The following is a 576,716-nucleotide window of genomic DNA, read 5'->3' as shown; positions in this document are numbered from 1 at the left end:
CCTGTGCCCTGCAACTGGAGTCGCCCTTAACTCCACTGTGCCAGGAGAGGGCACCCTGCTCCCAGCTTTGGCTTCAGACTGCGCCAGTGCAAACCCTTCCCTCGAGGGGCGGGATTTGGAGGCTGTGTTGATAACCTCCCACCTGCCCTGGGAGAAGGCAAAATACAGCTTATCACTCCCTCCCATAGAAGAAACTGAGGTTCAGAGAAGAATAATGGATGTTGGTAGTAAGTGGTCTTTGGACTTGTTTTGAAGGGGCTTTAGTCCTTGGAAACATCTATCAGGATGTTTTTGTTCTGTTCTGTTCTGTTGAGCCAGGGTGTCACTCTTGTCCAGGCCAGAGTGCTGTGGCACCATCAGAGATCACTGTGGCCTCAAACTCCTGAGCTCAAGCAATCCCCCGCTTCAGCCTCCCCAGTAGCTGGTACTACAGGCACACATCACCACATCCAGCTAATTTTTTTTTTTTTTTTTTTTTTTTGAGACAAAGTCTCAATATGTTGCCCAGGCTGGTCTCAAACTCCTGGGCTCAAGCAGTCCTTCTACTGCAGCCTCCAAGTGCTGGGACTACAGGCATGAGCCACATTGTTGGGACTGCTGGTTGATAGTGACACCCAGTATAACGATACTAGTCCAAATTTATTATGTCCTGTGCTCCACACACAATTCTAAGCTCTTTGAACTTACCTGTAAGGTAGATGTTGCCCTATTTATAGATGATACCCTATAAGGTAGGTACCCATTTTACACATGGAAAAACTGAGGCTCCTAGTGGTTGATTCGCCCACAGCTAGGAGGCACCAATGCTGTCTGACTCCAGAGTCGCTGCTGGTAACCACTGGGCTACCCTTCCTGCAATCATGCTCCCCGCTGCAACCCCCATGCCAGACATGTTCATTTGAGTGTGCTAGAGGCAAGGACAAAAAAACAGGACAAGACAAAGTCCCTGCTCCCCTGGAGTTCCATTCTGCGAACATGTTTACACCTACAGATACATCCATACAAACCTTCAAACACATACTCTTTCACACATCCCACCATCACACACCAATACTCACGCTCATGCACCTATGTACATACATACTGCAGAAATAAGGCCCGGTGCGGTGGCTCATGCCTGTAATCCCAGCACTTTGGGAGGCCGAGGCAGGTGGATCACTGAAGGTCAGGAGTTCAAGACCAGCCTGGCCAATATGGTGAAACCCGTCTCTGCTAAAAATACAAAAATTAGCGGGGCATGCTGGTACACACATGTAGACCCAGCTACTCACATGGAAGGCTGAGGCAGGAGAATAGCTTGACCCCAGCAGAAGAGGTTGCCGTGAGCCAAGATCGCACCACTGCACTCTAGCCTGGGCGACGAGACTCTGTCTCAAACACACACACACACACGTATATTCACGCTCATACACTTCATACATACATTCACACATTCTCAAGTACTCACACATATTCAGACCCTCACCTTTGCACACACTCTGTTAGGTTATACAAAAATCAGCTCTTTTATTTTTATTTTTTATTTTTGTAGAGTAAGGGTCTTACTATGTTGCCAATACTGATCTCAAACTCCTGGGCTTAAGTGATCCTCCCACCTTGGCCTCCCAAAGTGCTGGCGTTACAGGCATGAGCCACCGCATCTGACCAAGATCAGCCCTATAACACTGACCAGTGCTTTAACTGCCAGATACCTGGAGCCCAAGATTCAGCCAGTAATCCGGGAGCTGTTTGTGACACCCCTCCCTTCCTCTTCCCTTCCATTCATCCCACAAACATTGTTAACTGCCCACTCAAGCCAGGCAACACAGATGACTCAGACCTGGGCCCTGTTCTCAAGGAATTTCCTAGCCAGTGGGGTAAAAAGACTCACCAGTGTTCACCACACAGATCATGGATGCCAGGGCAGGTCAGAGCAGAGAGTCTAAAGTGGAGGGAGAGGGTGAATCACCAGGCCTAGGGCCTGTGGGAACCTCTCAGAGGAAGAGGCGTCCACCAAAGTCTGCAGAATGAGTCGGGTAGAGAGAGAACCGTGCACGTGTGGGGATCACATTTGCAAAGCCATGACAGAGTAAGAAAGTACAGACAAAATAAGTGGGCACAGATGCTCACACCTGTAATCCCAGCACTTTGGGAGGCTGAGGCAGGAGGATCACCTGAGGTCAGGAGTTCAAGACCAGCCTGGCCAACATGGTGAAACCCCATCTCTACTAAAAATATGAAAATTAGCCAAGCATGGTGGCAGGCGCCTGTAATCCCAGATACTTGGGAGGCTGAGGCAGGAGAATCACTTGTACCAGGGAGGCAGAGGTTTCAGTGAGCAGAGATCATGCTATTGCACTCCAGCCTGGAAGACAGAGTGAGACTCTGTCTCAAATAAATAAATAAATAAATATAAAAACTGGGGGAGTTTGCATGGAACCCCATATTTCCAGCTTCTCTTGAGAAAATTATTTAGCAACTGGACTTACGTTGTCATAGCAATGGACGGGTGAGCTAAATGTTAGCTGCGCTCTTTGAATGGTGCATAAGTTACCCAAGCCAACATATGTCCCCATCCCTGGCCCATATCAGTTGTTGATCCCTGACTTGAAGTTTTCTCAGTGGCCCAGGATCATCCCAATGAGCATGGGTTGTCATTAAATAACCTTGGTTCTCATTTGCATAGCACCAACTGAGTCATTTTCCTCTATACTCAATGTCCTCATGTTGCAGGATTCTTGTGTTGCTTATGATTTACCTATCTCCTCCTTTTGTCTTCTTCCTCTTGCTGATGTAAATAGACCAACCTCACATACTCTGCTCTCTTCCTAATGGAGTTGAACCCATCCAGCCAAAAACAGGGGTAGGATCCACAGGAAGGGACTACTCCAGGAACTACTAACACTGTTGATTGCCAGTTTCGAGGAACTAGGAGGGGTTTCTACCTTATTCCAGAAATATGGGGAAAAGAGGTGTTCTGAGTTAAATGATGGCCCTCCTCCCAAAAGATATGTTCACCTAGAATCCGTGAATGTGACCTTATTTGGAAGAAGCGTTTTTGTGGATGTAATTAAGTTAAGGATTTTGAGTTGAGACAATTCTGGATTAGGGTGGCCCCTAAATCCGAAGTCAAATGTCCCTACAGGACAAGTAAAGGGAAGAAGACAGACATAGAGAAGACCACATGGCAAAGATAGAAGCAGATTGGAGTGACACATCTACAAGCCAAGGAAACCCGGGATTGCCAGCAGTCACCAGAAACCAGGAGAGAAGCAGGGAACAGACTCTCCTCAGAGCCTCCAGAAGGAACCCACCTTGACAGTGCCTTGATTTTGGACTTCTGGCTTCCAGAACTGTGAGAGAATAAATTTCTGTTGTTGTAAGCCACCAAATGTGTGGTACTTTGTGATGGCAGCTCTAGGAGTCCAATACAGATGGAAAGGGGAAGAGAAGATGGGGGAGATAGGTGGGGTGGAAGCCTGATCCTGTGACTCTGGTGACTCAGTTTCCCTTGTCCTGCCTTGGAGGTGGAGAATATGGGGAAGGCTGAGGTACTAAGGGCAACAGCAAGAGTGGTCATCCCAACCAGCACCCCAGGGCTCCAAAGCCTCCCAGGAAATGAGTCATCCTGGAGAGCCATGGGTTTCTTCTCAAATGCCTTTTATTGTAAGCATGTGGAGGAAGTGTTCTAAGGGAACAGCTCTTGGGAGGGTGGTAGAGTGGGCCTTTAGGGAGGCAAATCAGCCAGGGCTGGCATCCCAAGTTCAGGAGTTCACACCAGGTGCCCATTCCAGGCCTGGGCAGAGGGGCAACCCAGAAGGGGAAGGGGAGATGGGCAGGGAACCATAGGAGCAGAGAGAAGGAGGAGGGCAGGAGTGAGGCTTCTCAAGAAATAAGAGTAGATTCTTCATCCAGTCCTGCCTGTTTTCTCCCTTCTCATACTCTCTCATATTCATAAGCATGTATTCGATGCCAGGACTGTGTTCACAATTAATATTTCAGTTTCCCCTTCTATAATATATGGAATGCTGCATACGATAGTGCTGAAAGGTCTTTTTAGGACATTGTGTGGTTCTAGTTGCCAACCTGGATCTTAAAATGCAAACATTGACAATAACCCCTTAAACTTCGGCTTCAAGGATGGCTCCTCATAGCCTCTGTGTGCGTGGGCAGGGCTGGGATCAATAGACGGTGCATTTTACAGAAGAGGAAACTGAGGGATGAGCACCTGCCTAAAGTACCACAGAGTCCACTGTGGATGAGAGCCTGGGGCCTGGAGAGCTCATGCCCATATAGGGAGATTGCTGTGCTGGTATTCACTTCCTATGAAGGAGTCAATGATGGGGGGTTGTGGTCTGAGATCCTGGACCCTGGGGGTAGAAGCAGAGGGTCCAGAAAGGGACAAAGATTGGCATCACCTCCCCATGGTGGCCTGAGGCTGATTGTGGGTAATTCTCTGCCCTGGCCTCAGTGATTCATTGCTGCATAACAAACCACCCATATTTATTGGCATAAGACAACAATCATTTATGTATTTATTATTATTTTTTTTTGAGACGGAATCTCACTCTGTCACCCAGGCTAGAGTGCAGTGGCGTGATCTCAGCTCACTGCAACCTCTACCTCCCGGGTTTAAGTGATTCTCTGCCTCAGCCTCCTGAGTAGCTGGGATTACAGGCACCTAATTTTTGTAATTTTAGTAGAGATGGGGTTTCACCATCTTGGCTAGGCTGGTCTTAAACTCCTGACCTCGTGATCCACCTGCCCTGGCCTCACAAAGTGTTGGGATTACAGGCATGAGCCACCATGCCCGGCCACAACAATCATTTGTTATTCATTTCTTTTGTTTCACAGGGAGGGAGCATTGATAGGGCTCAGCTATGCCATTCTTGCTCAAGGTCTGTCATATGGTTGCAGTCAGGTGGTGGCTGAGCTGCAGTCAGCTTGAAGATTTCCTAGATTTCCTAGTTGAAGATAGCCAGTTGATGCTGGCTACCTGGTACCTCAGTTGGGGCTTCCAGCAAGGGTATGATACGTGGCCTCGGCTTCCACACAGCATGGTAGCTGGGTTCCAAGGGTTCCAAGGATAACCATCCTAAGAGAGAGAACCAGGCACAAGTTGTATCACCATTTATGACCTAGACTTTGAAGTCATGTGGCATCACTTCCATCATATTTAGTTGAGGTAGTCACAAAGACCCACCCAAGTTCAAGGGAAGGGGCCATACACTATCATCTTAGTTCATTTATGTTGCTATAAACGAATAGCTAAGGCTTGGTAACTTATCAGGAAAAGGGGTTTTGAAGCAGCCTTGTTGTCTGGGGGGGTGATACCTGAGGTTTGTTGTCTCACAGCCGAGGAAATAAAGGACACGGACACACAAAGAGTGAGGTTAAGTGCAGAAGTTTAATAGGCAAAAGAAAGAGAATAGCTCTCTGCTGGAGAGAGGGGTCCCAGAGAAATGGGTTGCCAGATCCATGGTGAAATACAGGGGAGTTTATAGATGCATGGTGAGGAGGCAGTATCTGATAGGGTGTGAAAGATTGGTTGGACCAGGTATGCCATTTGCATAGGGCATGCATTTCTGGTAGTCCCCACCCTAATCTTTCATTATGCAGGTAGATTCTCTGCCTGACCTGTACCCATGTTGCCCATTCCTTTACTGTACATGGGATAACAAAGAAAGGGAAGATGGAGCCTCCCTGTTGGATATGCCTGGTGGCCAGGTAGCCGAATTTTATTGGCACAGCTGCCAGCATTTCCCCATGCAAGCTTCCAGCTTGCTTATCTATGTTTGCAGCTCAATTTTTCAGCTCTTTGTTAGAAAAAAATAATTTCTTGGGCTGCTTTTTGTTAAAAGGGATGCTCTGTGGAGGACTCTGTTGCTGTCACTATCTGCCTAAATAATTTCTTTCTACCTGCTGTATCAGTTGATTGGCTCATGATTCTGTAGACTGTACAAAAAGCATGGTGCCTGCATCTGCTTCTGGTGAGGGCTTCAGGCTGCTCCACTCATAGCAGAAGGCAAAAGGGAGCCACCGTGTGCAGACATCACATGGTGAGAGAATGGAAGCAAGAGAGAGGGGGAAGGTGCCAGGTCTGTTTTTTCTTTTGTTTTTTGTTTTTTGTTTTTATTATACTTTAAGTTCTAGGGTACATGTGCACAACGTGCAAGTTACATATGTATACATGTGCCATGTTGGTGTGCTGCACCCATTAACTCGTCATTTACATTAGGTATATCTCCTAATGCTATCCCTCCCCTCCCCCACTCCCCACAATAGGACCCGGTGTGTGATGATCCCCTTCCTGTGTCCCAGTGATCTCCTTGTTCAATTCCTACCTATGAGTGAGAACATGCAGTATTTGGTTTTCTGTTCTTGCGATAGTTTGCTGAGAATGATGGTTTCCAGCTGCGTCCATGTCCCTACAAAGGACATGAACTCATCCTTTTTTATGGCTGCATAGTATTCCATGGTGTATATGTGCCACATTTTCTTAATCCAGTCTGACACTGATGGACATTTGGGTTGATTCCAAGTCTTTGCTATTGTGAATAGTGCCGCAATAAACATACATGTGTATGTGTCTTTATAACAGCATGACTTATAATCCTTTGGGTATATCCCCAGTAATGGGATGCCAGGTTCTTTTTGACAGTCAGCTCTTGGCCGGGCGTGGTGGCTTACACCTGTAATCCCAGCACTTTGGGAGGCCGAGGCGGGCAGATCACAAGGTCAGGAAATCAAGACCATCCTGGCTAACACAGTGAAACCCCGTCTCTACTAAAAATACAAAAAATTAGCCAGGAGCGGTGGTGGGCACCTGTAGTCCCAACTACTCAGGAGGCTGAGGCAGGAGAATGGCTTGAACCCAGGAGGCAGAGCTTGCAGTGAGCCGAGATCGCACCACTGCACTCCAGCCTGGGCAACAGAGCAAGACTTGGTCTCAAAAAAAAAAAAAAAAAAAAAAAAAATTCAGCTCTTGTGGAAATTAATAGGGCGAGAACTTCCTCATTAACACAAGAATGGCAACATGCCATTCATGAGGGATCCACCCCCATGACCCAAATACCTCCCATCAGGCCCTACCTCTAACACTGGAGATCAAATTTCAACTTAAAGTTTGAGAAGACAGACATCCAAAGTGCAGCAACTACCTCTTGATGCGGGAGTGACAAGGTGCTAGAAGATGTAAATCAATAAAAGGTTGGGAGCAGTGGCTCATGCCTGTAATCCCAACACTTTAGGAGGTCAAGGCTGGCAGATTGCTTGAACCTGGGAGTTCGAGACCAGACTGGGAAACATGGTAAAACTCGTCTTTGCAAAAATTATCTAAGCATGGTGGCACTCACCTGTAAAGATAATCTTTACCCACTATAAAGATAATTGAGCCGGGCGCGGTGGCTCAAGCCTGTAATCCCAGCACTTTGGGAGGCCGAGACGGGCGGATCATGAGGTCAGGAGATTGAGACCATCCTGGCTAACATGGTAAAACCCCGTCTCTACTAAAAAAAAAAAAATACAAAAAAATAGCCGGGTGAGGTGGCGGGCGCCTGTAGTCCCAGCTACTCGGGAGGCTGAGGCAGGAGAATGGCGCAAACCCAGGAGGCAGAGCTTACAGTGAGCTGAGATCCGGCCACTGCATTCCAGCCTGGGCGCGACAGAGTGAGACTCTGTCTCAAAAAAAAAAAAAAAAAAAGATAATTGAAGTAGGAGGATCACCTGAGCCCAGGAGGTCAAGGTTGCAGTGAGCTGTGATCATGCCACTGAACTCCAGCCTGGGAGACAGAATAAGACCCTATCTCAAAAAAAAAAAAAAAAAAAAAAGATGCAGTGGCTGACGCCTGTAATACCAACACTTTGGGAGGTTGAGGTGGGTGGATCACCTGAGGTCGGGAGTTCAAGACGAGCCTGGCCAACATGGTGAAACCCCATCTCTACTAAAAATACAAAAATTAGCTGGGTGTGGTGGCGAGTGCCTGTAATCCCAGCTACTCGGGAGGCTGAGGCAGGAGAATCACTTGAACTTGAGGCAGAGGTTGCAGTCAGCTGAGATTGTGTCACTGCACTCCAGCCTGGGTGACAGAGTGAGACTCCGTCTCAAAAAAAAAAAAAAGTAAATCAATGAAAATAACCAAGCCAAGTCTCAATCGTTTTAGGAGGTTTCTTCGCCAAAGTTAAGGATGTGTACCAAGGAGGCAGGTTCATGCCTTTCTCCAAAGACGATTTTGAGGACTTCAATATTTATAGGGGAAGGGGTGGATGCTGGGGGAGAAGAAGAAATTTTTTAAAGATGTGGCTAGATAAGAGACAAATTGTTATATCTTTTTTAGTCTTTGATCAGCCTTTCACTGAATACACAATTTACATGTGAGAGGGGGGTTGAGAAATAGTAACTTATGTCTCTGTCTGGCTCAGTGAATCTGCATTTTTACATAAGATAATGTAAACAGCAGGACAGAGGAAGCAATCAGATATGCGTTTGTCTCAGGTGGGCAGAGGGCTGACTTTGAGTTCTGTCTGTCCTTTGTCCAAAGCCTGTGAATATAATGATCAATTTACATTGCCACAGTGAAATTCAACAGAACTGTTTTAGGGTAAAGATGGGCAAATTGTGAGAGAGGTATGTCGCTTTTATCTTAGTAGCTTTCTGATTTAGGAACCAAATGGGAGATGGGAGACGGGTTTGCATGACCCAGTTCTCAAGCGTGACTTTTCCCTTTGGTTTAGTGAGTCTGGGGTCCCAAGATTTTGCTTTCACAAAGAGCATGAGGGATGGGAGATGTTGTGACCATTTTTGAAAAATATACTTTCCCGCACCAGATAAGGGGGTGAGCTCTGGAGTCAGATGCTTGGATTAGAATCCTAGCTTTGCCATTTAATGCCTATGAGTCTCCGTTTCCTCATCTATGAAATGGGACTGATAGTAGCACTGCTTTCAGGGGATTATTGTGAGAATTGAATAAGATAAAGCTCCAAAGTACAGGATATCTAGCCCATGACTGATGTTCAGTGGGTATCACTGTTGTTGGAACCGGTCATCATACTCAGCTCTGACCAGTGTGGTTCACTGCCCCAGACCATTGCCTGTTTGCATGTGTGTGATGAAAGCTGGAGAGGTGTTCAAAGACAAGTGTTAGAATGGGTCCATGTGCACATGCCATAGGAGCTGAGCTTGAGGGAATGAATGTGTGTGTGTTTGTCATTGTGAGTGGGTGTATAAGTGGAAACTTGGGCAGGGTTTGCATACATGAAGGCACATGCAGTGCTATTGTCAGATTGTCAGAGATGTGTGAACCAGAGGGACTCCATCTTAAAGAGGAGATAGGTAAAATGAGAGGCTGAGACCTACTGGGCTGCATTCCCAGATGGTTTAAGGCATTCTCTCTTTTTTTTTTTTTTTTTTTTGAGGTGGAGTTTTGCTTTTGTCACCCAGGCTGGACTGCAATGGCGTGATCTCGGCTTACTACAACCTCCACCTCCCAGGTTCAAGCAATTCTTCTGCCTCAGCCTCCCAAGTAGCTGCAATTACAGGCGTGCACCATCACACTTGGCTAATTTTTTGTACTTTTAGTAGAGACAGGGGTCTCACCATGTTGGCCAGCCTGGTCTCGAACTCCTGACCTCAGGTGATCCGCCTGCTTTGGCCTCCCAAAGTGCTGGGATTACAGGTGTGGGCCACCATGCCTGGCAGGTTTAAGGCATTCTAAATCACAGGATAAGATAGGAGATCGGCACAAAATACAGGTCATAAATATCTTGCTGACAAAACAGATTGCAGTAAAGAAGCCGACCAAAACCCACCAAAGCCATCAAGGCCACGAGAGTGACCTCTGGTCATCCTCACTGCTACATTCCCACCAGAGCCATGACAGTTTACAAATGCCTTTGCAATGTTAGGAGGTTATCCTACAAGGTCTAAAAGGGAAGGGATGAATAATCCACCCCTCGTTTAGCATATAATCAAGAAATAACCGCTTTCCAACTTGGACCTGGCAGAATGGCTCCCGCAAAGAAGGGTGGCGAGAAGAAAAAGGACCGTTCTGCCATCAACGAGGTGGTGACCCGAGAATACACCATCAACATTGACAAGCGCATCCATGGAGTGGGCTTCAAGAAGCGTGCCCCTCAGGCACTCAAAGAGATTCGGAAATTTGCCATGAAGGAGATGGGAACTCCAGATGTGCACATTGATACCAGGCTCAACAAAGCTGTCTGGGCCAAAGGAATAAAGAATGTCCCATACCGGATCCATGCGTGGTTGTCCAGAAAACGTAATGAGGATGAAGATTCACCAAATAAGCTCTATACTTTGGTTACCTATGTACCTGTTACCACTTTCAAAAATCTACAGACAGTCAATGTGGATGAGAACTAATCGCTGATGGTCAAATACATCAAATAAAGTTATAAAATAGAAAAAAAAAAGAAATAACCATAAAAATGGGCAACCAGCAGCCATTGGGGCTGCTCTGCCTATGGAGTAGTCATTCTTTTATTCCTTTACTTTCCTAATAAACTTGTTTTCACTTTACGGGTTTGCCCTGAATTCTTTCTCGTGTGAGATCAAAGAACCCTCTTTAGGGGTTTGGATCGGGACCCCTTTCCTGTAACACTATGGATGTTTGTGGGTGTGTGGGATAGAGGAGTGAGACCATCTTAAGGTCAAGTGTAAGCATGTGTGAATAATTAGGACTATGTGTGGGTAAGTTAGCTGGTGAGGGTTACAAGAGTATGAGATATGGCCAAGCAAGTGTGTTAGATTGAGGGTGTATGTGTGCATGAGTGTTATGTGTTTTCCAGATGGTGCTTGTCCATGCCTGACACTTGCAAAAAATGAGAAAATGTCGAAACAAAGAACACTTTCAGAGCTTTGCAGAGATGTTTGAAGCAAATGAACCTCTGGGGACTGTGACCACGTGGGAAGATGAGGCGAGCCAGGTGGAGGGGTGTGGAGAAAGGCTTTTCTGAAGTTTCTAATCTCACTCGGGCAAGGAGCCAGGGACCCTATTAGGGTCAAGTGCCTCCTACACACAGTTGCCTCTTTAGATGACAGCTGCACATCTGGGCCTTCTTCCTCCTCATCCCAATCATTATTAGTGGTTAATTTGTTCATTCATACAACAAACATTTACTCAGTACCGACTTTTAAGTGAAGTTTAGCCTAAACCTGCCTCCTTACATATTTTGAAGTTCAGCCTAAAGGTTACTCTGTACATTGTGAACTATAACCTAAATGGAATTGTAAACAGACTGTAGCCTACTCTTGTGCCAACCACCGAGTTTTGGCCAATCAGATGTGGCCAGCCATTCAAACCATGTTGAAATAAGGCAAAAACGCCAAGCTATAACCAATCTGGTTGTTTCTGTACATCACTTTCCTTTTTCTGTTCATAAATCTTCCACCACGTGGCTGTGCCATAGGCTACAGTCATAGGTTGAGGCACAGTAACACCATCTTGAATAGGGGCTGGGTAAAATAAGGCTGAGACCCTGCTGGGCTGCATTCCAGGAATTTAGGCATTCTAAGTCACAGGATGAGATAGGAGGTCAGCACAAAATACAGGTTACACAGACCTTGCTGATAAAACAGGATGCAGTAAAGAAACCAGCCAAAACCTACCAAAACCAATATGATGATGAAAATGACCTCTGGTCACCCTCACTGCTCATTATATCCTAATTATAATGCATTAGTATGCTAAGAAACACTCTCGCCAGTGCCATGACAGTTTACAGATGCATGGCAACAGCTGGAAGTTACCCTAGAAGGGAAGGAAGCTTCACTTCCAGGAATTGCCCAACCCTTTCCCAGGAAACTCATGAATAATCCACCCTTTGTTTAGCATATGGTCAAGAAATAATGAGAAGTATAATCAGTTGAGCAGCCCATGCTGCTGCTCTGCCTATGGAGTAGCCACTCTTTTATTCCTTTACTTTCTTTTTTTTTTTTTTTTTTGAGACAGAGTCTCACTCTGTCACCCAGGCTGGAGTGCAGTGGCGTGATCTCGGCTCACTGCAACCTCCGCCTCCCAGGTTCAAGCAATTCTCCTGCCTCAACCTCCCGAGTAACTGGGATTACAGGTGCCCGCCACCACACCCGGCTAATTTTTTGTATTTTTAGTAGAGATAGGCTTTCCCTGTGTTAGCCAGGATGGTCTCGATCTTCTGACCTCTTGATCCGCCTGCCTCAGCCTCCCAAAGTGCTGGGATTACAGGTGTGAGCCACCACGCCCGGCCCTATTCCTTTACTTTCTTAATAAATTTGTTTTCACTTTACGGACTTGCCCTGAATTCTTTCTTGCGTGAGGTCCAAGAACCCTCCCTTGGAGTCTAGATCAGGACCCCTTCCCAGTGACAGCTGCATGGGAGTCTCTGAGCCTACACTGGCTTGGGAGGCTGCCCATTCTTCGCTCAATTAAACTCTTTTACATTTAATTCAGCTAGTTTTTCTTAGCTGGGCCAGGCACTGTGCTACAGCAGTGAGTGAAGCCCTGTCCTTGAGAAGCTAATGTCCTAGAGGGGGGAGATATATATATATATAGACATTACATAGTTATGCTACACATATATAAACATTACATAGTTATACTACATATGTATAAACATTACATATATAATAAATATGTATAAAAACATATCTACACATACATAAAGATATACATATTTGTGTATATTCATACACAAATATGGTGGAACTCAGTGGCTCATGCCTGTAATCCCAGCACTTTGGAAGGCCAAGGTGGGAGGATCGCTTGAGGCCAGGGGTTCAAAACCAGCCTGGGAACACAGCAAGATTTGTCTCTACAAAAAATTGTAAAAACTAGCCAGGCATGGTGGTGCACGCCTGTACTTCTACCTACTTGGAAGGCTGATGTGGGAGGATAGCTTGAGCCCAGGAGTTCAAGGTTACAGTGAGCTACCATTGTGCTACTGCACTCCAGCCTGGGTGACAGAGTGAAACATTGTCTCTAAAAAAACAAAAAACTAAATATATAATGAACCATGTAATGTCAAGTGGCAGTGAGTGCTATGAAGAAAACTAAAAGAGATGGGAGTGACCAGGAGGTGGGAGACACTGTGGGGAAGGGTGTTGGGAGGCCTCTCTGCAGGGCAGAGAACTGAGAGTCAAAGTAAGTGTTTGGAGAAAGACATTTTATGCAAAGGAAACAGCAAGGACAAAGACTTTTAGGTGAGAATGTGTCTGGCACATTCCAGGAGTAGCAAGGAGGTTGCTGAACCAGCAGTGAAGGGAGCTGAGGGAAGAGGGCAGGAAATTAGGTCATGAAGCTGCCAGGGGACAGAGGTCTGTGAGCTCATGCAGGGAGGATGACGCCCCTTCCTTTCCTTTTCCTTCTTCACACCAGGATCCCCATATGTCAATGAGAAAAAGACAAATCCCATTAAAAGAAGAAAGGAAGAAAGACTGGGCAGATGACTTGAACAGTCTTTTCACGAACTAGGATCTCTAGGGGGCAGGATTATTCTCTGTTTCTTACAATCAATTCGATCTTGCTTGACACATTCTTCCTCTTCACATCAAAACCTCTGCTCTTGTGACAGGGCGAGAGACCCTCACTCTACAATAAAAGTAAAACATTAGCCAGGTGTGGTGGCAGGCGCCTATAGTGCCAGCTACTCCAAAGGAGGTGCAAGGATTGCTTGAGCCTAGGAGGTAGAGCCTGCAGTGAGCCCTGATGGTGCCACTGCACTCCAGTATGGGAGACAGAGTGAGACCCTGTCTCAAAAAAACCCACGAAAAAAAAAAAAGAAGAAGAAGAAAAGCAGTTTTATTTTTTGGTTTTTTTTTGTTTTTGTTTTTTTTTGAGACAGAATCTTGCTCTGTCACCCAGGTTGGAGTTCAGTGGTGCGATCAGGGCTCACTGCAACCTCCACCTCCCGGATTCAAGCAATTCCCTTGCCTTGGCCTCCCAAGTAGCTGGGACTACAGGTGCCACCATGACTGGCTAATTTTTGTATTTTTAGTAGAGACAGGGTTTCACCATGTTGGCCAGGCTGGTCTTGAACTCCTGACCTCAAATGATGCACCTGCCTTGGCCTCCCAAAGTGCTGGGATTACAGGCATGAGCCACTGTACCCGCCCAGTTTTTTTTTTTCTTCCCCTGCTCCAGTCAAGAGAGACAAAAGCAGTTCCTGCCATCCTCCCGCTCTCTGTTTGCTGAGGACTTCAGCCCCTGCCCCAAACTCTTCCTTTCCTCCCAAGCCTGCCATCTCCTCTGAAGATTTCACATCCCAGGAGGTTGACCCATCATACACTTTGGCCTTGGCCTCCGCTTTGTCTCTGCCACCCACTGCAATGGCCATACCTTGGACCATATCATACTGCTGGCTCTAGTCAGAATTTTGGCTACAAATAACATAAACCCAACTCAAACTGGGTTTAACAACAGAGAGGATGCTATTATCCCATGTAATAAGAATCTGGAGGCTAGGTGGCTCAAGGTGTATTAATTCAGTGGCAGCTCTGTGGACTTCATCAAGGTCCCAGGTTCTTGCTGTCATTCTATTCTCCTGCCCTCAGGTACTGACTGTATCATCAAACTGGCTCCCCACATGTTCACAAGATGGCTACTCCAGACGCAAATATCACCCCTTTATAAAAATGGCCAGAGGCAGAAGATGGGAAAACTTTTCCAGATACGCTCTCCTTCTCCTCCTACTCCCACCACTGGTCAATAAACTTCCCTAGTGACCAGAATTGCATCGCCTAACCTTGCCTAAACTAAATGTTGTGTCAACAAATATTAGATTCAGCTGCATAAAACAGAAAGGAAAAAATAAAAGTGTATCCAAAAAGAAACGGCGCTGGGTGCAATGGTTCATGCCTGTAATCCCAGCATTTTGGGAGGCCGAGGCAGGTGGATCACCTGAGGTTAGGAGTTCGAGACCAGCCTAGCCAACATGGCGAAACCCCGTCTCTACTAAAAATACAAAAATTAGCCAGGCATGGTGGCGCGTGCCTGTAATCCCAGCTACTAGGGGGCTGAGGCAGGAGGATCACTTGAACTTGGAGGCAGAGGTTGCAGTGAGCCGAGACGGTGCCACTGCACTCCAGCCTGGGCAACAGAGCAAGACTCCATCTCAAAAAAAAAAAAAAAAGAAACATTTGTCATGGACAAAGCAGTTGGAAGTTGGCCTGCGGATAGGCTGTCCAGGACTGGTATGGCAGCTTCATGGTTTCATCAAAAATCCAGAAGCTTAGGCCAGGCATGGTGGCTCACACCTGTAATCAAGCACTTTGGGATGCAGAGGCCAGAGGATCACAGAGCCCAGGAGTTCAGGACCAGCCTGGGCAATGTGGTGAAACCCTGTTTCTACAAAAAATCCCAAAACATTAGCCAGGGGCCAGGGGCCAGGGGCCAGGAGCAGTGGCTCACACCTGTAATCCCAGCACTTTGGGAGACCACGGCCAGAGGTCAGGCTTTTGAGACCAGCCTGGCCAACATGGTGAAACCTCATCTCTACTAAAAATATAAAAATTGGCTGGGTGTCACATTGCCAAGATAATCCTAAGCAAAAATAACAAAGCTGGAAGCATCATGCTACCTGACTTCAAACTATACTACAAGGCTACAAACTATACCAAAACAGCATGGTACTGCTACCAAAACAGATATATAGACCAATGAAACAGTACAGAGGCCTCAGAAATAACACCACACATCTACAACCATCTGATCTTTGACAAACCTGACAAAAACAAGAAACAGGAAAAGGATTCCCTATTTAATAAATGGTGCTGGGAAAACTGGCTAACCATATGTAGAAAGCTGAAACTGGATCCCTAACTTACACCTTATACAACAATTAATTCAAGATGGATTAAAGACTTCAATGTTAGACCTAAAACCATAAGAACCCTAGAAGAAAACCTAGGCAATACCATTCAGGACATAGGCATGGGCAAGGACTTCATGACTAAAACACCAAAAACAATGGCAACAAAAGCCAAAATAGACAAATGGGATCTAATTGAACTAAAGAGCTTCTGCATGGCAAAAGAAACTACCATCAGAGTGAACAGGCAACCTACAGAATAGGATAAAATTTTTGCAATCTACCCATCTGACAAAGGGCTAATATCCAGAATCTACAAAGAACTCAAACAAATGTACCAGAAAAAAAAAAAAAAAACCATCAAAAAGTGGGCAAAGGATATGAACAGACACTTCTCAAAAGCAGACACTCATACAGCCAACAGACACATGAAAAAATGCTCATCGTCACTAGTCATCAGAGAAATGCCAATCAAAATCACAATGAGATACCATCTCATGACAGTTAGAATGACAATCATTAAAAAGTTAGGAAACAACAGATGCTGGAGAGGGTGTGGAGAAATAGGAACACTTTTACACTGTTGGTGGGAGTGTAAATTAGTTCAACCATTGTGGAAGACAGTGTGGCGATTCCTCAAGGATCTAGAACTAGAATTACCATTTGACCCAGTAATCCCATTATTGGGTATATACCCAAAGGATTATAAATCATGCTACTATAAAGACACGTGCATATGTATGTTTGTTGCGGCACTATTCACAATAGCAAAGACTTGGAACCAACCCAAATGTCCATCAATGATAGGCAGGATTAAGAAAATGTGGCACATATACACCATGGAATACTATGCAGCCATAAAAAAAGATGAGTTCATGTCCTTTGCAGGGACATGGATGAAGCTGGAAACCATCATTCTCAGCAAACTATCACGACGACAGAAAACCATACACCGCATGTGGTCACACATCTGTGGGAATTGAACAATGAGATCACTTGGACACAGGGTGGGGAACATCACACACCAGGGCCTGTTGGGGGTTGGGGGGCTGGGGGAGGGATAGCATTAGGAGAAATACCTAATGAAAATGATGAGTTGGCCGGGCGCGGTGGCTCACGCCTGTAATCCCAGCACTTTGGGAGGCCGAGGCGGGCGGATCACAAGGTCAGGAGATAGAGACCACGGTGAAACCCCGTCTCTACTAAAAATACAAAAAATTAGCCGGGCGAGGTTGTGGGCGCCTGTAGTCCCAGCTGCTCAGGAGGCTGAGGCAGGAGAATGGCGTGAACCCGGGAGGCGGAGCTTGCAGTGAGCCGAGATCGCGCCACTGCACTCCAGCCTGGGCGACAGAGCGAGACTCCGTCTCAAAAAAAAAAAAAAAAAAAAAAAGAAAATGATGAGTTGATGGGTGCAGCAAACCAAACATGGCACACGTATACCTGTGTATCAAACCTGCACATTGTGTGCATGTACCCTAGAACTTACAGTATAATTTAAAAAAAAAATTGGCTGGGCTTGGTGGCATGTACCTGTGATCCTAGCTACTCAGGAGGCTGAGATGGGAGAATCGCTTGAACCCAGGAGGCAGAGGCTGCAGTGAAGCTAAGATCGTACCACTGCCCTCCAGCCTGGGTGACAGAGCAAGATTCCGTCTCAAAAAAAAAAAAGCCAGGAGTGGTGGCTCACGCCTGTAATCCCAGCACTTTGGGAGGCCGAGGTGGGTGGATCATGAGGTCAGGAGATCGAGACCATCCTGGTTAACACGGTGAAACCCCATCTCTACTAAAAATACAAAAAAGTAGCCGGGCGTGGTGGTGGGCGCCTATAATCCCAGCTAGTTAGGAGGCTGATAATCCCAGCTAGTCGGGAGGCTAAGGGAGGAGAATGGCATGAACCTGGGAGGCGGAGCTTGCAGTAAGCCAAGATCATACCACTGCACTCCAGCCTGGGCGACAGTGCAAGACTCTGTCTCAAAAAAAAAAAAAATTGATTTTTTTTTAATAGTAAAATAACTAGGCCGGGCGCGGTGGCTCAAGCCCGTAATCCCAGCACTTTGGGAGGCCGAGACGGGCGGATCATGAGGTCAGGAGATCGAGACCATCCTGGCTGACACGGTGAAACCCCGTCTCTACTAAAAAAAATACAAAAACTTAGCCGGGCGAGGTGGCGGGCGCCTGTAGTCCCAGCTACTCGGGAGACCGAGGCAGGAGAATGGCGTAAACCCGGGAGGCGGAGCTTGCAGTGAGCTGAGATCCGGCCAGTGCACTCCAGCCTGGGCGACAGAGCGAGACTCCGTCTCAAAAAAAAAAAAAAAAAAAAAAAAAAATAGTAAAATAACTAAACTTGTGCAATGGTAGCATGGAAATTATCTGAGGTGTATTGTATGATTGTACTTTAGCCAGGGTGGACATAGCTTAAATTATAAAAACTAAAGATGAAAGTATAAGGAAGTATAAGTATAAATTATGCAGGTATAAATTCATGCTGCCTACTTCTAAGAGAACTTTTTTTTTTTTTTTTTTTTTTGAGACGGAGTCTCGCTCTGTTGCCCAGGCTGGAGTGCAGTGGCCGGATCTCAGCTCACTGCAAGCTCCGCCTCCTGGGTTTACGCCATTCTCCTGCCTCAGCCTCCTGAGAACTTTCATTCATCATAACCATATAACATTATAACGCCACTGATTCATAAGGGGTTTACATTAATTCTATGCGGGAGAACACTAGAATTATTAGTGTTCATTTTCATCTAAGATCTTTATCCTCTAACATTCTTGGTCCTATTGAAACATTGCAGTATGCAAAAATACTGCAATGCTAAACCCAAGAGAAAAGCCATTATCATGTGTATGTGGTCATCATGATCAGTGTGGTACAATTTTTAAAAATAAACTATCATGTCCTTCATGAAAAAAAAAATTACCTGGGCACGGGGGCACATGCCTATAGTCCCAGCCACTTGGGAGGCTGAGATGGGAGGATCACCTGAGACCAGGGAAGTCGAGGCTGCAGTGAGCGACGATGGTGCCACTGCACTCCAGCCCAGGAGCTGCTCATGTTATTTTACTGGCTTAATAGTGTTTTTTGTTTTTTTTTTTTTTTTGAGGCGGAGTCTCGCTCTGTCGCCCAGGCTGGAGTGCAGTGGCCAGATCTCAGCTCACTGCAAGCTCCGCCTCCTGGGTTCACGCCATTCTCCTGCCTCGGTCTCCCGAGTAGCTGGGACTACAGGCGCCCGCCACCTCGCCCGGCTAGTTTTTTTTGTATTTTTTAGTAGAGACGGGGTTTCACTGTGTTAGCCAGGATGGTCTCAATCTCCTGACCTCGTGATCCGCCCGTCTCGGCCTCCCAAAGTGCTGGGATTACAGGCTTGAGCCACCGCGCCCGGCTATTTTACTGGCTTAACAGTGTTACGGCCAGTGTTTCTGTGATTCTCTTGGCCTTTTCCTAGTGTTTGTGGTCTCAAGGAATGTATTCTTCCATGAGTAACATGTGATCAGCCTCTCCGAGTAAGGTGCCAAGAGTGTTCCCGTTTAATATCTCATAATGAAATCAGAACTGTTTACTGGCATCATTTATTAAGCACTGTTTATTAAGCACTTTCTGAATGCCAGGCACCTTAACAACACTCCCTCTAATTCTCACAATTCCCTACGAAGTTGAGATTATTATCCTTATTTGAAAGACAAGAAGGTGAGAATCTGGAGATTGAAATTTTAAATCTAAAAAGAGAGAGATAGGGCCAAGCACAATGGCTCAGGCCTGTAATCCCAGCACATTTTGGAAGGCTGAGGAGGGAGGATAGCTTGAGCCCAGGAGTTCAAGACTAGTTTCACAGGGAGACCCCATCTCTACAAAAAATTTAAAAATTAGTGGAGCGTGGTGGTCACACACCTGTGGTCTCAGCTACTTGGGACGTTTGAGCTTGGGGGTTCAGGACTGCAGTGATCTATGATCCTACCACTGTACTATACTCCAGTCTGGGTGACAGATAAAAACCCTGTCTCAAAAAAAAAAAAAAAAAAAAAAAAAGGAAAAATGCTATGAGCACAGACTGTGAAGCAGAAAGGTGGAAATGCAACATGTGAAGCACAGAGGATGGAGGATGGAGGCTGGTACCACATAGGCTCTTGGTTGTATTTTCTTTTCTTTTTTTTTTTTTGTTGTTGTTGTTGTTGTGACAGAGTCTCGCTCTGTCACCCAGGCAGAAGTGCAGTGGCGTGATCTCTGCTCACTGCAACCTCCGCCTCCTGTGCCCGAAGGTGAAAGATAAAAAGATTGTTATTTATAACAACCCCTTTTCAAACACACTTGAGTTTATGTTAATGAGAAGATTTGGGGAAAGTTCCAAGATAACCACAGGGCTGGGGGGCTGGCTTCCAGAGGATCCAACCATTTGGTCAGAGGGTTGGAAGTTTCAGCCCCATCCCCAACCTCCAGGGAGGGGCTCAAAGTGAAGTTAATCACCAATGGCCAGTGATTTATCAATCATGCCTACATAATGATGCTTTTTTTCTTTATTTCTTTTTTTTTTTTGAGACGGAGTCTTGCTGTGTTGTCCAGGCTGGAGTGCAGTGGCATGATCTTTGCTCACTACAACCTCCACCTCCTGGGTTCAAGAGATTCTCCTGCCTCTGCCTCCCAAGTAGCTGGGACTACAGGCACGTGCCACCCTGCCTGGCTAATTTTTGCATTTCTAGTAGAGACAGGGTTTCACTATGTTGGCCAGGCTGGTCTCGAACTCCTGACCTCGTGATCCACCCCCGTCCCCGCAACCTCCCAAAGTGCTGGGTTTACAGGCGTGAGCCACTACATCCAGCCTCCTTAAGTGTATCTTCATAATATACATACTAAGGAATACTGTGCAGATGTTATAAAGAACTAGTAATTCGACTGGGCACAGTATCTCACATCTGTAATCCTAGCACTTTGGGAGACTGATGCGGGTGGATCACCTGAGGTCAAGAGTTCAGGACCAGCCTGGTCAACTTGGTGAAACTCCATCTCTACTAAAAATACAACAATTAGCCAGGCGTGGTGACATGCGCCTGTAATCTCAACTACTTAAAAGGCTGAGGCAGGAGAATTGCTTGAATCCAGAGGGCAGAGGTTGCAGTGAGCTGAGATTGCGCCACTTCACTCCAGCCTGGGCGAAAGAGCGAAACTCCATCTAAACAAACAAACAAACAAACAAAAAGTAGTAACTCTATATGCATCTACATAGAAAAGAAACCTCAGCCAGGCACAGTGGCTCACATATATGTAATCCCAGCCCTTTGAGGGGTGGAAGTAAAAGGGTCACTTGAGGCCAGGAGTTTGAGACCAGTCTGCTAAAACATAACAAGACCCTGTCTCTGTTTAAAAAAAAGAAAAAAGAGAGGGAAGCCAGGCATGGTGGCTCATGCCTGTAATCCCAACACTTTGGGAGGCTGAGGTGGGAGGATTGCCTGAGCTCAGGAGTTCAAGACCAGCTTGGGGAACTCCTGGCGAAATTCCACCTCTATAGAAAAATACCAAACAAAAAAAGTAGCTGGGTGTGGTGGCACTCGCCTGTAGTAGTCCCGGCTACTGGGTAGCTAAGGCAGGAGGATCACTTGAGCCCAGGAGCTCTAGGCTGCAGCAAGCCAAGATCATGCCACTGCACTCCAGTGTAGGTGACAGAGTGAGACCCCGTCTCTTAAAATTAATTAATTAATTAATTAAATAAGAAAAAGGAGAAAGAGAGAAAAAAGAAATCTCTTAGTCATGGGGTTAAGTAGAAAAAGCCAGTTGCAGAACAACATGGTCCCCATGTAGAGCCAAATTATGTATTTCTACATGTTTATGCCACAAATCCATAAAAATAAGATTTGGAAGTGATAGTGGCAGGAGGCAGACAAACGCCTACGCAGACAGGGGCAGGTCCCAGTGAAACTTCACCTCCAAGCCAAGGACAGCTTGAAGCCTGAAAGCCAAGCTACAAGTCAAATCCACGATGAGACTGAGAACCTGTCTTCCTATTTGGTGCGCTTTCCTCTGATTGATCCCCACCCTTCACCTAGTTTACATTTACTTACCCTTTCCTAATTGGTTTTTTACACTGTCCATGCCCACCTTTGAGTGATGTCTTCGCTTTAAGCTTTTTTGCATACTCACAATCAGCATGTAGTCCCCATTCTGAGTCCATAAAAAGCCCCAGACCCAGCCACAAGGAGAGAGAAACCACCCCCACCCCCGCATCCCCTCTCCCCTGTGAGCTGTTCCGTCGCTCCGTAAAATTCTCTGCCCTCATCACCCTTCAGTCCTCCACGCGACCTCATTCTTCTTGAACGCTGGACAAGAGCTCAGGGCCCACCAAGTGCGAGTACCCAGAAAGGCTGTCACACTGGCCCTCTGCCCTTCTAGGAGGGCAGCTACCCCACGTGACAGGGCCACGGGCCGACTGAGCTGCTAACACCCCGACCATCCAGGGAGCTGTGAACAGTGGAACTAAAATAGCTAAATAGCACATTAATACCCCCTCTAGGGCTTCAGGGTCGCGGCATCCTTGCCTGGGCGCCGCCATGTTCCCTTTGAGGCAATACACCTGGTGTGTCCACGGGTCCCGCATGGAGCTTGCTCCTGTGTCAGTGCTTGGAGTGGTTGGCCAGAGTCCGCACTCACCCACGTGCTCCCTTCTGTAAGGGGCTGAGTGCCGCAGGCCAAGTAGATAGGGCGTCCCTGCTGTGAGTCCAGAAAAAAAAAAAAAAGGCTGAGAAAAATCCTGCATCAGAAGGATATAAACCACATTTATGACCTGTTATCTCTGGGGCAAGGATTGGCAGAAAGGGGCTGGGTGTGGTGGCTCACACCTGTAATACTAGCACTCTGGCAGACTGAGGCAGGAGGATTGCTTGAGCTCGGGAGTTTGAGACTCCCCTGGGCAACATAGTGAGACCTCGTCTCTACAAAAAAATAAACAAAATTAGCCAGGTGTGGTGGCACACAGCTGTAGTCCCAGCTACTTGGGAGGCTTGGGAGGCTGAGATGGGAGGATTGCTTGAGCCCTGGTAAATCGAGGCTTCAGTGAGCCAAGATTGGGCTACTGCACTCCAGCGTGGGTGACAGAGCAAGACCCAGTCTTTTTTTTTTTTTTTTTTTTTTTTGAGACGGAGTCTCACGCTGTTGCCCAGGCTGGAGTGCAGTGGCGCGATCTCGGCTCACTGCAAGCTCCGCCTCCCGGGTTCCCGCCATTCTCCTGCCTCAGCCTCCTGAGTAGCTGGGACTACAGGCGCCCGCCACCGCGCCCGGCTAATTTTTTGTATTTTTAGTAGAGACGGGGTTTCACTGTGGTCTCGATCTCCTGACCTTGTGATCCGCCCGCCTCGGCCTCCCAAAGTGCTGGGATTACAGGCTTGAGCCACCGCGCCCGGCCGACCCAGTCTTAAAAAAAAAAAAAAAAAAAAAAAAAAGAATTGGCAGAAAAGCCAAAAGAGAAATGTTGCTTTTTTCCCCCTGGACTCTGGCCACTAACCAGCTATGTGATCTTGAGAAGATGGTAGCACCCTGTGCCTCAGGCTCCCCATCTGTAAAACAGGAACACACTCGTAGTTAACTTGATATATGGTTGTAAGGATTAAGTGAATTAACCTACATAAAACATGAATAGTAGTGCCTGCTACAGTTTTGGAATTAAATTTCTTTTCAGTCTTCTGTGACTTTTCATGGTACCAAATAATCTCTGTCTTGCCAGGCACGGTGGCTCACACCTGTAATCCCAGCACTTTGGGAGGCCAAGGCGGGTGGATCACCTGAGGTCAGGAGTTCAAGACCAGCCTGACCAACATGGAGAAACCCTATCTCTACTAACAATACAAAATTAGCCAGGGTGGTGGCACATGCCTGTAATCCCAGCTACTCAGGAGGCTGAGGCAGAAGAATCGCTTGAACCCAGGAGGCGGGGGTTGCGGTGAGTCGAGATCGCGCCATTGCACTCCAGCCTGGGCAAAAAGAGCAAAACTCCGTCTCAAAATAATAATAACAATCTCTGTCTTGATCAGAAGTTGGGGAGAGTCTCCCCTCACCATTCCTTCAGGGTCTTACGCTGAGGAAAAGCTGTAAAAAACAAACAAACAAACAAACAAAAAAACAATGTAAAGGTCAAAAGTAAATAAGGAAATCATGCCCTGTGCAGGGAAGCAGCCACCATACCCAGCCCACACTGAACGTGGCTATGGCTGAGCAGCGCCCCCAGCTCCAGGGTGGGCCTCCCCTCACTTGTAAGAGTTTCTGTAAAAAGATTTTTGAGTTAAAAAAAAAAAAAAGTGCAAAGGATTATATTGGAGACAGAGGGATAAGACAATGACGCTAGGATACAGACAAGCCTGTAAGTGGTGGAAAAGCCTGGGTTGGGGTGGAGGGGGCCGTCCAAGATCCGGAAACCTAGAATCTAAGAACAGAAACTAATTATCATAGTTCATCAAATTTAAGATCCATCATTGTAATACGCTCCATTATTTTATGTCCGATTATGTATTTTATTTTTATTTATTTATTTTTTTGAGACAGAGTCTTGCTCTGTCACCAGGCTAGAGTGCAGTGGTGCAACCTCAGCTCACCGCAACCTCTTCCTCCCAAGCTCAAGCGATTCTCCTGCCTCAGCCTCCAGAGTAGGTGGGACTACAGGCGTGTGCTACCATGCCCAGCTAATTTTTGTATTTTAGTAGAGACGGGGTTTCATCATGTTGGCCAGACTGGTCTCAAACTCCTGACCTCGTGATCCACCCACCTCGGCCTCCCAAAGTGTTGGGGTTACAGGCATAAGCCACCGCTTCCGGCCTGATAATGTACTTTTTAAATGCTGCAACTAGATTATGTCATTACCTGTTACATGCATTCCAGTTTCAAAGATATTAAAAGGTAAACAAATGTGCATCATAGAATCATTAAAATATGGGCCCTTAAGCACTGAAATTGGAAACAACACCCTTGCCCCAATTTTTAAACATGTCACTGAACTGTGAAATGAATAAGCATAAGGGGATTTCCCCATGATGATTACTTTGAAGTTTTATGAGGGAAAATGGTAAATGTCAAATTTTGTCCCTAAACCATATCTCATCTCTTTTGTTCCTCTGTATGGGCTGAATCAGCCTGTTGGGTGACCCAGGCCTGCCCTGGGGGAGGGAGGAAATCCACACAACTGAGTCCTTTGAGCCTCTCCCCTGCCCTGAGTTCAGCAGCAGCTGGAAAGGGGCCCAGCTTTATGGGGGAACAATGGTGCCAGCCAGCTTCGGGTGAAACAAGGCTGAACAGCCTGGCTGGCTCTGGCCTGGGTCCAGAAGAGTGCCCCTTGCACCTGAGGGATCTGCTCCCCTTCAGCAAAGGTCAGATGAAGCCAGGGAAAGTGGGGAAAGAACTCCCTGGGCTGTCTCCGTGAACAGCTCTCTGCGTAGAATCCCAGAATCACCCAGCCAGAGGACCTCAGTGTCCATGGAATCAAACTGCTCCATTGTACAGATGGGAAAACAAAGGCCCCAAAGGGGGCTGGAACTTGCCTAAGGTCCTTCAGTAAGTCAGTGGCAAAGTTGGAGCCACAATCCAGGTTCCGTTAATTCAGCAAGTCTACCATTAAGTGCAAGTCTGTGCGATCTTTTGCTGTTTTTTGTTTTTCTGTCTTTTAAAAATGCCCAAATTGACTGAGCACAGTGGCTCACGTCTATAATCCCAGCACTTTGAGAGGCCAAGGTGGGCGGATCATTTGAGGCCAGGAGTTCGAGACCAGCCTGGCCAACCTGGTGAAACACTGTCTCTACTAAAAATACAAAAATTAGCCAGCATGGTGGTACATGCCTGTAATCCCAGCTACTCGGGAGGCTGAGGCAGGAGAATTGCTTGAACCTGGGAGGTGGAGGTTGCAGTGAGCCGAGATAGCGCCACTGCACTCCAGCCTGCATGACAGAGTGAGACTCCGACTCAAAAAAAAAAAAAAAATTGCCCAAATTATGTTGCTTTTACAAAATGTCTGTCTGACACGTCAGTGTCTGACTCACCTGACCATTGGAATGAGAATTTCAGGATCTCAAGTATGAATGCCTCCAGGATAGAGGAGACCTGTGGGTTCCTGCCTGCCCCTACTCCTTCAAACTAATATTTATTGTGACATAGTAACTTCCTGGCTTCAAAGCCCACCCCTAACGCTTCCCACGTATGTGACCTTGGGCAAATTACTTATCACCATGGTAGTGGCCTCCAAGATGGCCCTCAATGATTCTGTCTTCCTATGTGACCACCAGGCTACTGCAGAAACAGGTGTGACTTCTGAGGCCAGTTCAGAAAAGACAATGCAAGGCTGGGCAAGGTGGCTCATGCCTGTAATCCTAGCACTTTGGGAGGCCGAGGTGGGAGGATCACTGGAGATTGAGATCAGCCCAGGCAACATAGCCATATAGCGAGAACTCATCTCTACTAAAAAAAAAGAAAAGAAAATTAGCACCTGTGGTCTCAACCTACACGGGAAGCTGAGGTGAGAGAATCGCCTGAGCCCAGGAAATCAAGGTTGCAGTGAGCTGAGATGACACCACTGTGTTCCAGTCTGGGCAACACAGCAAGAACCTGTCTCAAAAAATAAAAACAGCCAGGCGCAGTGGCTCATGCCTGTAATCCCAGCACTTTGGGAGGCCGAGGTGGGAAGATCATGAGGTCAGGAGTTCAAGACCACCCTGACCAACATTGTGAAACACCGTCTCTATTAAAAATACAAAAATTAGCCGGGGGTGGTGGCACGTGCCTGTAATCCCAGCTACTCAGGAGGCTGAGGCAGGAGAATTGCTTGAACCTGGGAGGCAGAGATTGCAGTGAGTCGAGACTGCGCCACTGCACTCCAGTCTGGGCAATAGAGCAAGACTCCGTCTCAAAAACAAAACAAAACAAAGACACTGCAGCTTCCATCTTGCTCTCTTGGATCACTTACTCTGAGGGACCTTAGCTGCTATGTTATAAGCACACTCAAGCAGCCCAATGCAGGGACTCACAGGGCAAGTGACTGAGACCGCTTGCCAACAGCCAACGGCTTTGCCAGCCATGTGCATGGGTCCTCTTGAAACTGTATCCTCTGACCCCATTCCAGCTTCCAGATGACTGCAGCCCTGGTCAACATCTTGAACCTTATGAGATGTTTCTGGTGAGAGTCACTCAACTAATCAGCTCCTGAATTCCTTGCCTATAGAAAATACCTGAGGTAGGCCTGGCGCGGTGGCTCAAGCCTGTAATCCCAGGACTTTGGGAGGCCGAGACAGGTGGATCACGAGGTCAGAAGATCGTAGACCATCCTGGCTAACATGGTGAAACTCCGTCTCTACTAAGAAAATACAAAAAACTAGCCGGGCGTGTTGGCCAGCACCTGTAGTCCCAGCTACTGCGGAGGCTGAGGCAGGAGAATGGCGTAAACTTGGGAGGCGGAGCTTGCAGTGAGCTGAGATCCGGCCACTGCACTCCAGCCTGGGCGACAGAGCGAGACTCCGTCTCAAAAAAAAAAAAAAAAAAAAGAAAAAGAAAAAGAAAATACCTGAGGTAATAAATGTTTATTGTTGTTTTAAGCTTTTAAGTTTTGGGGTAATTCCTGACACAGCAACAGACAATGAATACAATCACACTTTGCCTCCTTTTCTTTAAAATGAGGATGATGGGAGGACTTGCTTTATATAATCATGAGGATTCCATATGATACATGAAAAGAATCTGGCTAAGCTGGGTGCAGTGGCTCACGCCTGTAATCCCAACACTTTCGTAGCCCGAGGTAGGTGGATCGCTTGAGCCCAGGAGTTTGAGACGAGCCTGGGCAACACAGCGAATCCCCTCTCTACAAAAAATACAAAAATTAGCTGGGCGTGGTGGCGTGGGCCTACAGTCCCAGCTACTCGGGAGGCTGAGGTGGAAGGATCGCTTGAGCCCAAGAAGTTGTGGCTACGGTGAGCTGTGATTGTACCACTGCACTCCAGCCTAGGCCACAGAACAAGACCCTGTCTCAAAAAATAAATAAACCAATAAATAAAAATAAGAAGAATCTGGCTCATAGCAAACACACAGTAGATAGGAACCAATATTGCTGTATTATTATATGGTCTCCATTAATCAAGAGGAGAGGTTGAGAGCTATATGAGGGAGGGCCAAAAGGAAAGATGAAGTAGCAACCCCCAGTATCTTCATTTTCCTGGCAATTCAGCTCTGACTACATTTTCATAGACCCTCCTAAGACAGAAGTCCCGTGGGGAACCTTGATCTCCCTAGAAGGTAGTGTAGGGACTATTTATCACTCCGCAAGCATTCCCCTTGGAGTGCTCAGTCTTCATCACCCCCACCACTAGAATTTATCAAATAATTTCTTGCCTATCTACTAGGAGGCCCCGATCAACAGAATTCATTCCATCCCAGCACTTTCCAGGGACATTCCCAACCTATGGAAGCTACCCAACAAAGGCTTCCTTTGCTCCTTAATTTATCTCTGAGAAGCAGGTTTAAATTTTAGCTCTGCTGGGTCGGGCTCAGTGGCTCACACCTGTAATCCCAGTGCTTTAGGGAGGACGAGGCAGGCAGATCATTTGAGGTCAGGAGTTCAAGACCATCCTGGCCAACATGGGGAATCCCCGTCTCTACCAAAAGTTAGCCGGGTGTGGTGATACACACCTGTAGTCCCAGTGACTCAGGAGGCTGAGGTTGGAGGATCACGTGACCCTGGGAGGTGGAGATTGCAGTGAGCTGTGATGGCGCGGCTGTACTCTAGCCTGGGTAACAGAGTGAGACCCTATGTCAAAAAAAAGACCTAAACAAAAATTTTAGCTCTGCTACTGATTTGTCCTTTGTCAAGTTACTCAACCCCTTGAGCCTCCTTGCCTCATCTGCCCAGCAGAAATAGCGAATATTTGCTTCTGGGTTGTTGGGGGAAGAAAATGAAGCAAGACAGCACTGTGTGAACACTTTGTTGGATGGAAATAATAAACTGGCAATGCCTCAGGACTCTCAGGTGTTGCTCAGAGCCCTGCCCTGCCCCAGGAAGCTTCTCCCCACAGCGGAAGCCACTTAGCTCTCACATGCAGGCTCTGCCCTGGGCTGGGCTTGACACCAGCTTTAGTGGTTTTGGTTTTTATTTTCGAGATGGAGCCTTGCTCTGTTGCACAGGCTGAAGTGCAGTGGCGTGATCTTGACTCACTGCAACTGCCACCTCCCGGGTTCAAACAATTCTTCTGCCTCAGCCCCCTGAGTAGCTGGGATTACAGGCACCTGCCACCACGCCTGGCTAATTTTTCTATTTTTAGTAGAGACAGGGTTTCACCACATTGGCCAGGCTGGTCTTGAACTCCTGACCTCAAGTGATTCACCCACCTCGGCCTCCCAAAGTGCTGAGATTACAAGTATGAGCCACCACGCCTGGCATCTGTTTTTTTGTTTGTTTGCTTTTGTTTTTTTGAGACAAAGTCTCCCCTTTCACCCAGGCTGTATGTAGTGCAGTGGCACAATCACAACTCACTGTAACCTCCACTTCCCAGGTTCAAGCAATTCTCGTGCCTCAGCCTACCGAGTAGCTGGGAATACAGGCTTGCGCCACCACATCCTGCTAATTTTTGTATTTTTTGTAGAGACGCGGTTTTGCCATATTGGCGAGGCTGGTTTCGAATTCCTGACCTGAGGTGATTCACCTGCCTTGACCTCCCAAAGTGCTGGGATTACAGGCATAAGCCATGAGCCATCCTGCTTGGCAACTTTATTTTTTTAATCAGGGAGCTTTTTTTTTTTTTTTTTTTGAGACGAAGTTTCGCTCTTGTTGCCTAGGCTGGAGTGCAATGGGGGGATCTCAGCTCACCGCAGCCTCTGCCTCCTGGGTTCAAACAAGTCTTCTGCCTCAGCCTCCCAAGTAGCTGGGATTACAGGCATGTGCCACCATGCCCGGCTAATTTTGTATTTTTAGTAGAGATGGGGTTTCTCCATGTTAGAGTAGTCTTGAACTCCCGACTTCAGGTGAAGTGCTGGGATTACAGGCGTGAGCCACCGTGTCTGGCTTAATCAGGGAACTTTAAAGAGATTTTATCGTCCGGGCGCGGTGGCTCAAGCCTGTAATCCCAGCACTTTGGGAGGCCGAGACGGGCGGATCACGAGGTCAGGAGATCGAGACCATCCTGGCTGACACGGTGAAACCCCGTCTCTACTTTAAAAAATACAAAAAACTAGCCGGGCGAGGTGGCGGCGCCTGTAGTCCCAGCTACTCGGGAGGCTGAGGCAGGAGAATGGCGTGAACCCGGGAGGCGGAGCTTGCAGTGAGCTGAGATCCGGCCACTGCACTCCAGCCTGGGCGGCAGAGCGAGACTCCATCTCAAAAAAAAAAAAAAAAAAAGAGATTTTATCTCTTTCATCAGGGGCTCAGCAGTAACTAGCATATGTGCCTGAATGCCTCCTTCTTATGGCCAAGGCCAGTTTAAGATAAATTATTTTTATTTCTATTTATTTATTTATTTTTGAGAAGGGGTCTTACTTTGTCACCCAGGCTGGAGTGCAGTAGTGTGATCATGGCTCACTGCAACCTCGACCTCCTGGGCTCAAGTGATCCTCTCTCCTCGGCCTCCCAAGTATCTGGGTCTACAGGCATGCACCACCACACCTAGCTAATTTTTTATTTTTTGTAGAGATAGGATTTCACTATGTTGCTCTGGCTGGTCTCAAACTCCTGGGCTCAAGTGATCCTTCCACCCTGGCTTCCCAAAGTGCTGGAATTACAGGTATGAGCCACTATGCCCAGCTGTGGCCTATATACATGGCGGCCTAGACATATAAAAGTAGAGTTTTGTTTTGTTTTGTTTTGTTTTTGAGACAAAACAGAGTCTTGCTCTCTTGCCCAGGCTGGTGTGCAGTGGCATGATCTTGGCTCACTGCAACCTCCACATGCTGGGTTCAAGCTATTCTCAAACCTCAGCCTCCCAAGTAGCTGGGATTACAGGCACCTGCCACCACACTCTGCTAATTTTTGTATTTTTAGTAGAGACGGGGTTTCACCATGTTGGCCAGGCTGCTCTCGAACTCCTGACCTCACATGATCCTCCCACCTAGGCCGCCCAAAGTGCTGGAATTACAGGAATGAGCCACTGTACCTGGCCCAAATATAGAGATTTTTATTTTGAGACAGAGTGCAAATGGCATGAGTCACCCAGGCGGGAGTGCAATGGCATGATTATGGCTCACTGCAGCCTCGACCACCTGGGCTCAAGACATCCTTTCACCTTAGGCTTCCGAGTAGCTAGGACTACAGACATGCTTCACCATGCCTGCATTATTTCTTTTCTTTATAGAGACAGGGTCTCACTATGTTGCCCAGGCTGGTCTTGAACTCCTGGGCTCAAGCTACACTCCTGACTAGGCCTCCCAAAGTGCTAGGATTACAGGCGTGAGCCACCACGCTCAGTTGACATTTGAGATTTTGTTTTGTTTTGAGACAAGGTCTCACTCTGTGGCCCAGGCTGGAGTGCAGTGGCACGATCTCGGCTCACTGCAACCTCTGCCTCCCAGGGTCAAGTGATTCTCCTGCCTCAGCCTCCTGAGTAGTTGGGACTATAGGTGCACACCACCATGCCTGGCTAATTTTTTTTTTTTTTTTTTTGAGACGGAGTTTCTCTCTTGTTGCCCAGGCTGGAGTGCAATGGCACAATCTCAGCTCACTGCAACCTCTGCCTCCCAGGTTCAAGCCATTCTCCTGTCTCAGCCTTACAAGTAGCTGGGATTACAGGGATGCGCTACCACACCTGGCTAATTTTGTATTTTTAGTAGAAACGGGGTTTCTCCATGTTGGTCAAGCTGGTCTCAAACTCCCGACCTCAGGGGATCCGTCCACCTCGGCCTCCCAAAGTGCTGGGATTATAGGCATGAGCCACTGCACCCAGACTAATTTTTTGTATTTTTAGTAGAGATGGGGTTTCTCCATTTTGGTCAGACTGGTCTCGAGCTCCTGATGTCAGGTGATCCGCCTGCCTTGGCCTCCCAAAGTGCTGGGATTATGGGCGTGAGCCACCATGCCTGGCGACATTGAGATTTTTTAAACTCTGTGCCTTATTCCCCTGAAGTTAAAGTGACCTGGATTTACCCTTCCATCTGCAGAAAACCAAAACCAAACAAACAAAAAACAGAAAAAGTGTATGAAACCACTGTTTTCAAGACACTCAAGTCTGGGAGTCGTGGCCAGACTCCATGCCTGTAATCCCAGCACTTTGGGAGGCTGAGACAGGAGGATGGCTTGAGCCAAGGATTGATTTCAAGACCAACCTGCACAATATAGGAAGACCCCATCTCTACAAAAAATAAAAAATTAACTAGGAGTGGTGATCACATGACTGTGGTCCCAGCAACTTGGGAGGCTGAGGCAGAAGGATCATTTGAGTCCAAAAGGTCAAGGCTGCAGTGAGCTGTAATTATGCTACTGCACTCCAGCCTGGATGACAGAGCAAGATCTTGTCTCAAAAATAAAAAACAGCTGGGTGTGATGGCTCACGCCTGTCATCCCAGCACTTTGGGAGAGAGGTGGGTGGATCACTTGAGATCAAGAGTTTGAAACCAGACTGGCCAACATAGCAAAACCCCATCTCTGCTAAAAATACAAAAATTAGCCAGGCGTGGTGACTTGCACCTGTAATCCCAGCTACTTGGGAGGCTGAGATATGAGAATTGCTTGAACCCGGGAGGTGGAGGTTGCAGTGAGCCGAGATCACACCATTGCACTCCAGCCTGGGAGACAGAGCAAGACTCCATCTCCAAAATGATAATAAATAAATAAATAAATAATAATAAAAACAAAAAAAGACACTGGACATCGGGGTAACGAAGGACAGTGATCACATAGAGACTGGAAACGAATGCTGTAAGACCTGTGATTTCTCGAAACTATTGTCTGGAAAGAGTTTTCAGCCATGGTTCAAGGAAAAAGAACCGAGGTAGAGCCCAGCAGATTCTCTGAATTGGAAAGACAGAGCTAAGAGTCTGGAGAGACCAATGAGGCTAGAATTTGCAGGACAGACTACAGAAGAGGAGAGAGTTGCATAGAAAGTTCTCAAGAATTCAACTGAGTGGCTGGGCACAGTGGCTCACTGTGATCCCAACACTTTGGGAGGCTGAAGCTGGCAGATCACTTGAGGTTATGAGTTCCAGACCAGTCTGGCCAACATGGCAAAACCCTGTCTCTACTAAAACATACAAAAATTAGCTGGACATGGTGGTGCACACCTGGAGTCCTAGCTACTGGGGAGGCTGAGGCAGGATAATCACTTGAACGCGGGAGGCGGAGGTTACAGTGAGCTGAGATCGCACCACTGCACTCCAGCCTGGGCAAGAGAGTGAGACCTTGTCTCAAAAAAAAAAAAAAAAAAAAAAATTCAACTGAGTACTCATTAGCACATGCAAGTGAAGAAACTATCCGAAGATGGAGAAAGAACCACCCAAAAGAATTAGAGGTAATAAAGAGGGCCATGAATGGTGCCTGTTGCCACCAGGCAGACTGGAAAACCTCATGATTCACACGGTATTCTATAGAGCAGGGGCCCCCAACCCCCGGGCCATGGACTGGTACCTGTCCTTGGCCCACTAGGAACCAGGCCGCACATTAGGAGGTGAGCAGAAAGTGAGCATTTCTGCCCGAGCGCTGCCTCCTTTCAGATCAGCAGCAGCATTAAGTTCTCATAGGAGCACGAATCCTATCGTGAACTGCTCACACGAAGGATCTATGTTGCGCACTTCTTAGGAGACTCTGACTAATGCCTAATGATCTGAAGTGGAACAGTTTCATCCCGAAACTGATACCATCCCCCACTCTCCACCATCTATGGAAAAATTGTCTTCCACAAAACCAGTCCCTGCTGCCAAAAAGGTTGGGGATTCCTGCTGTAGAGCACATGGAAGGGCATTGCCTAAGTACTGGAGAAAAATTAGCCCTAGACTAAGTATTGCTTTGATCCCACCTAATATTAAAAGCAAGACTTGGCCGGATGCAGTGGCTCATGCCTGTAATCCCAGCACCTTTGGGAGGCAAAGGTGGGCAGATCACTTGAGGTCAGGAGTTCGAGACCAGCCTGGGCAACACGGTGAAACCTGTCTCTACAAACAATACAAAAATTAGCCAGGCGTGGTGGTGTGCGCCTATAGCCCCAGCTACTTGGGGGCTGAGGCACGAGAACCTCTTGAATCCGGGAGGCAGGGGCTGCAGTGAGCAGAGATTGTGGAACTGCACTCCAGCCTGGGCAACAGAGCAAGACTCTGTCTCAAAAGAAAAAAAAAAAAAAAGACCTAAACGGATCAAACTGTTTTTAAATTATTTAACTGATAACTGGGCATGGTGCTGTGTCCCTGTGGTCCCAGCTACCCAGGAGGCTGAGGCAACAGGGTCACTTGAGTCCAGTAATTAGAGGCTGCAGTGCACTCTGATTGAACCTGTGAATAGCCATGGCATTCTAGCCTGGGCAACAGAGCAATACTTCATCTCTAAAAATTAAAAGAAAAAAAATTAACTGCACCCCTGAACAAAGCTCAAGAATACTTATAAGATTACAAAAATGTTCAGCAAGCAGCCAACAGGTAAATTCATAATGTCTGACATCCAATAAAAACATTTGCTAGTCATGTAAATCAGGAAATGATGAGAAAAGTTCATTGAAACCAATCTAGAACTGACATAGACATTAGAATTAGCAGACATAGACATTAAAACAATGATCATAACTGTACTACACATCCAAAAAGTTAAGCAGATGTGGAAGATACAAAAAAGAAGTCAGCTGGGCGTGGAGTCTCACGCCTGTAATCCCAGCACTTTGGGAGGCCGGGGCAGGTGGATCACAAGGTCATGAGATCAAGACCATCCTGACCAACATGGTGAAACCCCGTCTCTAGTAAAAATAAAAAAATTAGCTGGGTGTGGTGGTGGGCACCTGTAATCCCAGCTACTTAGGAGGCTGAGGCAGGAGAATTGCCTGAACCCAGGAGGTGGAGGCTGCAGTGAGCTGCAATCATGCCACTGCACTCCAGGCTGGATGACAGTGAGACTCTGTCTCAAAAAAAGAGAAAAAAAAAAAAAGAACAGAGGGGTTAAAGGAGAGTTGCAATTGGAAAGGTGAAAGGGATGAAACCTTGGAAGGACTAGTGCTAGATGGTATGAGAGATATTTCTTCAGTGCAGGTGGGAAAATGAGGGACTTCTATTTCTTCAAAAAGCTTGAGACAACAGTGCCAGTTGGAAGTAGGCATCTGTGAGAGACGCTTGAAGGAGAGGAGAATGTATCAGAGAGTTGTTTGGTAGAGTGAGCCAAAGGAGATACATGATAAGTTATCCCTATAAGATTGAGACCCCACTGGGATTTATGAACTTGAATCTAAAGTAAAACAAAGCTGAGAGGTATGGTTTTTTCTCCAGCTGTGTTCAACATGGCTGCCAGAGGAGGCTGACAGATGACGGGGTTCATACTGAGTTGTGGAACACCCAGGAGAGGGCGGGGCAAGGGGAAGATGGAGCAGGGAATCCAGGTGGACCAGGAAATTGCAGAACTGGTTTTGATCTTGATTTTTTTTTTTTTTTCCTGAGATGGAGTCTCACTCTTGTCGCTCAGGCTGGAGTGCAGTGGCACAATTTCAGCTCATTGCAACTTTCGCCTCCCGGGTTCAAGCAATTCTCCTGCCTCAGACCCTCGAGTAGCTGAGATTACAGGTGTGCCTCACCATGCCTGGCTAATTTTTGTATTTTTAGCAGAGATGGGGTTTCACCACATTGACCAGGCTGGTCTCAAATTTCTGATCTCAGGTGATCTGCCTGCCTTGGCCTCCCAAAGTGCTGGGATTACAGGGGTAAGCCACCGCTCCTGGACCTGAATATTTCTTTTTATTTTATTTTATTTTTTTTTTTTTTTGAGACGGAATCCTGCTCTGTCGCCCAGGCTGGAGTGCAATGGCCACTGCAAGCTCTGCCTCCCAGGTTTACGCCATTCTCCTGCCTCAGCCTCCCAAGTAGCTGGGACTACAGGTGCCCACCACCTCGCCTGGCTAGTTTTTTTGTATTTTTTAGTAGAGACGGGGTTTCACCATGTTAGCCAGGATGTTCTTGATCTCCCCACCTTGTGATCCACCCGTCTCGGCCTCCCAAAGTGCTGGGATTACAGGCTTGAGTCACTGCGCCTGGCCTTTTTTGTTATTTTTTATTTTATTTTATTTATTTATTTTCGCTCTTGTTGCCCAGGCTGGAGTGCAATGGCGCGACCTCAGCTCGCCGCAACCTCTGCCTCCTAGGTTCAAGTGATTCTCCTGCCTCAGCCTCTTGAGTAGCTGGGATTACAAGTGTCTGCCACCATGCCGAGCTAAATTTTGTATTTTTAGTAGACAGAGGGTTTCACCACGTTGGCCAGGCTAGTCTCGAACTGTTGACCTAAGTCAATCCACCGCCTCGGCTTCCCAAAGTGCTGGGATTACAGGCGTAAGCCACCGTGCCCAGCCTCTTATTTTTATTTTTTATTCTTTGTAGAGTTGGGGTTTCACCATGTTTCCGAGGATAGTCTCAAACTCCTAGGCTGAAGCATTCTGCCTGTCTCTGCCTCCCAAAGTGCTGGGATTACAGCTGTGAGCCACACTGCTAGGCCAATCCTGAATATTTCTATCTGTCTCAGTCCTTGTCTTTTGCAAATTATGAATATTAAATAAGATGATGGGCATGATAACATTCGTACCAGTATAACATAATTCTCATTAAAATCGCTTTCAAAAGCCTGGGCATGGTAGCTCATGCCTGTAATCCCAGCACTTTGGGAGGCCGAGGTGGGCAGATTATGAGGTCAGGAGATCGAGACCATCCTGGCTAACACGGTGAAACCCCGTCTCTACTAAAAATACAAAAAAATTAGCCAGGTGTGGTGGCGGGTGCCTGTAGTCCCAGCTACTCGGGAGGCTGAGGCAGGGGAATGGCGTGAACTTGGGAGGCGGAGCTTGCAGTGAGTCGAGATCATGCCACTGCACTCCAGCCTGGGCAACAGAGCCAGACTCTGTCTCATAAATAAATAAATAAATACATAAATAAATAAATAAATAAATAAATAAATAACTTCAAAAAACAATTCTATGACTCCTGGCCTTTATCTGCCCAATGCAGCTGGCATTCCCTGTGAAGTCTCCTCCAAGCCTTCCTTGGAATCTCTGGAGGTGTCTTACCTGGCATTCCAGAACAAGTTCTGCCAGCTGCCACATGACCTTGCCATTGCTAAATCTAATTGAGTGGTATGTCTCCGCATACCCCTAAAATATATGCACATTGCTTCTATTTAACAAATATGGAAACTTAGGCACAGAGAAGTGAGAGTGTTAGCAATCGGTAGCATTAAGAGCTCAGCATTGCCGGGCGCGGTGGCTCACGCCTGTAATCCTAGCACTTTGGGAGGCCGAGGCGGGCAGATCACGAGGTCAGGAGATCGAGACCATCCTGGCTAACACGGTGAAACCCCATCTCTACTAAAAATACAAAATATTAGCTGGGTGTGGCGGTGGGCGCCTGTAGTCCCAGCTATGCAGGAGGCTGAGGCAGAAGAACGGTGAGACCCCGGGAGGCAGAGCTTACAGATTGCTCCACTGCACTCCAGCCTGGGCGACAGAGCCAGACTCCGTCTCAAAAAAAAAAAAAAAAAAAAAAAAGAGCTCAGGGTTGTAGGCCGGGCACTGTGGCTCGCACCTGTAATCCCAGCACTTTAGGAGACTGAGGTGGGCAGATCACCTGAGGCCAGGAGTTCGAGACCAGCCTGGCCAACGTCGGGAAACCTCGTCTCTACTAAAAATACAAAAACTAACTGGGCATGGTGGCGGGCACCTGTAGTCCCAGCTACTCGGGAGGCTGAGGCAGGAGAGTCACTTGAACCCAGGAGGGGGAGGTTGCAGTGAGCCGAGATCACACCACTGCACTCCAGGCTGGGCTACAGAGCAAAACTCTGTTTCAAAAAAAAAAAAAAAAAGAAAGAAAAAATTCAGGGTTGGCAGAATGAGCTGTAGTGTCTTTGCCTTGCATCCTGGCGTCTCCTCTGGCCTGACTCGCCAGGGTGATTGTAGGAGTTGTTCCTACCTATGCATAGCTCTCAATACTATTGCTCTTCCCCTCATGGAGATTCTGTGAGCCACCCAACATCCTGTAATAACTTTCTTTCCTGTTTAAACTGAAGTGAGTTGGTTTGTTTTGTTTGCAACTAAGAATCTTGATTGACACACTGCATAACAACTCTATCAGTATGTGTACCATTTGTATTATTTTGAAATTATTTTTTAGTTGTTTATAGTTTTTTAAAGTAATGACAGAGTCACCTGTGAAGCCACCATCCCAAAATCAAATGTAGAACCTTAACAATAACCTGCATCTGACTATATACCTCCCTCCCCACCCAACCTCTTTCCCAACCCTAGTAACCATCCTCCTGAACCTTATGCTCATCATTCCCTCTTGCATATTATTTTTAATTTTCTGTTGAAATATAACATACATATAATAAACTGAGCAAATAGTAAGCGCACAATTCAAATAATTTATGTGTGCATAGATTTTTGTGTAACCAAATCAACATATAAACATTTCCCACCAGGTGCGGCGGCTCACTCCTGTAATCCCAACATTTTGGGAGGCCGAGGCGGGTGGATCACTTGAGGTCTGGAGATTGAGACCATCCTGGCTAATCCAGTGAAACCCCATCTCTACTAAAAATACAAAAAATTAGCCAGGCGTGTTGGTACATGCCTGTAATCCCAGCTACTTAGGAGGCTGAGGCAGGAGAATTGCTTGAATCCAGGAGGCAGAGGTTGCAGTGAGCTGAGATCGTGCCATTGTACTCCAGTCTGGGCAACAAGAGCAAAACTCCATCTCAAAAAACAAACAAACATTTCCCATCCCCTAGAAACCTCTCTGGTGATCTCTCCCAGCCAATTCCTGACACTTGAGAGTTACCAGTATCCTTACCTCTGTCACCCTAGGTTTGTTTTGACTTTTTTTTTTTTTTTTTTTGAGATAGAGTCTCACTCTGTCACCCAGGCTGGAGTGCAATGCATGAACTCTCCTCACTGCAACCTCTGCCTCCCGGGTTCAAGTGATTCAGTGATTCTCCGGCTTCATCTTCCCAAGTAGCGGGGCTTACAGTCATGTGCCACCATGCCCAATTAATTTTGTATTTTTAGTAGAGATGGGGTTTTGCCACATTGGTCAGGCTGGTCTTGAACTCCTGACCTCAGGTGATCTGTCCACCCCTGCCTCCCAAAGTGTTGGGATTACAGGTGTGAGCCACTGCACCTGGCCTGTTTTGCCTGTTCTTAAACATTTAAACAAAGTAGGTCTGGCACAGTGGCTCATGCTTTTGATCCCAGCAACGTGGGGTATATTTTAGTACAAGGCGGAAGGATCACTTGAGCTCAGGAGTTCAACACTAGGCTGGGCAACATAGCAAGACCTCATCTCTACAAAAATTTTTTAGAAAAATTAGCCAGATGTGGTGGCTTGTGCCTGTAGTCCCAGCTACTTGGGGTGGGCTGAGGTGGGAGGATCACTTGAAGCCAAGAGTTCAAGGGTGCAGTGAGCTATGATCACACCACTGCACTCCAGCTTGGGTGACAAAGAGAGATCCTGTTTCAAAATAAATAAATAAACAAATAAAATTGTGAAGTATATTTTTTACGGTATGCATTTTTTTTGTCTGGCTTCTTTCACTATCATGTTTCTGCAATTCTTCTGTTTTTGCAAGTAGCAATAGTTGTTCTTGTTTTTTTTTTTTTCTTTTTTTGAGATGGATTATTGTTCTTGTTGCCCAGGCTGGAATGCAATGAATGGCACGATCTTGGCTCACTGCAACCTCCGCCTCCTGGGTTCAAGTGATACTCCTGCCCTAGTCTCCCGTGTACTTGGGATTACAGGTGCGCACCACCACGCCCAGCTAAATTTTTTTTTGTATTTTTAGTAGAGATGGGGTTTCACCCTGTTGGCCAGGCTGGTCTCCAACTCCTGACCTCAGGTGATCCACCCACCTCAGCCTCCTAAAGTACTGTGATTACAGGTGTGAATCACCGGGCCTGGCCTCATATTTTTCTTTAAATTGACTCACTTCGTTTATTTTATTTATTTATTCATTTTATTTATTTATTTTGAGATGGAGTCTCCCTCTGTCACCCAGGCTGGAGTGCAGTGGTGCAATATTGGCTCACTGCAACCTCTGCCTCCCTAGTTCAAGCGATTCTCCTGCCTCAGCCTCCTGAGTAACTGGAATTACAGGTGCCCACTGCCACGCTAAGCTAATTTTTGTATTTTTAGTAGAGATGGGGTTTCACCACGTTGGCTAGGCTGGTCTCGAACTTCTGACTTCTGACCTCAGGTGATCCGCCCACCTTGGCCTCCCAAAGCGCTGGGATTACAGGTGTGAGCCACCTGGCTTTTTTTTTTTTTTTTTTTTTTTTTTTTTGAGACACGATTTCACTCTGTGGCTGGAAGTGCAGCAGCACGATGATGGCTCACTGCAGCCACCACGTCCTAGTTTCAAGCAATCCTCCTACCTCAGCACCCCCACCCCTGAGTAGCTGGGACTACACGTGCAAGCCACCATACATAGCTAATTTGTTTTTATTTTTTGTGGAGGCAGGGTCCCACTATGTTGCCCAGGCTGGTTTCGAACTCCTGGCCTCAAGCAGTTCTCCTGCTTCAGCCTCCCAAAGTGCTGGGATAACAGGCATCAGCCACCTTCCCAGGCTATTTATTTTCTGTATTTTTTTTTTTTTTAGATGGATTCTCGCTCTGTTGCCCACGCTGGAGTGCAGTGGTGCAATCTTGGCTCACTGCAAGCTCCGCCTCCTGGGTTCATGCCATTCTCCCGCTTCAGCCTCCCAAGTAGCTGGGACTATAGGTGCCCACCACCGCACCTGGCTAATATTTTGTGTTTTTAGTAGAGACGAGCTTTCACCGTGTTAACCAGGATGGTCTCGGTCTTCTGACCTCGTAATCTGCCCGCCTCAGCCTCCCAAAGTGCTGGGATTACAGGCGTGAGCCACCATGCCCGGCCTATTTTCTAAATAAAATAGTTTGAATACTAATTCATATTAGTACATATGCCTCATTCTTTTTTTTTTTTTTTTTTCCCTGAGACGGGGTTTTGCTGTCTCGCCTAGGCTGGAGTGCAGTGGCTCGACCTCGTCTCACTGTAACCTCTGTCTCCCAGGTTCGAGCAATTCTCCTGCCTCAGCCACCCAAGAAGGTGGGATTACAGGTGCCTGCCACCATGCCCAGCTAATTTTTGTATTTTTAGTGGAGACGGGGTTTCACCATGCTGGCCAGGCTGGTCTCAAACTCCTGACCTCGTGATCCGTCTGCCTTGGCCTCCCAAAGTGCTGGGATTACAGGCATGAGCCACTGTGCCCGGCCTTTTTTATTTTTTCTTCAAATGGTATCTGGCCATGTTGCCCAGGCTGGATTTGAACTCCTGGGCTGAAACTATCCTCCCGCTGATAGATGCAGGAGGCAGATAAGGGGAAGGCCTGCCTGTACACTGGAAGAACAGGGTGGAGCCACAGGAAGTTTGGGAAGTTCAAGCTGGGTGCAGGGAGAGTAGCCTAGCCTCTTCAGTTTCTGTGCGGTGGCCTGGTAATCAATCTGCTAGGTAGGGGCCTGTTAGCAGGATCCCCTCTCACCTCTCGCTTTGCTGAGAGTTTTTTTCTTTTTGCCTTTTCACCCAATGAATTCCACTCTCCTCACCCTTCAGTGTCTCCGCTTTCCTAATTCTTCCCGGTTGTGTGACAAGAACCTGGTTTTAGCTGAATTAAGGAGCACAGTTCTCAACACCTCTGCCTCCCGTGTAGCTGGGATTACAGGCTTTTGTCACTACACCTGCCTTCTTCTTCTTCTTTTTTTTTAGTTCCTGCGTAGTTTTTCTAGTACCATAATTTATCTAGTCCCCTACTGGTGAACACTGACCTTATTTCCAATGTTTTCCTATTACAAAAGATGTTAGGACAAATAGCCAAGTTCATCGGTTATTTTGTTCGTTGCGTATTTATCTAAGAGATAAATTTTTAGAGATGAAACGGCTAGGAACAACCGGCTGGTTTTTCATTCTTTTTTTTTTTTTTTTTTTTTTTGGTGGGGAGGGTGGGCAATCAACCTCCTCAGGTTGAAGCCTTTTTTTTTTTTTCTTTTTAGACAGGGTATCGCTCTGTCACCCAGGCTGGAGTGCAGTGGCATGATCATGGCTCACTGCAGCATTAACATCCTGGATTCAACCAATGCTCCCATCTCAACCTCCAGAGTAGCTGGGACTGCAGGCATGTACCAGCACACCCAGCTAATTTTTGTATATTTTATAGAGACAGGGTCTCCCTATGTTGCCCAAGCTGGTCTTGAATTCCTGGGCTCAAGCGATCCTCCCTCCTTAGCCTCCCAAAGTGCTGGGATTACAGATGTGAGTCATGGTGTTTGGCCGAGGCCTTATATTTGAAGACATCTTTATTTTATTTTATTTTATTTATTGTATTTTTGAGACGGAATCTTGCTCTGTCGCCAGGCTGGAGTACAGTGGCACGATCTCGGCTCACTGCAAGCTCTGACTCCCTGGTTCAAACGTTTCTCCTGCCTCAGCCTCCCGGGTAGCTGGGATTACAGGCACGCACCACGCCCAGCTAATTTTTCTGTATTTTTAGTAGAGACGGGGTTTCACCATGTTGGCCAGAATGGTCTTGAACTCTTTAACTCATGATCTGACCGCCTCAGCCTCCCAAAGTGCTGGGATTACAGGCATGAGCCACTGCGCCCGGCCTTGAAGACATCTTTATAGAGGTATAATTGCCATACCATAAAATGCACACACCTTAAGTGTATAATTGAATGATTTATAGTAAATTTATTGAGTCGTACAATCACCATGACCAGAAAAAACAAACTCAGTTTCTCCCACTATACTCCCAACAGGCCTCTGACACAAGATGTATGGGGGTTTTCCCCACACATCAGGCAGTCGATCAGTTCTGCAGTGGACACCCGTTGGGTGTTTTCTAGTCCAAATAAACTCTGATACTATCCACCTGAAAATAACACCAGGTCCCATAGGTTGAGGGGTCAGTCCCCAAGACCACCCCCACTTCAGATGCCAGTAGTAAGTTCAGGCCTCCAGAACTTCAAACTAACCAGCCATAAATCAGAATTCCCACAACTCCCTCCTTGGGTTCCTTTAATTTGGTAGAGGGACTCGCAGAACTCAGGGAAACATATACATTATATCAGATGAAGAGAACAAAGGATAAAGTCTGAAAGGGTCTGGAGCACGGGCGCTTTTATCCCCATGGAGCTGGGGTGTTGCCTCCTCCTGCATGTGGATGTGCTCCTATTCACCGTCCTGGAAGCCTATAGGTGTTCAGCTATTTAGAAGCTCTCTGAACCCAGTCATTTTGGTTTATAATGGAAGCATTAGGCTGGGCCCAGAGGCTCATGCCTGTAATCCCAGCACTTTGGGAGGCGTAGGCAGGTAGATCACCTAAGGTTGGGAGTTCAAGACCAGCCTGGCCAACACGGTGAAACCCCATCTATACTAAAAATACAAAAATTAGCTGGTTGTGGTGGTGGGTGCCTGTAGTCCCAACTACTCAGGAGGCTGAGGCACGAGAATCGCTTGAACCTGGGAGGCAGAGATTGCAGTGAGCTGAGATCACGCCATTGCTCTCCAGCCTGGGCAACATAGCGAGTCTCCTGTCTCAAAAAAATAAATAAATAAAATAAAGCGTCATTATGTAAGCATGACTGATAAATAATTGGCCATCGGTGATTAACTTCACTTTGAGACCCTCCCTGGAGGTTGGGTGTGGGGTTGAAACTTCTAACCATTTGACTAAATGGTTGGATCCTCTGGCAGCCAGACCCCCATCCTGTGGTTATCTGGGAACTTTCCCCAAATCCTCTCATTAACATAAATTCGGTCAGGCGCTGTGGCTCACACATGTAATCCCAGCACCATGGGAGGCCAAGGCGGGCAGATCATGAGGTCAGGAGATTGAGACCATTCTGGCCAACATGGTGAAACCCCGTCTCTACTAAAACAAAACACAAAAAACTAGCCGGGTGTGGTGGCATGTGCCTGTAATCCCAGCTACTCAGGAGGCTGAGGCATGAGAATCACTTTAACCCGGGAGGCAGAGGTTGCAGTGAGTGGAGATCGCACCACTGCATTCCAGCCTGGTAACAGAGCGAGACTCCCTCTCAAAACAAAACAAAACAAAACAAAACAAAACAAAACAAAACATATACTCAAGTGTGTTTGAAAAGGGATTGTTTTAAATAACAATCTTTTTATCTTTCACCTTCTGGCACTGAAGCTATTCCTAGAGGGGCTTCAAGGATCTAGGACAAAAGGCCAAATATTTTAACAAAAGATATTCTTTTTTTTTTTTTTTGGAGACAGAGTCTTGCTCTGTTGCCCAGGCTGGAGTGCAGTGGTGCAATCTTGGCTAGGCTGGAGAGCAGTGGTGCAATCTCGGCTCACTGCAACCTCCGCCTCCCGAGTTTAAGCAATTCTCCTGCCTCAGCCTCCTGAGTATCTGCGACTACAGGCCTGTGCCACCATACCCGGCTAATTTTTTGTGTTTTTAGTAGAGACGGGGTTTCACCATGTTGACCAGGCTGGTCTCGATCTCCTGACCTCATGATCCACCTGCCTCGGCCTCCCAAAGTACTGGGATTACAGGCATGAGCCACACTGCACCCAGCCAACAAAATATATTCTTATTGCTTTAGATACTTCCCTGATCCCCCATGTTGGATTAGATGCTAGCTCTAGGGCTTGGTTCAGTGGCTCACGCCTGTATTCCCAGCACTTTGAGAGGCTGAGGCAGGTGGATCACTTGAAGTCAGGAGTTGGAAATACTAAAAATACAAAATTGCTGGGCTCAGTGGCTCACGCCTGCAATCCCAGCACTTTGGGAGACCGAGGTGGGCTGATCACGAAGTCAAGAATTTGAGACCAGCCTGGCCAGCATGGTGAAACCCCATCTCTACTAAAAATACAAAAATTAGTCAGGTATGGTGGTGCGCACCTGTAGTCCCAGCTACTCAAGAGACTGAGGCAGGAGAATTGCTTGAACCCTGGAGGGAGAGGTTGCAGTGAGCCAAGATCGCACCACCGCATGCAGCCTGGGTAACAGAGCGAGACCTATCTCAAAAAAAAAAAAAAAAATTAGCCAGGCATGGTGGCGCGCATCTGTAGTCCCAGTTACTCAGGAGGCTGTGGCAGAAGAATCACTTGAACCCAGGAGGTTGAGGTGGTGGTGAGCTGAGATCATGCCACTGCACTACAGCCTGGGCAATAGAATGAGATTCTATCTCAGAAAAAAAAAAAAAAAAAAAAAAAAAAAAAAGGCCAGGCTCGGTGGCTCATGCCCGTAATCCCAGCACTTTGGGAGGCTGAGGCGGGCGCATCACGAGGTCAGGAGATCAAGACCATCCCAGCTAACACAGTGAAACCCCGTCTCTACTAAAATTACAAAAAAATTAGCCGGGCTTGGTAGAGGGTGCCTGTAATCCCAGCTGTTCAGGAGGCTGAGGCAGGAGAATGGCATGCACCCAGAAGGTGGAGCTTTCAGTGAGTGGAGATTGCGCCACTGCACTCTAGCCTGGACAACAGAGCAAGACTCCGTCTCAAAAAAAAAAAAAAAAAAAAAAAAGCTAGCTCTTCATGGTCTCATGACTATGTCTCATGACACCCTATGCCCCTGCACTTCCTTTTTTTTTTTTTTTTGAGAGTGAATCTCACTGTGTCACCCAGGCTGGAATGCCATGGTAAGATCATGGCTCACTGCATCCTCGATTTCCTGGGCTCAAGCAATCCTCCCACCTCAGTCTCCCAAGTAGCTGGGACTACAGGCGTGTGCCACCATGCCTGGCTAATTTTTGTATTTTTTGTAGAGATGGAGTTTCACCATGTTGTCCAGGCTGGTCTCTAACTCTGGGCTCAACCCATCTGCCTGCTTCAAACTCTGGGCTCAACCCGGCTGTTTGCCTCAGCTTCCCAGAGTGCTGGGATTACAGGCATGAGCCACCTCACCCAGGTTACTTTTTGTTTCTATAGATTTGCCTTTTCTGGACAGTCTATATATATGGAATATATGATATTTTTGTGACTGGTTTAAACTAAAAAGTATCTGAGACAGGTCTCAATCAATTTATAAGTTTATTTTGCTATGGTTAAGAATGTGCCAGGGAGGCAGATCTGTGCCTTTCTCCAAAGATGTTTTTCAGGGCTTCAATATTTCAAGGGGAAAAGCAGGCTTAGAGGGGAAAGAGGAAGGGTGAGGTCACATTACTGAATCCACATGTTGCAAGAGAAAAAGAAGCTGGTAGAGGAAAAGTCAATTGTGTATTCATGTGGTGGTCAGTAAATTGTACCAGTTTGGGAGGCTGAGGTGGGAGGATCACTTGAGCTTAGGAATTTGAGACCAGCCTGGGCGACATAGTCAGATCTTGTCTCTATTTATTAAAAAAAACTTATGGCCGGGTGTGGTGGCTCACGCCTGTAATCCCAGCACTTTGGGAGGCCGAGGTGGGTGGATCACCTGAGGTCAGGAGTTCCAGACCAGCCTGGCCAATATAGTGAAACCCGTCTCTACTAAAAATACAAAAATTAGCTGGGCCTGGTGGCTGGTGCCTGAAATCCCAGCTACTCAGGAGGCTGAGACAGGAGAATCACTTGAATCTAGGAGGCAAAATTTGCAGTGAGCCGAGATCACGCCATTGCACTCCAGCCTGGGCAACAAGAGTGATACTCCATCTCAAAAAAAAAAAAAAAAAAAATTAGCTGGGTGTGGTGGCACGTGCTTGTAATCCCAGCTACTCAGGAGGCTGAGGTAGGAGAATCACTTGAACCCAGGAGGCAGAGGTTGCAACGAGCCGAGATCATACCACTGCGCTCCAGCTTGGGCAACAGAGCAAGAATCCATCTCAAAAAATAAAATAAAATAATAAAATGGCATCCCATTGTGGACATTCCACATACATGGACTATGTGATATTCTGTGTCTGGTGTAGACCAAAAAGTTTCTGAGACAGGTCTCAATCAATTTCGAAGTTTATTTTGCCAAGGTTAAGAACATGCCAGGGAGGCAGCCCTGTGCTTCTGTCTAAAGATGATTTAGAGAAAGGGACACTAATTTCACTAATGGCTAATGATGTTGGGCTTATTTTCATGTGCTTATTAGCTATTTCTGGATCTTTGTTGGTGAAATGTCCATTCGGATCTTTTGTCCATTTTTAAAATGAGTGGTTTGTCTTATTATGGAGTTGTAAGAGCTCTTCGTATATTGTGACTACAAGTCCTTTGTCATGTATGTATTATACAGATATTTTTTCCTAGTGTGTGGCTTCTCTTTCATTTTCTTGATGATGACTTTAAAAAAATTAAAGTAAAATTCACATAGCATAAAATTAACCATTTTAGGGCTCAGCACTCTGACTTATACCTATAATCACAACATTCTGGGAGGCCGAGGTGAGTGGATCACGTGGGGTCAGGCGTTCAAGAGTAGCCTGGCCAACAAGGTGAAACGCCACCTCTACTAAAAGTACAAAAATTTGCTGGGCATGGTGGTGCAAGCCTGTAATCCCAGCTACTCAAGGGGGCTGAAGCAGGAGAATTGCTTCAACCCAGGAGGAGGAGGTTGCAGCCTGAGCGATAGAGCGAGACTCCATCTCAAGGAGAAAAATAAATAAACAAACATTTTAAGTGAACAATTTAAAAAAATTTTTTTAAGAGATGGGATCTTGCTATATTGCCCAGGCTGGTCTCAAACTCCTGAGTTCAAGCAATTCTCCTGAGCAGGGGAAGCTGCAGACCAGGCCTGCGTGGCAGGCTGAGTCTTCAGTGGGACCTGCTGAATAGGCACAGGGGGCACCTGCAGGCCTTCAGACCAGTCTGCAACCTCTGGCTGAGTAGCAGTGAACTCAGGAGCTGGAGCAGTCTCCGTTCACCCTGAAATTCCTCCTTGGTCAAAGCCTTTTCATCAGTAGCCTGCTCTTCATTTTCAGTCTCTTTAGAATCTCTGTAGAAGCAGAGATCAGGCATGACTTCCCACGAGTGTTCACATGATGCCACACACGTGCAGAACTTCCTGGGCCAGCCTCCACCACATTCAACCCACTGAGGAAGCAGTCTTGTCGCATGGGTTGCCAATGTCCACATAGCACAGAGGAGAATCTGTGTGATGCAGAGCAATGGTAGGTGGGTGTACCTAAGAAGCCTCTGTGAGAGGCTGGTGGTCAGCCCTGGGGTCAGTAGCCACAAAAAGCTGTGGCTCCCAGAAGGCTGCCTGGATCTGGTTAGTGATAGTTCTAGGAGTGAAGTGGCCAGCAACTGGAGTGGCTCCAGTGGCAGCAGCAAACTTCAGCACAGCTGGCTGGACAGTGTCCCTGGAAGATAGGACAGTGACATCAGCAGGGTTCTCAATGGCAACAATGGCATGAGGTGCCAGCAGAAGCTTCTCCCAGGTCCTCTTCAGATTGACGACGTAGATACTGTCACTTTTCCTCTTATAGATGTGCTATTCTGGCCAGTCGCAGTGGCTCTTGCCTGTAATCCCAGCACTTTGGGAGGCTGAAGCAGGCAGATCACTTGAGGATTTGAGGTCAGGAGTTCGAGACCAGCCTGGCCAACATGATGAAACCCTATCTCTACTAAAAATACAAAAATTAGCCAGGCATGGTGGCGTGCACCTGTAATCCCAGCTACTCAGGAAGCTGAGGCAAGAGAATCGCTTGAATCCAGGAGGCAGAGGTTGCAGTGAGCGAAGATGGCGCCACTGCACTCCAGCCTGGGCGACAGAGTAAGACTTTGTCTAAAAAAAAAAAAAAAAAAGTGCTGTTCCATTTGGAAGTCAAGGTTGATGCCACCTAAGTGGGTTCCTGCTATCCTGCTACAAGGAACTTGAGGACATCTTCCTTCACTGGCAGGACATCAAGGGCTCTGGACATTGTGACATTTTCCCTTGAAGTTACAATGGGAATCCAGAACAATGTCATATGGACCCCTCCGTGGGTAGCACAGAAAGCAAATGGTATCTTTCAAGACCCAGAAAAAATTGAATTTTGATGGTTTCATTGATCAATTTTTCCTTTTATAGATTAAGATTTTGCTGTCACATCTAAGAAATCTTTACCTAACCCAAAGTCTTGAAGATTTTTTCCTATGTCTTTTTTTTTTTTTTTTTTTTTTTTTGAGACAAGGTCTCATTCTATCGCCCAGACTGGAGTACAGTGACAAGATCACAGCTCATTGCAGCCTCAACCTCCTGGTCTCATGCAATCCTCCTGTCTCAGCCTCCTGAGTACCTGGGACTACACACATGCAGCACTATGCCCAACTAATTTTTTAGTTTTTGTAGAGATGGGGTCTTGCTATGTTGCCTACAGTTGTCTAGAACTCCTGGATACAAGCAATCCTTCCACTTCAGCCTCCCAAAGTGCTGGGATTACAGGCATGTGCCATTGTGCCCAGTCCTGACATATATTTTTAAAATTTTCATAGATACAGCCAAATTGTCCTCCCACCACGCAATTGGCATCACATCAATTTATACTCCAATCAAGAGTATGGCTGTTTTCTCACATGCTTGGTAACACGGTTGAGATATCAAACTTTTTGTTCCTGACTGATCTGATAGTGAGAACATGGCATCTCATAGTTTTAATAGCTAAAATCCTACTTTAGCCACATCCTACACAATATCTGTGAAATGACCAGCTCAATGGGTTAGCCACCCACTGCTTCAGTATATACATTACTAAGGAATGCAACTACTAAGATAAAAGCTACCATACAATCTACTGAAATACTGACAGAAGAAATTACATGATGTCTGGGATTTGCTTTGAAATAAGCCATCAATGGAGGTAGTAGATGAAACTATTTTTCTTTCTTTCTTTCTTTCTTTTTGAGACCAAGTCTTGCTCTGTCACCAGACTGGAGTGCGGTGCACGATCTCAGCTCACTGCAACCTATGACTCTCAGGTTCAAGTGATTCTCCTGCCTCAACCTCCCTAGTAGCTGGGACTACAGGTGTGTGCCACCACACCTGGCTAATTTTGTATTTTTAGTAGAGACAGGGTTTCACCATGTTGGCCAGGCTGGTCTTGAACTCCTGACCTCGAGTGATCCGCCTGCCTTGGCCCCCCCAAGTTTGGGATTACAGGCATGAGCCATCGCATCCAGCCTTTTCTTAGAGATGAGGGTCTCTTTATGTTGCCCAGGCTGATCGCCAACTCCTGACTTCAAGTGATCACCTCACCTCTCAAAATGCTTGGATTATAGGTGTGAACCAACATGCCCAGCCTGAAAACTATTGTTACTGGTATTTGAAGCTTATGACACTAGAAATTCATTATACTGTTCTCTCTGTTCTTATCTATCTCTGATATTTTTCACAATAAAAACATATTTTTAGGTTGGGCATGGTGGCTCATGCCTGTTATCTTAGCACTTTGGGAGGCTGAAGCGGGCGGATTGCTTGAGCCCAGGAGTTTGAGACCAGCCTGGGCAACACAGCAAAACCAGTCTCTATGTAAAATAAATAAATAAATAAATAAATAAATAAATAGTTACTTCTTTCTTTATTTTTTGAGACGGAGGCTTGTTGCCCAGGCTGGGGTGCAATGGCGCAATCTCAACTCACTGCAACTTCTGCCTCCTGGGTTCAAACAATTCTCCTGCCTTAGCCTCCCGAGTTGCTGGGATTACAGGCTACTGCCACCACACCCAGCTAATTTTTGTTATTTTTAGTAGAGACGGGTTTTTGCCATGTTGGCCAGGCTGCTCTTGAACTCCTGATCTCAGGTGATTCACCTGCCTCGGCCTCCCAGAGTACTGGGATTACAGGTGTGAACCACTGCACCCAGCAAAAGTTATTTTAAATGACCATTTATGGCACCACCTAAAATCATCTTGTGTACATCTGTCACTGCACAACCCCTTGAAAGAAGTTGGTTTAAAGGTTCAGAGTGAGCGCTCTAGAGTCAGGCCGATCAAAAGTGAATCCTGATTCCATCAATTACTAGCTGATCTCAGGGAAGTCACCTAAACACTCTGGGATATTTGCCTCAGCTGAAAAATCAACATTACCGAATCAGGCTTGTTCTGCCCATTGCACAGTATGCCAATCACTGAGATGGTAAGTTTTGCAGCCAATAAAGAGATTATTCACAAGGCAGCCCAGTGAAGAGATAGGAGAACAGGTCTGAAATCTGCATCTCTGAAAACAGGGTTTAGGGATATTTATGGGATAAAGAAGCAAGGTGGTCCAAGGTGTTGGGAAAGGTGATTGGAGGTAAAGAAAAGTGGGGCCATTGGTGATCTGTGCAAGCACAGTCAAGCTTTATGGTTCATAGGATGCAGGTTCACAAAATGACATCATTAGTATGATCTAAGGATGGACTTTTTGGCCCTCTAACATTGAAAGGTCACCCATCAGACACTCAAGCAGGCCGAAGTGAAGGGTCGGTGGGCTCAGCCAGCTTGAACTGGACAAGAACTGACTGTGAGTTCCTGAAAAACAACTTAAGCAACCATTGTCATAGTGACCTATATATCAGATATGTTATCTATAAGGACACTGTGGAAGTCTAGTTATACACTGCTTAGCTATGTGACTTTTAGCTATATAGGTTTTAAAATCAACTAGAAGCAAGTAACTAAAAGGAAACAAATCAAAGCATGATATAGGTGATAAAATTTCTAAAAGGAAAAAAAAGAAAAGCAAGTAAGGCAGGTTAAGTTTGTTTGTTTGTTTGTTTGTTTGTTTGTTTTTGAGACTGAGTTTCACTCTTGCCGCCCAGGCTGGAGTGAGATGGCGTGATCTCGGCTCACTGCAACCTCTGCTTCCTGGGTCCAAGCAATTCTCCTGCCTCAGCCACCTGAGTAGCTGGAATTACAGATGCCCGCCACCATGCCCAGCTAATTATAGTACTTTCAGCAGAGACGGGGTTTCACCATATTGGCCAGGCTGGGCTCCAACTCCTGACCTCAGGTGATCTACCCACCTTGGCCTCCCAAACTGCTGGGATTACAGGTGTGAGCCACTGCGCCCAGCCAGGTTAAGTTTGACGGGCCTAATCAGGTCACAGCCCTTGGTTTCATTGAGCACACTTGGGCCTGTACTGTGTCAATACAGTCTCATTTTATCCTTTCTACAACCTAAGAGGTAAGACACTAAGTCATGTTTCTTCTTCTTTCTTTTCTTTCTTTCTTTCTTTTTTTTTTCTGAGATGGAGTCTCACTCTCTTCCACGCTGGAGCGCAGTGGTGTTATCTTGGCTCACTGCAGCCTCTGCTGCTTGGGTTCAAGCAATTCTCCTGCTTCAGCCACCTGCGTAGCTGGGATTACAGGCATGTACCACCACGCCCGGTTAAGTTTTGTATTTTTAGTAGAGACAGGGTTTCACGAAGTTGGCCAGGCTGGTCTCGAACTCCTGATCTCAAGTGATCCTCCCGCCTTGGCCTCCCAAAGTGCTGGGATTACAGGCGTGAGCCACCGTGCCTGGCCAGTCCTGTTTCATACATGAGGAAACAGCCTTAATGCCTTAATGGACCAGTTGACCTGTGGGACCTGCTCCTCCTTCTCCAAGTCTAGAAGGTTCCCGATGACTGAAAATAAAGTCACATATGTCCCCATGTTTATAATTGCACCCTTTGCCACCTCAGTAGTTTGCATGAATCAAGTCTGATTTCTAAGATTCCCAGGGGTGTTTCTGCCTGACAACACCTTCCCAACTTGCATAAGGTGACCTGGATGCTTGTTGCTTGACTTTGCCTTTGCCTGAGGAATTCACAGGAACGGCTTTAATCTTTTTTTTTCTCCCCTGAGATGCAGGTTCTGGCTTAGGCCAGTCATCTCCAGTGAGAACTCTGGGCAAGAAATTATTCAGGACCACAGTTTGTAGAGATAGGCCAATGGGGCTTTCCTGGAAGAAGGATAACTTTAGATTTGAGAACAAGAAAAGAAGGAACTGAGGGTAATGAGCAGGACTAGAAGAAGCTCTGGCATGCTGATTATTATCTAAGGCAGTTCTTGAGTCTTGCAGTTGCCCCTCTGAAGCTCAAATCTCCCCAAAATTGCAGGGGGATATATTGATAGCTCCTGATGGTGATTTATTTTTATAACTTTTTCTTTTTTTTTTTTGAGATAGAGTCTTGCTCTGTCACCCAGGCTGGAGTGCAGTGGCATGATCTCGGCTCACTGCAACCTCCGCCTCCTGGATTCAAGCGATTCTTCTGCCTCAGCCTCCTGAGTAGCTGGGATTAGAGGTACGTGCCACCATGCCAAGCTAATTTTTCTATTTTTAGTAGAGACACGGTTTCACCATGTTGGTCAGGCTGGTCTTAAACTCCTGACCTCGTGATCCGCCTGCCTTGGCCTCCCAAATTGCTGGGATTATAGGGGTTAGCTACCACGCCCGGCCTTTTTCTTTCTTTTTCTTTTCTTTTTTTTTTTTGAGACGAAGTGTTGCTCTGTCACCCAGGCTGGAGTGCAATGGCGTGATCTCAGCTCACTGCAACCTCCACCTCCCAGGTTCAAGTGATTCTCCTGCCTCAGCCTCCTGAGTAGCTGGGATTACAGGCGTGGTATGCCAGGGTAATTTTTGTATTTTTAGTTTTACCATGTTGGTCAGGCTGGTCTTGAACTCCTGATCTCAGGTGATCCATCCATCTCAGGCTCCCAAAGTGTTGGGATTACAGGCAGGAGCCACTGTGCCCGGCCTATAACTTTTTTTTTTTTTTTTTTCCTACTTCTAATTCAGTATAGAAAATTTGAAGGCTACAGAAAAAGAGACTCTTCCTTTCATTGATTCAGGAAGAGGCAGTTGTGATGAAGTTGAAAGAGATAGTCCTGGGTTCCAATCTCAGATCTGTTTCTTGAATTCACTGTGAATTTTGGCCAGTCACTTTTCCCTTCTGAACCGGTTTCTTCCTCTATAAAAGTGGGAATCACAGTGGCTCCTACCTCACTGGGTAGCTGTGGGATAAATAAAGGCACATCTAGTTCATAAAAACACAGTGGGCATTCAATATATGTCCTTGTCTCCTCCTTTCTGTTTACAGAGGGATTTCATTCAAGCATTTCCTGAGCACCCTTAAGATGTCACTACCTGCCAGAAGACCCATGAGTATGGATAAGACTGGCTTTTTCCCCTTGAAAGACTTACGGATAGTCTGGGCTCAGCGACTCATGCCTGTAATCCCAGCACCTTGGGAGGCTGAGGTGGGCAGATACTCTGAGGTTGGGAGTTCCAGACCAGCCTGACCAACATGGAGAAACCCTGTCTCTACTAAAAACATAAAATTAGCCGGGGGTGGTGGTGCATGCCTGTAATCCCAGCTACTCAGGAGGTGGAGGCAGGAGGATCGCTTGAACGGGGAGGCGGAGGTTGCAGTGAGCCGAGATCGTGCCATTGCACTCCAACCTGGGCGACAAGAGCAAAACTCCGTCTCAAAAAAATAAGACCAAAAAAAAAAAAAGGCTTTTGGTTTGGGGAGGGAGGAAGGAGGAAATCTTCACAGATTAAATGGTCCAAACTCCTGCCTCAAGATAAACAAAAAAAATGCATTTGACCTCAATTTCCAGATGTCAGCAGAGACCCAGAGAGGCAAGGTCACATGGCAAATAAATAGTAGGCAGGGAACTTGAACCCAATTAGGAGGAACACTGGGAAAAGAGCAAGGAGAAAGGAACTTTGTAAATAAAATCATGCTAGTTTGTAGCCCAAAAAAGAGGAAGAATAGAACATGGAGCTGGCTGCAAATGGATCAGGTGTTGGAAATTCAGCTGTGAAAATCAACTGCATTTTTTTTTTTTTTTTTTGAGATGGAATCTCGCTCTGTCACCCAAGCTGGAGCGTGATGGGGAGATCTCGGCTCACTGCAAACTCCGCCTCCCAGATTCAAGTGACGCTCCTGCCTCAGCCTCTTGAGTAGCTGGGATTACAGGCTCATGCCCCCACGCTTGGCTAATTTTTGTATGTTTAGTAGAGATGAGGTTTCACCATGTTGGCCAGGCTGGTCTCCAACTCCTGACCTCAAGTGATCCACCTGCCTCGGCCTCCCAAAGTACTGGGATTACAGGCATGAGACACTGTGCCCAGCCTTTTTGGGTTTTTGTTTATATGTTTGTTTTTGAGACAGAGTCTCACTCTGTCACCCAGGTTTGAGTGCAGTTGCGTGAACATGGCTCATTGTAGCTTTGACCTCCTAGGCTCATTCGATCCTCCCCCCTCAGCCTTTTGCCACCACAGCTGGCTACTATTTTTATTTTATTTTCATAGAGACAGGGTCTTACTATGTTGCTCAGGCTTGGGCTGCATTTTGCTTGCGCAAGATTTCCTCCCAACACTATATTATGAAAATTTTCAAACATACAGAGCAGTTGAAAGAACTGTACAGTGAATGCTCATCCACCCATTACCTAGATTCTACAATTGTTAACTGTCTGCTACATTTGCTTTGTTGCATATTTACTCATTCATCTGTTTCTCCATCTCTCCTCCCATCCATCTTACTATTATTTTTTTGAGACAGAGTTTTACTCTGTTGCCCAGGCCAGAGTGCAGTGGCATGATTTCTGCTTACTGCAACCTCCACCTCCAGGGTTCAAGCAATCCTTCTGCCTCAGCCACCCAACTAGCTGGGATTACAGGCACGTGGCAGCAATCCCGGCTAATTTTTGTGTTTTTAGTAGAGATGGGGTTTTGCCATGTTGACCAGGCTGGTCTTGAACTCCTGACCTCTAGTGAGCCGCCTGCCTCAGCCTCCCAAAGTGCTGGGATTACAGGCCTGAGCCACTGTGCCTGGCCTATTTATTTATTTTTCGAGAGAGAGTATCTCTTTGTTGCCCAAGCTGGATTGCAGTGGCAAGATCAAAGCTCACTGGAGCTTCAACCTCCAGGGCTCAAGCAGTTCTCCTACCCTAGCCTCCTGAGTAGTTGGGACTACAGGTGTGAGCCATCACATCCAGCTAATTTTTTTTTTTTTTTTGAGATGGAATTTTGCTTTGTCACCCAGGCTGGAGTGCAGTGGTATGATCTCAGCTCACTGCAACTTCCGCCTCCTGGGTTCAAGTGATTCTCCTGCCTCTGGCTTCCGAGTAGCTGGGATTGCAGGCATCCACCACCATGCCCAGCTAATTTTTGTATTTTTAGTAGAGACAGGGTTTCACCAGGTAGGCCAGGCTGGTCTTGAACTCCTGACCACAGTGCTGCTAGGATTACAGGTATGAGCCACTGTGCCCAGTCCCATCTAATTTTTTGATGCATTTCAAAGAAGTTGCAGAGTTCACTACCTCTAAACACTTCAACATGCCTATCATTAACTACAATTTACTATTTGTTTCTGGATTTTTTTGGGGTTTTTTTGAGACAAAGTTTTGCTCTGTCGCCCAAGCTAGAGTGCAGTGGAGAGACCTTGGCTTACTGAAACCTCCACCTCCCGGGTTCAAGCAGTTCTCCTGCTTCAGCCTCCCGAGTAGCTGGGATTACAGGCACCTGCCACCACATCCTGCTAGTTGTTTGGTATTTTTAGTAGAGACGGAGTTTCACTATGTTGGTCAGGCTGGTCTTGAACTCCTGACCTCAGGTGGTCTATCTGCCTCAGCCTCCCAAAGTGCTGGGATTACAGGTGTGAGCTACCGCACCTGGCCTAGGTGGGTTTTTGTTTTGTTTTGTTTGAAATAGAGCCTTATTCTGTCGCCCAGACTGGAGTGCAGTGGCACAATTTTGGCTCACTGCAATCTCCACCTGCCAGATTCAAGTGATTCTTGTGCCTCAGCCTCCCAGGTAGCTGGGATCACAGGTGGATGCCACCATACCTGGCTAATTTTTTTTTTGTGTGTGTGTTTTTAGTAGAAGCAGGGTTTCTCCATGTTGGCCAGGCTGGTCTGGAACTCCTGGCCTCAAGTGATCCACCCAACTTGGCCTCCAAAGTGCTGGCATTACAGGTGTGACCCATCGCAGCTGACCTAAATGTTATTTTTTATTTTACCTGGATGGTCCTTGGAGGCATTTAAGTTTATTACCTCTGATCTAGAAAGTGTATTATAAAGCCTTGGAAGTAGGGTTGCCAAATAAAATATAGAATGCCCAGTTAAATTTTAATTTTAGATAAACAATGAGAAAATTTTTAGTAATAGTATGTTACATGCAATAGCTGCACATATTTATACTAAAAATTATCTGTTGTTTATCTGAAATTCAAATTTAACTGGGCATTCTATATTTTTATTTTCTAAATCTGGCAACCTGGGACCATGGACAGAACTTGTATACCTTATTTCAAGGATAAGTAAACAGTCTTAAAGAGAAATAATAAGCCATCACACCCAGCCTTAAGTGGTTTCTTTGGATCCAGATCTCAGGCCCCCAGAAGCTCCGTGGTGTCTTCTCTCCATTAACACACAGTTTTTCAAGCCTTCCTCTGGCAAGTGAAAGCAAAGAGGCTCCAGGAAAGAGGGGGACAATAGTATGACTAAGTGTTCTGCAGGGAAATCTGGTAAGTGGCAGGTGGCATGTGGGCCGCTGGGGTTTTTCTCCCAACTCCTTCCAGCTCTGCAGCCCTGCTTCCTGCCCTCCTCCTTCCCAAGAGGCCTAGGAACCTCCTTCCCTTGCTGGTGACAGGCTCCTCCAGGTTTCTGGCCCCTGCTCTAGCAGGGCTAGTCCTGTCCTGGATTGGCACAGGTGTCATAGGCAGAAGGAAGGTAAGGGTGGCTCAGTTTTATCAACCACTGATCCTGCATTCTGACCAGGCCAAGACCAGGCTGAGTTCTGGATCAGGAAACTTGAGAGCTAGAGCCACATAGCATGGGAGAATGAGGAAATGGCCAGGCTGGGATTCCCTGCCCTCACAAACTCAGCTTCTTCTTGGACAATCACCAACTACAAACCTGGGATGTTCTAGAATCTTTACAACATCCTAGGAGGTAGGTTCTATTAGACTCATTTAGAGATTTGGATACTGAGGTTCAGGTGACTTTTCCTAAGAACCCCTGCCCCTCGGCCCTACAAGCAATTATTATTGACATAATAAGGACTAGATCCTTGATACATACGCCACTGAAGCTGAAATTACTAACTCCTGTTAGGTACTGCCTCCCAGATGAGAGCTGACCCACCCTGTTGGCATTAGTAAGAAGGGTAGGATAGCATAGTCCAGTGGTTCTCAAAGTGTCATGCTAGGTGGGCATCAGCATTACCTGGAACTTATTAGAAATGCAATTTCTCAGCTGGGCGCGGTGGCCCATGCCTGTAATCCCAGCACTTTGGGAGTCCAAGGTGGGTGGATCACCTGAGGTCAGGAGTTCAAGACTAGCCTAGCAAACATGGTGAAACCCTGTCTCTACTAAAAATACAAAAAATTAGCTGGGTATGGTGGCAGGAGCCTGTAATCCCAGCTACTTGGGAGGCCGAGGCACGAGAATTGCTTGAACCCCGGAGGTGGAGGTTGCAGTGAGCCAAGACTGTGCCATTGCACTCCAGCTTGGGCAACAAGAGCGAGACTCTGTCTCAAAAAAAAAAAAAAAGAAAAGAAAAGAAAAAAGAAAAAAAGAAATGCAATTTCTCAGTCCTAACAGAGCTTCCTGACTCAGAAATTCTTGGGTGACACCTAGCAATCTGAGTTTTAATAAGTCCTTCAGGCAATTCTGATGCACTATAAAGCTTTTATACATTGATATGTAGTAGAAAGAGATGCATTTTCCAAACAAAATGAGTATGCATTTATTTATTTATATTACCATTATTAGAGATGGAGTCTGTGTTGTCCAGGGTGGTCTAGAACTCCTTACCTCAAAGGATCCTCCTGTGTCAGCCTCCCAAAGTGCTGGGACTACAGGCATGAGACACTACTCCTGGCCAATATCCATTTAAAACAGATATTTGGGACTGGGTGCGGTGGCTCACACTTTGGGAGGCTGAGGCCAGTGGATCACCAGAGGTCAGGAGTTCAAGACCAGCCTGGCCAACATGGTGAAACCCTGTCTCTACTAAAAATACAAAAAGATTAGCTGGGCATGGTGGCAGGCGCTTGTAATCCCAGCTACTTGGGAGGCTGAGGCAGGAGCTAAGATAGTGCCACTGCACTCCAGCTTGGGCAACAGAGCGAGACTCTGTCTCAAAACAAAAAAACAAAGCCTCTTGGAGGCTGAGGCAGGAGGATTGCTTGAGCCCAGGAGTTTGAGGCTCCTATGATCACACCATTGCACTCCAGCCTAGGTGACAGAGCAACACCTTGTTGCTAAAAAAATAAAAATGAAATAAAATAAAACATACATTTGTTTTAAGTAAGCTTTTATTGATGTATAATATAGAGAAAAATGCAGAAATAATAAGTATATGGCTTGATGAATTTTCACAAAGTGAGAAAGCCTGTGTACTGTCAGAGGCATTTGAACCAGAGCAACTCCATCTTGAATAGGGGCTGTGTAAAATAAGGCTGAGACCTACTGGGCTGCATTCCCAGGAGGTTAGGCATTCTTTTTTCTTTTCTTTTCTTTTTTTTTTTTTGAGATGGAGTCTTACTCTGTCGCCCAGGCTGGAATGCAGTGGCATGATCCCTCTCACTGCAACATCCACCTCCCGGGTTCAAGCGATTCTCCTGCCTCAGCCTCTTGAGTAGCTGGGATGATAGGTGCCTGCCATCATGCCTGGCTCATTTTTGTATTTTCAATAGAGACGGGGTTTCACCCTATTGGCCATGCTGGTCTCAAACTCCTGACCTTGTGATCCGCCCGCCTTGGTCTCCCAAAGTGCTGGGATTACAGGTGTGAGAGGTTAGGCATTCTAAGTCATAGAATGAGAGGAGGTTGGCACAAGCTACAGGTCATAAAGACCTTGCCGATAAAGAAGTTGGCTAAAACCCACCAAAACAAAGATGGCAATGAAAGTGACCTCTGGTCATCCTCACTGCTCATTATATGCTAATTATAATGGATTAGCATGTGAAAGACACTCCCACCAGTGCCATGACGGTTTACAGATGCCATGGCAACATCCAGAAGTTACCCTATATGGTCTAAAAAGGGGAGTAACCCTCAGCTCTGGGAATTGGCCACCCCTTTCCTGGAAAACTCATAAATTATCCATCCCTTGTTTAGTATATAATCAAGAAATAACTCTAAGTATCCTTAGGCCAGTATCTCAAGTCACTGCTCTGCCTATGGGGTAGCCATTCTTTTATTCCTTTACTTTCTTTCCTTTTTTTTTAGACAGAATCTTGCTCTGTCTCCCAGGCTGGAATGAAGTGGCACGATGTCAGCTCACTGCAATCTCTACCTCCTGGGTTCAAGTGATACTCCTGCCTCAGCCTCCTGAGTAGCTGGGATTGCAGGCGTGCATCACCATGCCTGCCTAACTTTTTTTGTATTTTTAGTAGAGACAGGGTTTCACCATGTTGGCCAGGCTGGTCTCAAACACCTGACCTCCAGCGATCCACCTGCCTCGGCCTCCCAAAATGCTGGGATTACAGGTGTGAGCCACCACGCCTGGTCTCCTTTACTTTCTTTTATCCTTTTTTTTGAGATGGAATCTCGCTCTGTCGCCCAGGCTGGGGTGCAGTGGCACGATGTCAGCTCACTGGAGTAGCTGGTATTATGGGCACCCGACCCCATGCCCAGCCAATTTTTGCATTTTTAGTAGAGGCGGGGTTTCACCATGTTGGCCAGGCTGGTCTTGAACTCCTGACCTCGTGATCCGCCTGCCTCGGCCTCCCAAAGTGCTGGGATTACAAGTGTTAGCCACAGCGCCTGGCCCCTTTACTTTCTTTTTTCTTTCTTTTTTTTTTTTGAGATGGAGTCTTGCTCTGTCGCCCAGGCTGGAGTGCAGTGGCCTGATCTCAGCTCACTGCAAGCTCCGCCTCCCGGGTTTACGCCATTCTCCTGCCTCAGCCTCCTGAGTAGCTGGGACTACAGGCGCCCGCCACCTCGCCCGGCTAGTTTTTTGTATTTTTTAGTAGAGACAGGGTTTCACCGGGTTAGCCAGGATGGTCTCGATCTCCTGACCTTGTGATCCACCCGTCTCGGCCTCCCAAAGTGCTGGGATTACAGGCTTGAGCCACAGCGCCCGGCCGCCCCTTTACTTTCTTAATAAACTTGTTATCAGCTGGGCGCCGTGGCTTATGCCTGTAATCCCAGCACTTTGGGAGGCTGAGGCACGTGGATCACCTGAGGTCAGGAGTTCAAGATCAGCCTGGCCAACATGGTGAAACGCCGTCTCTACTAAAAATACAAAAATTAGCAGGGCGTGGTGGTATGCACCTGTAATCCCAGTTACTCGGGAGGATGAGGCAGGAGAATCACTTGAACCCAGGAGGCAGAGGTTGCAGTGAGCTGAGATTGCGCCACTGCACTCCAGCCTGGGCAACAAGAGCAAAACTCTGTCTGAAAAAATAATAATCATCATAATAAATAAATAAATAAATAAATAACTTGTTTTCACTTTATTGTATGGACTCGCCCCAAATTCTTTCTTGCACGAGATCCAAGAACCCTCTCTTGGGGTCTGAATCAGGACCCTTTTCCTGAAACAGTAACACTACTCAGATCGGGACACAGAATATTATCACCCATCCTGAGAGGTGTCTTTGTGCCTTCTTCCAAGTATTCCGTCCCCTCAAAGCGTAACCAGTATCCTGACTTCTAACACCATAGACTAGTTTTGCCTAACCTTATATAGTTTTTAAAAGTGTAGGTGAATACAGAATCTGGAGCTAGAAGACTTAGGGTTAGATCCCTGGTTCCTGGCTGAGTGATCTTGAACAAGCCATTTAATTTCTGTCACACTCGGTTTTCTTCTCTGTATAATGGTCATAAAAATACCTCGTACTGGCCAGGTGCAGTGGCTCACCCCTATAATCCCAGCACTTTGGGAGGCCGAGGAGGGCAGATCACAAGGTCAGGAGATTGAGACCATCCTGGCTAACATGGTGAAACCCTGTCTCTACTAAAAATACAAAATTAGCCAGGCATGGTGGTGCATGCCTGTAATCCCAGCTACTCGGGAGGCTGAGGCAGGAGAATCGCTTGAATCCAGGAGGCAGAGGTTGTGGTGAGCCAAGATCATGCCATTGCACTCCAGCCTGGGCAACAAGAGTGAAACTCTGTCTGGGAAGGGAAGGGGAAGGGGAAGGGGAAGAGGAAGGGGAAGGGGAAGGGGAAGGGGAAATGCAAATTCTGCCAGGCACGGTGGCTCAAGCCTGTAATCCCAGCACTTTGGGAGGCCAAGGCAGGCGGATCACTTGAGGTCAGGAATTCGAGACCAGCCTGGCCAACATGGGGAAACTGTATCCCTACAAAAATACAAAAATTAGTCAGTCATGGTGGCATGCACCTGTAATCCCAGCTGCTTGGGAGGCTGAGGCAGGAGAATCGCTTGAACCTGGGAAGCAGAGGTGGCAGTGAGTGGAAGTTGGGCCACTGCACTCCAGCCTGGGTGACAGAGTGAGACTCAGTATCCAAAAAAAAAAAAAAAAAAAAAAAAAAAAAAGCAAATTCTCAGGCCCCACCCAGACCTACTGAATCAGAAACTCTGGGAGTGGCCTCAGCAATCTATGATTTAACTAACCTTGCAGGCAATTCTAACAAGTACTGAGGTTTGAAAATCACTGCACTAGAGAATCTGAATGAGGATAGGGGCGCAGGAATCGGTATTTTAGCAATCTTTCCTAAGACATGTTGCAGGAAACATGAAGTGGTTTTGAAAGTACTTTGCTTGAGGCTTGAAGGCTTGAACCTAGGAGTTTGGTTTTTGTGTTTTTTTAGATGGGGTTTCACTCTGTCACTCAGGCTGGAGTACAGTGGTACGATCTTGGCTCACCGCAGTCTCGTCTCCTGAGTTCAAGCAATTCTCCCACCTCAGCCTCCTGAGTAGCTGAGATTACAGGGGTGTGCCACCATGCCCAACTAATTTTTGATTTTTTTTTTTTTTTGAGACAGAATCTCGCTCTGTGGCCCAGGATGGAGTTCAGTGGCGTGATCGTGGCTCACTGCAACCTCTGCCTCCTGGGTCCAAGCAATTCTCTGCCTCGGCCTCCCGAGTAGCTGGGATTACAGGCACCCACCACCACGCCCGGCTAATTTTTGTATTTTTAGTAGAGATGGGGTTTCACCATGTTAGCCAGGCTGGTATCGAACTCTTGACCTCAAGTGATTCGCCCGCCTTGGCCTCCCTAACTGCTGGGATTACAGGTGTAAGCCACCGAGCCTGGCCAAGCCTAGAAGTTTGAGAACAGCCTGGGCAACACAGGGAGTCCACGTCTCCACAAAAATTTAAAAAATTAGCCTGGTGTAGTGGCTTGAGCCTGGAGTCCCAGCTACTCAGGAAGCTGAGGTGGGAGGATCACTTGAGCCCAGGACGTCAGCTGCAGTGAGCTATGATTGCACCACTGCACTCCAGGTTGGGTGACAGAGCAGGACGCTGTCTCAAAAAAAAAAAAAAAAAAAAAAAAGATACTTTGAAAAATGTAAGTGACTTTCCAGATGGCAAAATACTATTTTCATTAGGCGGAAACAGTAATAGCAAAGGTCACTAAGAAATGAGTACTTAGTCATACCTCTGAGTCTCTGCTTGCATAGCCTATTATTTCTCAAGTAATCCATGAAGAAGGTTGAGAGAATGGACTTTCACACCAGACTGCCTGGTTCTTATCAAGCATGTGACTTAGTTTGTACATTTGTAAAATGGGGATAATAACGGTATTTCTGGAATAGGTTTCTCGTGAGAATAAAGGGAGCTTGGTATCAGCTCTTAAAATACTGGCCATGTTGGCTCCACTAAGCTGTTATCACCATTCCTGAGCACACCCAGTTAAAAGGTAGAAAAGGGAGAATTTGAACCCAGTCAGTGTAACTCTCAAGTGTACATTTTTTTCTTTTATTTTCTTTTTAACCACAGCCTTTAATGTACATTGTTAAAGGCTAAACCAGGCCAGGTGCAGTGGCTCCCATCTATAATCTCAGCGATTAGGGGGCCTGAGGAGGCAGTATCTCTTGAGCCCAGGAGTTTGAGACCAGCCTGGGCAACATGGCCAGACTGTGGCCCTGTCCCTGCCCCATCCCATCCGGACCCCACCCCATCCCCATCTCTACAAAGAATAGACAAAAATTACTCTGGTGTGGTGGTGCTCACCTGTTGTCCTAGCTACTCAGGAGGCTGAGGTAGGAGACTTGCTTGAGCCCAGGAGTGTGAGGCTCTAGTGAGCTATGACTGCACCACTGCACTCCAGCGTGGTTGATAGAGTGAGACCTTATCTCAAAAAGAAGAAAAAAAAAAAGAAAAGGAAAAGAAAAAGAAAAAGAAAAAAGAACAACTAAGTTATAAACTAAGCTGTGTAGCCCAGTGGTTCTCAAATTATTATTTCACTCACTAGTAGTATCACTAGAGAGCTTGTTAGACACGCAGATTATCAGACCCTATCCTCCTATGCCAGATCTTCTGATCAGAAACTCTGGGGGTGGGGGTCAGCACTGTAAGTTTTAATAAGCTCTCTAGGTGATTCTGATGCACACCATAGTTTGAGAATCACAGTTCTTATAGGCTCCGGTGGGCGGGGTGTTAAAAAAAAAAAAAAAAAGAAAAAAGAATGAGCCGCTCGCTCCCGTCTCACCCGGAGGTGAGGAAAACTGGGATTTAACTGGATTTACCACCGCCGCCGGCTCTTCAAGCCAGGGGCGGGCCGAACGGCTGGCGCGCAAGGCCTGCTGGGGCTTGTAGTCCAGACCACTCCCGCGCTCAGGCGCCTGCGCTTTGGCTGCTAACTCGCTCTGGTAGCTGTGGTCGGGGCTCGGGACCGGCTGCCATCTTAGTCTAGGGACTGAGGAGTCGCCGCCGCCCGGAGTCCCGGTAAACACCCGTGGGCGAGCTCGGGGCAGTTCTCGGGAGAGGGAGGGAGTCCGGATGAGAATGTTGGGGGAGAACTAGGGTAGAGGAGTGGGACGCGCGGGTCGGGACCCCAGAGCCGCGGCTGCTCTGTCTCCCAGAGCCGGTGTCTGTGAGGGGCGCGGGGAGCTCGGGCTACTGGCCCGGGCCGGGCGGTGGGGGTGGGTTATCTGGACGTTCGGAGGGATCAATGCCTGGCACAGGCTCCCGAGGCCTTCGCCTCGCGGGCTCCAAGTTGTGAAAGGGCTGGGCCACGACGGGCGTGGGTACGGTCCGGCCCCTCGCCCCTCATCCCCGCCTGGGGCCACTCTCCAGCGGTTCGGCCTACGCGCGGGGCCCGGCGGCCCGGGCCGGCGCGGGCTACGTGGCCCTGTGAGGGGCGTCGGCCGGGTCCCCCGTTACCCAGCTGTCCTTCCCGAGACTTCCGAGCCCCCAGTCGCTAGAAGGGCCCAGCCCAGCGGCTACCTCCACTTCTCTCTCCCACTCCCCTCCTCCTTCCATTGTCCCCCGGCATGGTGGTCCCGGCCCCGGCGCCCTCCCCGACGCCCGCCACCGTCGTGGCGGCGCCGACTTTTGCAGACGTGGAGCTGTCACTGCCCTTCCTCCGGAGAGTGCCCTTTTCCTTAGCAGAGAAAAGTAAAAAGAGCCGTTGAACGTATTCTAAGGGTCGAAACATGATGACATGACTTTTAAGTGGAGAACTCAAGTTTTCCAAGACAGTTCCGGGCCGCGACTTAAAAGAGAGAATAGCAGGATTTGTGCGCCCAAGTAGACGCTGGGCCTAAAGTTAGTTGGACATGTAACCAGGTGAACTTGTAAAGGGCCAGGAATTCATTATCCCCAATAACAACGCAACCTTGTTTTCTTGGTTGTATTCGTATCCTAATCTTACTACATTTTCTGCCGTTCTTCCACATCTGCGATATACTTGGTTTGGAGTGGGGGATGGGGAAGTGTGAGATTTTTGCCTTGAAAATTAGTAAGACCCTGGAGCCAGCCACCTATCATTGCACTTAGTTGGGTTCTCCTGCATCTTTTCCTAGTATAATTCGATCTTCAGGAAGTATGTAAAGGCAGTGTATTTCCATTCTCAAAATCGGCTAAGGAGTTATTTATCAGTTCAGGTGAAGTTCTCATGGCAGATATGGTGAGAGCTTGCTATGTGTATTTTACAGGTTTTTTTTTTTTTTTTTTTGAGACGGAGTCTCGCTCTGTCGCCCAGGCTGGAGTGCAGTGGCCGGATCTCAGCTCACTGCAAGCCCCGCCTCCCGGGTTCACGCCATTCTCCTGCCTCAGCCTCCCAAGTAGCTGGGAGTACAGGCGCCCGCCACCTCGCCCGGCTAATTTTTTTTTTTTGTATTTTAGTAGAGACGGGGTTTCACCGTGTTAGCCAGTATGGTCTCGATCTCCTGACCTCGTGATCCACCCGTCTCGGCCTCCCAAAGTGCTGGGATTACAGGCTTGAGCCACCGCGCCTGGCCTTTACAGGTTTATTTAAGCTATAATTTATTTTTAAAATTAAGAAATGGGCCGGGTGGTGTGGCTGACGCCTGTAATCCCAGCACTTTGGGAGGCCGAGGCGGGCAGATCACGAGGTCAGAAGTTCGAGACCATCCTGGTCAACATGGTGAAACCCTGTCTCTACTAAAAACACACACACACAAATTAGCTGGGCGTGGTGGCAGGTACCTGTAGTCCTAGCTACTAGGGAGGCTGAGGCAAGAGAATGGCTTCAGCCCAGGAGGTGGAGGCTGCAGTGAGCCCAAATCTGGTTGCTGCGCTCCAGCCTGGGTGTCAGCGGTGTCGGAGTGAGACTCCGGAAAAAAAAAAAAAAAAAAAACAATGGGATGGGCGTGGTGGCTCACGCCTGTAATCCCAGCACTTTTGGGAGGCCCAGGCTGGCAGATCTCTTGAGCCCAGGAATTGGAGATCAGCCTGGGCAACATAGTGAAACCCCGTCTCTACAAAAAATACAAAGATTAGCTGGGTGTGGTGGTGGGTGCCTGTGGTCCCAGATACTCAGGAGGCTGAGGTGGGGGAATCACCTGAGTCCTGGGGGTGGAGGCAATGGTGAGCTGTTACTGTGCCACTGCACTCCAGCCTTGGGTGACAGATTGAGATCCTGTCTCAAGAAAGAAAAAAAAAAATGGAAATGAAGGTGGAAATTCTACTGCTTCTTTGAACCGTGAATGTGTTTAAGTTTTGTGAGTCCAAAAGGAATTGCCTTATATTCAGCATACAAGTCAAGTCACCAAGGATATGATATGAAATTACAAAAATGAGTACAGACTACTTCAGTGTATTCTAGAATCAAACATTTCTACATTCTTTTTTAAAAAATACATCTTTTTTTTTTTTTTTTTTTTTTTTTTGAGATGGAGTCTCGCTTTGTCACCCAGGCTGGAGTACAGTGGTGTGATCTCGGTTCACTGCAACCTCCGCCTCCTGGGTTCCAGCAATTCTTTTGCCTCAGCCTCCCTAGTAGCTGGGACTGCAGGCACGTGCTACCACCCCCGGCTAATTTTTTTTTGTTTTTTAGTAGAGATGGACTTTCACCATATTGGCTAGGCTGGTCTCTAACTCCTGACCTCGTGATCTACCTGCCTCGGCCTCCCAAAGTGCTGGGATTACAGGCATGAGCCGCCTTGCCTGGCCCTAAAAAATACATCTTTTCACCTATTGGGAGAGACAGACAAACCAGTAGTCCCCAAATTTGACCATTAGAATAATTAGAAGAGCTTAGAAATTCCACGGTCTCACCTTCTGAGATGGATTTAGTAGGTCTGGGTTGGCTCCAACCAATTTATTTTTAACACATGCCTTAGGTAATTCTGATGGTCTTGGGAACCACTGAGGGCAGATGGTACTCTAGACTTACCAAGGAAAGGTCAAAAAACTTTGAGACGGAAGAGGAAGTGGCCAATTCTGTGTGTGTGGCTGGGTGGAGGATTGGTTAGAAGAGGCAGGATTTGCCCCTGAACCCTCATTGGGTCTTAGATGAAGAGTAGGAATGTGAAAAGCAGTGGGGGGCGGTGGGGGTGTGGGGGCGGTGGGGGCGGAGGGAAGAGAGAAGGACAGGGTAGGCTGAGTGAAGGCCTTAATGCTGTGTGTAAATTCAGAGGATTGTGGAACAAAAATGATTCAGGGAGTAGGGAGTGGAATGGGGAAGGAGAGCATTTTGAAACACAAGGTCAGAAAGGTTAAAGGAAGCAAGTATATGAAAAGTTATTTTTTGTTGTTGTTGAGACTGGGTCTCACCCAGTCACCCAGGATGGAGTACAGTGGCAGGACCTCCAGAGCTCAAGTGATCTTCCCACCCCAGCCTCCCTGAGTAGCCGGGACAACAGGCATGCATCAGCACGCCTGGCTAATTAAAGATTTTTTTTTATAGAGACAGGTTCTCTTTACGTTGCCCAGGCTGGTCTTGAACTCCTGTGTTCAAGTGGTCCTCCCACCTTGGCCTCCTAAAGTGTTGAGATTACAGGTGTAAGCTACTGTGCTTTGTCTAAAAATTTTAAGTATAATGCTAAAAATTTGGAATTTTATTTTGGTAGAAATAGATACAGGGCTGGGCTCAGTGCCTCACGCCTGTAATCCCAGCAGTTTGGGAGGCTGAAGCGGGTGAATTGCTTGAGCTCAGGAGTTCGAGACCAGCCTGGTCAACATGGTGAAATCCCGTCTTTACAAAAAGGAAGAAAAAAAAAAGAAATAGATAAACAGATTTTTAGACAGGGAAATGATGTGAGTACATATGTGTTTTAGGAAGATTGCTGTGTACTGCAGGACAAAGATAGGCATCAAAAAACAAAAAAAGAAAGATTGCTCTGGTGATGAACGAAAGGATGAAAGAGTAGCTATTGCAGAAGTCTAGTTGAGAAGTAACAAAGCCTGACCTTGGAGAGAGGTTGTGGGGGTGATCAAAGGATTGGATTTAGCTTTTTACTAGTGCAGTATTGTTGCCATATTTTTAGATGAGGATTTTTTTTAGAGCTAGTCTGGGTAAAGGGCTCCTTTTCTGTCAGAAGAACCCATTAGCAAGTCTAAATTATATTGCCAGGTTATATATGTTATATATAGTATGAGAGTGAATTGTTCTTTAGCATCTTTGAGAAATTAGAAAGAACTATGTCAGGTGTAATTTGGAAGAGAACTTGGAGTTTGTTATTATTTTTGAGATGGAGTTTTGCTCTACCATGCAGGCTGGAGTGCAGTGACGTGATCTTGGCTCATTGCAGCCTCCGCCTCCTGGGTTCAAGTGATTCGTGTGCCTCAGCCTCCCAAGTAGCTGGAGTTACAGGTGCATGCCACCAAGCCTGGCTAATTTAGAACTTGGAGTTTGGACTGAGATTTATGTCTCTCAGTACTATTGGTCAAGGCTTGTTGGAAGTGTTTTTCTCTCAGCCTATAGAAACTTGCTCATTGAGTTTTAGAGTTGGAAGAAATTACAGAGATTATCTAGTCCATAATGGCAAATATATTTTGGTTTATCGGCCAGCTCTAATTGGAAGCTGCCAGTAGCACTGTGTTTGGAAGGATTCTGGTTGTAGGGGTTCTGAGGAATTGTATTATGGTTGATCAGTGATATCTCCTATGGACAGTTATCTAGTAGGTAGTAGATATGTGCCAGATACAAGCTATTCTTAGATTACTCCAATCTCTTATTTTCTGTGTTGTTGTTGTTGTTTGTTTGTTTGTTTTAAAGGTTAAATAATTTACCTGAAACTAGTTAAGAGTAAGAACTAGAACTAGCACTAGGTTTTGCAACTCTGAGACTGGTATTCTCTGGTTTACCAAGATCAATGTGCACTACCGAAGAGCTTCTGGTATTAGACTAGAAAAAGAAAAGGGAGATTTTTAGCTTGTGCCTCTTGACTGTTTAGGCAAGAGTTTAACAAGGAATTTTGGCCTAGAAGTGAGTTTTGTTGTATTTATTCTGTCTTAAGAAATTTGTGTTAGGGTCGGGCGCGGTGGCTCACGCCTGTAATCCCGGCACTTTGGGAGGCCGAAGCGGGCAGATCGTGAGGTCAGGAGTTTGAGACCATCCTGGCCAACATGGTGAAACCCCATCTCACTAAAATACAAAAAATTAGCCGGGTGTGGTGGCACGCACCTGTAGTCCCAGCTACTTGGGAGGCTGAGGCAGGGTAATCACTTGAACCCGGGAGGCAGAGGTTGCAGTGAGCCGAGATTGTGCCACTGCACTCCAGTCTGGCAAAAAGAATGAGACTCTGCCTCAAAAAAAAAAAAAAAAAAGAAAAGAAATTTGTGTTAGTACTGATAGGAAATAGTCACCTGTTTTGTTGTTTTGCCACTTTCTTTCTTGTTGCCTAACTCAGTTTTGGGTTTTGAGGATTGGTTTCCTTTATAAGAATTAAGACAAAAGTATGTAAGGTTATTTTTTTCTGTATTTATAGTACTTAGCCAAATTCTGGGCTCATAATAAGCATTCAGTAAAGGCATGTTGACTTTTATGGCTGTAAATGATACTGGCTTTGAGTCAATGTAAGTTAGTTAGGGGGTTCACAGAATTGAATCGCAGCATTCTCTGGTTGGGAGGTTGGCTTTCAGCTAAAAACGTTAAGTTGGAAACTATCCTCACAACTAGAAGCAGTTAACCAGAAGCTGTTCCTGCCTCTATCCTCCTCCAGTCTAGCAGCGTACTGTCCTTGAACAACTGTTGCCAGCTCAGCTCTTTTGCTTCTTTTCAGAACTGACTATATCCAGATCCTTGGTGTGCTTTTTCTTTTCCTGTCCCTAGGAGTCTCCAACTTGCAGGGACTATCATTATGGTGACCCTTATAGACTGGTGTATTTATATGGCCATCCTCATTTTGCCAGATAGCCATCATACTCAGATTGGTATCTTCCCATACTATGTATGAATCATTTTCCCCCAATTCTTTCTTTTGTCCTGTCTGCTCCGTTAAAAATTGTCTATCCAATGAAATTTTTAAAAGGGACTTTGTGCTTGTAGAGTCCCAAGGTCATTGCAGATCTGATGTGTTTAACTATAGAAGTCAGCTGGGCATGGTGGCTCACGCCTGTAATCCCAGCACTTTGGGAGGCTGAGGTGGGCAGATCACGAGGTCAGGAGTTCAAGACCAGCCTGACCAATATGGTGAAACCCCCATCTCTACTAAAAATACAGAAGTTAGCCAGGTGTAGTGATGTGCGCCTATAGTCCCAGCTACTCAGGAGGCTGAGGCAGGAGAATGGCTTGAACCCAGGAGGCGGAGGTTGGAGTGAGCCAATATCGTGCCACTGCACTCCAGCCTAGGGGACAGAACAAGACTCAGTCTTTTTTTTTTTTTTTTTTTTTTTTTGAGACGGAGTCTCGCTGTGTCCCCCAGGCTGGAGTGCAGTGGCGCGATCTCGGCTCACTGCGAGCTTCACCTCCCAGGTTCACGCCATTCTCCTGCCTCAGCCTCCTGAGTAGTTGGGACTACAGGCGCCCACTACCGCGCCCAGCTAATTTTTTGTATTTTTAGTAGAGACGGGGTTTCACCGTGGTCTCAATCTCCGGACCTTGTGATCCGCCCGCCTCGGCCTCCCAAAGTGCTAGGATTACAGGCGTGAGCCACCGCGCCTGGCCAAGACTCAGTCTTAAAAACAGACAAAAAACTATAGAAGTAATGTGTTAATGGACTCTCCTTCCTTTCTCAGGTACCATGCATTTCACAGTGGCCTTGTGGAGACAACGCCTTAACCCAAGGAAGTGACTCAAACTGTGAGAACTTCAGGTATGGTGACATCCTTTGAGAGAACTTGGGGGCAAGAGTGATGCGGAGGCCAAGCTCTGCTCATATAACTGCTGTGAGGAGAGAGCAGTGTTAATGCTAGCTGCATCAGTTGGTTGAACAAATAGGCAGCTTCACTTGATTCTGAAACCCAAAGCTGCCTCTGCAGGGATTAACCTGTGAGCCACATTGTGCTCTTAACTTGAATTTTCTGACTTTTCTGTTTTTGTAGATCCCTTACACATACGCATACTTTTTCTATTTGTGTTGTTTTATATACATTTACCTCTGTATACTATCTAGACGTGTGCATGTGTAGGGTTAAGAGGTGGGGAATGAAAAAGAAGACAACATAGCCAGGTGCAGTGGCTCATGCCTGTAATTCCAGCACTTTGTGGGGCCAAGGTGGGAGGATCACTTGAGCCCAAAAGTTTGAGACCAGCCTGGACAACATGGTGAGACCCTGAGTCCACACAAAATAAAAAAAAAGTTAGCTGGTGTGGTGGCGTGTACCTGTAATCCTAGCTGCTTGGGAGGGTGACGTCGGAGGATCACTTGAGCCCAGGAGGTTGAGGCTGCAGTGAGCCATGATCGTGCTACTGCACTCCAGCCTGGGCGACAGAGTGAAACCCTGTCTCGAAAAAAAAAAAGAAGACAACATAGTTCAGTGGAGAAAGAACAGAGGACTTGTAAAGAAAAGATCTGGGTTCTGATTTGATTTTGCCACTGACAAGCTGTGTGACTTTCAGCAAGTTATTTCATCTTGCCAGACCTCAGTTTATACATCTGTAAAATAGGTTAAGTATTGATTCCTATCTCCCTCCCTGTCATTGTTGTGTGGATCAAATAAAATAATACCTATTAAATCTTTAGTAAAGGACATGAATTCATGACTTAAAATGTTATCTTGGCCGGGCGCGGTGGCTCATGCCTGTAATCCCAGCACTTTGGGAGGCCAAGGCAGGCGGATCACTTGAGGTCAGGAGTTTGAGACCAGTCTGGTCAACATGGTGAAACTCCATCTCTACTAAGAATACAAAAATTTGCAGGGTGTGGTGTCGTGCACCTGTAGTCCCAGTTACTTGGGTGACTGAGGCAGGAGAATCATTTGAACCCAGGAGATGGACACTGCAATGAGCCAAGATCGTGCCACTACACTCCAGCCTGGGCAACGGAGTGAGAGTCTGTCTCAAATAAAAGAAAAAAAAATGTCTAGATCCACAAGGTGAGAGAAGTTGACAATAATATTGTGAAGGAAAACATGAGGACAAGACAGATCACTTTAAAAGGTTAGGAGAGAAGGAAGACTACTGGATAAGAAAAAAAATAGAACATAAAGTTAAGCAGTAAGAGAATAGGGAGTGAGTTAAGTTGAGCAGGTGAATTGTTAGATAAGAAAGCTGAATAGGAAGCTAGTGATAAAATAGAACTAAAATATGGTCCAGCATTGCCACTTTTGGGTATATATCCAAAGAAAATAAAATCACTTTTTTTTTTTTGGAGACAGAGTCTTGCCCAGGCTAGAGTGTAGTGGCATGATCTTGGCTCACTACAGCTTCTTGCCTCTTGGGTTCAGGTGATTCTCCTGTCTCAGCCTCCTGAGTAGCTGGGACTCGGGAGGCCAGGCGTGCACCTGCCACACTGGGCTGATTTTGTATTTTTGGTAGAGATGGGGTTTTTCCACATTGTTCAGGCTGCTCTTGAACTCCTGACCTCAGGTGATCTGCCTGCCTCTGCCTCCCAAAGTGCTGGGATTGCAGGCGTGAGCCACTGAGCCCGGTCCTGTTCTTTTTTATATTTAAGAGAAAGGAAGGAGATGGTGGGATGATTATAGCTACTATAAAACAATTTTAAAAATATTTAAAAGTATTATTAAAGTATTTAAAATATCTTTAAAATATTTCTCAGCATATCCATTTCATCTCAAGCTCACAAAGCAGTTCTTTGTGGAAGGGTATTTGAGCCAATATTCAGGAAACCTGGGTTCTAACCTTGGTATTACTGGTCACTTAAATTGTGTGATCTTGGGCAGCTCACTTAAATCTCCCTGGGCCTGGTTTCCTCAGTTACCTATTGAATATTTTGGATATGATTTCTCAGGTTCTTTCCAGCTCACTCTATTATATTCTGTGCTTTATGTGCTAACTGACTGATTTTTCACAGCTTTGTTGACATCACAATATATGACTGATACCAGAAATACCTTATAATAAGGCTTCGGCTGGGCGCGGTGGCTCACACCTATAATCCCAGCACTTTGGGAGGCCGAGGCAGGTGGATCACGAGGTCAGGAGATCGAGACCATCCTGGCTAACACAGTGAAACCCTGTCTCTACTAAAAATACAAAAAATTAGCCGGGCATGGTGGCAGACGCCTATAGTCCCAGCTACTGGGGAGGCTGAGGCAGGAGAATGGCGTGAACCCAGGAGGTGGAGCTTGCAGTGAGCCGAGATCATGCCACTTACACTCCAGCCTGGGTGACAGAGTGATACTCTGTCTCAAAAAAAAAAAAAAGAGAAAAAAAGGCTTCATAATATCTGATGCTTTATAAATGACAAATCATGTTATTTTAAGTTCTACTGTTTTTTTTTTTGAGACGGAGCCTCACTCTGTCACCCAGTCTGGAGTGCAGTGGCGCAATCTCGGCTCATTGCAACCTCTGCCTCCCAGGTTCAAGTGATTCTCCTGCCTCAGCCTCCCGAGTAGCTGGGATTACTGGCATCCGCCACCATGCCTGGTTAATTTTTTGTATTTTTAGTAGAGACGGGGTTTTACTGTGTTAGCCAGGATGGTCTCGATCTCCTGATGTTGTGATCTGCCCGCCTCGGCCTCCCAAAGTGCTGGGATTACAGGCGTGAGCCACCGCACCCGGCGTTTTAAGTTCTACTTTAAACACTGGCACCAAGAGAGACCTGTAGGAAACATAAGTAAGGAAAGTTTAAGTTTGTAATATTTGACAAGGATCTGTTGAGCTGTTGAGCTGCTGTTGTGCTAGGTTCCAAGGGGTACTCAAATATAAAACTCCTGGTTTAAGGATTTTGTCTGGAAAACAAACTCCCTTGCCAGTGATTGATTATTATAAAAAGGAAGTTGATAAATGTTATAAGAGTTTCATTGCATTGCAATTTAAGAAATTAAGTTCAGATTTTTTGGTTCCTTTAACATAATTGAATGTATTCTTTTTTTTGTTTGTGGGGTTTTTTTTTTTTTTTTTGAGACGGAGTTTTGCTCTTGTTGCCCAGGCTGGAGTGCAATGGTGTGATCTCAGCTCACTGCAACCTCCACCCCATGGGTTCAAGCGATTCTCCTGCCTGAGCCTCCCAAGTAGCTGGGATTACGGGCATGTGCCTCTGCACCCAGATAATTTTGTATTTTTACTAGAGATAGGGTTTTACCATGTTAGTGAGGCTGGTCTTGAACTCCTGACCTCAAACAATCCACCTGCCTCAGCCTCCCAAAGTTCTGGATTATAGGCATAAGCCACTGAGCCTGGCCAAATGTATTTTTTTTTTTTTTTTGAGACGGAGTTTTGTTCTCACCTAGGCTGGAGTGCAGTGGCGTAATCTTGGCTCACTGCAACCTCCTGGGTTCAAGCCATTCTCCTGCCTCAGCCTCCTGGGTAGCTGGGATTACAGGTCCCTGCCACCATGGCCAGCTAATTTTTATGTTTTTACTAGAGACGGGATTTCACCGTGTTGGCCAGGCTGGAACTCCTGACCTCAGGTGATCCGCCTGCCTTGGCCTCCCAAAGTACTGGGATTATAGGCGCCTGGCCTAACATAATTGAATGTATTCTGAGTGCTGCTCTATGCTATACATTGCAGGGACTCATGGTGAAAAAGCAATCTCTGCCCTCCAACAACTCGCGTTTTTTTTTTTTCCATGTCTGGAAATTGCTTACCCTAATAGATCTATCCTTCTGTCCCAGGAAAGAGAAGAATTTTAATACTGTGTCGTCACTTATAGGTTAATAATTCATCTACATATTGAGCTTAACTCACTCCAGAAATACCTAATAACTTGCTTGTTTTCTGAGAAAATGTTCATTATTTTACTGGATTCTACAACCTTTTCTTTGTCAGTTTCCAGATAACTTTTTTTTTTTTTTAGACAGAGTCTTGCTTTGTCGCCAGGCTGGAGTGCAGTGGCGCAATCTCGCCTGAGTGCAATCTCCGCCTCCCAGGTTAAAGCGATTATCCTGCCTCAGCCTCCCATGTAGCTGGGACTATAGGTACCCACTAACACGCCTGGCTAATTTTTTGTGTTTTAGTAGAGAGGAGGTTTCATCATGTTGGCCAGGATGGACTTTTTATTTTTTTAAGACAAGATAAGCTCCAGAAATAACCATCTGCATTTAGGTGAACTTTGGTTTGTTAGTCATTCATTCGTACAAAGAAAGAGTAGGTTCTACAATTTTGTCTTGATTATTTTTTCAAAGAATCAAATTCAGTTGGTCACAAAGGAAAGAATTTTAGTCTAAAGGATTATATTGTAGGAGTTAACAGTATTTACTGGAGTTAGGTTGATTTTGAATTTTGACTCTACTGTGTATTGGTAGTATGATCTTTGGCCAACTTGCCTAGCCTCTTTGTGCCTTAGTTTTCTCATCTGTAAATTGGGAGTGGTAATAGCGTATATACATAGGTATTATGTGTTTCTGCTTCAACAAGACTTGGCTCACAGTGTGAAGTGTTAGTTATTATTGTTGTTTTCATTATCATCATTACTATCAACCTTATCTTTCTTAAAGTTATGATCTGAGTTCATTAGTCATTCAGTAAACCTATTTAGGCTGAGCATTGTAAATTTAAGTATCTGCAAGGGCTGGATGAACATTTAGTAAGTAATGATATATCAGATTGGGACTTTAAGTGAACTAGGGAATTCATGCCCCTCCAAGGGAGCAGCTGTTAAAGCAGCTTTGGCTTACATTTTTTTTTTTTTTTTGAGACAGAGTTTCACTTTTGTTGCCCAGGCTGGAGTGCAGTGGCATGATCTTGACTCACTGCACCCTCAACCTCCGCCTCCTGGGTTCAAGCAATTCTCCTGCCTCAGCCTCCTGAGTAGGTGGAATTACAGGCGCTCTCCACCACGCCTGGCTAATTTTTTGTATTTTTAGTAGAGATGGGGTTTCATCATGTTGGCCAGGCTGGTGTTGAACTCCTGACTTCAGGTGATCCACCTACCTGGGCCTCCCAAAGTGCTGGGATTACAGGCGTCAGCCACCACGCCTGGTGTGATTTTTTTTTTTTTTTTTTTTTTGAGTCGGAGCCTTGCTCTTGTTGCCCAGGCTGGAGTGCAGTGGTGCAATCTTGGCTCACCACAACCTCTGCTTTCTGGGTTCAAGCAGTTCTCCTGCCTCAACCTCCGGAGTAGCTGAGATTGCAGGTGTGCACCACCACCCTGGCTAATTTTATATTTTTAGCAGAGACGGGGTTTCTCCATGTTGGTCAGGCTGGTCTCGAACTCCCGACCTCAGGTGATCCACCTGCCTCGGCCTCCCAAAATGCTGAGATTACAGGTGTGAGCCACCACACCTGGCCTTTTTTTTTTTTTCTTTTGATGGAGGTAAAAGTAAGTATGTGAGGTTATGTATATGTTGTTTAGCTCGATTTAGCCATTTCACAATGTGTACATATTTTAAAACATGTTATAGGCTGGGCATGGTGGCTCATGCCTATAATCCCAGCACTTTGAGAGGCTAAGGCAGGAGGATCTCTTGAGGCCAGGAGTTTGAGACCAACCTGGATAACATAGTGAGACCCCGTCTTTATTTTATTTCAATAAATAAATAAAACCTGTTTTACATGATAAATATATACCTTTTTTGTCAAGTAAAAATAATTTTAAAAATACTACTTAAGGTCTTGGGAATACACTCACAATGTATTGGTAGTTAATTTTTTTTTTTTTTTTTTTTTTTTTAACCAGTTGCTGTGGCTCACGTCTACAATCCCAGCACTTTGGGAGGCCAAGGTGATAGGATTGCTTGAGCCTTGGAGTTTGAGAGCAGCTTGAACAACATAGTGAGATCCCGTCATTATATTTTTCAAAATTAAAAAGAAAGTTTTCAGAAGGTTAAAAAATAAATTGAGGCAAAATTCACTGTTTTAAAGTGTACAATTCAGTGTTGGCTTACTATTGACCTCGGGGAGAGTACAGACCAAGTGCAGCCTGAACATCTTGATTTTTTTCTAAAGAGAAGCTGGAAATCAAGATTTTGTAAGAAATTTTTATTGTTAAATGTTGGCAACTTATGAATTCATAGTATAAACGCTGTGGGCCAAACAAATTACCACTGTGGGCAGAATTTTTCTTGTGGCTTGCCGCTTTACAACCTCTGATCTGGGGCTTGACTTTCTGCAGCATAACCCATGGTCTCTGCTGTCTGAGAAGAAAGTTCTTACCCACATAAAGATTTAACCAGCCTGGGCAGCATGGCGAAACCCTGTCTCTACAAAAAAGCCCCACAAAAATTAGCCAGGCATGATGGTGGTGTGCGCTTGTTGTCCCAGCTGAAGTGTGAGGGTTGCTTAAGCCCTGGAGGTTGAGGCTGCAGTGAGCTCATGTCGCTGCACTGATATCACGTCACTACACTCTAGTCTGGGCAACAGAGTGAGACCCTGTCTCAAAAATAAATAAACAAACAAACAAATAAATAAAACAGTTCAATACCTCAAAGCAGTCTAGTGCTGAATGAGAGGTACGTAGAATAATTATTAAGGCAGATAGAAGGAGGGAAGTTATTTAGTTATTCAGAATATGCCAAGGTACAGAGGCAGGAATGGACTTCAGGGGGTGGAGTTTAATTTTAGAGTGTTTGTGTGAGCCTGGTAATAGGCAAAAGTTTTGAAAAGTTGAATAGAGTCAAGCCTCTTATTTTGAATAACCTTGAGACCTATTGGCTGATAGGATTAAATGGTATTTTGTGAAGATTTATTTGGCAAAATTGAAGTCTGTCGTATTTACTATGGTTGGAGGCAGGGAGACTAGGCTATGGAGGTGTCAGTAGGAATGAAAATAAAGGGGGAAAAGCTTGTATAAGAGACAAAAGATTGCATCAAAGAGGGCCAATTTTGAAAGCTTTTTCTCTATTGACTTTTGTAAAAACTGGGATATGGGAAGATATTGTGTACAGGCTATATTCCTCTTTTCATGTTGTGAATCTTGCTTTATCCCTTACTCAGTCCCAACAGTTTCCTTGTTGATGGATTACGTACATATTCTCATGATTTCCCAGCTTTCACAAGTAGAATAGAAGGAAAAGCCAGGTCAGGCATGGTGGCTCACACCTGTAATCCCAGCACTTTGGGAGGCTGAGGTGGGTGGATCACTTGAGGCTGGAGTTTGAGACCATCTTGGCCAACATGGTGAAACCTTGTGCCTACTAAAAATATAAAATATTAGCCGGGCATGGTGGCGCATTCCTGTAGTCCTAGCTACTTGGGAGGCTGAGGCATGAGTATTGCTGGAAACCGGGAGGCAAAGGTTGCAGTGAGCCGATATCGAGCTGCTGCACTCCAGCCTGGGCGACAGAGCGAGACCCTGTCTCAAAAAGAAAAACCACCAAAGTAGCGCAATTGCTCATCACATTTCTTGTTTGGGGTTTTTGGTGATCTCGGTTAACCTCTGGTATATTTCATTAGACCTTAGTTTATACATTGAATTTTCATATTTACCAAGGTTTGGAAACAATGACAAATGGCTTGCTCTTAGAAAGAGGTAGAATTTTGCTACAGCAACTTGATGTAACTGATATGGCTGGGCGCGGTGGCTCACGCCTGTAATGCCAGCACTTTGAGAGTTCAAGGCAGGCATATCCCTTGAGCCCAGGTATTTGAGACCAGCCTGGGCAACATGGAGAAACCCTGTCTCAACGAAAAACACAAAAAATTAGCTGGGCATGGTGGCATGTGTGCCTGTAGTCCCAGCTACCCAGGAGGCTGAGGTGGAAGGATTACCTGGTCCCGGGAGGTCAAGGCTGCAGTGATTGACCTGTGATTGTACCACAGTACTCCAGCCTAGGCAACAGAGTGAGACCCTGTCTCAAAAAAAAAAAAAAAAAAAAAAATTATGATTCAGAATGTTTGAAGAAACCAATAAATGTTGTAGAAAGGTGGAATATGTTTGTTCTACATAACCTGAGAAAATTATTTTTAGGATGTTATTTTTAAAATAAGATTTAGATTTTGTTCTGTTTATACTTATGAAACTTTTTTATTTTTTGTTTTTTACATACCTGGGAAGTTATTCCTTATTTTTGGCCAAATACAAAATGTCATTATTTTAAAGACTTTTCGCAAGTAAGGTGAATAGTGTGTTAGGTATAGTCTGAGTATTAAGAATATCTGAGATATGTATTAAAAAGAGATGTAGGCTGGGTGCAGTGGCTCACGCCTGTAATCCCAGCACTTTGGGAGGCCAAGGCGGGAGGATCATCTGAGGTCAGGAGTTCGAGAGCAGCCTGGCCAACATGGTGAAACCCCGTCTGTACTAACAATACCAAAAAAATTAGCCGGGTGTGGTGGTGGCACACCTGTAATCCCAGATACTCGGGGGGCTGAGGCTGGAGAATTGCTGAACCCAGGAGGCAGAGGCTGCAGCGAGCGGAGATCATGCCATTGTACTCCAGCCTGGATGATGAGAGAAACTCCGCCTCAAAAAAAAAAAGATATGTAAAAAAAAAGAATATTTGAGATACAGCAAAGTTTTTCTCACGGATGAATAAAAATACTGAACTGGGCCTTTAAAAAAGTACAGAAAATTGCCTCTGTCATAGAGATGCAGCAGTAGGGTCAAATGAGCTAAATCTAAATTTCATTTAATGAAAAAGGCATTTTGCTTTTATTTTTGAAGGATGGTCTAACCTAGTTTTTGGAATTCATTTGTTCTGCAATTAAAAGGGATTTTTAGGTGGTTCATTTAATTATAGCTCTGTTTTGGAAATGGGAAGGAAAATAACGTGTGAGAGAGATTAACTGCATTTGCTTCTGTGGAAAGTCAGTAGTCAAAAGAAGATTCTGGATTATTTATTTATCTAAAAATATGGAACACTTGGTGAATTTTCACCTTATCCTTGCTTAGAGGATATGCTAACCTCTGTGTTCTAATTTTTTAGTATATGTGTTGCTGAAGCAAACACACTGATTATTTTTTTCTGTTAAGTTTTTTGGAGGAAAGATATTTACTATAGGTCTTAATTAAAAACTATATTCTGGCTGGGCGCGGTGGCTCAAGCCTGTAATCCCAGCACTTTGGGAGGCCGAGACGGGTGGATCACGAGGTCAGGAGATCGAGACCATCCTGGCTAACACGGTGAAACCCCGTCTCTACTAAAAAATACAGAAAACTAGCTGGGCGAGGTGGCGGGTGCCTGTAGTCCCAGCTACTCGGGAGGCTGAGGCAGGAGAATGGTGTGAACCCGGGAGGCGGAGCTTGCAGTGAGCTGAGATCCGGCCACTGCACTCTAGCCTGGGCAACAGAGCAAGACTCCGTCTAAAAAAAAAAAACTATATTCTGTATATATTGAAATGTGCAGAACCCTGCTGCTGCTGCTTTTCATTATCCAGAATGTTGCTTGCATCTCTCTGCTATCATCTTCTCTCCCTTTGTTTTTGCCCTTGGGGGTTTATAATTTTTATTCCTTTATTTCATCTTTTCTGAGGTTTTGGAAGGGAATGGAGAATGAAGCGTGTTCATTCTGCCTGGCTAGTTGATTGTATATAGAAATTGACGTTTTCATCTCTAAGGGACAAAGAAAATTAGGAAAATATCTATCTTAGTTTTTTTTTTTATTGTGGTAAAATATGCATTACATACAATTTACCATTTAAGTATTGTTAAGTCTTCAGTTCAGTGACATTAAGTACATTTACCTTGTTATGCCACCATTACCACTATCAGTCTCTAACTTTTTCATCATCCGGAACTGAAACTTGTACCTATAAAACAATAATTCTCCATTTCACCTCCTCCCTGCCCTGGTAACTACTACTCTGTTTTCTGTCTCTGTGAATTCAACTATTCTAGGCACCTCATGGTAAAAGTGGAGTCATACAATATTTGTCCTTTTTTTTTTTTTTCCGAGATGGAATCTCGCTCTGTCGCCCAGGCTGGAGTGCAGTGGCGCGATCTCCGCTCACTGCAAGCTCCGCCTCCCGGATTCATGCCATTCTCCTGCCTCAGCCTCCTGAGTAGCTGGGACTACAGGCACCTGCCACCATGCCCGGCTAATTTCTTTTTGTATTTTTAGTAGAGACAGGATTTTACTGTGTCAGCCAGGATGATCTTGATCTCCTGGCCTCGTGATCCACCCCTCTCGGCCTCCCAAAGTGCTGGGTTTACAGGTGTCAGCCACTGCGCCCAGCCCCCCCCTTTTTTTTTTTTTTTTGAGGCAGAGTCTCGCTGTGTGGCCCAGGCTGGAGTGCAGTGGCTGGATATCAGCTCACTGCAACCTCTGCCTCCCAGGTTCAAGCGATTCTCCTGCCTCAGTCTCCTGAGTAGCTGGAACTACAGGCATGCGCCACCACGCCCAGCTAATTTTTGTATTTTTAATAGAGACAGGGTTTCACGATGTTGACCAGGATGGTCTCCATTTCTTGACCTTGTGATCCGTCTGCCTCCGCTGGAATTACAGGCATGAGCCACTGGGCCTGGCCAATATTTGTCCTTTTGTGTCTGGTGTATTTCACTTAGCATAATGTCTTCAGATTTCATGTTGTACCATGTGTCAGAATTTTATTCCTTTTTAATGCTGAATAATATTTCATTGTATATATTTTAGTAAGTTTTTGAAGGACTGTACAGCAATGACATATTTTTTGTTTTCATTTGTTCTGCAGTTAAATGTTATCTTTTTTGCTGTGAACTATGATTTTAAATCATGAAATTAACATTGAACTATGCTAGAGATACTAGTTTTGGGCCACATCTTCTGTTCTGGCCTTAGGAAATCCACTTTGCTTGGGTTGTTTGTCTTAGTTGTAAGAGTTTATTTAAATTCTGGATACAACTCCTTTATCAGATACATGTTTTGCAGATTTTATCTCCTAACCTATTGCTTGTCTTTCCATTTTTTAAATGATGTCTTTTTTTTTCAAAAATAGAGATGGGGTCTTACATTGTTGCCCAGGCTGGTCGAAATCCTGGGCTCAGGTGATTTTCCTGCCTTAGCCTCCTAAGGTGCTGTGATCACAGGTGTGAGCCACCATGCCTTTCCCAAGAAGTTGAGTGCAATCAAAATTAGAAACTTTGACTCTTTTTAAATTTATTTTTGAGGCAGAGTCTCACTCTGTCACCCAGGCTGGAGTGCAGTGGCACGATCATGACTCACTGTAATCTCCACCTCCTGGGTGCAGGAGATTCTCCTGCCTCAGCCTCCCGAGTAGCTGGGATTACAGGTCTGTGTCACTGCACCTGGGTAATTTTTGTATTTTTAATAGAGACGGAGTTTCACCATGTCAGCCAGGCTGGTCTTGAACTCCTGGTCTCGAGTAATCTACCCGCCTTGGCCTCCCGAAGTGCTGGGATTACCAGTGTGAGCCACTGCGCCTGTCTGGAACTTCAACTCTTTAGAAGACATACTTAAGTCGGGGCATGGTGGCGTGCGCCTGTAATCCCAGCAGTTTGGGAGGCTGAGGTGAGAGGATCACTTGAGCCCAGGAGTTGTAGACCAGCCTGGCCAACAATGTGAGACCCCCATATCTACAAAAATGAAACAAAACGAAACAAAAAAACAACTATCTGGATGTGGTGGTGTGTGCCTGTGTTTTTGTTTTGTTTTTTGAGATGGAGTCTTGTTCTGTTGCCCAGGCTGGAGTGTGGTGGCACAATCTCAGCTTACTGCAACCTCCGCCTCCCAGGATCAAGTGATTCTCCTGCTGGGACTACAGGTGTGTGCCACCATGCCCGGTGAATTTTTTTTTTTTTTTTGAGATGGAGTCTTGCTTTGTAGCCCAGGCTGGAGTGCAATGGCGCGATCTCTGCTCACTGCAGCCTCCGCCTCCTGAGTTCAAGTGATTTTCCTGCCTCATCCTCCTGGGTAGCTGGGATTACAGGCGCACGCCACCATGCCCGGCTAATTTTTTATATTTTTAGTAGAGACGGGGTTTCGCCATGTTGGCCAGACTGGTTTCAAACTCCTGGCCTTGTGATCTGCCCGCCTTGGCCTCCCAAAGTGCTGAGATTACAGACGTGAGCCACCGTGCCTGGTGTGTGTTCCTGTATGTAGTCCCAGCTATTGAATGAGGCAGTAGGATCCCTTGAGCCCAGGAGTTCCAGGGTGTAGTGAGCCGTGATCCCACCACTATACCTTAGCCCTGTCAACAGAGCAAATTCCTGTCTCTCAAAAAAAAAAAGAAAAACTCAATACACTCAATTTCTCAGTTGTTTTCTTTAATGAATTATACATTTGGTGTCATATCTACAAAAATCTTTGCCTTACTGGGCAATCAATAAACTTTCTTAGACTTCCATTTGTTTACCTGTGAGAACAAATAAGATGTATGTGGTATTCTGCCTTCTTTGGAATAATATTTTTACTCTGTTTCCTTTTGAATTTAATCGGAGGGGCTAATCTTGGGATAGAATACTAAGGTGAAAATCTACAGACTCAAATTGGAATGTAGAATAGACTTTGCTTTCATAATCCTGTTTGTTTCCTAATAGGTAGGTGGTAATTTGATTCCTCTCCCCTTCCTAGTATTGAGGGCTCTTGGGTATAAGCTCTTACTTGTGTCATTTTATTCTAGGTTTTTGACACAATCTGAATAACAATGCTTTTTTGGCTCCTTTTAAGGAAAATGCATGAATTTTGTTAATGAAGTGCATATGCATATTACTCAGTAACCCAGTATTGACTTCCAGTTTACTTGATAATTCTTTTTTCTTTTCTTGAGATGGAGTCTCGCCTTGTCACCCAGGCTAGAGTGCAGTGGCGTGATCTCAGCATACTGCAAACTCTGCCACCCCAGGTTCAAGTAATTCTGCCTCAGTCTCCCTAATAGCTGGGATTACAGGTCTGTGTCACCACTCCCAGCTAATTTGGTATTATCAGTAGAGACGGGGTTTCTCCATGTTGGTCAGGCTGGTCTCGAACTCCCGACCTCTGGTGATCCACCTGCCTCAGCCTCCCAAAGTGCTGGGATTACAGGGATGAGCCACCGTGCCCGGCTATTTTATATGTATATAAAATAGAAATGGGGTTTCACTGTGTTGGCCAGGTTGGTCTCAGAACTCCTAGACTCAAGCAATCCTCTCACCTCAGCCTCCCAAAGTGCTGGGATTACAGGCATGAGCCACCAGGACTGGTCTGTAATTCTTTTTTTTTTTTTGAGACGGAGTTTTCACTCTTGTTGCCTGGGCTGCAGTGCAGTGGCACAATCTCAGCTCATTGCAGCCTCCACCTCCTGGGTTCAAGTGATTTCTCCTGTCTCAGCCTCCTGAGTATCTGGGATTACAGACATGCACCACTGCACCCGGCTAATTTTGTATTTATAGTAGAGACGGGATTTCTTCATGTTGGTCAGACTGCTCTCAAACTCCTGACCTCAGGTGATCTGCCTGCCTCAGCCTCCCAAAGTGCTTGGATTACAGGCGTGAGCCACTGCGTCTGACCTTTTTTTTTAAGTCAAGTAAAGCAGTGCGAGTGGAGAAGGAACAAAGAAATCTGTAACTTGTTGTGATCAGTTAGTTGTAAAAACCAGTACAGTTGGACCATCCAAGGCCTGTAATTCTTTTTCTTTTTTTTTGAGGCGGAGTCTAACTCTGTCGCCCAGGCTAGAGTGCAGTGGCGCGATCTTGTCTCACTGCAACCTCCGTCTCCCGGGTTCAAGCAGTTCTCTGCCTCAGCCTCCTGAGTAGCTGGGATTACAGGCATGCGCCACCATGTCCGGCTCATTTTTGTATTTTTAGTAGAGATGGGGTTTGACCATCTCGGCCGGGCTGGTCTTGAACTCCTGACCTTGTGATCCACCTGCCTCAGCTTCCCAAGGTGCTGGGATTACAAGCATGAGCCACTGTGCCCAGCCGCCTGTAATTCTTAAATAATGTTTATAAATGATCTGAGGAAAGTTTGCTGGAAGGATGAGGCATGGTGGATATTAGGGTCTTTTTTTTTTTTTGAGACGGAGTCTCACTCTGTCGCCTAGACTGGAGTGCAGTGGTGGGATCTCAGCTCACTGCAAGCTCTGCCTCCTGGGTTCAAGTGATTCTCCTGCCTCAGCCTCCCAAGTAGCTGGGACTACAGGCGCCCACTACCACGCCTGGCTAATTTTTTTTTTGTATTTTTGGCAAAGACAGAGTTTCACTGTGTTAGCCAGGTTGGTCTCGATCTCCTGACCTCGTGATCCGCCCGCCTCGGCCTCCCAAAGTGTTGGGATTACAGGCGTGAGCCGCCGCGCCCAGCTGTTAGGGTCTTATATTTTGAGAATGTATGGATATTAAGAGATAGTCAGAAACAATTTTTTTTTTTTTTTAAAGACTGAGTCTCGGCCGGGCGTGGTGGCTCAAGCCTGTAATCCCAGCACTTTGGGAGGCCGAGACGGGCGGATCACGAGGTCAGGAGATCGAGACCATCCTGGCTAACACGGTGAAACCCCGTCTCTACTAAAAAAATACAAAAAACTAGCCGGGCGAGGTGGCGGGCGCCTGTAGTCCCAGCTACTCGGGAGGCTGAGGCAGGAGAATGGCGTAAACCCAGGAGGCGGAGCTTGCAATGAGCTGAGATCCGGCCACTGCACTCCAGCCTGGGCAACAGAGCGAGACTCCGTCTCAAAAAAAAAAAAAAAAAAAAAGACTGAGTCTCACTCTGTCGCTCAGGCTGGTGTACAGTGACATAATCTCAGCTAACTGTAACCTCTGCCTCTCAGATTCAAGCCATTCTCCTGCCTCAGCCTACCGAGGAGCTGGGACTACAGTAGGCACATGCCACTACGCCCAGCTAATTTTTTTTTTTTTTTTTTTTTTTTTTGAGACGGAGTCTCGCTCTGTCGCCCAGGCTGGAGTGCAGTGGCCTGATCTCAGCTCACTGCAAGCTCCGCCTCCCGGGTTCACGCCATTCTCCTGCCTCAGCCTCCCGAGTAGCTGGGACTACAGGCGCCCGCCACCTCGCCCGGCTAGTTTTTTGTAGTTTTAGTAGAGACGGGGTTTCACCGTGTTCACCAGGATGGTCTCGATCTCCTGACCTCGTGATCCACCCGTCTCGGCCTCCCAAAGTGCTGGGATTACAGGCTTGAGCCACCGCGCCCGGCCTTTTTTTTTTTTTTTAAGTAGAGACGGTGTCACCATGTTGGCCAGGCTGGTCTCGAGCTCCTGACCTTAGGTGATCCGCTCACCTCGGCCTTGCAAAGTGCTGGAATTACAGGCATGAATCACCACCTCTGGCCAGAAACAAGGATTCCTTAGAGCCAGGAAATTCAACATTATATTTAATTAGGTGTGTAATTTCACACAAGCATTGTTTGCAAGAGAACAAAACTTATAGTAGTACAACAATATTTATATTTATTGTGGCAAATGCTTTAAACTCTAGCAATAGTCAAAGCTAGAAACAACTTGTAATAATAGTTAATTTTGAAATGTTTGTCAGAAAGCTGTTTGTTAGAAAGGGGAAGAAATCACCTTCTGGAGTATTAGATACAGAGTTCAAACCAGCAAATGAATGCCAAAAGTTAGATCCTGGTGCCAATTTCCTTAAACTCTGTGTTTATACTGTTGAACCTTAAAAGTTGTAGCTTCCTCTTTTTCTCTTTGAATAATGTAATTGTCCTTTTTTGCGTATGCTTTAGAATCCATATTGATATATTTGGTTGGAAAATGGGAAAGGAGCTTTTAGTGTTCTTAGATCATTGTGTGATGTTCAGAACCAAAGTGTCACTGTTATGTGTGGATAATGGTTCATATTCTACCTCCTTGTTAAGTCAATTGTTAAGTCAATTTTCTCTAGTAAATAGGAAAGCAACCACTTTCCCTATCATGAGGGATTTTGGGTTTATTCCCACTAGCTTTGCTGAGAAATTAAATTATGGAAATGGGTATTTACCCTCTGCTCCAACCTAAATAAACTTTTATTCCTTCTGCCAATACCTTCAGTAGCCCATACACCAAAGTCAGCTCCTTTTTTTTTTTTTTTTTTTTTTTTGAGACAGAGTCTTGATCTCTCGCTCAGGCTGAAGTGCAGTGGTGCGATCTCGGCTCATGACAGTCTCTGCCTCCAAGTAGCTGGGATTACAGGCGCCTGCCACCACACCTGGCTAAGCTCCTTTGTGTTTATTAGTGGAGAATGGGATCTAAAAATGTACCTGTGTTCTTTCTAGCTAGTCTTTGCTACTGTGCCCCTAAATAATGGGATCTAGTTTTTCACTTGAGTAGTGGTTTGAGAACATGGCAGAGTGGCCCTGTCCAAGGGGGACATACTACTCAGTATGTATTTCTAACTTACCACACATGCTTATGTATTTTATAGTAAGATTATTTGAGAGTTTGACTTCATTAGGTTTTAGTTCTCTGAATACCACTATAAACTTTAGCTCTTTGAACTCTGGACTTTCTGCCACAAGCAGTTTTTCTCCTTATTGGTTTTTTCGTGTCTTCTGAAATGTCATTTTGTTGGATTCTTTTAAGAAAATATAGGGCTATATTAAATTACTTAAAGGTTTTCTAAGTCACAATAGATGTGGCCTATAAAAATAGCTGATTATGTTGAATGTGTTATTTCTGAAAATAAACCAAGCAGATTTCATAATATCCTGTTTAATAATTTCTCTATTGATAAGATACATATTTAAAATAAGGCTATAAATGTTTGTTGGTTAAGAGACAAGATATTGCTGAAATAATCTTCTGAAGTATGTCTATCCCTTTCCACATTTTTGTTTCCACTGCCTTTTCAGGAAGATGTTAAGGTTAATTTTACCTCTGGCTGTGTTTTAGCACCTTCTTTCTACATTGGGCATTCTCTCTGTCACATTTTTTTAGTGTAGCAGTAAACATTACTCAAAATAAATGATTTATAGGCCAGACGTGGTGGCTCACGCCTGTAATCTCAGCACTTTGGGAGGCTAAGGCAGGCAGATCACCTGAGGTCAGGCATTTGAGACCAGCCTGGTCAACATGGCAAAACCCCATCTCTACTAAAGATACAAAAAAAATTAGCTGGATGTCGTGCACGCCTGTAATCCCAGCTACTAGGGAGGCTGAGGCAGGAGAATTGCTTGAACCCAGGAAGCGGAGGTTGCAGTGAGGGGAGATTGCGCCACTGCACTCCAGCCTGGGCGACAGAGTGAATCTCTGTCTCAAAAAAAAAAAAGATTATATGGGAGGCCGAGACGGGCGGATCACGAGGTCAGGAGATCGAGACCATCCTGGCTAACACCGTGAAACCCCGTCTCTACTAAAAATACAAAAAAAAACTAGCCGGGTGAGGTGGCGGGCGCCTGTAGTCCCAGCTACTTGGGAGGCTGAGGCAGGAGAATGGCCTAAACCCGGGAGGCGGAGCTTGCAGTGAGCTGAGATCCGGCCACTGCACTTCAGCCCGGGCTACAGAGCAAGACTCCGTCTCAAAAAAAAAAAAAAAAAAAGATTATAAAGTGCTAAGAATTGACCCAGCTGGGCACAGTGGCTTATCCTTGTAATCCCACCACTTTGGGAGGCCAAGGCAGGAGGATCGCTTACTTGAGCCCAGGAGTTCGAGACTAGCCTGGGCAACATGGTGAGACCCTGTCTCTATCTCCCAATAAAAAATTAGATGAGCCTGTGGTATGTGGCTGTTAGTCTCATTTACTCAGGAGGCTGAGGCAGGAGGATTGTTTCAGCCCAGGTGGTTGAGGCTGCAGTGAGCTTGATCACACTACTGCACTCTAGCATAGGCAACAGAGCAAGACCCTGTTTTGAGTTTCTTTGTAACTGACAGACTAATAGGTAATAGAGTTTTAAAATATTATTAGATTTTTTTTTTTTTTTTTTGAGATGGAGTCTCGCTCTGTCACCCAGACTGGAGTGCAGTGGCATGATCTCAGCTCACTGTAACCTCCACCTCCTGGGTTCAAGCGGTTCTCCTGCCTCAGCCTCCTGAGTAGCTGGGATTACAGCTGCCTGCCACCATGCCTGGATGATTTTTTTATTTTTAGTAGAGATAGGGTTTCACCATGTTGGCCAGGATGGTCTCGATCGCTTGACCTTGTGATCCGCCCACCTCAGCCTCCCAAAGTGCTGGGATTATAGGTATGAGCCTCAGCACCCAGCCATGATTTAGATTCAAACTGTATCTTCATTGGTTCTAGTCACAATGGTTTCCAGTGCTAAGTAAAGCTATAGATTGCATACCACTGTACTTGTGAAGACTTTTTTTTTTTTTCTTTTTTTTGAGACAAAGTCTCACTGTGTTGCCCAGGCTGGAATGCAGAGGTGCAGTCATGGTTCACTGCTGCCTCAACTTTCTGAGTTCAAGTGGTGCTCCCAGTTTGGTCTCCCATGTAGCTGGGACTAGAGGCATGCACCACTGCACCTGGCTAATTTTTAAATTTTTTGTAGAGATGGGGGTCTCAGTGTATTGCCCAGGCTGGTCTTCTGAAGGCTTTTAGTTTGGTTTTTTGCTTGTTTGTTTTTAAATCTTGCTTGCTTTCTTTTCTTTTTTTTTTTTTGAGATGAGATCTTGCTTTGTCACCCAAGATGGATTGCAGTGGCCTGATCACAGCTCACTGCAGCCTCTACCTGCTGGTCTCTGGCAGTCTTTGTGCCTCAGCCTCCCAGTTAACTGGGACAACAGGCGCATGCCACCACATCCAGCTAATTTATTTTTATTTTTTGTAGAGACAGGATTTTGCTCTCACATATCTGTCCAACCAATAAACAAACACAAAAAAGTTACGATACTCAGGGCAAAGTTTTCTCTAACTCCTCAAAAGGACTTGAATTTAGGACATCTTTCTTACTGAGACATATAAAGGCTTAAAAGTGTCTATTACAATCCAAAAAACCTACCACTGTCTGACGTTTCTCCCCTAAATGAGAGCACTAATAGCCTATTCAAAAGAGTCTCTAATTATGAATGTGAAGTTACAAAGAATATTTTTTGTTCTTAGATCTATGAAGATAACACAAAAGCAACAAATGAAAACATAATGCATCAAGTTTCACTTTAGTCCCCTTATAACAGAAAACAAGAGATAAAGATAAGAGCACTTTTGCTGTCCTAGAACTTAAAATGAAAATCTAAGAGAGACCCATAATGTAAATACAATCATCCCTTGGTATGTGTGGGGATTGCTTCTGGGACCACCACATATAACCACATCAGTGCATGCTCTGAAGTACGCCCTGTGGAACCTGCATATGTGAAAAGTCCTTTCCATATACGTGGGTTTCACATCCCATGAGTACTGTATTTTCAGTCGGTGTTTTTTATTTTTATTTTTTATTATTTTTTAACATTTTTTAATTAAATAGAAATGAAGTCTCACTATGTTGCCCACACTGGTTTCAACCTTCTGGGCTCAAGCGACCCTTTCCTGCTCAGCCTTCCAAAGTGTTGGGATTATGGGCGTGAGCCACTGCTCCTGGCCTCAATCTGTGTGTGGTTGAAAAAAGGCTGCATATAAGTGGATCTGTGCAGTTCAAACCAGTTGTTGGGCAAGAACCAACTGTAATTAGAATTATAAAAATTGATGACATTCTCTCTATGTGAGTAACAATGCAGTAAGAATATGCAGATTTTAGTCATTAATTTTGACTTTGTGGGAAATGGAACTGCAGACTAGATGCTACAGAAGAGAAACACTTGAGGGTGAAAAAGATTAACAGCAAGAAAATGGGAAAGAGACTAAGAAATCCAGTTTCTTAGAAAAACATATTCAATAGAAACTTAGGAACAGAAGTGATGTCTTGGTTGGCCATGAGATAGTAGATCCCTACAACTACTAGAAGGTGTCCATTATTTAGCTAGCCTTTAGGGTAATGTGCAGGTGGTCATGTTTCAGACTTTTTTTTTTTTTTTTTTGAGACAGAGTCTCGCTCTGTCGCCCAGGCTGGAGTGCAGTGGCCGGATCTCAGCTCACTGCAAGCTCCGCCTCCCGGGTTCATGCCATTCTCCTGCCTCAGCCTCCCGAGCAGCTGGGACTACAGGCGCCCGCGACCACGCCCGGCTAGTTTTTTTGCATTTTTTAGTAGAGACGGGGTTTCACCGTGTTAGCCAGGATGGTCTCGATCTCCTGACCTCGTGATCCGCCTGCCTCGGCCTCCCAAAGTGCTGGGATTACAGGCTTGAGCCACCGCGCCCGGCCATTTCAGACTTTCTTACTGAAACTCTGACCACTGGGGAGGTTAGATAAGCATCTTTATAAGGGGTTATCTATGTTACAGGCATTGGTTAAAAGTCCTTGCTGAAGAACACCTTGGTATGCAGAAAACAAACATTGGTCAGGGCCAGGTACAGTGGCTCACGCCTGTAATCCCAGCACTTTGGGAGGCCTAGGTGGGTGGATCATTTGAGGTCAGGAGTTTGAGACCAGCCTGGCCAACATGGTGAAACCCCATCTCTACTAAAAATACAAAAATTAGCCAGGTGTGGTGGCAGGTGCCTGTAGTCCCAGCTACTCGGGAGACTAAGGCAGGAGAGTCACTTGAACCTGGGAAGTGGAGGTTGCAGTGAGCCAAGACCGTGCCACTACACTCCAGCCAGGGCGACAGAGTGAGACTCTGTCTCCAAAAAAAAAAAAAAAAAAATTGGTCAGCATGATAGTTTCACTTCAAGATGGCATCACTCTTGCCATGCAGCAGGCAGTTTTCCTACAACTGTCTTTAATTCTACAGATACTCTCTCAGTCTTTACAATGAAACTATAAATTATAAATTATCTACATTTATGGATGAAGAAAGCATGGCTCAGAGAAATTCAGTAATTTGCTCAAGTTCACAGGGTAACAGTTCCGGAATGTTTATCTAGATCTGTCTAACTTCACTGTTTGCATACGTAATTACCATGCTATAATGTCTCCTGTAATACATGGTACAGAATTGACAAGAATAATTTTTTTCTTTTTTTTTTTTTTTTTGAGACAAAGTCTAGCTCTGTCACCCAGGCTGGAGTGCAGTGGCACGATGTTGGTTCACTGCAATCTCAGCCTTCCAGGTTCAATGATCCTCCCACCTCAGCCTCCCAAGTAGCTGGGATTACAAGCGTGTGCCACCGTACCTGGCTAATGTTTGTATTTTTAGTAGAGACAAGGTTTTACTATGTTGGCCAGGCTGGTCTCAAACTCCTGACCTCAGGTGATCCGCCTACCTCAGCCTCCCGAAGTGCTGGGATTACAGGCGTAAGCCTCTGTGCCCGGCCTAGATTCAATCTTTTTTTTTTCTTTCTTGAGATGGAGTTTTGTTCTTGTTGCCCAGGCTGGAGTGCAATGGCGCAATCTTGGCTTACTACCTCCCGGGTTGAAGCGATTCTCCTGCCTCAGAATTCCGAGTAGCTGGAATTACAAGCATCCACCACCAGGCCCAGCTAATTTTTTGTATTTTTACTAGAGATGGGGTTTCAACATGTTGGCCAGGCTGGTGTTGAACTCCTGACCTCAGGAGATCCACCCGCCTTGGCCTCCCAGAGTGCTGGGATTACAGGAGTGAGCCACCGCGCCCAGCTTAGATTTAATCATTTTAACCATGTATGCAGTTGTAAGTGATAGTGAGACCTAAGAGTTTGGCTCTCAGGGGAGAGGATGGGACTTGAAGTATAGGTTATCTGTTTTTTCTACTCTGTTTTATGCTGTTTTTAAAATTGTACAAGTCAACAATGATACATGTTTCACTTCTAGAACTTCAAACAATACATACAAAACTGCAGTTCCCTGTGACCACCTACTTGAATACACAGGTGCCCTCCTCCTCAATGGAATGTATACTTTTTCTGTGTTTATTTATAAGTATTTGTACTCATAGGAGTATATAGTGTTTTAGTTTGCAAAAATAATATCATACTGTACATACTGATGGGGTGATCATTTTGTGATCCACCCCACCCCGACTCATGTATGCTATTCTGCAACTTTAAAGATGTTCTTGGGATCTTTCAATTTCAGTCATTAATAAGTTACTTATTTTGATACCTGCATAGTAATCTGTTCTGTGGTATGAATATGTGATTTATTTAACATATGCCAATTGATAATATAGGTTGCTTCTAATTTTTTGATATTATGCAAATAGCAATTTTTATTCTTTTCAAGAATTTAAAATGCTTGGTGAATTTTAGTTATGTAAAACTAGTATGTATATGTACATAAATTATTGAAATTACTAGCATGTTTTTGGCAGAGCACCTCACAATTCTACCATAATGATTCTCTGTAATTATCTGGAGAGTCATTGTTCTTAAAAATATTTGCAGGCCGGGCGCGGTGGCTCACACCTGTAATCCCAGCACTTTGGGAGGCCGAGGCGGGCGGATCACAAAGTCAGGAGATCGAGACCACGGTGAAACCCCGTCTCTACTAAAAATACAAAAAATTAGCCTGGCGCGGTTGTGGGCGCCTGTAGTCCCAGCTACTCGGGAGGCTGAGGCAGGAGAATGGCGTGAACCCGGGAGGCGGAGCTTGCAGTGAGCCGAGATCGCGCCACTGCACTCCAGCCTGGGCGACAGAGCGAGACTCCGTCTCAAAAAAAAAAAAAAAAAAAAAAAAAAAAAAAATATTTGCAGGCTATGCTTTCATTAATCTTTTCTACATGAAGTTAATTTTAGTTTTTAAAATATACTTCATTTTTGTAGAGATCTAAAATTTTTTGCGACTTTGTAATTAATGTTAATTTATATTTAGAATAGTTTATACTGTACTATTAGAAAGGGCATTTTCTTGCAATAAATCGTTAGTGGAGATGAGTGACTGTTGATGGAGATGAGTACCTTTATCATGCAGAATATCAGCACCTAGATATTGGACTTTTCTCACTGCCCCTTAATTTACTTTTTTTGATATTGTCGTTCTATGGCAAACAGGCTTTTGGATATTGAGGAGGGAGTAATACGTGTACATAATGAGTTATAATGTCTTTGAGGACCCTTCTCATAACAAGCCATTTGAATCAGAATAATATCTTGTGCAATATGGTGTTAAAAGGCTTTTAGGTTACATCTCATTTCTTAATATATTATGGATGACTACTAATGACTTTATGCTGTTTACCTTTCATTTTTAAAATAAAAGGGTTCTTTTAGCAGATTTTGTTTATAAAACATCTCATTTGAAATAGTGCAATTTAAATAAACAAGGTAAAGGAAAAAATATATGTATTATGCCAAGAAAATGAGCTAGTCCCTATGGTTGAGATCAAATTTTAGCTTCGAGCATTTTTGTATGTAAGCACAGAATGAGGTAGGTTGGATTTTATAGGGTTCATCTCAGTAGGAATTAATTATTGTTCCATTTCATTTTTGCAGAAATGAGAAGCCATCATAATTGTTTTATATTTAAATTTTTAAACGGAAACCTAAATTTGCATAAAAACTCAAGACAGCGTTTACAGTTTCAAGGCATTTTGTTTGCCTTATTGTATTTGTGTACTTCTTACAAAAGTACCTGGCAAACAGTAAGTGCCAAGTATATTTAGTTTAATTTTATTTTTTATTGTATCTTATTTCTTCTTTTTTGAGGTAGGGTCTTCCTCTGTTGCCCAGGCTGGAGTACAGTGGTGTGATCACAGCTCACTGCGGACTTACCTCCTGGGTCGGGAGTGGTGGTGTGCACCAGTGGTCCCAGCAACTCAGGAGGCTGAAGCAGAAGGACCCCCCAGCCCGGGAGGCGCTCCAGAACACCCCAGCTTGGGTGACAGAGTGAGAGTTTTTCCCAAAAAATAAATAAGTAAATAAAGTTGCTTGGGACATGTTATATAGATGATATTTAAAGCTATCTGGATAGGTAATATCCTCCAGGTTATAATCATCTGTACCCCATTGCTTGATGGGGTGATCATTTTGTGATCCACCCCACCCCGACTCATGCATGCTAATAGTTATGTATGCCTTTTCTCAAATTTATCTGCCTGCCTTTTGTCAGATGATTTTCAGTGAACCTTCACTGGGCGCAAAGGGGAAGTCTTGTCTTGGCCCCTGTAGTACTAACAAGCATTGTCAGATTTTGCCAATAAGTTAGGTAGGATAAAGACTAGAATTGAAAATTGTGTTTAGCAATGTAAAGGCCTTTGTTACACTGTCTTCAGTAATAGCCAGGTTAGCACTATTTACGTACGTTTTTAATGGGAATTTTTGATGTTTACACTGCCTCCTTTGCCATGTTCAGGTTTTCCAACCTATTGGTGGTATGTCTGACAGTGGATCACAACTTGGTTCAATGGGTAGCCTCACCATGAAATCACAGCTTCAGATCACTGGTAAGTTTTAGAAACATCGGCAGCTTTACTTTATTTTTCCCCATGTGATTAAAAAATAATCCTGAGAGGGCCGGGCATGGTGGCCCATGACTGTAATCCCAGCACTTTGGGAGGCTGAGGTGGGCAGGTCGCTTGAGGCCAGGAGTTTGACATCAGCCAGGCCAACATGGAGAATACAAAATTAGTTGGGCGTAGTGGTGCACGCCTGCTGTCCCAGCTACTTCGGAGGCTGAGGCATGAGAATCGCTTGACCTTGGGAAGTGGAGGTTGCAATGAACCGAGATTGCGCCACTGCACCCCAGCCTGGGTGATAGGGTGAGACTGTCTCAAAAAAAAAAAAATCTTAAGAGAACAAAATATTTAATGGCTGTTACATGTCAGGTGCTCAATTAATATTTGCTGAATGAATGAATGAAGACATACAGATAGTAATTTTTATTGTAGAATATTCTTGGATATTTTACAGTTTTTTTTCCTTGAACATGGGCACCTGGGTAGTTGCTTATTTTGTTTGTTTTGTATTGTATTAACAGCTTTATTGAGATATAATTCATATCCCCTACAGGTTACCCATTTATTGGGATTACACGCCTGTAATCCCAGTACTTTGGGAGATCCAGGTGGGCGGATCACCTGAGGTCAGGAGTTTGAGACCAGCCTGGCCAACATGGTGAAACCCCGTCTCTGTTAAACATAAAAAAAATTAGCTGCACGTGGTGGTGCATACCTGTAATCCCAGCTACTTGGGAGGCTGAGACAGGAGAATCGCTTGAACCTAGGAGGCAGAGGTTGCAGTGAGCCGAGATCATGCCATTGCACTCCAGCCTGGGCGACAGAGCGAGATTCCATCTCAAAAAAAAAAAAAGACTTCAGTCTTTATATTCCTGCTATATAAGTTTAGTTATTGAAAACTCAAGGAAGGAACAAAGGTAATTGTAATTGTTTCCTTCTTTGGTGGATCTGGACTTAGGCAGATAAGAGAACTTCAGAAAACAACTTCATGCTGTACTTTGAGAGAAAGAAGATTGAGGGAGGGGAGCTGCAGGGGTCAGAGAGATCTTGAGAGACTCCTTTAGTTCAACAAGTCAAAGCACCATATTTTGGGATATCAGTTTCTGAACCCCAAAAGTACATTCACAGAGTTGTGCAACCATCACCACAATCAACTTTAAAATATTTTTGGCCGGGTGCGGTGGCTCAAGCCTGTAATCCCAGCACTTTGGGAGGCTGAGACGGGCGGATCACGAGGTCAGGAGATCGAGACCATCCTGGCTAACCCGGTGAAACCCCGTCTCTACTAAAAAATACAAAAAAAAAAAAAAAAAGTAGCCGGGCGAGCTGGCAGGCGCCTGTAGTCCCAGCTACTTGGGAGGCTGAGGCAGGAGAATGGCATAAACCCAGTAAACAGAGCTTGCAGTGAGCTGAGATCCGGCCACTGCACTCCAGCCTGGACGACAGAGCGAGACTCCGTCTCAAAAAAATATATATATATATTTTTGTCCTTCCAGAAAGAAGCCCTGTACTCATTAGCAGTCACTCTCCATTTAACCCATCCACCCACAAACCCAGGCAACTCCTGATCTTTCTGTCTCTAGATTTCCCTATTCTGGATCTTGCATATAAATGGAATTGTACAATGTGTGGCCTTTTGTGTCTTCTTTGAGCAGACTGTTTTCAAGGTTCATCCTTGTTGTAGCATGTAGCATTACTTAATTCCTTTTTTTGCTAAATAATATTTTATTGTATGAGTATACCAAATGTTAAAAATCCATTCTTCAGTTGAGGGATGTTTGGGTTGTTTCTACTTTTTGGATATTATGAAAAATGCTATAAACATTTGTGAACAAGTTTTTGTGAGAATGTATGTTTTCAGTTTTCTTGGGTATATACCTAAGAGTGAAATTCCTAGGTTATATGGAATCCATGTTTATTAGCATTTTGAGGAATTCCGAATTATTATTATTATTTTCTTTTTTTTTTCTTTTTGAGACAGAGTTTTGCTCTTTGCCCAGGTTGGAGTGCAGTGGCGTGATCTCGGCTCACTGCAACCTCCGCCTCCTGGGTTCAGGTGAGTCTTGTGCCTCAGCCTTCTGAGTAGCTGGAACCACAGGCACGCACAACCACGCGCAGCTAATTTTGTATTTTTAGTAGAGATGGGGGTTTCACCATGTTGGCCGCACTGGTCTCGAACTCCTGACCTCAGGTGATCCACCCTCCTTGGCCTCCCAATGTGTTGGGATTACAGGCGTGAGCCACCTCGCGGGCCCAAATTATTTTTCAAAGCAGCTGCACCGTTTTGCATTCCCACCAGCAATATATGAGGATTCCAATTTCTCTACATTCTTGCCAGTGATTATCTTTTTTTATGATAGCCATTCTAGTGGGTGTGAAGTAGTACTTTACTCTGTGTGTGTGTGTGTGTGTGTGTGTGTATGTTTTTTCTATTTAATTTTGATTTTTTGTTTTTTTTTGAGACCAGATGACAGTCTGCTCTGTCACCCAGGCTGGAGTGTAGTGGTGCAGTCATGGCTCACTGCAATCTCTAACTTCTGGGCTGAAGTGATCCTGCCACCTCAGCCTTCTGGGTAGCTGGGACTACAGGCATGCACCACCCTACCCAGCTCCCCATTGTGGTTTTGGCTTGTACTCCTCTGATGGCTAATGGTATTGTCTTTTCATGTGCTTGTTGGTCATTTTTGTATCTTTTTTGGAGAAATGTCTGTTCACATCATTTGTTTGCTATTGTAAATTAATACCTCTGTTGCTATTGTTAATTAATATCTGTCTTTATTTCTTCCTCTAATCATTTCATGTGCTACTTTCAGATTAATGTTCTTAATATGCCATCCAATATGTTTCATTCCTGCTCAAAAACCTTGGGTACTTTTCTTAGACTATGGTATAGAATTTCTTTAGTATGAGCTAAGACCCTTCACCCTCTGTCTATATATGGTCTCTTTGTAGGTTTTTTATTTTTTATCTTTTTTGGAGACAGAGTCTTGCTCTGTCGCCCAGGCTGGAGTGCAGTGGCGCAGTCTTGGCTCACTGCAACCTCTGCCTCCCAGGGTTCAAGCAGTTCTCTGTCTCAGCCTCCCAAGTAGCTGGGGTTACAGGCACCCGCCACCACGCCTGGCTAATTTTTGCATTTTTAATAGAGACGAGGTTTCACCACCTTGGCCAGGCTGATCTTGAACTCCTGACCTCATGATCCACCCATCTCGGCCTCCCAAAGTGCAGAGATTACAGGCGTGAGCCACCCCACCTGGCCTGTAAGTCTTTATATGTGAACCATTTATACTAGCTAGAATGAGTCACTGGATTTTCCTCAGACATATATGTATTTCTGTCACACAGTGAAAACCTCAGTCTCTCTCCCTTTAATTTGATAGCATTTATTGATTATAGAACAGTTATCATCCTCTGTATTTTAGTTTCAACTATGCCTGGCTTATAGCTTCTTCTGGATTATGAATAGGTCACAGACCATATCATTATTATTTTCCTCAAAACCTAAAGGCGATTGAATATAAAAGTAATACTGTGTTAAGGTAACCACGTCGTAGAATTTTTTCACTAACTGGTCTCTTTCCTTAGCAGTATCTATTTCTTAAAGAAAGATATTACTATTTCTTAGTTAAGGCCAGATTCCAATTTCCCCTCCGTCCCCATCCTCAATCTAGCTTGAGTAGCTGACTTATATCATACCAGAATTCTTATGACTTCTTTTTGGCAGCTTAAAGTTGAAAGTTTTTACTAGAACAGTCTTTTAAAACATTCTGTACTTTTTCAGATTACATAAATAATAGACATTTTATTTTTTACTGATTTTAAAAAATAGTAAATTATTCTCAGAGACAATGATTAATAGTTTTTTCTTTGCATAAATGTCTTCTTTGCTATCATCATTATTGAATTTTTTTTTACTGTGATGATGAACGCTAATTGCACCTCAAAAAGTCGTAATCCATAGACATTTCAGATTTTTTTCTTTTTGAGACGGGGTCTCACCCTGTTGTCAAGGCTGGCGTGCAGTAGCGTGATCATGGCTCACTGCAACCTTGATCTCCCAGACTCAGGTGATCCTCCCACCTCAGCCTTCTGAGTAGCTGGAACTACAGGCGTGTGCCACCACACCCGGCTAATTTTTGTATTTTTTATAGAGATGGCGTTTCGCCCTGTTGCCCAGGCTGGTCTCAAACTCCTGGGCTCAGGTGATCCACCCACCTTAGCCTCCCAAAGTGCTGGTATTACAGGTGTGAGCCACCTCACCCAGCCCCATCTCAGATTTTTAAAATCTTGGGTCTAAAATATTCTTTTATTTATTTATTTTGAGACATTTTATTGCCCAGGCTGGAGTGCAATGGCATGATCTCAGCTCACTGCAACCTCTGCCTCCCAGATTCAAGCAATTCTCCTGCCTCAGCCTCCCGGATAGCTGGGATTACAGGCACCTGCTGCCATGTCTGACTAATTTTTGTATTTTTAGTAAAAACGGGTTTTCACCATGTTGGTCAGGCTGGTCTTGTACTCCTGACCTCAGGTGATCCACCAGACTCTGCCTCCCAAAGTGCTGGGATTACAGGCATGAGCCACCGTGCCTGGCCTTCAGTACTCTTTTTTTAATAAATTTTTTTTTCTTTTTCTTTGTCTTTTTTTTACTCATTGCTTGCTAATTGGGTCTAAATATTCTGAGTGTGCTCGAGTATAGGGCAAAAAACAAACACACCATGAATAATGAGTAATAGTTCAGCAAACATATTAGATATGAAACAGACAGCATAAAAGACAGAAGTGCCAAGTTTAATAGAATCAAATGCCCTTCATAATTCATTGAGTTACTTCTTTAGTTTTGATGCTAGAACGCTTAGAACTAAGTATTTTGCACAAATCTCCTTAATGACATCGTGGGTTTTAATCTCTTAATGGGTTAGTTATAGTATTTGTTTTATTGTAACCTGCCTCAATGCGTTTCTAGAATCAAGGAAGGAATAAATATGCAAGTATAAAAAATAAATCTCAGGCCGGGCGCAGTGGCTCTCGCCTGTAATCCCAGCACTTTGGGAGGCTGAGGCGGGCGGATCACCTGAGGTTGGGAGTTTCAGACCAGCCTGAGCAACATGGAGAAACCCCGTCTCTAGTAAAAATGCAAAATTAGCTGGGCATGGTGCCACATACCCGTAATTCCAGCTACTCGGGAGGCTGAGGCAGGAGAATTGCTTGAACCAAGGAGGTGGAGATTGCGGTGAGCCGAGATCGCGCCATTGCACTCCAGCCGGGGCAACAAGAGCGAAATTCTGTCTCAAAAAAAATAAGTAAAATAAAAATAAATAAACAAATGTCAACATGTATTTTAATGGCAAGAAGGGATAACTGGTCAGGAAAAAGAGATCAATATTTGACTAGAGTCACTGGGAAAGAAGGTGGTGTTTGAAGGATTGCTGCTATTTATTTTAAGAGACAGGGTTGGCCAGGCACGGTGGCTCACACCTGTAATCCCAGCACTTTGGGAGGCTGAGGCAGGCGGATCACCTGAGGTCAGGAGTTCAGGACAGCCTGGCCAACGTGGCGAAACCATGTTTCTACTAAAAAATACAAAAATTAGCCAGGTGTGGTCGCATGTGCCTATAATCCTAGCTACTCAGGAGGCTGAGGCAGGAGAATTGCTTGAACCTGGGAGGCAGAGGTTGCAGTGAGCCGAGATCGTGCCGCTACACTCCAGCCTGGGTGACAGAGCGATACTCCGTTTGTTTTTTTTTTTTTTTTTTAAATGAGGGTGTCACTCTGTTACCCAGGATGGAGTATAGTGGCACAATCACAGCTCACTGCAGCCTCAACCTCCTGGGCTGAAGCGTCCTCTCACCTTATCCTCTGTAGTGGCTAGGACTACAGGTGTGTACCACCCACCAGACTTGACTAATTTAAAAAAATTGTGTTTTTTTTTTTTTTTTTTTTAAGATGGAGTCTCGCTGTGTTGCCAGGCTGGAGTGCAGTGGTGCTATCTTGGCTCACTGCAACCTCTGACTCCCTGGTTCAAGTGATTCTCCTGCGTCAGCCTCCTGTGTAGCTGAGATTGCAGGCACGAGCCGTCAAACCCAGCCAATTTTTGTATTTTTAGTAGAGACGGAATTTTACCATGTTGGCCAAGATGGTCTCGATCTCTTGACCTCGTGCTCCGCCCACCTCAGCCTCCCAAAGTGCTGGAATTACAGGTGTGAGCCACCCCGCCTGGCCAAAAAAATTCTTTTGTAGCAACAGGGTCTTGCTATGTTGCCCAGTATGGTCTTGAACTCCTGGCCTCAAGTGATGCTCCCAGCCTTCCATAAGTGTTGGAATTATAGGCCTGAGCCACTCTGCCTGACCTAGGATTGCTGCTGTTTAAATGTGGAAAAGTAGAAAAGGACTCTTTGAGGAGACAGCATGAGCAAGACACATGAAAGAAGAGAATACACAAAACTTGCCCTAATACCCATGCAAACCCCTGTAATAGGGAGAGCCCTGAGAATGGGAATGGCTGTGTCTTTCAGGTGTGCCTTAAAAACAAATTTATTGCTAAGGGAGATGGAGATGGGAAGTAATCAGTGTTTGTAACAAAGAGTGGTTAGATTTGTGTTTTAGAAAGTTAGAGAGAAAGACAAAAAAATTTCTTTTTTTTTTTTTTTGAGACAGAGTCTCGTTCTGTCACCCAGGCTGGAGTGCAGTGGTGCTATTTCAGTTGACTGTAATCTCTGCCTACCATGCCCACCCCCTTACCTACCTTTTTATTTATTTATTTATTTACTGAAACAGAGTCTTGCTCTGTCGCCCAGGCTGGAGTGCAGTGACTTGATCTTGGCTCACTGCAACCTCCGTCTCCCAGGTTCAAGTGATTCTCGTGCCTTAGCCTCCCCAGTAGCTGGGATTACAGGCATGCACCACTGTGCCTGGCTCAGCCAGGCTGGTCTCGAACTCCTGGCCTCAAGTAATTCGCCCACCTTGGCCTCCCAGAGTTCTGGAATTACAGGCATGAGCCATTGTCCTAGCCAATTTTTAAATTTTTTATAAAGACATGTTATCATTGTGTCGCCCAGGCTGATCTTGGATTTCTTAAATCAGCTCTTCGTTTCTTCTTATCATTTAGCCGGGGTCTTTACCTTGGATGTAAGTCTGTTTTCTTATGTCCTTACCTGTCTTTATTTATCTGTTTCCCATTTAATTATGCCTATATATAACCTCAGCTATTATACTTAACTCATCTGTGTCTTTTTTTTTTTTTTTTTTTGACTGGGAAAATTTTTTTAAAATTACAAGGTCAACCCATTTGGTGTATTTCAGCGGTACAGTGCTTTTCTTCATTTATCAGTGAAAGAAGTTAAGAAATTAACTTTCAAAAAAATTCAGTAAGTGGCAAACAAACATCCTTGAAAGTCGCAGTTACATATAGTGTCTCCTAGAAAAGAGGAGGGGTAAGACAGCCTCCACCTACTTTCACGAGTTTCATCAAATACTGGATATACTCAAGGGTGGAGTAAAAAGGCAACTTTCAAAAAGGAGTATGTTATTAAATGAGGCATTTACTATATTCCTTCCTAAGAGCCCCAGATGGGGAACATGTTTTCTCAACTAGATCTAGGAAGTGGACTGTGGAATCAGTCGGTCCTCGTCACCTTAAGGTGACGTCCACTGGTTAATGAATTAAAAAAAATAAAAAAAAAAAGACTTAAAAACAAACCTCACCACACTCCGCCCTAAAAAAGAGAAGGGGGGAAGAAAGAAACCGCTAAGATGTCCCAGAGTGGAACCAGGGAGCAGCTTCAACAATTCCAATTAGTCTGTTACAGAGTCATCCACAAGCATGCCTTGCTTTTAAAATACATACATATATCTTGAAACAACAAAACCAAAACTAGTACTAATCACTTTTCTGACAATATACAATTACTCAAAATTAACTAGTACTGGGGGGATGCGAGGGGGCCATAACTATGGGCCTTGTCTCACATGAGTACATGTGGGTAGGTGCAGGGCATTTGCCATTATGGCAACAACTAATTTTAATTTTTAATCTTTAGTTTGACTTAAACATTGCTTTTAGTATGATGCCGACACCAGCTGTGCAGAAAGTGTTCTGCAGAGATGTTCACAGCAGCAGACATCTGCGACTCTTCTTTGGTTCTGGAGGTTCCAGGGCAGTCAATGTTGCTTCATCAGACACGTTCTTTAGGCCTTTCTGTGTGAGTGCAGAACACTCCACATACTTGACAGCCTTCAGGTCACGGGCCAGCTTTTCAGCAGTCTCTGGAGTGATAGGCTTCTGTTTGTTCTTGGCAAGTTTCTCAATAGTAGAGGGGTCATCTTTGAGATCAATTTGGGTCCCAACAAGCAACAGAGGAGTCTTTGGACAGTGGTGAGTTATCTTGGGCACCCGCTTTTCTTTCACATTTTCAAATGAAGATGGAGAGACCACTGAAAAATAGACTAGAAATACATCTGTTTGTGGGTAACTCAGCGTCATAATCCCTCATAATCCTCTTGCTCTGCAGTATCAAAAAGTCCAAGAGTGTATGGTTCTCCACCAGTCATAACGGTTACTGCATAGTTGTCAAGAATAGTTGGTGTATATTCCGATGGAAATTTGTTTGTTGTGTTGTTTTACCAACAGCACCATCATCTACAACAACACACTTAATTGTCTGCATTGTTGAAATAGTTTGGTATCCACTTTAAATATTTTAAATCTGATGTTGACCTCAGCTTCTCCACCAGGGCATTGGTCATCTGTGTTTTTTATTTGATGTTTGTTGCATGCTAGCATTGGGCAAAATAAGGAAACTTTGGTACTTGCTAGAATTTCTTATATTCTCTTCTTTATTCCAAATTAAGAAAGAGATGTCATCTTGATTTTAATTATTAATTGTAATTAAATATTACTGCATGTCCCAAATTTATTATAGTACCATATATTTAGCTCTGATTGTTCAGGAAGCCAAAAGATCCCTTATACTTATGTTGTTTTTAATTCCTTTAACAGTCCAGCAAACTAAGAATTTTATACTTGTGATTTAGAGTTTAGTTCTCCACAGGCAGGGCAGAGTTCTTCCACAAAGGTGGCTGTTGCTCAACCGGGTTGATCTCTTACCTAGTTCATTATTCTGCTTATTTATTTAGTTTTGGCACTGTTTTTTGTTGTACCTTGTTCTCTGTAGCTTATCCAAAATAGGTTGGATAAGCTAAGGATCCGTTCTTTTTTTGTATTTGTATTGTAAAATGTTTATGTTGTATCAGAGAGATACGCTGAAGAACTGAAATCAGTTCAAAGCACTGACCTTCAGAACAGAAGGATCAGAGGAACATTAGTTTATGCCATGAAAACTATTTGCATTAGTATGTGGGTATGTGTGAGAGAGAGAGAGACGGAGAGCACAAGCATGGGAGAGTGAGATAGCCAGCAAATGATTATAATAAAGTAGAGAGACAAAGACTAGAAAGCAGGGAAACTTTTGTTTTCTGCCATGACTGATAATCATTTGGTTCAACATATGTATTAAATACTTCTGAGATTAAATCCCAGAGTGCTCCAGAAATTGTAAAGATTGGCTACATCTGTGCAATCAAGAGGCTCACAGGGCGAGTTAAACAAGTAAAAACTAGTAAGACAAAATGAAAACCTGACGGAGCCATACGTAAATATGGAAATACCCTGGAAGCATGGAGGTGGAAATAATTTCACTTCTTAGCATTAAAGAAGCCTTCAATCAAAGAGACGGGGAACGGTTGTCTCTCAAGAAGTAGAATTTAATGGGTATAAAAGGAAAAAGTATCATTCTGAGTAGAGGGAGCAGCATGTTTAGAGGAATGAAAGTACATGGCCCATGTGAGGAACATCATATAACTAAGGGTGACTAGAATATAGAGCTTTGGTAAGATTTGTTTTAGTAGGAGGCTGGAAGGGTAAGTTACAGCTGCATACAAAGCAAGGTAAAATGCCCCATAAGAGTTTAAACTTCATTTTGCAGGCAATAAAGAATCATTTAAGTAATGACATGATCACATCTATTTTAGGAAAATAATTCTGGTGACTGTGAGGAGTTGGATTGGAGAAGTGACAGTAAAAACAGTTGTTTAGAGGCCTCTCATAGTAGCCCAAGTGTCAGATGAGACACACGTTTTTCTGGTCCTTTTTCTTCCAGTTTATGATGTATAGTTTTTTATTTTTTTGTTTGATTTACTATGGGACTTTAGTTTTCAGGAAGTAGTATATTGATTTATTTTATATTTGTAATATTATGACTATAACACAAGGTTTTGTTCAATCTAGACTTTGAGATTGGAATACTGAAATAATTTTTCCTGTTCAGGTTTTGCAATGTGACCCTTGGGCAAAAATTTAAATTCCACAGAGCTTGTGTCTTTTTTTTTTTTTTTTTTGAGACGGAGTTTCATTCTTATCACCTAGGCTGGAGTGCAATGGCGTGATCTCCGCTCACTACAACCTTTGCCTCCCGGGTTCCAGTGATTCTCCTGCCTCAGCCTCCTGAGTAGCTGGGATTGCAGGCGCCTGCCACCACGTCTGGCTAATTTTTGTATTTTTAGTAGAGACAGGGTTTCACTGTTTGCCAAGCTGGTCTTGAACTCCTGACTTCAGGTGATCCTTTTGCCCCAGCCTCCCAAAGTGCTGGGATTACAAGCATGAGCCACTACGTTCAGCTGCTTCTCTTTTTATCTGTAAAAATTAGGACAGTAATACCTGTTTCGCAGAATAGTTGTGAATCTTGAAATTACATTTATGTGCAGGCACATGGTAAATACTAACAATTGCTGCCCCCCGCCCCCACCCCCCATGTAAAGTTTGCTAGGCTGGGCCTGGTGATTCATGCCTGTAATTCTACCACTTTGGTAGGCCTAGGTGAGTAGATCTCTTGAGCCCAGGAGTACAAAACCAACCTGGGCAACTTGGCAAAACCTTGTCTCTACCAGAAAAAATACAAAAATTTACTGGATGTGGTTCCACGCACCTGTAGTACCAGCCACTTGGGAGACTGAGGTGGGAGGATGGCTTGAGCCCAGGAAGTAGAGGTGATTGCAGTGACCTGAGATTGCGCCAGTATACTCCAGCCTGGGTGACAGAACCAGGCCCTGTCTAAAAAAAAAAAAGTTTCAGTGGGGTTTGGTAGGATTATGTAGCAAAATTGCTTTCACAAATTTGAATCCAGTTGGGCACAGTGGCTCATGCCTGTAATCCCAACACTTTAAGAGGCAGAGGCAGAGGCAGGTGGATCACCTCAGAAATTTGACAGTAGCCTGACCAACATGGTGAAACCCCGTCTCTACTAAAAATGCAAAAATTAGCTGGGTGTGGTGATGGGTGCCCGTAACCCCAGCTGCTTGGGAGGCTGAGGCAGGAGAATCGCTTGAACTCGGGAGGCAGAGGTTGCAATGAGCTCAGATTGCGCCGTTGCACTCCAGCCTGGGCAACAAGAGTGAAACTCCATCTCAAAAAAAAAATTTGAATCCTAGAAAGCCCCAATAGGGGCAGATCATTTCTTTCCTTTCAGCCCTGCATTGCTCTTTGTTCTAGGTTTAATCAGTTTCAGAGTGCCACAAGAGGCCCTGAAATATAATGAGTGTATGTATAATTGTTTGGGCTATTTCACCTTTTCTTAGACCAGAAATGTATTAAAAGTGGAAATTTTATGTTTTTCTGTATAATCCTGTGATTAAATTTGGCTCTATATTAAGCACTAGAGCTTTAATAATACTTTTTTTTTTTTTTTTTTTTTAATAGAGATGAGGTTTCACTATGTTGTCCACACTGGTCTTAGACTCCTGGGCTCAAGCGATCCTCCCTTCTGGGTCTCCCAAAGTGCTGGTATTATGTGCCTGGCCTATTACATTTTAATCAGAGATAGCTCTGGTCCCCACTTGAATATATTTTTATTGTGAAAAAGACTTTCTATTTCATGTTTCCACTTAGATGTCTCGGCATCTCAAAGAACTTTTTTTTTGGAGACACAGTTTTGCTCTGTTGCCCAGGCTGGATTGCAGTGGTGCAATCACAGCTCACTGCAGCCTTGACCTCCCAGGCTCAAGCGATCGTCCTGCCTCAGCCTCCCCAGCAGCTGGAACTACAGGTGATGCCATCATGCCTGGCTAATTTTTAAAATTATCTTTTGTAGAGATGGTGGTCTCACTGTGTTGACCAGGCTTTGTTCAAACTCTTGGGCCACAAGTGATCTTCCTGCCTCAGCCTCCCAAAGTGCTGGGATTACAAGTGTGAACCACAATGCTTGATCTTGTCTGTTTGTCTAGCCTTCTCTTGCAACTCTTCTTTTTCTTTAGTCAGTCATTCTGCAGCTGGCTTGAATGCCAGCAAAAAGGCACATAAGCCTAAAAGGATGAAAGTATTTGATATATGTAAAGTCAGAGTTTCAGGGCCACCACCTGGGACTGTGCCCACTTGGATTCCCAGACTTTGGACTATATATTAAGCTTCTTAAGTAGCTACTATATAAATTCCTCTGACAACTCCATGGGTTCCTTAACTTTGATGAGCAGTGGCATTCTCTGAACTTTGCTGCTGGAGTAGATAACCTGGGTGGTGGAGTACTTCCTTGGTTGTAATTTACCTCATCTGTGCTCCCTCAACTCATGAGGGAGCAATGAGTTGCCACCTGTGGAAATCATGGGGTGCTCTGCTATATTTCTACTTGTTATACCCTCTAAGGGGCTTGGACAAAGCTATTTTATGGCAAAGGTAACTAAAGGGTGAAGGCTAAGGAGTTTGTATCTCAAGATGCACAACATAGGAAGCTCTTGCTTAGATAATATGAGATGTTTAAAAAAAAATCTTAGTTTGTAATTCTTATTCTTCCTTTGGCTTTCCACCAGAATAAAATCCAAATTATTATTATTATTATTATTATTATTATTTTTGATACATAGTCTTACTCTGTTGCCCAGGCTGGAGTGCAGTGGCATAATCTTGGCTCACTACAACCTCCACCCCCCGGGTTCAAGCAATTCTCCTGAGTGATTGGGATTACAGGTGCCTGCCACCACACCTGGCTAAGTTTTGAATTTTTTTAGTAGAGACAGGGTTTCGCCATGTTGGCCAGGCTGGTCTTAAACTCCTGACCTCAGGTGATCCACCCACCTCAACGTCCCAAAGTGCTGGGATTACAGACGTGCGCCACTGCGCCCAGCTGCAAATTCTTTATCTTGGCTTGCAAAGCTCCCATACAAAGCTTATCTCCCTTCATTTACCATTCTTTCCTGTGCTTGCTATACTTTCCCTCAGATATGCCATACTCATTTGCCTCTGTCTGGAATGCTTTCTTATTCCCACCTCTAGTCTTCACATGGCTGGCTCCTTGTCATTTGGATGGTTGCTTAACAGTCTTCTCAGAAGCCTTCCTTACTACCAAGTCATGTTTTGTCACATCAGCCTGTTTTTCATCATAAATACTTGAATTAGAATATAATCTCCTTGAAAGCCAGATCCTTTACTGTTAATTGCTTTAGAGACAGAGTTTAGAGCAGTATCTGACACATGGTAGGCATTCAGATGTTTGTTGACCATGTTTGTCAATGCATACATTTTGTTTGTTTTGAGATATGGTCTCACTGTGCTGCCCAGGCAGGTCTTAAACACCTAGGCTCAAGCAGTCCTCCTGCCTCAGCCACCTGAGTAGCTGAGATTACAGGTGCAAGCCACCCTGCCCAGCCTTATGTGTGCTTTTTAAATTTTTCTTCCTGTCGCCCAAGCTGGAGTGCAGTGGCACAATCATAGCTCATTGAAGCCTTGACCTCCTGGACTCAAGTGATTCTCCTACCTCAGCCTCCCAAGTAGCTAGGACTATTGGCACATGCCACTATGCCCAGCTAATTTTTTTTATTTTTAGGAGAGATGAAGGCTCGCTATATTTTCCAGATTGGTCTTGAACTACTGAGCTTAGGCAATCCTCTTGCCTCGGCCTCCCAAAGTTCTGAGATTACAGGCGTAAGCCACTGCACCTGGCCCATATGTGTACTTTTTAATTGATCTGAGTTCTGGACTTTTGATAACATGGAATTCTACTGATGGGAGTTTGGGTTGATGGTATGGGGAACCTCTATATTTCTTTACTAGGATGGGAGAAGTACAAAGGTTATGAGGGAATAAAATTGGTAAGTATTTTAGAGCAAAACTGCTTCTTGAATAAATATAGTAAATCTGCCTAATTATGAAGTTAAATCGATTTCATAAGTGAATTAACATCTCATCTATTGAAATATTTTTCATTTCTTTTACATAGTCATCTCAGCAAAACTTAAGGAAAATAAGAAGAATTGGTTTGGACCAAGTCCTTATGTAGAGGTCACAGTAGATGGACAGTCAAAGAAGACAGAAAAATGCAACAACACAAACAGTCCTAAGTGGAAGCAACCCCTTACAGTGTAAGTTTGGAAGTATTTTTCTATAGTACGTTTTGTTTAGTAGATGATTGGAAATACAATTTAAAAAAATGTTTCTCACTTTGGTTTTTTTTTTTTTTTGAGACGGAGTCTTGCTCTGTCACCCAGGCTAGAGTGCAGTGGCGTGATCTCGGCTCATTGCCAGCTCTGCCTCCTGGGTTCACGCCATTCTCCTGCCTCAGCCTCCTGAGTAGCTGGGACTACAGGCGCCCGACACCACGCCCGGTTAATTTTTTTGTATTTTTAGTAGAGCCGGGGGTTTCACCGTGTTAGCCAGGATGGTCTCGATCTCCTGACCTCATGATCCACCTGCCTCAGCCTCCCAAAGTGCTGGGATTACAGGCGTGAGCCACCGTGCCCGGCCTGGTTTTTGTTTTTTTTCTTCCTCCTTTCTCTCCTTTTTTTCCCCCCTCCCTTTTCCTAGGATTCCTTCTGGTCTGCTTTTTTGTTTCTCTTTAAATAGCTGTTTTTATAGTCATTCCCTTTCTTTACCTTCTCTAGTTTAGTTGGTGATGATATTGCTCTTGTCACTGAACAATAACTGAAAAGAGCCCATGGTCATAGACCTAAAAAGATTTCTGGCAGCCCTTTTATTAACTTTGGGTTGAATTAAGGGATTATGAGTACCCCCCTCTGTTTTTTAACTTAATTTTTAAAAATAGTATTTTAATTAGTTTTTTCTTTGTTTTGTTTTGAGATAGTGTCTCACTCTGTCACCCAAACTGGAGTATAGTGGTGCTATCATAGCTCACAGCAGCCTTGAACTCCTGGCCTCAGGAGATCCTCCTGCCTCAGCCTCCCAAGTAGCTGAGACCACAGGCATGCATCACTGTGCCTGGCCAGTTTTTTAGTATTTTAAATTATGGTGCCAGTTATACTATACTTATTTATTTTTTGAATGACATGGGATCTTGCTGTGTTGTCCAGAGTGCCCTCAACCTCCCTGGCTCAAGCAGTCTTCCCATCTCAGCCTCTTGCTCCAGTAGCTGGGACTACTACTATACATTTTATTCTACAACTTTCTTTTTATACTTAACACTAATATCATGGTGATCTCTCTACCTGAGTACATATGGATCTTGCATCCCTTATATAGCTTTATAATATTCCTTAATATGGGTGGACTATATTTTAATAGTTCTGTATTGATTAGTTGGCTCCTAATGTTGTGTTATTAGGCAGTGTTGCAGATACATCCATGTGCATATATCTTTGTATGTTGGTGTTTATATCTGTAGTATAGATTCATAGAAGTAGGATATAGCTCAGTTTTAACACAAAGCCCCAAATGTTGGCATTATAATCTAAGATATTGACACCCATTAAAGGTTAATTTTAATTTTTAAAATTAAAATAGAAGAAAACACATGGAGCCGGGTGTGGTGGCTCACACCTGTAATCCCAACTCTTTGGGAGACTGAATCAGGAGGATTCTGTGAGGCCAGGAGTTCAAAGGGACAGTTTGCTATGATTGCTCCTGTGAATTGCCACTGAACTCTAGCCTGGGCAATGTAGCAAGACCCCGTCTCTACAAAAAGAAAACAAAAAGGAAGAAAAAGAATGATTTGGCCAGGTATGGTGGGTCACTCCTGTAATCCCAGTAGTTTGGGAGGCCAAGGCGGGAGGATCACCTGAGGTCAGGAGTTTGAGACCAACCTGACTAACATGGTGAAACCCAGTCTTTACTAAAAATACAGAAATTAGCTGGGCGTGGTGGTGGGTGCCTGTTATCCCAGCTACTCGGAAGGCTGAGACAGGAGAATTGCTTGAACCTGGTAGGCAGAGGTTGCAGGTTGCAGTGAACTGAGATTGCGCCATTGCATTCCAGCCGGGGTGACGAGTAAAACCCTGTCTCAAAAAAGAGAAAAAAAAGAAGAATTTATGGGAGATCATCTGGAGGCCCATATCATTCCAGTGTTCCTCATCTGTGTTTATTTCAGCATAAATGTTTCTTATTTAGGCTTTCTGTTTTTAATTAATGGCCCATCGTAGATTGAGTCGAAATGAAACAATGTATTAATAAAAATTTCAAAAAAACACATGAGGCTGGGAATGATTGCACATGTTTGTAATCCCAGCTACTTGGGAGGATAAGGTGGGAGGATAAGGTGCTTTAGCCCAGGAGGAGTTAAGAGATTAACCAGGGCAAAGTAGCGAGTTCCCATCTCATATATATTTTTTCCTTTACCAAGTGAAATCTATAAAAGGTCACAGCCTCCATAATGGCTAGAGATGTTCGGTTGAATTAGATGGTCACCTAATTTCCTCCAACTGATTCGAGTGCTTACTTGATATGCACTCGGAGGCTCTTAAGCTGTTAATGTCATGAACTCCTTAGTGATTTAAAAGTTAAGAAAAAAGAAACTGTCTTTGTAGTTCTGTGTGGTAGTGCTGTTTTTGATCACAGACATTTGGGGAACTTAAATTCAAGTTCTTTTCCTGATTTTTTTTTTTTTTTTTTTTTTTTTTTTTTTGTTGAGACGGAGTCTCGCTCTGTCGCCTGGGCTGGAGTGCAGTGGCCGGATCTCAGCTCACTGCAAGCTCCGCCTCCCGGGTTTACGCCATTCTCCTGCCTCAGCCTCCCGTGTAGCTGGGACTACAGGCGCCCGCCACCTCGCCCGGCTAATTTTTTGTATTTTTAGTAGAGACGGGGTTTCACCGTGTTAGCCAGGATGGTCTCGATCTCCTGACCTCGTGATCCGCCCGTCTCGACCTCCCAAAGTGCTAGGATTACAGGCTTGAGCCACGGCGCCCGGCCCTTTTCCTGAATTTTTAAGTTGCAGCAAATTGGCCTGGAATTTTATCACTTCCATTGTTGTGTAGCAGGCTTTCCAGACTGCTGTTGAGAATTGAATTGAAACAATTAAGACTGGTCATCTTTGACAGTGTACTTTGTATGCCTTTTTCTTCCATATTAAAAATAGTAAAGTTAAATTTATTTGCCTTTTATTTCATCCCCGTTATGATTTCTTTTTTTTTTTTTTTTTGAGACGGAGTCTCGCTCTGTCGCCCAGGCTGGAGTGCAGTGGCCGGATCTCAGCTCACTGCAAGCTCCGCCTCCCGGGTTCCCGCCATTCTCCTGCCTCAGCCTCCCGAGTAGCTGGGACTACAGGCGCCGCCACCTCGCCCGGCTAGTTTTTTGTAGTTTTAGTAGAGACGGGGTTTCACTGTGTTCGCCAGGATGGTCTCGATCTCCTGACTTCGTGATCCACCCGTCTCGGCCTCCCAAAGTGCTGGGATTACAGGCTTGAGCCACCGCGCCCGGCCCCCGTTATGATTTCTGAACTGACTAATACAGAATTTTTTTTTTCCCACTCTCACCCAGGCTGGGGTGCAGTGGTGCCATCTCTGCTCACTGCAACCTCTGCCTCCCAGGTTCAAGCAAGTCTCCTGCCTCAGCCTCCTGAGTAGCTGGGATTACAGGCATGCGCCACCACTCCCAGCTAATTTTTTTGTAATTATAGTAGAGACGGGGTTTCACCATATTGGCCAGCTGGTCTCAAGCTCCTGACGTAAAATAATCCTCCCACCTCAGCCTCCCTAAGTGCTGGGATTACAGGCGTGAGCCACTGCGCCTGGCCGAGAAATATTTTCCTAATATGATATATAGTATGAGCTCTCTTGAAAGTAGCATATGAGAATTTTGAAGAGAATGAATACATTGTACCCCCTAAGAAGAAGAGCAATGTGGAATTTTTAGTTTGTTTAATCTACCCATTGCTGTTGAAATGGTGGTGGTAATAGGTACAGGTAGACTTCAAAGGAGGAAAGTGTTTCTTTGTCCCCTCAAACTTGATCACATTAGAGAGAATGAGATATAGAGAAATTCAAACATTTCTGGAATTTGTCTTTGTATCATTGAACCATAGGACTGTGGTAGATTATATAGTGCTCCTAGCTTTCTGATGCTTGACTCTAACATTGATTGTATATGTATTGCAAATTCAAATTTCCCAGTTTACTTTGGAAATACCATTATAGAGAGTATTCTTTATTGGCATTTAGTAAGGTATGAGTGAGTTCATATTCGATAGTTGGACTGGGCAACTTGCCTCTAGCAGTGTGAAACTTGGTGTATGTAATGTAATCTTCAAATCATTATGTAGCTGACTTGAGGAACTTTTTAATATAAAGTTTAATGTCAAGATTTTATTCAAATTACCGTTCTGCTACTTACTGGCTGTGTGACCTTAGGCAGTTTGCTTTATATCTGAATGTCAGTTTCTGTATCTGAAGAAGGAAGTGATAATTCCCATCTCATAGGGTTACTGTAAAGATAAAATAACCTCAAGCTCTGTAAACTACTGACATAAGGATTTAATTTGTAAAGTTACTCTTCTGTACTACTAAAGTAAAACTAGTTTTCCAATAGTTTGTTGCAGGATAAGCAGTTTCACTTTTGTTGACAATATGTGATGAATTTACTTCTATAGTTCAATCACAAGTGAAAATGACCATGTAAGCATGTAGCATTCAGATAATTTTCATAAGATTACTGAACATAGGCCAATATTGATTGTATAGTAAACTGTAAGGGGTGCAGTGAGAAGACTTTAGACTTTAAAACTGAATTGTAATTTATTTAGGATCTCATTGTCATATTCAATACAAATAATATTTTTTCCGCTTTTTTCACTTTTAGTATCGTTACCCCTGTGAGTAAATTACATTTTCGTGTGTGGAGTCACCAGACACTGAAATCTGATGTTTTGTTGGGAACTGCTGCATTAGATATTTATGAAACATTAAAGTCAAACAATATGAAACGTATGTATGTAAGACTGATAGAAATTGCACTTAGCTGTTTGTTTTTCTGGAATAAATTTGTGTGCCAAGCATGCATAATGACTCATGTTCACTCATACTTTTAAGTTTTACTTGTTATAGGATGAACAGATAGAAGAATTTTACAGTGTTGAAAGTATTCTGAGTAACCTTGGTTTGGCCATTCATTTTGAATTCAGTATTTTTAGTAAATATTTATTTACTTAGTAAATAGGTATCAGTAAAGTAATACATAGTTAATTGTGGAAAAACTAAAATATAGAGCAGAGATGAAAGAAAAAATAAAAATCCCACTTCAGAGACAAATCCAATGAATATTTTTACAGATTTCCTTTTCAAATGGTTTTTTTTGGGAGGGACATGGGGAGACAAGGACACACTCTGTTTCCCAGGCTGGAGTGTGGTGGCTATTTACAGGTGCAGTTGCAGCACAGTGTAGTCTTGAACTCCTGGCTTCAAGTGATTATCCTGCCTCAGCCTCCTGAGACTGAGACTAGGCGGGTACCACCGCATTCGGCTTTAATTAAATGCTTATTTTTTAAAATGTCCTCATTTTATGTGGTTGTGGTTTATAAAATATGGAAATATGTGTAGCTTGTTTTAATTAATATATAATTATGTATTAATAAAACACATTTTTTCTACCCCTCAACTATCTAAAACATACTTCTAAGAATTTTCTCAAGCCAGGCGCGGTGGCTCACGCCTGTAATCCCAGCACTTTGGGAGGCCGAGACGGGTGGATCACGAGGTCAGGAGATCGAGACCATCCTGGCTAACACGGTGAAACCCCGTCTCTACTAAAAAGTACAAAAAACTAGCCAGGCGAGGTGGCGAACGCCTGTAGTCCCAGCTACTTGGGAGGCTGAGGCGGGAGAATGGTGTGAACCCGGGAGGCAGAGTTTGCAGTGAGCCGAGATCCGGCCACTGCACTCCAGTCTGGGCGACAGAGCGAGACTCCGTCTCAAAAAAAAAAAAAAAAAGAATTTTCTCATTTAGGGCTTATTAGATATAATTTATCCTTAAATTATGTTTTTACTCAATTTAATTCAGGTATGTATTGCTAAATAATCTTTATTCTTATGCTGACCCATTTTATACTATAGTCTTACAAGGATGGAATGAAAATAATAAACGATGGACATACTATTTTACATCATGGATATGAAACATTAACAAATTTTGTCCTTTTTAAAAGATACAGTGTTTTGGTGTCAAAAGTACTCAAACCTTGGGTGAAACAAAGTTAAACAATTTATATGCACATATAGTTATATTTTCTTGGACATCACATATTTAACAGTTAATTTTTAACAGTTAAGATGCCTTAACTGGGGGAAAAAAAGTGACCATTTTTTCTGTAACTTTATTTTCTTCCAGTTGAAGAAGTAGTTGTGACTTTGCAGCTTGGAGGTGACAGAGAGCCAACAGAGACAGTAGGAGACTTATCAATTTGTCTTGATGGGCTACAGTTAGAGTCTGAAGTTGTTACCAATGGTGAAACTACATGTTCAGAAAGTAAGTGACCACTTTTTTAAGGTCTTTAATGATCCTTCTTAAATAAAACAGCCATTGTAGTATGCTGTATGTAATTATTTTGATTTTTTTTTTCAGATTAATAAAATGTTTTTTTCTGGCTGGTGTGGTGGCTCACGCCTCTAATCCCAGCACTTTGGGAGGCTGAGGCAGGAAGATTGCTTGAGCTTTGAGGTTGAGGCTGCTCTGAGCTGTAATCACATCACTGCAGTCCAGCCTAGGTGACAGAGTGAGACCTTGTTTCTTTAAAAAAAAAAAAAAAAAAGAAACGATTTTTTTTTCTTTTTTAAAAACAGACATTGATCACTTTAAACATTTTCTTTTTAGTTTAATCTACCCATTGCTGTTGAAATGGTGGTGGTAATAGGTACAGGTAGACTTCAAAGTAGGAAAGTGTTTCTTTTTCCTCTCAAACTTGATCACATTAGAGAGAATGAGATATATTCGTATTTCTATGAATAAAAGCATGTATATTTTTACATAAGTTGAAAAATTAGCCAAATAGAAGTTGAATCACATTTGGCTCTATGAGTAATGAGTTGATTAATACAGTATTTATTCTATAGGCCCACTATGGCAGTTCATATGGGTTAGATGCCACACTGCCAACTGTGCCAATGGCAGACAAATTTATTGTCTGTAGCAGTGTGTGGCTGAGTTTAAATATGAATTTAAAACTTTTTTTTTTGGTACAGAGTCTTGCTCTGTCACCCAGGCTGGAGTACAAGTGGCATGATCTCACTGCAAGCTCCGCCTCCTGAGTTCACGCCATTCTCCCGCCTCAGCCTCCCAGCAGCTGGGACTACAGATGCCCGCCACCACGCCCGGCTAATTTTTTTGTATTTTTAGTAGAGACAGGGTTTCACCGTGTTAGCCAGGATGGTCTCGATCTCCTGACCTCGTGATCCACCTGCCTTGGCCTCCCAAAGTGCTGGGATTACAGGTGTGAGCCAAGGTGCCCGGCCTTTTTTTTTTTTTTTTTTTTTTTTTTTTTTTTTAAAGACAAGAGTTTTGCTCTTGTTGTCCAGGGTGGAGTGCAATCTCGGCCCACCGCAACCTCCACCTCCTGGATTCAAGTGATTCTCCTGTCTCAGTCTCCCGAGTAGCTGGGATTACAGGCATGTGCCACCACGCCCAGCTAAATTTTTTTTTTTTTTTTTTTTTTAGTAGAGAATGGGGTTTTTCCATGTTGATCAGGCTAGTCTCGAACTCTTGACCTCAGGTGATCCGCCCACCTCAGCCTTCCAAAGTGCTGGGATTACAGGCGTGAGCCACTGCATCCGACCTCTAAATCCTTCTTAACACTGGACCACACAGCCATTACAAGCTGAAATCCATTTACCATTCCCCTTCTGCTTCTGTAGGCTACACTTGCAGGGATACCTTTTGACAATACTAATTCATTATACGTGCGTTAGTAAATCTTACAATCTCTGATTTAGGGGTGTGTGTTAAAGAAAAATAAACTGTGTGGCACCTTAGTGGCTACACAGCTAGCATATTTAATAAAACTTTTTCCTGCTGTTTTTCCCATCAGCTATTTCCATCACTTCCTAATGTGCTAAGTGTATTTTCACTTGAAACATAGATTTTAGAGGCCTGAAGACAATGAAAGAGCAGATTAATGGATTTCTTGATGAGTTTGACAAAGATCTTTTGGTTTACTTAGAAACTGCATTATGAAACATTTTGCAGCTGTCAGGTGCTATTCTTTTTCTACTTTGTTGAAAGACTTCCTACTTCCTTTTTGACTCATGACTTTTAAAAATAACAGGACAGGCTGGGCGCAGTGGCTCACCCCTTGATCCCAGCGTTTTGGGAGGCTGAGGCAGGAGGGTTGCTTGAGCCCAGGAGTTCAAGACCAGCCTAGGCAACGTAACAAAACTCCGTCTCTGCAAAAAATTCAAAAATTTGCCATGTGTGTGGCATGTGCCTGTAGTCCAGGTATTTGGGAGGCTGAGGTGGGAGGATCACTTGAGCCCAGGACTCAGAGGTTGCAGTGAGCCACGATCACGCCACTGCACTCCAGCCTGGGTGACAGAGTGAGACCCTCTCTCAAAAAAAAAAAAATAAAGTAGCAGGACCTAATTTGTCTTCCAGATTAGTTCTTTGGGGCTAGTGAGGACGGAAAGAAATTTCTGAAATGGTTATACTGATTTGGAGTTAACACTTTGATTATTGTTCACAAGAACTCTCTAATAGTCACATTTTTCTATACATAAATTGGAAGTCTGGAAGATAAAATACAAGTTATATTGTTAAACTGCCTTAAACCTCAGTATTTATAGTGTCCTAAGCTTCGCCCCCCAGAGGTTGAAACTAATGTAAAATATTTAATAATTGCTGGGCGAGGTGGCTCTCGCCTGTAATCCCAGCACTTTGGGAGGCCAAGACGGGCGGATCACGAGTGCAGGAGATTGAGACCATCCCGGCTAACATGGTGAAACCCCGTCTCTACTAAAAATATTAAAAAATTAGCCGGGCGTGGTGGCGGGCACCTGTAGTCCCAGCTACTTGAGAGGCTGAGGCAGGAGAATGACGTGAACCCAGGGGGCGGAGCTTGCAGTGAGCTGAGATCAAGCCACTGCACTCCAGCCTGGGCGACAGCGAGACTCCGACTCAAAAAAAAAAAAGAAGTAGAATATTAACAATATCATTGCATCCACCTGTATTTTTCTTCCTATATCATTCCTTTTCTTTCCTTTAGAGATAATCACTATTCTGAACTTTGAATTTATCATTTCTGTGATCTTTAAAAGTTTTATCCTATGTGTGATATATAAGCAGTACTTGTATGTTTCTCTTGAGCTCTATGAAAATATCAGTGTTGGCCTTTTTATTTATTTTTTTGAGTCGGAGTCTTCCCACTGTCACCCCGGCTCGAGTGCAGTGGCGCGATCTAGGCTCACTGCAACCTCCGCCTTCCGGGTTCAGGCGATTCTCCTGCCTCAGCCTCCGGAGTAGCTGTGATTACAGGCATTTGCCACCACACCCAGCTAATTTTTAGTGTTGCCTTTTTCTTTTTTTGAGACGGAGTCTCACTCTGTCGCCGAGGCTGGAGTGCAATGGCATGATCTCGGCTCACTGTAAGCTCCGCCTTTCCGGTTGGTGCTATTGTCCTGCCTCAGCCTCCTGAGTAGCTGGGACTACGGGCCTTTTAAGATTTCATCATATAATTGTGTCTGTAGGTCATTCACTTTTACTACTGCATAGTAATCTGTTGAATGAATGTACCGGGTTTTAACATTTTTATATCAAAGGACATTTGCTTAGCCTTTTTTTTTTTTTCCATTATGAGCAGCGATACATTGAACATTTTTGCATATGTTTATTAATAAACATTTAACGTTTATGTTGGGTGTATGCTTGAGAGTAGAATTGCTGGGGTATTTTTATTTTCAGCTCTACAGTATTTATTGCTTCTTCAAATATGTTATTTGTTAGGATTTTTAAAACTGAGATGAAATTTACATAACATACAATTAACCATTATATAGAGTGTACACCTTAGTGGTGTTTAGTGTGTTCATAATGATATACATCCACCATCTCTCTCTAGTTTCAGATCTTTCTTGTTACCTGAAAAAAAAAACATTTCTTTCTTCTCCCAAGCCGTGATAACTACTAATCTGCTCTCTGTCTCTATGGATTTGCCTATTCAGGATATATCACATAAAAGGAATCATGTGACTTTTTTGTCTGGATTCTTTACTTAGCATAATGACTTTGAGGTTCATCCAATTTGTAGAATGTGTCAGTACTTCCTTCTTATGTCTGTATAATAATTCTACTGTGTATATATGTGCCACAACTTGTTTGTCCATTCATTCATTGATACACATTTGGCTTACTTCCGTTTGGCTGTTACGAATTATAAATAATGCTGCTATAAGCATTTGTGTAGAAATATGTTTTCATTTCTTTTGGATGTATACCTTAGGAGTAGAATTGCTGATGCTTGTTTTTGATAGTTTCTCATTTCTTCCTTGTAACTTTTTTTGATACATCGGATTTTTTTTTTAAACGTTCTCCATTTGGTAATTCCAGTGTCTGAAATCCTTGGGTATGTAAATGGTTTTTTGTCTCTTCCTCATTGAGGTTTGTTTTCATTTGCATTTGTTCTTCGATTGCAAGTTTATATTTGATCTTAATCTGTTGGAATCTTAAGGGCCTAAATTGGGGATTCTTTGCCCCAGAGAAAATTTCTTTTGCTTCTGCTAGTTGCTAGGGTGTACCACTGAACTGGGAACACTTCACCTCCTTTTCTACATGTGTATTTCTAAAATGGATCAGACCCTTACCAGCCTAATATGGCAGGCTCTGGTTCAGCACCCCAGGTTTGCTGCTGACCCAAGGCTTTCTAATCCATTTGAGGATTGAAAATGGCCCTCTGGGTAACCTAGTTTTTCACATTTGCTCACTGCAGACTTGTGTCCATTCACTTTGTTTTTTTTCTTTTTGAGACTGGATCTCGCTGTGTTGTCCAGATTAGAGTTCAGTGGCTATTCAGAGGAGCGGTTATAGCACACTGCACCTTTGAACTCCGGGCCTCGAGGAGTCCTCCTGCCTCAGCTTTTTGTGTAGCTGGGACTTCAGGTGCTCACCACCACACCTGGCTTCAGTTCACTTTTTTGTTTTTGAGATTGCTAGACATCCAAGAAATAGGAACGATGTGTTAAACTGCTTTACCTAGGAGCTAGTTATTTTGTGGTGGGAGGGCAGGCCATTTTGACGAGCTTAATGAGTAGAAGATACCTTTGTAGATCTTCCAAAGTTTCTTGTAGGTAAAACGTGCGTTTAGCAATCTGAAAAATTTTCTTGAGGAAATTTAGATTGGGAATACCTTTAAAAGGCAATACATTTGTAAAATGCAGTGGTTAAGAACAACCATTGTTCTCTTCTTGGACGTTCATTGTATAGGTGTTAGATTTTTTTTGTTGTTAACTATTCTCTGGTTGTAAGCAGAGGATAAGATCTAAATAATTTATGCCATTTCATAGTTATGGCTTCACTTTATATTGGAGTGAAATAAAAGAATGAATATTCCAGGCATAGTGGCTCACACCTGTAATCCCAGCACTTTGGGAGGCCAAGGCAGGAGGATCACTTGAGTCCAGGAGTTTGAGACTAGCATGGACAACATGGTGAGACTCCATGTATTCAAAAAAATTTTTTAAAAATGTAGCTGATTTTGTGGTGGCATGCATCCATGTATCCTCCCACTTGGGGAGGCTGAGGTAGGAGGATCGCTTGAACCTGAGAGGTTGAGGCTGCAGTGAGCTATGACTATGCCACTGTACTCCAGCCTGGACAATGCAACAAGACCCTTTGTCAAAAAAATAGATATATATAGAAGAAAAATGACCCTTGTTTAGACTTTCCTAAGGAGATGTAAATTTTGAGAAATAATAGTTATTATGACTGCTTATATGTGCTAGCACTGTGCTAGATGTTTACATGTTTAATTCTTACAAATACTCTATGAGGTAGGTGTCATCCCCATTTTATACATGCAGGAAAAGGTATAGGAAGTCAAGTATACTTTTGTAAGGTCACAAAGTACGTAATAAAGCTAGGATACAAACCTAGGCAGTGTGACCTCAGAATTCATGTGATTAAAATACTGTTCTTTGTCACTGTAGTGAGAAAGTTTAGAAGTAGCAAATCATGGTTGACTTAAATGGAGTATTCCTAATGGTTTTCTTAATTTTGAGAAAAGTGAAATACTAATAGACACATTTTAGTAACTTATGCTGGATAGTTTGTTGTGGTTTTCTGATTTCATTTGTGTCCCATTCATAAGCCGTTTTAGGGGACTGTATTCCATATTAAAACATTCTTAAACTGAAATTTACCCTTTATAGCCAAAATGTATTTCATTGTACCATTTTTTTTTTTTTTTACCACTTTAACATCTTTATTGAGTTCTATTTTATACAACATAAAATTTACCCATTTCAAGTGTATAGCTTAATGAATTTTAGTAACTTAAGTGAGGGATTCAACTATCACTGTAATTTAGGTTTAGAACATTTTTATCCCCTCAGTAAAATCCCTCTTGCCTGTTTACAGGAGCTTCCCTTCTCACTGTCAGCCACAGGTAACCACCACTAATCTATTTTTTTTTTTTTTTTTTTTGAGATGGAGTCTTGCTCTGTCGCCCAGGCTGGAGTGCAGTGGCACGATCTCTGCTCACTGCAACCTCCGCCTCCCGGGTTCAAGTGATTCTCCTGCCTTAGCCTCCTGAGTAGTTGGGACTACAGGCGCCCACCACCATACTCAGCTAATTTTTGTATTTTTAGTAGAGACGAAGTTTCGCCATGTTGGCCAGGCTGGTCTCAAAGTCCTGACCTCAGGCAATCTGCCTGCCTCGGCTTCCCAAAGTGCTGGGATTATAGGTGTGAGCCACCATGCCCGGCCTTTATTTTTTATCTCTAAAAATTTGTGTTTTTCTGAACATTTGTATAAATGGAATCATAAAATATGTGTTTTTTTGTGTCTGGCTTCTTTCACTTAGTGTAATGTTTTTGAGGTTCATCCATGACACAGCGTGTTTCATTAGTTTGTTCTCTTTTGTTACCAAATAGTATTAATTCCATTCTATAGACAACATTTTATTCACATACTGTTTTAAAGATATATATTTCTAGAGTGGATGAGACATTTACCAACTTTGCTAAGTATGGTATAGTATAGTGGTGACTCATTTTTTTTAAATTAATTAATCCACCAATTATGCTTTGTTGTAATATGGTAATGATTTCACTGTTTTAAACTATGATTCTATCCAGGGACTATTGTTCCTTTACTAAATGAACCTAGATGGTTGAACTTGAGTTCTTGTTTCTGCGTTTGATAATTTTTCTTTCTCTTTCCCTGTTTACCATTTGTTTTTGCTTCTTTAAATGTACCTACCTTTAGCAGCCTCCCTGCAACACTTTTTTGAGATGGGAGTTTTGCTCTTGTTGCCCAGGCTGGAGTGCAATGGCGTGTTCTCGGCTCACTGCAACTTCTGCCTCCCGGGTTCAAGCGATTCTCCTGCCTCAGCCTCCCAAGTAGCTGGGATTGCAGGTGCCTGCCACCATTCCTGACTAATTTTTGTATTTTTAGTAGAGATGGGATTTTACCATGTAGGCCAGGCTGGTCTTGAACTCCTGACCTGAGGTGATCCACCCACCTTGGCCTTCCAAAATGCTGGGATTACAGGTGTGAGCTACTGCACCTGGCCCCTCCAACACTGTTACAGTAAAAAGATCTTGACTGAATCCTAAGAATATTTTCCATCAATAAAGCAAGAAGAAAATATGAACATTGGGGCGTTAATTTTTGGCCACTTGGATTCCCATTTGTGGCTTTCCTAATTTTTAAGCTGTTTTCCAGGCCCCTGCATAAGAGAGACGTTATGGGTTTTTCTATTTCTGGAATCAATTTTATTCTGCTGGCGATCAGCACTTTTTTATGAGGTATTTGGGATACAAAGATGGTTAAAACACTAGGCTCAAATTAGAGTTAGACATATCTAAAAAAAAGGCAGGAATAGTAGTGCATGAGTGATATACCTTTAGTAATTAACATCCCTTATCCATTAATTATTAAGCATTTGCACAAAATTTTGGTAGACTTTTTTTGCAGTCATGAGCATGACATTTTTCCTTTTAAAGTCATGTTGGAATTTAAGTTATAGTATGTTCTTTATTACAAAGATTTACTAAAAGGCTTTGCTTACATGGCATGTTTAGAAAAAAAGCATGAAAACTACTCTCCTGAAACTCATTTTCTGTTTAAACTTTGATGTTAAAGGTGCTTCTCAGAATGACGATGGCTCCAGATCCAAGGATGAAACAAGGTAAGCATTCACTGATTGCTTACCGCAGAATGCAGAGAGATAGATTTCCTAAATACTCATTTTAGTATAAACTTCAGGTTCATGATACAAGAATAAATGAGTGTCAGAAAGAATTCAGAACTGAAGAAGGGAAATATTTGTGAAAGATTGAAGGCTCTTAGCTTATTGGATTACAGCTATCTGGAGTGGGCTATGGATAACCAAATTGTTGATACTTCTTTTACTTGTAGAAAATATACTGGCACCTTTTCAGAGGCAGGACATTCTAAACCCCAGAGCCATCATTGGGCTGTTAAGTTTCTTTTTCAGAAAAGCTGAGATAGGAGCTTTACACGTATGTGAAGGTCACTACTAGCTGTGGTATCATCTGGGCCTTCATTAGAAGGGGTAGAGCTTTGTACCAGTTGTTTGCTGTTAGCCTAGGTTTAGCACTTGCATGTATCTATCTGTCTTCAAGTTTGGACCTCAATGTGGGGAAAAGAAAGAGCGATCAGATTGTACTGTGTCTATGTAGAAAAGGAAGACATAAGAAACTCCATTTTGATCTGTACTAAGAAAAATTGTTCTGCTTTGAGATGGTGTTAATCTGTAACTGTAGCCCCAACCTGGTGCTCACAGAAACATGTGCTGTATTGAATCAAAGTTTAATGGATTTAGGGCTGTGTAGGATATGCCTTGTTAACAATATGTTTGCTGGCAGTATGCCTGGTAAAAGTCATCGCCATTCTCCATTCTCGATTAACCAGGGACACAATGCTCTGCGGAAAGCCTCAGGGACCTCTGCCCAAGAAAGCCTGGGTATTGTCCAAGGTTTCCCTCCACTGAGACAGCCTGAGATATGGCCTCGTGGGAAAGGAAAGACCTTACACCCCCAGCCCGACACCCGTGAAGGGTCTGTGCTGAGGAGGAGTAGGGAAAGAGGGAGACCTCTTTGCAGTTGAGATAAGAGGAAGGTTTCTGTCTCCTGCTCTTCCCTGGGAATGGAATGTCTCGGTGTAAAGCCGACCATTTGTTCTATTCTGATAGGAGAAAACCGCCCTGTGGCTGGAGGTGAGATATGCTGGCAGCAATACTGCTGTGTTACTCTTTGCTACAGTTAGATGTTTGTGTAAAGTGAAACATAAATCTAGCCTACAAGCATATCCAGACACGGTACCTTTCCTTGAACTTATTCATGATACAGATTCCTTTGCTTACATTTTTCCCTGCTGACTTTCTCCCACCATCACCCTGTTGCCCTGCCACACTCCCCTCTCCAAGATAGTAAAAATAGTGATCAATAAATACTAAGGGAAATCAGAGACCAGCGCTGGTCTCTTGGGCCCACTGTTCTTTCTCTGTACTCTGTGTCTGTGTCTAACTTCTTTTCTGAGTCTCTCGTCTCCACCTGATGAGAAATACCCACAGGTATGGAGGGGCAGGCCCCCTTCATCTAAAAGGTGTTGAAAGCCTTGGGCTATGTGAATTAACTTAGACTGCTTATTGGTTATCCTGGAAACTGGTAACAGCAGATAAAATTAGGAAAGGAGATGATTCTGCTTTTAAAGCAGTAAGTGGCATGTCGTAACCACAGAGTGCAGTGATTATAAAATTCCATTCGATTCTTTGTTTTTCTCAAATTGCATAAGCAGTGAGTAGGAAGAAGATGATGAACCACGGGAGGAGGAGTCAGAAGGGGAGAAGAATGAGAAAAGTAATGTCATAGACTGTAAGGGAAAATTATCCACAAAGGTGGGATATTACAGTGTCAGATGTTGCAGAGGAGGATAGGTGAAGCAAGTAGAACAAAATACTGATGGTTGTTGAAGCTGTCTTGGTAGGTACATGGGAGTTTATTATATTAGTCTATCTGCATTTGTCATCTATGGGTTTTGTTTTTGGTTTTTTTTGGTTTTTTTTTAAACAGAGATTCGCTCTTTCACCTAGGCTGGAGTGCAGTGGCATGATCTCAGCTCACTGCAACCTCCATCTCCCGGGTTCAAGTGATTCTCTTACGTCAGCCTCCTGAGTAGCTGGGACTACAGGACACACCACCATGCCCGGCTGTTTGTATTTTTAGTAGAGATGGGGTTTCGCCATGTTGGCCAGGCTGGTCTTGAACTCCTGATCTCAAGTGATCTGCCTGCCTCAGCCTCCCAAAGTGCTGGGATTACAGGCATAAGCCACTGTGCCTGGCCAATATATGGAAGTTTTGGTTTTTTTTTTTTTTTGAGATGGAGTCTCACTCTGTCACCCAGACTGGAGTGCAGTGGTGCGATTTTGGCTCACTACAACCTCCGCCTCCAGGGTTCAAGCGATTCTCCTGCCTCAGCTTCCCGAGTAGCCGGGATTACAGGTGCCCGCCACCACACCCAGTTAATTTTTTGTACTGTTAGTAGAGACGGGTTTTCACCATGTTGGCCAGGATGGTCTCAATCTTCTGACCTTGTGATCTGCCCTCCTCGGCCTCCCAAAGTGCTGGGATTACAGGCATGAGCCACCGTGCCCGGCCAATATATGAAAGTTTTCATAATAAAAAGTTAAAGACAACTTATCAAGATCTTTAGGAAAATCAGTTTGTAAAGCTGTTGTGTCTTACCTAATAGATATCTACCTTCACATTTTTATGACGAAGAATCATCTAAACTAGTCTCACAAGAGGTAGAATTTTAAGGAGCAGTAACTTCTTGCCTAGAAAATAACAGATACTTTTATTCTTCACTGTGATTAAAATTAGTGGGGTCGGGCGTGGTAGCTCACACCTGTAATCGCAGCACTTTGGGAGGCTAAGACAGGAGGATCACTTGAGCCTAGGAGTTTGAGACCAGTCTGGGCAATTGAGTGAGACCTCATCTCTACAGAAAACAAAACAACAACAAAAAAATTAAAATAAAAAACAATAGTTAGGCCTGGTGGCGCGTGCCTGTAGTCCTAGCTGTTGGAGTGGGGAGGGCGCCCAAAGTGTGAGGATCACTTGAGCTGGGGAGTTCAGTGAGCTGAGATCATGCCAGTGTACTCAGCACGATGACAGACCCTGTCTCAAAAAAAAAAAAGCAATAGGACAGGTTTAAAAAATTACATATTTATCTGTAGACTGAAGTCTCCTATTATGTCTCTTATGTCTTTTTTTAGTATGATTATTTTTAGTAGAAGATTTCTTGAATTCCTGAAAGTTCCCCCATAAAATGTTTTAGTATTTCAGTTTGCATTGGTCATTAACCTCTTCTTTTACACAATAAACCTGCATCTTTGCATTAATAAGTGGGTATGTGATCGAATTTTATATGTTGATTAAAAGGTTCTGTTATGCCAATGTGTTGTTGCTTGCTTGTTTTCTGCAAGTCTCTTTCTTACAATATTTTCATCAAACCACTTGTACTCTGGACATCTTTAAATATCTTATAAAGGCATTGCTGGATCCCCTACTTAATGCTATTTCATCAGTGCTTTTTATCTTCCTACGTGAATCATTGTCATAAATAATTTGGGGAACAATGTCTTCTAGGTTTCTGAGACTGCCTGACAATCTTTGAGTACGTCTTTTGTGTTAAGCATAAGTTCCTGTGCATCAGCTTTTATTCCAGAGCACACACACCTTTGAGATGATGGGTTTGAAAAGCATTTTGTAAACTGTCAAATGCTGTTTAAATGTTACTACACAATTATGAGTAGTAGTCATAGCTGTGACTGCCTTTTCTCCTTTGCTTTTGTTTGCAGATTTCATGACTATAAAACTAAAAGGCAGGGCAGTATATATTTAGTGGACAAGGGCTTCACATCCTTCCCTCCATCCCCATAGTTATCATTTAGGAAGTTTACTAATAGCCTTAGGTTATTTTAGCTTTTGCTCTTAATTCAAGCACTGTCTGTATCATGAATGTATTTGTTGATCTGTTTTCCCCACAGCATGTCAGGATGTTTTATGTTTCTCAGTGTTGTCTTCTGTTCATTCATTTATTTATTTATTTTTATGAAGTACCAAGATGATTGGTGCCTGATTTTCAAGATTTTGTCATTAGATGTGCGTTTTTTAAAATTTATTATTATATTTTAAAGACAGGCTCTAGCTCTGTTGCCCAGGCTGGTCTCAAACTTTTCGCCTGAAGCAGTTGCCCTATCTCGGCCTCCCAAAGTGTTGGGATTACAGACATGAGCCATCACGCCCAGCACATGTGCCTTCTTGATTGTTCCTCTTTGATTTGAATATTTCTTATGACCTTGTTGTACTATAATAGCATTTTGGTTGTCTGAGATTCTCTATCCTGTCCATAACTTATGAACTTATGTGTAGGTCAGATGTATATGTATATTGAAATTAGCAGATGTTTGTAAGATTGTGGAATAGGGGAACAAAGTTATAATGGTACATAATTAGCAGCTAATTGCTTTTTTTTTTCTTTTTTGTTTGAGCCTATATCTCACTCTGTTGCCCAGGCTGGAGTGCAGTGGCGTGATCTCGGCTCACTGCAACCTCCAGCTCCCGGATTCAAGTGATTCTGCTTCAGCCTTTTGAGTAGCTGGGATTATAGGCATGCACCACCACACCCAGCTAACTTTTTGTGTTTTTAGTAGAGATGAAGTTTCACCATGTTGGCCAGGTTGGTCTCAAACTCCTGACCTCAAGTGATCTGCCCACTGTGACCTCCCAAAGTGCTGGGATTATAGCCGTGAGCCACTGCACCCCAGCCAGCTAATTGCTTTTCAAAGCCAATGGTGATGCTGGTTCCGCTGACAATTCTGTATACTGTATGGATTGCCGCATTGATTTTCACAATCTATTTTTAGTTTTAGCCTCACACTTTACTGAAAGAACTTAAACTTATTAAAATAAATAAAATAAACCGCCAGTACTATTTTAGTATGACCCTGCTTCTCAAACTTTAGAGCACATTAGAATCACCTGGTTAATTAGGTTTGGGGTGGGGCTCAAGATTTGCATTTCTAACACATTTCCATGTGATGCTGATGCTGCTAGACCAGAGTCTGCATTTTGAGAACACTATGGTTAGACACACACGTTTTTGCAAATTATAACTCTTATGGGAAATAACAACAGATAATGGAAACAGACTTCTTGTATAATGGAAAATTATATAAGGACTTCCCCAAAGTCCAAGCATGCAGAATTCGCTAGAACTGTCACTCTGTCTTAATCTCATACCCTTTTATTAGAGAGATACTTTGAATCTTTTTTCTTTTTTGAACTGTTGTTGTTTTTATGTTTATTATTAGAAAATAATACATGATTATTTTAAAAGATGTAAATTAAATAGTGTGTAAAGTAAAATGTATAAAGCCTTAATGGAAGAAATAATATTTGACCTAAGACCTTAAAACAGAGTTATAAATTGTATATGCATGTCTTAGAGGAATTGGAGGGAAGAAGGAATTCTAAGGAGAAAGAAGAAAAACAAAGGTGGCGAAAAACACAGCTTGTTTTGTAGAAAATCTTTAATCACAATATTTGGCTAAAGATACAGTAATTTCAAGGGAAAAATGGCATTTGGTGATTTGAGAGTAGAATCAGTCCATTTATATTTATTTGCCCTTATATGATAGACACTGTGCTCAACATGTCTCTTCTTTCAGTTAGTCCTTAAACGTTTATGAATTAGGTACTATTGTCTCATTTTTGTAGGTGATGAGAAAACAGGCTTAGAAAGGGAAAAGAACTTGCTTGAGTTAATAGAGTTAAGTGGCACAGTTGAACCTGGAACTGCCTTACCTTCAGAGCCTGAGCTCATAACTATCATGCTTTATTGCCACCCGAAGTTGGGATACAACTATGTGCTTAGCCATTAATAAATGTTATTTTGATTGTTAGATAGGTTGGGACCAGATGGAGGTTTGCAAGTAAAGATTTATAGAATTTTTTTTTTTTTAATGGAAAGGAATGCCTTTTAAAATAATTTGATTTTTTGTTTTGTTTTGTTTTGTTTTTAAGACTGAGTTTTGCTCTGTCGCCCAGATGGGGAGTGCAGTGGTGCAACCTCGGCTCACTGCAACCTCTGCTTCCTGGGTTCAAGTGATTCACCTGCCTCAACCTCCAGAATAGCTGGGATTACATGCGTGTACCACTAGGCCCGGCTAATTTTTTGTATTTTTAGTAGAGATGGGGTTTTACCATGTTGGACAGGCTGGTATCGAACTCCTGACCTCAGATGATCCACCCTTCTTGGCCTCCCAAAGTACTGGGATTACAGCATGAGTCACCACGCCCAGCCTAAAATATTTGAACAGGAGACTGTGTGATCAGAACTCTGTAGGAAACAGTATTTTGACAGTGGTATATAGTTTGGATTATATGGTGAGTGAAGCTTGAAAGTCCTATATGGAAATTTGTTACAATAATCTATTGAGAGGTAATGAAGGCTAGAACTGAGGCAGTGATGGTGGAAGAGTAGAGGGAGAATGTGAAAGTGGGATCAACAGGACTTAGATACTGAGTGTCAAGAAGCACAGGGAGATAAAAAGTAAAATTGCCTTGGAAAGACAGCAGTATCATCCGTAGAACCAAAACCTAAAAGGGAGGGGAGACCACAGGAAGGGAATGTTTAGAGGAATGGGAGGAACCTGGCAGGGCACAATGGCTGACACCTATAATCCCAGTGCTTTTTGGGAGGCCCAAGAGTGATGATTGCCTCAGCCCAGGAGTTTGAGACCAGCCTGAGGGACAAAGCAAGGCCCCATCTCTACATAAAATAAAAAATTAGCCAGGTAAAGTAGCATGCTCCTGTAGTCCCAGCTACTCGGGAGGCTAAGGCGGGAGGATCCCTTGAGCCCAGGAGTTCAGAGTTGCAGTGAACTGTGATTGTGCCATTGCACTCCAGCCTGAGTGACAGAGCAACACTGTCTTTTAAAAAAAGGAAGATAGGGTGGGCCTTGGGATGGGAGAGTTATTCTAGATCTCTCGCATTTAGTTGATAATTTGATGCTGGAGGATGGGAGTGAGATAAAGAGTAGAGATTGATTTGGGAATCGTTCTCTGAGATAACCTTAGAAATCATGGAGTTTGAGATCCTAGGGAAAAATCTGTGGAGAAAGAAAAGGAGAAGAAGAACACAACCATAGAGACCTATATTTAGTGGATGGTAGGAAGAGGACAAACCAAAAAAGGGATGATGAGAAGTGGGAGTACAAGATTACAAAAGCACTGTCACAGAAATTAAGAGAAAAATGTTTTTTAAAAGATGGTACATTTGGCCGGTGGCGGTGGCTCACTTCTGTAATCCCAGCACTTCGGGAGGCCGAAGTGGGCGATTCATTTGAGTCTGGAGTTCAAGACCAGCCTGGCCAACATGGTGAAACCCCATCTCTACTAAAAATACAAAAAAAGGTAGCTGGGTGTGGTGGCATGCACCTGTAATTCCAGCTACTCAGGAGGCTGAGGCAGGAGAATTGCTGGAACCCGGGAGGTGGAGAGTGCAGTGAGCCGAGATCGTGCCACTGCACTCCAGCCTGGGTGACAGAGCGAGATTCTGTGTCCAAAAAAAAAAAAAAAAGATGGGACATTTAACAGTATCAAACACTGCAAAAGAGAATTAAGTCTTAGATTAATAAGCTGGGGAAAACTGGCTGTTTGGAAAAAGAAAAATCAGGTTAGTGCCTTAGCTTATCCCAAGATGAGAGTAGATTCGATGTTGACTTTTAAATTGATTTTAAAAAATTAAACTAAAACCTCTAGAAGAAAATATGAAGAGTTCATTGCTGAATAAATTTTGCTATATAGAAATATAAAACTCTTACAATTTAAAAATGTAGTATCAAAAGAAAGGAAATATTTAACCAATATGAGATGCTCAGTATTCTCAGATTGTAAAGATGTCTTAAAAATAGGCAGAATTATTCCCTGATGATAGATAAATGTACAAAAAACATATATATATATAGTTCATGAAAGAAACTCAAATGACCTGTAATTATATGAAATATTGTTCATCTTCAATTTAAAAAAGCATTAACATTTTTGCTTACCAAATTGGCAAAGATTTTAAAACTTTGTGGTGAAGTGGGTATTTTTTTTTTTTTTGCGATACACATAGTTTGAAAATGTCCAGCAAATGGGAGAACAGATCAGTTATTACCTTTAAAACTACTTTTTAGGGCCAGGCACAGTGGCTTATGCCTATAATCCCAGTACCTTTGGGAGGCCAAGGCAGGTGGATTGCTTGAATCCAGGAGTTCGAGACCAGCCTGGGTGACATGGCGAAACCCTGTCTCTACTAAAAATACAAAAATTAGTCCAGAATGGTAGCCTGCGTCTGTAGTCCCAACTACGCAAAAGGCTGAGGCAGGAGAATCTCTGGAACCTGAGAGGTGGAGGTGCAGTGAGCTGAGATCATGCCACTGCATTCCTGGCTAGGTGACAGAGCGAAAATCTGTCTCAGAAACCCAAAAGAAACACTATTAAAAAGAAACAATTTAGGCCGGGCGCAGTGGCTCACGCCTGTAATCCCAGCACTTTAGCAGGCCGAGGCAGGTGGATCACCTGAGGTCAGGAGTTTGAGACCAGCCTGGCCAACATGGTAAAACTCCATCTCTACTAAAAATACAAAAATTAGCCGGGTGTGGTGGCAGGCACCTGTATTTCCAGCTACTGGGGAGGCTGAGGCAGGAGAATCACTTGAACCCAGGAGGTGGAGGTTGCAGTGAGCTGAGATGGTGCCATTGCACTCCAGCCTGGGGGACAAGAGCAAGACTTTGTCTCAAGAACAAAACAAACAAAAAAACAAACAAGCAACCAATATTTTTCAGCTTTCAAAATATTTGCATGTTTTGACTTGGCTGTTCTATTTTGTAATCTGTCTAAAAAAGAAATCCAGGCAGGGCATGGTGGCTTATGCCTGTAATCACAGCACTTTGGGAGGCTGAAGTGGGTGGATCACTTGAGCACAGGAGTTCGAGACTACCATGGTCACCATGGATAAACCCTGTCTCTACAAAAAATACAAAAATGGGCGAATGACGAGGTCAGGAGATTGAGACCATCCTGGCTGACATGGTGAAACCCTGTCTCTACTAAAAAATACAAAAAAAAAAAAAACTAGCCGGGCGAGGTGGCGGGCGCCTGTAGTCCCAGCTACTCGGGAGGCTGAGGCAGGAGAATGGTGTGAACCCGGGAGGCGGAGCTTGCAGTGAGCCAAGATCACGCCACTGCACTCTAGCCTGGGCGGCAGAGCGAGACTCCGTCTCAAAAAAAAAAAAAAAAAAAATACAAAAATTAGCCAGGTGTGGTGGGGTGTGCCTGTGGAATAGGAGGATCACTTGAGCCTGGGGAGGTCGGAACTGCAGTGAGCAGTGATTGTGCCTGTGCACTCCAGCCTGGGCAACAGAGTGAAACAATGTTTCAAAAAAAAAAAAAATCCCCAAAAAGACTAATGAAAAGAAAATGATTAAATTGTGGTGTGTCTATATATAATTTTCTACAGTCATTCAAAATGATTTTCAATAGTTTGGGGGAAATGCCCAATATGTACTGAGTAACTAATCAAATAAAAACCCACCCAGAACATGAAACCGTTATACAGTATGTGATTGCAGTCATATCCAATGCAAAGGACTGACAAGAGATAGTCCTATATCTTGGTGGTAATTATCTCCAGGATATAGGATGGCAGATAATTTTTATTTTATAATTAGAGGTTACGTTTGTTCCTTGAAAGTCTGTTTTAAAAATTAAAATGGGGGCTAGGCACAGTGGCTCATGCCTATGATCATGGCACTTTGGGAGGCTGAGGTGGGCAGATAGCTTGAACCCTGGAGTTTGAAACTAGCCTGGGCAACATGGCAAGACCCTGTCTCTACAAAAACATACAAAAATTAGCTGGGCATGGTGGTACATGCCTGTATTCCCAGCTACCCAGGAGGCTGAGGCGGGAGGATCACATGAGCCTGGGAGGCTGAGGCTGCAGTAAACCATGACTGTGCCACGGCACTCTAGCCTGGGTGACGGAGCAAAACCCCAAAGGAAAAAAAAATTAAAATGCACTGACTATATTAACTGCATTTTTTTTTTTTGAAATGGAGTCTCCATTTCAAAATGGCTGCATTTCCAGCCCAGGCTGGAGTGCAATGGTGCCATCTTGGCTCCCTGCAACCTCTGCCTCCCAGGTTCAAGTGATTCTCCTGCCTCAGCCTCCCGAGTAGCTGGTATTACAGGCACACACCACCACGCCCAGCTAATTTTTGTATTTTTTTTTTTTTAAGTAGAGACGGGGTTTCATCATCATGTTGATCAGGCTGGTCTCAAACTCCTGACCTTGTGATCCTCCTGCCTCAGTCTCCCAAAGTACTGGGATTACAGGCATGAGCCACCGCACCCTTCTAGGCGTGAGCCACCGTGCCTGGCCAACTGCATTTAAAAAAAGAGTATAGTGAAGGAAAGGGGAATGGGAAACAGCTTGAGGAACAGATAGGATTGAGGAAACATTTTAGGTTTGGGTGATTGATTATATTTGTGGAGTAAGACAAAAGGTCTGTAAGAAAGGAATGTAATTAAGATGCAAGAAAGCATTAAAAGATGTTGGACAGTCCTAGAGGATATAGTCTGCCATCCAGGACATAATAGGCAAATCATCCTTGAAGAAAGGGAGGGAGACTTTTTCAGACATGGGAAACAGATGAAGATAGTTAGTGGCACAGAGAAATTTTAAGGTATGGGAGAAAGTTGAAGGATAGCAGATAATCATTATTTTAAGGAAGAGGAAGAGTCAGGGATAGCTACAGACTGGTATTAGCAATTTGAGGAGATGGAAAAGGTTTGCAGGGAGCACTGGGGATGGGTCCAGGAGTGGATTAGAGATGTAGAAACTGATTGATTTCTAAGCAGTATAGATAACCCAAATGAAGTTGTTGAATAATGTCAACTGTAGCCAATGTTGGCTTGGTCTCTTTGACATAATCCAGTTTTAGGAATTTGAATACCCTATAATACAAATATATAGACTGAAGCACAATTTTAATTTTTTTCTATCTTTTGCCTAGGTCTGTATGATTGTATAGGACTTAGAGCTTTTTGTCCTACCAAATTATTAATTTCTTTATTCACATTAATTTTAATACCAGCACACTAATCTCATTGAACCCATGGTTTTACTACTATGTTGGGTTGTCAGAATCATCCATCATTTATAATTCCCGAGCTCCCAGGAGTCTTGAGCTGTGATTTGTTTGTTTGTTTGTTTGTTTTTGAGACAGAGTCTTGCTCTGTTGCCCAGGCTGGAGTGCCGTGGTGCAATCTCCGCTCACCACAACCTCTGCCTCTTGGGTTCAAGCGATCCTCCCAGCTCAGCCTTCTGAGTAGCTGGGACTACAGGCGCATGCCTAGCTAATTTTTGTATTTTTAGTAGAGATGGGGTTTTGCCATATAGGCCAGGCTGGTCTCAAACTCCTGATCTCAAGTGATCTGTCCACCTTGGCCTCCTAAAGTGCTGGGATTACAGGCGTGAGCCACTGTGCCCTGGCAATTTCTTCTTTTTAATAAGAGGGGAGAAAAGAGTTTTTGTCTTAAATAATTGGAAGTGAAAACCTCTGACCTTATCTTTGCTGGGCCCAGTGGAAAATTTATCAGGATCATTTGTAGAGCAGCCTGCTCTTTAATATGCTAGTTTACTTAGTTTATTTACTCCACTAAAATACACCTGACTTCTCAACTGGAACGTTCTTCAGCATTACTTGTTGGTCCGAGAGAATAGTAGTGGACAAAGTAGAAAAGGGATTAGTTGTGGTGAAAGAATTTCTGGGAGGGGAAGCAGTTGGGCAAGGGTGAAGGAATTGAAACTACTAGGGAAAGTAGCCTATGATTGAAGTTCAAGTGAGGCGTGAAGTGAGCTGATGAACTGTAAAGATTGTGGGAGGAGTTGAAGGTTGTGATGAGACTGAATAAAATATATTGCAGGAGGCAGGTAGAATGAATAGGAAGTTGTAGTTAGAGAGATTTTAGAGTTCAAGATCTAGAAAGAGGAACAATTCTCAGTATCAAGGAAATTTAAGGAGTTGTATGGGTTATCAGATAATTCCATTGAAAAATTGAGATCAAAATGTTAGAAGGGTACATAGCATTGATGTTAAAATTCCCGAAATGTTAATCCCCAGCAACAAATCATAGCATTTTTGGAATCCAGTTTCTACTGTACCTTTATCATAGTAGGTTTATCTCATGCACTGAATGTTCTCCCCCTCCCTCACATACCCCTAAAACTTGTCTAGCACTGAATATGCAATTTAGTATGAATTTTCTAACTGAAAGATTTTTAGGAATCTTGTAGTCAAGATAATACATTTTAGGATTCATTCTTTGGTCACATAACTCATCAGTAGCAGAGTCAGAGCTAGAAACCTTAATTTCCCAATTTTTGGTCTGTTCTACTAGTTGTTACCTGTTATTTAAAAAGCAGCAGGAACTCTTCTTTCAAACTAATTAGGAACCTCTTAAAATAGCATGGAGAGACAATATGCAGTCTTAAATGGTTTTGGAAACCTCAGTTAGAAGGGAAGCAGTGTCAAAGCTGACTCTTCCTGCATTCATACTATGTTCTGCAGGTAGTCAACACTAATCAGGTGCTGACTGCCAATTACTGAGTTGTCCCTCTATTAAAAATAAGCATTTGGGGAACCCCCAAAGTAGTGCTTGTCATAACTTACTCTCCACATATATAATCTGGGGATCTTGTTAAAATGCTAGCTCTGATGTAGTAGGTCTAGAATAGTTTTGAAGTTTGGGCATTTCTGACAAGCTCCTATATAGTGCTTGTCCTTTTGTTTTAAAGACCACACTTTGAATAGAAAGGCCCTAAAGGATTTCTGTGGTACATAGTTTGAAAATGTCTTTTAAAATATGAGGACAGGTACGCAGCAGCTTATGCCTATAATCGTAGCACTTTGGGAGGCCAAGGAGGGAGGATTGCTTGAGGTCAGGAGTTCAAGACCAGCCTGGGCAACATGGCAAAACCCTGTCTCTACAAAATAATTAGCTGGGCATGGTGGTGGGTGCCTGTAGTCCTACCTAGTCGGGAGGCTGAGGCATAAGAACTAGAACCTGGGAGGTGAAGGTTGCAGTGAGCTGAGATCACACCACTGCACTCCAGCCTGGGCGATGGAATGAGACTCTGTCTTAAAAAAAGAAAGAAAAACAAAACTATGCGAGGAGAGAGATGTTAATTAGCTTGACTGCAGTAATGTTTTTCACTATGTATATCAAAACACACAGTTTTTATTAAAAATAAATCATTGCAATACACGTTTTACAGAAAAATAATTTAATACATGATACTGCGTCTCTGTTTCTTTGTTTTGTTTGAGACAGGCTCTCACTCTGTCTCCAGGTTGGAGTGCAGTGGCGCAAGCTCAGCTCACTACAACCTCCACTTCCCAGACTCAAACAATCGTCCCACCTCAGCCTCCTCAGTAGCTTCGACTACAGGCGTGCCCCACCATGCCCAGCTACTTTTTAAATTTTTTTGTACAGACAGGGTCTTGTCATGTTGCCCAGGCTGATCTCTCACTCCTGCGCTTAAGTGATCCTTTCACCTCAGCCTCCCAAAGTGTTGCAATTACAAGCGTGAGCCACAGCACCCAGCCTCTGTTAGTTGAATCTATTAGATTTTATTTTGTTCAGGCTTATTCTGAAATTCCTAGGAGTATGGGTTAGTACCGTGTAGTGGTTTGGAGGTAGTACATACCAGAGCCTTGGCTGAGACATCTGCAGACTGGCTACTTATGCCCTTGTTTCTAATCTATGACTAGAGCCCCTCTGGAAGGAAAAGGAATCAACTATATTTAGCCAACAGTAGCAGTAGCTTTCAGTCTGACATTTCCTGTTAGTGTTCTTCCCTCCTTTCTATCCCTCCAGTTGATGTCATTGCTTTGAATAAATGACAGCTCCTTTCAAAAAAGGTCTGTGGGTACTTCTACTCTAAATCACTAGCTTTGAACTTTTTGTGTACCATTGTACTGAGGCGGGGGATATCAGGGTCTAGTCCCTGGGAAATACGTGCACTTCGTTCTCCTAGCATGGGAAAACCAGACCTGCCTCAAACTTGAATTAATATTAATAGCCAGTGGAAACCAAGAAACAACAATGGTAAAGTTATCTGTGCTTGTGATAAAGTAGTACCGTTTATAAGGATTTTGAAAACTTGACTTTGTTCCTATTAATATAGGGCCTCCTGAAGGCTTATTTGAAATACGAACCAGCATACCTAATAGTTCTGAATGGCCACAAGTATTCCTGTGCCCTTGGACAACCCATCACTCTATCTCTAGATGTTAAATTCAGGGAGTATTCATTATTTTTCTCTCCCCCTTTCTTTTCCCCTCTTCTTACCCAGACTGAGCACAAATGGATCAGATGATCCCGAAGATGCAGGAGCTGGTGAAAATAGGAGAGTCAGTGGGAATAATTCTCCATCACTCTCAAATGGCGGTTTTAAACCTTCTAGACCTCCAAGACCTTCACGACCACCACCACCCACCCCACGTAGACCAGGTTTGTATTCCAGCTCTCAGTACTCTCATAAATAATGTTCTGGTTGGCAATTAATTCTCAGGTAAGTGTCAGGAGATTCTTTTAGGTGAATTTTCTGCGTGTATTTTTACATTTAAGATTTTGGGGCCGGGCGCGGTGGCTCACGCCTGTAATCCCAGCACTTTGGGAGGCCGAGGCAGGCGAATCACAAGGTCAGGAGATCGAGACCACGGTGAAACCCTGTCTCTACTAAAAACACAAAAATAATGAGCCGGGCGAGGTGGCGGGCGCCTGTAGTCCCAGCTGCTTGGGAGGCTGAGGCAGGAGAATGGCGTGAACCCAGGAGGCGGAGCTTGCAGTGAGCTGAGATCCAGCCACTGCACTCCAGCCTGGGCGACAGAGCGAGACTCCATCTCAAAAAAAAAAAAAAAAAAAAAAAGATTTTGGAAGAGAATGATCTTTCTGTAGGTAACCAAAAGTGCCTTTTTCCTAAGTTTTTATTCAAGGTGACGTTACTGAGGCAGTGCTCTATTGAGAATGAAAATGACATGTGCATAGTATAAAGTATAGGCGGTACAGATAACATTGCAATAACATTGCACCTTTCTTACATGGTTTGTAACTATAACATAAATGTATTAAATAGTCAAGGATTTGGTTGCTTATTCCCAGTATATCCTTTAAAAAGTTAGTAAATGAAAACCCAACAATGCTAAATGACTCAGATTTTAAATAAAAAATACACAACAGATAAGCATATTTTAGGTAGTAAAAATGTGAACACCTACAGTTAGAATATCCATTTCTCTGGTAGCCAGAACAAATCTTTAATCTTATCTTTTATTATTTCTCTCTGCTAATATATGGGCAGGGAATGCAGTGTAGTTAAACCAAATATTACTGGAAAAGTACATTAGTTCTCTGCAAATCATTTTCTTTTTTTTTTTTTTTTTTTTTTTTGAGATGGAGTCTCACTCTGTCGCCCAGGCTGGAGTGCAGTGACCGGATCTCAGCTCACTGCAAGCTCCGCCTCCCGAGTTTACGCCATTCTCCTGCCTCAGCCTCCCGAGTAGCTGGGACTACAGGTGCCCGCCACCTCGCCCGGCTAGTTTTTTGTATTTTTTAGTAGAGACGGGATTTCACCGTGTAGGCCAGGATGGTCTCGATCTTTGTGATCCACCCATCTCGGCCTCCCAAAGTGCTGGGATTACAGGCTTGAGCCACCGTGCCCAGCCTGCAAATCATTTTATATTTTTTGTAGAGATGGAGTTTTGCCATGTTGCCCAGGCTGGTCTGGAGCTCCTGAGCTGAAAGTGATCTGCCTGCCTGGGCCTCCCAAAGCGTGGGAATTACGGGCATAAGGCACTGCAACCACATCTTCCCCTTTTATAGATAATTTGAAAAACAGTATATTGTGAGTCTTTAAGATGTCTTTATTATAAACTTGTTGACCTCCTCTAGACATTGTTTTGTCCACAAGTATTTCTTAAAGGTGTAATATATGACCAGTTACTATTTGTAAGAATATTATTGCTTATCAGTCAGACCTTCTATATTATTAACCAACATAAAAAATTGGTCTGTAATCTGCAGGGTTTCACAGGAAAGCAGTTTTAAAGAGCTGGAAAATTAATAAATGAACTTAAAATACCAAGGAATATTAATGATTTCCTATTCTAAAAGTTTTTATTTCCTATGACATCAGGAGATCAGACAACCTGTACATGCTTTGTAATTAATAATGGGACATAGGGGTAGACAGGACCGAAGAAGTAAACAAGCCTATTAAGTGGCAGCGTTGGTTATTTCCATTACTTATTTCTTTAAGTAATTTTCACCTGTGTATCTACATCTTAAGTTTTATATTTGTCATCTGCCTTTTATTTGTTACAGTTAAAATTCTATCCTGAATTTTAGAAAATAAAAGATTTTTTTCCTATTTTCCCCAAATCTTTTATAGCATCTGTCAATGGTTTACCATCTGCCACTTCTGAAAGTGATGGGTCTAGTACAGGCTCTCTGCCACCGACAAATACAAATACAAATACATCTGAAGGAGCAACATCTGGATTAATAATTCCTCTTACTATATCTGGAGGCTCAGGCCCTAGGCCATTAAATCCTGTAACTCAAGCTCCCTTGCCACCTGGGTGAGTAACTTTTGAAATTAACATACATTGTCTTTAGTCTTCTCCATAAGCCTGCTTATTAATAAGGAGAATAATAGTAAACAACAGTAAACTCCATTGTTTCAATCACTCTTTTTAAATTGCTTTATTTTGAGATGGAGTCTTGCTCTGTCTCCCAGGCTGGAGTGCAGTGGCGCGATCTCGGCTCACTGCAACCTCCGCACCCTGGGTTCAAGTAATTCTCCTGCCTTAGCCTCCCGAGTAGCTAGGATTACAGGTGTGTACTACCAAGCCCGGCTAATTTTTGTACTTTTAGTAGCGACGGGGTTTCACCATGTTGGCTAGGCTGATCTCGAACTCCTGACCTCAAGTGATCGACCCACCTCAACCTCCAAAAGTGCTGGGGTTACAGGCATGAGCTACTGTACCCAGCCGACTGTTTTTATGATATTATAATTGATTTTGGGGGATCTAGAGTCAAAATGAACAAGGAAAACGTACCATATTTGAAATCTTCAGGGCAAAGTGGAAAAATATATTTTTTCATCAATGGACCCTGAAAGTTAACCAAGGCCAATTAATAAAATAATCACCTAATTCTAATTGCTTTTTTCTTTGAGGGGGGAAAAAAATCCCTTTTTAATATCAAAATTTTTTTTCATCATAAAATCATCATAGGCTGGGCGTGGTGGCTCACGCCTGTAATCCCAGCACTTTGGGAGGCCGAGGCGGGCAGATCACCTGAGGTCAGGAGTTCGAGACCAGCCTGGCCAACATGGTGAAATCCCATCTCTACTAAAAATACAAAAAATTAGTCGGACATGGTGGCGGGTGCCTGTAATCCCAGCTACTCGGGAGTCTGAGGCAGGAGAATTGACTGAACCTGGAAGGTGGAGGTTGCAGTGAGCCAAGATCATGCCACTGCCCTCCAGCCTGGGCAACAAGAGCAAAACTCCATCTTGGGGAAAAAAGAAAAATCATTATAGCAAAGTGATAGATAATTCCGAAAACAGAGAAAATTTGTGCTCATAATCCCATTTTAATCTCTACTGATTATTTTAAGACTATTTTCATAGATTGTTTTTAAGATACTCAAATGTAATTTTTTCTTGTTTATTTTTTATTTGTTTGTTTGAGATGAAATCTTGCTCTGTCACCCAAACTGTAGTGCAGTGGTGGGATCTTGGCTCACTGTAACCTCCACCTTCTGGATTCAAGTGATTCTCCTGCCTCAGCATCCCAAGTAGTTGGGATTACAGGCACCTGCCATCATGCCTGGCTAATTTTTTTTTTTTTTTTTTTTTTTTTTGGATATGGAATCTTGCTCTGTCGTCCAGGCTGGAGTGCAATGGTACAATCTTGGCTCACTGCAACCTTTGCCTCCCAGGTTAAAGTGATTCTCCTGCCTCAGCCTCCTGAGTAGTTGGGACTACAGGTGCCCACTGTCACACCCAGCTAATTTTTGTATTTTCAGTAGAGACAAGGTTTCACCATGTTGGCCAGGCTGATCTTGAACTTCTGACCTCGAGTAATCCACCCGTCTCGGCCTCCCAAACTGTTGGGATTACAGGTGTGAGCCACTGTGCCCTAATTTTTGTATTTTTAGTAGAGTTGGGGTTTCACCATGTTGGCCAGGCTCATCTTGAACTCCTGACCTCAAGTGATCTGGCCGCCTCGGCCTCCCAAAGCGCTGGGATTACAGGCATGAGCCACTGTGCCTGGCCATTTGTTTCCACTCAAATCCTGATTATACCCTGATTGACAGTGACTTCAGTATCCTAGCTTGAATGACCTCAAGCCTCTTTAGGATGTATTTTCTCCTAGAGCAGATACTTGCATAGAAGAAATTGAATTCACTGTGTGCCACCGCCTGAAGATTACATTTCTTCACTTTATTCTTAAATTGTATTTGTATCATCTTTCTAAACTGATATCCTTATTTGCCTTAGTTCAATAGTGGTCATTTAATGGAAAAAGGCAAAGACAGGATTAAAAAGCCAAGTAACTCATGCAAGTATTTTACCAGCCTTCTAATTTTGTATTTAAGTTGGGAGCAGAGAGTGGACCAGCACGGACGAGTTTACTATGTAGATCATGTTGAGAAAAGAACAACATGGGATAGACCAGAACCTCTACCTCCTGGGTAAGTATCTGAATTTAAAAAGAATAATTTTATTTAGTCAGAATTGTGGATTACATCTGTATAGTCTTCCCTACATTTCTATTTTACTTTTTCCTGTCAACCCTTTCTCTGTCCACTTTGTTTTGTGGTAAGTACAAATCAGAAAGAAGAGAGCTAGACAACTGATTAATTCAGAATCTGATAAATGATTTTTGTTTTCACTCATATTTCTTTCTTTTTTTCTTTATTATATAGAAACAACATCTTGCTATGTCACCCGGGCTGTTTTTGAACTCCTGAGCTCAAGCCATCCTCCTGCCTTGGCCCCCCAAAGTGCTGGGATTATAGGTGTGAGCTATCACGCCTGGCCCTATTTTCACTCATTTCTGACCTAAAGATTCCCTAGGTCGGCCGGGCGCAGTGGCTCACCCTATAATCCCAGCACTTTGGGAGGCCAAGGCAGGCGGATCACAAGGTTAGAAGATTGAGACCATCCTGGCTAACACGCTGAAACCCCGTTTCTACTAAAAATACAAAAAAAAAAAAAAAAATAGCCGGGCGTGGTGGCAGGTGCCTATAGTCCCAGCTACTCAGGAGGCTGAGGTGGGAGAATGATGTGAATCTGGGAGATGGAGCTTGCAGTGAGCAGAGATCATGCCACTGCGCTCCAGCCTGGGTGACAGAGCAAGACTCCGTCTCAAAAAAAAAATTTTTTTTTTCCTTGACTTTTCTTGTCTAAACTGTTTACCTGTTTACTAATACTGTAGTTTGAGTATTAGTTTCTTCAAGAGTAATTATTTAAATGAATAAGAATTAGAGCCCCATCATATATTAAAATGAAATTCTTATTATATTTAAAAAACTATAATAGCAAAATCATTTCAAATTAATTGGGGAAGTTAAGGATATATTAATACATGGTGTTAAGCTTTTAACATTAACGTTATAGTGCAGGTAATCCCAGCACCTTGGGAGGCTGAGGTGGGCGGATCACGAGGTCAAGAGATCGAGACCAGCCTAGCCAACATGGTGAAACCCCATCTCTACTAAAAATTTAAAAATTAGCTGGGCGCCATGGTGTGCGCCTATAGTCCCAGCTACTCGGAAGGCTGAGGCAGGAGAATGGCTTGAACCTGGGAGGCGGAGGTTGCAGTGAGCCGAGATTGTACCAGTGCACTCCAGCCTGGAGACAGAGGAAGACTTTGTCCAAAACCCCCCCCCCAAAAAACCAAGAAACTTTATATAAAATAATTGGAGAAAAAATATTTTTTAATCCAGAGGAATGTCAGTAGCAAACATGGGAAAATACTTAACCTTGTTAGTAATCTGAAGGAAATATACCCTGAAAAGGTACTGTTTTAGTTATTAAATTAGCAGATAATATCAAGTGTTGGTGAGGAACTTTACCTTATTAATTGCTGCTGTGGCTGGGCACAGTGGCTGATGCCTGAAATCCTATCACTTTGGGAGGCCAAGGTAGGATGGGCGCTTGAGGCCAGGAGTTTGAGACCAGCCTGGGTAGCATAGTGAGACCCTGTTGCTATAGAAAGTAAAAAAAATTAGCTGGGCATGGTGGCATATACCTGTGGTCCTAGTTAATCAGGAGTCTGAAGAGGGAGAATCTCTTGAGCCCAGGAGTTCAAGATTACAGTGAACTGTGATCGTGCCACTGTACTCCTGGTCATCAGAGCCAGACCCTGTCATCCTCCCTGCATCTGCCCACCATAATTATATATTAATACATACCATAATCCTCTATGTGAAATTTATCCTAAAGAAATAATTCAAAGGAAGAAACCATTTGCTGCATTAGGATATTCATTGTTTTATTTTTTATAACATCAGAATATTAGAAACCAGCCTAAATAACCAACCAGGTAGAAATCATGAAATCATTCGATTCATTTATGAATTATGTTCATAATCAACACAATCAATTATGTTTCACATGTTTTATTTAGAACATTTGTATCAATATTTACTTACGTATTTTGTACCCATTTAAAATGATAGGAAGTTGGCTGGGCTTGGTGGCTCATGCCTGTAATCCCAGCACTTTGGGAGGCCGAGGTGGGCAGATCACCTGAGGTCGGGAGTTCGAGACCAGACTGACCAACATGGAGAAACTCCGTCTCTACTAAAAATACAAAATTGACCGGGCGCGGTGGCTCAAGCCTGTAATCCTAGCACTTTGGGAGGCCAAGACGGGTGGATCACGAGGTTGGGAGATCGAGACCATCCTGGCTAACCCGGTGAAACCCCGTCTCTACTAAAAAATACAAAAAACTAGCTGGGTGACGTGGCGGGCGCCTGTAGTCCCAGCTACTCGGCAGGCTGAGGCAGGAGAATGGTGTAAACCCAGGAGGCGGAGCTTGTAGTGAGCTGAGATCTGGCCACTGCATTCCAGCCTAGGCGGCAGAGCGAGACTCCATCTCAAGAAAAAAAACAAAACAAAACAAAATGAGCCAAGCGTGGTGATGCATGCCTGTAATCCCAGCTACTCAGGAGGCTGAGGCAGGAGAATCGCTTGAACCCAAGAGGCAGAGGTTGTGATGAGCCGAGATCGCGCCATTGCACTCCAGCCTGGGCAACAAGAGGGAAACTCTGTCTCAAAAAAATAAAAATAAAAAAAGATAGGAAGTTAGTTGTGTTCTTGCAGAAAATTTTGTGTGTGTTTGATTTATTTTTATTTTTATTGTTGAGATGGAGACTCCCTCTGTTGCCCAGGCTGGAGTGTATTGGCATGATCTCAGCTCACTGTAGCCCCCACCTCACAGCTTCAAGCAGTTCTCCTGCTCAGCCTCCCGCGTAGCTGGGACTATGGATCTGCGCCACCACGGCTGGCTAATTTTTTATATTTTTAGTAGAGATGGGGGCTTCACTATGTTGGCCAGGCTGGTCTTGAACTCCTGACCTCAAGTGATCCACCCACTTTGGCCTCCCAAAGTACTGGGATCACAGGTGTGAGCCACTGCACTTGGCCAAAAAGTGCTTTTTGATATCTGTCCGAAGCTATAAATTCAATTTGCGTCCCTGTTATGATTGAAACAGTGAAAAGAACATTGAATAGAAGCTCAAAACTTAATGACTGTTTGAGACTTACTCGCTAAATATGTATTGCATTTTAAGAACCTAGCTAATGTATCTTACGAACTTTCAAGAAATAAATTTTTAGAAACATTTCTCTTAAGTTTACTTACAAACTATTTAAAAACGCATAAAAGAGTCCATATAAATTAAAAGTAGTTTCTCAAGGTAAAATCTTCCGTTTCACAAGTATTTGTTGAATTAGCTTGTTTTTTTTTTTTCCTGATTTAGCTGGGAACGGCGGGTTGACAACATGGGACGTATTTATTATGTTGACCATTTCACAAGAACAACAACGTGGCAGAGGCCAACACTGGAATCTGTCCGGAACTATGAACAATGGCAGCTACAGCGTAGTCAGCTTCAAGGAGCAATGCAGCAGTTTAACCAGAGATTCATTTATGGGGTGAGCAGGCTGTTGTTTAATAAACTAGTAAGAGTATTTTGTTTCTAGCCCCTTCCAGCATATGTCATGGAAAGCACTAAAAAGAAGGTGCAAGTAGCATGGCAACCCAGTTGTTGCTGTTAGTAGGTATTATTTTTAGACCTCGTCTGGGGTATTCTGTGTGTGATCTAGTCTTTCCTTTTAGTAATTTGCTTAAGTCCAACTTCCTTTTCTTTTTAATGTCAAAAATAAGCAAAAAAGAAGTTAGGACAACTTAAAATTCATGAACAAAAGAACAGTAAAAATAAACTCAAGCAGCTTGAAAATAATTAAAACATTTCTAAATTTGCTAGTGACTTGGGTCTAAGAGCATCTGACTCTAACGTGGTTGTACAAAACTGATGATAGAGTTTAACCACTTTTTACCATTTGGAGGTAAGGCTTACCTAAAAAATTATTTGGTACTCTGGCAGACTGAAGAAATTTGATCCTTTATAGGAGTATGCTTACCGTATTATTCTGTCTTTAAATCTTTATTATCTTTGATATAAAATCATTTCCCTTCTGGAAACAAATGCTTTAAATTTTACATATTTTCCTATAGAGCAATATTGCAGTAATAGTGTAAGTACACCAAAATCTTCCTTTGCTATGCAGTCTTTGGTGGTAGGAATTTTATAATCTCTCAAGTCATACAGTATCATTGATCTTTTCTCTGGAGGAAAAGGAAAATAATCCATTGAGAAATTTGATTCTCTGTGCCAAACAAGATGGATTTGTTATATAGAACCTAAATGGAAGAAAATCAAATCTTAAAAGAGCTCAGGAGAAAATGCCCCTCTCCATCACCATCTCTTCCCCTCCACTGCCATTGGTATCATCCCTGTTAGAATTCATCAGCGTAAAACAGCACCTTTCACATTCCTGTCCTGACCAGGCATGGCTTTATCCCTTTTCTTCATACTCTTGCCTATTCCTGATACCTCATCATCATAATAGTCAGCACTCACTGATGTAGACAAATTCACCTTTATTAGCAGCCTTCCCTTTGTTCCCTGCTTATGACTCAGGTACTTTTCTTTCATATAACAATTTTTCCTGCCACTTTCTCTGAACAAATGTTAACTATATTTCCCCTCCCAGTGGTTTTAAAGCTGAAATTAATTGTGTCTCTTGTGTACTTTACCCTTCTTTTCATTTTTTTTTTCTGTGCTATTTTACATCTTCCTTTCTAAATTATAATCACCTGTGGTGTGCCTGGCCAAATTTCTTCTAGGTTTGAATGCCTAGCTTGCCCGCCTTCTTTAAAACTAGTTTCCACATGGGTGTTTAGTGGAAAGAGCATGGGCTTTGGAGTCAGACACGTCTGGGTTCAAATCCTGGTTCCACAGTTAACTTTCTCTGTATGACTTTGAGTTAGTTACTTAACCTTATCAAGACTTATTTCTTTTATCTGTAAAATAAATACAGATATAAAATTGCCTCAGTTTTTCTGAGGATTCTTTAAAATAAAGTTCCAATATATTTGGCACGTACTGAATGCTTAGAAATGTTAGTTCCCATCTCTTCTCTTCTTCATATTCACCTCTGTATATGTACCCTTTATCTCATTTTTGCATTACATAATCTTTCAAAACATTCTTTTAGAAGAGAGATTTAGCAGATTTCTGGAGCACCAACTGTATATTTTGACTACTGTAAACCTGACCGATTTAGGACTCAGGGTCTTTGGAATTTTTTTTTTAAGGGCAGCTTCTCCTTCATCATCTTGTTCCCCCCCCCCACCAATCCAACATAATCTGAACAATTTTCTGAAATTTTTACTCTTTGTACTTGATGTAGAGTGGTTTGAAATCACATAGAATCTAAACAGCCTATTTTAGTTAACATAGCCAAAGATATAAGCTGAAATGAATTAATTTAACATCCTTAATAACATTTACTTTAAAAATGATGGGGTGTTGCTGAGAAATAGTCTGTTTATTGAGTATATGAAGTGGCCTTTGGCTGCCATTGTTGTTGTGACTGTTACTAGCATACAGAAACTGTCATACACCCAGCATTTTAAGTCTCAGAGTGGATATGGTTGATGATAAAACACTGTGTAATGGTTCTTCCTAGTCCATGGCTTAATTGTGCATGTCCCTAGTTTATCTGTCCAGGGAGAGCCAGTGGGGTTGGCTTCAGTCTTAAAATTGTCAGTACAGTATGTCTTGTGCCAAACATTTCAGACCTCATCTGTAACTTGGGCTCAGACCTTTTGTAGTGTTTCCTGCTGGCCTCCCTGTCCTCACATCTTTTCATAATCGTGTCTATCAGGAGGAGGAAGGCAGTTCTCGACAGCACTAAATCCAAGTTATTATATCAGTAGTGTAATATATCTCATATCCTTCAAGACCTCATCAATCAACCAGGTTTCTGTAATAGGCCAGTGACAGGGGGTTGGAGGGGATGGGTAAAGAAACAAAAAGAGATAGCAAGGGAGCTGCTCTATGTTGAGATTTAAGAGAAACAACCAAATGTAACGTAAGGACTTTGTTTGGATCCTGATTTTAACAAATAAGCAATCATGCATTTAATTACAGATTAGGTATTAGATGATAAAATTAACATTGATTCTTTACTACATGTCATAATGACATTGTGATTATGTAAGAAAATGTCAACTGGGTGCAGTTACTCATGCCTTTAATCCCAGTACTTTGGGAGGCCAAGGTGGGCGGATTGCCTGAGGTCAGGACTTTGAGACCAGCCTGGCCAACACAGTGAAACTCCGAAACTCCATCTCTACTAAAAATACAAAAATCAGCTGGGCGTGTGGCACGCGCCTGTAATCCCAGCTACTCAGGAGGCTGAGGGAGGAGAATCACTTGAACCCAGGAGGTGGAGTTTGCAGTGAGCCGAGATCCTGCCACTGTACTCCAGCCTGGGTGATAGAGCAAGACTCTATCTCAAAAAAAAAAAAAAAAAAAAAAAGAAAAAAAATTTTTAGAGAGGCATGCTAAAATATGTAGAGGTAAAATAATGTTTGATTTTCGCTTCAACAAAGAACAGGAGAAAAGAGATAAAGAAACTTGGCTAAGTCTTGATCAGTGTTGAATCCTGGTGCTGGGTATGTGGGATTCATTGTCCTATTTTACTTGTTTTTTTTCTTCCCCATAGTAAAATTATGTTTTATGCAGTTAGACTCTTGTTTATCTTACTAAAGAAGAAAGGGTTGAACCAAGTCTTACAGGGTAACCATATAATTATCTCTACTTAATTATACATTTAAATCAAAACATTTAATATCCCTACACGGAGTCAGCATGACTTTTGTTTTCTTTTTCCGAAGGTTGACTCTTACTTTGCTTTTATCTTATCTAGCCAAATCTTTCTCTCCACCAATGTGATCACTGGAAACAGAACTTTTAAGAAGGCTTCCATACAGTTCTAGGCTCATTAACACTTTCCAGCTGGAATCCTTTCCTTTCACTCATCTGACAGCCCACTCTTCCTGTTCCCCCAACTCTCTTCTCATAATTCTTTGTATGTCATATGTTCAGTATTTGATCTTCTGTTTTTGAGTTACACATGCAATATTTTTCACCGTCATCTGATGATTCTGGATACTGGTATTATAAATTACTTTTGCGGGGGGGTTATATGTTTTTCTAATTTTTAAATTATTGATGTAAAATTTGTAGCACAAAGGAAAAAATGGTCATTTTGGGGATGAGAATTACATATTTGTATAATATTTTAATTTTAAATAATTTTAAATGTTAGGTAATGTTTGCACAGGTTTTTTTTAAACCAAACCAAAGTGTATTGGCATTTATCCATAACCATGTGACACTTCTTTAAGATGGCAAACTCTCTGTGTTATACATTGCCAGGAAAGGAAAATCAGAACTCATAAGCTTGCTGTCAGATAATTTGTTGTTAATAGTTTCATCACTTCTTGGTTCTTTTTAGAATCAAGATTTATTTGCTACGTCACAAAGTAAAGAATTTGATCCTCTTGGTCCATTGCCACCTGGATGGGGTAAGTCACCTGAGTTTCTTCACTGAATTCTGTCATTTCATTTTTTTTCTTCCAATTCTGTCATTTTAAAACAGATATTTATGTCTGATACTGTGCTGTTGCTTAAGTGAATGTCTGGGAAGTTTTTTTTTTTAATGTATCAGTTTAATTTACAAGTAGGCGTTAAATTCCCCAAACATTAAGTGGACTCTTTAAAACTTTCATTGGCACTCAGAATTATTTTACTCTTCTACAGTTTAAAAATACTGATCACCCAGCAATAAAAAAGGAATGGGCTGTTGATACACACAGTAGGTCTGGGTGGACTTCAAGAGTAATTTGCTTAATGAGGAAAGTCAGTCTCAAAAGATGACATCCTGTGTGATTCAATTCATATAACATTCTCAAAATGACAAAACTAGAGATGGAGACCATATTAGTACTTGTCAGGAAACAGGGTAGGTGGGAAGTGGATACAAATATTAAAAGGTAATGTGATGATGACGATTCCATCATACAAGATGATTCTGTATCTTGATTTTGGTGATAGGTGATTACGTAAATGTATACATGAGATAATGCATAGAACTATACATTTACAGAAATGAACTCAGCTTTTAAACATGATGAAAATTTAACAATGTTTGTGGTTAACAATAATGTACCAATGCCACTTCTGTGGTTTTGATACTGTACTATAGTTATATAAGATGTCACCTTCGGAGAAAAATGAAGTATATGTGAGACTTGGTGCAATGTTTTACATCCTGTGAGTAATAATTAATTCAAAATAAAAAGCTTTTAAAAAAATTTGTGATCACATTGGTTCTCCTAAAACAAGGCTCAGAGTTTGGTTAAGTTGGCATTATCTGATAGAAGAGTGGAAGGAGCACATGTGAAGGTGTCAACTTCATGCTCTACACCATGGAGCTCATGAGCGTGTCCTGTTATTGAGGATATTTGATAACCTCAGTTATTAAAATAGACCTTAATAGACTTTAAGCTGGACCTACCCTACTAGGTTCTATTTTATAGTGTTATGTAATACTCATAGCATTATAGCAAGGTTTCAGAATAAAGATGGCAATATAGAAAGTTTTGCATAGAAGCAAGATAATAATATAATAGAAAGTGGACAGCAACATAAAGTCCATTGTGGAACCAGAGTTTTGTCTTAAAGAGCTGAAGATATTTCATAATATTGGGATAAATTCAGAAAGTGATATTTCTAGATTGGGAAAAATTGGTCCTCAAGATACATTGCTCTAGCAGTACTGAGTAATGGAGAAAAAATATTGGTGTGTTAGGATCACATGAATGGGGTTAATAAATGCTACTAGTGGTGTACACTTTTCTTTGAGAAATCTCATTGCTCTTATTTAAAGGTATCTATTCTCAAAACACTTCTGTGAGTCAATAAGGTAAAAAATGTATTAGGCCATACTTACAACTGTTATTGTTATTAGCTTACAACAACAGGGGGACATACGAAAGTTGTGGGCCAGGTGCAGCAACTTATATTTCATAATCCTAACACTTTAGGAGGCCGAGGCAGGTGAATCACTTGAGTTTAGGAGTTCAAGACCAGCCTGACCAACATGGTGAAACCCTGTCTCTACTCAAAATACAAAAAAATTAGCTGGGCGTGGTGGCGTGTGCCTGTAATCCCAGCTGCTCAGGAGGCTGAGGTAGGAGAATCACTTGAACCTGGGAGGCGGAGGTTGCAGTGAGCCGAGATCACACCATTGCACTGCAGCATAGGTGACAGAGCGAGACTCTGTCTCAAAAAAAAAAAAAAAAAATTAACCAGGCATGGTGGTGCTTGCCTATAGTCCCAGCTACTCTTGAGGCTGATGTGGGAGGATCGCTTGAGCTTGGGAGTTTGAGGCTTCAGTGAACCAAGATCACGCTATTGCACTCCAGCCTGGATGACAGAGCAAGACCCTGTCTCAAAAAAAGAAGAAAGTAAGTTGTGAGTTTCTGTCTTTACCAAAGCCTGGCAGCCTGGAGTTAAGGAGTCCTCTGTTTCTGTTGAAGCCTAAGAGTGGTCAGTGAATGGTTAGTATGAAGCACTTTAGAAGAGGGGATGTTGCCCTTACAAGGCATATTAAACTTAACCTGTCAGATTGTGTTCCCAGACATTGATGGTTTTATTTTTAGAGTTTCCCAGCTTTATTTCTAGAGTTGTATGCCTTATGTTAAAGAAGGAGAAAAAAACTCATGCACTAAAAGGATATATCCAAATGATATGTATTTATCCTCTTAATTTTATTGCAGGCCAGGCATGGTGGCTCACACCTGTCATCCCAGTGCTTTGGGAGGCCAAAGTGGGAGCATTGCTTGAGCCCAGGAGTTGGAGACCAGCCTGGGCAACATAGTGAAAACCTGTCTCTATAAAAAAATACAAAAAATAATGTGGGTGTGGAGGAACACCTCCGTAATCCCAGTTACTTGGGAGGCTGAAGTGGGAGGATCACCTGAGCCTGAGAAGTCAAGGCTGCAAGTAGGCCAAGATTGTGCCACTGTGCTTCAGCCTGGGCAACAGAGTGAGACCCTGTCTCAAAAAAAAAAAAAAGTTGCAGAAAAACTGTGACTTGCTTCATGGTTATGGTCAGAGACAAACTGTTTTACTCCTTCTCTAGGGCAGGTGTAGAAAAAATTGCCTCTTGCTTATAGAAACCTGAATTGTGAGCTACATTTCCTTTATCAGAAAAGCCTTTCCTGCAAGCTGGTCCTTGCCTTGTGTATTCATCATTTTGTTTAACATCCAGATCTTTCTCATTTTTACTTTAGCCAACAATACTTTGCTAAAATACTGTGTTAAAGATCCAGCTTAGCCAGGTTATTAGAGTCTTGTTCTGTTATCTTACAGTCTGCTTATTTTTAGGTTTCACATTTCACATGTTGAAGTAGTGCCCCTTCCTATAGGTGTTTATGATTATCCTACTCGGACTGAGCGCTACTTTATAACCCGCTGCCTTTGGGGCATATACCTTACTTGTAGAACCAGTGACAACACTGGTACTATATCAGATGAAGTGACCCACCTGACATACTTTCAGGATTGACCCAGGTTGATAGAATCCCAGATTACAGCCTGCACCCTTTCAGACTTTTATATGCTAAGACTAGACATTACTACCTCATAAGCTGACAGTGAAGAATTTGTTTTTTAGAGATGGGATCTCCCTGTGTTGCCCAGGCTGTTCTCCGGCACAGTAATTGCACACTACAGCTTTGAACTCCTGGCCTCAAGCAATTTTCTTGCCTCAGCCTCCTGAGTAGCTGGAATTACAGTTGTGTGCCACCATGCCTAGCTAGGCAATGAAGAATTTTTAACACATGCACATACTATAGAGGGTAGAGAACAAAGAACACTTTTGGTTCACCAGTATTATTTAATAGGGCTTTGTGTAGGTGCTTCTCCAATCAAGTATGAAGATATTTCCTAATTTTCCTAGTTACTGTGAAAGAATACATAGAATGACAAGAAGTATCTGTTTTTTACTGTTTTATTCATTATTCATCAAGTCAGGAAGTGTTCTAATGTGCATTTGAATTTGATGTTCAGTAATTTCAGTATTGTTTATCATGTGATTTTTCTTTTTTTTTTGGAGACGGGCGCCCAGGTTGGAGTGCAGTGGCCGGATCTCAGCTCACTGCAAGCTGCATCTCCCGGGTTTACGCCATTCTCCTGCCTCAGCGTCCCGAGTAGCTGGGACTACAGGCGCCTGCCACCTCGCCCGGCTAGTTTTTTGCATTTTTTAGTAGAGACGGGGTTTCACCTTGTTAGCCGGGATGGTTTCAATCTCCTGACTTCGTGATCCGCCCGTCTCGGCCTCCCAAAGTGCTGGGTTTACAGGCTTGAGCCACCGCGCCCGGCCTATCATGTGATTTTTCAACAAAGAAATCAGTTCTACGGCCACAGCACTTCCTATCATTAAGTAGATGAGCCTTCAGTTCACAAGTGTGTCAAGGCTGATCTCAGCAGCATATACTTAGAATATATACGGGAGAAATATTTGCTATTAATTTTCTCTTGCCTCATGTTATCTTCTGAAAGGAAAATCTCGGTCTGAAATCTGAACTTTGCCGACAGGTAAAGATGAACGGCAATTACAGTGGCTCACACCTGTAATCCCAGTACTTTGGGAGGCCAAGGCTCGTGTCCAGGAGTTCGAGGCCAGGCTGGGGCAACATGGTGAAACCCTATCTTTACGAAAAATACAAAAATTAGCTGGGTGTGGCATGCCTATAGTTCCAGCTGCTTGGGTGGCTGAAGTGGGAAGATTGCTTGAGCCTGGGAGGTCAAGGCTGTAGTGAGCTGTGATTGTATCACTGTACTCCAGCCTGGGCAACAGAGTGAGACTGTTTCAAAAAAAAAAAAGAAAAAAGTTGAGTATGTGCTCAGCTATATACTTAGGGTATTATTTTTAGGTTATAAAAATTATTTGAATATATATTTTTAAACAAGAAAGTGAATTCTGGCCAGGTGTGATGGCTCGTGCCTGTAATTCCAGCACTTTGGGAGGCTGAGGCAGGTGAATCACCTGAGGTCAGAAGTTCATGATCAGCCTGGCCAACATGGTGAAACCCTGTTTCTACAAAAAATACAAAAATTAGCTGGGAGTGCTGGCGGGTGTCTGTAGTACCAGCTACTTGGGAGACTGAGGCAGAAGAATTGCTTAAACCTGAGAGGTTGAGGCTGCAGTGAGCTGAGATCGCGCCACTGCACTCCAGTCCAGCCTGGGTGACAGAGCAAGGCTCCGTCTCAAAAAAAAAAAAAAAGAAGAAGAAGAAGAAGAAGAAAGAGAGAATTCTGTATTCTGCAAATAAATTTTTAAAATTTAATGCGACTGCCAAGACATGAACTTACCTTGCTGTCATGTTAACAGGAGCAAGCTGTAACACTGTGGGTGATTATGTTTTTGTTTAGAGACAGCCTTTGAGTTGGTGATAAGCTTATGCACTGAAGATGCCTTGACCAGCAAAACCTATGTGTCATGAGAGGCAGAGTCCCACTTTTCTGTATATTTTGCACATTGGAGTTCTATTTTCATTTTAAGCTCAGCTGACATAGAAGGTAGCTTTTTTTTTTTTTTTTTTTTTTGAGATGGAGTCTCGCTCTGTCGCCCAGGCTGGAGTGCAGTGGCCGGATCTCAGCTCACTGCAAGCTCCGCCTCCCAGGTTCACGCCATTCTCCTGCCTCAGCCTCCCAAGTAGCTGGGACTACAGGCGCCCGCCACCTCGCCCGGCTAGTTTTTTGTATTTTTTTTAGTAGAGACGGGGTTTCACCGTGTTAGCCAGGATGGTCTTGATCTCCTGACCTTGTGATCCACCCGTCTCGGCCTCCCAAAGTGCTGGGATTACAGGCTTGAGCCACCGCACCCGGCCAGAAGGTAGCTTTAAATGTCAGAATCAAGTTTATGATACTCACTAGTTACATCCATTGTAACCTCTGTTATCACTGCTACTTGAAATCATAGAATCAGTGTTGGAAATAAATATTACCAAATACGAATTGACAAGACTATAATTTGGCCTAAAACTGATCCAAATGATCTCAAGTGTTATTTGAGAAATAGTTACCAATTTTTCTTTTTCTTTTTTCTTTTTTCTTTTTTGTTTTTGAGATGGAGTTTTGCTCTTGTCGTCCAGACTGGAGTGCAATGGCACGCTCTTGGATCACTGCAACCTTTGCCTCCCAGGTTCAAGCGATTCTCCTGCCTCAGCCTCCCTAGTAGCTGGGATTACAGGTGCCCACCACCATGCCCAGCTAATTTTTGTATTTTTAGTATAGACGGGGTTTCGACCCTATTGGCCATCCTGAGGTCATGAGTTTGAGACCTTAGCCTCCCAAAGTCTCCCAAAGTGCTAGGTCATGAGTTTGAGACCTTAGCCTCCCAAAGTGCTAGGATTACAGGCATGAGCCACAGTGGCCAATAGTTAACCAATTTTTCAAACCACAGGAAATAAAAATTAGCCATGTCAACCTGGATTAAGCTTAAATTTTTGTTTAAAATGCTGATTTTTAGAAACTAAGCTTTTAAAGAAGTTTGAATTCATTCTATGATCTTTAATACATCAGTTATTCATTTTGAGACATGTTGAACAAATAAAAAATTTAGGATACAGGAAGAGTCCCATCTTTTGAAGAATTCATTGGTAATGGGACAGAGAAGTCAGTAGTTCAAAATTAGCAGAACTTAAATTAAAATTTCAAGTCTATTTAACTTGTTTAATTAAAAGAGAATATTATACCCACTTTTTTTTTTTGAGACGGAATGTTGCTCTCTCGCCACGCTGTAATCCAGTGGCACCATCTCAGCACACTGCAACCTCTGCCTCCCAGGTTCAAGCAATTCTCCTACCTCAGCCTCTCGAGTTGCTGGGACTGCAGGTGCACACCGCCATGCCCAGCTAATTTTGTGTTTTTTTTGTATTTTAGTAGAGACGGGGTTTCACCATGTTGCACAGGTTGGTCTTGAACTCCTGAGCTCAGGCAATCCACCCGCCTCAGCCTCCCAAAGTGCTAGGATTACAGGCGTGAGCCACTGTGCCCGGCCAATATCCACATCTTCTAAACCTTAATGGGGAAATCTCAGGAAAGAAGGTAAAATTTTGTAGACTGGGAACAAGAAAACAAGGAGAATTCTAAAGCAAGAGGCAGTTGGGGAACAAGCAGCAGCTTTAGATGCAGTAATTAGAGAACTGAGTTCTGTTTCCTATCCCTTGTATAGAAAGTTACTATAGATATTTAGGATTTTGGAACTGGGTATATTAAGGAACGAGATATGTTAAGTATATTAAGAAATAAGGTCTTTTCTAGTTGAATAATGCCTGGCATATACCAAAAAAATTACATTATTTCCTTATTTTATGTATATTTTTATATATTATGTGTGCACGCACATGCACATATATATATATATATTTGTGTGTGTGTGTGAGACAGGGCTCACTGCAGTCTTGACCTCCCAGGTTCAGGCGACTTTCCTGCTTTAGCCCCACAAGTTGCTTCTGTGTCCCATTACCAATTAATTCTTCAAAAGATGTGACTTTTCCAGTATCCTAAATTTTTAATTTGTTCAACATGTCTCAAAATGAATAACTGATGTATTAAAGATGACAGAATGGATTCAAACTTTTTAAAAAGCTTAGTTTCTAAAAATCAAATTGCGTAAGTTGCAGGGCTAAGGCAGGAGGATTGCCCAAACCTGGGAGGTCAAGGCTGTAGTGAGCTGAGATCACACCACTGCACTCCAGCCTGGGTGACAAAGTGAGACCTTGTATCCAAAAAAATTATATATATATATGTGTGTGTGTGTGTGTATGTATATTTACATATACAAATGTATATTTAATGTATATTAAATATATATATTAGTGGGCTGCCAGCACGGCCCACTAATTTTTTTATATTTTTTGTAGAGATGAGGTTTCACCATGTGGCCCCGGCTGGTCTCAAACTCCTGAGCTCAAGCATTCTACCCACCTTGGCCTCCCAAAGTGCTGGGTTTACAGGCCTGAGCTACCCCGCCTGGCTCCTTATTATATTTTAATGAATGAAATGATGTGGTATGGAAAAAAAAAAATCCCTAAATGGAGACCTGAGTTTCCATCTCATCTCTGCTACTTAATTCTGAGGTTTCAGGTAGATTATTTAACCTATCTGAGTTTTCTTATCTTAAGGATAAAGATGAATTCACCTACCCTATGGGACCATTAAGAATAAAATGAAGGTCCTGTGTGAAAAACCAAATACCTGTTCATTATTCTTGCTGCTGTTGGTTGGATTGAGTAGAAAGGTCCTATGATTAGGACATTATAAAGTATGTCTACGTAGCTTCTAAGATGTAATACTTCTATAACTTCAGTAAGGATGTGCATTTAATAGTCAAAGAATAAATTAAACCTTTTAAAGCTGTGATTTAAAAACTGTAAAATAAACAATGCAATGAGAAATGGGCAAATTCAGATAATTTTATTTTACCTTGAGCAAGAAGACTATGCCAATGCTAATTCTTTGCTTTCCCCCGCCCCTGCCTTTCCCAAAGAGAAGAGAACAGACAGCAATGGCAGAGTATATTTCGTCAACCACAACACTCGAATTACACAATGGGAAGACCCCAGAAGTCAAGGGTAAGAATAGTTACTTGTGTATATTTAATCTCTTAAAGATTATACCTTATTTCTAACAACTGAAGAAAATCAAAGTTCATATTCTTTTGCCAAAGACCTAAAACATTAATCACCTACATACTTTGGAAAGAGAAAATTATACTACTATTTTCATCTAATGGAAAGTTTGAAGATTTCTTCAAAGTACAGGAAAAATCTTTGGCTGGGCATGGTGGCTTATGCTCATTATCCCAGCACTTTGGGAGGCCAAGGAGGGAGGATTATTTGAGGCCAGGAGTTCAAGACCTTTGTAACCAGTGAGACCCTGTCTCTACAAAAAAAATCCCCAAAAGTTGGGTGTGTTGGCATGTATACCTGTAGTCCCAGCTACTTGGAAGACTGAGGTGGGAGGATCACCTGAGCCCAGGAAGTCGAGGCTGCAGTGAACTGTGATTGTGCCAGTACACTCCAACCTGGAGGACAGGTTTAGGCCTGTTTCAAAAAAAAAAAGATAGAAAAAACAAAAAAATTACCTGGCACATGAGAATATACTTATTAACATATATATATTATTTTTAATTACTAAGAACAGATTAGTGATTCTAAATCAGGATTTCTTAACCTGAGATCACTGGTTAAGAATCCAGGGTATGTGGCTTCAAGGGGGAAGAAAATACATACTCAGTTTTATTACTCTTTACTGGAAATTTAGTATCTTCTTCCATTATGAAAGTAGGCTACTACTATGTAGGATTAAGAATGCCTAGGACTTTGCTATCAGTAGAAGTCAAAGGATGTTAAAAAATATTCTGTGGTGGCCGCGCGCGGTGGCTCAAGCCTGTAATCCCAGCACTTTGGGAGGCCAAGACGGGCGGATCACAAGGTCAGGAGATCGAGACCATCCTGGCTAACACGGTGAAACCCCATCTCTACTAAAAAAAATACAAAAAACTAGCCGGGCGAGGTGGCGGGCGCCTGTAGTCCCAGCTACTTGGGAGGCTGAGGCAGGAGAATGGCGTGAACCCGGGAGGCGGAGCTTGCAGTGAGCTGAGATCTGGCCACTGCACTCCAGCCTGGGCGACAGAGCAAGACTCCGTCTCAAAAAAAAAAAAAAATTCTGTGGTTGTTGCAGATATCTCTAAATACTTGTTTACATACATCATTACAAGGACTTGCTAGTTAATTTATTAATAAAGAGATATATATATTATCACAAGGTTCTCTCTTCGTTGCCCAGGCTGTTCTCAAACTCCTGTCTTTAAGCGATTCTCCTGCCTTAGCCTCCTGAGTAGCTGGGATTACAGGAATAATGTTTTGACAATTATGTGTATATAATGGTTTATCTTTGTAACATTTTATACTAGTATGCATATTAGTTTGCTAGGGTTGCCTTAACAAAGTACTACAAAGGAGGTCGCTTAAACTACAGAAATGTGTTGTCTCAGGGTTGTGGAGGGTAGAAGCTTGAGATCACAATGTCAGCAGGGCCATGCTCACTCCGAAGATACTAGGAAGTGATCTGTGCCAGGTCTTTCTCCTGGCTTCTTGTAGCTCCTTGGCTTGTGGCAGCATGAATCCAGTCTTCACATGGCATTCTTCCTGTCTATATGTCTATCTGTACCCAAATTTCCTGTTTATAAGGACATCAGTCCTATAGGATTAGTGGCCCACAGTACTTCAGTATGACCTCATCTTAATACATCTGCAGTAACTCTGTTTCCAAATAAGGTCACATTCTGAGTTATTGAGGGCCAGGATATAAACATGCATTTGGAGGGAGGACACAGTTCAACTCATAACAGTCTATAATACTATGCATTTATCAGACTGCCAGAAGGTTCCATTCTGCAAGGAATTTGGCAGACTGTACAGTCAGAGGACACAGTCCTCCACAAAACTGCTGCGCTCACTTCAGACATCAGCTACAATATTGGGGGTCCACAGGACGGCTCCCGACCAACTGCCTACAAATTTTGGGGCCCCCACCACCACTCTTAGGTATGATAAGTTACTAGAAATACTGAGAACTCATTGAAACCTCTTCTAGTCACATTTGTTATAGAGAAAGGATGCAAAATAAAACCAGCAGAAGGAAGAGGTGCACAGGGCAGAGTCTGGGAAGCTCTGAACATCCAGCATTGTTGTGGGACAGTGTACACTGAGGTTGAGTATCACCAACCAGGGAAGTCTCTGGTATCTAGGGTTTTTATTGGGGCTTGATCACATACTGCCTTCATGGCTGACCTTTTGTCTCCAGTCCTTACTGGAGATTTGAGCTAATGCCCCCTTAGTCTCTAGTTCCTCCAGAGGTCGGAACTGATGTGCCATGTCCCACAACCTCCATTATAAATCGCATTATTGACTGTCCAGTGATCAAAGCTTCCAGGCAAACAAGGATATTCCCAATACGCAGTGCATTCCAAGGGCTTAAACATCACCACCAAATTGCTAAGGGCAAAAGCCAGACCTCTCTTTTGGTATAATTATAATTTGAGCACAGATAGTCCATGGCTCAAAAGTTTTAAAAACTTTTGTTCTGAAGGTATGGTTTAGGTTGCACTGAGCCGAGATCACACCACTGCATTCCAGCTTGGGCAACTCTGCCTCAAAAAACTAAAACTAAAAATAAAAGAAGATAAGCTTTAAACTTAAAATAGCTTTTTCTGCCTACCAACAAATGACCATTTTCTTTTTAAATGGAGTTACTGCATTTACTTAAATTTATTCAGTTTCCATAAAGGAAGAATGAAGAATTTCATAGATAACATTTTCTTCCTTTTTAGAATTTTTCTAAGGATATAATTGAGGAAGTCACCTTTCTATAATTTGCTACCATTTTTTTTGTTTCCCCTTAGATGTTTAAAGTTTTATAGCTAAAGTTAGAATTCTGTTTTAACAACACAGATGACCTAGTTCTATCTATTTTCAAGACAACTGGTTACTGAGCCTATCTTGCAAGTATAATTAAATTGAGAAACCTCTTTTTTACATTTTTGGTAGTCTATTTTATCTGACATTTGTATGCAGTTTAGTGAATACAACTTTGTTGTTGTTGTTATTGTTGTTGTTGTTGTTTGAGTTGAAGTCTCAGTCTGTCACCCAGGCTGGAGTGTAGTGACATGATCATGGCTTGCTGCAGCCTTGACCTCCTGGGCTCCAGCAATCCTCCTGCCTCAGCCTCCCAAGTGGCTTGGACTACAGGCATGGGCCACCACACCCAGCTTTTTTTTGTTTTGGTTTTTGTTTTTTTTTTGAGACAGAGTCTTGCTTTGTTGCCCAGGCTGGAGTGCAGTGGCACGATCTCGGCTCACTGCAAGCTCCGCCTCCTGGGTTCACGCCATTCTCCTGCCTCAGCCTCCCGAGTAGCTGGGACTGCAGGTGCCCGCCACCACGCCTGGCTAATTTTTTGTAGTTTTAGTAGAGACAGGGTTTCACCGTGTTAGCTAGGATGGTCTCGATCTCCTGACCTCGTGATCTGCCCGCCTCAGCCTCCCAAAGTGCTGGGATTACAGGTGTGAGCCACCGGGCCCGGCCTTTTTTTTTTTTTTGTAGAGACAGTGTCTCTGTGTTGCCCAGGCTGGTGGGAAGTTGTTGCCAAACACACAAACTGAAATACATGATAAATGATGTCCTGGCAGTCTATAGGAAATACTTTTGGAAGACCTAAAGAGAAAAAACGATCAATCTGTAGTTGTAGTAGGAGTAATAACAATTACAACTTGAGGGCTCACTGTCACTTTTTACCTGTCTCATTTATTCCTCATCTAGTCTCATTACATAGACACTGTTGTCTCTATTTTATGGACAAAGAAACTGAAGTTTAGAGAGATTAACCAGCTTGTCTAGGATCACAGAGTTTTCAAGGTATAAAGATAGGTATTAAGGAGGTGGCATGGAATACTTCATAAATAACATTTTAGGCTGTGTGTAGTTTCTCAACATCTGTAATCCCACTGCTTTGGGAGGCCAAGGTAGGAGGATCACTTGCAGTCAGGAGTTCAAGACCAGCCTGGGGAACATAATGAGACCCCTGTCTCTACATAAAATTTTATAATTTAACTGGGTGTGGTGGTATACACCTGTAGTCCTAGCTACTAGGGAGGCTGAGGCGGGAGGATTGCTTGAACCCAGGAGTTTGAGGCTGCCTTGAGCTATGATCAGGCCACTGCACTCCAGCCTGGGCAACAGAGTGAGATTCTTTCTCTTTTCTATTTTTTTTTGAGATGGAATCTTGCTCTGTCACCCAGGCTGGAGCGTAATGACGCCATCTTGGCTCATTGCAAGCTCCGCCTCCCGGGTTCACACCATTCTCCTGCCTCAGCCTCCCAAGTAGCTGGGACTACAGGTGCCCGCCACCATGACTGGCTAATTTTTTTTTGTATTTTAGTAGAGATGGGGTTTCACCGTGTTAGCCAGGATGGTCTCGATCTCCTGACCTCGTGATCTGCCCGCCTCGGCCTCCCAAAATGCTGGGATTACAGGTGTGAGCCACCGCTCCCGGTCGAGGTTCTTTCTCTTAAAAAAATCTTTTTTTTGAGTTGCCTTAGTAGAAAAACAATAGATAACATGGGACAAAGGGAAAAGCTTCATTTGGAGGTGTGACAGATCATATATTATTTAAGGAAGTGCTGAGTGGCCATACACTGTGAAATCATGGGATTCATGAAAGGGAGTTAGAGGTTTGGGTGCAAAGATTAATCTGAAAGGGAATATTTAGGCCAGAGTATAGAGGCTGAGTGAATGCCATATGAAGAACTTTAGATCATAATCATTGGTAACGGTGGAACAGTGATAGTACTTTACAGAGATAGCTAATTTAATAAGATCTCTATTTTAGGAAGATACTCTGTTAGCTTAAGAGCAGGCCTAGAGTGAGATCAAATGAGGAACACGAGTTAGGTGACTGTTGAAAAAATGCAGAAGATGGCTGGACACAGTGGCTCATGCCTGTAATCCTAGCACCTTGGAAGGCTGAGGTGGGAGGATCACAAGGTTAGGAGTTCGAGACGAGCCTGGCCAACATGGTGAAACCCTGTCTCTACTAAAAATACAAAAATTAGCTGGGCGCGGGCATGGTGGCAGGCGCCTGTAGTCCCAGCTACTCGGGAAGCTGAGGCAGGAGAATCGCTTGAACCTGGGAAGTGGAGGTTGCAGAGAGCCAAGATATCGTGCCCCTACACTCCAGCCTGGGCGACAGAGCGAGACTCCATCTCAAAAAAAAAAAAAAAAAAAGAAAAAGCAGAAGAGAAAGAAAGCCAGAGAAAGGATGATGTTGGGGATTGGAAATAGAGATGAACACGAAGACTTCTAAGGCAGAATGGTTAGAACTTGGTTAACAAGATGTTTAGAGTGAGTCATTAGCTAATGGGGAACATAAGCCAAGTAGACGGCAGAAGACTTGAATTGTGGTTGATGGACTTTGAATTTAACCTGTTTGTAGGATGTCCACATAGATGTCTAGTATACAACTGAAATTACTGAACTGAATGGCTTTCTAAAATATTTCTGCTATGTTTATTGACATTTGTGGCTTCTGTACTTGGCAAACAAGCAACTCTTTAATATTTTTTGTTTATGTTTTTTCCTGTGTTTTGTAGTCAATTAAATGAAAAGCCCTTACCTGAAGGTTGGGAAATGAGATTCACAGTGGATGGAATTGCATATTTTGTGGACCACAATAGAAGAACTACCACCTATATAGATCCCCGCACAGGAAAATCTGCCCTGTAAGTTTTCTAAACATTGTAGATTAAGAGTAAAAAACTAGTCCTTCAGATTTTGATATAAAGATTTGTATTAGCAAGGAGTGGAAATCTTAGTATTTCTTGAGTTAGCTCGACAGTAGGTTTCTGTTCATTAAGTATTTTGCATTTCCATCTCCGTCTTGGATGTTTTATTCTAGAGATTTTCATATTTCTTACCATTTGTTCACACAGCACTAAATGAAACTATTTAGAATTTATAGATATTGTGCTGCTTACCAATTAATCTCTGATTTCTGATTTTCAGCTTCTTTCATTCCCATTACTTTTTGACTTTAAAAAAGCTCTCATTCTCCCCCACCCCATTTCTGAGAAAGTAACCTTTTGATTTGCTTATTTGCTTTATGACTTTTTTTGTGGGAAAATATGTAACCTAAAGTTTCTTGTTTTATGTGTACAGTTCAGTGGCATTAAGCACATTCATATTGTTGCATAATCATTACCACCATCCATCTCCAGAATGTTTTCATCATTCCACACTGAAACACTGTACCCTTTAAACAATAACTTTAGCAGACCTGGTAACCAGCATTCTACTTTCTTTCTCTATGAATTTGACTACTTTAAGTACCTATATTATTGGAGTCATACAATATTTATTCTTATGACTCTGGATTATTTCACTAAGGTCATGTCTTCAAGATTCACCCATGTTGTAATGTGTATCAACATTTTCATTCCTTTTTGAAGCTGAATAATATTCCAGTGTGTATATATATATCACATTTTGTTTATTCACAGATATTTGCATTGTTTCCATTTTTGGGGGGGTATTATAAATAATGCTGCTCTGACCATTGGTATACAGTTATCTGCTTGAGGCCGGGCGCAATGGCTCATGCCTGTAATCCCCTTTGGGAGGCCAAGGCGGGCAGATCACCTGAGATCAGGAGTTAGAGACCAGCCTGGCCAACTTGGCAAAACCCCATCTCTACTAAAAATACAAAAATTAGCTGGGCATGGTGGCACACACCTGTAATCCCGGCTACTCGGGAGTCTGAGGCAGGAGAACTGCTTGAATTCAGGCGGCAGAGGTTACAGTGAGTCAAGATCATGCCACTGCACTCCAGCCTGGGTGACAGAGTAAGATTCCCTCCATCTCAAAACAACACCAAAAACCAAATATCTATTTGAGTTCCTACTTTGATGACTTTTGTATCTATACCCAAAAGTGGAATTGCTAGATTAAATATTAATTCTCTATTTAATTTTTTGAGGAACCACCATACTGTTTTTCAGAGTATCTATGCCAGTTTACATTTCCCCCCTAGTGCAGAAGAATTCCAATTTCTGTACATTCTCATCAGCTCTTTTGTTTTTGTTTTTTTTTTCTTCGTCATCATCGTCTTTTTTAAATAGCCATCCTTAATGTAGTATTTCATTGTGGTTTTTCTTTGTATTTTTCTAATGATTTATGATGTTGAGTATCTTTTCGTATGCTTCTTGGCCATTTGTGTATCTTCTTTGGAGAAATGTCTCTTTAAGTCCTTTGCCCATTTGTTGCTGTTGTTTTTCTTTTCTTTTGCAATTGAGTTTTAGGTGTTCTCCATATATTCTGGGTGTTAATCCTTTATCAAATACATGATTTGCAATTATTTTCTCCCATTCTGTGATTTCCTTTTTACTGCAGATAGTGCCCTTTGATGCATAAAACGTTTTAGATTTTGATGTCTGATTTGTGGATTTTTTCGTTTTTCTTTTTTCTTTTTTTTTTGAGATGGAGTTTCGCTCTTTTTGCTCAGGCTGGAGTGCAATGGTGCGATCTCGGCTCACCACAACCTCCGCCTCCTGGGTTCAAGCAATTCTCCTGCTTCAGCCTCTCAAGTAGCTGAGATTACAGGCATGCACCACTATGCCCAGCTAATTTTGTATTTTTAGTAGAAGATAGGGTTTCTCCTTGTTGAGTAGGCTGATCTCGAACTCCCGACCTCAGGTGATCCGCCCGCCTCGGCCTCCAGAAGTGTTGGGATTACAGGCGTGAGGCTCTGTGCCCTGCCTGCAAATTTTTTGTCACCTGTACCTTTGGAGTCATATCCAAGAAGTCATTGCCAAATCCAGTGTCATAAAGCTTTGCCTTAAGTTTTCTTCTGAGAGTTCTTTTTTTTTTTTTTTTTTTGAGATAGAGTCTCTCTCTGGCGCCCAAGCTGGAGTACAGTGGCAAGATCTCAGCTCACTGCAACCTCTGCCACCCGGGTTCAAGCGATTCTTTTGTCTCAGCCTCCTGAGTAGCTGGGGTTTTTGGCACGCACCACCACGCCTGGCTAATTTTTGTATTTTTAGTAGAGATGGGGTTTTACCACGTTGCAGGCTGGTCTCAAACTCCTGGCCTCATGATCTGCCCGCCTCAGCCTCTCAAAGTGCAGGGATTACAGGCGTGAGCCACCACACCTGGACTGAGAGTTCTTTAATTTTAGCTCTTACATTTAGATCTTTTATCCATTTTGTGTTAAATTTTGTATATGTTGTTGAGTAAGGGTCCAACGTCATCTTTTTGCGTGTGAATGTCCAATTTTCCCAAGCATCATTTGTTGAAAAGACTGTCCTTTCCCCATTGCATGATTGTGGCACCATTGTCAATAGCATTTTACCATATATGCAAGGCATTATTTCTGCGCTGTTTATTCTATTGGTCTGTATGTCTGACTTGCCAATACCACGCTATAACTTTGTAGCAAGTTTTCAAATCAGGATGGTATGTGTCCTCCAACTTTGTTCTTTTTTCAAGCTTCCTTTGGCTATTCAGGGTCCTTTGAGATTCCATATGAATTTTAGGATGGATTTTTTTATTTCTTGGGAAAAAAAAAAAAAGGTCATTTGGATTTTGATAGGGGCTTTTATTGAATGTATAAAATCAATAAAATCTATATTGACCGATATAGATTTAATATCTATATCAATTTGGGGTAGTGTGGTCATCTTAACAATATTAAGTCTTCCAATCCATGAATGTGGATATCTTTGTGTTTTCTTTAATTTATTTCAGTAGTGTTTTGTGGTTTTTCAGTGTACAAGTCTTTTGCCTTCTTGGTTAATTAATTCCTAAGTATTTTTTATTCTTTGTGATGCTATTGTAATGGAATTGTTTTCTTAATTTTCTTTTCATTTGTTTATTCTTAGTATATAGAAATGGAACTGATTATTGTGTGTTGACTTTGTAAGCTGCTACTTTCGTGAATTCACTTATTCTGGCAGGATTTTTTGTTGTGGAATATTTAGTGTTTTCTTCATAAAATATCATAGCTTCTGAAAGCAGATAAGTTTTATTCTTCCCAATTTGGATATCTTTTTTTTTTTTTCTTAATTCCTTTGGCTAGAGCTTCTGGATGCTATGTTGACTACAAGTGGCGAAAGTAGGCATTCTTGTATTGTTCCTCACCTTAAAAAACTAACCATTGAATGCGATGTTTGCTGTTAGATTTTTATATGTGCCTTTTATTATATTGAGGTAGTTTCCCTCTATTCCTAGTGTTTCCTATCCCTTTTGTGGAGTGTTTTATCATGAAAGTGTATTGAATTTTGTATAATCCTTTTTTGGTATCAATTGAGATGATCATGTGATTCCCCCCCCCCCGCATTCTGTTAATGTGGTATATTACATTGATTTTTCATAGGTTTAATTATGCATTTGATTTATCAGCTATAGGGATATTTAGACATATCCCTAGATATGTCTATTATATCCATAGATATAATAGCCATTTTTGCATTCGAGGAATAAATCCTTCTTAGTCAAAAGGATTGAAGTAGCCTTTTAATATGCTGTTGAGATTTTTTTGCTGATATTTTATTTAGTATTCTTCCATCAGTGTTCATAAGGGATGTTGGTCTGTAGTTTTCTTATAGTGTGGCTTGCTTAGAGCAAAGGTGGTTCCCTGTTACCTTCTAATTTTATACTTCTACACATTAAGAACTTTTATGTTTAAAACAGAAACTGGGAAATCAGGCTAATTTGGTATTAATGAAATACGGAGGTAATTTAGATATGGGGATAAATTATCGATAATATTATTCTTTTTTTTTTTTTTTTTTTTTTGAGACAGAGTCTCGCTCTGTCGCCCAGGCTGGAGTGCAGTGGCCGGATCTCAGCTCACTGCAAGCTCCGCCTCCCGGGTTTACGCCATTCTCCTGCCTCAGCCTCCCAAGTAGCTGGGACTACAGGCGCCCGCCACCTCGCCCGGCTAGTTTTTTGTATTTTTAGTAGAGACGGGGTTTCACCATGTTAGCCAGGATGGTCTCGATCTCCTGACCTTGTGATCCGCCCGTCTCGGCCTCCCAAAGTGCTGGGATTACAGGCTTGAGCCACCGCGCCCGGCCGATAATATTATTCTATCATTGATTTTAGTTACAGTAAGTTTGGGTGCATATAATAGAAAACACTAAAATAATAGTAGTTTATGTAAGATAGAAGTGTATTTGTCCCCATCATTTAAAAATAGTCCAGCGGGACTTCCACCACACCATTACCATTGCTCAAAAAAGAAGTTACAAGAAAAATCAGGAAATATTTTATTTTGAATAATAATTAAAACACCACATATCACAATTTGTGGGATTTAACTAAAGTAGTCTTCAGAGGGAAACTTTTTGTTTTAAAGAAGTAGATGAGAATATAGGAAAGATAAAATCAGTGATCTCTGCTTTTACATTCAGATGCTAGAAAAAGGAAAGTTACTAAACCTAAAGTAAGTACAAGAAAGGAAATAAATAAAAGCAGAACTCAGTGAAGTGGAAAAGAAACAATGGAGTGCCCAAAGCTAGAAGATAAATTTTTGGTAAACATGAATAATATTAACAACTCTTAGTAATTAAACCTGTAGAGAAAAAAAGAGGGACATTACTGTGTATTTTATAGACATTAAAAGGATAATAAAGGGTATATTTATGCCAATAAATTTAACATTTTAGATCAAATGGACAAATTCTTTAAAAGGTATGTCACCAAAATGGACACAAGAACAGATAGTAAGTCTAAATATCTCTATAGCTGATAAATCAAATGCATAATTAAATAATTTTTAAGGGCAGGCCCAGTGGCTCACACCAGTAATCTCAGCATTTTGGAAGGCCAAGGTGGGCAGATCACTTGAGCTCAAGAATTCAAGACCAGCCTAGGCAACATGGTGAAACCCCATCTCTACAAAAAATACAAAATATTAGCCAGGTGTGGTGGTGCGTGCCTGTAGCCCCAGTTACTTTGTAGGGTGAGGTGGGAAGATTGCTTGAGCCCAGGAGGTTGTGGTGAACCGAGATCGCGCCACTGTACTTAAGCCTGGGTGACAGAGTGTGACCCTGTCTCAAAACAAAAAGGCCAGGCGTGGTGTCTCACGCCTGTAATTCCAGCACTTTGGGAGGCTGAGGCCCAAAAAAGAAAAGAGAAAAAGAAGAAAAAGATTTCTCATGAAGAAAATTCTGGCCTAGATGGTGTCACTGGTAAAGTTTATCAAACTTATAAGTTAATCAATCATATTCAAATTCATTCATAAAATACAAGTGATGGAAACATTTTCTTTTTTCTTTCTTTTTTTTTTTTTTGAGACGGAGTTTCATTCTTGTTGCCCAGACTGGAGTGCAATGGCCCGATATCGGCTCACCGCAACCTCTGCCTCCCTGATTCAAGCGATTCTCGTGCCTCAGCCTCCCGAGTAGCTGAGATTACAGGCGTATGCCACCATGCCCAGCTAATTTTGTATTTTTAGTAGAGACGAGGTTTCGGGCCATTGCATTCCACCCTGGGTGACAGAGTGAGACACCATATCAAAAAAAACAAACTAGGTTAAAGGAGAAAAATCATATGATAATTTCAGGAAAAGTTTTTGACAAAATACAATGCAAATTTATGATAAACCCTCAGCTACCTTGGAAACTTTTTTTGAGATGGAGTCTCACTCTGTTGCCCAGGCTGGAGTGCAGTGGCGCGATCTTGGCTCACTACAAGCTCCGCCTCCCGGGTTCACACCATTCTCCTGCCTTAGTCTCCCAAGTAGCTGGGACTACAGGCACCTGCAACCACGCCCAGCTAATTTTTTGTATTTTTAGTAGAGACGGGGTTTCACCGTGTTAGCCAGGCTGGTCTCGATCTCCTGACCTCGTGATCCACCTGCCTCGGCCTCCCAAAGTGCTGGGATTACAGGCGTGAGCCACTGTGCCCGGCCAGAAGCTGTTTTACCAGAAAAGAATTTAACAAAAGCTTACAACCAACATCACAATTAATGATGAAATACCTCACAAGATCAAGAATAAGACAAGGATATCTATTGACATCACTTCACTTAACATCGTGTTGGTATTCCTACCCAGTGCAGTGAGATGAGAAAAAGAAATACAGGCCAGGCATGGTGGCTCATGCCTGTAATCCCAGAACTTTGGGAGGCTGAGATGGGCAGATCACTTGAGGCCAGGAGTTCAAGACCAGCCTGGCAAACATGGCTAAACCCCATCTCTACTAAAAATACAAAAATTATTTGGTCATGTTGGTGGGCACCTGTAATCCCAGCTACTCAGGAGGCTGAGGCAGGAGAATCACTTGAACCTCTGGGTCAGAAGTTACAGTGAGCAGAGATTGCACCACTGCATTCCAGCCTGGGAGACGGAACGAGACTATATCTAAAAAAAAAAAGAAAAGAAAAGAAATACAAGATGTATAAATTGGAAAGGAAGAAGTAAAACTGTCTCTTTTCCCCTCACACAAATAACATACGTATACAGAAAATCATAAAGAATCTAGAAAAAATTACTAGAACTAGTAAGTGAATTTAACAGAATATAAAGTCAATGTACAGAATCAGTTGTATTTCTACACTGATATACATTGCATTTTTCAGAGGAAGATGGTATTAAGTCCAAGGCTAGCTGAGAAACCCCATGGTGTCATTAGTTATCTAAATTTCTTCTGTCTTTTCTGCCATCCTAGAGTGTGGTCTCATTCTTCAACATCACCTCATGTTCTGTGACAGCTTCTGAAACTTAAGCTATCAGAGTCATACTCCAGGCTGGAATTTGGAGTAAAACAAAACACACACACACACACACACACACACACACACACACACACTTTTTTAGCTATTTTAGCTCTTTTAGAAGATCCTTCTTTTTTTTTTTTTTTTTTGAAACGGAGTCTAGCTTTGTCACCCTTGCTAGAGTGCAGTGGTGCGATCTCAGCTCGCTGCAGCCTTGAACTCTCAGGTTCAAGTGATTCTCCTGCCTCAGCCTCCCAAGTAGATGGGATTAGAGGCACCTGCCACCACGCCCGGCTAATTTTTGTATTTTTAGTAGAGACAGAGTTTCACTATGTTGGTCAGGCTGGTTTCAAACTCCTGACCTCAGGTGATCCACCCACCTCAGCCTCCCAAAGTGCTGGGATTTACAGGTGTGAGCCACAGCACCTGGCCAAAAAGATCCTTCTTGAAAGTTTCATATGCCACTTTCACTTAGAGACTTAAGTCACACGGCCATATAGAGAAATGTAGACTTTATTATATGTAGTATTCTATTCAGTTAACCAGGATCTCACTTAAGGATAAAGGAGGGAATCGATGTTGGGATAGACAGCATTCTCAGATAGAACCCCTTCTACTTAGCCCTCTTAGATTTGCCAGCATAGAAAAGAAAATTCCACAATAGTAGCTTCAACAAAATCAAAGTTTTTCTTTTGTTTTTTCTGTTACTTAAAGGTATTCCTGGGGAAATATCTCTCAAAAAGCCAAGAATGGTTGTGTTAGGAATATGCTATATTTTTGTATTTGGTTAGTAAGTGCTGAGAGAGGGTGGGATGTTTTGTTTTCCTTCAGCATTATCTTTTACAAGCAGCTATATATGTCCTGTTAACCCTTGTTCTTCCTCAGAGACAATGGACCTCAGATAGCCTATGTTCGGGACTTCAAAGCAAAGGTTCAGTATTTCCGATTCTGGTGTCAGGTTAGTGTTGGAACTGTATCTCTGTACTCCCTTTCCTTTGTTGTGTTGCTTGTATTACACAGTGATTGTGAAAATACTTAACTCACAGAAAACCAGGTAAAACGGGAAGCATTAGAATCTCTTTCGTCTATTTTTAGAGCAAATTAATAGATTTATCAATTAGATCATTTGCGACTTTGGTTGTTCAGAAAATTAAACCTCATGTAATCCCAGCACTTGGGGAGGCTGAGGTGGGCAGATCACTTGAGCTCAGGAGTTCAGGACCAGTCTGGGCAACATATTGAGGCCTTATCTCTGTAAATATATATATACATATATATATATATTTTTTTTTAAGAAGAAAATTAAACTTGAGACCATCTGAATAAGCAAACATTGTCACTTTTTCCCAGTACCCATTACTTTCAGATTGCAGAAATCTTCAAATACAAGTTAAAGCATTTTCTGATATAATTGTAACCAGCTACTCTATTTTTATTTGTTATTTTTTCTGAGACAGGGTCTCACTCTGTCACCCAGGCTGGAGTGCATTGGTGCCATCATGGCTTACTGCAGCCTTGATCTACTGGGCTCAAGTGATCCTCTTGCCTCAGCCTTCTCACTAGCTGATACTACAGATGCACTCCACCACAGCTGGCTAATTCTTAGTAGAGACAGGGTGCCCTTATGTTGCCTAGGCTGGTTTTGAACTCCTGGACTCAAATTATCCTGCTGCCTCATCTTCCCCAAGTGCTAGGATTGTGGGCGTGAGCCAGCATGCCCGGACACCAGCCATTTTTATATCTATCATTTGATATAAATGACTTTGATAGATATATACATGTTCATACATACATGAACATATTCATACATAGATGTTATATTCAGTGTTTTTTTCAGATGTGATCAACTATTTCTGATGCATAGATATTTACTGGAATTAATGATTTTTTATGAGTTCTAAATGAATGCCCTAGTCAAAGTTATTATGATGAATATTTTTACAATTGAAACTTGTAATTAACTGGACCCATGGAAGCAAGAAGAATCTGGATTAACTATTGGAAAATAAGATTAAGTAAAGATTTATTTGATACATTATTAAGTAAGCAGTGTGCATATGAGATCAATCTTGTGGTTCTTCTCTTTTCATGTATTAAGCTATAATTAGCATGAATACTCACCAATGCATTGGTAAACGTTATTGAATATAAATTTACATTCATAGTCTACTTGTTTCTGTAAGCAAAGATAAAAGTAAATAAAACTTTCCCCTTTTGATTTTTTGATAGGCTGTTTTAATGATGAGAGTTGACTTAAGTCATTCTTCTATTTCAGCAACTGGCCATGCCACAGCACATAAAGATTACAGTGACAAGGAAAACATTGTTTGAGGATTCCTTTCAACAGGTACTGTTTCATTCTCTCAATAATTTTTGCCCTGGCTGCTAGCTTAGGACCAGCTTTTGGTGCTGTCAGTTTAATCTGAACAGTCTGGATCTTCTTGAGTTGAAGTCCTTGAATTTTTCAAGTGTGATCTCGTTGCCAGCCACCTTAGGGCTTAAGAGGTGTGTGTGTGTGTGTGTGTGTGCGCGGGCGCGCACGTGCGTGTTTCAGGTTTCTGTTTCTAAACTGGTATGATTTGAAATAAATGCATAGGTAAGATAATAGATTTTTGGTAGCCAAAGGTCTGGAAATACCCATATGAACATTATCAGATTGTAGAAAGGAGAGGGGAAGACTTTTGTTTTTACACTTCAGTATTACTTGGATTTTTGCAATAAGCGTGTGTTACTCTTAACAGGAAAAAAAGTAACTGGTCATTGGTGACAGTATCTAAAGAAAGATATATATGAGTTTTCAGAAGTAGTCAGCAGATTTTTTCACTTGTCTTCAGAACTTGAGTTAATTTACTCTCTGGGCACATGGCTCATGCCTATAATCCCAGCACTTTGGGAGACTGAGGCGGGTGGATCATCTGAGGTCAGGAGTTTGAGACCAACCTGGCCAACATGGTGAAACCTTGTCTCTATTAAAAATATAAAAATTAACTGGGCCTGGTGGCCGGTGCCTGTAATCCTGTAAAGCTACTCAGGAGAGTTGGCTGAACCTGCGAGGCGGAGGTTGCAGTGACCTGAGATCATGCCATTGCATTCCAGGCTGGGCAATAAGAGCGAAACTCCATCTCAATAATGAAGAAAAAGAACTTGAATTAATCTACTATTTACCTTTATATTATAGATATCACTAATAACCTACTGCAACTAAATGTTAAAATGATTGTTATATAGAAGGTTAAAATAGTGAAAAAATGTCTTAAAATGTCTTAAAATGAAAACATCTGGTTAGTCCTTGTTTTATATCCAGATGTGGAAGTGATTCTTTATTTTCAAGCACCAGTGATATTGTAGTAACTACAGCTTCAAGAAGTATGGAATTGAATGCAAAGGGAAAAGAGGTTGAGACAGTTGGTAGTAGCTGGCTACTTGCTTTCAGAATCAGTTTTGTTCATTTCCTAATGGAACTTCAATTATTGACATTAAAGGAAAAAGCCAATTGGCATCCTGCTATATAGGAGCAGAAAGCTTTTTAGTGGGAACTGGAGCTTTATTGAGGCCATTTAGAGAATTATGAATCATCCCCTTGATCTGATGTGTCAAAGGCCATTCCCCACCCTAGTCCTTGCCCATTTCTAATTTTATGTTCATAACCACCCTTTTATCACTCTGTTGGACGAGTTTCTTGAAACAACTTGCTTACCAATCTTACCTGTACTGGGAAGATGCAAAACATTAAACTGTTCCTTTATCTTTTGACTTTGAAACCTGAAGTCTTTTGCAAAATAACAGACTAGATGGTTCTAAAACAGTTTTTAAAAATGTCACCCTAGATTTGACATCCATCAAATAACTGGGTAATAAAAATATGAGAGAACAATTTGATTGCTTAAAGGTAACAAAACTAATTGCAAAATTAGCATCAGATTTTCTTTGGATAGCTGTTGGATAAAATGGCTCTGGATAGTGTTTCATCTGTTAACATAGCACAACTGGTTATGGGGTAAAGTACAGGAGAAAACATTTTTTTTTTCCTTCATATTAGACATATTTTAAAAGGAATTATTTAAAGATAGTTTTAACTTTGTGACAGTTCTCATTTGCATTGCTGTATACCTAGCCTATACTATTTGTAGAATAGTGGGCATAAACATGTACGTATGTCTAAGCATTGAATTTTTTTATGTTACATCTGGGATTTTCTGGCTTGATTGGGATATGAATTCATAAATGTGATAGTTTTGTGGGGGAACTGAGAGAACTTGGCATAAACGGGTTACTTACTGATCCTGTCTGGAAATTTAAATGTGAGAATTCATTCTTACCACTCAATAAAGTAAAGGCATTATATCAACTTCTTCGTTTCCAGGTTCTTCTGTATTTTTTTCTAAGAGTAATTGATATATGCAGTGCTATGCACACGCAATTTTGGTCAAATAATTAGTTTTATGTGGCAGGAAACCAAATGATCTATTCACTGTAGCTCAGTAACGTACCATCCTTCAAATATGAAGATGATCCTATTAACCACCTATAGTGGGACACAAAATTTGAGTAGTTTTTCTAGGTATTTATAGGTTGCCACTGAGAATGAGTTTCTGACGTTAACTGGGTCTCTCTGCAGCTACTGTTTTTCATTTCTCGGTTAGCCAGTTAGCTGTTATGTGTACCTTTGGCTATGAATCAAAACCAAACCTAACAAAACCACAAAAACCCCACCTACCCTCTGACCATGCCCATCTATGTTCTAAGTAATTGATATAAGCAACATTGTAAGTCAATAGTAGCATCATTAAAAATAAAATCATGGCCGGGTGTGGTGGCTCAGGTCTGTAATCTCAGCACTTTGGGAGGCCGAGGCCAGTGGATGACCTGAGGTCAGGAGTTTGACACCAGCCTGGCCAACATGGGGAAACCCCGTCTCTACTGAAAATACAAAATTAGCCGGGCATGGTGGCGCACACCTGTAGTTCCAGCTACTCAGGAGGCTAAGGCAGGAGAATTGCTTGAACCTGGGAGGCGGAAGAGGTGCAGTAAGCTGAAATTGCACCATTGCTCTCCAGCCTGGGCAATAAGAGCGAGACTCTGTCTAAAAATAAATAAATAAATAAAATCACATGTTTTATATAAAGTATATAAAAATATAGATGTGTATAATAATAAAATATTATTAAATATTACTATAACGTATTTTCTGTATGTGTGGTTTTGATTAGACCATGAACTCCTTTCTATGTCATGAGGGATTTGAATTACCTACAATGAAGGAGATGTCAAACGTAGAAGTGGTAGACAGTGTTTCAATGACTTTTTTCACCAATTATTTTACTTTATTGTTTCTTAGATAATGAGCCTCAGTCCCCAAGATCTGCGAAGACGTTTGTGGGTGATTTTTCCAGGAGAAGAAGGTTTAGATTATGGAGGTGTAGCAAGGTAGTGATAATATGAATACTCAGAACTTAGTTCCTTTCCTCCAAAGGTACCATTGCACTTCACTTGCAAGTATTATTTTCTCAATCTTATATTTTAGGAAAATGAAGTATGTCAAATTATTATACCTTTATTATACTGTAGCTACAGAATTTCCAAAAACATTTAATTCAGCACTTTCTGTGTCATGTACAGCTGATTGATTTCACCCACATCACTCATTTAATCTTCAGGGTAACCTTGTGATAGAGAATTTTATAGGATAATGAAGAGGCTTAGAGACTCATCTAAGGCACATCATAAATTGTAGAGCCTGGATGCAAGCTTTGTACCATCTAACCAGTAACCAGTGTTCAGTCTACCACCTCTCATATCTGTTCCACAGAAAACACAAGGCCTTATAATGATCAGGTCATTTTCCCAACCACAGATTACTGATACAGGTAATAGTTACTCAGTTTCCAACTGAGATTAGTATATTTGTCATGAAAATATAAAAAATTGTACAAAATAGGAGTTGAAAGTCTTAATTCTGCTTTCTTCATATTGGCGCTTGAAATCAAACCCTAGAAGATAGTCTCTAATGAGAATTGCTTTGCTTATTCCATAATAATATATCACCCCAGGTTAAAAATTTGCATAGAGGTGGCATTGTGCAAAGACAAGGACTTTGGGGTCAAGCCCGGGTTTGAATCTTTTTCTACTCCCAATGTTGGGAGTGTGAGGTTGAGCAAATATTTTCATCTGTAAAATAAGAATAGTAATATCTACATTTCTAGGATTATTGTGAAGAGTAGAAATATTGTTTATTAATAACGACCTAGTTCAGAGCCTGTGTCTTTGTGTGCACACTAACTGGTGGCTACATTTTAGTAGTTCTTATTTATATTATGTTTCTGAGTTTAAATAAAATTATTTCAAAATATATGATATAATCATAGATAAATAACAAATATGAGTAGAAATATGTAATTTTGTATAAATTAAAGGCAGTCGAAGAGGAGAGCAATCATTTATTCCTAATAAGAAAATCAACTAGCAATATTAAAGTGTGTCACGAGATACACTTATCAGAAGGGGCCATGAACTAACAGGAAAAGAGATCCAGATTACAGGCTTATGCCACATGTATTACGCCAGATCACCCATGTTACATAGTTTTAGTAACCATAATCTTATGTTAATATTGGTTCATATTTTCACAATATTTGACTTAGAGTCTCAGCATTTTTCTAATATGTGAGTGGCTGGAATTATGTGCTTTACTGCTCTGTGAAATTTTCATATTGATTTAACCTGTAGGGAGTAGTGGCACTTGACGGGGATTATTATGGGACTTAGTAATAGATGGAATATTAGATTGATTTCAGCCACTCACATGGGTGAATGGTGAATTTTAAATTTGCCTATGAATAGTATTTCATTGATTCTAAGACCAGTATTTTCATGTTATAATATCTCTGAAATTAAGATATATCGCAGGTAAAATTGGGAAAATGTTGTCTTAGATTCTTTGAAATGTAATAATGTATATATTACCATCTACCAGAGATGGTGTATACTACCAACTCTGTGAAATAGATGTGAGTTTGAACAGAAGCAATAAAAATCAACATGAGATTAGAAAACTATCACTAGCTGAGGGGTATAGATCCCTGAGAACTTTATAACACTGTTCTTTGATTTGTTGACATGGTAACCTGCAAGATTTTTCATAGTAAATTTTCTTTTGATTTCAGAGAATGGTTCTTTCTTTTGTCACATGAAGTGTTGAACCCAATGTATTGCCTGTTTGAATATGCAGGGAAGGATAACTACTGCTTGCAGATAAACCCCGCTTCTTACATCAATCCAGATCACCTGAAATATTTTCGTTTTATTGGCAGATTTATTGCCATGGTAAGTGCAGGTCAAGAATTATGTTTACTTTGCTTACTCAGCAATACTAAATTTTCTCTTAGGTGCCATAACAGATCATACGAGAGAAAGGGAAGTGATTTTGTTTTGTTTTTTATTTTTGAGACAGAGTCTTGCTGTGTCACCCAGGCTGGAGTGCAGTGACACAATCTTGGCTCACTGCAACCTCTGCCTCCTGGGCTCAATCAGTCCTCCTGCCTCAGCCTCCCAAGTAGCTGGGATTACAGGTGTGCACCACCATACCCAGCTAATTTTTGTGTTTTTAGTAGAGATGGGGTTTTGCCATGTTGACCAGGCTGGTCTTGAATTCCTGACCTCAGGTAATCCACCCACCTCAGCCTCCCAAAGTGCTGGGATTACAGGTGTAAGCCACCGTGCCCAGCCAGGGAAGTGTTTTTTTGAGACAAAAGTTTCACTTTTGTTGCCCAGGCTGGAGTGCAGTGGCGTGATCTCGGCTCACCACAACCTCCACCTCTCAGGTTCAAGCAATTCTCCTGCCTCAGCATCCTGAGTAGCTGGGATTACAAGGATGTGCCACCACGCCTGGCTAATTTTTGTGTTTTTAGTAGAGATGGGGTTTCTCCATGTTGGTCATTATGGTCTTGAACTTCTGACCTCAGGTGATCCACCCACCTCGGCCTCCCAAAATGCTGGGATTACAGGTGTGAGCCACCATGCCCGACCCAGGGAAGTGTTTTTAAATGAAGAATTCATTTAACATATTCAGATAAAATGATTATTGTACAATTATTTTAAGCAGTCTTGTTTCCTTTTTTCATAGGCTCTGTTCCATGGGAAAATCATAGACACAAGTTTTTCTTTACCATTCTATAAGCGTATCTTGAGCAAACCAGTTGGACTCAAGGATTTAGAATCTATTGATCCAGAATTTTACAATTCTCTCATCTGGGTTAAGTAAGTTTCTTTTTCCATGTAATTTATTAAAATATAGTTTATATGCATTCCGTGTAGTATTGATAACCTATGCAAACTGTAAGCACATAATTGGTTTATTGTATTTAAATGATCTATATATCAAACCTGCCTTTTTATTCAATATGATAAATTTTACAAAAATATACCGAAGATCTTTGGCAATAATATGATGACCTTAGAATAGAATCTTATTTCTTCTTATTTTGATGTTATAACTTAATTATTTAAGAACATGGGCCTTTAGTTAAAGACTTATAAATTATGATTGAATTGGTGGATATAACAGAGAGTGCTAATTTCATTTGTGCAGAGAAAACAATATTGAGGAATGTGGTTTGGAAATGTACTTCTCCGTTGACAAAGAAATTCTAGGTGAAATTAAGAGTCATGATCTGAAACCTAATGGTGGCAATATTCTTGTAACAGAAGAAAATAAAGAGGAATACATCAGGTGAGAGTGCTCCTTTTCACATTTCACTTTTTGTTTGACTACAGCGTATTGATAATTGCTTACTAATACTAATGGAGAGTTATCTCCAAAAATAATATTTGTCTTTGTACTAATCAGTATCCTATGTAGGCAGTCATTTTTCATTTCTAAAAAGTTTTTTTTTCCAAAAAGTGTTTTTAAAAGAGTTTAAGGATAAAAGTCATGCAGGATTACTCTTTTAAATATCAATTCTGTAACTATGCTGTATAACATGTCATTAAAAAGAATCTCAAATATATATGCAGATATTTTCACAGGGAATATTGTAAGGTGTATTAATCCACTTTCCCGCTGCTGATAAAGACATACCCAAGACTAGCCAATTTACAAAAGAAAGAGGTTTAATGGACTTACAGTTTCACGAGGCTGGGGAGGCCTCACACTCACGGTGGAAGGCAAGGAGGGGCAAGTCACATCTTACATGGATGGCAGCAGGCAAAGAGAGAGCTTGTACAGGGAAACTCCTGTTTTTAAAACCTCATCATTGGCTGGGCACGGTGGCTCACGCCTGTAATCCCAGCACTTTGGAAGACCAAGGCAGGCAGATCACGAAGTCAGGAGATTGACACCATCCTGGCCAATATGGTGAAACCCCGTCTCTACTAAAAATACAAAAATTAGCTGGGTGTGGTGGCATGTGCCAGTAATCCCAGCTACTAGGGAGGCAGAGGCAGGAGAATGGCTTGAACCCAGGAGGCGGAGTTTGCAGTGAGCCAGGATAGCACCAATGCACTCCAGCCTGGTGACAGAGCGAGACTCCGTCTAAAAAAAAAAAATGACCATATCATATCTTGTGAGACATATTCACTGTCATGCAAACAGCATGGGAAAGACCCACCCGCATGATTCAGTTATCTCCCACTGATTCTCTCTCACAACATGTGGGAATTATGGGAGCTACGAGATGAGATTTGGGTGAGGACACAGAGCCAAACCATATCATTCTGCCCCTGGCGCCTCCCAAATCTCATGTGTTCACATTTCAAAACTAATCATGCCTTCTCAACAGTCCCCCAAAGTCTTAACTCATTTCAGCATTAACTCAAAAGTCCACAGTCCAAAGTCTCATCTGGGACAAGGAAGTCCCTTCCACCTATGAGCCTGTAAAATTAAAAGCAACTTTGTTACTTCTTACATATACTGGGGGATAACAGGCATTGGGTAAATACAGCCATTCCAAATGGGAGAAATTGGCCAAAACAAAGGAGCTGCATGTAATATCCTATGTACAGGCCTCATGCAGATTTGAAATCCAGCAGGGCAGTCAAATCTTCAAGCTCCAAAATGATCTCTTTTGACTCCATGTCTTACATGCACGTCACCCTGATGTAAGAGGTAGCCTCCCATGGCATTGGCAACATTGCCCTTGTGGCTTTGCAGGGTATAGCCTCCCACCAGCTGCTTTCATGGGCTGGCGTTGAGTGTCTGTGGTTTTTCCAGTCTCATGATGCAAGCTGTTGGTGGATATACCATTCTGGGGTCTGGAGGACGGTTGCCCCCTTCTCACAGCTCCACTTGGCAGTGCCCCAGTAGGGACTCTGTATTGGCCTCCAACTTCACATTTCCCCTTCGCACTGTCCTAGTAGAGGTTCTCTGTGAGTGCTCTGCCCCTGCAGCAGAATTTTTCTTGGGCATCTAGGCGTTTCCATATGCCTTCTGAAATCTAGATGGAGGTTCCCAAACCTCAATTTTTGCCTTCTGTGCACCCCCAGGCTCAACACCATGTGGAAGCTGCCAAGTCTTGGGGCTTCCACCCTCTGAAGCAACAGCCTGGGCTGTACCTTGGTCCCTTTTAGTCACACTGGAGCGGCTTGGAAACAGGGCACCAAGTCCCCAGAGGGCACACAGCATGGGGACCCTGGGCCCGGCCCACAAAACCATTTTTTCCTCCTAGGCCTACAGGCTTGTGATAGGAGGAGCTGCCATGACGACCTCTGACGTGCCCTGTAGACATTTTCCCCAGTGTTTTGGGGATTAACATTCGGGTCCTCATTACTTACGCAAAATTTCTGCAGCCAGCTTGAATTTCTCCTCAGAAAATGAGATTTTCTTTTCTATTGCGTTGTCAGGCTGCAAATTTTCCAAACTTTTATGCCCTGCTTCCCTTACAAAACTGAATGCCTTTAACAGCACCAAGTCTCCTATTGAATGCTTTGCTGCGTAGAAATTTATTCCACCAGATACCCTAAATCATCTCTCTCAAATACAAAGTTCCACCAGCCTCTAGCACAGGGGCAAAATGCTGCCAGTCTCTTTGCTAAAACATACCGAGAGTCACCTTTGCTCTGTTTCCCAAAAAGTTTCTCATTTTCATCTGAGAACACCTCAGCCTGAACTTTTTTGTCCATATTGCCATCAGCATTTTGGTCAAAGCTATTCAACAAGTCTGTAGGAAGTTCCAAACTTTCCCACGTTTTCCTGTCTTCTTCTGAGCCATCCAAACTGTTCCACCTCTGCCTGCTACCCTCCTGAGTAGCTGGGACTGTACTAAAGTTGCATCCACGTTTTCAGGTATCTTCAGCAGCACCCTGCTCCTGGTAACAATTTACTGTTATCACGCTGCTGATAAGATGTACCCGAGAGTGGACCATTTACAAAAGAAAGAGTTTTAATGGACTTACAGTTCCACATGGCTGGGGAGGCCTCATAATCATGGTGGAAGGCAAGAAGGAGCAAGTCATATCTTACATGAATGGCAGCAGGCAAAGAGAGAGCTTGTCCTGGGAAACTCTCGTTTTAAAACCATTAGATCTTGTGAGACTTATTCACTATAATGAGAACAACACGGGAAAGACCTGTCCCCATGATTCAGTTATCTCCCACTGGTTCTCTCCCATAACACATGGGAATTATGGGAGCTATAAGATGAGATTTGGGTGGGGACACAGAGCCAAACCATATCATAAGGTTGGGTAAAATTATAATTAAAATGAAGTTTTATAGTATATCCTTTCTAATTATTTCCATTGGTTCATATTTCTAGTCTCAAGAGCTAATAGTTCATTCGTACCTTCTCAATAGCAATTCTTTCCAGTCAGGGTTAAATTTTGCATATCTACTTCTTAAGTTCCAGGTTCTGCATTTCTTGCCTGGGTTTTCCCTCCATGATTGAAAGTACACTGTTTAACACAGTGAACAGTCATTATTTGTTGGAAAACAATCTATCCTTTTAAAAGTTTATTTTGAAATATCCTTTTAAAATGTAGTCTGTTTGTTTTTGTCAGTTCTCCAGTTTTTTTGTTACGATATGTCTAGATTTTTTTATGACATATATAGCATTCCAGAGAGGTAATGATTCAAGATTCCAAGTAACCAAGGATGTACTATGTTCCTCAATAGTTTTGTTGCTGGTAATATAACATTTTAAGATAATGGGCAGCTAAAAAGATTTTTAGTATCTGCTTCAATAATGGCTTGCTTAAAATTTCAGAGTTTGGGGGGTTTTTAGTATTTTTTAAGAAGTATAATTTCCTTAGAGTAAAATGCACTGATCTTAAGTGTACATGTTGAATTTTGACAAATATATATATCAGCCCAAATGTGAGCATTTTATGGATAGAAGTTGTGCTAGATCACTCATTTAATTACCAATTCTGTAAACACTATTCCATATAGCACCATGTCCATGTAAACATGACCCAAATTGTGGAACTTTTTTTTTCTATTCTGGACCCCATAAGGGGCCAATATACACCTCCCTTCTCCCAGCCCCAGAGGTAGGTAACCATTTCTGTTTAGATATATTTCTATAACTGTTTCTGATCTTAAATTTCCTAAAATGGAATCATAGAGTATGTAGTCTTATATCTAGCTTTTAGTGTCTTATTTTTTCTTTTATTTGGTGTTTGTGAGATTCAGCCGTATTGTTTATATCAGTATTTTATTCCTTTTTATTGCTGAGAAATATTCCACGCCGTTTATATCTCAAAATTTGTTTATCCATTCTGTTAGTGATAAATGTTTTGGTTGTTTCCCAGTCTGGGGCTATTATGAGTAAAGCTGCTATAAACATTCTTGTGGTGTCTTTTTGTGGACATATTTTTCTTTAGTAAATACCTAGGAGTGAAATCGCTGGGAAGGTGTTTGACTTTATTAGAAACTGCCGAAGTTTCCCAAAGTGTTTTTGCCATTTTACAGTCCTGCTAGCAATATTTGAAAGTTGCCTCATGTTCTTGCCAATTCATCATTGTCAGTAGTATTTCGTGGTTTCAATTTCCATTTTTTCCTTGACTAATAGCGTTGAGTATGTTTTTCTGTGCATATTCATCATTTGTAGCTCTTCTTTTCTGATGTGTATATCCAAATCTTTTATGCATTCTAAAATTGGGTTGTCTTTTTATTTGTGATTGTAGGAGTTCTTAAATATTTCAGATCATTGATTTTAGAAACTTTTCTGTTTCCCTTCTTCCCTTCTTCCCTCCCTCTCCCTCCATCATCTTACCTTTTCCTCCTGAGTAGCTGGAACTGTAGGCACAAGCCACCGTGCCCAGCAAATTTTTTGGTTGTTTTTATTTTTGTAGAGATGTGGTCTTGCTATTTTGCACAGGCTGGTCTCAGACTCCTTGCCTCAAGCTGTGCTCCCACATTCTGTTTTCTAATATAAGGACTTAAAGCTGCAGATTTCCAACTAAGTATTTCTTTATCTATCCTCACAATTTATTTATTATTATTATTTTTTGAGATGGAGTCTCACTCTGTTGCCCAGGTTGGAGTGTAGTGGTAGAGTCATGGCTCACTGTAGCCTCAACCTCCTGAGCTCCAGATATCCTCCTACCTCAGCCTCCCAAGTAGCTGGAACCACAGGCATGTGCTGCCATGCCTGGCTAACTTATTTATTTATTGTAGGAGATGGGTCTCAATATGTTGCCCAGGCTGGTCTCAAACTCCTGGATTCAAACGATCCTCCCACCTTTGTCTCCCAAAGTGCTGGAATTATAGGCATGAGCCACCTCATCCAGCCCACAAATTTTTTGTTGTTGTTGTTGTTGTTTTCCCTGCGACGGAGTCTTGCTCTGTCATCCAGGCTGGAGTGCAGAGGTACAATCTTGGCTTACTTTAACTTCCATCTCCTGGGTTCAAGCGATTCTCCTGCCTCAGCCTCCCGAGCAGCTGTGATTACAGGCACCTGCCACCGCACCTGGCTAATTTTTGTATTTTTAATAGAGACAAGGTTTCGCCATGTTGGCCAGGCTGGTCTTGAGCTCTTGACCTCAGGTGATCCGCCTGCCTCAGCCTCCCAGAGTGCCTGGATTACAGTCGTGAGCCGCTGTGCCCAGCCACAAATTTTGGAATGTTGTGTTTTTTCACTACTTTATTTTATTTGTATTTATTTATTTATTATGTTTTATTTTTATTATTTTTTTGAGACAGGGTCTCATTTTGTCACCCAGGCTGGAGTGCAGTGGCGAAATCTTGGCTCACTGCAGTCTCCACTTCTGGAAGTTCAAGCAGTCCTCTTGCCTCAGCCCTCAAGCAGTTGGGACTGCAGGCATGTGCCACCACACCCACATGGCGAGATGGGGTTTCACCATGTTGCCCAGGGTGGTCTTGAACTCCTGCGCCCAAGGGATCCTGCCTCAGCCTCCCACAGTGCTGGGATTACAGATGTAATCACACTCCCAGCCACTCTCATTGTATTTAGAAGTATTTCTTAAGTCTTATTATTTTTATCCTGATAATCTCTATAATTGGAGTGTTCAGTACATTTATGTTAATTTTATTACTGATTTGGTTGGACTTTTGTCTAACCATTGCTATTTGTTTTGCTATTTGTCTCACCTTGCTATTTGTTTCTTGTTTTTCCCAACTTTGTTCTTTCTTGCTTTCTTTGAATTAATAAAGCAATTTTTACTTTCTTTTTTAGCTCTTCTGTTGGGTTTTTAGCTATACCTCTTTGTTTAATTTTAGTGGTGACTGTAATGATTATGATAATATGCATCTGTAACATCCCTGTTGACCCAAACACTACTTCTTGTACAATATAAGAAGCTCATAGGCCAAGTGCCGTGGCTCACTCCTGTAATTTCAGAACTTTGGGAGGCTAAGGCTGGTGGATTGCCTGAGGTCAGGAGTTCAAGACCAGCCTGGCCAACATGGTGGAACCCCATCTCCACTAAAAAGAAAAAAAATACAAAAAACTAGCCGGGCGAGGTGGCGGGCACCTGTAGTCCCAGCTACTCGGGAGGCTGAGGCAGGAGAATGACGTAAACCCGGGAGGCGGAGCTAGCAGTGAGCTGAGATCCGGCCACGGCACTCCAGCCTGGGCGACAGAGCAAGACTCTGTCTCAAAAAAAAAAAAAAAAAAATATATATATATATATATATATATGTATATATATATACAAAAATTAGCCTGGCGTGGTAGTAGGCACCTGTAATCCCAGCTACTTGGGAGGCTGAGGCAGGATAATCACTTGAACCCAGGAGGCGGAGGTTGCAGTAAGCTGAGATTGTGCCATTGCACTCCAGCCTAGGGGACAGGAGTGAGACTTCCTCTCAAGAAAAAGAAAAGAAGCTCATAATAATATAATTCCATTTACCTCACTCCAGCTGTTGGTGCTGTTGTTGTCATATATTATTTCTACATGTTACAAATATAATACTTTGTTACTGTTACTCTTGCTTTAATTTTTAACCATTTTCAAAAATATTCTTATATTTACTCACATTACTATTTCTGGTTCTCCTTATTTCTTTCCTCAGATTCTTTTTTTTTTTTTTTTTTTTTTTTTTTTAAATATAAGATCATTTCCCTTTGGCTTTAAAAAAAAAAAAAAACCTTTATTTACCATTTCACTTCATGTGCATCTCCTGGCATTACATTTTTCCAGCTTTTATATGAAAACATCTTTATTTCACTTTCATTTTTTGAAGGATATTGTCACTAGATTTAGAATTCTAGGTTTATAAATAATGATGCGGTCATGTTTTTATGCTTTATGTTTTAAAAAATAATCCTCATGTTGTAGAGACATATACTGAAGTATCTGTTCAAAATGAAATTGTTTGGGCCGGACATGGTGGTTCACGCCTGTAATCCCAGCACTTTGGGAGAAGGCAGGCGGATCACTTGAGGTCAGGAGTTCAAGACCAGCCTGGCCAACATGATGAAACCCCCATCTCTACTAAAAATACAAAAATTAGTTGGGCGTGGTGGTGCACGCCTTTGTAATGCCAGCTACTCGGGAGGCTGATACCTGGAACCGATTGAACCTGGAAGGTGGAGGCTGCAGTGAGCCCAGATTGTATCGTTGCACTCCAGCCTGGGCGACAGAATGCAACCCTGTCTCAAAAAACAAAATAAAAGAAAATAAATTATATGGCTTGGCCATGGTGGCACATGCTTGTAATCCTAGCAGTTTGGGTGGCCGAGGCAGGAAGATCACATGAGGCCAGGTGTTTAAAACCAACCTTGGCAACACAGAGAGACCCTGTACACACGAAACCAAAAGTTAGCCAGGCGTGGTGTTGCACACCTATATTCCCAGCTACTCAGGAGGCCGAGGTAAGAGGATTGCTTGAGCCCAGGAGGTCAAGGCTGCAGTGAGCCAAGATTGTGCCACTGTGCTTCAGCTCAGGTGACAGAGTGAGACCTCATCTCAAATAAATAAAAGAAATGAAATTATGTGATATCTAGGGTATGAATAGGGACATAAATGAAATAGATGGGCATTGTGATGAAGCTTGGACATGTGTACAGGGGGTTCATTATATTCTACTTTTGAATATATTTTAAGTTTTTTGTAATTTTTTAAAATTTATTTTTATACTCAGAATTTAAAGATAAGATCTAAACTTCCTGATAGGTTTTTTTATATTTGTTTGCCAGAATGGTAGCTGAATGGAGGTTGTCTCGAGGTGTTGAAGAACAGACACAAGCTTTCTTTGAGGGCTTTAATGAAATTCTTCCCCAGCAATATGTGCAATACTTTGATGCAAAGGAATTAGAGGTAATGAGTTTTCCTTCATTCCCCTGTACCATGCTGGTAAATAATGCCTTCGGTTGTCTGCTTTTAACTCACTTTCCCATCTTTCCTGTTACTGTAATACTTTTTATACTGGCGCAAAATGTTTTGAAACATCCCCAGTGGTTAAAGAAAATAATAATTTATCCAAAGATAAAACAATAGTATTACCCCCGCAAAAGTACAAATATTAGAGCTTCTCTACAATTGAGTGACTTACTTCCCTGAATATGTATATATATGACACCGTGCTTGGGACCTTGCCTTCATGAGCAATGTAGATATAATTCTTGATGTATAGTTGATAAGTCAAAGCCTACTGATTGTTTTTCTAAAACTTTGCTTAATCTTCATCTTTCCTTGTTTATGTCCAGCTGTTTTTGTACAGTGACCTAAGGAAACAATTTGTCTTTTTCATCCCTAAAGGTCCTTTTATGTGGAATGCAAGAGATTGATTTGAATGACTGGCAAAGACATGCCATCTACCGTCATTATACGAGGACCAGCAAACAAATCATGTGGTTTTGGCAGGTTTGTTTTTAAATTTATTTCTATTAGTTGACACAGCATAATTTTTTAGAATTTGCTTACCACATATGGAAATGAGTCACAGCTCAAAATGTACCAGTGTATATAGACCCCTTAGTCCATCATATGCATTATAATAAATGAATACAGATTATAACAGCATCCTTTTAAGACTATTGCCAAGTAAGCCACACATACCTTGCATCTTTGTCCAGAGTAGAGTGTAAGACAATTCCAGATGATAAAATTTACCTACATTTTATTTAAATGGTTTTGGGGTTTTATAGGACTGCCTGTAATATGTTTTTTTTGTTTTTTTTTTATATCATTTATACTTCATTAATTATATAATGTTCAGAAGGCAAAATTTAAGAGCCATGATTTAGGATCATAATGGTACCTCTCTAAAAATGTCTGCCGTAAGCATAGTAAATGATGTTCAACATCATTAATCATTAGAGAAATGCAAATCAAAACCACAATGAGGCTGGGTGCTGTGGCTCACACCTGTAATCCCAGCACTTTGGGAGGCCGAGGCGGGTGGATCACGAGGTCAGGAGATCAAGACCATCCTGGCTAACATGACGAAATTAGCCAGGTGTGGTGGCGCATGCCTGTAATCTCAGCTACTTGGGAGGCCGAGGCAGGAGAATCACTTGAACCCAGGAGGCAGAGGTTGCAGTCAGCCAAGATCACACTACTGCTCTCCAGCCTAGGCGACAGAGCAAGACTCCATCTCAAAAACAAAAATGAAAACAACACAATGAGATATCACATCATACTTAGTATTATTTTTAAAGTGGAGAAAACAACCATTGCCAAGGGTGCATTGCTGGTGATAGTGTGAAATACCACACCACTGTGGAAATAGTTTGGTGGTTCCTCAAAAAGTTAAACATAGAATTAACATAAGATCCAGGAATTCCAACCCTTGGTATACAGCCCAAAAAATTGAAAGCAGAGACTCAAACAGATACTTGTATACCAGTATTCATCATCCATTTACCCACACAAAATGTGGTATATACATATACAGATGCTCCTGGACTTGTAAAGGAGTTTTATCCTGTACATCCATCATAAGTCAAAAATATCTTGAGTTGAATATTATTCAGTGCTAAAAAGTAATGAGATTTTTGGTATGTGCTACAGATAAGCGAAGTAAGCCAGACACAAATGGACAAATATTGTATAATTCCACTTACATGAGGTTACTAGAATGGGCAAATTCATAGAGGCAGAAAGTAGAATATGGGTTACCAGAAGCTGCAGGGAGCAAAAATGGGAAGTTGTGTTTAATGTATACATAGTTTTTACTTGGGATGATGAAAAAGTTGGAAATAGTGTTGATGGTTGCACAACAGTGTGAATGTACTTAATGTTATTAAATTACACTCAAAATGGTTAAAATCAAGAATTTATGTCATGTATATTTTACAACAATTTAAAAAATTAAATTTAAAAATCTGCTATACATGTAAAGAAATTCATATGAGAAACTTAAAGATAAACTGAGCTTCTATAACAAGTAAGGTTACAATTGTAGGATAATTGATAATAGTACAATAGGATAAAAATTATTCCTTACAAAAAAGTTTTTGGTTGAGGCAAAACAGTTATACTACAGGCTAGAAACATTCTCTTGAAACCTTTTGTTTTGAGTCAGAATTGTGTGAAATAAAAACCACATGATCCTAGCTATGTGTAGCTGTACCAAAACCTAAAGAACATTGAGAAGAGGAGGTTATTGGGATATATCCTGCTTCAGAATTCTGTGAATTTCATTAAAGTTGTTTATTAAACCAAAAAGTCTATACTGACTCAAGGTCTCTATCCTGTGTAGCCACATGAATATCCTATAGGACAGGCAGATCTGGGGCTGGGGGGTGGTGGTGGGATGGGGAGTCACAGGAAGGGCTGCCCTAGAAGAGCTAATCTTTTTTTTTTTTTTTTTTTTTCTGAGACGGAGTCTCGCTCTGTCGCTCAGGCTGGAGTGCAGTGGCCAGATCTCAGCTCACTGCAAGCTCCGCTTCCCGGGTTCCTGCCATTCTCCTGCCTCAGCCTCCCGAGTAGCTGGGACCACAGGCGCCGCCACCTCGCCCGGCTAATTTTTTGTGTTTTTAGTAGAGACGGGGTTTCGCCGTGTTAGCCAGGATGGTCTCGATCTCCTGACCTTGTGATCCGCCCGTCTCGGCCTCCCAAAGTGCTGGGATTACAGGCTTGAGCCACCGCGCCCGGCCACGAAGAGCTAATCTTAAAACTTCATGAGTAAGGAGCTCTTGGTCTCAGTCCATCTTACTTTTTATATATCCCTTTAAGTATATTGTCCTAAGAGTTATATAAGGAAAGGTTGCTGGGGCTTTGATAAACATGGAAATGGCCCTCCATCCATAGTGTTGGGTTAAGTAATTATCTAATGCAGTGGACACCAGGGGTTCCTTTAAGATTTGAAATGAGCTAGATACAGTGGCTTGCTCCTATAGTCCCAACTACTCTGGAGACTGAGGCGGGAGGATTGCCTGCTGCCCAGGAGTTAGAGGCTGCAATGAGCTATGATTGTACCACTGCACCCCAGCCTGGGCCACAGAACAAGACCTCACCTCTAAAAAGAGTAAAAGATCTGAAATCATTATTTTTCTTTCTTATTTAGTGTGCCGAATGTAACATATGACATATATATCTCTTTAAATATACTTTTAACAGTTTGTTAAAGAAATTGATAATGAGAAGAGAATGAGACTTCTACAGTTTGTTACTGGAACCTGCCGATTGCCACTAGGAGGATTTGCTGATCTCATGGGTATGTATACAGGATCACTTTTCCTATACAGAAAACTGTTTATCATGCTGCTTTACGTGAATGTGTATACAGCGTATCAGAAGCAACAAAGACAAGGATAACCATTTTCTTAACTATTCCCAGTTAGCGTGGATTTGTATAACCTTTAAAATAAGTTTTAGTCCTTACCTCTGTAGAAATTTTTAACCCTCAAGCTAGAACCCACAGCTAACTCATTAGGACAGCAGTCTTCTGTATGTAAATCTGTTCATTTAGTGATTTGCCAAACATGTGTCTCTTATGAGTCAATCATTATTGGTTGTATTATTTAACAATGTGAGAAGATCATTGTATAATACAATAGTGGATTGTAGTTTCTGTATTGTGTTTAAAACCACTCTTCCCTGGGAGACAGGGAGTTCTTTGAGATATGGATTCATATCTTCATCTTTTTATTTTTTGCCCCTGGCAAAGTGCCTGTTACACAGCAATCTGCTGCTTAAAATGAATATTGAGATGAGTGACTGTGGCAATATTTACTTTGTTACCAAACAATAAATTATTAAAGTAAATTCAAGTATTTCCTTAATACCAACATTATCCCAAGTACCATAGGAAGATACACAGAGAAGTTATGATCCCTAAGCCTGCTTCAGGTGAAGCAGAGTTAAAATTAGGAGAACTAAGCAGGTAATTTTGAATACAGAGCATGGAACCAGTTTAGAAAAGACTTTAAACCAGATCAAAAGAATTTGGTTATTACTGTGAGGGTATTGGAAGCTGTGGAACTTTTTGAAGAGAGGAAAACTTGCTCAAGCTGTGTTTAGGAAGATTTGATAGGAAGATACAGGGTGGATTAAAAGATGGTGAGGGCCTAGAGATAAGAAGAAATCGTTGCAGCAATGATGAGAACCTGATCTCAGGAGACGGAAATAGAAAAGAGAGGGTAGATGCTAGAGAAAGTTCCAAAGGTAGAAACAGGTAGAGAGCTTAATAGAAAATGAAGTGTAAGAGAGGGGTATCAGCAATAATTGTCATGTTATAGAACATGGAACAATGGAGAAGTCAGGAAGTATAAAGAGTATGCTTGGTTGTAGATGTTGGGGGAGGATGCTGAGCAGCTTAGAACCTGCTGAATTTAAGGTAACTGCCAGAAAACCAAGTAGAAAACCCCAGGGGAGCAGCTGTAGAGGTAACAATATATGAGTTAGAGTTAAGAGGAAACAGAAGAAGTTGAATCATCAGAGCAGTGACATTTGATGCTGTGAGAATGTGTGGTCTCGGGCAGAAATAGAATACAGAGAGGAGTAGAAGGCTAATGCCTAGAACCATCTGCATGTAGGAATAAGACAGAAGGAAATAGCCTAGGCCAGGCACAGCCTTACGCCTGTAATCCCAGCACTTTTGGAGGCCGAGGTGGGTGGATCGCTTGAGCTCAGGAGTTTGAGAACAGCTGGGGCAACGTGGTGAAACCCCGTCTCTACTAAAAATACAAAAATTAGCTGGGTGTGGTGACGCACACTTGTAGCCCCAGCTACTCAGGAGGCTGCGGCAGGAGAATCGCTTGAACCCGGGAGGAGGCAGAGGTTGCAGTGAACTGAGATCACACCACTGCACTCCAGCCTGGCGACAGAGTGAGACTTCATCTTAAAGGAAAAGAAAAGATGGAATTAGCCTGGAAACCAATTTAAAGGAGAGACCAGAGAATGAGAAGAAGAAAGAAATAGCATACTGTCTGAGAAGCAGTAGAAGTGCTGCAGAGAGGTCTCAGAAGGGTGACTTCTAGGAAAGTTTTTGTTAGAAGACAGAAACAGTGAGATTGTAGTTTGGAGAATTTTAGAGGCTATCTAGTTTATTTTGTTTGTTTTAGTTTCAAATCTTTATTCTTTTTTACTTCTTAAATTGTTCTTAATTGACAAAATTGTACATATTTAGGGGTACAGTTTTTATTTTGATACATGTATACAATATGTAATGATCAAGTCGGAGTAATTAGCATATCCATCACCTCAAACATTTATCAATTCTTTCTGTTGCGAACATTCAAAACTCACTTTTCTAACTCTTTATAAACATACAGGCCAGGCACAGTGGTTCACACCTGTAATCCCAGCACTTCGGGAGGAAGTGAGACAGGAGGAACACACAAGCCCAGGGGTTTGAGACAAGACTGGGCAATATAGGGAGACCCTGTCTCTACAGAAAATTTAGAAATTAGCTGAGCATGGTGGTACACGCCTATAGTCCCTTCTATTCAAGAGGTTGAGGTGGGAAGATCACTTGAGCCTTGGAGGTGAAGGTTGCAGTGAGCCAAGGTCATGCCACTGCACTCCAGTCTCAGTGACAGAGTGAGACCCTATCTTAAAAATACATACACTGGACGTGGTGGCTCACGCATGTAATCCCAGCACTTTGGGAGGCCAAGGCAGGCGGATCACCTGAGGTCAGGAGTTCAAGACCAGCCTGGCCATCGTGGTAAAACCCCTTCTCTACGAAAAATGCAAAAAAAAAAAATATATATATATATATATATTTATTTATTTATTTATATATTTATATATATACACACACACATATATATACATACACACACGCAATAAATTGTTGTTGATTATAGTCATTGTATAGTGCTGTAGAACACCAGAACTTATTCTTCCTGCCGATCTGTACTTGTTTATCTATTAACCAACCTTTGACTCTCCCCTCCTTCCTGCCACCCTTCCGTAGTAATCACCGTTCTACTTTGTACTTCTATGAGATTGGCTTTTTTAGCTTTCACATGAGTGAGAGCATATACTCTTTATCTTTTTGTGCTTAGCTTATGTCACTTACAATGTCCTCCATGTTCATCTATGTTGTCATAAATGACAGAATTTTGCTCTTTTAAATGGCTGAATAGTATTCCAGTTTGTTTATATACCACATTACATTTTCTTTATCCATTTACCTGATGATGGACACGTAAGTTGATTCCCTATCTTGGCTTGTGAATGGTACTGCAGTAGACATGGGAGTGCAGATGTCTCTGACATACTGATTTCCTTTTCTTTAGATAATACCCCATAGTGGGATTGCTGGATCATATGGTTGTTGGGAGTCTGAGATGGGTAGACCTCTTAAGGCCAGGAGTTTGAGACCAGCCTGGCCAACATAGTGAAACCCTGTCTCTACTAAAAATACCCAAAAAAAAAGAAATTTTTTTTTTTTTTTTTTTTTTTTTTTTTTTTTTTTGCTGAGAGTGGTGGTACACGCCTGCAATCCCAGCTACCTGGGAAGCAGAGGTTGCACTGTAGCCTGGGTGATGGAGCAGTACTCTGTCTCAAAAAGTTAATAATAATAATAAGAAGAAGAATTTACATCCCCTCCAACAATATATAAGAGTTCCTCTTTTTCCACATCCTTGCCAGCATTTGTTATTTTTTAATCTATAACAGTCATTCTAACTGACGAGTGATGACCCTTCATTGTGGTTTTGATTTGCATCTCTCTGGTGATTAGTTACATTTAACATTGTTATTTTGAGAGATCTATTTAGCTCGTATCCCATGTTTTAATGCATTGTTTTTCTTCTTTTTTGCTGTTGAGTTCTTGTATATTCTGGATATTCTTTGTTGGATGAATAGTTTGCGGATACTTTCTCCCATTCTGCAGATTGTCTCTACGCTCTGTTGATTGTTTCCTTTGCTATGCCAAAGCTTTTTAGTTTCATCTAACCCCATTTGTCTATTTTTTGTTTTGTTGCCTGTGCTTTTCAGGTCTTCTTTATGAAATCTTTGCTCAGGCTGGGCACGGTGACTCATGCCTGTAATCCCAGCACTTTGGGAGGCCAAGACGGGTGGATCACCTGAGGTCGGGAGTTCAAGACCAGCCTGACCACGGAGAAACCCTGTCTCTACTAAAAATACAAAACTTAGCTGGGCATGGTGGCACATGCCTGTAATCCCAGCTACTCGGGAGGCTGAGGCAGGAGAATTGCTTGAACCTGGGAGGCGGAGGTTGTGGTGAGCTGAGATTGCCCCACTGCACTCTGCTATAAAATACTGAGTAGAGGCCGGGCGTGATGGCTCACGCCTGTAATCTCAACACTTTGGGAGGCCAAGGTGGGTGGATCACTTGAGGTCAGGAGTTCAAGACCAGCCTGACCAGCATGGCAAAACCCCATCTATACTAAAAATAAAAAAATTAGCTGGGTGTGGTAGTGTACATCTGTAATCCCAGCTACTCTAAGGCTTGAGAATTGCTTGAACCCAGGAGGCGGAGGTTGCATTGAGCCAATTGTGCCACTGCCATCCAGCCTGGGTGACAGAGTGAGACTCGGTCTCAAAAAATATATATAGAGAGTAGAGAGAACATGCAGAGTGAGTTAATTTTATGTGTTGAACACCACAGAATAATTTTAACTTTTAACTGTCTTTTTTTATAATGTTTCCTGTATTACTGGATTTTTTACGTAACTACTTGTGAAAATAATTCAGTGTTATTAAATACAAAAGCACTAACAATTTATATTAGGTATACTTAGTATACTCGGTTTAGTCAGGTGGGACATGAGAAAATTCTTTGTGTCTGACAGTGTCACATATTGCAGAACAGTTAGTGTTCCTGCCCCCTTCTAATTAAAATATCTAGTAGCACTACTAATCATTGAGACCAACAATAAATGCTTCCTAGGGAAAAGTAATGATCTTTTAGAAAACCAGTGCTTTTATGATCACTATTCACAGCTATCTCCAGCAGCAGGTAAATGAGGGGCAAGAATTTTATGTTTATACTTGTATCTGTTTTTGTAAGGGTATGCCCTACAGGACCTGTAAGTTCTAGCATTAATAATATGGAATTCACTAGGATGTTTACATTTCACAAAGTTTTGTCAATTCTGTATTTAAATCAAGTTTTATTATAGTTTCCTTATTGTGTTTCAAACTACTAAAAGTAAGCTTTTTCAATGTTCTTGTGTAAGCTTTTATTAATCATAACAATGTGTTATTCTGGCTAAAGAATGCTAGATGAAACTGCATTTTTCTCCTCTGGGGCTTATATTAACAAACTAGTTGTCAAACTTTTACACTTACCAGACTCACCCAGAAGCTTGTTAAAGCACATATTGCTGAGCCTCACCCCGAGTTTCTTTTTGTTTATTGGTTGGTTTTGAGTTTTTTGAGGGTTTTTTTTTTAGATAGGGTCTCATTCTGTCACCCAGGTGAGAGTGTAGTGGCGCAATCGACTCAACCGCATCCTTGCTGCGCAGATTCAAGCAATTCTCCTGCCTCAGTCTCCTGAGTAGCTGGGATTACAGGCATATGCCACCACACTTGGCTAGTTTTTGTATTTTTAGTAGAGATCAGGATTCACCACATTGGCCAGACTGATCTTGAACTCCTGACCTCAAGTGATCTACCCGCCTTGGCCTCTCAAAGTACTGGGATTACAGGCATGAGCCACTACACCCAACTCAGAGTTTCTGAATTAGTAAGCTGATGTGTGGGGCCTGTGGATTTATGGTTCTAACAAGTTCCCTCATGATGCTGATGCTTATTGGATTGGGGAACACAGTTTGAGATCCACTATACTAACAAAGTTTATGATTTCATTATGTTTTAGGGAGCAATGGACCACAGAAATTCTGCATTGAAAAAGTTGGGAAAGAAAATTGGCTACCCAGAAGTCATACCTGGTAAGTACAATCAAAAAGGATAGAGAAAACAGCTTTTGTCCAGTTATCTGTAGCTATTTAAAGCCAGCTAGAAATTAAAAATGATACTTAGTAGATTTAGAGAGTAGCACCGCCATCATAGCAATCCAGTTTAAGAGCATTTTGTTCACCCCAATGTGATTCCTTACAACTATTTGCAATCAATTCCTTTTTTTACATCTGAATTTTTTTTTTAATGTGGGATTTAGAGTTATTTTCATTTTTCTCTGAAGGCAGCAAAAGAAGTCAAAGTTAGGAGACCTGCATCTAACATCATGACCACAAATATTCTCATTTGAAATCTAATTACATTTCTAAAAATATAGAAAACTAAATCTAATCCTAATCTCAGAGCAAATATATTAATGTTTTGGAATTCAACCTAATGTTAACAATATTTGAACCTTGCTTTGTGGGATATATTTTAGTGGTCACATATGGTCCTTACTGGATATCTGACCTCTTTACTGTTTTATTGTCTATTCCTTTTTGTTTTTATACATATGTTTTATACATACATGTAGTGTTCAAATAACAATTTTATTGATATATAATTTACATATTATAAAACTCACCTTCTTAAATTATGCAGTTCAGTTCAGTGGTTTGTTTTGTTGTTGTTGTTGTTTGAGACGGGGTCTCACTTTGTAGACCAGGCTGGAGTTCAGTGGCTTGATCTCGGCTTACTGCAACCTCAGCCTCCCAAGCAGCTGGGCCACCCGCCACCACGTCCATCTAATTTTTGTATTTTTAGTAGAGACAGGGTTTTACCATGTTGGTCAGGCCAATCTCAAACTCCTGACCTCAGGTGATCCACCCACCTCAGCCTCCCAAAGTGTTGGGATTACAGGCTCCAAAACATTTTTTTTCACCCTCCCAAAAATCCATGTACCCATTAGCAGTCACTCCCCTTTTATCCCCTATGTAGCCCTTGGTAACCTCTAATCTACTTTCTGTCTCTATGAATTTTCCTATTCTGGGCATTTTATATAAAATGAATCATACAATAAATATATAACTTTCCTTTTTTTTTTTTTTTTTTGGAGACAGAGTCTCTCTCTGCCACTCAGGCTGGAGTGCAGTGGCGTGATCTCAGCTCACTGCAACCTCTGCCTCCCAGGTGCAAGCAATTCTTCTGCCTCAGCCTCCCAAGTAGCTGGGACTATAGGCATGCACCACCACGCATAGCTTAATTTTTGTATTTTTAGTAGAGACAGAGTTTCACCACGTTTGCCAGGCTGGTCTTGAACTCCTGACCTTGTCATCCACCCGCCTTGACCTCCCAGAGTGCTGGGATTACAGGCATAAGCCACTGCCCCCAGCCAAATATACAACCTTTTGTGTGTAGCTTCTTTTACTTAGCATGTTTTCAAGGTTCATCTATGGTCTAGCATATACAGTATTTCATTCCTTTTTAAAATTGTTGTGTTTAATATACATAACATAGAATTCACCATTTTTAAGTGTGTACAGTTCAGTGGCATTAAGCACATTCATATCATTGTGCAGTCATCACCATCACCTATCTCCAAAAATTGTTTCTTTTGTTGAGACATGTCTCACTCTGTCACCCAGGCTGGAGTGCAGTAGCTTAATCTCCACTCATGCAACCTCCACCTCCCAGGGTCAAATTATCCTCCCACCTTAGCCTCCCAAGTAGCTGGGATGACAGGCATGTGCTACCACACCTAGCCAACTTTTAAACTTTTTGTAGAGACAGAGTCTCACTTTGTTGCTCAGGCTGGTCTCAACCTCCTGAGCTCAAGCAATACTCCTGCCTTGGCCTCCCAAAGTGCTGGGATTACAGGCCATCGGACTAGACCTAAAACTTTTTTCAAATCTTGTAAAATTGAAATGGTACCTATTAAAGCAGGGGTCCCCAACTCCTGGTTCCCAGCCTGTTAGGAACTGGCTGCACAGCAGGAGGTAAGCGAAGGGTGAGTGAGCATTACACGCTGAGCTCCACCACTTGTCAGATCAGCAGAGGCATTAGATTCTTATAGGAGGAATAACTCTATTGTGAACTGTGCATGTAAGGGATCTAGACTGCTCATTCCTTATGAGAATCAATGACTTGAGGTGGAACAGTTTCATCCTGAAACCACCCTCCTCCCCACTCCCATCCATGGAAAAATTGTCTTCCGCAAAACCATTCCCTGGTGCCAAAAAGGTTGGAGACCACTGCTTTAAACAATGACTCCCCATGACTCCCTTTCCCCAGGTCCTGGCAAACATCATTCTACTACTGTTTCTATGATTTTTGACTGTCTTTAGTACTTTATAAGTGTAGAATCATATCTTATTTGTCCTTTCATGACTGGCTTATTTCACTTAGAATAGTATCTGTAATTTTCATCCATGTTGTAGCATGTGTCAGCATTTCCTCCTTTTTAATGCTGAATAATATTTGATAGTCTGAATATACTACATTTTGTTTATACATTCATCTGTCCATGGACATTTAGATTATTTCCACCTTTTGGCTGTTTATGCTGCTATAAACATATGTATACTGTGGTAGAATATAGATATATCTGTCCATGGCCCTGCTTTCGATTGTTTTGGGTATATACCCAGAGGTGGAATTCCTTGATCATGTAATAATTCTATTTTTAATTTTGTGGGGGAATCTCACCATACTGTTCTCCATAGTGACTACACTGCATTATAGTCTTACCAGTAGTGTAGAGGGGCTCAAATTTCTCCACATCCTCATATCCTTTTCAACTCTTGTTTTCTTCTGTTTTTTTTTGTTGTTGTTGTTGTTGTTGTTTATTTTTTTGTTTGTTTTAAATAATAGCCATCCCAACAGGTGTGAAGTGGTATCTCATTGTGGTTTTTATTTGCATTTACCTAAGGATGTTGAGCATTTTTTTCATGTGCTTATTGGTCATTTGTATGTCTTTGGAGAAATCTCTATCCTTTGCCCATTTTAAAATATTGTTGAGTTTTAAGTTTTTTATATATTTCGGATACCAGTCCTTTATCAGATATATAATTTACAAATATTTTTTCCCATTTTTGGGTTATTTCACTTTCTTAATGGTATCCTTTGAAGCACGGTAGTATAATTTTGTGCTTCTATAGTAGTGTTATACTACACTACTCATTTGATTCTTTGCATATTTCCTTTTCTAAAACTAACAATTCTTGCTTTTAGTTTTAATCGCCTGGACCTTCCACCATACAAGAGCTATGAGCAACTGAAGGAAAAGCTGTTGTTTGCCATAGAAGAAACAGAAGGATTTGGACAAGAGTAACTTCTGAGAACTTGCACCGTGAATGGGCAAGAACTTATTTGCAATGTTTGTCCTTCTCTGCCTGTTGCACATCTTGTAAAATTGGACTATCGCTCTTTAGAGAGTTATCTGAGTGTAAGTAAATTAATGTTCTCATTTAGATTTATCTCCCAGTGATTTCTACTCAACATTTCCAGAAATCAGGTCTGCAAATGACTAGTCAAAACCTTGCTTAATATGAGATTTTAACACAACGACGAAATCTGCTTTGTCTTATTCCACTAGTTTGTTCCTTTAACAACAATTCTGTATATGTGTCAAAAGTCTCACTTGGGAGTAGTTTTTTTTCTCTTAGAGATTCTGCAGATATACAGGGAAGTCCTTTGGTAACTGCAATATACAAGATCTGCCTATTTAACCTCTTGGTAAGAGGCATTTGTTAAAAGTGGAAGCTTAGCCCAGCTTCTGGGGATGTGAGCAAAATTCTGGCTTGTGTTCTCCCTCTCATTTTAGTCTGACTTGACTATTGTTTTTCCTTTCTGGAGCATGAATCCATACATCATTCCTGGAAGTGATGCAAGACTCTTGCATCTCTACAAAGTAGTTTTGTCAATTTGAATTCAGGGAAAAGTTCTTCACAGCCTACAAATGACTTCATTTGGAAGTTTGATTGTTTCAGTTACCTGGCAAATATTACACTTTACAATGTTAACACTGTGATTCCTTCATTGTTTTAAGAAGTTAACCTAGGGCCGGGCATGGTGGCTCATACCTGTAATCCTAGCACTTTGGGAGGCCGAGGCAGGAGGATCCCTTTAGCCCAGGAGTTCAAGACCCGCCTGGGCAAGATAGGGAGACCCTGTCTCTTTTGGGGAAGGGTAGGGGGAGAAATAAATAAATAAAAGGAAAAAAAAAGTTAACCTAGAATTAGAATTAATTTAACTGAATTCATCTAAGGATGTCACTGGTGATTTTTATATGTTCCTCTACATAATTGATGCTTTATAATTTTATCATAATCCAACAACTTCATTTATATTTAATTGTTAAGGAGTTTAAGACTAGAAAGACTAGAGTGTTTTCTAGTCCAAATAGAGGTCAGTGAAACAGCTTTTGACATCAAATTTTCATTTGAGAGGGAAAGCTGTGGTACTGGCTAAAAAGAAAGGAAGATAACATCCAGTAACCACAGGAATATATTCTCTGTGAATTAAAAGTCTTCAAAGTTATCATTTCTCTGACATATGTTGGAGTAGTCATTTCCATTCTTTACATTGTCATGAACTGGATTGATACCCCTCATCTGCAATATTCTTTTCACCCCTAAAATTTTTAACAGGGTTTCCTTTTTTTCTCATGACTATTTAAGTTTAGATTGCTCCATTATTAACTGATTAATGCACTTTGAAGTTCTCTGGAATTAATTATTTTAACTTGGCCTAGCTTTGACTGTCAAGATGGCTGTTATAAATTTGACTTCATTGGCAGTGGAATAAAGCCTAAGCCAGCTGAGTCCCTATCATAGCTGAACCCTGAGGACAGCCTCATAGCTCATGTATCAGGGACTTTTGCTACATTTCAGAGGCATAGCATGAACAACTAATATTAAACCAAGAACAAGCAGCAGAACCCTGTTCCATATGGGAAAAACAAAACAAAACAAAAAACAAAACACTTTTTTGTCCCTAATGTTCTTCCTTTTTACATCCTGGAACAACAATAAAAACATTTTTTTTAAACTTGTCTATCTGTACTCCAAGACACTGCCATCATAAAGCAGAGACTTACATGAGTGAAAAGGTTGCCTCATCAAGAAACTCAGTGTAAATAGGGAGACTAGGCTCTCCCCAGCTCTATGGTTTTTTTATTTCATGTACCCCAGGAAATACTGTGTGGTTTCTAAAATCCCTGGTTGTTAAAAGTAGGGACTCTGCCTTTTTGTTAGTAGGGGAAAAAAAAAATGCTATTGCTTTGTCTTACAGAGCGAATGTCTGCCAACTGCCCATTATATTAGTCTGAACTTGGTAATATATGGCTAATGAAGATTAAGCCCTCTATAAAGACTTCCTGTTGAGGTGAATTATCATACTGAAATGTAGTTACCTACAATATTTACTAGAGATTTATGAAATTAAATTAAGCGATAATGTAAGAAAATAGATTTTTTTGGTTCTATATAATGCTTCATGATTCATTTAGGGACCTAGAAATATTGTGTGAAAATATATAAATATCACCCAAAAGGCTTTCTGCCCTATATTTTTAAAATACAGAATAGTTATATTTGAAATAGCCCTGGCCCTAGTTCTATAGGGCTCGGCTATTTAATATTTTTATGGAAGAAGTGTTTAGTTCTGGAAAAGGTAAATGCTTGTATATATTTTTGCAGCCTGGGATCTCCCTACTCCATTTTTTCCTTTAATTTAAGTGGCCACATGTATATGTCTTCCCTGCTGTGTTAGGAAAATGGGGGCTGGATATCCCAAGAATCAGAGGTTATATAAAAATATTGCAAATAGACAGAAGACATAAATATCTACCAAATGCTATCTTAAATTTTGGTCCAAACTGAACATATGGAAATAGATTTGTTATAAGTATTTACTTAGAGCTTTTTCTTAAATCTGAACTAAATTGCTTTTAGAATTCTTTTTCTTTGTAAGCATTGTAAATGCTAATAAATCCTGTTAATTTTTTTTTTTTTTTTTTTTTTAACTGCATGTTACATTGAAATAAAAACAAAGTAAAATGAGCAATTGCCTTATTCTTCTGCTCTTTTGCAGGGGGTGGGGGTTGGGGAAGACAGCATTCCACAGCCTGGTCAGGAGGGAAGGACCTCACTTGTTTCATCAAATGGAGTGGTTTAAAACTGATCAAGCAGCTCATAATAATGAATTCCTGCTCTGTCTTTCATTATGTTATGTCAGAGTGCAGAAAAACATCATTTCATAAGACTTACAATAACTCTATTTAAAATTCAGGTATTGTGCTCGGGAGGCTGAGGTGGGAGGATCCCAGGAGTTCAAATCTAGCCTGGACAACATAGCGAGACCCTGTCTCTTAAAAAAACAAAAAGACATATTCAGGTACTGGTTTTTCATCAAGAGATTGACATACCAGTGATCAAAAATTTTAGTGAAACTTGACTCAACTATACACAAAGTTCTCATCCTAAATGAGCTATTTCAGTCAAGCCCACTCTACCACTTTTTACTTATCTGGTTAATAATACAAAATGTTGTCAGGGTTGACTCATGGAATTAAATTTTTCCTCTATTTTTATATCCTTCCCTGTTTTGGATGTAACTTCATCTTTCTAAACTCCTTTAGAGTTAACTACTTCTATTTAGTATTGTTGGTATCTCCAGCCCCCCTCCTTTTTTCGTTTTTCTTTTAGTTATTTACTTTGTTTGTATATTTGCTTTTATTAACTAAAAACGGAATTGACAGCACAGGATTGTATATTACTGTATTAAGAGTACTTTTGTTTTCTTGATCTGTTACTTTTAATACTCAGGTAATGCTACAAATATTACAGGGAGTTAAATGCTTTTATAAAGTTCCTTCAGTGGTTGCTACACTTGTGTTTTCCTACAAGATATAAGACTGTTCATAATTAAACTTTTTTGGTCCTTCATTTGCATGCCTTTCCGTTAGTCTTGGGTAAGGAGGGGTCTCTTTCCTCTCTCCCTGACCCCACCTTCTGAGAAGACTTATATGTGACCAGGTCACATAGATTTCTGCTTTCTCTGCTCTTTTAAGTGGCAGGTTACAGCCTGTCTGGATTGTGATATTGTTCCCGGACCAAATCGAGGGTTGGACTGCTTATTCTTGTAGCCAAATAATGAGGTGCAGATGAACTGGGAAAAGAGGGAGTTTATTTCTGTATCCAGGTATGGGGAGAAGGCCAGGAAATGATCCCAAGACCAACTCAAAACTACAGAGTTTTCCAGAGCTTATTTACCTTATAAGCTGTATGTCTACGTGTGAGTGTGCATTCATCTAAAGACAAGTGATTCACTTTTTTAAATCTGTAAATAAGATCTGAGTCCCAAAAACCTTCCTCTGGAGCCTCAAGTACATTTACTTAATCTAAATGGGTCCAGGTTCTGGGGTGATTACCCTTATCTTGTCTCCTGCTAAATCATGGAGGTTTGGGGAGTTCCTTCAGACCCCCCAGTAAACTTGTTTGTGGAGGCCTTCAGACCCTCAATAAGTCCCTTCAGACTCCCAATAAAATTTGTTTAATCCTAAATGGGTCCTGTTAAAAATTCCTTTGTTACCTTGTCATGCTTTAAGGCCCAGAAAAGGCCTGGGCAAAACCCTTGGTGGGCTTTTGTTACATTCCAGCCTTTGTATAAGGGCCCTGACTCAGCTTTTAATATTTAACTTAACCACTCAGTGTTGAAACAGTTGTCATGGAGGCCTGCGTTATTGAGATCTGGCCTGCCACAATATGGGTAGAAAAAACTAGAAAGAGCTGTGCAGATGAGATTGGATTTGATGCCCATGTTGAAGATGAAGATATCTGCAGGGGCCATCAACCAACATGAAGGCCTCCATATGAATTGCTTTTCTGAGACAACTAAAAGACCAGGACCACACGCATGAGTGCTGAGTAGAGAATCACCAACTAGCTAACTGTCAAGACTGTTACCAAGACTGTTCGCAACAAGCTGACCTGGTTACCAGCTTCAGTAGACCTTTTTCTTATTAGGAAACTCAGGTGATTATGCTCTCATTTAAAACAGAACCAGTGGAGACAGACTAAGGGAAGAGGAATTTTTTAATACGGCTGAGCTTACATGGACTAGAGGACAAAAACCGCAGGCCCCTCCCAGGTCCTGAGTAGTTAGTAGACCCTATCCTGTTTATTCTGTCCAATGGAAGCTGCTAGAATGCCCTAGTTTCATTGTGGCTTAGAATAAGGGGGAAAATATGCCCCACTAAGTAAGGGTCAATCGTCATTAAGTAATTGTTCTTACTGACCATTGGCTCTCATCCAGAACCCTACAAAGCATCAAACTGGGACTCAGCTGTGACTGACTGGCTGTTCTCTGGACTTTTTAAGTGTCTGTCTCACATTATGTAACTCCAGTACAGGAGCTGCTGTCTCTCCCAGCCCATTTCAGTTGTCGATTCTTTCATATTTGTAGGACTCCTTTGTGATCAGGATATCTGGAGTGAGGAGCCAGGGGAATCTTCATGGTTGGCAAGGAAAAGAGGGCCTTAAACATAAACCCCAGAAGGACACTGTTGATCCCTTATGCACAGGAGTCTGTTAATAAGCAAAGAGTGGCTATAGACAAGAGGATTTCCTCAAAGCACCCCACAGGGAGGGACCTTGAGAATTTGTAGTCATACTTGAAAGATCACTAAAAACAGCCCTCCTGTGATTTTTCTTCTAATTCAGACCTGTTCTTCTATTTGTCTTCCATATCATAGCAACCAGTACCACACCCATATTCACTTAATACCAAAACAACTGTCAACATTTATCACTATGTGCAGGACACTGGTAGATAGGCTATGTGCAGTGTCACTTAGTCTTCCTGTTATTGAGTATGATTATATCTGTTTTACAAGAAAATAGAGGCTCAAGATGATTCAATCATGTCCACAACTATTAAGTAGAAAGAGTACAGATTGGAATCCAGGATGGTTTGACTCTATAAAGCATGCATACTTTACCATTTTGTTGTGCTGCTACTTACCACAACACTGGGAATCTAATATGACCAATTTTGCCATTCCATTTAATTTGTCTCCAAATCCTATTCCCAAAACTTTTTTTTTTTTTTGAGGTGGAGTCTCGCTCTGTTGCCCAGGCTGGAGTGCAGTGGCACAATCTCAGCTCACTGCAACCTCCGCCTCCCAGGTTCAAGTAATTCTGCCTTAGCCTCGTTAGTAGGTGTGATTACAGGCGCCCACCACCACCCTGGGCTAATTTTTTGTATTTAGTAGAGATGCGGTTTCACGGTGGTCTTGATCTCCTGACCTCGTGATCTACCCACCTTGGCCTCCCAAAGTGCTGGGATTACAGGCATGAGCCACCACGCCCGGCCCCAAAACTTTTTAAAATCCCTTCTCTCAGAGTTTACAACATTGCCACAGCCCACATGCTTCCTTCCTAATCTGGCTGACCATAACGGCATCCTGTCTTCATTTTTCCATCCTCCCTGCTCCAGTATATCTTCCGTGCTACCTCAGGATTATCTGTGGAAGTCCTGTCTCATGCCTCCTCTACCTAAAATCTTACAGTGGTTTCACCATTACCACAGTATAAAACTTTTTCTTTTTCTTTTTTTTTTTTTTGAGACAGAGTCTCATTCTGTCGCCCAGGCAGATGGCAGTGGCGCAATCTCAGCTCACTGCAGCTTCCGCCTCCTGGGTTCACGCAATTCTCCTGCCTCAGCCTCCCTAGTAGCTGGGATTACAGGCACACACCACCACGCCCAGCTAATTTTTTGTGTATTTTTAGTAGAGACGGGATTTCACTATGTTGGCCAGGCTGGTCTCGAACTCCGACCTCGTGATCCGCCCGCCTCAGCCTCCCAAAGTGCTGGGATTACAGACGTGAGCCACCGCGCCCGGCCAAAGCTCTTAAAGCTTGTAAGCCTGCCACTCCGGGACATTCTTGGTCCTATTCCAGCTCCTCCTCCATTCTCATTTTGACTCCCATCATATGAACTATTGGCCATTCTCTTTTTTGCTTCTGGGATTGTAATCTTTTAAAATCCTTTCATTCCTCTCAGTCTGGTTCTCCATGGGCAAGAAGGTGGTGATTCTTCCAGGGCTTGTCTTCCAGGATGTTTTAGGGTCCAGTCTCTGCAGCACTTTTTCCCCTTGCTAAATGCTTTCCTAATGTTTCCAGCATTCAATAGAAATTCCTTTGGATCCAGTCCTTTTAAAAATTTATTTTGAAATAAGTTTACATTTACAGAGCTGTTGCAAAAATGGTAAGAGTTCCTGCACAGTCTTCCCCCAGCTTTCTCCAATGTTATGATCCCACATAACCATGCTAGTAGAATTACCAGAAATAATAAATTAACACTGGTAAAATAACACTAAACTACAGCCCTTACTCATATTTCACCAATTTTCCCACCAATGTTATTTTGCTTTCTCTTTACTCTTCTAATCTGTGACAGTTCCGCATTCATTCCTTGCTTTCATGACTTTTTGAGATTTTGCGGGGAGTACAGGTGTCTTGTAGAACATCCCTCACACTGGGTTTAGTGAAGTTTTCTCATGGTTTAAGGCTTTGCGTTTTTGTGGAAAATGACTTGGAGGTAATTTGCCCTCAACGTATTTTTATCGGGGCACAAGGCATCAATATGTCCCCTTTCCAGTAATACTAACTTTGATCTGATTAAGGTGGTGTCGGCTAGGTTTCTTCGCAGTAAAGTCAGTCCTCTTAACATGCAGACACCCCTGGAAGGAGAACCAAATCCTTCCTCACTGAAGAGCAGCTACCGTGGAATGAAACTTTGGAGTTAGATCATCGTTGAATCCAGCAAGCTACAGTGCCTGGGAGAAACAGCATTTATAAAGTATCGGGGTTACCGATACTTCCATGAAGCTACGGAGATAACCTATGTGCGTGTTCAGCACAGTAATGTGGCACAGGGTTCACTAAGCTGCAGCACGTTTTAACAGAAGTTATTCTTACTAGAGGACCCAGAAACGTTTGTGACCTGCGGGAATAGAATGTTAAAGAGCGGAAACCGGGACAACATTGGGCTCTGGGAAGAAGAGTCCCCCTTTCAGAGGTGAGAACAAAATAGAGAACAAAGATGTGAAGTGGCTTCTGCTACGTAACGCGGGGCGGGGCTGAGCTCGGATTCGAAAGACTCCCAGGCCAGCCCTAACCAATTCATCTCCGAGCTTGCACGGCATCTTCCCCGGAGACTCCAGAGGTACCTGACTCCAGCCCCACCCCCGACCTGCCCGAGCCCAAAGCGCATTTTGGCCCTGGGCCTGTCTCTGCCTCAGTCAGGGCGCAAAGGGGGTCTCAGCAACGGTCCCACTTGCCTTCATACTCTCCCACCACGCTCCACCCAGGGACTTCAGAGTCAGCTTAGACCTCCATTGAGAGCTAAAAGCCTCTTCCGATACCGAGAACCAGCATTTTTTTTTTTTTTTTTTTTTTTTGAGTCAGGGTCTCTTGCTCTGTCGCCCAGGTTGGAGTGCAGTGGCGCAATCTCGGCTCACTGCAGCCTCGAACTCCTGGTCAGGCGATCCTCCCACCTCAGCCTTCGGAGTAGCTGGGACTATTGGGGCGCGCCACCATGCCCGGCTAGTTTTGTTTATTTTTTAGTAGATAAGGGGTCGCTCTCCATGTTGCCCAGGCTGGTCTCGAACTCTTGGACTCAAGCAATCCTTCCGACTGTCCTCCCAAAGTGCTGGGATTACAGGCGTGAGTCACCGCGTCCAGCCAGAACCAGCATCTTTTCTGCACGGCTGGAGTTGGGAATTTTCCGCAGCTTAGCGTTCCGCTTCTTAGCTTTTTGCTTTCCCACAGTGGAAAGCAAATTTTCCAAGAGTCCTGGCGGAGCCAGGATCGTCTCGCCCGCCCCCGCTTCACGCTGGCTCCTGATAGGCAGCTAGAGCTGTCCGTTTTGACAGAAACCTGTGCGCAGGCGCAGAAAGGCACGGGACTGGGCTGGGTGTTCGCTACGCGGGGCTACCGGATCGGTCGGAAATGGTGAGCGTGCGCCGGGGGCTTGTGGCTGGCGGCTGCCCACCACCCCACGCCAGGCCTTCAGTCCTCTGAGGATGAGGAGATCTCAGAGCTCCGGACGGGAATCGGTGGGGGCTGGGCGTGGCCGGGCCCGGGACCCAGCCGACTTGAGGGCGGAACCCGGCGGCGGAGGCCTCTAGAGCCTGACCGAGGCGGGGCCGCCGGATCCCGCTGCCCCTTTACCGGAAGCAGGATCCTGGCCTTGGCCAGGAAGAGATGATGGGCTAGGGGTGGGCAGCGGCCCTGCAGCCTAGCGTCCTGGGTCTTGTTGCGCGATGGCAACCTTGCTAACGTTTCCCAGGAGCTCAGTTTGTGGCAGGCTCTGCCAAGCACTTTATGTGTCTTGTATTTCCTCCCCCCTCCTCCTCCTAGCTCTGTGAGGTAGATATGATCTTTAGTCCCATTTTGTTACACATATCTGTTATCCAGAGCCCCGAGAAGCCAAGTGCTTTGCCCCAGGAAATGGTGGAGGTGGATTTGAACCCTAGAAGCTTGACGGCCGCCACTCTGTCGGCGTGATTTTTCTAGCCGCTGGGACTGGGTGGGTGCCAGAGTCAGGAACGGGCGGGGTCCGCTCTTGGGGATCCCAAAGCCGCCTTTTTACCTTTCTGGCTGCAGTTGTGGGCTCTCTACGCCATTACAGGTTTTGTGTTTTTAATCCTCACAGCTTGTGCAAAATTTGAAAAAAAGTTTTAAATTTTAAGCCATGTGAGTGTATTACTTTTTCAAAAATCTTATTTAGAAATCTAGAGCTCATAAGAAAAAATCGAAAAAAGAAACTGTCATCATCTAGGGGCAACCACTTACAGTAGTCATGTGACTCTTTGCTTGTTCTTGGTTTATACAGTTTAGCCCCTATTGAATGTACAATTGTGGGTTCTGTGTTTTTCATTATTACACCACAAAGAATATCTCCACATCATTACAAACATGTAATAATGCTTAAAATATGTATAACTTCATTTTTCACATCACTTAAGCTGTAAAAAAATTGATATATAATAGTTGTACATATTTATGTTGTAGATATACATGTAATATTTTGATACATGCATATGATGTGTAATGATCAAATCAGGCTGTATTATAGAATATCCATCACCTCAAACATTCATTATTTCCTTTTTTTTTTTTTTTTTTTTTTTTTGAGATGGAGTCTCGCTCTGTCACCCAGGCTGGAGTGCAGTGACACCATCTTAGCTCACTGCCACCTCTGCCTCCCAGGTTCAAGTGATTCTCCCACCTCAGCCTCCTGAGTAGCTGGGACTACAGGCGCCCGCCACCACGCCCGGCTAATTTTTTGTATTTTTAGTAGAGTCGGGGTTTCACCGTGTTAGCCAGGAGCTACCATGCCCAGTCAGCATTCATTATTTCTTTGTGTTAAGAACAAATCTTATGGCAGGGCGAGTTGGCTCATGCCTGAAATCCCAGCACTTTGGGAGGCCGAGGCAGGTGGATCACGAGGTCAGGAGATCGAGACCATCCTGGCTAACACGGTGAAACCCCGTCTCTACTAAAAATACAAAAAATTAGCCGGGTGTGGTGGCGGGCGCCTGTAGTCCCAGCTACTCAGGAGGCTGAAGCGGGAGAATGGTGTGAACCCGAGAGGCGGAGCTTGCGGTGAGCCGAGATCAGGCCACTGCACTCCAGCCTGGGCGACAGAGCGAGATTCCGTCTCAAAAAAAAAAAAAAAAAAGAACAAATCTTCTAATCTTCTAGGCTTTTCTTTTTTTCTTTTTTTCTTTTGTTTTTGAGACAGGATCTTACTCTTGCTCAGGCTGATTGGTACTCCTGGGCTCATGCAATCATCTTGCCTCAGCCTCCCAAGTAGCTGGAATTATAGGCAGGGGCCACGAGCCTAGCAAGCTAATTTCAAATATACAATAAATGAATGTTAACTGTAGTCACCCTATTGTGCTGTCAAACACTAGAACTTGTTGCTTCTATCTAATTGTATATATGTACCCATTAACCAATTTCTCTTCCACCCCTCTCCCACTTCCCAGACTCTGGTAACCGTCATTCTCTCTACTTCCAGGAGCAAGATCTTTAACTTCTACATGTGGGTGAAAAGATGCAATATTTTTCTTTCTGTGCCTGACTTATTTCAGGTAACATAATGACCTCTAGTTCTGTCATCCTGCAGATGACAGGATTTCATTCCTTTTTTATGGCTGAATAGTATTCCATTGTGTATTAATACATTTTCTTTCTTTCTTTTTTTTTTTTTTTAAGACAGAGTCTCACTCTGTCACCCAGGTTGGAGTGCAGTGGTGCGATCTCGGCTCCTTGTAACCTCCGCCTCCTGGTTTCACACGATTCTTCTGCCTCAGCCTCCTGAGTAGCTGGGACTATAGGCGCGCACCACCACACCCGTCTAATTTTTGTATTTTTAATAGACACGGAGTTTTACCATATTGGTCAGGCTGGTCTCGATCTCCTGACCTCGTGATCTGCCCGCCTTGGCCTCCCAAAGTGCTGGGATTACAGGCGTGAACCACCGCGCCCAGCCTAATACCACATTTTCTTTCTTTTTTTTTTTTTTTGAGACGGAGTATTGCTCTGTTGCAGGCTGGAGTGCAGTGGCGCCATCCCGCTCACTGCAGGCTCCACCTCCTGGGTTCACGCCATTCTCCTGCCTCAGCCTCCCAAGTTGCTGGGACTACAGGCGCCCGCCACCACGCCCGGCTAATTTTTTTTGTGTGTGTGTGTATATATATATTTTTTAATAGAGACGGGGTTTCGTGTTAGCCAGGATGGTCTCGATCTTCTGACCTCATGATCCACCCGCCTCGGCATCCCAAAGTGCTGGGATTACAGGTGTGATCCATCACGCCCGGCCCACATTTTCTTTATTCATTTACCTATTGATAGACACTAATTCCATAACTTGGCTATTGTGAATAGTGCTGCAATATGAACATGAGGATGTGGGGATCCCTTTGATGTACTAATTTTCTTTCCTTTGAATAAATACCCAGTAGTGGTATTGTTGATTTATGGTAGGTTTTTTGTTTTTGTTTTGTTTTGTTTTTTTGATGCCTTTGTCGAAAATCAGTTAGCTCTAAATATGTGGATTTGTTTCTGGGTCGTCTATTCTATGCCATTGGCCTGTGTGTCTGTGTTTTATACCAATACCATGCTCTTTTGGTTACTATACCTTTCTGGTATATTTTGAAATCAGGTAGTGTGATACTTCAAGCTTTGTTCTTTTTGTCCAGACTTGCTTTGTCTTTTCTGAGTCTTTTGTGGTTCCATACGAATTTTAGGATTGTTTACAGGTAATACTTGCACACAGTAAAAAAATAAATGATGTAAAAGGATCTAAGTGAAAAATAAAATTCCCACTCTCCTAACCCCCAGTCTCAGTCTCTCCTCCTTTAGAAACAACCATTGTAGTTTCTTTTTTTTTCAGCCTTGACCCTCCTGGGCTCAAGTGATCCTCCTGCCTCAATTCCCCCAAGTAGCTGGGACTACTAGTGCACGCCACCACACCCTGCTAATTTTTTTGTAGAGATGGGGTTTTGCCATGTTGCCCAGGCTGTTCTTGAACTCCTAGGCTCAAGTGATTCACCCTCGTTGGCCTCCCAAAAGTGTGTTAGGATTACAGGCGTGAGCCACCACACCCAGCTGTTAGTTTCTTGTACATCTATACAAGCACTTATATGGCCCCCCTTTTTCTTAAATGGTAGCTTACTAGAACCTGTATTATGCTATTCTGTGGTTATACTCATCAAAGCAATACAAATTTAGATGCATACTTTAACTTTTTTTTTTTTCTTTTGAAAGAGAGTCTTGCCCTTTCGCCCAGGCTGGAGTGCAATGGTGTGATCTGAGCTCACTGCAACCTCCGCCTCCCAGGTTCAAGTGATTCTCCTGCCTCAGCCTCCAGAGTAGCTGGGACTACAGGCGCATGCCACCACATCTGGCTAGTTTTTCTATTTTTAGTAGAGACGGGTTTTTTTTTTCTATTTTTAGTAGAGACAGGGTTTCACCATGTTGACCAGGTTGGTCTCGAACTCATGACCTCAGGTGATCAGCCCACCTCAGCCTCCGAAAGTGCTGGGATTACAGGCGTGAACCACCACATATTTCAACAATTTGAAGCAGTACCAGAGGATATAATGTAGAAAGTTTATGTGGTCTCCATCTTACTACTCCATGGTAACTTCTGTTGGCAGTTGGGTGTTTTTCCTTCCAGATTTGTTTGGTACATAAGCACATTTATATATAAGCTGTTTATTAGATGAAACTGGAATATGTATATTTATATATGTTAAGTTTAAGGCTGAAGTGGAGAGATCGCCTGAGCCCAGGAGGTCAAGGCTACAGTGAGCCGTGATTGCACCACTGCACTCCACCCTGGGTGAGAAAAAAATAAGAGAAAACAGAAGTTGACTTTAAGATATATGTGTATGTATCTTATTCTGCAACTTGTTCTGTTCACTTAAAAATATCACACATTTTTCTGTGTTATTATATGCAGGTCTACTTCATTCTTTTTAAGGTCTGTATAGTATCCTAGTCCCATATGTAAATTTAGGTGGTGTATAGTTTTTTTTATTCCAGACACTGCTGCAGTAACTGTTCTTGTCTTTTTCGCACTCATGCTAGTGGTTATGTAGCATAGATTTCTACAAGTGGCACTTTTGGCATGCATATTTTACATTTTAGGTGGAAACTGACCTTTAGAATAATGATATAAAAATCATCTATAATTGGCCAGACACAATGGCTCGTGCCTATAATCCCAGCACTTTGGGAGGCCAAGGTGGGCAGATCACTTGAGGTCAGAAGTTGGAGACTAGCCTGGGCAACATGGTGAAACTCTGTCTCTACTAAAAATACGAAAAGTAGCCGGAAGCCATGCATCTGTAATTCCAGCTGCTCAGGAAGCTGAGGCACTAGAATTGCTTGAACCTGGGAGGCGGGGGTTGCAGTGATCCGAGACCAGGCCAGTGCACTCCAGCCTGGGCAACAGAGCAAGACTCTGTTTCAAAATAAATAAATAAAATTTAAAAGTAATCATACATAATTCTCCTCATCCAATTTCACTCTACCACACAACTATTTTTGTCTTTGTATGTTCTCCTTCCTCATTTGTTCACGTATACATATTTTCCAAGATATGCATGCTGGGTTTTAGGAGAATTTTTTTCTTTTTTTTTTGTTTTAATATCCAAAAACATTTAACCTTGTTGTCATATCGTCTTTGTGATTAACTACGTAGTGACTACATAATACTTAGTGAAATAATTGTACCATAATTGGCCAAATATCTTACCTGTGTACGTTTGGGTTGCTCCCATTTCTTTGTTTGTTTTAGAGACGAAGTCTCTGTTGCTCAGGCTGGAGTGCAGTGGCTCAGTCTCAGCTCACTGCAACCTCTGCCTCCCAGATTCAAGTGATTCTCCTGCCTCAGCCTCCTGAGTAGCTGGGATTACAGGCGCACACCATCACGCCCAACTAATTTTTGTATTTTTTAGTAAAGACAGGGTTTCGCCATGTTGGCCAGGTCTCAAACTCCTGACCTCAGGTGATCCACCTGCCTCAGCCTCCCAAAGTGCCGGGATTACAGGCATGAGCCACCATACCCGGCTGCTTCCATTTCTTAATTAGTAGAAATAGTGCTGTGATGATGCTTCTGTGAATGTCTGGTTTTGTTTCGTTTTGTTTTAACTTACTTATTAGGTTATTTCCTCAGGAGGAAATTCTTAGGAAAATAATTTCTGAGGGGGAGAGACCAATGCTTTTATGGTTCTTGCAATACATTGTCCTGTAGCTTTGTCAAGATTGTATTGCCCTTGTACCTGCCAGTTTTGTAATAGCAATGCCAGCATTTAAAAATAAACCTCAGCATTGCTATAATTTTTCATTTCTTTCCTTTTTTTGAAATGGAATCTCACTCTGTTGCCCAGGCTGGAGTTCAGTAAGCGATCTCAGCTTACTACAACCTCTGCCTCCCAGGTTCAAGCAATTCTCCTGCCTCAGCCTCCTGATTAGCTGGGATCACAGGCCCGTGCCACCATGATGGCTAATTTTTGTATTTTTAGTAAAGACAGGGTTTCACCATGTTGGCCAGGCTGGTCTCAAACTCCTGACCTCAAGTGATTCACCCACCTCAGTTTCCCAAAGTTCTGGGATTACAGGTGTGAGCACCACGCCCAGCTGAATTTTTCATTTATTTGTTTGCGAGGAATGATGACCATAGTTTGATGTGATTGTAATTTCTGGTAGGCATATTTTCTACTAGTATTCTTTTGCATACTACCTACTAGAGACTTGCTATTGTTCTTAGTCATTTCATGTTTTGTGTTTTTTTTTTTTTGCCTGTTATATTTGGTGCATATATTTTTCTGTCCTGTTAGATTCATTTTTCTTATACAGAAGTTAAGTTTTATGTTTAGTGATCAAATTGGTCATAGTTCTTTGTCAGTCATTTGCTTCCAGTGGTCATGCCTCCTATGCTGAGACAGTGGATACTCTTGGATCTTTATTGCTGCTTGTTTTTCCATGTGTCAGGAAGAATTGGGGAGCCTTATCTCCGTCACCCCATTGCCCGGGATGCATTTCTTTCTCATCATTTGGTTCTTGGCTTAAAGTTGACATACTTACAGCCGAGAATGGTGGCTCACATGTGTAGTCCCAGCACTTTGGGAGGCCAAGGCAAGTAGATCAGTTGAGACCGGGAGTTCAAGACCAGCCTGAGCAACATGGCGAAACCCCATCTCTACAAAAAATTAGCTGGGTTTGGTAGTACACATCAGTAGTTCCACATGTTCGGGAGGCTGAAGTGGGAGGATCACTTGAGCCTGGGAGGTCAAGGCTGCAGTGAGCCATGATCGCACCACTGCATGCCTGGGTAACAGAGTGAGACCCTATCTCAGAAAAAAAAAAAAAAAAAGATTACATCTCCTCAGGTGTTCCTGACCACATTAGCCAGAGTAGCATCCCTTGCCCCGCAGCGTAGTCCCTGTATCCTGCAAGAATCTTGTTTACTTGTTTAAGTCTCTTTCGCCAGAATGTGAGCTCCCTGAGGGCAGGGACCTCCTCGGTTGTGGTCACCGGTATATTCAGCCCTTCTGTTGACCAGCAATGTGTTGTTCTTGGGCAAAACCCTTCTCCTTTCCAAACCTGTTTCCTCATCACTAACATGGAGATCATACTAACCCGTGAATGAGAGTTTCAGAAGAGAGCATGTGTCTGAAAGCAATATATGACCCATAGTAGGTGCTGAGTAGGGAAATCATACCTGTGTGTCCTCCCATTCCTGATAGATGTGTGAGATGTGTGTTTACTTTCATTTATTTTTCTTTCTTCCTCTTTTTTTTTTTTTTTTTTTTTTAGGAGTCTCACTCTGTTGTCCAGGCTGGAGTACAATGGCACAATCGTGGCTTACTGCAGCCTCTACCTCCTGGGCTCAAGCAACCCTTTCACCTCAGCCTCACAAGTAGCTGGGACTACAGGCACACGACACCATGCATGGTTAATTTTTTTAATCTTTTGTAAAGATGAAGTTTCACCATGTTTCCCAGGCTAGTCTCAAACTCTTGGGCTCAAGCAGTCTACCTGCTTTGGCCCCTCAAAGTGCTGGGATTACAGGCATGAGCCACTGCGCCCGGCTTGTGTTTACTTTTGTATAGCCAGATCTTAGTGTCTGGTTCTCGTTGAATTTCAGATCACCTAAACCTTAGCTCTTTTTTCACACTGTGGACTGTGAGGCCATGTCCCCCTCCTGTACTTAAAAAGGTTGATTTCGTGAAACCTAGTTGCAGAAATGCTTTTTATTTGTTCCTTCAGTATTTATTGAGCCTATCCTCTGCGAGGTACTGGGGCTATAAAGTCTGGTCTGGTTTCCTGGTCCCAGGGTGCCTTGCATCTGGAGGAGGAGATGAATGTGACCTAAACAGTTGCACTGCATTGTGGTCAGTGCTGTGAAGGCTGGGGGCCTCGGTGCCCAGCAGAGGGGCTGGTGTCAGAGAAGCCTCCAGCGGGAGGCTCTGGAGCTGAGTCCAAAGGGTTGGGAGGTAGTTACATCAAGCATTGAGTGAAGGAGGGAAGCTTCTTTCCTTCAGACCCAGAGCAGCACGTGGCAGGGCAGGGATGGGAGGCCTCTTCAGGCTGTGTTCGCCCCCTGCTGTCCATTCTCCACACAGCAGCCAGAGCCGCCCTTTGGAAAACAATCAGGTCTTGTCACTCTCTACCTCAAAACTTGAGAGTGGCTCCATGAATCATATGCAGTAAAAACCAAAGTCATCACTTGACCTGCCAGGCTGTCTGTGGTCTGGTCCCGGCTCCCAGCTGCCGTCCCTCCCCTGCTCCCTGCCCTTCAGCCACACCAGCCCCTTTGGTTTTCCCCCTGAATATGCCAGGCGCTTGCCCACCCCAGGGCTTTTGTGCTTGCTCTTGGTGCTGTCTGGAACATTCCCCAGAAACTGGCATGGCTAAGTCCCTCATTTCCTTCAGATGTCTACTCACTATTGCCTTGGCGAGCCTCCTCTGACGATGTATGTCACATTCCCATCACCCCTGCATTCCAGGTCCCATTTCTCTACTGTAGCTGACATTTATGTTTGACTTCTTTTTTCTTATTTAATGTCCCTTCCCACAAATGTCAGTTTTGTGACATGGGATTTTTGTTATATTTTGTTCACTGCAGCATCCCCAGGTCTAGAACATTTCTGGCACATGGAAGGTTGCCATGTAGTTACTGAATGAATAGCAGTCTTAGGAAATTTCATCTTTTTCATTTCAGCCCCATTCTCTAATCTCTGGGGGGCTGTTTTGGATTTAGATTCTGACATCTTGGTTTTCACTTTCTTTCCCCTTTCTTTCTGGATTGATTGCAGATTGAGCTGTCCTAAATTATCATCCAAGTTATTCTTACATATTCTTATTCTGACAACATTGAGTGTATCAGAGCCCTGTGGCCCCTGTATCATAGACTTCTCTTGGATACATAGATGGGGGATTAAAATGTTTTTAAATAGAAACAATACAGTAGAATGAAAAGGGCAGTTTAAAAAAAAGAAAATCAAACCTTTCTATAATTCCTTGCCCTTAATGTGGCTTTTTTCATAATCTCCTCTAACCTTTTGTTTTCATGTGATTGCAGTCACTAAAGCACTTTATTTTTGCATTTTGCTGTTTTCACTTAACATTATAGCACATATCTTTTGTGATGGTATAACATGGTCTAATCACCATGGTTAATATGTGTATTATATTCCTATTAGTGAATGTTCCATAATCTACTTGGCCTTTTCCCTAATTGTTGGGCGTTTTTAGTTCTTTCTGCATTTTGCTATTGCAGATGCCACTATACTTTGGTACTTGGTGAACTTCCAGGAGGGTGACCAGGGTAGACTGTGTACTGTCCAGCGGTGACCACTATTGTGCCCCGCTCCTCCCCTTCACAATAGCCGCTGGCACATAGTAGGAGCTCAATGAATGTGTTGACTGACATTCGATCTCATACACGCATGACCCACTGCATTGTACTCTCACGTCCACAGAACCCTGTCATTTTACCCAGGCTCCAGATCTTAGAGGCATCAGGCCATTTGCCACTTTATAGGAGAAACTTGTTTACCCTTCCCTCCAGCGTTCGAGAGTATTCTTCTGTCACAGGGGAGCGGGTGGCAGTGACTGGATTGTCAGACTTGTGCTTTCCAGAAAAACAAGAATTCATTGTGCTGTCTCCACCCAGTGTTGAGGATTCCCCCCCCCCCAACCCCAACTCATTAGTCCCTGGGGGTGAGGAACTGTTTTCTTTTGGTGAATGGAGCCTCTGTTTCTAACAACTCTCAGCCTTTGAGGGGCTTCTGACTGGATTCTAGACCAGTCTGGAAGGGGCCACCTGAGAACAGGTATACCTCAGGGCTAAGAGTGAGGCCTAGTTCAGTTAAGCAGCTATTTATCACACGTCTACTCCACAGACCTTTGTAGAGTCTCTAAGAAGTAGACATAGTACCTAATGTATGTCCCAGAGAAGCACAGCCAGGGATTTGGGGAGTCACATGTAGGCAGACCCCATCGATTGGGGGATCAGTAAGGGCTTCGTGGAGGAGATGATGTCTTAGGTGGTCTAGAAGAGTTTGTTGGATTTCAGCAGAGAAGAGGCCTTGTGGGATAAAAAGATGTAGAGACAGGGAGGTGTGTCATGGAGCTGGAGAGTGGAGGGAAAGGTAGGACAGGAGTGACAGGAGGCCTGGCATGGCAGAATGAGGACATGAACTCTGACTGCCCCTCCGCTTACAGATGCTGTGTGCAGGAGTAGCCCACTGAGCAGTTTCTGGGTAATCAAAATTAATGAGCCCCTTCCCAAGGCACACTTCTTATAGCTGAGTGCTGCACATCACACTATCTCGGATGCTTGCTGAAGTCACTCAGTCTATCCTCATGTGCTCTTTGGGCCGCAAATGACAAAGTGTTGTCTTCCTGTTAGATAGTACTCTCTGGGTTTTCTTACATCATCAGAGTCCCATCCCCCAGCTATGCCAAATATATGAGTCATGGACGTGTATATACATGGGAATGGTGTTTATATTCTGCTCCCCAACAGCTGAGGAGGGTGGGATAATAGTGCCTGGTGGGCAAAGCGCCAGGAGCAGCCTGTCCCACATGGGGGTGTGAGCAGATGCTCTGGGCACTGGCGGTGGCCGGAGGAGCACATCAGATCAGCTTGGGGGGCTTTGAGGGGGTGCCAGGTGCCTGAGTATTACTTGTTTGTTGGAAGACAAACATGTGATTCATCTGCCTGGGGTATGAGGAAGTTAATCCTGCCTATTGGCTTCTCCTAACCTTGGTCTTGTTTTCTGGCAGGCAGAGGTGGAGGAGACACTGAAGCGACTGCAGAGCCAGAAGGGAGTGCAGGGAATCATCGTCGTGAACACAGAAGGTACACGCCCTCCCTCCCGCCATGACCCACACCCAGGCAGGCCCAGAAGCAGCCATAACACAGCATGGCACTTGCTGTTGACAAAGTCCTTCACGAACCTGATCTAATTTTAGGCCTTTTTAATTTTTAACACCTCTGGTGTTCTTTTTTTTTTTTTTTTTTTCCCATTAAGGCTAGTCAGGTGAAGCAGCGGGAGTGGAGAAGGGACAAAGAAATCAGTAACTGGTTGTGAGCAATTAGTTGTAAACAGCACTGCGTTCAGACCAGCCACTTCCAGTGTCCTCACAAAGGGAAAATCTGCTCAGTCCCACTGCCCTGACAGATCACACTTCAGTCTTCCATGCTTACTCAGGCTCGTCCGGCACAGTTCGAGAGGACCATAATAATAGTTGTTACCCTTGGGCATATGTTTACACATGAGCTTTTTAAAATATTGCTTCATGGTTTACATAAACAAGTTTTTTAAGTGCCATCACAATGTTCATTAGCCCAATTTTGTTGTTTCTACTTTTTAGTAAATCCATTAAGTGGGTATTACCTACCCATTTGTGTTGATTCTGCTTTTTTGGCTGGATGGTTCTCTAGTTAACTTCTCTGTGCCTGCAGCTCTCCTCCACCCCGACAACCCTTTCTGAGTGGGTATCTGTATAGGTAGAAGGGTACAGATACTAATTTTTCCAGACTGCACCGGACAGGAAGGGAGCGAACATTTAGCACGCCCCTGCTCTGTGCCAGGATTCTGGCTGGTGCCGCGCGTACTCTTCTTATATTCCGTAAAGCAGCCTGGTTGTCTGCATTTTGCAATGGAGAAAACTGAGTCTAGAAATGTAATTGATCTGCCTACCATCACACAGTCGAGATTTAAATCCAAGCCCATCTGAGTGCACTTGGATGCTTTCTCCCATGCCATGCTGTCAAGAACCAGAATGGCCCCCAGGCCCTCACGCTCCAGGCCAGCAGTAAGGACAGGGACTCTGGAATCCAGCAGTCATGAGTTTGAATTCTGCCTCATCTTCTGACTAGCTTTGTGACCTTAGCCAAGTCGCTTAAGCCTGTAAATGGGGATAATACTTATATCTACCTTATAAGTTGAAGAGTAACTAAGAATGAACAGCATAAAGCATTTAGTACAGTATTGTCACCATCTGTTTTGAGCTGTGAGGCATTTGTTCATACAAATTCTGATTTACCTGATGGGGTTCCCCTGTTGGGTTGGGGGCATCCACATACTTTATGCCTCTAGGCCACAGTGTTTTCCAAATGTATTCATTCTTTGAAATCACCCGGGGATCCTGTTAAACATAGCTTTCCAGGCCTCAGCACCAAAAAGTCTAATTTATTAGGACCAAAGCAAGACCTGAGGAATCTGTGTGTTTACCAAGCACCCCAGGAGATTCTTCTGATCAGACAAGTTTAGAAAATTCTGCTTTAGTGGATAGATTCTAATCAGAAGAGGCTTCAGTGAGAGCCACAGGCCTAAGATTCACAGCAGTTCTGTCTCTTTCCGAAGGCCTTCCCTTGGAGAGACTGCCTCAGATCATGTTTTCAGGGCTGTGTTCCTTAAACCTAGGGGTCCTGTGCTACTCTGGGAGTAGAGGTAGAGGCTGAGGTTCCTGTCATCCACTTCAGTCAGAGCACACATACTAAGAACCATCAGTTCGTGTTTCTACATTGGTTTTAATTTGGGAAGGGGTTTGGCCTATTTAAAAACTACCCTACTGGAGTTTACAAAAATAACATAAACCAGTTTATGTGAGGCTGGGAGGAGAGGAGTCCACTGAGACGCTGCTGCTGATAGAGCAGCGTGGCCAATGAAGAAAGACCAGGACCATGCCTGACTCACCTCTGTTCCCGTGTCATTCACCACAGGCCGCAGAGTCAGGTCAGTGAACGTTAAATGAACCGACCACAGTGGGTGTAGCCGTCAGCCCCTTTGATTTGGTGATTCCCAAGGACTGTGTTCAAAGGCAATAATCCCAAAGGAAAAAACCTGAAATTTTTGCAAGCATGTTAGATGCCATAATGAGTAGATTAATAATTGTTATAATAGCTGGGCGTGGTGCATGGTTGTTCACACCTGTTCCCAGCACTTCGTGAGGCCATGGCAGGATGATCACTTGAGCCCAGGAGTTCAAGACCAACCTGGGCAATGTAGTAAGACCCCAACTCCACAAAAAAAAGAAAAATTAGGCAGGTGTGGTGGCACACGCCTGTAATCTTAGCTACTCAGGATGCTGAGACAGGAGGATTCCTTGATCCCGGGAGTTCAAGGCTGCAGTGAGCTGTGATTGCACTCCAGCACAGAGCAAGACCTTGTCTCTTTAAAAATAATCATCATCATCATCATAATGAAGTATGTAGGCCTTTCAGTGCCCAGCCCAGAGGCTGCTCCCACAGGCCAGGATTTACAGGCAGCTCTGTGGGTAGAGGTAATACAGCAGTACCTGTATCTGTCACGTGCCTGGCGTGCTGCCGGGCACGGTTTGTTTATGTGTTTCTTGGCTGCCTCGTAGGGTAGATGCTATTGCGGCCACCTTTACAGACACATGTGGACATCCCAAGAGGTCAGGCCATGCCCAGTTGCGGGGCCCCCCAAATTCTCTGGCCCAGTGTATTCAGTGGGCTCTAATTTTTTCAGTGCTCTTAGAGAGCCTCTTATGTGTGTGGTCAGTGTAGGACTTGTTTTGGAGAAGCAGAGTTCTCAGCAATTCCTACTTAAATCAAGCAGAATGAAAGCCATCAAGGGCAACAAAGTGGAGGTGCTATGTCCTTGGATAGAATGTTGATTTCCAGCTGGGTGCGGTGGCTCACGCCTGTAATCCCAGCACTTTGGGAGGCCAAGGCAGGCAGATCACCTGAGGTCAGGAGTTCGAGACCAGCCTGGCCAACATGGTGAAACTTCGTCTCTACTAAAAATATAAAAATTAGCTGGGCATGGTGGCAGGCACCTGTAATCCCAGCTATTCGGGAGGCTGAGGCAGGAGAATCGCTTAAACCCAGGAGGCGGAGGTTGCAGTGAGCCGAGATCACACCACTGCACTCCAGCCTGGGCGTCAAGAGCGAAACTCTGTCTCAAAAAAAAAAAAAAAATGTTGATTTCCAAGTCAGCAGAACCCTGACAAGCACAGAGCTAGAAAGAATGTGCTCCCCAGCCCTGCCTAGTTCTGATTAAACCATGCGCTCATTTCATTTACAGGAGGCTGGGAGCCCTTGGGACACTGTGGAGGCAGGAGCAGGCCCCCTGCTCAGGGCTGCCCCGATCAGTTGGGTGGCCTGAGGCAGCTCCTTTCCCTGTTCAGCCCTCAACTGCCTCGAGTCCTGTGATGGTCCAGGGAATCTCTTTTGGGCACTTCTTGCTCCAAGACCTGAAAGACTTCTGTCACTAAGAGAGAAACTATCTTCTGGGACTGGACATTTTGACTCCAAGGAAACAACCCCAGGGTCCAACGGCCCCAGCTCTGACCCCCAGGCTTCCACAGTACTCGCACAGGGGAGGCCCTCATTCTTGCCTTAAAACTGCCCCTAAAGCCAAGCCTTTTCACTGGGAAGCCCCAGCTGCTTACCTTTTGGATGCTAGTGAGTGCTGCCTTTTTGTATACTCATGGGGCTGATTGCAGCATAGCTGAGAACATGGAATGCAGAATGAGCCCGCCTGGCTTTAAATCCAGGCCCTACTTACTTACCAGCTATGTGGTTTTGGGCATAAGCCACTTTCTCTGTTAAGTTTTCTAATTTGTAAAATGTGGATCATAATTCTGCCTTTCTCTAGGGGAAGCTTTTAGAATAGTGCCTGGCACGAAATGCCTATGAATGTCTCAGTTAGTGTGTGTGTGTGTGTCTTTAACTTGTGTCCCATTCTCAGGGCCCCCACGTCAGTGTCTCATTTACATCTCACACAGTGACCCTGTGAGGCAAGGGTTTGCCCAGTTTGCAGATGAGAAACCCAAAGCTGAGAGAGGTGTGGATAACCGCCCAAGGTCACCCAGCTGTAGATGAACGTGGTCAGAACCCGGAATCTGGGTTGGTCACACTTCCCACTGATCCATGGGGCCTTTAAGCCCTCTGGAAGCTTCCATTAAAGATGGTGATTTGGGGATAATTGTATTGGGATGCCAATGATCTTATCTAGGGTTTTCCTACCCACCCACCAACATTCAGCTCAGCTGCTTCTTTCTTCAGGACCCCCTCCCTGGTCACCCCAGCCCAGAGTGGTTGCTCCTGCTCCTGCCCCTGAACCCATGACATACCCAAGTCCCAATACTTTCCAGCCACCTGCCACTGCGTTTTGACATCTCCGCCTTGACTAGACTCAAATGGTGTTTCATAATAAAAGTGTGAGTTTAAGCAGTTTTACCGAAAACGCAAGGGAAATTTCATTCTGTTTATACTTTTCCAGACCCCCTGCCATCCTCTGCTGCTACTCACACAGGCAGAATAAGTGAAGGCAAAGATTGGTCTCTTGTGTTCACTGCTGTCTGTAGTACTTAGGATGGTGTTGGCACAGAGTTGGTGTTTGATTAAAGTGTCTGTTGAATTTTTTAGATGTCTTTTATTGCTTGAAGGAACTGGGTGTGTTGGAAGAGCCTGGGGGTATATCCCAGCAGATCAGAGCCCCAAGTTAGAAATTGTGCCTCCCAGATGACCAGCTACTTCTGCAGGCTCCACAGTGTTCATTTGTGAAGGCAGAGGCTGGGAGCAGGTGGCCTAATAACTAGGCTGTCTCTGAGGTCTCCTCCAGCTCTGGCATCCAGTGAATCTGGAATTAATCTTTGTCCTTGTTTGAACTTCTTCCCGGTTTTGGTCCTTGGCCCTGTACTTGCACGTTTTCTTTTGTTTTTGGAGTGAGCCAGCAGATGTTTAGTTTCTTGTCTGTTTTACACAGCTCCTGCTTGTATGGATGTGATCAGACTCCTCATGCCAATATCTGTCCAAACTAGTGAAAGTAGACCCTTTGACCACTCACTTACCAACAGCAATAAAAGCTTAATGATGTCTCTCTAGGGACACTAGTGAGCAAATCAGACTTGGTCAAGCCCTTGGGGAGCTTACATTATGGTGGGAGATAGAATAATGATCACAGTGTAATGCTGCAGTGTCAGCCTGGGAAAGCTGTGTGGTGCTGGGTCGGTGCCACCAGTGGGGATGAGAGGTGTCACCCGAAGATGGAGACCTCAGGGACGAAAGTGGGAATCATAAGTGAATAGGGGAAGGAAAGAAAGTTCCAGGCAGAGGGATCTGTGAGAAGGTGGCTTTGCGGTGTGTAAAAAGAGAAGGTCAAGGGGTCTGATCACCCAAACCATGCCAAGCCTTGAGACTGTAGGCCTCTTACCATTGGGGCCCAAAGATGAGCTAAGGGGAGGGTTTCCGGCCAGGTAGCAAGAACAGCCAACCCAGAGCTCTGCCTGGGCTCTGGTCCTGGCCCTCAGTGGGTGGGCTGTGTTTTAGCAAGCCCCTTGCAGGTTTAAGCAATAGTCACATCCCCTCAGATTAATGCAAATGGCATTTCCTGTGTGAATAGTGTTTATTTATTAACATTTATTAAGTGTACTCTTGCTAAACATTCTTAAATGAATTAAGCAGTATTCAGCCCACCCAGCAGCACTTGGAAGCACAGATATTATTTTATAGATAAGGCAATGGAAGCTCAGGAGGTTTCATCACATGCCCAAGGCTGCATAGCTGTGAAGGGCAGAGTTGGGTGTAAGCACAGGTCAGTTTGGAGCCCAGGACCCTATTAATCTGGCCCATAGCTGCCCAGCCTAGGACTCAACTAAAGGCAGTTATCAGACCGACCTGCTGGGTGGCAAGAAACTGGCCCAGTCTTGTTTTCTTAGGCCCCCAGGAATGTGAGCGTGGACAGAAAGAGTCGTGGTGGCTCCTTCCCCATCACCGCCCCATCGTGGGTAGATTATAATGGACACACTCATTGGTGCCATCCTCAGGAAGCTTCAACTGTAGAGCAAGGCCTTGCAGGGCCCTGCCGTGCACATTGTGGCCATCCAGGAGCCAGCAGCAGCCCTGGTGATCTGGTTGTCTTGTCCCTTGCAGACAAGTGATGACTACAACCTCTTCTCCTGACATCACTTGGCTCAAAAAGCCTCTCTGACTCACCTGCTTCTTTTGCCACCATGTCCTCTTCTGCCTACCCTTGCATTCCTGGTGCCCTAGGAAGACAAGATTGGGCCGGTTTCTTTACTACTCAGCCGGTCGGCCTGATAACTGCCTTTGGCCTATCCCTAGGCTGAGCAGCTGTGGGCAGGACGAGCAGGGTCCTGGGCCCCAAAGCTGGCCACTTCTTATGAGGAGCCACTTGTGCCACACTCCTCAAGTGCCTGTCAGCTGGTGGGCTCTTGGGGGTCTCATGGATAGAGCCTTCTGCTCATATGTCACAGCCAATTCACAGGTACCTGCTGGCCCAATTATGGCCTGAGGTGGCTCAGTGTGAGCTACATTCCTCACCTCTGTGACAGTAGACACCATCCAGTGAATAAGTCCATTTAATGGTTCATCTCAAGGAAACAGTCCTCCAAACAAAAGGCTTGGTATAAGGTGCTATTCACTGCCCAGTTAATGGTTACAGTTTGTTACTGGTTACAGTTTGTTACTGCCCAGTTTGTTACTGGTAACAAACCCAGCCCCTAAGTAGCCAACAGTAGGGGCTGGGGAGCTCTGTGGACCACCCATTTAGTGGGCTCTTTGAAAGAGGTAGCAGTGCTGTTTACAAAGGGTGAACGTGTTTCCTGTTTCTGTGCCTGTTGTGCAAACATAGAAAATCATGCTTTAATCTGGGGGCACGGCCATGTGGACAGTGTGTTTACAGCTGCACCCCAAGCCTGCCTTGGGTGGAAATCGTGACGGTTATGTCCCAGCACAAGCTGACTTTTTCTCTTCTACTTTTTAGTGTTTAGAAGTTTGTGGCCGGGCATGGTGGCTCACGCCTGTAATCCCAGCACTTTGGAAGGCCGAGGCGGGTGGATCATGAGGTCAGGAGTTCAAGACTAGCCTGGCCAGTGTGGTGAAACCCCGTCTCTACTAAAAATACAAAAATTAGCGGGGTGTGGTGGTGCGCGCCTGTAGTCCCAGCTACTCAGGAGGTGGAGGCAGGAGAATCACTTGAACCAGGGAGGCGGAGGTTGCAGTGAGCCGAGATCACGCCATTACACTCCAGCCTGGGTGACAGAGCAAGACTCCATCTCAAAAAAAATAATAATAAAATAAATAAAAGAAGTTTGTAAGGCCAGGCACGGTGGCTCATGCCTGTAATCCCAGCACTTTGGGAGGCTGAGGCGGGCAGATCACCTGAGGTCAGGAGTTACCAGCCTGGCAAACATGATAAAACTCTGACTCTACTAAAAATACAAAATTAGCTAGCTGGGCACTGTGGCACGTGCCTGTAGTCCCAGCTACTCGGGAAACTGAGGCAGGAGAATCACTTGAACCCGGGAGGCAGAGGTTGCCGTGAGCCACTGCACTCTAGCCTGGGCAACAGAGCAAGACTCCATCTCAAAAAAAAGAAATTTGTAAAAGCGCTTCCTGGTTTCAAGTCTAAGCACTATGAATGAGAGTCTCTCCTTTTTTGAACAAAAAACCAAAAACCTTATTTTATTAGTTTTTTTAATCTGTGTCCCTTCATGAATCAGAGCTAGTGTCTCTTTTTACTGCTGGGAACCAATCAGCCCTGGGAAAGGAACCGGGAGTGAGACAGCAGGCCTGCATATGAATCCTGCCCCACTGTGGGAAAGGAACCGGGAGTGAGACAGCAGGCCTGCCTGTGAGTCCTGCCCCACTGTGTGACCACAGACAGGTTGCCTCACCGCTCAGAGCTCCTGTTGCCTCGCAGGGGGATAAGATGGTGTTGCCACCCGTGGAGTAGTTCTAGGGCATGGCACTGGCATGCTTTGGGGCTCAGCACCATGCCTGTCACATAGCAAGCCCTCTGCGGATGGTGGCATTGACTGAGAATTGCTATTCCAGTTCTTTCCACTAGGGGTGTGGGTGGGAGCTCGGCAGAAGGGGCTCCACATCCTCTCAGGCTCTGTCTGCTCTCCCCTCAGGCATTCCCATCAAGAGCACCATGGACAACCCCACTACCACCCAGTATGCCAGCCTCATGCACAGCTTCATCCTGAAGGCACGGAGCACCGTGCGTGAAATCGACCCTCAGAACGATCTCACCTTCCTTCGAATTCGCTCCAAGAAAAATGAAATTATGGTTGCACCAGGTAAGGGGTCTTCTACCTCCCCATGTAGAAGCAGACCTCACGGCACATTCTCTGCCTCATCAGGAGGCCTGGCACAGTGGTGTCTCCAGAGGATCCAGGCAGGGCCCGAGGAGTTGAAGGAACTGGGTTGTTGCCTTACTGCCTAGCCAGCCTCTAGCTGGTGTCCCACAGCAGATCCGCCCAGGGACTGGCCCCAGAGGGGAACCCAGTCTCCTGGGATAGACAGACACGTGAGCATCATGTGTGTCTCCCCTGCCTTGATAGGAGAAAACTCAAAGGCATTTGGGACATAGAGGAAGGTGTGGCCAGGCCTGTCTGGGGCTGTCTGCAAAGGCTTCCCAGAAGAGGGGACACCGGAACTGAATCTTAAGGGCACAGGAAGCAGTGTGAGCAAGGCGGAGGGGCGGAAAGCCACATTTGGAAGAATATTCAGTGATTCTGCTCCAAAATGTAAAGCAAAAGTACCGTATCATTTTATCCTTGAAAACATGTTCTCTGCCCACTTGTAAAGACCAGGCCTGTCTTTAGGCCCGTTACAGCCAGCTCTTCCTCCCGCACCGGAGCAGATTGCCATGTTTCTTTTACACGAGGTGCTTGCCTTGCATTTGAAGGCTGTGTGGTGCAACCAAGGCCTGTGTTTAGTCCTTAGGATCATTCTCGGGGTGAGGAGATGCTCATTCTGGGAGGAGCCCACAAGGATGGGAGCACAGGAGCGAGCAACAGAGTCACATCTCCTGCCCGGCCCCCTCGCTCTCACTCATGGACTAGGGTGGCAGACAGAGGTTCCAGGACCATCTCTGCCTCGTGACTTCTCACCCGGCTTTTTCTTGGCTGAGCCACATAGTTGAGTGTGCGTGCGTCATGTGTGCGTGTGATGGTGCACTTCCGCTGCAGTGCCGCTTATCTAGGGCATCAGGATGTGAGTGGGGAGCAGTGGGAGGTGAGACTTTGGTCCAGTTTAGAAGGGGCCACAAACACCTAACTCGGTTGCATGGACTTGATCTTGCAAGCAAAGGTTTTTAGGGCAGGAGGTGGTAGGATTATGATTAGGACCCGGATAAAGGAAGGCAGCGGGGGATCTGGGGACACTGAGTGCTCTGGACATGGCAACACAGAGGCCACAGAGTTCTGAGGTCATTTGATGGGGGGTCAGCCGCTCCACGCAGCAGACCAGCATAGGTTCTGTCACCAGGCCTGGAAGGATGGGAAGGAAAGAACTACAGAGCCAGTCACAGCAGCCCAGTTTCCCTGGGACACTCCCTAGAGGGGTGGGGACAGAGCAAGTCAGTCACAGAGAAGAACATAAGAATAACTCCAGAGTCTTTTTATTCCAAAATCATGCCGTCCATGTGTACTGCCTGATCCATCAGGGAGAAAAGACTGCAGGAGGTGCAGAATCTGTTTTCCCAGCTTTGCCTCCCACAGGCATGACCCTGGGCAAGTCACAGAACACCTGCAAATCTACATCTGTAAAATGTCGAGTAGGGGACTGTGCTGTGCTGATGTCCTGAGCCACCCTGCCTGGTTGAGTGTGTTGACCTGGGTTGGGGGAAAAAGCCTTGGGATCAGATTTAAACTGAAATCCCTCCCAGGACGTCATGTTGTGTGGCTGCAGAGGACAAAGCTTCACTCCCCTAAAAGTCGGGCTGAGAGGCCAGGCGCGGTGGTTCACACCTGTAATCCCAGCACTTTGGGAGGCTGAGGCAGGTGGATCACGAGGTCAGGAGTTCGAGACCAGCCTGACCAACATGGTGAAACCCTGTCTCTACTAAAAATATAAAAATTAGCCTGGCGTGGTGGCGCGTACCTGTAATCCCAGCTATTTGGGAAGCTGAGGGAGGAGAATCGCTTGAACCCGGGAGGCAGAGCTTGCAGTGAGCTGAGATCGTGCTACTGCACTCCAGCCTGGGAGACAGAGCGAGACTCTGTCTCAAAAAAAAAAAAAAAAGGCTGGGAATGATGCCTCTACTCACCCTGTGCATAGCAGACCTTATGCTTCCCAATGGCCGACTGGGAGTTCAGGGTATGGGAGAAAGGAGCAAATTACATGGTCTCAAAATCAGACAAATTCTTCACGGACAGTGTCCCTTGGCATAAAGCTCCTGAGAACGTCTCCTCCGGAAGAACAGCGTCGTCTGAAAGCTCCTGGCCATTCAAGTCTCAACTTGGCAGCAGTGGCACCTCCAGTTTGGCCCTGAAGGCCCACAGGCATTCAGAGCCCATGAGTTTGGTTGGTGCTTGAGTCCAGAATGGGCAGCTCCCAAGTAGGGGGTTCTCCTTGGGGTTCACAGGCCTGGAGATCCCACGACCTTGTCAGTGGAGGAGGATGACGTGGCCAGTCCCTCTCCTTGGCGGCACTGCAGGGGGCACCCGTGCTCTCAAGTCACACTCCGTCTCTCCTGCACACACGCGGCGCTGTCCTGGAGGACGGTGGCGTGCTGAGCTTGTCTTACACACAGAGCATGCTTCTTTGGCTCAGCCTCACTGCTGCCACTCAGTCCTTCCTCGCCACCAAATGCTTACCTGCATTTTTAAGGCCGTCTCCTCCACTTGAGAGTAACTTCCATGAGGGCAGGGGCTTGTAAGCACATAGTAAGCATCTAGCAAATATCCATTGATTAAATAAATGAATGACTCTGTAAACCTCCCTCCACTGCTGACACCCCACTGATGTGGGTCAGAGGTGGGGTCAGCAGTGGGGGTGGAGTCAGGGATGTCTGTGGGGCATAGTGTTAGGATGAAAACCAGTGATTTGACACTTTGACATACCCACTTTTATGTGGCCAAGAAAAAATAATTGGGTTTTGGTGCAGAATTCCTGTGGTCAGGAGCCACCACGCAGAGCCTAGGAGGCACTGGCACTGAATTGCCTCAGGATGGCTACAGAGCACAGGACCCAGGGGTGGCCATGGGCATAGAGCAGGCCTGGCTACTGCCAGAGGTGCCCATATGAGACTGTAGTTAGCACCCTACACATTGTGGGCAGCCTGGAGCAGCCTGGCCCAGGAGGGAGATCCACGCCTTCCCACCCGCCTGGCCTGACTCCATCCAGCTGAGGAGCTGCTTCCCAGGCCGTAGACAGCAGCAGGTGTTCCAGACAGCGTGGCTCTCCACATGTGTGCCAAATTCACCCCACCCTGGCCCAGAACCGCCCACGTGAACAGACTTTTTTTTTTTTCGGAGACAGGGTCTAGCTCTTGTCCAGGCTGTAGTGCAGTGGTGCGATCATGGCTCGCTGCAGCCTCAACCGCGCAGGCTCAAGCAACTCTTACACCTCAGCCTCCCTGGTAGCTGGGACCACAGGCATGCGCCGCCACACCCAGACTTTTTTTTTGGTAGAGACAGGATTTCACTATGCTGCCCAGGCTGGTCTCAAACTCCTGGGCTCAAGCGATTCTCCCACCTCGGCCTCCCAAAGTGCTGGGATTATATGCGTGAGCCACCATGCCTGGCCAGGACATCTTAGCACAAACTCTTGTTAGCCGGACACGGTGGCACCTGTATTCCCAGCTACCTGGGAGGCTTAGGTAGGAGGATCGCTTGAGTCTGGGTAGTTGAGGCTGCAGTGAGCCATGATCGTGCCACTGCACTCCAGCCTGGGCGACAGCAAGACCCTGTCTCAAAAAACAAAACAAAAAAGAACAGACTTCTAGTTTTCACTTATTAACTTCACTAATACTAAAGCTGAGGTAACTAACTCAGCCCACACAACCTTCAACACACATTACCTGTCACAAAGCACTTGAAGTGGTATTATTGGATTTAGGGCTTGATAATTTGGAATAAAAGACACTGATATTACTGATTGTGCCTGTTTTTATCAGTGGCTTGTTAATTATTTCTGTTTTCATTTGTGATTTTTATGAATGCAGACTGATTAGCCATGAAACTGTGAGTCATTTCATTTCTGTTTCTTCCCAGTTGCAACAGCCCATCTTTGTGGGAAGAACCAAGCTTTAGGCTCGGCTCTGAACAGCCACAAAGCAACTTGGCTGAGGTCCTGCCATTTCTCTCATGCTCAGCAGGGGGCAGCAGACCAGGGCAGTTCGGAGTATGGGGTCAAACCCAGGTCCCTGTCCCCACTCCACCTGTGGATTTTCCTTGATTGGGCAAGCCCTTTAACTCTCTGAGCCTCCGTGTTCTCAGAGTGACTCGAGGGCTCACTGAGGGGCCGTATGAGAAGTGGGTGGCCCAGACTGGGACACAAAGAAGCCTTGATCAATGTTTGCAGTTAGATTAAGTGGGTAAATCTGCATACATAAAAATCACTAATGAAAACAGAATTAACAAGCCACTGATAAAAACAGGCACAATCAGTAATATCAGTGTCTTTTATTCCAAATTATCAAGCCCTAAATCCAATAATACTACTTCCCCAGTTTGCTCTTCAGTAAAATGAGAGGCACTCAGGCTCACCTCCAAGGACTTGGACTTGCTGTGATTTCATGGTGGACATTCCTCCTTACTGGGCCAGATCCCTGGAGCTGGAATCCAGGCAGCTTTGTCCCCTTTCGAAATTTTCTTATTCAGAAGGTTCTGGAAAGCCAACAAATTGAGTTTGTGACAGAAATTGACATTAGCTGGCTGGGTGTGGTGGCTCACACCTATAATCCCAACACTTTGGGAGGCTGAGACAGGAGGATCACTTGAGCCCAGGAGTTTGCAACCATCTTGGGCAACATAGTGAGACCCCATCTGTACAAAAAACTTTTTTTGTTTTGAAATGGAGTCTCATTTTGTCACCCAGGCTGGAGTGCAGTGAGGCGATCTGCAACCTCTGTCTCCCAAGTTCAAGCAGGCCTCCTGCCTCAGCCTCCCAGGTAGCTGGGATTACAGGCACCTGCCACCAAGCCTGGCTAATTTTTGTATTTTTAGTAGAGACAGGGTTTCACCATGTTGGCCAGAGGCTGGTCTTGAATTCCTGACCTCAAGTGATCCGCCCACCTTGGCCTCCCAAAGTGCTACATGAGCCACCACACCTGACCTTCTACAAAAATCTTCTTAAAAATTTACCCAGGTTTGGTGGGGTGTGCCTGTAGTCCCAGCTACTCAGGAGGCTGAGGCGGGAGGATCACCTGAGCCCTGGAGGTCAAGGCTGCAGTGACTCATGATCGCACCACTGCACTCAACCTGTGCGACAGAGCAAGACCCTGTCTTGAGGGGGAAAAAGAGATAGAAAAAAAAGAAAATGACACTACCCCAAGTCCAGTGAAGTTATGTCGGAATTCCATCTTTGACACTAAGTAGCTGGGTAACCTTAAGCCAGCGGTCCTCCCACAGCCTACATCAGCATCACCTGGGAACTTGTTAGAGAAATGCAAATGCTTGGGCTTTGCCCCAGCCCCACTAAATGATGGTTCTGGGAGTGGAGCCCTCCAGGTGGTTGGGATGCCCCTAGTTTGAGAACCCTGGCCTTAGGCAATTCATTGGAGCTCTTTGAACCAGAGTCCCCCGACCTGGAAAACAGGGGTGAGAATCCAGCCTACCTGCTGCCACTGTCGTGGGGAGGATTAGAAGAGGGGACACTGTAGAGTGCCTGCTGCCCGGTACGGGGAGGCCCCTCTTGCAGGGCCCCCGCAGGAACCTTACAGGTTTATCTTGTTTTCCCAGCATTTGGAGATGCTGAGCGTTGATGCTTTTTATTGCTTTCACCCCCTTTCTCATTTTATGGTTAGTGATTCAATGGTTTATTTGCTTTCTTGTGTGTTTTTCTCTCATTTTACATTTAGTGATTTTTTGTGTCATTTTTTTTTTTTGCAGATAAAGACTATTTCCTGATTGTGATTCAGAATCCAACCGAATAAGCCACTCTCGGCTCCCTGTGTCATTCCTTAATTTAATGTCCCCCAAGAATGTTACTCGATCATGTCAGTGGACTGGCACGTGGCAGTCGCCTTGGAACCCACTCAGACCAATCCAGTGACCATGTGTGGGCTGGCAGCTCTTCCTCCCCCACCAAAGGAACCCCTGTGTGCGCCAACCTTCCCCAGAGCTCCGGAGGGCCGTCTCTCCTCACTTCCAGGTTTTAGAGCAAGAGCTTGCAAGAAGCCCGCACCCAGCTTCCTTCTGACCTTCAGTTCACTTTGTCGCCCTTGGAGAAAGCTGTTTTTCTTTAACTAAAAATAACCAAAATGCTTACCCGGCTGTTGTGTCTTTAAACACTAGGTTGAAAAGGCCTCTTTCTTCCTGTGTAATCACACGTCAGAGGCCCGGCTGCCTCCGTCAGTCCTGGAGGGAGATCATGTTCACGGCTCCGAGAGGCCTGCTGCTGCTGCTTGTGCCGGTGGCCGTCCTTCGTGTAGCTTGGTGTCAAATCAGTGCCCTGGCTTCTGGGCCTCTTGGCCCTCGTCCTTCTTTTACCGTTTCCCACTGCTGCTGGTGTTGAAAGATTTTTTTCTACTACGCTGCACTGGGGAAGAGTGGTACTTACTGAGGACCCGGAATGCACCTGGCATGTCATCTACATAGCTCTCACCTAACGGTACCCTCTGCAGACAGAGTGTTGGGGCTACCTCAGACGTGGGGACTTGGGCTTAGAACGGCTTGCCTACGCCCTCACAGCCAGGACACAGGTCTCGGACTCCAATATCCCTGCTCTTCCCACACTATCTGCTCCAGAAATCCTGGAGGGCCCCCATTCACCCGAGTGAGCCCGTCCTGGGCAAACATCTGCCCCATAGACTCGGAGTGCAGGGGTCCTCCCGCCGAGAGCGTCCCAGAATTCACCTGCACTCAGGCTCCCACACACCCTCATCCAGCCACTCTCTTGTTTTTTCCCTCTGAAAACACATGTATTTAATTTGATTAGGGTTTTTCTTTTTGTCTGTTTCCTGTTACACAGGAAAAAGACTCAGCACTGTGTAGTGTGAGCCTGGAAATCCCCGTCATTGTCCTCCCTGCCCCAGAAGTCACCACTGTCTGTGAGTTCTTCCATCTATAGCAACCATACCTGCCCAGATTTTCCAGTGAGGCTTCCTCAGTGGTATCAGAGGAGTAAAATACGTACTCTTTGGAGTTGAGGGGTGTAGTTTATAAGAGCTTGGCAAAATTTCTTCAAAATCTACTGTAATGAAAGATGATAGGAATTTTCCACTCTATAATCTATGATTATCTTAATATAAAAATAACCCTCAAATAGTTTTCCCTGAATCTTAAGTAATGTTGGTTGTCTGAGAAACACTCTGGTGTCCCTTGTACCTGCTTCCCTAGGAAGTGCCCCCTGAGAGTGGGTGACAGCGGACCCTGCTTGTTGATTATCTGCTAGGTTCTGTGCTGCAGACGAACCTGGGGTGTGGCCAAGCAGCATCTCCCTTGTGTTCTCAGAAGCTGGGATCCAAGTCTGAGGCTCCTCTGTCCTTCTGCTTGAGTTTCTCCAAGAAGGATAATGGGGAAGGAGGTCGGAGGAGGAGAGGTCAGGTTTCTAGGAGGGGGGTTGGGGTTCTGTCCCTGGAGGGAGGAGGCGTTCTGGCTCCAAAGCAAGGGTTCAGAATAGGGCTGGGGGCCTGTCCCTTCCACCTTCCCGTAGTCCCCCTACTACTCCCTCTTGTTTGCCTTAAAGTTCCCCATCCAATGTCCTGGGGAAGGTTTCTTACGAAAATGAAGATGCTCCACCTCCCAGTCCCTTGAGCACCAGGATTTTGTACATCAGGAGCCCACCATGTACATCAGGAGTTTGTAATGCGGCAAGGCAAGCATAATTCCTTGGACTCAAATTAAGATGTAAAAATTTGGCCAGGTGTGGTGGCTCCTGCCTGTAATCCCAGCACTTTGGGAGGCCAAGGCATATGGATTGCTTGAGCCCAGGAGTTCAAGACCAGCCTGGGCAACATGGCAAAACCTCATCTTCACCAAAAATATGAAAATTAGCAGGGTGTGGTGGTACGCACCTCTAGTCCCAGCTGCTGGGGAAGCTGAGGTGGGAGGATTGCTTGAGATGGACGCTGCAGTGAGATATGAGTCTACCACTGCACTCCAGCCTGGGTGACCCTGTCTCAAAAAAAAGATGTAAAAATTCATGGCCACAGAGAAGGTTTACGGGGGGTGGGGGGAAGAAGGTTAAAATTAAGGGTTTGTTTTGTTTTGTTTTGTTTTTGAGACGGAGTCTCTCTCTTGTCACCCAGGCTGGAGTGCAGTGGCATAATTTCGGCTCACTGCAACCACCACCTCCCAGGTTCAAGTGATTCTCCTGCCTCAGCCTCCCAAGTAGCTGGGACTATAAGCGCCCACCACCACGCCCGGGCTGATTTTTTAATTTTTTTGTAGAGATGGCGTTTCCCCATGTTGACCAGGCTGGTCTCAAACTCCTGGCCTCAGGTGATCTGCCTGCTTTGGCCTCCCAAAGTGCTGGGATTATAGGCGTGAGCCACCGCGCCTGGCCAAAATTCAGATTTTTAAGAATCTAAATAATGGTATTCCACATACAAAATCCCTAGTGTTTCTGTACTCAAAAGTAGCGTGTATACTGTCAAGGTTAGAAACTGACAGCTGTCCTAGGCCTGGAGGGAAAAGCATGGGTTCTGAGTTTCAGAAGGACATTTGCCAATACAGCAAAGGTGTACCCATGCCCAGTATTTTTTTATGAAAAATTTCAAACCTACAGAGAATTGAAAGAATTGTATATCTTTCATCTCAATTCTACAGTTACCCATTTTGCTTTATTTCTATGTCACATAACTTTCCATTCTTCCATCTAACTTATTTTTTATGCATTTCTAAGTATATTGCAGGCAGTACCCGCCCCAACCACTTCCAAGTGTATATCATTAACTCGTTTACTGTTTTTGGAGGATGGGTAAGATTGACGTACAGCAAAATGCACAAATCTTCAAAGTGACAAATGTGACCCCTGTGTAACCTCAGAGCCCTTTCAGGAAAGCTGCTTCTGCTTCCCAGTCAGCCCAGCCCACTCCTCAGAGGCCACCCAGTTCTGATTTCCTCCAAGTATGATTTCTGCCCTCTAAGGTGCAGCTTTCGCCTGGGATCCGTGAGCAGGGCCCGCATTTCAGGGAAGTGGCTGCTTCTCGGGAGGTCCCGTCAGCTGCCGTCTCCCGTCAGCATTCATTCCTCCGCCTCAGTCCTGGCCACGGCTCCCTGGAGTTCTGATCCTCCTCTGTGAGCTGGTATTGCCGTTTCTCCAAAAATTAAAAATGCTCCAAGGATTATAGGTTTTCTCCCCTTTCATAAGTTTGACTCTGAGACACTGCTTATTGGCACTTTTTCATTGAGAATCCTAAAAGCCACCTTTCCATACCAAATTCCCGTCTTTCTCTCCCAAATTACCAGAAAAAGAAAAACTGAGAAATGGAGGTCTCAGATTCCATCATCACAGCAGGTAGAAATCACTAGGTCACCGAATCCATCAAATTAGTAAGCGTACCCCACTGTCGGTGAACTTAAGCTGATCAATTATGTATTCAGGTTGAGAAGGCAAATAACACAATTGCAGAAGATGTTCAAAATGCTAGTCCTGCTGCTATGAACAAGCTCAGTCCAATCCCAAGCACCTTTATTTTGGTCTCCCACTGTCTAAGTTTCCTCTAGGGCTTGTTCTCCTGCTGTCCCTAGGTGATATGTAGGGCAAGCCGTGCCCTGGGCAAATGAAGTCCCCGCCCAGCACAGGAACAAGTTCTTTGAGTCCTTCGAGCTGCATTTGGAGAGAGGCCGCCCCTTTCACTGTGGGCCCACAGGGAACCTCGCTCTCTGCAGAGGGAGAGCAGCTTATGTTTGGCCTCAGCCTTATTTTATTTGTCCACCTGGTGCTGTCACTCTTTTGCCCAAGTTGCTCAGAGGGGCATGAGGTGGGGAGCAGTTCATCATTCGCCAATACTGCTGTGAACTGACTTCGGCCGTGGTGCCTTCTCCTGAGCTTTCACAGGCATGCCCCCTGCCCTCTTCTGTTGGCAGCTCCCTCACTTTGGAGGATGTGCTCCCTCTGGCCAGGCCTGTCTATCTTTGGCTCCTGACTCTCAGGGCCTCCCCTCTACACACTGTCTTCTGTTGGTTCAAGGTGAAGCAGAAACCCCACCACCTTCCTCCATGGGTGGTAAGATTCACAGCTTCTCAGGGGCCTCTGAAACTCACCCTCAAACTTCCAGCTGCTTTATAGACGACATTCCCAGCAGAAACGTGAGCTCGCTTGAGACCACTTGGTGTCACAGTCCAGGTAGCTGCTGGTCCTGCTCCTCTCTGTGGCATTTGGCCCATGGACCATGCCTTGGGGGGGTCTCAGCAGAAACTAAGATGAAGATAATTCAACTTCAACCCCCTAGTTTACAAGAAATATATTAGTTGCTTTCCCTAAAAAAGGCTAGGTGAAATAGGGAATTTCATGATTTTTTTGTGGGGGACGGGGGGTACAGAATCTCGCTCTTTCACCCAGGCTGGAGTGCGGTGGTGTGATCTCAGCTCACTGCAACCTCTGCCTCCCAGGTTCAAGCAATTCTTCTGCCTCAGCTTCCCAAGGAGCTGGGATTGCAGGTGTGCGCCACCACACCTGGGTAATTTTTTTTGTATTTTTAGTAGAGACAGGGTTTCACCATGTTGCCCAGGCTGGGCTCCAACTCCTGGGCTCAAGCAATCCTCCTGCCACAGCCTCCCAAAGTGCTGGGATTACAGGCGCAAGCCACCACGTCTGGCATATTTGATTTTTAAATACTCCAAGTATTTGGGTAAAAAATTTGAAAGTTTGTAATAATCTAACAACAGGCTATAATATAAGCCAGGGCTTCCCAGCCTTTTTCTAATGAAGTAACTGAAGAATGAGGAGCGTTATCTAGAAGTCCAGGGTGAATCTGCCGGAGTCATCCAAAGAGAGCCCCCTGCAAACATGAACCTGCTCTCTAGAAATGTACACGTTTGCATCCCAGCGGCTCCGGAGAATGTAGAGCTGAGTGGAGTCAGGAGCGCAGGCAGCCAGGGGAGAACTGATGGCGGCTTGGGCAAGGGCAGTTTCATGGTGTCGGAAGTGGGGATTCTGAAGGGAAAGTGCCAGGACTTGCTGGGGAGGGTTGGAAAGTAAGGAAATGAGACATCAAGGGAGACTCCTTGGTGCCTGCTTGGGCAACCAGGTGCTGCCATTTACTGAGAGGAGGCTGATTAGGGACTTTTGTGGGGGAAAGAGCACCAGCAATTTGGAAATGGCCTGCTTAATCTGAGCCTGTTAGATACCCATGTGTTTAGTTAGAATGTCGGACGGACTGTTGAATACCCAATTCTTCCAGGCCTTGCTAGACATAAGGATATGGAGCTGTCAGCCTGTTACTGGAATGTAAAGCCAAGGAGGTCAGGCGCAGTGGCTCACGCCTATAATCCCAGCACTTTGAGAGGCCGAGGTGGGAGATTCACTTGAGCCCAGGAGTTCGAGACCAGCCTGGATAACATGGTAAAACCCAACTTCTACTAAAAATACAAAAAACAGCCGGGTGCAGTGGTGAGTACCTGTAGTCCCAGCTACTTGGGAGGCTGAGATGAGAGGATTGCTTTAGCCTGGCAGGTCAAGGCTGCATCACGCCACTGCACTCCAGCCTGGCCAACAGAGTGAGAGACCGTGTCTCCAAAAAAAAAAAAAAGCTTCTGGAGGCCGGGTGCAGTGGCTCACATCTGTAATCCCAGCACTTTGGGAGGCCGAGGCAGGCAGATCACCTGAGGTCGGGAGTTCAAGACCAGCCTGGCCAACATGGAGAAACCCCGTCTCTACTAAAAATACAAAATTAGCTGGGTGTGGTGGCACATGCCTATAATCCCAGCTACTCAGGAGGCTGAGGCAGGAGAATCACTTGAACCCAGGAGGCAGAGGTTGCAGTGAGCCGAGATCATGCCATTGTACTCCAGCCTGGGCAACAAGAGCGAAACTCCGTCTCAAAAACCAAAACAAAACAGAAAAAGCTTCTGGAGCCCCAGTTACCACTTTCTAGTTCCAGACGGCAACTGATGGAGGATGGAGATGGCAAAGGATGTACCTTTTCTCTTTAAGGCGATTTCCCAGGAGTCCCATAGGGCACTTCCCACTTAGGCTAATTGACTGAAGTTCAGCCACCTGCCACTCCTGACTGCACGGAAGCCTCGTGCAGGGCTGCACTAAGAGACACCCAGGGCTGTCTTCGGAGGGGGACTGGGACAGCAGCTGCTGGAGTCAGCTGTCAGCCGCCTCTGCCATAGAAGCCACGAGGAGAAAGGATTTTGAGGAGGGGTAAGTCGCCAGAACACGTTTGTTTGCTGCGGAACGATCGTAAGGAGTCCCAGGGAGCAAGTCCATGGGGCGTGAGGAAGGCTGGTGTCCTGCGCACAGTGGAAGGACTGGCCTTAGGAACAGGGACAGTGATTCCACTCAGCATGAGGGAAGCCAGGGAGAGGCCAAGAGGGCAGGGCAAGGCCTCTGTGGAGTGAGGGCAGCAGGGAGGGTGCCTTGCAGGAGAGGAGACAGTACACACACTTCCCTGGGGACGTGGGCGGGGAGTCTGACCGAGTGGCAGGTGGCCCTTTTGCAGCATCTTTTTCAGCCGGGGGTGCAGCAGTCACCGCACAGCTGAACTTGGCCAGGTTAAGTCGGCAGAAGAAAGAGGGAGTTGGGACTGTTGGAAGTAATTGTGATGGCTGTGGGGTCTGTGCTGGGAGAGGAAGGGGAGTGACTGGATAGAGGGTGGCAGTGGAACTTTTTTTAATCAAAAATTTTTTCCTCCCCAACCCCCCCTCTTTTTTTTTTTTCTTTTTTTTTTTTAATTTTATTTAATAGAGACAGGGTCTGGTTATGTTGCTGACATAGTCTGGCTGTGCCCCACCCAAAATCTCATCTTGAATTATAATCCCCACAATCCCCAGGTGTCAAGGGAGAGCCCAGGTGGAGGTGATTGAGTCATGGAGTGGTTCCCGCATGCTCTTCTCGTGATAGTTCTCATGAGAGCAGATGGTTTTATAAGTGTTTGGTAGTTCCTCCTGCGTTCATTCTCTCTCCTGCTGCCTAGCAAAGAAGGTGCCTGCTTTCCCGTCACCTTCCACCGGGATTGTGAGTTTCCGGAGGCCTCCCCAGCCATGCGGACTTGTGCGTCAATTAAACGTCTTATCTTTATAAATTACTCAGTCTCGGGCAGTTCTTCACAGCAGTGTGAGAATGGACGTGTACGGTTTCCCAGGCTGGTCTTGAGCTCCTGCGTCCTCCCTAAGCACTGAGTTTGCAGGTGTGAGCCACCGCACCTGGCCAGAGTGAAACTTTGGAAAGGGCTGATTGTTCAGAAAGGCGGGGATCAGTGTGCCCAGCCTTGCTTCTGCAGGGGAGGCACACTGGTGAGGTGCCGTCTGGGGCAGACGAGGGAGGGGGGTTCCCAGAGCAGTGACAGTGGAGAGGGGTGGGAGGAGACAGATGGGCTTGAGAGGACTCAGGACTGCACTGGGGCCAGGTGATGGGATGAGAGGAGAGGGAGGGGTGATTAGCTGGAGGCACAGTCTTGGGGAAAGAGGTGACTTTCTTTGGATGTGTTGAGTTCTGAGGCAGCCTTTGTTCCAGAGACAGAGCCTGGACCTGACAGCTGGAAGCCAAACTGGAGGTGGGGATTGCACATCACTCATAGTGGATGCACTGGTGGGTGTGGACAGAACCCAGGACCCCATGAGTGGCTAAGGGGAGCTGAGGAGCAGCTGGAGGCTGCAAAGGCCTTGGGGAGGCAACCTCCCCAGGTGACCAGCCTGCTCTGAGGGCTTGAAGTCACAGAGGGAGGGAGAAGGGTGACAGCCGCAGCCCTCTCACTCAAGGAGGTGGGATCAGAGCTGGAGAGGACTGAGCACGCCCCTGGCTCAAGAGGACAGATATGCGGGTGAGGCCCAGAGGAAGGGAATGGCCAGGTCTGAGGCCCTGCAGGGCCAGTGGGGTTGGTGTTCTCAGCCTCCACTTTTCCAGTGAAAGCAGAGAATCTGGGAGTGAGGTGAGGCAGTGTGAGCTCGAGGCCTGTGGACCCCTTAGTGGGTCTCAGTCCCTACAATCTTTGGAATGTTTCACTTCGCCTTTTTTTTTTTTTTTTTTTAAGATGGAGTCTTGCTCTTGTCGCCCAGGCTGGAGTGCAGTGGCACAATCTTGGCTCACTGCAACCTCCGCCTCCCGGGTTCAAGCAATTCTCCTGCCTCAGCCTCCCTAGTAAGCTGGGATTACAGGCACACATTACCATGCCCAGCTAATTTTTGTGGTTTTTTTTTTTTTTTTTTTTTTGAGACGGAGTCTCGCTCTGTCGCCCAGGCTGGAGTGCAGTGGCTGAATCTCGGCTCACTGCAAGCTCCGCCTCCTGGGTTCACGCCATTCTCCTGCCTCAGCCTCCTGAGTAGCTGGGACTACAGGCGCCCGACACCTCGCCCGGCTAGTTTTTTTGTATTTTTTTTTTAGTAGAGACGGGGTTTCACCGTGTTAGCCAGAATGGTCTCGATCTCCTGACCTCGTGATCCTCCCGTCTCGGCCTCCCAAAGTGCTAGGATTACAGGCTTGAGCCACCGCGCCCGGCCACTTTTTGTGTTTTTTTTTTTTTTTTTTTTTTTTTTGAGACGGAGTCTCACGCTGTTGCCCAGGCTGGAGTGCAGTGGCGCAATCTCGGCTCACTGCAAGCTCCGCCTCCCGGGTTCCCGCCATTCTCCTGCCTCAGCCTCCTGAGTAGCTGGGACTACAGGCGCCCGCCACCGCGCCCGGCTAATTTTTTGTATTTTTAGTAGAGACGGGGTTTCACTGTGGTCTCGATCTCCTGACCTTGTGATCCGCCTGCCTTGGCCTCCCAAAGTGCTGGGATTACAGGCTTGAGCCACCGCGCCCGGCCTAATTTTTGTGTTTTTAGTAGAGACAGGGTTTCACCATGTTGGCCAGGCTGGTCTTCAACTCCTGACCTCAGGTGATCCACCCACCTCGGCCTCCCAAAGTGCTGGGATTACAGGTGTGAGTCACCATGCCTGGCCCCATTTCACTTTTTTGGTTGTGGTTTTTTGTTTTTGTTTTGATACAGAGTCTCACTCTATCACCCAGGCTGAAGTACATCGGTGCAAACTCGGCTCACTGCAACCTCTGCCTCCCGGGTTCAAGTGATTCTCCCATCTCAGCCTCCTGATTAGCTGGGATTACGGGCGTGTACCATCATACCTGGCTAATTTTTGTATTTTTAGTAGAGAAGGGGTTTCACCGTGTTGGCCAGGCTGGTCTCGAACTCTTGACCTCAGGTGATCAGACCACCTTGGCCTCCCAAAGTGCCGGGATTACAGGCGCGAGCCACCGCGCCCAGCCTTCACTTTGAGTCTGTAAATGGGAGCAGCCAATCCTTCCTCAGAGATAATGACCCTGACTCAGACTTCAGCCCACCTGGGTCCTCCCAATGTGAGGCCCATTTTACGAGTCCTTTGCCTGAAACGAGGCGCCAAGGCACAGCAGCGCTGATGCAGGGCAGTTTCTTCCCTTCGCTCAGGAAGGCATTGAAGAACCAGCCGGTGGTAGAAAACAGCTTTACTGAGGGGGTGGCAGGGTTAGAGCTGTGGCTGCCCCTGCCATGGGCAGTGTCCTGAGAGTAGCAGCCCAGGGGCAGATCTGTATCCCTACTTACACCCATTTTTAATGACTGCTAAGTCAGGGGGCAGGTTATTCAGAAATAGCTAGAAAATGGGCAGTAACTTCTGACTGTTGCCATGGCCAGAGGGGGTAACTTCCAGGTATTGCCACGGCAATGGTAAACTGTCATGGCACTGGTGGGCGTGTCTTCTGGAGAGGTGATTTTGGCACTTCTGGTTCAGCCAGTCTTCAGTCTGGTCTAGAGTCAGTCCCTTCTGCCTCAGTGCTGACAGCAGGCCCTGTTTCCCCCAGGACTCCATGGCTTCCGAGCTGCTGACTGATCCTCCACCTCGGAGGTGGTTCTGGCACTGTCTATTTTGCAGATGAAGATGAAATTCTTCAGTTCTCCATGTGGAAAAGCAGCTGAGGACCCAGGTCTGTCTGGCCCACCTGCCGTCGTGTAAAGGAGCTCAGGGCCTATGATCTGCCCATACTCGCACAGTCATTAGTGGTCAAACAGGCCAGGGTTGCTCCGCCCTCGTCAGGCCAGCCAAGGCCAGCTGTCTGCTTTTTCTCAGGCCAATAGGTCCAAGTCAGAAGCCACAGAACAGCAGGAATGAGGGATGGGAGCAGAGTGGCAGGGGGTGTGCTTGACCGTGGCTGAGACCCCCTGAGCAGAAGTGACTCCCCCAACCTCTGCCGATCTCCCTGGCACCGCCTGGCACAGACTCTGTCCCTGCACGTGGTCTAGAGGGGGAGATAAACCTTTTTTTTTTTTTTTTTTTTTTTTTTTTTTTTTGAGACGGAGTCTCGCTCTGCCACCCAGCCTGGAGTGCAGTGGACAGATCTCAGCTCACTGCAAGCTCTGCCTCCCGGGTTCATGCCATTCTCCTGCCTCAGCCTCCCAAGTAGCTGGGACTACAGGCGCCCACCACCTCGCCCGGCTAGTTTTTTGTATTTTTTAGTAGAGACGGGGTTTCACCGTGTCGGCCAGGATGGTCTCGATCTCCTGACCTCGTCATCCGCCCGTCTCGGCCTCCCAAAGTGCTGGGATTACAGGCTTGAGCCACCGCGCCCGGCGAGATAAACCTTTTAGATGGCAAATGGCACGGAGAGATGACCGTAGGGACCCAGGGGCAGGGTCACTTATCCAAAGAATATTTACTGAGCACCCCCCATGTGCCACACCCTAAGTCCTGGGGCGTAGCAGGAACCAAGCATATGAAAAACTGTCCTTCAAGGACTTGCATTTTAGTGAGAAGGAAATAAAATTTTATTATAATAACTGTAAAACCACAGGGAGATACCACTACACACTCGCCAAAATGGTGAAACAGAAATGACCACCACCAAACGCTGGCAAGGAGGCAGCGTACCCGGAACTCCCACACATCACTGATGGGAGCGCAAAATGGAACAGCACTGGGGAGAGGCCTGGCCATTCTTCAAACACACATCTGCCCCCAAAGCCAGCAATTCTCCTATTCGTCCAAGTGAAACAAAAGAACATATCTACACAAACACTGTCACAGCAATGTTCAGAGCAGTTTATTCACATCACCAAAAGCTGGAAACAGCCCGGGCATCCATCAATAAAACAATAAACTGGTACATCCTTCCATGGGAACCTACTTGATAGTTTAAAGAAATGGCCTACCCGGGCGCGGTGGCTCATGCTTGTAATCTCAGCACTTTAGGAGGTCGAAGTGGGTAGATCAGGTGGTCAGGAGTTTGAGACCAGCCTGGCCAATATAGTGAAACCCTGTCTCGACTAAAAATACAGAAAAAAATTAGCCAGGTGTGGTGGCATGCTCCCGTATTATGCAGGATATGAAATTATACAGACTCTGTCTCAAAAAAAAAAAAAAAAAAAAAAAAGCCTACTGATACCTGCAACAACATGGGTAAGCCTCAAACTTTATACTGAATTAAACCAGAGGCACAAGAACACATGCTGTATGATTCCATCTGTAAGAATTTCTAGACCAGGCCAGAGTAGGGTGAGAAATGAGAACGGTGCCTGCCTCCATGGGGTGCAGGTGGACTGGGGAGGCCCAAGGAACCTTCCAAGTTGTCTTTTTTTTTTTGAATCGTAGTCTTGCTCTGCCACCCAGGCGGGAAAGCAGTGGGACAATCTTGGCTCACTGCAACCTCTGCCTCCTGGGTTCAAGCAATTCTCCCACCTCAGCCTCCTGAGTAGCTGGGATTACAGGCACCACCACCATGCCCAGCTAATTGTAGTTTTAGTAGAGATGGGGTTTCACCATGTTGGCCAGGCTGGTCTTGAACTCTTGACCTCAGGTGATCTGCCCTTGGCCTCCCAAAGTGCTGGGATTACAGGCGTGAGCCACCGTGCCCGGCCATGTTCTCTATCTTGAAAGGGGTTTGGGTCACATTAGTGAGTATTTCTCAGACTCACCAAAGAGTACACTTGACACCTCCGCATTTCATTGTATGTGAATTTTACCCCAAAAGAAAATACATGAACGTGAAAGGCTGAGGGGAAAGTGAACAGATGTCTGCAACTTTGAAATTCAAAAAGGGAAGATGGACAGAGACATAATAAGGCAGATGGAGCCACCTGTGTTTGAGACGGAGCCGTGCTCTGTCACCCAGGTGAGTGCAGTGCACGATCTCGGCTACTGCAGCCTCCACCTTCCAGGTTCAAGCGATTCTCCTGCCTCAGCCTCCCGAGTGGCTGGGATTATAGGCGAGCACTGCCACACCCAGCCAATTTTTGTATTTTTAGTAGAGACAGGGTTTCACCAGGCTGGTCTCAAATTCCTGACCTCAGGCCTGCCTTGGCCTTCGCAAAGTGCTTGGATTATAGGCGTGAGCCACTGGGGCCGGCTGAGCCAACTGTTTTTGTTTTTGTTTTTGTTTTTTGAGACGGAGTCTTGCTCTGTCCCCCAGGCTGGAGTGCAGTGGCCGGATCTCAGCTCACTGCAAGCTCCGCCTCCTGGGTTTACGCCATTCTCCCGCCTCAGCCTCCCGAGTAGCTGGGACTACAGGCGCCCGCCACCTCGCCCGGCTAGTTTTTTTGTGTGTGTGTGTTTTTAGTAGAGACGGGGTTTCACCGTGTTAGCCAGGATGGTCTCGATCTCCTGACCTTGTGATCCGCCCGCCTCGGCCTCCCAAAGTGCTGGGATTACAGGCTTGAGCCACCGCGCCCGGCCGAGCCAACTGTTAATGGCAGGTGTAAGGGGACCACTACCATTATTTCAAGTGTTGCAATGCTTTCATAATGCCCAGAGAAATTATATAGCATATGGGAAGGCTTCCCTGAGGGGACACTTGAAGCAAAACTCGATGTGAGGGTGTGAGGGACACAGAGATCCTGGGGAAGGATGTTCCAGGCAAAGGCCCTGGGGCATGAGCCTGACAGGGGTTCCTGAAGTAGCCAGGAGGCCAGAGTAGCTGTGAGGCAGATCCCACGGCCTCCTGGGCCACCATCAGCCCTTGGCTCTTACTCTAAGAGGAGTATGTGGGGACAGGACAGCTGTGGTCACTGTCCTGAGAACGGACTGAAGGAGGCCAGGCCAGGGCAGGAAAACCAGCAAGGAGATAATGGCAGCATTCCACAAGATGTGGTGGGGACTCTGGCCCTGGTGGCAGTGCTGAGCCATGGTCAGATTCTGGAAAATCTTGAAGGTGGACAGAATTTGAGGATGGATTGGGTGTGGAAGGGGGTGGTAAAGGAAAGGAAGGAGTCGAGAATGACTCTGAGGAGGTCGGGCACGGTGGCTCACACCTCTAATCCCAGCACTTTGGGAGCCCAAGGCGGATGGATCGCCTGAGGCCAGGAGTTTGAGACCAGCCTGGCCAACATGGTGAAACCCCATCTCTACTAAAAATACAAAAGTTAGTCGGGCATGATGATAGGTGCCATCCCAGCTACTTGGGTGGCTGAGGCAGGAGAATCACTTGAAGGAGGGAGGTGGAGGTTGTGGTAAGCCGAGATTGCTCCAGTGCACTCCCTGCCTAGGTGACAAGAACGAAACTCCATCTCATAAATAAATACATTTAATACATAAAGGATTTTGGCCTGAAAAAGGGAGACAAAAGATTACAACTGGAGCACATTTTAGGGGAAGATCATGGGTTTGTTGTGCAGAGGTCAAGTTTGAGATAGATGTCTGTTAGACATTCGAGTAGACACAGGAAGTAGAGGCCAGGCCACTGGATTCAGGGGCGATGGGGCAGGGGAGGGACTGGAGGGCGAGTCAGCCCTGCTGACTGTCAGGCAGGGGCAGAGCTCAGAGCTTGGGACTTGGGGCCCTCCTCCACCCTGGCCTCGGCTCAGGACTGAGTCTGACAAAAGACAGGTGTCATCACTTCCCAAGGCCATGGCTGACCCAGTTCTTTGGCTGCTCTCAATGGCCCTGGTCACACTGAATCTTCTGTGGCACTGTGTGTGTGAGGTTTGTCCAGTTTGACACACAGCTCTGGATCAAGAGTCGGCAAACTAAGGCCCTCAGCCAAGTCTGTCTGTTTTAGCAAATAAAGTTTTATCCAGATCCAGCCAAACCCATTCGGGCTGTCTAAGGCCACTACAGCAGAACCACGTGGCTGCCAGAGACCATGTGGCCTGTAAAGCCTAAAATATTTACTGTTTGGCCCTTTAAGGGAAACGTTTGCCGACTACTCTCCATCTTTCATTAAACAGTGTGTGTTTCTGTTATGGGAACACAAGGCAAGCTATTGAATAAGACATTAGGTGGTTCCCAACTTTTTGCTATTATGAAAATGTTACAATAAACGTTCTTACCCTTGTTTCCCTGGGCTCCTGGGTGCACACACTGGAATTCCTGGTCTGTAGGAAAGACATGGGCATCTTCAGTTTGGGTCGATTTTGCCAAACTGCTCTCCAGTGTAGCTGAGGTCACTTACACTCCCAGCAGCGGCGGAAAGAGCCCATCTTTACGTTCCTAGTAAGTGTCCTCAGCCTTCAGTATTACCAGTCTTTCACTGTGTGTAGTTTCTCTCTGATTTCCTGGCTGTGAGTGACAGGTTTACTCCTTTTGTTGTTTTGGTGCTCTGGACCCCCGTACAATACTGAATTGTGTTCACTGGCCATTTGTTCCTGACTTTTAAGGGAATATTTCATGTTTCACCACATAGTATGGTGTTTTACCTTTGAGTACATGTTTACTGTAGGTTGGGATTTTGTTTTGTTTTTTTTTGAGACACTCTCGCTCTGTCACCGAGGCTGGAGTGCAGTGGCGCGATCTCAGCTCACTGCAGCCTCCACCTCCAGGGTTCAAGCAATTCTCCTGCCTCAGTCTCCCGAGTAGCTGGGATTACAGGCATGTACTACCATGCCCAGCTAATTTTTGTATTTTTAGTAGAGACGGGGTTTCACCATGTTGGCCAGGATGATCTTAATCTCTTGACCTCATGATCCGCCTGCCTCGGCCTCCCAAAGTGCTGGGATTACAGGCATGAGCCACCGTGCCCGGCCTGTTTTTGTTTTTTGAGATGGGGTCTCGCTCTGTCGCCAGGCTGGAGTATAGTGACACAATCTTGGCTCACTACAACCTCCACCTCCCTGGTTCAAGCGATTCTCATGCCTCAGCTTCCCAAGTAGCTGGGATTACAGGTGCGTGCCACCACACCCAGCTAACTTTTTTGTATTTTTGTTTTTTTTTGAGACAGAGTCTCGCTCTGCCGCCCAGGCTGGAGTGCAGTGGCGTGATCTTGGCTCACTGCAAGCTCCGCCTCCCGGGTTCACGCCATTCTCCTGCCTCAGCCTCCCGAGTAGCTGGGACTACAGGCGCCCGCCACCTCGCCCGGCTAGTTTTTTTGTATTTTTTAGTAGAGACGGGGTTTCACTGTGTCAGCCAGGATGGTCTCGATCTCCTGACCTCGTGATCCGCCCGTCTCGGCCTCCCAAAGTGCTGGGATTACAGGCTTGAGCCACCGCGCCCGGCCACTTTTTTGTATTTTTTTGTAGAGATGGGGTTTCACCATAGTGTCCAGGCTGGTCTACAACTCCTGGGCTCAAGTGATCTGCCTGCCTTGGCCTCCCAAAGTGCTGTGATTACAGGTGTGGGCCACCACACCCAGCCTATTTTTTGTTGTTGTTGTTGTTGTTGTTTTTGTTTTCAGTTTTTAAGACGGAGTTTCGCTCTTTTTGCCCAGGCTGGTGTGCAATGGCACAGTCTCGGCTCACTGCAACGTCCACCTCCCGGGTTCAAGCGATTCTCCTGCCTCAGCCTCCCAAGTGGCTGGGATTACAGGTGTCTGCCACTATGCCCAGCTAATATTGTATTTTTAGTACAGATGGGGTTTCACGAGGTTAGCCAGGCTGGTCTCGAACTCCTGACCTCAGGTGATCCACCCACCTCGACCTCCCAAAGTGCTGGGATTACAGGTGTGAGCCACCATGCCTGGCCTGTTTTCAGTATTTTTTGTTGTTTTTCTGAGACAGGGCCTCTGTCACTCAAACGATCCTCCCACTTCAGCTTCCTGAATAGTTGGGACTATAGCTGTGTGCCACCAAAGCCAGCTAATTTTTTTCTTTTCTTTTCTTTTTTTTGAGACAGTCTCACTCTTGTCACACAGGCTGGAGTGCAGTGGCGCAATCTCGGCTCACCGAAACCTCTGCCTCCTGGATTCAAGCAATTCTTGTGCCTCAGCCTCCCAAGTAGCTGAGATTACAGGATGTGCCACCACACCTAGCTAACTTCTGTATTTTTAATAGAGACGGGGTTTTGCCATGTTGATCAGGCTGGTCTTGAACTCCTGGCCTCAAATGATCTGCCCACCTCAGCCTCCCAAAGGGTTGGGATTACAGGCATGAGTCACTGCGCCTGGCCTAATTTTCTCATTTTTGTAGAAACCGGGTCTCACTATGTGGCCCAGGCTGGTCTCAAACTTCTGGGCTCAAGTGATTCTCCAACCTGGGCCTCCCAAAGTGCTGGGATTACACTATTACTCCTTTTTAAATTTCTTTGACACTCTGCTCATTGATTCTCTGTATTTATTATCTAAGTAATACATCTATGTAATAAGGCTATAAATCTGAATTTTTAAAGAAATGGGTCTTATTTTGTCACCAAGGCTGGAATGCAGAGGTGCAATCACAGCTCACTGCTGCCTTGAACTCTTGGGCTCAAGCAATTTTCCAGTCTGGGCCTCCCAAAGTGCTGGGATTACAGGTTTGAGCCACCACATCCAGCCTGGTATGGGCCCCCCTCCCAAGTTTTCTTAATATATGTATCCTCTTTTTTTTTTAATCTAAATAATTTTTACTTATATATGAGTTCATATTTAGAACAGGTTTCAATTTCCACACAGTTGGAGCTTACATGGTTTTTGCCTGTGGCCAAAGAATATGGTTGAAACTGATTTGATATCTGTTGAGATTTGTCGTGCACCCTAGTAGTTGGGTCATTTTTGTAAATGTTCCTTCCGTGATTGAAAGTAATGTGTTGGTCCCACACAGGTCTGAAATTTAAATTTTAAAACTTAAAAAATTAACGTGTCAGGTTCAGGATTCTATTGGGCTTCACTGATCAGGATTAGCAACTGTATTAACATCCTCTATGTCCTTAGTTTTTTTGGTTGTTCCGTTTATTAGTTATTCAAATAGGTCTTATGTCTCCCACTATGATGGAGGACTTGGCAATTTCTCCTTGTATTCATATATATATATATAGAGAGAGAGAGCAACATAGACAGAGTCTATATATAGACAGAGTCTTGCTTTGTCGCCCAGGCTGGAGGGCAGTGGCGCAATCTCGGCTCACTGCAACCTCCGCCTAGCAGGTTCAAGCAATTCTTGTGCCTCAGCCACCTGAGTAGTTGCGATGACAGGCGTGCACCACCACGCCCGGCTAATTTTTGTATTTTTAGTAGAGACAGAGTTTGCCACGTTGGCCAGGCTGGTATTAAATTCCTGGCCTCAAGTGATCCCCCCACCTCGGCCTCCCAAAGTGCTGGGATTACTGGCATGAGCCACTGCACCCAGCCTATTTTCAGCCTTAAAAACCCTGGAACATAGAAGTTCAGAACTTCCCTCTCTTCACAGAGCTACTCGCATCATTTCATGGTGATCCTTTGTCCCCAATGTCTTCTGCCTGAAGGCCTATTTTGTCTGAGTGAATTTCTATAGGTACATATTTTGGTTAGTTTTTCTCTAGTACACCTTTTTCCATCATTTTACTTTTGGTGCCCTTAGATTTTAAATGTCCTCTTGTAAATAGCATAGAGCTGCATTTTATTTTTTCTTGGCCAATCTGGTCATCTGTGTTTTAAGAGGTGAATGTAAACCACATTTTCTACCTCTGGTTTTGTACTATATATTTACCATCCCTTTTACTTTGCTTCCTTTTTCTCCTTTTCTGGCGTCCATTATAGTTTGTATTCTTTTGATGATCCCTCTTAAATATCTGAAATACACACCTGACTTTACAAAGCCAGACAATGCTTAGTCTCTTTATCCCCCTCTCAAATCGAACTTCCTAAAACACCTTAACTCTGATTGCCCTCTCAGTCTCCCATGTTCTTCTGTCTCATGCATCTTGTTTCTGTGGCCCACAGATTATCCATTATTCATGTTGCATATTAAATACTTGTTTAGATTTACTGACATGTTTACTAATTTGCTCACCATTTTTCCATCTAATTTCTTCCTTTTGGGTTCCATGTCTTTGATACTGAAGTACATTCTTTAAAAATTATTTTGGCGGCTGGGCGCAGTGGCTCACGCCTGTAATCCCAGCACTTTGGGAGGCTGAGGCGGGCGGATCACGAGGTCAGGAGATCGAGACCATCCTGGCCAACATGGTGAAACCCCATCTCTACTAAAAACATAAAAAGTAGCTAGGCGTGGTGGCAGGCGCCTAATAATCCCAGCTCCTTAGGAGGCTGACTGAGGCAGGAGAATCGCTTGAACCAGGGAGGCGGAGGTTGCAGTGAGCTGAGATCGCACCACTCTAGCCTGGCGAAAGAACGAGACTCCCTTTCAAAAAAAAAAAAAAAAAAAAAAAAGATGTTGATCTTCGGTCTGTGCCTTCTGCTGTGGATTTTAAGCATCATTTCTGGCAGCTCTCATTCAGGAACTGCCTCTGCAGGTCTTTCAGTGCTCGCCTCTGGAGCTCTGCTCCGGCCTGCGAGTTCTCCTGGCGTTGCCATCCGTGGCCTTTTCCTTTTAATTCTCCATCACCTGTCCTCTGGTAAGCTGCTTGCTATCAGCCTCCAGGTCCACGATTTCTCTTCTGTTGTCCTGCTCTGCCTTCTTGCCACATCCTCTGAGACCTGAATTTCGATAGCTCTACTCTTCAAATATATTATTCTTTTTCAAACCTGGGCGTTCATTTCTAGCGTCTTGCTCTATCCTGTGTCTGACTGTGCCTCCCACACCTTCTCCCTTCTCTTGCCCTGAGCCCCCTTGAAGGCGCCGGGCCTTTGGCTCCCGGTTTCCCACGGTGCCCAGAACCGCGGGTCAGTCCTGACACAGACTCGGTGAGGGCAGGAAGTGGTGCCACGGGGCTGCAGCCTGGCCCACCCGCTCCATCGGCCCAGGGCGGCCCCACCGCTCTCCCGGCCTCACCAGAGTCGGGGCCACGGGAGAGGCTCCCGCGCTGCTCATGACGTCACAGGACTGTGACGCGCCCAGGAGCCCCGCCCCTCGTGTCCCGGGGCCGGGGACCCAGGCTCTCTGCGCCGTGACGTCACGGGTCCGGGCGGGCGGGTTGTGCGTCGGCCCAATGGGAGCTGCGCGCCGGCCTCCCCTTTAAGGAATGTTGTGACCTGACGTCACCGGGCGAGTTACCTCCCGCAGCCGCCGCCGCCGTGCTCAGCGCGAGCGCCGGAGCCCTTGAGCGCGAGGCACGGAGCCCCCGGAGCCCCCAGACCGCAGCCACATCTCCGCGCCCCAGAGCCCCGGCCTGCGCGCCCAGCCGGGCCCGCGCGATGCCCTCCGACCGGCCTTTCAAGCAGCGGCGGAGCTTCGGTGAGGCCCGGCAGGCGAGCTGTGAGCTCGGGGTAGGGGTGCCGGGGAGGGGGGGTGCCCGGCCGACCCAGACTGCCGCAGGTGACGTCAGCCCCGTGACGTCAGGCTTCGGCTGGACCCTCGGGCTGGGAGGCTGGCTCCGGCCTGGGCGGGGGCTGCCTGCTTCCCCACCACGATAGGTGCCAGGGGCTGTGGGGCCTGACGGCCCCGGGGGCGGGGGCTGGAGCTGGGGCGTGGCCGGGGGCCGCCCCTTGGGGACAGGCAGGCGGAGACGTGGGGAGGACCTGGGCCGGGCCGACCCGGCCTCACGGTCTGGCCGCTGTCCGCAGCCGACCGCTGTAAGGAGGTACAGCAGATCCGCGACCAGCACCCCAGCAAAATCCCGGTAAGTCCTGCGCCCCCAGCCCTGCCCCGGCCCCGCCTCGCGCGTCCCCGACACAACCCCCTGCCCGCCCGCCCTGCTCCCAGGTGATCATCGAGCGCTACAAGGGTGAGAAGCAGCTGCCCGTCCTGGACAAGACCAAGTTTCTGGTCCCGGACCATGTCAACATGAGCGAGTTGGTCAAGATCATCCGGTGCGTGGGCAGCCGCTGCCAGGTGGTGGCTTGGGTCGGGAAGGGAGACGGGTTCCCGCCGAGAAGGGGTCAGGGGTGATGGGACCGGTGGTGGACCCCTGTTCTGGGGCGGCTGGAAAGGTCAAGGTCGGGGCTGCAGTCGGTGCCGGGTCAGAGGTGACAGGTGGGGTGAGGATGGGTGTGAAAGGCTGGGAATCATTCTGGGGGTCAGGGCTACGTTGCCCCGTAGCCAAGCCCCTTACAGCCACATACTCTCCCGCCTGCCTCAGGCGCCGCCTGCAGCTGAACCCCACGCAGGCCTTCTTCCTGCTGGTGAACCAGCACAGCATGGTGAGCGTGTCCACGCCCATCGCGGACATCTACGAGCAGGAGAAAGACGAGGACGGCTTCCTCTACATGGTCTACGCCTCCCAGGAAACCTTCGGCTTCTGAGCCAGCAGTAGGGGGGTCGGCCTGGGAGTGGGGGGGGGGCCGGTCAGGCCCTGCCCAGAGAGCTCCTGGTTCCTGAACTGAGCTGCCTCTGCCGTGGTGGGCTGGGCAGGCATGTGCCCCCCTAGTCAGAGGGCAACCCACCTACTCTGCCCCTGGGTGGATCCTGGGCCGGTTGTGTTAGGGTTGTCCCTCTGGGTGCTGGCTGGGATGGGGGAGGGTTGGGAGCAGCCCCCAGCACCCCGCTGTGTGGTTCATCTTTTTTTTAGGCCCCTGCCTGTCTGCCCATCTGCCCCTCACCCACCCAAGGCTCTGCCCACGCCTGGACCTGCCCACCCCTGAAAGACTGGCCCCTGGCTCCCCGCCCCTCGGTCTCCACATGGTGTATGGATCTGTGGTCATTGTCCCTCTGCAGAATAAAGATTGCTCAGGCCTGCCTGGCCCCGTGCCTCCAGCTGCTTGCTTGGGAGTGGGAAGGGTGCTGGTGGGGCTGTCTGCACCATCCCCGGGCTCTGGCGCACAGACTTGTGTTCTGTGGCCTCAGTGCTTGCTCTGGAAACCCACACCTGTGTGTAGTGTTCAGAACATTAGGGGCCACCCCTCTAGGAGTGCAATGCAGATGTGGTCTCAGGGTAGACTTCATAACAAAAAACATTTATTAAGTAGCTACAACCTAACAAGCCCTGCTCACCTGCCTCTTCTCCTTCCTGCCTGGGAGGGGGCTCCTTGGTGTGCAGAGCCACGAAGTGGGGGGGTCCAAGTTGGGGAGCTTCCAGTTCTTCCCCACAGGCCTTACTATCAGCCATGGGTCTCTTTTGGTACCAGAGACTTGTGACCCTGGACTCGAACCTCTTCTGCCCGAGCACTCGCCTGCTGGCAACTCTGACTGGAGGGCTTGGCCCAGCTTCTGGCCCCTCAGCCCCCTGAGGTCCACAAAGCCCTGTGCCAGCCAGGCCTACTTGAGCACAAGCATGGCCTCTGTGCCGTCCTTGGCGGTCAAGTAGAGGCCGTGTGTGAGGTAGTACTCCCGCCGCAGGAAGGCATAGAAGTAATCAGAGATGAGCAGGATCTGGGGGGGGAGAGAAGATATGAGGTGCTGCAGGGTATCTCCCCGTGAGCCCAGGATCCCTGAACTGCTAGCATGTGTTGGAAGACAGGAGAGCCCCTGCCTGGCTCTGGATCACAATCACTGGAGAGGCCCTGCCCAGGGCCCCCACCTCAGGGCCCAAACTTGACCCTGCAAGGTCTGTTGGCCTCTCAGAAGCTGTCCAGACTTCCCCGGCCCCCACCCATGGTCTACACCTCCATCACAGGCTTTGGTCTCAAATGCCAGCCTGGTGCCTGTGCAGCCAGAGGCCTCTGCCCCCTCTTCCCACAGCCACTTCCACCCCAGCCAGGTTCACATCAAACTCCTCACCTTCCCTCTGTCAAATACATTTCTCCCACTGGGCACCCATGCCCCCATCTTCCAGCCAAGTGCCCAGGCCACAAAATTGCCCTGACACTTCTCTCATACATCAAGCCACCATGACCTGTCAATTCTACCCCTTAAACTCAAATCCACCCTTTCGATCCAGCCCCACAGTCACTACTCTGGACAGAGCCACTGTCATCTCCTAAACAACAGCAAAGCTTGGTCCCTGGGCTCCCTGCTCTCAAACCCACGCCCACCCCATTCTTCCTGGCAGCCAGAGGGAGCTTTTCAAAACCTACATCTGATGGTGTTACTTCCAGTCTTCAAATCCTCCAAAGGCTTCCCATGCCTTAGGGGGAAGCTCGAACTCCCTGGTGCTCTGAGACCTTGCTAGGGTCCCTGCCCACCCTCTCCTGGCTCCACCTCACCCCACTGCAGGATCCTTACTGTTTCTTCTGCATGGAACGTTCTCTCCCCGTTCATCTAGTCGACAGCTGCTTACGCTTCAGGTCTCAGGATCACTTGCCCCCCAGATTAGGTCTTGGCCCCACTAATCTCTACTCAATAACAGACTCATCCAAAGCACAATTTTTCCTTCAGCTGACAGCCTGATTGTGCCTCCTCCCCTGGCCCAGGGCCTCCATCAGGGCAGGGTCTTCGAATGGTTCTGTCACTATGGTATCTCTGTGCCCAGCTCAGTCTGTCTGTCCCATTCCGGGCCACACGCAGAATCAAAGGGGGCCTAGAAGCTCAGCCCACTGTCTCTTCAAGGAGGCCCAGAAAGGAACAGGGATTTGCCGAGGGCCCTGTACACCAGACCCAGAGTCTGCGGTCTCGGTCAGCCCAAGCTTCCCAAGACCACTGGTCCCTGGAGCAGGTTGGGCAGGGCCCAGCCTCAGAGAAGGATGAGCGGATGGGCTCACACTGCAGACACTGCAGCTCTCAGGCACCTGGAGGCCTCAGAGGATTGGCACCAACCACATGGCACAGATGGGGAGACTAAGGCACAGAGCACTTGGCTATGGTCTTGGGGCAAGACAGGTTGAGCTAAGCCTGGGATCTAGACCTCCAGACCCTGTCCTGGGCAGCTTCTCACTCACCTGAAGGTAACACAACAGCAGCTAAAGAGAGATCAGAGGCGCCTGGAGTTCAAGAAGGTGTCCTGTCACCAGCAGCTCTAATGGCCTCAGGACAAGTACCTGCCATTCTATCACCACAGAAGCCCATCTGGAAGGTTTAACAATCCTCATCTTCAACAGATGGGCAAACTGAGACTCAAAGTGTTCAATGGTTGGCCTAAGGCTGCACCTGGAGCACTGGACTAATGGCCATGGACCCAGAAAGGTGGTCTGCCTGGGGCCCAGATCCCTGAGGAGCACCAGATTGGTCAGTGTCAGAAAAGCAGACAGAGCTCAGGCAGCCCCTGAGGCCCGGCCCCCAGCTGCCCAGCTGGCAGCTCCAGGCTGGCCCATTGGGGGGCAGCGATCACAGCAAAGGCTGACCTCATACCCTGCAGCCCTTTCTCACCCAGGCCCGAGATGCCATCTGGGCAGGAGGAGCCCAAAGCAGGGACTGAGCTCAGAGGCTGATCCCTGAACCAGGTCAGATGAGGGGCAGGTGCAGTCACAATCCGCAACAATCAAAACGAAGCAACTCCATGTCACACAATAATCATCTGGACAAGCAGGAGGAAGAAAAAGATGAGGTTATTAGATTGGACCAGATGAAACTGCCATTTTTGCAGATAAAAAAATGGTTGAATACAGGCAATTTCATATGATCCAACCTAATACAAAACGGAAAAGGACACACAGAAGAGTAGGCATATTATTTAGAAACACCAGCAGAAATAACAGGAAGAATTTAGGTAGCTATTCTTTTCCCCTATAAACCTGAACTCTGCAAACTACATACATGTATTCCACTGACAAAAATAAAACTTTGGCCAGGCGCAGTGGCTCATGCCTGTAATCCCACCAGTTTCGGAGGCCAAGGCGGGCGGATCACCTGAGGTCGGGAGTTCGAGACCAGCCTGACCAACATGGAGAAACCCCATCTCTACTAAAAATACAAAATTAGCTGGGCGTGGTGGTGCATGCCTGTAATCCCAGCTACTCAGGAGGCTGAGGCAGGAGAATCGTTTGAACCCGGGAGGCAGAGATGTGCCACTGCACTCCAGCCTGGGCAATAAGAGCGAAACTCCGTCTCAAAAATAAAAAATAAAACTTCAATTAAATCAGCCAATACATCAATGAATCAATACATCAATGCGGGGAGGAGATAAATATTCCTTCCAGAAGAATTCCAAACAATGTAGGTAGTTATATCCCCTCCCACAGAAGGAGCTTAATTCTTGTTCACTCTGCATCCCCTAAGCCTCGGGTGGTCTAGACTCGGTTACTCACTTCCTGCTGAGGATCAGGGAAAGGGAAAAGAGTAACTTCACAGTGGAGAAACCTGGCCAACACTATCTTAACCACGTGGTGGAGGTTAACATCAGCTTGAAAACACATGGCTAGCATGTACCCCCAATAGATGTGATTCCTTCTAAAAACCCACAACCACAGGATAATCCTAAGAAAAGCATCAGACAAACCTAAACTGGGGGACAAACCTAAATTGGGTGACATTCTACGAGATGCCTGGCTGGTGGTCCTCAACTGTCAAGGTCATGACAAGTCAGGAAAGACTAAAAACAAAAGCAGAAGACACTGAGGAGGTATGACCTTAAATGTAACGTGGACCCTTCAATGGGGTCCTGGCAGAGAAAGAGGATGTGACTGCAAAAATAGGAAATCCAAATCCATTCTAGTGTTTCAGACTAATAGTAATATATCAGGGTGTCTTAGTTTTGACAAACATATCATGGTAACATATAAAATGTTAACAACCTAGGCAACTAGGTGGGGGCTTACAGGAACTCTGTTCTATCTCTCCAACTTTCCTATAAATCTAAAGTGATTCTAAAATAAAAAGTTTATTTAAAAAATAAATGAACTAGCAGGGAATGGTGGCTTGTGCCTGTAATTCTAGCTACTCGAGAAGCCGAGGCAAAGGGATCACTTAAGCCCAGGAGGTCAACCTGGGTGTCAGAGCAAAACCCCAGCTCTTCAAACAGGAAAAAAATTAACAGCAATGACCTACTGTTATATGTAACAAACTCAAAATATTTTGCTGAGTGAAAGAGGGCTTTGGCAAATGTACACATAAGATTTGCACTTTTCCCTGTATAATAAATTTTACATAAGAAAAATGTAAATAAATAGTGAAGTCTAGTTAATGATACACATGCTGAAATATTTAGCAGGAAATGTACTGATGTCTGCATTTCAATTTGAAATACATTAAAAAAGTAAGATGGACTGAGGGATGATGGGAGAAGTACAGGAAAATGTCAACGGTGGACTCCCGCTGGTGGGTATGTATATGGGTGTCCAATGCTAAAGCTGTCAACTGTGAGGTGTGTGTGGAAATCTGCAGGATAAAGGGGGTGGCGGGAAGAGCCCTGTGAGCGGCTTGGGCACACAGCCCTGGGCGTCATAAGTCCTGAGGGGGCACCCTGCCCCTAGGGAGAGGACACCAGGCTGGCCCAGAGGCCTGGTCCTTTCAGAGGGAAGCCTGTAGCCGGGACAACCTCTTCTGACCTTGGGGCTTTCCATTTGGGCCGTGAGGGGAGCAGGGATTTCCCAGAAGCCCTAGGATGCAGCCAACACAGCAGCTGCAGACTCAGAGCCCCTTTGCCCTGTCTGGACAGAGGCAAGTTGGGCAAGGGGCTGTGGAATTTGCATGGGCAAGTCAGTGGCTGTGTGATGTTAAGTCTCTTCCTGTCCCCTAGGCTGCATTTTCCTCATCTGGAAAATGACAGTAATAGGCTCTAGCTTGTTACCAACAATGCTGGGCTCCTCTAGTTTTTTTTTTTTTTTTTTTTTTGAGTGCAATGGTGTGATAGCTCACTGCAACCTCCGCCTCCCGGGTTCAAGCGATTCTCCTGCCTCAGCCTCCCAAGAAGCTAGGACTACAGGTGCGTGCCACCATGCCCGTTTTTTTGTTTGTTTTTCGTTTTTTGTTTGTATTTTTAGTAGAGACGGGTTTCACCGTGTTAGCCAGGATGGTCTCGATCTCCTGACCTTATGATCCGCCCACCTTGGCCTCCCAAAGTGCTGGGATTACAGGTGTGAGTCACCGCGCCCAGCCGGGCTCCTCTGGTCTTTGTGCCAGAGTTAGGACCCCAGAACATGTCTGTCCCTCTGTGTCCTCAGGTCTCTGGATCCCACCCAGCGTGGCTGAAATGCTGCTTTGCCAATCCCCTTCTCAGACTTGCCCTCTTCTCCTTCCACAGCCACCTCCTGCTGGGAGGCCCCCTCATCCTCTCTGGACACACACACGCACTCACACACACACAGATGCACACACATACACGCATGCTCACACTGCTCACACATACACAGGTGCACACACATACACGCATGCTCACACTGCTCACACATACACAGGTGCACACACATGCATGCTTGCACTGCTCACACGCTCACACACACACAGGTGCACACACACACATGCATGCTTGCACTGCTCAGACACGCTCACACACAGATGCACACACATACATGCATGCTTGCACTGCTCACACACACACACACAGGTGCACACACATGCATGCTTGCACTGCTCACACAGGCTCGCACTGCACACACAGGTGACACGTACATGCTTACACAGGTGCACACACATGCTCACACTGCTCATACATGCTCGCACACACACAGGTGCACACACATACATGCACGCTTGCACTGCTCAGACACAGGCTCACACTGCACTCACACAGGTGCGCACACACACACAGGTGCACACATGCACACTTGCAATGCTTAGACACACATGCTCGCACACACACAGGTGCGCACACACGCAAGCTCGCACTACTCACACAGGCTCGCACTGCACTCACACACACTGATGCACACACACACACACACGCTCACCTGCTCAGAAGTTCCCTGGCTCCCCCCGCCCCGCCCAGCAGCGCTGCAGCTCCCACCTATTCCTCAGAGGCTCATCTGCCAGGAGTCTTCTCTAACCCCGCATTGTTACATGGACCCTGAAGTTAAGTCACTGCCCACTGGCCTCCCAACGAAATGGGGCTGCATTTGCTCCAGTTCTATGACCCCAGACCCTGCACAGGGCCAGCTCTCTCTGAGTTGTCTGCTGGTCTCTACCTTCTCAGCGCTGCCCCCAGGGACGGCTCGGTCCACATTCCTCTCTATGGCAGCCATGAGGGCTCCAGGGCCGCCTCCCTCTGGGACCATGATGAAGAGCTCATGGGGCAGCTAGCTGATAAAGGGGTGACCAGGGACAGACAGGAATCAGAAGTAGAATGAAACCCTCAGAACGTGCTCCAGTGCAGGGCAGGACAGAGAGACAGGAAATGAACATCTTCTGAGTGTCTGCCCTGGGCCAGGCCCTTTAACAGAAAAACAATATTGTCCCTTTCCAACATCCCAGGGTAGGGCTGACAATGCCCACTTAGAGAAGGGAAACTCAGGGGTTATGGGCCCTGCAAAAGGTCGCATGGTAGGAAGTGAAGAGTTAGGGGCCAGTCCTGTCAGAGGCCCAACCCTGAGTTCTTCCACAACCCCCTAGGGTCTGCACCCACATGAACTGAGTCCTGCTCAGAACTGAGTCCTGCTCCATACCAGGCCTGTGCTGACACCTCAGGTACATTTACACCCTGCGGAGGCTGCTCTCCCCAGTTCATAGCTCTGTCACTCAGTGGAGAGAGAAAGAGATTGACTTTTTTTTTGAAAAGCCAGTAGAGGTTGTTAATCCAGTGTGTTGTGAAACTGCTAGGCTCAGACAGCAGCCTTGGCCACCACCAGGGCTGCAGATTCCTAGAGAAGCAGGTGCTACCACCCAGGCATGTCCTGGTTCCCCAGGCCTCCTGCTGCTGTTGGGGACCCTGACATTTGACAGCCAGCCCGCGCTGGGGAGGATGCATGTGGCCATCACAGTTGGCAAGGTGCAGCAGCCTCTGCCCACCTGCCTGGGATCCAGGAAGCTGGGAGGCAGAGGAGGCTGGCGGCCGACTGTGGAGCTGGACAGCGCTTTGGCATAACCTGGCAACCCACAGGCCAGAGCAGACATTATGTGGGAGGAAATGGTGGAGGAGAAAGCTCCACCCTCTAGCTCTGAAGATGCAAAGTAACAAGTGAAATCTCTGGACCTCAGTCTCAGGGGCTGCAAGGTCACAAGGTGAGACTGAGGATGGGGCTACAAGTAACTGTCCGTTACATGGCACTTTTCAATTCACAAAAACTTCCCCACATTCAGTCCTCACAACCACCTTCCCAGTTTGAGGAAAGTGAGGCCACCACCACCTCCCCCAGATTTCAGTGGCCTCCTCCCTGGTGCTCCGGATGCCAGGCTCTCACCTCTTACCTCTGCTCTTCCCAGCAGAGTGAGGTTTTCAGAGCAAGGAGCTGATCACATTTGTCCTCAGCTTAAAGCCAAAGGCGCAGTCTGGACCTCTGCATAAGAGGCCCTTGAAGGCCATGTGGTCTGACCACTGCTGTCTGAATTGGCCTCATTCCCTCTCAAGCGGTACAGCCCGTCCCACTGAGCTCTCAGCAGCACGGTGTTCTCCCTCGCTCCCTCCTTCCTCCTCCTCCTCCTCTCTCTCTCTCTCTCTCTCTTCCTCCTTCACCCCCAGGTCTTGCTACCTAAAACCATAGAACCCAGTTAGATCCTACCCATCCCTCAGGATCCCACTTAGAGGCCACCTCCCCCAAGAAGCCTCCTTAACAGCCCAGCTGTGGGCTCCCAGCAGGTCAGGCTGCCCTGTCCTGCCCATGTCTTTTCCTTTCTCTCCACAGACTGAGGGCTCCTTGGAAGCACACCTCTGTCTCACTCACCCCTTGCAGAGTGCCTGGTGAATAGTAGGTACCTAATTAATATTTGCAAATAAATCAATCAGCTTCCCAGGAGTTATGGGATGTGCCTGAGGCCAGCAAGCCAGGACAGATAGGGCTGGAGTTGCTATAGAATGTGGGCTTCCAGAGCCCTGGCCGTCTGTGGCCTTTGTCCTGCTGTATGCAGCCTGGGCTCTTCCTGTCACTCTGGTTATGGGGAGGAGAAGAGGCTAGGAAGGGCCTGTGAGGGACAAGCTTGGGATGCTCAGCACTGGAGGGACAAAGGAATGAACTAAGACCTTGACAGAATGCCACTAGTTGGGAAAAGCAAAGTAAACACGCACATCTAGCTGGATGAGGACAAGGGCTCCAGCCTGGCCACAGTCACTGTACGTCAGGAGGAACGAGCCTTCCCACACACAGACCTGGGATCTTGCACAGCCCAGGCCACACACAACCTGCCGGAAGAAACCTGAAGTGGGTCTTGAGCCATCCCCGAATGGGGACTACACACCACTCAGCCACTAATGACCCACCCAACACGTCTCCAAGCGTTTCCTCATAGGTCCCATTTCCCAGAATGACACACCAGGCCAACTGAGAGGCAACTCCAGGAGACAGGATTGTGGTTTCATCTGTGTTGCAGTGAACGGTGAGTCCCAGGCAGGAGGCAGCATGCAGGAGGTTGGTGTCAGACCTCGGGCTTCAGGCCTCACTCGAAACAGAAAGCAGAATGGCCAATGCAGGGCCAGCCCAGTATCTGAGGGTCTGCAGTACAGGGAGGGGTCAGGGCTGGCCCCTCATAGCAAACAGGCAGTGGCTTGAGGAGTAGAGTTCCAGATGATCCCGATCCTGCTTGGAAGGGTGGGTGGGTGGTTGGCTGGGTACGGCAGCTGACACCTGTAATCCTAGCACTTTGGGAGGCTGAGGCAGGAGTTTGGCTTGAGCTCAGGAGTTCGAGCTCGTAACAATATAGCAAGACCCTATCTCTACCAAAAATTTAAAAAGTAGCCAAGTGTGGGGGTGTGCCTATAGTTCCAGCTACTTGGGAGGCTGAGGTGGGAGGATCTCTTGAGCCTAGGAGGTTGAGGCTGCAGTGAGCTGTGACTGTGCCACTGCACTCCAGCCTGGGCAACAGAGCAAGACCCTGTCTCAAAAAGAAAAAAAAATGAAGTAAAATTTAAAAAAATCTTTTTTTGAGACAGCATTTTCACTCCTGTCACCCAGGATGGAGTGCAGTGGTGTGATCTTGGCTCACTGCAACTTTTGCCTACCGGGCTCAAGCAGTTCTCCTACCTCAGCCTCCTGAGTGGCTGGGATTACAGGTAGCATGCCACTGCACCTGGCTAACTTTTGTATTTTTTGTAGAGATGGGGTTTTGCCACGTTGCCCAGGCTGGTCTCAAACTCCTGACCTCAAGCAATCTGCCGGCCTCAGCCTCCCAAATTGCTGGGATTATAGGCGTGAGCTACTGCAACCGGCCTACTAAAAAAAGGAAGGGCAGGCAGACGAGAAGTCTGTTTTGGATGTACACACAGGGCAGGAGTGGGGCTCTCAGGCCAGCTACCGGGATACAAGGGGAAGGGGGCTCTGGCTCTGACTCCCTAGGGATCCAGTAGACCAGCCACAGGCCCAAATCTGACCAAAACAGGGATTGGCACGGGGAGGTTAGGGTGTACAGAATTGTGTTAGAGCATTGGTCATAAGATGTGGTTTCTGATGCCAGCTCATTCAATTTGTCATCAATAATTACTCATTGAATATTCTTTTTGGTGCTAGGGATACAGCCATGAAGAAGACAGACCCAGGGCTCACCCTAATGGAACCCACAGTCTACTAAGAGGATCTGACAAACAAGACTGTGGATAAATACACCCCTTCACAGCTTTGTGAGTTTGGGTAAGCCTCTAACCCTTCCAAGCCTCAGTTTCCTCATTTGTATCATGAGATAATACTACTACTTCCTTCAAAGAGCTGTTATGAAGAGTAAATTTCTTATTAAAAAAAAAAGGAAAACAACGTAAAGGGCTGTCAGTAGAGTAGTTATGTAAAGTGTGGTGAGTTCCCATATGCAAGACTCAAATAGGAGGTTCCTCTCTCACATATGAGCAAACATCACCAGGACATTTTACTAAAAGGGAGAAAAGTCCCACTTTCATCATCATGTCAATAATAAAACACACATACCCACACACAAATAAGCCTCTTTCTCCATGAGCCTGTGAGTTTATGTAAATGCACAGAGAATGCTTCCGAAGGCCATCTGAGCACGTGATCAGAAGATTATAGGGATCATGTGGGGCCAGCCCCTAGTAAGCTCTCCTGAAACAGGAGCCACCGTTTTTTATTTTTATATTTTATTTTTTTGAGACAGAGTCTTGCTCTGTCGCCCAGGCTAGAGTGCAGTGGCATGATCTCGGCTCACTGAGACCTCTACCTCCCAGGTTCAAGTGATTCTCCTACCTCAGCCTCCCGAATAGCTGAGACTATAGGTGTGTGCCACCACATCCAGCTAATTTTTGTATTTTTAAATAGAGATGGGGTTTCACCATGTTAGCCAGGATGGTCTCGATCTCCTGACCTCATGATCCCAAAGTGCTGGGACTACAGGTGTGAGCCACTGTGCCTGGCCCCATGAGCCACTATTAATTATGATTTTAGGAAAAGATTTTCTTACGTTCTCTGTTTTTAAACAGAATGAAGGTAAGTGTGACACTTTGCCCTCCTCTTTTAAAAAAGCTAAATTTAAACAAGTTCCTTTTCATTTATATGTAATCCTTGATTAGTATTTTCCATCTGCTGGTCACTGACTCACAAAACAAAAGGGTTAAAAAAAAACTGCTTCCCTTGGTTCATGGACTGTTTCTCCAGGAATCTGTTCTGGGTATTTGAAGAGCATGTTGCTCTTGCTATTTCCCATGTCAACACACATGAGTAATGGCAACAGGACTCTCAACACCCTGGAAGCTGTGGGTCATCATCCCGGTTTTTGAGATAAGGAAACTGCAACCTAAAGAAGTTAAATCACTTTAGGAAGTGGGGAGGCCCTCAAGCAATCCACTGGTCTCAATTCCTCCTTCCTTCTCTCACACTCAGGCGCACCCCCCACCATGGATGGTTTACTGTTGTCATTTCCTGTTACTGACTCTGAGGAACAACCATAATTAGCAAATGCACCATGCCACAGGCAGAAAAATAATAGCTCCCAGGGTAAAGGATGGGGCCTTAGTCACTAGTTTACCTGCCGGTATAACTAATAATCCACACATAATTTGTTCTGTAATAGGGTATGGCACTGAACAACTCAAACAGAGCAGGATTTAAAAAGCAATCCGTAAGCCAAGATGTTCTCTATATTCAGCTCTTGATTTCAGCAATGATATCAAGGTTCTAGATACTTCCTTGAAATCTGTACTCATCTGGTTCCTAGAAGAGCTCTGCTCTGTCTTGCCCAAGGAGAAGAAAATGAGGCAGGTGAATACCAGCACCTTCCTAGCTCACAGCAGGATATGGAACTGATAACATGTCCCTAAATGCCATATGTCTCGATGGAAGACACAGAAGCAGGGGCTGAGCTTGGGCTGTGCATGACATGCAGGGCTGAGAAAGTGGGACAAGGGGACCTCATGAAGGGTCTCTATGAGGAGGTGACACTGGACTCTTAGTAAAATTCGAAATGTCTCATTTTGCACTCTGAGGCTGCCAACAGGTCCAAAGGCAAGGATGGCATAATTTTCATGAAGAGAGGCTCTCTTACCTCAGTCAGTGCTCTGGGACAAGGATATGCCTCGAGTGACTGCCTCAGTGAGCAAGTGGCCCCATCTGATGCATCCTGTTAGTGATCTGGCAGCAGCAGTAACAAAGTCCAAAGCCAGCAGCCCCAGGAAGTACTTGGACCCCCTGCTGGAAGGCCTATAGGTTGATACAGCCTGCCTGAAGGGCAACTTGGAAATACCTGCCAAAGGCGCAAAATGCATATGCCCCTTGACCCAGCAAATCCCACCACTTGGAATCTACAAAATACCAGCATGTGTGTACAACAATATGTGGAGGGATATTCAAGGCTCTTCCATTTTATTTATTTATTAGTTACTATTTATTATTTATTTATTATTACTATCTATTATTTATTACTATTGACCAGGCTGGTCTCAAACTCCTGACCTCAAGTGATCCTCCCATCTCAGCCTCCCAAAGTGCTGGGATTACAGGCATGAGCCACCACACCTGGCTGCAAGGCTCTTACATTTAAAGTGACAAAATAGGCCAGGTACAGTGGCTCACACCTGTAATCCCAGCACTTTGGGAGGTCGAGGCGGGCACATCACTTAAGGTCAGGAGTTCAAGACCAGCCTAGCCAATGTGGTGAAACTCCATCTCTACTCTCTACCAAAAATACAAAAATTAGACAGGCGTGGTAGTGCACGCCTATAATCCTGGCTACTTGGGAGGCTGAGGTGACAGAACTGCTTGAACCCGGGAGGTGGAGGTTGCAGTGAGCCGAGATCACGCCATTGCACTCCAGCCTGGGCGACAGAGTGAGACTCCATCTCAAAAAATAAATATATAAATAAAATAAAGTGCCAAAATAACCAAGGGCAACCTCAATGCCTGTCAGCAGGGCTGTACCTAGTCCAAACCATTGGATATTACAGAGCCATTAAAAAATTATCTCAAGACAAAATCATTAAGTGAAAAACAGCAAGCCAAAGAATGCTACTTAAAGGAGAATGCCATTTACCTACATAAACAAAAAAAACCACCTCTCTTTATGTATCTGTGTATATAGCTGTCTATAAATGCACAGAGGAAAGTCTGCAAAGACATACCAAACTGATCCCAATGGCCACGTCTGCAGAGGGGCAGAACATGATGGGGGCTCAGGCAGATCTTTTCTTTTCTTTTCATTCCATAGTCTTCTTTTTTTTTTTTTGGTAGAGATGGGGTCTTGCTATGTTGCCCAGGCTGTTCTTGAACTCCTGGCCTCAAGTAATCCTTCTACCTCAGTCTCTCAAAGAGCTGGGATTACATGCATGAGCCACCACACTCAGCCCATTCCATATTCTTCTATTTTGTTTGACTTCTTTCCCCCAGCAATAATGAATTCATGCATTACTTGGTGATTTAAAATACATTTTAAAAAGAGATTAAGAAAAAAAAAAGGTAAGAGATCATGCCAAGAGTCCAGCTGGTTTCTTTCAGCTATGAACACACTTGATCCACCTGCCTTTGGTTTCCATCCCTAACCCCAATCCCTCTTTCCAATAATTCAGTTTCTCCTGCCTTCAATGGCACCTGATCACTTGCAGACACCCCGCTGTGCTGCTTTAGAGTCCCTTCTCTCAGAAAGGCAGCCACAGAGATGAAAGCTGTTATCTGGCAAGCTCCATGGAGCCTGACAAGACTCATGACAAGACAACAGGCTGTGGACTATTTCTGTGGAGCTTGCCAACCTCCCTAGAGGCCCAGGGCAGGTCCAATGCCCTCCCATGCCAGTCACCACTGGGAGGTAAGGAAAAGGAAGGAGATTCCAGAAAGGTAGGAGAGCCAGAGCAACCTTCTGGATTCCTTCAGGATATGCAGTTGAGCCCTGCAGAATTCTGCCTGCGTGGGTCAAAAGTAAGAGGGGCTGTGCATCTACCATCCCTAACTACAGTGTGAGAGGCAGAACAGGCCGTCCGGCTGGGCCCCACCCAGGCTACAGGGCCCTGCATCTCTCTTTCTTCTGTTCACGAACCAAGACAACTGGCTGGGCTGGACATTAATCCTCCAGAAATGTCCATGCAGGAAACACCATTCCCATCACTCACTGAGAAAGCCCTAACTCCTTTCTTTTCCCACAGCTAACCTTGGAGGCAAGAATTACCCTGGGGATTATTCACTGGCATCATTAGTCTTTCCAGCCAGCCTGCTTCCCATCCAGGCTATTACACATAGGAAATGCCTGGCTGTGCCAATGGCAATTGAAATGGTAAATGGTACAAGTGATTCTCATAAGACTTCCACTACGAGGCCAGAGCCTGACCTAAGAGAAGGCAGCACGTGGAGGAGGGAACTTCCAAGAAGGGTGGGTGAGTCCACCTGGAGTTTGCCAGACCCGCTGCCACAGAACCTCTGCAGAGCTTATTAAAAATATAAATTCCTGACTCTGTATTCCACATTGAATCAACATTTCTGGGAGTGGGATCAGAGAACGTGGCATTTTAAAACAATCAGAGTCATGTACGTGGGACGGTTGCAACACAATTGCAGGGTTTAAAGCCTGTTAACAAGGAATCTGTATTTTTAACAAGCCCCCTCTGAGGATTCTGATTGAGAATCCTGCTCTGTGGAACAGAGGGACAGGCTTCCCAGCTCAGGGAAGTACCTTGCTGGTACTCCTCAGCCTGTGACCGCAGCCTCCTCTCCACCGCTCCCAGCCACACAATTTATGCTCAACTCCTCAACAGCCAGACCGCCCCCCTCTCATCTGCCTGCCTTAGTTCCTGCTGTCCCGAGAGTCCATAGAGTCTCTCCTCCCCTTGCCTTGCCCTCTCCCCCTCACTCTGTGTACTCCCTATGGGTGCTGGAACCACAGGCACCATTACAGAAAGGGGTGCCTCAGAAATCAAGCCTTATGTGAATTTTGTTCTTGGCTCCTCCAATGACCTTTGACAAGAGATGACCTCTGCAAGCCTCTGTCCCTCATTTGTAAAGTAGGGATAACACGCCCTGTCTCCCAGGCTTGCTGAGAATTCAGCGTGGCTATGGCTCAGTGTGGTGCCCAGTACCTATCTGCCAGGTTCAGTCTTACACTGCTCTTACTTCCTCTCTAACTGGGAGCTACTTGAGGGGAGTTAACTGTCCCTCCTTCACATCTACACCCCCGGTATGCAGAATCCAAGGTCATGGTTGAATGCTTGAGGCTGCAAAATGAATTTCTGTCCCCAAGCTGACCCCCATGCTGTCCCTCTTACCTGCCCAACGTTGAAGGTCAGTGTGATGGCATAAAAGAAATTAGAGTTGGCACTTCCTGCATAAATCCAGAGGTGCCACAGGACAGGGAAGAGCAGGGAACAGACGATGATGATACAGGTGAGGACAAAGATGTTTCTCAGGACTGCAAAGACAGAGGGTCACAGTTAGCCTGACGCGCTCTCTCTGGCACCCTTTCCCTGCTGCGATGGCCGCCGGAATGGAGAGGCCCAGGGTGAGCCTCATGTAGCTCAAAGGCAGAGCACTGCCAGAGGTACTAGAGTGCCGGGAAGCAAACCCCAGACTCCCAAGTCAATGGCTCCCCATGCCCACAGCTGGTGGTAGCTCCTGGATTTGGATTATTTCCTCCCACTGTGGGCTTGGCTTGCTGAAGACCAGCTATAGTTAGAAATGCCATGAGTGCCTCAGGGTACCAAACAGGGCATTTCAGGAAGACATTCCCCTCACCTCCTAATCTTGGAGGGTCCAAGAGTATCCCTCTCCCCAAGCAGGGCGCCATCTGGCCATGTGGGATGAGGGGTGGGAACCCCAGCATGAACCGTGATGAACAGAGCCGCACTGTGGGTCTCCATGGTGCCACAGCCCTGGGTCTTAGGAACACGTTCTCCATTATCCTTAACTGGTGTCTTAGGACCCCTGCCTTGCTCTTCAAACATTCCCAACTCTCCCTTAGATGATAAAAGACCTCTTTTTGACACTGTCTCTCACTCCCTGCCCCTAAGGGAATACCGAATCCCACCAGGAAGAAAGCTCTCCCTGAAGTCTCAGGAAGGACCTGCTACTCAAGGGTGGTCCAGAGGCAGGCAGGCAGGCTGGCTGGCTTCAGCCAAATGGGAGCGTAGCAAGGCAGCTGGGTACAGATCTTGGTTAAAATCCCGCTCTGCCATTTATTAGCAAGTTTCTCTAGACCTCAGCTTCCTCATCTGTAAAATGAGACTATATACCTAGTATGTACTCATAAAAATTAAAAATTAGGGTGGGCATGGTGGCTTATGCCTGTAACCCCAGCACTTTGGGAGGCTGAAGTAGGAAGATTGCTTGAGTCCAGGAGTTCGAAACCAGCCTGGGCAACATAGTGAGACCCCATCTCTAAAAAAAAATTAAAAATAAAAAATGTTTAAAAATAAAAATAAAATGGGGCTAAAATGCACACTTCATTTGGATTAAGCAAGATGACATGTGAAAAATGACACAGATATATCACTGGCTACATTAGTTTTCCATTGCTACTGTAGCAAATTCCCACAAACTTAGTGATCTAAATAATATTCTTTATTATTAAACAGTTCTGGAGGCCAGAAGTTCCAAAATAGGTCTCACAGGCTAAAATCTCTAGAGGAGAATCCCCTGCTTGCCTTCTCTAGTACCCAGAGGCCCCTGCATTCCTTGGCTCATGACCCCCTTCCAGCTTTCAAATCCAGCAATGGTAGATTGAGGCCTTCTCACATTATATCACTCAGACCTTCTCTTCTGCCTCCCTCTTCCATCTTTTTTTTTAATAGACTATTTGAGATGGGATCTCACTACATTGCCCAGGCTGGAGTGGAGTGGCTGGATCATATCTCATTGAAGCTTCGAATTCCTGGGCTCTAAGGATCCTCCTGTCTCAGCCTCCTGAGTAGCAGGGACTACAGGCGTGCACAAACATGCCCAGTAGACTTTATTTTTTAGGGCAGTTTTAGTTTCACAGCAAAATTGGGCAGAAAGTACAGAGCTTTCCCATATTCCCCCTGCCTCCACCTCTTCCACTTTGAGGGACACTTGTGATTACACTGGGGCCACATGGATTGTCCAGGATAATCTCCCCTTCCAAGGTCTTAAAGTCCCTTTGCCATGTAAGGCGATGTCTTCACAGGTTCTGGGGATTACAACGTGGACATCTTTGTGAGGGGAGGGCTACTACTCTGCTTACCGCACTGTACTTTTTCCCCCCGTTTCAACTCTCTAGGGGTTATCAGACAGCAGGATTGTCTATTACTTTTCTTTCTTTATACTTTAATCATATTTTTTAAAACTAATAAATATTATTTAAAATAATTAAAAGAATACCTTTTTGAAAAGAACTTAGCGCTGTGCCTGCTTCCCAGCAGACACTGAATGGAAGTTCCCTTCTCTCCTCTGATATTGACCTTCAGGAAATCCCTTCTCCCAAGTTAGAGTTTTGGAAGACTTACAGGGTGGAGAAACTCCCAAACATTTAGGCCACTTGTCTTAGTTGTACGACAACTTAGTAGAGATGCTATACTGGGGGCTCAGGCATTGGAAGGGGCCTGGATGATACAGATGATTCTCAACTCCTGCTACAAAACAAAGTCACGGCTGGGCACGGTGGCTCTCGCCTGTAATCCCAACACTTTGGGAGGCCGAGGTGGGTGGATTACCTGAGGTCAGGAATTCGAAACCAGCCTGGTTTGCCAGCCTGGCCACCAGACGTGGCAAACCCCCGTCTCTACTAAAAATACAAAAATTAGCCAGGCAGGCGCCTATAATCCCAGCTACTCAGGAGGCTGAGGCACGAGAATCACTGGAACTGGAGAGGCAGAGGATGCAGTGAGCCGAGATTGCACCACCACACTCCAGCCTGAGCAACAGAGCAAGACTCTGTCTCAAAACAAACAAACAACAAACAAAACAAAATGAAATCACATGGGGAGCCCTCAGACTAAGTCAAAGTCTCTAGGGTGGGGTTCGGGCATCCATATGAGGTTTTAAAAGCTTCCCACGTAATTCCAACATGCAGTCGAGGCTGCGAACCACTGGATTACAGCTGCAGCCCCTTAACAGTCTGCAGCAGAGATGCCACTGAACTGTGTCAAAGGGAGAATAATCAGGACACGGTTGTTCACAGTTCTTTGTAAAGGTGAATGTTTTCAAGTTATAGTTCACTCTTTATTGAGAAATGATAGGTATCATTTTGTTGTCATTAAAAAGTCCTTTATTTTATAACATTGGGAAGAATGGCTGATAGTTGATTGTTTTTTTTGTTTTTTTTGTTTTTTTTTTGAGACGGAGTCTCACGCTGTTGCCCAGGCTGGAGTGCAGTGGCGCGATCTCGGCTCACTGCAAGCTCCGCCTCCTGGGTTCACGCCATTCTCCTGCCTCAGCCTCCTGAGTAGCTAGGACTACAGGCGCCCGCCACCGCGCCCGGCTAATTTTTTGTATTTTTAGTAGAGACGGGGTTTCACTGTGGTCTCGATCTCCTGACCTTGTGATCCGCCCGCCTCGGCCTCCCAAAGTGCTGGGATTACAGGCTTGAGCCACCGCGCCCAGCGATAGTTGATTGTTTTAATGTCTTCAGCAAAATAAAAAGCTGGCAAGTCTGTCACCTGTGTTTATTGAAACATTAGTGGTCTGAGAAATCCCACAATTTGGACACTGGCCTGGAGGGCTTGCAAGATCCTCTTTTCTAATCTGAAGTTTCTGCAATTCTGGATCTTCAAAGATGAGATGTCAAAACCCTGACTCAAGCCTCCTGAGACCTCCCAGGAACAAGGAGTCTTGCAAAGGGACATTTTCACTGAGAATTACTATTATTATTAAACCATGTTACTACCTCAAGAAAGGAGAACAAATGCTTCCCACTCCTCTAACCCAACATCAATATGTACATTTCTCAGTGGTTCTTTCTGATCCCCTGGAAATTATTTTGCTGAAAAGAATATAGACTATTCCAAAAAACAAAATGCTTGTGGCCTGCCAGACCAGGTGGTTCTTGTTCTGTGCCTCCAGCCAGTGACACAGATTTCAGACAGGGTGACAGGAAGGAAACCAAGTGCAAAGAGACGAGAGAAGCTCACTGGCAGCCTCTGGGTGCTATCTCGAAGAGCTGCAAAGATACATTCCCATGCGGCTAGAGAACCGTCACTAGCATGCAGTTGGCTTCTGACCTGTGGTGACCTCTGCAGGAACGGGGAGCTGCTATTCACTCTTGCTGGCTGACAGGCCAGAAGATTAAAGCTATATATGCCAGAGCAGATAGAGCTGGAGACCTGGAGTACGGGACAGCTTGTTCCAGGCACCAGAAAGCGTCAGAGGTGACCAGGGCCTAACAAGGTGAAAGGGTCCACCTTCATCAGACTTGCGAGGCCAGATGGAATCAGGTGCCCCACCACATTCACAGGGTGGCTTATCCAATCTCTGGCACCATGACTGATGAACTGGAACTTCAGGCAAGCCACTTTCCCTTCTGAGCCTCAGGCATTCAGAAAGAAAATCTCACCTGAAAAATCCAGTCCCATGAGAAGGGGAATGGAGGGGATGGGGACTTCAAAGGCCATGGTGATATTCCCTTTCTTAAACGAGGTGCCAAAACATGTGGGAATATATTTTATCATGATTCTTTATATCTATCAACATTCTTTCATCACTATACAATAGTAATAAAAACAAAACAAACACACAAATCCAGCCCCTTGGTAACTGGCTCCTTCTGCTGGACTGTGCAGGCTGGCATGGGCTCTGCCAGCAGGCTGTTCCCTAACACCACAATTGTGCGTCTGTATGACTCATCCAAGCTCCAGAGAACCCAGTGTCTGGGGCCTACACTCAGGGAGGGGCCACATTCCTTTTCTCCTCTCTACTGTACAGGAAAACAGAAAGGTGAATGTGGGAGCACGCATGTTAGCACTGACAACTAATGTTTAAACGGGATTCCTAGCCACATTAAATATATTCAACATAGGCTTAAACACATCTCAACACATACATCCCACTCATAGGTCCCAAGGACCAGGGCTGATGCTGCTCCTGGCTAATGATTCACAGTTGTCAAACCCCAAGCAGGTTCTCCAAGCACGTGTATTCCCTGCTGCAGGAGCAGTGAAGCAAAGGCAGACAGCTCCTGTTCTTTGCAGGATCTTCAGCCAACCTGAACCTGCAGACTGTGTGCCCAGCCGGCCAGCAAAAGCAACTATTAGATCATTCAGGTTTCTGGAAACCCCATCCTTCTTCTTTGTGCCTCCTTACCCCAGAGGGCATAAAATAGTTTATTCGAGTCTTGAAAAATATGTTTATTCTAATGACTCTGACTACCAAGCCCAAAGCTCCGATCACGGAACTATGTGAGAGACTCCCCTGCATAATTAATACCCACGATACTAACTGCAGTGCTATTTACAGATATTCCTTCTCAAACTTAACACACTCATGAAAGTTATTCTCTTTGATTGATGGAAAAATCAGAGGCTCAGAAAGGTTAAATGATGTGCCTGAGAACACGTGGGGCTCGTAATGGGAATGGCAGGATTCAGAGTCAAGTGAGTCTCCAGACTGCTCAGCAAATGGGAAGAAAGACAGTCACTGAGGGAGAGAATGTGCCCAGTGTGGGATGGGCAACCACAAAAATCCATTCTACATTCTTGAAATCCACTGTCACAAACTGAGGCGTGTCCACGTTTTGGTGGTCTCATGATTTGTCACTGGTCACTCTGCCCAGGGGCCCCAAGCTGACTCTCAACCTGCTAGACTGGGTGACTCTTGTCTGAGGAGAGACGATGTCACTGCAGAAGACACTGCTTCCTCCTCCCAGTCAGGCCAGATGGGTCATGGCCCCACCAGGCCATCACCTGCAGGAGCAGCCCTGGCTCAGCTGCCCACACCACTGTTTACCTTCACTCAGAGGCACACTCCTATAGGCAAGCTGCTTCCCACAGCTGGTCAGTTTCACTTCCTGGTTAACACCCAAAACAACAACAAAGACTCACTTCCTCTGAAGCCTGCACTCCCTAGTTCATTCTTGACACCTTGCTGGACACCCACAGCAGGAAGGAAAGTTCAACAGCTCCCTTCCATGCCTCATTTAGAGAATCAGGTGGTGCTGGGCCACTGACACCGCCTTTTGACTGGGGAGGTTTAAAACCCACTCCACAAATGTTTGCAAAGTCTTCTGTGTGTCAGCTTCAGTCCTGAGTGCTGCAGATACAAAGTGAATGAGTTGTGATATCTACCCTGAGGGAGCCCCCAAACACTGAAAAGAACCCACGATAGGGGGTTAAGAGCACTGGGGGCCTAGGCAGCACAGACAGGTCACCACTAAGCCACCTCTGAGGAGGGGATGATTAGAGCTTAGAGGGGTTGTCACAGTGGGCAGGGAAGTCTAACATTGCCCCTCTGCCTTGTAGTAACCTTTGGGTGCAGCGCTGGGGAATGGTTCGAAGCCCAGGATATAGAGTTCTGCTGTCTAGTATGGTAGCCTAGCTACATGTGGTTTCTGAAATTTAAATTAAAAATTCAGGTTCTCAGGCATACAAGTGGCTGCCCTATTGAACTGTGCAGACAGAGGACATTTCCATCATCATAAAGCCCTGCTGGACAGCACTGGGTAGGGGTTCACAGATCTGGATTCCAATCCCAGCTCTTCTAATTAGAAGTCACATGACTTTGAATGACTGGCTCTATCTTTCTGTACCTCAGTTTTCTCATCTGCAAAATGTAGATACTTACCTCAAAGACTGGTGTGAAGATCAAATGAGCTAATTAATGCACGTAACACTGTGAGAGCCCCAGTGGCCAGGTACACAATAAGTGCTCAATAAATGGCAATTATTTTTATCATCACAAGTCCGCAGCACCTAGAAGCAGATACTGTGCCTCATGCCTCTGCTCCTCTCCTAGTGCTGCCAGCACCACAGGTGCCTGGTAAATGCCTATGAATTCCTTTTCCCTGCAGCAGTCTCACCCAGGGCCAGGCTGACACAAATCTCTGGCAGAGGCGGGAGTACTCACATCTGTAGAGATGGTTCCACACGGGGAAGAAGGCCATGTAGAGCGCCACGTCCCCCACTGTTGGGTAGGACTTAAAGATGGCGATGATAGCGATCTGGATAAACATGAAGAAGATGGGGTGCTCCCTGGGGCAGGGCAAGGGAAACAGAGAGAGAGGTAAGTCAGGGACCTACCCTAGAGACTCCTGACTCCATCCTTTGAACCAAAAATAATCCTCAGGGGACTTCAGGAAGGGGCTAGCTCTGCTATCCACAAGACATGGGCCAGGCCCCAGCAGCAGAGCAGAAAACTACAGGGACCTAGAAATACCCAGAGATGGTGAGAAGGGCCTGGCAACCACTAGGGAAACAGCCCACAGAGACATTTCCCATCAACAGCCCCCCTCTGCCTCTACCAGCTCTGGGCCTTCCCCCAGGAGCCACGGAGGAAGAAAACAAATGAAGTCAGCATTCTTTATGACTGGGCTTAAATGACTGCTTGGCAGGGTAATTAGGCAGCCTCCCTTGCCAGAGGCCCCTCTGACAACTGGATGCAAGGCAGGAAGTGCCTCCTTGCTGATGCCTTTTTTCTCTGACAACATGGTCAGCAGGGTCTACAGACCCACAGTGCAATGAACTTCTTTCCAGGAAGAGAACTGAGAACTGCAGAGAGCTTTTCAGTTCTTAAGGGCTGGGACTATTCTTGTTAACTTAAACTAATAGCAGTTTCAATTATTATTTTAACCTAATAATAAGTGATAGCAATGGGTATCCTCTCCTGAACTCCCTCTGTGTGAGGTCCTTTTCCTGCATCCTCTTACATGATCCTCACCATACCTCAACTGCCCCTCAAGGCAGGCAATCCTGGGCCGGGTGCAGTGACTCACATCTGTAATCCCAGCGCTTCGGGAGGCCTAGGAGGCTGAGGCGGGAGGATGGCTTGAGCCCAGGAGTTTGAGACCAGCCTAGGCAACATAGTGAAACCCCATCTCTACAAAAAATTAAAAAATTAGCCGGGTGCGGTGGCGCATGGCTGTAATCTCAGCTATTCAGGAGGCTGAGGTGGGTTGCTGGCACCAGGAGGTTGAGGCTGCAGTGAGCCGTGATCAACCACCGCACTCCAGCCTGGATGACAGAGTGTGAGACCTTATCTCAAAAAGAAAAAAAAAGTAGGCAATCCTCTCACCTGTACTTCACAGATGAGGAAACAGATTCAGAGAAGTGCATTGACTGAGTAGGTTAGTAAGCGATGGAGTTGTCTGTCTCCAGAGCTCTTAATCACGCCCAATACTGTTCTCTTGAGTGCTGATCACACTCTGAAGCTCTGGTCAGGAGAGGATGGGGGGACAGAGCTCAATCTCAGTGCCCCTCCGAGAGCTGACCAAGTGCTAAAGGGAAGCCAACAGGAAGAGGCTGGATCTATACCCTCCTCTGCTACGCTTCAACCACATGCGTGTGGCCTACTTCTGCACAGTACCTGGATGCCTAGCCCATGAAGTTTTCTTCAGAGATTAATGACCTTTTTGTCTTGCAGGTCAAAGGTCAGGGTGACTCAATGGGTGTGAATCTGAATCTGAGATGTGCAGACAAACATGTCCACACCCAGAACACTCCAGGGCTGCTGTGCAGCAAATGCCTCAGAAACGCAGCTTGGCAAAGGTGTGCAGCCCTGTAGCCTCTAACAAGCGTCCAGCTATACAGCTCAGTGTGAACATCTTCCTAAACACAATCCAAATCACTGGCTTCGGGCTTTTCAGGTAGCTGGTAACAACGGCAACATTTCTATGAAAAGGCCGGTGAAAACACAATGACAAAAAAACAGACTAGAGCCACCTGCAGCGCTGCACAGGGACTCGGGTGGCCTGAAGGGCCCTGTTCCTGCAAAGCTGACACTGGAAACAAATCTTGCAGGGGGCAGGAGAGCTTAGGTGGAGCTTCATACCCAGGCAGAAGAGGAGACAGCAGGGAGAGCAGGTCTCTTCATATTTTCTGTCCCCACAACTGTGTGGGCCTGGCTCAGGTCATAAAATGGTGACATTATTGCCTACCCAGGAGCAATGTGTGGCCTTGCATGCAGACAATAAAAGCTGCCAGAGAGCTGGCTGCACGGCCAGTGAGGAAAGGTGCCCTGGGCTCTCTGCTGCTCTTCACCCAGTGGCTGGGCCTAACCAGAACAAGGACAGGGAAGGTGGACCACAGACAGCTGGAGAGCTCAGCCGGGCAAGGCTGCCAGAGTTCCGGAGCCTGCCAGGCCATGGAAGGAGGGTGTTCTGTCAGATGCCAGGCCAAGGCTGTGTCATGGGAAGGAAGCATCAGCGTTTGAGGTTTTACAGAATGAGAACCATGTGCACTGGTGCACAGACCATGGAGAATGGCAGCAAGGTTAGGACAGAGAACTCGAGCTCTTGAAATCTAAATCAAACTCTCTTTCAGGTTCCCTGGACCATCTAGGCGTATCTGTAGCTGTCTGTGCCTGTTTTCCCTTTTCTGAAGCTAGGATAATAGAACCATTTCCGGAGGCTACTACAAGCAATCTCTCAGGAGCTTGGCATGGTGCAGGGGGATAAGCATAGATTCTGGAGCCAGACAAACCTGAGTCTGAATCCCAGTTCCACTGCTTACTAGCCGCGTGACTCTGGGAAAATCATCCCACCTCTCTGAGCATCAATTTCCTCAACTATAAACTAAGAGTGATAAGAATCTAACGCCTACCTCCAGGAGTTGCTAGGTTAGGTATGATTATGTTTCAGAGGGTCTAGAAAGGTGCCTGGCACGGAGCAGGCCTAACATCTGTCAGCTCTCTTAGACTGCAGAATAGAACTCCACAAACCTTTTGGAGGGAAACAGATCAGGAGATTAAACAGTTGCAGGTGGCCAGCCTCCCACTTAGACCATCCAGAGTCCCTGTGGACAACCTGTCACCAGGCTGTTGATGGAGACATCCCATCAGATACACTTTTTCCAAACACACTCCCCTCCACAACCCCTGTTTTTTTTTTTTTTTTGAGACATGCACTTCTGCCTGTCATCCAGGTGTAAGTGCAGTGGCAAAAGCAGCTCACTGAAGACTCAAACTCCTGGGCTCAAGTAATCCTCCTGCCGCAGCCTCCCAAGCAGCTGGGACTACAGGGGCACACCACTACACCTGGCTAATTTTGTTGTTGTTGTTGTTGAGACGGAGTCTTGCTCTGTTGCCCAGGCTGGAGTGCAGTGGCACAATCTCGGCTCACTGCGACCTCTGTCTCCTGGGTTCAAGCAATTCTCCTGTCTCAGCTTCCCAAGTAGCTGGGACTATAGGTACCTGCCACTACACCCGGCAAATTTTTGTATTTTTAGTAGAGATGGGGTTTCACCATATTGGTCAGGCTGGTCTTGAACGCCTGACCTCAGGTGATCCACCCGCCTTGGCCTCCCAAAGTGCTGGGATTACATGCGTGAGCCACTGCACCCAGTCTGCCACCTGGCTAATTTAAAAATTTTTTTAGATATAGGATCTTGCTATGTTGTCCAGGCTGGTCTCAAACTCCTGGCCTCAAGTGACCCTCCTGGCTCAGCCTCCTGAAGTACTGGGATTACAGGTGTGAACCACCATGCCTGGCTACCGCCTGGCTCTAGTCCAAAACAGTGAGTAGGCTCAGCAGCAATGTGGGCTTAGCAGCAATGTGGGCTTAGCAGCAATGCGGGCTTGAGCACCTCAGAGTGAGGCCAGGGAAAATGCTGGGGCTCCAAAGCCCACACTGCAGCCTGCACCCGTGTGACTGACTCTATTGCCTGCTATAGCGCTGGCAACTGCGGCAACTGAAGGCAGTTTCCTTAGGTGAGATGCTCTAAACCTGACAGCAGGTGTTCCACATTTGAAGGCCACCCCCAAGGCTACTAGGGGCAGGGGCTTCTCGGACAGCTCTGTGGACACAGCAGCAACAGGTCCAGCCACCACTTACTTTAGCTTTATGGCTAAGGGGATGGTGTAGAAGAAGACGTTGATCTGAAACACACATACAAAGAAGAGGCTGAAGTGCTCAAACATCTCTGCAAAGAAGTACCAGAAAAGACCAATGTTTGGAGTGAGATCTGGAACAGAAAGTCTGGAATTAAGAAAACAAAGGGAGAGAAAAAAGACAAAAGTTATAAATTGTCTGCTTTGACCTTGATTTCTCCTGAAATCCTTGGTCACTGCTGGGCAGCCAAGGATGACTTTCTCCCTAGAGAGATCAGGATGGGAAGGGTTCTCCTCGTACTCTGGATACAGGTAATTAACAAAAACGAGCAGAGACATATAATGATAACCCATAACAAATATTAGCTAAGCCAAACAAATCTGAAATGAGGCAGGGATTCATCCTAGGAATAAAGAAACTCACCCCTCTTTTACTGCGCAAGACAGTTTAAAATCAGGAGATACCCAGCACTGAAACAAAGGAGGAATGAGTTTTAAAACACAGTATCTATTTTGGGCATTCTAAAGACCTGCCTAGAGGACCACGCTCAAAGATCCAGCTCCTCCCCATTCTTACTCCACACCCCACAGCAGGAGCCAGAAAACTGAGTGCCTGAGACCGCCGTGAGACTTCTAGGGGCTTTAGGAACAATCGGTGGGTTCTGGCTAAGATCCCGGGGTCCCAGTCTTAACTGAGAAATTAAAGTTTAACTGGAAAACTTTTTGTCCAGTTAAATCAGACAAATATTTTACTGCAATTCTGGCTCTTCTAAAGTTTACATTTTTGATTTAAAAAAATATGAAGTTGAAACCGATCTCAATACACAATTTAAAAAAGACAACAAATAGGGCACACAGAGGGAGAGACGGGCGATGGCTCTTGGTCAGATTTCCCTGACTGAGGCCTCCGCCCAGGTTAAGTTTTTCCTGTTGCTGTAACTATACCTCCTTTTCCGTGAAATGAGGTAAAGAACGCTCCGTGGCCAGCAGAAAGAACTCTTCACCTGGCATCACAACTCCTATCTAAGGCAGAGCATGAAGAGCTGGAGTTACCAAGTCATGGTTATGCTCAGCCAGGATTCAACACAAACAAGCAGTCCAGAATCCCAAATGGGAGTTCTGCCGCTCCAGATCCCTTCCCCACCTGCACAGGTTTAAGAGTCTGTCACCCATTGGGCTGTGAGCTCCTCAAAGCTTAGGAGCAACCAAGTCTTCGACACCCACGCAGAGCCTGGCACACACAGGGCATTCGGAAATGTTTATAGAATTCATGAATACACGCTCAGGCAAGCCTGCAATACTCAAGCCCATGTGATTTTTCTCTCAAGGTTTGACGTGTGGCAGGTGGCATTATTTTGAAACCGTCAGAGGCCCTCTTGCAGTAGAGGAACACACCCATTTCTGTTTGGAATTGAGCCCAAACCTCCCAGTTAGAGGCTGGTATTTGCTTTAGATGTTCCCAGGGAGTGCTCTTTAACACTTAAGCTGGAGGTTGCAAATTTTTTTGTGTGTGAAAAATCAGACCTTGGCGATGACCTTGAGCAGCAGGACGTAAATAATTCCCACAAGCTTAGCGTTCCAATAATGGAACACTAGGCATACTGGGTTAATCCCACTGTATCAAAGGTGTGCTTTGGAGTACAGGTTCTCAAAGTGTGTTCCCTAAACCAGCAGGCCAACAGCATCGGCATCACCTGGAAACTGGAGAAATGCAAATTCTTGATCCCTCCCCAACATCTACTTAATCAGAACCTCTGAGGGTCGGCCCAGCAATCTGGGTTTTAACAAGTCCTGCAGGTGATTCTGATGCACCTTAAGGTTTGAGAACCGCTGCTATTTAATACAAACGCTTCCTGTGGTCACTCACCCCGAGTCCAGCTAGAGCTATGAAAACCAAATTAGCTTCCAGAGTTTTGTGGGGCGGTTTTACCTGACGATATATAGTTGTACTAATTTACGGGTGATTTTACGTGATATTATGATTTCTGAATACAATGTAGAATAATTAAATCTAGCTAGTTAACATTTCTATCACCTCAAATATTAAACATTGTGGTGGGAACAATTGAAATTTACTCTCAGCAATTTTGGTATGTACAATACTGTATTATTAACTATATTCACCATGCTGTGGTAGAACTCAAGAAAAGAAAAAAAAACATATTCCTCCTGAGATTTTGTACCCCTTTGACTATTATCTCCCCATTCTCCCACCCCCGGCATCTGTAACCACCCTTCTACTCTCTGCTTCTATGAGTGTAATTGTTTTAGAGTCCACATATAAGTGAGAACACATGTGGTACTTCTCTTTCTGTGCCTAGCTCATTCCACTTAGCATAATATTCTCCAATTCCATCCCTACTACTGTCATAAATGACAGAATTTCCTTTTTAAAGACTGAATAGTATTCCCCTGTGTATATATACCAAATTTTCTTTATCCATTTGTTTGTTGATGGACATTTAGATTGATTCCATAACTTGGCTATTATTAATAATGCTGCAATGAACATGAGAGTGCAGACAAGTCTTCAACAAACTGATTTCAAAAACTTTGAGTTGCCTGTAATCCCAGCACTTTGGGAGGCTAAGGCAGGTGGATCATTGAGACCAGCCTGGCTAACATGGTGAAACCCTGTCTGTACTAAAAATACAAAAATTAGCCGAGCGTGGTGGTGCATGCCTGTAGTCCCAGCTACTCGGGGAGCTGAGGCAGAAGAATCACTTGAAACCAGGAAGTAGAGGCTGCAGGGAGCAGAGATGGCCCCACTGTACTCCAGCCTGGGCGACAGAGTGACACCCTGTCTCAAAAAAAAGAAAAAAAATCCTTTAAGTAGCCAGAAGTGGGACTGCTGGATCAAATGGTAATTCTATTTTTAGTTGTTTGAGGAATGCTGATACAGTTTTCCATAATAGCTGTACTAATTTACATTCCCGACAATGGTATACAAGGGTTCCCTTTTCCCCACAGCTTCTAGAATTTTCTAATGTGGTCATTACTTACATAAAGCCATAGACTGCGGGGATGAAATCCCAAGAGCTGAGAAGGAAGAAGGAGAGGCAAACGATTACCACTAGGCTTCCCACATACATCATGGCATACTCCCAAGAAAAGATCCAGAAGGCCTTGCTCTTCATTTTCACAGGTATGTACTGCCGCTAGGAGAGAAGGCAAAGTGATATAAACTTAGGGATATAAACAACAGAGGGCAGCTATTAGCTTATACTTAAAGATCCCTCCTGCAAAACCATGCTATGATACACAGGTTTATAATTTTTCTTTGGTCTTTAATTAAATAAGAAGGATGTAAGTGTTAAAAAAGGTATTATGGGTGCATCCTCTGATATCAGACCTAGTAACACCATTTCTAGGTATGTATCCTGGAGCCACGTTGCAGAAGATACAAATGGAGGAATATTCATTCCACCATTGTTTGGAACATTAAAAAAAATCCTTCAATAGAGGAACAAATAAATTGTGGTATATTGACACATGGTATACTATTTGCAAGGTTAAATGAATACATTGTATCTATAAATGTCAACATGACTAGATCTAAAAGATATGAGGTTAGTTATAATAGAAAATTGCTAAACAAGCCATATTATATGAAAATACTTATGTGTTCTGAGATTATACCAAATAATACTATTATTTACACACACGCACACACACACCCCTGTAAAAGTTTCATAAAACATAGATTAGAAGGACATACACTAAAGTGGTGATAGCATTAGCCTCCTGGGAAGGAGAGAGGAAAATATAATTGGAACCTAAGAAACTTCATATAACCTGGCATTCATATGCAAAGTGAAAATAAATAAACAAGTAAAAAAGACTTAAAAAGAACCCCAAATTTAGGTTAAAAAAAACAAAAAAACTTCAACTTTATCTGCTTTTTTTTTTTTTGGAGACAGAGTCTTGCTCTGTTGCCAAGGTGGAGTACAGTGGCATGATCTCAGCTCACTGCAACCTCCGCCTCCAGGTTCAAGCGATTCTCCTGCCTTAGCCTCCCGAGAAGCTGGGACTACAGGTGCGCGCCACCATGCCCAGTTAATTTTTGTATTTTTAGTAGAGACGAGGTTTCAACATGTTGGCCAGGATGGTCTCCATCTCTTGACCTCGTGATCCGCCCACCTTAGCCTCCCAAAGTGCTGGGATTACAGGCGTGAGCCACTGCACCTAGCCTTTTTTTTTTGAGATGGAGTTTTGCTCTTGTTGCCCTGGCTGGAATGCAACGGTGCGATCTTGGCTCACTGCAGCCTCCACCTCCCAGGTTCAAGTGATTCTCCTGCCTCAGCCTCCCGAGTAGCTGGGACTACAGGCACCCACCACCACACCCAGCTAATTTTTGTAGTTTTAGTAGAGATGGAGTTTTACCATATTGGCCAGGCTGGTCTCGAACTCCTGAACTCAGGTGATCTACCTGCCTTGGCCTCCCAAAGTGTTGGGATTACAGGCATGGGCTACTGTGCCTGGCCTCACATACTTTATTAAGTATGACAACAGCAAATATGAAACAATATAGCAAAAATCTTAGTATCTGTTTAGTTTGGGCAGTAGACATATGGCTATTATTATACATTTTCTGTATTTTTCCATTTTTCCTCTCTTAAAAATGTTTTCCTCAAAAAAAAAAAAAAAAAAAAAAGGATGCTGGGGGAAGAGAAATAATTCAGGACTTGTTATAAGAAAAAGGAAAATAAGAATTACCAAAAAACAAAAAAAACACCCCAGTATGTGAGACAACAGAAATGAATTTAAACAAATCACAATCAATTCAAATGAAAAATCCGTATAACTAAAAATCATGTTATCAGGGACTGGGCACGGTGGCTCATACCTGTAACCCCAGCACTTTGGGAGGCCGAGGTGGGAAGATCACCTGAAGCCAGGAGCTCAAGACCAGTCTGGCCAACATATCAAAACCCCGTCTCTAATGAAAGTACAAAAATTAGCTGGGTGTGGTGGTGTCCGCCTGTAGTCCCAGCTACTCAGGAGACTAAGGCATGAGAATCGCTTGAACCCAGGATGCAGAGGCTGTAGTGAGCCAAGATCGCACCACTGCACTCCAGCCTGGACAACAGGACAACAAGCGAGACTCTGTCTCTAAAATAAAATAAAATTAAATTAAAAAATCATGTTGTTAGGAAAAAAATCAGTTATGCAGCTACATGCTATTTACAAGAGCTATACCTTAAAATATAAGACATAGAGGCCGGGTACGGTGGCTCACGCCTGTAATCCCAGTACTTTAGGAGGCTGAGGTAGGCGGATCATAAGGTCAGATCAAGACCATCCTGGCTAACACGGTGAAACCCCGTCTCTACTAAAAATACAAAAATTAGCTGGGTGTGGTGGCGGGCGCCTGTAGTCCCAGCTACTCAGGAGGCTGAGGCAGAAGAATGGCGTGAACCCAGGAGGTGGAGCCTGCAGTGAGCCGAGATCGTGCCACTGCACTTCAGCCTGGGCGACAGAGCGAGACTCTGTCGCCAAAAAAAGAGAAAAAGAGAGGGGGGAAAAAAATAAAGTATTGCAGAGATAAAAATAGTCCAATAACAATAAAAGGTTCCATTCACTGGAAAAATATAACAGTTCTAAATTTGGGCCGGGCGCGGTGGCTCAAGCCTGCAATCCCAGCACTTTGGGAGGCCAAGACGGGCGGATCCCGAGGTCAGAAGATCGAGACCATCCTGGCTAACACGGGGAAACCCCGTCTCTACTAAAAAATACAAAAAACTAGCCGGGTGAGGTGGCGGGCACCTGTAGTCCCAGCTACTCGGGAGGCTGAGGCAGGAGAATGGCGTCAACCCGGGAGGCGGAGGTTGCAGTGAGCTGAGATCTGGCCACTGCACTCCAGCCTGGGCGACAGAGCGAGACTCCGTCTCAAAATAAATAAATAAATAAATAAAAGTAAATAAATAAATAACAGTTCTAAATTTGAATGTAACAGTCTCAAAATATATAAAACAAAAGTGGATTAAGCTACAAAGGAAAAATAAACAAATCCATCATCAATGCATAACTGATAGATCAAGCAGACAAATCAGTAATCAAGTAAAAAAAATGAAGCACATTTCATAAGTTTAATCTCATAAGATCTTATAAATCATACTTATATAGAATAGGGCACCTAATAACTAAGTAATTCACATTCATTTCCAGCATTTTGGGGGTATTGATAAAAACATCACATACTTAAATCAGGCCATAAACCCATATTGACTTCAAGGAATCTTTATCATACAGACTCCAATCTCTGACCATAATACAATTAATAGAAATTATTAATGAAAAGATAACCTAAATTAGAAAAAAACTTGCTGACCTCACATACGTATCACCTATTTGTTGTGAGAACACTTAACATCTATTTTCTTAGTAATTTTCAAGTATACAATATATTGTTAACTATAGTCACCATGTTGTACAATAAATCTCTTGAATTGTATTATAGAAAATTAAAACACTTATCCAAATAACCTAGGAGTCAAAAAGAAACGATTATGTCAGAAAATACCCCACATCACTATTTGTGTAATGTAGATAAAACAATACTCTCAGGGAAAAGTACATCCTTAGAAATTTACTTTGGAATAGAAGAAAAATTGAAAATAAATAAGCTAAACACCCATTTTAAGATATTAGAACAACAGAATAGACCCCAAAAGAAGTAAGAAAATAATAAGGGTAAGAGCAGAATTTGTTAAAATAGAAAATAAAGATACAATATAAGGAATCAACAAGACCAAATCTAGTTCTTAGAAATGACTCATGTTGATGGGTTTCTTATTTATTTATTTATTTATTTTTTTTGAGACGGAGTCTCGCTGTGTCTCCCAGGCTGGAGTGCAGTGGCGTGATCTCGGCTCACTGCAAGCTCCGCCTCCCGGGTTCACGCCATTCTCCCGCCTCAGCCTCCCAAGTAGCTGAGACTACAGGCGCCCGCCACCACGCCCGGCTAGTTTTTTGTATTTTTAGTAAAGACGGGGTTTCACCATGTTAGCCAGGATAGTCTCGATCTCCTGACCTCGTGATCCGCCCGCCTCAGCCTCCCAAAGTGCTGGGATTACAGGCTTGAGCCACCGCGCCCGGCCGATGGGTTTCTAATAAGAATAATTAAGAAAAAAAGAGAGACGAGCAAATAAACAACATTAGGAATGTAAAAGAGGGCATAACTATAGTTCTATCAGGGAGAAGAAAATATTTTAAAACTTATGCCAATGTATTTTAAAAAAAGGTGAAATGGAAACATTCTATGAAAACTATAAATAATTTAAGTAATTTATTAAAAATGCCTGTGTAACTAAAAAGAGGTGGAGATCAAAGGACATGACAATGAAATGTAAAACATCCTGAATCCCATTCCTTCCCCCAAATCCTATAAAGGTCACATATAAATTGGGGAATTTAAATTTGGAGAGAATATATTGGATAATATTATTCTATCAAGGTTAAATTTCTAGCGGTGTGGCTGGGCGCGGTGGCTCAAGCCTGTAATCCCAGCACTTTGGGAGGCCGAGACGGGCGGATCACGAGGTCAGGAGATCGAGACCATCCTGGCTAACATGGTGAAACCCCGTCTCTACTAAAAAATACAAAAAAACTAGCCGGGCGAGGTGACGCCTGTAGTCCCAGCTACTCGGGAGGCTGAGGCAGGAGAATGGCGTGAACCCGGGAGGCGGAGCTTGCAGTGAGCTGAGATCCGGCCACTGCACTCCAGCCTGGGCGACAGAGGGAGACTCCATCTCAAAAAAAAAAAAAAAAAAAAACAATTTCTAGCGGTGATAACAGTATCATGGTTATACAGAGAATGCCTAGTTCTTAAGAGTTACCTGCTGAATTAGGGTTGATGCATCTTGTCTGTAATTTCGAAGCAAGTAATTCAGGTGAAAAAAGAAAAATCAATATACTTACATAGATATACATAATATGGCAAAATGATAACTGAAGAATCTTTAAAAAGGTATTTATTATAGTACTCATTCAATTTTTCTGAAGCCATGAAATAAAAAATTAGAAAAAACTAATTCACAAGAAAATAGAAAATTGGCCCAGGTGCAACGGCTCATGTCTATAATCCCGGCACTTTGGGAATCAGAGGAGGGTGGATAACTTGAGCTCAGGAGTTCAAGACCAGCCTGAGCAACATGGCAAAACCCCATCTCTACAAAAAATACAAAAATTAGTAGTGCATGGTGGCACATGTCTGTAGTCCCAGCTACTCCAGAGGCTGAAGTGGGAGGATAGCTTGAACCCAGGAAGTGGAGGTTGCAGCCAAAATTGTGCCACTGCACTCCAGCCTGGGCAAGAGACTCTGTCTTAAAGGAAAAAAAAAAAAAAAAGCCACCAAGCCACTTCATGTGGATAAAAAGTTCATGTGGAAAAACAAACATGCAAGAATAGCTAAGAAAACATTGATAAAAAAATCATGAAGGGGGACTAGCCTTATCAGACACTGAAATATAAAACCTCTATAATTAAAACAGCACAATATTGACTCATTAATAGAGAAGACTAGTAGAATAAAACAGGAAGTCCAAATACATACGGCAATTTAGTATACGACAGTGGTGGCATATCACTATGATAAAAATTGACTTTTTAATCAATGATGCTAGGACAACTAGGTAACCATTTGGAAAAGGTTAAATTAGACCTATCTCTCACACCATTCACAAGAATAAACTCCAAATAGCTTAGGGATCCAAATATGTATTTTAAATGAAATGATAAAGCACTGTACTAGAAAAAAACATGGTGAACTTGTCTTTAACTTTGATGTAGAAAAAAGCTCAACCGTGATTGTGCCACTGCACTCCAGCCTGGGGGACTGAGCGAGAGACCCTGTCTCAAACAAACAAAAAACACCAGGTATGGTGGCTCATGCCTGTTATCCCAGCACTTTGGGAGGCTGAGGCAGGTGGATCACTTGAGTCCAGGAGTTCGAGACCAGCCTGGGCAACATGGCAAAACCCTGTCTCAACAAAAAATACAAAAATTGGCCACATGTGGTGGTGCACACCTATAGTCCCAGCTACCAGGGAGGCTGAAGTGAGAAGATCACTTGAGCCCAGGAGGTTGAGGCTTCAGTGAGCCGTGATCATGCCACTGCACTCCAGCCTGGGCTGCAGAGTGAGACCATGTCTCAAAAAATCAAAACAAAACAAAACTACATACATACTTCAATAATTCCACTTTCTAGAAATCTATGTTGAAAATATACCTCCAACAAAATGAAAATATGCATAGACAAGGTTACTCACTGAAACATTACTTGTAATTGCAAAATATTGTAAGCAATCTAAATTCCCATACACTGGAGAGAGGCTGAATAAACTGTGGTATATTCACACAATGGAGTACTACACAGCTGTAAAAAAGAATGAGGATAATCTCTATTCTATCTATACTGATACGGAGGAAATTCCAGAAAATAATGTTAAGTGAGAAAAAGGAAAGCACAAAAGGGTATCTACAGTATGCTACCCTTCATATAAGAAAGGCATATAAGAGGCAGGCAAATCACCTGATGTCAGCAGTTCGAGACCTGCCTGATCAACATGTTGAAACTCCATCTCTACTAAAAATACCAAAATTAACTGGCGTGGTGGCGGGCGCCTGTAATCCCAGCTACCCGGGAGGCTGGGGCAGGAGAATCACTTGAACCCAGGAGGTAGAGGTTGCAGTGAGCCAAGATCACGCCACTGCACTCCAGCCTGAGTGACAAAAGCAAAACTCCGTCTCTAAATAAATAAATAAATACATAAAGGGACATAAGAAAATATACATGTATACATGTATCTATTCACTGGTATGAAAGGAGTACAGGAAAGATAAGCCAGAAACTAAAGAGAAGACAGCCCTCCATATCCATGGGTTCCACATCTATGTGTTCAATCAACTAAGGATAGGAAATGTTCCAAAAAAAATTGTGTCTGTACTGAACTTGTAGAGATGTTTTTCTTGTCATTATTCCCTGAACAATATAGTGTAAGAACTATTTACATTGTATTATTACAAGTAATCTGGAGATGACTTAAAGCATAGGAGAGGATATGCCTAGGTTTTATGCAAATACTGTACCATTTTGTATTAGGGACTTGAACATCCTGAGATTTTGGTACCCGCAGGAGGTCCTGGAATCAATCCACTACAAATACCAAGGGAAGACTGTAATTACCTAGGGTGAGAGGGGAAGGACTAGAAGAACAGGATAGCAGGAATGATGACAGAATAATACTGCTCTGTCTTTTTGTACAGCTGACTCTTAGAACCACAGTAATATCTTACATTCCCTTCACTTACCCCCTCCCCAAATAAACAATTAAAATCAACCAATATGTGGGGAGAATCCAAAATGAATATAAATACTAACAAATGAACCTAACTATATTACAAATTAATAACACAACCACACTGAAGGGTTACATGGTGTAAGAAAAGAACTAATCTAAGTAATAATGAAAAACAGGCCAGGCACAGTGGCTCATGCCTTAATCCCAGCACTTTGGGAGGCCAAGGTGGGTGGATCACTTGAAGTCAAGAGTTCAATACCAGCCTGGCCAACTAAAAATACAAAAATTAGCTGGGCGTGGTAGTGCTTGCCTGTAATCTAAACTACTTGGCAGGCTGAGGCAAGAGGACTGCCTGAACCCAGTCGCACGACGGAGCGAGACCCTGTCTCAAAAACAAAACAAAACAAAACCAAAAAAAACCTTACAGTGGAGAAGCCTGGCAGACACTAATGTCACCAAGTGATCAAGGTAAACATTACCATTCAGAAGATATGGCAATATCATGAACCCCTCGGTACAGTGCACTGAGGACACAATATGCATTTTTGCCAAAAACATGTAACTTCAGACCAGTCATGAGAAAACGATGACAATCTAAAGTGAGGTACATTTGACGAAAATAACTTCACAAGTCATGAATGACAAGTGAAGACTGAGGAACTGTCTCAGACTACGAGAGACTAAGGAGATAAAACCACCAAATGCAATGTGGGACCTAAATATGATCCTGAAACAAACAAAAATTGCCTCAGTAGAAAAAGCAAAATTCTAATAAGGTCTGTTGTTTAGTTAATAATGTTGCATAAATGTTAATTTTTTGTTCTTGATAACTGTAGTATGGTTACGTAAAATGTTAACATTAGCGGAAGTGGAGTGAGGGATACAAGAAACTACTATTTTTGCAACTTTTCTGTAGGTCTAAAATTAATTCAAAATAAAAAGCTTTTAAAAATGGAGATAAAACCATCTGTTACACAGTTGGTTAAAAAAATAAACATGCAATTTTAAAAATTAGAGTGTTTTACAAGTCCAGTTTTAAAAAAAAATCAGCCCTTTGCCTCTAATCTTCATTAAATCAAGCTTGTTATTGTGATGTTCAAATCATTTATATAATTATTAAATATTTTGGCTGTTTAATCTTACTTTGAGAGATTTGTTTAATCTTACTTTGAGAGATTTGTTAAAACTAATTACGATGGTTGATGTATCAATTTCTTCTAGGTGTGTCAATTTTTATGTTCTAAGTTTTAAAGATATCTTATTAGTCAAATACAAGTTTGAATTCTCAAAAACAAAACAAAATAACAACAAGCAGAACTTCACAATGATATACCGCTAGAACTGCCAACATGAAAAAGACAGATACCATCAAATGGTGGTGAAGATGTGTGGCAACTAGAATCTCATATTTGGTTGGGGGGGTGTAAAATGGTGCAAAAACTTCGAAAATCTGTCTAGTAGATTCTAGCAAAGCAAAACATACACTTGCCTAATGTCCCAGTAATTCTACTGCTAGGTACTGCTCAAGAGAAACAAAAACGTAAGTCCACAAAAAGACTTATACCAGAATGTTCATAGTAGTCTATTTATATCAGACAAAAACTGGAAATGGGCCAAGTTTCCATCAATAGGAGAATGGGTAAACAAAATGTTGCACACACAAAAACACCACCCAGCAATAAAAGGAATGCATGCAACAACATGGATAACTCTCAAAAACAAGTTGGTTGAAGGAGGCCTTATACAAAATAATCCTATTATTTCATTCCATTTATATGATGTTTTAGAATACGCCAAACTAAGCTATGATTAAAACAATATTCAGAACAGTTGTGTCCAAGGGAATAGGAGTGGGAATTGATGGGGAAAGGGCCCGAGGGAACTTTCTGTATTTTTTTTTTTTTTTTTTTTTTTGAGATGGAGTCTCGCTCTGTCACCCAGGCTGGACTGCAGTGGCCGGATCTCAGCTCACTGCAAGCTCCGCCTCCCGGGTTGACGCCATTCTCCTGCCTCAGCCTCCCGAGTAGCTGGGACTACAGTTGTCCGCCGCCTCGCCCAGCTAGTTTTTTTGTATTTTTTAGTAGAGACGGGGTTTCACCGTGTTAGCCAAGATGGTCTCGATCTCCTGACCTCGTGATCCGCCCATCTCGGCCTCCCAAAGTGCTGGGATTACAGGCTTGAGCCACCGTGCCCGGCCATGGAACTTTCTGTATTTTGAGAAGAGTTTGGGTTACACAGATGTTTGTATTAAGATTTGTGCACTTCATGGTATGTAAATTCTAGCTAAAAAGAAAAAGAGCATAAATAATGAACTCCAGTTGATGCTTATGCTGAATTATTTACAAGGATATGTATGACATCTGCAATTTACTTCAAAATGTATCAAAAATAAGACTGACCGATGGGTAGATGTATATGTGATAAAGCAAGTATGGCGAAATATTAATGGAAGAACGTACGTTGTAGGTATATGAGTGCTCATATTTGTTTTTTCTTTGAAATTTTTCATTACAAAATGTTGGGAAAATGTAAGATTTAATACACTGTTTAGCAAGCCAAACATATGTGGTAACACTTTCAAGAAAAGCCAAAGAATGATTAATAAAAAATTCAGGGTAGGCTGGGCATGGTGTTTCATGCCTGTAATCCCAGCAATTTGGGAGGCTGAGGTGGGTGGATTGCCTGAGCCCAGGAGCTTGAGACCAGCCTGGGCAACATGGTGAAACCCCATCACTATATATTTGTAAAAATATACAAATAATAACTAATTCAGGGTAGTCATAACCTCTGAGGTAGTGGGAAGAAGTGCAGTGTAGAAGGAGAACTCACAGGGCTTCCAAAGGACTAGAAATGTTACATTACTTAAGCAGGGTAGTGGAACACAGTGTGTCTTTATTATCTTTTAAAGTATGCAAGTATTATAAAGCAGAAGCGCATTCAAGGCAGATGGGACATCATGGGTTTGGGACCTGAGGTGGGACGGAACTTGCCGCACTGGAGGAACAGAGAAGGTCTGTGTGGTTTGAGATTTAGGAGTGAGTGGTAAGTGGTATAAGATAAGCACAGAGAGGTAGAGAGCAGCCAAGTCAAGCAGGAGTTAAGCCATTTTGGTCATATACACCTCATAGACTCTTTAACAGTTGAGAGAAAAGATTCAGGTGGGTGAGTCTTAACGCCTCTTCTACGATCTTGTGGCAAAGAAAGCAAGTTCCAGACCAAATTCTAGCACACCTAAAGACATCTATTAAACAGATATTCCTTAGTGAGCCAGGCCCAAAGCAAACTATTCTAGAAGCTCCATTCAGTCCCAGCTCTTTCTACCTCTAATTGTTCTAACTACTACTTATGAAAAAGGTTCACTCACGATAGAACTGACAATATCCCAGAGGCAGGGTTCTGTTGCCCTTGGAGTCACATCAGGCAACCAGAAATCCTAACCAAAGGCCAAAGGATTATTAAGGAATTACTCCTCAGGCACCATCTCTAAGGGACAAAGTTACAGGCCTTGCTAGATTCATATTCCTTCTTCATGCAAGCATAGGATTATTTCAGGGTCTCGCTCTGTCGCCCAGGCTGGTACAGTGACAGGATCATAGTTCACTGCAGTCCCTAACTCCTGGGCTCAAATAATCCTCCTACCTTAGACTCCCAAGTAGCTGGAACTACAGGCACATGCTACCATGCCTGGCTAGTTTTTTCATTTTTTGCAGAGATAGGGTCTTGCTCTGTTGCTCATAAACCACCACATCCAACCCAATTCTGCTTTTGACTACTTCAGTTTCACCAATGAGCGCCTACTTCTAATACTTATTTTGTTAATTAGTAAGACACTAATCTCACCAGTAAAAATTGGCCAGGTGCAGTGGGCCATGCCCATAATCCCAGCACTTTGGGAGGCCAAGGTAGGTAGATCACTTGAGTCCAGGAGTTTGAGACCAGCCTGGACAACATGGCAAAACCCTGTCTCTACAAAAAACACAAAAATTAGCAAGGCATGGTGGCACATGCCTGTAGTCCCAGCTACTCGGGAGGCCAACACAGGAGGATTGCTTAAACCTGGGAGGCGGAGCTTGCAGTGAGCTGAGACTGCACCATTACACTCCAGCCTGGGCAACAGAGTGAGCCCCCCATCTCAAAAAAAAAAAAAAAAAAAAAAAAAAAAAAAAAAATCCAAGCTGCTTCTGACAGTCGCTATGCTAATTAGTAAATGTGTTGATCAAACTATAGAGAGTGCTGCACTGATGGCAGCCCCTGGAGAGTGCACCCTTGCAGATGTAAAGTTAGGTGATCATCATGGAGTGTGGATGCTTCATTAATGTAATTCACATCCCCCTGAAGTTGAGGCTGAAACTAACTAGCAAATATATACTATCAGATGGTCCATGAAGAAGTATTTTTAAACAAATTACAGACATCATAACTCCATAATAAAGACTTTAAGGATGATGGAAGTCGGCGAAGAGTTTTAAGCTGGAGACGGCATTACTGTTAACAGATCTTAGGTGAGAGGAATCTGATCAACATCATGGTCCCCTCTCTAAGCTTTATCTACATAGCTCTGCTCTGACTTCTCCTTGCAACTGTACTGTCCCCTAGCCAAATGTGGCTATTCTAATCTAAAGGATAAATTAACTAAAATTAAAAATTCAGTTCCTCAGTCCCACTAGCACATTTTAAGTGCCTGATGGCCACATGTGGCTTGTGTCTTCTGCATTGACAATATAGACACAGAAAATTTCCATGGTCACAAAAAGTTCTACTGATACCACTGAACTAGAATGAAGTTTTAAGAGAATGATGAATTTCTGGGGATGGAAAATAGTTCAAGCCCGGGTGTGGTGGCTCAGGCCTATAATTCCAGCACTTCGGGAGGCTGAGGTGGGCAGATCACTTGAGGTCAGAAGTTCGAGACCAGCCTGGCCAACATGGCAACACCCTGTCTCTACTAAAAATACAAAAATTAGCTGGAGTTGGTGGTAGACATCTGTAATCCCAGCTACTCGGGAGGCTGAGGCAGGAGAGATGCTTGAACCTGGGAGGTAGAGGTTGCAGTGAGCCGAGATCATGCCATTGCACTCCAGCCTGGGTGACAAAGAGAGATTCTGTCTCAAAAAAAGAAAAAAGAGAAGAGAAAAGAGAGAAGAGAAGAGGAGAGAAAAGAAGAGAAAGAAAAGAGAAAAGAATTCAACAAAGAGAAGGCATCTATAGACAAATTCAATGAAGAAGGTATTTAGGTTCTCAGTTAATTCCTCGATCATCTGATCTTCCTTCTGAAAAAGACTGCCATTTAGCAAAGAAGAAGGGAGGAAGAAAAAAAAGAGGAAGAAAACAGCCCAGGAGAGAAAAAAAATGCCCTCACAAGTAAAAATATTGTTTTATCTTCTCATTCCGCCCTACTGATATTTAAAAAGAAGTATGCCAGGGAATAAACAACAAGGCCATGAAGAATTGAATCAAGTGGGCTGTTAAAAGCAGTTCTCGGCCAGGCGCAGTGGCTCACACCTATAATCCCAACACTTTGGGAGGCTGAGGCAGGTAGATCACCTGAGGTTGGGAGTTTGAGACCAGCCTGACAAACATGGAGAAATGCCGTCTCTACTAAAAATACAAAATTAGCTGGGCGTGGTGGCACATGCCTATAATCCCAGCTACTCGGGAGGCTGAGGCAGGAAAATTGCTTGAACCCAGGAGGCGGAGGTTGCAGTGAGCCAAGATGATGCCATTGCACTCCAGCCTGGGCAACAAGAGTAAAACTCTGTCTCAAAAAAAAAAAAAAAGCAGTTCTCTTAGGCGAGCCCTAAACACTCAGGAGATGAGGTTTCACTCTTTGCAAATCCCATTAGTGGCCCCCAAGTTTCTGTTGGCTATCATTTTTCTCAGTGTTTTATTCAACCTAAAGTGCTGTCAATGTTAGACTGGAAAATGATTTTTTTTTTCTTGGCAAACTTGTGATTACAAGATGTGCAATAAATTTTATGTATAATTCTGTTTTGAAGACATGGTCTTGGGGTCAAGGTTTGCTCTGGGGAACAGGGCCCTAAAACGATAAAGTAATTTGAAGTATGTACTGCATTTATTTATAAAAACTGAACTTGCACTTAATCTTGCAGGACTACTCCAGTTACACAGTGAGACACACCTAAAATTCCTAAAAAAGAAACTCCAGCAATCCTCTGATGGCTTGTTGTTCATAAATACTAGAGCCAAACTTAATCTTGAGGTTGTAAAAGTGGATTGTATAAATTGGGTCATTCTTGCCATGTCCAACTAAATCAGGGCCAGGGGAAAGAGCACTCAGGGCACACAGCACCTGCTCCAACAATTAGATTTTCCACAAGCCCAGCTGCTGAAATGGCCTGCTGTGACTCTAAGACTACTTTGACCTACCACTGTCACTCACCAATCAGAGATTTCCAGCTCCCAAAAACTTGACTAGGGTCAATGAGCTTTCTTTCAAAGCAATATATACTATTTCTTTTTCTAATAAAACTCCTAACCTTCTGTTTGTTCTTTGGCCATACCAAAGGCTACCCAGTCTGTGTGTATGCCTCAAATTGCAATTCTTGCTTCCCAAATAAAACATTAGAGATTTGTCTCTGTATTTTATTTGACTTTGACAAGGTTCACACTGCAAATTTCCCAGTGAACAGGTGAGCTTTCATCTTACCTCTTTTGCTCCACAGCAAATGCTGACTTAAAACCTAAGTATGTAAAATGTATGTATGGGCTGGGCGCAGTGGCTCACGCCTATAATCCCAGCACTTTGGAAGGCCAAGGCGGGCAGGTCACCTGAGGTCAGGAATTTAAGACCAGTCTGGACAACACGGTGAAACCCTGTCTCTACTAAAAATACAAAAATTAGCCGGGTGTGGTGGTGGGTGCCTGTAATCCCAGCTACTCGGGAGGCTCAGGTGGGAGAACTACTTGAACCTGGGAGGCAGAGGTTGCAGGAGTCAAGATTGTGCCATTGCACTCCAGCCTGGGCAACAGAGCAAGACTCCGTCATGAAATGAAACGAAATGAAATGAAATGAAATGAAATGAAATAAAATAAAATATATGTATGGCCGGGTGTGGTGGCTCACATCTGTAATCCTAGCACTTTGGGAGGCCAAGGCGGGCAGATCACTTGAGGTCAGGAGTTTGAGACCAGCCTGGCCAACATGGTGAAATCCTGTCTCTACTAAAAATACCAAAGTTAGCCAGGCGTGGTGGCAGGTGCCTGTAATTCCAGCTACTCGGGAAACTAAGGCAGGAAAATCGCTTTAACCTGGGAGGTGGAGGTTGCAGTAAGCTGAGATTGTGCCACTGCACTCCAGCCTGGGCAACAGAGCAAGGCTCGATCTTAAAAAACAACAAAAAAATAAAATGTATGTATGTATATAAGTAGAAGGGTTGGAAGAATGATGCCCTAAAAAAAATCTATCAATTTTTTAAACCATTTTATTACAAACACAAAATGCAGGAAATCACATAGAACAAATATAAAGCTTAGTGAATGATTATAAGGTGAACATCCTTGTAACCACTACCCAGGTCAATAGAAAGAACTTTTCAGGCATTCGCCAAGTTCCCCCATGTTTCCTGATCCGACCACAATCCCCTCCTCCCTCCAAAGTAACCACTACGCTGGCTTTAATAATCACTTCCTTGCATTTCTTCACAGTTTTTCACTTACATTTGCGTCCCTTTCTATAGTTTAGGTCTTGCCTGTTTTAAAATTTTTGATACAATTGTTAAGTCTCTGAATTCATAGCTCCTCCACTCCAGCCTACTCCTGCCCATATCTTTTTTTTTTCCTTCTTACAATTCATATGTTACAGAATCTGGAACATTTAACCCATATAACATCTCATAATACGGATTTTCTAATTATATACCTTGTTTTCAGTATTTCTTGCAAATTGCAGCTATATCCAGAGGCTTGATCGATTTTGGATTTCATCCTTTTGGCAAAACTTGGTGGTGGGTAATGTTCTTTTGTCAGGAGGCTCGGTTTTGTTTGTTTCTGATGTTAGTAGTTATTGATGCTCAGTACCTAGACCATAACGGGTTGTAAAATGATGCTATCCTATCATTTTGTTATTATTTGTAAGTTGGAATAATTTTATGCAGATATATTTCTGTCACCTACTATACGGTTATCTAGTGGTACAGGAAAGGCAGGACAAATACTTATTTTTTTAGTTTTCAATACAATGAACTGATTTCTTATCAATTCTCCTAATTTAGCCAAGTAGGTTTCCTTTTTAGTAACATTATGAATGCCTGGATTTAAATGTATTTATGAGTTTTAATCTATTGCAAGTCTTACCCTGTTGAAACTCAAATTATCCCTCTTTGGTCAGTGGGAGCCTCTTCATGTTAGATCCTAAGTCCTTTCAAGATGACTCCAGTAGACTTTGATAAACTTTCATGTTATCTGTTATCACAATATTCTAGGATCATCCTATACATTTCCTGCCCTAAAACCTAGAGTTAGCCATTTCCCTAAGAAACTCCAGTTTCTCTAAATGGGTAAATGGTATTTCAAGATCATAATTTGGGCACTAAGAATGTTCATTCATACTGGGTTGGTCATTGTTTCTAGACCTTTTAGTGGACACACACACACACCACCTCTACAGGGGACCAGGCAGGTAGCAAACAAGTGAAGGTGAGAGAAATGAAACAGGGACTGTGGCAATCTGAAGAGGGTATGCTCTGCCTAAAGGGGACAGATCTTACAATTCCTCAAAAGGAGCCAGAAATACAAAATTTCCACATGAATTTTTAAAATGCTGACTACTAATTTCAAAAAAGTCAAACACCAGGGTCAAATGAACCACATCTGTGGGCCAGATGTGACCCAAGGGTTACGTGCACCCTCAACCTGAAAACGTCGACTCGCAGTTACAGGATCCCGGAAGTCACATTGTTGCTAACAAATAAAAAATATTTAGGGAAATAAAGAATTCTCAGACTGCTTCAGAAAAAGCCCAACTATATTATCTTCCTCTCCCCAAGTCTCTACAGCACTAGGGAGAAAAGCATTTTCTGTACAGAAACCATTTCCTTTCTCAGACATGGTGTGAAAGGGAAAAAGCCAGTTATCTGAATAAACTCTTAAAGGGAGTTAACCTAACAAAGTTTTTACATCTAAGTTCTTGGAATCACAAGAAGAGATCCAGGAGATATATTTTGCATGACAGATATATTAGAGGCAACAAAACTGGTAGAAAACTTTATTGAAAATGCTTGATCAAGCTCTTACCTTCATTTTTACCCGTTCCAAAAAGAAGCAAAGCTAATGGCACTGCCACCTCCGCCCTAGCACCCAACTGGACAAAGCAGAAATAACAGAAAGTGACTGGAGGAAGAAAAAATAAGGTGTGAAAACTCTAAATATGGCCCCAGAGAAGGCTTGGGGAAGGACCTGTTATCAAGAAATAACTGACTGAGTTTGGCTCCTCTGATGTAAGCTACCATCACATGACCTGACACAAGCTCTAGAAAGGATAAACAAAAATTCACAGGATTAACGTTTTTAGTTCAAAGATAAGAAACGGTCAGATTGGATTTAAAGCAAAACCAAAAGAGCACTCACAGGGTAATTTCCCCTAGTGTCTGCTACTGTCTTTGAAAGAAAATAAAGGCCTCAAACCATCCAAGGGAATCCAAGGCTCTAGGAATCCCAAGCAAAAGGAAGGCGAGAACTAGAATCTTCCCAGACTGTGCCATGAGCATCTCAGTAAGCCTCCCCTGGTCTCCCTCGAAGCCATACAGCTTTAGCTTCTCGGTACTATGCACTCAGCTTTCCTTCACTGGAGGCTCCTGCCCCTGAGCATGTTAGGGCTCTCTATTTTTTTCCGCATGCTATCAAATCATAACATTTTAAACCTCTCTCTGACTTGGAAACTAGGCTCTAAGCCAAGGTCAGAGAAAGAGTTGAGTTGCCAGAGGGAACAAGATGGGCTCAAACTACCATTCTCATAAGTGACTCACCAGGGAGCCATATGCAGCGTCCCCTTCCTTTGATCTTGTGTCTCATGAAGGAAAGGAAGACTAGTTTCACCTCTGGCACCGATCAGATACCAGGACTCTCTAGAAATTCCACCAGCAGAATGGAGGAACGTTTATAGTGTCAAAGGAGTAAATACAAACTAACTTTTACAGTTCCTCTGACTTCAAAAGATGAACTATTTTCTTTTCCCCTCATCGCCCCACATACTGGTGATCATGTCCTTTCATGAACATTTGAATACTAATAATCATAGCTAATACCTACTGAGCCCTTATCAGACTCTGTTCTAAACACTTGACATGTTTTTTTTTTTTTTTTTTTTGAGACGGAGTCTCGCTCTGTCGCCCAGGCTGGAGTGCAGCGGCCGGATCTCAGCTCACTGCAAGCTCCGCCTCCCGGGTTTACGCCATTCTCCTGCCTCAGCCTCCCGAGCAGCTGGGACTACAGGCGCCCGCCACCTCGCCCGGCTAGTTTTTTGTATTTTTTAGTAGAGACGGGGTTTCACTGTGTTAGCCAGGATGGTCTCGATCTCCTGACCTCGTGATCCGCCTGTCTCGGCCTCCCAAAGTGCTGGGATTACAGGCTTGAGCCACCACACCCGGCCCACTTGACGTGTATTATTCCTTTGCAGTAGGGACTATTATATTATCCCTGCAGAGGCAGAGAGAAGTTAAATAGTCACTTGCTCGGGGTCACAGAGTTAATAAGTGTCCAAACCAAGACATCAGAGTCTGTACTCTATTTCCCTCTTTTTTATTATAAATTTTTTCAAACATGCAGAAAAGTTGGAAGAATACAATAAGCAACCATATATCTGTCTAGATTAAACATTAATACCTTGCCTTATTTTATCTTTCTGCATGCATATATTTTTGCTGAACCATGTAAAAGTTGAACACATCATGACACTTCTCCCCAAAACACTTCTGCATGCAGTTGCCCAAAATAAGGACATTCTCCTACATACCATAATACTATCATCACGGCCGGGCGCGGTGGCTCAAGCCTGTAATCCCAGCACTTTGGGAGGCCGAGACAGGCGGATCACTAGGTCAGGAGATCGAGACCATCCTGGCTAACAGGGTGAAACCCCGTCTCTACTAAAAAATACAAAAAAAGCTAGCCGGGCGACGTGGCGGGCGCCTGTAGTCCCAGCTACTCGGGAGGCTGAGGCAGGAGAATGGCGTAAACCCGGGAGGCGGAGCTTGCAGTGAGCTGCTCCAGCCCGGGGACAGAGCGAGACTCCGTCTCAAAAAAAAAAAAAAAAAAAACTATCATCACATCCAGGTAATTAACAATTCCTGGCCGGTGTGGTGGCTCACGCCTGTAATCTCAGCACTTTGGGAGGCTGAGGCAGGCAGATCACAAGGTCAGGAGATTGAGACCATCCTGGCTAACATGGTGAAACTCCGTCTCTACTAAAAATGCAAAAAATTAGCCAGGTGTGGTGGCAGGTGCCTGCAGTCCCAGTTACTTGGGAGGCTGAGGCAGGAGAACTGCTTGAACCCGGGAGGCAGAGGCTGCAGTGAGCCGAGATCGTGCCACTGCACTCCAGCCTAGGCGACAATGTGAGACTCCATCTCAAAAAAAAAAAAAAAAAAAAAAAAAAAAAAAAAAAATTCCCTAACATCATCTAGAATCTAATCTATCTTCAAAATTTTCTAGTTGTCCCCCAAAACATCCTTTATAGTTGTTTTTTTTTTTAACCCAAAATCCAATCAAGACTCTCCCATTCCATTCAGTTATTGTGTCTCTTTAGTCCAGAACGGTTTCTCCACTTTTTCTTTTTCATGACATTGACATTTTGAACAGACTCAGACCAGCTTTCTTAAAACACCATAGTACATTCTGGTTTGTCTTACTGCTTCCTTGTGGTGTCATTTAACTCGTTTCTCTGCTCTTTTATTTCCTAAAAACCAAAAGTCAGATCTTAAGGCTTCATTAAGGGTAACTTTTTGGGTAAGAATACTTCAGAGTTGATAATGTGTACTTTATAGTGCATGATGCCAAGCAGTATATCATATCAAGTTGTTCCACTGTAAGTGATAAGAGTTGGATTACTTAGCTAAGGTGGTGACTACCAGAATATGCCTTCGTAAAGATTTTTGTTTGTCTATTTGTTTTGTTTTGTTTTTGAGACAGAGTCTCGCTCTGTCACCCAGGCTGCAGTGCAGTGGTATGATCTCAGCTCACTGCAACCTTCGCCTCCCGGGTTCAAGCAATTCTCTGCCTCAGCCTCCCGAGTAGCTGGGATTACAGGCACCCGCCACCAAGCCCGACTAATTTTTGTATTATTAATAGAGACGGGTTTCACCACCTTGACCAGGCTGGTTTTGAACTCCTGACCTCGTGATCCACCCGCCTCAGCCTCCCAAAGTGTTGGGATTATAGGCATGAGCCACCATGCCCGGCCATAAATATGTATTTTTCCCTTTGCTATTAGCAAAGAATCTAGAGGGTGGGGACTAGGCAATAATGTTTTGACACAATGCAAATGCAAATACACTGTTCTCTAAAAACCATTCACCCAGTGATTTTTAGCATCCATGTGATACAGACAGGAGGCAGGGAAATACTGGGCAGAAAAAGGCAGTTCCTGGTGAGGGCCCCACCCTCAAGCCTGGACCCCTGACCTAAAGGGAGAACTTCACATCCCTGTTGCCTTTTCAAAAACCACCCTGGCCTGCCCTGCCCCCCATCCTGTACTCATAAAAACCCCAGGCTCCACTGGCAGCGGAGTGGCAGAGAAGGAGAGAGAAGCAGCAGCCAGATGTTGGAGAGAAGCAGCTTGATTTCAGAGGGATGCCTTGATGGTGGGACCTTAGAGAAGGGTTCAGCCAGGAATGACCGAACTCAGGGGAAGACCACCTTCCCGCTCAATCCCCTTTCCAGATCTCTATCCCATTGACAGCTACTTTCATCAGCAATAAAATCCCCTGCATTTACCATCTCCAATTGATTTGTGCAACCTGATACTTCCTGGACGCCAAACAAGAGGTTGGGATACAGAGGGCTGTCATACTGAGATGTGGAATGCTTAAGCCATCAGAGGATGGCAAAGCTAAAAGAGCACAAGGTAACAAACACCTTCTGCAGCTCCAGGGGTCATAAGTACCCCCCTAGACATTGCTGTGGGACTGCACAGAGTTGTGCAGAGTCTGTGCCATGGGACTGCACAGAGTTGTGCTTCTGGGTTGTACCCAGACTGGTCTTAAACTCCTGGGATCAAGTGATCCTCCTGCCTCAGCCTCCCAAAGTGCTGGGACTCCCAACACTGCACCCACTACGAGCCACCACACCCAGCTATGGTTCCTTTTTAAAAGGCAGAGTAATTGCTCAGTTCTTTGCTTTTAATTATTTACTTTCAGAGTGAGAAACTGGTAAAATAGCCACATCTGATGATGGTCTATATATTTTTTTCTCTTCTTGCCCTTTTAGTGAGCACCACTATGGACACATGAATTTTTTTTTTTTTTTTTTTTTTTTGAGACAAGAGTCTTGCACTGTGGCCCAGGCTGGAGTGCAGTGGTGCGATCTCGGCTCACTGCAACCTCTGCCTCCTGGGTTCAAGCAATTCTCGTGCCTCAGCCTCCCGAGTAGCTGGGATTACAGGCACCCACCACCATGCCTGGCTCATTTTGTATTTTCAGTAGAGAAGGAGTTTCACCATGTTGTCCAGGCTGGTCTGACCTACTGACTTCAAGTGATCCGCCTGCCGTGGCCTCCCAAAGTGCTGGGAATATAGGCATGAGCCACCGTGCCCAGACAAACACATGGATTTTTATCCAGTGTTTTATAATTACTGGTTGTCATTCTTTTTATGCTCAGAAATTCCCAAATTGGGATGGTATGAACCCCTTTCAGCTGGTACCAGTGTTTTTCTGACTTAGTCCTGTTAGACTTTGAGGACTACTTTGCTTTCTGTCATAACAAGATGTCCCAGTCAAGCTGTGCACTTACATACTACATTACACCACCTTTCCTAGAGGTCTATGCCTACGTAGGGCTCGAAAAAAACTTGGAGAAAAAGAGAATGTCAAGAGCAGATGTGTCAGCTCAAAGAGGTTATCAAATCCATTTTGATTCAGAAGTAGAAAGCATTCTGAAGCCGATCAGGGTCCAGCCACTCACTCTGGTACTCACAGCTTTGCTACAACTCCCCAACAAGTGGCCATTCAGCCTCTGGCCTAAACACCATGATTCACAGGGAACTCACCTCACTTAGGACATCTCCTTCTGTCACAGAACTACCTTATACTAAGCTTCTTGTACCAATCAACCATTCGTTCTAGCTTCTCTCCTTTGAGCCTATGGATCCCTGTGAAACTCAACTTCAAAGGATCCACTTAGTAGTCTGGCAGAAACTCAGCCCTAAAGAATAATTTGAGGCTGGTTGTGGTGGCTCGTGCCTGTAATCCTAGCACTTTGGGAAGCTGAGGCGAGAGGACTGCTTTAGCTCAGAAATTCAAGACCAGCCCGGGCAACAAAGTGAGACCCCGTCTCTAAAACAAACAAACAAACCAAAAAATAAGCCAGCCATGGTGGCACATGCCTGTGGTCCCAGCTACTCAGGAGGCTGAGGCAAGGGGACTGCCTGAACCCAGGAGGTCTAGGCTGCAGCGAGCCATGTTCACGGCACTGCACTCCAACCTGGGTGACAGAGTAAGACCCTGTTACAAAACAAAAAAGAATATTTCCTCTTCTGTTTCCATGTTCACATTTTTTTCACTTTTTTTTTTTTTTTTTTTTTTTGAGACAGAGTCTCACTCTGTCACTCAAGCGGGAGTGCAGTGGCGCAATCTCAGCTCACTGCAACCTCCGCCTTCTGCATTCAAGCAATTCTCTTGCCTCAGCCTCCCGAGTAGCTGGGATTGCAGGCACCAGTCACCATGCCCAGCTAATTTCTGTATTTTTAGTAGAGACGGGGTTTTGCTATGTTGGCCAGGCTTGTCTTGAACTCCTAACCTCAGGTGATCCACCCACCTCGGTCTCCCAAAGTGCTGGGATTATAGACGTGAGCCACCATGCCTGACCCCTCCTTCATATTTAAACAGGTGGTTTTGTTTCCTGGATGTGACTACACTGATTTTCAAATACCCGACTATGACCCACAAGGCCCAGGTGATATAATTTGGCTGTGTCCCCATTCAAATCTCATCTTGAATTGTTGTTCCCATAGTCCCCTCCTGTCATGGAATGGACCTGGTGGGAGGTAACTGAATCATGGAGATGGTTACCCCCATGCTGCTCTTCTCCTGATAGGATCTGATGGTTTTATAAGGGTCTTTTCCCTCTTTGCTTGGCACCTCTCCTTTCTGCCATCATGTGAAGGCGGACATGTTTGCTTCCCCTTCCACTATAATTGTAAGTTTCCTGAGGCCTCCCCAGTCATGTGGAACTGTAAGTCAATTAAACCTCTTTCCTTTATAAATGACCAAGTCTCAATATCATACTGAATGGGCAAAAACTGGAAACATTCCCTTTGAAAACTGGTACAAGACAAGGATGCCCTCTCTTACCACTCCTATTCAACATAGCATTAGTTCTGGCCAGAGCAATCAGGCAAGAGAAAGAAATAAAGGGTATTCAGATAGGAAAAGAGGAAGTCTAATTGTCTCTGTTTGCAGATGACATGATTGTATATTTAGAAAACCCCATCATCTCAGCCCAAAAGTTGTTTATCCTCAAGCTGATAAACAACTTCAGCAAAGTCTCAGGATACAAAATCAATGTGCAAAAATCACAAGCATTCTGAATATACACCAATCATAGACAAGCAGAGAGCCAAATCATGAGTGAACGTCCATTCACAATTGCTACAATGAGAATAAAATACCTAAGAATACAACTTACAAGTGATGTGAGGGACCTCTTCGAGAACTACAAACCACTGCTCAAGGAAATAAGAGAGGACAAAACAAATGGAAAAAAATTCCTTGCTCATGGATAGGAAGAATCAATATTATGAAAATGGTCATACTGCCCAAAGTAATTTATAGATTCAATGCTATTCCCATCAAGCTACCATTGACTTTCTTCACAGAACTAGAAAAAACTACTTTAAATTTCATATGGAACCCCAAAAGAGTCCGTATAGCCAAGACAATCCTAAGCAAAAAGAACAAAGCTGGAGACAACATGCTACCTGACTTCAAACTACACTGCAAGGCTACAGTACTCAAAACAGCATAGTACTGGTTCCAAAACAGATATATAGACCAATGGAACAGAACAGAGGCCTCAGAAGTAACATCATACATCTACAACCATCTGATCTTTGACAAACCTGACAAAAACAAACAATGGGGAAAGGATTCCCTATTTAATAAATGGTGCTGGGGAAACTGGCTAGTCATATGCAGAAAACAGAAACTGGACTTCTTCCTTACACCTTATACAAAAATTAACTTAAGATGGATTAAAGACTGAAACGTAAAACCTAAAACCACAAAAACCGTAGGAGAAAACCTAGGCAGTACCATTCAGGACACAGGCATGGGCAAAGACTTCATGACTAAAACACCAAAAGCAATTGCAACAAAAGCCAGAATTGACAAATGGGATCTGATTAAACTAAAGAGCTCCTGCTCAGCAAAAGAAACTATCATGGCCGGGAGCGGTAGCTCACACCTGTAATCCCAGCACTTTGGGAGGCCGAGGCAGGCGGATCACGAGGTCAGGAGATCGAGACCAGCCTGGCAAACAAGGTGAAACCCCGTCTCGACTAAAAATACAAAACATTAACTAGGCGTGGTGGCGGGCGCCTGTAGTCCCAGCTACTCCGGAAGGTGAGGCAGGAGAATGACGTGAACCCAGGGGGCAGAGCTTGCAGTGAGCCGGGATCCACTGTACTCTAGCCTGGGCAACAGAGTGAGACTCTGTCTCAAAAAAAAAAAAAAAAAAAAAAAAGAAAAGAAACTATCATCAGAGTGAACAGGCAACCTACAGAATGGGAAAAAATTTTTACAACCTATCCATCTGACAAAAGTCTAATATCCAGAATCTACAAGGAACTTAAACAAATTTACAAGAAAAAAACAGGCCAGGCGCAGTGGTTCATGCCTATAATCCCAGCACTTTGGGAGGCTGAGGTGGGCAGATCGTGAGGTCAGGAGATTGAGACCATCCTGGCTAACATGGTGAAACCCCGTCTCTACTAAAAATACAAAAAAGTAACCAGGCATGGTGGCACGTGCCTGCAGTCCCAGCTACTTGGGAGACTGAGGCAGGAGAATCGCTCGAACTCGGGAGGCAGAGGTTGCAGTGAGCCGAGATCATGCCACTGCACTCCAGCCTGGGTGACACAGGAAAACTCCGTCTCAGGAAAAAAAAAAAAAAAACATCAAAAAGTGGGCAAAGGATATGAACAGACACTTCTCAAAAGAAGACATTTATGTGGCCAAGAAACATGAAAAAAGCTCATCATTACTAGTCATTAGAGAAATGCAAATCAAAACCACAATGAGATACCATCTCATACCAGTTAGAATGGCAATCATTAAAAAGTCTGGAAAAAACAGATGCTGGCAAGGATGCAGAGAAATAGGAATGCTTTTATACTGTTGGTGGGAGTGTAAATTAGTTCAACCATCGTGGAAGTGTGGTGATTCCTCAAGGATCTAGAACCAGAAATACCATTTGACCCAGCAATCCCATTACTGGGTATATACCCAAAGGATTATAAAGCATTCTACTATAAAACACAAGCACACGTATGTTTATTACAGCACTACCTACAATAGCAAAGACTTGGAACAAATGCAAATGCCCAGCAATGATAGACTGGATAAAGAAAATGTGGCATATATACACCATGGAATATTATGCAGCCATAAAAAAGAGTTCAAGTCCTTTGCAGGGACATGGATGAAGCTGGAAACCATCATCCTTAGCAAACTAACCTAGGAACTGAAAACCAAACACCACATGTTCTCACTCATAAGTGGGAGTTGAACAATGGGAACCCATGGACACAGGGAGGGAAACATCACACACCAGGGCCTGTCACAGGGTGGGGGACAAAAGGAGGGAGAACGTTAGGACAAATACCTAATGCATGTGGGGCTTAAAACCTAGATGATGGGTTGATTGGTACAGCAAACCACCATGGCACATGTATACCTATGTAACAAACCTGCATGTTCAGCACGTGTATTCTAGAACTTAAAGTAAAATTTTTTAAAAAATTTAAAAAAAGTATTTCATGTACCACCAGCAAAAATAAATAAATAAATAACCAAGTCTCAGTAGTTCTTTTTCTTTTCTTTTTTTTTTTTTGAGACAGAGTGTCACTTTATCACCCAGGCTGGAGTACAGTGGTGCGATCTAGGCTCTCTGCAACCTCTGTCTCCCGGGTTCAAGCAATGTTCCTGCCTCAGCCTCCCAAGTAGCTGGAATTACAGGCACGCTCCCCCATGTCTGGCTAATTTTTGTAGTTTTAGTAGAGATGAGGTTTCGTCATGTTGGCCAGGCTGGTCTCAAACTCCTGATCTCAAGTGATACACTCGCCTCAGCCTCCCAAAGTGCTGAGATTACAGGTGTGAGCTACCATGCCTGGCTCGGGCAGTTCTTTAAAGCAGCATAAGAATGGACTAATACACCAGGCTACTTCATATACTTATAAAAATATATATACAAATATAGTGGGAGATGGAGTTTTAATTTCTGCATAAATGGGATCCTGAAGTTCATCTCAAACTCTTCCACTCCTGTCCCCATATACAGACAGTTGCCAAGCACAGCTGATTCTACCTCCTAGAATTCCCCTGCATCTAGTCTCTCATCTCTCTATCTCCTCTGACACTGGTTTGGGCCCCAAATTTACCCCTCTGACTTGATCTAGTACAATGTTCTAAGCTTTCCCAACTTCAGTTCTTCCTACTCCCATCTACCCCACAGGCTGCTGCCAAAACAATCTTCCAGGAGCACTCACCTGCTCAGCATCCTTCAATTGCTTTATGTCTGCAGTCTGGCATAGTATCTAGCACATTATAGGTACTTAGTCAATATTGGTAGAGGAGCTGCTTGACTTCATGAGTCAGTTGTACTGTCCACTAGTGTCAGGAGGAAATTTCCTTTAGTTTTAAACAGAAGTTGTTTTATATAAAGTGGTGCATAGAGATTGGCTTAAGAAACCATTTTTATCTTCTTTTATTTACTTATTCATTTTTTGCAGGTTGGACAAGCTCAGAAACCATTTTTAAATTTCTGGTCCATTCATGTGTATGAATAAATATACTATATTATTTATTTGATACATAGTCGTATAAAAAGTCTGGCTATATATATTCTTAGTGCTTAGACTTTCTAAAGAATAAGCCATAAATAGGAAATAAAAAAGAAAATACAAGCAGCACATTGTCATGTGGAAAGATGCTTCAACTCAGCAAGAATACAGAGAGAACATCAAAGCAAAATAACTTCACAGTATGGTGACACATCTACTGAACTGGCAATCATAAATCAAACTTGAAAAGTCAGTGCTGGCAGATGGGGAGGCAAGTGGTCCACTTCTCTTTAGATACTGATGGTGGCACTGCAAACTGGTTCAGGCTTTCTGGTGAACAATCTGGTATAATTGCCTAATAAGAACAATACAACTTTTCACCTTGGTTCCAATGATTTAGCTAAAGGAACATACTTGAAGAAAATAATTTCAAGCTGGGCACGGTGGCTCACACCTATAATCCTAGCACTTTGGGAGGCCAAGGGGGAAGGATCGCTTGAACCCAGGAGTTTGAGACCAGCCTGGGCAACATGGCAAAACCCCATCTCTACAAAAAAATACAAAAATTAGCTGGGTGTGGTGGTGCATGCCCATAGTCCCAGTTACTAGGGAGGGTGGGGTGAGAGGATTGCTTGAGGCCGGGAGGTTGAGGCTGCAGTGAACTGTGATTGCTGCACTGCACATCCCATCCTGGACAACAGAGTGAGACCCTTGTCTCAAAAATAAGAAAAAGAAAGAGAAAACAAATAAAAACAAATTTCTGGCTGGGTCAATGGCTCATTCCTATAAACCTAGCACTTTGGGAGACCAAGGTGTGTGGGTGGATTGCTTGAGCCCAGGAATTCAAGGCCAGTCTGGGCAACATGGTGAAACCCCATCTCTACAAAAAATTAGCTGGGTGTGGTGGCACACGCCTGTAGCCCCAGCTACTCAGGAGGCTAAGATGAGAGGATTGATTGAGCCTGGGAGATGGAGGCTGCAGTGAGCTGAGATTGTGCCACTGCACTCCAGCCTGGCTGACAGAGCAAGGCCCTGCTCTCAAAAAAAAAAAAACAAAAAAAATTTCTACATTATTTATATTAGTGACAATTAATATAAATGACATATCTCAAACATAAATAAAGACATATCTCAAATTCCCCAAATAAGAAAAAGATCAAGCAGGCCGGGCGCGGTGGCTCACGCCTGTAATCCCAGCGCTTTGGGAGGCCGAGGCGGGCGGATCACAAGGTCAGGAGATCGAGACCACGGTGAAACCCCGTCTCTACTAAAAATACAAAAAATTAGCCGGGCGCGGTTGTGGGCGCCTGTAGTCCCAGCTACTCGGGAGGCTGAGGCAGGAGAATGGCGTGAACCCGGGAGGCGGAGCTTGCAGTGAGCCGAGATCGCGCCACTGCACTCCAGCCTGGGCGACAGAGCGAGACTCCGTCTCAAAAAAAAAAAAAAAAAGAAAAAAAGAAAAAAAAAGAAAAAGATCAAGCAAACCATGAATCATTGTCTGCATCAACACAATATTATGAAATCATTTAAAATAACATGCATATGGCCTATTTCAATAAATGGAATACACACTCAGCTTTAGCAGTGCTTGAGATTAAGAAAGACTCCGAAATCAGACATTTCTGGGTCTAAGTCCTGGCACTGTCACCTGTACACTTTCAAGAAACATTTCTCTTGTAAGAAAAGATTTGGACAATGTGGGGCCTACATGCAGTTACTTCCTCTTGAAGAAACATGTACTATTCTCATTTGAGTAGAAAAAGATGATTAGAGAGCAAGCTCTGGCATCAGATGACCACAGTTCATATATCAGCAATGTCACTCGCTGGTCCTGTGACCTTAAGTGACTTAACCTCCCAACATTCCAGTTTCAATTCATGTGTCTAATATGGCTAATACTAGACTAATACATGGCTAACAATATGACCTACTCCATAAAGTTCTTATAAGGTTAAAATGAGATGATGCCTACAGAGTGCTTAGCATGGTGCCTGACGTGTAATCCATTCTCAGTAAATGTCAGCTATTTGTATTCTTCAATTAATGTTTATTGATCACCCACAATGTTCCAAGCATTATATCAGATGCACATACTCCATTTAAGTCCTGTAAGAATGTTACAAAGTGTTATTACAAAGAAAAGTTAAAGAAATGAGCTCAGAGGGGATCATTAGTTGAGAAAAGAAAAATGCAAGATAGTTGCATTTGCAAATATCTAAAATAAAATGCACTTATACATTCGCAAGGATATGCATACAGTAGTGCCTCCCTTATCTGAGGTTTCACTCTCCATGGTTTCAGTTACCTATTGTCAACTGTGGTACTAAAATGGAAAATTCCAGAAACAAACAATTCATAAGTTTTAAATTGCATGCCATTCTGAGTAGTGTGATGAAATCTCACACTGTCCTGCTCTGTCCCACTCGAGACATGAATCGCCCCTTTGTCTAGTGTATCCCTGCCTGTTAGTCACTTAGTAGTTATCTTAGTTATTAGATAGAAAAAACATAGTATATGTAGGGTTCGGTACCAAATGCAGTTTCAGGCCTCCGTTAGGGGCTTTAGAACATATCCCCTGCAGATATGGGGAGGTCAACTGTAGTTGGGACTTAATGATCACTAAGTCTACTTTGTTTAAAGTTAGTCAAGTTTCTATGTGTTTGTATTTTCAACTAGGAGCAAGTTTCCTGCTGCCTTTACTAACCCATGCCCTTACTTCCCCCAAGCAGGGACCAGGCCATGTATTAAATGTCACTTGGGTGCTGGCTTCTGACCAGCAAACGCTTACCTGGAGGAGATAGAGGAGTCCTGGGACAAACAAGGTAAGGGGGTACAGAGACTGGTATGTCGCTAAGGCAAGAAAAATAGCACTGAGGAAAGCACTGCCTGTAAAAAGAAAGAAATGTATGGAATAATCCAGCCTCATCAATCATGATTAGACTCAGTGAGTCCCTGTCAACACAAAACCTTCCATAACTGCTCAAATAATCACCTGCCAAGTGCCTCCTGGTACACAAGGTGCTATGCAAATTCACACAGTCAGAGCTTCTTGGCTTGATTTCCAATGAAAGAAAACCAAGAAAGTCAAAACCATCTACCTTTGGCAACCTGAGACACTACAGGCATAAATCTTGTGAAATTTTGAGACCTAGAACGATTTTACAAAGTTTCAACCCAAAGATGTATAAAGGAGCAAGTCTATTAACATCCATGTCCTATCTAATGTACCAATTTACTAAGCCTACAATTATTGCTTATGTTATTCAGAGCTGGAAACCCATCCCTTTGACTGTTGCAACACTTATCACTCTTTACAACAGCCCTTCCTTACCTGCTACATTCATGAGAATTCATGTTTTTTTTTTCAAACGAAAGTATATTAATTTTATTAGTAATGTCCTCACTTCCTATATAAAATGGACTACTATGAAATCATTAAACATGATGCTATTAAGAATATGCAATGACACAGAAAGGTGTTTATAATATCCTATTAAATGAAGTTTATAAAAGAGACATATATTATCATTTCTTTTATTAAAAAACATGCACAAACATTTTTTAGAAGACTAAAAGCCAGCAGGCAAAGTAACTCAAGTCTGTAATCCCAGCACTTTGTGAGGCCGAGGCAGGCAGATCAAGACCAGGAGTTCGTGACCAGCCTGGCCAACATGGTAAAACCTCGTCTCTACTAAAAATAAACATTAGCCAGGGGTAGTGGTGGGCACCTATAATCCCAGCTACTCGGGAGGCTGAGGCAGGAGAACTGCTTGAACCTGGGAGGCAGAGGTTGCAGTGAGCCAAGATTGTGCCACAGCACTCCAGCCTGGGTGCCCAGGCAAAAGTTTGCAGGAGGGGCGGGGCCCTCATGGAGAACCTCTGCTAGGGCAGTGTGGAAGGGAAATGTGAGGTCGGAGCCCCCACACAGTGTCCCTACTGGGGCACCACCTAGTGGAGCTGAGAAAACAGCCACCGTCCTCCAGATCCCAGAATGGTAGATCCACCAACAGCTTGCACTGTGGGCCTGGAAAAGCCACAGACACTCAACACCAGCTTGTGAAAGCAGCTGAGAGGGAGGCTATACCCTGCAAAGCCACAAGGGTGGAGCTGTCCAAGATCATGGGAAGCCCCCTCTTACATCAGCATGACCCAGATGTGAGACATGAAGTCAAAGAAGATCATGCCCTGCTGGATTTCCAACTTGCATGAGGCCTGTAGCCCCTTTGGTTTGGCCAATTTCTGTTTGTAATGGTTGTATTTACCCAATGCCTATACCCCCATTGTATCTAGGAAGTAACTAATTTGCTTTTGATTTTACAGGTTCATAGGCAGAAGGGACTTGCCTTGTCTAAGATGAGACTTTAAGCTGTGGACTTTTGGGCTAACGCTGAAATGAGTTAAGACTTTGGGGGACTGTTGGGAGGGCATGATTGGTTTTGAAATGTGAGGACATGAGATTTGGAGGGGCTGAGGCAGAATGATATGGTTTGGCTGTGTCCCCACCTAAATCTCAACTTGAATTGTATCTCCCAGAATTCCCATGTGTTATGGGAGGGACCCAGGGAAAGGTAATTGAATCATGGGAGCTGGTCTTTCCCATGCTATTCTCGTAATAGTGAATGAGTCTCCCAAGATCTAATGGTTTATCAGAGGTTTCCGCTTTTGCTTCTTCCTCATTCTCTCTTGCCACCGCCATGTAAGAAGTGCTTTTTGCCCTCCGCCAAGATTGTGAGACCTTCCCCAGCCATGTGGAAGTATGAGTCCAATTAAACCTCTTTCTTTTGTAAATTGCCCAGTCTCAGACTACCAAAAATAAGTAAATAAATAGAAGACTAAAAGCCAAGGCCACAAAGTTCATAGTGGTTATCTCTGGGTAGTGAAATTATGAACAATTTTCCATTTTTGCTTCACTGCATTTTCTAAACTTTCTAAAATGAACATGCTTTGTTTTTGTCATAAGAAAAAAGCTAACTTCTTTGAAAAAATAGCTATTCCCTTAAGACAACAGGATACTCTAAAACTAAGGATAGAGAGCCCTAGTTTACAACAGGAGTTTCCAAGTGGCCCAGAAATCAGTAGGGTGCAATTGATGGTCCAAGGTATAAAGCCCAACAGGTGTCTTGTAATGATGTTTTCTAAAATGACAATATCCATGCTCATTCTCATTAGTGTGGGGTCAACTATTTACTGAAAGTAACAGGCTGGGCATGGTAGTTCACACATGTAATCCCAGTACTTTGAAAGGCCAAGGTGGGAGGACTGCTTGAACCCAGGAGTTAGAGACTAGTTTGGGCAACATAGTGAAACCCCATCTCTACAAAAATAAAAATAAAAAAAATAAGCTGGTTGCGGTGTCACACACCTGTGGTCCCAACTACTTAGGAGGCTGAGGTGGTAGGATCATTTAAGCCCTAGAGGTTGAGGCCACAGTAAGCTAAGACGGAACCATTGCACTCCGGCCTGGGTGACAGAGTAAGTCCCTGTTTCAATAAAAAAATAAAAATAACACATCCTCTCAATGGTGTTTCATAAAAGGAGGAACCAGTCACTCCAGTCCAAGGAGTTTTACCTCTCTGCTAATCCAGCTCTAGAGACAAACAGGAAGAGATAATTGACGAGATCTTTTGCCACCAAAGTGGTCTGTATACTTGAAACATCTAAAAACTACCTTGGAAGACAAAGGGTTATAAACACGACAACTTCACAGACAAGGGAGTGGAGAGAAAAGAACTCTGTGTGCTTTATTCTTCAAACCAAAGAAACTCATCAGCTAGAAAAACCCTAGCTGACAGAAAGTAGAAGGGAGGCAGAGAAAGAAAGAAGCTAGAAGTAACAGGACAGAATTCTATGGAGAGGGGGGATGTCTCGCCATATTGACAGTGCCAGTCATGATGTCCTGTATCCAGGGTACTCATAATTACGACTGTGTAGGAACAGGATCATGCTCAGCTAAGTTGTGACACCAGCAGTGGCATGCATACATCTGCTGAGCCACAGACTTTAGACTCAGAACCAGGTCACTCTGGGATAGGGAGGTGGCAGTAGTGGGAAAGGTGCTGTTCTGGAGCCCAACAGCTAGAGTGAGCTAGGGATTGATTCTTTCATTGGGTCAAAAATCTGAATGTTTTGGTGGGAAACTGGCCAAGAGAGGGAAAACACTGAAAAGAACTTTTTAACTTAACATGGTTCTCTATGGATTGGGAGTAGGCAAGAGAAGAGGTCCATGTGTCTGTTACCAGAGGATGGAGGCTAATGCTCCAACTCCATCCATTCGCACAGTATGGTGAAAACAAACACATGACTTTCTCCTCTCTCTCCCCGAGGAGACACAAGGAGTGAAATAAACACAGCCATCTCCTGCCCTAATTGCCTGAGGTTAATAATCGCTTGTCTGAAACTGACTGTTTATAAGGCCCAAGAGAGAAAAAGAGGCTCACAGCCTAGTCGAATGGACTTGTGAGTTTTAGAACACTTGCTCCTAGGATCAGGAAGAAGCAGTCTTCCTTCCATAGACTGAAGTAGTCTTTGGGAAGGAAAAATCTGTTCCTCCTGCTATTCTTTGTCGGTAACCGGCATCAACAACTAGCCAGATACCCTGGCAACCCTTCACCCTCCAGCTCCCATGTTCTTTCCTCCACCAGTCACCAAGCCCTGTGGATCCACCTCTGGAGCATTTATCCCTTCAGTTCTTGCTCTCATCATCTCTCTCCAGCAGCCTTTCCCTCTCCTCCTTAGCGGTCTCCCAATTGCCTCTCAACCAAGTCCATCCACAGAAGCACCAAAGGAGCCTTCTAAAGCAGTTCAGATTGTGGCAAGCCAGTCTTTAAAGGCTTCTGATGGTTCCATTTCATCTATCGGGTTAAGTCTAAACTCCAACAGCAAACAAGACCCTTCACCACTGGGTCTCATTTCTCCAGTTTCACCTCTCACCACTCTTCCACACACACCCTGTCCTCCAGCTACACTGGACTATTCCCAATTTCTGAAAACATCATGCTGTTTCATTCTTCTGTGTCTGTTCTTAGGCTATTCCTTCTGCCTAAGCCATCCTTCTCTGCCCTTTTTCTAGTAGAAACCATTCCTTCGATAGCCAGGTGAAAGGTCACTTTGTCTATGAGCCCAAGCAAAGGTGGTAACGTAAACCGTGATTATAGCTGACATTTATGGATCACTTCCTAGGTGCCAGGCACTGTACTGTATCCTCTGCATTGAGAACAGTTTCTGACTCAAAAAGGTCCTCAGGAAACATCACAATAGCCCTGTGAAAGCTCTATTTCTGCTCCTTATAACAGCTTTACTGAGATAAAAACCACACATTCTACCCATTTTACAGGTCAAGAAACCAAGACACAGAAACAGAAAGCTTCAGTAATGTGACCAAAACCACATAGCTGACTCCGGTACCCACTCTTAATCCCTATGTTAATAAGCCTATCTCATTCAATACCAATGCTATCTTATAATAATCTGCATATGTTTCTCTCTCTCTCCCCATTTCTCTGTGAGTTTCTCAAGGGCAATACATTTATCTTAACTTTGGCTCTCCAGCACCTAGCACAGTTCCTGGTACATGTGATAAATGAACAAATGAAGAAATGAATGAATGAATATCATTCAGCAATACATATGAAATCTTTTTTAAAAATACAAGAATATTAAAGGAAACCAATGTTCTTGAGGAAGAAAAACTTATGAAGTGTAATACACAGTCATGAACATGGGCAAAACACAAAATAAATCTGACTCAAATAAAGCAGAGCCTGCAGAATAGCGATTGAAGGTTTGTTGCGGCAGGGAGCTGGCCCAGAGAATGCTCTCTGTGAACTACTGCATGGCTGAGGCCTGCAGTCTGGGGGCAGAAACACGGTGCTGCAACAGTCAGTAGGTTGGTGTGTGGGAAATCTGGGTGTGGGATGCTGGGACAGGTGTGGACGGGGCATACGCACAGCCTGAGCAAAAGTGAGGGTGAGTATGGAGGCAGGCAGGAGACCCAGAAAGCGCTATGTGTTTTGAAAAAAGCTAGAAGGGATAAAAAGGAGTTAGGAAGGCAGAAGAGGAATGATATGTGCTTGGGGCAGAGTCAGAGAAGATCAAGGAAAGTGAGAAGTGACTTCAAATATTTTAAACAAACTGTGCAATAAGCAAACATTTCTGGAGTTTGCTCTATACGAAGAGTGTGCTGGGTGCCAGGAAACCTGGTGACTCAGATAGTCTCCATCCTCAGGCAGCTGCCAGTAAACAATTACAAAATAGAGGAGGAAAGTACAAAGGAAGCAGACTTAGCCCATCAAGGGAGGCTGACACCTGAGTTTTGAACAATGAGTAGGTGAGGCCGGGCAGTCCAAGGCTGTGCACGGGCAGGAGGGCAAGAGAGAACAGTGTGCTGGGGTAGGGGGTGGGTACTGTAATTAGCTCAATATAGCCAAAACAGGGCAAGAGCTGGGAGGAGTGACTGGAAAGAGAACACAAAAGGAGTTCGTGGATGCTAGTACCACTGTTTCTTAATCTGGGTGCTGGTTATTCAACGTTTTGTGAAAATTCATGTATCTGTACACTAATGAGTTATATATTTTTCTGTATATATGTCATACTTCAATAAAAAGTTACAATCCAGCCGGGTGTGGTGGCTCATGCCTGTAATCCCAGCACTTTGGAGGCCGAGGCAGGTGGATCATAAGGTCAGGAGTTCAAGACTAGCCTGGCCAATATGGTGAAACACCATCTCCACTAAAAATACAAAAATTAGCTGGGCATGGTGGCGGGCGCCTGTAGTCCCAGCTACTCAGGAGGCTGAGGCAGGAGAATCACTTGAACCCGGGAGGTGGAGGTCGCAGTGAGCCGAGATCATGCCACTGCACTCCAGCCTGGGCAACAGAGCGAGACTCTGTCTAAAAAAATTTAAAAAGTTACAATCCAAAAAGTCTCAGCAAGCAGGTAGGAGTCAGATCACGGAGGGCTTAGCTTGCACAGTCATCCAAAAACATCTACCTACAGGCCCAGACAGGATACCTGAAATCATGTCTGCAATGGCAGCCTCATGTGGGCAAGAGCTAGGGCACCACGCTCGCCTAACCAAAAGGAACTGTGCCAAGAAGACTAAGAGTTTTACCCCAAAATGATATAATCTACTATTTTCTAGGGCAGCCCAGATGCACAGGCACTAGGCTTTCTATACAAACCTTGATATTTAGCTTTATCCTAGGGATATTAGAGTAAATTGGTCAAATGTGTATGTACATTGGCTGTAGTATCAGGAAATTTCATTATCTACTCAATCTAGCTTTGAATATGTTATGTCTTCTAACTCTCTATTTGTGTCAGGGTGGGGGCCAAAACAAGCCTCAGCAAGACCTGGGGTAATACTTTGCCTCCAGGGACTGCACCTTACAGTGATCTGGGCCTGGGTGGGCAGCACAGCTACAGGACTGACCAGGAATGTAATGAGGTGGGGCCATGGGGACTGGTTCAGGACAGGGACTTCAAGTGGAGTAATCAGAGAGCAAAGAGATTGGGTCACAGATGATGACCTGTACCAAGACAGGCAGAGACACACTGGAATGTAGTCAAAAGGGCTCAGGTCCCACAGAACTATCAGAAGAGGAAGCTGCACCAGGGTCTGGGGCAACAAGTGAGACTGCCCAGGAGGAGGAGGCATTCCTGGGGGCAGGGCCAATGTATTACATTCCTTGCCAAGTGTGCTCTTTTAACAAGGCAGCCTCTCTCAGAGCTGAGTACATATCAGTGATAACGATGATAATTTATTGAGCACTTACTCTGTTCCAGCCATGACTGTAAGCACTTTACTTGCCTTAAGTCATTTAGTCCTTTCAATAATTCCATGCAGTGGATACAATTACTGTCCCCATTTTACAGATAATGAAACTGAAAGGCAGATAAGTTATTTGCCTGCGGTCACGAAACTAGTGAATGAGAGCAACAGGATTTAAACCAAATGGTTTTACTTCAGACCACATGTTCTGACTGCATCACTGTGCCACCCTCTTGATCTCAATCTGTCTGCACCATAAAAAATAACAATAGGCAGAGCAACTAGTTATTGAGTGGATTCTGCTAAGGAAGCATGCTAAGCATTTTATATTTCTTATTTATTCCTCCGCTATCTCTAGAAGGTAGATATTCTGGGATCAAATTGAGGCTCTTGAGGCTGCATGATTTGCTCAAGGCTAAAGAGCTGGTAATTAGAATAAGAAGGCTTTGAAGTTGGGTTGACCTGACAAAAACTGGGTCCTTGAGTCCTCTATGACTCCTTCCATTGGCAGGGCTTTGGCCCACAGGAACCTCAACTGGAAGTGATGGGATCACCAGGCCTCAGGATCATCACTCTTCCATTGTTCCTCTAAGGCTAGGCTCCAGGAAGAGAACCTCATTGAAACCTCCCAGGCCTCCCTATAAGGCCTATAAGGATGCTAACAATCATGAGGTCTCTTTTATTTTTTAAGTTTTTTTTTACAGACACAGTCTCGCTCTGTTGTCCAGATTGGAGTGCTGTGACGTGGTCAGAGCTCACTGGATCAGTGACATGGTCAGAGCTCAGACGGATCTTTTGAAAGGGAAGATACTATTAAGAATAGCGGCCGGGCGCGGTGGCTCAAGCCTGTAATCCCAGCACTTTGGGAGGCCGAGACAGGTGGATCACGAGGTCACGAGATCGAGACCATCCTGGCTAACACGGTGAAACCCCGTCTCTACTAAAAAATACAAAAAACTAGCCGGGCGTGGTGGCGGGCGCCTGTAGTCCCAGCTACTCCGGAGGCTGAGGCAGAAGAATGGCGTAAACCCGGGAGGCGGAGCTTGCAGTGAGCCGATATCCGGCCACTGCACTCCAGCCTGGGCGACTGAGCAAGACTCCGTCTCAAAAAAAAAAAAAAAAAAAAAGAATAGCAACCACTACCACCTGAGCAGTTATTACATGCCTCCATACCATTTGCCATACCATTCATTCTTTACATTCACTCTATAAGGTAGACACTCTTTCATCCCCATGCTACACATAAGGAAACTGAGGCTTAGAACTATTAAGTGACTTGCCCAAGGTGACAGAGCCAGAAACAGTGGAGCTGGGATTAGCCACCAGATCAGTCTAACACGAGAGCAGCCTGGACTCTTAATCATGCTTGAATACCTTCTGATAGCACTGATCCTTCTTTCTCCTTGGCAAGCAAGTCCTGTCACATGGCCTTTTTTGGTGGCATAAGGAAAGCTGGAAGAACGCTTAGGTGGCAAATTTCAAGAATTTCTAGTTGGGAATATCTCACTGTTGACAAACACCAACAGTGAAAAGGCAGGACCATCTATTAGCATCTGTTTGTTTGTTTTCCTTTTTAAAGCCTAATGAAGACTACTTCCCAGGGAGGGAGTTTTTAATTAGCTCACTGAAAGGCAGAGTACACTTTGCCCAAGCAACAGCCTTCAAAGTGAAACTTAAGCTGCTCTACTAAACTAATATCAACCCTGCCCAAAGACCTGTGTTTCCCAGCCAACACTCCAATAAGGACATCACAATACAATGGCCCAGACCTTGTCCTGGCCTGTGTCTCTCAGAGTGTCCCAGGCAACCCTGGGCTGCCACAAAGGAAGCCAGGGGAAAGCAAGCAGCAAGAGTCAAGGGGACAGAGCAAACAAGGTCACTCCCTTCTGTGATGTATCTGCTCCATGGAAGTCTGGGGAGCACTGCCAAGTTTACTTCCACTGCCCCTATCTTCTTATCAATCAAGTTAATTTAATTTAGTTTTTAATTATGTACTCACTGAAGAAATTTGGAAAAAACATATGAGGCTGGGCGTGCTGGCTCATGCCTGTAATCACAGCACTTTGGGAGGCCAAGGCGGGTGGATAACCTGAGGTCGGGAGGTCGGGAGTTCGAGACCAGCCTGACCAGCATGGAGAAACCCTGTCTCTACTAAAAATACAAAATTAGCTGGATGTGGTGGTACATGCCTATAATCCCAGCTAGTCAGGAGACTGAGGCAGGCGAATCACCTGAACCCGGGAGGCAGAGGTTGCAGTGAGCCGGGATCGCGCCATTGCACTCCAGCCTGGGCAACAAGAGCGAAACTCCATCTCAAAAAAAACAAAACTATATCAATATCTATATGAAAAGAAATAAACTCACCCATGAACTTATTCTACAGGAACACGTATTATCCTTTTGGGATCTATTTTCTAACTATTTTTGTTGCTTTTACATAGTTGAGATTCATTAAAATGCTGGGCATGGGTGTTCACACCTGTAAGCCCAGCACTTTGGAAGACTGAGGCAGGTGGATTGCTTGAGGCCTAGAGTTCAAGACCACCTGGACAACAGAGTAAGATCTGGTCTTTACAAAAACTTAAAAAATTCTGAGATTACACCACTGCACTCCAGCCTGGGCAACAGAACAAGACTCTGTCTCAAAAAAAAAAAAAAAAAGAAAAAAAAAGAAAGAAAAAAAAAATCAACCAGGCATGGTGGTGCATGCCCCTCATCTCAGCTACATGGGAGGCTGGGGTGGGAAGATCACTTGAGCGTAGAAGTGTGAAATTACCATGAGCTATGACTGTGCCACTGCACTTCAGCCTAGGTGACCTGGGTGATAGAGTAAGACCCTGTCTCCAAAAAATAAAATTAGATTAAAATATATATATATAGATATATAGATAGATAGATAAAATTTTACATTGTTTTAAAAAAACATTTTCACATAGTTTAAAATTATATTTAAACATCATGTGCATAATATCCTACTACATGGGTAAACCGTATTTTACTTAACAAATCCCCTCTAAAGTATTTTCTAATTTTTCCAGTGATTGTAAATAATTCTGCAATTAATAACTTTGCACCATAAAGCTTTGTGTCTATATTTCTGCATTAGTTTAGGATAGGTTCTCAAAAGTAGAATAAAAAATCAAAACTACAAACATTTTATCCTCAGGTGGATAGTGTTAGAAAAATAAATAAAATTTTTAAAAACTCCAAACATTTTAAGACTGCCCATGGTTATACAAATTTATCTGCCAACTTCCATGTGGGAAAATACTTATTTGATAGAACCTTTGCCAGAACTGAGAATTAGCTTCTAAAATCTTTACCAATTTCCAAGGCAAAAAAAAAAGTGTTCAAAAGTTTTAAAATTTCAATTGGCTTTTCTTTATTAATTATCCATGGAGTTGAATATTTTTCCATAATTTTCCATGATTTATACTCCTTTTCTTGTGAATTTTCACAAATATTTTCTTTTTTAAAATAAAATTATTCCTACATTAATTTTATTAAATAATTTTATTAATATGCAGTAAAATGTGAACTGTAGAAATATAACTTGCAGAATTTATAACTGAACTAACTTTATTATATATACTGTTAGCAGAGATTACTAAAACACTCAAAGAGCTAGAGTGGTTCAGAGACCTAGCTAAAATAGAACTCTTCAAATATTTTAACAGATTAGAAATGTTGGTGAGTTATTTACAGTAGCAAATAATGGAAAACAAATGTTCAACAAAAGAGAAGGGCTGGAACCTCATAACAAATACGCAAGAAGAACTGAAGTGGAGGTGGGGCAGGGTGATGAAAGACTTACTTTTCAATTTGTAGGTCTGAATTTTTTAATAAGTGATAAAAGTAAAACAAAATTATGTATATAACATTATGAAAATGTCTATAAATTCATTAAACAAAAATCTAGAGTGATATAAAACATTTTTTTGCTCTGTGAAACAAAAAAAAAACATGGCTGTGAAAGAGATACATAAAACTTACATGTTTTTCTTCCCCAAACAAAAACCTTATCATTGACTTACAGGGCATAAAATATATTTTTTTAACGGCATACTTTACATTTTTATGTGCGACTCCTAGGGAAACAAATAAACATGCACCTTCTGAGGGCATGTCTTCAGTTTCTCTATCTTTGCACTCGGCTATTTTAAAGGTGACATTTCCAAAGGCCAGTACTTGGTCCCTTCTGCCAGACTGCTGCGTGTATTCTTTATTTTTACGGACACCAGACACCTTGATAAATGACAACCTATCTGAACCTGACACTCTGGAAACAGGGATTGAGGCAGGGAGTATTCACAGACAGCAGAGTATTTACTGTTAAGAGTTGTTTCTGACAAAAATGACCACAATCTTCAGAACAAGACAATTCAGGCTATGCAATATCAAGCCATTTTAAGTAACCCAATAATAAATTAAACTAATAGGCCTATAGAAAGACCACTCATAAGCATTCCAAGAGAAACAATCTCTCTTTTTTTTTTTTTTTTTTGAGGCAGAGTCTCGCTCTGTCGCCCAGGCTGGAGTGCAGTGGCCGCATCTCAGCTCACTGCAAGCTCCGCCTCCCGGGTTTATGCCATTCTCCTGCCTCAGCCTCCCGAGTAGCTGGGACTACAGGCGCCCGCCACCACACCCGGCTAGTTTTTTTTTTTTTTGTATTTTTTAGTAGAGACGGGGTTTCATCGTGTTAGCCAGGATGGTCTCGATCTCCTGACCTAGTGATCCGCCCGTCTCGGCCTCCCAAAGTGCTGGGATTACAGGCTTGAGCCACCGCGCCCGGCGAGAAACAATCTCTTATAAAGACCTAAGGCATCCTCGTGTGCCACCCCAGAAAAGGTAAGCAAACTCTAAGTAAAAGGTTCTGCGTAAAACTTTTTACTCTTTACTTCCCGAGCACACGAACTATTTAACAATACTGTACAAATACAAGGACTCTTGCACGTTTCTTATGGGAGTATAAATGTGGCAATAAATTTCAGAAATCCGACTGGGTGTGGTGGCTCACGCCTGTAATCTCAGCACTTAAGGAGGTAGAGGTGGGAGGACAGCTTGAGCCCAGAAGTTCGAGACCAGCCTGGGCAACACAGTGAGACCCCATCATCCACAAAAAGGAAAAAAATCAATAAATTCATTCCAGAAATTGTTAAAAAGTGGCAAATATTTCTATTTCTAGGACATTATAAGAAAATAACTAAACAGTGCAAAAATTGCTGTACATTAGAAAGTTAACTGTAATATTTAAACAGCTAAAAACTGGAAAATCACCTAAATATTTAATGATATATACATTGATTAAAGAATTTCTATATTCATAAAATGAATATGCAGCCATTAAAAATGATAGACTAGAACTGGGTGCAGTGGCTCACACCTGTAATCCCACCACTTTGGGAGGCCAAAGCAGGAGGATCACTTGAGGTCAGGAGTTCGAGACCAGCCTGACCAACATGGTGAAACCTTGTCTCTGCTAAAAATACAAAAACTAGCCAGGCATGGTGGTGTGTGCCTGTAATCCCAGCTACTTGAGAGGCTGAGGCACAAGAATCACTTGAACTCAGGAGGCAGAGGTTACAATGAACTGAGATCATGCCACTGCACTCCAGCCTGGGAGACAGAGCGAGACTGTCTCAAAAAAAAAAAAAAAAAAAAAAAAGATTAGACGTTTATTGATATACGTTATATGCAGTAGGTTGTATTATTGGCCCCAATTTCTCCCCACCCCCACCATGTCCAGGCCCTTTGCTATACAACTTTGCAGTGCCTTCCTGTTGTGAACAGGATGGAAATCTCCACCCCTGGGCTCAGCCACGTGTACCTTTTTTTTTTTTTTTTTTTGAGATGGACTATCGCTCTGTTGCCCAGGCTGGAGTGCAGTGGCGCAGTCTCGGCTCACTGAAACCTCTGCTGCCTGGGTTCAAGCAATCCCTGCCTCAGCCTCCTGAGTAGCTGGGATTACAGGTGCCTATCACCATGCCTGGCTAATTTTTGTATTTTTAGTAGAGACGAGGTTTCACCATCTTGGCTAAGCGGGTCTTGAACTCATGATCCACCTGCCTCAGCCTCCCAAAGTGCTGGGATTACAGGTGTGAGCCACCACACCGGGCCATGTGTTACGTTTTGATCAATGGGATATCAGCACATGTGATGCAACCAGGAACTTAAAAAGCACATGCGTGACTAGGCTTGCTCACCATTGTGCTTCTGCCAATGCTATGAAAAGAACATACCTAGGTCTATCCCTTGGCCCAAGAGGATGACAGCCATGTGGAGCAGAGCCCAACCTAGATTAGCCAACTCCAGCCAGTCACTGATGCATAAATGAAGCCCATGTAACCAGCCAACTGACGAGCGATGTCCAACCTAGATCAGCTGACTCCTTGCTGACTTACAGATGTATGAGCTAAGTAAACACTTGTTGTTGTTTTAAGCTACTGAATTCTGGAGTGGTTTATTAACATTTTTGTGGTACTAGCTAACTGATACAACATTTAAAAGTCTAGAGGGAAAAATGTAGGAAAAATCTGGAAATATATAACCCAAATGCTTACAGAGGAACTTTTAGTTAAAAATAACAGATTGATCACGTGTTTATCATCTCTCCCGTCAACAATGTCACTAAAATGAAAACAAAAGATTAAAACCATATTAAACCACAAAGAAAATAAAAGGAGATTATAGCAAAACCAACTTTAATACAATAGTGAAAAAATATAAAGCAGGTGAGAGAAGAATAAATCACTTGGTGATGTGGAAGAAATTACAGCACAGTGGCCTACAAAGAGAACTACTAATAAAAATCAGCCAACTCACCCCACAGAACTTCTGAGAAATTCAGCACTAGAGTGCATCAGGTGCTATGGGAGGTGGGGGTAAGGCATAGAGAAAAAAAATCAAGTTGAAAGTTTATATACAGACCACTCAGAACAACAGGTGTTATCCCAACCATGTGCAGCCAAATGGCCATTGCCGCATAACCCATCCCTCTAACTTTCTACTCTACCTGCAGAAGACCTCAGTTCTGGAGAAAGCTAACTGGAGAAAGGGCACAAGTCTAGGAACTACTTTGCACAGTAATGGACTGAGCATAGGTGTGGGCTGAAAAGCAATGAGGTGAAATAAAGTCTCCAGACTGAAACCAGCCACCTTCCCTGTTGCTGCTCTCACAACTCCAGCAGCTAGTCTTATGCACCCTCCACCCCCCAAAAAAGCCCTAACTCTGCCACCCCAGACAGGACTTTAGAGGATTCCTCTTTGGGAAAACTGAATAGTTTCAAAGCAAAATAAAACATGCAGATGATGACATTTGTAAATGCCCCTGACCCAAAGAAAGAGGCCAGCCCACTGCCTGATCCCCGCTCCAGTGAAAATGATCCACCAACAATCCCTGCCCATTCACGGACTCTCCAGTCAATATGTTAGTGTCTCATTTAAAAATTTTTATTATTATTATTTTTTTACAGATGGCTGTCACCCAAGCTGGAGTATAGTGGCACAATCACAGCTCACTGCAGCCTCAAACTCCTAGGCTGGAGCGATCCTTCTGCCTCAGCCTCCTGAGTAGCTGGGACTATAGGCAAGTACCATCACACCAGACTAATTTCTTTTTTTTGGAGAGACGAGGTCTCACTATGTTGTCCAGGCTGGTCTTGAACTCCTGGCCTCAGGCAATCCTCCCACCTCAGCCTCCCAAAATGCTGGGATTATAGGTGTGAGTCATTGTGCCAGGCCATGTCTCACTCTTAAATAGAAACAGACAGCCAGGACTGCCATACATATAAGAAAATCATATGGAAGAAATCCTCCCAAAACAAACAGTTAAAAAAAAAAAAAAACCAGGAAAACAAAGAGACTATGCTTGGAACAAATAGAAACTGAAAAGATGTATGTATAATCAGAGATATAACAGAGGATACTGTGGTGATAAAATAAAAATTGGATGCCTCAAAGAAACAACTAGAGACCAGGTGTAAATGTAGAAAAATGTAATAAATAAAATTTAAAAGTCAATAGAGGAGCTGGAAGATAAAAACAAGGAAAGGTCCCAGAAAAAGTAAGAGAAAGTAAGTAAAAATGATGGGAAAAACAATAGAAAATAAAATATGCATACTTGATCAATCAAGAAAATCTAACATCCAATAAACATCCAAAACAAGAGGATAGAGAAAACAGAGGTGGAATTTGGAAAAGTTGTTCAGGAACACCCTCTAGAATTAAAGACACTAGTTTCCATACTGAAAGGGCCTACCAAGTGCTCCACATAATGAATTTAAAAAGACTCATGTCCAGACATAGCATCATAAAATTTCAAAACATTCAGGATAAAAAGAAGACGCTTAATTTTTCTTCTCCTTTTTTTGAGGCAGGGTCTTGCTCTGTCACCCAGGCTAGAGTGCAGTGTCACTATCTTGGCTCAATGTAGTCTTAACCTCCTGGGCTCAAGTGACCCTCCTGCCTCAGCCACCCAAGTAGCTAGGACTACAGGCGCATGTCACCATACCCAGCTAATTTTGTTCATTTTTTGTAAAGATGAGGTCTTACTATGTTGCCCAGGCTGGTTTTAAACTCCTAGGCTCAAGAGATCCTCTTGCCTCAGCCTCCCAAAGTGCTAGGATTACAGGCTTGAGCCACTGTGCCTGGCCAGAAGATATTAAATATTTCAGGAAAAAAAAAAACTGGGTTATATCCATGACCATAAAACGGCTCAATAGCTACCAAGATACTAGAAGACAATGAAGCAATGCTTTCAAAATTCTAAAGGAGAAGTTATTCAAGTCTAGAATTCTCAATCCTACCCAACTATTAATTTGGTGCTAAACCAGAAGAAAGATATTTTTTAGACATGGAATGACTCAAAATATATATCTCATACAACCTTTTTTTTTGTTTTTTTGAGACGGAGTCTCACTCTGTCACCCAGGCTGGAGTGCAGTGGCGCGATCTTGGCTCACTGCAACCTCCGCCTCCCAGGTTCAAGCAGTTCTCTGCCTCAGCCTCCCAAGTAGCTGGGATTACAGATGCCCACCACCACGCCTGGCTAATTTTTTGTGTTTTTAGTAGAGATGAGATTTCACCATCTTGGCCAGGCTGGTCTTAAACTCCTGACCTCGTGATCTACCTGCCTGGGCCTCCCAAAGTGCTGGGATTACAGGTGTGAGCCACCGTGCCCAGCCTTCATACACCCTTTCTTAGACAACTACTGAGAAAGTACTTCAGAAAAACAGAAAAAAATAAATAAAAAGGAGAAGGAATCCAGGAGAGGAGGGATACAGAACAGGAGATTTAAGAAGGTAAGTTCCAGTATGACAGCTTTATACCAGGCCCAGAGAACAATCAGGACAGACTGGGGTAGGATGAAAGATGTGTGAGAAAAATCTCCAGAAAAACAATAAAACCTATAAACTATTTGACGTGTTTAAGTGTTAAAAGAAAAAAAAAAAACATTGTTAGGTACTTGACAGATCTAATGCAGCAACTAGGGAACAAAAACAGTGATTGGCACCCAAAAACTAAGCAAAAAACCAAACAAGCAATAAAAGACAATTACTAATCCCAGGAAAAATAAAAGGTAGTACACGGAAGAAAAAAGTAGTCATAGTTACTACTATGCCCAGCAGTGGAATAACACATACAGTGTCATAAAATATAGGTGCTGATATTGATTCAATAAAAACTATGATGTCGACCAGGTGCAGTGGTTCATGCCTGTAATCCTGACACTTCAGGAGGCCAAGGAGGGTGGATCGCTTAAGTCCAGGAGTTCGACAGCAGCCTGGGCAACATGGCAAAACCCCATCTCTACAAAAAATACAAAAATTAGCCAGGCATGATGGCGGGCGCTTGTAGTCCTAGCTACTCAGGAGGCTGAATGGGAAGATCACCCGAGCTGGGGAGGTCAAGGCTTCTGAGAGCCATGACTGTGCCACTGCACTCCAGCCTGAGTGACAGAGTGAGACCCTGTCTCGAAAACAAAACAAGACAAAACAAACAAACAAGAAACTATGGTGTAACTACTATAAGAAAATCAGGCAAAGGAGAAAAGGGGATATTGGTACCAAACAGCTAATTTTTTTTTTTTTTTTTTTTTTTTTTTTTTTTTTTTTTTAGATGGAGTCTCACTCTGTCACCCAGGCTGGAATGCAGTGGCATGATCTCGGCTCACTGCACCCTCCACCTGCCTGGCTCAAACAATTCTCCTGCCTCAGCCTCCTGAGTAGCTGGGATTACAGGCACACACCACCACGCCCAGCTAATTTTTTTTGTATTTTTAGTAGAGATGGGGTTTTTCACCATGTTGGTCAGACTGGTAACGAACTCACGACCTCAGGCAATCCGCCTGCCTTGGCCTCCAAGTGCTGGGATTACAGGCGTGAGCCACCGTACTTGGCCCCAAAGAGCTAAATCTTTATCACTGTCCATGATGGGAGTGCAATAAATAATGTCTAAAATTTGTAATTCAGGAAATACAATATAAGGTCTTATTTAGAAATATGGAATACTAGCAAAAGCCAGAAAGCAGTTGCTTCAAAGAAGCTGAACTAGGGTTAGGAAGAAAGAGGAAGGCTGCTATTCTAATCATAAGCCTTTTAGAACCTTTTTAGATTTTTTTTAAGAGATAAGGTCTCACCCTGTCAACTAGGCTGGAGTGTAGTGGCATGATCACAGCTCACTGCAGCCTCAAACTTGCAAGCTCAAGCAATCCTCCTGCCTCAGCCTCTCGAGTAGTTGGGACTACAGGTCCATGCCACTGGTGCCGGGCTAATTTGTTATGTTTTGCAGAGACAGTCTTGCTATGCTCCCCAGGCTGGGCGCAAGTGATCTTTCTGCCTCAGCTTCCCAAAGTGCTGAGATTACAGGTATGAGCCACCACACCTGGCCTAGAACTTTTTTTTAAAACTATGTTAACAGTGACTCTCTGAGCAGTTAAGTTTTTAAGATGTTTTAATTTTTTTTCTCCTGCCTTGTCTACATTTTCTAAATAATCTTGTAATACTTGTGTAATTTTTTAAAATGTTTTTAAGTGTTGCATTAAAAACAAAAACAAAAACAAAAACAAAACCACAGCATAAGTGTTACAAAATCTTGTATAAATCAGGGATCGAGCTTTGTACTCTCCCTTCAGGGCCTTACCTTTTATCGTAGTCAAAATGAAGAAAGCAATGAGGGTGTTGTTGATGGCACAGGTAGACTTGGCAACACAAGACAAAATCGTGTAAGGATTTAAGAGATAGCTGGGGAAGAACAAACATATTTGGCATTAGTAATCCTGACCAAGGAACCCTCGCCATTACAGCCAGCAAGTTCCAAGAGATTTACTAAAAGCTTACGCAAAGGAAGGCAGCTTCTTAGAAATGAGTTCCCCCAAGTAGAAGAGAATAGGGTGGGGGTTGGGGCTGGTAAGTAAAAGGTACTGAACATGGACTGCCTATTCTGTGCTGTGGGGTACATACAAAACTGCTGTATTTAATCACAGAGATTCTGTAACTCGCAATAACATCATTCCAGTTTTGCAGATGAGGAAACTGAGACTCAGTGGTAAAAGGACTTGCCCAAATTCTCACAAACTAATAAAATAAATCTATTCAAAATCAGGTCTTTCTAGCTCTATAAATGTTTTTACTATTTTAGATTTCAAAAAATGATAAAATTCTACCAATTCCCACAGAGCCACATATCTTAATAGCTCCATTTACCTCTGAGAACCAGGAAAGTACATTTTCCTCAGTCAGGTTCCTAAGCCCTGACACAGGTCATGCCAATCCAAGAGTTGAAGCAGCTTAGACACAGCCTTCTTGGCAGTTAAGCAGAATCCACTGAGCCAGACCCCAAGGACGGAGTAAGTATCTACAGAGCTCAACAAGTCAGGCATCACAGAACTTCAAAGGACATTTAGACCCTCACCAGGAAGGATTCAAGCTGAAACACCTAGTGTTTTCCTGAGGTGGGAAGGAATGAACTGAGAAAATGAATTCGAAATGCTTGTGAGTATGGAAATCTTAGATAGTCATAGCAAATTGTTTGTAGTTATTTCTATCCTGCTCCCACAAAGGATTTGAGGCAGCTAAAATGAGAACAAGCCAGACGCGGTGGCTCACACCTGTAATCCCAGCACTTTGGGAGGTCAACACAGGCAGAGCACCTGAGGTCGGGAGTTTGAGACCAGCCTGACCAACATGGAGAAACCCTGTCTCTACTAAAACTACAAAATTAGCCAGGCGTGATGGCACATGCCTGTAATCCCAGCTACTCGGGAGGCTGAGGCAAGAGAATCACTTGAATCCAGGAGGCGGAGGTTGCAGTGAACTGAGATGGAGCCATTACACTCCAGCTCGGGCAACAAGAGTGAAACTCAGTCTCAGAAAAAAAAAAAAGAGAGAACAGATAATAAAAAATAGGCTGGGCATGGTGGCTCACACCTGTAATCCCAGAACTTTGGGAGGCCAAGGTGCGTGGATCACTTGAGCTCAAGTTCGAGACCAGCCTAGCCAACATGGCGAGACTCTGTCTCTACTGAAAAAAAAATACATAAAAACCACACCTGTAGTCCCAGATACTTGGGAGGCTGAAGCTGGATAATCACTTGAGTCCAGGAGGTGGAGGCTGCAGTGAGCTGTGATTATACCACTGTACTCCAGCCTGAATGACAGAGTGAGACTCCATCTCAAAAAAACTAAGAACAGATAATAAAAAATAATAGCAAAGTACAAATAGAAATAAAGAATCGGCTGGGCAAAATAACTCACGCCTGTAATCCCAGCACTTTGGGAGGCTGAGGTGGGTGGATCATTTGAGGTCAGGAGTTCAAGACCAGCCTGGTCAACATGGTGAAAGCCCATCTCTGCTAAAAGTACAAAAAACAGCCAGGCGTGGTGGGGGGTACCTGTAATCCCAGCTACTCACGAGGCTGAGGCAGGAGAATCGCTTGAACCCGGGAGGTGGAGGTTGCAGTGAGCCGAGATTGTGCCACTGCACTCCAGCCTGGGCAACAGAGCGAGACTCCATCTCAAAATAAATAAATGAGTAAATAATCAAGAGCAAGGAAAACATAAATAAAACAAGACAGTAAAGGCAATGGAAGGACCACCAAATGGGTATTCTACAGCACTATAGTAATCAGCTTCAAATTCGGCTCTGAGTTTCCTGGCAGACAAAGTGAAAAGATAGACTAGTTACATAATTCTGGTTATCAGATAGGAAGAAACATGCCAGTGTCTCAGGAAGAGATGATGATTATTATTCACAAATAAAGACCTTAAATCCAATACCTCCCACGACTGTGAGATTAGCAGTCCTACAGCCAAAGGCCTAGAAATTGCTGGTGGTTTTTTTCAGCAATTACAGACAGGCTTGTTACTTAATCTTTAAAGAAACAGCTGCTGCTATTACAAAACTACCCCCAGGACACATATAAGTCCATAAGGGATTCATAAAGTTGCTAAATTTCTGGTTCTATTAAGGTAGATCCCACCAAGATTTCTGAAATACATAGATTAGAACTGATAGTCTAAAACTATTTGGTGGGAAGAAAAAAAAGCCATTTCTAAATAGCAGGTGACATTCAAGCAGCAGCTGCGTAGACATCTAACAGGGAATAGGAAATCCACACACGAGGCAGAAGGTTGAGTAAACGAGTCTCACAAGGCCCCTTATAATTCTGAAGTTCTAAGGGCGTGTTTTTCCACAAGGAAACTTGTTTGTCTTGTTTACTGTATATCCCTAGAAACTGGTATATTATTAATATTCAATGACTGTTAGTGGATTGAATAATTATAATAATTATTCACATTTGCCTATCTCAGGAAGATAAATGGGAATAACCCAAAAGAGTACAACTTAACGGTAGCACTGGGTACTCCCTGGAGAATTCTTTCACAGAGCCTCAATAAGTTCCAGCCTTCCACATGGGTCACCCAGCTGGAATGCATCTGTTTGGCACTTCAGTTTTATGAGCTACAAATGGGGGACTATACTGTACGTGAAACATAAGAGCTGCTTGAAACGGCAGTCACATAAAAACCAAACTTTTATTCAATCTATACATCACAATTGAAAAACTTTTTCTTTAGAAACACTGGTTATAAGTAGGCTGGAACCCAGATCAGCACGGAGTCAAAAAGCATTTGTGAAGGGTTTGATTGTACACAGCCCTGTGTGAGTCTTTGTCCCAAGAGAGACAGAATGGCTCTGTCTCTTTTGCTGGACAGAACAACAGAACCCAGTTGTGCAACAGAACTACAGCAAATACTTGATGACTAAGATTGCAAATCTCCAAAAATACAACAAACGACATGGGAAAGTCTCATCAGATTTTCCTCGCATTTGTTGGCACTAAGCCTTGTTTTGTCAGGGAATACTTACAACAGGGCCACTTTCAGAGGGATGTAACGCATTTCCATAGGGGTTCGGATGAGTTCAGCCACATCTGGGGCATACTGGTCCAGTTCTAGGAGGAGTTTCTGCTTTTTAAACTAGAAAAAAAAAAAAAAAAAGGAAAAGATAAAACACAGGAAACAATTCACTTCCCATTGTTTTTATGCTGAAGACAAAAGTGCTTTCCATGGCCCACATGGCCCTGCCTGGTCTGGCCCTACCTCCCCAGGCTCGTCTCACACTTGCCCCTCCCCTTCCCCTTTCTGGGTGCCAGCACCATGAACATGCTGTGTCCCTCCTGTTCCCAGACCTTTGCATTGACCTGGAATAATTTATTCTTCTCTTTCCCTAGTTAACTCCCACATGGTCCTTAGATCTCAGTTAAATCATCATTTCCTTAGGAAGGCACACTTTCCCTCACCACCCCACACCCAGGTAAAATCCCCCTATTATATATGTTTTTTCATAGCATTGTTCACAGTTAATAACTTTTTCACTTATTTATATGATTGACTAATGTCTGTCTCCCTCACTACACTAAGAGTTCCATGAGGGCAAGGACCATGTTTATTTGCTTACCATGTATGACTAACACCTGGCACAGTGGACAAACAATAAATGTCTGTTGAATGGCCAAATGAATGACTTGCTGCCAAAGCAAAGTTCTTAGCCATTTGAAGAGTTATCATCAGTGGCCTAAAGACTCCAAAGTTCCATCCATGAAGAAGTATTTTCAAGCAAGGTAGAATGATTCCAAATGTCACAGTATCTTGGGTTATGTTTTACTTCCACGGAGGAGGTGTAGAATGGCCATGATGATCAAGAGGAGGAAAGCTGGGTGTGGGTGGGCAGCTGGATAGTTAATAGGGAGCGGGATGGGGGTGGAAAGCTCTTGCCTTCCGCTGGTGGGTCCCAACAAGTTCATGGGTGTGTTCCAGAATGAAAAAAAGGTAGGCAACCTTATAAGCAAACATGGGTCAGAATATAGATGAGAAAGCCTCTCAACCCAAAACTGGTGGCCCTGTTGATTTAATGATCAAAGAATGTCATTTAGACAATATAAAATCAATGCTGCCATCTATTAGAAAACAGAGTATTTAAGAGGAGCCAAGATAGCTAGTGCTTAACTATGAATGATTAAAAATTTAATGATGTGGCCAGGCGAGGTGGCTCACGCCTGTAATCCCAACACTTTGGGAGGCCAAGGTGGGCGGATCACGAGGTCAGGAGATCGAGACCATCCTGGCTAACACGGTGAAACCCCATCTCTACTAAAAATACAAAAAATTAGGCGGGCGTGGTGGCGGGCGCCTGTAGTCCCAGCTACTGGGAGGCTGAGGCAGGAGAATGGCGTGAACCCGGGAGGCGGAGCTTGCAGTGAGCTGAGATGGCGCCACCGCACTCCAGCCTGGGAGACAAAGTGAGACTCCTCAAAAACAAAAAAACAAACAAATAAAAAAATCAAAAAAAAAAAAATTAAAAAAAAAATAAAATAAAATAAAAATAAAAATTTAATGATGTAAAAAGCAAATCACACTAGAATATATACTGCATTGTGCCATTTACACAAAGTTAAAAGCACATAAAATAATACTATGTGTTATTTAGTAACATAAATAGTAAAAGTCAAGGCCATGTGTGTGGATGATAACCACTAGATCCAGAACAGTGGTACTGGGTAGGAGGGGAAATAGGGAGATGAAAGTATGAGAGAGAGAGAGAGCTGTAGGAGTAAATTTTTTTCAGCCTGAAAATAGGTTCAAAAGTATATACTACGCTTTATTTATTTTTGCATGTCTTAGGTCTTTCAAAATTAAAAAAAAAATTAACCAAAAAATATTTTTAGAAGACTATCTTTCAGTTCAAAAGAAAATCAAGAAGTCATCACAGGAATAGATTTCTCGCATAGGTTTAGGTAAAGGCTTAATCTAAAAACCTGAAACAAACTTCAAAAACCTCCCTTTGATCATCTCTGCTCTTCTCACAGTTGGCAGAGTCCAAGTTAAGTGGTGGGAATTACCAGTAAGATTTATGGTGCCATTCACAGCTGGGGTTGTTTAATTAAAAGGACAAAATATAAACCAAGGTGCTTTTATCACAAAGAAGGGGGCTGGCTCAGCAATCAAGTGCTTAGTGAGGACAGCTGCAGCAGTGGTAGCAGGAAGGAGGCCTCACTAGCTAAGAGGTCGAGAGTTCTGCAGCAAAAACAAGGCCACCTGGATGTGAGATCCACAAAGAAGGCTGTGAGAAAGGAATGGAGTTCATCCAGGGGCAACCAGAGAGACAGGTGGGAATGCAGACCCATTCCCCAGGCTGGAAGCCAGCCAGCAGTGCTGCACTGAGAGAACGAAGCAGCTACCAGGGATGTGTACATCTTGGGCAAAGGTGACACTGTGCCAGCAATGGAAGATAAGTACTTCCTTATAACCACAATCTTCTCAAATACTTTAAAACAGAAAGATCTGAAAGGAGTCTCCAGGTGGGAAGGCACAGAGATCAACAATCCCCACATTCTCAGCTTTCTTGTCTCCCTCAATTTCACCAGTACAGGCACTGTTACGGCTCTCCTCATAGGCCCAATATCAGCTCCCCTAAGTGTAGACAAAATCCCTTTTAAAAATCCCTATTGCATCCAGCTAGAGACAGGAAAGTGGCTAAAATCAATGGAAATTTTTAAAATTATACACATGTGTGCACGCGCACACACACACACACACATGCACACCCCTCAATAAAATATAAAATGAAGTTAGAGTACACATTAAAATCTGAAGATCAATATTTCCAGATACATTCATTAGTCTTGACAATGATAAGATTAAAAACAATGACAGGAGAGATTAAAAGTGATGTGAAGGGTAGTGACCTGGATATCTTACCTTTGTGATCACTAATCAGCTTGTAGACAGATGGTATGCTTTTCCATATGTATGTTATATGAAAAAATTAAAATGTTTTAATTTAAAAAAATATCCAGAGTGAAGTCTTCCTTTCTTTCCACCCACTCCTCTATACAGCCCTTTCCTTGTCCCTTGAAACATAGGTTTTACAAGGACATAATTCCCCTATTTCAAATAAAGGGCATTTTCTTTTTTTTTTTTCCTTGGGAGACAAGTCTTGCTCTGTCGCCAGGCTGGAGTGCAGTGTTGGGATCTCAGCTCACTGCAACCTCCGCCTCCCAGGTTCAAGCGATTTTCCTGTCTCAGCCTCCTGAGTAGCTGGGATTAACAGGCACCTGCCACCACACTCGGCTAATTTTTGTACTTTTAGTAGAGATGGGGTTTCACCATGTTGGTCAGGTTGGTCTTGAACTCCTGACCTTGTGATCTGCCCGCCTCAGCCTCCCAAAGTGTTTGGATTACAGGCGTGAGCCACAGCGCCCGGCTATAAAGGGCTTTTTCTAATCATTGAAGCTGCATCTACTTTCATTTGCGTTCCCCAAAACTATGGTGGGGTGGAGGAGAGGAAACACTCCATCCCTGCCCCTACTCCTCTCCAACTGTTAGCCTCAGCACATTCCAAATTTAGGAGTCTAGCCTCCAAATTTACAACCCGCTAAGCATATTAAGGGGACACAGGTTTTTATCACCCATTATCAAACCACCTGCAGCTCTCTTAACACAAATTCTGAGTTCCAAACAAGAAGCATCATCTCAGCAAAGGACAGACTAGACTGACATTGTTTTTGTCAAGTGACATAGATGTAAAATGTCATGATAACCAACTGGTCACCATTGGCATTCAGCCCGCAGGCTAACAGCTGGAGAGGAGGTGGGGGTGCAGTCCCGTCTCTGCCCTATAGTTCTCCCGGATGCATCTGTGTGTAGACACAGTTTCATTACCAAGGATAAAAAGACTCAAATCCCACCAAGATTTAAATACTTCCCAGACTATGTGATATGAACCCTTCTGACAAAGGGGAGAAGATTTAGAGGAAGACATGCTGCTATCCAATCTAAATCAACAGTAGTATGTTAGTATCATCAAAATCTGCCACTTAGAATGAGTTAATTTTTGACACAGAACACGTAAAACTCCTATTCTGATGAAGAAACCTAATGTTCTAATAGTCTGAACTCTAAAAGTGGAAAAACAAAAACACTCCAAATTTTACTTCAGTCTTGGTGATACCAGAATGTCTTGGTGCACTAAAAACCAGGGTATTGACAAGATCATTTGGCTTTCTCTCTCCCTCTTTAAATCATGCAAGGAAAAAAACCCCAAAAATCTCTATATATTTCCAAATAAACTCAGAAATAACAAATGAATTAAAATTATTGGTGCTCTAAATTAAAGGCATCTCTCCTATTGACATTGAAACCTGACTTTGTTAGGCAATTAACTGAAACCTAGTTTCATTGCTTCCTCATAAACCACCTCTACCATTAAAAATTGTTTTGAGACAGTGTTTCACTCTGTCACTCAGGCGGGAGTGCAGTGGCACGACCACAGCTCACTGCAGCTGTGACCTCCCTTGCTCAAGCCATCCTCCTGTCTCAGCCTCCAGAGTAGCTGGGACCTCAGGCACATACCACCACTCCTGGCTAATTTTTTAAAAAATTTTTTGTAGAGACAGGGTCCCACTATGTTGCCCAGGCTGGTCTTCAGCAAAAAACTGTTTTAATTGGGGAGCGTGGGAAGTTTTTTTAATGAGAACTGAGCAGGGAAAAAAAATACATATGGCATTAGCATCTAATCAACTTCCATTAAAACACATTTTGTTTTATATTTTGGTTATTAAGATCTGGGTAACTGTGATCTTAGATGAAAGCTATAAATCCTCCTTCAGATATTCGTATCTATATCATACACACACATATATATCTCTCACATATATATACGTGCACACACACATACATATCTCACATATATATATATGCACACACCCTGGTTTATTTTTTCCCTACTCTTTTATTTTTTTTTTATTTTTATTTTTTTTGAGATACAGACAGCGGCGGGATCCTGGCTCACTGCAATCTCCACCTCCCTGGTTCAAATGATTCTCATGCCTCAGCCTCCCAAGTAGCTGGGATTACAGGTGCACGCCATCACACTCAGCTAATCTTTGTTTTTTTTTTTTTTTTTTTTTGAGACGGAGTCTTGCTCTGCCGCCCAGGCTGGAGTGCAGTGGCGGGATCTCAGCTCACTGCAAGCTCCGCCTCCCGGGTTCACGCCATTCTCCTGCCTCAGCCTCCCGAGTAGCTGGGACTACAGGCGCCCGCCACCTCGCCCGGCTAGTTTTTTTTTTTTTGTATATTGTAGTAGAGACGGGGTTTCACCATGTTAGCCAGGATGGTCTTGATCTCCTGACCTCGTGATCCGCCCGTCTCGGCCTCCCAAAGTGCTGGGATTACAGGCTTGAGCCACCGCGCCCGGCAATCTTTGTATTATTGGTAGAGACTGTCTACCTACCCAACCTATCTCAGAGAAGAAGAAAGTCACTGCTAATTTATCTCTGAATTCCTCAGCTTATGAATCCCATGCCCAATTATTTCATCTATGGCCCTCAAGAGAATCCTATTAAAGCATTTCATCTCAGCCCCTAAAGTTTTCAAGATATGCTCCATTAGTTTAAGATATGTACTCCCGGCCGGGCACGGTGGCTCAAGCCTGTAATCCCAGCACTTTGGGAGGCCGAGACGGGCGGATCACGAGGTCAGGAGATCGAGACCATCCTGGCTAACACGGTGAAACCCTGTCTCTACTAAAAAATACAAAAAACTAGCCGGGCGAGGTGGCGGGCACCTGTAGTCCTAGCTACTCGGGAGGCTGAGGCAGGAGAATGGCGTGAACCCGGGAGGCGGAGCTTGCAGTGAGCTGAGATCCGGCCACTGCACTCCAGCCTGGGCCACAGAGCGAGACTCCGTCTCCAAAAAAAAAAAAAAAAAAAAAAAACAACAAAAGATATGTACTCCCTGGTCTTGGTGATACTAAGTCTCTAAAATATAGTTCTTAATTTTACAGGAAGAATCAAAGACTGCACACTAATAACAGTTATGAACTCTCAGTAACAATGACATACGCACATATACATATAATTCTTCATACCATTTCCATGGTTTCATAGGCCCATTAAGGCTATAAATGAACCCCAAGTTAAGAACCCTCAGTCTAGATATTTTTAAAAATCTCTCTGAGGTCTAAAATTCTAGAATTCACCAGCTTCATCTGTCACTGATGACCAGTGACACAGAAAAGCAGACTGCTATTTCTGGTTTTATTAGTAACAAAAGCTAAAATGAACCACAAACATTCAATGCCAAGGAGATGCAGCCTTATTTCACCCCAGCCTAAATCTTCTCTGTCAGTGGCTCCCAGCCAATCAAGGAGTATTGTAGCCATATAACTACATGGGTGGTACAGAAGATTAATCTGTTAACTTTCTCAGATCCCAGGAAAAGAAGAATGGTCCCACTATGCAATTCCCCTTGGCTATTACATATGGATTAAGACTGAAGTTTATCTCAGGCATTTAATACATGCTAAATTTTCCAATTAAGATTACTTTCTGCAGGGAGACAGAAATGACACTGAGAATCCAATTTTACCTCAGATAGGCGTAACAGTGACTTAAAAGCTGTATTTCTCTTCCTTTGCAAGAAAAAAAAAAAAAAAAAAACTAGTGAAAGGACTGGAAGATTTTTAAGGGTCCTCATTAATGACAGATAATATAACTGTTGTTCAGCGCTACTCCAGAAGTCTGAACTTGCACAGGTATGTGGATATTAATAGTTATTAATAAGCTACATAGATGGCCGGGCGCAGTGGCTCAAGCCTGTAATCCCAGCATTTTGGGAGGCCGAGACGGGTGGATCACGAGGTCAGGAGATCGAGACCATCCTGGCTAAGATGGTGAAACCCCGTCTCTACTAAAAATACAAAAAACTAGCCAGGCGAGGTGGCGGGCGCCTGTAGTCCCAGCTACTCGGAGGCTGAGGCAGGAGAATGGCAGAATGGCGTGAACCCGGGAGGCGGAGCTTGCAGTGAGCTGAGATCGCACCACTGCACTCCAGCCTGGGTGACACAGCGAGACTCTGTCTCAAAAAAATAAATAAATAAATAAATAAGCTACATAGATTAGATGAAGCTGACCCTTCTTTATCTGTTAGTAAAGCTGTCTTGTGGGTTTGGGGTTGATCATTCCACGGTTGGCTCAACAGGCCAGAATTCTCACCATCACTTCCTAGCACTTTAAAGCAGCCAGATCCTTAAGTATAAGATCTTTGATTATTTGTAATAACAAAGACCAGAAGGTTACCAAATTCCACCAGCGTTGTCCCACCCACAAACTACTTACCACAACTTTATTGAAGTCCTGGATTGCAAAATACAGGGCAATGGCAGTGAGTGCATCAGTTATCTGTCAAAAGAAAGACAAATAATAGGAAACAGAACACAGTTAGTAAGTGTAAGAGTACTAGAGTGCTACCAGGGCTTGGAGTTTTGAGATAGTGATGGACTACCCAGTACTGGACTCTTACAATCAGGCAGAACTTCAACCCTCACTTTGACTACCCAAAGATAAGGCCCATTCAGGGAGAGTGAACTAGAAATCCCTGAGGATCAGGACCCATCTAGGTTCACTTCAGTTTAGTGGCCCACATCTGCTCTAGAATTGCAAGTTACTTACACTTTTTGTAAAATGGAAATAATACCCACTGCTTTGCAGGCCTGATGTATGTCAAGTGCCTAGCATACACAGTAGGTCCTCAATAAATAGCATTCGTTATAATTACTAAGGAAGACCTCAGTGGGCTTCCTGGGTATTTCTTGACTCAAATTTTCAATGCCAGACAACAGTTTCAAATTGCTATGCTCTCAAAACATAGACCTGTCATCTCAATTCTGAAGCTTCTCGCCCCTGAAAGCCTCAAGCCTGTCCTCTTCTTCCATAATGACTCACAGAATCTCTTGGCAAAATGCTTAGGAAATTCAGAATGCCCTCCACACTGGCATCACAATTAAAGCCGATCACAGAATCTCGGAGCTAGAAAATGCAAGACTATATATAGCCCAGAAACCAAATTCTAAAAAGAGTAAGTATTTGGAACTGGTTACACATCAGAAACTATTCCTCACACTTCCATAATACTGCCACAGTTCCATGAATTCAAAGTAAAGACATAAATTTTTGCTTTTATTTTCTGAGAAACTCCTGTGTTCCTAAGATAGATTTTTTTTTTTCTTAAAAAAAAAAAAGATGACAAGCTGGGCACTGTGGCATGTGCCCATAGTCCCAGCAGCTGAAGAGGCTGAAATGGGAGGACCACTTAAGTCCAGGAGTTCCCAGCAGCTGAAGAGGCTGAAATGGGAGGACCACTTAAGTCCAGGAGTTTAAGACCAGCCTGGGCAACACAGTGAGACCGCATCTCAGAAAAGAAAAAAAAAAAGAGACAGAGAGAGAGAGAATAAACCATAAAATTTAAAAATATATACATACCAATTTTATATGGAAGGTTACTTACCATAAACACCAATTCAGCATAGTCAATTAGGAAATGAAAGAGATATATTATCAATGGAGTCTGCAGAAAAAAAAACAGACATGTAAAAAAAATAAGTTAAACCTTACTATTACCAGTTTCCAGAGTAGGGAGTGGGGAGAAAACTATTATGTCAGCAAACTATTATGCCAGTATTCTCCTTCCTGGAATACTGTTCTATGCCAGCTGGCCAGTGTGCATATGGTGGAGAATAATTTCGTATCACTGGACCATTTTGTGCTGCTGGGACTATCTGTTGAATTGAGTAAAGGAAATAAAGTCTGATGTGTTAAATATCCATTAAAGAATAGTCAACGCACTGGCCGGGCGTGGTGGCTCACACCTGTAATCCCAGCACTTTGGGAGGCCGAAGCGGGCGGATCACGAAGTCAGGAGATGGAAACTAACATGGTGAAATCCCGTCTCTACTAAAAATACAAAAAAATTAGCCGGGCATGGTGGCGGGTGCCTGTAGTCCCAGCTACTCAGGAGGCTGAGGCAGGAGAATGGCCTGAATCCGGGAGGCAGAGCTTGCAGTGAGCCGGTGTCGCGCCACTGCCCTCCAGCCTGGGCAACAGAGCAAGACTCCGTCTCAAAAAAAAAAAAGTCAACATACTAAAGGTAAGAGGTGAATTGTAGTTCTAAGACATATATAATAGCCAAGGGGAATTCTACAACAGAACAAGATTGCTGACTTCATTTCACTCACAAAATGAGCTTCTTCTGTTCTCTGATAAGTTTGTATAATATTTTTTATTTATTTTCTTGAGAACAATTCAAAAAAGACTAATGTTATTTCTTCCTCAAAGATTTGGGAAAGTGCACTCACTGTGAAGCCATCTCTGCCTGGATTTTGAGAGAAGACTTTAAATTATAGATGCAATTTCTTTCACAGATAAAACATTCAGATTTGCTGTTTTTTCTTTGTCAATTTAGGTAAGTTGTGTTTTTCTAGGAATTTGTCCATTTCATCTAAATTTTCAAGCTTACTGACAAAATTGTTCATAGTATTTCATTTTTTATTGTTTAAGGCAATACATTTTCCTACGAGTACGGATTTAGTTGCATCACACGAGTTTTGATGTTGGGTTTTTTTGAGATGGAGTCTTGTTCTGTCACCCAGGCTGGAGTGCAATGACATGATCTTGGCTCACTGCAACCTCTGCCTCCTGGGTTCAAGTGATTCTCCTGCCTCAGCCTCCCAAGTAGCTGGGCTTACAGACGCCTGCCACCATGCCCAGCTAATTTTTGGATTTTTAGTAGAGACGGGGTTTCACCATGTTGGTCAGGCTGGTCTGGAACTCCTAACCTCAAGTGATCCACCTGCCTCAGACTCCCAAACTGCTGGCATTACAGGTGGGAGCAACTGCGCCCAGCCATTTTCTTCAATATCATTCAATTGAAAATATATTCTAATTGCCAGTAACATTTCTTCTTTGAGACTACTTTAAAATGTACCATGCTCAATTTCCAAATACTTAGGAGTTTTCTTTTTTCTTTTTTTTTTTTGAGACACAGTCTTGCACTGTTGCCAGGGCTGGTGTGCAGTGGCATGATCTCGCTTGTTGCAACCTCTGCCTCCACGGTTCAAATGATTCTCCTGCCTCAGCCTCCCCAGTAGCTAGGATTACAGGTGCCAGTCACCACGCCTGGCTAATTTTTTAAATTATTTATATATTTATTTTGAGATGGGGTTTCACTGTTGTTGCTCAGGTTGGAGTGCAATGGCACGATCTCAGCTCACCGCAACCTCCACCTCCTGGGTTCAAGCAGTTCTCCTGCCTCAGCCACCACGCCTGGCTAATTTTGTATTTTTAGTAGAGACAGGGTTTCTCCATGTTGGTCAGGCTAGTCTCGAACTCCCGATCTCAGGGGAGCCACCCACCTCAGCCTCCCATAGTGCTGAGATTACAGGTGTGAGCCATCGTGCCCGGCCATTTTTGTTTGTTTGTTTGTTTGAGATGGAGTCTTGCTCTGTTGCCCAGGCTAGAGGGCAGTGGCATAATCTCGGCTCACTGCAACCTCCACCTCCCAGGTTCAAGTGATTCTCCTGCCCCAGCCTCCCAAGTAGCTGGGATTTCAGCCGCGTGCACCGCACCTGGCTAATTTTTGTATTTTTAGTAGAGACGGGGTTTCACCATCTTGGCCAGGCTGGTCTCAAACTCCTGACCCGCCTCAGCCTCCCAAAGTGCTGGGATTACAGGTGTGAGCCACTGCACCCGGCCTAATTTTTTTTGTATTTTCAGTAGAGATGGAGTTTCACTATGTTGGCCAGGCTGGTCTCGATCTCCTGACCTCATGATCCACCTGCCTTGGCCTCCCATTCTTTTTATATTTTTGTAATTTCTTTCTGGCTTAACTCTATTGTGGTAATAGAAAATACACTATATGATTGCAATCATTTAAAATGTGTTGTGACTTGCTTAACGATCCATTATATGGTCAACTTCGATAAGTACTGCAGGTACATTCGAATATGCATACTAACACCTATGGCTGCATCATTCTATATGACATGTAGGTTCAGTTTGCTAATGATTTGTTCAAATCTTCTATATCCTTATTAACTTTTTTGGTCTGTTTGTTCTATCACTGACTGAAAGAGGGATGTTAAAAATCACCCAGTCAGGCACAGTGGCTCATGCCTGTAATCTCAGCACTTTGTGGGGCTAAGGTGGGAGGATCACCTAAGCCTAGGCATTTGAGAACAGCCTGGACAACATAGTGGAACCGTGCCTCTATAAAATATTTTAAAAATTAGCTGGCTGAGCTAGCATGCACCTGTAATCCAAGCTTCTTGGGAGGCTGAGTTGGGAGAATTGCTTGAGCCCAGAGAGGTGGAGGCTGCAGTGAGCCTGTTTGTGCCACTGCATTCCAGCCTGGGCAACAGAGTGAGACCCTGTCTCTTTTTTTTTTATTTTTTTAATTTTTTAGATGGAGTCTCGCTCTGTCGCCCAGGCTGGAGTGCAGTGGCCGGATCTCCGCTCACTGCAAGCTCCGCCTCCCGGGTTTACACCATTCTCCTGCCTCAGCCTCCGGAGTAGCTGGGACTACAGGCGCCCACCACCTCACCTGGCTAGTTTTTTGTATTTTTTAGTAGAGACGGGGTTTCACCGCGTTAGCCAGGATGGTCTCGATTTCCTGACCTCGTGATCCGCCCGTCTCGGCCTCCCAAAGTGCTGGGATTACAGGCTTGAGCCACCGTGCCCGGACTGACCCTGTCTCTTAGATGCAGTTCTATGTAGAATTACTATATCTTCTGGGTGCAGTGATCTTTTTATCATTATAAAATAATCCTCTTCATCTCTAGTAAGGTTTCTTGTCTTAAAATATTCTTGATCTGATAGTATAGTTACATCAGCCTCTTTGGACTGTTGGCATAATACAGTTTTTTTCTGTCATTTTACTTTCCACCTTTCTGTGTCCTTATATGAAAAATTTTTTGTTTTTGTTTTTGAGTTTTTTTTTTTTTTCTGAGACAGTCTCACTCTGTTGGCCAGGCAGGAGTGCAGTGGCATGATCATGACTCACTGAAGCCTTGACCTCCCAGACTCAGGTGACCCCCCTACCTTGCCCTCCTGAGTAGGTGAGACTACAGATGTGCGCCACCACACCCACATAATTTTTGTATTTTTTGTAGAGACAGAGTTTCGCCATGTTGCCCAAGCTGGTCTTGAACTCCTGGGCTCAAGCAATCCGCCTGCCTCAGCCTCCCAAAGTTTTAGGATTACAGGCATGAGCCACTGCACCTGACCTAAGATGTGACTGATTGACTGATTGATTGATTGATTGATTTAGAGACGGAGTCTCACTCTATCCCCAGGCTGGAGTGCAGTGGCACGATCTCAGCTCACTGCAACCTCCACCTCCCAGGTTCATGCCATTCTCCTTTCACAGCCTCCCAAGTAGCTGGGACTACAGGCATGTGCCACCACGCCCAGCTAATTTTTTGTATTTTTAGTAGAGATGGGGTTTCACTGTCTTAGCCAGGATGGTCTCAAACTCCTGACCTCGTGATCTGCCTGGATTGGCCTCCCAAAGTGCTACAATTACAGGCATGAGCCACCGTGCCCGGCCTGAGCATTTTTATTTTGAACTTATGTTCAAAATAACCTATGTTTTTCTTCGACTTCCTCCTACTTGGTTTTGTAGAGCTTTCTGAATAAAAATCTTAGTAAATTTTGAACAAAATTTCACCCATAATCTCCTCAAATACTGATTCTGCCCCATTCCGTCTCTTCTCCCATTCTAGAACTCCACTGATGTATAAGTTGGGCTGTTTTACTGAGTTTCAGATCTCTTACTTTTTTTTTTTTTCTTCTGTTTTCTATCCTTTTCTCTTCAAGCTTCAATCTAGGTATTTTCAACAGACTTTATCTTCCATATTACTAATCCTCTCTTTAGTTTTGTGTAATCTGCTGCTAAATTCATCTACACATTCTTTTTTTTTTTTTTTTTTTTTTTTTGAGACGGAGTCTTGCTCTGTCACTCAGGTTGGAATGCAGTGGCGCGATCTCGGCTCACTGCAACTTCCGCCTCCCAGGTTCAAGCGCCCAGGTTCAAGTGATTCTCCCACGTCAGCCTCCTAAGTAGCTAGGATTACAGGCGTATGCCACCATGTCTGACTAATTTTTGTATTTTTAGTAGAAACAGAGTTTTACCATGTTGGCTAGACTGGTTTTGAACTCCTGGCCTTAAGTTATCTGCCCACCTTGGCCTCCCAAAGTGCTGGTATTACAGGCGTGAGCCACTGCATCTGGCTGATCACAGCTATTTTAAAGTCCAAGTAGTTTGATAACTTCAATATCTAAATCACCTGTAAATCTGTTTTTATTGTCTATTTTTTTTCTGTCTCTTATTATGCTTGGTAATGTTTTTCCTTTTTTTTTTTTTGAGAAGGAGTCACTCTGTCATCCAGTCTGGAGTGCAGTGGCGTGAACTCAGCTCACCGCAACCTGTCTCCCAGGTTCAAGTGATTCTCCTGCCTCAGCCTCCCAAGCAGCTGGGATTACAGGCATGCACCACCATGCCTAAGTTTTGTACTTTTAGTAGAGACAGGGTTTCACTACGTTGCTCTGGTTGGTCTTGAACTCCTGACCTCAGGTGATCCACCAGCCTCGGCCTCCCAAAGTACTGGGATTACAGGTGTGAGCCACCATGCCCAGTCAATGATTAGTAATGTTTTATTGAATGACAGATATTGTGTATGAAAAACTACAGCAGCTCAGATGAGTGTATTTTATTCTGGAAAAGATTTCTTTAAGCTGGTAATTACAATATAGTTGTTTCACTTTAGGGATTGAGCTAATTTGAAGCTGGATTTAGTCTTCATAAAACTAGTCTATATTGGTCTACCCTTACTCCTAGAGTGTAGTCCTTCAGAAGTTCCAGCCTAAAGGCAAGCCCTTTACCAAAGCCTTGCCATTTTGGCTGGTCCTGCACTCAAATTTTTATTTCCCCAGCACCCTGAGACTGCCAATAGCTCTGCTGAACTTCTTGGTCTCTAGCCAGTCAATTTCTGTTCTGCTTCTCTGCCTGTGTCACTTACAAATTGGTAAATGCTTCAAGGACAAAGCAGCTCAGACTGTTCGTATTACTTTTTGTACTTTCCCCTCTGGGATCTTAGTCCCTGGAGTCCTGGCTATCTTGGTACTTTCCAATGCCTTCCAGCAGATGTGGTTTTTTTCTTTTTTTCATAGTCATCCTACTTTTCTAGTTGTTCTTGGAAGGTAGGTTGATCTGCTACTGCAAACCCATTCACCAATCCACCAGAACCAGAAGGGAAGTGTATGACTTGGTTTTAGTGAGCCCATGCTGATGACTCAGGAGCACCTCTTCCCAACACTAAACCATATGCACGAATGTGTCCGATAACATTATAGAGGTTACTGACAGGCTTTTTAGTGAGAACAAGTTAGCATGGTAGAAAGAACAAAGACTCTGGTGTCAGATTCGCATTTAAATCTAGGTTCCAGACAGCTCCGGTGGCTCACACCTGCAATCACAACACTTTAGGAGGCCGAGGTGGGAGGATCACTTGAGGCCAGGAGGTTGAGACCATCCTGGGCAACAAAGTGAGACCCCCATCTCTATGGAAAAAAAAAAAAAAAATTAGCTGGGAGTGGTAGCATGCATCTGTAGTCCCACAGATTTGGTTTGTTTTTATTTTTGTTTTTTGAGTCATGGTTTTACTCTGTTGCCCAGGCTGGGGTGCAGAGGTATAATCATGGCTCACTGCAGCTTAGACCTTCCAGTATCAAGCGATCCTCCTACCTCAGCGACCTGAGTAACTAGAACGACAGGCACATGCCACCACAACCAGCTATTTTTTTTTTTTTTTTTCCTGGGGGAAGAGACAGAGTCTCACTATGTTGCCCAGGCTTGTCTTAAACTCCTAGGCTCAAGCAATCCTCCCACCTTGTCCTCCCAAAGTGCTAGGATTACAGACATGAACCACCGTGCCTGGCCTCAATTTGACAAATTTTGACCTATGTGTACATTCATAAAACCATTACAATCAAGAAAGTGAACATATCCATCATTCCCAAGTTTATTAATTTTAATGCTCATCCCAAGGAACCATCTTTGTTTCAGTGATTTTCACTATTAGTTTTGTTTTCTACCCTTTGTTTCTACTCAGATCTTTACTATTTCTTTTAATCTGCTTACTTTGAATATAATTTTATCTTTTCCTAGTTTCTTAAGGTAGAAGCTGTGGTCATTGACTTGAGGTCTTCTTTTCTAATATAAGCATTTGGTGCTATAAATCTCTCCCTAAGAACTACTTAGTGACATCCCACATATTTTGATGGGTTGTGTTTCATTTTCATTCATTTCAAAATACTTTCTAATTTCCTTTCTGATTTCTTCTTTGATCCATGGGTTAATTAAGAATATGTTGCCGGGCTCGGTGGCTCAAGCCTGTAATCCCAGCACTTTGGGAGGCCGAGACGGGCGGATCACGAGGTCAGGAGATTGAGACCATCCTGGCTAACACGGTAAAACCCCGTCTCTACTAAAAAATACAAAAACTAGCCAGGCGTGGTGGCGGGCACCTGTAGTCCCAGCTACTCGGGAGGCTGAGGCAGGAGAATGGCATAAACCCGGAAGGCGGAGCTTGCAGTGAGCCGAGATCCGGCCACTGCACTCCAGCCTGGGCGACAGAGCAAGACTCCGTCTCAAAAAACAAAACAAAACAAAAGAATATGTTACTGGGGGGGCCGGGCGCAGTGGCTCACGCCTATAATCCCAGCACTTTGGGAGGCCGAGACGGGCGGATCATGAGGTCAGGAGATCGAGACCATCCTGGCTAACATGGTGAAACCCCGTCTCTACTAAAACTACAAAAAATTAGCCGGGTGCGGTGGCGGGTGCCTGTAGTCCCAGCTACACGGGAGGCTGAGGCAGGAGAACGGCGTGAACCCAGTAGGTGGAGCTTGCAGTAAGCCGAGATTGCGCCACTGCACTCCAGCCTGGGCAACAGAGCAAGATTCCGTCTCAAAAAAAAAAAAAAGAATATGTTACTGGGTTTCTAAATATTTGGGGATTCTCTAGATATCTTTCTTTTATTTCTTATTTAATTCAGTTGTTTCAACTGTGGTCACAGAATATATTTCGTCTAACTTGAATTCTTTTAAATTTATTGAACCTTGTTTTATAGACCAGAATGTGGTCTATCTTGCAAATATTCCATGTACATTTGAAAGAATTATGTGTTTTGCTGTTGTTGGATGGAGTGTTCTATAAATGACAACGAGGTCAAGTTGGGTTTTTTTTTTTTTTTTTTTTGAGATGGAGTCTAGCTTTGCTGCCCAGGCTGGAACGCAGTGGCACTATCTCGGGTCACTGCAACCTCCGCCTCCCAGGTTCAAGCGATTCTCCTGCCTCAGCCTCCCAAGTAGCTGTGATTATAGATGCACACCACCACACCCAGCTAATTTTTGTATTTTTAGCAGAGACAGGGTTTCATCATGTTGGTCAGGCTGGTCTCAAACTCCTGACCTCAAGTGATCCACCCGTCTTGGCCTCCCAAAGTACTAAGATTACAGGCATGAGCCACCACGTCCAGCCCAAGTTGGTTGTTATTCAAGTCTTTTATATACTTGCTGATTTTCTGTCTGCTTGTACTACCAGTCATTGAGAAAGGTATATTGAAATCTCTGTAATTGTGGATCTATTTCTCCTTGTAGTTCTATCAGTCTTTACTTCATATATTTTGAAGCTCTGTAATTTGGTACATAAACATTTGTGATCGCTATCTTTTTTTATCACTATGAAATGTATTTTATCCCTGGTGATACCCTTGGCTCTGAAATTTGTTTCTTTTTTTACTAATTTATTGTCTGTTTCTCTCAGAAGTATAAGCACCATGAAACCAGGAACTGTGTCTTGTTTTGTATCCCTAATACCTAGCAGAGTAGCTGGCACTTAGTGAATATTTAACAAATCTTTACTAAAAGAAAGAGAGAAGGGAGGGAAGGATTGTAATGCATATGCTGATAGAGGTAGGCACTAGGAATAAGTGATAAGAAGGGGACAGCACCTGTTATGAAGACAATATATCATAATGAGTAAAATAAACACAGAGGCAATTTCAAGAGTATGACATGAGCCAGGAAAAGGATAAGCATAAGATTCTTTGGAAGACTAAGGTGATGAGAGACAGCTTTCTTTCTTTTTTTTTTTTTTTTTTGAGATGGAGTCTCGCTCTGTCGCCCAGTCTGGAGTGCAGTGGCATGATCTCGGCTCACTGTAAGCTCCACCTCCCAGGTTCACACCATTCTCCTGCCTCAGCTTCCTGAATAGCTGGGACTACAGGCGCCCGCCACCACGCCTGGCTAATTTTTTGTATTTTTAGTAGAAACGGGGTTTTACCATATTGGCCAGGCTGGTCTTGAACTCCCGACCTTGTGATCCGCCCGCCTCGGCCTCCCGGCCGCCTGGCCCTGTGTGCTTATTAAGAGTCTCTTGGCCGGGCACAGTGGCTCAAGCCTGTAATCCTAGCACTTTGGGAGGTCGAGGCAGGTGGATCACCTGAGGTCAAGAGTTCAAGAGCAACCTGGCCAAGGTGGCAAAACCCTGTCTCTACTAAAAATACAAAAATTAGCCGGGCATGGTGGCACACGCCTATAACTCCAGCTACTTGGGATGCTGAGGTAGGAGAATCACTTGAATCCAGGGTGGGGTAGGGGGGTGGGAGGTTGCAGAGGTTGCAATGAGCCGAGATGGAGCCACTTCACTCCACCTAGGCAAAAGGGTAAAACTCTGTCTCAAAAAAAAAAAAAATTTTTTTTTTAAAAGTCTCTTAAGTTGTTCCTAACCTGTTTCTGCCAGTTCTTGTTATTGCAGTTTGATTAGATATTAACAGAGAGATAAAAACTGAAATGCAAAAGACAGTTGCTATTTCTATGAGGACCAAGTTGAATGCTTTTGAAAGATTAGATAGAAGAGCCAAAAAACAAAAAACAAACAAACAAAAAAAACTGTTCTCAAAGTACATATGAGAGAGGTAACTATAAAAATTAAGGCCAGCTGGGCGCGGTGGCTCACGCCTGTAATCCCAGCACTTTGGGAGGCCAAGGCAGGCAGATCACAAGGTCAGGAGTTCGAGACCAGCCTGGCCAATATGGTGAAACCCCGTCTCTACTAAAAATACAAAAATTAGCTGGGCATGGTGGTGCGTGCCTGTGGTCCCAGCTGCTCGGGAGGCTGAGGCAGAGGAGTCGCTTGAACCTGGGAGGTGGAGGTTGCAGTGAGCCGAGATTGCGCCATTGCACTCCAGCCTGGGTGACAGAACGAGACTCTGTCTCAAAGAAAAAAAAAATTAAGACCAAGCACAGTGGCTCATGCCTGTAATCCCAACACTTTCGGAGGCCAAGACAGGAGGATGACTTGAGTGCAGGAGTTCAAGACCAGCCTGGGCAACATAGCAAGACCCCATCTCTACAAAGAAATTTTTAAAAATTAGCCAGCTGTGGTGGTGCCCATCTGTAGTCCCAGCTACTCAGGAGGCTGAGGTGAGAGGATTGCTTAAGTCCAGGAGGTTGAGGCTGTAGTGAGCCGTGATCATGCCACTACATTCCAGCCTGGGTGACAGAGCAAGACCCTGTCTTTAAAAAACAATTAGAAGGTACACTGTCAAATTAGAAAACTTCTTTAAAATGATATGGCCAATAAGAATGGAAAGGGCAGCCAGGCGCGGTGGCTCACACCTGTAATCCCAGCACCTTGGGAGGCCAACACAGGTGGATCACGACGTCAGGAGATTGAGACCATCCTGGCTAACACGGTGAAACCCCGTCTCTACTAAAACTACAAAAAAAATTAGCCGGGCATGGTCGCGGGCACCTGTGGTCCCAGCTACTCGGGAGGCTGAGGCAGGAGAATGGGGTGAACCCGGGAGGCAGAGCTTGCAGTGAGCGGAGATCGCGCCACTGCCCTCCAGCCTGAGCGACAGAGCGAGACTCAATCTCAAAAAAAAAAAAAAAAAAAAAAAAAAAAGGAATGGCAAGGGTATGCCTCTACGCCCTTTTATCCTGAGGTCAATGGTAAACATTCAAAGGTGCCAAGCAAGAGTGACAAAAACAGATTCACATTTTAGAAAGATGGCTCTGACTACAGAATAGAGTAAATGAGCAAGACTGAATGCAGAAAGACCTGTCAGGAAGCTGTTGCTGTAAACAAGAGATAATCTGGACCTAATTAAGAGTGTTTTTACTATTCCTTTTTCTTTTTTTTTTTTTTTGAGATGGAGTCTCACCCTGTGGCCCAGGCCGGAGTGCAATGGTGCAGTCATGGCTCACTGCAAACTCTGCCTCCCAGCTTCAAACAATTCTGCCTCAGCCTCCCAAATAGCTGGGATTACAGGCACCTGCCACCACGCCCAGCTGGTTTTTGTATGTTTAGTAGAACCGGGTTTTACATTGGCCAGGCTGGTCTTGAACTCCTGACCTCGTGATCTGCCTGTTTCGGCCTCCCAAAGTGCTGGGATTACAGGTGTAAGCCACTGCATCTGGCCTGTTTTTACTATTCTTTTTTTTTTTTTTTTTTTTTGAGACAGAGTCTCACTCTGTCGCCCAGGCTGGAGTGCAGTGGCCGGATCTCAGCTCACTGCAAGCTCCGCCTCCTGGGTTCACGCCATTCTCCCGCCTCAGCCTCCCGAGTAGCTGGGACTACAGGCGCCCGCCACCTCGCCCGGCTAATTTTTTGTATTTTTTAGTAGAGACGGGGTTTCACCGTGTTAGCCAGGATGGTCTCGATCTCCTGACCTCGTGATCCGCCCATCTCGGCCTCCCAAAGTGCTGGGATTACAGGCTTGAGCCACTGCGCCCGGCCTACTATTCTTAAGAGCTAATTTTATTTAAAATTAGCATGGTGGTGCACACTTGTGGTCCCTGCTACTCAGGAGGCTCAAGTAGGAGGATCGCTTGAGCCCAGGAGGTCGAGACTGCAGTGAACCGTGATTGTCACTGCACTCTAGCCTGGGTGACAGAGTAAGACCCTGTCAAAAAAAAAAAAAAAAAAAGGTAATTTTATCTGTTAAGTAAGCTTTTGTGAGCTTTCTAAGAAAACAACATTACTGCCAGGCACGGTGGCTCACGCTTGTAATCCCAGCACTTTGGGAGGCCAAGGAGGGCGGATCACGAGGTCAGCAGATCGAGACCATCCTGGCTAACACAGTGAAACCCCGTCTCTACTAAAAATACAAAAAAAAATTAGCTGGGCATGGTGGTGGGTGCCTGTAGTCTCAGCTACTTGGGAGGCTGAGGTGGGAGAATGGCATGAACCCAGGAGGCAGAGCTTGCAGCGAGCCGAGATCGCACCACTGCACTCCAGCCTGGGAGACAAAGTGAGACTCTGTCTCAAAAAAAAAAAGAAAACAACATTACTGCCATAGTTTTCATGGGAAACCATATTCCAAACAACAAATTACATGCTAATTAGCATACAACCTATTTGTGGACTAAGGACTGTTTGCAACTTATTTGCCATTACAAATGGTAACTTCTACAGAAGCCTCATCTGCAGTTACAATCTTAATCTGGATCATTTCCATTCCAATTGCAAAACCTGTTTCTTATGCAGAGAACATCTAAAAACAGGCTGTTTCTAAATATGATTGTCAAGAATACATCTTTTTAAATGTTTGTACAAAACAGAGGTTAGGCTTTGGTATCTGTGACTGTAAACTACTCTCGGTACCCAGAAAAGAAAATAAGAACACTTACTTCATGAAATACTGCTCCAGAATATGGAGATACTCCCAAGTCCAACAGTGAAAGGCCTTCAACCACTGAAAAATAAGACATACAAGTTCACTCAGACTAAGCAGGCAGCTATAGACCAAATTGTTAGATACCCCCAGAACCAAAACGGGCCTCACTGAGTTTATCTAACCCCCTTTACCTCATCTCCAGCAAGTGGCTTTAAGTCTTGAACATTTCTGATGATGGGAAACTCTCTTTCATGGACAGCATCCTTTTGCATTGTGGGCAGCACTCATTATAAGACAGTTTTATGTTAAACTATCTGCTTCCTTCTAGTTCTTTGTAACTCTCACCCACTCTCAAAAATGTCTCATTTATGCATAATCTTCCCCATTCCAAAGCACAATAAGATAACAAATTAGAAGCTGGTGAGAAATGTTGCCATAGTGTGAGGAAATGGGCAGTCACTCTCATATGCTGCTCATTTGAGTGACATTTGTATTAACTTTTCAGTAGGGCAATAGGTGCTTTTTAAGTGTGTGCCTTCTGACCCAGATATGGTACTTCTTAGGGCAGTTTATCCTAGGGAAATAACTTGACAAGTGCCCAAAAAGGTATGTTCCTTACAGTGCTCAGAGTACTGAACAATTAGAAATAATCTGAATGCCCATTAATGAAGATTTATTTAAATGAATTATGATATAATATGTATCTCTATATAATGGAATACTTTATACTTAAAATTATACTATGTTATAAATAATAAATAAATAAGTGGAAGAGAAAGGAGAGCTTTTCTCTACAGAGAATTCTAAGGATCAAATGTAGAAAGAACAATGAAACAGAAAATCACCACTTGGCATACTCCATGCATAGTAATAATCACAAAAGGCAAGTATCATCAATGGATGCTAAAATTCGTGGGCAAAAATATGAGAAATAGAATATTTGCAAGGGGAAAAATAATTTTACATGGGTGGTGGCTCACACCTGTAATCCCAGCACTTTGGGAGACTGAGGCAGGCGGATCACGTGAGGTCAGCAGTTCAAGACCAGCCTGGCCAACATGGCAAAATCCTGTCTCCATTAAAAATACAAAAATTAGCCAGGCATGGTGGCACGCACTTGTAATCCCAGCTACTTGGGAGGCTGTGGCAGGAGAATCACTTGAACCTGGGAGGCGGAGGTTGCAGTGAGCCGAGATTGTGCCACTGCACTCCAGCCTGGGCAACGGAGTGACACTCCTTCTCAAAAAAAAAAAAAAAAAAAAAAAAAGCATAACCTCAGTCTAATTGTGAGAAAACATCAGGCAGACCCAAATGGAGACATAAAATAACTGGCAAGTACTCTTAAAAATATTAAGCCTATATATACCTACTAGGTACCAACAAGAATTAAATTAAAAATTTTTTAAATGTTAAGTCTGAGGAAGTATCCCAGATTAGAAGAGACTAAGGCGACAAAACAACTAAGTGCAAAGTGGAATCACAGGTTGGATATTGGACTAGAAATGGACATTAGTGGGGCAAAGTGATAAAATTCTAATAAGGCCTGTAATTAGTTAATAGCATCGTATCAATGTTAAATTTTCTGGTTTAGGTCATTGCACTATGGTGATGTAGAATGTTAACGTTAGAAGCTGAATGAAAGGTAAACAGGAACTCTATCTACAATTCTTACAACTTTTTTGAAAATCTAAAATTATTTCAAAATTAAGAGTTAAAATTAAAAAGTATATTAGAGATCTATATTTACTGAAGAAAAGCAGTCCATAAAATATTCTTAAATGAAAAGTAGGTCAAAACACAGCATGTAAAATATAAGAGGTTTTTTTGGTGATTTTTTTACAAATGAGTATTTTAGCAATTTCTCTTGGTTTTTATTTATTTTCCTTTTCAAATTTTTTGGGGGTTGAGGGGGTACATGTCCATGTTTGTTACACGGGTAAATTGCATGTCATAGAGGTTTGGAGTGCAGATAATCTCATTGTCCAGGTAATAAGCACAGTACCTGATAGGTAGCTTTTCCAACTTCACCCTCCTCCCACCCTCCACCCTCAAGTAGGCCCAGGTATCTACTGTTACTGTCTTTGTGTCCACGTGTACTCAGTGTTCAGCTTCCACTTATAAGTGAGAATATGCTGTATTTGGTTTTCTGTTCTTGCATTAATTTCCTTAGGATAATGTCTCCAGCTGTATCCATGTTGGTTCAAAGGACATGATCTCATTCCTTTCTTTGTTTATGCTGCATAGTGTTCCATGGTGTATATGTACCACATTTTCTTTATCTAGTCCACCATTGATGGGCATTCAGGTTAATTCTATGTCTTTGCTATTGTGAATACTGCTGTGATGAACATACACATGCATGCATCTTTAGGGTAGAATGATTTCTATTCGTTTAGGTATATACCTAGTAATGGCATTGCCGGGTCGAATGGCAGTTCTGTTTTAGGATCTTTGAGAAACCTTCAAACTGCTTTCCACAGTGGCTGAATTACTTTACATTCCCACCACCAGTGTATAAGTGTTTCCTTTTCTCCACAGCCTTGCCAGCATCTATTATTTTTTGACTTTTTAATAATGGTCATTCTGACTGGTATGAGATAGTATCTCGGCCGGGCGCGGTGGCTCAAGCCTGTAATCCCAGCACTTTGGGAGGCCGAGACGGGTGGATCATGAGGTCAGGAGATCGAGACCATCCTGGCTAACACGGTGAAACCCCGTCTCTACTAAAAAATACAAAAAAAGCTAGCCAGGCAAGGTGGCGGGCGCCTGTAGTCCCAGCTACTCGGGAGGCTGAGGCAGGAGAATGGCGTGAACCTGGGAGGCGGAGCTTGCAGTGAGCTGAGATCCGGCCACTGCACTCCAGCCTGGGCGACAGAGCGAGACTCCGTCTCAAAAAAAAAAAAAGAGATAGTATCTCATTGTGCTTTAGATTTGCATTTCTCTAATGACTAATTATGTTGAGCATTTTTTCATATGCTTGTTGGCCACTTGTATGTCTTCTTTTGAGAAGTGTCTGTTCATGTCCTTTGCCCCCCGCCAACTGTTTTTCCAAGACAGGATCTGGCTCTATTGCCCAGGTTGAAGTACAGTGGCATGATCAGGGCTCACTGCAGCCTTGACCTCTCAGGTTCAATAGATCCTCCCATCGCAGCCTCTCGAGTAGTTGGGACTTCAGGTGTGCATCACCATGCCTGGCTAATTTTTGTATTTTTTGTAGAGACAGGGTTTCGCCATGTTACTTGGGCTGGTCTCAAACTCCTGGGCTCAAGCAATCTTCCTGCCTCAGCCTCCCAAAGTGCTGGAATTACAGTGGTGCTGGAATTACAGGTGTGAGCCACCATGCCCAGCCCTTTGCTTTTTTTTTTTTTGAGAGAGTCTCAGTCTGTCACCAAGGCTGGAGTGCAGTGGTGTGATCTTGGCTCACTGCAACCTCTGCCTCCTGGGTTCAAGCAATTCTCCTGACTCAACCACTGAGTAGCTAGGATTACAGGTGCCTGCCACCAGACCAGTTAATTTTTATATTTTTAGTGGAGTCAGTGTTTTACTATGTTGACCAGGCTAGTCTCGAACTCCTGACCTCAAGTGATCTGCCTGCCTCAGCTTCTCAAAATTGCATAGTTTTTAATAGGTTTGTAGAGTTTTATCTTAAACTTTTATAAGCATTCATTTAATTATCTGAAAGACAGAGAATGAACATGTAATCAATGAGAAATGCCTGGAAAAATAAATATTTAAATGTTCACAATGGCATTTCTAGGTGACAAGATTACAGAAGATGCTTGATTTTTTTTCATCTTCCTTTTCTAAATATTTAGCAATGAGGATGTATTATTTTATAATTATTCAAAAGAAATGGTTTTTGTTTTTGTTTTTGTTTTGGAGACAGGGTCTCACTCTGTCATCCAGACTGGAGTACAGGGGTACAAACATGGTTTACTGCAGCCTCAACCTCCTGGGTACAAGCGATCATCCCATCTCAGCCTCCCAAGTAGCTGAGAACACAGGCCCACGCCACCACACCCAGCTAAATTTTTTTTTGGTAGAGACAGTGTCTTGCCATGTTGCTCAGGCTGGTCTTGAACACCTGGACTCAAGCAGTCTTCCCACCTTGGCCTCCAAAAGTGGTGGGACCACAGGCATGCGCCACTGCACCCAGCTACTTTCTATTTTTGAATCATGTGACTGAGTTACCTATTAAAAAATAGGTAGACAGGGTTCAAAGAGTTCGAGATCAGCCTGGGCAACATAAGGAGACCTTGTCTCTACAAAAAAACAAAAATTAGCTGGGGCATGGTGATGCGTGCCTGTGGTCCCAGCTACTTCGGAGGCTGAAGTGGGAAGATCAACTGAGCCCAGGAGGTCAAAGCTGCAGCGAGTCATGATCATGCTACCGCACTCCAGTCTGGGTGACAGAGGGAAACCCTGTATCAAATAAACAAAAACAGAGAGAAAAGAAAAGAAAAAAGACCACTACATATTCGTAAGGAGTGGGCTGCAATTACAACTTTAAACTTTATAGGACTACCCTAAAGAAGGAAACCTAATCAATTTTATAATTCATGGTGGCCATAAAATAAAACAAAGTATATTGCTCAAGACCATTGTAACTGGTCCTTATACTGGAACCAAAAGGAAGCCTCCTCAAGGAGCTGCATAAAGAGGTTGCTGTGTAACAGCTATTAAATCCTTCACTAACAGCTTTACTGGAGACCCAAGGAGACGACTCATCAGGTCACATCACAAGGCATTTCTCACCCTTAGCCAATGGCATCCTACCACAGAGCAGTAAAAAAGCAACTCTATGGGGGACCAGTATGAGGCTGTCCAGGCACATCACTCCACTTGTCTGGTTTAATCCAGATGGAAATTTATGAGTACATAGCTAGAGGACAGACTGCACAACTTTTAGGCAATTGCCTAAAACGTAATTCATCTCAGATATGCTTTTGCTAGATACTGTATATCAGTGGATTTGTTAGTGTATTCTCTAGCAAATGCCTGGAGTGTGGTTCTGCTAATTGATGATTAAGTATGGCATCACATTACTTAATTGATAACTGATCTGGGCAACGGGTCAGGTTACATAAACCATGTAAAACATTTTTTGTCTTTCTTTTTTGAGACTCACTCTGTTGCCTGGGCTGGAGTATAATGGTAATGGTGTGATCATAGCTCATTGCAGCCTCAACCTTCCAGGCTCAAGTGATCCTCCCACCCCAGCCTCCCGAGTAACTGGGACTATAGGTGCATGCCACCACACCCAGCTAATTTTTAATTTTTGTTGTAGAAACAGGCTCTTGCTGTATTGCCCAGGCTGGTAAAAACATTTTTTAAAACGCTACTATTTACTACAATATTAAAAAGTTGGCCGGGCGTGGTGGCTCAAGCCTGTAATCCCAGCACTTTGGGAGACCCAGGCGGGTGGATCACCTGAGGTCAAGTGTTCAAGACCAGCCTGGTCAACGTGGTGAAACCCCATCTCTACTAAAAATACAAAAAATTAGCCGGGTGTGGTGGTGGGCGCCTATAATCCCAGCTACTAAGGAGGTTGAGGTAGGAGAATCGCTTGAACCTGGGAGGTGGAGGTTGCAGTGACCCCAGAAGGGGTCCTACTTTACTATTTTTAAATGCCTGTCTTTTAGGCTTTATATAATCAGCTGCTTTAAAAAACATGAGCCGAGATCATGCCACTGCACCCCAGCCTGGGCAACAGGGCAAGACCCCATCTCAAAAAAAAAAAAAAAATATATATATATATATATATCCCATTTAAGGTACACTTTGAAGAAAAGTAATGCTTACAGATGTTGTACCTTCCCTCCCAAAAGGTACAAATAATCATGCTGATTTAGTCAGATCCAGATAATGAGTGGTTAACAAATCTCTCTCTCTCTCTCTCTCTCTAGCTCTAACACTGGCCTCAAGCTCCAGACCTAAACCTGTGAGTATTGTACTATCACATTATACACACATGAAACACTACTATGTCCTTTCTGATTCATCTATTTCAGCCCATGTCAGCACTATTTTTCCTATTATCTCAACTCAAAACCTTAGAATTCACCTTTTTGGCTTTCATTATCGTGTTGAGCTTCAACATGGATTATCTCATTGAATGGGATACATAATTTCCTATTTTACAGATGGAAATACTGATGTTAGAATTCATACAACTTGGCCGGGCACAGTGGCTCACGCCTGTAATCCCAGCACTTTGGGAGGCCAAGGTGGGCGGATCACGAGGTCAGGAGATTGAGACCAGCCTGGCCAATATGGTGAAACCCCGTGTCTACTAAAAACACAAAAATTAGCCAGGCATGGTGGCACGTGCCTGTAGTCCCAGCTACTTGGGAGGCTGAGGCAGAAGAATCACTTGAACCTGGGATGCGGAGGTTGCAGTGAGCCGGGATCACACTACACTCCAGCCTGGGCAAGAGACCAAGACTCCATCTCAAAAAAACAACAACAAAAAAAGCCGGGCGTAGTGGCCCACACCTGTAATCCCAGCACTTTGGGAGGCCAAGGCGGGCGGCTCACCTCAGGTCAGGAGTTTAAGATCAGATTGGCCAACAAGGTGAAACCCATCTCTACTAAAAATACAAAAATTAGCTGGGCATGGTGGTGAGCACCTGTAATCCCAGCTACCCAGGAGGCTGAGACAAGATAATCGCTTGAACCTGGGAGGCAGAGGGTGCAGTGAGCCAAGATCGTGCCATTGCACTCTAGCCTCAGCAACAAGAGCAAAATTCTGTCTCAAAAAAAAAAAAAAAAAAAAAAGAATTCATATAGCTTATAATTTGCAGAGCTAGAGACAGTCAAACCTTTTCTGACATTCCAGACGCTGTGCTCTTAATCAACAAACAACATTGTCTCATCTTGGAATCCTTCACCTGTCTATCCTGTAAGTAACCTCCTATAAGTAACCAGATCCTATGCTTTCTTCTCTTCCCCATTTATTCAACAGTAACTACACACCTACTCTATGCCAGACATAAAAGAATTCAGGAATGAATAAAACAGAGTCCTTCAAGGAGCTCATAAGGTAGTGGAAAAGGCCAGGTGTGGTAGCTTATGCCTATAATCCCAGCACTTTGGGAGGCCAAGGTGGGCGAATCACTTAAGCCCAGGAGTTTGAGACCAGCCTAGGCAACAAGGTGAAACCCCATCTCTTCAAAAAATACAAAATAACAGTAATAAGTGGGGTTGGTGGTACATGCCTGTAGTCCCAGCTACTTGGGAGGCTAAGGAGGGAGGATCTCCTGAGCCCAAGAGGTCATGGCTGCAGTGAGCCGTGATCACTGCACTCCAGCCTGTCAGAGTGAGACCCTGTCTCTTAAAAAAAAAAAAAAAAAAAGAGAGAGAGAGAGAGAGGCTGGGCGCGGTAGCTCATACCTATAATCCCAGCACTTTGGGAAGCAGAGGTAGGCGGATCGCCTGAAGTCGGGAGTTCGAGACCAGCCTGACCAACACGGAGAAACCCCATCTCTACTAAAAATACAAAATCAGCCAGGCATGGTGGTGCATGCCTGTAATCCCAGCTGCCCAAGAGGCTGAGGCAGAAGAATCGCTTGAACCCAGGAGGCAGAGGTTATGGTGAGCCGAGATCGTGCCATTGCACTCCAGCCAGGGCAACAAGGGCGAAACTCCGTCTCAAAAAAAAAAAAAAAGAGAGAGAGAGAGAGAAAATGTGGAAAAACCGGATATAAACAAGTAATTATGAGATGAGAAATGCTCCTAATAGGGAGTAGAGGAAGAAGGGCCTAATACTGCCTCAGGTCTTCAGTTACCCAGAAGAAAACAGGAACCAAATGGCTTCGATTTAGTTCAACAAAAAAATAATATGCAGAGGTAACAAATGCAAAGTCTTACAATCTCAGACATGAATTACTACTATCTTTATTCCCATTCCCCAAGTAGGAAACCTGGGCAAATTAACTTCTCTAAATTTCAGTTCCCTCATCTGCAAAAGGGGGAAAATAACACCATCTATCACATAGAAATAAAAGTGAGGACTAAATGAGAAAAGGTATATAAAATGTTACCATTTTTTAGAAACCTCAACTCTATTCATAAAACACCCATTCATTATGCCATTCCCCATGCCAACATTTCTATAGGATAACATCAAAACTTTAGCCTTGGCCAGCTGCCATTGCTCACGCCTGAAATCTCAGCACTCCGGGAGGCCAAGTGAGACTGCCTGAGTCCAGGAGTTCCAGACCAGCCTGGGCGACATAGCAAGACCCTGTCTCTAAACAAAAAGCAAAACCAAAAACGAAAAAAAACTTTAGCATTTAAAGGACACAAAGGGGACTTCTGGGGTGCTGCTACTGTTGCTTGAAGTAGGTGCCGGCTACATGAGTGAATACAGTTTGTAAAAATTCATTGAACTCTACACTTAATATGTATTGTATGTATATTGTACTTCAGTTTAAAATAAAATTTTATTTTTTTTTTGTTTAATTCATCAAACTCTGGCCTAAACCTAGCTTCCACCCCATTACTCCCCTACTTTGGACATTTCACATCTTTGAACGTTTCTTCATCCCATTTACTTTCTGCTACCTGGAACTACCCTTTTCTCTAATCTCCCTTCCAAAACCCTACATCCTTCAAGAGTCAGCTCAAATCCCACATTCTTAGGAAAACTGGAAAGAGAGGGGATAGTTTATTCAGGGTCAAAATACTAAGGAAGGAACTGGGTGGACACAGAAAGTACACTTTTCATAAATTATTATAACGATTTGTCTCCCTCACTAGCCTGTTCAGTTATTTCAGCCCAACTTCTGTTTCTCGCTGTAGGCGTTAGTATAAAACAATGTTTGATGAGGAACTTAGTAAGGAACAGTAACAAAAACTGCCCTGCAAGTCCCAGACTGAGAAGAGACGTCTAAAGCACATGCACACTCTCCTCGCTTAAGCAAAATTGGTCCCCTCATCCCGGACCCCCTCACACATCACCTCTCACCCCAGGGAGCACCCCCTCGCGATCCCGCCCCAAATCCCAAACTCCTCTGCAAACCGCGCTGCACAAGCACCTCCTCCTCTTATTCCAACCCTTCCACAGACCACACTCCGTCGGCTCAGGGCACCGAATGGGACACGCCCCCTCAGATCCCCACCACTAGGTGGTCCGGCCCCCAGGGCCCAAACCTCACGACACCATCTCCACGCCCGCTCCCCTCACCAGCCCCGCCCTCAGGCCCCGCCCTCCCCGAGTACCCCACGAGAGGGTCAGTTCTCTAGGAACCGCGCGCTGGCGGTCACTGCCCCCGCCTCCCATTCATAGAGGCCGCGGGAGGGCAGGCGGGGCCTGACCGTGTGCTCGAGCCAGTGACCTCACCTCTCTTCCAAGAGCTCAGCGGGGACACCACCTCCACCCGCTCGGAAATGAACTCGGCCAGACTGGAGCGGAACAAGGCCGCCCGCACTGTCACAGCCACCACCAGCACCAGGGCCAAGGGAGCCGCCATGATAACTGGGGCGGGCGCGCGGGCGATGAGGGAAGGCGAGGTGGAAGAGCCTCGCGACCTGCGCGCCACTCTCTGTAGTTCCGCGCGCGACCGCGCGCCGCCGCTGCCACCGGAGCGGCCAGACGTGGAGACTACAACTCCCAGAAAGCCTTACGGCGAGGCGGGCCGGAGCGACGGAAAGCGGGTGCCTCAAGCTGCGTGCAGAGGGTGGGGCGAAACCTTCTCGGATCGCTGGTGCGTTGTGAAACGGCGTCGCTGTAGCGGGGCTGAAACGCTGCTGAAAGTAGAAGCGGAAGTAGTCGACTTCCCGGGATTGTGAGATACTTTTAAACAGATGTTAATTTCACTCTTGCGTGTATGTTTTCAATGCCAAAATTTTTATTTTTATTTTTATTTTTTTTGAGACTGAGTCTCGCTCTGTTGTCCAGGCTGGAGTGCAGTGGCGTGATCTAGGCTCACTGCAACCTCCATCTCCTAAATAGCTGGGATTACAGGCGCCCACCACCACGCGCGGTTAGTTTTTTTGTTTTTTTTTTTTTTTAGTAGATATGGGGTTTCATCATGTTGGCCAGGCTGATCTCGAACTCCTGACCTCAGGGGATCCGCCCGCCTCGGCCTCCCAAAATGCTGGGATTACAGGCGTGAGCCACCGCGCCGGCCTCTCTCTCTCTTTTTTTATTTTTTATTTTTTAAGAGACAGGGTCTCACTCTGACAGGCTGGAGTGCCACGATCACAGCTCACTGCAGCCATGACCTCTTGGGCTCAGGAGATCCTCCCTCCTCAGCCTCCCAAGTAGCTGGGACTACAGGCATGTACCACCAACCCCACTTCTTCTTCTTCTTCCTATTATTATTATTTTTTGTATTTTTACTAGAGGTGGGGTTTCACCATGTTGGCCAGGCTGGTCTGGAACTCCTGACCTCAGATGATCTGTCCGTCTTGGCCTCCCAATATGCTGGGATTACAGGCGTGAGCCACCGCGCCCGGCCCAAAATGTTTATCTTTTATGTTTGGTGGTTTTTTGCTTTTGAGACAGGGTCTCAGTCGCCCAGGCTGGGGTGCAGTGGCTCAATCTCGCCTCACTGCATCCTGGACCTCCCAGGCTCCAGAGTAGCTGGGACCACAGGTACGCACCACCATGCTCGGCTAAGTTTTTGTACTTTACTTAGTAGAGACGGGGTTTTGCCGTGTTGCCCAGGCTGGTAACTTTTTATGTTTTTAAAGAGTGTTAAATGTGTATTTTTTTTTTTCCTGGCAGTTGTTTGTTAAATGCCAACTATTTTCCAGGCACTATGTTAGGTTCTACGGATACGTTTGGGGGTAGTAGACTGATTTATTAGCTCTGCAACCTTCAACAAGTCGCTTAACCCTTCTGTGCTGAAAAAGGTGCTGATTGTAGGCTCACTAGGGACGGTTGAGGAAGGCTTAGAATCTTTTTTTTTTTTTTTTTTGGAAACGGAGTTTGACTCTTGTTGCCCAGGTTGGAGTGCAATGGCACGATCTCAGCTCACTGCAACCTCCGCTTCCCAGGTTCAAGCTATTCTCCTGCGTCAACCTCCCAAGTAGCTGAGATTACAGGCAAGCGCCACCACCCCTGGCTAATTTTTTGTAATTTTAATAGAGATAGGGTTTTTCTCCATGTTGGTCAGGCTGGTCTCGAACTCCCGACTTCAGGCGATCCGCCTGCCTAGGCCTCCCAAAGTGCTGGGATTACAGGCTTGTGTTATTGTGCCCGGCCAGAAGGCTTAGAAATTTTGCCAGTCACTTTTAAACACAACCATTTTTGAAAATTAACATATATAAACCTACAGTTAAATAACTTATATTGAAAACAAGGGAATACATATTCAACACTTCACTTTTTAATTTTTTTACCACACTTTTGTTTTATATGTGCTTTTGACATTATTTACCACCACTGTATCAGTACGGCAAATACTATATCTTTCTCTTCCCAAATGGTGGTGTTCAGTTTCCTCCGGTTGATAGATTGAAAATCCCTCCTGATGCAAGTGTTTACACCACAGGAATCAGCAAACACTAGAAATCAGGGGTTTGGGGTTTGGAGAGCCCATTAATAAGCATTAAGCAGCACACTTCATTAATTAATGTATAGTAAGTGCTTAAATATTAGCAATAATAATATTAAATGTGCAAGGAAATTTCATATTTATGAAGAAAATGAAACAGGCTGGGCGTGGTGGCTCATGCCTGTAATCCCAGCACTTTGGAAGGCTGAGGTGGCCGGATGACTTGAGGTCAGGAGTTCGAAACCAGCCTGCCCAACATGGTGAAACCCCGTCTCTACTAAAATTACAAAAATTAGCCAGGCATGGTGGCCTGTGCCTATAGTCCCAGCTACTCAGGAGGCTGAGGCAAGAGAATCAATTGAACCTGGGAGGCGGAGGCTATAGTGAGCCAAGATAGTGCCATTGTACTCCAGCCTGGGTGACAGAGCCAGACTCTGTCGAAGGAAAGGAGGAAAGGAGGAAGGGAGGGAGTGAGGGAGGGAGGGGAACAGTGTATGATTGAGAATAACTACTGGTGTAATAATAAGGGTGGTAACACTAGACAAAGTGATCAGGGAAGACTCTACAAAGAGATGATTTGAGCTGAGACCTAAAGGATGAGAAATTGATCAGAGCTTCCAAGCAGAAGGAACGGACTGAGTGGAGAGAGGGCAAGGTATGTGTGAGGATCAGAAAGAAAACAAGTATGACTCAAGTGGAGAGAATAGAAGAAGCTGTGGATGGAAAGACGAGGGGCAATCAGATAGGGACCTATTGGCCATGGTTGAGAATTTGGGCTTTATTCAAAGTGCAATCCATATGCCACTGGAGAATTTTAAACCAGAAATGATGTGAACAGGTATACATTTTTCAAACATCTCTGTGTTCCCACAAGCCCTCTATTGGGTGTTGGGGAATATTGCAGAGGCAAAATGGCACCATCTGCCTTTGCCCTTATGTAACTTGGAAAGCAGTTGAAGAGATAAAATAGTTAAATAATAATGTAAGTAAAATCACAAACCATAACTCCAGCCTGGGTGACAGCGAGACTCTGTCTCAAAAAAAAAAAAAAATCACAAACCATAACGAGAGAAAGAAAAGGGGGAATCGGCCAGGCGCAGTGGCTCACGCCTATAATCCCAGCACTTTGGGAGGCCATGGCCGGAGGATCGCTTGAGTCCAGGAGTTTGAGATCAGCCTGGGTGAAACCTGTCTCTACAAAAAACATAAGAATTACCCAGGCATGGTAGTGCACGCCTGTAGTCTCAGCTACTGGGAAGGCTAAGGTGGAAGAATCACTTGAGCCTGGGAGGTTGAAGCTGCAGTGAGCCAAGATCACACTGCTGCCTTCCGGCCTGGATGACAGAGCAAGACCTTGTCTCAAAAAAAAAAAGAAAAAGAAAAAAAATGGCCAGCACTTTGGGAGGCCGAGGCAGGCAGATCACCTGAGGTGAGGAGTTCGAGACCAGCCTGGCCAACATGGTGAAACCCCATCTCTACTAAAAATACAAAAAATTTAGCTGGGTGAGGTGGCAGGCACCTGTAATCCCAGCTACTTGGGAGGCTGAGACAGGAGAATCACTTGAACCCGAGGATCAGAGGTCGCAGTGAGCCGAGATCACACCACTGCACTCCAGCCGGGGCAACAGAGCAAGACTGTCTCAAAAAAAAAAAAAAAGAAAAAGAAAAAAAGGGTAGGCCGGGCGCAGTGGCTCAAGCCTGTAATCCCAGCACTTTGGGAGGCCGAGACGGGCGGATCACAAGGTCAGGAGATCGAGACCATCCTGGCTAACATGGTGAAACCCCGTCTCTACTAAAAATACAAAAAAACCAGCCGGGCGAGGTGGCGGGCGCCTGTAGTCCCAACTACTCGGGAGGCTGAGGCAGGAGAATGGCGTAAACCCGGGAGGCGGAGCTTGCAGTGAGCTGAGATCCGGCCACTGCACTCCAGCCTGGGTGACAGAGCGAGACTCCGTCTCAAAAAAAAAAAAAAAAAAAAGAAAAAAAGGGGAATGGGATTCTAAAAGAATGCAAAAATCAGCCCTGGGGCTGATAGCTTTCTGGACCAGTGGAAGGGGCAGAGTCTCCTTTGGGGGAGGGGATCATGAAGAAATTAGAGGGGCACTCATCCTTTGAGCCCCTGCTCTGTGCCAAGCAGTGTACCATATGCTTAACACACATGGGCTTATTTAGTCTGCACAGCCTTCCTTCTTAAATATGTAGGTTTTGGTATCTCCTTTTACATAAAAGGAGGAGATAGATATATTGCATCATCTTACAGTGGAGTGTATTACATCATAAAAAGTGGAAGTAATTGTAACACTAACCTCATAGTGAAGATTGAGCAAGGTTGTACAATGTAAAATGCTTAGCACATACCCAGTGCTCAGTAAACGTTACTTAGCTGTTACGTTATTTACATCATTCTAACAGATGACTTAAAAATTTATCTTAGGGTGAGGATTGTCTTTGGGAAAAACAGTGATTAGCCATTGTAGACAGATGTGACCCAAATCAGTAGTTCTCAAAATGAGTGTACATGAAGTATGAATAAAACCAATGGTTCTCAATAAAAAAACACAAGACCCAAATACAGAAGCTAGAATTATAAAACTCATAGAAGAAAACATAGGAGTAAACCTTTATGACTTTTAATTAGGCAATGGTACAACACCAAAAGCACAGGCAATAAAAGGAGAAATAAGTAAATTTAACTTTATCAAAATTAAAAACTTCTGTGCTCCAAAGGACACCATCAAGAAATGAAAACTGCTGGGCGCGGTGGCTCACGTCTGTAATCCCAGCACTTTGGGAGGCCAAAACAGGCAGATCACTTGAAGTCAGGAGTTCGAGACCAGCCTGGCCAACATGGTGAAACCCCATCTCTACTAAAAATATAAAAGTTAGCCAGGAATGGTGGCGGGCACCTTCAATCCCAGCTATTGGGAGGCTGAGACAGGAGAATTACTTGAACCCAGGAGCGAATGTTGCATTGAGCCAAGATGGTGCCACTACACTCCAGCCTGGGCACCAGAGCGGGACTATGTCTCAAAAAAAAAAAAAAAATTTAAAGACTGGGTGCAGTGGCTCACGCCTATAATCCCAGCACTTTGGGAGGCCGAGGCTGGTGGATCACAAGGTCAGGAGTTCAAGACCAGCCTGGCCAAGATGGTGAAACCCCCATCTCTACTAAAAATACAAAAGTTAGCCAGTCACAGTGGCAGGCACCTGTAATGCCAGCTACTTGGGAGGCTGAGGTGGGAGAATCACTTGAACCCAGTGGGTGGAGGTTGCAGTGAACCGAGATCATGCCACTGTACTGCAGCCTGGGCAACAGAGTGAGACTCCATCTCAAAGAAAAAAACAAAAACTGGCCCAGGCCTGTAATCCCAGCACTTTGGGAGGCTGAGATGGGAGGATTACTTGAGCCCAGGAGTTCAAGACCAGCCTGAGCAACATGATAAGACCCCATCTCTACAAAAAAATTTAAAAAAAAAAAAAAAAAGGCCAGGCACAGTGGTTCACACCTGTAATCCCAACACTTTGAGAGACCAAGGCAGGTGGATTGCTTGAGCTCAGGATTTGGAGACCAGCCTGGGAAACATGGTGAATCTCCGTCTCTACAAAAAAAAAACAAAAATACAAAAATGAGCCAGGCATGATGGCGTGCACCTGTAGTCCCAGCTACTCGGGAGACTGAGGTGGGAGGACTGCTTGAGCCTAGGAGGCAGAGGTTTCAGTGAGCCAAGATCATGTCACTTCACTCCAGCCTGGGCAACAGAGTGAGACCCTCTCAAAAAAAAAAACCCCCACAGAATGGGAGAAAATTATCTACAAATCGTATATTTAAGTAGGGACTTATCCAGAATGTTTAAAGAATTCTTACAACTCAGTAATAAAAAGACAGTAATAAAAGACAAATACCCAGATGGGGAAAGGATTTGAATAGACATATCACCAAAGAAGATACACAAATGGCCAATAAGCATGTAAAAAGATGCTTGACATTATTAGTTATTAGGGAGATGCATATCAAAACCACAATGAGATACCATTTCAAACTCAGTAGGATAGCTATGATAAAAGACTGACAGTAGGCCAGGCGCTGTGGCTCATGCCTGTAATCCCAGCACTTTGGGAGGCCAAGGTGGGCGGATCACGAGGTCAGGAGATCGAGAGCATCCTGGCTAACATGGGGAAACCCCATCTGTACTAAAAATACAAAAAATTAGCCAGGCGTGGTGGGTGCCTGTAGTCCCAGCTACTCGGGAGGCCAAGGCAGGAGAATGGCATGAACCCGGGAGGCGGAGCTTGCAGTGAGCCGAGGTCACACCACTGCACCCCAGCCTGGGTGACAGAGCAAGACTCCGTCTCAAAAAAAAAAAAAAAAGAACAGCCTGGCCAACATGTTGAAACCTCGTCTCTGCTAAAAATACAAAAATTAGCTAGGCATGGTAGCACACGCCTGTAATCCCAGCTACTAGGGAGGCTGAGGCAGGAGAATTGCTTGAACCCAGGGGGCGGAGGTTTCAGTGAGCCGAGATCACGCCACTACACTCCAGCTTGGGCGACAGAGTGAGACTCCGTCTCAAAAAACAAAAATAATAAAAAAACTGACAGTGACAAATGTTGACAAGGAAGTGGAGAAATTAGAGCTTTTATACATGGCAGGTGGGAACATAAAATACTGTATCTACTTTGGAAAACAGGTTGGTATTTCATCAAGGTGTTAAACAGAGTTGACTTATGACCCACCAACTCAACACCTAGCTATATATCTGAGAGAAATGTAAACATATGTCCACACAAAAATTTATGCACAGATATTCATAGCTCATTCATAAAACCAGGAAGTGGAAATAACCCAAATGAATGGATAAACAAGATATGGTATACCTACAATGGAATATAACTGGACAATAAAAAAAATGAAGTATTGATCCATGCTACAACACAGATAAACCTTGAAGACATTGTGCTAAATGAAATAAGCCAGTCACAAAAGACCACATGCTATATAATTCCATTTATATGAAATGTCCATAGGTGGGCATGGTGGCTCACGCCTGTAATCCCAGCACTTTGAGAAACTGAGGCGGGAGGATTGCTTGAGCCCCGAAGTTTGATACCAACCTGAGCAACATAGGGAGACTCTGTCTCTATAAAAAAGTAAAACATGGCCGGACACGGTGGCTCACGCCTATAATCCCAGCACTTTGGGAGGCCATGGTGGGTGCATCACCTGAGGTCAGGAGTTCGAGAACAGCCTGGTCAACATGGCAAAACCCCATCTCTACTAAAAATACAAAAATTAGCCGGGTATAGTGGCATGTACCTGTAATCCCCGCTACTCAGGAGACTGAGGCAGGAGAATCACTTTGAACCCAGGAGGTGGAGGTGCAGTCAGCAAGACTACACCACTGCACTCCAGCCTGGGCAACAGAGCAAGACTCCGCCTCAAAAAGAGAAAAAAAAGTAAAACATTAGCCAGGCGTGGTGGCAGGCACCTGTGGTCCTAGCTACTCAGGAGGATGAGACAGGAGGATCACTTTGAGCCTAGGAGGTCGAGGCTGCAGTGAGCCATGTTTGTGGCCACTGCCCTCCAACCTGGGTGACAGTGAGACTCTTCCTCAAAAAATATTTAAAAAGAAATGTCCAGAAGAGTCAAATTTATAGAGGCAGAAAGTAGATTAGTGCTTGCCTAGGGCTGGGGGTGGTGACTGGGGGAGTAGGGAATGGGAAATGACTGCCAATAGGTATGGAGTTTCGGCTGGGTGCAGTGGCTCACGCCTGTAATCCCAGCACTTTGGGAGGCCGAGGCAGGTGGATCACCTGAGGTCAGGAGTGCGAGACCAGCCTGACCAACATGCTGAAACACCGTCTCTACTAAAATACAAAAAATTAGCCAGCCGTGGTGGTGCATGCCTGTAGTCCCAGCTACTTGGGAGGCTGAGGCAGGAGAATCACTTGAACCCAGGAGGCGGAGGTTGCAGTGAGCCAAGATTGCACCATTGCACTCCGGCCTGGGCAGCAAAAGTGAAACTCTGTCATAGATAAATAAATAAATAAGTACAGAGTTTCTTTCAGGGGAGATGAAAATGTTCTAAAATTATCTTGTGATACTGGGTGCAGTGGCTCACGCCTGTAATCCTAGCACTTTGGAAGGCTGAGGTGGGCAGATCACTTGAGGTCACGAGTTCAAGACCAGCCTGGCAAAGATGGTGAAACCCCATCTCTACTAAAAAAAAAAAAAAAAAAAATTAGCCAGGTGTGGTGGCACACACCTGTACTCCCAGCCACCTGTGAAGCTGAAGCAAGAGAATGTATTGAACCCAGGAGGAGGAGGCTGCAGTAAGCTGGGATCGAGCCTCTGCACTCCAGCCTGGGTGACAGAGTGAGACTCCATCTAAGAGAAAAAAAAAAAAAAAAGCCACTTGTGGTGGCTCACACCTGTAATCCCAGCACTTTGGGAGGCCAAGATGGGCGTTAACACTGGAGGTCAGAAGTTCCAGACCAGCCTGGCCAACATGGTGAAACCCTGTCTCTATTAAAAATACAACAATTAGCTGGGTGCGGTGGTTCACACTTGTAATCCCAAAGTGGTGGATCACGAGGTCGGGGATCGAGACCATCCTGGCCAGCATGGTGAAACCCTGTCTCTACTAAAAATACAGTATTAGCTGGGCGTAGTGGCAGGTGCCTGTAATCCCAGCTATTCAGGAGGCTGAGGCAGGAGAATCACTTGAACCCGGGAGGTGGAGTTTGCAGTGAGCCAAGATCATGCCACTGCACTCCAGCCTGGGCAACAAGAGTGAGACTCCATCTCAAAAAAAAAAAAGTAAAAAAGTAAATAGATTGTGATGATGGTTTTACTACTCTGAATATACTAAAAACCCACTGAACTGTATACATATATATATAAAACGTACTTTAAATGAGTGAATTTTATGCTATGTGTACTATATCTCAATATTTTTTATTTTTTAGGGACCAGGTCTCACTGTGTTGCCCAGGCTAGAGTGCACTGGCTATTCACAGGGGCATTTGTAATGCACTACAGCCTCAAATTCTTGGCCTCAAGTGATCCTCCCATCTGAGCCTCTCAAGTAGCTGGGACTATGGGTGTGTGCCACTGCATCCAACTTATATCTTGGTATCTTAAAAAAAATTAGTAAGCACTGGGCACAGTGGCTCACACTTGTAATCCCAGCACTTTGGGAGGCCGAGGGGGGCGGATCACCTGAGGTCGGGAGTTCAAGAACAACAGCCTGACCAACATGGAGAAACGCCGTCTCTACTAAAAATACAAAATTAGCTAGGTGTGGTGGCGCATGCCTGTGATCCCAGTTACTTGGGAGGCTGAGGCAGGAGAATCGCTTCAACCCAGGAGGTGGAGGTTGTGGTGAGCTGAGATCGCACTATTTGCACTGCAGTCTGGGCAACAGGAGCAAAACCTCGTCTCAAAAAAAAAAAAAAAAAAAAAAATTAGTAAGCATCAGAATCACTTGGGAGATGTATTTTTTATTTTATTTACTTTTATTTTTTATAGAGATGGGATCTTGCTATGTTGCCCAGGCTGGTCTTGAATGCCTGGGCTCAAGTGATCCTCCTGCCTCAGTCTCCTAAAGTGCTGAGATTACTGGCATGACCAGCCTAGATTTTTGAAGTGTAAATTTTCTACTTCTGACCTAGAGACTAGGCCTGGTGTGGAGCCGAGCCCAGGAATCTACATTCTTAATCTCTCCAGGTAATTCTTTTTTTTTTTTTTTTTCTGAGACGGAGTTTCTCTCTTGTTGCCCAGGCTGGAGTACAATGGCACGATCTCGGCTCACCTCAACCTCCGCCTCCCAGGTTCAAGTGATTCTCCTACCTCAGCCTCCCTAGTAGCTGGGATTATAGGTGTGAGCCACCGCGCCCGGCCCTCTCCAGGTAATTCTAATGTTTGTGATTCAGAAGCCATACCTTGAAAAAAATAATAATAATAACCCTGAAGGCATAGGTATCCAGTAGCTTTTACAACAAAAAGATTAATATAATAATGATAGCTAGCAAATATTGAGTGCTTACTAGGTGCTAAGTACTATTTTAAGTGCTTTACATATATTATCTCATTTAGTACATGTACCATTACAAGTGCTATTATTTCTCCATCACCAATGAGGAAACAGAGGCAGAAAGAGGTTTAATTTGCCTAAGGTCACATGGCTAGTAAATGGCAGAACCAGGATCTGTCTGTTAGTTCTAGATACTGTGGTTAAGCTGCTCTGCCTGAGAAAATGAGAAGAATTTGGGTTGGGTTGGGTTGGGTTGGGTTGGGTTGGGTTGGATTGGGTTGGGTTGAGTTGGGTTGAGTTGGATTGGGTTGGGTTGGGTTGGGTTGAGTTGGATTGGGTTGCTTTGTTGTTGTAGCTGAGCAGGAAGGGTAGGGAATAGAAAGGAAGGAAATAATAAAGGAGCAAGCTTAGTGTTGTTGTTTGTTTTGTTTGTTTTGTTTTGTTTTTCCTGAGACACCAGAGATTCCATGTGATATGTGGGTTACCTAGAGAGGAAGAAATTGAAGCACTAAGATACTAAGTAACCACTGGAATAAGTGAATTGCAATCAGTTTTTAATGACCTTGCATCTTTCCATTCAAGAATCAGCATTCTTGGAAAAAGCACGAGATTGATTAAGATTAGGTCTTGTGCCTAATCTTAATCAGCCAGAAAAATCTGTGAGAAATCAGATGATGAATTTACCATATTTGCCTGAGGACAGCGCACCCTAAAGGCAATTGGGTGAAGTCAGTTCGAGGAAGGCAAAAGGGTACAGTCCTGGCCGGGCGCGGTGGCTCAAGCCTGTAATCCCAGCACTTTGGGAGGCCGAGGCGGGCGGATCACGAGGTCAGGAGATCGAGACTATCCTGGCTAACCCAGTGAAACTCCGTCTCTACTAAAAAATACAAAAAACTAGCCGGGCGAGGTGGCGGGCGCCTGTAGTCCCGGCTACTCGGGAGGCTGAGGCAGGAGAATGGCGGGAACCCGGGAGGCGGAGCTTGCAGTGAGCTGAGATCCGGCCACTGCACTCCAGCCCGGGTGACAGAGCGAGACTCCGTCTCAAAAAAAAAAAAAAGGGTACAGTCCTGTGCTGCATAAAGATGTTTTGGTCAACAATGGACTGCATCTACCACAGTGGTCCCCTAAGATTATAGTGGAGTTGAAAAATTCCTCTTGCCTAGTGATGTTGTAGCCATCATAACATGGCTTAATGCATTACCTTTTCTATGTTTCCATATGTTTAGATACACAAATACTTACCACTGTGTTACATTTGCCTGTAGTATCCAGTAAAGTAACATGCTGTACAGGTTTGTGGCCTGCAAGCAATAGACTATACCATATAGCTTAGGTGTGTAGTAGGCTTTACCATCTAGGTTTGTGAACCCGCTAATAATAATAGTGATGAGTAAGATAGACCCAGCCCCCACTGTACTGTAGTTTATAGTCTAGCAGGGAGTCATACAAAATAGAAGTAAGCAAACAAAATAATTAGGGATTGTGACCACACCACAATAAGTAGGGATTGTGAGGGCAGACTACCAGGAAGAATGATAATGAATAATGGAGGACCTACTGTAGATTGGATGGTCGAGAAAAGCCTGTCTGAAGATGTGATATTTCAGCTGACGCCCAAAGGATGGGAAGGAACCATTGATGTAAAGAGTTGGAAGTGGTATGTACCGGAAGGACGGGATGGAGGTTACAAACAGCTTGCAATGAGGGAGGCCAATGTAGTCGGAGTGATATGAGCAAGAGGTGAGACTGGAGAAGCAGGCAAGGGCCAGATGGCCTTGAAGGACCATGGTACTAAGTTGGATTTTTATTCTAAGAGAAATGGGAAGTGCACGGAAGAGTTTCAAGTTGAGTTGGAACATAATCATCATTTCAAGTTTAAAAATATGCCTCTGGCCAGGCATGGTGGCTCAAGCCTGTAATCCCAGCGCTTTGGGAGGCCGAGACGGGCGGATCACGAGGTCAGGAGATCGAGACCATCCTGGTTAACACGGTGAAACCCCGTCTCTACTAAAAAAAATACAAAAAACTAGCCGGCCGAGGTGGCGGACGCCTGTAGTCCCAGCTACTTGGGAGGCTGAGGCAGGAGAATGGCGTGAACCCGGGAGGCAGAGCTTGCAGTGAGCTGAGATCCGGCCACTGCACTCCAGCCTGGGTGACAGCGCGAGACTCCGTCTCAAAAAAAAAAAAAAAAAAAAAAAAAAAAAGAGCGAAACTGTCTCAAAAGAAAAAGAAAGAAAAGAAAATATGCCTCTAAGGCTGGGCATGGTGGTTCATGTCTGTAATCCCAGCATTTTTGGAGGCAGAGGCAGGAGGATTGCTTCAGCCCAGGAGTTTGAGACCAGCCTGGCCAACATGTCAAGACCACGTCTCTACAAAAAAAAAAAAAAAAAAAATTAGCCAGGTGTGATGGTGCACACCTGTGGTCCCAGCTACTTGGGAGGCTTAAGTGGGAGGTGGGAGGATCACGTGAGCCTGGAGGGTCAAGGCTGCAGTGAGCCATGATCGTGCCACACTGTACACCGGCCTGGGTGACAGAGTGAGACCCTGTCTCAGAAAAAAAAAAAAAAAAAAAGACACAGCAAAGGCCTGATCTGTGTGACTGCGGATTTTTTACCAGAAGATAATAAACTATATAAAAATTTAAAAACAAACAGTAACAACCACGTGGGTGAGTGTGGAAATCAGTAGCATGTACAAAAAGGTCTTTAAAGGCTTCTTTAAGATCGCAAAAGTAGAAAGCGCCTGATCCAGTTCATTGTACAGATTGGGAAAAATAAAGCCCAGAGGAGCAGTGCCAGGCCCAGGATCACACAGCAAGTCAATAGTGGCACTTGGCCCAGAAACCAGGGTTCTCACTATCGGCCTTCTATACTAACGGCCTCCTGGTCCTGCGCTGGGGTCTCCCACGAGGCCCACTGGGAGACCTATATACCAGTTCCTCAATCTGAGACCCAAGTATTGCAAGGGCCCAAAAGAAGGATTTGGATTTACATAATGCCCTGAGGACAGATTTCTGAAACCCTTCCTTCCTGTCCCCTACTCACAAATACCCATGATTGTGAAAGCTATCCTGTAGCAACAAGACCAAGATGTAAACTTGGCCTAAAACTGGAAAGTTGTAGATAGGCTCTTGCACCTCCAACTTTCTTTCTCTGAATCCCTCTCACTCCCCAGGAGCCACACTCCCTACAACTGTGCATCCAGGCCTCTTATCCCCTTCCCCCAAATATACACACATTTCCCTGCTCTGAGAAAGGAGATAGGTGTAGTGGACTTTGCTTGTTGCTTCCTGGTATCCATTCGCCCTTTCCCTGACATCCATTAGAAACTCAAAGATGGCTGGGTACAATGGCTCACCCCTGTAATCCCAGCACTTTGGGAGGCTGAGATGGGTGGATCATAAGGTCAAGAGATGGAGACCATCCTGGCCAACATGGTGAAACCCCATCTCTACTAAAAATACAAAAATTATCTGGGTGTGGTGGCATGTGCCTGTAGTCCCAGCTACTGGGAGGCTGAGGCAGGAGAATTGCTTGAATCCAGGAGGTGGAGGTTGCAGTGGGCTGAGATTGTGCCACTGCACTCCAGCCTGGCGACAGTGAGACTCCGTTTCAAAAAAAAAAAAAAAAGATTTGCTGAATGAATGAATGAATGCACGAATGAATGAATGAATGATGAATGAATGAATATCTCTAATTCCCTTCTTTTTTTTTTTTTTTTTTTTGAGACGGAGTCTCGCTCTGTCCCCCTGGCTGGAGTGCAGTGGCGCGATCTCGGCTCACTGCAAGCTCCGCCTCCCGGGTTCCTGCCATTCTCCTGCCTCAGCCTCCCAAGTAGCTGGGACTACAGGCACCCGCCACTGCGCTGGGCTAATTTTTTGTATTTTTAGTAGAGACGGGGTTTCACTGTGGTCTCGATCTCCTGACCTTGTGATCCGCCCGCCTCGGCCTCCCAAAGTGCTGGGATTACAGGCGTGAGCCACCGCGCCCGGCTCTAATTCCTTTCTTAAAACTCTTCACTGGCTTTCCATTGCACTTAATTTAAGAATCATAATTCTGGCCGGGCGCGGTGGCTCAAGCCTGTAATCCCAGCACTTTGGGAGGCCGAGACGGGCGGATCACGAGGTCAAGAGATCGAGACCATCCTGGCGAACACGGTGAAACCCCGTCTCTACTAAAAAAATACAAAAAACTAGCCGGGCAAGGTGGCGGGCGCCTGTAGTCCCAGCTACACAGGAGGCTGAGGCAGGAGAATGGCGTAAACCCGGGAGGCGGAGCTTGCAGTGAGCTGAGATCCGGCCACTGTGCTCCAAAAAAAAAAAAAAAGAATCATAATTCTGCCGGGTGCAGTGGCTCACGCCTGTAATCCCAGCACTTTGGGAGCTCAAGGCAGGAGGATCACTTGAGTCCAGCAGTTGGAGGCCATCCAGGGCAACATGGCAAAACCCTCTCTTTACGAAAAATACAAAAATTAGCCGAGTGTGGTGGTGCACACCTGTAGTCCCAGCTTCCTGGGAGGCTGAGGCAGGAGGATGGCTGGAGTCTGAGAGGTGGAAGTTGCAGTGAGCTGTAATAGTGCCACTGCACTTCAGCCTGGGACCAAAATGTGTTTGTTTGTTTGTTTTCTGTTTTTGAGACAGTCTTGCTCTGTCGCCCAGGGTGGCGTGCAGTGGCACGATCAGAGCTCACTGCACCCTTGACCTCCCAGGCTCAAAGAATCAAAATTCTTAAGCTGGCCTGCCTGCAAGGCCAAGCATCATCTGACCTGCCTAATTCTCTTGCCTCATCCTCCGCTGTGCTGTCCATTTGCATCTGAGAAAATAAATGATCAGTGATGATTCCCTTGGTACATTCTAGTTTTTACACCCCACCCTCCACCCCAGCAGCACTTATCCTCAACTGGCAAAGTTCTACTTATTCTTCAACACCCATTCCTTTTTTTTTTTTTTTTTTTTTGAGACGGAGTTTCACTCTTGTCACCCAGGCTGGAGTGCAGTGGCGTGATCTCGGCTCACTGCAACCTCCTCCACCTCCTGGGTTCAAGCGATTCTCCTGCCTCAGCCTCCGAGTAGCTGGGATTACAAGTGTGTGCCACCACACCTGGCTAATTTTTGTATTTTTAGTAGCAATGGGGTTTCACCATGTTGGCCAGGCTGGCAAGACCCATTCCTTTTTTTAAAAAATTCAATTCATTATTTTACATGATATAGAGATGAAATGATATAGACATGAAATAGCTCTTGCTATTTTGACCAGGTTGGTCTAGAACTCCTGTCCTCAAGCAATCCTTCTGCCTTGGCCTCCCAAAGAACTGGGATTATAGGTATGAGCCACCACACCTGGCCTCAAGACCCATTTTAAAATTATATGTATATAGATATCATGTATTATTTTACAAAAGACCCCTTTTTTTTCTCTCTCTCTCTCTTTAGAGGCAATCTCACTCTGTCGCCCAGACTGGAGTACAGTGGGGCAATCTTGGCCCACTGCAACCTCCGCCTCCTGGGCTCTAGTGATTCTTCCACCTCAGCCTCCGGAGTAACTGGGACTACAGGTGTGCAGCACCACACCCGGCTAATTTTTGTATTTTTAGTAGAGATGGGATTTCACATGTTGGCCAGGCTAGTCTTGAACTCCTGATCTCAGGTGATCTGCCTGCCTTGGCCTCCCAAAGTGCTGGGATTAAAGGCGTGAGCCACGGCGCCCCGCCAAAAGACCCATTCTTAAAGTTTCTTTCTCCACTTTGGGAGGCCGAGACGGGCGGATCACGAGGTCAGGAGATCGAGACCATCCTGGCTAACACGGTGAAACCCCGTCTCTACTAAAAAATACAAAAAACTAGCCGGGTGAGGTGGCGGGCGCCTGTAGTCCCAGCTACTCGGGAGGCTGAGGCAGGAGAATGGCGTAAACCTGGGAGGCGGAGCTTGCAGTGAGCTGAGATCCGGCCGCTGCACTCCAGCCTGGGTGACAGAGCGAGACTCCGTCTCAAAAAAAAAAAAAAAAAAAAAAAAAAAAAAAAAAAGTTTCTTTCTCTATGGATACTTTTCTTTTCTTTTCTTTTCTTTTTATTTGAGACGGAGTTTTGTTCTTGTTGCCCAGGCTGGAGTGCAATGACACGATCTTGGCTCACCGCAATCTCCGTCTCCAGGTTCAAGCGATTCTCCTGCCTCAGCCTCCTGAGTACCTGGGATTACAGGTATGCGCCACCATGCCCTGCTAATTTTGTATTTTTATTAGAGACAGGGCTTCTCCATGTTGGTTAGGCTGGTCCTGACCTCAGGTGATGCGCCCGCCTCGGCTTCCCAAAGTACTGGGATTACAGGTGTGAGCCACTGCGCCCGGCCTCTATGGAGACTTTTATTCCATCAGGTAATCAGTTATTTCTTTTTTTTTTTTTTTTGAGACGGAGTCTCGCTTTGTCGCCCAGGCTGGAGTGCAGTGGCGCGATCTCAGCTCACTGCAAGCTCCGCCTTTCCGGTCCACGCCATTCTCCTGCCTCAGCCTCGGAGTAGCTGGGACTGCAGGCGCCCGCCACCACGCCCGGCTAGTTTTTTTGTTTTTGTTTTTTTTTTTTGTATTTTTAGTAGAGAACGGGGTTTCACCGTGTTAGCCAGGATGATCTCGATCTCCCGACCTCGTGATCCGCCCGCCTCGACCTCCCAAAGTGCTGGGATTACAGGCGTGAGCCACCGCGCCCGGCCGTATTCAGCTGTTTCTTTATGCTCCCAAAGCACTTAGTAGCTGCGTCTACCTGCGCTTCATGATGGCTATCTGATACTTCTGTTATCTGAAGTTGGTGGGAGTCTGGTTTTTCTCTTCATTGTGTCTACTGAAACTTCCTCATGGTGAATTGTTTTCTTGTATATTTTATAAATTTAGATTATAAGCTAATGTTTGGAAAGTATCGATCCACCCCAGAGCTAGGAGGCTGCTGGCCCCCAACAGGTATTCATCCTCTTAGCCCCATACAAGGACACCTGCTTAGCACGTCCGCTTTATTGGCTTCAGGGGTCTTCAATAACCTGAGCTCACCACACCCTGTTAGAAGGTAATTGAAAGCATATACTTGGCTGGGCACGGTGGCTCACGCCTGTAATCCCAGCACTTTGGGAGGCCAAGGCGGGTGGATCACTTGAGGTCAGGAGACCAAGATCAGGCTCAGGGCTTAGACATCCCAATGGTAACTGAGACTTTGAGCTTTGACTCAGAGGAAGCACACGAGCCAGTTCCAGATAACACCCTAAGGCTCATCTTAGGGTGGAAGTCTAAAGTGGTAAAGCATTTTGGGAGAGTAATTTGACAGCATCTGTTCAATTTGAAATGTACACACCTATCAATCTTGCAATTCACTTCTCTGAAACTATTCTGTATATCCAAGATTAGTCACTGTAGCATTATTTGTGGCAGCAAGCATGGTGAAGCCCTGTCTCTACTGAAAATACAAAAATTAGCTGGGCCTGGTGGCAGCTTGCAATCCTAGCTACTAGGGAGGCTGAGGCATGAGAATCACTTGAACCCAGGAGGCAGAGGTTGCAGTGAGCTGAGATCGCACCACTGCACTCCAGCCTGGGCGACAGAGCGAGACTCTGTCTCAAAAGAAAAGAAATAAAATGAAAAGCAAGCATATATTCCAAGCATTATCTATTACAGTTGGCTTAGTCATTTACTTCACACTCCTACGGGCCTCAGAATACTTTGCGACAATCTTTACTATTTCCGACAGAGTGTACAGCTCAACATTCTTTATAGCCACAGGGTTTCATAGACTTCACATCATCATTGGCTCAACTTCCCTGCTGCCTTCTATGCCAACTACAATTTCACTTTATATCTAATCACTGTTTTGGATTTGAAGCTGCTGCTTGATACTGACATTTTGTAGATGTAGTATGGCTATGCCTGTACGTTTCTGCCTATTGATGAAGATCATGTTCTTTTAGTATTAAACAGTACAGTTGACTTCCAATCAATTAGTTTATATATAGGAATCCTGTGTAGCCTGCAATGGGGTTGTGGGGGGCAAGGCAGAAGTGGCCACTCCAGAGACGATTTACATGTATTTCTTCCAGGCATCTGAGAGATCATTTCAGAGTGGGTCTCTTTTTATATTAATTTCTCAGCTTTGAGATTCCCAGCCATGCAGGTGATGCAAATGTGAACGCCAGACTCATGGAGGGTAGGCATGTGGTTTCAAATTCTCAGGAGATCGTTTTTCCCTCCTGCCCAAAGACCAGGTCAAGATGGACGCATCCTTTTTGTCTCCCTTCGGTAGTAGGTGTTTGTTTTTCCCCTAGTTTGTTCTTTCACCGTGGGTGTAGCCCTTCGAGGGTCCTAGATTTATCAAGGGTCTCAGCTGCAACCTCTAATTTCATGTAAGCCCAAAACTTCAATGCCCCAAATGTTTGTTTAAAAACCCAAGCTATTGCAGATTCGATTGTGCATGTTAAAGGATGTTCGTTGTTTTTATTTCCAGCATCTCCTTAGGTTGTGTAGCAGGAACTTCCCGATATTGTCAGAAAAGGAAATCCAACTCAGTATTTAGTACAGCTGTCTGTTTACTTGTCTATTTTCTCCATGAGTGTCAAGCTCTGGGAGGCCAGGAACTAAGGCTGACTCATCTCTGGGACAAAACACCAGGCCCAAGATCTGTCACAAAGTAAATGCTCAGTGCATTTGTTGATACTGAACCTCCACTTGGATGCTTCTAATGATGGGGAGCTCACTTTCTCCCAAGGTGGCCTCTTTCCTTTAGAGAGGGTGTGTGTTACCTGAGTGACCACCTGGTTAATGGGGGACAGCTTGCCCCTCATTTATGTACAACCTTCCCAACACTCAGCTTGTCCATCCAGATTCTGCAGAGGGGGGCTCAGGGCTTAGACAACCCAATGGTAACTGAGACTTTGAGCTTTGACTCAGAGGGAAGCACATGGGCCAGTTCCAGATGACACCCTAAGGCTCATCTTAGGGTGGAAGTCTAAAGTGGTAAAGCATTTTGGGAGAGTAATTTGACAGCATCTGTTCAATTTGAAATGTACATACCTATCAATCTTGCAATTCACTTCTCTGAAACTATTCTATATAGCCAAGGATAGTCACTGTAGCATTATTTGTGGCAGCAAACAATTGAAAACCGCCCAAATGTCTGTCAATAAGAGTAACTAAATAAATTCTCTGTAGTCAAGTCATACAGTGGAAAACTGTGAGGCTTTTGTTTTTGTTTTTTTGAGACAGGGTCTCACTCTGTCGCCCAGACTAGACTGCAGTGGTGCCATCACGGCTCAATGCAGCCTCAACCTTCTGGGCTCAAGGGATCTTCCCACCTTAGCATTCCAAGTAGCTGGGACTACAGGTGCACACTACCACACTTGGCTAATTATTTTTCATTTTTATTTTTGTAGAGACGAGGTCTCACTATATTGCCCAGGCTGGTCTCAAACTCCTGGGCTCAAGAGATCCTCTAACCTAGACCTCGCAAAGTGTTGGGATTACATGCATGAGCCACCACACCCGGCCTATTTTTTTTTTTTTTTTTTGAGATGGAGTCTCGCTCTTGTCACCCCGGCTGGAGTGCAGTGGCGCGATCCCGGCTCACTGCAACCTCAGCCTCCCAGGTTCAAGCAATTCTCCTGCCTCAGCCTCCTGAGTAGCTGGGATTGCAGGCGCCTGCCACCAAGCTCAGCTAATTTTTGTACTTTTAGTAGAGACAGGGTTTCGCCATGTTGGCCAGGTTGGTCTCAAGCTCCTGACCTCAGGTGATCCGCCTGCCTCGGCCTCCCAAAGTGCTGGGATTACAGGTGTGAGTCACTGCGCCCAGCATGTTTTTCGTTTTTGTTTTTGTTTTTTTTTAATAAGGTAGATCTATGTATATTGACATAAGTAGAGTTCCAAGACATGTTACTGTGAGTCTGTAAGACAGAGTGTATAATATCAAGAAAACAGGCAAACCTAAAAGCAGTGTAAATTGGTACCTCATGTAGGCTATTTAGTAATATCAGTCATTTTTTTTTTTTTTTTTTTTTTGAGATGGAGTCTTGCTCTGTCACCCAGGCTGGAATGCAGTGGCGTGATCTCGACTCACTTTAACCTCCACTCTTGGGTTCAAGCGATTCTCCTGCCTCAGCCTCCCGAGTAGCTGGGAATATGGGCATGCACCACCACAGCCAGCTAATTTTTGTTTTTTTTTAGACAGAGTCTTGCTCTGTCGCCCAGGCTGGAGTGCAGTGGCCGGATCTCAGCTCACTGCAAGCTCCGCCTCCCGGGTTTACGCCATTCTCCTGCCTCAGCCTCCTGAGTAGCTGGGACTACAGGTGCCCGCCACTGCCCCGGCTAGTTTTTTTGTATTTTTTTTAAGTAGAGACGGGGTTTCACCATGTTAGCCAGGATGGTCTCAATCTCCTGACCTCGTGATCTGCCCGTCTCGGCCTCCCAAAGTGCTGGGATTACAGGCTTGAGCCACCGCGCCCAGCCTAATTTTTGTATTTTTAATAGAGACAGGGTTTCGCCATGTTGGCTAGGCTGGTCACAAACTCCTGACCTCAGGTGATCCACCTGCCTCGGCCTCCCAAAGTGCTGGGATTACAGGTGAGTCACCATGCCTGGCCTAAGTCAACTTTTAAAATGCTCTTTAAACTTTTAAAATAACCTCAACTGACTAATCCCCACTAATAGATATTTATATTACAAATAAATATGCAAAATAATGGGTAAAAATATCAATTGCCACATTGTAATAACAAAATATTGGAAACAAACTTTTTCTCCTTATGAGATGGGATATATAGAGTGCATCTATTTGATGGGATACTATGCAGGTTTGAAATAAAATGAGGCTGCTCTCCATATTGATATGGAAAGGTCTGCAAGATAGAGTATGAAGTGATGAAAAAACAAGGTGCAGAATAGTGTCTCTATGTTTATGAAAAATACATGTATTATATGTTGGATTTTATAATTTTATTTTTTTATTAATTTTTTGAGACAGCATCTCACTCTGTTGCCCAAGCTGGAGTGCAGTGGTGCAATCATGGCTCACTGCAGCCTCAATCTCCTGGGCTCGAGCAGTCCTCCCACCTGAGCCTCCCGAGTAGCTGGGACCACAGGGCTACACTACCACACCCAGCTAATTTTTATATTTTTTGTAAAAACAAGGTTTCACCATGTTACCTAGGCTGGTCTCAAACTCCTGGGCTCAAGTGATGCTCTAGCTTCAGCCTCCCAAAGTGCTGGGATTACAGGTATGAGCCAACACACCCACTCTGCATCAGATTTTAAATGCACAGAATTCCTCTGGAAGGAATCACAGGGAACTGGAATTGGTTACCTCCAGGAAGGAAACCAATAATTGGGAACTGGGAAGGGAAGGACACCTGCTTTTCACTGTACTCCCTATTGAAGTTTTGTAATTTTGAACTATTGCCTCACAAGTAAGTAAGGAAGTAAAAAACGTTAAACCATAATTGTAAAACTGGAAGCAAAATGAGCTGTACAAAACAAAACACTTCCTATATGTATGCACACGTTGTGTAGAAAAAGAAAAGAAGGATACACTTCAAACTGGTGGCAGTAGCAGAAGGTCTCTGGGACTGGATAACGAAGGGTGGTCAAGGATGACCTTGGCTTTATCTTTTCATCGTTGTTGGGTTTTTTGTTTGTTTGTTTGTTTGTTTGTTTTGAGATGGAGTCTTGCTCTATCGCCAGACTGGAATGCAGTGGCACGATCTCGGCTCACTGCAACCTCCACCTCCTAGGTTCAAGCAATTCCCCTACCTCAGCCTCCCAAGTAGCTGGGACTACAGGTGTGTGCCAGTATGCCTGGCTAATTTTTTGCATTTTAGTAGCGAGAGAGTTTCACCATGTTGGGCAGGATGGTCTCGATCTCGTGACCTCGTGATCCGCCCGCCTCAGCCTGCCAAAGTGCTGGGATTACAGGCGTGAGCCACTGCACCCGGCCTGTTGTTGTTGTTTTTTAACATATAGGGTCTCGCTCTGTTTTTTGTTGGTTTGTTTGCTTCGGGGTTTGGTGTTTGTTTGTTTCGGGTTTTTTGTTTATTTGTTTTGAGATGTCATCCAGACTGCAGAACAGTGGTGCAATCATGGCTCATTGAAGCCTCAACCTTCCAGGCTCCAGCAATCCTCCTACCTCAGCCTCTGGAATAGCTGGGGCTACAAATGCATGACACCACATGTAGCTTTTATTTTTATTTTTATTTTTTGTAGAGACAGGGGTCTCATCATGTTGCCCAGGCTGATTTTGAACTCTGGGGCTCAAGCAGTCCTCCTGCCTCAGCCTCCCGTGGAGCTGGGATCACAGGTGTGAACCACCATGCCTGGCCTTGCTTAGATTTTTATATAATATTTCTGTTAATTGTTACTTTTTTTTGAGATGGAGTCTAGTTCTGTCGCCCAGGCTGGAGTGCAGTGGCACGATCTTGGCTGGTTGCAACCTCCGCCTCACGGGTTCAAACGATTCTCCTGCCTCAGCCTCCCTAGTAGCTGAGATCACAGGCGCCCACCACCATGCCCGGCTAATATTTGTATTTTTAGTAGAGATGGAGTTTTGCCATGTTGGCCAGGCAGCTGGTCTCAAACTCCTGACCTCAAGTGATTTGCCCACCTCAGCCTCCCAAACTGCTGGGATTACAGGCGTGACCCCCGTGCCCAGTCTGTTACATCATTTAAAATCCATTTTAATCTTTAAAGGTAGGCTTCAGGTGGATGGAATACAGCCACAGCTTGGCAAAGGAATGAGGCTGACTCTCCCCCTTCCGAGGGAAGGATTCATGTTGTGCTCTTTGTCCCACTTGCCTTCCCCAAGGACAGCCTGGCTCAGGGGAGGCACCGGGGCTATTCCTGGCGTCATTCCAGAGAGCCTCTCTTGTCACCTCTCACCCACTTGGCTCCCTGTCACCAGTGTTCTGGGCTGGGCTGAGAAGCAGCACGGATTGACTATTGGGTTGTATCTCCAGAAGCTCCATCAATGTCAGGTTAGGCAGAGCCAGCCCAGGAAACATGGAACATCTATCTGCTTCTGGCCTCTTACCTCTTTGTGTTCCTATGAAGCCCCACTTTTTTTTTTTTTTTTTTTTTTTTTTTTAGATTTTGGCAGTTACTTGGAATATTCTTTCCCTTTGATACTCCACTACCTTTTTCCTCATACCCCAATTTATATTTCTGTGTCATCTCATTCAGTGGAGAGGAGGCATCTGAAAAACCCATCAGCTAGATGTGTAGGGATTTAATGTTCCTACATTAATTGTATTTTAGGAGGCATCTAAAAAGGACGATGCTTAACTATGAGGAGAGACACGATAATGATGGAATTCCTGGTACCGGTGGAGAAGAGATCCTGAGGCAGAAAGGCCTTGCTATCACTCTTCAGTCATGTTGATAGGCAGTGCCACAAAGGGCTTAAGAACGTGGCACTGAGGCTGGGCACCATGGCTCATGCCGGTAATCCTAACACTTTGGGAGGCCCAGACAGGAGGATTGCTTTAGCCCAGGAGCTGAAGACCAACTTGGGCAATATGGGGAGACCCCGTCTCTATACACAACAACAACAAAAAATTAGCCAGGCATGGTGATGCACACACGTAGTCCCAGCTAATGGGGAGGCTGAGGTGGGAGGATTGCTTGAGCCCAGGAGGTTGAGGTTTCAGTGAGCTGTGATTGCACCACCACACTCCAGCCTCGGCAACAGAGTGAGACCCCATCTTAAAAAAAAAAAAAAGAATGTGGGGTTGCCATTCTTTTGGAGCCAGGCTGCAGGCTGACAGATTCGTATCTGTCACTTAGCAGCTGTTGAACCTTTGACAAATAACCTCTCTGTGCCTCAGTTTCCAAATCTGCAAGATGGAGATAAGAGTAGCTCCTTTATAGGACTGTTGTGAGGCTGTAATGAGATATTACATGAAAAGCCTGTAGTCCCAGCTACTCAAGAGGCTGAGGCCGGAGTACCACTGGAGCCTCGAGTTCAAGTCCAGCCTGAGCAACATAGTGAGACCGCCATCTCTAATTAAAGAGAAAAAAGAGAGAGATTTAATCTCTCTGTAATCCCCATCACTTTGGGAGTCTGAGACAATTGGATCTCTGGAGCCCGGGAGTTTGAGACCAGCCTGGGCAACATGATGAAACCCCACCTCTACTAAAAATACAAAAATTAGCCGGGCATGGTGGCTCATGCCCATAGTCTCATATACTCAGCAGGCTGAGGCACAAAGAATTGCTCGAGCCCAGGAGGCAGAGGTTGCAGTGAACCGAGATCGTACTTGGGTGACACAGCAAGACTCTTTCTCAAAAAAAAAAAAAAAAATCAAAGGGCCTCTGATCTATGCCAACCACTCCTTAAAATCCCTTTGGTTCTCTCCAATCTCTCACATCCCACCACTGCCTCTCAGTGGCCTTCACTCACCAAACCTGTTACTCTCCATGAAAAACTGTACCCCCAGGCCCTTTCCCTCAGGCCTCACTTTTTTCTTTTTTCCCTCTCACCTCCCCATCCTGTCTCTGTTACCCTGTTATCTCAGTTCCATATCTCAGAAGCCTAGAAAGCAGGCAGACAAGACAGAACTCTCCTTAAAAAGTGAGGGGCAGGCCAGCTGTGGTGGCCTATACTATAATCCTAGCACTTTGGGAGATCAAGGCAGGCAGATCGCTTAAGACCAGGAATTGGAGACTAGCCTGGGCAACACAGTGAGACCTGGTCTCTACAAAAAAATTTAAAAATTAGCCAGGCATGGAGGTGTGTGCTGTAGTCCCAGCTACTCAGGAGGCTGAGGCAGGAAGATTGCTTGAGCCCAGGAGTTCAAGGCTGCAGTGAGCCATGATTACACCACTGCACTGTAGCCTGGGTGTCAGAGACCCCATCTCTAAAAAATAAAAAATGTGAAGGCCGGGCGCAGTGGCTCACACCTGTAATCCTAGCACTTCGGGAGGCCAAAGTGGCAGGACTGCTTGAGTCCAGGAATTCAAGACCAGCCCGGGCAACAAAGTAAGATCACATCTGTACGAAAGAAAGAGAGAAAGAAAGAGAGGAAGGGAGGGAGGAAGGGAGGGAGGGAGGGAGGGAGGGAGGGAAAAATTCACCAGACATGGTGGCACAGGCTTGGATAATTTTTTAAAAATTATTTGTACAGAAGGGGCCCCACTGTGTTGTCCAGGCTGGTCTTGAATTCCTGGCGTCAAACCATCCTCCCACCTTGGCTTCCCAAAGTTCTGGGATTACAGGCGTGAAGCCTGTGTGTACTGATTTTCTGTTGCTGTGTAACAAAACCTCCACAAACCTAGGGGCTCATGACAGCACCTGTTTATTAGCTCACAATTCTCTAAGTCAGAAGTCTGGGCACAGCTCATCTGGGTTCTCTGCTTGGGATACCACAAGGCTGAAATCAAGGTGTTGGTTAGGTATGTCCTCATGTGGAGGCTCAACTAGAGAAAGATCAACTTCCAAGCTCCCTCGGGATGTTGGAAGAATTCATTTTCTTGTGACCATATTAGTGAGGCCCTGTTTTCTCACTTTCTGTTGGCAGGGGACCACTCTTAGCTTGTAGAGGTCCCTCTTGGGTCCTCATCAGGTGGCCCTCTCCACACATGGCAGTTTGGTCCTTCATGGGAGCACCAGCTGCTCGAAAAAAATGACTCTGTTAGGTAAAAATACTGTACGTTTTTGAAACATGCACCAACTGTTTAGCTCTGTGATTGTGGGCAAGTTTCTTCAAGCAACCTGAGCCTCAATTTCCTTATTTGTAAAGCTGGGAAAACAACAATGCCCATCTTGGAGGGTTACGGGCACATAGAAAAATAATCAATAAATATAAGCTGCTGTTTGTATTCTTTTTTTTTTTTTTTTTTTTTTTTTTTTTTTTTTTTTTTTTTTTTAACAGAGTCTTGCTCTGTCGTCCAGGCTGGAGTGCAGTGGTGTCATCTCGGCTCACTGCAACCTCCGCCTCCCAGGTTCAAGCGATTGTCCTGCCTCAGCCTCCCGAGTAGCTGGGATTACAGGCATACACCACCATGCCCGGCTAATTTTTGTATTTTTAGTAGAGATGGGGTTTTGCCATGTTGGCCAGGCTAGTCTCAAACTCCTGACCCCAGGGGATCCACTGCCTCCCAAAGTGCTGAGATTACAGGTGTGAGCCACCGCACCCAGCCTACATTAGTTCTAACGAATAGACAGGGTCTAGACACAGAGAGATTAGATGAGTGAGGGGCAGGGTTCCCTACATGGAGGAAACTGCAAGAGCAAAATCCTGGAAGCAGGAAAGCTGGTGGTTTATTTGCAAAGGGTATGTGTGTGCATATGTGTACAGAGAACTCTGAAAGAGTAGGTGAACACAGCTTTGCTTATCCCTCCAGTCAGAATTTACCAGCTGCTTACTGTGTACCCGGTACCATGAAAGGGTGCCCCGCCAGCAGTGTGAATTCAGCCTGGGAGCGAGAGGGAGCCAAGGAAGAGCCATGAGTTGGAGAGGGAAGTGGTCTGAGCTTCAGGAAGTTAATTTGCTCCTAGCAGAGTGGTTGACTCAGCAGGAGGGAACCCCCTTCTCTTCTGCACCCTCTCCTCCCTAGCCTCAAAGCATGCTAAGGACCCAGTTCCCAAGCAGAGACCCAGGAGGGAGCTGCAGAATCTGGCCCTGTCTGGGCAAGACAGATAGGATGCAACTCCAGATGCCAGTTCCTTTTCTTTTGCTCCTGGATGGCCCCAAAGCTATCCCTTCTAACCACGATGGTCAAGGAGGGATAGAACAATTTCTCTTTTAAATGTTACACGTGGGGTTGGGCACAGTGGCTCACACCTCTAATCCCAGTACTTCAGGAGGCCAAGGTAGGAGGACTGCTTAAGCCCAGGAGTTTGAGACCAGCCTGGGCAACATAGGAAGACCCCCGTCTCTAAAAAAAAATTAGTAAAATAAAGTTCTAAACGTGGGAAATCATGCTGGGCACTCAACTACAGCAGCTTACTTGGGTACTTGTCCACACTCACAAACATACCCCTGGGACCCCAAAGGCACTGTCAGACGGACTCAGACCATGGCAGACGGACTCAGACTAAGCCAGGCTTTTGGCTTGCTGCCACCTGCCTCTTCTCTCTGAAATGAATCCTGTCCTGATCATCACCTCCTTGCTGACAGGGCCATTAAGTACAGTTCACACAAACAAGCCACGATGCCTTGAAGTTGAGCCTGGGAGGTATGTTAAGGGAGCATGGAGCCAGCCATTCTGCTGATGGGGAAACTGAGACAAAGAAAAAGGAAGTGACTTGCCCAGGCTCAGGCAGTGAGCCCAGGACAGACCAAGACTGAAATCTGACAGTCAGGCCAAGGTTTATACAAACACACACACACCCCGCCCACAATTTGAGTTACTCTCAAATGTAGACATCTGTGGATTGAACAACAAAGGTGTTTTTTTTTTTTTCTGAGCCAGAGTCTTGCTCTGTTGCCCAGGCTGGAGTGCAGTGGTACGATCTTGGCTCACTGCAACCTCTGCCTCCTGGGTTCAAGTGATTCTTCTGCTTCAGCCTCCTGAGTAGCTGGGATTAAAAGTACCCGCCACCACGCCTGGCTAATTTTTGTATTTTTAGTAGAGACAGAGTTTCACCATGTTGGCCAAGCTGGTCTGGAACTCCTGAACTCAAGTAATGTGTCTGCCTTAGCCTCCCAAAGTGCTGGGAATTACAGGTGTGAGCCACCCGGATCACAACAAAGCTTTTTGAATAGAAGTTCTTGGAATATGGCCTCTTGTTAATGTGTAGGCCCATCTGTTGGGGTAATTTGGGGATTATGCCTGCTCTAACTGGCTTTACCAATGAAATGTTTTCCCCTCTCTGTCTTAGTTTTTTCACCGGTAAGATAGGAAGAGTTTATTATCTATGTCAGAGGGATTCCTCTCAACCTCACTCTCTATCTCAGGGCAGGGGGCAGGGGAGGGTGGGGAAGGAGGGGAGTAGTGAGCCAGTTCTCCAGCCAAGCGCAGAGACTGGCTCATACCCGCAAGTACACACAAGGTCCTTTGAGCGACACACACAGGCTGACACATCACTTAAGGGGGCAAGGAGGGGGGCAGGCAATGGGAGTGGCAAGCAGTGGGGAGCCCCCAGGTGAGGGCAAGCCCAAGGAATAGAAGGGCGGCCTCATTTTTTTTTTTCTTTTTTTTTTTTCGAGATGGAGTCTTGCTCTGTCGCCCAGGTTGGAGTGCAGTGGTGCAGTCTCAGCTCACTGCAACCTCTGCTGCCCAAGTTCAAGCAATTCTCCTGCCTCAGCCTCCCGCGTAGCTGGGACCACAAGCTCACACCACCATGCCTGGCTAGTTTTTTGGTATTTTTTAGTAGAGACAGGGTTTCACCATGTTGACCAGGCCGGTCTCGAACTCCTAACCTCAGGTGATCTGCCTGCCTCGGCCTCCCAAAGTGCTGGGATTGCAGGCATGAGCCACTGCGCCCTGCCTGAAGGGTGGCCTCTTGACCTCCAGTCCTGGAGCCCATGAAATTGGGCAGGTACTCACACCTGGGCATGGGTTAGATGGGTGTGGGTCCCTATTAACTCTGAGCATGAGCTCATGTGCACGTGTGTATGTTTATATATGGGTGCCTTCATTGTATGCACAGATACGCCTGATTATCCATGTGCGTGCATAGGAATGGCACCCTCTGTCTGCTTGGAAATGAGACTCCAGAGTTACCCAGCATGATGCTCACTGCCTCATTTTTTTTTTTTTTTTTTTTTTTTTTTGAGACAGTGTCTCCCTATGTTGCCTAGGCTGAAGTGCAGTGGCATGATCACACCTCACTGCAGCCTCAACCACCCAGGCTCAATTGATCCTCCCACCTCAGCCTCCTGAGTAGCTGGATCTACAGGTGCAGGCCACCACACCTAGCTAATTCTTGTATTTTTAATAGAGACAGGGTTTTGCCATGTTGACCAGGCTAGTATCGAACTTCTGGGCTCAAGTGATCCTCCTGCCTCGGCCAAAGTGCTATGATTACTGGCCTGCACCACTGCGCCCAGCTCCGCTGCCTCTTTTTACAGCCCACTGGCCCAGACCAGGGTCTCAGAATACTAAGCCCACTTTCTGGGGCCAGGGTCAGTAGATGGCTTTGCTGCTGTGTGATTCTAAGCAAGTATCTTGACCTGCGTGTGCCTCAGTGGACTTCAGTTTCCTCACCTATAAAATGAGGGGTTTGGATGAGTTGAGGTCTGAAGTATCCTCCAGCCCAGATAATAAATCTTTGTAGTGGACAGGAAGAATGGGTCCCAGGGGTTTCAGGAGGGGACTTCCATGGGTACCTGTGACTCTACAGAGAAATGGAAGACTGAGATCTGACTTAGCAGCCTAGAAATGGGGTTCAGCTAATGCTGGGAACAGAGTCCAGTCACATAGGGTACCAGAGTGTAGCCAACAGCCCCCTTTTCTGGGCTTGGGGAACCAGAACCATGTGCTCAACAGACCATTGCCTGTACACAGGGCAGAGAGTGCAGGTGTACATTCCTGAACCAGCCACCCTTCTTAAGCTTCAAGCTATAACTACTGAGCCTTCGATGAAAGTCTACTCTATGCCAGACCCCCACAAGCTGGGTGGGGGCAATACGTGGACAAAGACCCTGCCCTTGGGATGCCAGCCATTCACTTGAGAAGACATACACACATACAACGAGTGATCATCATTTACTGTTTACTGAACAAATAAATGACTGTCCATCAAGGTCGCCATCAACTGGTGGGAAGGAACAAGGAAGGCTACCTCGAGGAAAAAAGGGTAAGTAGAACCTCTCTCTCTCTCTATTTTTTTTTTTTTTTTTTTTTTTAAGAGACAGGGTCTGGCTCTGTCATCCAAGCAGGAATGCAGTGGCTTGATTATAGCTCACTGTACCTAAACCCAAGTGATCTTCTTATCTCAGCCTCCTGAGTAGCTGGGACTACAGGTGCATGGCATCTGGCTAATTTTTTCATTTTTTGCAGATAACGGGTCTCGCTATGTTGGCCAGGCTGTTCTTAAACTCCTGGCCCCGAGCAATCCTCCTGCCTTGGCCTCCCAAAGTGCTTGGATTATGGGTGTGAGCCACCACACCTGGCCAAGTAGAATCTTGAAGACAGGAAAGATCTGGATTTCAGAAAGTTCTGAAGAAGGCATTCCAGGCAGAGGAAACAGCTTGAGCAAAAGGGTGGAGGTGAGAAAGTGCCGTAGAGTGAACGAGGAGTTTAACTTTAGCACAAGATGCATGCAGGAGAAGAGGAGGTGAAGCTGGACAGAACTGGGGCTGGAGCATGAGGGGCATGAGTACTGTGTTAGGAGTGTGGGGCTTTAGGAGCCACATCAGGTTTTAGAACAAACAAGTGGCTTGACAGGAGAGATGTGTTAGGGATTATTTAGTTAAAGTCAGCAAGTAGGTCTGAGAGGGTATGAAGTTAGCAGGAAGTAGCTGTGATAGGCAGAGGCTCAGAGTTGCATGGAATGAGGACACTTTGGGTATAACACTCCAAGGGCCACAAGGCGACTCCCCTCTCCACCCCTCAGCCTCAGGTTATTTTTTTCTGGCTTCTTCCTCTGTCCCTAGGGTTAAGGAGTCCCTTGGGGGTTTCAGATGAGGCTGGGACAGAGTTTTATCACTAGTGCATTAACCTCTGGCCTAGGTCACCTCTGGCCTCCTTTTGGGCTAGATGGGCAGTTCTCAGACCCTCCCCCACCAGCCCTGCTGTGCTGACCTAGAACCTCTGGCCCTGGAGATTCTGATATGTGTATTTGTGGTCTCTTCTCAGGCATCTCCCAGGCCACTGGGAGAGCTGGGGCCTAGAACGTGGGGTGGGCGGAATCCTGAGGGCAGAGAGTTTGGAAGAATCTTACAATGGCAGCTCTAGAGGGAAGCCTGGATATGTTGTTTGACAAACTGAGACCCAGAGAGGTAACATGACTTGAGGTCACACAGCAAGTCTAGGGCACCGACAGGACTGAAAGCTAGGACTCTGGGGAGCCTGAAGCGCCCTGAGGTTTAGACCATCTGGTGCATGTAGACAATGGAGAGGGTCAGGGCTGGGAGCTATAGGTTCAAATCCTGGCTCTGCCATTGACTATACTTTTGAGACCTAGGAAAGTCACTTGAGCTCTGTGAGTCTGTTTCCTCAACTGTAAAACGGGGAAAATATCCACCTTTTGGGGTTGTTGTGAAGATTAAAAAAAAACACACATAAAGCACCATAGCACAGGTCGTGGCACACAGTAAGTGTTCAATACATGTCAGCTAGTGGTATGGTGGTGCAAAAGTAGGTGCCTAATAAATGTTGAATGCATTGTTGAATATGAGTTCACATGCTAACAGTGAGATTGTGAGACTCAGCTTCCCCACGTGTAAATCAGGACTCCTAATCAGCCCCTGTCCTGCCGCTTCTGTACAGCCCCAGTAGCAACGTGGATTAAGTAAGGTGTGAAAACGTTCAAGTGCAGAGCCCTCTCAGGTCAATGTTTACTCAGCACAGGGCAATTCCTCTCAAGTCCTACTCTGCGAAATTTCCCGTCAGCTTCACTAACTTCTCTACATTCCCAGATGCTCCCCCGGAACCGGGGGTGGGGGATGTCCCTCTTCTCTCAAGCCTGCAGAGCTGAAGAAAAACCGGGGTGGGAAAGCAGAAAGTGTGTAGGGCTGAGGAGCTGAGCCCGAGGAGGGAGGGAGAGCAGGGAGAAGGGCAGTGGGGAGAATGGAGGTGCACAGACGTGGTGTGGATCAAGAACAGGGTCCGCATCGCGGGACTTGGACATGGGATGCAGTGAAAGGATTTGGGGAGCAGTGGGAGAGGTGAGGGTGCTTCGATCCGGGAAGAGTCAGGAAAATGAGGAGCCGGTAGGAGGGAGTGGAGATCCTCCTCGCGGAGAGCTCGCCGCGGCGCAGGGCTCCCAGCTCCCCGCAGCTGCCTCCCCGAACACTCACCCTCCCGGTTCCGAGAACGTTTCCCGGCCCGAGCGCCCGGCCCGCAAACCGGGAGGGGAGGGGCGGGACGGGGGGGATCCGCAGCCCGGGATTGGCCGCCGCCCCGCCAGCCGGTGACGCGAGGCGGGCGGGCCTCTTTGTGACATCACAATCAGCTGTTTGAACGTTCCAATTTGTGCCGTGAGCCCCGCCGCAGCGGCCGCACAGACTCAAAGCCCGGCGGGCGAGCTCAGCAGCCCGGAGCGACCGCGGCCCCGCCGCCGCCTCCCCCGCGAGCCCCCGCGATGCGGCCTGGCCTGTGAGCGGCCGGCGACCCAGGGACGCCCCGCCGCACAACTACCTCAACGCCGTGCCGCCCCTCTCCCGCCCCCCAGGTGAGTCCCGACCCGGGTGGGCCTAGGGGGCTCCCCCGCCACGGACACGCCCTGAGCCCCCCGCGCCCAGGCCTTTGTCTCTCTCCGCCGGCGGCCGCCGGGGTTGCGTTCCCGGCTCCCAATTGGTTGCCGCACCCCGGTAGACCATGACGTCGTTCTATTTGCATATGACATTGAGACGTCACCAAGGCCGGCACCGCCCCCACAGGCTCGGGTCGCTTGTCCTCCCGTGACCCGGTAGCCGCTGTGTCGGGGCTGGGCCCTGGGTGAGACGCTGCAATCCAAAGGGGGCTGCAGGGGGTCGGCGATTTCCTAGGGCTAATCCAGGGGCTGGGGTCAGGCCTCTGATCCCCTACTTTCTCTTTGCAACCTGAGAAGGAGTCACACGGCGCTGCTGGGCCTAGGTCGAGGGGGTCGTCAGGAGTTCGGGGCTACCTTGGACTCCAGGTGGTTGGTACAGCACCAGATGGTGGTGGGATCCCCTCCCTCCGGCTCCAGACTCTGCCCCCAGGGACTAACAGAATAACATCCTCCTAATCCCTGATTTGTGTGCAGCGCCTTAGCTGATGTCACTCCCAGACCCAAAATGAGGGGTCTTAGACCCCAGTTCATGGAAGGGGCAACAGGCTCAGAGAGGAGAATTAGCTCACTCGAGGTCACACAACCAATTAGAGTCATGCTCACTGAGTGACAGATGCATTATTAGCCAGGGGCATAGACATAATAGAGGCTCAATACAAGTGGTAAGATACACATCTTCCTTTCGCTGGGGACCTGATCTTGGGCTCAGCCTCATCACGGTTTGATAGGCTCCTAGGTCTCCTTACTCCTGGACCTTTTTCCAGGGAATCTCTGGAGATTGGTTCACGTTTTGTGGTCCTGACCCCTTCTGTCCTCACTGTACCTTGGAGTCCTAGAGTCCAATAAAATCGCTGCCTCCCAGCTGTTTGGATCACAGAGAGGTGAGTCGTTGGCTGCCTCGGGGTGTCTCCAGGGCTGATGTTGGGGTTGGAGGGTGGGGTGAGGGTTCCCTCTATTGGCCCTTTACCTCCCCAACTTCCTAGGTTGTCAGCTAGGAAGGGCCTGACCTGGCCTAGTGCAGACAACTCCAAGTGTTTTGCTGCTCCCTCCTCACCTTTGCCCACAGAGAGTATAGGAAAAGGGATAGGATAAGGAGAGTTTCTGACTTAAGTGGATGGGCCTAGAGGCTGAACCAGGAACTCCATTCCTGCTGGGAGTTTGCTCAAGGATGGGCTGGGGGTAGGGACGGCTTAGGCACAAATGCTATTCTGGGCAGAGCTGCTGTAGTTATTAAAGGGAATGGTTCTCCCTGGAGCAGAACTGGGAATGTGAGAACCAGGAAGCTGGCAGGGCTGGGAAAGGAAATCTGGGAGGCTTCCCAAGTGGTCAGGAGAGGGGGCAGGCACTGGCTGGCTGGTGCTGCTGTCACTCCTGGCTGTCACTGACTTGCTGTGTGACCTCAGACAGGGAGCTTCTCCCCCGAGCCTCCCTCCCCTAAACCTATCTGAAATTTGAGGAGGCACAGTGCAGGCTCTGGTACACAGTGGGTCTTCAGGAAGTGCATGCTAAATCTTGGTGCCAGTAACCCCAGACCCTTTTGTAGCTAGGCGAGGGGTGGTGTGGCTAGGTCAAGGTCTTTTTCACCTCCCTGTACCCCTGCATCATTGTATTCTTGGGGATTGTTTGCTGAGTCTTTCCTGACATCCTCCTAATCTGGACTGGATGCACAGTAACGTGGGACTAGGACTGCCCTGCCACTATCCAGCCATGTATTTTTGGATAGATTATGTGTTCTTTCTGATCATCACATTGTAAAATGGGCTGGGTGAATATGATGGTCCCTGAAACAACTCTTAACTTCTCTTTCATATTCCATGAAGTAGTAGGTTCTTGGAAGGAGGATGTGCCTCATTAAGGCCTTGATATTCCCTTCCTTCAAGAGGGGCCAAACTTTCTGGGCTTTTGGCAATGGAGTCACCAGCTCCCTGTGGCTACAGATGGGTTGGGATACATGAATTGTGCTGGGCGGACACTAGTTGGGGGTGGCGCCACCTTCTTAACCCTTGTAGATCTCCCACCCCCATCCCACCAGGGAAGCCAGCATCTTGAGCCTCCTGTGAGTCTGCAAATGTGGAAATATTCTCAGGGTATGGAAGTGAGGTGATTCTGCAGCAAGTGTGAAAACACTTCCAGGGAATGGGGGAGGTAGCAATAAGCATGGCAATACTGCAGGTGGATTAGCAGAAAGAGGAGAAATACCTCCAGGGAAGTCTGGACCTGCCCCCAGGAAGTTCTACAGGAAGTGTGGAAACACCCTTAGAGAATGGTGACAAGTGGCTCAGCAGCAAAACCATTGAGCATCTTTAGGGAACAGGTGTGGAGAGTCAGTCAGGCTTCAGGTACGGGGGAGTATGGCCAGCAGCCCCCAGCCAAGCTCTAGTCCTGAGGTAGGCTGGCATGGGGAGGGGGTAGATCTAGAGCTACTACCTTGGTGTTTCCATTTCTGGAGTAGGGGGCCTCCCTCTTCATCTTCACCCAGGGAAGGATTGGTTAAGGGCTTGCCTGGGTCTGGGTCCAACCCTCAGTGCTCATCCTTAAGGGCCCCTGGAAACTGACAGCTCCCTTCCTCCATCATCACCTCCCACTGACCTGCTGTCTCCCTGAGCCCAAGCAACCTGATCTTCCTCCTAGCCTGGGATGCTGCCCTTGAACAGGAGCCCAGGAAAAGAGGGTCAGAGGGGGGAGGGCATGCCATCTTTACACCTCATATGACAGACACAACCGAGCCATGCCAAATCACATGGTAAGATGGTAGCAGTTCTATGGGATTTCTGCTGGTCAGTGCTTTTCAAACCACACAGGCTCCAGGAGTGGTTCTTAATCTCGTGGGTCAAAGATTGCTGTTTAGGAAATCATGATGAAAACCAAGGTCCTTTTCCCAGAAAAATACACATGGACCATGACCCCTGTCCACCAAGTTGAAAATATCAAATTCAGACAGACACCCAGAAAAGGCAATAGAATATTGTGATTCTGGGTGCCACCTCTGGAATCTGATTGTGTGGATGCAAATCCCACCTTTGTCTCTTACTAGCTGTGAGACTTTGGGAAAGTTAACTTCTCTGTGCCTCAATTTCTTCAACTGTAAAGTAAGGATAGTAATTATCTACTTCCTGTAGTTGTGAGGATTACATGAGGTAATGTAGGTAAAGCTGCTTAGTATAGTGCCAGGAACATAAATGTTAGCTATTATTATTATTATTGAGACTGAGTTTCGCTCTGTCACCCAGGCTGGAGTGCAGTGGTGCCTTGCAGGTTCCAGTGATTCTCCTGCCTCAGCCTAGGATTACAGGCACCTGCCACCACGCCCAGCTAATTTTTGTATTATTAGTAGAGACGGGGTTTCACCATGTTGGCCAGACTGGTCTCGAACTCCTGACCTCAAGTAATTCACCCACTTCTGCCTCCCAAAGTGCTGGGATTACAGGCGTGAGCCACCGCGCCCGGCCTAGCTATATTGTGATGATAACAAGCAGACAGTATGGGCAATTTCCTCCCTGCCTGGAGAACTCCTGTTTACTCCTCAGAGTCCAGCTTGGATGTCCAATTCTCTGGAGACCTTCCCTGGCAGAGCTGTGTCATATGTCACTCTTTCTATGTTCCTAAAGCACCCTGTAATAATAACTATTAGTTTGTTGAGTGCTTACCGTATGCCCAGACATAGTTCTAAGTACTTCATAAGTGTTTAGCTCATTTAGTTCTTTCCCCCCGCCTTTTTTTCTTTCAATAACTTTGATATAGCTCATTTAATTCTTATTAGAGCCTGGAGGAGGATACTATTATTAGCTTATTTAATTCTTATAAGAGCCCGGAGGAAGGTACTATTATCATTGTCTTTTGACAGATAAGAAAACTAAGGCACAGATAAGTTAAATAACTTCCTAAAATCATACAGAAGATTAAAAAAAAAAAAAACAAAACCAAAACCTGGATTTGAATACAGAAAGCACATATCCTCAAAGTGTCCGCACGTATCCCTGTTGTGTGTACCCTTCTCCCTGCTCTGGGGGTGATATCTTCTGTCCTCTGCCCCAAGCCAGGAGTGGGGTGAACTTAAATCATCTCAACGTCCTTCTATGATTCCCAGGTTTTTGCACTGCCATAGGGCGCCCCCGTGAGGCCGCTTCGCCCCCCACCATGTTCCAGCGCCTCACCAGCCTCTTCTTCAGCACCCCCTCGCCCCCTGAAGACCCCGACTGCCCCCGCGCCTTCGTGTCGGAGGAGGATGAAGTGGACGGCTGGCTCATCATTGACCTGCCGGGTGAGGTCTGGGTCTGCCTCCTGGGCCTGTGAAGTCATTCTAAGGGCAGATGGCCGAGCAGAGGGGAAGGGCGCTGCTGGGGGATTGGGGAGTCCCCCAAGCCTACTGGAGGTGGGGTCACGGGACCCCTTCCCATGAGAGGCGGGGCCCTCTCCTGGCGCCCCAGGAGAGGCCGCACGTCAGGTCCCCTAGGGCAGCAGGGCGAGACTCCTGGCCCGTGGGTGCCCCGGGGAGCTGCGGGTCTGACTAACGATGCCCTTTCTCTCCCCGCCCCCTTGTCCGGTGTGCGTGTGTGTCCCTTCTCGCTGCTCCCCTCCTCTGCACGGCTCCCAACCCGCGCCCCTTAGACAGCTACGCGGCTCCACCCAGCCCCGGGGCCGCCTCTGCCCCCGCGGGCCGCCCTCCGCCCGCGCCCTCCTTGATGGACGAGAGCTGGTTTGTTACCCCTCCCGCCTGTTTTACTGCAGAGGGGCCTGGACTCGGTCCCGCCCGCCTCCAGAGCAGCCCCCTGGAGGACCTCCTCATCGAGCACCCCAGCATGTCCGTTTACGTCACCGGCAGCACCATAGTGCTGGAGCCCGGGCCCCCTTCCCCGCTCCCGGACGCGGCCCTGCCAGACGGCGACCTCAGCGAAGGGTGAGCGAGCCGGGGGCGGAGCCTGGATGCCCAGGGAGATCGATCTTGGAGGCCAGGGTCCAGGCCAGGAGGCTGGGGTAGCGGGCCAGCCCGGCCCCGCGCTCGAGGGGGTTGCGGCCTTGGGAGAGTTGAGTTTGAGACAAAGTCGCGGGCCCGTGAGCCGCAGGGCGAGGCTAGAAGCGGGCCTGAGGATGGAGGGGCTGGGCTGTTGGGTGGGAGAGGCGTGGCTTCGTGGCCGGGGCGCGGCTTGGGAGGGAGGGGCGTGGCTAAGAGGCCGGGGCCGGATTTGGAGGCTTGAGGATCGTGGCTGGAGCGTCTAGGGAGTGGGACTTAAACAGAAAGGCAAGGGTGGAATGGGGAGTGGGGGGTCCAGTCTTCCCCGAGGTCCAGTTTACCTGTTATGGGCTAGAACCGAGGAGACACCTCCGGGTTGGTACCCACAAGAAGGGCGTCGGGCACCCCAATCTGAACGGACACCCCAATCTGAACGGACACAACTGCGCCAAAGCAAGGGTGGGAGATGGCAGCGCCCCCTAGCTCCCCCACCAGGCTTACCCGGCTTGACCGAGCCTCGCTCTGTCCCCACAGGGAGTTGGCGCCCGCCGGCCGCGAGCCCCGGGCCGCGCGCCACGTCGCTCCTCTCCCAGCGCGGGCGGCGCTGCTGGAAAAGGCGGGCCAGGTGCGGCGGCTGCAGCGGGCCCGGCAGCGGGCGGAGCGCCACGCGCTGAGCGCCAAGGCGGTGCAGCGACAGAACCGAGCCCGCGAGAGCCGTCCGTGCCGGTCCAAGAACCAGGGCAGCTTCATCTACCAGCCGTGCCAGCGCCAGTTTAACTACTGAGCGTCCACCGGCCGCGCCGCGAACCCCTTGCTGACTCCCGATCCCTGTCGGGCTCCTCCGACGCCTCGGGCTGGACACCGAAACCTCCCTTCTTAAAGCGTGTGAGGTTAGGTGATAGCCGACACCCTCAATATCCCCATCTCTGATCGTCTAATCTGCCTCGGAACCCCTTCAAGCCCCCTTCACCCTCACTCCTTCTGGCCCCCATACCCAGCATCTAATCATCCATGCCCCCTACTCCTGACCCCTCCATCCTTTCTTCTCCGGTCCCCATCCCTGTCTTTCCCCTTCACCCTTGCCCTTCAGTCCTCTACCTCTGGCCCACCCCTATTTCTGAAAGCTTCTTCCAGTCCCTGATCTGGCTCATTCCTCACTTTCAACTCCCACCTTACATGAGTCACACTATCCCATGGTTGGCATTACACTTACTCCTGTTCCCTTATTCTTCATTCCCAGTAATTCCCTCCCAAATGGTGGGGACCCTGAGCCCAGCTCTGACCAGGTAGAGCCTTTGCAGCCTGGGCTGCTGTCATTGCCCTCTAGTAAGGGCTCAGGGTTTTGCTAATTTTAGTCTCCCCTTCCTTCTGCCTTGGGGACGGTACTCTGCGGAGCTACTTAGGCCTGGAAAGGTACAGTATGTAGAAGAGGACTGTGAGATGTGAGTTAGAGGGAGAAGACGGAGGGAATCTAGGGAACAAGGCAGCCTATTGGAGATGCGGACAGGACAGACACGTTGAGAAGCTGCAGGGAGCAGGGCACCAAGGGAGTGTGCACTGTGCTTGCTCAGAGAGGCCAAACCCTGCTCCCAGGCTGAAGCCTGGAGTCTGCCCCCACTTCCCTTTTCTATAATCCACCCTTGTGCAGGTCCCGGAATCCGAAGGGCTTAGTCAGTACCTTGCCACTCTACCCCTGACATGTCACCCGAGTAGAAGCTGGGCAAGGCCCCACTATCCTGGCCATCTTTTCACAAGCCCAAGGTGCTAGAACTAGCTTAGGAGACATGCAGGCCACGCGGCTTCTAGGCAGGGAAAGGGCACACACTCTCGGTCAGCGTGCAGAGCAGTGATGCTGGAGGACACACCATGGGGTGAAGTCATCCCAAGGCTGACAGCTCAGCTTTCACCTTGCCTCTGGCCTTGTATTTCACACCCTGCTCAGTATGGCTAGCCAGCAATCCTAAGTAGGAGTCCAGGACCCCTACTGTCCCAATCCGCAAATTGTTCCTATCCAGGTTCAGGGCCTTCAGGGGGCCTCTTTTCATTTTCTCCCACAGGCCTCTCTTTCTTTCTAGGTTGCTGGGGAGAGATGGGTGCCCTATGGTCCCCCTCCCCTCCTCCTCCAGTAAGTACCTGGAGGAGGGAACCTGAATCCCTGGGGGAGACAGACGGGGCAGGGGCCACCGGCCTCCCCCTTCTTGTGGTGAGACTGAATTTTGGGCTCAGACACCAGCAACAGCCTCCTGGGATGCCCCGAGTTGCTTCCCATTTCCTCTTTCTAGCCACCCTTTTCTAGTGTGTGCCCACTCTTCCTTGGAACTTTTAAGACTTCTTGGTACATATGAACATAAGTCCTCCCCTCACCCCAATTCTAGGTTTCCAGGCCTCCCAGCCAAGCTGAGGCTTGGAGAAAACTCTGCATTCCCATGAGGGCAAAGGCAGCTGCCCTCCCTGACCCTCTAGCCCCAGGCCTCATGGGGGATATGTGGGGAAGGGATGGGGTATCCCCATGGATGCTGGGATGAGGACAGAGGAATACCTGATGGGGTCTCCTATTCCAGGGAATAAGCCAAATTAACACTAAAAACGGATCAAAGCTCCCACGCCAGTCCACTAGGGCCCCAGTAGTTGACAGCCTTGCTCCTCTCCCCAAGTTCTCCTTCAGTTACAACCTAGTTGCTTTTATTCTTCCAGCTACCACTTGGGCACTTCACAGCCAGCCTAGGGTCTTCGGCGCCTCCAAGAGCTGAAACTCCCTCCAACCCTTCTTGCCTACTCCTCACTGCCAGCTGGGACCTAGGCTCAGTCCTGTGTGGTGCCCATGATCCTTCTGGTGGGGGAAGAGTTTAAGTTATAGGGCATTTGGCTCAAATTTTAAAAGGCCTTTTCTTTACATGTATTTCTGGAGGCTCCTGTAGTTCTAGAACCCAATCTCTCACATGGCAGGTTGCAAGGCTGTTTTTTTGTACCTTTCCTATAGATTCTGTAGCATTTGAGTGTGGCAATATTTTAATTGTGTATAGATTTCTAAAAACCAACACTACTCAGTCTCCTGCTAGTCTGACTCCTGAAGCATCAGCCCTTGTCATACTGTATTGACTGTGTACGTGCCTTTCACCTTGAGCATGCTTCAGGATTTTTTTTTTTTTTAAACCACAGAACTTGAATACATGAGGGAACCAGAGTTCAAAGTCCTATGCAACCTTAGGAGGGGGTTAGAGACTCTATTTTGATCGATGTTTTCAGAGGCCCTAGAGTTTGTACCAGTTTGAGAGTATTAATGTCAGTACTACCAGCACTTTGCCAAAACTGTGTCAGAGGGACCCCTGTTTCTAGAGTGAGTCCCAGTTACATCAAAGAGTGACTTCCAGTTATTCCCCAGTTAAGTCTGAGTGGGTCCTTCAAGCTGGGTGTCTTTCCAGTCTTTGCCAGTCTAGTCCTAGTAGGGCACCGTGTGTGTATGAATGCAGTTTGGTGCTGTTTTAGAGTATGCCTGCTCCCCAGCCCCCTGCCTGGAACCCTCTAATCAACTTGCTCTGACCTATAATGTCTTAGGTGCAACAAGGACCCCATCAGAGCTCTTGGATACCCCCCTAGATCCATGTGGCTTTACATGAGGGGACTGAATGCAGACATACCATAGCCCCCTTCTACTACTTTCCCTCTCGCCCTGCCACCTAGTTCCACATGGAACCAACAAGTTGAGTGCATCCCTGTTGGGTGTTTTGAGACTGGCTGAAATGAGGAGATTTTGACCATGTGACGTGTCAACAGACTCAAGGAAACAACCACCTCAACTGGGTCATGTGGCATGCCTGTGTATGTGTGTAACAGAATTCTGATTGTTAGACTGTAATGCTATTCCTCTATGGGAGAAAAAAATTAATATAAAGAAAAACAAATAAAAATCTATTTAAAGCACATGATCCTTTCTGCCTGAGTTGAGCTTAAGTATGAGAAGCATTTTGTAATCTTAAGCACAGTAGTGGCATAGGATATTATGATAAAGCTGGCTTTGGTTCTGGTGTATGTGTCATGGGAGAGGAAGAGGGGAGATAAGCTTACTGGGAACAGAGCCAGACAATGGGATCTGACTCATAAATAACTACTTTTAGAGGATCCTTATAATGCAAGACGCATATATGAAGACAGCTGAAATAGAGATGAGATGAGAATAAGAGCATGACAGAATGACCAACTCATCCTTTTGGTTTCAGGCACTGGGTTAGAGCAAAGGCAAGGAGCCACTGGAGGGAAAGGATGAAGTCTAGCCCTAGGGGAGATGCAGCAGAAGGCTGAAGCCCAGGCTGAGACAAGGCCAGGGCCCCCAGCATCAGAGTCTCCTGAAAGTTGGGGGTAGGGTGGGGCAGAAGCAGCTGGCTTTGGAGACTACACACATTTTGAAGCAGGGCAGCCAGAGTGAAATGTAGTGAACATCTCTGAAATATATAACACAAAATGACCTCTCTAATTTGGAAGCTGCTCCATCTAACCACAGAACTGGACTGAAGGTGGAAACCTGACCTAAACTGGACTAGATTCTTTTTTTTTTTTTTTTTTTTTTTGAGACGGAGTTTCACTCATTGCCCAGACTGGAGTGCAATGGTACAATCTTGGCTCACCACAACTTCCGCCTGTTGGGTTCTAGCAATTCTCCTGCCTCAGCCTCCCTAGTAGCTTGGATTACAGGCATGTGCCACCATGCCCAGCTAATTTTGTATTTTTAGTAGTGACGGTGTTTCTCCATGTTGGTCAGGCTGGTCTCGAACTCCTGACCTCAGGTGATCCACCCGCCTAGGCCTTCCAAAGTGCTGGGATTACAGGTGTGAGCCACCACACCTGGCCCTGGACTAGATTCTTGATGCTGGCACAATCTTACAGGCCAGTCTGGGCTTACCTCCTGCACGGAAGAGATGTAAGCACAACTGTTTTGGATCTATCCACCATGCATATGGAGAAGCAATGTGTGATGTGGTGAAAAAGTGCTGTCTCAGCTGCTGACAGCTTCCTGTCCCTAGAAAATCCTGGGTGGTCATTGATCTTCTCTAAGTTGGTTTTGTTATTTGCATCAAAAGAAATTTGAGCAATATATATCAAAGTACCTGGCATAGTGCTGAACAGGGTTGGTTTCTTCAAAGCCAAGAATGAAGTGAGGGAGCAAGTATGTACATTTTCCTCAACTTGCCAGGCGGACATCTCAGGTGCGATGAGGACTAGATGGGAATTCCATTCACAAAGAAGGCTGTGTCTGCTTATTTAAGGTCCAAAGAAAGAGCTTATCACCCAAAAATCCCTTACCAATAACATAACTTTATGTTCTATGACAATGACATTTATTTAACACATTATTTCGCATTGTACAAATCCTTAGATTCTCTTTATTCACTGGTCCATTTTCTACAACAAATACATCCAAAACACTATATAATAAAATTATTTACAACATTTCCAAATGAGAAGATTGCTTTTGCCCCCACTACTGCTATTCACACACAGTACTTCCACAGCACAATACGTCATTAGGAGATCTAAAAATGCTCACCCTGTACTCTAGGCTGCTTAGGAAATGTGAAAACTAACAACATTTATAATGGCATTAGCTCCTTTCAATACAAGACAACATTTTAGAAACCTTGAACTTCAACTTGCAACACCAAAAGGGCTCAACAATCCTGCTTTCCCCATTGCACTTTATGAAACAGGTTGCAGGGACTAGGAAAAGGGTCACATTATTAAAATTACTAACTGTACAGAAATTGATTTAAAAAAGTCACAGCTCAAAATTGCTCTTTGTAAAAGTCACACACATTTACAAGTATCAAGTCGCAGTCCTGCTTGTTTACTTGGATTTTCTTCGCTTGGATTGCACCGCACTGGTTATGTCTGTTGGGGGAAAGAAAGGACGTGTTCAGTGGAGGTTAACACTTTATAGCAGTACCCTTTAGGCAGTCCACAACAAGCAGGGCAGACCTAAGGGGAGCCCTACTTGACTCGGAATCTGTCTAAGAGGTGCTCTGAATGGAGCACAGGCTTTCCTTGATGACCTATGTGGGAAGAAGGTGTGGTCCTGCATTAGGCAGAATTGGGGGAATGTGACAAACGTGGTGGGCGATGAAGCACACTGACTAGAGAAAGTGCAGGGTGGAGAGAGCCTTTGTAGCTGGGCAATTCACCCACTGTTTCCCTCACCAGTTCCCATCATACAACGAAGTATGAATAGATAGATTGACAATGCTTTTGGTGGAAATCAACGAGTAATGCCATAAGCAAGTGAGTAAGTTGTGTTAGAGTGCAAAAAAAAAAACCTGCCTTGGGATCCCTTTTGGAGCCAAGCTATTGTTTCACAGTAAGGAACCATTTTTGTCATGCTATAGTCAAGGTCTAAACAACATGACCATGGGCCCTGGTCAATGAGTGTCTACTATGGCCCAGCCAGTTATATCAAGACTGTGGAAGGCTGGGCGTGGTAGCTCACGCCTGTAATGCCAGCACTTTGGGAGGCCGAGGCAGGTGGATTGCCTGAGGTCAGGAGTTCGAGACTAGTTTGTCCCATCTCTACTAAAATACACAAAAATCAGCAGGGCATGGTGAAGTGTGCCTGTAATCCCAGCTACTTGGGAGGCTGAGGCAGGGGAATTGCTTGAACCAGGGAGGTGAAGGTTGCAGTAAGCTGAGATCCCACCACTGTACTGCAGCCTGGGTGACAGCGAGACTCCGTCTCAAAAAAAAAAAAAAAAAAAAAGACTGTGGATGTATCAGTCATGAACTCAATTCAGAACAAGCAAGAGTCTGCTCTGAGTCCAAGTGAGCCTGAAGGCTTCATGGAAGAGGGGAACTGAGTGATTTACACACAGAATGACAGTGACATAAAGGCAAATGACTATGTTTTGATTCCTTTAGTTTCTCTTGTCTTAATCTTATGCCAGACTTAAACAGTGTTTCTTTTTTTTTTTTTTTTTTTTTTTGAGACGGAGTCTCACGCTGTTGCCCAGGCTGGGGTGCAGTGGCGCGATCTCGGCTCACTGCAAGCTCCGCCTCCCGGGTTCCCGCCATTCTCCTGCCTCAGCCTCCTGAGTAGCTGGGACTACAGGCGCCCGCCACCGCGCCCGGCTAATTTTTTGTATTTTTAGTAGAGACGGGGTTTCACTGTGGTCTCGATCTCCTGACCTTGTGATCCGCCCGCCTCGGCCTCCCAAAGTGCTGGGATTACAGGCTTGAGCCACCGCGCCCGGCCTAAACAGTGTTTCTTAAAAACATTTTAGGCTGGGCGCGGTGTAATGTATTGCATGCCTGTAATACCAGCACTTTGGGAGGTCGAGGCGGGCAGATCACCTGAGGTCGGGAGTTCCAGACCAGCCTGACCAACTTGGAGAAACCCTGTCTCTACTAAAAATACAAAATTAGCCAGGTGTGGTTGCACATGCCTGTAATCCCAGCTCCTAGGGAGGCTGAGGCAGGAGAATCTGAACCTGGGAGGCAGAGTTTGCGGTGGCTGAGATCACACCACTGCATTCCAGCCTGGGCAACAAGAGAAAAACTCTGTCTCCAAAAAAAAAAAAACAAAAAACAAAACAAAACAAAAAAAAAACACCTTTTGGCCAGGTGTGATGGCTCATGCCTGTAATCCCATCACTTTGGGAGACTGAGGCGGGAGGCTCACTTGAGCCCAGAAATCTTGAGGCCAGCCTGGGCAAGATGGTGAGAACCCATCTCTACAAAAAGAAAAGAATTAGCTGGGCATGGTGGCACATGCCTGTAGTCCCAGCTACTTAGGAGACTGAGGTGGGAGGATCACTTGAGCCCAGGAGTTCATGGCTGAAGGAGTTCAAGGCTGAAGTGAGCTATGTTCATGCCACTGTACTCCAGCCTGGGAGACACAGACCCTGTCTCTATTAAAAAAAAAAAAATTCTACACAAAGTTATGGCAGAGTACAGTGAATAGCTTGAAGCTCTCCAAATGTAAACACTTCTTTAGAATCTCATATTGACTACAAAAGGTCACCTTTACTTCATATTCTGGTTTTAATATGAAAAGTGTTCTAAAATTACTTCTCATCAAAGAGAAAAAAAATGCTTCTAGTATATCAATACAAAAGATGAATCAGATTTACCCATTTCTGGTAAGTAGGCTGAATTTTCTGATACTGCATGTTAGGTTGTATTCTAAGCAAATTTTACTTTGTCTTTTGTATCATAATATTTTGCGAACCCAGATTCTAATAAATACGTAGATTTTAAGGAAAAATTTTACTACTCTGTTAGCTAAGGTAACTGCTAAGAAGTGAGGCCTAGGCCAGGCGCGGTGGCTCACGCCTGTAATCCCAGCACTTTGGGAGGCTGAGGCGGGCGGATCACCTGACGTCAGGAGATCCAGAGCAGCCTGACCAATGTGGAGAAACCCCATCTCTACTAAATAATACAAAATTAGCCAGGTGTGGTGGCGCATGCCTGTAATCCCAGTTACTCGGGAGGCTAAGGCAGGAGAATTGTTTTAGCCCGGGAGGCGGAGGTTGTGGTGAGCCGAGATTGTGCCATTGCACTCCAGCTTGGGCAACAAGAGCAAAACTCCGTCTCACAAAAAAATAAAATAAAATAAAAAGAAGTGAGGTCTAGATGAATTTCTAAGAGGTGCCCAGTAATTTCATTCAGGCCTCTGTTGGTGGAAATTTCAGTATGTTTATCTTCTCAAATGTCATGTTTTTTTGTGCCATGTGGTAGAATCAGTCTTTCTGATTTACTCATTAGTCTTTTACTAATCAGAAGACAGTTAATCTGCCGGGATGTTAATAATGGTGTTCTTTATTTTAATTCATGTAAATTAAGAGTCTCACAGAGCCCACACAACTCCCTAAAATCAACTCTTCAGGTCCAAATCTCAAGCTTTATTTTCACTGCAGCAAATCTGTCATGTGCAGTAAAAATAGGCAGGTTTTTGTCTTGACAGTGTTCATCCTCAGAAAAACATTCATTAATTAGGTCAACTTTGGAAGCTTTTCCCTTGTTGTGATATGAAGGATCAAGTGGTATGTCTGAGAAACATATGTGGCTGGGAAAAGAAGTGGGTAGTGGAGTGTGGGTGAGAATCAACCTCAGGCTCCCCCTCCTGCCTTGCTTGTTCCCATTTGTCACTGCTCCGAAGCACCCAATGAACTGGCAGGCTGCCTCTGAGCGTGAATCAATGAGTGGGGCCAGGAATAAACAAATGACTTGTGCTAGAAACTGCAAAAAAAACACAAACATGGCCGGGCGCGGTGGCTCAAGCCTGTAATCCCAGCACTTTGGGAGGCCGAGATGGGTGGATCATGAGGTCAGGAGATCAAGACCATCCTGGCTAACACGGTGAAACCCCATCTCTACTAAAAAATACAAAAAACTAGCCAGGCGAGGTGGTGGGCTCCTGTAGTCCCAGCTACTCAGGAGGCTGAGGCAGGAGAATGGCGTGAACCCGGGAGGCGGAGCTTGCAGTAAGCTGAGATCTGGTCACTGCACTCCAGCCTGGGCGACAGAGCGAGACTCCGTCCCAAAAAAAAAAAAAAAAAAAAAAACCCCACAAACACACCATTAAAAACCCTCATCTTTTGGATACTATGGTTGGTGGGGAGAAGTGGTGAAGGATGTACTTTCATACTTCCATGAGGAAAAAAATAAATTTTAAACTGAGTTTGAAGTCTTTATCACCATCCCTGGATAAATCCAGTCAATCTGAGTCAGAGAGCAAACCTCAGACTCAAAATGTCTAAAATCAAACTTGGGATTTTCACCTCCAACAGTGAGGTCCTCTGCCACTGTTCCCCATCATGTCTGAAAAAAAGATTTTTTGATGAGTTTTTTTGTTTTGGTAGTTGATTTTATACTCCTTCCAAAATGTTACCACTTTTACTACTCTAATGAATAGGCAAATTACTTTTTTTTTTTTTTTTTTTTTTTGCGAGTGAGTCTTGTAAATTACTTCTTTTTTTTTTGAGACAGTCTTGCACTGTCACCCAGGCTGGAGTGGCGATCTGAACTCACTGCAACCTCCACCCCCTGGGTTCAAGCAATTCTCCTGCCTCAGCCTCCCTAGTAGCTAGGATTACAGGCGCACACTACCACGCCCAGCTAATGCTTGTATTTTTAGTAGAGATGGGGTTTCACCATGTTGGCCAGGCTGATCTCAAATTCCTCACCTCAACTGATCCGCCCGCCTCAGCCTCCCAGAGCGTTGGGATTACAGAAGTGAGCCACTGAGCCTGGCCACAAATTAAGGTAAGAAATTCTAGGTAAGTGATGTAGAGGCTAATGATCCAGTCAGGGTGTACCTCAGACTGTGACTGGCACACTGTTCCTAAAGGCTGCCTGGCCTGTGAACCTACCTTCAGTTTTTTAATCATCAGGGATTTTACAAAATTAGTGTCTCTTCACAGACAGACAAACAGTTCAAACTCTAGCAGTGCAGTCAGATCATTTATATCCATGTCTTAGAACATGGATAAACATGTTCTTAGAACATGGATTGGGCCGGGCGCGGTGGCTCAAGCCTGTAATCCCAGCACTTTGGGAGGCCGAGACGGGCGGATCACTAGGTCAGCAGATCGAGACCATCCTGGCTAACACGGGGAAACCCCGTCTCTACTAAAAAATACAAAAAACTAGCCGGGCGAGGTGGTGGGCGCCTGTAGTCCCAGCTACTCCGGAGGCTGAGGCAGGACAATGGCATAAACCCGGGAGGCGGAGCTTGCAGTGAGCTGAGATCCAGCCACTGCACCCCAGCCTGGGCGACAGAGCCAGACTCCGTCTCAAAAAAAAAAAAAAAAAAAAAAGAACATGGATTGAACATAGGTGGTAAAGAACTGGGTCAATAACAGTCTTTGAGGTGACTGTCCAAGTATGTCACTGGGGGAACATTTAAATTTGTAACCTAATAAAGGGATTTTTCAGCCTGGTTGCCTCATTTTGACCTTAAGCAAATTTGACCAAATCTACAGTACAAGGCTCTACTTAATCCTCTAGTATGTGACCTCTACCATCCACACAGCTTTAGTAATGGCCTTTGACCTTGCTCACATCATTGTGCCTTTCACTGTCTGTAGTACTTCTACCCAAGACGTCTACGTAATTGTAAAAAAAATTCTGGGAATTGGCAAGGTGCGGTGGCTCACACCTATAATCCCAGCACTTTGATTAGCAGAGGTGGGCAGATCACTTGAGGTCAGGAGTTCAAGACCAGCCTGGCCAACATGGCGAAACCCCATCTCTTCTAAAAATACAAAAATTAGCCGGGCGTGGTGGTGCATGCCTGTAGTCCCAGCTACTCGGGAGGCTGAGCCAGGAGAATCACTTGAACCCGGGAGGCAGAGCTTGCAATGAGCCGAGATCAAGACACTGCACTCCAGCCTGGGTGACAGAACAAGACTCTGTCTCAAACAAAAAAATTCTGGAAATTTTCCTTTACAATTTGCATGGTTGGTTTCTAAATGAAGCTACTAGAGTACACTTTCAGGTGGTTACTCTTCAGGGTTTTCTCCCACGACATTATCAATATATGTTCACTTGCATATCTACAATAATACTTCTGCTTTAATTCAGTATATCGGTATACCCTGTGTTTTTTTAGACGGTTGCTTCACTGGCTGTGGGTAGGGTGGGGCTATCACCTACTTTGCTGTCAGGGGGACACCCAGGACTGCTGATAATTACAGATTGCTCTGAACTTTCCTTAAATTAACATATTTTCCTCGTTCCAAACTTATGCTTTGAACTTCATGTTTTCAACTACCTTTTAAAAAAATATTTTTTTTTTTTTTTTTTTTTTGAGACGGAGTCTAGTTCTGTCACCCAGGCTGGAGTGCAGTGGCACGATCTCGGCTCACTGCAAGCTCCACCTCCCGGGTTCACTCCATTCTCCTGGCTCAGCCTCCTGAGTAGCTGGGACTACAGGCGCCCACCACCGCGCCCGGCTAATTTTTTGTATTTTTAGTAGAGACAGGGTTTCACTGTGATCTCGATCTCCTGACCTCGTGATCCGCCCGCCTCGGCCTCCCAAAGTGCTGGGATTACAGGCATGAGCCACCGAATAATTACCTTTTTCCCAGGTGAAAATATAACAAAAACTATTCTAAATGGAGGAGTAAATAATGATAAAGAAAACTAGAAAAATCAGCCAGGCACAGTGGCTCACGCCTGTAATTCCAGAGCTTTGGGAGGCTGAGGCAGGAGGATCACGAGGTCAGGAGATCGAGACCATCCTGGTTAACACAGTGAAACCCTGTCTCTACTAAAAAATACAAAAAATTAGCCGGGCGTGGTGGCGGGCGCCTGTAGTCCCAGCTACTTCGGAGGCTGAGGCAGGAGAATGGTGTGAACCTGGGAGGCAGAGCTAGCAGTGAGCCGAGAGCGCCACTGCACTCCAGCCTGGGCAACAGAGCAAGACTCCGTCTCAGAAAAAAAAAGAAAACTAGAAAAATCATTTGTGTTTTTGTGGCAAATTCACCATGTCAGGAAGGAGAACTACTCATTTGCATGTTTGTAAACAACACATCTGATCAGGTGCAATTTTAAAAAGTGATTTGTGGTAGCTAATTTTTGTGTAATTATAAGTGACCCAACCAACCAAAACAATGGATCAAAGCATGACCAAAAACCATGAGGGCCTTCCTGGACTTGCCCAGAAATCATCCATCCCACCTGCTCTGATCTGGCAGTCTGGCAGGCCTTGGCCAGCATGATGTAAGCAAACTCAGCTCTCACAGCAGGAGCATGATTAATGTCACTGGTTCTCCAACAATACAAAAACAGCAACACTTTTAATTACAAACCGCTCATAGTGTTTCTCAGCTTCAGAGGTTTTCATGAAAAACACAGTATGTTTCTGATTTTGTTTGTATATGATATGTATGACCAAACTCTTATTAAATGCAAAAAGAAGCAGCCCCCTTTCCCCCTCAAAACTTTAAAAAGTGCTGATTCTGCAGGAACATACTTCATTCATATTTCAGGTACCCAGCACTGCATATGTCCCCACATTTGAGGTGCATCCATTTTAGAAACCAGCTTGATATTTTGTGATCACATTCTGGGTATGGGTTTAAATACAATCACAGTAAATTATTTTGTAACTTGGTTCACATTTTTGGATACAATATACAGGCCAAAAATATGCATAATTATTCTTTAATTTGGCTCCAAGAGCTTTAATACTGAAAAACCAAAAGGGCTCCAGTACTAATTTCTGATTTAAAAGGTAACTGTGATACTATGATATATAATTTTTGGTTTTTGTCCCACGTTCCTGGCTCATAGCTCCTGTAACTCTTGTAATTTCCTAAGTGACTGAGCAATCTTTTGTTAAAATATTTGGCTTTTTGCCCATAGTTCTTGAAACAGCTCTGAGGTTGAGTTGATCACAAATGGCCAACTCTTTTATCAATCATGCCTATGTAATGAAGCCCCACTAAAAATCCAAAAGGGACCAACCTCCCCTTCCCCTTCTTCCTCCATACAAAAACAAACAAACAAAAAACAAAACAGAACAAAAAAACCCACAAACCCACAAAAGGACTGAATTCAGGGGCTTCCCAGAAGCTGAACAAGAACATTCCACCTGCTAAGAGAGTGGTGCACAAACTCCACACGGATGGAAGCTTCTACACTTGGGACCCATACAGACCTTGCCCTATGTATCCCTTCATCTGGCTGTTCATTTGTATCCTTTAAAACAGTGGTCCCCAACCTTTTTGGCACCAGGGATTGGTTTTGTGGAAGACAATTTTTCCACGGACTGGGGGTTGGGGGGATATGGTTTCAGGATGAAACTGTTCCACCTCAGATTCTCAAGCATTAGTTAGATTCTCATAAGGACCACGTAACCTCTATCTCTCGCATGCACAGTTTACAGTAGGGTTCACACTCCTAAGAGAATCTAATGTCACCTCTGATTTGACAGGAGATGGAGCTCAGGCAGTAATGCTCACTTGCCCACCACTCACCTCCTGCTGTGTGGCCTCGTTCCTAACAGGTCACAGACCACTACCAACCAGTCTACGGCCCGGGGATTGGGGACCACTGCTTTAAAATATCAGCAGGGCATGGTGGCTCATGCCTGTAATCCCAGCACTTTGGGAGGCGAAGGTGGGAGGATCACTTGAGCCCAGGAGTTCTAGACCAGCCTGGGCAACAGGGTGAGTCCTGTTTCTACAAAAAATTAAAACTTCAGCTAGCCATGGTGGTGTGTGCCTATAGTCTCAATTACTCAGGAGGCTAAGGCGGGAGGATTGCTTGAGCCCAAGAGTCTGAGGCTGCAATGAGTGATGATAGTGCCACTGCACTCCAGCCTGGGTGACACAGTGAGACCCTGTCTCAAAAAAAAAACAAAAAAACTGGCTGGGCATGGTGGCTCATGCCTGTAATCCCAGCACTTTGGGAGGCGAAGGTGGGAGGATCACTTGAGCCCAGGAGTTCTAGACCAGCCTGGTCAACATGGTGAAACCCTATTTCTACTAAAGATATAAAAATTAGCTGGGTTGCCGGGCGCGGTGGCTCACGCCTGTAATCCCAGCACTTTGGGAGGCCGAGGCGGGCGGATCACAAGGTCAGGAGATCGAGACCACGGTGAAACCCCGTCTCTACTAAAAATACAAAAAATTAGCCGGGCGCGGTTGTGGGCGCCTGTAGTCCCAGCTACTCGGGAGGCTGAGGCAGGAGAATGGCGTGAACCCGGGAGGCGGAGCTTGCAGTGAGCCGAGATCGCGCCACTGCACTCCAGCCTGGGCGACAGAGCGAGACTCCGTCTCAAAAAAAAAAAAAAGAATTGCTTGAACCCGGGAGATGGAGGTTGCAATGAGCCAAGATCATGCCACTGCACTCCAGCCTGGGCGATAGAGTGAGACTCCATCTAAAAACAATAAATAAATAAAAATAAAATAAAAGTAAAAATTTTTAAAAAAATCTTTCATATGGGAGGCCAATGTGGGAGGATCACTTGAGGCCAAGAGCTCAAGATCAACCTGGGCACACAGGGAGACCCCGTCTCTACAAAAAAAATTTAAAAATTAGCCCAGCGTGGTGATGCACACCTATAGTTCCAGCTACTTGGGAAGCTGAGGCAGAAGGATTATTTAAGCTCAGGAGTTTAAGGTTGCAGTGAGCCATGATCATGCCACTGTACTCTAGCCTGGGTGACAGAGTGAGAACCTGCAAATGAAAAAAAAAAAAAAGGGCCAGGCACAGTGGCTCACACCAGTAATCCCAGCACTTTGGAAGGCCAAGGCAAGTGGATCACTTGAGGTCAGGATTTCGAGACCAGCCTGTCAACATGGCGAAACCCCATCTCTACTAAAAAAAAATACACACACACACACACACAAATTAGCCAGGCATGGTGGTGCAAGCCTCTGTAATGCCAGCAACCCGGGAGGTTGAGGCATAAGAATCGCTTGAACCTGGGAGGTGGAGGTTGCAATGAGCTGAGATCGTGCCACTGTACTTCAGCCTGGGCAACAGAGTGAGACTCTGTCACAAAACAAAACAAAACAAAACTAGAAAAAAAGAAAAAGCTTTATAATAAACTGGTAAACATGCTTCCCTGAGTGCTATCAGCTATTCTAGCAAATTAACTGAACCCAGTTAGGAGGGTTTCATGGAAACTCCAATTTTTAGCCAGCTAGTCAGAAGCACAGGTAAAACAACCCGGGGCTTGCACCTGGCATTGGAAGTGGGCAGCAGTCTTGTGGGACTGAGCCCTCAAACCTGTGGATCTGATACTATCTCCAGGCAGATAGTGTCAGAATTGAATTGGAGGACACCCAGCTGGTGTCTGAGGCAGGACTGATTGCTTGCTTGATGTGTGGGGAAAAAAAACACCTTACATCTGGAGTCAGAAGTGTGTTGTGAGAGTATAGCAGGAGAAACTGAGTCTGTTTTTCTACTCATACACAGTAACTTAACCAGGGACAGTTAGAGAATGATGGCCTGAGGTCTTGTGACTGATGTGGGTATCTATACATGACTGTGATTCCAGGGGCTGGCCAGAGCTATGCCATTCTTTAGGGAGACACTTAGCACCCCTCCATGCAAGAACACAAAGCCTGAGAGTCATTATGGCCTCTTCTAAGCCAACTGCTAAGCCTCAAAGCAAGGATGTGCCAGGCATTCCAACATCACCACCGCCACCGTGGGACAAGGTTCAGTTTAAGTGTACAGGCTTATTCCCCACCCCCAACCCCCCTAAAAACAGGTTCTAGCTTTCCATCTCTTCTTGGCTGGTAGTTCTCTACAGAGCGGTTCTAGTTTGAGCATCTCTTCTTAACTGTCCCAGCTGCTTCTTAGATTCTTTCTGGTGCCCTGTAAATAACACCTTTAGTAACTTGAGGCTCTGGGCTGAGGTCAAGGTTCCAAAAATCTGGTGTGTGACATCTCTAAAGGCCAATAGCTTTTCCCTGCTTTAAAGGTAATTACATACCATATTCTATAGCCTAGAAGATCTTGCTCTTTTGGGAAAGTGAAAGGCCACAAGAACATGCAGAACTGAGGGGAAGCAGATTTTCCCACACAACTCTAGGCATGTTCCCTTTTATGCTTTAAGTTTAGTACTTCAATATACTGAAAAGTGTGCTTCCTTCCAAACTAGTTTCTGCCTAGAGATGATTCCCAGGGAGGAGGAAGGAAGTTACTGGCTTCATATCTCCACCTAAAGTTAGGATACCTAACAGGACTCTGACAGTATTCCTAGAAAAGAAAGAAGGCCCCTCTCACCTTTGCCGCTTAACTCTCCAGCAGGCTGAGTATGGTGATGGTACTTTGTACACCTCAATTTTACCTGTATATGACCTCTGCCCTATTCCCAGAGGCTCTTGTGAGGCATCGTGACATTCTTGCCTAGAGACATAACCTGCCAAGAGCAGCTGAGTCCTCAGATCTGTGTCTAGTGTCTAGTGTGGGTGCACCAGAATCTACCTGGTCTTTAGGCTGGCATCCCAATGATACTTGACCGTTTCTCAGCAGTCCTGCTGGTATCAGGTACTCAGCCAGGATCCCAGCTCTTACCTTACCCAAACTGAACTATTCAAGCTCAGCACATTTCCTAAGAGAATAATCTGGTCACTGCCTCAGCTTAAATGTCATGTCATTTTTTTCCAGAAAGCCTTCTCTGACCTGGCAGAAGAGCAAGGTATCCCAGCTATATGCTCTTACAGTGCCATGTAATTTTGCTATCATAGCATTCAACATTTAACACAGAGTATTAGAATTCATCTTTCAATGTGGTGAAGACAGAGACTCTCTCTTTTTTTTTTTTTGAGACGGAGTCTCACTCTGCCGCCCAGGCTAGAGTGCAATGATGCGATCTCGGCTCACTGCAACCTCCGCCGCCCAGGTTCAAGCAGTTCTCCTGCCTCAGCGTCCCCAGTAGCTGGGATTACAGGCACCCACCACCACGCCCAGCTAATTTTTGTATTTTGAGTAGAGACAGGGTTTCACCATGTTGGTCAGGCTGGTCTCGAACTCCTGACCTCAGATGATTTACCCAACTCGGCCTCCCAAAGTGCTGGGATTACAGGCATGAGCCATCGCACCTGGCTGAGACTCTGTCTTTTCACTAAATAACCTCAGGGCCTGACATGTAGTAAATACTTAATACATATTTGATAGACGGTTATTCATCTGATAATTAACTGATTGGTACATCTCTGCATTTGGCACCATACTAGGCACCAGGGATACAGCAGTTAGCAAAATCAGACATAATCTCCTGCCCTAACCAAGTATACATACTAATTACCTATGTCACAAACTGGCATAAAGTTATAGCTGTGGTATTATGAAGAAGAACCTGGTGCTGTGATTCCCCACAGCAGTGACAACTGAGCTAAGATAAGTAGGAAGGGTGGGACGTTAAGGAGAAGACAGGTGGGCAGAGAGAAGAGCACTCCCTGCAGTAGCTGCATGCAACATATGCACAGGCTTGTGATGAGAGGAATGAGGATGGCATGTCCAACTTGCCAAGGAAAGTGGGATGAGGCTGGGAGATGACAGGGCCGAGACCACACAGAAGCTTGTGGGCAAGGTTGAAGCTTCTGGACTTTAATCCTAATTACAATGGTAAATCACTGAAGGATTTTAAGCTAGTAAGTAGTAGTGAAGATGGAAAAGGGCCACCTGAGATAAAATGGGCAATATTTTGTGATGAATTTGATATAAGGGTGAGGGAAAGAGGTATCAAGGAGAACTTGTCTAATGGATAGATGGTGGTGCCATTTATTGAGATGAGGAACAATGGCAGAGGACCTCACTGTTGGAGGTGAAAATCACAAGTTTGGTTTTAGACATGTTGAGTCTGAGGTTCCAATAAGGATGTGCATGCAGTTGTCTAAGATCTCTAGGGGTCTGTACTAGAAACAGAAATACAAATTTACAAGTCATCTGTGAAAGGTTGTAACTAAAGAAGAGGGGCATGACTGAGATCTATTAGGGAGAAAATACAAATTTGAAGAGAAAAGGTGACTCAGGATCAAAGTTTTGAGGAAGGTCACCATCTAATGGCTGGGAAGGGAATTCTACTTTCTCTGTGAAGAGGTCAGGGTCTCTACCGAGAAAGGGGGAGAAAGTGTGGACCAGAGATTTAAAAAGAGTAGAGAGTGGGAAAGAGAGCTGACCACAGAAACATGGAAAGATAGCTGGGCCATATTCAGGACCTATCTGAAGTGGGTGATCACGAATTTAAAGTGGAATGAGCTGGGCGTGGTGGCTCAGCCTGTAATCCCAGCACTTGAGAAGCTGAGGTGGGCAGATCACTTGAGGTTAGGAGTTTGAGACCAGCCTGGCCAACATGATGAATCCCTGTCTCTACTAAAAATAGAAACATTAGCCATGCGTGGTGCACGCATCTGTCATCTCCTGAGGCAGGAGAATCACCCGAACCTGGGAGGTGGAGGTTACAGTGAGCCGAGATCATGACACTGCACTCCAGCCTGGGCAACAGAATGAGACTCCATCTCAAAAACAAAAAAAACGTGGACTCAAGGCCAGGTGTGGTGGCTCATGCCTGCAATTTCAGCTTTGGAAGGCTGAGGCAGGAGGATTACTTGAGCCTAGGAATTCAAGGCTGCAGTGAGCTGTGATTGTGCCACTGCACTCCAGCCCAGGCAATAAAGTGAGACCCTGTCTCAAACAAACAAACAAAAAACAACAACAACAAAAACCAGTGGAATAAATCTGCCCTGTTATGTTCTTTTTTCCAGCAGTGCTTGTTGCTCTTGTGTACACATACAGAGAACACATAGTTAAATGAACAAATAAAGGACCAAACAAGTAGTAGAAGACAAAGACACTTGACACACTTCAGGAACAGAAGCAAAGATGAAGAACAAAGTCTGCTGCTGCTGTGATAAGGACTCTATTCCTCTATTTGACCCACAAATAGCACCCACATCCCACTGCTAACCTTTAGTAGAGCTGGAGGCTGACGCAGGTCGAGAAGATCGTTTACGATGTCCATTTTCCACACTTTCAGAAGCCACAGTTGGCTCTTCAGTTCGGGAGTTTCTTCGGCTCGGGATTTTGGACTTTTCAACTATCTCTTTGGGCTCACTGCTGACAGAAGCAAAAAATTTCCAAGCAGGTGAGGGAATCAGGCCACACAAACAACGGGCTCTTCAGATAGTTTCATTCGTAAAGTAGGAGACTAAGAACAATATAGTTATTCTGGAGAGAAAGCAGTTCAACCTGGGGCAATAAGCACTATTGCCTTCTATATTACTGGGGGTTTAAAAGCGAGTCTAGCTTATTACATTAGTAAAAACAAAATAGTAAAGCATAATGTTGGTGAAATTGTAGAAAAACTGGTAAAAGACATAAAAAAAATTGGAACAAAACTCCCCTAATTCCTCACCCATTTTCTTATCTTTTTTTCTTTTCTTTCTTCTTTTTTTTCAGACAGAGTGTTACCCTGTCGCCCAGGCTGGAGAGCAGGGGTGTTATCTCAGCTCACTGCGACTCCTACCTCCTGGGTTCAGGCAATTCACCTGCCTCAACCTCCTGAGTAGCTGGAACTACAGCCATGTGCCACCATGCTCTGCTAATTTTTGTCTTTTTAGTAGAGATGGGGTTTTACCACACTAGCCAGGATGGTCTTAAACCCCGACCTCAAGTGATCCACCCACCTCGGCCTCCCAAAGTGTGGGATTACAGGTGTGAGCTATTGCACCAGGCCCCTCATCCATTTTCCTAAGGTAGGAATAGTCCCCTTCAAAAATTACAACATTTTGGATTTTGTAAATGTTTAGAATCATGAAAAAGGTCTTTAATATGTCTGAAAATTGCTAATAACGCAAAATAGTATATAAACCTAGGAAATTATTAACATATATTGGCATTTACTAATGATCCTGGTAGAGTCAGATAACAGCATATTAGAAGCCACAGTATGGGGATAATTCACAATATACTGCTAGGTATATTGATTGTCCCCACCCCAAACCCCTTTTCTTAGTATATGAAGATTTAAAATTGGTAATATTCACTGTTATTGAGGATACAGGAACAAAAACATTTACATACACTCCTAATTGGAGTGTAAATTGTGTAACCTAGCAGTTCTCAAAAGGAGGCAATTTTGCTTCTTAGTGGACATTTAGCAACGTTTGGAGACATTTTTGATTGTCACAACTTGAGGAGAAGGGTGCTACTGGAATCTTTTGGGTACAGGCCAGGGATGCCACTAAACATAAGCCCCACACAACAGTTATCTGGCCCCAAAGCTCAATAATGTTGAGGCTGAGAAACTCTGGTGTAACCCTTGACTCAGCAATCCCATTTCTAGGTGCCTAAGGAAACAAATCTTTTTACAGAGCTCCACACATAAGGAAGTTAAAACATTTTATTTGTACTAGTGAAAACAGAAGACCTAAATGCCTAACGATAGTAGATTAGTTGGCTAAATCATGGCACATCCATATGGAGTCATGAAAAATCATGTTATTTAATGACAAAAACGATTCGCGACACATTACCAAGTGGGAAAAACTTACCAACATAATGAACAGTATAATTCCATTTTCATTGTTATATATGTTGAGTATATATGTAACTACATATGAATAAATATGAGCTATATACACATAAATCTTTTGTTGTTGTTGTTTGTTTTTAAGATGGAGTCTTGGCCGGGCGCGGTGGCTCAAGCCTGTAATCCCAGCACTTTGGGAGGCCGAGACGGGCGGATCATGATGTCAGGAGATCGAGACCATCCTGGCTAATACAGTGAAACTCCGTCTCTACTAAAAAATACAAAAAAATAGCCGGGCGAGGTGGCCGGCGCCTGTAGTCCCAGCTATAGGGAGGCTGAGGCAGGAGAATGGCGCAAACCCGGGAGGCGGAGCTTGCAGTGAGCTGAGATCTGGCCACTGCACTCCAGCCTGGGCGACAGCGCGAGACTCCCTCTCAAAAAAAAAAAAAAAAAAAAAGATGGAGTCTTGCTCTGTCACCCAGGCTGGAGTGCAGTGGCACGATCACAGCCCAGTGCCAACTCATTACAGGCGTGAGCCACAACGCCCAGCCCTATACACATAAATCTGACACAATATATTTGGGTGCATACTGTGTGAAAAAGACTAGAAGTAGATGAACTACTAGTTTGAGTTGTAGGAATACTGGTTTACTGGTGAGTTATTTTCTTCTTTGTAATTCTCTGATCTGAATTTCTGGTTTTCTTTAATGAACTTTTTACACTTTCATGGTTCAAAAATGCATGTTAAAATTATTAGAAAAAAATTCCTTTAGACAATTAAATTTGCTTGCAAGACATGTACCAAATACAAATAATGCAACAAAGCAAAAAAAAACTGGTCAAAAGGCTGCCTCTTCTGGGAAGTCTTCCATGACCTCATTTCCCAAGTACAGTCGTCTCTTTTGTGTCTTGGGTTCACAGTCTTTATCTGGCATTCTAGAGCACCCATCAGATTGTACATCATGTTCTATTTTAATGTTTTGTGCCTTCAACTAGACTGTAAGCTTCTTAAGGACACAGACCATAACCTGATTGTCAACTATCCCTACCCTTCCACTGTTCACTCCTGCCAGAGGACCCTTTGCTAGTAGCACCGTGGTTGCGAACTGGGCCACACTGTTCACTCCCATAGTTTTATGTATAACAGCTGCCCCACACCCAACCATAAGCCAAGGTAAGTCAAGGAGAGGTGAGGCTGAAGCTGGGGTGGAATTACAAGTCAGAGGGATTTACACCTCCTTTGAGAGGTAGTGAAGACGACTTTCTGGCTAGGAGCCCAGAAAATGGTCAAAGCTTCTGAGGAAATAAAATTCTTTTAAAAAAATTTTTTTTTTTTTTGAGATGGAGTTTTGCTCTTGTTGCCTAGGCTGGAGTGCAATGGTGTGATCTCGGCTCACGTCAACCTCTACCTCCCAGGTTCAAGCGATTCTCCTGTCTCAGCCTCCTGAGTAGCTGGGATTACAGGCATGCGACACCACGCCCAGCTAATTTTTGTATTTTCAGTAAAGACGGGGTTTCACCATGTTGGCCAGGTTGGTCTCGAACTCCTGACCTCAAATGATCCGCCCGCCTCGGCCTCCCAAAGTGCTGGGATTATAGGCATAAGCCACCATGCCCAGCCGAATTTTTTTGTTTTTTTTTGAGGCAGGATGTCACTCTGTTCCCCAGACTGGAGTGTGGGTAGTGTAATCATGGCTCATTGCAGCCTTGACCTCCCAGGCTCAAGTGATCCTCCCACCTTAGCCTCCTGAGTAGCTGGGACTACAGGCAAGTGCCACCATGACCAGCTAATTTTTTATTAATTTTTTATTAATTTTTCGTAGAGACAGGGTCTCCCTATGTTGCCCAGGCTGGGCAACTCCTGAGCTCAACCAATCCTCCCTCCTTGGCCTCCCAAAATGCTGGGGTTACAAGCATGAGCCACTGTACCTGGCTAGATGGTTCCTAATGAAAGTGCCTCTTTCTCCTGGCAAAACAAAAGCCACAGCAAGACTATCCTGTTTTTTATGGTCAATGCTCAGGTATCGCTGGAAACAAATACCCCAAAGGCATTTTTGGTCTAATTAGCTTCTTTCTCTAGACAAATCGCTGGTGCATGTTTGAGAAATGCAGATGAATTCAAACATTAGCCCAATCCAAATAAAACCAGACAGGCAGAGTGGTATAGTAGGAGTAGCAATGAATTTGGAATGAGATGAACAAGGGTCAAGTCTTAGCTATGCATTTATTGACTATGCTATTTAATGCTCTATGTTCTAGACTCTTTTTTTTTTTTTTTAAGATAGAGTCTTACTCTGTTGCTCATGTTGGAGTGCAGTGGGCAGGACTACGGCTCACTGCAACCTCGACTTCCCTGGGCTCAGGTGATCCTCCCACCTCAGCCTCCCAAGTAGCTGGGACTACAGGTGCGTACCACTATGCCCAGCTAATTTTTTGTATAGACAGGGTTTCACTATGTTGCCCAGGCTGGTCTCAAACTCCTGGGTTCAAGCCATCTGCCTACCTTGGCCTCCCAGAGTGTTGGGATTACAGGTGTGAGCCACCGAGCCCGGCCATTCTAGACTCTTTTTTCTTTTCTTTCTTTTTTTAGACAGAATCTCACTCTGTCGCCCAGGCTGCAGTACAGTGGCATGATCTCCGCTCACTGCAACCTCCGCCTCCCAGGTTCAAGTTACTCTCCTGCCTCAGCCTCCCAAGCAGCTGGGATTATAGGCATGCGTCACCATGCCTGGCTAATTTTTGTAGTTTTAGTAGAGACGGGGTCTTACCACGTTGGCCAGGTTGGTATCAAACTCCTGACCTCAAATGATCCGCCCGCCTCGGCCTCCCAAAGTGCTGGGATTACAGGCATGAGCCACTGCGCCCAGCCTTGTTCTAGACTCTTGATCTATAAATCCCATCTTGTCTGCTGCAATACATAGGTTAAATGTCAGGGCTCTGAAGTCAGAAGGCTTGGGTTTGAATCTAACCTTCACCATTTACTAACTCTGTGACCTTGGGGAATTTAGTTAACCTTTCTGAGCTTTAGATTCCTCATCTATAAGACAGAATTTACTTTCCTAATAGATACTGTGAAAACTAGATGAGATAATACATCTAGGGCGCTTGTAGCTCAAACTATTAAGGATGCATGGCATGGAACAACATTCAAATAAATGGTGGCTATTAACCTCCTCACAGGGATGATATTAAGATTAAATGAAAAAAATATTGTGAAAGTGTTTTATGAAGTTGCTGTACAATTATGAGAAGTTCTTTAAAATATTATCCAGTGCATTCCTACACTAAAAGAGGCAAGGCTGGGCATGGTGGCTCACGCCTGTAATCCCAGAGGCTGAGACGGGTGGATCACTTGAGGTCAGGAGTTCAAGACCAGCCGGGCCAACATGGTGAAACCCCATCTCTACTAAAAATACAAAAATTAGCTGGGCGTGGTGGTGCACCAAGATCGTGCCACTGCACACCAGCCTGGGTGACAGAGCAAGACTGCCTCCAAAAAAAGCCATGACTTTTGGAAAACGGTAATATTCCTCTCCATAGAGCTAATGAAGTTGAAGCCATAGATGTATTTCATTTTGTAGGGTTATGTGGAGCAGCACAGTGTAACAGAAAAAAGCACAGGTTTTAGGTCAGATCCTGCCTGGCTTTCTCCTTCTTTCGCCTTGAGGGTCAAACAACTGTTCTTCAGAAGACAGTTGCAAGGACTATTATTAATATCAATGGTAACAACAGCTCCCATATATTGAACATTTACTATTTCCTCATTATGCTGAGTGCTGAACGTGTTACCTCATTCAGCTTTGAAAACAACCATAAAAGGTAGAAACTTAGCCTCCAAGTTTTATTAAGAGAAATGTTACCTCTGAGGGATTAGGACTCAAGACATCTCTCTATGTTAGCAGTAAAAACAGACTGGCGTGAGAGTGAAGGAAAAGGACAAGGTGAAGAGAGGTTTAAAGACTGAGAAACCTGATACCTTTCAAAGAGGCTTATGCTGTGTTCATGCTACGTCTGCAGAAATGATCATCTTACCTTTGTCCAGAGACTATGCCAGCATTTACCTCCAGCTCTGTAAAAAAATGTAAAGGATAGAAATGAAATGTGGGAGCTGCCACGGAGAGAAGCTAGGAGTCTACAAGAATTCTCAATGCCCTATTTAGGCTAAAGTGTCCCTGTGCCCAGAAGGATTCTCACCCTACATGGTATGGAGACAAAGCTGGCACAGATACAACTTGGTTTGTTTGAGACATAAGACACTTGGTCTATTTTTATTTCTACGCCACACTGTGAAATAACCTGTTTGGATTAATAGAACTAAGTTCACCCTTCCTCGTTTGTATCTCATCCAGTTACAACCAGGTTAGCAAAATAAGTCTCTTCCTCTCATGTGGAAGAGACTGTTTTCATTTTAAAACATCTCCACCTTCTTGGCATTTTTTTAAAAAAGCAATCTTCAAATATGTCTTGAATATCTATTAAGGATGCATTCTTCTCAAAAGGACTTCCTCACTGAGTGTTAGAGGGCATAGTGCTTTGCTTTCAGATATTGCCTTTAGACCCCATTCTATTCCTTTCTTTCTCAACCTCCCAGCAATGCCCTCCAAGCAAGGAAAATCTCAGTAATTCGTCTCACAGCGTTTTGCATCAATGAGCACACTCTGGGTTTGCCAGGCACTTCTTCCTCAGCACCAGCAGAAAAACATTTGCTTTCGCTATTATGTACCTTTAGGTAGTTCCATCTTTTCCAAAAGCCTTCCCTGATGTACCAGAGAGCGGTGATCTATCTTGCCTCTGGCCTCCCATAGCCCTACACCTGTTCCCCCATTGAGGGAATTCAGCACCTCATTACTCAGTGTATATGTCTAACCTACTCTACTAATTACATGGTAACCTTAAAGGCAGTGAAGTTAGAGTGCCTGGTTCAAAATTTTGGCTTCAATGCTTATTAGCCATGTAACCTTGGGTAAATTACCTGACATCTCTGTGCTCAGTGCCTTATCTAAAAAATGGGAATAACCACATTACTCACTTCAAAGTTAAGAAGATGAAATAATGCATGTAGAAATTTTAGTATGGCAACTGACACTTAGTCATAACTCAATCTTATTTGCTATTATTATTGCTATGAAGATCAGGCTGATGCAGCCTTCCATGTAAGGAGGTTGGACTACTCTGCCTTTAATGCAAGGTGCTAGTAGAAGGGAATCTTTAATGGGACGCTGAGGCAAAGGAATTGCTTGAACCCAGGAGGCGGGGATTGCAGTGAGCCAAGATCACGCCACTGCACTCCAGTCTGGTGACAGAGCAAGACTTCGTCTTAAAAAAAAAAAAAAAAAGGGAAGGGAATCTTTGCTTCTCATTGCTGTTTAGCCTCCTGTATTTGTACCCACAAAGCCTGAAAACCCATCCACAAGAAATAGACACCAATTCACTGAGTCTCTGCTACTTTGCTGGCCTGGCTGGAAGATACAAACTCAGGTAATGTGTGCTCAAAAGTGAAAACGACTCAAGTCAAAAGAGGTGCTCATACTGTTATTTTATTTTTTTGAGACAGGGTCTTACTCTGTCCCCCAGGCTGGGGTACAGTGGTGCTCACTCCAACCCCCACCTCCAGGGTTCAAGCAATTCTCCTGCCTCAGCCTCCCAAGTAGCTGGGACTACAGGCACACACTACCACGCCCAACTAATTTTTGTATTTTTAGTAGAAACAGGGTTTAGACATGTTGGCCAGTCTTGTCTTGAACTGGCCTCAAGTGATCCGCCCGCCTCGGCCTCCCAAAGTGCTGAGATTACAGGCATGAGCCACCGCACCTGGCCTGTTTTTATTTTTGGGGGGACGGTCTCACTCTGTCTCCCAGGCTAGAGTGCAGTGGGATCACAGCTCACTGCAGCCTCAACTGGACTCCTTGGGGTCAGATGATCCTCCTACCTCGGCCTCCCAAGTAGCATGCATGCCAAGCCCAACTAATTTTTTAAAATTTTTTGTAGAGATGGCGTTTTGCTATGTTGCCCAGGGTGATCTTGAACCCCTGGGGCTCAATCATTCCCCCCGTCTCAGCCTCCTAAAGCACTGGGGTTACAGGCATGAGTCATCAGACCCAGCCTAGTTTGCTCTTTTTTTTGAGACAGAGTTTTGCTCTTGTTGCCCAGGCTAGAGTTCAATGGTTCAATCTCCGGCTCACCACAACCTCTGCATCCCAGGTTCAAGCGATTCTCCTGCCTCAGCCTCCAGAGTAGCTGGGATTACAGCCATGTGTACCTGTAGGCACACACTACCATACCCAGCTAATTTTCTATTTTTAGTAGAGACGGGGTTTCTCCATGTTGGTCAGGGTGATCTCGAACTCCCAACCTCAGGTGATCTGACCGCCTCGGCCTCCCAAAGTGTTGGGATTACAAGCGTGAGCCACCGCGCCTGGCCTAGTTTCCTCTTTTAAAACAAGAAAGTTTGATGCTTTTGAGAATCTTAACACTATCACTGCTGATTCATAAGTAGAGATCAAGGAAGTTCGATGAAGGTAATCAGTGGCTCTGAGGGATGTTAAGGATAAGGAGATTCATTTATACCAAACTTCAAAATGGAACAGGATTCTTCAGCCAATTACTGTGAGAAGGGGGGAAAAATGATATGGTAAATCCTATTTTCTAGAGTAGGGTTGGGGCAGGAAATGGAATTCCCTTTCTCTTTATAGTTACTCCTTTTCTTACCAAAAATGAGTTTTGCTGTATGACCCCCTCCTTTAAATAATGTGCTCCATTCCTACCCTTCTCAAATATCAACATGATGTCAGGTATCATGTGGGCAATGGCAACAAAGAAAGCATCTGGGTGGCTGGGCCGGGTGCCGTAGCTCACACCTGTAATCCCAGCACTTGGGGAGGCTAAGGCAGGTGGATCACGAGGTCATGAGATCAAGACCATCCTGGCTAACATGATGAAACCCCGTCTCTACTAAATATACAAAAAATTAGCCAGGCGTGGTGGCAGGCACCTGTAGTCCCAGCTACTCGGGAGGCTGAGGCAGGAGAATGGTGTGAACCCAGGAGGCAGAGCTTGCAGTGAGCAGAGATCGCACCACTGCACTCCAGCCTGGATGACAAAGCAAGACTCTGTCTCAAAAAAAAAAAAAAAAAAAAAAAGACTCTGGGTGACTGAAATGTTTTTTGCTCGCACACTACTTTCAGAGGCCTGATTTTATTCAGAGTGCGCAGTAGACCAAGTCCTATCCATCACATAGGATGTAGCATTCTGAAGTAGGTTTTAAAATAATCACAAACTATACCTTACTTTTATTGGCTCAGATTCACAAAATTAAGCATGGCTACTATTTTTTTTTTCTTACTTTGTCAAGTATGTGAATTGTAGTTTCAATAGATTCTTACCTCTGTGGGAACCAGTCAGACCTTTTTTTTTTTTTTTTTTTTTAACTCCTCAGTGATCTACAGTGACAAAGAATCAGGCGAGACTAAACTGTACCATATCTGATATTCATCTGCCTCCAGTGTGTAAAGGCAAACCAAAGGCTGTTACTGCCATCAACCTCATGTATTCTGAGCTGACCCTGATCCCACAGCAGTTATTTGTCAGATTACCACGGGCTCCTACTTCCAGAACTATCATCCCTTGTGCTATTTACAATATATCGGTCACAGGGAGAAACTTAATGCCACCCAGAGATGACTGAAATGACTCTGCCTCCCTGGAGGAATGGCTACCACATTGTGGCAGAGACTCTATGAACAAGACTCCACTACTGTCATGATAATAAAATTACAAAGTGCATTAATGCTTGCCAGCCCCGTAAGTCACCATATGCCAGTTATTCAGCTGCCAACCATGGGTGCCAGGGTCATAGAACAGGGAAAACTCTGCAACAGAAACCCATGGCTGGGTGGCAGACAATGGGCACAGAGATGCCCTTCTTGAGTTCCTTAGCTGACACTATGAATGCATAAGAGAGCAAGCTGGTCAGGGGGAAAATAATCTCAAGTAGAACTGCACAAGCTCTGCTGCTCAACCAAAGTCTGCTCTGAAACAAACAGATAAAATAGTTCCAGCTACTTCCTGGCATAAGAACACATGATGCTGAGGACAGCAGTAGTTCCTTCACATGTAACCCATCCCACTCCAAGATGTTTTTCCAAAGTACACCTTACCTGGTCTGGCAACAGAGGCCTGCAGTGCTGTGGTTGAAGTTTCCTTTGAGACTAAATTCTGCGACGGGGCTAAGGCAAGGGAAAAAAAATTACAGACCTTTTACTTTCTTTTCTAAACAAAAAGAAAGCATTAACCTAATCAAGGGCTAAGTAACTGCTGAAACAATATACTCTTAGAGGGCAGTACTCAAAATTGGCCTCGAAATTACAAGTACATTTTAAGACTTACTAAAAAAATTAATTACCATAACACTCAGTACCAATGACTACCATTTAGGGGTATAAGCTTTTCCTTTTGGTATGTATAATAATAAGGGAAGGAGATGGCTATAAGAACACAGCACTCATATTTTCTGCTTCTTGGGGTCAGGTTCTGAACACTACTCGAAAAAGTCTCAAAGCATACCTTAGTAGGCAACCCAAACCATAGAGGTACAATTATACATTTCCCTCAGCATTTAAAAAATCTAGTCTTACTCCCTAAAGACTATACTCCATGAGAGTGGAAATGGTCACATAGTTTTGTACTTTTCTACAGCACTCAGCAAAAGTGATGGGCATAAAGCAGGCATTCAATTCATACATAATAAATAAATAAATTTCGTATGTTATTTACTTATCTAACAAATAGTTGCGAAGAACTTACTAGGGGCAAGACACTGTGCCAGGTACCCTGAGAGACCAAACTACATCCTCTTGCACATCAGGAACTCAGTCTAGTATTAAAGATAAGATACATACATGTGGTGCACTTGAGTGCACTCTGATGTCATATGAAGGAGTCACAAAGTATAAAATACTACAAAAGTCCAAAGCAAGGGTTAGCAATTCTAGGTTGAGAAATCTGGAGGCACATTAAAGGGAGAAACATCAGAATCAGGCTTCAAAGGACACAGAGAACTTAGGCCCTTAAGGAATGGAATAAAATACATAATGCACTCTAGAAGGGAACCATCCTGGAAGATACAGTAAAGATTATGGCGTGGATATGCCACAGTCACATCTTGACACCTCAGTCTAAAATCCTAGATAAACTCTGCGACAATACGTTTTACTCTCTTGCGGAAACTGTGAATTTTGTATATTTCTCTCCCTGCTTATTAAAGCAGTAAATTAGGCATTTATGTATAAGAATTTATTTTGGATGCTCATCTGATAAACCTTAAAACTGTATCTTAACTTCTACTTTTAACTTTAGTGTTCATTTCTCAAATTTCCTTTTCTTTTTCTTCTGAGACAGACTTGCTCTGTCGCCCAGGCTGTAGCACAATGGCAGGATCTCGGCTCACCACAACCTCCGCCTCGTGGGTTCAAGCAATCCTCCCGCCTCAGCCTTCTGAGTAGCTGGGACCACAGGTGCATGCCACCATGCCCGGCTAATTTATATATATATATTTTTGTAGAGATAGGGTTTTGCCTTGTTGCCCGGGATGGTCTCAAACTCCTGGGCTCAAGTGATCCACCTGCCTCAGCCTCTCAACATGCTGAGATTATAGGCATAAGCCACTGCGCCTGGCCAATTTCTCACATTTTCAAAGTAAAAGCACAGAAGTCCCTTGAAAAAGAATAGAAATAATCACTTATAAGCAAAGTGAGTATTCTTAACTAAAATTGAGAACTTTTTCCAAGTGTGGTTCATCTCCTCAAGGCTCACATATTTCTCTAGTATAATATATGATCCAGATAAAAAAAATTTCTAATTACTTCATCATTTTTCTCTTGATACCAGAGGGAAAAGTCTCCTGAAAGGAGAAGTGGAAATATTTAATTAATAGTGAAGGATATACTTAATTTACAGCAGGTTCCCTTTTAATTATTAAGGTTCATCTACACCAACAGAACTAGAACAAGATAGAATAAGCACCCAGTCTTGTGAAGATTGTCTCCTATAAGAGCAGCAAACTCCTTGAAGGCCTTTATCCTGCCCCCATATCTCTAACACTGAGGTGAAGAGGCAGAGAGAAGGGGAAATAACCTTTCCAGAGCTCGGTGTGAGGCAGTGTGTTGGCCACTTGACAAATTTTCTCATTGAGTCCTCTCTCAGAATCCTAAATTCTGGGAGGTAGAATGTACAATCTCCATTTTACAAGTGAAGTACATGGCTTAGGAGAGATTAAGGCATGTATCAACTGTAACTGGTAACCAGTGGGCTAGAATTTGAACTCTGATCTTACCCTGAAGCTTGTGTTCTTTCTGCCTCTCCACCTGGGTGCTTACCACTCAGTGGTAGGCACTCGAAGCATTTTAGCTGCATAAATAAGATAGGCACTTAATTAGCTGGCCTAGGATATTGCAAAGGTCTTTCTCAGCTCTAGCAGTGTGTGACTGACTCCACTCTGAGGAAATAGAGCTTCTTCACTTAAGCCTCACAGAAGGAGGATCATGTAGGGGAAGGGAAGAAGGGAAGGAGGGGCGGTTGTAAGGACACCTATGCTTCCATCATTAGCCCATTTTAACAGTACATAGGAAATAGCCTGAACTAGATACACACAAATGGAATGCACCAATCAACAAAGAGATTACATAAAAAAAAAACTGGGAATAACAATTTTTACCACTTATTGAATAATTATATGCTAGGTTCTGTGCTAAGAATGTTATATGTACTACCTTATTGAATTCTTACAACTATTATTGTTCCATATTACAAAGGAGGAAACCAAAGTCTGGAGTGGTCAGGTAACTTGCCCAAGTCCACAGAGCTGGTAAATGCTGGTGTTATAATACCAACCCAAGCCTACAGGCTCTTGACCACTTTGTTTCTGCCGTGTCCACTATCATGAAACCCAGTTTTCTTCCAGCTCTCCTCTAGAGTAGCCCAGACAAAAAAAGAATGGTTCCTGAGATAGAGTACAATGAGAATGAGGACCCATTGTTCTGAAAGTCATGAGCAAATCTTCACCCTGGTAAAGAGAATCTGCAGAAGCTGCTGTTCACACGTAAGGTACAGTGTTAAATGGGAGGTTCACAGTATAGACTCTGAACAAACACTGAACTTCTTTGAGCTTCAGTCTTCTCACCCATACAATGGGATTAAGAATATCTGATATGGTTGGTATAAAGATGATGCAAGACAACATATGTAAAAATGCTTCCTTGTAAATTGAAAAACTTTTATATAAATGAAAGGTGTCATTATTTCAGGAGCTCTTTGTTTTGAGAGCCTTAGCTCTCTTTTTTTTGAGACACAGTCTCGCTCTGTTGCCCAGGCTGGAGTACAGTGGCGTGATCTCGGCTCACTGCAACCTCTGCTCCCAGGTTCAAGCGATTCTCCTGCCTCAGCCTCCTGAGTAGCTGGGATTACAGGTGTGTGCCATCATGCCTGGCTAATTTTTGTATTTTTAGTAGAGATGGAGTTTCACCATGTTGGCCAGGCTGGTCTTGAACTCCTGACCTCAAGTGATCCGCCCGCCTCGGCCTCCCAAAGTGTTGGGATTACAGGCATGAGCCACCGCACCCGGCCCTTAGCTCTCTTTAATGAATGCAAACTTAACATGGGATTTAAAAGCATATTTTCCAACGTACTTTCAAAAAATAAAACTACTTCCATTTAGCCCACTCTCCTCCAAGTAAAAAACGAGTCATGCTTTCTCTTGTGGGATTAGGTCATCAAAAAACTGACACAAAGAGATGATGAAGCCCCAAGTACATACCTATGCTGGGTAGAAGTTCTGGATGGGATCCCACCTTCTCCTCCACTAGGCCACCTGCAAGTGGCTCAGATGCTATGCCACCATGATTGCTTTTTGTGGTCGTTACGGCAGAGATGAGCTCGGAGGGTACCAGAGTGGTTACTATCGAGCGTACACTGGTGGGGAGAGCACCGCCAGGTAAGCTGGGTCCTGCTGAGGCAGTGCCCGGGCCCACGGGGCTAGAGGTCATTTTTAGCAGAGTGGGTGCTGGGGGCGTTGGGGTTTTACTGTCCAGCTCTGTGGGTAACTGCTCTGTTCCCACGAGCCCCGGAGCTGTGGTGTCTAGCCCTTGGCCTTCAGTCTCTCCATCTGCACCATATTGTTCTTCCCCTTTCTCAAGAGAGCCTGTAACTTTCTTACACGCCTTGGTCAACAAAATTTGGCCAATTTTGTCCACTTTTCCTTTGCCCTTACTAGACGAGACTGGGCTTCGCCGGTTGACAGAGGACCCTGGACTATTGGTCAAAAGGGGAGAAACCATTGTGGTTGACTGTGAAGAGGGAAGAGTGTTCTGATCTGCTGAGGTGTTCACCTGAGGGCTAGCCTCATCTGGATTCAATTCTTTCACTTGCTGGACAGGGGGATGAGGAGGGACTACTGGAGAAGACGTACAAGGAGGGGAAGGAAGCTGAACAGGGGTGGCTCGTGAGCTAAGGACCAAAGGTCGACCTGTCTGGATGTTTGGAGCAGGACTACTGGAGGGAGCATTAGGCGGTACAGGAGCAGAAGAAAACTTTATGTTCTGAGGTATGTGTAAAGGGCCAACAACTGCAACAGAGGGCGGCATCAGGCCAGAGTTGGTTGTCAGTGGGGCTGCAGGAATTGTGCTTGGCTGTGATCCTTTCATAACCTGAATTATTGAGGATGAATTGATAAAGACAGGTGTAATGAACTGAGGCCGGGCATTAGACTGAGCAGCTGACTGTCCCTCAGAAACCATAACCTTGCTACCCACATTGGGCATTGTGACAACTGTTGACATCAATGCAGACTGCAAGTGAGTTGGCAAAGCTGCTGATGTATTAGCTGAAGTTGTGATGGGATTGGAAGTGACAAATACAGTTATTTGATTTGGGGGCAAAGGAGTGGAAATGGAGGAAGAGCTAACAGGTCTTGACATTACTGGAGGGATGCTTGGTGCAACGTTAGAACTGACCTCACTCAATTCGGGATGCCCAAGGGTTGAACACGGCTCATTACTGTGAGGTAAGTTTAGGGAATTAGAGGGTTCTTTAGAAGAAGACAGATCCTGCAGTGTGGGAATGACAGATGCTTTTTTGAGGTCCTCCCCAGAAACTACTGGAGGTGTTACTTCCAGATCTGTAAGCCCAGGGGGTTTAATCGTCACATTGGGAGCTCCAGAGTTGTCAAGAAGTTGACTTAACGATGTTGGTGCTTCCCTCATAGCAGGAGACACCAAATTTTTGTTCTCTTCGACACTGGGAAGTTTGTTAGGATCCGAAGGCTGCCCATCCTTTTTGGATTGATCTTCAGGGACAACCATTTTAACTTCTTGGGCAGGGACTGCTTTTAGTTCAATGTTTACCTGTTCCTTCCTACCCTGGGAATTCTGGCAATCACTGTCCTGAGGCACATTCAAGCTCTCCTTGTTATCCTCAACAACACCCCCAACTGCAGCCACAGACACAGTAGGATTCTGAGGATTCAGCCCACTGTTGTTAGGAAAGCTCCCAGGTACAGGGGGATTGGCCAGAGGAGCGGGACTGACCAATACATTTCTCGGCAACTCCACATTCTGCAACAGGGCTGCATTTGTCTGAGAGGCCAGAGTAAGTTTAGGGGCTTTTGAATTTTGCCTCCCGGGGCTTGGAGTGGTTTTCCTACTGGCCCCAGGACTAGACCTGCGACTGTTGCTTGGACTTGCCCGTTTTGTTGCTCCAGAATTAGACTGCTTTCCAGAATTCACTACCACAGAATCTAATTTGTGAGTTTGTGGGGCAGCAAAATTGGAAGGATTCATGGTAAGATTTGAAGGTGCTTGCCCGATGGCCTTCAAAGTTGTTGGATTTAGGCCTTGTTGATCAAAGCCCCTGTTTAAATTTGGCCTAGGAGGTAAAGGAATATTAATCTGTGGAGGGAAGAGTCCTGCTATGGAAGCATTGAGTCTTTCTGGTGACAGACTGATTTCTGAAGGTTCTGTGCTGGGAGGGCGGTTGTTGGGTGTCTGAGGATAATAGGGTCTGGGGCTGGCTCTGTTTGGTGTTTTGGGCCTAGATGTCTGGGTTGGCGCGGCCACATTTGGAAAGTGGTGGCCATGAGAGCTGGGCAGAGAATTTACAGGGGGTTGCTGGGGAGTTGCACCTTGAGTTGCTGAAAGGGGCGATGGTCCAGGTTTTGGCCCTGTCATCATTAACTGATTCTGGGGAAGTACTACATGTGAAGGCATGTTGTTTGGGCCTCCTGGGACAGATGGTGCTTCACTGCCACTTGCTTCAGGGAGCGAGGCCATCTCCGCCAGTGGCGAGCTGGAAGGATTCTGCGGGCTCTCCTGATAGACCATTTTCCTTGAATTGCTTCCCAAAGGAGTATTCACAGGCATTGGCATTCTTTGTTTATCAGGTGATGGTGGCACGGAGGCAGGTCCTTGCAGACTGACCATGACAGGCACACTGCCACTCTGTTGCATGGGCATTCTCTGGGAGTCGGGGTTCAGGGGGGCCCTTGGAGGATGGACACTTTGAGAGACTGGAAGCCTAACTGATTTGGGATCCTGCTGCATCATGAGCATCATCATCATTTGTTGCTGCTGCTGCTGCTGCTGCTGCTGCTGAGACTGTGGCTGACTGGGAGGTGGTGGCTGCTGCTGCTGAGGCAGTTGTGGCTGTGGCTGCTGCTGTGGTGGCTGTGGTGGGGGTGCCACATGCTGCATGAGTTGAGGAGGCATCTGCTGAAGTGGCCTCTGTTCAACTGGTTGAGAAGGATAACCTAAAACAAGCCCCCCAAATCAGGGAAGTTAGATTTTTCAGCAAGAAAATGTTGCTACCTTTAGAGTATAGCCAAGCAATACTCATCTAGGTGGCACAGACTATGCACAAACAGCTCAGGCATGCCCACTCCTGGGGCAGGGGGCAGCCCCTCATTACTTGACATAAGCAAAAGGGGCACAGTGCTTAAGGAAGCAAAAAGCAAAGCATCAAAAAACCTGGAGCTCCTTGGTGTGCAGGGTCTGAATGAGCCATGACTGTACTAAGAGCCTGATTTTCTGTGCTATGCACTGAAAATGGCTGTGTCTATACCAGCCAAACATTCAGGTGAAATGAGAAAAACTCCATCAATAGCAAGTGCCCGTCTACCCAAGATTCAGATCTCATGTAGTCATAATCAATATTTCAATGTACTTGTGAATGAAGTAAAGCATTTAGGATTCACTTCTTCTGTTAGCATAGGAATAATTTTTTTAAAGATGTGGTTTTATTGAAAATAACAGCATTGAAGACAGCCTTTTTATTCTTTCAACAGAAGTAAAATATAAAATTCTAGAATTCAGTTCCTTAAGAAAGAGAAATTTAAAATTATTCCAATTCATTGGCTCCATACACTATGCCGCATCCTTCAGGATTAATCCTTTGGGGGAAACCAACTGAATTAAAATTGCCCTTCAGATGTAAATCAGTTTAATAAACAGTAGGAGTTAATGGAAGCTGATATACACATTGAAAATAAAATTAGGGCACTGAAGTTTTTATGGATATTAATTTGCACTTAACTTTCTTACATGCAAATCTCTATTTGGAGAAATATTTTCCATGAATCCACAGTTGGAGAATAAGGAAGGCGGAAGCATAGCCCTCAGGAATAAAAAATAATTCTGGAAAAAGAACCCTGAAGGACAATGTCTTCTAGATATGCAGAGGGCAACATCTCAAATTATTCTCTTTTTTGTGAAGATTTTACTTGGCATTTTAGAACCAAAACCTTACAATCAGAAAAGATAAAAAGTTACACAAACTGGCCAGGCGCGGTGGCTCATGCCTGTAATCCCAGCACTTTGGGAGGCCGAGGCAGGCAGATCACCTGAGGTTAGGAGTTCGAGACCAGCCTGACCAACATGGTGAAACCCCGTCTCTACTAAAAATACAAAATTAGCTGGGCATAGTAGCGCATGCCTGTAATCCCAGCTACTTGGGAGGCTGAGGCAGGAGAATCGCTTGAACCCGGGAGGCAGAGGTTGTGGTGAGCCAAGAATGCGCCATTGCACTCCAGCCTGGGCAACAAGAGCAAAATTCCATTTCAAAAAAAAAAAAAAAAAAGATACGCAAACCAAGAATAACGGTAGTTCTGTGGGAAAAAGTGGGCATACAGCTGTGCACCATGTGGGATACAATTCCAGTTCCACAAACTAGATTTATTCCATTGTTGCATGAAGAGTACATTGGGGAGGTTTTAAGAAGGTGTAGGAATAAGAGCAATTGGCTCTGGCAGTCAAAAGAAATGCTGACTCAACATTTTCATAGAGCAGCTACCAAATTTTGTGGGTCAGACTCAGTACTCAATAGCTAATTAATGTCTTCTGGCCAAAGATTTCCATGGTATCAACAAATACAATGTGTAGAATCCAGTTTTGAAGATTTTTTTAAAAATCCTTTTTTATTTTAGGTCCGAGTACCTTCTTGACCTTTATAAAGCCAATAACATATGGCATTTCTATGGTTCAATTGTCCTTTAGACTATATAGTCAAATATAGCAGGTTCCTATTTTTCACATTCAGTCTGGGGTTCCCACATTAAGAAAATCATAATTTCTGCAAAAGCCTGTTGATGTCAGGGCTATGACATGGATGCCTTTTATCTTTAAAATCAGCCCACCAGACAGTAAATACCAAAGAGGACAGCATAGACAATACAGCAGCCTCTCAAAGGTAACAGTTAAGGGCATGGCTGCTACAGAGTCTAGAAGCTGGAGGCAGCAGTCCAAAAGGCACTAATGATAAGACAGATTGGGGTTGATGTGACGGAATGGTGAAGAGGGAAAGCCAGGACACACACAGTGCCCATAAAACAATCACAAACCAAATTTATTACTCAGGGAATGCAAACTCCTATGCCTTTAGGGGTCAGGCAGGTAGTAGAGAATAGAAGTGGACTGGTATAAGATAGCAAGAGTCCTGTCAACAATGCCAAACTGCAGAGCAGATGCCCTCTTTAAAGGCATTTAAATTCAGACTTTTGTTTAAGACACTGCATAGCAACTCAAACCCATTATAGGCCAAATTCAGCCTGCAGGTCCCCAGTTTGCAGAAAGAAGGCAATAAATGTATACAAAGACCCTGGGATTCATATAATATAGAAGAGTTCAGATGTGTCTGAGGCAAGAAGGCATGTTCCTGTTCTCAATGCCTTCTGGACATATTCCCCAAAGACTGATGACCACCCAGTCTCAGCTATGCCGCTGCATCTCACTGATGGGAAGTGTGATATGCCCAAACAATTTGTAATAAATAACACAAAATATTGATATAATGATGGATTTAGCTTTTTGTTTGGATTCACTTTTAAAATACATAAATCAGGGGTAGATTAAAGTTTATTCCTAAAATAATGTCACTCTCATTTTCATGCCAAAAAGGAGCTGAAATAACTAGTGAGGAAGAAACAAAACATACCCTCTGTACATACAGGAGAGAGTAGCCTAAGTGTGAAGGGTTGTGCATTCTCAACCGTGTCATAGGGGAATAAAGTTACAAGTCATTGCTCAGGCCAAGATAACTAGGTTTAGAGATATTGTGGCAGCTGGCTTTGGTTCTATAATATCCATGTTTGAATGAATTAGTTTTAGGAGCTTTTCCATTGTTGACATAATTTTTCAACATTTAAAGGATAGTATTATTTTATAATCAGAGAGGGTACAACAAAGGGGGCTTCCAATATTGGTCCTATTTATTATAAATTATTAACCTACGTGGCAGAAAAATGGGTGTCTCTTTTATTTCTTTATATCTTTTTTATATTTTAAAGACTCAATAATGAAACTTCTATAGAAAAGATCACCTTGTTTTAAACCCTGGTAGTTCCCTGCTTTGAAAAAGCCCCAGGAAGAAACACTGCAGGAAAGGCAGGTAAGCAGGATTAGAGTGAAATCATCTCTCCATTTAATCTTATCCTGTTCTGATGCCAACTAGAACCTTGACATTGACAAGAATAAAGAGGCACTTCACATTTCAGGGTTTTTTTTTTTTTTTTTGAGACAGGGTCTCACCCCTGTAGCCCAGGCTGGAGTGCAGTAGCATGATCATGGCTCACTGCAACTTCAATTTCCTGGGCTCAGGTGATACTCCCACCTCAGCCTCCTGAGTAGTTGGGACTGTAGGTGTGTGTCACCATACCCGGCTAATTTAAAAAAAATTTTTGTAGAGACAAAGTTTCACCATGTTGCCCAGGCTGGTCTTGAACACTTGGGCTCAAGCAATCTGCTCACCTTGGCCTCCCAACGTGCTGGGATTACAGGTGGATGAGCCATCGTGCCCAACCCCATTTCAGTCCGATTTTATGAGGACTTAAAATAACAAAGACAAATTTGAATGTGTGTATGTGCCTTCAAAAGTTGTATCTGAAATTTTTACTCAATACCAAGGCGAGACACATTAAATCACTGAAGTAGACTAGTTAGCAGATAAAATACTATTGTTTCCTCGAAGACAATGAAGCCTTGTAATGCCACATGCACATGTGATAAGTGTATAATCTAGCTAACATTTTATCACCTGGTGGCCGGTTTGAAAATTCTGGCAGTTTAGGGCCTGAGTTATCCAAGTTAATTCCTTGTTCTCCAGGCAATGGTGGCTGATCAACCTCTTCCAGACCAGCTGGGCGAGTATCTGGGGTGCTAAAAAAAAAAAAAAAAAAAAAAAAGTAACATATTTTAGAATAAGCTGCATAGAAAATACACAAAACTAGCTTAACCCTTCCTCTATTTCTGAAGAACTAAAATGTTTGTATTACCATTATTCATCTCTCTCTAGTGTGGATAAAACATTAAATATTGGCATAAAAATAATCTGGCAATTTCATTAAATGTTAAAATCCACTTAATCTAACAGCACTGTATTTACTCAAAATGCTTTCCACAAATTCCTGATGCAATAATTTTCATGTAATCACCCATTCCTTAGATGTTTTTAAGACTTGATCATAGGGCTATCAATGTTATAAGATATTATCCCTGCCGGGCGCGGTGGCTCAAGCCTGTAATCCCAGCACTTTGGGAGGCCGAGGCGGGTGGATCACGAGGTCTGGAGATCGAGACTATCCTGGCTAACACGGTGAAACCCCGTCTCTACTAAAAATACAAAAAAATTAGCCGGGCGTGGTAGCGGGCGCCTGTAGTCCCAGCTACTTGGGAGGCTGAGTCGGGAGAATGGCGTGAACCCAGGGGGCGGAGCTTGCAATGAGCCGAGATCGCGCCACTGCACTCCAGCCTGGGAGACACAGCGAGACTCCGTCTCAAAAAAAAAAAAAAAAAAAAAAAAAAAAAACAAGATATTATTCCTGTGAAACCACACTATCTCCAATGTAGCGATCAAATTCAACTACAGGGTCTGATTGTTTCTTTTTTGTGGATATAACAGTGGGGGCTCAATTCATAACACCTTGCAAAAGGGTGTATAGGTTGGCTGATGGAAATGGTGTTCAGAGAACAAATAAAGATTGAGACCACCACAACAAAAATTTTGCTGCAGAATGTGCAGACATCTCTATTGGCTTTGAGATGCCTTCACTTTTACCTGGGTGTAGCTTAAAATTTTCAGTGGGGAAGAAAAAAATGAAGAAAATGTAGCTACTAACATCCACATTCTCAAAGAACAAGACAGATCATGGGCCTCATTTTGTTTGTAATCTCAGTACTAATTGTACTTTTCTTTTCTATCTTTAGTTTCCCTTTGCCTTGATTTTGTTCACCCACTTTTAGGTAGTGTTTTGTCTCACTCTACTGTGTACAGTTTCATAAGCCACCAAAATCCATTTTAAAAGCCCCCTAGCACATGGAAATTTAGAACCTGAAGCAGATCTTTAGCACATCCAGACCCCCGTAACAATTTGCTCCTTGTAAAACTTCTCTCACTTTAAATTACAGGCAAAGATTCAGTGGTAACCCTTACTTTCAGAAAATTGTAGAGCTAAGAAATCTCAAATATCTGGTCCAGCCCCCTCATTTTTTTTTTTTTTTGAGACAGAGTCTCGCTGTCGCCTAGGCTGGAGTGCAGTGGTGCGATCTCAGCTTACTGCAAGCTCTGCCTCCTGGCTTCACGCCATTCTCCTGCCTCAGCCTCCCAAGTAGCTGGGACTACAGGCGCCTGCCACCTCGCCCGGCTAGTTTTTTTTGTGTTTTTTAGTAGAGACGGGGTTTCACTGGGTTAGCCAGGATGGTCTCGATCTCCTGACCTTGTGATCTGCCCGTCTCGGCCTCCCAAAGTGCTGGGATTACAGGCGTGAGCCACCATGCCCCGCCTGCCCCCTCATGTTATGAATGAGAAAACAAAGGCCCAAAAAGGTGTGTGAAACAGGCCCAAGATTTCACAGTGAACTAGTGGTAGAGCTGGAAGCAGGTACTTTTCCTGTAAACCCACTGTCTCCCTTTCCTAGGAGTCCTGATGCTGTATAAGGTCGCTTTCACAATTTGTAGACCTAAGTAAGCAATTTCCCTAAGGGCTGGTGAAGATGGCAAAAAATACACACTAGAGGCAACTGAATAACCTTGCAATTTTACTCCCAGACTATCGAGAGAATAAAATATTTATTAAATAATTATTCCCACAGATTGATACTAGTAAAGAATTTAACTGAAAAAGAGCTATCAGAAAAATTAGATAATTAAGTTTGAATTCAGAAAAATATGTTATTATTAATAATATACCATGATAAGCTTTTAAAGTATAAGATTCAAGCAGCAGCAAGTGAGCATGATATAACACAGTACAAAGAATATTGTGGGAAGGCTGGGATAAAGGTAGTTGGTTTAATTTTGAACATTTAAGCTTGTTGAAATAAAGTTTCTTGATTCTTTTTCTATAATTCTAACAATTTGTTTCAATTAACCTGTTTTACATTCATTAGCCATTATTTCCTCATAATAAATGTCTCTAAATTTTAGTTTTATGATTAAAGGCACAAAATATAGCTCAATGAATATTCCTTCTGGAAACATTTTATCAAACCCAGAAACACAAATTAATACTTAGCTTCAGGAAATGAAATATAAATTGTTAATTGCCTTTCCTGCTATGATCTTGCAATATAACTCACCTGGAGAACGTTTACTGAAAGGGTAACTGATTTAAAAGGTCCAATCATCTTAGCGTGGGGTTTTAAGCTTCTAGGGATGATAAAGAGCCTTTAAAGGAAAGGCACCTGTGCAAAAAAACCATTTCTATTTGAGAGACAGCAGTAGTTTTAATTTCCAAAACACATTTGGCCTCTCTGGTTCCCCAATAGCCATCATAGGCCTGAAGTCAGTGCTTTGTGGAGTTACCATATGGAAGCACTGGTTACTTTTCAGGCTCTGATTGCCAAAACCCCCCTGACACTGTAGAATTAAGAGATATACCAGCCAATTGCAACATATGAATCTTGTTTGGATCCTTATTTGAACAAATTGTAAGAAAAAATTTTGAGATAATCAGGGAAGTTTGAACACCAGATATGAGAGTACTAAGGAAGTATTAGTTTTCTAGGTGTGCTAACAATATTGTGCGGGAATATTAAAAACTGTCCTTATCTTTTAGAGACACACACTGAAGTATTTACCAAGTGAATTTGCTTTGAAATACTCAAGAGTATGGTAATGGTATGGTAATGGAAGAGAGTACAGACGAAGGCAAGATAAGCTATGAGTTGATAATTGCTGAAGCAGGGGGATTTCATTATACTATTCTAGTTTTATATTATGTAAAATTTTCCATCAAAAAAAGTTATCCACATAGAAAACAAATGAATAAAATTTGAGGCAAAACCATCACAACCTACTTTAGATCTTGCTGACTGTTTTTCTTCTTCCGAGGGGGTTTCTTCTTCTTCGGTTTATTTGCGTTGGTATTATTTTGCTTATTGTTTACCCCAAAATGGCCTGCAGAGATATCACTCTGCAATAAGTTGACCAACAATGGGCTCGTTAGCGTGACATCCTTATTGACTGGGAAGCCTGGATTTTGACCACAGGACATCTGATTTCCATTGGGAGCTCCACTGAAAGGTGCATTGAAAGACATCCCATGGCCTGAGAAGTGGTTTCCCGAGGCACTGTTTCCCTGCATGGCCTGTACATGAGGGGGGACCATGTTGGTTTGTTGCATGCTAACATCAGGCATCATCTGAGACAAACTGACATCATTATTTGCCGTAGTAGCAGGATCACCATGCTGCTGGGCCATGTGTGGGCTGGGCCCTGGTGGCCGCAGGACCTGCCCCGGAATCCCCATAACCTGAGATGGACTGTTGTTCACAGGCCCTTGCTGGGGCAACAACTGTCCTGACATCTGTCCCGTAAACTGCACCATATTTCCTTGCATGTTCGGAGTTGGTCCCCTCATTATCTGGGCTGGTCCCGGCATGACACTGGATTGGTTCTGAGTGTTAAACTGCTGCTTATTCCCCTGCATTTGATTGGTCATGATCTGCTCTATCATTGGGTTCTGTTGGAGCAAAACCTGTCCCTGAGGCCCCATCATCTGGTTATGTGGCGCCATCATTTGTGGGCCCTGCTGGGAAAGCATCTGCTTGGGTGGGGTCATCCTTTGGGGCGAGGGCCCAAGATTTTGGCTCGGAGGGTTCACCATCATCTGGCCCTGTGGCATAAGCTGGGCCCTTGAAAGGATCATAGGGTTCTGAGGGTTCAAGGTTCCTTGTTGCTGGACCATCTGGCCCTGGGAGGGCACAATCTGCTGGTGCATGCCCATCAGTTGAGATGGTGGGCCCTGCTGGGGCTGGCCTTGCATGTTGCTGAGGTTCACTTGAGGAACCCCAGAACTACCAGCCTGCTGATTGTTCATGTTGCCATGAATTCCCATGAGGCTGGGCTGCATCATATTTGGTGGCCCGTGGGACACCTGCATCTGGTTTTGAGGAGGACCAGCTCCTTGACCACCTTAAAAAAAAAAAGTCATAGTTTCAGAAATATTTTTATCTTATTGGTATTAAGATACTCAAGTTACATTACTCAGAAAGACATCCATCACCCACATATCCACTGACCAACATAAATGTGCTGTTGACGTATTTCCTGTGAGTTTTCTAAACTATGAAGATGTGGCTGTGGGATAAATGCTTACATTCCCAGTGACCATATAATAGAGAAGGAGAAAGTTTCTATATTCCCATATGGTATCTTAAAGATTTAACATATCAAAGATTAAGAAAGTTTACTTTCTTTCAGATTAAATAATGAGAAAGGCAGCATCTCATTGTTTTAAAATGACTTGTAGTGGCGGGGCTCGGGTGGTTCATGCCTATAATCCCAGCACTTTGGGAGGCTGAGGTAGGCAAATTGCTTGAGCCTGGGAGGTGGAGGTTGAAGTGAGCAAAGATCACGCCATTGCACTCCAGCCTGGTGACAGAGAGAAACCCTGTCTCAAAAATTAAATTAAATTAAATTTAAAAAGCACTATAGGCTAGTGAAATAACTCTGCTATAAATGAGCCAGAGAAACAAAGAATGTGAAGTGTCCTCTTAGGAAAACCTCAACAATGATGAGGACATTTAAAAATGCTTCTTGGAAAACTGTAGTAATAATGACTCTCAAAGGCTATGTGTGTGATATCTGGATGCTGCACTTCAAAGAAAAGAACACCAAGGACAGGTTTCCTCTGCCCTGATGTGGTAAAAAGTAGTTAATCTTGATCTGGAAGCTGAGCCTCTGGTGGGAGCCAACTGACTAGATGACCCATCTGGAAGCTGCAAATCCTGCACAGTCCCTGGTGAATCATGTGGCACATGTCCTAGTCTTCTCAGCTATTTCTAATTTAGACAAAAGTTGCTACCCGCCTTGCTATAGTGCTTATTTATTTACTGGGTCTTTGGGATTTTCCTATAGCTACTTGCATTATCTCCCCGTTTAATTGCATAACTTTGTAGTTTATTTTATCCCTTTTATTTTTCACTTTTTCTGTTGTTTTGTTTTTGAGACAGAATCTCGCTCTGGTGCAACCTCAGCTCATTGCAACCTCCACCTCCTGGGTTCAAGTGATTTCATGCCTCAGCCTCCCCAGTAGCTGAAACTACAGGTGCACAACAGCACGCCCGGCTAACTTTTGTATTTTTAGTAGAGACAGGGTTTCACCATGTTGGTCAGGCTGGTCTCGAACTCCTGACCTCAGGTGATCCACCCGCCTCGGCCTCCCAAAGTGCTGGGATTACAGGCATGAGCCACCACACTTGGCCTTATTTTTCATCTTTAAATGGGGACTAGAAAGTTCCCTATAATGAAGTTATGAAGCCAGTCCATGCTCCAACTATGAAGGCAGGGGACAAACTACCTTGTTCACACTATCCAGACTTTTCCTGAACTCCAAGGAAGATTTTCTAAACCAGCCTTATAAACTTGAAGTGGAACTCCATGACCACTGTATATGCTTGTATACACTAAATATACTGTGTATATTCACTCAACTGACAATTATTCATTAAGTACCTAATATGTGGAAGGCACTTTGGTGCTGAGGTAACATCAATAAATAAGACAGACCAAATCCCTGCATCCTTGGAGCCTACAGTCTAACTGGCAAGAGACACAATTAACAAACAGACAAGTATTTTTTCAGGAAGCGGTAAAAGCTAACAAGAGAAAGTAGGGTAAGAGAAGAGAAAGTAAGAGACAGGAGTAGAGCTACTTTAGATAGGATGGGGAAATTAAAACACATACATGTGGGCCAGGCACAGTGGCCTGTAATCCCAGCACTTTAGAAGGCCGAGGTGGGTGGATCACCTGAGGTCAGGAGTTCTAGACTAGCCTGGCCAACATGGTGACACCCCATCTCTACTAAAAATTAAAAAACTAGTGGGGCATGTAATCCCAGCTACTTGGGAAGCTGAAACAGAAAAACGCTTGAACCTGGGAGGCAGAGGCTGCAGTGAGCCGAGACTACACCATTGCACTTCAGCTTGGGCACAAGAGCAAAACTCCATCTCAAAAAACAAAAACAAAACCAAAAACCAAAAACAAAAGAAAACAAACAAAAAAATGTACACATGGAAGGTACTATATAAAAACACAAAATAGCTGTGATAGGGTGCAACAATGAGAAATGATTTTGTCATTGTTTTAAAACTTACTTTTTTTTTTAGATGGAGTCTCTCTCTGTTGCCCAGGCTGGAGTGCAGTGGCGTGATCTCAGCTCACTGCAACCTCTGCCTCCCAGGTTCAAGCGATCCTCCATCTCAGCCTCTTAAGTAGCTGGGATTACAAGTGTGCACTACCACGCCTGGCTAATTTTTTTGTATTTTTAGTAGAGACAGGGTTTCACCACGTTGGCCAGGATGGTCTCAAACTTACGATCTCAAGTGATCCGCCTGCCTCAGCCTCTCAAAGTGCTGGGATTATAGGCGTGAGCCACCGCACCCTGCCTGTTTCAAAACTTTCTATAAAAAAAATGAATTTGGCTGGGCGCGGTGGCTCAAGCCTGTAATCCCAGCACTTTGGGAGGCCGAGACGGGCGGATCACGAGGTCAGGAGATCGAGACCATCCTGGCTAACACGGTGAAACCCCGTCTCTACTAAAAAATACAAAAAACTAGCCAGGCGAGGTGGCGGCGCCTATAGTACCAGCTACTCGGGAGGCTGAGGCAGGAGAATGGCGGGAACCCGGGAGGCGGAGCTTGCAGTGAGCCGAGATCTGGCCACTGCACTCCAGCCTGGGCGACAGAGCGAGACTCCGTCTCAAAAAAAAAAAAAAAAAAAAAAAGAATTCGCCAGACGGTGGCTCATACCTGTAATCCCAGCACTCTGGGAGGCCGAGGTGGGTGGATCATGAGGTCAGGAGTTCAAGACCAGCCTGGCCAACATGGTGAAATCCCATCTCTACTAAAAATACAAAAATTAGCCAGGCGTGGTGGCCGGTGCCTGTAATCCCAGCTACTCGGGAGGCTGAGGCAGAGAATTGCCTGAACCCGGGAGGTGGAGGCTGCAGTGAACTGAGATCGTGCCACTGCACTCCAACCTGGGCGACAGAGCGAGTCTCCATCTCAAAAAACAAAACAAAACAAACAAACAAAAAAAAACATGAATTCATGTAACTCAGGAATGAAGTTTTGCTTTAGCAGATAGGGAAATTTAAGCAGTTTGCACTACCCTTCCGTTTCCCTGCCAGAAATAGTGTGAACTTTTTTTGTAAAAGTCAGATTTTTGTCTCATTCCTTAGTGATTTACAATTAAAGTTGGAGTCACATTACTAAATTAACTCCAGTGGGGATGAGAATTCAGAAACTAGTTGCACTACCTCAGTCCAAACTGCTTCAACGAGAAAGGGTAAGAGGATTAGTCATGTGGTCCTTAAGCAACCGGAAACATGAAGTTTGAGCTTATACATTACTGCTTTGCAAATACTTTTTAGCCATTCCCCTGTATCTTATTTCCTCTCCAAAATTTCTTCTTTTTGTAGTACACTGTTGGTATTAAATCTGAACTGAAGAAGTTTGAAAAATATCACACTGTAAACCAGAATTCAGACACTAAGCATAAACAAAGCTTAACATGTATCATGTAGAAATGTAAAAAGTTGCAGTTGTCCAAACATGCCTCCATGCCTTTGTGTATGTGGTTTTCATTTGCCAGAAATGCCTTTTTCCCTTTTACTACCTGAGCAAGCTCTAACTCAGGGGTCAGCAAACTATGGCCCTCTGCTGGTTTGTAAATAAACAAGTGCTTGGAATGCTGCCATGCTCGTTTGTTTATGTATTGTCTATGGCTACTTTCTGTGGTATCATAACAAAGTTGAGTAGCTCCAACAAGTGACTATATAACCTGAAAAGCCAAAAATATTTACTATCTGCCCCTTCAGAGAAAAAAAAAAACAAACTGCTGATTCCTGCTCTAACTCAAGTTCCATCTCCTTTTAGATGTTTCTGAGTTCCTGTGACATTTTACCGACTTTTGATATATTGACAAAAGTTACTGCCCTGAAAGAATAATTATTTTGGGCTTGAAATTAAGGGAAGAGACCAAGACTTACTATTTATCTGTATACTCCTGTTGTCTATCAAGTCTACCACACAATGCTTAATAAATGCTGGCTGAACAAATCACAGAAAACAAACCTGCATGCTGAACATTTTGATTTGCTTGCAGCTGAGGGGCTCCTGAATTCCCAGGGGTGGTTGCTGTGGTCGAAGGCACCTGACCTTGCATAAAATTCGGATTGGCCTGTCCTGCTGAGAAGCCAGGTGGGAGGCGTTTAGGCATTCCTTAATAGAAAACAATGAGTAAGGCAGTTACCTAGCAAATTTATACTCTTGCTTAGATATGGAATGAATAAGGAAGGATGAGCTGCATGAAGTCTCCACTGGCTTAGCTCTCTCTGTCACACTGGTAGGATCTTTAATAATAAGGTTGGGAAAGATGGTTAAAAAAATCAACACAATCTCTTATATGAGGCATTGTCAAAATGAAAAATAAATACTAAAAAATTTACACTTAGAACATGCCAAGGAAAAGATGGCAATCTGCTCCCTAAATGTGATCTGAGGCCACGCCACAGCAAGGTTTGAGGGCTCACTTTTCTCTGTAATTAACAATGGACCCCAAAACTTTACATATTTTAACACAGGCACCAAAGGAATATGCTAAATTCTCTCATTTCAAACAAATTGATGTGAAATAGTATAAAACAAAGAGATGGGTCCTGATATTAAGGATAGATTGGTGATTGTTTTTCCTTTGAGGGAAACTGATGACAATCTCCTTTGCAGAAAATTTCCCCCCAATATTGTGCTTGTCTCTTTGGAAGAGACAGATTGGAAACAGTTCATGGGAGCTTCAAAGTGATGCTATATTAAATCATTATGCTTTCCTCTCATAAGGTTTGCTGTGATTCTGACAGCTTTGGTACCAAAAACCATACTCTAATGGAATCTTTCTCAAGTATCAGTTCCTTTATGGAAGGGCTAATTTTAGAAAATTTGTAATAACGAGAATCTCAGAACCCACTTATCATTTACAACACAGGCCTTGATGTGGCCAGATCACCTAGGTGAGCATATCATCTGCTCTATGAAAGCATCAAGACCTAAACTCACTTAAAAATTTATTATATTCATTCATTTATTTATTTACTTTTATTTTTATTTTTTGAGGCAGAGTCTCGCTCTGTTGCCCAGGCTGGAGTGTGGTGGCACAATCTCGGCTCACTGCAACCTCCTCCTCCCAGGTGCAAGCAATTCTCCCTGCCCCAGCCTCCCGAGTAGCTGGGATTATAGGTGTGCACCACCACACCCGGCTAATTTTTGTATTTTTAGTCGAGATGGGGTTTCACCATGTTGGCTAGGCTGGTCTCGAACTCCTGACCTCAGGTGATTCACCCACCTCGGCCTCCCAAAGTGCTGGGATTACAGGCATGAGCCGCTGCGCCCAGCCATTTATTTTTTTAAGGGCCAAATTTTCAATGTCCTGAAAAACTCTTTGTAGACAAATATGCATTTGTCCTTTCTTTAACAGTGACAAGTCCCATTTGCATGCTCCCACTGTAATTATATCAGTAATCACATTTGCAGGAGGGACTACCCAGCTTCCACTGATCCGGGGCTAGATTCCCAGAACAGTGAAATTTGGAGCTGAAACATTCTTGCATTTTCTAAGAACTTTTTTTTTTTTTTTTTTTTTTTTTTTTTTTTGAGACGGAGTCTCGCTCTGTCCCCCAGGCTGGAGTGTAGTGGCGCGATCTCGGCTCACTGCAAGCTCTGCCTCCCAGGTTCCTGCCATTCTCCTGCCTCAGCCTCCCGAGTAGCTGGGACTACAGGCGCCCGCCACCGCGCCCGGCTAATTTTTTTGTATTTTTAGTAGAGACAGGGTTTCACCGTTTTAGCCAGGATGGTCTCGATCTCCTGACCTTGTGATCCGCCTGCCTCGGCCTCCCAAAGTGCTGGGATTACAGGCGTGAGCCACCGCGCCCGGCCTTTTCTAAGAACTTCTTACAATTCAAATATTAGAGCCTGCATGTCAGCAAAATTAATTACAAGAGAGTGAAAGGCTGATGAGCAACTTAACTTCACCAGAAACCATGGGAACATGCCTTTGCTATGTTGCACTAAAGATGCAAGGACTTTTTTTCTGGATAGGCAATGGGTGTCTTTTGGTGGGGGGTATGTTTATCAGATGACAGTATTACTGATACTCTATACCTTACTGAAAAGCTCCAAGCACATTCATGTGCACTAGATCAATGATTAATAAGAATAAATAATAAACATGGAGATGGATAAGTTTTACTGTAATCGTTTTACCTCTCACACATTAAGCTCCATTGCTTTTTCTTCATACAAGAGGCACCTTACAAAATAAATAAATAAATCTCCTTTAGGTATAACTGGTGGAATTCCCTCTCTAAGGAGCAGGCATTGGCATTATAAAACTATAAAAGTCAATGATTTCTGAACTTATTCCCCTTTAATACTTTAATCAAACTTAACAAGTACCATGCTTACTATTTTATTAACTAGGATTATAAAAATTGGTAACTAAAAGGGCCTTTTCTTCAATGAGACCCTGTTCTTTTTATTTCTGCTCTATTGCATAATCTTAATTTTTCAGCAACTCAGAAGTTTAAATTGTTAACAAAATGCATTTTTCTTCTGGACATTTTAATTTACTAGTAAAAGATCAAGCAAAAATAATTTGAAAAACAAAATGAACATCTCTACGTTGACTTTTACCTGAATTTCAGTTCAGAGAGCTAGCTTAAATTTAACTAGTAAGATGCTGCATAATGTATCAAGTTAACTAAGTTATATCAAGTGTCACCACCATATCCACAAAACCAAATAATTACATCCTTATTTCACTCCCTCCATTAACTCTAAAAACTGAAGTTCTACTAAGATCTAGCTCCAGCAAATTTACCAACACAAATAGCTACAGTGTTCCTCACCTCCTAGGCCTGGATGTAAACTCTGTGGCCCCTGGTTTGGTGGTTGCTGCTGCATCACCATGAAGTTAGGTGGCACATTTCCCTGTTGAACCATAGGATTCCGACCCGGAGAGCTGACAGGCTGCTGAAATCCCTGGGGAAGTGGGTTATTTTGAGGTGGCCTTGGTCCCATCTGCTGCTGAGTTTGGTTAACCGTTGGGGAGGATGCAGGGGATCCCTGCTGGAAGGAGGAGGGTGAGGAGGCAGGAGACTTGTTGGTGAGGTGGGGCTGCTGCAGGGGAGTTGGGACCCTAGAGGGCCCTCCCTGCAAACTCTTCATCTGAGGAGCTGTGAACTGGCCTGGGTTGCTCATCTGAGGAAAGTTTGTGTGGGCTTGTGAGGCTTGCTGGCTGCCAAAGGGATATGGAGGGGGAGGGTGGGAAGGCGTCTGTACCGTAGCTAAGGATGGTCTTGCCTGGAGTTGCTGTTGCATTGGGCCAGGCAAGGGAGCCTTCTTCCACCCTTGGTTTGCAGTCATTGTGCCCAGAGAACCCTGGGCTGGAGGAGGTTGAAGGGCTCCAGAAGGCAGCTGGTTCCAGCCTGGAGGAACAGGCACCTGAGTTGGGGAAGTAAACTGGGGTCGAATTCCCTGTGGCTGTTGTTGCTGATGTTGCTGTGGGGGTCTTGCCTGCAACTGTTGTTGCTGCTGTTGCTGCTGCTGCTGCTGCTGTTGTTGTTGTTGTTGTTGTTGTTGCTGCTGCTGCTGCTGCTGCAGCTGGGGAAAATTAGCTGGGTTCATTTGTCTATTCACAGAGACAGGCTGCATTGGGTGGTGTGGGGGAGCTAAAGATCCTGAGGGATGACTTTGCTGCTGTATATGGAGCCCAGAGAGGAGTGGATCCATTGCATCTGTTTAAAGATAGTCAACAAAGCAATAATTAACCTACTGCAATCTAGATCCTAGAGCAGTGGCCTTTGTAATTCTGGATACACAGAGTAAAATCTGCTGCTACTATTTGATAAAATAAATGCTTGTGAATACCTTCTATGTGTGAAGCAACATACCAAGATGATGAATTCTGCCTTAAAAAGAGCTTGGTCAGCAGTGGACATTAAAAGCAAAATGTAAAACATGGAGAGCAGTATTTACCAAATCATATTCTGGAGAACTATGTTAATTAGCGTTATAAGAAAACAAAACACTTAGGTTTGGGAAACAATGAACCTAACAAACTTAGATGGGTTTCTTCACTGTAGGGCTTTCAGTGCCTCCAATATGTGACTTTTGAATCTCCAGGAGGGAGGGTAAAGAATGATGCATTTACCAAATTTACTTGACTACAGAATTCTATGTAATGAGCATCTTGCAGGACTACGCAGGCCAAGGCACGCTTTTAGAAAAGTTAGGGTATAACTGATAAGAAAACAATGAGAAATTCTGAGAAGAAAATAACGACATTTAGCTTGAAGAAATCAGGTCATATTTTGTAAAGAAGGTGACAGTGTGAGTTTGGAAATTAGAAATTCAGCATCAGAGGTAACTGAATTTTGTAATGATCTGTGCAGAAAGTTTCAGACTCTTCATCCTCAAAGATTGGAAGTCATTACCTGACTGAGAAGCAGGGCGAGGAGTCCTGGGCTGCAGCTCTGGATTGTGGCCTGGTGCCATCATGGAAGATGACACATTTCCACCCGGGGGTATCATAACAGTGGCAGGGTTGTTCATCCTTATTATTCCTAGAAAAAAGATCCCTAGAATAGAGTACTGGAATTTGCACAATTTTTGTTTTTTAATGAGTTATTTCAAGAATATGAAAAGATATGGAAAATTTGTTTTTTTTTTTTGACAGGTCAAGCTGTTGCCCAGTCTGCCAAGTGGCACAATCACAGCTCACTGCCACCTCGACTTCCCGGGCCCAAGTGATCCTTCCGAGTCAGCCTCCCAAGTAGCTGGGACCATGGGCACATGTCACTGGGACCACAGGCACACACCACTGTGTCCAGCTAATTGTTCTATATTTTGTAGAGATGGGGTCACTATGTTGCCTAGGCTGGTCTCGAATTCCTGGGCTCAAGCGATCCTCCAGCCCAGCCCTCCCGAAGTGCTGGGACCACAGGCGTGAGCTACTGCACCCGGCCTGGAAGTTTCTACACCCATCATCTACCTTTTTTAAATTTAAAAAATTTGCTCTTATCTCCTTCAGATATATATGTAGATACAGCAGAAGCCCCCTACTCCTTCCATTCCACCTCCTCCCTGTTACTGCAGTTGGGGTTAACAGTTCTGTGCATGTTTATTGACCTTTTCTGTATCTGTAGGTAAACTGCAATTTTTCTGTAGGTAAACAGCATTTTTTGTATGCTTTTAATCTTTGTATAAATGGCATCTTACTATATGCATTCTTCATCGGCTTCCTTTTTCACTTAATGTTATTTTTTGAGATTCACATCTCTCTTGACTGTTACAAGGGCTCCATCGTATAGAACCATATATCCACCCTTCTGCTGATGAATACTAAGGTTTTATTTTTCCTTTATTCTTATAATTTTGCAATGTTGTGTATTTGTCATGAATTATTGTGGATATATGAGAGTGTTTTTACACTATATACTTAGAATTGCTAGGTTTTAAAGTCTAAGCATCTTTAAGTTTACTAAATATTGGTAAACTGCTCTCAAAAGTTGGTTATACCAATTTATACTCAAACTAGCAGTTTGAGAACTCCTCTTTCTCCACATCTGAAAATTTCTGATACTGCTAAACTTTTCAGAATTTATCATCCATGCTCCTGAGAACAGGCCAGGCATGGTAGCTCACGCCTGTAATCCCAGAGCTTGTGGAGGCCAAGGTGGGAGGACTGCTTGAGGCCAGGAGTTTGAGACCAGCCTGGGCAACATAGCAAGATCCCATCTCTACAAAAAATAAAAAAAATCAGCCAGTGTGGTGGCAAGCGCCTGGATTCCTAGCTATTTAGGACACTGAGGCAGGAGGATCACTTGAGCCCAGGAGTTTGAGGCTGCAGTGAGCTATGATCATGCCACTGCTCTCCAGCCTAGGCAACAGGGTAAAAGCCTGTCTTCAAGAAAAAAAGTGATAACCACCTATACTTATTCTCTTTTCCTTTCCTTGGCTACAGAATTCTCTGTCATGGAGCATCTTGCAGGACTAAGTAGGCCAAAGCACACTTTTAGGAATGTTGAGGTATGAATAAGAAAACAATGAAAAATTCTAAAATGAAAATGATGACATTTAGCTTGAAGGGCAGATTTTGTGACATCTTTGATTTTTGGCATCGAGGTGAAAATAACCTCAAAATGACTGGGAAAGCATCTTTCTTCTTTTTCTGTGCTCTGTGTATCTGTTCTTTAAATGTTTGATAAAACTTTCCTGTAAAACCATCTGGGCCTATAGGTCATACTAATTGATTTACAGGGAAACAGATTTTTATTTCAATTTCTTAAATGGTTATAGACTTTTCAAGTTTTTAATGCCTTATTAAAAGTCAATTTTTATTAAATTATAATTTTGCCAACACTAAAATTTATTAGCATAAAGTTAACTGTGGAATATCTTTTCCATTCTTTTAAAAAAATGATACATAACTCATATACTATAATATTCACCTTTTAAAATTTGTACTTTTTTCATTCTTTACATTGTTTGTGCCCTCTTTTCTTCTTTGGTGGTCTTACCATATTCATAAGTTTTAGCTGTCCTTTCAAAGAAACATCTTTTGGGCCAGGAATGGTGGCTCATGCCTGTAATCCCAGCACTTTGGGAGGCTGAGGCAGGTGGATCACTTGAGGTCAGGGGTACGAGATCAGCCTGGTCAACATGGTGAAATCCCCATTTCTACTAAAAATGCAAAAATTAGCCGGGCAAGGTGGCGGGCGCCTGTAATCCCAGCTACTCAAGAGGCTGAGGCAGGAGAATCTTTTGGTTTTGCTGTTCCATTGTTTTTTTTGATTCATATTTTACTTATCTCTGTTCTTATCTGTATAACTTCCCTCATAACTTACTGCTCTGCTCAATTCTTAAGTCAGACACTTAGTTTGTTAATTTTCAGTTGGTGTTCTTTCTTCATTAATACCAATTTCTGAAGGCTTAAAATTTCTTCCAAGTGTTGTATTGGCCACATCTCACAAATTTCAGTATATATTATTCTCATAATTCCATTCTAAATATTGTCTAATTTCCATCAGGATTGCTTTTTTAAATCACTAAGTATTTATAATGCATTACCACATTTCCAAAAATATGGGATATTTTGGTTGCGTTTTTTTTTTTGCCACTGACTTGACCTAACAGCACTGCGGTTAGAGAACAGGATCTGTGTGATATTAATATGTGGTATTTACTGAAACTTGCTCTTGGAATAATCCCTGGTCAGTCTGTATAAATTTTCCATTTATGCTTGGGAATATTAAGAATTCTTGAATTATGACTGCACTTTTATTTTTTTTTTGTTTTTTCTTCGAGATGGAGTCTCATTCTGTTGCCCAGGCTGGACAGCAGTGGTGCGATTTTGGCTCACCACAACCTCCACCTACCAAGTTCAAGCGATTCTCCTGCCTCAGCCTCCCAAGTAGTTGGGACTATAGGCACACGCCACCATGCCTGGCTAATTTTGGTATTTTTAGTAGAGACGGGGTTTCACTATGTTGGCCAGGCTTGTCTTGAACTCCTGACCTCGTGATCTGCCTGCCTCGACCTCCCAAAGTGCTGGGATTATAGGCGTGAGCTACCATGCCCGGCTGACTGCATGGTTTCTATGTATGTCCATTATATAAAAGGTATATTGTTATTCAAGCTTTCCTTTATCCTTACTAATTTTTTACAAACTTGGCCATCAATTACTCACAGAGGTGTGTTAAATCTCCCCTAAGGTTTGCTATTTACATGCAATTCTTAAATGTTTTGAGGCTAGGTTGTTAAGTACATAAGAGTTTAGCAACTTCCTGGTGAATTTTTCCTTTTACATTATATTGTGGCCCTATTTACCTTCAGTGATGCTTTTTATTTTAATGTCTGTTTTATCTGATAAAAATATTCTTATACTTTTCTTGGTTAATAGTCACCTTGTTAATCTTTCTATCTTTCTAACTTTGAACCTTCTGAGTCCTTATATTTTATGTGTTTCCTGTAACAGCACATAGGTAAACCTGAGAATACTACTCTGATTAATCATTTCCTTTTTATCAGTGTTCATAATCCATTTACCTTTATTGTTGTTTTTTTTTTTTTTTTTTTTGAGACGGAGTCTCGCTGTGTCTCCCAGGCTGGAGTGCAGTGGCGTGATCTCGGCTCACTGCAAGCTCCGCCTCCCGGGTTCACGCCATTCTCCCGCCTCAGCCTCCCAAGTAGCTGAGACTACAGGCGCCCGCCACCACGCCCAGCTAGTTTTTTGTATTTTTAGTAGAGACGGGGTTTCACCATGTTAGCCAGGATAGTCTCGATCTCCTGACCTCGTGATCCACCCGCCTCGGCCTCCCAAAGTGCTGGGATTACAGGCTTGAGCCACCGCGCCCGGCCCTTATTGTTAATTACTAGTATAATTTTATTTATTTTGTCATTTTATGATTTCTATTTACCCTTTTTTTCTGTGCTGTCTTCCTATTTTTCCTGAATATTACTGGATTAATTTTTTTTTTATCATGGTCTTCCTCTTTAATACTCTACTACTAGTTTAGAAGTTATATATTCCATTCACATTATTTTACTGGTATCTTTAAAATGTCAACAGACATATCTCACTTAAAGTTTAAAGACAATATATGATCATCATTATTACTAAATAAGTCAAGGCTTATTTAGATTTACCCCATGCTTATCAATTATTTAGCTCACCATTCCTTCTTAGATCTTATTTCTTCCATCTTAGGTTCAATTTTCTTCTTCCTGAAGTACATCCTTGAGCAGTTCAATTAGCAAGGGTCTGTTAATGGTAAATTCTCTTAGTCTCTTTGAAAAGCTCTTTATTTCATACTACTCTTGATAGTATAGCTATGTTTAAAATTCTAGGCGGTCAATTATTTTCTCAGCACTTTGAAAAAATTATTCCAATGTTTCCTGGCCTCCAATGCTGCTGTTGAGAAATCAAGGAAAGCTGATAGTCTTTCCTTTGCAAATAATAGGTCTTTTCTTTTGGGTTGCTTTTAGCATTCTGTTTTTCAATGTTCTGAAGTTTTTTTTGTTTTGTTTTGTTTTGTTTTTGAGACGAGTCTCACTCTGTCACCCAGGCTGGAGTGCAGTGGCCGAATCTCAGCTCACTGCAAGCTCCGCCTTTCGGGTTCACGCCATTCTCCTGCCTCAGCCTCCCGAGTAGCTGGGACTACAGGCGCCCGCCACCTCGCCTGGCTAGTTTTTTGTATTTTTTAGTAGAGACGGAGTTTCACCGGGTTAGCCGGGATGGTCTCGATCTCCTGACCTTGTGATCCCCCCATCTCAGCCTCCCAAAGTGCTGGGATTACAGGCTTGAGCCACCGCGCCTGGCCCTGAAGTTTTACAATATTGTGTCTAGATGTAGATTTATTTTTATTTTGTAGTGCTCAGGATTACTGGGCTTCTGAATCTGAGGACTTATGTCTTTCATCCATTCTGGAAAAATTTTAGCCATTCTCTGACTGTCATCCCTCCTCAATTTCTTTATCTTATTCAGGAACTCTTTTCAAACATGTTAAACCTTCTCATTTTATCCTTCTTGTCTCTTGACCTCTTTCATATTTCCATCTCTTTTTCTCTGCTGCATCCTAAGTGATTTATTCAAATTCACCTTTCAATCCGGCTATTTCTAATTTGCTGAATAAGTTATTCACTTTATTTTTAAATTTCTGTAAGTTCTGTTCCCCCATCTCTCCTTATGTTTTAATAGTGTCTTGTTTTCTTATGATTCTCGTAATTGTTAATACTTTGATATTCCTATTACCTAAAATTCTGGAGGGAGCGAGTCTAATCCTAAATTGTATAAATTCAGAATATAAGCTCATTTATATCAGGTTTTAACTAGAAGTCTGCAATGACTAGGGTTGAGAATATGCCCCTCCACAGCTTCAACAGTTATCACCAGTCTAGACCCACCTAATGTTAATGACTTAGCCTGTTAATGGGTATTCACTAACATATTAAATGTCCAAAATGCAAGAGGGTAGAGAAGACAATTCCACAACACCCATTTTCCCACCTCATGTCTACAGCCCCAGCAAACACAGACAAATTTCCTATTAATTTCCCATTAATTTCCCTATGCCAGAAGGTGACATTTTCCTAATCTATCTTTCACTGAAAATTCTGGTTTCATGAGGAATTTTGAATTCTAACTTGCTTCTTCATGTTGACCCAAGGCTTTATTTTCTATCCCTTCCTGGCCATTAAAACCCAAATGCTTTAGACCCTGCAGAATCTCATTTGTTTACTGCTGTTTAAATATTCACCTTTGACTTTTTTTTTTTTTTTGGCCCTAGGGAGTTCCTCTACTTTCTTTCCCCACCCCTCTGCTTCCAAGCCCAGCTACATTTTTTTTTTTTTTGGACACGGAGTCTTGCTCTGTCACCCAGGCTGGAGTGCAGTGGCTTGATCTTGGCTCACTGCAAGCTCCGCCTCCAGGGTTCACGCCACTCTCCTGCCGCAGTCTCCCAAGCAGCTGGGAATACAGGCACCCGCCACCACACCCGGCTAATTTTTTGTATTTTTAGTAGAGACAGAGTTTCACCGTGTTAGCTAGGATGGTCTCGATCTCCTGACCTCATGATCTGCCCGCCTCGGCCTCCCAAAGTGCTGGGATTACAGGCGTGAGTCACCGTGCCCGGCCGCCCAGCTACATATTAAGTGTTATAGGCAGGGCACGGTGGCTCACGCCTGTAATCCCAGCACTTTGGGAGACTGAGGCAGGTGGATCACTTGAGGTCAGGAGTTCGAGACCAGCCTGGCCAAGACAGTGAAACTACTAAAAATACAAAAATTAGCCAGACATGGTGGTGGGCACCTGTAATCCCAGCTGCTAGGGAGGGTGAGGCAGAGAATTGCTTGAACCTGGGAGGCAGAGCTTGCAATAAGCCGAGATCGCACAACTATACTCCAGCTTTGGTGACAGAGCAAGACTTTGTCTCGAAAAACAAAAAAAAAAGTTGTATTTTAAGGTATTTTGTAGTTGGAGAAGACAGTTAGGCTAATGTTTATCTATTGAAACTGGATTTGTTTCTGAGGAATTGCACCTGGTTTTTTAAAGATGGTAGTTAGACAATTAAGAAAGCTCTCACGAGGGCTTGGTGTGGTGGCTCACGCCTGTAATCCCAGCACTTTGTGAGGTCTAGGCAGGTGGATCACCTGAGAGCAGGAGTTCGAGACCAGTCTGGCCAACACGGTGATATCCCATCTCTATTAAAAATATAAAAATTAGCCAATTAGCCGGGTGTGGTGGCACCCGCCTGTAATCCTAGTCACTCTCGAGGCTGAGGTGAGAGGATCACTTGAACTCAGGAGGTGGAGGCTACAGTGAGCTGAGATCATGCCACTGTACTCCAGCCTGGGTGACAGAGTGAGACTCCTTCTCAAGAAAAAAAAAAAAAGAGAGAGAAAGCTCTCGTGAGATAAGAAACAGGTTTTTGGCTGGCGCAGTGGCTCACGCCTGTAATCCCAGCACTTTGGGAGGCCAAGGCAGGCGGATTAAGAGGTCAGGAGATCCACACCATCCTGGCTAACACAGTAAAACCTCATCTTTACTAAAAATACAAAAAAAAAATCAGCCGGGCGTGGTGGCAGTCGCCTGTAGTCCTAGCTACTCAGGAGGCTGAGGCAGGAGAATGGCGTGAATCCAGGAGGTGGAGCTTGCAGTGAGCCAAGATTGCGTCACTGCACTCTAGCCTAGGCAACAGAGCGAGAGTCCGTCTCAAAAAAAAAAAAAAGAAAGAAAAAAAGGTTTTCTTGGTCCATAATAAGCTTCCTAATCCCAGAAAATTTCAAGTATATGCTGACTACATGTTCAATAGTGACACTATAACATGCATTCCAGTACTAGATGGGAATCTGCACAAGATCCAAGGTTCTCATCTAGGGGAAATTTTGTCCCCCAAGGGACATTTGGTAATGTCGGGAGACATTTTTAGGTGGCACAACTGCAGGGAAGTAGTGGTGCTACTGGCATCTGGTGGGTAGAAGCCACGGATGCTAAACATCCCACAACACACAGGACAGTCTCCCACAGCAAAAAATTATTGGCCCCAAACATCAACAGTGTTGAAGCTGAGAAACTTGAATTAAACGACTACTATGGTATCTAACAAATCTTTGAATTCTATAAGGCTATGAAAAAAAAACAGGCTATGGATTTAGTTTTAATTGCAAAAGACTCTTATTAGGAAACTTTCTGTTCCCCACGCTGAGAAGAAAGTAGTACTAAGAATGATTGAAAAACCAACTGCTGTAGATACACAATTCTAAAGTTATTTATTATAGTTTTAGAAGAGATTTAAGGTCTCTTTCCCCAGAAAAATTTAGCTGTTTAACCTAATATTAAACTTTGTTTGCATCCTTCAAGTCTCAATAGACAACAGAGAAAAGCAATCCTAAAATATGCTTGGCAGTAAAGAAAGATATCTTGGGGGTTAAAATGTTACTATTACTACAGGTCATTACTAATTGATTATTCCTGAAACTTTATACCATACACATTATCTCAATCTGAGTCCTTCATTAAATACAAATCTAACCTGATTTCAATCTAAAGCTTCTCAGTTTCCTAGGTTGATAATCAACTATAGTACTATAATTGGCTGGGTACGGTGGCTCAGTTCATGTCTGTAATCCCAGCACTTTGGGAGGCTGAGGGGGCAGATCACTTGAGCCCAGGAGTTAAACCAGCCTGGTCAACATGGCAGAACCCTGTCTCTAGAAAAAGCAAAACAAAACAAAACAAAAATAAGCCGGGTGTAGTCCCAGCTACCGAAGGGCTGAGACAGGAGGAACACTTGACCCTATCTCAAAAAAAAAAAAAAAGCACTATAATTTACATGCACTTCTTAGGGATACTTAGTAAACATGCTTGCTATCTGCCAGATACTAGCCTAAGAGAGCTTGTAATTACAGTACTAATAACAATTAAGTGGAGTCTTAACATTTTAAGCCTAGAAGGGATCTCTAGCATTGTTTCTAGAACATAATTAAAGATGTTTATAAGCAACTAGGGTCAGTAAATATTAAGTCCTTTGGAAAAGAGTTGAGACTAGAACCCAGTTTCCTGATTTATTCATTCTTTCATTAACTATACGTAACTATATGGTAACTATAGGTTTATTCATTCTTTCATTAACTATATGTAACTTGGCTAGGCTTTTCCCACTCTGCTTCTGGCCCATGTCTTTCCAGTAGTGGCAACAGTGTCGTCTATAATTTCTCATAAAGCTACCTTAACACCAAATGCTCAGACTTCTGTGGGGAACTACATCTATGTACACGATACCAGGCTGGATATTTTACACCTATTATATGGTATTCCACAACAGCCCAACAGCACAGGTCCTGACATATATATTTTCCTAAGTCCTAACAAGAACTTAGGAAATGTTTGCTGCACTCCTCAGGGCCCTTCTACCTTCAAGCATGAGCTCAAAAGATGGTAGGTATTATTATTTCATTTTATTGTGAAGAAAGTATTGCTTGGGGAAGTATAGTAACTAGCTTGAGGTAACCAGTAAATGGTAGTACCAGAATAAAAACCTAGTTCAATTTTATGATCAATTCATTAGTTACAGTTCAGAATAGCATGTTTTTTTGTTTTGAGACAGAGTCTCGCTCTGTTTCCCAGGCTGGAGTGCGGTAGTGCAATCTCGGCTCACTGCAACCTCTGCCTCCCAGGTTCAAGTGATTCTCCTGCCTCAGCTTCCTGAGTAGCTGGGATTACAGGCACCTACCACCACACCTAGCTAATTTTTGTATTTTTAGTAGATACGGGGTTTCACCATCTTGGCCAGGCTGGTCTTGAACTCCTGACCTCAGGTGATCCACCCACCTCGGCCTCCCAAAGTGCAGGGACTACAGGCGTGAGCCACCGTGCCCGGCCAAGAATAGCACCTTATAAATTGAGCTCCTCTATACTGCTGCATTTCTCTAAGAGCTACTGTGGTAGAGTGGGAAGGGAATGACTGGGTAAGCAGGTTCTTACTCAGGTTCAACCACAGCAGCTCTGCTTTTCTGTTTTATTTGAATAAAGGGTCCTGCAGTTGAAAAAATTTGAAAGCCACTAGTGCAGTGAAAAAAGCACTAAACTGGGCGTTAGAAGATCTGTGATACTAGTTTATTGCTCCTTGACCCTGGGCAAATCACTTCCTTTATGTGAGTTCCACAGCTTCCTCAGCTTTAAATGACAGTCAGCTCAATTCTAATATTCTGATATTCACAGAATATTGAGTTCAATCTCTGAAGAAGAGATTTCAAGATTACTAGAAAAGGAAGCAATTTATAACTCTCAAATTCTAAACACGTAAAAACTCATATTCTTCCACATACATCTTCAGAATCCACATAAACACACAAGAATTCAATTTACAGATATTCTCAGCCTCAGAGAAAGTGGGAGTTGGAAAGCTACATTCTCCATTGTACTATTAATATTAACATAATGAGGGTAGAAAATGCCTCATTCATTTCTATTTCCAACAGCACAGGTCCTGTCACACAAGAAGTCAATAAATGTTTGCTGCATGGCTCAGTGTTCATCAACCTTTAAGCATGAGACCAAAAGATTGCAAAGATGCTTCATGCTGTGACCCCTAGCCTCCAGGAATGACTCATGTCTAGCTTTCCTGATTCAACAAATAGAGATGTAAGTATGCCATGAACCCCCACCTATCTTGCAGGGCTCAAATGATCAAATAAGCCAAAAAGGAAACTAGTAAAATGTCATACAATTGAGTCGGAGGTCTTACCTGGACCACCTGCCATGGGAAATCCTGCCTCCATCCTAACTGAATTTCCGGCTCCGATGGGTCCATTCATTCTCACATCTTGGCTTCGGTTCTGAGCCAAAGCCAGGTTGATAGCACCTTCCCCTGAGAATGACAGTCAAGTGATAAAAAGGAAATCATTAGAATAAAATGCAAATTTTGTTTATAGATAGCTATATAAGTGCTGTAGTTATCCGTGCTTTTGAAGAATCATGGTTAGTTTACCACCAGAACAATGGTGGGTTCAATGTAGATGGGTCTTTCTTCAACCCATCTGAGTAGGTTTCATTAAGCACAAAGAGATATAACCAATTCTTGTAATAAGGAAGCAGGGTGACCATGAATGATGCTTAGTATCAACAGAGATCCTGGAACTCTGAATATTTATTTTCAACCATCTTACCAATTGTGTGTGTGTGGGGTGTGTGTGTATAATGGAAGAAAATGTTCTCAAAAACTCTCAAAATCCTAGACTTTCTTTTGATAATTTATGATCAGAAGGTAGATATTAAATATAAGTAGGTTTAATGAATGAAGAACATATACTGGTGCAGGGATACTAGCACTTGTGAACAAAATGCCACTTCCATTCAATAACTGCAACATAAACCTATTTCCAGCAGGAAAAAAATCATGCAATGAAGAGGAGATAGGTTGCTACAAATCTACTTTCTGAGACACCAAATGACAGGACCAGTATTTGTATAGGTTTTTGTTTATTGAGACAGGGTCTCACTTTGTCACCCAGGCTGGAGTGCAGTGACACAGTCATATAGCTCATCACCGCCTTAAATTCCTGGGCCTAAAGGGTCCTCCTGCCTCAGCCTTCTGAGTTGCTGGGACCACAGGCACATACCAGTATGTCTGGCTATGTATAGGATTTTCCTTTTTTTTTTTTTTTTGAGACCGAGTCTCACTCTGTTGCCCAGGCTGGAGTGCAGTGGTGCAATCTTGGCTCACTGCAAGCTCCCCCTCCCGGGGTTCATGCCATTCTCCTGCCTCAGCCTCCTGAGTAGCTGGGACTACAGGCACCCGCCACCACACCCGGCTAATTTTTTTGTATTTTTAGTAGAGATGGGGTTTCACTGTGTTAGCCAGAATGGTCTCGATCTCCTGACCTTGTGATCCACCCAGCTCAGCCTCCCAAAGTGCTGGGATTACAGGCATGAGCCACCGCACCTGGCCTTTCTTTTTTTTTTTTTTTTTGAGAAGGGGTTTTACTCTGTCGCTCAGGCTAGAGTGCAGTGGCATGATCTCAGCTCACTGCAACCTTCGTCTCCTGGGTTCAAGGGATTCTCCTACCTCAGCCTCCCGAGTAGCTGGAATTACAGGCACCCACCACCACGCCCAGATAATTTTTGCACTTTTAGTAGAGACAGAGTTTCACCATGTTGGCCAGGCTGGTCTCCAACTCCTGCCCTCATGTGATCACCCACCTCAGCCTCCCAAAGTGCTGGGATTATAGGCATGAGCCACCGTGCCTAGCCTGTATAGGATTTTTAATTTTATCTTATTTGAGCTTCACGGTACCCACAGGTAATGTTACTAGAAGTGTTCCAATTAAGTAGACTCTAAACTTAGAGGAAACTTAAATCTTACTTGGTCCAATGATAAAAAGGTCTCTGAAACAAGCTACAGAATGTTTCTTGCACTTAATCCAAAATTTTGACTACTGTTATTATAAGAGAGCACCACCTTGTGGAGAGTTAAAATATAGCTAGTCTGTGGCTGCTGAGCTGAAAGGTTGCACTCACCCAAGTCCTTCTATACTAGGGTTCAGATTCATAGGGTCAGATGGCAAAGTAGAAAGTTAATGAGACAAGGCAGTTTCCTCTGTCCTGTCACTGATCTAGGTCAGCTTTCTCTTTCTTTTTTTTTTTTCTGAGACGGAGTCTCACTCTGTCACCAGGCTGGAGCGCAGTGGTGTGATCTTGGCTCACTGCAGTCTCCACCTTCCGGGGTCAAAAGATTCTCCTGCCTCAACCTCCCGAGTAGCTGGGATTATAGGCGCATGCCAACACACCCAGCTAATTTTTGTATTTTTAGTAGAGACGGGGTTTCACCATGTTTACCAGGATGGTCTCGATCTCCTGACCTTGTGATCCACCCAAAGTGCTGGGATTATAGGCGTGAGCCACTGTGCCTGGCCTAGGTCAGCTTTCTATGTCTATTTTAACCAGGGAGGTTCACTGGTCACAGGGAACAAACATCCTACCAAAAAGGAAGCAATCACTGGGAGCTACCAGATGCTCTGGCTTGCCTCTAGAAATCAGGCGTAAAAGAGAAAGAGAATACAGGTCATGAGGGTTTCCACCAAAGGAAGGGAACTATTAATATACAAAATTTGTTAAGACATTCTAGGTAGAAAGAAAATTGTTCTGGAAAAGGACATCAGTTTGTCAGTTTGTATCATTCCTCTGCTTAAAACAGGTCCATTGCTTCTCACTATTTTAGAAATAAAGACCAAACTTTTTTTTTTTTGAGTCAGAGTCTCACCCTATTGCCTGGGCTGGAGTGCAATGGCACAATCTCAGCTCACTGCAACTTCCACCTCCGGGTTCAAGTGATTCTCCTGCCTCAGCCTCCCAAGTAGCTGGGATTACAGGTGCTTGCCACCACGCCCGGCTAACTTTTGTATTTTTAGTAGAGACATTTTGGCCAGACTGGTCTCGAACTCCTGACCTCAGGCAATCTGCCCATCTCAGCCTCACAAAGTGCTGGGATTACAGGCATGAGCCACTGTGCCTGGCCAGGCCAAACTTCTTAACAGTCTACACAAGGGCTCAAATTATCTACCTAGCCAAGTGCTGTTCAACACAAATATAATATGAGCCACAGATACAATTTAAAATTTTCTAGAAGCCACAGTAACAGATTAAATTAATTATCATTTATTTCACTTAATACATCCAATGTATTGTTATTCCAACATGTAACTAATGCAAAAATTATTTTTATTTTTTGAGACAGGGTCTCACTCTGTTGCCCAGGCTGGAGTGCAGTGGTGAGATAACAGCTCACTGCAGCACTGACCTACTGGGCTTAAGCGATCCTCCCACATCAGCTTCCCAAGTAGCTGGGACTACAGGAGTATGCCAACATGCCTGGCTAATTTTTTTCAGTTTTAAATTTTTTGTAGAGACAGGGTGGATGTCACTATATTGCCCAGGCTGGTCTTAAACTCCTGCGCTCAAGCAATCCTCCTGGCCTCAGCCTTCCAAAGTGCTGGGATTATAGGTGTGAGCCACTGAGCCTGGCCAATATAAGAATTATTGAGATACTTTACATTCTTTTGGGGGATACCAAATCTTCAAAATGCAATATGTATTTTATACTTACAGTGCATATCAGTTTTAACTAGCCACATTTTCAGTGCTCAAAAGCAACATACAGTCAGTCTGTGGCTACCAATACTGGACTGCCCATATTTAGCCCTATCTCTTTAACCTCATCTCATGCTATTTTTCTCCTTCAATAACAAGGATTCAGCCCCAGTGTTTCTTTTTAGTTTCTTAGGCACACAAGGCTGCTTCTTACCCCAAGGCCTTTGCTCATGTGGTTTCCTCTGCCTAGAACAGTTCTCTGCACTCTTCGCATAGCTAGCTTCTCAATTTTCACGTAATCTTAAGTGTCACATGCCCAAAAAGGCCTCTACCAACCATCTTATCCAAGGTTAGGTAACTTTTATCAGAACATCTTGTTATTTCTGCAGAGCACATTCCACGTAATCATTCACTCACTCATTTTCTTGCTTGCCTCCCCCATCACTATACAGGGGTAATCACAAGTCTGTCCTTATTCCTTTACATCTGTTGTTCCAGCATAATTAATAGCATTCTCTTTCACTTTCAGAAGTGTCCTACTTTAGGCTGGGCATGGTGACTCACGTTTGTTAATCCCAGCACTTTGGGAGGCCAAGGTGGGAGGATTGCTTCAGACCAGGAGTTCAAGACTAGCGACATGGTGAGACCCCATCGCTATGAAAAATTAGTCAGGCCCATGGTGGCATGCACCTGTGGTCCTAGCTACTCAGGAGGCTGAGATGGGAGGATCGCTTGAGCCCAGGAGGCTGAGGCTACAGTGAGTTGTGTTTGTACCACTGCACTCCAACCCAGGCAACATAGTGAGACTTTGTCTCAAATAAAAAAGAAAGAAAAGTGTCCTAATTTAATGATAAATTATATGACGATCTATAATATATCCTTTATACATAAAATAGTGCCTGGTACATGGCAGGTGCTCATTAGCTATTTTTAAAATACAAACAGTCATCTTATTTATAACCTTACAAAGGATTATAGGCATTTTTCTACACGACAAATTAAGTTCTGGAAAACCTCACATTTATCAAATCTCATACTCACAATAAGAGGGTTAGGGCAAACTGAAAACCTATGAGACTTTGTAACCAGAGCTCTAATAAAAGCAGTAACTGGTGGAGGCAAAATACCAGAAAAAATGCAGTGGAAATGCCTGGTTAAAGCTGCTGAGATAATGCAGATGTAGTGGAGCTCTGAGCCAGTGGGGCTGCCATTAAGGTGGACACAGGAAGAAATGCAACCTGTCATGAGCTGAGAGCCACGCAAGGCTGGGGGACGCACGTCAGGAAGGCACACGAATGCACACTCTCATCCTTAATTTTAATAGAGCTGAAAAGACTCCCACACATGCAACAGCTGAGTGAAAAGCTTTTTCTTGTTGATAATTATAATTCTATTTCTACTATTCCAGCTCCTCTTACCTAAGAAAAAAAATCACATCTTAATAAACAGAATTTCCACATTATACTGCTATTATTCCCCTATTTGCCAACTGCATATATGCCAATTCATGTCAAAGAGAACACTACGGGCTCCCAAACTTGCCAATTAGGGGTCCACAAACTACGTCTTGTGGGCCAAATGCAGCCCACTGCATGTTTATTTAAATAAAGTGTTACTGAAATCCTGCCATGTTTACTTGTTTACATATTGCCTATGGCTGTTTTTGCCCTACAAGACAGAGCTGAGTACTTGTTGAGTTGAGATCTTATGGCCTGAAAAGCCAAAAATATTTATTCTTGGCCCTTTATAGAAAAAGTTAGCAGACTACCACTTTAGATCACCATGAATTTACAGAGGTGGCACAAAATGTCCTCAAAAAGATGTTTCCCCAACTCCCTGGCCAAAACTTAAAAAAGGAAGGGTACAGGGAGTATTAGTCAATGGAGAATGGACTCTTGCGAGAACAACCTGTCCCTCAAGCCTTGCAGCAGACATGACAGTGGCAACATTCCTTCTTTTTGTTTTTTTGAGACAAAATTTCGCTCTTGTCGCCCAGGCTGGAGTGCAGTGGCATGATCTCGGCTCACCATAACCTCTGCCTCCTGCGTTCAAGCAATTCTCCTGCCTTAGCCTCCCGAGTAGCTGGGACCACAGGCATGCACCACCATGCTGGGCTAATTTTTATATTTTTAGTAGAGTCGGGGTTTCACCACGTTGGCCAGGCTGCTCTCAAACTCCTGCCCTCAAGTGATCCATCCACCTCAGCCTCTCAAAGTATTGGGATTACAGGCGTGAGCCACCGTGACTGGCCAACATTCCTTCTTACAATTTACAAAATCAATAGCCCAGTTCCACAAAAGCAATAGCTGCTGCCATCACTTCACTCCTGCCTGAATTCCCAGGATTGTAAGAACAGAGATCATCTGGGACACACATGTAGCCTAAAAGTTAAAGAACTCTTTCTGTATTGTGATAATCATTGTCATATGTGAATTTCATAATTTCTTAAAATATGTTATCTATTTGCTTCCTTGCTAGTACTCATGTTTGAATTTATGGCTATAATATTAAGGGAGAACCAGCATTTTATCCTTTTAGGAAGTAGGTCTGCTTAAGAGATAAAACTGGTACTTATTTCTCCAGTGAAAAACACTATCAATTAAGGTTTTGAAGTCTTTAAATAGGAACAGAGACCATAAAACGTGGGGTTTTAAAGAAACCACTTATGTGTCCCTTAAAGTATAAACAGCCCACACACTGTTATTTTATCCAACAGTTGTTCGACTTCCACTCTTCCTAATAGTTCCTCCTACAGATTGCTGTGAATTAACTATACTTTTCTGGATCCTTTTCGATAGTTCCACATTTTTCAAATTAAAGTGGTTATTGTTTAAGCCACTATCCCCTCATTTATCAAGTGGTGAAATTTATCCCATTTCTCAATCTACATATAACCCTTTCTAAATAATCTGTTTGTTGGTATTTCCCCTTTGAGGGCACAGCAACCTACAATGCTAGACTGCATAAAATGTGTCTCACTCCTATAAACAAAATGATGACCTCGGCTGCTGAGGTTTCACGGAGCATTTAGGTTCTACGTAAGCACAGGGCCAGGAGGACCTGGCCTACTGTGGAAGGGAAAGTTGGAATTGCTGGTTGTCACCTGGTTGTATCAACACAGGAGGGGAAGAGGGGGGTCTAGTTCACTGAGCTTCCAAAGAGCTCTCCCACACATGGTAGGTACTTATATCTCTCACAGGTTTGTCTTCCTTACTAAAGTCATAAGCTCTTCCGAGTTTATAACAGTAAGGACAATATTTATCACTGTATTCCAAATGCTAAAGCTTATAGTCTATGGGGGATAAAACAACAATCAATAATTGCTCTAATGAAAGTGTGAGATACATGATCTGAAGGAGAGAAACAAACTTTTGTGAGAGCACATAGCAAAGGACTCTGACTTGCCAAAGGAGTTCAGAGAATACATCCTCAAGATTTAAGCTGATACTTGAAGGCTGAGCAGGCATGAACTAGGGGAAGGGGGGCTGGTAGGGGATAGTATTTCATTCAGAAAAGACATCAATACAAAGGACCTGTGGCAGCAGGAAGAGAAAGTTGAGAAGCTGGAACACAGGGGGCAAGGGAGGAGAGTTATATAAGATAAGGCTGGATGAAGAAGGTAGAGGTGAGACCATGCAAGGCCTGAGGTCATGGTAAGGAGTTTGGTCTTCATTCTTTGAATAATACCAAGAGATAGTAGGATTTTAATCTAGGGGTGTAGGGGTGTGTGTGTGTGTGTGTGTGTGTGTGTGTGTGTACCAAGAGATAGTAGGATTTTAATCTAGGGGTGTAGGGGTGTGTGTGTGTGTGTGTGTGCGCGCGCGCACGCCTGCTCATCTAATTTTCATTTTGAAAAAGATCATTCTGGTAAAAATATTGACAATGAACACTGTGGGCCGGCATGATGGCTCACGCCTGTAATCCCAGCACTTTGGGAGACTGAAGAAGGTAGATCAACTGAGGTCAGAAGTTTGAGACCAGCCTGGCCAAGATGGTGAAACCTCGTCTCTACTAAAAGCACAAAAATTAGCTGGGCATGGTGGTACGGGCCTGTAATCCCAGCTACTCGGGAGGCTAAGGCAGGAGAATCGCTTGAACCTGGGAAGTGGAGGTTGCAGTGAGCTGAGATCACGCCACTATACTCCATCCTGGGCAACAGAGCGAGACTCTGCCTCAAAAAAAAAAAAAAAAAAAGAAAGAAAGAAAGAAAAGAAAAAATGAACACTGCTACAAAAGGAGAGGACTGTTGAAGGCTTCATAATCTGTTAGACGAATAAAGAAAATACTAAACTTTATTTGGTGGAAGGAAGGAAGCAAATTAAATTATATGTTAAGCTGGGTACAGCGGTACAGGTGTAGTCCCAGCTACTCAGGAAGCTGAGATGGGAGGATCATCTGAGGCCAAGAGTTTGAGTCCAGCCTGCGCAACACAGAAAGACACCATCTCTAAAAACAACAATAACAAAGAAAACCACACAACTAAATAAATAAGACAAATCAATTCCTGGTCAGGATGCCAGCAAAATCAAAGTCTGAAAGACTGATGGTCAAAATTAGCCAAAGGAATGGAAACCAAGACTACAGATGTAAAGACCATCAGGACCCAGCAATAACCTCAGTCAGTCCCTCTTCATCTAAGGTGCTGCAAAGCAAAGTACAAGTTACATGAGTTGCTTGGCATTCTGAAACACAAGAGCAGAGGAACAGACAAAGCAGCATAGAAAATCATGCTATATTCTACTACTGTAATGATTCTGGTCTAGATGGGCACATGGCAAAGTAAAAGACCTTCAATCTGAACGGAGAGAATCCCTAAATCCCGAAGCTGCTGGTTGTTGCTCTGAGCAAGGATCCGTAGCCGCTCCGCTGCTTCCCGGGGGATGTTGAATGTCACACGCACGCTGTTCCAGGGCTCCACCTTCTGTACTTTTAGCTTGCTGGACTCTTGATTGTGAAAGAAAAAGAATTTTATTAGTAATCTTTTATCCACCAGAGGAGAGATGGAATTAAAAACAAACCAAAAGAGTAAAAGAATAAGGTGGAGCACCAGCTTGGAATAGCTAACAGAGCATGCTTTGGAGCTATATACTCAAATCTAATCCTAGCTTTGCCACTTAGCACCTGGATGACCATGAATGAGCTATTTAACCTTTCTGAAACTTACCTTTTTCTTTTCTAAAACTATGAAAAAAACTACTTCATGAGATTTTGAGTACAAATTAGATAATACATGCAGAAAAACCTAGCATAGTACCTGGCACATCACAGGCAATGAATAAATGGAAAGCAGTAAGATGGAGAAAGGATCATAAAAAAGAAGAGAGAGGTTAAGTTTAAATTAATAGAACAGGCTCATGCCTATAATCCCAGCATTTTGGGAGGCCGAGGTGGGTGGATCACAAGGTCAGGAGTTCATGACTAGCCTGGCCAACATAACGAAACCCTGTCTCTACTAAAAATATAAAAATTTGCTGGGCATGGTGGCACGCACCTGTAGTCCCAGCTACTCGGGAGGCAGAGACAGGAGAATTGCTTGAACCCAGGAGGTGGAAGTTGTGGTGAGCCTAGATTGTGCCACTGCACTCCAGCCTGGGCAACAAAGTGAGACTCCGTCTCAAAAAAAAAAAAAAAAAAAAGGAAAAGGACAGTTCTCCAGAAAAGATACACAAATGGCCAATAAGCACATGAAAAGATGCTTGACATAACTAATCATTAGAGAAATGCAAATCAAAATAAGATACCACCTCACAACCATTACCATGATACTATCAAAACCACAGAAAATAAACATTGGTGAAGATATGGAGAAATAGAATCCGCAGGGCATGGTGGCTCACACCTATAATCCCAGCATTTCGGGAGGCTGAGGCTGGTGAATCACTTGAGTTCGATCAGTCAGGAGTTTGAGATCAGCCTGACCAACATGGCAAAACCCCATCTCTACTAAAAATACAAAAATTAGCCAGGCATGGTGGTGCACACCTGTAGTCCCAGCTACTCAGGAGGCTGAGGCAGGAGAATCACTTGAACCCAGGAGGCAGAGGTTGCTGTGAACCAAGATTGCGCTACTGCACTCCAACCTGGGCAACAGAACAAGACTCCATCTCAAAAAAAAAAAAAAGAAACTGGAACCGTTGTGCACTGTCAGTGGGAATGTAAAAGGATACAAGCTGCTGTGGAAAACGACAGTTTCTCAAAAAAAATTAAAAACAGAATTACCACAAGATGTAGCAATTCTACTTCAGAGTACACACTCAAATGAACTGAAAGCAGAGTCCCAGAGAGATATTTGTACACCATATTCATAGCAGCATTACTCACAATAGCTAAGATATAGAAGCAACCCAATGTCTACTGACAGATGAATGAATCAGTAAAATATGGTATATATATACAATGGAATATTATTATTATTATTTGAGATGGAATCTTGCTGTCACCAGGCTGGAGTACAGTGGCATGATCTTGGCTCACTGCAACCTCTGCCTCCTGGGTTCGAGCAATTCTTCTGCCTCACCATCCTGAGCCGGGACAACAGGTGTGTGCCACCACGCCCAGCTAATTTTTGTATTTTTAGTAGAGACAGGGTTTCACCATGTTGGCCAGGATGGTCTTGATCTCCTGACCTCATGATTGCCTGCCTCGGCATCCTGAAGTGCTGGGATTATAGGCATAAGCCACTGCACCCGGCCACGATGGAATATTATTAAGCCTTAAAAAGGAAGGAAATCCTGTCACATGGTGCAACATCAATGGACTTTGAGCATCTTACGCTAAGTAAAATAAGCCAGTCACAAAAAGGCAAAATTCCACTTATATGAAGGAAGTAGTCAAAAATCATAGAAACAGATAGTAGAATGGTGGTTTCCAAGGGCTAGGAGCAAGGAGGAAATGGGGGGTTGTTATTTAATGGTTAGAGATGTTCAATATTTTTTTTTTTTTTTTGAGACAGAGTCTTACTCTGTCACCAGGCTGGAGCGCAGTAACGCGATATCGGCTCACTGCAACCTCCACCTCCCGCGTTCAAGTAATTCTCCTGCCTCAGCCTCCCAAGTAGCTGGGACTGTAGGCGCCCGCCACCATGCCTGGCTAATTTTTGTATTTTTAGTAGAGACGGGATTTCACCATGTTGGCCAGGATGGTCTCAATCTCTTGACCACGTGATCCACCTGCCTTGGCCTCCCAAAGTGCTGGAATTACAGGCGTGAGCCACCGTGCCTGGACAGAGATGTTTAATTTTACAGGATGAAAAGAGTTAGGGCGACACATGGTGGTGATGGTTGCACAACATTATGAGTATATTTAATTTCCACTAAACTGTATGCTTAATAATGGTTAACATGGTAAATTTTATGTGTATTATACAATAAAAAATAATTTTTAAAAAAGTTAAGTAATTGAGGAGGTACTATTAAATGTAGTTACATTTTACAGGTTGGAAAGCAAATCCCAGGCATAGTTAGCTGATAAAAAAGTTATTTGGCTGGGTGCAGTGGTGCATGCCTGTAATCTTAGCACTTTGGGAGGCCAAGGTGGGCAGATCACTTGAGCTCAGGAGTTTGAGACCACCCTGGGCAACATAGTGAGAACTCATCTCTACAAAAAATAAACAGAAAATTAGCCACGTGCAGTAGTGTGCGCCTGTAGTCCCAGCTACTTGTGAAGCTGAGGTGGGAGAATTGTTTGAGCCTGGGAGGTCAAGGCTACAGTGAGCTGAGATCATGTCACTACATTCCAGCCTGGGTGATGGGGTGAGACACTGCCTCAAAAAAGAAACAAAAACAAAAAAAGTTATTCAACAACCTCAGGCAAAACAATGTTCTCTTTTGTTATTAACTCAGCTAAACTGAATCTTCTGTATCCTTCATTCAGTTATACATTCTAATATTAAGATAATGGTCATTCAACACCTGTGAAAAGAAGGAAAAAAAGAGATAATGGTCATAGAGGAATATCTTTTCTCAAAATGAGAAATATCTATGGATAGAGGAAAGTGCCTACATGTTGCCTACAGCCTCTTCCAGCTCTTAAACCACTGTACACTGAATGTTAACTTTTCCAGATATGGAGTTCACTTGCTCTAATGTGGGAAAAAAAAGGGAAAACTTGCTAAAAGGAATGAGATAACACAATCACAGGAATTTAGAAAAGATTAGACAATATTTAGTCCAAGACTATTTTACAGGTGAGGAAACCAAGGCCCAGAAAGTGATCTGCTCAGAATCTTGTGGCTAACAAGTAGCATCAGAGATGACATTAAAACCCAGCTCTGATTTTCAGGGCAATTTCCTTTCCATTACACGTAGGCTTCCAAACAGCAAAAGGCAGGAAGTGTGGGGATCCTGGCCACCAATCATAGACACTGCAGGACTTCTTCCCACTTTGAAGTGTACTGGAATCTTGTACATATTCTACACAAACATCAAATTTGCTTACGGTATTAACACTTGTAATATGCTTGCAGAAAAATCCATATTCCTAATAATTATATCTTATCAAAATCTTTTTGAACTTTCATATTTGAGAGATTTGACTTAAAATTTTTTTGGACCAAGAATATAATCTGATAGCACCATAAATCTAGAATTGGTTATTTATTTATTTTTATTTTTTTGACACTCACTCTGTCACCCAGGCTGGAGTGCAGTGGCGTGATCTCAGCTCACTGCAACCTCTACCTTCTGGGTTCAAGCAATTCTCGTGCCTCAGCCTCCCGAGTAGCTCGGATTACAGTCACCTGCCAGCACGTCTGGCTAATTTTTGTATTTTTAGTAGACGAGGTTTCGCCACGTTGGCTGGGCGTGTCTCGAACTCCTGGCCTCAATTGATCCGCCCGCCTTGACCTCCCAAAGTGCTGGGATTACAGGCGCGAGCCACTGCACCCACTTTTATTTATTATTTATTTTTTTAGACAGGGCCTCACTCTGTTGCCCAGGCTGGAGTGCAGGGGCACTATTAGAGCTCACTGCAGCCTTGACCTCCTTGGACTCAAGTGATCCTCCCACCTCAGCCTCTCGAGTAGCTGGGACTACAGGCGCACGCCAACATACCCAGCTAATTTTTGTATTTTCTGTAGAGATGAGGTCTCTCTATATTGTCCAGGCTGGTCTTGAACTCCTGGGTTCAAGTGATCCACACAACTCAACCTTCCAAAGCGCTGGGATTACAGGCAAGAACTACTATGCCTGGCCTAGGTTTGGTAATTTATTTGAAAGCCATAAATAAATTGATTCAGCAATATATAAACAACAGAAAAATGTAGTAATTAATAAAGAGCAATGAACAATTACAGGCCCAGCTAGACCTTTATAATATATATTATAACTATGATTATGGTTACAATAATGTTGATAACGACATGAAAAATTCTTAATTGTATGCTAAAAATAATACATAACTATGAAGAATCGTATACAACACAGTAAAAAGCAGTTGAAAAAACAGCTTCCCTCCAGATAACAATCTCAAAGATAAAACCCCCAAGCCTAAAAAAAGCTAATTAACTCTTGATCAATTTAGGATTTGTGATTAAAGGAATAAATCTACGCTTTTCACTGTGTCTGAACGGATTAGATAATTGTGCTAACTAGAATAGAGAACATCTAAATCAAGGTTCAAAACCACAAATGCCTATAAGATCTGGACAGGTAATCTAAATGTGTGAAGAAGCCAGATGGGAACTGTGGTGAAGTGGGGTTGCTCTCAGTAGCAGCTGCTACTTAGTACCATCTGGGAAAGAGGGAGAACTCAATGTTACCAGATCTTCCTATTTTTAAAGATAAATGTAAAACTCTGGATTTTCATGCAATATATCTCAATTTTTAAAGCACTGGCAATGAAACTCAAACATTAAAAACAAACTAAATCTCAAACACTAATGTGGGCCAAATAACACATGGTTGCAGACTGGATCCAGCAAGTTGTCAGCTAGTGACTTCTGATATAAAAGTTAAGGGAATAAATTTAAAGTGCATTATAAGCAGACTCATGGAATAGTAAGTTTTCTAAGCTTTAAGGGTCCTTAAAGATTTCAATTTACAGATAAGGAAAATGAAGTCCAGAGAGTTAAAAACAAATAAATTTGGATATTGAGAATTACTTTTATCCACTACAGCAGATTATCCAACAATTTCCACGATAAGAAATACTTTATGTTAAGCTCTTCGATGTTACTTAAAAGAAAGAAAACATGTATATTTTTAAAATCCTAAAATTCTACCTTTGCACTTAAATTCGGCCTTTTGACCCAATTTAGCAAACTTGCTTTGTAAAACTCAAGATAGCCATAGAAGGGCAAACATTTCAAAAACAGTAACAGGAATAAAAAATAATTAAAGCAAATTACCCATGTGTAGCAAATTGGGCACATTTTTCAATATTGCATCTAATTTCCATTTGAAGTCTTTATCATCTATATTTCCTTTGAAGGCCACAAAAATTGTGGAATCCTCCAAAATACTATCACTTTTTGTGTCATCATCTTCTAGTCCGGAGTCAAAATCCATCTCTGAGTCTTCCATTGTTGATGAACACAAGGAAGTATAGATGTCTTCTAGGTTTGGAAGGTCATCCAAAACCATGGTGAATATTATTCCAGAAGCATGTGCCAAGCCGACAATAAGAAAACTTCTGAAAAGAGAAGATACAAAAGAGCATTACAATGCATAGTTATGCATTCAACAATGTATAATTCATAGTTCTATGAAAATTATAATTTATTTGACAATAAGGAAATACTATAATTAAGAAATTACAAAAAAGAAGATAAGCTATTTTAATTATGATATTCTAAAACAATTAGTTCTTACAGTTATTACCAAAAATAAAAATACACCAGTCTTAAATTTAACATTCTTTTTATTATGTTATATGCCACTTTTTTGTAAGCCTAGAATGTCAGGAGAAGGGAACAAAGGATCACAAGAAAATAAAACAAGCACATACTTTTTGGGAATTATAGGCTGGTTGACCCCACAGAGCAAGGGACTCCCCAAGACTCTCCCTACTTCTGTCCTGACAAAAGCTTAAAAGGAGCCAAGGTTTCTAAAGCCCTCTTCCTTCTCCAAACTACAAAGCACAACCAGACCTGACTAATAGCAACTGGATGATTACCTAAAATTCTGAAGTCTTTCATGAGCCATTTTAAACAATGTTTAAAGGGTTATTAACAGTGGAATGGCTGAAAATAATGATTCAGAAATAAACACTTAAAAATTCTTTTTTTTTTTTTTTTTTGAGACGGAGTCTCGCTCTGCCGCCCAGGATGGAGTGCAGTGGCCGGATCTCAGCTCACTGCAGGCTCCGCCTCCCGGGTTCACGCAATTCTCCTGCCTCAGCCTCCCCAGTAGCTGGGACTACAGGCGCCCGCCACCTCGCCCGGCTAGTTTTTTGTATTTTTTAGTAGAGACGGGGTTTCACCGTGTCAGCCAGGATGGTCTCGATCTCCTGACCTCGTGATCCGCCCGCCTCGGCCTCCCAAAGTGCTGGGATTACAGGCTTGAGCCACCGCGCCCGGCCAACACTTAAAAATTCTTACATGAAAGGGCTGGGTGCGGTGGCTCACACCTGTAATCCCAGCACTTTGGGAGGCCAAGGTGGGCAGATCACTTGAGATCAGGAGTTTGAGACCAGCCTGGCCAACATAATGAAACCCTGTCTCTACTAAAATACAAAAATTAGCTGGGTGCGGTGGTGTGTGCCTGTATTCCCAGCTACTCAGGAGGCTAAGGCAGGAGAATTGCTTGAATCCAGAAGGGCAGAGGTTGAAGGAGCCGAGGTCGTGTCACTGCACTCCAGCCTGGGCGACAGAGTGAGACTCCATCTCAAAACACACACACACACACACACACACACACACACACACACACCCCCAAAAAAGGGGTTGATAGACGTTTATGAAAATAAAGAACTGTGTTCTGGACAGAATTAAATTGCTTCCTAACTTTTAGATATAAAGAAGTTACATTTTCTGCTATTTTCAGGTATACTGCTTACCAAAAAGTACATGTAGATCACACAGTGTGGCCATTTCCTCTGTTAGCTTTGGGACTGAAGATCACATACTTAACCCAAAAGTAAATGAATGAACATTAATTTCCAGCATTTGTGGTAAGCAAAAATGGCATGGAAACCTAAGAACCTCCCACAAATGTTCTAATAAAATAATCCCTTATAATTTTAACTATAACACAACATTGATTGATTGACTGACTGACTGAGACAGAGTCTCACTTTGGTGCCCAGGCTGCAGTGCGGTGGCACAATCTCGGCTCACTGCAACCTCCATCTCCCAGGTTCAAGCGATTCTCCTGCCTCAGCCTCCTGAGTAGCTGGGACTACAGGCAAGCACCATCATGCCCGGCTAATCTTCTGTAGTTTTAGTAGAGATGGGGTTTTGCCACATTGCCCAGGCTGGTTTTGAACTTCTGAGCTCAGGCAAGCCACTCACCCTGGCCTCCCCAAGTGCTAGAATTACAGACGTGAGACACCACGTCCAGCCTTTTATTTATTTATGGCACTTATTTATATTATTAAAATATTATAAATTATTACTTTATACTTGTAACTATAATTACAAGTTTCTTTTTAAAAAAAGGATAAGAACATTAATCCCCTAAAAAGCAACTATATTAGGTTGGTAGGATCATTGATAAATTTTATTTTCCTATTTTCCAAATATGCTGCAAATCATTAGGAAATACAAAACTGCTGTAATATGGTTATATTCCGTGCATAAATAAAAAAAAAGTAACTGAAAAACTGTTTAACTTTTTTTTTTAATTTATTTTTTTGAGACAGGGTCTTACTCTGTTGCTGGAATGCAGTGGCACAAACATGGCTCACTGCAGCCTCAACCTCCTGGGCTCAAGTGATCCTCTCACCTCAGCTTCCCAAGCAGCTGGGATTACAGGCATGTACCACCATGCCCAGCTAATTTTTAAAACTTTTTATAGAGATTGCATCTTGCCATATTGCCCAGGCTGGTCTCAAACTCTTAGGTTCAGGTGATTCTCCCACCTTAGCCTCCCAAAGTGCTGGGATTACAGGCATGAGCTACCATGTCCAGTCAATTTTTCTTTTTTAAATAGTGAGGCTGGTGGATGGCTTGAGGGCAGCAATTTAAGACTAGCCTGGGCAACACACTGAGACCCTGTCTCTACAAAAAATAAAAAAATTAACTGGGTGTGCATGCCTATAGCTCCAGCTACTCAGGAGGCTGAGGCGGGAGGATCCCTCAAACCCAGGAGTTTGAAGCAGCAGTGAGCTACAATAGTGCCACTGCATTCCACTAAGGGTGATAGCAAGATTTTTGTCTCTAAAAATAAAAATAAAATAGGCCGGGCACGGTGGCTTATGCCTGTAATCCCAGCACTTCGGGAGGCTAAGGCAGGTGGATCACCTGAGGTCAGGAGTTCGAGACCAGCCTGGCTAACATGGTAAAACCCCATCTTTACTGAAAATACAAAAATCAGCTGGGCGTGGTGGCAGGCACCTATAATCCCAGCTACTTGGGAGGCTGAGGCAGGAGAATCACTTGAACCCAGGAGGTGGAGGTTGCAGTGAGCCGAGATCGCACCACTGCACTCCAGCCTGGAGGACAAGAGCAAGACTTCGTCTCAAAAATAAATAAATAAAATAAAATAAAATAATTGCTAGTGACTAAACTTCAACAGCAAAGGCTTTGCAAAAACCAACCTAAGCAACCTTTGGGGAAAAAATTCCTCTGTTATAAGAAAAAATACTTCCAAATTTCAGCAGAGCACCTTGTGTTCTGGCAATTATATCCTTTTCTTGTACTATGACTGTTACAATGAAACTGATTTGGGTGGTTAAGAAACAACAGCAGGGTCAGTGGTTCATACCTGTATTCCTAGCACTTTGGGAGGCAGAGGCCAGAGGCCTGCTTGAGCCTAGGAGTTCTAGACCAGGCTGGGTAACAGCGAGACCATGTCTCAATTTTTTAAAAAATTAAAAAAACAAAAGAAACAACAGCAGTCAGAAAATCTCAAATTAATACCACTGCCCTTATTTAACTGCCATCTGCATTCTACAGATTTTTAATAAACTTTAGAGGTAATTAAACACAACTAATAAAGATTTTTAGGGCTTAAAAGTTGCTGCTTAGCAGGAAAAATGATGACTGCCTACAAAGCTATAGCTATTTAGCAACTATTCCAAAGTTGGAACAACTGCAAGAAAACAATTTAAAATCTAAGAAACATTTTCCAAAAGAATCTTTAACCAGAAAGGAGACTAACTAAAAAGCCTGGACTTTGATAGTCTCCCTAAATAGGCCGTTGGTCATGACATGAAGACTGTGTATCTAGATCTGGAAAACCTTATGCTGGCAGATACAGGAATTGTCAGTTTAACAATACTATGGGCACTACACAGTACTTTAAAAAAAAAAAAAAAGAGAGAAATAGAAAGTCTATGAAAAATTGCTGGCCTTCCCTCCAAAAAAATAATTTTTAAAGAAACTTCTTTGGTTGGTAGGCTATTTATTATTGCCTCAATTTCAGAACTTGTTAACTGCTATATTCAGAGATTTAGTTTCTTCCTGGTTCAGTCTTCCTGGTTCAGTTCAGAGTGTATTTGTCTAGGCATTTATCCATTTCTTTTAGATTTTCTAGTTTATGTACACAGAGGTGTTTATAGTATTTCTGTGGTATCAGTGGTGATAGCCCCCTTATCATTTCTGATTGTTTATTTAATTCTTCTTTCTTCTTTATTAGTCTTGCTAGTGGTCTATTATAACTAGTGATCCATTATTATTTTTTTTTTTTCCCCAAAAAACCAGCTTCTGGATTCACTGATTTTTTGAAGGGTTTTTCGTGTCTCTATCTCCTTCAGTTCAGCTCTAATCTTGGTTATTTCTTGATCTTTTGCTAGCTTTGGGGTTTATTTGCTCATTTTCCAGTTCTTTTAGTTGAGATGTTAGATTGTTAACTTGAGATCTCTCTAGCTTTTTGATGTGGGCATTTAGTGCTATAAATTTCCCACTTAACACTGTTTAACACTGTCCCAGAGATTCTGGTATATTGTCTCTTTGTTCTCATTAGTTTCAAAAAACTTCTTGATTTCTGTCTTAATTTCATTATTTACCCAAAAGTCATTCAGGAGCAGGTTGTTCAATTTCCACTTAGTTGTGTGGTTATGAGTGAACTTCTTAATCTTGAGTTCTAATTTGATTGTGCTGTGATCTGAGAGACACTTATGACTAAATAGGATTCCTTATTTAATAAATGGTGCTGGGAGAACCGGCTAGCCATATGCAGAAAATTGAAACTGGACCCCTTCCTTACACCATCCTTACATAAATTAACTCAAAATGGATTAAAGACTAAAATGTAATACCCAAAACTAAAAAACCTCAGAAGAAAATCTAGGCAATACCATTCAGGACATGGGCATGGGCAAAGATTTCATGACAAAAACGCCAACAGCAATTCCAACAAAAAAATTGACAAATGGGATCTAATTAAAATAAAGAGCTTCTGCACAGCAAAAGAAACTATCACCAGAATGAACAGACAACCTACAGACTGGGACAAAATGTTTGCAATCTACCCATCTAACAAAGGTCTAATATCCAGAGTCCACAAGAAACTTAAACAAATTTATCAAAAAAACAACCCCATTAAAAAGTGTGCTTTCAGGTGTCTCCTGCCTCCAATCTGTCTTCAGACAGCAGCCAGAGGGATCTTTTTAAAACACAAAATAGGCCAGGTGTGGTGGTTCGGGCCTGTAATTCCAGCACTTTGGGAGGCTGAGGTTGGAGGATATTTTGAGACCACTCCTGTCAACACAGTAAGAGCCCATCTCTACAAAAAAAAAATGTAAAAATTAATCAGATGTGGTGATGCACACCTGTAGTCCCAGCTACTTGGGAGGCTAGGGTGGCAGAACTGCTTGAGCCTGGGAGGTCAAGGCTACAGTGAGCTATGATTGTGCCACTACACTCCAGCTTGGGTAAGAGAGCAAGATCCTGCTCTTAAAAAAAAAATTAAAAGAGCAAGATCTATTTTAGAGATGGCCTAACAGGCCTAGGAAACAAGTTATTGAGGAAAAACCTCAAAACAAACTTTGCCATTTACAAATTAACCTGTATTTGATGCAGGAGAGGCAAGCCCCCAAAGTGGGGTTTAGCCTTCAAGCGTTCTTGGCTTCACCCAGGAAAGAACCTAAGGGTGAGCCAGGGTAGGGTAGAAGAAAACAGCTCTATTGAAGCTGCAGTGTTACAACTCTGTGACTGCTCCTGCAGAGCAGGACTACCCCATAGGCAGTGTGCTGAGACTAGCAGCTCAGGGCAGTTTTGCAGTTATATTTACACCAAATTTTTTTTTTTTTTAGATGGAGTCTCGCTCTGTCACCTAGGCTGAAGTGAAGTGGTGTGATCTCAGCTCACTGCAACCTCCGCCTTCCAGGTTCAAGCAATTTTCCTGCCTCAGCTTCCCAATTAGCTGAGACTACAGGCGGATGCCACCACGCTTGACTAATTTTTTGTATTTTGGTAGAGACGGAGTTTCACCGTGTTGCCCAAGCTGGTCTCGAACTCCTGAGCTTAAGCAATCCGCCCACCTCAGCCTCCTACTGTACCCAGCCAGGGGTTATATTTATATCTATTTTCAAATATTTATTTATTTTAATTTTTTTGAGATTGAGTCGAGCTCTGTCTCGCCCAGGTTGGAGTGCAGTGACACATTTTAGTAGAGATGGGGTTTCACAGTGTTGCCCAGGCTGGTCTCGAACTCCTGACCTCAGGTCATCCACCCGCCTCGGCCTCCCAAAATGTTGGGATTATAGGCGTGAGCTGTCGTGCCTGGCCTATACCTACTTTTAAGCGTGTAGAATAACAGGTGGTTTATGCAGAAATTGCTAGCAAAAGTATGGTAACTTGGGTCATTGCCATGGAGAGGGTTGGTAAGTCCTGGGTGTTGTCATGGCAATGGTAAACTGAAATGGCACACCGGTGGACATGTCTTATGGAAAGTTGCTCCTGCCCCACCCCTGTTTTAGCTAGTCCTCAATTTGGTCTGGTGTTCAAGCCCTGCCTCTGGAGTCGATTCCCACCTCCTACCTCATATTTAGGCTTAACTGAATGACAGCTAGTTTTTAAAGTTGAAGATTAAATAAAGAGCCTGTAATCCCAGCACTTTGGGAGGCCGAGGCAGGTGGATCACCTGAGGTCAGGAGTTCGAGACCAGCCTGACCAACATGGAGAAACCCCGTCTCTACAAAAATACAAAATTAGCTGGGTGTGGTGGCGCATGCCTGTAATCCCAGCTACTGGGAGGCTGAGGCAGGAGAATCACTTGAACCTGGGAGGCGGATGTTGCAGTGAACCGAGATAGCGCCATTGCACTCCAGCCTGGGCAACAAGAGTGAACCTCTGTCTCAAAAATAAATAAACAAATAAATAAATAAATCTCTTTAGCAGGTTGATATTTTGCCCTGGTGTGCCAATGAATTGCTTGATTATGTGTCAAGTTCAAAGCATCTGAAAATTTCAAATTACAGCTTACAAAAAAGTATATACCATAGGTTACGTGGGGGCCTGATATTAGGAAATCAACAATTCATCTATGTGCTGTATGAAGCAGCATCTAGAAAGCTTTATTCAACAAACTTTGAGGGAACTATGGTAGTAGTAATGAGAAAAGTTAAGTGAATAGCAGTGATCCAATGCAATTTCTTCAAGTTTCAATCTATTGAAGTCAACCAATGACAACAATGGTATCTTTCTTACTCATCTAACAAATAATTTATCTTTAGAAAAATGTAAGGATAAAAGCGTTATTGTAAAGCCCTACAGCGAGGAAATCCAACAGTTTTTCTGACTATTGAGGCATCAAATGCCTGACATTGCATTTACAGGTAGGTATCTTGATATTGTGTCATAGGTTTATCAGCAGTTCCGCAAATTCCTACTCCAACTTTGCATAAAGGCTTACTATGGCTAGGTGTGGTGGCTCACACCTGTAATTCCAGCACTTTGGGAAGCCAAGGTGGGCAGACAGCTCAAGCTCAGGCTTTTGAGACCAGCCTGGGGAACATGGTGAAACCCCATCTTCACAGAAAGTACAAATATTAGCTGGGCCTGGTGGTGTGTGCCTATAGTCCCAGCAACTCATGAGGCTGAGGTTGCAGTGAGCTGAAATTGTGCTACTGCACTACTGTTGCTCTGAGCAACAGAGTGAGACTCTGTCTCAAAAAAATTAAAAATGATTATAAACACTCAGTAAATGTCAAAGTGTTACAGTCACACACAGCATAACAATAAAATAATATTCTTTATGGCAATTATTCCTGCCTTAAATGGAAGAATATTCACTGAAAAAAAAATGTAAAAACAAAATTTAAGAAAGGCTGGCACGGTGGCTCACACCTGTAATCCCAGTACTTTGGGAGGCCAAGGCGGGTGGATCACTTGAGGTCAGGAGTTCGAGACCAGCCTGGCCAACGTGGCAAACCTCGTTTCTACTAAAAAAAAAAAAAAAAAAAAAAAGAATAACTCTAAATTACACATATGTTCACAGCAACATTATTCACAATAGCCAAAAACTCAAATGTCCATCAACAAGTGAATGGATAAACAAAGTGTGGTAGATACATATAGACAGAATATTATTTAGATATAATAAGGAATGAAGTGCTGATACATGCTACAATGTAGATAAACCTCAAAAACCACATGCTAAGTAACAGCAGTCAGACATAAAAGGTCATATATTGCACAATTCTATTTATTTATTTTATTATTATTATTTATTTATTTATTTGAGAGGGAGTTTCGCTTTGTCGCCCAGGCTGGAGTGCAGTGGCATGACCTCGGCTCACTGCAAGCTCCACCTCCCAGGTTCACGCCATTCTCCTGCCTCAGCCTCCCAAGTAGCTGGGACCACAGGTGCCCACCACCACGCCCGGCTAACTTTTTGCATTTTTAGTAAAGACGGGGTTTACACCGTGTTAGCCAGGATGGTCTCGATCTCCTGACCTTGTGATCTGCCCACCTCGGCCTCCCAAAGTGCTGGAACCACAGGCGTAAGCCACGGCAGCCGGCCTATTATTATTATTTTTGAGATGGAGTCTGGCTCTGTTACCCAGGCAGGAGTGCAGTGGCGTGATCTTGGCTCACTGCAACCTCTGCCTCCCAGGTTCAAGTGATTCTCCTGCCTCAGCATCCCAAGTAGCTGGGATTACAGGCACATACCACCATGCCCGGCTAATTTTGTTTATTTTTAGGAGAGATGAGGTTCACCATATTGGCCAGGCTAGTCTCAAACTCCTGACTCAAGTGATCCACCTGCCTTGGCCTCCCAGAGTGTTGGGATATCAGGCGTGAGCCACCGCACGCGGCCTAATTTGTATGAAATATCTAGAATAGGTAAAATCATAGAGACAGAAGGATTAGTGGTTGTGAGTGGAAGCGGGATGGGGAATGGGACATCTTAATGGTTATGAAGTTTCATTTTGGAGTGACGGACATGTTTTGGAACTAGACAGAAGTGGTGGTTGTACACAGTGAATCTACTAAATGCCACTGAATTATTCACTTTAAAATGGCTAATTTATGTTATGTGCATTTCAACCTGATGCATCTTTAACAACTCAGAACTCAGCCCACTCCAAAGAGAAAGTAGCACATTTAATTTCTTCTCAAAACATGCTTTTAGAAAAATATTTTCCCTAGGGAATTTTTCTTGTATCTTTTTACTGCTTTAAAACGTCAATTGTGCACCCAGCATGAGTATTCTCTAAGTAGGGAGCGGCAGTCTTTGTTAGTCAGATAAAGATTTACACAGAAGAGTAGCTGCTTGTGGCAACAGCTCTACAGTGCTTGCTTCCTTCCCTCTTTGCTCCTAATAGCACTCCTTCTTTCCTCCTAGGATCTGGGAGTGAAGGACTGGTTGTACATACCTCAATGCACTGCTCACCCTGGCAGAAATGATGGGCTTCTGCTCCTGGCACAAAGTTCTTAAGTCTCAGAAAGAAAGAAAGAAAAAAAAAACTTTCTAGATATAAAAACTACCTCTTAGCAACTTGCAAATGCCAGTGTCTTTAAGGAAAACCAGCAATAAACTCTTAAATTACATTTAACGTAAACAACGACTGCTTGCCAGAGTCGTCACTTCAACAAACTGAGATAAAAATCTAAGGATGTTAGGGCACCAAGGCACATATCCAAGCCCCTGTCATAATACTGTACATGAAGGAAATTCTCAAAAGAAGAAGGAGAGAGGGCAGGGAGATGATGCAAAAAATGTTTTAATATTAACAACTTCTCATGTGGGCTTATGAAGCACTTCTGAAGAGTCCCCTGTGCCAATTTAGACCCATTATGACATATCTCCCAGCAGGGGACTGCCAGGATCTGTTATTGGAGTGCTACACAAAAGCTAGGAGGGAGGGAAATACAAATTTCAAGATAAAAACAATCTAATTTTTGCTGGGCTTTAGCTCACCTCAGATCTAAATACAGTATCAAACTATGAGTTATGCTGAGTTTGCAACTTTCAACATATATTTATTTCTATTTTTAATCAAAGGTATTTATTTGAAGTATAATACCCTATTATAGTTTTAATCAACATAAATTCTAAAAATAAGTATTGTTTACTGGTCTTTCATTGTCTTCTACAGTGAAACCTAAGATTATCATTTATAAAAAAGATGAGAAACTACATAGTTTGTAGTAAAAAACCCATTTAAAAACAGAAGAATGGCATTTGTATTTTATTAAATGTCTCCAAGATTAATAAATACATTCTAGACAGTTTTTCCAAAAAGACAGTATCAGAAAAAAACAAAATAAGCATTAAGTTGGCTTTATATAAGCCATTAAGTTGGCTTAATATATATACTAAATTGGCTCTCATATAAGGTTTCACTCACCAAAATCTGTTTCTTAATTTTTATCATTTATCCAGGTCATCTTCTAAGTCCAAAGAAGCCGGCATTTTTAGGGCTTGGATTTCAAGGTAGCAGCCCAGTAGCCAAATCAAAATTCTAAAAACAAACAACAACAACAACAAAAAAAAAAAAGAGAGAGAGAGAGAAAATAAAATAAAGCCACTGTATTATACAGAAATTACAGACTTAACCTATCTCTTCAACAAAAGTCAATGTAAATATCACAAGTTATCAAGTCAACATTGTCATTTTTAGAGAATGTTAAAATAGGGTTTTCATTAAGTCTACAAAGATTACCTTTCTGGAGATTTTTTTTTTTTTTTTTTGAGACAGGGTCTCGTTCTGTCACCCAGGCTGGAGTGCAGTAACAGATGATAGCTCACTGCAGCTCAACCTTCTGGGCTCAAGCAACCCTCCCACCTCAGGCTCCCAAGTAGCTGGGACCACAGGCATATGCCACCACATCTGGGTAATTTTTTTTTTTTTTTTTTTGGTAGAGACAGTGTTTCACCATGTTGCCCAGGCTGGTCTTGAACTTCTGGGCTCAAGCGATCCACCTGCCTCAGCCTCCCAAAGTGCTGAGATTACAAGCAAGAGCCACTGCCCGCAGCCTTTTTTGAGATTTTAGGCCACTCATCAGCAAGCATTCAAAGACTGTAGAAGCAAAATTCACAGACTTACAGCAGCTTCACTTAGGAATCACAAAACTGTGACTTTAAGCCTTAGAGCCCTCTCTATACCTTCATTCCTAATTCTGTCAAATTAAGATGAATTAACATGTCACACTATTTGTATATGCTTACAGCCCAAAACAAAATATTTTGTACATATATGAAATATAAGACCTGCTTTTCTAACAGGATTTCAAATTTAGCTTTTTAAACTTCACAAAGTTTTAGGTATAAGTTTTTTTCCGATTTTATCCATAATATCTATACATTATATTTTTCATTAAATTTTCAGTTTAAGTCTTGAAATATTCTTTACTGTAGATATAAAACTTATACATGGAACTGGCGTGGTGGTGCATGCTGGTGGTCCCAGCTATTCGGGCGACTAAAGCAGGAGGACCACTTGAGGTCAAGAGCTTGAGGTTACAGTGAGCTATGATCATGCCACTGCAATCCAGTCTGGGCAAGAGAGCTAGATCCTGTCTCTAAAAACTAATAATAATAAAGCCATAAGAGAAAAGATTGATAAGTTCAAATGCAAAAAAAATCAATTCTGCAAAGCAAAAAACATTGTAAATCAAAAAAACAACAAACTAAGAAAAAAATACTTGCAATCTTATCAGTGATAAAAGAACAAATCTCCCTATATAGAATGATATAGAAAAAAATATATGCATAGGTATGTGTACGTGTATGTGCTTATACAGACATATAAAATAAAAAGATCAATTGGGACAAACATATAAAAATGGACAAAGAATATGATCAGAAAATTCACAGAAAAAGAAATACAAATGAACATTCAACATATGACAAGATGTTTACCCTCACACAAAAGCAGCAAAAAACAATTTTTCACTCATCAGATTAGCAAAATTCCAAAAATTTGATAATGCACTGTTCCAGCAAGGTTATGGTGAAACAGGCACTCTTATTCTTTGCTGGTATTAGAGAAAAGTGGTACAACACCGGCAATTAGGTAATGTCTTTCAAAATCACAATTACAAGCTGGGTGTGCTGGCACACACCTGTAAACCTGGGTACTTGAGGGGTAAGACAGGAGAACTGCCTGAGGCCAGGAGTTCAAGGCTGTGGTGAGCTATAATAGCATCTGTAAATAGCCACTGCACTCCAGTGTGGGCAACACAATGAAACTTCATCTCTTAAAAAAAAATTACTATTACATAAACCATTAACCTAGCAATTCCACTTCTGGATAGCAATCCTACAGATACACTTATCACCATACAAGATGACATATGTATAGTGTTATTCACTACAGCATTGCTTGTAATAGCAAAGTTAGGAAATTACCCAGATGTCCATCAATAGGGACTGATTTAAATTACAGAACATCCATGCAAATGAAATGCAAAAAACAAAAAACAAAAAACAAAAAAACACACAGCAAGAAGGAGAATGCTGTCTGTGTACTGACACAAAAAGATCTCCAAGGTATATTTTTGAAAGAAAAAAACAGAGTAAACCGTTGAGTACATTGCGCTACCTTTTTGGGGGAAAGGGGAGAAAAAATATTTTACATATGCTAGTGTTAAAATACTCTAGAAAGAAATATGAGACCAATAAAAATGGTTATCTTACAAGGTGAATTTAAAAAACGATGTTATACCAGAGGGAAGGAAGCACTCATACTAATGAGGAGTGTGTTACAAGAACACAGGAGCCAGTTTTAAGGTTTTCCACTGGGCAAATTTGAGTCAATTTGAGTATCAAAAGAGAATGGGAAATTACTAAAATTGATTATATCATGAATAAGTAAGAATCCATGAATCCCCAGCAATAACTCAGAGAGTGAAAAAACAAAAAAACACCTCTTCAGCCGGGCGCGGTGGCAAACGCCTGTAATCCCAGCACTTCGGGAGGCCAAGGCGGGCAGATCACAAGGTCAGGAGATCAAGACCACGGTGAAACCCCGTCTCTACTAAAAATACAAAAAATCAGCTGGGCGTGGTGGCGGGCGCTTGTAGTCCCAGCTACTCGGGAGGCTGAGATAGGAGAATGGCGTGAACCCGGGAGGGGGAGCTTGCAGTGAGCCGAGATCATGCCACTGCACTTCAGCCTGGGCAACAGAGTGAGACTCCTTCTCAGAAAAACAAACCAAAAAAAACAAAAACAAAAACACCTCTTCCCATCATTGGAGGTACCTATGACGTTATGACTTATTCTGAAGACTGACAAAGAGAAAGAATTAAGCAATTTACAGCCTTTTTAGAAGGGTTCATCCTCAGTAGAGCAGCAAAGCTCTCTTTTACAGAAGACTACCAGTCAATAAATGTAGAAGGAAAGAAAGAATTTCAAAATCACCATTGTGCAACCCCAAATGAAATAAATGATTCAGGCAAGGATGATCACAGGTTGCTAAAAATCATTTTTGCATAATCGAAAATTGTTGGAAAACAGAAGGTTACCACAGTGCCAAAGGATCATTCCAGAGATTACTTCCTAATTGCAAAGGGGAAAAACTGAGTACCATTATAACGGGAAGATGTGACAGTCGCCAGCTTAACCTAGTGATCAAACTCAGCAACAATCAGAATGAGACTCTTCATTTATGCCTCCTGATGTGATGTAACTTTAAGCACACAGCCTAAGTTATGATGTATTATTACCAAAAGTGCCTAACCTGGGTCTAAACAAGTCTTCAAACGTAATTTCTCCTTCATAGGAAATTCAAGAGATAGAGCAACAAGAAAAATCAGAAGAAAACATAATCTGACAGAACTAGAATATGGAACTTGCTATAATAAAACTGGTCTGGTCTCTTCAAAAAGCCAAAACCCTGGGGGAAAAAATAGGGGAAGGATAGAGTTATAGATTAAAAGAGACTGAGAGTCATAACAACCAAATGCAATGCAGAAATGTTACTCCGATCTGGTTTGAAGAAAAGAGTCATAAAATAATTTTTCAGGCAGCTGGGGGAAACTGAATGTGAACTGAGTAGAAGATATTAGGGCATTATTTTTAATTTTCTTGGGTGTGGTAATGTTATTTGTAATTAGGTAGAGAATATTCTTTATTATTAGAAGATGCATAAAGCACAGGGATAAAGTGTCATTATGTCTGCAGCTTGTTTTCAAATTATTCAACAAAGGTAGATATTGGCCCCAAAATGGCAAAATGTTAACACTTGTTTAAACTACATGGTGTACAATGTATTATTGTTTCAACTTTTGTATATGTTTGAATTTTTTTTTTTTTTTTTGAGACAGAGTCTTGCTCTGTCACCTAGGCTAGAGTGTCGTGGTATGATCACAGCTCACTGCAGCTTCAAACTCCTGGGCTCAAGTAACCTCCCACTTCAGCCCCAGAGTAGCTGGGACTACAGGTGCACACAATCATGCCCAGCTAATCTGTTGATTATTTGTAGAGATAGGGTCTCCCTATGTTGCCAAGGCTTATCTCAAACTCCTAGGCTCAAGCAATCCTCCCGCCTCGGCCTCCCAAAGTGCTGGGATTATAGGTGTGAGCCACCGCACCCAACCTGAAATTTTTCATATTAAAAAAGTTGGAACCAGGTATAGCAGCTCATGCTTGTAATCCCATCACTTTGGCGGTGCTGAGGGCAGACTGCTTGAGCTCAGGAATTCGAGATCAGCCTGGGCAACATGGTGAAATCTGCCTCTACAAAAAAATACAAAAAATTAGTAGGTGTGGTACCGTGTGCCTGTAGTCCCAGCTACTCAGAAGGCTGAGGTGGGAGAATCACTTGAGCCCGGGAGGCAGAGGTTACAGCGAGTCATGATTGTGCCACTGCACTCCAGCCTGAGCCTATGAGTTCGAGACCAGCCCAGGCAACATAGTGAGATATTGTTTCAACTAAAAAAAAAAAAAAAAGAATAAAAAATCGACTGGGTTTTGTAGTCCCAGCTACTCAGGAGACTGAATTGGGAGGATCACTTGAGCTGAGGAGACTGAGGCTGCAGTGTGCCATCATCAGCATTCCAGCTAGCTGAAATTCCACTGCTTTCCAGCCTGGGCAACAGAGCGAGACTCCCGTCTCAAAAAAAAAAAAAAAAAAGTTGGAAGCAAAAGAGCATAGAGAAGGTCCAGGGAGCTGAGGGTGAGATCAAGACTTTTTTGACTGTGTATCTTTTCAAATAATGTTTTTCTTTTTGAATCATGTGAATATATTACCTATTGAAAACAAAAGTTAGTGATCAATAAAACCTCTTAAACCCTTAGTATCAATATTTCTGCTCTTACCTCATCTCAGATATGCAACGACAAAAATATCTCCTGCTTTTTATCTCCTTTTTTGAAGGGGGCTCCTCTGGCCACATTTCCCCATGAGCCATTTGACTCATGATAAGAACCTAGACCACATCATTACCAGGTGCCAAGCTACCGCCACCATCCCCAACTCTGTATTCCCTTAGGCCAGTCTCTCCTACTTATCCCTATCTAATCCCATCCCACCCCCTTACCTCCAGGTAATAAACCTCCTTATTCACACAGTTTCTTTCCTCTTATCCCACTGTTCGCTCCTTCAACAATGTCCTATCACATCAGTGTTGTGGCTCCTCTTGCTCACCTATTCTTCAGGCACATGAAGTCCACCTGCCTCTCCCCTATCCCCACTGGCTCACAAACTTGAAGTTTTAGAGCTAGAAAGGAATTTACAGACTATTAGTCTTATTTTCCCCACTCTTTCAGATAAGGAAAATGGAAACACAGATTGTCTTTTTATTTATTTCTCTCTTTTTCATAGAGACAGGGTTTTGCCATGTTGGCCAGGCTGGTCTTGGACTCCTGACCTCAAGTTATCTGCCCACCCCGCCTCCCAAAGTGCTGGGATTACAGGCATAAGCAGCAGCACCCAGCCTGAAATAAAGTATGTGGTTTTGTAACTTGACTAAAGTTACAAAGATTGTAGCAGGATCAGGACTAGATCCTGATCTTCCAACCTCAAGTTCAGTGCTTCTTGCACCATATACCAAACTTGCTTCTCACCAGGGTGATTTTACCCCACTGTATATACACAGCACACTATTAGTAGAAATATGAGAATGAAGGAGATTCGGCCTATCAAGCCAATACCCCCCAATTAGAACTTCCCTAGCTACTCTGAAATGACTAAAGTCAGAATACCCAAGATCAAATGGGTATGTGCTTTGAAAGAACTTCACTGGCTCTCAACCTTGGCTCTACATTGTAATCATTTGGGAAACTTAAGAAAAATAATGCCAGGATCCAACCAGGTCTGCACTATAGCCTGAGCTTTGGGTATTTAAACAGGCAATTCTAATATGCAACCTAAGTTTATTTATTATTTTTTCAGCTTTTACTTTAGGTTCAGGGGATACATGTGCAGGTTTGTTAAATTGGTAAATTGAGTATCACTGGGGTTTGGTGTACGAATGATCCTATCACCCAGGTACCCAACAGTTTTTCAATCCTTACCTCTCTCCCTCCCTCCCCCAATAGTCCCCAGTGTCTATTGTTCTCATCTTTACGTCCTTGTGTACTCAATGTTTAGCTCCTACTTATAACTGAGAAAATGCAGTATTTGGTTTTCTGTTCCTGAATTAACTTGCTTAGGATGATGGCCTCTAGCTACATCCCTATTGCTGCAAAAGGCATAATTTCTTCTTTTTTTATGGCCTCTAGCTGCATCCCTATTGCTGCAAACGGTATAATTTCATTCTTTTTTTACGGCTGCATGGTAATCCATGGTGTATATGTACCACATTTTCTTTATCCAGCCCACCGATGGACATGGAGGTTGATTCCACATCTTTGCTATTGTGAAGAGTACAGCCAAAGTTTAGAACTACACTTCCAACATTATTTATTTTTCCTTTAAATGAGGTAACTGAGTAGGTGGGCAATGTAGCTAAAGAATTTGCCCCAAGGAAGGAGGAGGAGGAGCAAGATGGCCAAATAGAAGCATCCACTGATCATCCTTCCCACAGGAACAACAAATTGACCAACTATCCACACAAAAGGCACCTTGAAAACAACCAAAAGTCAGGTAAGTGATCCCAGGACCTGGTTTTAACTCCCTATCACTGAAAGAGGCATTGCAGAGGGTAGGAAAAACTTGAATTGCCAATACCACCCTTCCCCTATCCCCCCGGCAGTGGCTGTGTGGCATGGAGACAGAATTTGTGCACTTGAAGCAGGGAGAGCACAGTTACTGTGGAATTTTGCATTGGAACTCAGTGCTACTCTGTCACAGCAGAAAGTAACCCTGGGCAAAACTCAGCCGCTACCCACGTACCCATGGAGGGAGCATTTTAGACCGGACCTAGCCAGAGGGGAATCATTCATTTCAGTGGCTAGAACCTGAGTTCCAGCAACCCTTGCTGCCGTGGGCTAAAGTGCTCTGGGGTCCTAAATAAACCTGAAAGGTAGTCTCAGCCACAAGGACTGCAAATCCTGGGCAAGTCCTGATGCTGTGCTGGGCTCAGAGCCAGTAGATTTCGGGGACACATAATCTAGTGAGACATCAGCCAGGATGGCCAAGGGAGAGCTCGTGCCACCCCTTCCCAAAACCCAGGCAGCACAGCTCACAGCTCTGGGAAAGACCCCTTCTCTCTGCTTGAGGAGAGGAGAGGGAAGAGTAAAGAGGACTTTGTCTTGCAACTTGGATACCAGCTCAGCCACAGTAGGAGTAGGCAGCGTTCTGAAGTCCCCACTCTAGACCCTGGCTCCTGAATGACATTTCTAGACATACTCTGGGCCAGAAAGGAACTCACTGCCTTGAAAGGAAGGATTCAGCCCTGGCAGCATTCATCACCCGCTGACTAAAGACCCATGAGGCCCCAAATAATCAGCACTGGTAGCCAGGTGGTATTTGCCGTGGGGCCGTGGATGAGACTGAGACATGCTGTCTGCAGGTATGACCCAGCACATTCCCAGCTGTGGTGGCTACAGGGAGAGACTCCTTCTGCTTGAGAAAAGAAAGCAGAGTAAAGGGGCCGGGTATGGTGGCTCATGTCTATAATCCCAGCACTTTGGGAGGCCGAGGTGGGTGGATAACCTGAGGTCAGGAGTTCGAGACCAGCCTGGCCAACATGGTGAAACCTTGTCTCTACTAAAAATGCAAAAATTAGCTGGACGTGGTGGTGTATGCCTGTAGTCCCAGCTACTCAGGAGGCCGAGACAGAAGAATTGCTTGAACCTGAACCTGGGAGGCAGCAGCTGCAGTGAGCCAAGATCACACCGTTGTACTCCAGCCTGGGAAACAGAGTTTCCAGCTTAGGTACCGGAGACACTAAGCTACAAGACAAAGTTCCCTTTACTATTTGGGTTATGTAGAGCACTAAGCAGGTTCTTGGGGTCCCCAACTCTAGGACTTGGTTCTTGGATGGCATTTTCATTCTTTTTTATTCTTTTTTCTTTTGTATCCTCTGACTGTATTTTCGAAGAGGCTCTGGGCCTGTCCTGGGCCAGACAAGAGCCCATTGTACTGAAGGGAGAGTCCTAGGCCTGGCAGCATTCATCACAACCTAAATCAAGAGCCCTCGGGCCTTGAGTGAACACTGGCAGTAGCCAGGTGGTACCTGCCGCAGGTCTGCGGTGGTGGTGGCCACAGGGAGAGATGCCTCTGTTTGGAGAGATGCCTCTGTTTGCAGAAAGAGGACAAAAAAAAATGGGAAGGACTTTGTCTTGTTACTTGGGTGCTAGCTCAGCTGCAGCAGAACAACGCACTAGATAGATTCCTAAGGTTTCCGACTCCAGGCCCTGGCTTCCAAACATCTCTGGACCCACCCAGGGACGGAGAGAACTTGCCACCCTGAAGGGAAGGATACAACATGGCTGGCTTTGCCACTTGCCAACTGTAAAGCCCTAGGGCCTTGAGTGAATAACACAGGTGGTGGTTACTGCAGGCCTTGGGCAAGAGACCCAATGCTGTGCTGACTTTAGGTCTGACCCAGTGTAGTTCCAATGGTGGGGTGGCCACAGGGGTGCTTGTGTAACCTCTCCCCTAGCTCCAGGTAGCTCAGCAGAGACAGACAAATTCCAATTGTTTAGGAGAGAGTAAGAGAAGAGAACAAGAGTCTCTGCCTGGTAATCCAGAGAATCATTCTGGATTTTACCTAAGACCACCGAGGTGGTACCTCTATGAGTCTGCAAGAGCTACAGTTTTACAACACTTGGGGTGCCATCTAACGTACATACAAATGCAGTGACGAGAGACTGAGATCACAACACTCAAGTCCCTTCAGACACTTAGGAAGCCTTCGCAAGAAAGATGGGTAAAAACAAGCCCAGACTGTAAAGACTATAATAAATACCTAACTCTCCAATGCCTAGACACCAACAAACATCCACAAACATCAAGGTAATCCAAGAAAACATAACCTCACCAAATGAACTAAATATGGTACCAGAGACTAATTCCAGAGAGACAGAGATATGTGACCTTTCAGACAGATAATTCAAAATAGCTGTTTAGAGGAAACTCAATGAAATTCAAGAGAGCACACAGAAGGAATTCAGAATCCTGTCAAATAAATTTAACAAAGGGACGGAAATAATTAAAAATAACCAAGCAGAAATTCTGGAGTTGAAAATGCAACTGACATACTAAAGAAAGTATCAATCTCTTAGCAGCAGAATTGATCAAGAAGAAGAAAAAAATGGTGAGCTTGAAGACAGCCTCTTTGAAAATACAAAGTCAGAGGAGACAAAAGAATGAAGCACATCTACAAGATCTATTAATACAAAATAACCTCAAAAGGGCAAATCTAAGAGTTATTGGCCTTAAAGATGAGGTAGAGAGAGAGAGGGGGCAGAAAGTTTATTCAAATGAATAATAACAGAGAATTTCCCAAACCTAGAGAAAGATATCAATATTCAAGTACAAGGAAGTTATAGAATGCAAGCCAGTTTAACCCAAAGAGTACTACTTCAAGACATTTAATAATCAAACTCCCAAAGGTCAATGATAAAGAAAGGATCCTAAAAGCAGCAAGACAATAGAAACAAATAACAATTTTAAAAAATACAATGGAGCTCCAATACATCTGGCAGTGGACTTTTTAGTGGAGACCCTACAGGCCAGGAGAGAGTGGTATGACATATTTCAAATGCAAAAGGAAAAAAAAACATTTACTCTAGAATAGTATATCCAGCGAAAATATCCTACAAACATGAAGGAGAAATAAAGACTTTCCCAAACAAAAGCTGAGGGATTTCATCAACATCAGAACTGTCCTACAAGAAATGCTAAACGGAATTCTTCAATCTGAAAGCAAAAGATGTTAATGAGAAATAAAAATCATCTGAAGGTACAAAACTCACTGGTAATAGTAAGTACACAGAGAAACAGAATATAATAACACTGTAATTGTAGTGTATCAACTACTCATATCTCAAGATATGAAAAGATAAACAAAATTGACAACCTTTAACCAAACTAACAAAAAGAGAAGACCCAAATAAATAAAATCAGAGATGAAAAAGGAGACATTACAACTGATACTTCAGAAATTCAAAGGATTGTTAGAGGCTACTATAAGCAACTATATGCCAATAAATTGGAAAACCTAGAAAAAACCTACCAACATTAACCATGAAAAAATCCAAAACCTGAACAGACCAGTAACAAGTAACAAGATCAGGTGAAACCCTGTCTCTACTAAAAATACAAAAGTTAGCCAGGCATGGTGGCACACGCCTGCAGTCCCCACTACTCGGGAGGCTGAGGCAGGAGAATCACTTGAACCCAGGAGGCGGAGGCTGCAGTGAGCCGGTATTACACCGATGCACTCCAGCCTCAGTGACAGAGTGAGACTCCATCTCAAAAACAAAACAAAACAAAACAAAAAACAAGATCAAAACCATAAGGAAAAGCTGTAATAAAAAAGAAGCCTGGGATCCAATGGCTTGACTGCTGAATTCTACCAAACATTTAAGGAAGAACTAATACCAATCCTACTCAACCTATTCCAAAAAATAGTGAAGAGAATAGTTCCAAACTCATTCTACAAGGCCAATATTACCCTGATACCAAAAAGAAACATCAAAAAAAGATGATAAACACCGATGCAAAAATACTCAACAAAATACTGCAAATCAAATTCAATAACACATTAACAAATCATTCATAGGCCGGGTGCGGTGGCTCACGCCTATAATCCCAGCACTTTGGGAGGCCGAGGCAGGCAGATCACCTGAGTTCAGGAGTTCAAGACCAGCCTGGCCAACAGGGAGAAACCTCATCTCTACTAAAAATACAAAATTAGCCTGGGCACAGTAGCTCACGCCTGTAATCTCAGCATTTTGGGAGGCCGAGGCGGGCGGATCATGAGGTCAGGAGATCGAGACCATCCTGGCCAACATGGCGAAAGCCTGTCTCTACTAAAAATACAAAAATTAGCTGGGCGTGGTGGTGCATGCCTGTAATCCCAGCTACTCGGCAGGCTAAGGCAGAAGAATCGCTTGAACCAGGGAGTTGGAGGTTGCAGTGAGCCGAGATCGCACCACTGTACTCCAGCCTGGCAACACAGCAAGGCTCCATCTCAAAAAAAAAAAAAAATTGGTGAAAATATAAAAATGAAGTAATACTATGATCATATATTGGTTACCTATTAAAATATATCAGTTCATGAACTGTGAAAGAACTAAGCAAAATACAGGTTTAATTATATAATTATATTATTTTAAAATTTTGCAGGTCAAAATGCACATGAATTGAAAGGCAAAATGCAAGTTGAGAATTACATATTTTTGTTTGTTTCAGTTTGTTGAGTCAGGGTCTCACCCTGCTGCCCAGGCTAAAGGACAGTGGCACAATTTCCAGCTCAATGCAGCCTTGACCCACCAGGCCCAAGTGATCCTCTCACTTCAGCCTCCTGAGTAGCTGGGCCCAAGTGATCCTCCCACCTCAGCCTCCCAAGTAGCTGGGCCTACAGGCACACACCACCATGCTCGGCTAATTTTCGTATTTTTTGTAGAGACGGGGTTTTATCATGTTGCCCAGACTGGTTTCCAACTCCTGGGCTCAAGTGATCCACTCACCTCAGCCTCCAAAAAGTGCTGGGATTATAAGCGTGAGCCACCATGCCCAGCGATTTATAAAATCAGAAATAAACATAATCAATGATCAAAAAGCTTGCTACACTTCATAAGTAATCAAAGAAAAACAGGCCAGGCATGATGGCTCACACCTGTAATCCCAGCACTTTAGAAGGCCGAGGCAAATGCATCACTTGAGGTCAGGAGTTCAAGACCAGCCTGGGTAATACGGTGAAACCTCATCTCTACTAAAAATACAAAAATTAACGGGGTGTGGTGGCCCGCACCCATAATCCCAGCTGCTCGGGAGACTGAGGCAGGAGAATCACATGAACCCAGAGGCAGAGGTCGCAGTGAGACACTATTGTGACACTGTACTCCAGCCTGAGTGACAGAGCAAGACTTGGTCTAAAAAAAAAAAAAAAAAAAAAAAACCAGAAAAAAAGAGAAAGTGAAATGTGTCTTTTTTCATCAAATTAGAAGATTTAAAAATAAAATAATTGTGGCAATGGTACAATGAAATAGATTAACATTTACATTTTGCTTAAACATAAGCAAACAGAATCACCCTTAACATCTTAACCTTAAGCTTAACAATCTAGGAATTTAACCCAATGAAATAACTGAAAATGTGGTCAAAGATTTATATTCAAAGAAGTTCATTACTGATGGGGGCAGTGGCTCACACTCGTAATCCCAGCACTTTAGAAGGTTGAGGCGGGAGGATCCCTTGAGGTCAGAAGTTCGAGAGACCAGCCTGGCCAACATTGTGAAACCCCGTCTCTACCAAAAATACAAAAAATGAGCTGGGTGTGGTGGTGCACACCTGTAATCCCAGCTACTAGGAGGCTGAGGCAGGAGAACTGCCTGAACCCGGGAGGCGGAAGCTGCAATGAACCGAGATGGCGCCACTGCACTCCAGCCTGGGTGACAGAGAGAAACTCTGTTTAAAAAAAAAAAAAACCTGAAGAAGTTCATCACAGCTTGGACAACACAGTGAGATTCCATCTCTACGAAAGTAAAATTTAGGCTGAATGTGGTTGCTCACGCCTATAATCCCAGCACTTTGGGAGGCTGAGGCAAGCAGATCACCTGAGGTTGGGACTTGGAGACCAGCCTGACCAATATGGTGAAACCCCATCACTACTAAAAATACAAAAATTAGCCGGGCATGGTGGCAGGTCCCTGTAGTCCCAGCTATTCAGGAGGCTAAGGCAGAAGAACCATTTGAACCCGATAGGTGGAGGTTGCAGTGAGCCAAGATCGTGCCACTACACTCCAGCCTGGGCAACATAGGGAGATCCTGTCATAAATAAATAAAGCAAGCTAGGTGTGGTGGCACACCTGTGGTCTCAGCTACTCAACAGGCTGAGGTGGGAGGATCGCTTGGACCTGGGAGAGGTTGAGGCTGCAGTGAGCCATGACTGCACCACTGTACTCCAGCATGGATAACAGAGTGAGATCCTGTCTCAAAAAAAAAAAAAAAAAGTTCATCAAAATATTCTGTTGATGGTTCAACAACAGAGGTGGTTAAACAATTTAAATATACTCAAATATTGCTTCCCATTGAGACTAATGTTTTTGAGAATACTTAACATCATGAGAAATATTTACATTTTAAATATAAAATATATAAAACATGTTATTTCAGCTTTCTTTTTCAAAAAAATTATTTTAATCACACATAACTGTACATATATGTGGGGTACAGTATAATATTTTGATACATGTATACAATGTGTAATAATCAAATCAGAGTAATTAGCACATCCATCACCTCATTTATTATTTGTGTTGGAACATTCAACATCCTCTCTTCCAGTTATTAGAAAATATACAATAAATTCTTTTTATTTATAGTCATCCTATAGTGCTAGAGAACACTAGAACTTATTAGCCCTATCCAGCTATAATTTTGTACCCATTAACCAGTCTCTCCTTTTTACCCTTCCCCCACTCTTCCCAGACTCTAGTAACCACTGTTATACTCTCTACTTCTTATAACTTTTTTTTTTTTTTTTTTTGGAGACAGTCTCATTCCGTCACCCAGGATAGAGCGCAGTGGTACAATCTCAGTTTACTGCAACCTCTGCCTCCTGGTTTCAAGCGATTCTTGTGCCTCAGTCTCCCTAGTAGCTGGATTTTCAGGCGCGCACAACCACGCCCAGCTAATTTTCTTGCGTATTTTTAGTAGAGATGGGGTTTCACCACGTTGCCCAGGCTGACCTCGAATTCCTGGGCTCAAGCGATCCACCCACCTTGGCCTCTCAAAGTGCTAGGATTACAGGCGTGAGCCACCACACCTGGCCTATTCTACTCTCTACTTCTATTGCGATCAACTTTTTTAGCTTCCACATATAAGAACATATGGCATTTACCTTTCTGTGCCTGGCTTATTTCACTTAACATAATGTCCTCCAGGCTGATGCCTGTTGCTACAAATAACAAGATTTCGTTCTTTTATGGCTGAATAGTATTCCACTGTGTATATATACCACATTTTCTTTATCTAGCCATGTACTGATGGACACAGGTTGATTCTCTCTCTTTGCTGTTGTGAACAGTGCTGCAATAAACATGAGAATGCAGATGTCTCTTCGACATACTGATTTCCTTTCCTTTGAATATATACCTATTAGCAGGATTGCTGGATCATATAGTAGTTCTCTTCTTAGCTATTTTTTTGAGACGGAGTCTTGCTCTGTTGCCCAGGACCCAGGCTAGAGCACAGTGGCGTGATCTCGGCTCACTGCAATCTCCACTTCCCAGGTTCAAGAGGTTCTCCTGCCTCAGCCTCCCGAGTAGCTGGGATTACAGGCACCCGCCACTGTGCCCAGCAAAATTTTGTATTTTTAGTAGAGATGGGGTTTCACCATCTTGGCCAGGCTAGTCTCAAACTCCCGACCTTGTGATCCACTTGCCTCGGCCTCCCAAAGTGCTGGGATTACAGGTGTGAGCCACTGTGCCCGGTCCAGTGACTTTTTAGCTTTTTGAGGAACTGCCATAACTATTTTCCACAATGGCTGTACTAATTTACATTCCCATCAACAGTATATAGTAGTTCCCTTTTCTCCATCTTTTTGGTAATAGCCACTATTTTAACTGGGGTGAAATAGTATGTCATTATGGTTTTGATTTACATTTCTAGATGATGAGTGACGTTAAGCAGATTTTCATATACTGGTTGACAATTTTACATTTTCTTTGGAGAAATGTCTATTCAGATCAAGTACCCAATTTTAAAATCAGACTGTTTTTCTGCTGTTGAAATATTTCAGTTCCTTGTTTATTCCAGATATTAATCCCTTGTCAAATGAATAGTCTGCAAATATTTTCTCCCATTCTGCAGGTTATCTCTTCACTGTTTCCTTTGCTGTGCAGAAGCTTTCTTAATTGGATATAATCCTATTTGTCAACTTTTGTTTTTGTTGCCTGTGCTTTTAAGGTCTTATCTATAAAATCTTTCCGCAGACCAATGTCCTGAAGTGTTTCCTCTATGTTTTCTTTTAGTGGTTTCATAGTTTCAGGTCTTACATTTAAGTCTTTAGCTCATTTTGAGTTGATTTTTGTATATGGTGAGAGAGAGGGGTCTAGTTTCATTCTTCTCCATGTGGCTATCCAGTTTTCTCCGCACATTCATTGAAGAGACTGTCTTTTTATCAATGTGTGTTTTGGGTGTCTCCGTTGAAAATCAGTTGGCTGTAAATGTGTGGATTTATTTCTCGGTTCTCTATGGTGTTTCATTGCTCTATGTGTCTGTTTTTATGCCAGTGCCACGCTGTTTTGGTTACAATAGTTTTGTATACTTTCAAGTCAAGAAGTGTACTGCCTCCAGCTTTGCTCTTTTTGCTCAGGATTGCTTTGACTACTCAAGGTCTTTTGTGGTGCCTGCCATACAAATTACAGGATTGTTTTTTCTAAAGAAGTCTGTGGTAGACAGACTTGTAAAATGGCCACCAATTACTCCAGCCTCCTGGTGTTCATGCTTTTGTATAATCTCTTCTGTCTGAGTATGGACTGGCCTAGTGATTTGCTTCTAACTAACAGACTATGGCAAATGTGATAGATGCCACTCCATGATTATAAAAAAATTGTGACTTCCATCTTCCTAGGAGACTTGCTATTCCCTTCTCAGCTCTGTGATGTTGAAGAAGCTACATGGAAAGGAATTCAGAGCAGCCTTCAGCCATCAGCCAGTGAGAAACCAAGCCCCTCAATTCAACATCCCTTCAGGAACAGAATTCCGTCACCAACCAAGTTAGTTTGGAAACAGATTCTTCCTCAGCCAAGCGCTAAGATGAGACACCAGCCCTGGCTGACACCTTGACTACCTCCTGTGAGAGACCCTGAAACAGAAGACATCTAAGCTATGCCGATTCCTGATCCATGGACACTCATGCCATAATAAAAATATATGTTGTTTTAAACTGCTAAATTTGTGGTAATCTGTTACACAACAATAAATAACTAATGTACCCTACATGGAAATCCTGCTGAATAAACTGCCTGGCAATTTCCTTTTTTGTTTTTTTATTTTTTGAGACGGAGTCTCGCTCTGTTGCCCAGGTTGGAGTGCAGTGGTGTGATCTCAGCTCACAGCAAGCTCCGCCTCCTGGTTCATACCATTCTCCTGCCTCAGCACCACCTCCCCCGACCCCCCAGTAGCTGGGACTACAGGTATCTGACACCACGCCTGGCTATTTTTTTTGTATTTTTAATAGAGACAGGGTTTCACCATGTTAACCAGGATTATCTCGATCTCCTGACCTCATGATCCTCCCTCCTTGGCCTCCCAAAGTGCTGAGATTACAGGCGTGAGCCACTGTGCCCGGCCTTTTTTTTGTTTTTATTTTTTTGTAGAAACGGTGTCTTGCTGGCGGGGCCTGGTGGCTCACGTCTGTAATCCCAGCACTTTGGGAGGCCGAGGAGGGTAGAGCACATGAAGTCGGGAGTTTGAGATCATCTTGGCCAACATGGTGAAACCCTGTCTCCACTAAAAATACAAAAATTAGCCGGGTGTGGTGTCAGGCGCCTGTAGTTCCAGCTACTCTGGAGGCTGAGGCATGAGAATCACTTGAACCCAGGAGGCGGAGGTTGTAGTGAGCCAAGATGGCACCACTGCACTCTAGCCTGGCAACAGAGCCAGACTCTGTATCAAGGAAAAAAAAAAAAAAAAAAACCAAGAAACAGCGTCTTGCTATGCTTGCTATGTTGCCCAGGCTGGTCTCTGACTCCTGGCCTCAAACGATTCTCCTGCCCTACCTTCCCTGGAACTCTGCCCAGCCAGGATTCTTAAATCAAATTTAAGGATTTAAGGATTCTTAAATCAAATCACAGTGCTGGAACTGTGCCCAGCCAGGATTCTTAAATCAAAATATTTTTCCCTTTATTTATAAATATTTATCCAAATATTTATGGGGGGAAAAAAGTCACAGATCACATAGTGGCCAGTTCTGCTTTAGCTAGCAGTGGTTCCCAAACTTGTCTGCGCTTTTTTTTTTTTTGAGTCAGAGTTTCACTCTTGTTGCTCAGGCGAGAGTGCAATGGTACGATCTTGGCTCACTGCTACCTCTGCCTCCCGGGTTCAAGCGATTCTCTTGCCTCAGCCTCCCGAGTAGCTGGGAGTAAAGGCATGTACCACCATGCCTGGCTAATTTTGTATTTTTAGTAGAGACAGGGTTTCTCCATGTTGGTCAGGCTGGTCTTGAACTCCTGACCTCAGGCCTGCCTTGGCCTCCCAAAGTGCTGGGATTACAGGCGTGAGCCATGGCGCCCAGCCTTGTCTGCACTTTAGATCATCTTGGGATCTTTTAAAAATTCCAAAGTCCAGGCCATACTCTCAGGGCAATTAAATCACAATCTGCTGGGGAAGGGAAAGAGACAAAGGCATTAGTTGTCCAAGCTCCACAGGTGATTTCAATGTGAAGACAGGTTTGGGAAATCACTGAGCTAGAGTTTTATCTGTGTGATCAAGAAAAAGTTAATTCAAGATGACAGAGAGTGAGGCAGCTGAATGAAAACAACTATATACACCTGCCCTTCTCTGAGATTGTAAGGTAGCCTTGATTTCCCCCGGCAATGTTATGAATTCTGAAAACATCAGAGAGAAGGCCAAATAAATGCTTATTTTCCATTTTGGATTTATCCATGCCTCCATTCGCCTCCAGAATTATGGACAACTGAGAAATTCACCTTTTCATCTTTTCTTGGTACTTTTCATGGAACCAATAACGAATTCTGCCATATTACGTGTATTCAACAAAACTAATAAGACTGACTCAAATGCTTTTTTATTAAGCAGATCTTATGTAATTTAGTCAGTTTTGATTCAACCCACACACCAAATGCAGCTTGCCAAAGTAAAATACCCTATGGACATTAAAATGCTTCCTTTTTAAAAAGTAAAGTCTATTTGTAATCCAATCCTTTAAGTTAAAATTAGGCCTTTTAAAATTGAATTTCACTTATCCTACAGAATCAACAGACCTGCTTAAGAACCCTCTGACCACTCCCAGAAAAGTTAGTCAGTAGGACCCCTTTCCATTCCTCCCAGGACCTAGACAAAAAGGAAAAAGGGCAAGAGGAAGAAGAGAAACATCAGAAGAAAAGACTAAATATAAACCCAATAAACCTATTCAAAATAAATTTTTGTGATTGACCAAATTCCTTCTCTCTACCACTGTTTCTGCTAATTTTACTCTAGAAAGAGTTGTAAAAGGCCAGGTGCTATGGGTCATGCCTGTAATCCCAGCACTTTGGGAAGCCGAAGTGGGTGGATCACCTGAGGTAAGGAGTTCAAGACCAGCCTGACCAACATGGTGAAACCCCATCTCTACTAAAAATTAAAAAATTAGCCAGGCATGGTGGCGCACTCCTGTAGTCACAGCTACTCCAGAGGCTGAGGCAGGAGAATCGCTTGAACCTGGGAGGCAGAGGTTGCAGTGAGCTGAGATTGCACCACTGCACTCCAGCCTGGGTGACAGAGCGAGACTGTCTCAAAAAAAAAAAGAGTTGTAAAAGACAGATGACCTATTTACAATCTCTAGTCCAGTGGCTTCTATTAAGGAAAGCTTATAATCATCAAAGAGGCTCAATATACTTTTGAAATACCATGGTAGTGGTTACACAAGTGTGTTAATTTTATAATTCATTAACCTTATAATTTGTGTGCTTTTCTTTGTATGTTACACATCAATTAACACATTTTTACAATAGATACATTTGTCCTGGGCAGAATCTCTGAAAGATTCTAAGTAAGCAGGTATCAGAAATAGTCAAGGTTACATGACTTGCCCTAGGTCACAGATGCAGTTAGCTACAAATGAAGTCCTTCATATCACTTTCCTACTCTTTCTGTTATAAATTGTAAATATGTTGATATTATTATACTTTTTAATTAAACATTTAGTTTCCTACTTAGACTGAAAAAAAATAAGTATTACAAGTGAGAACTGCAAAAAAGTAAATAGAAAACACATGTCCTGGCTTTATAACTGTGCACTGTTGAAGCTGTTGTACCATCCATATGAGGAAATTAAATAAAGCCTAATGCCCATGCAACCATTTCTTAACCTCGATATCCTTTTTTAAATGCTTTCAATGTAGACACATGTCAAACTATTAGTACCAACTATTAGTAAAATGAACTGTGTACCTATTCAGATAGACTAGCATTATTTTTGATATGAAAATATAGGGTAATAGAATCGAAAGAGGGCTAGGCTGAGCGTGGCAGAGTGGGTTTTAGTCATGGCTGTCCCATAAAGTTGTTTTATGATTTAGGGCAGGACATAATCTCTCTGGGTCTAAGAGTGTTAAAATGAGAGGATGGGGCCGGGCACGGTGGCTCACGCCTGTAATCCCAGCACTTTGGGAGGCCGAGGCGGGTGGATCACGAGGTCAGGAGATCGAGACCATCCTGGCTAACACAGTGAAACCCCGTCTCTACTGAAAAAAAAAAAAAACAAAAATTAGCCAGGCGTGGTGATGGGCGCCTGTAGTCCCAGCTACTCAGGAGGCTGAGGCAGGAGAATGGTGTGAACCCGGGAGGCAGAGCTTGCAGTGAGCCGAGATCGCACCACTGCACTCCAGCCTGGGCAACAGAGCAAGACTCCGTCTCAAAAAAAAAAAATGAGAGGATGGAACACCAGAGCCAGGACTAGAAAGAATCTCAGGTTTCTTCCAGATTTAAGAAAAATCAAGGACTATTTAAAAACAACAACAACAACAAATATATATACACACACACACACACACACACACACTTTAAAAATGCATTTTACAAATGATTATCTCTATTCAAATATGTTCAAAGTAGCTTTGTAAAATAAAAATACTAGAATTCCTCTGGCACCTGCTTCATAAATACAAGCATATTCTTCAGCTTGTATCAAATGCAAACCTCTGATTTGTTGTCTAGGTGCAACAACCTCTCCCTCTCAGTTGGCTAATAATAACATTGTTGATTCTTTATCATCATGAGACTCCTGCATGCATTTTAAAAACTTTATATTATGAAACAATTTCAGATTTACAGACATGAGTTGTTTTTTTTTTGTTGTTGTTGAGACGGAGTCTCGCTCTGTCGCCCGGGCTGGAGTGCAGTGGCCGGATCTCAGCTCACTGCAAGCTCCGCCTCCCGGGTTTACGCCATTCTCCTGCCTCAGCCTCCCGTGTAGCTGGGACTACAGGCGCCCGCCACCTCGCCCGGCTAATTTTTTGTATTTTTAGTAGAGACGGGGTTTCACCGTGTTAGCCAGGATGGTCTCGATCTCCTGACCTAGTGATCCGCCCGTCTCGGCCTCCCAAAGTGCTAGGATTACAGGCTTGAGCCACCGCGCCCAGCCTGGACATGAGTTATTTTTATGGGAAATATGTATCTCTCAATATGTAACAGAAGTCTCTCTTAATTTCTAATCTACTGTAATTTGAAAACTTTCGATGGACGCATTTATCTAACTACCCTTTACCAACTACCTACTAGCACTCTGCTAGACACTTTGCTGTTCCTGAAGTTAATTGAAACAACATTATTTCATGAATGCCTCAATCCGAATATTACACTTATAGTGCTTAAAAAATTAAGTTGGCCTTGTAACCACATAACCTTAAATGTTTCAGGATAACTTATAAGACATTGTTAAAGTGTCTAAACAAACAGTTAAATGCCCACTGTTAAAGACGATTTGCCTAGGCATAACTATTAAGATCCAATTTCATCCTTCCTATACCCTTTCATGAGATACTTACAAAATTATTTCATGCTGGCCAGGCGTGGTGGCTCACACCTGTAATCCCAGCACTTTGGGAGGCCGAGGCAGGAGGATCACAAGGTCAAGAGATCGAGACCAGCCTGGCCAACATGGTGAAACCCCGTCTCTACTAAAAATACAAAAAAAAAAATTAGCTGAGCATGGTGGCATGTGCCTGTAGTCCCAGCTACTTGGGAGGCTGAGGCGGGAGAATCTCTTGAACCCAGGAGGCAGAGGTTACAATAAGCCGAGATCGCGCCACTGCACTCCAGCATGGCAACAGAGGGAGACTTCATCTTAAAAAACAAAACAAAACAAAAAACAAAAAGAAAAAACAAAAAGAACGCAATTATTTCATGCTTCCTAGCTTCCTATTCTCAGATCTGGGGCTCCCAAGGGAAAATCTGTACAGCCCTCCAGCCAAATCAGAGAAACTTAGTGCTCTGAAGGGATCAACAAAATGCCTGTCAAGGCGACCGGCATTTCAATACAACAACCCTGGTTTGCTCTTGGTAGGGATAATAGACTATTTAAGGGATTAGGGAATATTAACATTAATTTTTAAACTTCAATCCTAACTTCTTAGTACAAGAAACAAAAGATAAATTAGTAAAACATGAAACTTGAGATTTCCAAAACCACTCATTCCAACACATATAATAAACATATTATAGGGCCGGGCGCAGTGGCTCAAGCCTGTAATCCTAGCACTTTGGGAGGCCGAGACGGGCGGATCACGAGGTCAGGAGATCGAGACCATCCTGGCTAACACGGTGAAACCCCGTCTCTACTAAAAATACAAAAAATTAGCCGGGCGAGGTGGTGGGCGCCTGTAGTCCCAGCTACTCGGGAGGCTGAGGCAGGAGAATGGCGTAAACCCGGGAGGCGGAGCTTGCAGTGAGCTGAGATCCGGCCACTGCACTCCAGCCTGGGCGACAGAGCGAGACTCCGTCTCAAAAAAAAAAAAAAAAAAAAAAAAAACATATTATAAACTGTAAGTCAGAAGCTCAATGAGATTTTTCCCATCTTGTTACATACCACAGTAGGCACATAAAATAAAATATAGAGAAAACTACTTTATACACCATGTTCTAATTATGAACACCACCACACTCTCAATCATAATAAAGCTATAGTCAAAAAACAACACAGGTTAGGAGCATCAATCTTCTAATCCATGATCTAAATATACAAATGACAGTGAGAAACTGACCAAATTCTACAACATCCACAAAACAATTTTTAATATTCCCTAAAAACAACTGGAGAACCTGAGCAGAGTAAGAACCAGAGCTTAGCAATAATCGGGTCCAATACCTTCAAGGAACAAACAGAAAAATCAAGGCTCAAGTGAACAATTTGTCCAAAGTCTCTTAGAAGTAGGAAAGTCATTTCATATGTTATATAATGAATGTTGTCTTGCCATAAGACACTGATGAAAGACAACTTAAAGAAGTCTTTCTGCTTCTGTTAGGTTTCTCTATGACAAGAATTAAATCATGCCATCTAGGTTCTAGTCAGGGAAGTCCTTAGGCCATCATTCTCAGAATTAGCCAGTGTTTCTTCTCCCTTATCTTTTTTTTTTTTTTTTTTTTTTGAGACGGAGTCTCGCTTTGTCGCCCAGGCTGGAGTGCAGTGGCCGGATCTCAGCTCACTGCAAGCTCCACCTCCCGGGTTTACGCCATTCTCCTGCCTCAGCCTCCCAAGTAGCTGGGACTACAGGCGCCCACCACCTCGCCTGGCTAGTTTTTTGTATTTTTAGTAGAGACGGGGTTTCACCATATTAGCCAGGATGGTCTCGATCTCCTGACCTCGTGATCCGCCCGTCTCGGCCTCCCAAAGTGCTGGGATTACAGGCTTGAGCCACCGCGCCCGGCCCTTCTCCCTTATCTTAATATGTTCATAATGACAACGCTGTCAGGATTTTTGTTTTGCTTTGCTTTATGCTCTTGTAATTGTTGTTTTTTTTGTTTGTTTTTTTTTTGAGACGGAGTCTTGCTCTGTCACCCAGGCTAGAGTGTAGTGGCGCGATCTCAGCTCACTGCAACCTCCACCTCCTAGGTTCAAACGATTATCCTGCCTCAGCCTCCTGAGTAGCTGGGATTACAGGCACATGCCACTGCACCCAACTAATTTTGTATTTTTAGTAGAGACAGGGTCTCACCATTTGGCCAGGCTGGTCTCGAACTCCCGACCTCAGGCAACCCGCCCGCCTCAGCCTCCCAAAGTGCTGGGATTATAGCCATGAGCCACTGCGACCGGCCAACTGTCACCTTTTAAATCAAATACTGAAGCCCTGAGACCAGCTTTCAGGTCTTGCAGCTACCATTTCATCATTATTCATAACCCAGATGAATACACTGACTATGCTTAGCAAACCTCCAGATGGAACAGTATTACGTGGATGTACCAGTATTTTCAAACAGAGAGAGAGCATTCAAATGATTTGGTGCAATTAGGATAGCATTTTTTTTCTTTTTTTGAGACAGAGTGTTGCTCTGTTGCCAGGCTCGAGTGCAGTGGTGTGATCTCAGCTCACTGCAAGCTCCAACTCCCAGGTTCACGCCATTCTCCTGCCTCAGCCTCCCAAGTAGCTCGGACTACAGGCTCCCACCACCATGCCTGGCTAATTTTTTTGTATTTTTAGTAGAGACAGGGTTTCACCATATTAGCCAGGATGGTCTCGATCTCCTGACCTCGTGATCTGCCTGCTTCAGCCTCCCAAAGTGCTGGGACTACAGGTGTGAGCCACCGTGCCCGGCCAGGGTAGCATTTTTTTGAAGTTCAAAAGAGATCATTTAAAAACTAAAAAATTGGGCCGGGCATGGTGGCTCAGACCTGTAATCCCAGCACTTTGGGAGGCCAAGGCGGGCAGATCACGAGGTCAGGGGATCGAGATTATCCTGGCTAACGCGGTGAAACCCTGTTCCCTATTAAAAATATAAAAATTAGCCAGGTGTGGTGGCAGGCACCTGTAGTCCCAGCTACTTGGGAGGCTGAGGCAGGAGAATGGCATGAACCTGGGAGGCAGGAGCTTGCAGTGAGCCAAGATTGCACCACTGCACTCCAGCCTGGGTGATGGAGTGAGACTCCATCTCAAAAAAAAAAAAAAAAAAAAAAAAGGAATATTGTGCTTACCCATAAACAAAAAGAATATATAATTTTTTTATCAGAAGAAGAAATTCATTGGCAAGATAAACTGGTTCATTTATGCTAAAAAACAAAGAAATAAATCTCTACCCAATTTGCAACAAAGAGAAAATAATATTACAAATGAATAATACAAAAACAGAAATAAAATCTAGAAGAGGCCATGCATGGTAGCTCACGCCTGTAATCCCAGCACTTTGGAAGGCCAAGGCAGGAAGACTGCTTGAGGCTACAAGTTTGAGATCAGCCTGGGCAACACAGAGAGACCCCACTTCTACAAAAAAAAAATTTTTAAATTATGGCCAGTCACAGTGACTCATGCCTATAATCCCAGCACACTGGGAGGCCAAAGTGGGTAGATCACCTGAGGTCGTGAGTTGGAGGCCAGACTGGCCAACGTGGTGAAACCCTGGTCTCTATTAAAAATATAAAATTAGCCAGGCTTGGTGGTGCAACCCTATAATCCCAGCTACTAGGGAGGTTGAGGCAGGAGAATTGCTTGAACCCAGGAGGAGGAGGCTGCAGTGAGACGAGATCGCGCCATTGCACTCCAGCCTGGGAGACAAGAGCAAAACACTGTCTCAGAGAAAAAAAAAAAAAAAACAAGCTGGGCACGGTGGCTCATCCCAACACATTGGGAGGCCGAGGAGGGTGCATCGCTTTAGGTCAGGAGTTCGAGACCACTTGGCCAACATGGTGAAACCCTGTCTCTACTAAAAATATAAAAATTAGCCAGGCATGGTGGTGGGCACCTGTAATCCCAGTTACTCGGGAGGCTGAGGCAGGAGAAACGCTTGAACCCACGGGGCAGAGGTTGCGGTAAGCTGAGATTGTACCACTGCACTCCAGCCTGGGCAACACAGCGAGACTCTGTCTTAAAAAACAAACAAACAAACAAACAAACAAAAAGGCTCATTTCGGAGATAACTGGAGAAAGATTTAATGTTGGATAATATTAAGAAAGTACTGTTTTATTAGGTGTTAATAATGGTATTGTGTTTATGTAGAAGAATATACTTACTTGTAAGGAGATGGCGTGCTAAAATATTAAAGGGATAGTATCATATCTTTATTTTTAAAAGGTTTAACATAATAAACGTTATTAAGCATATGACAACATGTTGAATATAGATGGTAGGTATAAGGGTGGTTCACTCTACTGTTATTTCTGGGGCTTTTTGTATGTTTGAAAGTTTTTTTTTTTTTTTTTTTGAGATGGAGTCTCACTCTGTCGCCCAGGCTGGAATGCGGTGGCGCGATCTCAGCTCACTGCAAGCTTGGCCTCCTGGGTTCACGCCATTCTCCCACCTCAGCCTCCCAAGCAGCTGGGATTACAGGCGCCCACCACACACCCAGCTAATTTTTTTTTGTATTTTAAGTAGAGACGGGGTTTCACCGTGTTAGCCAGGATGGTCTCGATCTCCTAACCTCATGATCCACCCGCCTCGGCCTCCCAAAGTGCTTGGCATACAGGCGTGAGCCACCATGCCCGGCCTGAAAGTTTTAATAAAACACTTAAAACATCAAAAAAGCCCACAAAACTGAAGAATTGCTATTATACTAGAAGAAAAAATTTATGAAATTCAATCTGAACTAGTAGCTAGTGGCACTATAAACTGGTAGTTGTTCTAAAGAATAATCTGACAATGTGGCTAAAAAGTGATAGCCTCAGACCTAATCAAATCATTTTAGGGAATATATTCTAAGAAAAAAACTGGAAGAAAAAGATTTCTAAAAAGATATTACAGCACTACAATTTAGAATTGTAAAATAGGGCTGGGTGTGGTAGTTCACTCCTGTAATCCCAGCACTTTGGGAGGCCGAGGTGGACAGACCATGAGGTCAGGAGATGGAGACCATCCTGGCCAACATGGTGAAACCCCGTCTCTACTAAAAATATAAAATATTAGCCGGGCGTGGTGGCACACGCCTGTAATCCTAGCTACTCAGGAGGCTTAGGTAGGAGAATTGCTTGAACCCGGGAGGCGGGGGTTGCAGTGAGCTAAGACCACGCTACTACACTCCAGCCTGGGTGACAGAGTAAGACTCCATCTCACGTGGAAAAAAAAAAAAAAAAAAAGAATTGTAAAATAGGAATAAAAACGAACTGAAAATCACCCTAATGCCAAATAACCAGAGTATTTTAAACTTTAGTTGTTATATATCCATTAAAAATGATGAATATAAAGACGTGTGGAAAAGTATGTCAACATATTGCCATATGAAAGACTAAAAAAACCTTTATATGAATTAAACTAGTAAAGACTGTATGGGCTGGAGTGCTATGGCATGATCTTGGCTCACCACAACCTCTGCCTCCCAGGTTCAAGCAATTTTCCTGCCTGAGCCTTCCAAGTAGCCGGGATTACAGGCGTGTGCCACCACACCAGGCTAATTTTTGTATTTTTAGAAGAGATGGGGTTTCACCACGTTGGTCAGGCTGGTCATGAACTCCTGACCTCAGGTGATCCACCCGTCTTGGCCTTGCAAAGTGCTGGGATTATAGGTGTGAGCCACAGTGCACAGCCTTAAATATAATTTTTAAAATTTCATGGGGACACATGCTATTAGAGGAAGTATAAACAATGCAAATATAAAATCAGGAAGAATGCCTAGGCACAAATAAAGAAAAGCACCTGAGGGCTATTACTGACCACAATTTGAATGAGTATTCAAAACTTAAATACAGTCCTATCCTGGACAAGGCCAACATAGCCTACCATTAAAAAGACAGGCTGAGCAAGTGGCTCATGCCTGTAATCCCAACACTTTGGGAGGCAGAAGTATCGCTTAAGCCCAGGAGTTTGAGATTGGCCTGGGCAACACAGGAAGACCCATTCTCTACCTCACCGCCCCCACCAAAAAAAAAAAGCCAGGTGAGGTGGTGAACACCTGTAGTCCCACGTGTTCACTCAGGAGACTGAGGTGAAAGGATCGCTTGAGCCTCGGAGGTTGAGGTTGCAGTGAACCATGATCACACCACTGCACTCCGGCCTGGGTGACAAAGCAAGACTCTATTTTTTTTAAATAATAATAATTTAAAAATAAAAAGACACAGAAAAAGAGTACATCGTTAGCCTGGACACAGTCTTCCTCAATTCTATTTGTTATTTTAAAACAATACTCAGTTTTCTTCAATTCTTTCCAATATTTTTTAAAATTATGAGAAAACTGAAGAAGGTTCAGAGAAAAACCAAGAGGTAAAGAATAGGATGGAAAAGAAGTAATTTTGAAGAACGGTCTGAAATCAAATGAAGTGTGACATGACTAATTAACACTGAAATATCCATGGGGAGGCTTTTGAATGGAGACCCTGAAAAGCTGATGTTATCTCTCAATGCCCACAGATGACTCACCAAGAAGAGAGGGCTAACAAAATCCTCAAAGTTTGTTGTTTTACAGAAGACAGATCTCTTTACTGTGCTGGCAAAAGTTACCGGCATAGGCAAATAAGGGAGGCTGGGTGTCTTAAGTCATTGACCATCTGTTTTTCTACAGGGTGTTTACTTATCCATGATCACCTGATCATATTAGAATGTCTCTAAAACTTGACTCAGTTACTCAAAGCTTGAATCAATTATCTACCATTTCAAAATTCTGCAGTGCCATCCCGCTCCCACACACTGCTCACTCAGCAATATTCAAATGTCTTAGACCTGCCATCCAGGGCCCCAAGAAAGTACGCTGGCTTCACTTCTCCACAACTCCTCAACACACCAGCAAATCAGACTTCTGACTATTTCATTACCTAAATATTCCTTACATTTTCCTATGTACTTTTGGTTACTCTCTCCTTAACCCCACTTGTTGCAATCTTACCCTTCCATTTTAATAAATTTTAATTTAATGCTTCTATGTTATCTCAAAAACTACCTGTTATGTGTTGAATTGTAGCCCCCCATCCCACTCCTGCCAAATACGTTAGTCCTGACCCTCAGTACCTCAGAATGTGACCTGATTTGGAAATGGAGTTGCTGCAGATGTAATCAATTAAGATGAAGTTACTGGAGTAGGGTGGGACCTACTGGTGTCCTTATAAGGGAAATTTGGACACAGAGACACACAGGGAAAATGTCATGTGACAACAGAGGCAGAAATTGGAGTGATGCAGCTACAAGCCAAGGAGCACCAAGAACTGATGGAAGCCTCAGCCTCCCAAGTAGCTGGGATTGGACGCACATGCCAGCACGTCTGGCTAATTTTTGTATTTTTAGTAGAGATGGGGTTTCACCATGTTGGCCAGGCTGGTCTCAAACTCCTGAACTCAAGTGATCCACCCACCTTGGCCTCCTAAAGTGCTGGGATTGAACCACTTGAACCTGGGAGGCAGAGGTTGTAATGAGCCAAGACTGCGCCACTGCACTCCAGCCTGGGCAAGGGAGTGAGACGCTGTCTCATTAAAAAAAAAAAAAGGCCGGGTGCGGTGGCTCATGCCTGTAATCCCAGCACTTTGGGAGGCCGAGGCAGGTGGATCACGAGGTCAGGAGATCGAGACCATCCTGGCTAACACAGTGAAACCCCGTTTCTGCTAAAAATACAAAAAATTAGCCGGGCGTGGTGGTGGGCGCCTGTAGTCCCAGCTACTCGGGAGGCTGAGACAGGAGAATGGCGTGAACCCGGGAGGCGGAGCTTGCAGTGAGCCGAGATGGCGCCACTGCACTCCAGCCTGCGCGATGAGCAAGACTCCGTCTCAAAAAAAAAAAAAAAAAAAAAAAAGCAGCTGGGTGCAGTGCAGTGGCTCACACCTGTAATCCCAGCACTTTGACAGGCCAAGGCAGGTAGATCACCTAAGGTCAGGAGTTCGAGACCAGCCTGACCAATATGGTGAAACCCCGTCTCTACTAAAGCTACAAAAAAATTAGCTGGGCGTGGTGGTGTGCACCTATAGTCCCAGCTACTTGGAAGGCTGAGACAGGAGAATCCCTTGAACCCAGGAGGTGAAGGTTGCAGTGAGCCAAGATCTCATCGCTGCATTCCAGCCTGGGCAACAGAGTGAGACTCCATCACAAAAAAAGAAAAAAGAAAGAAAGAAAAGAAAAAGAAAATGTACATAAATGGGTACTATTGAACTGATATTCAATAGATTCAATATCAGTAAAGGAGCTGATTAATGGGAACTTTTGTTGCCTTTGTGTATGGGAGTGGGGAGTTGCAGCTGGTTAATGCTAAATACAAACCGAAATATCTATTTAAAGTATGAATAACCTCTGAATTTGTTGCTCATTAATATTAACTGATATAGTTAATTTATTAACTGATAATGAATATTGTAACTGACATAGAATACACAATTCATCATAAGGTAAAGGTGTGGTCCTGGCCTTCTGCTTTATTGAGCTTGTATATCAAATAAAGCATATGACCAACCCTAGGGCTGCATTACTAATGCCATCAAAGCCATAGTATTTCATTTGTGTATACATCTAAATATAACTCTAGTTATTTACTAATTAATTCAGAACGTTTATTGAGCTCCTAGACAGCCACTTTACGTCCTTTTTAGAATAAGGTGAGGTAGAAAAAGATCACATTTAAAAAAATAAATGAATATGACAGACATCAAAATAGGCAGACACTGGAGCCGAAGGGAGGGAAGAGGGAAGGCAGAGACAGACACCAGCCCAGTCCTAAAGGAGCACCCATCCAATCTAGTGAAAAGTAAGAGAGTAAACTAGCTCCATACCTCTCCTTTCTCCCCATGCCGATCCTACACTTCACAATCAGGCTTCCTTTCATAATGTGCAGCTTTCATTAGATCACTGGTGAAAAACATTCGATGACTTTCCACTATTTAGTCAATCAAGTCCAAACTTCCCAGCTTGGAACAGAAATGGAGATTCAAAGCCTTCCATGATTTGATTGTATGGTATGCAGAGATTAGGAAGACAAGCTTTGAAATTAGACTACCTGCACGCAAATATTTTCTGTATCAATTGTTAGTTCTCTTCCTCATTTTATATGCAAAAAGGGATTAAAAACCAGTGCCTACCTCATCAGGTTGTTGTAAGGATTAAATAAAATGCTACTTATGAAATGCTTAGCACATTATCTTGCAAATAGTAACCATGCAAAAACTGTGAGCCACTGACCAGGCATATGGCTTGCGCCTATAATCCTAGCAATTTGGGAGACCAAGGCAGGAGATCACTTGAGTCCAGGAATTAAAGACTGCAATGAGTTATAATCACACCACTGCACTCCAGCCCGGGCAACAGAGTAAGACCCTGGTTCTATTTAAAAACAAAACATAACAAAACAAAACAAAAAAAACCCTACCCAAAGCACACTGGGGGAAAAAAAAGCCACTACTACTATTAATTTTTTTAAGTTTTATTTATTCATTTTAGGTTTTATCTATTATTGTTGCTGTTGTTCATCTCCATTTCCAGCCTTAAGTCCAACAACACCCTTGTAACAATCTTGTTCTCCAAGCAAAGTGGACCCTTTACCATCTCCTAAATACCCACCTCTGTGCTTACGCTTTCACTCAGCCTGAAAATACAGTACTGTCTCATCTCCAAGTATTAAGATACTAACTATTGGCAGTTTCATTCACAGGCCACCTCTTGCAGGTACTATTCTCTAATATCCCAGCTCCATAACACATTATAGACATTCCTCAGCATACAAACCTTGGCTAGATTCATCCTGGTATCTTGCAGAGTTCTAGCCAGTTTCCAGTATACATGGTAGGGCTCAATAAATATTTGAGAAAATAATACCTATATTTCCTTTCTCCTCCAACCACTCTCTTGGATAAGAGCTCCCTATTACAAGTAAAAAGAGTTCTTCTAGAGTATTTCATAAAGCTGGCCGGCTAATTTTCTATCACCAATGTGGTAATTTTCTAATACAGTATCTAACACATAGTAGATGCCCAAATATTCAAGGAGCTAAGCTGAATTTCACCTCATCTTTTAATTTCAATTATCATTCTATTCATTATGATCAAGTATGGCTCATCCTTAGAAAATAGATTTTAGCATTTACTTGCCCACAAATTCATCTGTCAATTTCTGGCCATCCTCCCCCATCCCAATATGTCATTTATTGGTTTGGGGGAGACAATATTCAAAACCTCAGTAAAGTAAGAATCAGAAAATTAAATGTCTACAGGGCCATAAAAATAAACAGCAGGCCAGGCGCAGTGGCTCACGCCTATAATCCCAACACTTTGGGAGGCCGAGACAGGCGGATCACGAGGTCAGGAGATCTAGATCATCCTGGCTAACACTGTGAAACTCCATCTCTACTAAAAATACAAAAAATTAGCCAGGCGTGGTGATGGGCACCTGTAGTCCCAGCTACACAGGAGGCTGAGTCAGGAGAACAGCATGAACCCTGGGGGCGGAGCTTGCAGTGAGTGGAGATCGTGCCACTGCACTCTAGACTGGGCGACAGAGAGAGATTCCGTCTCAAAAAAAATAAAAAATAAAAAAAATAAACTGCAAAGCAAGAGAGCAGTGCAGACTATGGAGAACTAAGAAACACATCCCACCTAAAAGTTTCAGCTAGTTACTGCTATAAGTGAATATGGGCTTGCTGTTCACAGATCTTCCAATTTTTCAAGGTTAAGTCAGAAACTCAGAAGTCTGTGTACATTTTTAACACATTAAAAATATTGTGTAAACCAAACAAAATATGTATACAGGTCAAATCCAACCACAGGTTGCCAGTTTGCAACCTCTGCTACAGAAGTTCTCTGCAAAAGTGATGGTGTGAGAAGAGTTCTATCCCAGCAGATAATCTAAGGCAGCCCCTAAAACTAAGCAGCTTCTTGGAAGCATCTCCTGCAACACTTAGCCCAACTCTCAACCATTCTGATTGACCTGAAAACCAAATTAATTTGACAATTTAATTAAGCAAAGTGAGCCCCTACTCTGTACCAGGTGCTGAGGAACCAGAAATGAACAGTAGTGCTAAAGAACACCTAGTATTTATTGAGCATGTTCTAGATGCCAAGCACTATTTTACACGTTATGTATATTGACTCATTTAATCCTCACAAAACCCTATGAGATTACTATTATCCTTAAAGATGAGGAAGCTGAGGCGCAATGAGGTTTTATTTGTCCAAGGTCACACAATCAGCAAGCAGCAGTGCTTAATAAGGACCTCAGACAGACTCCACCAAAAAAAGCTCACAATTTGAAAGCAAGCCCCATTCAATAAATGATGCTGGGATCACTGGTTATACGTAGGGAAAAAAAATGAAACTGGACCCTACCTTACACTACACATAAGAATCCATTCCAGATACATTAAAGATCTGACCATTGAAAACAACAGAGGGATCCCAGAATATAAAGAATAATTGCAGGCTGGGCACAGTAACTCACACTTGTAATCCCAGCACTTTCGGAGGCTGAAGCGGGTGGATTGCTTGAGCTCAGGAGTTTGAGACTAGCCTGGGTAACATGGCGAAACCCCACCTCTACAAAAAATGCAAAAAGTAGCAGGGCACAGTGGTGCATGTCTGTGATCTCAACTGCTTCAGGAGGCTGAGGCGGGAGGGCTGCTTGAGCCCAGGAGGTTGAGGCTGTAGTGAGCCGAGATTGCACCACTGCACACCAGCCTTGGTGACAGAACGAGACCCTGCCTCACAACAGAACAAAGAATAACTGCAAATCTTGAAGGAAAAGATTGATAAAGTTGACACTAAAATTCAGAACTTTTTAACAAATGACACCTTAAACAGATTTTTTTTAAATAAGCAACAGGCCAGGTGCAGTGGCTCATAACTGTAATCCCAACACTTTGGGAGGCCAAGACAGGTGGATCACTTGAGGTCAGGAGTCTGAGACCAGCCTGGCCAACATGATGAAACCTCATCTCTACTAAAAACACAAAAATTAGCCAGGTGTGGTGGCACATGCCTGTAGTCCCAGCTACTTGGGAGGCTAAGGCAAGAAAATCACTTGAACCTGCGAGGCGGAGGTTACAATGAGCTGAGATGGCATGACTGCACTCCAGCCTTGGCGACAGAGCAAGACGTCATCTCAAAAAAAAAAAAAAAAAAATTTAAAATAAGCAAGAAACTGGAAAATGACATCTGTAATACCTATCAACAACAAAGGATTAATAATCAGAATCCATAAAGAAATATTTTGTAATAGACAACCCAGTAAGAAAAACAGCAAAACAAGCCCAAGCATTATCTAATCTGTGTAAAGCTGGCACTACCACAGTTACCACACAGTACACTCCAGAACAATAGACCTTGCCATCACTGACTGATATAAATATTCAGGGGTCTGTGTTGTGCTGCAGGTACACAGTGCATGGGTAATCCAGCCCAAAGGCCAGAACCAAGACGTTTATTCATTCTCCATCATCATATAGACATTAGATGGCAAATTAGAGGTTGAACATCCAACCCTCAGACATATAGAACAGGGGTTGGCAAGTGTTATTGTAAAGAGTATTTCCAGCTTTGTGAACTGACACAACACATCTCTGTCATGACTACGCAACTCTGCTATTGGTACCATAAAAGAAGATAGGGACAATATATAAATAAATGAGTGTGGCTGTATTCCAATAAAACGTTATTTACAAAAACAGATGGTGGGCCAGATTTGACCTATGGACCACAGTTTGTTGACCCCTGACATAGACAGCTGTGCTATTTCTACACTATAGGTAGGATACTTCCCACGTTTTCGCCTGTCTTTTATGTCTGCTGACACCTCTGATTTCCTTAACCAAAAACTACACTACACTTGACAGCAACTCTATTATTCTGCCAAAAAAACCTTTTCACCCTTATTATCGATGAGAATTCTCCCCTCATTTTCCTTTCACTTTTTCAAACCTCTTTTGACAGCCACCACCCCAAACCAGAAATCTAAAAAACTCCTCCCTTTTACCACTCACAATGTCAATCATCAACACCTGCAAATTCTAACTCTGATCAATGCCCACAGCCTCTGCCTTAGTTCAGATCCTCATTACCTCTCTGGTCTTTGGTCTACCCTCCTTCCAAAGAACATCCATTTATCTCCTAGAAATTAAACCTCCACCCCATACTTCCCTTCTCGAAGATCTTGAATGCCTCTTTCAGCTGAGGTTTCAGTCCAAACTCCTTAGCAAGGTCCTTCACAACCAGGTTCCTAACACGGTCTTCCTAGTATCATCTCTGGCCATGCTTTCACACACATTCTATGCTCCAGCCACATTCAGTTATTAATACATTCCCTGAAAACGTGTCTTTACCTGAAAGGCCCTTCTCTCTATATCACTGGCAAACTCCTGTATCTTTCAGGACATATCTCAAATGTCACCCCTTCAAAACACCTTCCCTGATTCTTTGAGCAGAAACACACCCATCTCTGTGTCCTTACAATGTTTAATAACTCTTCTTTGGTGTCGACCATCCTGAACTATGATTGCTCATATGTCTACTTCACTCATAGGGCTGCATACCCAAAGTGAAGTGACTCTGCCTTAAAGACCTCTGAATCTACAGAGCCCAGCATAATGCTTGATACGCAGTAAATGCCTTGAGGCACAGTAAATGTTTGCTGAAGAGAAGACATGCCTGGTAGTAGGAGGAGGGTTTCTTAACCTGGGGTTCACAGACAGGAGTCTATAGATAGGACGTCAGTGGGGTTTGTGAACTCGAATAGGAAAAAAAAAATCTCTTTTATTAATCTCTAACTGAAAATTATTATTCTATTCAAATTTAAGTGTAGGTAACATACCATTCTAGTATTAGCAGTATCTATGACTCTGTAACAACAGAAATCTCAAATATCTTTATATCATACTACAGTTGTTGCGTATAATCTTGAAGTAGGCTTTATGCGCATCATGTCTTTGAAATTGTAATTATCAGATCCATCACTAAATCTGATTTCTTAATGTGCTGATAAACAAGTATATGAATATTAGATTTGTATATGTTGGAAACTATATTTCCATATAATTGGTGTTCCTTATAATTCAATGTACTTTATTTTATACAACTAAAAAATATTATTCTGAAAGGGGTCCATGGCACAGATAAGGTCAGGTCTTCCTTCATTAGAAAAACCCAGGTGGCTCACGCCTGTAATCCCAGCATTTTGGGAGGCCGAGGTGGGCAGATCACTTGAGCTCAGGAGCTCAAGACCAGCCTGGGCAACATGTTGAAATCCCATCTCCACAAATTAAAAAAAAAAAAGAAAAGAAAAACCCAGAACAAATGAATTGTGTTGCAGTATATACATATGGTATTGACAATCTTATTTTATATTTGCCCTCATAACCTTTCTGTTCATTAATTCTCTTTGATTATATGGGGCCCTGGACCTATTTTCCATGACTAGTTTGCATATTTCCTTCAGAACTCTCCCATAGCCCATGCGAACTTTGAATTCTTCTCTAACATGATCCAACTTCAATTAACAAAATAGACACTCTGGGTCTTTACAATTTTTCACTTTTCTTTTTTAGGATTTTGTGTCCCTTTGTGGTAAACACCTAGAAGAGAAGAAGCATTTCTTTTTTCTTTTTTTTTTTTAGACAGTGTCTTACTCTGTAATCCAGGCTGGAATATCATGGAACGATCACAGCACGGCTCATTGCAGCCTTGGCCTCCCAGGCTCAAGCGATCCTTCCACCTCAGCCTCCTGAGTGGCTGGGACTAAAAGTACAAGCCACATCAGGTGGCTAATTTTTTTTATTTTTTTGTAGAGATGGGGTCTCCCAGCTCCTGGGCTCAAGCAATCCTCCCGCCTTGGCCTCCCAAAGTGCTGGAATTACAGGCATGAGCCACTATGGCTGGCCGGAGCATCTCTTAAAACTCTACAAAGTTAGAAGGTCTCAAAGACAACTTCTTTGCACAATTAGAGATGAGCCAGGAAATACCAAAAAACTGGCTGCCTACCCTCTTTTGTATTCCCTTCAGCCTTTGTATTGCCAAAGTCATTAAAGGAACAAAACAAATTTAATAGTTATCTGGTATATACTGTTACGCTTCACTTCTTATTGTTTTTGTTTGTTTGCTTTTAGTTTCATCACAAGAATGTTATGGTTCATTTCTTAACACCTTTCTCCCAGCTAGCAAACTCCTTTAAGGCAATGTGTTTAGTGAGCAGGCAGCTGACCATTTCCAGTAGACCCTCTGCTACTAACTTGTAAGATCTTGAAAAGTCAACTTTACCTTTCTGTTTCAGCTAAAATCACTACCTGATTTGAAATCTTTACTTGATCTCTCAGGCCTTTGTAGTTTTTATACATTCACTCTTCTTCACCATTTTACTGGCTTCAATAACGCCTTTCGGATGACCTCTCCAGGTGACCCTGCTCTTAAGCTGTGGGCTGTCCCCTTCCAGGGAAGACACCTTGGGTCACCGCCCCCAAACAGCCGGGTCCCTCCTTTTAAAGACACACACAATTCCCTAAGTTGATAAAGGTTCTTTCCTTTCTTGCCAACCAGTTCCACTCTCTGTGCCTCTTTTGCCGGTCAGCTCCTGCACCCAAACCTCAGTCCCCTTTTGTCCCCCTTTTCTCTCATCAAACACCTCCTTTTTCCTGTTGCTTCCCCCAATAGGGGGTGGAGGATGCTTGGAAAGTAAGTCTTCAGAGCCTTGGGAGTTATACAGCTTTGCAAATCAGCCCCAGTACCCCAAGGACTGCCCCAATCTGATACCAGCGTCTGTACCCAAAGGGCCCTCATTCCTCATCCATCACCTCCTTCCCTCCCCGCAAAGAACTGCTCCAGCCCTGACAGCCTAAGCTTGGCCCCCATGCCTCCACCCCAATCACCAGGTTCTACCTGCACTAGGGCTCTAAGCCTGCCTAAGGCCTAACCCAGTTCCACGTCCTGCCATCCTCTCAGCCCATGGACCCCAATCCTGGTTCCTTTCGGATCCAGTGTTCCTTCTCCACGACCCTGACCACGACCCCACTACTGGCTCCCGCCTGTTCCCCGGGCCTGGAGCGCCACCCCGTGCAGACCCCGGCCAGCCCTGCACTCCCTCAGTGCGCCGGCCCCAGCGCCCAGCACCCTCCCCACCCCGCCGGGCCGCCGCTCCCTCCAGCGCCCCCGCCCGCAGGCCTGGGGCCCGCTCCCCAACATGGCGACGGGGACACAAGCGCGGCGGGCGGGGCGGCTCCGGGCCGGGCCCGCACTCAGACCGTGCCACTCGGTCGCCCGGCGCCATTTTCCCGCGCCGGGCCCGGGCGGCGCCTCCTCCCCGCGAAGCCAGCCCGACAAGGACCGCGGACACCCGGCGGGCCCACCCCTTACGGGCCCGCGCCGCCGTCGTCTCACCTGAGCGCGGCCCCAGCCCTCCCGGGCGGGCCTTGGAGCGCCAGCCCCGGCCGTGCGTGCCCGCCGCCCTCCGTGCGTCCGTCCGTCAGTCCTCGCGTGCGCCCGTCTGTCCGGCCACCCGCGCCCGGCCGCCCGCAGCCCGACCCGGCAGGGCCTCACGGAGCCGGCGGGGAGGGGGATGGGCCGGACCGGGCCGGGGAGGGAGGGGGAGGGAGGGAAAGAGGGAGGGAGCGCCAGAGGGGGCGGGGCGGACTCGAGGGGCGGGGCATTGCCCACGTGACCAGACGTCCCCGGGAGCGCGAGGTGGAGTGCGCGCCAGCTCGCTTGGGTGCTGTGTGCTTAGTGCTGGGATCTCGTGGGTCTCTGTCGGCTTCCCAGTGCTATTCTCTCGCCAGTGAGTCCCGCTGGGGAAACACACACCGAACAGCCTTTTGCGAGCGCACTGAGTATCCTTGGAAATGGCAACTCCAAACCTCAGTTTACCCATCTGAAATATGGGGAAAATCATAGTTCTTGTGAGGAGGAAATGGAGGTAGGCATGGAAGGCACTTGTCACCGTGCCTGACACATAGTGTCTAATAATAAGCTTAATGGGATATAGATAAAAGCTTTCACTATTATTTGCCTCTAAATCCCTTTCTTCTTTTTCCCATCATTACCTCCCTAGCAAGCTAAAATGCTCAGGAAATAGAATTATTGATCGAACGAGTGTGGCCCCTCCCCACTTCCCAAATGTAGAAAGGCCTCCTCAGCACTGGCCTTGACGTCTGTCATACAGGCCTGGATTCATATCTGGCTTTCACTCTTTTTTTAAAATTTTTTGGGCCGGGCGCGGTGGCTCAAGCCTGTAATCCCAGCACTTTGGGAGGCCGAGACGGGCGGATCACGAGGTCAGGAGATCGGGACCATCCTGGCTAACACGGTGAAACCCCGTCTCTACTAAAAAATACAAAAAACTAGCCGGGCGTGGTGGCGGGCGCCTGTAGTCCCAGCTACTCGGGAGGCTGTGGCAGGAGAATGGCGTAAACCCGGGAGGCGGAGCTTGCAGTGAGCTGAGATCCAGCCACTGCACTCCAGCCTGGGCGACAGAGCGAGACCGCGTCTCAAAAAAAAAAAAAATTTTGTTTTTGTTTTCTTTTTTCCCACACTACACTGATGTATTTTTTAAATTTTTGTAAGTACGTAGTAGGTGAATATATTTATGGGGTACATGAGATTTTGATACAGGCATACATCATGTAATAATCACATCATGGTAAATGGGGTATCTAGCACCTCAAGCATTTATCCTTTGTGTTACAAACAACCCAATTACACTCTAGTTATTTTAAAATGTACAGCTAAATTGTGTGTGTGTGGTTTTTGTGTTTTTTTTTTTGAGACAGAGTCTCACTATGTCGCCCAGGCTGAAGTGCAGTGGCGCGATCTCGGCTCACTGTAACCTCCGCCTCCCTGTTTCAAGGGATTCTCCTGCCTCAGGCTCCTGAGTAGCTGGAACTACAGGCGCCTGCCGCCACACCCAGCTAATTTTTGTATATTTTTTAAGTAGAGATGGGGTTTCGCCATATTGGCCAGGCTGGTCTCGAACTCCTGACCTCATGATCTGCCTGCCTCAGCCCCTCAAAGTGCTGGGATTATAGGCGAGCCACCGCGCCCGGCCAATTGTTTTGTACTATAGTCACCTTCTTGTGCTAGCAAATACTAGGTCTTATACATTCTTTGTAACTATTCTTTGTCATTCCCGCTTCTCACCCACCTCCCCACTAACCTTACCAGCCTCTGGTAACCCTCCTTTTATTCTCTATCTCCATGAGTTCAATTGTTTTAATTTTTCGCTCCTGGCTGGGTGCGGTGGCTCACACCTGTATCCTAGCACTTTGGGAGGCCAAGACGGGTGGATCACCTGAGGTCAGGAGTTCAAGACCAGCCTGGCCAACATGGTGAAACCCTGTCTCTATTAAAATACAAAAACTAGCTGGGCATGATGGCGAGTGCCTGTAATCCCAGCTACTCAGGAGGCTGAGACGGGAGAATCTCTTGAACCTGGGAGATGGTGGTTGCGGTGAGCTGAGATCGCGCCACTGCACTCTAACCTGGGCAGCTGAGTGAGACTCCGTCCCAAAAAAAAAAATAAAAAAATTGTTGCTTCCACAAATAAGTGAGAATATGTGAAGTTTGTGTTTCTGTACCTGGCTTCTTTCACGTAACATAATGACCTCCAGTTCCATCCATATTGTTGCAAATGACAGGATCTCACTTTTTAAATGGCAGAATAGTATTCCATTGTGTATATGCACATTTTATTTATCCATTCATCTGTTGATGGACACTTAGGCTGCTTCCAAATCTTGGCTATTGTGAATAGGGCTGCAGTAAACATGCGAGTGCGGATCTTTTCCATACACTGATTTCCTTTTTTCTGGTGTATACCTAAGAGTGGGATTGCTGGATGGTATGGTAGCTGTCTTTGGCTTTTGCTCTTGATAGCTGTCCTTGCCTCTCTGAACTTGAGCTTCTTTATCTGTAAAATGGGAGTTAGGGGTCTGTTCTGAGCATCACAGGAGATGGAGGATGAGCAGGTAGATGTAAACTAATTAAACAGATCAGTCCTACTGATCCCATAGAAGAAAGGGAGTCAGGAACCCTTTCATTCCATCTATATTTACTGAGTACACACAGTGTGCTTGAACTGGGATACCCACCATCTTTTCGCATTACCCTGACCGCCCTCTAATCTATTCTCCACCTGCTGTCAGAGTAATGTTTCTAATGATCAGAAATCTGATCATGTCACTACCCTACTTAAAAGTATCTGATGATGGCCAGGTACAGTGGCTCGTGCCTATAATCCCAACACTTTGGGAGGCTGAGGCAGGTGGATCGCTTGAGCCCGGAGTTCGAGACTACCCTGAGCAACATGGCAAACCCTGTCTCAACAAAAAAATACAAAAATGGCTGGGCTCAGTGGCTCACACCTGTAATCCCAGCACTTTGGGAGGTCAAGGTGGGCGGATCACCTCAGCTCAGAAGTTCGAGACTAGCCTGGCAACATGGCGAAACCCCATCTCTACTAAAAATACAAAAATTAGCTGGGCATGATGGTGCACACCTGTAGTCCCAGCTACTCGGGAGGCTGAGGCATGAGGCAAGAATCACATGGGCTGGGAGGTAGAGGCTTCAGTGAGCCGAGATAACACCAGTGCACTCCTGCCTGGGTGGCAAAGGGAGACCGTGTCTCAAGAAAACAAGACAAAAACATAGCAGGCATGGTGCTGCACGCCTGTGACCCAAGTCACACGGGAGGTTGAGGTGGGAGGATTGCTTGAGCCTGGGAGGTTGAGGCTGCAGTAAGCTGAGATCATACCACTGCACTCCAGCCTGGGCAATAGAGTGAGACTCTGTCTCAAAAGAAAAAAAAAAAAAAAATCTGATGGCTCTACATTGCTCTTAAGATAAAAGTCAAATAAATGTTGGCCTCCTCACATCTCTAGATTTATCTCAGGGCCCTCTTCCCCTTTCTCTGGGTTGCAACTACAGTGATATTTCTTACACATTGTTCTCCCTCCCTTCTGAGAACCCTTGTACATGCTGATCCCCCACCTGCAATGCTCTCCCCACTTAGATAACTCTCAGCCTTCAGATCCCAATTCAAACAGGGCTACTCCAAGGATACTTTACCTGACCCATTCCCAGACAGGTTTTCTTAGCACGATGTGCTTGTCCTCAATAGAATGTACTAAGTCATTATTACCTGTCTTTGCCACTAGACTATGGACACAATAAGGAAGAAAACCTTATCCATCTTGTTTAACACTGTTTCCTCAGCACATAGCACAGCGCCTGGCACAGAGTAGGTGCTCAATAAGTATTTGCTGCGTTTGTGAATCCTAAGCACAATGCTAGGTACTGGGCCCAAGAGGGCAGAGAGGAGCAAAGAGAACCACAGGCAACCGCAACAGGGGGGCACCTTAGACCTTTGAGCCTATGAAATTAACACCAAAGAAATTTAAAATATCCTGGGAAAAAAAACTTTTCTGAAGCTTTTTATTTTAACTTTTAAAAACTGAAATTTATACACAATAAAATGAAAAAATATTACGTGTATATCTAATAATTTTTTTGCCTACATTCCTGTGTTACCAACATCTAGATCAAGTTATAGATCTATCAACCCAGAAAGTTCTCATTTGTTCTCTTTTATATGTTCCCTTCCAATAAATACCTGCTCTCCCAAATGTAACCATTATTCCGACTTCTAGCACCGTAGATTAACTTTGACAGTTCTTGATCTCCATAGAAACAGAACCAAACAGTTTGTACTTTTGTGTTAGCCTGGAAATCTGACATAGCCAAAGAATGATTTTTTGGATAAAGATACAATGAATGAATGACTTGATTAATTTACCTGAAAGATTGAATGAAAAGCTCTGGCTACTTCCTCCTGTAGATACAGAGGTCTTGACAACAGCCAGCCCAGAGGCTGAGAAGACCTCATTGACATACTTCCAAACCCACAAAGACTTCTAGAGGTAAGAAAGCTCTGGAAGATTCCAGAAACTCTGCAATAAGACTGGGTGCTACGGCTCACGCCTGTAATTCCAGCACTTTGGGAGGCCAAGGCAGGAGGATTGCTTGAGTCCAGGAGTTCAAGACCAGCCTAGGCAACACAGTAAGACTTCATCTCTACAAAAAATTAAAAATTTAGCTGGCCATGGTCATGTGTGCCCGTAATCCCAACTATTCATGAGATTGAGGTGAGGTGGAAGGATCACTTGAGTCTGGGAATTGGAGGCTACAGTGAGCCAGATCATATCACTGCTCTCCAGCCTGGGTGACAGAGTAAGACCCTGTCTCAAAAAAAAAAGGCAAAGGACTTGAATAGACATTTCTTCAAAGAAGATATACAAATGACTAATAAGCACGCAAAAAGATGTTCAATCTCTGTAGTCATTAAAGAAATGCAAATCAAAACCATAATGAGATACCACTTCATACCCATTTTATTTATTTATTTATTTATTTATTTATTTATTTATTTATTTATTGAGACAGAATCTCTGTCGCCCAGCCTGGAGTGCAGTGGTGTGATCTCAGCTCACTGCAACCTCCGCCTCCCAGGTTCAAGCAATTCTTGTGCCTCAGCCCCTGAAGTAGCTGGAATTACAGGCGCGCACCACCATGGCCAGCTAATTTTTGTATTTTTCGTAGAGACAGAGTTTCGCCATGTTGCCCAGGCTGGTCTCAAACTCTCCTGAGCTCAGGCAATCTGCCTGCCTCGGCCTCCCAATGTGTTAGGATTACAGGCATGAGCCACGGCGCCCAGCCGCTGTTATTTTTTTAAAAGGCAAAAAATAACAAGTTTTGGCAAGGATGTGGAGAAATTAGGACTTTTATGCATTGCTGGTGGGAATGTATTTTGTTTTTGTTTTTTGTTTTTCTTTGAGAAAGAGTCTTGCTCTGTCATCCAGGCTGGAGTGCAGTGGTGCAATCTCAGCTCACTGCAACCTCTGCCTCCCAGGTTCAAGCAATTCTCATACCCCAGCCTCTAGAGTAGCTGGGATTACAGGCATGCGCCATCATGCCCAGCTAATCTTTGCATTTTTTGTAGAGACTAGGTTTCACGCTGTTGCCCAGGCTAGTCTCCAACTCCTAGGCTCAAGTGTTCCACCTGCCTTGGCCTCCCAAAATGCTGAGATTACAGGCGTGAGCCACCACACCCAGATAGGAATGTAAATTGATGCAGCCATGGTGGAAAACAGTTTGGCATTTCCTCAAAAAGTTAAACATAGGCGCCCCCATAATCCCAGCTACTTGGGAGGCTAGGGCGGGAGGATCACTTAAACCCAGGAGTTTGAGTCAAACCTGGGCAACATAGCAAGACCCAGTTTCAAGGAAAAAATAAGGATTACCCTATGAGCCAGTAATTCCACTTCTGGATACTTATCCAAAATAAGTGAAATCACATTAGTACCACTGTACTCCAGCCTGGGTGACAGATGAGATCCTGTCTCAAAGTTTAAAAATAAATAAACAAGCCAGGTGTGGCAGCACATACCTGTGGTCCCAGCTACCCAGGAGGCTGAGGCGGGAGGATCAGTTGAGCCCTGGAGGTTGAGGCTGCAGTGAGCCATGTTTCCATTCCTCCATTCCAGCCTGGGTGATGGAGCAAACCTCTGTTTCAAAATAAAATTTAAAAAATAAAAAAGAAGTGAAAGCAGAGTTTCAAAGAGATATTTGTGCACCCCTGTTCAAAGCAGCATTGTTCACAATAACCAACATGTAGAAGCAACCCACATATCTATGGACAGTTAAATAGATAAGCAAAATGTGGTCTATACATACAATGGAACATCGCTCAACCTTCATAAAGGAAGGAAATTCTGACACAACGTACAACATGGATGAACCTTGAAGACATTATGCTAAGTGAAATAAGTCAGTCACAAAAGGACAAATATTGTATGATTCCTCCTATATGAGGTTCCTAAAGTAGCCAAATTCGTAAAGACAGAAAGTGGAGTGGTTGCCAAGGGCTAGAGGGAGAGGGAATGGGAAGTTTGTGTTCAATGGGCGTGAAGTTTCAGTAGGGGAAAACAAAAAAGTTCTGGAGGTAGATGGTGGTGATGGTTGCATGTGAATATACTTAATGCCACCAAATTATAGGCTTAAAAATGGTTAAAATGGCAAATTTTATGTTATACATATTTTACCATACACACATACACAAAAGATTCCAGAGCCACTATCCTAATTTTTTCACCTTGATGTCCATGTCCTTAAGCCAAGGGTCATGGGTATTCCTGGGATCTGCAAGAATGCAAGATGCTGAGAAGACAGGGGCCCATTGGGCACCTGCGGATCCTGTAGGTAAAAATAGTAGGAGCCTAGGCAACACAAATACTTGTTGCCTGCAGGCAGGCAGCAAAGGAACAAAAACAGGCCATGAACTAGCAGATAGTATAGCATAATGATTACAATTTTGGGCTCTGAAGCTGAAACACTCAAGTTCAGATTCTAGCTCTGCCATTTATTAGCTGTGTGATCTTGGGCAAATCCAACTTCTACGTTATACAGATAAAGAAGCTGCAACCGGGAGGAGATAAATGACTTGTCTAACAGGGTCCAAAGTATTTTCTCCTTTATATTGTTTAAAAATCTTTACATGGCTTTGTGTCCCCAGTAGACTGTAAGCTCCCCAAGGAAGCTATGTTTGTAATAGCATCACTTGAAATGTAACTTCTTTGTGCTTCAGTTGCCTCACCTATGGGATGCAGAGAATAAGGGCTCCTACCCCATAAGGTTGTCAAGCATATTAATGAATTTATACCTAGAAATGTTTAGGAGAAACCTTAGTGCATATGATAGTCTCAACAAGCAATAGATTGAGAGAGGCTTCTGAAGAGGTGATCAGGCTATTTCATAAAATGTTTTGAGCAAGAAAAACAGTCCTAAAACATCCAGGATTGTTCTAGATTTGGACTAGAGTGAAGAAAATCAATTGTTCTTTGATGATTTGATTTGTATTTATTGGACTTCTACTTTCATGTATGTCTAAATAGGCTTAAGCTTTGCAGTGATAAGACTGACAGTGAATACTTCAATGGTGTGTTTAAGAAAAACAGTAACAAAACAGGGGAAAAAAAGAAAGAACAAAACCACCTAGAAAGTGTCTACATTTTACTGTCTGCAGGGTTCGTCACAACAGTGCCAAATCACAGACTTAACACATTTAGTTGGATGAATTTTGCCCTGAAGAAGGATATCACTTTTTTTTTTGACAGTTTATTTATTCATCTACCTTCTCCTCTTCCTCCTCCTCTTCTTCATCTTCCTCTTCCATCTTTTCCCAGGCAACTTTAGCAGGACCTTTTGCGCCATCCAACTTTCCTTTCGACTTATAGTCAGCAACATCCTTCTCATACTTCATCAGTTTTGCCACCTTAGTGACATAAGGCTGCTTTTCACTGTCATTTAAGTTCTTCCACATCTCACCCAGCTTTTTTGCCACATCTCCAATAGAGATGCCGGGGTTTGTGGATTTCATCTTGGGGTGGAATTCTGAACAGAACAGGAAGAATCCAGACAGTGGCCTTTTGGGGGCATTAGGATCATTATTCTTGCCTCCCTTAGCTGGTCCATAATCCTTCCTTTCTGTATCATTGTGCACTTTATCTGCCTTTGCCATTTAATCAAATTTAGACTTCTCTCTCTTCTTTTTTTTTTTTCTGAGATGGAGTTTTGCTCTTGTTGCCCAGGCTGAAGTGCAATGGCACGATCTCAGCTCACTGCAACCTCTGCCTCTTGGGTTCAAGCCATTCTCCTGCCTCAGCCTCCCCAGCAGCTGGGATTACAGGCACCCACCAACATGTCCAGCTAATTTTTTGTATTTTTAGTAGAGACGGGGTTTCACCGTGTTGGCCAGGCTGGTCTCAAACTCCTTACCTCAGGTGATCCACCCGCCTCACCCTCCCAAAGTGCTGAGATTACAGGCATAAGCTGCTGTGCCCGGCCTAGACTTCTCTTTCCCAGACATTGTCTTCCACCTCTTAGAGCACTTTTTGGAAAATTCTGCAAAATTGACAGGGACCTCTGGGTTTTTCTTATGTTCTTCTCTGCACATCTGTACAAAGAAGGCAAAAGCAGACATCTTACCTCTTGGTTTCCTGGGGTTACCATTAGCCATCCTGACTGTATTGTTCACTAGTCTTGAAGGATATCACTTTTAAGTGGACACCATTCACATGATATTGTAATTTGTAAATTTATTATGATAATTTACCAGTAGATGGCAGTAAAATGCCTTGTTATTACAGAATCCGTTCATTGTAACAATTTTCAGACATATGGAAATAAAATGCCTTGAGAAGGGGGTCACTTCTGCTTTGCATAAAGACATACTACGGCGAGGCACAGTGGCTCATGCCTGTGAACCCAGCACTTTGGGAGGTGGAGGTAGGTGAATTGCATGAGTCCAGGAATTAAGAGACCAGCCAGGGCAACATGGTGAAACCTCATCTCTACAAAAAAATACAAAAATTAGCCAATCGTGGTGGTGCATCATGCCTGTAGCCCCAGCTGCATGTGAGGCTGAGATGGGAGGATCACTTGAGCCCGGGAAGCAGAGGTTGCAGTGAGCCAATATCGCACCACTGCACTCCAGCCTGGATGACAGAGTGAGACTCCATCTCAAAAAAAAGAAGAAAAAAAAAAGTAGGGGGCTTACTATGGGCAAGCCTGGCTTGCTCTTCAGGAAAAAAAATATTGAAAAAATAGAAGAGGCCGGGCGTAGTGGCTCACGCCTGTAATCCCAGCACTTTGGGAGGCCGAGGTGGGCGGATCACAAGGTCAGGAGATCGAGACCATGGTGAAACCCCGTCTCTACTAAAAATAGAAAAAATTAGCCGGGCGCAGGGGCGGGCGCCTGTAGTCCCAGCTACTCGGGAGGCTGAGGCAGGAGAATGGCGTGAACCCGGGAGGCGGAGCTTGCAGTGAGCCGAGATTGCGCCACTGCACTCCAGCCTGGGCGACAGAGCGAGACTCCGTCTCAAAAAAAAAAAAAAAAAAAAAAAAAGAAAAAATAGAAGAAATAGAGTAATCATTACACAATTTTAAAAAATGGAAGAGTATCAAGTGACCACATACACACACACAAAGGTGGGGGTGGGGGAGAAAAAAATCTGTTTTCAAAAATATTCTGAAATTGTAAAGCTTTTTATTAGAGTATAATATAAAGACATAAAAGTACAGAAATCATAAGTATAAAGCCTGATGAATTTCTACAAAGCCAACACACATGTCTAACACTGACATCAAGAAATAGAACATTCAGCCCCAAAGAAGCCCCTTCTAGTCTTTACCCACAGCCTCCAAGGGTAAACAGTATTTTGACTTCTAACTCCATAGATTAGTCTCACCAGGAGTTAAACTTATAGATTCATCTACATTGTTGCATGTAGTTGTAGCATGTTCATTTTCATTGCTGGGTAGCATCTCATTATTTATTTTTTATTTTTTTGAGACAGAGTCTTGCTCTGTCACCCAGGCTGGAGTGCAGTGTTGCAATCACAGGTCACTGGAGCCTTAACCTCTCACGCTCAAGTAATCTTTCTGCCTCAGCCTCCCTAGTAGCTAGGACCACAGGTGCATGCCACCACACCACGCTAATTTTTGTATTTTTTGTAGAGACGGGGTTTCACCATGTTGCCCAGCTTGGTCTCAAACTCCTGGGCTCAAGTGATCCTCCCACCTCTGCCACCCAGAGTGCTGGGATTACAGATGTGAGCCACCACACCTGGCCAGCATTTTATTGTTTGAATACACCATAATTTATCCATTCTACTGTTAATGGGCATGCGGGTTTCCACTTAGGAGCTATTTTATTTTATCTTATTTTATTTTATTTTTTAGAGATGGAGTCTTGCTCTGTCGCCCAGGCTGGAGTGCAATAGTGCGATCTTGGCTTACTGCAACTTTTGCCTCCTGGGTTCAGGCAATTCTCTGACCTCAGCCTCCCATGTAGCTAGGACTACAGGTGTATGCCACCACGCCCGGTTAATTTCTTTTGTATTTTTTAGTAGAGACAAGGTTTCACTGTGTTGCCCAGGCTGGTCCTGAACTCCTGAGCTCAGCAATCCGCGTGCCTTGGCCTCCCAAAGTGGTAGGATTACAGGCATCAGCCACCACACCTAGCCGGAGCTTTTTTGTTTTGTTTTGTTTTGTTTTGTTTTGTTTTGTTTTTTAGATGGGAGTTTTGCTCTTGTTGCCCAGGCTGGAGTGCAATGGCGTGATCTCGGCTCATTGCAACCTCCACCTCCTGGGTTCAAACAATTCTCCTACCTTAGCCTCCCGAGTAGGTGGGATCACAGGCACCTGCCACCGCGCCTGGCTAATTTTTTGTATTTTTAGTAGAGATGGGATTTCTCCATGGTGGTCAGGCTGGGCTCAAACTCCCGACCCCAGGTGATCCGCCCACCTTGGCCTCCCAAAGTGCTGGGATTACAGGCTTGAGCCACCGCACCCAGGCCAGAGTTATTTTAAATTTTACTACCATGAACATTCTTGTACATGTCTTTGGATGAACATGTGTACAATTTTTTTGCTGGATAAAAACCTAGGACTAGGATTGCTGGGTCATAGAGTTTGCATTCAGCTCTTAGCTGATATTACCAAATCCTATGTCTTTTTTAAAACAGCTTTATTGACAGGCTGGGCGTGGCGACTCACGCCTGTAATCCAAGCACCTTTGCAGACTGAGGCGGGTGGATCACCTGAGGTCAGGAGTTCAGACCAGCCTGGCCAACATGGTGAAACCCCATCTCTACTAAAAATACAAAGATTAGCTGGGCATGGTGGTGGGTGCCTGTAATCCCAGCTACTCAGGAGATTGAGGCAGGAGAATTGCTTGAACCTGGGAGGTGGAGGTTGCAGTTAGCTGAGATCCTGCCATTCCACTCCAGCCTGGGTGACAAGAGTGAAACTCTGTCTCAAAACAAAAAACAAAACAAACAAAAAACAATTTTCCCGAACAAAACAAAACAAAAAAACAACTTTATTGAAATATAATTGACATACCATACAATTTACTCATTTAAAGTGTGTAATTCAGCCGGGTGTGTGGCTGAAGCCTGTGATCCCAGCACTCTGGGAGGCTGAGTCAGTCAGATCGCATATGTCCAGGAGTTCAAGACCAGCCTGGGTGACATGGTGAAACCCCATTTCTACCAAAAATACAAAAATTAGCTGAATGTGTTGGTGTATGCCTGCAGTCCCAGCTATTGTGGAGACTGAGGTGGGAGGATCGCTTGAGCCCAGGAGGCGGAGTTTGCAGTGAGCTGAGATTATGCTACTATACTCCAGCCTGGGCCACAAAGCCAGACCCTGTCTCGAAAAAAAAAAAAAAAAAAGTGTAATTCTATGGTATTTAGTATAGTCACAGATATGTGCAACCGTCACCACAGTCAATTTTAGAACATTTTCATTGTCTCAGAAGAAACTCCATACTCTTTAGATATTTCCCTCTCCCCAACTCCCCCATTCCCTCAGCCCTAAGGAATCACCAGTTGACTTTCTGTCTCTATCAGTTTGCCTATTATGGATATTTCATATAAATGGAATCATATGTAACCTTTTAGCTTCTCTCACTTGGCACAATGTTTTCAAGGTTCAACCATATTGTAGCATGTATCAGTATCAGTACTTCATTCTTTTTCATAGCTGAATAATATAATATGTATTATTGTATGAATATACCACATTTTGTTATCTTTTTGTCCATTGATGGACATTTGGGTTGTTTTTTACCTTTTGGGATTGTGAATAGTGCTGCTATGAACATTCATGTACACGTTTTTCTTTCAACACCTGTTTTCAGTGATTTGGGGTTTATGCCTGGGAATGGTGTTGCTGGGTCATTTGGTAATTTGGTTTGTCTTATCAAAGAAATGCCAAACTGTTTTCCATAGCTGCTGTACCATTTTACATTTCTACCAATAATGTATGAAGACTCTAGTTTTTCACATCCTGAGCAACACTCGTTATTTCCTTTTCAAAAATTATTGTTGTAGGGGCACAGTGGCTCACACCCGTAATCCCAGCACGTTGGGTGGCTGAGGCAGGAGGACTGCTTGAGGCCAGGAGTTTGAGACCAGCCTGAGCCACACAGTAAGACTTCATCTCTATTTAAATAAAAGATTTAAAAAAAATTTAATAAATAAAAAATAAAAATAATATTTATCGCCAGTCTAATTGTTGTGAAGTGGTATCTCATGGTGATTTTGACCTGTTTTAATCTACATTTCCTTAGTGATTATGATATTCAGTATCTTATCATAGACTTATCTTTGAAGAAATGTCTGTTGAAACCCAGGCACAGTGGCTCACACCTGTAATCCCAGCATTTTGGGAGGCCAAGACGGGAGGATTGCTTGAGTCCAGGAGTTTGAGACCAGGTTGGGCAACATGGCAAAACCCCATCTCTACAAAAAATGCAAAAATTAGCTGGGCGTGGTGACATGTACCTGTAGTCCCAGCTACAAAGGGCACTGAGGTGGGAGAATCTCTTGAGCCCGAGAGGTGCAGGTAGCCGTGAGCCAAGATGGTGCCAGTGCACTCTATCCTGGGTGACAGAGTGACACTCTGTCTCAGACAAAAAAAAAAAGTGTCTTTTTTGTTTTGTTTTGTTTTGAGGCAGGGCTTCACTCCTATCACTCAGGCTGGAGTACAATAGCACGATCTCAATTCACTGCAGCCTTGATCTCCTGGGTTCAAGGGATCTTCCTGCCTCAGCCTCCCAAGTAGCTGGGACTACAGGCACGTGCCACTGCACCCAGCTAATTTTTTATATTTTTGGTATATACGGGGTTTCACTATTTTGCCTAGGCTGGTCTTGAAATCCTGGTCTTAAGCGATCTGCCCACCTTGGCCTCCCAAAGTATTGGGATCACAGGCATGAGCCACTGTGCCCTGCCAAGAAATGTCTATTGAAGTCCTTTGCCCATATTTTAATTGAGTTGTCTTTATGTTGTTGAACTCTAAGTGTTTTTAATATATTCTGGGTACTATATAAAGTACTCAGATCAGATATAAGATGGCAAATATTTTTCGCATTTTTGGACTGTCTTTTCACTCAATATTGTCCTTTTATGTACAAAACTTTTTAATTTCGATGAAGTCCAATTATCTATGTTTGCTTTTGTCACTGTGCTTTCGGTGCCATATCTAAGAAACCATTGCCAAATCCAAGGTATGAGGATTTACCCCTATGTTTCCTTCTAAGAGTTTTATAGTTTTAACTCTTATATTTGGGTCTTTGATCCATTTTGAGTTTTTTGTGTGTGGTGTGAGGTAAGGTTCAAACTTCATTTCGTGTATGTGAGTATGTTAAAGAGACTATTCCTTCTTCATTGAATGATCTTGACACGCTAGTTGAGATCAATTGGCCGTAGATATATTGATTTATTTCTGGATTATCAATTATGTTCCATTGATATGTTTATCCTTATACCTACCACACTGTTTTGATTACTTTGTAGTAAGTTTTGAAATCCGGAAATGTGTGTTCTCCAACATTGTTCTTTTTCAAGATTGTTTTGGCTATTCTGTGTCCCTTACAATTAATTCCATATGAATTTTAGGATCATCCATATTCATTTCTGCAAAAAAGTGCTGCTGAAATTTCGATATAGATTGTGTTGAATCTGTAGATCAATTGGGAAGTATTGGCATCTTAACAAAATTGAATCTTTCGATTTATAAACACAGAATGTCTACATTTATTTAGGTTTCCTTTCATTTCTTTCAACAATGTTTTGTAGTTTTAAGTTTTATATTTCTTTTATAAAATTTATTCCTAAATATTTTATTCTTTTTGATGTTTCAGTAAGTGGAATTTTCTTTCTTTTTTTTCTTTTTTTGTTTAAGGGTCTCACTCTAATGCCCAGGCTAGAGTGCAGTGACGCCATCTTGGTTCACTGCAACCCACCTCCCGGCCTCAAGCTATTCTCCCACCTCAGCCTCCTGAGGAGCTGGGACTACAGCCACACACCACCACTGTCAGTTAATTTTTGTAGAGACAAAGTTTCACCATGTTGCCCAGGCTGGTCTCCAACTCCTAGGCTCCAGCAATCCTCCAGCCTCAGCCTCCCAAAGTGTTGCAATTCCGGGTGGGAGCCACTGCGCCTGGCCAGAATTGTTTTCTTGATTTCATTTACAGGTTGTTTATTGCAAGCGTACAAAAACTTTATACTGTTTTTATACTGATCTTGTATTGGTAATCTTGCTGAACTCCCTTGTTAGCTGTCATTGTTTTCATTGATTTATTAGGATTTTCTGTGTACAAGATCATGCCATCGGCAAATAAAAACAGTTTTACTTTTTACTTTCCAATCTGGAGGCCTTTTATTTCTGTATCTTGCCTAACGGCCCTGACTAAAACATCCAGTACAATATTGAATAGAAGTAGCAAGAATGGGTATGCTCTAATCTTAGTGGGAAAGCATCCAATCTTTAACTATTAACTATGATGTTAACTGAGGGTTTTTCATATTTGCCTTTTATCATGTTGAGGAAGTTCTCTTCTATTCCTAGTTTGCAGTGTTTTTTGTTTGTTTGTTATCATGAAGGGGTGTTGGATTTTGTCAGATGCCTTTTCTGCATCTATTGAGATGATCATGTGGTTTTTGTTTTTTATTCTACCAAAAAGATATAATGCAATACTTGAGTTTTGAATAGTAAACCAAACTTGAATTTCTGGAATGTATCGCACCGAGGCAGGGTATACTTCTTTTTATATGTTGTTGGCTAGTATTTTGTTGAGTATTTTTGCATCCATGTTCATAAAAGAATATTGGTCTGTAGTTTTCTTATTATGTGTTTGTTGGATTTTAATTTCAAGGTAAAACTAGTCTCAGAATAAACTAGAAGGCGTTTCTTCCTCTTCTATTTATGGAAAGTTTTTTTATAGAATTGGTATTAATTTTTTAAATGTTTTGTAGAAATCACTAGTGAGGTCATCTGAGACCTGGGCTTTTCTTTGTAAGTAGTTTGCTTTTTAGTATATATTACTAATCTCTTTATTTGTTATACATCTCCTCAGATTGTCTATTTCTTCTTGAGTCAGTTTTGGTATGTGTCTTTCTAGGAAATTTTACGTTTCATCTAAGTTATCTGATTTATTAACATACAATTGTTCATAGTATTTCTTTACAATCCTTTTTTATTTCTGTAAGATTGTAAGTACTGTCCCATCTTTAATTTCTGATTCTAGTAATTTGAGTCTTCTTTTTTTCTTGATCAATCTGGGATGGGTTTGTCAATTTTGTTGATTTTTTCAAAGATCCAGGGTTTGATTTTATTGATTTTCTCTATTGTTTTTCTATTCTCTATTTCACTAATCTCTGCTCCAATCTACCCAGTTTATCATATTTTGGTATGGCAGCCCAAATGAACTAAGACACTCTGTCATTTGAAAGACAGCCTGGGAGAGTTGGTATGACTACAGGCATGGCTCAAGCACCTAAAGATATCAGGACAAGGATCACCCAAACATCCATCAAAAGGAAACTAGTTAAACCCTTCAGGGAACTATGATGCATTATTATAAATAATAAAGTGGATCCATATATATTAACAGGGGAAAATGCCCATGCTATATTGGTAAATTTTTTAAAAAGGAAGTTGTAGACAGTGTGAAAATATAGTGCCATTTTACTTTTTAAACAGAATATATGTTAATGTACAGAAAAAGGTTGGAGGAATGTGTATTAAGTTATTGATAGTGAGATTTTTGGAAAGTTTGGATTTTGAGGGGGTGGATTACAGATACACATTATATATCTATAAAGTGTTTGATATTTGAAAAACTGTTACATCTGCAATCCAATAAAATAATTTAAAAAATTTTAAAGAAGTGGCCAGGCACAGTGGCTCATGCCTACAATCCCAGCACTTTGGAAGGCCAAGGCAGGAGAATCACTTGAGGCCAGGAGTTCAAGATCAGCCTGGGCTGTTAGTGAGACCCTTGTTTCTACAAAAAATGAAAAATCAGCCAGGTGTGGTGGTGTACGCCTGTAGTCCCACCCACTTGGGAGGCCAAGGCAGGAGGATTGTTTGACCAAGAAAGTCGAGGCTACAGTGAACAGGGATTGCACCACTGCACTCCAGGCTGGGTGGCAGAGTAAGACCCTGTCTCTAAAAAAAAAAAAAAGAAAGAAAGAAAGGAAGGAAGGAAGGAAGGAAGGAAGGGGAGAGAAGGGAAGGGAAAGAAGGGGAAAGGAAGGCAGGGAAGGAAGGAAGAAAGAGAAAGAAGGAAAGGGAAAGAGAAAAAGAGAGTGAGACAGAGGGGAAGGGAAGGGGAGGGGAAAGGGAGAGGGAGAAGGGGAGGGGAAAGGAAGAGGGAGGAGGGGAGGGGAAAGGGAGAGGGAGGAGGGGAGGGGAAAGGGAGAGGGAGGAGGGGAGGGGAAAGGGAGAGGGAGGAGGGGAGGGGAGGGGAGGAAGGGAGAGGAGGGGAGGGGAGGGGACGGGAGGGAAGGGGAGGGGAAGGAAGGGAAGGGAAGGGAAGGGAAGAGAAGGGAAGGGAAGGGAAGGGAAGGGAAGGGAAGGGAAGGGAAGGGAAGGGAAGGGAAGGGAAGGGAAGGGAAGGGAAGGGAAGGGAAGGGAAGGGAAGGGAAGGGAAGGGAAGGGAAGGGAAGGGAAGGGAAGGGAAACAGTCTATGGAGTCAAACAGATTGCTTTTGAATCATGGATCTGTGAAAGGAGGGGAAGGAAAGAAGGGAGAAAAGAAAAGATAAAAGAGAAAGGTAGGAAGGAAGGAAAGGAAAAGAAGAAAGAAAGAAAGAGAGACATAGTCTATGGAGTCAAACAGATTGCTTTTGAATCATGCATCTGCCAACTACCAGCTGGGTGATCTCTGGTAAGTTACTTCATGATTCTCACGTCACAATTTTCTCATCAATAAAATGGGGAATTAATACCAGCCTCATAAGAATGATCTACCTACCTCACCAGTTTCATCTAATCCCATCATCCCCTCGGGGTGCTCTAGTGTAGGGGTCAGCACACTACCGCTCTTATGGCAGTAAGGGTCTATTTCTAGAAAATAAAGTTCTGGCTGGGTGCAGTGGCTCACACCTATAGTCCCAGCACTTTGGGAGGCCGAGGTGGGCGGATCACGAGGTCAGGAGATCGAGACCATCCTGGTTAACATGGTGAAACCCTGTCTCTACTAAAAAGACACAGGAAAAAAAAAAAATTAACCAGGCTTGGTGGCAGGCGCCTGTAGTCCCAGCTATTTCGGGAGGCTGAGGCAGAAGAATGGCGCGAACCCGGGAGGCGGAGCTTGCAGATCACACCACTGCACTCCAGTCTGGGTGACAGAGCGAGACTCCGTCTGAAAAGAAAAGAAAAGAAAGAGAAGGAAGAGTTCTATTGGAACACATCCACAGCCATCAGGATGTTGTCTTACACATTGTCTATGGCTGCTTTTGCACTTCAGCAACAAAGTTGAGTAATTACTACAGGAACCATATGACCTACAAAGCCTGAAATATTTACTCTCTGGCCCTTTGTAGGAAAACTCTGCCAAACCCTGCTCTAGGAAGAATATATAGGCCTTCTTTCACCTCCTAAAACATGACACATTCCTTCTCACCACAATGCCTTTGAACATACTGTTCCCTTTGCTAGAATGACATTTTCACATCCCATATCTAATCCTTTCCTGTCAATCCTATTCATCCTCATGACCTTCTCAGGGAGGTTTTTGCAGATCCTCAAACTAGATTAACTTTCTTTCTTTTTTTTTTTTTTTTTTTTGAGACGGAGTCTTGCTCTGTCACCCAGGCTGGAGTGCAGTGGCAAGATCTCAGCTCACTGCAAGCTCCGCCTCCCGGGTTTACGCCATTCTCCTGCCTCAGCCTCCTGAGTAGCTGGGACTACAGGCGCCCGCCACCTCGCCCGGCTAGTTTTTTGTATTTGTTAGTAGAGACGAGGTTTCACCGTGTTAGCCAGGATGGTCTCGGCCTCCCAAAGTGCTGGGATTACAGGTTTGAGCCACTGCGCCTAGCCTAGATTAACTTTCTTGATATACATTCTCTTAGTATCCCTCATAGAGCTTATTGTGATGGCAGTTATCCGAATTATCTGTGCTCTTATTTCTTTAACGTTTGACTGCCGCTATAGACTGCAAACCCATTAAAAAATCTGTCTTGGCCCGGCGTGGTGGCTAATGCCTGTAATCCCAGCACTCTGGGAGGCTAAGGTGGGCAGATCACCTGAGGTCGGGAGTTTGAGACCAGGCTGACCAACGTGGTGAAACCCCGTCTCTACAAATACAAAATTAACCAGGCATGGTGGTGCATGCCTGTAATCCCAGCTACTCGGGAGGCTGAGGCAGGAGAATCGCTTGAACCAGGGAGGCAGAGGTTGTGGTGAGCCGAGATCACGCCATTGCACTCCAGCCTGGGCAACAAGCGCAAAACTCTGTTGCAAAAAAAAAAAAAAAAAAAAGCCTGTCTTGTTCAGTGCTGAATCTCTAGTGCCTAACAAAGTACCTGAAGGTACAAAGTAGATGGAGCCATGAATGATATTATCTATAAAAGGTACTTATTGTCTGATATATACTATATGACATATACTTTATAACAAATAGTTCAACTAACAGGTGTGGAATTGGTTAAGAGCACAAATTCCGGGGTTGGACATGCTGAGATGAACCCCAGTTCTTCCATTTAACAGATGAAGAACCTTAGACAAGTCCCTTAACCTCTTTTGGCCTTTTTCCCATCTGTAAAATGGCAATAATATTAGTACCTACTTTGTGAGGCTTGTAATAAAGATTAGATGCTATCTACTATAGTTATTACTGTTGTTATGAATTATTATTATTATTGGTGCATGTCTTAGCTGGACAGCAGATATTATTATGAGTCCTTCAATGCTGACTCCAGGTTACTCTGGAGTCGGTTACTGGGACAGGGTGAGTCGAGGTCTCCTCTCCCACTCCCACTCTCAACCCAGTTAAATATAAATTAAACCACAGCCATAGTTAAGCAACATTCTTTCTTTAATTCCCCTTTGCAAATGGAAGCCCCTGAGCTTGTCCCCACCCCCACCCCATACCCTGGGGACCCCCAGATGCAAGGCCCCCACCTCAACCTGGTGGGAAAAGAGGAGCAACCCCTCCCTATAATGGCCCATTAAAAAATTCCTAGTCATTTAAGAAATGAGGCTGGGAACAGGAGAAAGGAATTAGAAGACAAGGCCCAGGTCAGGCCAGTCTGAAGATGTTGGGGTTGTGAGACCCTTGAGAAGGGTTTGCAAGCACATCCCTAAGCTCAGGGCCAGCATGGCTGAAGGAGGGGAGGTGACACATAGACAGTCTGATTCCTCAAGGTCCTGCCTGCCTGGCTGTGGATGCTGACACTCATCACCATCATCATCACCATCATCATCACCATCACTACCACCACCACCACCACCACCACCACCAGCGGCCTCCTGATGGAGAATTTTCCAGTTACTCTGGGATTGGGTTTGCTAAGCATCCCCTCTGGCCCCTGATCTGGGGCATCCATGGGGTCCCCCTGAGACCAAACCTGGGAGAAGGAGGGACTCTGGGAACATGCAAAGTGGGGGAGCAGAGACCCCGCCCCACCCCGCTGCTCTACAGGATGGTGGCTCCAGCTGCATCTGGGCTCCGAGGGTCCTTAACAGCGATGATGAAGTTGTTGGTCCTTCGGCTGCCATGGACCCAGGATAAGACATCTACTTTCTCCACGTGGTGACCCCTGGCTTCCAGGAACTCAATCTCTTCCTCTGTGAACTCACCTGAAAAACCATCCCCGACATACACACATTCAGAATGTACAGAGCACTAGTTCAAGAGTCCTACAGTCAGACCTGATCGTCGTCCTGGCTGCTCCACCACAGAGCTGTATGACCTTGGACAAATCACTTTACCTTGCTGAGCCTCAGTTTCCTCATGTATAAATAGGGATTATATGAGAACATGAAGTTGCAGGGACTAACAGAGATAATGCACACACAGCACTGAACCTTGCATACAGTAAGTGATCAATAATATACAGTCATTCTTCATATTGAAAACAGGACAGATCAGGTGCAGTGGCCCATGCGTATAATCCCAGCACTTTGGGAGGCTAAGGTGGGAGGATCATTTGAGCCCAGGAGTTTGAGACTAGCCTGGGCAATATAAGGATACCCCATCTCTGCAGAAAATTTAAAAATTAGCTAAGGTTGGTGATACATGCCTGTAGTCCCAGCTACTCAGAAGGCTAAGGTAGGAGGATCGCTTGACCCTGGGAGGCACAAGTTGCAGTAAAGTAAGCTGAGATTGCACCACTGCACTCCAGTATGGGCAACAGAACAAAACCCTGTTTCAAAAAAAAAAAAAAAAAAAAGAAAAGAACGGAAGGAAGGGAGGGAGGAAGGAAAAAAAAGAAAAAGAAAAAGGGGCTTTGTGGATCTTCATCTTCACCTGCCAAAGTCAAGCTGCCATCATTACTTGCCAGGATTCCTGCATAATCCACTAACTGGTCTCCCTGCTTCCAGCCCTCCCTTCCTTCCTTACTGGTCTCCCTGCTTTCAGCCTTCCCTCCCTTCCTTCCTTCCTTTTTTTTTTTTTTTTTTTTTTGAGGTGGAGTGTCGCTCTTGTTGCCCAGGCTGGAGTGCAATGACATGATTTTGGCTCACGGCAACCTCTGCCTCCCGGGTTCAAGCGATTCTCCTGCCTCAGCCTCCCCAGTAGCTGGGATAACAGGCATGAGCCACTATGCCCGGCTAATTTTCTATTTTTTTTAGTAGAGACGGTGTTTCTTCTTGTTGGTCAGGCTGGTCTCGAACTCGCGAGCTCAGGTGATCTGCCCACCTCGGCCTCCCAAAGTGCTTGGATTACAGGCGTGAGCCACCATGCCCGACCCCCTGCCTTTCTTATAGCCTGTTCAAACAGCAGCCAAGGGGATCCTTTTAAACCATTAGTCAGACCTTGTCACTTCCCCTGCTCAAAGCCCTACAACAGCTTCAACGGCTTTTAGAATAAAATCCAAAGTCCTTACCAAGGTGCCTCTAAGCCCAACATTGTTTGGGACCTTGCTACCTGTCTAAATTCCTTCCCTCATTTCCTTCTATTCCTCACCTTGCTTAACTGTATTCCAGCCACATTGGCCTCGTTGCTGTCCCTTTAGAAGGTCAAACATGTTTCTACTTCAATGCCTTTGCACTTCCTGTTCTTTCCGTCTGGAATGCTCTCCTAGAAAGTCACACTGCTGGTCCCCTTACTTCAGTCCAGTCTTTGGCACCTCTTCAAGAATTTCCTCCACCATTACCTAAAACAGCAGTCCCTACCATATTTACCTTGTTTGGTTTTCTTCCAAAGTACTTACTGTTACCTGTATTTGTTTATTTATTTACTGTGTCTCCCTCCACTAGATTATAAGATTTTTGAAGGTAGGAACGTTGTCTCGTTTGCTATTGATCCCCAGTCCAGGGTCAGTACATAGTAAATATTGAGCAGATACTTACTAGATAGATGAACAAATCCCCATCCCGTTGGATAAGTTCAGGCCCTCATCATCTCTTGCCTGGGCCATATCCCAGCTGCTTCTCGTATGTCCCTGACTTAAATTCTCCTCCCCTCAATCTACCTCCCCTAAATAAGACAAATCAGGTCATGTGTCTCCCCTTCTCAACTGGATAATCTTAAGGCTGACCTCTGTGATAAGCCCTGTAACTCCAATCATACCGCTTCTCAATAAAGATCTAGTCTTCTTCTTTCCCTAATAGGAAGGCTTTCGGCAGCTCTTGAGATGAAGACCCAATCTTGAATAGTATTAAATCACTTAATCGAAAATCTATGTCCTTTGTGGTTCACTTTCAATCCTTTTGATTATGGCAAGGAACAAGTTTCAGTCTGCTCTCTAACACTTCCTAATCTCCTTTAATGGAGAAAGCAGTCTCAGAGCCTTCCATGGGCAACAATATTTAACTAAAAACTGCACGTATCTATTTGTGTAGCTAACAAATAGATGGTAGCTATTTATCATCTATTTGTGGCAAATGATGTCATTTTTCCATTTGTGATTATAATATAAGGTCTATTTTAAAAATACATTTAGGGCCAGGCGTGGTGGCTCACGCCTGTAAATCTAGCACTTCGGGAGGCCGAGGTAGGTGGATTACTTGAGATCAGGAGTTCGAGACCAGCCTGGCCAACATGGGGAAACCCCATCTCTACAAAAATGCAAAAATTAGCCGGCTGTGGTGGCATGTGCACCTGTAATCCCAGCTGCTAGGGAGGCTGAGGCATGAGAATCGCTTGAACCCAGGAGGCGGAGGTTGAAGTGAGCTGAGATCGCACCACTGTACTCCAGCCTGGGCGACAGAGTGAGACTCTATCTCAAAAAAATGATAAAATAAAATACATTTAGGCTAAAAGGAAGTTCATTTATAGAGACATGTTCTGTACATAATGGTTTAGATGGTGTGCAAATGTGGCAAAAGTCACAAAGGTGCTGGGTAAACTCAGAACTCTGGGAAACAACAGCTAGCCTCCCGACTGCTCTCTGAGTCATTCGTTCTGGTTTTTGTCTAGGCTGTTCCTCCTGACCAGAATGTCCTTTACCTCTACATGCCAAATTCCTACTCATACTTCAAGGCCCAGCTACTTGTTGCCTCCTCCATAAAGCCTCCCCAGGGCCTCAGGTGGATGAACTTTCCCTTCACCAAGCCCCCACTCCTTATGCCTCCATCTTACACTAAGGCCCTGAGGGGAGGACTGGGCTGAGCTCAAATAACTTAGCAGAGAGCCTCACGTTCAACAGAGACCAGCAGATATTTGTTGAACAAAATTCAGTTTCAAGGACGTGGCCTTGTCATCTATCAGCTGGGATCCAAGTGTCGCTGGCCAACTACAGGATGTGATCGTTGAAGATCGCAGTCTCTGCTTCTAACATGATTCAGTCCAGCAGATATCAAGAGCTGTGCGGTAAAGAATAGAGTCTTTGGTATCAGCCAGGTGTATGTCCTAATTGAAGTTCTGCCACTTAGTGGTTGATCTTTGACTAGTTTATAACTTCTGTGAGCCTCAGTTTCTTCCTCTATAGAATGGGGATAATATTGAACAGGCAAGGACTGTGTCTCAATCAATTCTGTATTCTTTTGGACTAGTGTCATATTAATATATTGTTATAATAAAAACTCTTTTCCGGGCGCGGTGGCTCAAGCCTGTAATCCCAGCACTTTGGGAGACCGAGACGGGCGGATCACGAGGTCGGGAGATCGAGACCATCCTGGCTAACACGGTGAAACCCCGTCTCTACTAAAAAAATACAAAAAACTAGCCGGGCGAGGTGGTGGGCGCCTGTAGTCCCAGCTACTCAGGAGGCTGAGGCAGGAGAATGGCGTGAACCCGGGAGGCGGAGCTTGCAGTGAGCTGAGATCCGGCTACTGCACTCCAGCCTGGGCGACAGAGCGAGACTCCGTCTCAAAAAAACAAACAAACAAACAAAAAAAAACAAAAAAAACTCTTCAAAGGTGCACACACTTTCCTGTTTATAAAATTCAGCTGTGCCAAAATTAAGCCCTTAGGTGAAAGTCCATCTCCTCACCATAAGGTCCATGATCTGGCGTCTGCCTGCCGGCCTCTCTGATCTAATTTCATCCTTGCTTACCTTGGTCTACTTTTTATTCCTCGAACCACCAAGTCCATTCCTGCCCTGAGTTCTTTGTACTTGCTCCCCTGACCTACACAGTTCTGCACCAGTTCTTTGTACAGTGGGCTCTCTCTTACACTTTTTTTTTTTTTTTTTTTTTTTTTTTTTTTTTTTTTTTTTAGGAGACAGGATCTCACTCTGTTACCCAGGCTGTAGGGCAGTGGCGTGATCTCGGCTCACTGTAACCTCTGCCTCCCTGGTTCAGGCAATTCTCCTGCCTCAGCCTCCCGAGTGGCTAGAAGCACAGGCACGCACCATGCCTGGCTAATTTAAAAATTTTATAGGGATGGGGGTCTCACTATGTTACCCAGGCTGCTCTTGAACTCCTGGCCTCAAGCGATCCTCCCACCTCAGCCTGGGATTATAGGTCTGAGCCACTGCACCCAGTTTCTTTCTCTCTCTTTAGATCTCAGCTTAAATATCACCAAAGAGAAGTCTTCCTTGATCATTGAATCAGTCCTATTATGTCACCCTGCTCTGACTGTTAGCAGAGCACTTATTTGTCTCATATTTCTTTGATGACTTATTTTCCTGTTTGCCTGTAAATGCAGTATCCCCAGCACCTAGGATGATGCCTAGAAAACAGTAGGTGTTCAATACAAACTGTTGAGTAAATGAAGGTCTGAAGAATGAACAACTGTGTCTTATTTTACAAATGAGAAAACTGAGGCTCAGAGTTGAGACATGGATTTCCCAAGGCCACACAACCAGGAAATGGCAAGACTGGTTCCAATCCCCAGATGGTCCACTGCTCCAATAGGAATTTGCCAAATAAAACCAAACTTCACTGGCAGTTGGTGCTGGTTGAGGCATGGGCACCCTTGGGAGGAGTCCTTTCTCTACCAGTCCCTGTGCCCTCCCCACAAGATCTCTCCTCTGCACTCACTGTCCACCTGCAGGAGGTTGGACTGCAGGTCCGGGTGCAGGCGGCCGCGGGCCAGGCTGTCACTCAGGTTCCGGTTCAAGGTCAGGACATTCAGCAGAACCTGTGGTAGCCAAGGAACAGAAAACTCAGGGCTGTCCCCCAGGGCGATGGTCAGGATTCCTCAGCTCCCACCCTTGGTCCAGGCTCCTTACTCTTGAGAACTCTTACACTGGGTGTCATCTGAGCCTCCTAACAGCCCTGGAAGACAGGCAGGCCTGTGATGACTGTTCCCATTTCACAGAGAGGGAAAGTGAAGGCCAGCAAAGGAAATGACTTACTCCAGAGTTTAGAGGAAGCCAGGGAAGATACACCACTAGACCCAAGTCTCCTTAATCTAGCCCAGGGCTCCCTTTTTTTCTCTCTGGATAGGGCAAGGTTAACAGCTAGGGGTGGTCTAGGGCACAATGTGGGTGCCTTTAACTTAGTGGTTAGGAGTGTGCATAGGCTCTGGAACCAAACTGCCTCCCCACTCTTTCTAGCTGAAAGTACTTGACCTAATGTCTTAACCTCTCTGGGCTTCAGTTTCCTTATCTATAAAATAGAAATAAGGATTCTCCCCAGAACTGGGAAGGTTAAAATGGTTAACACACATAACACAGTGCCCAGGACTTAGTACGAACTCTTTAAATGTTAGCTATGTTATTACTTCCATTTTAAAGATGAGGAGACTGAGGTTCAGAGCTGTTAAGTGAATGTTCCAGCATCACATGGTTACAAATTGGTAACATTTGGGCTGGAACCCAGGCGTGTCTCATTCCAGAACTCAAGATCATTAACTCACCACCTACCAGAATAGGTGCCTAGCATATATATCAGATTCTCAAGACATTCAAGGAGCCATTCTGAGATGTTCTGGAGAGAAGCAGGCCCTTCCTTTCAAAATCCCACCCTAAAGAGGCCTGGTTGTCTATTCAGATGCTGGGTAGAGGTGTAATGCGACTTAAGGTTAACAGAACCTAGGCCACCCAGATGCTAACCCCACTTTTCAATCTACTGACCCTGCCATTTCCCCTGCAACCAGGAAAGACAGGAAGCATTGGAGTTCCATTTTCACTAAGAAACTCAGAGCAGCCCGTGTCCACGTTGCCCAGGATGCACCTGGCACAAAGCAGCCTCAGCCCATGTTTGCTGCATGAGGAATGGAAACAAGGCACAGATACGACAGGCATCTGCAGTCTAGGCCACAGTTTGGCTCCCGGCTGAAAAAGGCCAACCATGGCATAAACCTCACCTGGGTCAGGCCGCTGAGGCCCCGGGCAGCTCCATTGGCCCCCAGAGCGAGGTAGGTTCCACAGAGCCCCTCCGCGGGTCGGACCACTGTGGGCAGCAGGAAAGAGAGTGGCCGCTTCCCTGGCTGCACCGAGTTCTCCTGTTGTTAGAGGACAGAGACCACAAGGGGGAGGTGGGGTAGGACAAGACTGGGAAAGGGCCACTCCACAACCCTTCCAACTGCTCTCCCTCTTCCACATCTTCCACAGGCCCAGTTTTCCTGGGAGACTGGTCCCTTCTCAGACAACAGTTTGCTGTCTGTGAAATGGGTAGGGTGCCTGGATGGGTGGGGTGGATGGGGTATAAGTGGATCCACTGAACTATGAGGCTGCTATGAGTCACAGGAGAAAGGACCAAGCCAAGAAAGATGGCAATGGGGAAGAACAGGATAACCCCACCCTCATCATCTCTATATGTATTTGCCCTACTGGGACCCCAGACTATGGGGGCGTAAGAGTGCTTTTAACTGGATAAAAATTATTAAATCCTTCCTCCTTGGGTCCCTCTTTGGTGCCCAGACATAGGGCTGAGCCCCATCAGCTCAAGCTCACATCGTCACCACTAGTGCTGGAAAGTGCCCAAAACATCAAATCGGAGCCAAAACCCTCATTCTACAGGTGAAGAAATCGCCCAGAGAGGGCAAGATCTTCACGAGGTCACACAGTTAAGACAGTGACAGAATGGGACAAGAGTTCTTCAGACCCACCAGGCTCCATGTCCCAGACTTAGCAGGGCTAGGGATGAGGTAAACTTCTTTAGGCTTCCTTATACTAGAAGATTCTGGAGAAAGTAGGGAGAAAGGGGCAGCCATGCCACTGCACCTCCTACCTATAGGCCTTAGGATCCCCAGGGAAGCGGGGAAGCAAATCTTACCAGGCTGGGTGCAGAGTGGTTAGCTGTCCGGTTGGGCCAGGAGAAGTCTAGCATCTGGCTGTTGAGCAGGATCCCCGAGGGGGTGATAAGACCGCTGCCAAAGGGCTGGTTCAGGGAGCTGGGGGCCGAGGTGGAGTCGGGTGAGCCCTGGCCCATCTTCACCTCTACCCAGCCCCCACCCTCTCTTGGTTCAGAGGATCCCTTGTTCCAGGTTCTGAGTCTGAGCTGGCATACCTAACCATGGCCACAATGAAGTCATCAGGTCCCATGATCAGCACCTGGGCAGCTGTGGGCGCTCCGTCTAGTTCATAGACAGGCAGGAGTGGGGCAGGGGCTGCCTGGGAGTCATTGATATGGCCCCGGAGGTAGGCGGCCTCCACCTTGCTGAAAAGACAAGGGGTGGGAGATGAGCAAACAACAGGCTCTCTATACACCTCACCTACCTCACTTTTGTGGTGTTTGTGTAATTATTTGATGAAATCTACCTCCCTCACTGGACTACTAGAACTATGAGTGCAGAAGCTCATTAATTGCACATAAGAAATACCCAGAAAATAGCTGTTGAATGAATTTATTTAGGTATTATTTAGATTCTTTTCTGGAACCAACTTTTAATTTATTTAATGTTTAAATCAAGAGCCTTTTAGTTATCTGACTTCTTAATCCTTTCAATAAAAGTGCCTGGTGCATAATGGATGATCAGAAAATATTTGTTTTGAATTGACAAACTAGATTCATTTAGACTAATGTTTGTAGTCTAAAGTTTTATTAAGAGTTTAGTTGGGGGAGGATTTTGTATATGAGGATCTTTTTTTTTTTTTTTTTTTTTTTTAATGAGACAGACTTTTGCTGTTACCCAGGCTGGAGCGCAGTGGTGCTATCTCAGCTCACTGCAACCTCTGCTTCCCAGGTTCAAGTGATTCTCCTGCCTCAGCCTCCCAAATACCTGGTATTACAGGCACCTGCCACCACACCCAGCTAATTTTTTTTTGGTATTTTTAGTAGAGACAGGGTTTCGCCATGTTGGCCAGGCTGGTCTTGAACTCCTGACCTCAACTGATCCACTCACCTCGGCCTCCCAAAGTGCTGGGATTATAGGCATGAGCCACCACATCCAGCCAGGATCTTTACTTTCTATTAGAATTTTTTCCCAAGGCACAGAGTAAGTGCTCAATAACTATATACTGGATGAACTGGTTGAACAGATTTCATATAGGCACATGTGTGTGTGTTTTAGAGCAAAGTTTGCATTGATCTTAGAAACAACATGTAATGCTCCAGACTTCTATAAATTCAACTGAGGCAGGAGGCTGAGGCAGGAGAATTGCTTGAACTCAGGAGGCGGAGGTTGCAGTGAGCCGAGATCATGCCCCTGCACTCCAGCCTGGGTGACACAGCAAGACTCCGTCTTAAAAAAAAAAAAAAAAAAAAAAAAATTCAACTGAGGGTTTCTTACCTAATAACTATGTGTTGGGTTATCCATAGTAGATTAGAGAATAAGTTACCAAAAATTACTTGAAGACAGTTATCTAATTTTCAACCAAAAAAAAGCTTTACATGTATGATTTTGTTTAGTCCTCACCACAACCTCACAAGGTTGATACCATCATTGTCAAGCCCCCTTGTAGAAACTGAGATTTAGAGAGTTTAAATTACTTGCCCAAGGCTGCACAGCTAGCGAAGGGTAAAGCTGGAATTTGAACATAGGCAGTCTCACCAGAGCCCACAACCTACTATTAGGTTATGTTGCTAATGAAGCTGTATTCCCACCACCTTCAGTATTTGCTTGGAGACTGGTTTTTTTTTTTTTGGAGACAAAGTCTCACTCTGTCACCCAGGCTGGAGTGCAGTGGCATGGTCTCGGCTCACTGCAACCTCTGCTTCCCAGGTTCAAGTGATTCTCCTGCCTCAGCCTCCCAAGTAGCTGGGACTACAGGCATGGGCCACCACACCCGGCTAATTTTTGTAGTAGAGACAGGGTTTCACTATGTTGGTCAGGCTGGTCTCAAACTCCTGACCTCAGATGATCCCTCCGCCTTGGCCTCCCAAAGTACTGGGATTACAGGTGTGAGCCTCTGCACCCAGCCTTTGTTTGGTATTGAGCTTTCTTTTCCTACTCAAAAGGAGGAGCAGATGGACTCCTATAGGTGCTATGCTAGCCTCAAAAAAATTTAAGAGCCACATGAAGTAGGCCAACTCACTGTGCTGATAGGAAAGGTGAGGTGTACGGAGAGGCACCCAGTGTCATGTTGTGAGTTGGAGTTGAGCTGAAATTGACTTAGGATTTCAGGCCTTTATTGCTACACCAGCTGCTTTTCAACTGACCCTTTCCCCACACCCACCACTGCCTCTGCAGTCCCCAGGTCCTGCCCAAGACCCACCTGAGCATGTCATCCATGCTCTCAGTGATGGTAGAATCATAGATGGGATCTCCCAGTCTGCTGGCCAGGGCTAACGCAATCTTCAGGGTCTGAAAATACAGAGGGGATATGGAAGAGGCTGCCAGACCCCTCCCAGCACCCACACCCAGTGGAATTTCGTGTGTGAGAAAACTTGGAGGTGATTTAGTCCTGCCCTATGGCAGTACCCAATCTCCCCACTCCTAATATCCCTAAATCCAGGGAAAGGCAGAGGGGTCAGCCTTACCTCTGCCACCCAGTGAAGAGCCTGTTCTCGGGATACCAGGCTGGTGAGATTGAAGCCCTCCAGGATGTTGAGAGCACTGATGAGGGCAGGGCCCGTGTGCGGGGGTGGGGGACTAAGAACCAGGTGGCCTGAAAGGACAGGAAGTGACTGATGGCAGGGTAGGGGTCAAGGCACCTTCACATCCCACATCCCATCTCCACATCCCACCATCACACACACTGAGACCACTGCGCTGAACCCCCTCACCAGATGGGGAAACTGAAGCACTGAGAGGCAAAGAGACCCATTCAGGTTCACATGGCAAGTCAAGGGCAGGGCCAAGACTTGAACTCAGAACACTGGTCTTCAGTTTCCTCTGCCATTTGAGAAAACTAAGCCTCAAGAGGGCTGTGGCTTGCCCAGAGTCACACTGCAGGCTATCAGCAGAGCAGAGCAGAAACAGGTGACCAGATGTCTATATTCCTGGCCTGTCATGTGTCTCATTTCAGCTCTCCCATAGGCCAGGATACTATCCATGACTCCTGATGGTCTCATCCAGCCCCAAACCTCTTGGCAGCAGCAACCTTCTCTTCCTATTCTGTTACTAGATGTTTGGACATCAAAGGAATAGCTGATGCATAACACTAACATTAATTAATTCATTTAGTCCTCACGGTGGCTACTGTTATCACACATATTTGATAGTCCAGAAACTGTGGTACAGAGAGACAAGGGGAATCCAGAGCACTTAAGGTACTAGCATTGTTGAGACAACTCAGGCTGGGAAGGGGAAATGGAAAATCCTCATTCAGTGCGTGCCCTGATCAGGGCAACTTCCTACATCATCTCATCAAATCCTCATGGGCATCCTAAGATGTAGGCACTAATATTATTTCCATTTTAAGGAAGGAACCAAGGCTCAGAGTGGGAAGCAGCTTGTTCAAGGCAAATGGCACAGTTGGTACTCAAACCCAGGTCTTCCTAGCTCCAATGCTATGCTTGTTCCTTTTTTCTTTTTATTTATGTGTGTGTGTGTGCGTGCGCGTGTGTGTGCGTGTGTGTGAGATAATGGTCTCACTCTGTCACCCAAGCTATAGTGCAGTGGCACAATCATGTTTACTGTAGCCTTCACCTCCCAGGCTTAGGCAGTCCTCCCATCTCAACCTCCTGAGTAGCTAGGACTACAGGCACACCACGACGCCAGGGTAATTTTTAAATTTTTTATAGAGACCATGTCTCACTATGTTGCCCAGGCTGGTCATGATCTCCTGGGCTTAAGTGATCCTCCTGCCTCAGCAACACAATGTGCTGGAGTTACCGGCCTGAGCCACGGCACCCAGCTGATATGCTCTTTCCATTGCTTCATATTCCACTGCCTCTGGCAGAGGAATCAGGTTGGAGATTGAGGCCTGGAAAGTTGAACTCAGAGAAAACCTTGCCTGGGGCTTGATGTGATCTGGCTCTCCTGTAAGGGAAAGAACCTGAGAATCTTCTGAGAAATCCAGCACCTGCCACCTTGGGTTCAGCAAACATGGACCCCACCCATATCATAAGCTTCGTTTTCTGGATTCCCTGTTGGTTTTCTTGAGTTTGGCCAGTTAAGTTCTATTCTCTCCTCCGGCCTCAATTTCCTTTTGGCACAATGAGGAGCTGGGTCTATGACTGTCTTGAAGGTTTGTTCTACGGTGAAGCTTGGATGGACTTTGACAGTGCTGCTGGGGAGAGGGTGGAGGCAACACAGAACCCAAATCAAGAAAACCTATGGCCAGAACCCCAACTTCCAGGTCGGACCTTTTGACCAGGTCCACCCCCCAATATCCTAAATACTTGGGGTAACTGACCCCACAGCTACTTTTCAGAAGGTGGGCTGGCTCTGGCTTGCTTCACAGTTGGCTGCCCAGGCAGTTCACTGCCTTAGTTTCTCTCCTGTGAAATGGAGAGGAGTCTCTAGGCCAAAACGATGTGGCCATGGACTGGGAGGCTTCTCCTGAGTGGGGACCCTGGGAGCTGGGGGAGAGGTCACCTCTGTACACGCCACACACAGGCTTCTCCACAAGGGCGCTGTAATTGCTGAAGTCCTCTTCGGTTATGACACCCCCTGCATGCTGAGCCTGGAGGGGAGAGAATGAGAGAATGACCTCCCACCACTGTGACATGTGGTTTTGGCCTATAATACATGTTTGGATCACAGACAGGTCAGCTGTTTATAACTTCTGTGCCTTCTGCAACTCCCATCATGGCCTTTAGAGACCCCATTATCCTTAGATACCTGAGGAAAAAGGAAGGGGGAAAAGCACTAACATTGAGCACCTATGATGTGTCAGGCATTATACTGGGTACATTCCATGAATGACCTCTTTAGCTTGCCATTCAAGACCTTTTGTGATCTGGCCCTGGCCTACGCCTCCCACCTCATGTCCTGCTGTTCCCCAGTGAGTTCTATGCAACTGCAGAGTGACCTGAAGTTCCTGAACTCATGCCTTTGTGTCTTTGTACCTGCTGCTCTCTCTGCCTGTGGAAAAGGAAGATTTTCCACTTATGGCACACTTGCCTAGGAGATATCAAAACTGAATGCTGCATCTCACCATAACCAACTAAAGCCACTAGAAAACCATGACTTCGAGTGATCCTGGAAGGACTGACCCTTATTGGACATAACCAAGCAGTCATTATTGACCAATGAACCAATCTGGTACAAACCAATGGGCTCATTCCATCCTATCCAGTGTGCTGACTGTCAACCCTAAATTAGCATAACCACTCTGAATCCTTTCTTTTTTTGTGCTTAGTAGTACTTGAAACCCTTGAGTTATCTATCTTCAGCGAATTACACATTGAATTTTTTTTTTTTTTTTTTTTTTTGAGGCAGGGTCTTATTCTGTTGCCCAGGCTGGAATGCAGTGGCATGATCATGGCTCACTGTAGCCTCAACCTTCCTAGGCTCAGATGATCCTCCTGCCTCAGACTCCTGAGTAGCTGGGACTATAGGCACATGCCACTATAGCCAAACTATAGCCAAACCTGGCTAATGTTTGTATGTTTTGTAGAGATGAGGTCTCACTATGTTGCCCAGGCTGGTCTCAAACTCCTGAGCTCAAGTGATCCACCCATCTTGGCCTCCCAAAGTGCTGGGATTACAGGCATGAGCTACCATGCCTGGCCCATTAGAATTCTTGAGTTCCTTTTTCTGGCAAGTTAATAAATTCAACTGTGGGTTTCTTTTTGTCAAAGATCTGATGGTCTTTGTTACAATCTCCTGCATTCCCTTTGCCACCTCCAGGAAAGGGCACACAACCCAGGCCTGGCCAATTGGGGCATTCCCTTCTGTGCCACAGTGATTGATTTGGGAATAGTCATGAGACCTATGATGAGCCAATAAGACACAGTTTGGAGGCTTTTGCTGGAACTACTGGGAAGGAGAAATGCTCTTTCTCTGGGATAACTTGCTGGAAGGATGGTCTGATATGGGCTGATGGGGAGCAGGTGGAAAGGATCTGAGAGTGAATCCAAACAAATGGAAGTAGAGTTGAGACAGAGAGAAAGAGGGAGAGCAAATCCTAACACAGTGGATTGATAATCTGGACACAGAAGAATCTAAGCCAGTAATCTCCTGGACTTTCCAGTTAGGTCTGTTTGAGTCTATCACCACATCCAGTGCCCAGCACAGGGCCAGGCACAGAGCAGGCACTCTGTGAATGTTGAATGAATAACAGACCTATTTAATTCCCACAACTGTATGGCAGAGACAGATCTAATCATCCCCATGGCTCAGATGCGAGAACCACTGAGTTAGTCTATGCATCCTTATCATGAACATAATTTTCCATTAGGAGTTTTGCACTATTAATGACAGTTCTCACACCTGTTACTGCCTGAGACTGGGACTCTTTGGGATGGATGGTAACTTTCTGTGTCAATCTCCCCAGTCTTGATAGTCAACAATGAAAGAGGTGCTTCCCTCAGTCCCTAGAAAACCCAAGAGCAGGGAAGGATTATGAGCTTAGGGAAGCTGAGGCCGATACTGGGTCTCTACCAGGCCTGGGAGGGACATGACAAGCCCCCGCACAGGTTGGCATCACCCCTGAGAAGCCCAAAGGTAACTCTGAATCAAGACAGAATACTTCTGGCTGGGGGGGGCTCACACCTGTAATCCCAGCACTTTGGGAGGCCAAGACAGGTGGATCACTTGAGGTCAAGAGTTCGAGACCAGCCTGGCCAACATGGTGAAACCTCATCTCTACTAAAAATACAAAATTAGCTGGGCGTGGTGGTGCACACCTGTAATCCCAGTTACTCAGGAGGCTGAGGCAGAAGAATCACTTGAACCTGGGAGGCGGAGGTTGCAGTGAGCCAAGATCGCACCACTGCACTCCAGCCTGGGTGACAGAGCGGGACTCCGTCTCAGAAAAAAAAAAAAAAAAAAAAAAACACTTCTATCATCCCAGGAGGTTTTTCATGTCATATCCCAGTCAACTCCTCCCAGCCCCACCAACCACTGATCTGATTTCTGTCACTAGAGGTTAGTTTTGACTATTCTAAAATTTCAAATGAACATCATCCACAGTAAATAATATAGAAAGAAAGGGAGGTAGGGAAGGAAGGAAGGAAAAAATGCAGACAAGGATGTCCTGCAATAGGGACCTTGGGGCATGCCCCCACCCGCACAACACGAGCACTCACCTCCGCCACCATCTCCAGTGTGAGGTTGCTGCCCGCATAGAAAGCGGCCGGGCCGGAGGTGCCAAGTACATCCAGCACCTCAGCCAGGTCGGGCCGTTGCAGCAGTGAGCCAGGTAGTGGCGGGCGGCCCGACGGCAGGAATGTCTCCCGGAAGCGCTCGGACATGTTGGGTGGCAGCTGTTCAGCCAGGGCACGGGCTAGAGGCAGGGACGGGAGGCTGGGCAGGGCGGGGCGCCAGGACTGGACCGGATGAGACGCGCAATAGGTGGGGTAGATGGGAGCTGAGTGGCCCACCCTAAGTGCCCCGACCCCCCAGGAGGCTGTTAAGTGTGAGGCAGGGATGTCTCAGGGCCCTTCCCAGACCCCCTCGTTTGAGGTCGCCTCCAGGTGAGGGTGGGATAAGGTGGGGAGGGGGTCTGAGGAGCAAACTGGAAGAGAGGGCCTCTCTGGCTTGGGCCCCAAATCTCAAAGATTCTACCCCTCTCCGTCAACCTCATGTCTCTCCCAAATCCCCAGGCCCCACTGACCTAGATCATGAGTCACGTTGAATCCATCTTGGGCCACAGCTGCTGCGAAGGCCAGGACTTGGGACCATGGCAGCCTGGGGGGGCCGGAGAGCAGGGGGTGGAGGAGGTCCTGGGGGAAGGAGGAGGGGTCCTGGGGGGAGGGGGGTTCCTGGGAAGGAGAGTCCTGGCAAGGGAAGGGGATATTAGGAAGGGGAGTTTGGAAAGGAAGAATCCAGGGAAGTAGGAGAAGGCCACCCAAGGAGAGATGCAAATGGGGGTCCCTGGTCCCCAGGGGGAGGGTTGTTACCTGCCATACAGCTGGTGAGCTTCATGTAGCCCCTTCACCATTCCAGGAACCCCCACCAAGAGCCCAGGCTGGGCAAGGCGGGCAGGCGAGGGAGAGAGGAGACCAGGTCACTGGAAGGGGGGTGCTGGGCTGAACTCCGCAGAGCCCCAAGCCAGGGATGGCTGGCACAGGGGAGAGACACAGGCCAAGTATCCCAGGGGAGGGACAAGCTTTCCCAAGCAGGCACCCCTCCCATCTCCCTGACTTCCTATCGGCAAATGCAGAAAGGCCTCTTTTAGCTGCCATAGTTGAGGGATTTATAAATTAAGCAAAACCTTTCAAGACCCAGGACATAATCAGTTTAGACAGCCACCTGTCTACATTGGATTTCACCAACCCCTGCCCTTTTTTTTTTTTTTTCCTGTTACCCAAGCTGGAGTTCAGTGGCATGGAGTATAGTGGCAGGCTCACCGTGGCCTCCAACTCCTGGGCTCAAGTCAAGCGATCCTTGGCGCATGCTACCATGTCTGGCTAATTTCAAAACATTTTTTGTAGAGACAAAGTCTCACTATGTTGCTCAGGCTGGTCTCAGACTCCTGGCCTCAAGCAATCCTCCTGCCTTGGCTTCCCAGAGTGTTGGGATTACAGGTGTGAGCCACTGTGCCCAGGCAACCCTGCCTTTTAAAATAGTGGACAAGGGACCTTCATTTAACCTATTCAGTTTCACACCACCCTTACTCTGAGATCTGAAGGCTCAGGGGTGTGTTTGGCTTTTGCCACTGCACTAAGTACCCATTTTTCCAAGTTATTTGATTTCTTCTTTTTCTCTCAGCAGACAGTTGGTTTGCCTCTAGCAGTTCCCCTCTAATCTTTCAATATGTCAGGGGCTGGGAAAGTTACAGTCAACTGGCTCAGAGTGAGATGTGTGAGTTTTATTGCATCAACTTTGTGACATTTCGGGGTACTCAGTAGCCTTTTTTCTTCCTATGTGCCAGATAGGTAAGACTGCCAGAGAAGTATGGTATTGCAGTATTACCTGTAATGAACCAGCCAAATTTTCTAGTTCATTGTTTTATTTTGGGGGCTGCCTGTCTCTCTCATAGCCTAAGAGAATCCTGCTCAACTCTTTCTTTCCACTTCCCTAGTAAATACTTAGCAAATTAATGCTTGGGTTAGCAGAAGGGCAATGAAGAGAGATTCCCCTGAACTCTCTCTTCTCACCAGGGTCCCCACCTTGGTCTCCCAGGATCTTTGCAGGGTCTCTTCCCTGAGGGCCCCTGGTGCGGACTCCCGGAAATCAATTACGTGGCTCTCATTTCGTCGGATGTCATGTACCAGCATCACGCCCCCACTGGGAGAGACACAGAAGGGGAAGCGTGATGATAACATGCTACCTCTCTGTACAATTAACATGCCACCCCTCCACCACCAGTGGTGACAGCTGTAGGCTCAGTTTGTCATTTGGGGTCAGGTGTCTGAGCCCCCTCCCAGCATAATTCATAGACTCAGCCACCCTAAGAGGATGGGAGTGAAACCAAGAGGGTTGGAGACCCAGGGTCCATGGACCTCTTCTACCCTGTCACTGGAGACTTTAATCCCTGATTAGGAAAAGCCCAGAGACAGGGAGAACAGGATGTTCTGCCCCATGCCCCCACCCTGACCAGAACTGGACCCCTGCCAGCTTCCTGCACCTGTCTGCTTGGTGTGTCCCTTGCCCCTCCTCCAGGACTGGATTATGTAAGGATAGAACATGCAAAACCAAAAGAGGAATTTCTTTGGTAAGGCTTGGAGACCTGATCTTACAGGAGCCAAGATAGGAACTCTGTCAGCTTGTTCCTTTTCTGTGGCTTATTTACATCTAAGATGGGGGCTGCACACTTAAATGCCCACAGCCAAATGACAAAATAAGGCAAGCAGGACAGAGAAACAAGAGGAAGTGGTAGAAACTATGGCAAACCAGACAGCGCATGCCCCATTATGGGAAGCAGCTTCTATTCCACTCCAGATAACTTCAGCCATGTGAGAATGTGGGCCCAACTTGTTATCGAATTTCCTGATTGTTCAAGAGATGTTGGAAATCTGGATTTTTATGAAAATTCTTAACTTTTTAACAAGAGCAAACAAAATTTTAAGACAGTTCAGTGTCTAAACCAAACCAGTCTGTGTGCTGGGTGTTGTCCATGGGTGGCCAGTTTGCAACTTCTGTTTTAAGAGTTCTTAGAGTGGGGCATATTTTTGGAGGACAGCGGGTCCAAGGCTTTTCATCAGACCCATAGGGATGTATGATCCTAAGAGTTTAAATATCTCTGCCTTAAGTGATGACAGTATACCTCCACCTGTGCACCTTAATTTATGGTTTACAAATTTCTTTTTCCAGTTTTTTAAAAAAAAGCTTCTCAAAACACTTTCAGGTTTTCCATAAGGTAGCTTTGCTCTTCTGACTCCATCCAGGGAGAAGGGGGTGAAATTTGGTGTAGAAAGAGAAAATGCAAGGAATTGGGGCCCAACTGCCCCTCTCCCTAAGTTAGGAGTGCTCCACATGAGGCCTGCAGACCAGGAGGCAAGCAACAGGTCTGGGGGACCCCGACCTCCACTGCTCCTTACCCGCCCAGGCCAGAACTGTGGGGAGCCACGATCCCCAAACACAAGGCTGCTGCCACCGCTGCATCCACAGAAGATCCCTGTTTACTGAGCACCTCGATGCCCAGTGAAGTGCATCGGGCAGCATCGGTCACCACGGCACCCTGCTGGAAGATCTGGGAGGGGAGAGAGGACTTGGTAGGGGCAGGAGGAGCTGTCCGCCTCCCTAGGGCACCTCCACTAGCCCCAGAACTCTAGGGGGGGATGAAGGTCGATGCCCTACCCTCTTGTTGCCTTGACTCTGCCCTCATTACCCCAAGTGCCTTCTAATTGATCGAGCCCCTTCCTTGTTCTGTCCCCTTGTTCTGTCCCTCTCACACCCTGGAGTTCCTCCCTTTGGGACCTTCCTCTCCCCCAAGTCACCACCCTCTGTCCCCTTCCACCACTCAGCCATTCCCCAGTTTCCACGGTTCCTGGAACATTACCCCACTCCCTCCTCCCCAGTTCCCTCCCGCTCCCCATTTGTCCCCCTCACCTGGGGGTCCCCAAAGTAGATCTGCATGACCAGAGCCACGGTGACACCTGTGGCGAAGGTGAGACAGGCCGTGACGATGACCGTGAGCCCGTCCTGGCGACAGGAGCACTCGGCTGCTGCCGCAGAGAACGGGTCTTTGCGCGTCTCCCGTAGCGGCGACCCGTCTTGGCTGCCCATCTCCGAGGACGACGATGGCAGCCGCTGCAGCCGTGCTGACTTCAGGAAGGAGTCCGGGTCTGCGGGCAGGCAGCCGGGTCGGTCTGGGCACCTCCTACCTGGCCCTGCCCACCCTCCAGGCGGAACCATTCAGCGCTTTCTCTGCCCTGCCCCTGTCACACAACCCCCCCACTGGCTAGCACTACTCACCTTTCCTCATCTTCGCATGCACCCCAGGACAGGCGAGGGCAAAAGTGCCCGGCTGGGAAGAGACAGGGACCTTCCCAGCTGGGCAGCAGGGAGGCTGGATTCCCGCCCCTCCCTGATACCTAGGCCAAATTTCCTGGCACCCAGGGCCCAGGGCTGAGAACACTTCCTGGGGGGTGGGGTGGGGGTTCCAGCCCTCCCTGGAAATCGGATCCTGCCCCAGTTGGGGCTCAGCTTCTGTGCAAGGAGACAGCTACATAAACAGAGTAGAGGGACCCTCCCTTCCAACCTTACTTCAGTTATCCGTTCACTCATTCCTTAAATATGGAGAGCCCTATGTTAGGTGCCAGGGAAAGGGAACAGATAGTCCTGCTCTCATGTGGTTCATAGAGCCCTGGAAGAAAAAGCCAATAAGCAAAGGAGTCTATAATTACAAGCTGTGGCAGGTGCTATGAAGAAAAAGGAGGAAATGACAGAATAATGGTGGGTGGTAGGGGAGGGAGGATTCCTTAGCTGCAGAAATCATGGAAGGCCCCTCAGGAAGTGACTTTTAAGCTGAAAACTGAGGGATGAGGAGCCAGCTATAATGTAGAGCAAGGAATGTGGAATGTTCTGGAAAGAGGGAATAGCAGATGCAAAGGCCCTAAGGTGGGAATGAGCTTGGTACATTAGAAAAAAAATAACCAAGGCCTGGGCGGCTCTGGTGTAGCAGGCATGGGGAAAGAGTAGTAAGGGTGGAAGCTAGGCCAGATACATGCTGAGTGCAGTGATTCACTCCTGTAATCCCAGCACTTTGGGAGGCCGAGGCGAGTGGATCACTTGAGGTCAGGAGTTTGAGACCAGCCTAGCCAACACGGTGAAACCCCAGCTCTACTAAAAATACAAAAATTAGCTGGGCATGGTGATGTGTGCCTGTAATTCCAGCTACTTGGGAGGCTGAGACACAACAGTCACTTGAACCCACGAGGTGGAGGTTGCAGTGAGCTGAGATCGCGCCACTCCACTCCAACCTGGGTGACAGAGTGAGACTCTGTCTCAAAAGAAAAGAAAAAAAAAGGAAGAAGATATGTGAGGCTCTACCAGCCTGGGGAAAAGCTTGGGTTTTACCCTAAGGATTATGGGAGGTCACTACTAGAGAGGCTATTTTTGTTTGTTTTTGAGAAGGAGTTTTGCTCTTGTTACCCAGGCCGGAGTGCAATGGCACAATCCTGGCTCACTGCAACCTCCACTTCCTGGGTTCAAGCAACTCTCTTGCCTCAGCCTCTCAAATAGCTATGATTACAGGCACATGCCACCATGCCTGAGTAATTTTGTATTTTTAGTAGAAACAGGGTTTCAGCATGTTGGTCAGGCTGGTCTCGAACTCCTGACCCCAGGTGATCTACCCACCTCAGTCTCCCAAAGTGCTAGGATTACAGGTTTGAGCCACCGCACCCAGCCCACTACTAGAGAGTTTTAAGCAAGAATGTAAAACCATCTGTTCTGCATTTTGTTGTTGTTGTTTGAGACAGGGTTTGGCTCTGTTGCCCCAGCTGGAGTGCAGTGGCACCATCTCAGCTCACTGCAACCTCTGCCTCCCAGGCTCAAGCCATCCTCCCACCTCAGCTCAGACTCCTGAGCAGCTGAGACTACAGGCGTGCCCACCACACCCAGCTAATTTTTGTATTTTTTGTAGAGATGGGATTTCGCCATGTTGCCCAGGCTGGTCTCAAACTCCTGACCTCAAGTGATCCACTCACCTCGGCCTCCCAAAGTGCTGGGATTATAGGCAAGAGCCACCGCGCCCAGCCTGTTTTGTGTTTTAAAAAGATCCCTCTGGCTACTGTTTGGAGACAGGCTGGAGAACGATAGGAGTGGAGGTAGGAGAGAACTGAAAGCCCACTACTTGCTGGTGGCTATGGACAAGTCACTCAAGTCATGCACCTCACCTTCCTCATTCTAGTAATGGAGCTAATCCCTAACTGGTGGGATAGGGGTACAAGGATTCCATGAGGTGATGTGCACCCAGTGCACTATAGGTAGTCACTCCAACTTATTTCTATTCCTTTTCCATCGTGGCCAGGGCTGAGACCCTCTTCCATCCCATAGCTCCCTTCTCTGAGTGTTATTAGATGTGAACCTAGGTCCCTAAATGGCCTAAAGGTCCTAGGTGTTTGTGAACAGTAAAGAAATAGTCTGGTACCTTGACTATTATGCTGTATTCACAATATGTTTTTTAAAGTTTATTCATTCAGTATTTTTTTAGTACCTGCTACTGTGCACTAGGAGTATAACCCTTTTAAAAGTCTGTGTGATAATATTAAAAACTGACCATTTTATTGTTCTGTTTAAAATACATGGTTCACTGATGCCAACATAATAAACATCCAAGTTCCTTGTGGTGTTTAAAGGCCTACATGATCCACAATCCCATCTTTTGTGTAAATAAGAAACCAAATATATAGATTAAATGATGATATATGCAACAAATGTTTATAATTACAGAAGTTACTCTTGGGGAAGGATACTGAAGATGGGAATGAAATGGGGTGGGAGTTTTTTTGCTTTGAAATTTTTACCACTTACATGTATTTCCTTTTTAGAAATCAATACATAAACCAGGAGTGCTCGTGCATGCCTGTAAGCCTAGCTATTCAGAAGGCTGAGGCAGGAGGATCACTTAGAGCCCAGAAGTTCAAAGCTGCAGTATGATTGCAATATGAATAGCCACTGCACTCCAGGCTGGGCAACACAGAAAGACCCTGTCTCTAAAAAAAATTAACATCTATATTTTGAAATGAAAAGGAAAAATTACAGGGAGATAGGAATGGGAAAGGGGACTTTTTTATTTTTCCTCAGTATTGCTTTTTTTTTTTTTTTTTTTTTTTTTTTTTTACCATGAACATGTAACTTTTGTTTTTGTCTGTTTTTGAGACAGAGTCTCTCTGTCGCCCAGGCTGGAGTGCAGTGGCACAATCTCAGCTCACTGCAACCTCCACCTCCCAGGTCCTGCCTCAGTCTCCTGAGTAGCTGGGGTTACAGGCACACGCCACCATGCCTAGTTAATTTTTTATATTTTTAGTAGAGGCAAGGTCTTACCATGTTGGCCAGTCTGGTCTTGAACTCCTGACCTCAGGTGATCTGCCTGTCTCGGCCTCCCAAAGTGGTAGTATTACAGGCATAAGCAACCGCACCCTGCTGTTTTTAAACTTTACCTTCAAAAAAAGATTATCTTCTGAGAATCTCCCTCACTTGATAATGCTTGCCTCTAACCCTCAAAACCAGCACCAAAGAGTCTGTAAATAAATAAAACTGGAATTCATCCAAACAAACAGATGTTAAACACCCACTGTGGGCACAGAACTCTCCTTGGCCCCTAGAAACGTCTTTTGTTGTTGTTGTTGTTAATAGAGACAAGGTCTTGCTATGTTTCCCAGGCTGTTCTTGAACTCCTGGGCTCAAACAATCTTCCCGCCTCAGCCTCCCAAAGTGTTGGGATTACAGGCGTGAGCCACTGCACCCAGCATTAGAAGTTTCTTTTTTTTTCTTTTTTTTTTTTTTTGAGACGGAGTCTCGCTCTGTCACCCAGGCTGGAGTGCGGTGGCCGGATCTCAGCTCACTGCAAGCTCCGCCTCCCGGGTTCACGCCATTCTCCTGCCTCAGCCTCCCGAGTAGCTGGGACTATAGGCGCCCGCCACCTCGCCCGGCTAGTTTTTTTGTATTTTTTTTTTTTTAGTAGAGACGGGGTTTCACCGTGTTAGCCAGGATGGTCTCGATCTCCTGACCTCGTGATCCGCCCATCTCGGCCTCCCAAAGTGCTGGGATTACAGGCGTGAGCCACCGCGCCCGGCCTAGAAGTTTCAAAAGAAGTGCGGGAAAGGGTTTTGAACTTATATTTATTGATGCTGACTACATATTAAGCATTTTACATATATTCCCTCATTGAAGTGTTCCCAAGACTTTATGAAATAGGTCCCACTCTCCCCACTTTACAGATGATAAAACTAAGACCAAGAAAGGTGATATTGCCCATCTCAGGTCATAAAATCAGTAAGTGGGCCAGGTTTGGTGGCTCATGTCTATAATCTCAGCACATTGGGAGGCCGAGGTGGCAGGATTGTTTGAGCCCAGGTGTTCAAGACCAGCCTGGGCAACATAGTGAGACTCCCGTCTCTACAAAAATTTTTATTTTTAATTAGCCAGGCATGGTGGTGTGCACCTGTTGTCCCAACTACTTGGAAGGCTGAGGTAAGAGCATCACTTGAGCCTGGGAGTTTGAGGCTGCAGTGAGCCATGATCACACCACTGCCCTCCAGCCTGGGTGACAGGGTGAAACCCTGTCTCAAAAAATTTAAAGTAAAATATAAAATAAAATAAAATGAATAAGCGGCAGAACCAAGAGTCTGTGTAACTAGAAAGCCTCCTTCCCATTGCTCCACATGGCATCAAGAGCCATTTCTACCCTTAGAAACCAACCTTACAAGCTAATTTTTGTTGCTATTTCTTGGTACTTATTGTTTTGTTTATGAGACATAGTTTTCCTACCAGGCTGGAATGCAGTGGTGCAATTTCGGCTCACTGCAACCTCCGCCTTTGGCTTCAAGCAATTCTCATGCCTCAGCCTCCCAAGAAGCTGGGATTATAGGCATGTGCTACCATCCCAGCTAATTTTTGTATTTTTAGTAGAGACGGGGTTGCACTATGTTGGCCAGGCTGGTCTCAAACTCCTGGCCTCAAGCAATCCGCCCGTCTTGGCCTCCCAAAGTGCTGGCATTACAGACGTGAGCCACCGTGCCCGGCCCTAGGTACGGTTTAATTTGTTTTCTCCAGTCAGATATAAGAATCCAGGAGATAAAGGTGACACGCCCCTTTCATAGCTATTCAAGACTCTCTACTCCACCAGTCCATCATAAAGTTATTCATTTATACAATAAAAATATTTACTGAGTACCTACCATGTGCACTGTGGAACAGCTAGGGCAATAATAGTGCTGATTTTACTGATTGGGAAGAGCAACAGCAGGATACTGGGAAAAGATTAATTTGCAACCAGATTAAGATGGGAGAAAAGACGACAAGTTCAATTTTGGTTATTATAAATTTGTGGGAGACCAGAAGAAGATGTCTGGAGGCAGTTGGCCTAGTAGATATCTAATTTTTACCTTCAGGGCTCATCCCTGGTATCTGCTTAGATACCACTTCTTATTCAATTTTCTTTTAAGGAACATTCTTTCTCCTCAGCCCACTCCCTCATCCCTGACCAAAGTATATAACTCAGACTTGACCAACCAGAACAGGTACCTCTGTGCAGTAACAGGCATGTGAACAAAATTCAGGCCAATAAGACCCAAACTTTCTTCTTTTGCTGGAACTATTGGGAAAGAGAAAGGCTCTCTTTCTATTACACTTAAGTTGCTAAGTTAATAGGATGTAAGCCTGTAGCTGCTGGGGGCATCTTGCCCCCAATAAAATGGGAGGCCTTCTGACAATGAAGCCCACTGAAAGAAGGCAGAGAAAAAGATGGAGAAAAGTCCATTCCTTTTTAGGTACCTTAATCCAGCTATGCCTGAAACCCATATCCCTGGACTTTTCAGTCGTGCTACCCAGTAAAATTCTCTTTTCTGATGTAGCTCAGTTAAGCTGGGTTTATGACAAAATAATCCTGAACAGAATTGATTATATAAGTCCAGAGTCTAGGAGAGTGATCTTGGCTAGAAGTTAGGGTCATCCCTGGCTTGTCGTTTACTCCCTTAAGGGGAGAATCACTAAAAAATAAAATAAAAATAAATATATATAATATAAATTTTATATGTATACATAATTTTGAGACAGTGTCTCACTCTGTTGCCCAGGCTAGAGTGCAGTGGTATAATCTCAGCTCACTGTAGCCTCAACCTTCAGGGCTCAAGCCATCTGCCCACCTCAGCCTCCCGAGTAGCTGGGACTACAGGCATGCACCACCACACCTGGCTAATTTTTGTATTTTTTGTAGAGACAGGGTTTCGCCATGTTGCCCAGGCTGGTTTTGAATTCCTGAGCTCAAGCAATCTGCCCACCTCAGCCTCTCAAAATGCTAGGATTACAGGTGTGTGCCACCATGCCCGGCAGAATCACCAAAGATACTTGAACCAGGGAGTGACATGACCAGAAGTGCAGGGCGATAGATGGACTGGGGTGGGGACAGGGGCAAGAGGTAGGAGGTAGGAGGTGCCTATGAATAATATTGATAAGAGAGGTTGGTGGTTTAGTCTACAGTGGTGATGACAGGGATGATGAGTAGGAATCTGAAAGATACTTAGGAGGGGTGCAGAGAGCACTTGATCACCATTTGGAAGTGAGAAGAAAAGGAGTCCAGCATGCCATTCGTTCTTGGCAGACTGGATGAATGGCAGTGTCATTAATGGAGAATGGCAGTGGAGGAAGAGCAGGTGCATGGGGAAGGGATATGATGAGTTCAGCATAGAACACGCTAGAGATGAGGCACTTGCAGGACATCTGGAGACACAGGCCTGAGAGAGAAAGGAACACATGAGCTTAGAGCTCAGAAGAAAGAAAGTATTTCCCAACCTTGGAATGATCACTGTCTAGCTCTCTTTCCCACAGAGCCTGATGTGGGATGCCTGGCACTTGGGTTTAGGGAATGGCAGGCCAGAGGCAAGCTGGGCACAACCAAGGTCCTGGCTAAGAGGATGGTGCTGTGCCACTAGATGGCACTACCAGGTTGAGAACACAGGAGGCCATGTCAGCCTGCAGTCTGGTCCAGGTAAACCAAGGGAGTCTTGGGGCTTGGAAGTAGGATTAGGAGACATGGCATTCGTATGATTACACTGATATGATGGCAACACACAAACCTGGTGCATAAATTTGGCATAAGTTATAAGCTCCCAGAAGCTCAGATGACTAGGATCTTTGCTAGATTTCCGTACAGGTGAGGGCAGAGCCTGTACTGAACTTCCCAAAATACTCCCTGAGGTTTTGGAACTTGCTCTCTCCTACCATTATTTCATCCTGAGATCTTCTCTCTCATGCATTTATTCATTCAACAATTATTAATTGAGCACCCAATAAATATATAGAGATGAGGTTTTGGGTTTTTTAAATTTTTTTTTTTTTTTTTTTTTTTGGAGACAGAGTCTCACTCTGTTGCCCAGGCTGGAGTGCAATGGCACGATCTTGGCTCACTGCAACTTCTGCCTCCCAGGTTCAAGTGATTCTCCTTGCCTCAGCCTCCTGAGTAGCTGGGATTATAGACACCTGCCAGCAGGCCCGGCTAATTTTTTTTTTTTTGTACTTTTTGTAGAGACGGGGTTTTGTCATGTTGGGCAGGCTGTTTTTGAACTCCTGACATCAGGCAATCCACCCGCTTTGGCATCCCAGAGTGCTGGGATTACAGGCGTGAGCTACCACGCCCAGCTGGTGTATTTTTTTTTTTTTTTTTTTTTGAGACTGAGTCTCACTCTGTCGCCCAGGCTGGAGTGCAGTGGCATGATCTCAGCTCACTGTAACCTCTGCCTCCCCGGTTCGAGTGATTCTCCTGCCTCAGCCTCCCGAGTAGCTAGGATTACAGGCACCCGCCACCATGCCCAGCTAATTTTTGTATTTTTAGTAGAGATGGGTTTTCACCATGTTGGCCAGGCTGGTCTTGAACTCCTGACCTCAAGTGATCCACCTGCCTCAGGCATGAGCCACCGCGCCCGGCCTAGGGAAAAGTTCTTGATGCTGGAGAAAGGAGAGTGAACAAAACAATCATGATCCCTGCCCTCATGGGGCTTACAGACAAGGAGTAATCAGATAATTGCTGCCTATTTGTGCCCGTAATTCCAGCCTGTAATCCCAGCACTTTGGGAGGTGGAGGCAGGAGGATCACGAGGTCAGGAGATCGAGACCATCCTGGCTTACACGGGGAAACCCCGTCTCTACTAAAAATACAAAAAATTAGCTGGGTGCGGTGGCGAGCGCCTGTAGTCCCAGCTACTTGGGAGGCTGAGGCAGGAGAATGGCGTGAACCCGGGAGGTGGAGCTTGCAGCGAGCTGAGATCGTGCCACTGCACTCCAGCCTGAGTGACAGAGTGAGACTCTGTCTCAAAAAAAAAAAAAAAAAAGATAACTGCACAAATAAATAATCACAGATTTTGGTAAATGCTAAGACACTTACAAAGGGCCAGAAGAAAACATGTCAGGCAGTTCCAATCTCTAGGTCAAAAGAGACAGGCATTCTCTGTTGAGCTGGAAGAGGAAACTAAGGCCCAGGACAGGGTAGGTGTGCCCATTGTCGCTCAGTGAGTCAGGGCTGTACTAGGACCAGAAGCCTCACTCCTGACTACTGAATAAAAGGCGTAGCTTCAGGCTGATATCCATCACCACACATCTTCCCACTCCTCTCCCTGCTACCTCCTGATTCCACTCCCTTTGGAAAATAAGTTTTGATCTGCAGCCCTGACATTTGATGCCCATAAACCTCTCAACCCCATCCTCATTATCTCCTCACCCCCACCCCATATAGAGTGCAGTCCAGTCAGGTTGGCAAGGGCTGCTGGTGAGGGCCAGATGACCAGAAAGTGTAGAGGAGAAGAGAATTTGGGGCTCTCAGACTGGGAGCAGCTAGGGAAGGGCCAGGCCGGAAAAGCAGCATCTGCCAGGCTGGGAAGACAAGGCACAAGTGCAGGCACTGCGAGGAAGCGCGAGTGAGGTAGAAGGATGCTCTAATGCCAGGAAGTGACGTGCGGGGACAGAGGGATGGGGGATGAAGGATGAAGAATGGAGGGGAGGATGGAGCTGGGCCACATGGCTAGGAGGAAGAGCAGCACGGAAGGAATGCACAGAGAGCTCTTTGCCCCCAGGTTCTTCCAATCCCTGTCTCCTCCCTCTCTACTCCCACTTCTCACAATTCCAGCAGAGGGCTGAGGGGAACACAGTAAAATTCCGGAGACTGCTTCCTAGCGAGCAGAGTACCTTACTAATACCCCGGCCAGATCCATGGCTTGGGGAGAGGTGGGGTAATCCACAGGACAGTGAAGGCGTTCTAGTCCCCAAGGACTTTGAGAGGTCATGCAGTCCATGCCTCAGTCTCCCAATACCCAGCAGAGGGGAATCATATTCTCTTTACCCCTCCCTACACATGAAGAGATTCTCCGCTTCTCTCAGACCCTCTGCTTCCCACAATCCCTGGCTGTGGGGAACTTCTCTTAAGGCATAGATTGGATCCCTCTTGCTGCAGTCTCTGACTTGGTTTCTCGTATCCTGTCCTCTGTGGCTAGAGAAAGGCCTCTTCTGGGTGATCACAGAGGTTCCTTAGGATCTCCCCTCCAACATTCCTTCATCCTTAGTTGGTTCTTCCCAGAAGGTAAGCCCAATCCCTTCTACTGCAGTCCCTAGCACACTCCCCGTTGTCGCATCCTACGCCTCCAAGGCAGAAATGCACCCCTTCCCCACCAAATAATTAACAGAGACAAGGGAGAAGAATGGAGAGGTCCAAGAAGATGGGAATGAATTAAGGAGATGGAGCTGGAGGTGGATGCTCTACACAGAAGAAGGAAGACCGGGACTTCCCAAGGCAAGGCAGGGACGGGGCCAGCGGGCCTCACCGGTGTCGGGGTCTCCCAGAAAGGCGTCCTCGTCCTTGCGGCCCCTCAGCGGGGCCGCGGGCGCCGGCTCGTCCTCGGGCAGCCGCGGGAAGCTGGTGATGCTCATGTAGTCCACTGGCGAGTAGGCGCCCAGGGCGCTCTCCTGACTGGCCTCGTTCTCCGCCGCCATCCTCGCCCGCGCCCCCCAGCAGCGCAGCGCCTGCCGGAAGTGGCTGCGGTGAGGGAGTGGGAGGGCGGAGGGCGGGGCCTGAGCTTCGGGACAGCCGGGAGGGGGCGCCTCACCCCGCCCTTGGCTGTGTCCCGGGCTGACTCGCCCCCGCCTGCTCAGCGCTGTCAGCCTGCAGCTGGCACGCAGGTGCGCGTAGATGGAGAGCCAGGAAGGCAGCGCAGGGTCGAGGGGAGAGCGCGGAGCAAGTGAGACTTCAGTGGCTCTGCACTTTACGCAGCTCAGGGACCAAACCCCTTCCTCCTTCCAGTCTGAATCCAGCTAGTATCCTCCTCAAATCCCGGGCTTCCTTTTCGGACCCCAGACCCTTTCACTGACCGCAAATCCCTCTAGACCCCGATCCTGTCTCTGACCCCAAACTCCTCGGACCCCGGACCCCTCCTTGAACTCCGAGATCCCCTTCCTCCGATTTTAGACTCCTCCTCCGACCTTAGACCTCTTTTTCGTCTTCAGACTCTGTCTTCACCCGCAGGCCCTTTTGAAAACCCCAGCCCATACTTCGTCCCCAGGCCTCTTTGACTGCAGACTCCTCTTTGGAGAACAGTTCCCTCCCCTGACCTCAGATCCCTTCCCGCACCCCGACACTTCTGACTCCTCTTTCAACCTCATTCTCAAACTTTAGTGTGTGTTAGGGTCTTTGAAAGCGGATCCCCAGATTCCACTCCAGAGGTCATGATTCAGTAGGCTGGGATGAGGTCCTTGGAACCTGAATATTTACCATCATTTTAAGAGTTTTTGATGTGGTTCTGGAAAGGACACTTTGAGAAAGAAGGAGTGGTGGTAGGGGTGGTAGGGCAGGAATGGGCCAAGGTGGGGAATAGGTCTCCATAGTCTAAATGTCTGGGTTCTATTCTGCTACCGCTCAAACACTGTGTAATCTTGGGCAAGACAATTAATCTCCCTATCAGTTTCCCCATCTGTGAAATGGAAAGAATAATAGTACCCAATTTAGAGGGTTGTCATGAGGATTAAGTAACAGAATGGAAAGCAATTTGTATAGGGCTTGGCACCTACTCAATAAATGGCATCATCATCATCATCATCATCATCATCATCATCATCATCGCCTTAATCTGGTAAACTCATTCCCTCCAAACCCATCCATCCTCTCTCCACTTAGAAATTCCAACCACACTACAGCTTGTACTACTTCTCCATATCCAAGGATGAGGGAGGTTCCTTCTCTTACGAGGTCTCTGGTCCAAACTTTCATTGTGAAGTCCACAGGAAGAGAGAGGGGGCTGGTGAAGCCTCTATACACACATTCTTTCTCTTCCCAACCCCAGACCAGTCTCAGATAGCCTGAAGTGCTTGAAAAATCCACTATACGCACAGCAGCTGCAGTAGCAACTATAGACAGGAGGGGGAAGCAGTGTGTCGGGAACAGCTCTGGGGTTTGGTGGTAGGACTTGGGAGAGAGGATAGGAAGGAGAGGGCTACTCAGAGCTGTGTGGTAGGAGTGCCCAGGGAGGGTAACAGTCTATCACCAAAACGTGTACCCATTGTGTGTGCCTCTCCCCACACCAGAGAGTTTTTATCTCCTCAGTGATGTCTGTAGGGTCTATTACACTACCCTGAGGTCTAATCCCTCCAGTGGGACCTTTCTCCACTCAATGAGGTCTGTGCCTTCTCAGTGATGTCCACTCCCACAGTGTAGCTGGCGGCTCCTCAGTGGGGTTTGAGTCCTCTGGTAGGGTCCATGTCTCCTTAGTAAAATCCATATCCTCTGTATCTCCTAGGGGAAATCCATGTCTCCTCACTAGGGTAAGTGCCCTTCAATGCCATTCATGTCCTATTAGCAGGGCCCAGGGCCCTTCAGTCGGATCTGAG

At 44.4% G+C, this 576,716-nt stretch overlaps 8 protein-coding genes, 1 long non-coding RNA gene and 3 pseudogenes across 38 annotated transcripts; 6 read left to right on the top strand and 6 right to left on the bottom strand.

The window, feature by feature from the left end:
* Positions 1-9,973: 9,973 nt before the first annotated feature.
* LOC105496238 (large ribosomal subunit protein eL31-like) lies at positions 9,974-10,370 on the top strand. Its single transcript, XM_071080909.1, has one exon. The coding sequence runs from the start codon at positions 9,983-9,985 to the stop codon at positions 10,358-10,360; it is 378 nt and encodes a 125-aa protein (XP_070937010.1). The 5' UTR covers positions 9,974-9,982; the 3' UTR covers positions 10,361-10,370.
* Positions 10,371-47,556: 37,186 nt separating this feature from the next.
* LOC105496524 (small ribosomal subunit protein uS2B-like) lies at positions 47,557-48,739 on the bottom strand (annotated as a pseudogene).
* Positions 48,740-64,536: 15,797 nt separating this feature from the next.
* Positions 64,537-202,032, top strand: LOC105496239 (itchy E3 ubiquitin protein ligase). 7 transcript variants are annotated; one of them, XM_071079474.1, is made up of 26 exons: positions 64,537-64,635; positions 71,335-71,411; positions 95,049-95,224; positions 95,691-95,781; positions 110,052-110,193; positions 114,854-114,978; positions 116,377-116,514; positions 124,333-124,378; positions 138,685-138,842; positions 140,782-140,971; positions 142,998-143,093; positions 146,391-146,565; positions 150,502-150,571; positions 158,608-158,692; positions 164,269-164,397; positions 172,275-172,347; positions 173,665-173,736; positions 176,728-176,816; positions 178,553-178,712; positions 179,512-179,645; positions 179,977-180,117; positions 187,985-188,105; positions 188,547-188,651; positions 191,352-191,448; positions 197,029-197,101; positions 200,280-202,032. In XM_071079474.1, the coding sequence occupies exons 4-26, from the start codon at positions 95,712-95,714 to the stop codon at positions 200,377-200,379; spliced, it is 2,589 nt and encodes an 862-aa protein (XP_070935575.1). In that variant the 5' UTR covers positions 64,537-64,635; positions 71,335-71,411; positions 95,049-95,224; positions 95,691-95,711; the 3' UTR covers positions 200,380-202,032. The 7 variants fall into 7 exon arrangements, with proteins under 7 accessions (XP_070935575.1, XP_070935576.1, XP_011764739.1 ...); XM_071079475.1 differs by having other exon boundaries at positions 95,045-95,224; XM_011766437.2 differs by lacking the exon at positions 95,049-95,224.
* Positions 103,898-104,456, bottom strand: LOC139358472 (cell division control protein 42 homolog pseudogene; annotated as a pseudogene).
* Positions 202,033-208,930: 6,898 nt separating the features above from the next.
* Positions 208,931-234,361, top strand: LOC105496241 (dynein light chain roadblock-type 1). 2 transcript variants are annotated; one of them, XM_011766446.3, is made up of 4 exons: positions 208,931-209,065; positions 219,926-220,001; positions 228,056-228,223; positions 233,984-234,361. In XM_011766446.3, exons 1-4 carry the CDS (start codon positions 209,063-209,065, stop codon positions 234,025-234,027), a joined length of 291 nt encoding a protein of 96 aa, XP_011764748.1. In that variant the 5' UTR covers positions 208,931-209,062; the 3' UTR covers positions 234,028-234,361. The 2 variants fall into 2 exon arrangements, with proteins under 2 accessions (XP_011764748.1, XP_070935583.1); XM_071079482.1 differs by lacking the exon at positions 208,931-209,065 and adding an exon at positions 216,467-216,586.
* A 19,127-nt stretch (positions 234,362-253,488) lies between these two features.
* On the top strand, positions 253,489-255,135 carry LOC105496242 (microtubule associated protein 1 light chain 3 alpha). Of its 3 annotated transcripts, XM_011766448.3 has the most exons (5): positions 253,525-253,704; positions 254,013-254,068; positions 254,152-254,258; positions 254,528-254,697; positions 254,957-255,135. In XM_011766448.3, exons 1-4 carry the CDS (start codon positions 253,644-253,646, stop codon positions 254,688-254,690), a joined length of 387 nt encoding a protein of 128 aa, XP_011764750.1. In that variant the 5' UTR covers positions 253,525-253,643; the 3' UTR covers positions 254,691-254,697; positions 254,957-255,135. The 3 variants fall into 3 exon arrangements, with proteins under 3 accessions (XP_011764749.1, XP_070935582.1, XP_011764750.1); XM_011766447.3 differs by having other exon boundaries at positions 253,489-253,704; positions 254,528-255,135; XM_071079481.1 differs by having other exon boundaries at positions 253,492-253,683; positions 254,528-255,135.
* A 185-nt stretch (positions 255,136-255,320) lies between these two features.
* On the bottom strand, positions 255,321-364,501 carry LOC105496243 (phosphatidylinositol glycan anchor biosynthesis class U). 2 transcript variants are annotated; one of them, XM_071079477.1, is made up of 12 exons: positions 364,340-364,500; positions 355,010-355,074; positions 342,765-342,824; positions 341,597-341,659; positions 334,288-334,397; positions 331,060-331,160; positions 312,940-313,037; positions 283,626-283,780; positions 280,627-280,770; positions 276,708-276,832; positions 269,966-270,108; positions 255,321-255,756 (listed from the first exon to the last, which is right to left on the bottom strand). In XM_071079477.1, the coding sequence occupies exons 1-12, from the start codon at positions 364,467-364,469 to the stop codon at positions 255,643-255,645; spliced, it is 1,308 nt and encodes a 435-aa protein (XP_070935578.1). In that variant the 5' UTR covers positions 364,470-364,500; the 3' UTR covers positions 255,321-255,642. The 2 variants fall into 2 exon arrangements, with proteins under 2 accessions (XP_070935578.1, XP_070935579.1); XM_071079478.1 differs by lacking the exon at positions 280,627-280,770 and having other exon boundaries at positions 364,340-364,501.
* A 107-nt stretch (positions 364,502-364,608) lies between these two features.
* On the top strand, positions 364,609-405,778 carry LOC105496244 (tumor protein p53 inducible nuclear protein 2). 10 transcript variants are annotated; one of them, XM_011766455.3, is made up of 7 exons: positions 364,609-364,824; positions 374,281-374,408; positions 393,991-394,282; positions 397,666-397,782; positions 400,989-401,162; positions 401,510-401,798; positions 402,387-405,778. In XM_011766455.3, exons 5-7 carry the CDS (start codon positions 401,039-401,041, stop codon positions 402,634-402,636), a joined length of 663 nt encoding a protein of 220 aa, XP_011764757.1. In that variant the 5' UTR covers positions 364,609-364,824; positions 374,281-374,408; positions 393,991-394,282; positions 397,666-397,782; positions 400,989-401,038; the 3' UTR covers positions 402,637-405,778. The 10 variants fall into 10 exon arrangements, with proteins under 10 accessions (XP_011764757.1, XP_070935580.1, XP_011764758.1 ...); XM_071079479.1 differs by lacking the exon at positions 393,991-394,282; XM_011766456.3 differs by lacking the exons at positions 364,609-364,824; positions 374,281-374,408; positions 393,991-394,282 and adding an exon at positions 394,473-394,694.
* Positions 405,779-407,207: 1,429 nt separating this feature from the next.
* LOC105496246 (nuclear receptor coactivator 6) lies at positions 407,208-526,412 on the bottom strand. Of its 7 annotated transcripts, none has more exons than XM_011766459.3 (15): positions 526,232-526,412; positions 488,898-489,011; positions 478,348-478,631; positions 472,791-472,946; positions 464,662-464,784; positions 454,351-454,479; positions 452,764-453,651; positions 449,939-450,085; positions 444,659-445,775; positions 441,400-441,521; positions 434,639-437,623; positions 430,986-431,054; positions 426,862-426,898; positions 421,267-421,415; positions 407,208-407,735 (listed from the first exon to the last, which is right to left on the bottom strand). In XM_011766459.3, the coding sequence occupies exons 3-15, from the start codon at positions 478,580-478,582 to the stop codon at positions 407,692-407,694; spliced, it is 6,201 nt and encodes a 2,066-aa protein (XP_011764761.2). In that variant the 5' UTR covers positions 478,583-478,631; positions 488,898-489,011; positions 526,232-526,412; the 3' UTR covers positions 407,208-407,691. The 7 variants fall into 7 exon arrangements, with proteins under 7 accessions (XP_011764761.2, XP_011764762.2, XP_011764763.2 ...); XM_011766460.3 differs by having other exon boundaries at positions 421,267-421,412; positions 526,232-526,386; XM_011766461.3 differs by having other exon boundaries at positions 449,939-450,052; positions 526,232-526,386.
* LOC105496245 (uncharacterized) lies at positions 435,746-504,821 on the top strand. Of its 2 annotated transcripts, XR_011613404.1 has the most exons (5): positions 435,746-435,883; positions 464,396-464,558; positions 468,532-468,642; positions 495,416-495,578; positions 504,685-504,821. It is a non-coding gene; the product is annotated as an uncharacterized lncRNA (long non-coding RNA). The 2 variants fall into 2 exon arrangements; XR_011613403.1 differs by lacking the exon at positions 468,532-468,642.
* A 7,528-nt stretch (positions 526,413-533,940) lies between the features above and the next one.
* Positions 533,941-534,954, bottom strand: LOC105496247 (high mobility group protein B3-like; annotated as a pseudogene).
* Positions 534,955-545,771: 10,817 nt separating this feature from the next.
* Positions 545,772-574,871, bottom strand: LOC105496248 (gamma-glutamyltransferase 7). 4 transcript variants are annotated; one of them, XR_011613400.1, is made up of 16 exons: positions 574,661-574,866; positions 564,735-564,970; positions 564,224-564,375; positions 562,853-562,970; positions 561,641-561,708; positions 561,355-561,428; positions 560,828-561,024; positions 558,171-558,258; positions 556,169-556,296; positions 555,904-555,992; positions 553,757-553,906; positions 553,523-553,640; positions 552,612-552,749; positions 551,342-551,441; positions 549,556-549,721; positions 546,415-546,553 (listed from the first exon to the last, which is right to left on the bottom strand). XR_011613400.1 is itself a non-coding variant. In XM_011766464.2 (15 exons), exons 1-15 carry the CDS (start codon positions 574,827-574,829, stop codon positions 546,390-546,392), a joined length of 1,989 nt encoding a protein of 662 aa, XP_011764766.1. In that variant the 5' UTR covers positions 574,830-574,871; the 3' UTR covers positions 545,772-546,389. The 4 variants fall into 4 exon arrangements, 2 of the variants coding, with proteins under 2 accessions (XP_011764766.1, XP_011764767.1); XR_011613401.1 differs by lacking the exon at positions 546,415-546,553 and adding an exon at positions 546,574-547,119; XM_011766464.2 differs by lacking the exon at positions 549,556-549,721 and having other exon boundaries at positions 545,772-546,553; positions 574,661-574,871.
* Positions 574,872-576,716: the final 1,845 nt, after the last annotated feature.

Source organism: Macaca nemestrina, chromosome 15 (assembly GCF_043159975.1).
Source record: "Macaca nemestrina isolate mMacNem1 chromosome 15, mMacNem.hap1, whole genome shotgun sequence".
Classification (NCBI taxonomy): Eukaryota; Metazoa; Chordata; class Mammalia; order Primates; family Cercopithecidae; genus Macaca; species Macaca nemestrina.
This window is presented reverse-complemented; position numbering and strand designations above follow the sequence as displayed.

Coding starts and splice junctions, on each gene's coding strand:
- LOC105496238 (XM_071080909.1), top strand. CDS start 9,983: ATGGCTCCCGCAAAGAAGGGTGGCGAGAAGAAAAAGGACCGTTCTGCC.
- LOC105496239 (XM_071079473.1), top strand. CDS start 107,732: ATGTCTCGGCATCTCAAAGAACTTTTTTTTTGGAGACACAGTTTTGCT. Junction 146,566..150,501: donor ACCAGAGATTCATTTATGGG/GTGAGCAGGCTG, acceptor GGTTCTTTTTAG/AATCAAGATTTATTTGCTAC. Junction 179,646..179,976: donor AATTCTCTCATCTGGGTTAA/GTAAGTTTCTTT, acceptor TCATTTGTGCAG/AGAAAACAATATTGAGGAAT.
- LOC105496241 (XM_011766446.3), top strand. Junction 220,002..228,055: donor CATCGTCGTGAACACAGAAG/GTACACGCCCTC, acceptor CTCTCCCCTCAG/GCATTCCCATCAAGAGCACC. Junction 228,224..233,983: donor TGAAATTATGGTTGCACCAG/GTAAGGGGTCTT, acceptor TTTTTTTTGCAG/ATAAAGACTATTTCCTGATT.
- LOC105496242 (XM_011766447.3), top strand. CDS start 253,644: ATGCCCTCCGACCGGCCTTTCAAGCAGCGGCGGAGCTTCGGTGAGGCC. Junction 253,705..254,012: donor TGAGGCCCGGCAGGCGAGCT/GTGAGCTCGGGG, acceptor CGCTGTCCGCAG/CCGACCGCTGTAAGGAGGTA. Junction 254,069..254,151: donor AGCACCCCAGCAAAATCCCG/GTAAGTCCTGCG, acceptor CCCTGCTCCCAG/GTGATCATCGAGCGCTACAA.
- LOC105496243 (XM_071079477.1), bottom strand. CDS start 364,469: ATGGCGGCTCCCTTGGCCCTGGTGCTGGTGGTGGCTGTGACAGTGCGG. Junction 313,038..331,059: donor CATTTTGACTACGATAAAAG/GTAAGGCCCTGA, acceptor TTCTTTTTACAG/GCAGTGCTTTCCTCAGTGCT. Junction 283,781..312,939: donor GACTCCTCTATCTCCTCCAG/GTAAGCGTTTGC, acceptor CTTCTCTCCTAG/CGGCAGTACATACCTGTGAA.
- LOC105496244 (XM_071079479.1), top strand. CDS start 401,039: ATGTTCCAGCGCCTCACCAGCCTCTTCTTCAGCACCCCCTCGCCCCCT. Junction 401,163..401,509: donor GCTCATCATTGACCTGCCGG/GTGAGGTCTGGG, acceptor CGCGCCCCTTAG/ACAGCTACGCGGCTCCACCC. Junction 401,799..402,386: donor GACGGCGACCTCAGCGAAGG/GTGAGCGAGCCG, acceptor CTGTCCCCACAG/GGAGTTGGCGCCCGCCGGCC.
- LOC105496246 (XM_011766459.3), bottom strand. CDS start 478,582: ATGGTTTTGGATGACCTTCCAAACCTAGAAGACATCTATACTTCCTTG. Junction 464,785..472,790: donor TCTCTCCGTTCAGATTGAAG/GTCTTTTACTTT, acceptor TGTCATTCTCAG/GGGAAGGTGCTATCAACCTG. Junction 454,480..464,661: donor TCCCATGGCAGGTGGTCCAG/GTAAGACCTCCG, acceptor TCTTTTTTCTAG/GAATAATAAGGATGAACAAC.
- LOC105496248 (XM_011766464.2), bottom strand. CDS start 574,829: ATGGCGGCGGAGAACGAGGCCAGTCAGGAGAGCGCCCTGGGCGCCTAC. Junction 564,971..574,660: donor TCTGGGAGACCCCGACACCG/GTGAGGCCCGCT, acceptor GCCTGCCCGCAG/ACCCGGACTCCTTCCTGAAG. Junction 553,907..555,903: donor AGCATGGATGACATGCTCAG/GTGGGTCTTGGG, acceptor TTGTCTTTTCAG/CAAGGTGGAGGCCGCCTACC.